We start from the raw sequence: 492,632 nt of genomic DNA, 5'->3' as shown, positions 1-492,632 counted from the left end.
AGCTAGACCCGGATCCTTTTTGTCACTTTTTTCCGTATATTTAGAATTTTTAATTGATTTTTACGGCGGTTTTTAAGCGAATATAGGAATATTTTAGATTTTAAAAAATTTTCATAATTTTATCCTAGACGAATTGAATGCGCTTGCTTACACGCCGTGCTGTATTCGACCGTAGGAACACAAATAGACAGGTAGAACTTTAGATACTACAGGTAAAACATTTGTATATACAGGGTGTCCCAATGTGACGGAAAAGGTTCATAACAGGCTATTTGAGATTTTTATTCCTGTCCTTTTTGTAAAATATACTGGCAATAGTTGCAAACAATTTTAAAATATTTTAAGAGATGTACAGGGTGTCCCATTTTCTTGTGTTTATAGTGTTTCTCGTTATAAGTGCAAGTATTTTAACTGGCAGTATATTTCAGCCTCAGAAACACCCGTATGAGGTTTTTTTGCGAAAATTTTTTTTGGAAAATTTGGAATTTTTTGAAAACACTTTTGGAAATTTTCTTAGTTTTAAGTTAAAAAACATAATTTCTTGATAATGTGGCAACATAGGTAGTAGATTAAATTTACATGAAAGAAAATCCAGAAAAGATTCAATGGTTCTCAAAATTTAAGCAAAAAAGCATTTTTTGTTTAAACTTTCAAAGTAAAATAACTCAGTTATTTTGGACTTACTTAAAATGGTAAAGAGAAAAAATGTTTCTTTTGACCTCTACAACCCCTGCTTAAAATACTTGCACTTATTTCTGGGACACCCTGTATATTGCACTCTTTTCCAGCGATAAAAATAGTTCTATTAGTGAGAGATGTTGTGCAGTTAAGAAAAAAAAAAATAGTCTGGCTAATCTGTGAGAACGGGTAATATGTCTTGCCAGGGCCGTTCCTGGCGAGCGTGCAGTGCGTGCACGCACGTAGGCGCAACATTTTGGGGGCGCAAAATCGAAGTGTCAATCAGTACTTTGTAACAAAAAAACCGATACGCTTTCTTGTTAATAAACAAATACTTAAACATACATCATAGGATAAAGTTTGCTTAGCGTCTTTTTTGCGTTGGCCGCACCGAATAAACAAGTCTAGGGCAATCTGTCGGCAACACATTGATCTCATCTATTTATTTTTCATTTTATGGAAAGCACTGTTCATTAAAATGTTGTATCCTATGTTATAGGGCTTGTTTTACTCTACAATTTCCTGTCTCACAATATACCGTTTGTGTCGGGGAAGGGATCATAGTTTCATAGTTTTTCTCAACGTTTTGACCGCAAGAATCCAAAAAACAATGTTTTAGTCCGCCCGTCATCAAAAAACTTCATTTGCCAATAACTTTGTAATTATCAGAGATATAAGAAAGTTGTATTAATAAATGTCAAATATTTGTGGTAGAAAATTTAATTCTCTACAAAACCGTTCTCTTGACTTTATTTTGTATCTCCCGTAGTTTTTGAGTTACAGCAATAAAAATATCTGGTCAAGGTGACACCACCATTGACGTTGTAAAATCTGTAAAATTCTTAGGGCTTGTAGACAATTCTCTGAAATGGGACGCCTGTTTTGCATTAAGATCTGTTTCTAAGGAGCTTAACTTGTCAGTGGCTATAGAACTGTTTATTATGCACTTTTTGAGTCGCACCTCGGATATGCCCTTCCATTCTGGGGTACGTGTTGTGCGACTCAATTTGACCGCATTTTTAAGCTTCAGAAGAGAGCTAATCGATATTAAATATTCACTCGACAGCAGAACTCATTGCCAGGACTTTTTTAAAAAATTAAAAATATTTACTCTTCCTTCCTTATTTATATTTGAATCCGTTTGCCTAATACGTAAGCATGTATCAGCTTTTCAAGAAAGGCCATCTCACGCTTATCCACTCAGCAACGCGGAGCAAGATCTTTATCTACCTACCCCACGCTCAGAGTTAGTTAAAAGTTCAATATTATACAGCTCGAAAAAATGCATCACCTGCCATTTGAAATCAAATCCATAACATCATTTTCTTCATTTCGCATAGCATTGAAATCTTATTTGCTAGGCAAGGCTTTCTACGCCGTAAATGACTTATATTTTGATAATCGAATTTGATCTCGTAAACACTGGTCTAATATTTTCTATTACTATATTTACTATGAACTTACTAAATATTTTTGAATCTTATTTATATTTTTTTTGTTCCTTGACATTGTAAACATTTATAAATGTTTATTTTAAACATTAAATTTTGTGTTGTGTTGTTTTGTTTTGTATTCTCTTTTGTTTGCTTACTTTACCTTTATCTAGAAACTGTAAAATTGTTTTGACAATAAAGGCATTTATTTATTTATTTAATTTATTTTATTAAAATTTGATTTTGTACAGCATTTTAACATATTTAGATATTTCTTTCTCGGTGGGTAATTACCCCCATTATTTCTCCCTTATATACAGGGTGAGTTTCCTACGATGTTCTCTATGGGTATCTCGGAAACTACTGGAGATACAGAGTCGGTTAAATGGGGAAAGAATTGCAGTTTTGTGGGGTCATAAATATGCGCCTTTCAGATTTTTGAAAAAGTTCATGGCTTACTAGATATTTCGAAAAATACAAATTTCGGCTATTTTAAAAATACGAATTTTTCAAATGAAGAAAAGCGTGTAGATACGTGCATCAATAGAGTGTTTCCAACATGACTTTCATTATGACCCCCCCCCCTCATAATGAAAGAAATGTTAAAAATTATTTATATCATAATTATGCAAATTCAGGGATAGGAAGAGGTAGACTCGATCACCTCACCTATCCATTTTAGATTTTTTTATGCGGTATGGTTAACAATAAGGTTTACAAAAGAACTTATGTATTAAGAGAGGCACTCGAAGTGGCGGTACGAGAGAAGTTTAATTTAGTCGACCGGTCCTTCCGTGAGAATAAGTAGTAATTCAGTTTTATAAAGATGCAACTCAAAACAATGGCGGATTTTTTGAACATTTCATAAAATAACTTAAAGTGTATGAAGTGATATTATTTTTTTAAGTTTTAGTTAGCGTAATGTAAATTCTAAAGAACCGTTTAGTAATATATTCCGATTTTTTATAAGTTATAAATCATAACAGAATAAGAATACTATGCAATCTAAGTGAAATTAGTCAAAAAAGGTAAGAACTGGCTATAACTAAATTTAACTTTTCTAACAAGTCTTGAAAACTGTTCTCTAAAAAACGTAACATTCACCGGTCAACGTATCCTCGAAAATGTATGGTCAAGAAAAGTTGAATCCTACACGCTTTTCTTCATTTGAAAAAATCATATTTTTAATTTACAAAGTTTGGATGTGACAGCTTCACATTTATGAGAGCAAAGACGATTAACTTGTTTCCATGGCTAACTAAGTGAAATTATTTAAAAATGATAAGAATTGGCTATAGCTCGATAATTTTTCGAAGAAAACATATTATAGCTTATATCGCCGAAAAGCTTAAAAAATGGCACTTTTTATGAAGTCATAGCCAACTATGGTTTCCATTTAAAAAAACATATATATGTGTCATATGTCAAAAATGACAGGCTTTAGAAAAAAACGGAGAACACAATCTCATTAAGGATGTGATTATCTACAACTTTTATCTGAAAACTTTTTGTCTAAAATAGCTTATAATGGAATTAGGGACAATTTTTAAAATAGCCGCAATTTGTTTTTTTCGAAATATCTAGTAAGCCATGAACTTTTTGAAAACTCTGAAAAGTGCATATTTATGACCCCACAAAACTGTAATTCTTTCCCCATTTAACCGACTCTCTATCTCCAGTAGTTTCCGAGATACCCATAGAGAACGTCGTAGGAAACTCACCCTGTATATAGACTATTATACTGAATTAATACAAATATTACAGTCATTGCAGGGGTAAATACCATTATCCGAGCCATTATCCTTCAAGTGGTAAACTTTAAGAGGGTACAAGTACCTACAATTAAAAGGCAAAAAGTTTTATGATATTTAATATTTATATTTTCCATGAATGTCTCTTAAGTATCAATATATATTTGCTATCTATGCTAATGCTAATAGCGAATTTTATCGGAATACAGCCAGGTTCTCGTCAGTGTTCTGAGACGTCAAGTTAGTGAATGTTCTTTTACTAATTCTAAAAGAGTGAAATATAATAAAACAATACAAACTTTGTTGTTAGGGAATTAGTTTGAAGTTAAAAATCGATATTTTCTAGGTAAGTAAGATTTATGATTATTAGATATTATATTATTTATTGATCGAAAAAAACGGCGTAACAGAGGCCTTTGAAAAGACAATTAAATATACTCTTATATATGTCATTTATTAAAAACTGATATAAAATTTTCCTGTCACTGTTTCATGAGAAACAGAACATAGAGTAGATTTTAACAATGCAACAATTATAACGAAAGAACCGCTAACAATATTGCCTTTAAACAAAAAAATATACAGGGTGAGTTTCCTACGATGTTCTCTATGGGTATCTCGGAAACTACTGGAGATAGAGAATCGGTTAAATGAGGAAAGAATTGCAGTTTTGTGGGGTCATAAATATGCGCCTTTCAGATTTTTAAAAAAGTTCATGGCTTACTTAGATATTTCGAAAAAAACAAATTTCGGCTATTTTAAAAATTGTCCCTAATTCCATTATAATCTATTTTAGACAAAAAGTTTTCAGATAAAAGTTGTAGATAATCACATCCTTAATGAGATTGTGTTCTCCGTTTTTTTCTAAAGCCTGTCATTGTTGACATATGACACAAACATGTGTTTTTTTTAAATGGAAACCGTAGTTGGCCATGACTTCATAAAAAGCGCTATTTTTTAAGCTTTAAAAAAACACATGTTTGTGTCATATGTCAAAAATGGCAGGCTCTAGAAAAAAACAGAGAACACAGTTTCATTAAGGATGTAATTATCTACAACTTTCAACAATCTGAAACTATTTTTGTCTAAAATAGCTTATAATGGAATTAGGGACAATTTTTAAAATAGCCGAAATTTGTTTTTTTTCGAAATATCTAGTAAGCCATGGACTTTTTTAAAAATCTGAAAGGCACATATTTATGACTCCACAAAACTGCAGTTTTTTCCCATTTAACCGACTCTCTATCTCCAGTAGTTTCCGAGATACCCATAGAGAACATCGTAGGAAACTCACCCTGTATAAGGCTTTTTTAATCCAATCAAATTAAAAGGCTGGTATTAAAGTAAGCTTGGTAAAAAATACGTCATGGTAGTTTGAAAGTTATACAGGGTGTCCTAGGCTGAGGGCGCATTAGAAGTTTCTAGAGAACTACAATATCTAGATCGGAGATTTTTTTCACATCATTGTTTCACAACGATATCTATCTATTAAAAATATTTTCAATATGGCGGCACTTCCGAAAATATCGGAAGTTTTCTTATTTTAAATGGGTACCCCCATTTTTTATTGCATACTTGAATTATCTGTAAAATTTTATGAATTTTGTTATCAAATACTCTATACCTAACATTAACCGTTGATGAGAAAAACTATTTAAATTTGATGATTACCACAGCGACCAGCGACTGTGGCATAAAGAAAAGATACATGAGAAGACATGCGGCTAATTATTTCAATGATTAAAATTGTTGGAATGAAATATAATATCAACCCTAGCTGGAAATACCGGTTGACAGTAATTTTGTTATTTTAAATGGCTGTCCCCATTTTTTATTACATACTACCGTATGATCGAATAAAAACGGCGTCAACGATGGCTATGAAATGAAGATCGCTGTCATTTTATATGTAAAATGATATGGGAAATGTCATCGATCGTCATTTCCAAGCCAACTGGACGCCGTTTTTTTTTTCGATCATACGGTATTAAATTCTCTATAATTTTTTTATGGATTTTGAATAAATATTCTAAACATTATCCGTTCTTGAGAAAACATATTTAAACGATTTTGGACGAAAAAAACTGCCTGTCAAAAAATTTTGTATATCCTAAACGTCAAATTTAGTGATTACCACACTGATTGTGACACAAAGAAAAGACATGTGGCTATCTATTTCAAAAATTAAATTGTTCGAATGTTATACAGGGTTGTTCACCACATACGACACGGAGTATTGTAGCTAAACGATGAGATTTTTACAAATTGTAAGTTTTGGGTTCGATGAAGGACTATTAGAGGTACAATTTAAAAATAATTTTACAAGATACAGAGTGTCCCAAATAAGTAAAAAATATCAAAGTTGTATTTTTTTAAATAAAAACGGAGGACACAATCTCATTAAGGATGTGATTATCTACAACTTTATCTGAAAACTTTTGTCTAAAATAGCTTATAATGGAATTAGGGACAATTTTAAAATAGCCGAAATTTGTTTTCAGAAATATCTAGTAAGCCATGAACTTTTTAGAAAACTCTGAAAAGTGCATATTTATGACCCCACAAAACTGCAATTCTTTCCCCATTTAACCGACTCTCTATCTCCAAGAAGTTTCCGAGATACCCATAGAGAAAGTCGTAGGAAACTCACCCTGTATATAGACTATTATACTGAATTAATACAAATATTACAGTCATTGCAGGGGTAAATACCATTATCCTTCAAGTGGTAAACTTTAAGAGGGTACAAGTACCTACAATTAAAAGGCAAAAAGTTTTATGATATTTAATATTTATATTTTCCATGAATGTCTCTTAAGTATCAATATATATTTACTATCTATGCTTTAGAATGCTAATAGCGAATTTTATCGGAATACAGCCAGGTTCTCGTCAGTGTTCTGAGACGTCAAGCTAGTGAATGTTCTTTCACCAATTCTAAAAGAGTGAAATATAATAAAACAATACAAACTTTGTTGTTAGGGAATTAGTTTGAAGTTAAAAATCGATATTTTCTAGGTAAGTAAGATTTATGATTATTAGATATTATATTATTTATTGATCAAGAAAAAAACAGCGTAACAAAGGCCTTTGAAAAAGACAATTAAATATACTCCTATATATGTCATTTATTAAAACTGATATAAAATTTTCCTGTCATTGTTTCATGAGAAACAGAACACAGAGTAGATTTTAACAATGCAACAATTATAACGAACGAACCGCTAACAATATTGCCTTTAAACAAAAAATATACAGGCTGAGTTTCCTACGATGTTCTCTATAGGTATCTCGGAATCTACTGGAGATAGAGAATCGGTTAAATGAGAAAAGAATTGCAGTTTTGTGGGGTTATAAATATGCGCCTTTCAGATTTTTTTTAAAAAGTTCATGGCTTACTTAGATATTTCGAAAAAATAAATTTCGGCTATTTTAAAAATTGTCCCTAATTCCATTATAATCTATTTTAGACAAAAAGTTTTCAGATAAAAGTTGTAGATAATCACATCCTTAATGAGATTGTGTTCTCCGTTTTTTTCTAAAGCCCGTCATTTTTGACATATGACACAAACATGTGTTTTTTTAAATGGAAACCGTAGTTGGCCATGACTTCATAAAAAGCGCTTCATTTTTCAGTTCAAAATTTTCAGTTCAAATATTTTTGAACAATACGGGCATTGTAGGCAGAGCAACCACATCAGCAATTTGATTACTTGAAAACGTGGGATTTTGATCCGCGGTAGCACAAACGAACACTTGCTTTAACTCCTGTTTTTCATTAATCAACACATCAGGCTTTTTGTGTTTTTGTGGGGCACGCACCCATGTGTTTCAAAATTATTAATAACTCTTGATATAGTAGATAAAGATGGATTGGCCTGTTTACAAAAGTTTGTGGAAAAATTGTTTGTATATCCCGATAAGACCTATTTTGGAAATACCATTTTACAATTTGAATTTTCTCACGAACTTCGTAAACATCCATTATTTTACTTAAAAAATAAATTTTACACGAGAACTGTCGCGAGAATCTACGTATTCGTTTTGGCTATTAAAACACGAATAAATACAAATTCTGAAACATTCTTATCACATATCGACCTATTTCTATTTTATCGCATTTTTTCGCCAGCTTTTTATCCGGCGGACGGGTATACGCTAATTCGTCCGGTTCTGCCTATGTTACTACTACGGTGGTCCGGTCTGTATATGCCATTCGAACAATTTAATTTTTGAAATAGATAGTTACATGTCTTCTCTTTATGTCACAGACGCTGTGGTAATCACTAAATTTGACGTTTAAGTTATATATGTTCTTGTCAGGCAGGTTATAAAAAAGTTTTTATAAAAATTTTAAATATGTAAAACTTGGAAAATAAGTTGGTTATAATAATGGTTTTATAATTCAGAAACTCTCTATTTATTTATCTAGTAATGCTAAAACACTCTATTTTTAAAGTCGATTAGAGAAAATAGTAAAATGATTCATTGGCAAGTAATGTAAACATTTACGATCCGGTAAAATTGTGATGTAAGAGGAGACTTAGCTTGCCTACGGCGGTTCAGTAGTAGACTGGCCAGCCGGCTGTTGTGTTGTGTTTTGTCATAGAGCTGCTATTTGGGGGTTGAGAGTCTTTTGACTATAAACGTTGCAAGTACTGTAAGGCAACGGGTCGTTTGACCGGAAAAAAACCTCTGGTGACGTCTTTCCTTCGAGGTTGGTCTTGAGAGTTTGAGGTCTCCCTTGTCTTCTCGATTGACACGATGCGGCGTTGGGGTAGAGAGACTAGTGAGGTACCCCAATTAGCTTATTCGATTGGGATGCGAATCTGTTTAGCGGCAGAGTTGCGTCCGGGGAAGCCTATACTATTTCAGGCGACACTAGCTAGTTGTTGAAGATTATTAACCAATATATAACCGAATGATATTTGAATTAGATGGAAAATATGGAATGGGATATATTGAATAGAATATATCAGTGGCTAGGGGGCGGAGTACCCCCGGGTGAGTCTTACTATTTAACTATTAATTTTATCCAGATCAGTAAATGTTTGTTTTGTTATTTTCATGTACAATGAGAGAGTGCTTGCCAATGACCAACTAAATGGATATTTGAGGTGAATTTGCATTGTGAGACCCGGTTGAGTAAGCCCCAGAAATAAGCGATTTTACAAATATTTTTTTTCCTCAAAAATGGTTAATGTTTGATATCAAAATTCATAAAATTTTACAGATAATTCAAGTATGTAATAAAAAATGGGGGTACCCATTTAAAATAAGAAAGTTATTGTCAATTTCTGGTATTTTTGGAACTGCCAACATATTGAAAATATTTTTAATCGATAGATCTCGTTGTGAAACAACGATGTATAAAAAAAACTCCGATCTAAATGTTGTAGTTCTCTAGAAACACCCTCTAGACACCCTGTATACGAGTGGCAACGAAAAAATCTCATAGTCGTGTTTCCAGAGTCAAAATATAGTCAGTTGTAATATTTGTACTTATTTATTAAATAACCTTATAATTTGAACTTGCAATGAATAGAATTGCTATCTAGATTCCAAATCCTCACTTTTATAGTTAGTCAGTTTCCGTGTTTCAGTTGCTGTTATCAGAGAAAACTATCCGGACATGTTCTATGACCAGCACTTCAGAGAACCAGTATGCCCTCTGCCGTCATCTATGTCGTACAACGGGAGTGGTGAGATAGCCTTGCCGCCTCAACCACAACATCTACCCAATACCGGAGCCCGAAGAAGGCAACAGCCTTACGTTAGGGTAAGGTTTACAATATTTTAATTTAAAGTAGATAAATCATTACATACACTATTTAGTCCAACCAGTGGGGGGCCATTATAGGCCTCTGCCATACAAAAGGTGGTGTAGTAGTAATTTTTTAATATGTTGTTAAGGTTTAGGTCTTGATGAAAAATCCTTGGGGTGCGACCGCTCGAGTCGCCATCTTGAATTAAAGATACAAAAAACTGTATTTTTCAAAATATATCCGCAGCGATTAATCTTACGATCAAAATGTTGGAATAAAAGTTAGATATCGATATTTTTTCGATGTATCAAGTATAACGGGACATCGTAAAAAGGGCGGAACAATTTGGGTGGAGTAATAATTTGGTCGGAGGCAAAAAGGGCGAAGAATATTTTGCAGATAACGAAATCTCCGGCCAAATTTTTCCTACAATCTTTTTGTTGACGCCCAAGTGACGTACACTCAAGAATACGAGCCCAGTCGCATATGAATTGGACCAAGGAAATATATTAACACAATATCGCATTTCTGAACTATAATTTTATTAAATAACTTTAACAAAAACAACTAAGATAATTTGCTGCTATATGGTATTAACAACTAATCAACAATATTTGTTGCTTATTTCAATTACAACAAGTTTCCCAGGAATTATTTTTAGCCAACGAAAACAATAAAGGCCGTTTAATTTCGATGCTCATCAAAAAAATGGAGCAGGCTGCTACATATTACTGTCAACCAGGCGGAAGAAGATACGATTTCCTTGTGCCCAAAATTTGATGCTGTTTTCGTAGTTGGCACCATCTCAAGGAAACATCTACCTCCACAAAACCAGGAAAAGGCAAAATTGCTGAAAGAATATATTCAGCTAATAGTTTAAAACATGAAAAAGTAGCTGAGAATATTCTGTTTCTCCATGCTTTTACTGGCTGTGACACGACATCGTCAATCTTCAACCAAGGAAAAATGAAGTTTTGTTTGCTCCAGAAAACAGCAGGACTCTGCTTTGTATGGTGGCAACTTGGAAGAAGACACCTTAGAAGAAATCCGCTACAAACGTTTTACTAGATCAACCACAAAAAGTAAATTCAATCTTGCTTGATTGCCACCAACGAAGGATGCTGCGCGGTATCATTCTTTCAGGACATATCATTAAGTCCAGAAATGGAATGGAATCGAGAAAAAACCTGAAGACTGGGGCTGGAAACTGGGCAGCAATGGGCTTGTTCCTCTCACCATGACAAAACAAGCAGCAGCACTCAACAACTTATTGAAATTCATCTCATGCACTTGTAGAAGAGGATGCGGCGCAGCATGTGGTTGCAGGAAAGCTGGGTTGAAGTGTTCCGTTGTATGTCGTTTCTGCAGTGGTTAGTCATGCGAAAATGTTCCAGAGGTTCACATCGACATTGAGGACGAAGATGACCAAGACTTAACAATGGAAGAGCAATATATTTCCATAAACACCTATTACGATGACACCGAAGACAATACTCAAAACGTTATTAATAACCGACTCGGACCATCAAAGAAAAGAAAACGCTAATAAATCGCCATGGCACTACCTTATTTTTCAGTTTTTTTATGTTGTGCGTTATATTTCAATGAGACATATGAAGGTTATAACATATTTTTTTGCTAATAAATCGCCATGGCACTACCTTATTTTTCAGTTTTTTTATGTTGTGCGTTATATTTCAATGAGACATATGAAGGTTATAACATATTTTTTTGCTAATAAATCGCCATGGTACTACCTTATTTTTCAGTTTTTTTTTATGTTGTACGTAAATGAGACATATGAAAGTTATAACATATCTTTTTCGCTCCGTGGCACCATGACACTACCTCACCATCCGCTGCTGTTTATACCTAAGTAAAAAATAGCGAAAATTTCGGAAAAAATATAAAATTGGGGAGTTTTTCTATTTTTTTGGAAAATATATTCAACTTTTCGGCACTGTACCCTCTATCCAAGATGGCGGCTCGAGCGGTCCCACCCCAAGGTCGAAAACTTGGATTTTTTGTCAAGACCCAAACCTTAACAGCATATAAAAAATTACTACTACACCACCTTTTGGATGGCAAAACACCCCACTGACTGGACTAATTGCTTAATGTTTGTTTTTTCAGATAATAGAACAACCAGCATCGAAAGCCTTAAGGTTTCGATATGAGTGCGAGAGTCGCTTTGCTGGCTCTATTCCAGGAGCGAGTAGTACTCCGGAATACAAGACGTATCCAGAGATCGAAGTGGTAGGGTACAAAGGCAAAGCAGTAGTTGTAGTTTTCTGTGTAATGAAAGACCCGCCTTATACGTAAGTATCTAGTTTTTTTGGGACATTGTGTACCAAAGAGTGCGCAATAATTAGAAAAAAATGTGGAATCAGCGTGTTCAAATTTCATGGTGCCAACATCCAAAAATTACAATTCATATGTAAAATGTACCAAAAGCTGTAAAAATTAAAAAAAAAGTTATAAGTATTATTAAAAGTAACACTCCGATTTTACAACACTTGGCAATTTTTGTGATCATACGTGTTATTAATAATTAACTCTAAAGACATATCTAGGGTTGCCAACGCTCGAAGTTGCTTATCCGCTAGTTTCGTATTTAAAAACCGCTGCTAGGGCCGATATTGAAACTGAAATTTTTCCGTGTCGCCTATTTTTGAACCTTTTAATAAGGCTCTCATTACGTGATGCCAGATTGTTATAGCTAAATTCCGGGAGGGGAAAAAGCCCGAGTAAAAATGAAAAACACACATCACCTCCCTTTTCCTATTCCACATTTGCGAGGATATTGTGTGGAAACTAACTTTAATACGAATCATAGTCAAAACTTGATTTATTGACACAAACACAAATAACATAAACAAAGGTATATTATAATTATAATTACCAAAAAATAGCATTAAGTGAAGCTAAATAACTAGATTTAAACGAAGGAATATATAGGCATAAGTATGTATGTTTTAAGTATGTATGTTAGTGGGACATAATTGGAGCTATTTCGGCTATAACGAGATTTTTTAAAGGTACATAATTATAATTTTAGAAGATGTTCATAAAACATTTAAACACTAGTTGATTAAAAAAGTATACCATTAATATTGCAAATTATATTTCATCCTCTCATAGTATTTAAGTCTATACAGACCGGACCACCGTAGTAGTAACATAGGCAAAACCGGACGAATTAGCCTATACCCGTCCGCCGGGTAAAAAGCAGGCGAAAAAATGCGATAAAATAAAAATAGGTACAACTTGGTACAACTTAACAAGTATAGCTAGAGACGTAAGAAATATAAAATAAGAGACGCCCCTCGATGCGCTGTGAACAGCCCGCAAATTTGCTTTAACCAGATTTGTCGTAGCGTAATTGCATCTCTCTTTCGCCGAATGCGTTCTCTCTCTATCGTGTGCGCGACCGGTGCTATCGGCTTTGTTCGCGGTAGCGATCCCTGACTAACCCCTGACAAATCCGCGACAAATAACTGATTTATCAACTACGCATGCGCGGTTCAAAATAGGTTTGGGATTGACATTTCTCCGCGAACGCGTTTTGTACATTTGTTTTGAACTTTTAAATTAACGATACGGATAAAATTACGACAGTTAATTAAAACCGCTGTAAAATCCACAAAACTTCTTGGTAATAATTAATCATATAGACAAAATACATTGATTAATAATGAACAGTGATATAGAACGTGATAAACCTTTATATTTTTTAAAATATTGAATTATTTGTTTATATTCCTAACCGATGTTTTTTTTTTGCTACAGAGGTAAGCGAATTTTTGGAATTTAATTCCAGTACTGTCGAAGAAAAATTTTATAGATGGACTCATGGTGATACGTTACTTTTTTTGGATCTCTATAAACACACAGAACTAAAAAAATGCCCCTTACAGAGAAGTGCTTTTGTCAACAAACGCAATAGTCCGCAATACGCATGCACCTGACAAGAAGTACAGGCATCTATCCGCTGACTATTCTGATCGATCCCGTACCAGTTCTCGATTCGATTAAGCGCTTCCGCGAACGACTGATTGTTTGTCAGAATCCGGAACTTATTGTACCGCGAACGCTCATATTCAAAGCGCGCCGGCGCGCCAGTCAGGGGTTAGTCAGGAATCGCTACCGCGAACAAAGCTATCCTCAAGTCTCTTCCTATATTTGTCAAACTGTAGATATGTGATAAGAATGTTTCAGAATTCGTATTTATTCGTGTTTTAATAGCCAAGACAAATACATAGATTCTCGCGACAGTTCTCGTGTAAATTTTATTTTTTTAGTAAAATAATGGATGTTTACGAAGTTCGTGAGAAAATTCAAATTGTAAAATGGTATTTCCAAAATAGGTCTTATCGGGATATACAAACAATTTTTCCACAAGCTTTTGTAGATAGGCCAATTCCATCTTTACCTACTGTATCAAGAGTTATTAATAATTTTGAAACACATGGGTGCGTTCCCACAAAAACAAAAAAAGCCTGATGTGTTGATTAATGAAGAACAGGAGTTAAAGCAAGTGTTCTTTGTGCTACCGCGGATCAAAATCCCACGTTTTCAAGTAATCAAATTGCTGAGGTGGTTGTCCTGCCCACAATGCCCGTATTGATCACGAATATTTGAACAATACTTTTCCCAACCGTTTAATTAGTGGACATGGAACTATTTTGTGGCCCGCTAGATCACCAAATCTTTCTCTCAATGACTTATTTTTGTGGGGTTATGTAAAATCCAAAGTGTATGGTCATATTAGGGCTAATAATCTGGATGAGCTTCAAGTAAAAATACGAGAAGCTTTCCAAACTATTAGCCCTAATATGTTAGCCAATGTCAGACGGGGATTTTACGACCGCCTAGGCTTCTGTCTAGCCCAAGAAGATGGTCTTTTTGAACACTTGTTATAACTTTTTTTATTTAGAGTTGGGTTTAGAGAATTTATTTAGTAGCTTGGTCTTCTCTATATATATATATATATATATATATATATATATATATATATATATATATATATATATATATATATATATATATATATATATATATATATATATATGTGGTATAATATCGGGAAGCGGTCTGTTTCAATTAAACTCACTTTAATCTAAATAGCTCTATATTTCGACATCATTTATGTCTTCATCAGGAGCGTCAGCTAAAAACAATAGTCATTACAATTGTAACTTAGGAATAAAAGTTTTTTCATTAAAATACGTTACAACAAATTAATAAAACAAAACAAAAATACTACTTACAATTAGAGTCAAATTTTACAAAAAAAAACATACAATAATGTAAAATAAACTACTTTGATCTACAAACCACCATTGACAACGTACGTATATAAAATAAACATGAAGTGTATTAATATCAAATTCTTTCGCTTTAGTGAAGAGCGAACGCTCCAAGAAACAAACAACTAAGAAAAAAATTTATAAAAAGATTGTAAACTGCATATTTGCAGGCATCGCATCCCATCTTATTTTTGCTGCTATATTTAAATGTATGTGTGTTATTTTATTTAATTGATTTATAATTCCCTTAATAAATTACAATATATGGAACTAAGGCTGTCAATATCCGATCTTGAATTTATAGAGTTTTTGTTGTTATTAATGTGAACCATTTCCAAAAAAATTCTTTTTCGGAAATTGCCTTCCTGTTCCAGTATAGATGCACTGTCGTAATCAAATTGATGATCTTGGTTCTGAAAATGAATAGCTAGTGCACAAGACTTTTTTCCGAGACGGCAGTCACTCTTGTGTTGCGTAATCCTCTGTTTAAGATTTTGTGATGTCTGGCCTATATAACATTTATCGCATTGCAAACACGGAATATTATAAACAATATTACTCCTTTGCAATATTGGTACCCTATCCTTAGTCCTAGAGAAGCAATTTTTAGATGTTAACGAATTATATTTAGCAATTCTAATATCATATTCTTTTAAATATGAAATAATGTTATCTGTTAAGTTCTGTATGTAAGGTAATTTTTTATAAACAATATTCAAACCCTCCGTGGTCTTTGTTGGTGTATACGGTTTACTTGTATTATAAATTAGTTTTCGTAATATATTTTTTGGATAACCATTATTAACGAATATATTAAATAACTTATTTAAATTTTCTTTATGAAAACATGCATCTGATATATACAATATCCTGTTCTTTAAGGCGATAATTGTATTATATTTCTGACTAGTAGGATGGTTTGAATAATAATTGATATATCTTTCTGCATCTGTGGATTTTTGATACCAGTCTGTTATAATGGAATTAGAATTTGTTCTTATTATTCTTGTGTCCAAAAAAGGCACACCGCCATTGTTTTCAGTTTCTACTGTAAATTGTATGTTGTTATTAATCGAATTAAAAATTTCTAACGTGTTATCAATTTGATCTCGTGGAACAGAAGTAACTAAGTCATCAACAAACTTGCAGATAAATGGAAGTTCAAAAGGTAACCGTGACTTTATTTTGTCCAATAAATAATCCATCACAATCAAAGCTAATATAGGACTAATTGGAGAGCCCATAGGTGTCCCAAAAATCTGTTGGTAAAACTTACCCTCAAAAGAAAAATGACAGTTATTAAAAACAAATGATAATAGTTTCAAGAAGCTGCTTTTTGTTAACGTGGTGTTAATTTCAATTTCTTGCCAGTATATTTCTATTATTTCTAAAACTAAATTGTATGGTATATTAGTAAACAGAGAAACAACGTCAAGTGAAACCAACACATAATTCTCTGGTAGTTGTTTATTTTTTACTCGATTTACAAACGAGAATGTATCTCGTACGTTATAGTCTGTTCTAGTTGACATAGATAGTGTTAAAATATCAGAGAGAAACTTAGCTAAGTTGTAGGTAGCTGATCCTATAGACTTACAATTGGTCTTAAAGGTACATTCTGCTTATGTATTTTTGGTAAACAGTACAATTTGGAACAGATGGATTTGTAAATTGTCAAATTTTTTGCTGTTGTTTCACTCATTTCGTTTTCCGATTTAAGCTTTTTTATGATATCATTGAGATGTCTCTGTGTCTTGGTTGTTGGATCACTATTTACAGATCTATAGGTGTTTTTTTGATTATGTAACGAGCACTTTGTTTACTCACTTGTTTCGTCGAACTGCTTGAATTCATTTTTGCTATTGATCAAATCGGTGTAAGAAAGTATGAAGCTATAAATTTTTTTTCGGGAGAGTTGGATTATCCGGGAAAGTCGAGTTATTGAATGTTATTGCACCCAAAAACGCCTTAATCTCTCTTTTATGCGTTAACATTTTGTTGTTCAATTCTATTAACATTTGAAATTGTCACAACACAACAAGACGCCTAGTTCGAATTCTTTTTCACTTATTTTTTACTACCCGAAACAGCGTTACATCACACAAACCTCGTACCTGAGTAAAAGTGAGAGTGTTTTATAGTCTCAATAACTGCATTAGCAAAAAACTAAAATACTTAAATATTACGACAAAACCCCGATTTCAATATTATTATAATGCGATTGCCATGATGGCGGCGTGAACTATGCGCCGGCGTGAACTATTTATTGATAGTTTCTGATTTCTGCCGTAGAGTCGCTGCGGTCGGAATTTGTTGAAATCAACTGAAATGCACCAAGCCTATACATTCTACATGTTTACCTAATTATTTATTATTTTTTTGGGTGTAATAAATTTCTATTTATTTTAGGGTTCATCCTCACAATTTAGTGGGTAAGGAAGGATGCAAAAATGGTTTTTGTACCTTACCCATACCTGCGGACACAATGAGGGTTCGGTTCTCGAAATTGGCCATACAGTGCGTCAAGAAGAAGGACATTAAGAGTTCTTTGAAATTAAAGGAAAAATATAACGTGGATTATTTTCGGCGTAAGTAAAAACTAGAGTTGCATGCCCACAGAAAGTTCACATAAAGATTTACGCCTTTATAGAAAAAACTTAAGTTATTAAAAATATTTAAGTAATTTTATAAGAAGTCAGATTTTTATATATTTTTATGATAAAATTTTAACAGCAGCATTTTTAAACTGTTAGGCGGTAGCCAGGCATTAGATTTTAAAAGATTTAAATCATTTTAACTTTAGAAATGACTTGGTAATAAAGCTTAATAAGCTGTTATTTTATTTCAGAACATTTTGCCCCACAAAATGAACTGTCTTCAATAGACCTCAACGCGGTAAGATTGTGCTTCCAGGTGTTAATTGAGGGCGACACTCCTGGGAAGTACAGGTATCCCCTGACACCTGTAGTCAGTAACATCATATATGATAAGAAGGCGGTGTCTGATCTGACAATAGTCAAGTTGTCAAGTAGAGTCGGTTATGTCGATATACCAAAGAATATAATATTGGTATGCGATAAGGTAATAAAAGAATATTTATTCTGTAGAACTATATAACTCGTTTATTGAAGGAATAAGAAAACGCGCAACCTTATCGGCGATTTCGTGGTACAAAAGGTGTCCGAGATGTAGCTGGCGTTACCGTTAGTGTCCGAGATTTAGTTTAGCTCTACGCCGCTGCGCGCTGATAGTCGTGTACAGCGCAGCAGATAAAGAATACTGTACCGTAGTTCTGCTTTCAGTCGACAGAGTGGGTGGTTGCCAGAGACAGTGTTGTCAGAACTACGAATTAATCCGTAGATTTACCGATTTTGGGTACGGTACGTTAATAATACGGATTTTCTATCATTAAAATGTAAGAGTTTCCATCGTATGATGGGCCCATAGTCCATAGCGGGCGACATAATTATAATATTAAAGAAAAAATATGATGAAACCTAATTTTTAATTTTAATCAAGATATTACATTGCTGTTTGTTTCATCTATTCTTTTACATGAAATAAAAAATACGGTGTTTATTCTATGTTTAAAACGTAATAAATTTTCAATACATAAATGCGGATGTTTCATGCAAAGATATTTTAGTCAGTCTTACAAATATTACACATTTTAATCAGACAACGCTGTCGCTTTCAGTTCCACGCCCTCTTCGATATGCCTTCGCTGGCCGAAATAGAGAAAGTGAGTGTTTTATGCGTTGGCCGTAGAACGAGTAGTGGCTCCACCGTATAGCACTTGAGACGTAAGGGGAAATCAAATCAGCCTTTTCACGAATTTGCCCATTAGGTTGCGTATTTTCCCAATTTTTTCAGTCAACGCTATTATGTTTTTTATGTGTAGTAATTAGCGGCGAACAAGACTTCTGTATTATAAGAGGTTGAATACCGTACGATAGAAAAAAAAACGGCATCAAAAAATAAAAAAATTGGTCAAGTGCGAGTCGGACTCGCGAACGAAGTGTTCTGTACCATTCATTATCTATACAACATTAGACACTATATTATTATAAACCTGTTTTCCTATTTAGCTGAAATTTTGAATGCGGATATAAGTAATTTAAAAAAAATTAAGAAACACATTACTAAAAATTGTATTAATCAATAATAAATATGTAAAAATATGCAAAAATTAAAAAAAAACGATTAAAAAAAAGTCGCCATGACTAGGATTCGAACCGGCCGGCCTTACTACGGCTCCAACGTCATAGCAGCGTCCTAACGCTTTAACAACGCGGCCACCGAGGACTTGAAAGATTCAAGTGTATGAAGGATTGTATGACGAATTCAAGGACTTGAAAGATTCAAAGAATGTAAAATTCTTACTTAAAAGATAATGTTTATTGAAAGTACTTTTTTATTTATAAACATTTATTTAATTCTGTTTTTAGTATTTGTTCTTATAGCGGCAACATAGATACATTATCTGTGAAAATTTCAGCTGTCTAGCTATAACGGTTCATAAGATAGACTTTTGTGACAGACGGACGGACAGCGAAGACTTAGTAATAGGGTTCCCGTTTTTACCCTTTGGGTACGGAACGAACCCTAAAAAGGGTCGCAAAAACTAAAATAAGATAAAAAGATATATCTCAAAAACTAAAAATGTACAACAAAAATAAAGTTTCTGTATAAGTATTATAAAGAGAAATTGAAAGTGATACAACCAACATTGATAACAGTCATTTTTAAAACATCATACGCTCGAAAAAAAGACGTCAAAGACGGGCTGGGGAACAACAATCGATTATTATTTTGGCGAGGTCAATTTCTAGACGTCATTTACTAAAAGTTGATATAAAACTTAAATATTAGCACTAATTATAGAAAGATTAAAAAAGAATAGAACGTATACACCGTTTAAGAATTATTTTTACCCAATATAAAAATAAATTACAACCTTCCTAAGGTTAACTGGCAGAGTAAGTAGCATTAAAAAATAAATAAGAGTACGGACCAAGCAAATGACGTCTAGAGCTTGATCTCGCCAAAATTATTATCGATTGTCATTTCTTAGCCGTGTTTGACTTTTTTTTTATCGTATGGTATTTGTAGTAGATTCTACCACTGATAATTGCAAACAAAAATCAGTATTACGTCACAACACTGCAATAATTATTCTATTTGAAGGTAGCAAAGGATGACATCGAAATTCATTTTTTCGAAATGAAGAACGATGAGATAGTTTGGAGTGCCAAGGCCGATTTCCTGCAGCACCAAGTCCACAAGCATCACGCCATCTGGTTCAAGACGCCGCGTTACAAAACGCTGGACGTGACAGAATCTGTCAAAGTCTTCATCCAACTCTACAGGCCTTCAGACCAAGCCACCAGCGAGCCCTTACCCTTCGAACTGCTCCCTGCCAACTCAGGTAGGACGCCGTATTAGTCCCTTTAGCATGGTTTAGCTCAAAAGATCGTTAACTACCATTGTTTCAATAGCATATTGATCAATAACATCAAATTGGTAGCGAAAAGAGAGTTAAATAGTTCGGTTCTTGATGAAATCGTTAAAAGTTAATATTTCGAAGTATGCAATGACGCTAAAAAGAGACTGGACATTGACGTTATTTCATTATTTTATAATTCTTAGAGTTAGAATTCGTGTCGCTTTTTGATTAGATTTTAATTTATATTTTGTTTAGCTGATTTTTGTTTGTTGTTTTGTTTATTTTATGCTTTTTTATTTTATAGTTGATGATCATTTTAAGAGAAAGAGGGCCAGGTTGGACCACACCGATGTTATGAATCAATTAACTGATCAAGATAGTAAGTTTTATTTTTTTTTAATTTTGTTTATTGTTGGTGGTGGGAGTCAGTTGCGCGATAACGATTAAATATTTTAATAATTAATTTTATTTAAATGACACTCAAAAACTCTTTAAAGATGTAAAAACAATTTCATAATTTTGATAATAATTACAATTGCACATATCATCGTAAGATTTAATTGGTTCATTTTATAATTTCTCTATAGATATAGTTCCAAAAGATAATAACAAATAATTAACAAAATTATGCTTGTTTTTTTACTATTTTTATTATTTTTTTATTCGCAACAAAGAATAATTGAACTCAGTATATTTTAATTCTTACAGACTGTAATATACGTAACTCCATAAAGAAAGGTGTCTCGTACTGTTTCAAATTATGTCGAGTTAAGAATTTAAATTCTAATTATTTTATTTAAGCAAACTATTTATTATTGTCTAGAAATAGGAAGACCCGGTATTACAAAAAACTTTATATCGGGGTTTTCTAATTGAAATTTTTAAACACAATATTTTTGTAAATTATTAAACATTTCGAAAATATTTTTATAGATATATTCGTAGTGACTTTTTAAAATCTAATGTTTGTTAAAAAGACAGAATTTATAATATTATCGAAATTTATTTGATTTTTAGGAATGGCAATGGAACAAACTCTGCAAACTCCCTTAATAGAACCAATTAACATAGAACCACTTGGTAAGTAAACTATATAAACATAGGAAATCCCATAGAAATTTTAAACTGTTCAAATATTGGCTTCCCTATTGATTTTATAGCAAAGTCGTAAATAGATTTTTTAAAAGTCTACGTTTGGTAAACACACATGCGAAATTTGAACCATTTTGGACAAGCCGATTTTGAGTAATTTGAGAAAAACTGCATCTCTTTTTAAATTAAAACTGAACAGGTAATAATCAAACACCAGTCAAAAACCGACATACTTTTGTACACAGTTACATAGTTGTCAACGTCATTTTCAAACAACTTAATTTTTATAAAATTTTAGTAATCAGACTAGTAATAATTTATTGTTATACACCTAAAGAAAAAGTAAGCATGATAAAATGGTAGTACACGGGAAATAGCTTAGACAGTGTATCTGACATATTTCAGTTAATTTTCTCTGAATATTAACACGTTAACTTATGACAATGACAAAATTATAGTTTGTAAACCTAAGGTATGTCAGTTTTTGACTGGTGTTTGAATGTTACCTGTTCGGTTTTAATATAAAAATGGATGCAATCTTTTTTAAATTGCTCAAAATCGGCTGGTCTAAAATTGTTCAAATTTAGCATGTGTATTTACCATACGTAAACCTTATAAACTATATTTACGACTTTGGTGTACAATCAACAAGGGAGTCAATATTTGAACAGTTCAAAATTTGCTTGGGATTTCCTTTGTTTCCAACGACGATGCACCACCCGGTATAACAAAATATACTAAACAAAAATGGCTGAAAAAAGTATCAAATTAAAACTTCAAAATGAATTTAAATCCAACAATTTACCTTTATATCTTATGTGATTTAAAATACCTTAATTTTTTTTTATGTGACACTTGTCTCTGTTGTGGTTAAGGCGTTTTTCTAGCCGAATATACATGACCCACAAGGACCGGTGAATCATACCATTTAAAATTATATTTTGTCAAGAATTTAAATTGAAATTCCGTTATTTAAGCAAACTGTTTAATGGCATCTATAACATCATACTTAAAATTTGATTAGAAATTTGTAGAATCCAAAAAATATAAAAAACATATTTTTTAATTTGGGTTGATTGACCTTTGTAGCGACTATATTTCTTGTACAAAAGTTTATTTTGTCACAGATTTAAAATTCCAAATAATAAAAAAAATGTTTTGTAAAATATCACTGCCTGGAATGTGTCTGAATCTAGATAATGATTATTAAATACAACAGAAACATTTCAAATGTCAAGATTAATTTAAATCCAACAATTTATTTTCTATTCCAGCCTTTATGAATGACCGGCCGTCATGTTCCACCTGGCATATTCCAGAGAACTCTTCGACAAACATGTTTAGGCAACACGCAACCTCATCAGATGGTAACTGTATCGGGAATTTCGACAGCCACCATATCAGTTCGGCACAAGCTGGCAACACGATAAATGACATGACTATACTACCCGGATTCTTTGAATAAAAAAGATTAAGAAAGAAGCATTCCGTTTACGTAAAATATTATATTGTCAAGGTGTATGTGGCGCCATCTGTCGGAGAAGCGAACAACTAAAACCGCAACGTGTCAAGAAATCTGAAGACATTTTCTTGTTGCAGCGCCATCTCTTAATCAAGTCGACAAGTAAGGGAAGGAGACAATAGAATGTACTAGTAGATGGCGGAACCTTCCCGATAATTTTCGAACATTCCAGAAACACTCGCCAGGGGGTATATAAAGGCCCAGCGCTTGGGAGTTGGACCAGTTTTGAAGTTTGAATATACCGCGCTTTAAATTATTACGAATCGGACAATTTGGTGAAGGAATTTTATAAATAGTTAGTTATTGTGTGTATAAAGTGAGAAAAAAACAAATTCGTTAAGTATTTTATCATGAGTTTAAATTAGTGGACCCACGGAATCCGCAACAATTGGTGTCGGAAGTGCGATTCGAGAGAATTTTAAGAAGAAATTAAGTGGATTGGAAGATTTTTAGACCGAATTAGAGTATCTTTATGGTTGGTACAAGGGAGCAAGCGAAGAAAATGGAGGAAGTAAGCAAATTATTGGGCAATTTTATGGAGAATATGAGAAGAGAGAAGGCAGAAGAACAAGAAAGACTCCGTAAAGAACGAGAAGAAGAGCGAGCCCATTAGAAAGAGAAAAGGAAGAGGAAAAACTACGACGTCAATAAGAACAGGACCGGCTTGAGAACATTTTCGAAGATTTGAAAGTTCAACGACAACAAGACAAAGAAGAAGAACAAGACCGGCTTGAGAAAATTTTAGGTAATTTAGAAATCCGTCAAAACAATGAATGGAGAGACATTTTAGAAGATATAGAGATGCACCGGCCAGAAAGAAGGACAAGAAGATCAAAACCGTCTTAAGAAGGACTTTGAAGAACTGGAAAAAAGGCAAGAAATCCACCTTTAAGAAGCCGTAGAAGATCTGGAGGAGCGCCTTCAGCAGAAAATAGAAAGGTTGGAGATGGACCTACAGAAGACCAAGGTACAAGTAAGGACACCTGGCGTTCCGGGAACTGCGAACCTTAAGGCACCGACCTACGATGGACAAACGATATGGACAATGTACCACCGTCAGTTTGAAGCAGCCGCCGCTGCCAACGGATGGACCGACCATCGGACCGACCGATCGCCACGCAGCGCTTGTCATCGCGCAGCGTGGCCCTGCTCTGGAACTGCTGCAAACTATTCCTGCAGCCCAACAGCAGGAAAACCAAACTTTGGTCGCTGCACTGGACAGAAGATATGGCGACCAACATCGACGCCAACTTTACCAGGCCCAGATAAAGATACGCCTGCAGAGGTCCGGAGGGAGTCTGCAGGAATTTGAAGCAGACTTACGTCGGCTGGTACACCTGACATATCCAGAAGCACCGGAAGAGTTTAGGGAGGAACTTGCTGCCCAGTGCTTTATCAGTGGATTGAACGACAACGAGTTACAAAGGGCGCTGCAAATATCCCAATTTTCTACCATCAGCGAAGCACTGGTCAGGGCGCTGGAAATTGAAGCTGCTTTTAGCGCCATCTCTAGACCGAAGATAAGATCGGTAAAGGTCGAGGAACAGCCCGGAAGTTCTCACATACGTTTGGAGGAGATGTTTAGTAAACTATGTGAGTTACTAGTGAACAAAAGTAGCAACAACACTCAGACAGAGAACCAGAGAAGATTCTAAAACATAAGGTGCTATAGTTGTGGCAGGAATGGCCACATCAAACGGGATTGCCGCGTCCAAATGCGATCCCGTCCACCATCCAGAGAACGTAGGCACCAGGGAAACTAAAATCAGTCAATACTAAGGGGCGAGTATTGACTGGGGAGAACAGAGCCCCCAGGATTTTTTCCATTAGGAGTTTAGGAAGGAATTTTATAAATAGTTATTGTGTGTATAAGGTGAGAAAGAAATAAATTCGTTAAGTATTTTATCGTGAGTTTAAATTAGTGGACCCACGGAATCCGTAAAAATATTATGTCAATGAATAGGACAATGCAAACTATCCGTTCCGTTTCCTTTCCGTTCCATATACTTTTTTTCCATACATATTTTTTGAGATCTGAAGCGTATCGGAAACAGCGTTGTCAAGTTCTTACATTTGTACCAGCTCTGTGAACATTTTGATGATATTTATTTAATCTTTCACCTCTTAATTAAATATATTACCCTTTTCAAAAGATACAAATTTTTAAAATAAAACTTTCGTAATGATATAAATTGTACAATAAAAAGTATGGAACTGAAACAGGTTACGTCAATACAATAAAAAATACGGAACGGATATGGAATGGAAACGGAAGGTATAGTGAGAATCAACCCTTATCAGTGCCGTTTTAATTTTATTCAAAACGTGTAAAAGTATACCGGGTTTTGCATCGTCGGACGGGACATAGGAAATCCCATGTGAATTTTAATGGGCTCAATTATTGGCTTCCCTAATTATTTTAGATAATTCTATTTAGGTTTATTGAAGAGCACTAAAATCCACATTCAAAAGAATAACTTTAGATATTTTTGATTAGCTGGTTTACGAGTTATCGCCGATTTCTTTTTAAATATTTCTCCTTTCTTATAGCCCTGTATTTACTTATGAGCACCAGTCAAGGTAAAAGATAACTGTCAAATGAAGTTGTCATTTCAGAAATTTATCTATTTAGTGCTTTATTATTATTGAAAACTTATTCCTACATCGGAAATCTTAAAGATGTATTTATAAATACAAATTAATATGAATTAAAGTAAAATAAAGTAGTCAATTACAAGGTTAATTATATTATTATTATTACAATATTCAATAACTTATTAATTTAGGTACTGTTAAATTGTTAGAACTTTAGGATTTAAGATGTTCAAATATTCCTCCATCGACTGCTAGACAATAATCCAGGCGATCATAAAATTCTCTTCTTTCGCTAGTTGGTAAACTGAAATTCTATTGCATTCGACAGAAATAGCATTTTTTAACTCGTCTAGATTTGGGTATTTTTTATCCTTGTATATCCTGTTTTTTAAATGGCCCCAGAGAAAGAAATCATTCGGCGAAATATCAGGAGACCTTGCTGGCCAATTTACTGTATGATTTAGGCCAATAACGTTTCCGTTGAAACTATTGTCTAAATATTCCCAAACAGCCAGGGTACTATGTGCCGGGCAGCCATCCATTTGGTATCAAACTTCCTGATTTTCCCTAGCGGCATCATGTACAGCAGGTAAAATATGATTTTCGAGTAGTTCCAAATAATATTCTGCATTTAAATTTCGCGTAAGAAATAATGGCTCGATAATATTGTGTCCGAATATCCCTGCCCAAACATTTACTTTCTGTGGATATTACGTCCTTGTTTCGACAAACCTGTGTTGGTTTTCTTTGTTCCAATATCGATAATTTTGAATATTGGGTTCATTATTTAAGGTAAACGTGCATTCGTCAGTGAAACATATGTTTTTTAATAATTCCCTATCCGTGTTTGCTCTTTCCATCATATCAAAACAAAACGCCTGCCGCCGTATTTCGTCCCCATCTCGTAGCTCTTGGTGCTTTTCATATTTGAAGGAATAGTATTTATGTCGTTTCAAAATTCGAAACGCTATAGTGCGATCTATTCCTATTTCATCCTCAAGTTTCCTTGGGCTGATATTTCCATCGTTCTCTTCCACGCACTTCCAAGTCGGTATCATCTCTTGCATCTTCTCTTTGTTCCTACCTTCCTTCACATCTGCAGTTATTTATTAGGATACCTTTGGTCTCAAATCTCTGGATATTCCTTCCGATTGTATATTTTCCAGTTATCGGTCTATTCGGATACAGAGCAGCAAACATGTCCGACACCATTTGAAAACTATTTCCTTGATAATACCATTTAATCATCAATATTTTTTCTTCGGTAGTGTAATTCATGGCTAATATTTTCGATGTAGGTATGAGTTTTTAATAATAATAATAAAGCACTAAATAGATAAATTTCTGAAATGACAACTTCATTTGACAGTTATCTTTTAACTTGACTGGTGCTCATAAGTAAATACAGGGCCATAAGAAAGGAGAAATATTTAAAAAGAAATCGGCGATAACTCGTAAACGGGCTAATCAAAAATATCTAAAGTTATTCTTTTGAATGTGGGTTTTAGTGCTCTTCAATAAACCTAAATAGAATTATTCTCTAAAATAATTAGGGAAGCCATTAATTGACCCCATTAAAATTTACATGGGATTTCCTATGTCCTGCCCGACGATGCAACACCCAGTATGATGTAGGGTAGACATGAGACTCAATAATTATTTGTTGTTTTATTTAACGTTGTCAATAAATGTTGGTAGTTATTAAAATTGTTATAAAAATATACAATTCTAATAAAAATAGATAAGTTATATTAATTATTTATTAATACAAACATCCGATACCCTACTAAATTAGGTAAGCCAAATTGACGTATCTAAATTCTTTAAGATCTGATCTTTGACAAGTAGTAAATAAAAGCAAAAATGCAAAAAAAATATATAAGTAATTAGTTAATTATAAGTGAATTTCTCATAAATGATCGGTTTACTACACGTATTTATATTATATAGTTACTTAATAGCGAAAAGTTATTCCATTATTTCCCTCGATTTTTGACCTAGGTCTACCGCACGCTAGACAACCAACTATTTTACAGTCTTTTTCGATAAATCGCAATAATGTCACTGTTAAAGTTCTGCCACAAAAAAAATCCTTCTAGATTTACTACCTCTAAACAACTACTAGTTGTAGAATAAATAATAAATAACATAAAATAAGCTCAGTAAAGACAGACAAATCCATAAAATTTGAAATCAAATTCAAATGTGTCAAACGAATCGTCAAAATGTCGTCAAACATAACTGTCAAGGATTCCCACCCTAAGTCTCCACCTCCGTTCACCAACTATCAATATATGGATAGCATTATACTCCTTTCTTAATATTTTTATTCAAAGGTTGTAGGTACCGGGTGGCCAGTTAAGAATGGACGCCGGCCGGCTGTATATCAGAAACTACTTATCGTATAACTTTGGGAAAAAAATTCAAATAAGTAAATCGACCAAGAGAAATAGCTGGAAATTATTTTCAAGTTCGAAAAATGCCCGCTATGGGGCGTTTCTCTAATAGCCAATCAGAAAACAGGGTTTTTCTCAAAAATATGCAGGTGAATAGGTATTGTAAATATTACTATTGTAATCATCAATAAATTTGTAAATTTTTTGATATATAGTATTTTGCTCTATCTCATAAAATATAGTGGTGGGGGAAGGTTAAATTTGCTTTTATTAAAATGAGGATAACTCTGGTTTAGGTTACGCGATTTAAACAAACTAGGGCTCGTTTAAAAGAGCTTTTCTTCCTTAATGATTTCCAGTATAAATTTTGTTTCCACATTTTTTTTCGTGGTAGTTAGAGGGCGCTGTTTGACATAATAACAGATATTGCGCTTTTGCGTAAAAAAATAAATAGGAGGCTATATTTCTCTTTGCACAGATAAATAGAGCACAAAATTTCCAAAATATCGGCGCAAACCGCAACTTTCTATCTGCTCTCTAACCGGAGATTTTAAGGGAACAACTCATATTAGGCTGTCGCTTAGGATTATATGGTCTAAAAATTATAATAGTAGGCTAGGAAACAAAAAAGAGGTAAATTGTTTACGTCAAAATATCAAAACGTTTAAGTTCAGTTTTCATGCATCTGAATTTCGGGCGTTTTCTTAAAAAAATGACATCATAATTATTTAAACGTGTTTATGTAACATTCATCCATCCATGTAATTTTTACGAATTTCTTGGTTAATTAATACGTAATTAGTTCTCAGATTAAAATGTCCGAAAGTCGGAGAATCAATAATTTTATTAAAATTTCTAGGAATTTTCTGCCGCCATATTGTTTTTAACAGAGAAAACCGCCGAATTTCGTATGGTCGAAAACTAGGGGTTTATTCATATAACGTCATATAGTTAATCCAAGTTCGTCCTTGATTTCACTTGTTTTCGTGTTTTACCTGTTATTTATTATTATATTATAAAGTTAATACGTTTGGGTCACTTTTCATATATACTCTGTTTTTTTTCTCAGGTAAGATTTCGACAGACGATGACAGAAGAAAAGCAGATGACGTCCCATACCAATCTATTTATTTTACTAAAAAAAGTTTCTAATAATTTTTAAGTTATCTATGGATGGGTTTAAATATAAATCCGTCATACGTCGTGACTTGTTGTTTTTAACCAGTTTTATTGGTTTATTTAAAAATGACAGATCGTATTTCAATTTTATTGGTTTGACGGAACGATGAACGACAAACGGACGCCGATGCGTATGAACTCGCCTTTAGATTTTTGTCATTTTTGACGCTTGTCAAAGTCTTGCCAAATTCTAGGTTATAATTTTGTGTCAACTTTTGTTAAATACCCTGCGTTTTGGAATATGATGCATTTTGATTCGTATTATTACGTGTGTTTTGTGTCTTTTTGAAGTCAAGTGGAGGAAAAATCGAGTGAAAATTAACTGTAGACCCAGAGCACAGTTTATGGTTAATACTGCTGCCAGGGCAGAAAGTCTTATACACCAATGAAGTTGCTATCGATAAAGTTTGTATACCATTTCGTCGTAGATAAGTGCATCTTGTATATGGTAGAAGGATCAAACTAAACACATACTAAAAACTGGAGTAGCTGTAAAATATCGATATCACACGATAGGTAAATAATGGATTTTAGTACTGCAGAAAAATAATGTCAAAAGGTACTGGTTTAAAAAATTAAGATTAAAGTTAATTAATCAACCTTAAGGTATAAAATTTGGTAGGTGTTATTATTAATAAAATAGTTTGTTTTATTTACCTATGTTGTTTTATTTATTCCTGTGGATTATTACAAATTTGTATTTGTACATAAGTTATATTGATAAATATAATCATAAATGCGGGTAGTTTCATAAAGCTTGAAAGTAAATAATAGTTCTTTTTATATTTTTTGGTATGTAGTGTCTTGTTTCTTGTTTGTTTTGTATTAACACATACCGTTTTTATTAAATAAAATAACTCGATTACATTTTTTCAGTTTTATACAGTTTTTTTCACAATATTTTGAAGTAATCACTTGTCATCTTGTCAATCAAATTTTAAATATATCGCTATGCGTTCCAGTTGTACCAACTTATTTCTTTGTAAAATAAAATAAACTACTTTGAAATTAAAATGACAGACACATCTATCACTGTCAAGGATCTTCTCGTTGGACAGACTATAGCATCGAACGAAGGTGCAAATCTTAACAATATGCACTACTGCTCCAAATCTGCCCCTGATGCAAGTAGTTTAGCACCAAGACCGTTGGTCGGTAAATGTTTACCCAGGAATTCTAGGATAGCGAATGATTGGACTTTTTTAATTATCTGAATAAAATGAACTATCCATAATTTCTAAGAAATGATTTGCCAATTTTGTTAGGAGATCCATCATGATGAAATTGCATTTGTTGCAATTTCATCAGCATGAATGCCGTTGGTGTAGATGAGGCAGTGGTGCCGCCATAGATTTAGTAAGAACAGATATCACATTAGATATTTTAACCCGATCAAACAATCGGAGGTTGACTACGTACTGTAAAAATCAACTGAGATAGAGAAGGCGACATTGCCACACCTCAAATTTGCGCCTATCTACTCAGTTTGATTTGCAGAAAAGATGAATTTAAAACCTTTACCGGATATCAATAAATCTCAATTTCTTAATTAAATTAATAGTTTATTTTTAAAGAAGCATGCGTAATAATATGTTATTAACCAGAGGATATATGCGTTACTATTAAAGGACATGTTTACTGTTTAATGTGCTGAGACGTCTAGAACTATTGGCAACGTCGCGGCTAGTCTTCCAGAATGAAATGAGCCGTCCGTCCCACCACCCCTCGCGACGGCCCTTGGTCCGTTATAGCGTACTACGTTTAGCTTGCAGTGTGTTTGAAGTCGGAATCAAGACGAAAGTGAACTTTCAGTGTTTTTCGGTGGTTTTTGTTTTTGTTTAACGTACTTTTGAATCTGCGAATTCAGTATGGTACGACAGTGTCAAGTGTGTGGAAAAATAAGCTCAAATTACCAGAATTTGTCTTTTCACAGGTGGGTATTGTTTTCGTCATTGTACATAGGCGTCCCACAAGGGAGCCTCTCATAATCAAAATTATTTCTAATTATATTTGTAATTAATCTTTTAAAACAAGAACGTAGTAGCACCGTAGTAGCCAGTAATTGAATTATAATTCGTCTCAATGACTACCTAACTGTTGTAGATCATAATAAATTTGAATATAAACGTTACATTTGAAATTTTATTATAAGGCAGAAAGTGCCATTTTTTTCTTAAAATTGCGTCATTTCTGGTCATTATATACGATATTCTAAAGGAATTTTGCTCGACAAATAAACAAAGGTGTTACCCGACCTTTTTTACATTTTATTGCTTTATTATATCTGCCCCTTCGGCCTTGTTTAGACAATTTTTTACAACTGTACAAATAGCTCTTCCTAGAGTTATTTGTACGGTGTATTTACCTTTTTTTAGAATGGGACGAACTGTAAATAATTCTTAGGCTACTAGTTTTATACATACCTATATACAGAGTGACCGAGGCCTCCAAAAAGCTTTTTACCTATTACTACTAGCTGCTCTCGCCATCTAGCACTCGCCATAGTAGTACTTTTTGTACTCAAATGCTATTTTCTGCTTTTCGTTTGTCGGATTGAGGGTCGCCAAAGCAAAGTCGACCTGACGATGGAGATAAATCTCCGAAAACGGTCGTCGAATGGCTGTTCCCTTCAGTCTGATGAACTTAATGCAGAGAATATATGTAGGGGTTAGGCCTTAATAATTTTTTGCTTCTTGTATTTTGTTTATTTATACAAACCCTACCAAGCCTTGAGCTCCATCTACGGTAACGTAGATGAAGCAAACGTAATTCATTATTATGCGACAGAAATCCCATACTGTAGCACACAGGTTTGATACTTTTAATGAATCAATTTTCAATTTTCTCATTAAATATTGATTTTAGGTATAGGAAGTTATTAATAATACAAGATTAAACAACTATTACACAGTACTTCACAGGAAGCTATCGATTGCGAACTAACTAAATCGTCACTAATTACTAATTTTGAAGTTCTTTTTAAGATCAAAAATGGTAAAACTAAAACCTAAACTATCATTTCAGATTGAACGGGAAGTTCTAAATAATGTTGCCTATTCTAAACAAGAAAAATTTATTTATAAGTTTTATAATATCTCTAATTAAATTTGGACGAAAAGAATATTTCTGTTTGCTGTAGGTAATTTTCTCAGGGAAAATACGAAAATAAAAATGACTTTTTAAGTAAAAAAAGTCAAAAGGACAAGTTATTCCAAAAAAGGACAGGTGGCAACCCTAGGTATTTCTGGAATGGAAATTTAATTGCAAATCTACAACTTTAGTTTGATAATATGTTCCGGCCACCTATGTTTACAAAAATGTCTAAAATGTGCTTTGCCATTGCCTCCATATTCTGAAAAAAAATTGAAAGAAAAGTCACCAACCACAAACCTAATGTAGAACTGTTTCGGAAGCCTGAGTCACCCTGTGAATATTCAAAAGTAACTGAAAGTTTAAATTGAAAATCGACGTTGGAGCGATTTTCGAAAACCACCTACTAACGTTTCAACATAGGTATATGTGGGATATTAATTATATTATTATATTAGACCTTATAACAAAACTCATCTGACGAAAAAGCGTTAATGTAGTATATTAGTATGGAGTATAAATTTTACTAATTAATTTACTTTTACTTTATACGAATTAAATGCTTTCCAAAAAACGATACGCCACTGGCCATTAGAACAATCGAAATGCGCCTAGTTGCCAGGTCGGAAATTTTAGACTTCTCTGTCTCTTCTGTCCTTGTTTGACACATTGGAATGTTTGATACACTACCAACGAGTGTTTATGAATGAGATGTTCGGTCTATCTTTATAATGTCTTTGGGTGCCGCTTATTTTGCTGTGAATGTGTGGGGCTTCTTGGATACCACTTACTTTAGTAGATAGAGACGCTGGAGAGGTATATTTCCATGGTCAGCTCGGTCATCAATATCGGATACAATATGCCTGGGTTTTAATTTATCGGGTCGAATCAAAAACGAAACATGGATAAATAATAATTAAACGGTATTAAAATGAAATTAAAATATATGTTTTGATATTTTGACGTAACCAATTTACCTCTTTTTGTTTCCTAGCCTACTATTATAATTTTTAGACTATATAATCCTAAGCGGCAGCCTAACATGATTTGTTCTCTTAATATCTCCGGTTAGAGAGAAGATAGAAAGTTGCGGTTTGCGCTGATATTTTGGAAATTGTGTGCTCTATTTAACTGTGTAAAGAGAAATATAGCCTCCTATTTAATTTTTTTACGCAAAAGCGCAATGTCTGTTATGATGTAAAACAGCGCCCTCTAGCTACCACGAAAAAAAATGCGAAAACAAAATTTATACTGGAGGTCAATTAATGAAGAAAAGCTCTTTTAAACGAGCTTTTCTTCCTTTAAACGAGAGAAAGAATAAGGAATTATTGCTTAGAACTGATAAGAAAAATAATTTGGTTTTGGTCAGTACATTAAGATTTGGGAGTACAGCAGATTAACTTTATTTTTTCTGCATTTATTAAATATTTAGAGTGCCTAACTATGGATTGTAGTTATACAGGTATGTATTTTATTCCGCCGGTTTTACGGTTAATTTTTTACTTGCATATTTTTATTTTTTGTTTTTTATTTAATGTCCTCGTATGTCCTCCACGAATTTTCGTAATATATTACCTCCACCAGTGTTCTTTGTTATGCAACTTTTTGGTTTTGCCTTAATCTGTACCCTTGTTAGTTATTAATTTTTTTAGATGTCTTCTATGAGATACCCAAAAATATATCATTTGAAGAGTGGCTATTAAGTAGTTCAAAGAACAAAGAACACATGATTGTTTTGAAAATAAAAACATTTTTAAATGTAGAGCAAGATATTAAAGACTTAAAACCATTCCGGGTCTTACGGTATAACAACTATAAATTATTGTTACTCAACTTTTCCAGATTTTTTAAAAATGTCATAGATGAAATAAACTTTTACATCCAAGTAAAGAATACACTCAAGAAAAATTTTAATTGGATTTTAAAAGTACCCTTTTTAATTTCTGGAAAACTAAAAGTATCCAGAAGTTTATTGAAGGGGTAAAATCGATCCCTATCAAATTATATCTTGGCAAAAAACAAATTCCGCCTGCTTTATTTCAATATTTTTCCAAAATATCTGGAAAATCCTCTATCCAGAAATTTAAGAACTTTTGACCTCAAATTCGTGATCCCCTACCTCGAAAACCCCCAGATACTAAATTTCAGTAGAATTTCGAGAACGTAATGCTTTTTGTCCCATTATCCCATATGATGGAAACACTGTGCGCCGGCGCCGCGGAGGCTCCAAGGAGAACGACAGTTTGTATTAAAATGAATTTTTTTGGGTATATGTAGGTTAATTCAGAGCACTTTTTAAAAATATAGAGAGTTCTACAGGGTTTCCCCCAAAAAAGTTACATATCAAAGTTTTGTTTTTTGTAATGGAACACCCTATATATTAATTTATTTTAGGATTCTTGAAGAAAAATAAAGGTCAGTTTTATAAGAGAAGTATATGACTAAAATGTACAGTACGTCTGTTGGTTCTGTAGTTACGGGGTATCCGTGAGAGGGGCAACGATATTCTCTCGATGTTTTTCGTAAAAAATTAGACTAAGCGTCCCATCAATAAAAATTCGACAAATTTGCAAGTAGCCAATAAAATGAGTGGGAGGAGCGATTTCCGGTGACGTACTCGTCAAGTCGACGTATAAAATATATTGTTGTTTATTTAAATGTTTTTTGTCCGCATTCCTTTCATAGACACAGAGCCAGCAGATGTACTGTAAGGTTTATGACATATTTAACATTTTCTAGAAATAAAGAACAATTTTTATATTACAATAAAAGTTACCTAATTTAGAATTTACCCGGTTTAACCTAATATGTAGTTAAATTAACTATTGTACTTTAAATCAAATTAAAACTTGATCCAAAAAGTTATACAGGGTGAGACAAAATTAATATTGAACATTTGTCATTTTTAAAAGCACGTTACTCTTTTATTTTAAATGGAATATCCAGTACATTATTCCAATATTCAATGAAGAATTCATGTCTCTTCAAAATACTATTAAGGTTGCCTACCGCTCAAACAAAGATTTTCACAGATATTTTAATTTACATGTTTTCACTCTTAATAGATCTTTATTATTTGATAAAATCTAGGTGGCTGTGATATGCCTGACGTTACTTTAACATAGCTGTCTAATTAATCCAACTTTAACAACTAGTTATCATTTTGTATCAGTTAAAACAAAAAAAAAATCTCAGAAATTTGCCGAAAATGCAAACTTATCCTACATCACAAAGAATTGATTTGATTCTATTAGTTGGTGAATGCACACTCCATTCACCATTAATAGAATACTTAAATGCTCCTGATTTTACCTAGTCTGGTTTTTTTTATGGGGATATGTTAAAGACAGTGCTTACAAAACTCGACCAACTATTGTCGACAACATGAGGGAAATCATTGAAGCAGCTTTTCGAGGTAGAACTCCACATATGCTTTTTAAAATGAAAAGATCCCTTTGAAAAGACAATAATTTTATGCAGTTAACAGGAAAGGAAGCATTTTGAGCATTTGATTTCATCTAGCTAATTTTTGTCACATAATTATACGTTTATATCTAGTTTTAATTCTGTAATAATTAAAATATGCTTTAAACGTGTATCTTTTTTTATTACCGTTGAAAATTTGACTCTACAATCTTTAATTTTTGTTAAAGAAACCAAAGGTATATCACAGCCACTCCTAGATTTCTTCAAATAATAAAGATCTACTGACGCAAAATCATAAAAATTAAAATATCTAGGAAAATCTTTGTCTGAGGGGTAGACAACCTTAATAATATTTTGAAGATATATAAATTCCCCATTGAACACTGGAATAATATACTGGGTGTTCCATTTAAAATAAAGGAGTAACTTGCTTTTAAAAGTGACTAATGTTCCATATTAAATTTGTTTTTGGGTCAAATTTTAATTTGGCTTAACATACAATGGTTACTGTAATTAAATATGAGGCTAAACAAGGTCAACTAAAATTTAGTTAGCTGTTATCGAAATTTAAAATTTACCCTTCATTTTCACAAAATCCTTAGATTTTAGGTATATGCTTCTTTAATAAAACTCACCTTTGTTTTTTTCCTAGAATCTGAAAATCAATTAATATATAGAGTGTTCCATTAGAAAAAACACAACTTTGTATAATTCTATATATTTTTATAAAATTTCTAGTATACACTTAGATCGAGACTACTTAGATGATATTCACTCTTTTTTGTTGTATGCCCGCCGGAGTCTTTATTAGTTATTAATAAAAGAATAGTGGAAAAACTATACAGGATGAGTCTTAAATAAGTGCAAATATTTTCAGGGGTGGTATATTTCGATCCCAGGAACACGTCTATGAAGTTTTTTTTTGCAAAAAGATGTTGAAAATCGTGCTTTTTCTTTTATTAAATTTTCCTCTATATTTTAGAAAATTTTTTAGAACTTCCGGTTCACCGCAAATTTTCCCACCGTATAGTTTCTTAATCTTTGATATTACGGCACAAAAAGAGATGTAAATACAGAAAAATTTCGGTGGCAAATTTTTTAAAAAAATTTCAAACTTTAATAACTTGGTTATCTTGGACTTACTTGAAACACGGTAAAAAAAATATATTATGTTTCTTTTATTCATATCTACCAAACCTGAAAATATTTGCACAAAGCAGCACAAATAAGGTGCACTTATAGACTCACCCTGTATAATAAAACATTTCAAATGGAACAACAAACAACAGATTTTTATTAAAATGATAAATGCCTCAGAGAAAGACATCTAACAATAGTTATTTTACAAATTGGTGTTTATGTTTAAAAGCAACTTACTATTATATTGATGCAAATTGATTAGTTAGGCAGTCACTAAAAATCTTACGTAACTTTAGTTAGAAGATTAACCATTTAATTTTTGCTAAATCAATCTTTTTTTGAGCTCTAATCGGGACCGGCCCACCGGCCCACCGGGAATTTTCCCGTTTTCCCATATGACCCATCCCCTGGTTTTATCAGTTCAGCATTTTTTGTAACTGCTGTAACGTTTTTGCAACTAAATCGCAATCATCATCTAGAATTTAATATCTTTAAAAATGGTAGAATTAATTAAATTTGAAAACAGATATCTGCACGATAAATGTCATTCGAAAATGTTGACGAAAATCGACTCGCAGTGCCGGAGAATCATACTCGGTGCGCAAAATCGATAAGCTCCGAAATCAAACCTTTAGGCGATCCGCCATTTCTCAAGTTGGTTTGACGAAAATCGCAAAAATCGACAATAAAAACCATGAATTTTATTTACCCAACAATTGCCATAAATGTATAACAGTGCGTTTAAACTAAAACAAACTTTTGACAAGGTTTTTTCAAGATTTCCATCATAGAAAAGTGCCAATGTGAATTTGCTATGAGGCTAAAACAGTAAGTACAATAATAATTATTCTTATTTTAGTGTTATATTATATTAAATATATGTATATAAAAATGTTATTTAGTAAAATTGTAATAAAATATTTGGTAGTATAAAAATATAGTAACTCGAACTTAAAATAAGAAAAAAAAGATCCAAGGAACAAGAAAAGAAAACTAAAGTATACCGTGAATCAAATTTACATATATTATGTCGAGATCTGTATTTATCTACAAAGAAAATCTCTTTTAAACAATAATAAAGTATCTAGTTTTTTTGTAAATTTGGATTATTTAAAATCTCTATTAAAAATGAAACTAACCAATTCTATAATAATTTTTAAATATAAATAGTTCATAATTAAGTAAAACAAAATGCAAAAAAATGCGATGAATATACTCGTAATAATATCCTGCCTGTCATCGTCAGCGGTGGCTATGAAAAATCAATAAAGACCGACGCCTGGCATCGATAAGGACGTCGGAAGTGTGGCAACGTCGCACTAGCGCCGCTACGCTCGTTTTTCTATTTTTCATTATGAAAAGGTCCGTAGGGATTCGTTGTTCTAGCTGATGTTATATGTTATGACGTAAAGTATTAGAAGGATGTTGCCTTTTTTTGGATGATATAATCAATTAGTGTTTTTGGTTGTAATGGAAATTGATTTAATGGAAGAATAGTTAAAAAGGTGCGCGTAGTGTGATATTGAAATGTATTGTGATGTGATGCGATTGTGAGGTGATTGTTAAGCAGGTCAGGTCGGTAAGGGATGTTTTATTTTATATAAATTTCGTTTATTAGTAAAGCGTAATATTTTGAAATAAAAATCTTTTTGTATGATATTTTGTGAAGTAAGAATAAATATACATAATATGACGATATACTTTTCGTTTAAATTTATATCTGTCTGTACAGGGTGTCCCATTTTCGTATGTTTTATGGAGTTTTTTCTTTTATGAGTAGTACAGATACAAAGATGCGATGTTAACATCACAGTACTATTTTTTTATGAAACCAAAGATACTACCCACAGATTTGTCCTAGACTTTTTAGTTTGTGAAATATAGAGCGATTTTGAGACTATTGCAGTTTTCAACTCTCTTTATATCTCGGTTATATTATAACTCGAAAAAGTAAAAACTGTGTCCTGTGAGTTTTTCGCGTAGAATGCTGTGGCGTTTCGTCGGGAGCCTCCATTCTTGAAATATTATCATATAAAATATTATAACTGTTATTTGCAAAATATCCAGACAAATATCATTAATGATGTCTGCGAACTCTAATCTCCTTGTTATCGATTTTTCAAAAGCAAACGAGGCTTAATAATAGAAGTTTTCTTATTAAAAGTTTAAACAGTACTGTAGAATCTGTTCCTGTTTGCATCCTGGAATATTAGTTTAGTTTTTTCTGTATTACAACATGGCCTAATCAATAATTATTAAATTTTGATCTGACCACAAATTTAGAGATCTATAATCACAATATAAAATAGAAGGAAAAATATAAAAAATAAAAATACTATAATACGTGTTTAAAAAAAAAATATAAAGGAGATGTTTCTTGAGCGTTAGCATGGGTCTCTTTGGGGCAATTAGTTGATATGATGTTTAACGTATATCAGTTCAAAAAACGGTGCAGTAAAATTTAAAACTTTGTAAAAATAAGAAAATCTAATTAATAATATATGTATAGTGTTATTATATCTATCCTAAACTTCGTAATAAAAATCAATAATGTGCACTTTAAGTTGTGCTGCTTGAATGACACAAATAAGCTGCAGTTACACGTATCAAGTAGCTAAAGCAAGCTATTAAATCAAGTAGCTAAAATTTAACTGGCTTAATTTTTGTTTCTTAGTGGAGTGCCCAGAGACTTTTACCTCGGAATTCAATTACTTTGAATGTATTAATGTGAATCCTTCCGTATTGTGTTTTATAGATAAAGTATTAAATTGTTTACCCATTTTTTTTGTTGCTTTTAATTTTTTATTTTAGTAAATTCTTAATTAATTATTTCCTTCTTAATTTTTTCATTTTTTTCATTCTTTTTCTAAGTAAATTTATTGAAATAAATAAATCTAACGCATAAGCTATACCTATTCTGCTTATATTCTAATCATTGAAATTTTGATTGAAATCGAATTATACAGGGTGGCCCCTCATATACGACGCGGTTTTTGCAAGGAGAACAAAAGTTTGTATTGAAGTGAAATTTTGTGAGCTAATGTAAGTCAGTTTAAATCATTTTCTAAAATTATGCAGAGTTCTACAGGGTGTCCCCCAAAAAAGTTACACATCAAAGTTATGTTTTTTGTAACGGAATACCTTATACAGGGTGGTCCGAACTGTATTCCGGAAACTTCGGCAGCATATTCTGCAGATAAAAATAAGTAAAAAAGTTTGTATAAATGTATGTCCTAAAATGCTTAGTTTCGGATACACAGGATGTAGAAGTTTTATTTTTATTTCGATTTTTTCCAAATATGAATGAAAATTGGTGTCTGGAACTTTTTTGACATGAGCAATTTGATTTCGATGTCAATATGACTCCTACTAGTAGAGGGCGCCACCTACATATTTTTTACCTGGTTTGAAGAGTAATAACTTTTTGTCCGTACCTGTATAAAACTACTGAGTAAAAAAATATATATTTACGATGTTTTTTACGTAAAAATGTTAGGTTAGGTAAACCAATTGCTACGAGTATTGGTTTTCGAGATATTTGGAATCGAAATTATCAATACCTGTCATCATTGACATAAATTAAACATGTTGACTAGATAGTTATTAGACTGAGATCATAAATTTGAAAGTTTTTCTACCAAAAGTTCAACAGAAACTGTTTTATCATCATTTTTTTGCCATAAAATTATGATTAACTTAAATAAATAAAAATTTCCCAAATTTATTATTTTCGGTGAGTAAACTATCTACTCAACGTGTTTATTTTTCGTCAATAATGACATGTATTGACTATTTCCATTCTAAATATCTTGAGAACGGTTGCTCGTAGCGATTTTTACAAAGAGATATTTTTTACGTAAAAAGTCACAGAGATGTAGGTATATTTTTTCTCTCGGAAGTTTTATACAGGTACACACAAAAAGCTATTATGGTTCAAAACAGTTAAAACACATGTAGGTGGCGCCCTCTACAAGTAGGAGTCATATTGACATCAAAATCAAATTGCTCATAACAAAAAAGTTCCAGACACCAATTTTCATTCGAATATTGACGTTACTTCATAAATTATTTGGAAAAAATTGAAATAAAAATTAAACTTCTACACCCTGTATCTCTGAAACTAACCATTTTAGGACATATTTTTATACGAACTTTTTTAATTATTTTTATCTGCAAAATATGTTGCCGAAGTTTCCAGAATACAGTTTGGACCACACTGTATATTAATTGATTTTTGGATACTAGTAAAAGTTCTGGCCTCAATAATTCCAGATAATTTTGTTAATTAGTAACCCGTACCACAAGGTTGACAAAAAAACTCTCACTTCACGTAACTTCACTGTAAGGTGGTACAAAGTTAGCCGGATCAGCTAGTATTTAGTAAAATATTTGTTACAAATTAATTAATTGATAGAAAACTATATTTTAGAAGCCTCAATGCCCCCAGTAGAATAGATAATGCACAAAATCGCAAAGGGCTTGAAAAAGAAGAAAAAAGGGAAAAAGTCCAAACACAAGGAGGAGGAGCTCTTCAAACCGGAAGAGCTTGAAGCTTACAGAAGGTATGAAGTCAAGTGCCATATGTTGTAAAATACGATTTCAACAAAGGAAACACGTTTTTTCTTTATAGAGAACACGCCGCTACAGGAGAAGAAGGATCGGCTAAAAACGAAGAGTGGAAAAATTTCCTATCGCTAACTTCGGGAGTCGATGACATTTTAAAGAAAACCCAAGACGATCTAGATCGAATAAAGGTATTTATTATTTTACAATTTTGTGTCCCAAACAAAAAAAACGAATATTATCAATTTTATTTTTATTTTTTATGACTGCATTTGAACATACACGCACCGGAAAAATCTAGGGATATCATTTTATTAAAGTTAAAAATAAATGTTTTGAATAAACAACCACATATATTTGTAGGCCGATTCTTTCTACTTCGATTGAAACGAAGTAGTCATACTAGTTATTTCTAAATTTGGGATATTTGCAGAAGTGTTTGTGCATTTTTTTTCAAATGTATAAAAAGCACCTAGCATCAATTGTTCGAATTTAACCTGTACTGGCTATGTTTTTATGATAACTGGCCAGAATTCATTCAAATAACTCTGTTTAGTATTAAACGACATTATGGAGCGTAGACATCTTAACAGAGACGAAATGCTAAGGGCCATGGGTATGCTCGAAGCTGGAATGCGCCAAATCGACGTAGCTAGAGCATTAAATACAACGCAAAGTGTAATATCGCGATTAAGTGCACGCTACCGTGAAAGTGGTGATGTTGCTGAAAGGCACACAGGGCGACATCGCATTACTACCCCTCAGCAAGATCATTTTTTACAATTTAATGCTCGACGCCGACCGACTCTTACAGCACCAGAGCTTAGTTTAATTCTCCAGGAAACACATAATGTAACTGTTAGTCCTGACACTGTTCGCAATAGATTAAGAGAGGTCAACTTAAGAAGCAGACGCCCCTGGAGAGCTCAACCCTTAACGAGAGGAAATCGAGAGGTACGATATTTGTGGACTCAAGATCATGTTCAGTGGTCGAATGAACAATGGGTCAACGGGCTTTTTACGGATGAGTCACGCTTTGGAATTCATCCCGATTCGAGAAGGCTTAAGGTATGGAGAGAACCGGGAAATCTTGTTCGGTTAGATCATGTTCAGGAAGTGCACCCTTATCAAGGTGGAACAGTTATGGTCTGGGGAGGAGTCCAGTTAGGCCGAAAAACCGATCTCGTTTTTCTTGAAAGGTTTCTAACAGGAATCACATATCGTGATTTAATTCTTGAGCCTGTCGTGTTACCATATGCCAATGATTTTGGGAGAAACTTCATTCTCATGCATGACAATGCACGGCCTCATACAGCCAGAGTGGTAAGTGAGTTTATCAATGCTCATCAATTAAACATCTTACCCTGGCCGGCATAATTTCCTGACCTCAACCCCATCGAGCACGTATGGGACGCGGTCCAAAGAAGAATTTTGAGAATGGGTATGCTTCGTGAAACTCGTAGGGATCTGGTTCGGGCCGTGAATGCAGTGTGGCAGGCTGTACCTCAAGAAGAGATCGACAACCTGATCATGAAGAGACGGGCTGTAATGAACAGTAGAGGAGGCCATACCCTTTATTAAGTAAAAATGGTTTTATCTTTTTTTTAATTCACAGTTTAGAATTAAAAAAAAATGTGTGTATTTTTTTGAGTTCAATAAAAATCAAGGTAAATTTTTAAAAATTCGGTAAATTTCGTATTTTTATTTCCAAATAACTCTGTTTAGTAAACTATTATAATGTTTATTTTAATGTTATTATATCAGAAATGCAAATAATAAAATTACTGACGATGGCTGGATAAAATTGTAATATCCCTAGACTTTTCCGGTGTGTGTATATAAAAATAGTATATTGTTTTATTAGAAATAAAAATGATTCTTTTTGTGACGAGGCTGTACGCGTTAGTGAGTCCGACATTAAAGCGAGGCACAAAATAGTATATTGTTTTTATGAGTAAAAATGACACTTTTCGGGACGAGAATGTACGTTTGACATACATCCCAGGCACAAAAAGTCATTTTTACTCCGAATAGAACATGCCATTTTTTTAAACGCCACAAATAAGTTTTTAAACAATTTCAAACGTTCCAAATATTAGCTTAATTCGAGTTCCAAAAAAGTACGGTTCTAGAACGGTTTAAAACAATCGCACAGTCTAATTACGACCATAGATAAAAGAAAATAATCTACTATTAAATTACGACAATCATTCATGTCAAAAGTTGCAAAAAATCATATTGTGCCAGTGTTTTGAACCGTTCTAGAACCGTGCTTTTTGGGAACTCGAATAAAGCTAATATAAAAAGATTGGCTGTATTCCGTTGCAAAACCAGGCAAACCAGACCGGTAAACTACGGTAAAGAGCGGTTCCTGAAAAACATCGGTTTGATACGGAACGGTTTGTTAAAATACTGGAAACGTCAAATGTTGACGTTTTCTAAATTTCAATAGCTCTGTCATATACGCTCTGTTATAAAATTTATCTTTAAAGCTGTACGCACACTGGCGCAATCACGGCCGCGATCACGATCACGATCAGGGCAGCGATAACATTAGCGATCATTCCTACAGGATAGCTCACTACATATAGGTGCGGCGGTGAACGTGAACGCGTTGGTGTGTGCTAGAATGATCGCTCATATTATTGCTGCCCTGATCGTGATCGTGATCGCGACCGTGATCGCACCAGTGTGCATGTAGCTTTATGCATTTTTAATGTACCTATTCTCTGCTTTTACGTTTGCTTCTTCATTTCAATGGAGTTTAATATTGAAAAGTACTTTTTTAATAAACTGTTAAACTCGTTAGACAGCTCAAGTGAAGATTTGTTGGTCCAATATTAAAACACATCAATAATAAATAAACAAATCTAATCAATATTTATATTTTTACAGCTTACAAAACATTCACGATTACTTGTTGTCTTGTTTTTCGTGTTTTCTTTAAAAGTTCCTGACTTTAAGAAATAATGGCTGCATGATAAGTTTAAATGGTCCTAAAAAGTAGTTTTATTTAGTTAATGAAATTTATTTACCTTTACTACCTACCTACCACCATTGCTTTTGGATGCAAAATACAAAATATTATTACGAATTTTAGAAATTAAATGAGAATTTTACTCGAACTTCCAATATTCGCTTGATTTCTGTCACATAAATGACATTGATTGACAAACAAAACCAGAAAAACCAGCTTTCTCGCGCTGGTTAGTTTGGTGACAGTTAGAACCGAATTTTTCAGGAACCGTGTTCCGTAATAAGAAAACTTTCAGTAAACCGATAGAAACGGAACATAAAACCATAACCAAGGTAAGCAACGGAATACACCCTGCATCGTCGAGCGGGACATAGGAAATCCCATGTAAATTTTAATGGGGTCAATTATTGACTTCCCTAATTATTTTAGAGAATAATTCTATTTAGGTTTATTGAAGGGCACTAAAACCCACATTCAAAAGAATAACTTTAGATATTTTTGATTAGCCCGTCTACGAGTTATTGCCGATTTCTTTTTAAATATTTCTCCTTTCTTATGGCCCTGTATTTACTTATGAGCACCAGTATGGCACCAGTCAAGGTAAAAGATAACTGTCAAATGTAGTTGTCATTTCAGAAATTTATCTATTTAGTGCTTTTTTATTATTATTAAAAACTCATACCTACATTGAAAATATTAGCCATGAATTACACTACCGAAGAAAAAGTATTGATGAATAAATGGTATTATCAAGGAAATAGTTATCAAAAGGTGTCGGACATGTTTGCTGCTCTTTATCCGAATAAACCGATAGCTGGAAAATCTACAATCGCAAGGAATATCCAGAGATTTGAGACCAAAGGTACCCTAATAAATAACTGCAGATGTGAAGCAAGGCAGGAACAAAGAGAAGATGCAAGAAATGATAACGACTTGGAAGTTTTATTGTGCGTGGAAGAGAACCATGGAAAGATCAGCACAAGGAAACTTGAGGATGAACTAAGAATAGATCACACTACAGCGTTTCGAATTTTGAAAAGACATAAATACTCGACTCGCGACAAATAGTCGCCATGAATGTTTGTAGGCATAATGTGGATTAATATATGTTTTGGGTAAGTGGTCAGTTAATCTTATTTTGATATTTTTTAAAAAACTGCTTCTCCTATAGTGCCTGAAGAAGCGACAATAAAGTCGCGAAACGTCGCAAAAACATTGTTTCCTTTCAAGCCTTCCCAAACACCCACGATTTTTTTTATCTGCATATTAACTACTGGGAACTAACAATAATCATAATGACATAAATACCCCTGCAGTACACGCGAGCTAAAAAGTGTCGAAGGTAAACGCGGTTATCTGAGAGATACTTATTGTTTGTAAATTAAAAATTGAGTGACTGTAAAATGAAACATCATTTGATATTGTAAATTTTATTGAGTAAGTGAAAAAAAGTAAAGAATATTCTAACGAAACATCACTATTCTTAAGTTCAGATGTAAGTATATAATGTTTATAAAATTTTTCAAATCGTTTATATGTTCACATAATTAACTATCACAATCACTTTCAAAATTATGTTTATACCAATCAGTTTGACAAATAGTATTAGAATGTTCTAAACATAATCTTTAATTACAGAAATGACAGGAACATTTTATGAGTCTTTTCTTTTTGATTGTTTTGCAATGATCACATAATTTTCATCAGTGTTTGTCCCGGCATTAGAGCATTCTTGAAGTGGAAATATTCTGCTTATTCCATCTGTAATAGGACCTAGTAGTCCTGTTCTATTTGCCTGTCTGCGTTAAAGGTGTTCAGATAATAACTCATTGGAGAGTGTACGCAAAAAAGCTCGACGGCTTTCAACTTTATTTTTATTTCCAGTATTAATAATTTGACTATTTATACCGGCAATATTCAAAATACTGAAGACCATTGGCCATCTTTTAGTAATCCTAGCCACATTATAGAGAGAACACATTTGATCAACTGCATTATAGAACGTAACGATTGATTTTATGAAAAATTACCTGGCAACACGCGGGTATCCCTTAGATAATTTGTATTAATATTTGCAAACATGTATACACCACAACGGTCAATACTATACTGATAGCTGTAGCCACTTCTTCTGGGAAGATAGCTCAGGGGACTTGGCTCTGCTTTTGTTCGTTCCAGATAAAATAAACAAACATTGAGGGTGGTATCTAATAGAACCGCCGCGTGTACTGCAGGGATACTATTCCTTCAAATATGAAAAGCACCAAGAGCTACGAGATGGGGACGAAATACGGCGGCAGGCGTTTTGTTTTGATATGATGGAAAGAGCAAACACGGATAGGGAATTTTTAAAAAACATATGTTTCACTGACGAATGCACGTTTACCTTAAATAATGAACCCAATGTTCAAAATTATCGATATTGGACCAAAGAAAACCAACATAGGTTTGTCAAAACAAGGACGCAATATCCACAGAAAGTAAATGTTTGGGCAGGGATATTCGGACACAATATTATCGGGCCATTATTTCTTACGCGAAATTTAAATGCAGAATATTATTTGGAACTACTCGAAAATCATATTTTACCAGCTTTACATGATACCGCTGGGGAAAATCTGTAGGTACCAACTGGATGGATAGTACCCTGGCTGTGTTCGGGAATATTTAGACAATAGTTTTAACGGAAACGTTATTGGCCTAAATCATACAGTAAATTGGCCAGCAAGGTCTCCTGATATTTCGCCAAATGATTTCTTTCTCTGGGGCCATTTAAAAAACAGGATATACAAGGATAAAAAATATCCAAATCTAGACGAATTAAAAAATGCTATTTCTGCCGAATGCAATAGAATTTCAACTAACGAATTTAAGAAGAGAATTTTATGATCGCCGGGGTTATTGTCTAGCAGTCGATGGAGGAATATTTGAACATCTTCTTAAATCCTAAAGTTCTAATAATTTAACAGTACCTAAATTAATAAGTTATTGAATATTGTAATAATACTATAATTAACCTTGTAATTGATTACTTTATTTTACTTTAATTCATATTAATTTGTATTTATAAATACATCTTTAAGATTTCCGATGTAGGAATGAGTTTAACTTACTTCATTTAACTTCATTTGACAGTTATCTTTTACCTTGACTGGTGCTCATAAGTAAATATATATATATATATATATATATATATATATATATATATATATATATATATATATATATATAGAACGTTCTACGACGTTTTCCGACACCTAACCTCCACTCTTGTCTATTTAGCCAGAGATCATCAGGTATTTCTCTATTTTCTAGTTCTTTATCCACACCCTCCCTCCTCTTTGTTACTGATGTTTCAGCTCTGGTTTCCGCACCATATGTCATCACTGGTCGTATGCAGGTTTTGTATATTCTTGACTTACATTCTGTACTCAAATGTTTGTTTTTCCATATGGGATATTTAAGATGTCCTGATATTGCGGCAGCTTTATTGGTTTGTTTCCTTACTTCTTCTTCCTGGAATCCTGAGCTTTTAATTTTGCATCCGAGGTACTCGAATGACATTATCTGATCAACAGTTTTGTTTTTTATTACCAATTTGCACCGTAGAGGCTCCTTTGTAATGGTCATGCATTTGGTCTTATTTGTGGAAATTTGCATGTTAAGTTGTTCTGCCTGTCTGTTAAAAGCTTGTAGCATTCTTTGGAGGTCGTCCTCTGACTCTGCAATAAGTACTGCGTCATCGGCATAGCATAATATGTTTACTTTATGCATTCCCATTCGATATCCTAATCCAGTATTCTTGACGGTTTTTATTACTTTTTTTTTAATCCATGATTGTGCTGAATAACAGAGGGCTGAGGCTGTCGCCTTGGCGAATATCAGTTGTAGTTCGAAGATGCTGCGTTAAGGTAAAATTTGTTCTTATTTGGGTTGTTGTGTTTGTGTTTAAGTCCTTGATAAGTTCTGTGAGTTCTTTCGAGACATTACTGCTTTCCAAGATGGTGATGATGTCTTTTAGTTGGACTCTATCAAAGGCCTTTGTTAGATCTATAAAACATAGATAGGCTGGGGAATTATATTCTAAGGATATTTCAACTAGTTGCCTGAGTGTTACTTACTCTGTTGTTGGTTATTTGTTCTCTTTTCGATTTTCCAGCAGATCTCCTCCAGTAATCCATTTCGGTCGCTAATAGCATGTTCTCTGTTCTGCTTTTCAATTGCCATACTTCGCTTCCGTAAGTTATTATGCTTTTCACTACCGTATTATATATGTTCTTCTTATTAGCTTTAGAGATTCCTTGATCCCACAGTACACCATTCAACATAGATACTGCCCTTCTGCCTTGCATTATTCGATCTTTTATACCCTCGTCGAGTTTTCCAACGTTAGTTATTTTTAATCATAATCATAAGTAAATACAGGGCCATAAGAAAGGAGAAATATTTAAAAAGATATCGGCGATAACTCGTAAACGAGCTAATCAAAAATATCTAAAGTTATTCTTTTGAATGTGGGTTTTAGCGCTCTTCAATAAACCTAAATAGAATTATTCTCTAAAATAATTACGGAAGCTAACAATTGACCCCATTAAAATTTACATGGGATTTCCTATGTCCCGTCCGACGATGCAACACCCGGTATACCGAGAAACTATGGTTACGGCTCGTTGAATTTGACACTTTATAACAGTTTAATAATATATTTTCGTACTTTTGTGCTTAGGCGCATCTTAGGCGTAAGTGCTTTACTTTTATGCCTAGGCGTTAAAATTTGGTTAAAATGCCTTTTTTATATTGACAATCACGTCGCAAAAATTAATACTTTTGTGACGACAAAATAAATTGCACAATCTCACTGTTTACTTATTTTGTTCTACAATTACATTTTTAAACCAATTCTTCTTTGATCTGTCATCAATTTTTTTTCAAATACAGTCCTGGATTTTTTATTACGTAATGACCTCCGACGATTCTTAAACCAATTGTGTATTGCAAAATATATTAATAATTTTTTGGTAAGATCTTACCAAAATTCTATTCTCTGTGTCCAGTCTAATAGATAGTGATGAGCAAAAGCAAAAGCAATGCCAAGACTAAGACTCCCTTGGTCTTGGTCTCTTAGTTAAAAAGTAGTATTGGTCTTGGATAGTTCAGTCTTAGTTTTGGTCTTGCTGCAAGACTCTTGCAAGTTTTTAAACAGAATTTTACTAGAGGCACTTTCTACATAGAAGTCTTTATAGTATTTTTAGTAATTTGATGCAAATAAAACGGTAAAAAAGAAGTTATTAGAATATTTGTGTGACAATAATTTTTATTTTTTAATATATTATATTGAATCAGCATTTGGTTTTCTAACATTTTATGCAGTATTCAGGAAAAAACTACTGGTAAAATATTAAAACAATAATTTTGAGCAACTAAGTAATTTGTTATATCATATACACGTGAAAAAAAATGCAAGATCGAAAGATCGCAAAAGCCTTGCATGTTTGGTCTTGGCCTTTTTTTTTTAATAAGGGGCCATCCTCTGCCGGAAACACTGCAACCTGAGGTTTTGGCCTTGGTCTTGCGGATATCTTGAACTGGTCAGTCTTGGTCATTTTCTTGCTTCTTGTGCAAGACCAAGACTATTTTCGCTCATCACTAGTAAGACATAAGTTTTAGACATGAAATTATGGAAAATTCCATTAATATGAAATCGAATAAGAGCAATACGACATTGATTTTGGAACGTTAGCATCGGTATATAATTATTACATTATACAATTAATATCGGGATACTTCTAGAGTACGTCCTTCTTTCAACGTATTCCACCATCAAGCAAAACAGAGAAAGAGAAGAAACCAGAACCTTCCCAAACAATAGTTGAGAATAAAAAAGAAGATCCGGTACTCAAACAAGAAGACCCTTCTCAATTGGGTATCGTCCCTGTATCTGAATCAGAATCTGAAGAAGGTAAACAGTTAGAAAATTGCAATAAATCAAATTTAACAAATACTTATTCTTATAAAATGTATGTATTTATTAGATATTATCAGGGATGGACGGGGATGTGGAAACCGGCCCATATCCACAAAAACAAAATGACCATAACGAAGAAACATATTTTATTTATTAATATATAAGTAAGGGTGTTTTTCGCTCGTGCGAATAAGATCTTTTGCCTCCGTTTTTTTTAAATTAAATTGTCTTTTTCATCAAAATTTTCATAAAGACCAATATTGGGTCGGACATCTGAATTTTTACTACAAAATGGCTCAGTTTTACAGGGTTCTACTGCTTTATTTGCATTATCGATAACGGTAATTTGATCTTGAATCGGCTACGATTTTGAGTCACGATTTTGAGAAACTTTAAGACTCCCTGATTTATTCAGTTCAGCTGACCCAATCCTCTGTGAAATACATTACTTTTAGCTTTTCGGGTATATACTTTCTTACACATTGTAGAAAGAAATTCTCTCTTTTTAGCTACAGCAGCAGCCTCCTCGTGTACACGTGTTTTTAACTGAATGAACCGCGGTCGCCATTAAAACTGCAGCATTTTTTAGGTTATTATATAGTTCTTATCACGAAACTTTTCCTCTATTCTACATTTGGCATCTTATATGATAATGCCATGACCCAAACGAAAAAAACCTAGGCAATGCCTAGGGAGTGGATATAAATCTGTTCTGATGTAATGCTATGTTACAGTCCATAATAAGAATATTTGGATTTTCGATACATATTAATATTTTATTATCTAATCTAGTTTAAACCTTATTTAACTCTTCTCTGCTGTCTCAGTAATTTTTAGCAAATTCATTTTAGCAACATTTTAAACAACAATAATTTAGACTTGGCTTTAAGTTCTCAGACTTGGCTTTTAGTCTGTCCCCAATTCAAGCCAAGCATAGATATGTTTTCTCCGTCAACCGCAGAGTTCGCGTCAAATTCGTCTACCTTCAAGGGGGGCTCGAAAAATATTGCACCGAGGCCCCCAGTTGTCAATCTACGCTACCGTATTCTTAGTATACATTTAGATCGAGACTATTTAAATTTACCTAATGCTATTCATTCTTTTTTTTGCTGCAAGTCTCTGATATTACGGGACTAAAAAAGATACAAATACCGAAAAATTAAGGTGGTTCAATTTTTTTAAAAAATAAATATATATTTTTTTTAAATTTTTAAACTTCAATAACTCGATTGGACTTATTTGAAACTCGATAAAGAGAATATATTATGTTTATTTTATTGAGATCGACCAGCCTTGAAAATATTTGCCCTTTTAGACTCACCTTGTATAACAAAAATTTTCAAACCGAACAACCAACAGATTATTATTAAAATTATAAGTGTCCCAGAGAAAGACATTTTACAATAGTTATTTTACAAATTGGTGTTTATATTTAAAAGCAACTGACGATTATACTGATGGAAATTGATTAGTTAGTTATGGAGTCACTAAGCATCTTACGTCACTTTAGTTAGAAGATTAACCATTTAATTTTTGTTAATCCAATCTTTTTTGAGCTCTGATCGGGACCGGCCCACCGGCCCATTTTTCCACCGTGCGGCCCACCGGGAATTTTCCCGTTTTCCCATATGGCCCATCCACCCCTGGATATTATATACCACTGATGTAAAGAATAGTAGCATTAGCATTCACATTCGAGAATGTTCAAAGATTGATATTCGTTACATCGCTATTATAACCGTTGGTGTTTACTAACGTATGACCTTTCTTGCAGAAGAAGATGATGATATTTTTGACACGACCTACATTGACGCTATTGCAGCTGGAGAAGTAAAGCTAGCATACATTCCAGAGTCGCCAACAGAAAAACAAGAAGGAGACGATCCTTTCGACACATCTATAGCCGAGAGAGCTATCTTAGGTAAAACAATACTTGGATGTTTTAGCTAGAGATTAGATTAGATTCTTCGAGGTGGCTATCGGTCTGATCCACTGCGATCTTTTGTGGTCTAATGTGGCCATATTCATTTTCTTCGAAAAATGTGTTCTATCGCCATTATTTTACGGTAAAATGTTGCAATTTAGTTTTCGAAAAATAAAAAATCACGTTTACAGAATGATAACTCGGCTATTATTACACCTACGATAATCAACAAAAAACAAAAATGGATCGTTTAGTTATTCCAAAAGCTTCATTTTTCCTTTATATGAGTTTTGCGACAAAACGCAAGGTTTTCGAGTTATTTATAAAAATTGGCAAAAAATATGCAGTTTTGCAATGAAAAATCAACATTTTCAATCCTAAATAACTAGGAAAATATTAATTTTCTGAAAAAATGTTATAGAACATTTTTTGCTTAGAATTCATCGCTTTATTGATTTTTGTAATTAAAATGGGTGATTTATTACTTTATTTAATAAAGTAAAAATCCATTTTAATTTTTTTAAGGACCGGCTGTAGAGCGAAAAGGCAAGAAATTAGTACCTTTGGGTGCTGCTGTAGAAGTACTTACTGGACGAGTACAACTACCCACTTGTGCTACTAAACCCGTATCGTCTAGAAGACAGATATTGAAGCAAAGAGACTTGCTATTAGGCAGTTTTGACAACAGCGAAAACGTACCTCCTACAAATAGTACCGCAGGTAATCTACATGGTGTTCTATTTTCGAGTGTTTTATGGGTATCTTGTTTTTGAGTATAAAAATATAGTGATTAAAAGATGCGGTTTTTATATGACTTCATGCTACATTTTTATGAAATTAAAGATGCTACAAACAAGGAAGGAGCATATCAAAAATCTTATGTCCACCGCGATGAGCCTCAAATATGGCCGACTTAAATTCCGGTTTATCAGTGCCGTTCTAATTTTATTTAAAAAATGTAAAACTATGATGTAGGGTAGACGTGGGGTAGACTCAATAATTTGTTGTTTTATTTTACGGTGTGAATAAATGTTGTTAGTTATTAAAATTGTTATAAAAATATATAATTCTAATAAAAATAGATAAGTTATAATAAGTATTTATTAACACAGTTATTAACACAAACATCCGATACGCTACTGAAGCAGGTAAGTTAAATTAAGGTATCTAAATTCTTTGACATCTAATCTTAACGAGTAATAAATAAAAGCTAAAATGCAAGAAAAATATATAATTTAGTTAATTTAAGTGAATTTCATAAATGATCGGTTTACTACACGTATGTATATTATATAGTCACTTACTAGCGAAAAATTGTTCCATTATTTCACTCGATTTTTGCCGAGATCTACCACACGCTACACAACCAACTATTTTAGAGTCTTTTTCGATAAATCGCGATAGTGTCACTGTTAATTTAAGTTCTGCCACAATTTCCATCTAGATTTACTACCTTTATACAACTATCAGTAGTAGAATAAATAATAAATAACATAAAATAAGCTCCGTAAAGACTGACAAATCCATAAAATTTCAAATCAAATTCAAATGTGTCAAATAAATCGTCAAACAGAACTGTCAAGGATCCCCAGCCTAGAGTGCTTTTTCGGCCCACCATGCATGAATACATGGATAGCATTATGCTCCTTCCTTAGTCTTCTTATTCAAAGCAGAGTTCAAAGCTACAAACAGATTTATCCTAACCTCCCTTAGTTCCTGAAATAAAGGATGAATTCGAAATTGTTGCATTTTTTGATCTCCTTCGTATCTTGGTTATATTATCATTTGTTGAAAAGGTGAGTGTCGTAGAGTTTTTCACTCATAAACGGAGAAACCGGAAAGTACACGGAAATAGAAACCGATATTTTTTCATCAACTTTTTCAATGTTTCTAATGTACCAATTAATACATAACAAAAGATATACTTGGTGATCCGAATTGTATTCCGGAAACTTCGGCAGCATATTCTGCAGACTAAAACAAGTAAAAAAGTTTGTATAAATGTTTGTCCTAAAATGCTTAGTTTTGGAGATACAGGGTGTAGAAGTTTCATTTTTATTTCGAGATTTTTTCCAAATAATTTCTGAAGTAACGTCAATATTTGGATGAAAATTGGTGTCTGGGAGTTTTTTGACATGAGAAATTTGATTTTCATGTCAATATGACTTTCTACTACCCTCTACTTGTAGAGGGCGCCACCTACATATGCTTTAACTGGTTTGAAGAGTAATAACTTTTCGTCCGTACCTGTATAAAACTACTAAGTAAAAAAATATACATTTACGACTTTTTCTACGTAAAAAAGGTCTCTTAGTAAAAATCTCTACGAGTAATGGTTCTCGAAATATTTGAAATTGAAATTATCAATACCTGTCATCATTGACAAATTAAACATGTTGACTAAATAGTTATTGGACTAAAATCTTAAATTTGAAGTCTTTTTGTGCCAAAAGTTCAACAGAAACTGTTTAATCGTTGTTGTTGCTGTTTAATTTAATAAATTAATTTTTTACGCAGAAAAATTTATGATTAATTTAAAAAAATAAAAATTTATTATTTCAGTCAAATAACTCTATTCAAAATGTGCTTATTTTTTGTCAATAATGACATGTATTAACTATTTCCATTTTAAATATCTTGAGAACGGTTGCTCATGGCGATTTTTACTAAGAGACATTTTTTACGTAGAAAGTCATGGAAATGTATATTTTATTAGTCAATAGTTTTATACAGGTACGGACGAAAAGTTATAACTCTTCAAAACAGTTACAACACATGTAGGTGGCGCCCTCTACAAATAGGAGTCATTTTGACATCAAAATCAAATTTATCGTGTCACCAAACCCCCAGACACTAATTTTCATCCAAATATTGACATTACTTCATAAATAATTTGGAAAAAATCGGAATAAAATGGAAACTTCTACACCCTGTATCTCCGAAACTAAGCATTTTAGGACATACATTTATACGAACTTTTTTACTTATTTTTATCTGCAGAATATGTTGCCGAAGTTTCCGGAATACAGTTCGGAGCACCCTGTATTTAAAAAAATCACATTATTTTCTCTTTAAAAAGCTGTCTTTTCACAAAAAAATTTGCACTTGGCAAGTCTAAAACTAGTGATATAGTTACAGAATCGCCAGAGCAAATCAAAACTCTTCTTGATGATGATGAAATTCCATTGCCCGACGAACCAATCGACTTAAGTAAAACACTTTATATTCCTCCACCTCAACCACTCGACACAGCAGAAGGTACGAATAAAAAGTTAAGCTAATATAATTGAAATGTTAAACTGAATTGTTATACTTCAGATAAATCAAAAAATATCGTCAAAGAATTTGAAGACGACGAGGACAAAGAGTTTGAAGCTCTAGCTGCCGAGAGTTTATCAAAAACTCCCCTTAGTGTTGTCACTAGTGAAGTACTACAACAAACAGTAGTACCAGTGGGCGTTGTAGAAGACGCGAGTAATTGGAAACCATTTGGATCAGAGTACGTATAGAAAAATCAATAAAAGTTGGCGGGCACGTCATCAAGATATATTTGAAAAATGCACGTCGCAATGTTGCCACTGCTACTTTTTTACTTTAACTTTTAACACATGTCAAATAATTAATTCGTAATTTTGTCACCGATTTTTCACTTCAATTTTAGAGGCAATACATACGAGCCCTAACAACTATATGTTGGGACAAGGTCTTTTTTGCAATAAAAATAGTAATTTATTAAAACGACTCAATTTATTTTGTTTATTATTCTAAATTCAAACATTACAATATGATCTAGACAATTTTACTATATTTCTATAACTTTGCAAACAAATCACTTTTGATAATAGCTTATTTTGCCAAAATCAAGCCAAATTTGCTGACAACTATATATTGGGACAGCACAACAAGAAATTTGTTTAATACGGAGTTAAATCACCTTTTGCCTTAACAACTGCCTGAACTCTTAATGGCATTGTATTTACCAAAGATTGGCACATTTGAGGAGAAAAATTATCCCAAATTTCCTGCAGTTTTGTCCGCAAATCAAAAATTGTTCGTTAAGGGTGGTTTCTTAAATATTGCTTCATTTTATGCCACACAGTTTCTATAACATTGAGGTCCGGACTACTTGCAGGATTGGATAGGGGGGGGGGACTTTTATATTATTATTACCTAACCAATATTTAGTTGATTTTGCTGAATGGCACGATGCTCCATCTTGTTGGAAAATATAGTATTCGTTTGGAAACAATTCTTGAGCACTAGGCAAAAGTGAGGTCTCAAGTATATGTTGATATTTTTGGGCGTTAACAGTGCCATCTATAAAATTTAATTTGTCCAAACCTCTTGCTGACATGCAACCCCGAACCATAATCCCCTTAGGAAATTTAACAACCCTCTTTAAGCAATCTTTATGAAAGGCTTCTGCTTTATTTCGTATTTTTCGTTTTGGATAATCTCCAACGCAAACATCAAATTTAGACTCATCGCTAAATATGACCTTACTCCAATCATTTTGTGTCCACGATAATTTAGATTTTGCCCAATTGTAGCGATTTTTCTTTTGAATTTCTGTCAGTAGCGGTTTTTCTTTGGCCTAAATAAGAATTTGTATCAATAATCTTCAGGTAATTGATTATCTACACAACCCCAGACCGCATTTATGGATATATTTTCGGCAACATTTTCTTGATATATTTAAACAGTTACAGTATTCCATTTAACTGTTACTTCGCGAAGAGTGCTTCTTCTCGCAGACTTGCAATATTTTACTAAATTTTGTAAATCTCTCTGAGATACAACTTTTGGCTTTCCCGAACTTTTACCTCTAACGTCTACATTGACAGATATCGCAGTATTTTTTTAATATATTAAAGACCGTGGTTTTTGGAATACTTAAATCATCAGAAATATTTCGAATTGTTTTTCCCGTACTGTATTGAAGAATTAAAATGTCGCGTAGTTTTTGATTTGTGGTTTTTCCACGGACCATTATTTTAAATTAAATTAACAAAATTGAAAATTAAAAAAATTAAAATTACTTACAGTAAACCTCACTACTCAAAGTATAGAGTCACTTACAAGCTGTCAATGCTGAAGTAAACTGTTTGCGACATTTGTGACGTTTATAGCAAAGCCGCCTATGATGATATTAATTATTTAAAAATACTTGTCCCAACATTTAGTTGTCAGCAAATTTGTCCTTTTATTAATAAAATCCGCTACTGTAAATATGGATTGATTTACAAATTCATAAAAATATTGTCAAGTTGTTTAGGATATATGGCTATGTTTATATTTAAAAAATTAAACATATATTTTTTAGTTATTTTGAAAAATCAGGGCAATAATTCCAAAATATGACCTTGTCCCAACATATAGTTGTTAGGGCTCGTATATGTTATTATATTAACATATTTTTTTTAATCTACATTATTATAGGCCGTTTAGACCAGATAAGACAATTTGCGCAAACTTTTTTTTATAGATGGGAAATGCCTTTAGGGCCGGAGTGTGGGGATTTCCCTCATGCGAGAAGGTCTACCCACTAAAAACCCATCTGTGCTCTAAGGTCGCCAATCTCGGTACCGCCGAAGGCATTTCATCAAGATTAGAGACTTATCATTCTTCTATGTTGGTCTTGTCTGTACCCAGATCTTGTCTTTTTCGTCCTTCGCCTTTTTCTTCATAATGTTCCTTAACATGCCGCAAATTGCTTTTTTTTCGGTTTCTGACGTTTACTCTAGTAATCTTCGTACCACATACTGTTTCTGCGTTTTCCTGTAAATCTTCGTGCGCGTGACACTCAAATAGTGTTAGCCGTGTCTGACACCTCGCAATACCAGCATTCAGGAGAGTCAGCCTTGCGGATCCTGTGCAGATACTCGCTAAATAATCCATGGCCAGTCATGGCTTGCATGATGTAGTAGTCCGTGTTTGCTTGGTCACATTTTATCCAAATCTTTAATATTGGGTATGAAAGTCTTTGTCCATCCGCTATATGCTTCCCATCATGTCTGCCATTGCTCTAGTACCATGTTTCTGGCCTCTTTCCGGAAGGAAGTTCCATTTTTATATATTTGATTTCTTTCCTGGATCAGTAGACTGGCTGGAGGTATCTTAGCAAGACACAGTACCGCTACTGTTGGACATGTGCAGTATGCTGATGCAACCCTGAGTGCTAACTTCTTATTTATCCTTTCTAGCATGTTTTCGTAATGCTTGAAGCGCATGGATCTGTCCTAGATCGGCGATGCGTAGAGTATGGCCGAATAAACTACCGAAGCGAGAAGTCTTCTTTTTTCCGCGCGAGGTCATCCGATATTGGGAGTTATTCTCGTCAGATGCTGGATGATGCCAGTCGTTTTATCCCTGATTTCTGTGACGTGTGACGTCATTCGCATGCCCGAGTCGAACCAAACCCCCATGTATTTAACCTTCTTTTGAGGTTTTATAACCAAATTATCCAGCTTTATGCTTAGATCCTTTGCCTTGCGTTGTCCAACGAGAATGACCAGCTCAGTTTTTTTCTGAGGCTAGTTTGACGTCCATGCTTTCGAACTAATTTTTAATCGCTAGCGCAGCCGTCTGAATCTTTTCTTCGAGGATCGTGTAGGTCGATGCAGTTATTAAGAGGGCTAGATCATCCGCGTAAGCTAAGATCGTGTTCCCCAGGCCTGTATCGGTTCTAAATATCTGATCGCAAAATATATAGTTTGACCAACGGATCTGTAGCTACGGGGTATCGGCAGGGGAACGCAGTTGTAAACAAAACACTTCCAATTTAATTCATAAAATAGGCATGGGCGTACGGTGTTATATGAAAATAATGTGTATCATAAATATAATACTCACATTAATATTTTTTTTCAAAAAACTTTATGCTGTTTGGATCGTTACTGTTGAGTTAGCAGATAAACACTAAAAGCTTTTATTAAAGCTCCCTTAAATATTTTGAATTATCTTATTATTGTGTTGTTAATATAATAGAAGAAATAATTACAGCTGGGGGTTGGAACCGTTGGTGTTACACAGCAAAATAAAACACTAAATCAGTACAATACACCAAAACACTTTTAATTTTACACTGGACGCACGTTTCGCTAACCTTGTCTGCCATCAGCAGATGATCAAGACTGAGTCTTGAGGTATATTTATTTATATATCTGTACTAACTATATTTTTTTCTATAATACATAATTTTGGATATAACTATTTCCAGCAAAAAAAAATCTTGAAAATAGTTAACTTTGGAAGCGCAAACAAAACATAATTTTACTCACCAGTAGATCCAATATTGCCTATTACACCAGATATGGTATCGCTCCGCCAGCAGTTTTTAAAGGTTAGGTCATTGTCTACCCATATGTTTCATCCAAATAGATAATACTTGGCTATATTTTCGAATTTCGCGTATATATTTATATCTCTCTCTGCAATATAATGGGCCGCTCCATTAATATTTATCTGTTATCATTTACGCCAAAAAAATTAATTTGATTTTAATAACCCCCTTTGATAACCCCCTAAGCGTTTCCCTGCAAAAGGAAAATTCGATTCTTCCTGCAATTTTTGCAAAAGCTTTCTAATTGCGGAGACGAGTTTGAATTCGAGATAAAATCTATTTATCAAATTCCTGACCACTCCGAAAAAGTCGTCGAGCTTTTCGACAGCAGTCTCACGTGGTCGTTTCTTTCCAGAGCTGGATATCATTTTATCGGGGTTAGTTTTCAGCCTTTTTATCTTCTGTGTGATTTTTTATAGCCGATACGCCAGCTCCTGTATAAAAAAATATCCGCTCAAGTTTACGTTTAAGCGCCAACTTAAGCGAACTCTCTGTAGCTTCTTCATCGCAAACCTTATTATGAACACAAGGAAATAAACCAAATGAGATTTCATCCACGTTATTATTAACTTACCTATATAAATTAGCTAATATTTCTCTTGTCTGACTATGTAGCGTCTTACCCTTAACAAATTTATTCATTTTAAAATACAAATATACGATCAAGCTTGATATTAATAATTAAATACTACGAACGAAAAACATTATAACAAGATAACAAAACAATAAAACACAACTTAACTATCAAATATACGAAAAATATAGGAATAAAGTTTAGGATAACCGGTATAAAATAATGAAATAAAGTAATAATGATCAAAAAAATGACACCGCCACTGGATATTTCAATAGTATTCAATATTCCTACTCTTTTCAGAAGAGACCCTGAAGTTGGGGATAAAGCAAGCAAATAGGAAAGGCGTAAAAGCCATGGCAACTGCGTGGTAACAAATCCTGTGACGTACTCTCGCCAATCATGTTCGATGAATAGGCGGCCATGCGCGGCGATGCCGGTTTGCCAATGATATCGTTGAAAAATCTTCAACTTTCATAATAAGCAGATTATACAGAATGAAAGAAATACGTTATTAAATAAAACATATCGAACAATATGAACTACGTTAAAATTTCTTAGTAATATACGTCAGAATATATGCTAAACACATTATATATAATAAAAATATATTAAATTTATAGTTCATGTCTGGCAATTTTGCAATTTTATAGATAAACGTGGCAATGTCGATTTTTTTTTTCTCGCATTCCTTCCGTAGCTTCAGATCCGCTGGTCAAACAGTATTCCAGAGGGTGGGTCTGAGGATCGAACCTTGAGGGACTCCGCACGTCATTCTGTGTTTCCCGCCGTACTCTGTGATGATATATCTATGTGACAGGAACGACTGTACCATGCGTACAAGGTATGGGCTAATTCCCTTATGCTCTGGTTGAGTTGCAATGCCCAGCCATGGAGCCGAATTGAATGCGTTCCTTATGTCAAGGGTCAATGCCAAAAATCCTCTATGTCGGTAACTCTTGGTTTTAATTCGATCTACTTCGTTGACCACCATGTTTAATGTGTCAATGGTGGACTTCCCTTTCCTAAAACCGAATTGATTGGGGTGAAGTTTGTTGCCTTCTTCTAGTTCTGATTCCAGTCTATCTCTTAATAGGCATTCTAGTAACTGTCCGCTGGAGTTGAGTAAACAGATTGGTCTATATTTTTTGGTATGGTCGTTCTCCCTCTTCGGTTTTTCGATAAGGACCAGCTTTGCAACTTTCCAAGGTTTTGGGAATTGGCCAAGCATAAGGCATTTATTCATGACTATAGCTACGGCGGGCGTATTGTGCATGGTAGCGATTTTAATAATTTCTATCGGGATGGTGTCCGGACCAGGTGCTTTCCGATTTTTAAGCTTGCAGGCGGCTGTAAGTACTTCTTCCTGGGAGAACAAAGGAAGCACGTCTGTTGGTGGATTAACTGGCCATTTAATATTCGACATACTCGGGAACAGCGTCGTAATCTGTTCTTCTATGATCCTAATAGCAAGAGGTGCTTGATAGTCTTTGCAGAACCTTTTCATCGTTCGTTGGTATGCTTTGCCCCACACGTCGCGTCGGTGTCTAGCTTATCGCATAGCTCTCGCCATTTTTGCTTTTTGCTTCTAAAAATTTCTAATTTTAGAGCTTTCTTAGCTAGCCTTTACTCTTCTCTGGCACTTTCCACCTTAGCTTAGGGTCGTGTGCTTTAAGTCTTGTCATAGTACGTGTACGTCTAATACAGTCGTTCCTTTTGGTGATAATATCGTGGTTCCACCAGTATACCTGTTTTTTGCCTGGTTGCCTTTTATTTAGCAGAAATGTGCAAAGTTTGGAACGCTTGCAATTGTTTAAAAATATTTGTGGCGTTTGAAAAAAATAGCATGTTCTATTCGGAGTAAAAATAACTTTTCGTGGCTCGCCTGTACGTTACGTACAGCCTCGTCAAACGTACAGGGTGGGTCAAATTCGACGCTTTTAAATGGAATCACCCTTTTCTATAGGAGATAGACGAAAACTAATATCGGTGTCTGGAGCTCAATTTTCATCAAAAACATGATGGTGAAAACCGCACATCAATATCTGTTACCGTTTCGGAGTTACGGGGTGTTTTTAAAAAATGTGCATTTTTAACAAATCGCTGTAACTTTTTTGCTATGGAAAATTTTGTATTTCTATGAAAACATTTCCAAAGCACCTTTTTACGTAGAATTTAATTGTTTTAGTATAATTTTTTTAAAATTAATAATTTAAGAGTTATCAACAGAAAAATTGATTTTTATATGGGACACCCTGTATATTTTAATTTATTAAAAGAATTTAAAATTACCTTTCCAAAAATATAACACACTTGATATTTTGCTCGATTCCTCTTCGAGATATAGAGTATATAAAAATTCGCCCGCTTTAAATAAGTAGGCTTTGAACGGCACCGGCTGTAATGCAAAAAAATTCTAGCTGTGAGCATCAATTAAAACGAAAATAATATTTGCTATGAGAGATGCAGAAATTTATAACAATTTAAAATATATTTAACCAACATCAACACATTTAAACTATATCTAATAACAGTAAAAATAACCAGCAATAGCAAACCAGGACATGAGATTTTGCTACAGGTGTTCGACATATCGACCGTCTTCTGTTATGGACAGACGGGCAATTTTTGAACATTTCTCGCAGAATTCATTAACTCAGTGGGGGCGAAAGATACCCTCTCCTAACTGCTAAGTATTTCTAATTCTTGTCTAGATTATACAGAAGAATAAGGAACCTTTATTCTTCCGCAAATATATCCATAGGGTTAGATCCATGGGCACTAAGTCAGGCGGCCTCGACGGCCAACGGCTGGGTTCTTGGTCAGCTATTCAATTATTCTTGAAATTGGCTGCAGAAATTTGCTGATAACTTCAGCGTTCAGAGGCGGTGCGTCGTCTTGCTGGAAAAATATGTTTTCGAGTTCCATTAAGGGCATATTATCAATGAGGGGTCCAAAGCCTACTAGTTAAAAGTGGCGAACTATTAAAAATTCTGTATTTCGAAGGGGATTATAACAAAATATCAAGTGTGCTATATTTTTGGAAAGGTCATTTTAAATTCTTTTCAGTAAATTAAAAATATACAGGGTGTCCCATATAAAAAATAAAATTTTCTGTTGATAATTCTTAAATTATTAATTTTAAAAAAAATTATACTTAAACCATTAAATTCTACGTAAAAAGGTGCTTTGGAAATGTTTTCATAAAATTACAAAATTTTCCATAGCAAAAAAGTTACAGCGATTTGTTAAAAATGCATATTTTTGAAAAACACCCCGTAACTCCGAAACGGTAACAGATATCGATGTGCGATTTTCACAATAATTTTTTTGGCAAAAATTGAGCTCCAGACACCGATATTAGTTTTTGTCTATCTCCTATAGAAAAGGGTGTTTCCATTTAAAAGCGTCGAATTTGACCCACCCTGTACAGTCTCGCCACAAAAAGTGTTATTTTTACTTGTAATAAAACGATATACTATTTTATTTACTAAAAGTTTAATTTGGTAATAGTTTCACCGTTTTTGATGACGCGTAGGCCAACTTTTATTAATTTCTCTATTAATTCAATTAATTTATAATCTTATTTTGATAGCGAACCAAAAACAGATGACTTAGATACAGAAGTTTTTGAAGACGATCCGTTCGACACTACATTTGCTGAAAGAATTCTTCCAGGCAAGGCCGAACTCAAATTAATTGAAAAAGAAATTCTAGAAAACGATGTCGATTTTGATCCAAGAGCTGAACAAGCGAACAGTCAATCTGTATTACTAAAAGACCGTATACCAGGTAAAGAATTATTCTCCTGATAATTTAAGTAAGATTGACTCAATTCCTAAATTTTCAGAATCTCAACTCAACCTTATAACCCCCGTACAACGCGATCTTCTTGGTGGAAGCACCAGTGATCTCTCTAAACTAGGAGACGCTCCCATTCAACCTACAGGAGATCAGAATTCTGAAGACATCAAATATTGCGATCCATTTGACACATCATTGATTGACTCTATTAAAGCTCCGGGCCAGGCAGAACTAAAATTCTTAGAAAAAGAACTACTAGGTGACATTAAATCCACTACGTCAGTTTTAAACAAAACCGAGTCAGTGGAAGACGACGATTTTGATCCTAGAGCTACAGAATCCAGGCCAAAAGAGCGTACCCTTTCCAGACCGGACGTACTAAACGTTGGTCAGTCAAAATCTGTTTCTTTTTCGGTACCGGGCTCAGAAAAAGGTTTATTGGGTTTGGACGAGGGATCAAAGGTACCGAAACCTTTAACGCCGTTTTACGTGCGTAAAAACTCGGTTCCTGGAACTCAAAGTTCCGAGGAAGACGACCAGGATCCTTTTGATACATCGTTTGTATCGAGTTTGGCCCCGGGTAAGGCAGAACTGAAAGTGATTGAAAGTGAATTGTTCGATTCCAGCACTGCGAGTGTTTTGGACGATCAAGACTTCGATCCTAGAGACGAAGCTAAAGTTGCCAAAGTAACGGTCGTAGAGGCGATCAAAGAAATAGCCAATCCCAAGCCTAAACCGGATGTTTTGCCTTTAGCAACTCAATCGCTGGATTTGTTATCAGCTTCTAACGACACTTCAGCCAAAGTTCTTACTCCAGTCACCACAGTTGCCGAAACTACAAAATTATCTTACGCCGATCCGTTCGACACTTCTATAGCCAAGAATATTTTACCTGGCAAAGCCGAATTGAAGCTTCTGGAAAATGAGTTAATTAAAAAGAAAGAAGAACTTACGGAACCAAATAGAGATCTCCTCGTGCACAGTGGGGATACTATAATCGAAAAACCTCTTTCTCCGGAACTGGATATTGAAATCGAGGAAGATAATTTCGATCCCTTCGATACAAGTTTTGCCAGTAATATTCAGCCGGGTAAAGCCGAATTGAAAGTTTTAGAATCTGAGTTAATATAATCGGTTAAAAATGGCTGTAAATCCGTTTCTGTTTCAAGATGAGGGCTTCGGATCCCCGGAGAATCAGTTTCAAAATAATTCTAATCCGTTTCTTATGGAGGAAGAACCGGCACACAATGATCAGATTTTGGATGATAACCCGTTTCTGTCACAGTCTGCTGTGGCGGTTACAAATCCTTTCGCATTCGATCCCATGGACTTGGAACCGGCTGAAGCGCAAGTACCAAATAACGTGCCTACTTCAAATGCTTTCGGTGATATGTCTAGTACTTCTCAAGATTTCTTTTCAACCGGTAGTAATACTACTGCAACAACCAACGCAGATTTATTATCGGGGTTTTCGACAAATACCAGCATAAACAATTTTGTAAGTCAGCCAGAACAGATTACTACCACTGCACAAAAACCTTCTGACTTAGATTTAAAATACTCACATCAATCGTTCAATGGACCTGCTAGGCCTCCACCACCTCGTCCGACTCAGAGTAAAGAGACTCAAGACCTTCTCATGTCGGTTATGGGTGCAATGGATGCCACCAGCTCACATTTACTAGACAAAATTCCTCCAACACGAACTCCAAGTCCAGTTTCTATGAGAGACTTACAATCACCAAGTCCCACTCCTGAGCCCACGTTTGGTGATCTTCTAGACGTCGGAGAATCAACTCATAAAGCTCCAGAACCAGCTCAAGAAGATTTACTGTCTTTAAATAGTTCTACTCAAGCTGTGCATGATATTAATCAAAATCCTTCGGTTACACAGGTTCCTCAGAGGCCTGTCATGCCTCCTTCGAGACCTGCTCCTCCAGTCAGACCCCCGCGGCCGGCGCCTCCTCAAAAACCACCTCCTCCTCCTATTACCGCGCGTTCTCCAAACTTTCCGCCAAATCCAGTACCTTCCAGTCAAGCTTCCAATGCTTTCGGGCTAAGCCAAAATGTTAACAAACCTACGGAACCCACTCAAAAAGCTCCAGAAGCACAACAGAACCAAGCACAAAACGACATCATGGATATGTTCGACGTATCTGTGAGTCAGCAGCCTAAAGTTGCCTCTAAGGCGGATATTTTGAATTTGTATAACGTTCCAAAGCAAGAAAAAGTTCAGCCGGATCTTCTCTGTGACGTAGGCTTTGAGGCAGAAAGTAAAACTCCTACTATAACGGAGAACTTAGTTAGTGAGGATTTACAAATAAAAGAGGAAGATTCTGGTTTTGTAGGTGAAGCAAATGATGACTTGACCCCTACAAACCAACCGGAAGTAGCAAAAGATAACGTTCTGAGTCCCGAACCTTCAGCTGAATTGCAAATGGACACTAGCGATAGTCAGAGTAAAGGATCGGTGTCTAGTGTAACTTTTAATCCTTTCTCTGTCTCTGACGACTTCGGGACTCAGAGCAAGGAACCCGACTTGCAGCAGGACAATTTGGATAGCGTGTTCAAAAAGGAAACGGACAAGATGGACATTTTTAGTACCCCTGCCCCCGCACCGACGCCTATACCTGGAGCTAACTCGGAAGGTTTTGATTTTGACAGCGCTGTGACCAATACTACCACGAATGTAGCTCATTTTCAACCAGTTCATGATGAATTTGATGCATTCGCTGAGAAATTCGAGTCAGTTAAGTCGGATGAAAACAAAAACGGAGGTTTTGATGCTTTTGGTGGTGGTGTTGTGCAAGGTGACGATGTTTGGGGTAATGATTTCGGTAGTTCTAACCAGACGGAGAGTGGTTTTGGTAATGATGGTGGATTCGATGAGTTTCTTGCGATGAGAGCTCCTCCTGGAGGTAAGCGGCGTGATAGTCAGGATTCAGATGAAGAAAAGGATTTTTCTGTCGTTATCAGGTAATACACCTTCCTTAAATAAACTTAATTTATACTTATAAATATTTATATTTGTGTAGACCGAAAACAGAGGATGCATTCTCTGGAATAACGCCAATTCTGGCTCCTCCACCTGCTCAAACTCAAGTTGCCTTCTCCGATACTTCTCCAAGATTTAATCCGTTTGATCAGCAAACTGATGTTACCGCAGCTGTACCTCAAGATCAGGCAGTACCATTCAGTAAGGTTTATTACGGATCCTAAACATAGAAACAACATTACAAAACTTACAATATTTCTATCTAAAGTTTATGAAATAGAGTTATATGTTTTGACATTGAGTTATATGAATAGTTTCCACGCAAAAAATAAGTGTATTTTAAGTATTTTATCAATTTTTACTATTTTTCGCTTCATTCAAAATTTCGAAATTAGTGGAATACATTAGTATTTTCAATTAGCGTAGAAGTTTGTGCCTCTATTTTTTTTTGACGTATGCATTTAGAACGTCAAAATTAGTGGTAGTCATTTTCAATCAGCAGAAAAAATTAACAAACCTTTTCTGATAATTTTACTTTTTTTTGCATTCTCAAGTTTATTCACTATCTATATTTCAAAATTTTCGAGTAATGTCATCTTGCCCTCTGTAAAAAAAGTAGCTCGCAAACCTTATCTACTCTTGGTTAAGTTTAGTTAAACTATCTACTATTGAATTTAAATATCTGAAATTTAGAATATTCCTTTTATTAAATTTATGTTTTGATTACTTTGCAATCAATGTATTCAATATCGTCTCTATCTTGCGATGTCAGTATCGTCTTTATCGAAGTCTTTTTCTATTTCAGAATAATAATTTGAATCACAAATCAATTACTTATATGTATATTAAGTTTTCTTCTAAGTTAGCTTTCGAAAAATGACTTAAAATCAAATGACTTGAGAAAAAAAAATTATCATCATTAGATGATTTTTAATAATTTTTCCCTGTAGGTACTGAACTTAAACGCTCAGATTCTCAAGAATCGCCTTCCACACCTCTCTTCGACGACGACACATCTCAGCCTTTAGAAGACTTCCCAAGGTTAGTAAATATTGTTCAAAACCTAATAAAGGTGTAAAATCTTTTATTATGTATTATTATTTTAATAAAACACGCTTTTAGATGTTTCAAATTTAATGAGAGTAATTTATCTCTACATATGTTTCGGCTTCTTAGGCCTTGTGCAAGGGCTTCTTAAAACTAACCGTCTAACTACAGTGTAACAAAATACAGGGTGGTCCGAACTGTATTCTGGAAACTTGGCAGCGTTTAAAACAGTGTTTTATTAAAATGATAATATTACAACGATGTTTCACAAAGAACTACGATTTTGTACTATTTATTGTTAATTATTCTTCTTCTTTTGATTAGAATAAAATATAACGGAGAAGGATGGGAGATGCATCTTAGACAACCAAACAAGAAAAAAATTACCGGACAAAGATTCTGGAAGAAAGTCCTGTTGAAGTTGCAGTATCAGCAGGATTGCGTGCTGTTGCAATTGTATAATCAACAGTCAGATAAAGATCCTTTCCAAGTAAGTGAACATACATACATACATACATACCGCCATTACTCGCTGACGAGTATTTGACACGCATCAGAAGATGGTCACGCAAGGCGTTTTCTTTCATGAGCTTTTCTGTGACTGAAAAGCCCAATACGTGATGTTATCTGTCTACCGCACTCCAGACATTCAAAAATCTCATTGCCTTGTTGCCTATTTACTTTTTGGTTGTCGCTCTTAACTGACTTTACAATTCTTCTCCATTCCGTTCTATTGTGAGCTGCCTCTTCACACTCATTCTGCTTGTTAATTCCCTTTAAGTTTTTGTGGAAAATATCCTTGAACCTTTTGAGTTGTCCACCCGGCCTCCTCTTACCGTCTACAAGCTCACCGTAAAGCAGAGATTTTGGTATGCGGTTTTCTTGCATTCTGCATACGTGACCAGCCCATCTTAAGCGGGACTTTGTAATCATGGCTTCAATACTCTCGCAGTTAGCCCTTTCAAGGACCGATACGTTTGAGACGTGATGGAACCATTTTATTCTTAAGAGTTGTCTAAGATGTCTCTGTTGCAGCTTGTTTAATGCGTTCATGTGTCGGCGGTACGGCACCCAGGTTTCGCTTCCATATAACATGGTGGGAACTATTATCGCTCGGTACACCGCAAGTTTCGTTTTTGTGCTCAAGTCATGATTGTAGAAAACTCTGTCTTTTAATTTCCACAATGCTCTTGAGGCGCTGCTAATCCTGTGCTGAATTTCAGAGTCGATATTGGTCTTTTCCGAAATCAAACTGCCGAGGTAATTGAATTCCGCTACATATTCCAACAGTTCATCTCCGATTTTTATAAGTAAGTGAACAGAAAAAAAATAAAAGCCAGAAAAGAAGGCGCCTTAATGACTTTGTCATTGGGGGTCAGCAACACACTTTTGACCTAGATTTTCCATTAAGTTGTTTGATTAGAGCTGAAAACCTAAACGATTCCTGCATTTCTAATGTTTATATTCTGAAACATCTTTTAGGAATTGCCACTGCAACCTTGCTACTCAGTGTCCGAAATAGGTGCTCAGCAATACGACCAATTCGGAAAGATATTCACCATCAAGCTCCAGTACATATTTTACAAGGAGCGGCCTGGTGTCCGGCCTGGTCAAGTGAAAAAAGCCGAAAGAATCACAAATAAACTGAGTCAGTTTGCTGCTTATGCCATTCAAGGAGATTACCAAGGTATGGTTTATAACATGGTATTACTTAATCGCATATTTAAGAGGGTATAAAGTTTGATTTTCATGTGTCCGTTATCCGTTGATACGGTGCGATGGTCCGACGGCGCTCTGATTGGTCATAGCGGTTTCGCTCCACTTTTTATCCGTAAATTTTTACTCCACCCGTCAACGGAGAAAGATCGTACGATAGTGGACGTTTTGACCTTAGGTTTTGACACTTTTTTGACAAATTTAATCTAACCTTAATAAACATATAATAGTACAAGAACTAGCACCGTCAGGAAAACAGGAATTTTAAGAAAGCTGGTTCTTTAATATATCGTTTGTTATGCTCTCCTGTGCTCTCCTGAGTAAAGTGCGGGCCGTCAGGCTGCCGGTAGATTACTATGGTTCACTACTGCGCGTGCATCACATCTGTACAGGATATCCCATTTTAGAGTGTTTTATGGAATTTCTCGTTCATGAGAAGAAATACAAGGATGCGATTTGCACCTTATTTTGCTACTTTTTTATGAAACTAAATATATGCTACGCATAGGTTGGTCCTAGAGTCCTTCATTAGTTCCTGAAATTCAGAGCAAATTTGTGATGCGCAGTAGTGAACAGATGTTGAATACAGATATAATGCGCAGGAGTGAACGCAACGTCTACCGGCAGCCAGACGGTCCGTACTCTGTTCAGGAGAGCATAGCAAAAGACATATTAAAGAACAAGCTTTCTCGAATTTTTTTTTCTCAAGAGTTTTGTCAAAAAAAATGAACTGTTATTTTAGGTGTAAAAGAATTTGGAAGCGACTTAAAAAAGCTAGGATTGCCCGTCGAACACGCACCTCAGGTCTCCCAAGTGATGAAATTAGGCTCGTTGAGCTACGAGGACTTAAAACAATTTTCTTTTTGTATTGAAGAAGCCTTGTTTAGGCTGCAAGCGCACAGAGACAGAGCCTTACATTACAAAATGGAGGAAGTTCAGGTTACTGTCGTTGACGAATTGTATGTGGAACAAAGCTCGGAAGGTAAAATAATAAGAAAATTAGTAAAAGTTGGCGTGTATATCATGAAAATACTTGACAAAGGCACATTGCAATGTTGCTACAGCTACTACTTTTTTACTTTGACTTGTAACATATTGTCAAATAAAATTCATAATTTTGTCACCGATTTTTTACATCAATTTTAAACACAATACATATACAAATATTTTTTTATCGACATTATTACTTTGTCTCTGATTATTATGTGGTTAGGTTGTGATTAGGCATTTTATTGTAATGAAAATTGCAGTTTTAGCTAAACAAAACGGAGATTTAATATCAAAGTTTCTTAAAGAACATTGAAAATGACAAAAGTTAAATTAGAAAAAAATTAAAAAATCGAAAATGACAAATATCAGATTTACAAAGAATATTCTTATGCATTGGTCATGACTACTAACTTAAAGTTTTTTTATCGACAAATTGGTTTACTTGGTGCTTAAGCGTGCTGTCTTTTTTTTAACAAGATATACAATTGCCCGGTGGCGTAGAGGTACAGCTCTTGTCTACCAATCTCAAGGTTGTGGGTTCGAATCCTACACCCGGCATTTCATCAGCCGACTATTTTTAATAAAATAAAAATAGTTTGGGTACCTAGGTTGACTCAGCATTAAATGAGTACTTGGGATCCACAGTCCTGAGGTAATAATAGGAATCGTAGTGCTAGCCACATTACCTTCTGAGCTAGCCACATTAGATACCGAACGGTTCTAGCACGGCAAGCTGTACCTTCTACTCCCAAGGCGTTAAACGCTATATACGGGAGCTATTATTATTATTAGAACTTAACTTTGATAATAGTTTTGACGTCTTTGAGATAACGTACAGGGTGTCCCACTAAGAATAGCTCTCGGCTGTATTATATATTAGCCTTATTATATATTATATTATTTATTAGCCCTATTATATATTATATTCTTCGTGGGACACCCGGTACACGCCAACTTTTATTGATTTTTGAATTAGTCATAATTTGCAAAGTTATGAGAGTCACTTTATATTTTTTTTGTTTAGGATACGTTGAAAAACAAATTGCTCGAGTTAGGTTATTCTTCTTGGGCTTTTTGACAGGAATGCCGGATATTGAATTAGGTAAGTTAAAAAAGAACAATAAACCTTGAAATAAATAATATCTAAATTAATTTAAAAGAAAAATGTGTCATATGATGCGGACTTTATCTGTGACAATGCATATTATTCTGATTTGTGTTAATAATTGTAATTTGTATTAGATGGATGTTTTTTCATGTTTTTTAATTACTTCTTATTAAATGGACACGTTCTTTTAGGTATAAACGATATGAGGAGACAAGGAAGAGAAGTTGTAGGTCGCCACGATATTATACCAGTGGTAACCGAAGAATGGATTAGGTTAGAAAATGTAGAATTCCATTCGTGTGTTCAACAGGACGAATATGAAAATACTCATATAATAAAGTACGTAATATAGTATCAATATTATCACGAAATATTGTTTTCGAATACTAATATAAATAGCTATAGTCTGTAAAACGAATAACTTTGAATTTGACAGTTCCCGCGGGCTTTTCTAGTGTTAATTTTATTAGGTTAGCAACTTGCGGCCATGCTGACGCAATGCCGTCTCTAATAGAACAGCCTCGGAGCGAGATTTATGACGTCACGCTAGTTAGATACTACGGATTAATAAATATGTTGTAGAATACATGGAAAACATAATTATTCCTCGTATTTGTGGTTTGTATTTTAAAAATGATATAGTTTACATGAAATATACATAATATACAGTTAATAAATACAATATATATATACATATCTATTTATAGTAATAAATACTTTGGCAGATAAACTATGAACCATACAAATGCAGCAAATGTTTTACAATATGGCTGAAATCGTACTCCATAGTCAATGTAGATAGTTTTGTGTTAAGAATAATAATTTAAAAAAATATATGGTCTTCTTTTGACAAGTTTATATTAGTTTATTAATTGCAGTAAACATTAGAATATATAAATAAATTTTGTGAATGCCAATAATAATACATCACTATTAGTAGATATTGAATGTTTTTTGTTAAATTAGATCGATTTTCAAACCCCAAAATTTAAAATATATATATTTTACATTTTACCCATTATCTTATGTACCACCTATTCATTATTTGTATATTGTAAAACATTTGCTGCATTTGTATGGTTCATAGTTTTATTTGCCAAAGTATTTATTACTATAAATAGGTATATATTATATTTTATTTATTAACTGTATATTATGTATATTTCATGTAAACTATATCATTTTTAAAATACAAACCAAAAATACGAGGAATAATTATGTTTTCCATGTATTCTACAACATATATATTAATCCGTAGTATCTAACTAGCGTGACGTCATAAATCTCGCTCTGTGGCTGTTCTATTAGAGACGGCATTGGTCTAATATTTAGAAATGTCAAAAGCTGATGACATTTTACTTTTGTCAATTACATTTCGTGTTGATTTTTGCAAGAAGAGGAAGAACTGTCACTTGTTTTATTATTTTCCTTTTCTATTTCACGAAAGTAAAAAGAGTTACCTATCTGATTCGTTCAGGCACTCATTTTAAAGAATATCAGTAACTTTTTGGATAGAGGGATTTTATATTTGCCATGTTGGTAAAAAATAACGGTCAAAATTCAAAGTTATTCATTTTATAGACTATATTATCGAAGTATAATAGCTATTTACATACCAAGGGAGAAAAAGAATTACCTCTTGTGACAAGTTTAGTCTGGTTTATCTTATATACATATTCCAAATAATTTTATAATTTTTCACCTGACGTCATTAGTGATGGGAATACCGGTTCCACATGAGTCGCGTTACAGTGGCGACCGTTCCAGAAAAATACCGCGACAAAATAACGCTATTTTGTAATTGAGGTTCCGATTTCCACAGTCCTCGCTTATGCAGTATTTCTGGCATTAGTTACCTACTCCCAAATTCCTACTTTTTACAATTGTACCAGCTGTTACAACCATTCGTGCCATGAACTTAGGCACAACTGATATTGGAGATACTGGCTTTTGTCAAAGCCCTGGGACTGTATGATGAGTTATAACTCAAGGAAGGGGGAGACGATAGATCTGTAAAGTCGCAGTGATTAACTCCTCTCCCACTCATTTCTACATTCTACCACCTCAAAATACATTTTGCTAAGATTTATTGACTTTTCCACCAACTTTTTTCACAAACTGCAACTACTCCCAACCTTGCCGTTATCTCGGTACCCGTGTAAATTCATAAACAATTTCATAGATAAATTTGTAAACAATACAGGATGACTAGAAGAATTTATGACAGTGGCAAAATGATAGGTTTCAATTTTAGAAATTAAACTATTAAATAAAATTAAAAAAATATGCCCTATTCCCTAAACTGACGTTGTTTTTATTATTTAAGCACGAATAGAATTGACTTAAAATTTGTACATGCATTTATTGGTATTCAATACTTTCTATTCGCCATCTATTCAGAATGAAAAATTTTTATTTTTTCCAATAATAATTTAGATATATATTCTTCTGATCCACGTTATCACCGCTGTAATTTAAAGAAAAAAAAAACATTTGTAAGATAATTACATTTCTCTATCTTTTGTTCTTAAAATATGTTTGCTTTAAAAACCTAAACAATAAAAAAATGACATAATTAGAATCATTATTCCATCATATATAAATACATATGCTAAAATTTTTATCTAGATGTAAGTTTTTATCTAAATATATGCATATATTTCTTACTCGTGGGAAAATTTAGAAGTAAAATGTTAATGTTCATGTCAGGTAATCATAAAATCATTCTTACGTTATTCCCGAATATGTTAGTAAAATGTAATTCTCTTTCTTGTTAGATTATAAGACTCTAATTATGATTTTATTTTTAATCAATTATTGAGAGTGGCTGTACAAGTTTCCGTTTTTTTCAATCATATTTTCTTCTTTATTTGTTCATATTTTTGTAAAAAGGTTTATTTACCTAACATGTATTTATTATCAATCATATACTAAAATACACTACTTAATTTATTTGAATTTAACAGAACGTCTATGGAGAGCGGTGTTTACTTTATAGAAAATGGCCCTATATTTTTTAAAATTATCGTTGCTGAGAAATACAAAAATATATTATATTGCAACATAATATATTTAATGTTAAAATTAAGAACAAAGTTTAAACCACTGTCAAAAAATTCTTTATTGGTGACCGGTTTCGGCAATTCCAGCCATCATTAGACCTTAAAAATAGATATAAACAATAAAACTTATATAAATGTATAAAAGCAAATAACATTTTTATTTTACTTGCTTTTACGTTTCATCTTTCTAACAACGCTATTTTATACCATGCCTAATACATACCAAAAATCGCTATTTCGAAAGTAACGTAGCGACGGGAGCACCAACGCCAATAGTAACCGACCAAATCGCGACAGGCAAAAACGGAACCCTAGAAGTGCTCCAGCGACTGCTGGAACGAAGTAAGCCGCCGCCGCGCCGCCGAGGTCGAGCGTCGATAGCCAGTTACAGCAGGGACCAGTTACCTCTGTTCGTAACAGGGAACTAAAACCCTAGGAGCGCGACGGCTGGAGCGAAGTAGGTCGCCGCCGAGGTCCAGCGTCGATGCCCAGTTACAGCAGTTACTTCTGTTCGCGTCAGGGAACTACAACTCTAGGAGCGCGACGGCCAGAGCGAACACGGAGCTGATACTACTACTGTTGGCGACCGACGAAATCGCGACGGCTGGAGCTAAACACGTCGCTATGCGGTTACTACGGTTCGAGCTAACTTCAAGAGCGATTATAAATAATTTATTTGCAAATTATAAATAATTTATAATTAAATTAAAATAATTTATAATTTTGTCGTCATTATGATCGTCGTTCTTCAGTAACAGGTTTATGATTCGTTGTGGAGCGCGACACGACGTTAAAAAAAATACCGCTCCAAAATCACGTTACTCAAATACCGACACATCACTAGACGTCATATTTTATCCATTTATCCCTTTGAATAAGAAGACTAAGGAAGGATCATAATGCTATCCATGTATTCATGCATGGTGGGCAGAAAAAGCTCTCTAGGGTGGGGATCCTTGACAGTTCTGTTTGACGATTCATTTGACACATTTGAATTTGATTTGAAATTTTGTGGATTTGTCAGTCTTTATGGAGCTTATTTTATGTTATTTATTATTTATTCTACTACTGATAGTTGTATAAAGGTAGTAAATCTAGATGGAAATTGTGGCAGAACGTAAATTAGCAGTGACATTATCGCGATTTATCGAAAAAGACTCTAAAATAGTTGGTTGTGTAGCGTGCGGTAGATCTCGGCAAAAATTGAGTGAAATAATGGAACAACTTTTCGCTAGTAAGTGACTATATAATATACATACGTGTAGTAAACCGATCATTTATGAAATTCACTTAAATTAACTAAATTATATATTTTCTTGCATTTTAGCTTTTATTTACTACTTGTCAAAGATCAGATGTCAAAGAATTTTGATACGTTAATTTGACTTACCTGCTTCAGTAGCGTATCGGATGTTTGTGTTAATAAATACTTATTATAACTTATCTATTTTTATTAGAATTATATATTTTTATAACAATTTTAATAACTACCAACATTTATTCACAACGTAAAATAAAATAACAAATTATTGAGTCTATCCCACGTCCACCCTACATCATAGGTTTACATTTTTTAAATAAAATTAGAACGGCACTGATAAACCGGAATTTAAGTCGGCCATATTTGAGGCCCATCGCGGTGTACCTAAGATTTTTGATATGCTCTTTCCTTAGTCTTCTTATTCAAAGATTTATCCTATTATAAATAGATTTTAGTTCGAATTCATAAAAAGGGATTTCCTAAGATAATCAAATTATATCTTTGATGAGATTAACTATATTTTCATGTTTCTTTTTATTTTTTCTTAAAACGTTATGGAAATTTGGAAAAGTATAAATGGAATTAACTATTTTGGAACAACATTATTTTTATGAAAAATGCATTTTTTTCAAAAAGTTTTTCCTCTTGTAAAGACGACCTGGTACATACTGTATAATAAATAAAATACAAAAATGAAATAATTTCAGGTTTAAACCACCAGATGCTTGTTACATAGAGTTGATGCGCTTCAGAGTTAGGCCGCCCAAAAATAGAGAACTTCCTTTACAACTGAAAGCTCAAATTTGTGTTACTGGAATGAGGGTAAATTAGTTTGAATACAAATAAAGTAGCTATTATTCTGTAATGTAAGTACTGTTAGGTTGAACTGAGAGCTGATGTACTAGTACCGGGATTCGCATCAAGAAAGCTGGGCCAAATTCCATGCGAAGACGTCATGATCAGATTCCCCATTCCGGAATGTTGGATCTACATGTTCAGAGTGGAAAAACATTTTAGATATGGTTCGGTCAAATCAGCACATAGAAGGTAGATAACCGTTTTTTTAGAATACTTCTTTAGATAACTCTTTTCAAAAGTATTTTTTTTAAACGTCACAAAATATTAATTTTTGCGACGTGATTGACAATATAAAAAAATCATTTTAACGCTTAGGCATAAAAACAAAGCAGTTTTACGCCTAATCCATAGATAAACAAATAAAAAGAGACTGACAAATCCCATGGTAAAGAGTGGGACCGCGTTCCAGTAGCGCAACTCAGAATAACAATTTTGAAACCAATTAGCAGGACCATGGCAGGACGTACGTCTTTATTTCTATCTTTCTTTATTATGTGTGCTTTATATGAAAAAGAAAGAGATAGGTATAAAACGTCTCGTAAGACATTATCGCACATTCTGGCTGGCGGAAAATTTAAATTAGTCTTTATTAGTAGTATTCTTTCATTCTGAAACTGAAAATTTTCACTTAAACTGATTTATTCCCTATACCACGTAAAGGGAACGTGGTGTAGGGAATAAATCAGTTTAAGTGAAAATTTCAGTTTCTTTCAGAACGAAAGAGTACTACATACTATTATAAGGGAAATTATAAAAAAAAAGCAAAAATTGTACTGTTTTATAAACATATTTATTTATACATAAAAATAATAGCTATTTATGTAACTAGTACCTAAAATGATGTTTTTTAGGACGAATCATTACTGTTTGCGGACGAGGCGTTAGCCGAGTCCGAAATAGTAGATGAGTCCTAAAAAACATAATTTAGGTACGTGTTACATACACTATTTTTTGTCATACGCTTTTTACAGTTTTTTAGAACGCATATTTGCAAATTTTCCATATTTGAAATTATAATGTTTGAAAAAGTTGGCTTATAAATTCATATCTTAGTAACGAGTTTGTTTATTTCATCGCATTTTGACATGTCATTCGAAATTTGTCACAAAATCACACAAATTCATCAACAATTTTAAAATGTTCCAAAATCCCGAACATATTGCTAATAAGGCCAAAGAAATCGTGTTGGATTTACTTCCTGTGAAGTCTCGTGCCATTTACCAGAAAGAATATGATGTTTTTAATGAATGGAAAGACAAAAATGGCGTATTCGTTGTAAATGAAGATGTATTGCTAAATTATTTCCACGAAAAAGTAAGTACCTAGGTACCTATTTAAAAGAGGCTTTTAAATTATTCTTAAATTACAGTCACAAACATTCAAACCATCGTCAATTTGGTCGAAATATTCCATGCTGAGAGCAGTGTTAAGTGTTAAAGAAGATATTTATATTGACAAATTTCCAAAACTTATTGCTTTTTTGAAGAATTTCGGTTGGTTACGAGCCTAAAAAGTCTAAGGTTTTGTCCATAAAAGAGATCGGTGATTTTTGGCCACGGCTAGTGATGAAACTTATTTACTTACTAAGGTAAGTTTGCGATAATGATTTTTTAAAATATATAGATGGTTTCTTATTCCATTGTATTTGATTTTTAGGTAGCTCTTGTCATTGGCCTTTGTGGAGCATGTAGAAGAGAAGAATTGTACTCTCACGAGTGCAAGACATCATAGAAAAAGACAACAGCTGCCTTTTAGTTACCCTTGCGGATACAAAAACTAATATCAAAAGAGTGTTTCCGGTGGTGAACGAAGGGAACGTTGTCAATCCAGTTGAGTTGTATAGAAAATATGCTTGTCTTAGGCCAAAAAATGTACCACATGATTATGTCTTCATCTCTTATCGTAAAGGAAAATGCACCGTGCAACGAGTCGGCATTCATTCATTTGGGAAGATGCCATCGATTGTAGCAGCATTTTTAAAGTTGTCGAACCCAAACGAATATACAGGTCATTGTTTCCGACGTAGTTCTGCTACTCTTGCTGCAGATGCAGATGTGGATTTTACATCGCTGAAACGCCTAGGAGGTTGGAGGTAAAAATTTTAATATTTTCCGATCTTGTTCTAAACAACAATAATTATTTAGGTCGTCCACAGTGGCCGAAGGTTACATAGAAGAATCTATTGAGAAAAAGAAGAAAGTTTGCAAACTGCTAATGGGGGAAAAGAAAATCGCGACCACTTCCACGGATGTATTACCAAGTACATCATCGTTCGCATTTACTCCACCTCATCAGAAAGTAAATTTACCTGCCAATGGAGGAGTCGTTTCGATTGCAGATGCAAGTTTTCAAAATGCACAAAATTGTTCATTTCATTTTTATTTTTCCAAATAACTTAGCTTTTGATATTGTTAGTATTTAATAATTTAAAATCAAATACAATGGAATAAGAAACCATCTATATATTTTAAAATCATTATCGCAAACTTACCTTAGTAAGTAAATAAGTTTCATCACTAGCCGTGGCCAAAAAATCACCGATCTCTTTTATGGACAAAACCTTAGACTTTTAGGCTCGTAACCAACCGAATTCCTCTTCAAAAAAGCAATAAGTTTTGGAAATTTGTCAATATAAATATCTTCTTTAACACTAACACTGCTCTCAGCATGGAATATTTCGACCAAATTGACGATGGTTTGAATGTTTGTGACTGTAATTTAAGAATATTTTAATTTAAAAGCTCTTTTAAATAGGTACCTAGGTACTTACTTTAAACAAATAACTTAGCTTTTGATATTGTTAGTATTTAATAATTTAATTATAAATATATGTATAATTTTATGTGATTTTGTGACAAATTTCGAATGACAAAATAAAACAACCAAATAACGAATTTAGACATTTTAGTCCATAAAGGTTGCCATGACGACCTTTACGGCCTAGGCCGAAAAAGAAACATTTTACGGACTGAAATGAGTCCGTAAAATAGCTGTTTTTGGGAGCGTATGACAAAAATAAACTTTTTATAATATAATAACAAAAAATAACAGTGTTTATTCCACCCACCTACCAATTTTAAATGCAGAAGAACTGACTGTTGCAGGAAACGATCGGCGAATTTTTTTAAAGGGCATTAAAAATCTAATTTTCGAAAAAACTGCCTAATTGCAATAACAAAGTGAATATCCAAGCAAAGAAGACTTTACAAGAAGTTTCAAGTCCAGTTTTAATCCTAAAACAAAAGTAAAATAGGTATATTAATAAAGTTTCTGGTTACTATAAACCAGCTATAAAACTACACAAAAAATGAAAAAAATTGTATTAATTTGTTATGTTAAGAGAGGTTCAAAATACTTTTGACACTACTACTTCTACTTTTTCCTTAATAAGATGATAAATATAACTACTTACTTTTATTTTACCGGGTGTCTTTAAGATATCTATCAGAGGAAGGGAGCACCGATACATATAAAAAATAGATGATACTGGCTCCTGCAGCAAATAAAATAACAAATAGTATAACCGAAAATTATAAGTAACAAAATATAAATACCTATATGGAACAAAGAAATTTGTTCCCTATCCATATTCATAAGTCAATAAAATGGAGAGTTTAGAAAAAAAGGTAAATCACCAAAAGAAAAATTAACAAACATGACGAATTTTCATGATGTTGTCATCTTGGTTGTCATGATGACGAAAACGAAAGGCGATTGTTCTAATTTTTATTTAGAAATTACGTTTTATATGGTTGCTTCTTTCTCTCTTGTTATATTAGAATGAGATAGTGGGCCCAATAGACGCAATGCGCAGATCAACATAAATAGAACGAAATTTTGCGTTCTGAGTTGCGCTACGGGAACATTGTCCCTCTCTTTGACATTTAATTTGCCAGTCTCTTTTTATTTGTTTGTATATGGCCTAATCATAAAAATACGAAAATATATTATTAAACAGACATAAAGTATCAAATTCAACTAGCGTAACCATAGTTTCTCAATGTACAGGGTGGTCCGAACTGTATTCCGGAAACTGCGGCAGTATATTTTGCAGATAAAAATAAGTGAAATAGTCTGTATAAATGTCCTAAAATGCTTAGTTTTGGAGAGTTTATGTAGAAGTTTTATTTTTATTTCGATTTTTTCCAAATAATTTCTGAAGTAACGTCAATATTTTGATAAAAATTGGTGTTTGGGAGTTTTTTGATATGAGAAATTTGATTTTGATGTCAATATGACTCCTATTCGTAAGGGCCGCCACCTACATGTTTTTTAACTGTTTTGAAGAATTGAGTGAACTACTGAGTGAAAAAAATATATATTTTCGTGATTTTTTACGTAAAAAATGTCTCTTGGTAAAAATCGCTACGAGCAACCGTTCTGAAGATATTTAGAATGGAATTAGTCAATACATGTCATTATTGACAAAAAATAAATTTGGAAACTTTTTATTTTTTTAAATTAATAATAAATTTTTCTTCGAAAAAATGACGATAAACAGTTATCATTGAACTTTTGGAACAAAAACGTTTTAAATTTTTTATTTTAGTCTAATAACTATTTAGTCAACATGTTTAATTTATAGGTCTGTTCGTTTTCCTGTTATTATCGATTCTGAATCGTCCTAGAACTCTCCAGCGCATGCACAAATGAAATAATGTCTTCATATTTCCTTCTGCGCATACGTATCACAATTCTAGGACGGTTCAGAATCGGTAATAATAGGAAAACGAAAAAAGCTATTGTCAATGATGACAGGTATTGATTTCAAATATCTTGAGAACTGTTACACGTAGCGATTTTTACCAAGATACCTTTCTTCTTCTTTCACTGCCTATCCTCTATGGATGTTGGCAATCATGTTGGTCCACATAATCCTATTGACAGCCGCCCTGAATAGATGTACAGCTGGTTCCAAAAAAAAATGAATACGACTCTTTACACATTTTTTTCGAATATTTGAGCAGTGTATATTTATGTGTCAAGTATTTTGGCATGTTAAGGTTATTGAGACATTGAATAAAACAAATTTGCTTTTGACAAAGTGGCAAATAAACTTTTCAGAATGTCAGCATGACATGAGTAGATAAATGGAGGACTGGTATCGAAGAATATACTGCCCGAAATAATAAAAATATGTTTTAAATCGTATTCAATTTTATTGGAACCAGCTGTACGGTCGTCATTCCCGTCCACTGTCTAGATACCTTTGTTACGTAAAAAACGTCGTACATGTATATTTTTTACTCAGTAGTTTTATACAGGTACGGACGAAAAGTTATTACTCTTAAAACCAGATAAATAAATAAATAAATAAATCATGCCAAAAAACTCCCACACACCAATTTTCATCAAAATATTGACGCTACTTCAGAAATTATTTAGAAAAAATCGAAATAGAAAAACTTCTACACCCTGTATCTCCGAAACTAAGCGTTTTAGGACATACATTGATACGAACTTTTTTACTTATTTTTATCTGCAGAATATGCTGCTTTCCGAAATACAGTTCGGACCACCCTGTATAATAATTACTTACAAGGTATTACTTTTTAATCTTTTTATATTATTTGGAAAGTTTAAAATTGTTTAAAAAATTATTTGTGACATTATAGTGACTCTGTAGGTACTACTTATATTTTACTTATTTTAGGACAGGAAAAATTAAAGGAATTGAACGTATCTTAGGCACCATGGATGCTCTACAAGAAAGCTTAATAGAAGTGACGTCAGGACAGGCTAAATACGAGCATCAACACAGAGCAATCGTGTGGAGGTGTCCGCGCTTACCAAAAGAAGGCCAAGGTGAACAAAATAACTCGATAGCTATTAAAATAATAAGTAAAGAGAAATCAGTAAAAGTTGGCTTACGAATTTTATTTGACACTTCTTGTCAAAAGCCAAAGTAAAAAAAATAGATAGAGGAAATAAATTTAGATTGGAATGCCTGCCAAAATTTTGGGTCGCGACCGTTGTACGCGATCTGGCGCTGCTATAGCGGTTGCTAAGAACAACCGCAAACAAAAACAGAAATAATTTTCTCTTATCAAAGAATCTTCAAAAATTATAAAATCTTTCAAAATCTAAACCGCTCTCATTGAAAAAACTCCGAAAAGTGTTTAGAGCGTCCGTTTTCAAAGTAATTATGCTATCTTGTGAGTTTAATTTAAGTTTTATTTACTCAAACCCGTGATAATTGTGAAAAAGTGGCATTAAAAACTTAAAAAGCTGTGCTGTGAATTGTGAACTGCAAAAACCATCGTGGATCGTGGCATAACGTCGCTTTCCAATGTTTCATAGGTATTTTATGCATGTCCTTATATAAAATAAAGTTTCTTGTATGCAACACGCTGTCTTTTATTTATAAAATTAAAAGAAAGTAATAATAAATTTGAATAAATAATATTTGGCGATATAATTCCGGAAAAGGCCGAACCGCTCCGAAATTATCAAAAGCTTTGGGTCGCGACCGTTGTAAGAACAGCGTCAAATAGTATTTACATTGGCGTTATGGGCACTTTCCAATCTAAACTTGTATCTTTTATCTATGCAACGCAGACGGTTTGATGGTGCCAAATTTATATTATAATAATCGTTTTTTATATCTATAGGCGCTTACACCACACACAACATGGTGTGCAGGATAGCTTTGACAAGCTTCGATCAGATGCCAGAGAAATTGGCAGAATATTGCTACGTGGAATTTACTATGCCTGCGACTCAAGTGAGTCATACGACGTGCAGAAGCGTGAGTCTGCAGAATTCCGATTCGGATGAGCCGCCTGAAAAATATGTCAGATACCTTGCTAGGCACGAGTACAGGTAAGAGCGCTTTTACACAAAGCCACTTGTGTCCGACACGCGAAGACACTGTGTTCGCTATAGTTGTTTAATTTTAGCAAACCGTTGTTTAAAATTTACCTACTAAAGAAGAACCACTTTGCGAACTATGCTGCTTTTTTTGTCATGTAGCAGCACATTTATAATATACAGAGTGGTCCGAACTGTATTCCGGAAACTTCGGCAGCATATTCTGAAGATAAAAATAAGTATAAGTTTGCATAAATGTATGTCCTAAAATGCTTAGTTTCGGAGATACTGGTTGTAGAAGTTTCATTTTTATTTCGATTTTTTCTAAATAATTTCTGAAGTCACGTTAATATTTGGATGAAAATTGGTGTCTGGCAGTTTTTGACACGAGAAATTTGATTTTGATGTCAATATGACTCCTACTTGTAGAGGGCGCCACCTACATATTTTTTAACTGGTTTGAAAACTAATAACTTTTTGTCCGTACCTGTATAAAACTAATGAGCAAAAAATACATTTACGATATAATAATATACGATAAACTACGATTAATATTATGCATATTATTAGATCGCACACTGAGATTTCAAATTCACAATAAAAAAAGTTAAAAATAATATTTTTAAATTTCTGAGCTCGATATTATTATTTATTTCAATCTTCCAATAGGCTCGCGATTTTCCTTATTCAATGTTAATTAGCGCTGATCAATATTGTTGCGATGAATATAATCAGATTAAATACAGTAGAACCCCAATTATCCGAGTCGCAATTATCCGAGCTCCGGATTAACCGATCCAATCTAAAGACCCTGATTATCCGAGGTCGCCCGTCTATGCTCCGTATTAACCGAGCTTCTAAAATATACTATATGTATATTTACATATTTCCGTTTAAAATCGTTGGGACCGACGGGGAATCCCCTTAGCCCGTGTGAGTGGTTCTCCTTATTTATATTTTTGGACTCTTTTAGCATGTAAATTTGAGTGAATGGTAGGTGAGGTAACAGTTGGAGATTGGAACAAAAACGGCACTAAAATAGAAGAATGGGTTTGGAGTTTGGATCGAGATATCCGTGGAAACGATGAATAATGAAACCATTATTCACTAGTGAATAATGAATATTATTATTATTTCATAAACTCATGTATAATAATCAAATTATAGACGAGTCGTGGATAAATAGTTATTAGACTGAAATCATAAATTTGAAATGTTTTTGAACCGAAAGTTCAACAATTTTATCATCATTTTTTCAAAGAAAAATTTTTGATTAATTTAAAAAAATAAAAAGCTCCGAAATTTATCATTTCAGTCAAATAACTATTATATCTACTGAACATTTTTATTTTTTGTCAATAATGACACGCATTGACTATTTTTATTCTAAATATCTTGAGAACGGTTGCTCGTAGGGATTTTGTCGATGAATACCCAAGTCAAAATAGACATTTCAATTAACAATAATTCGCATAGATCTGAAAATTGGTACAGGTCTTAATTACAGTATTATAAATGATATCTGAAAAATCTCCACCCCTCCCACGTCTGCTAAAAAAAATATCCAAGGTCAAAAGTCAAAAATATGTTTTTTTGATTTTTTCTCCTAAACGGTGAGCGCCATCGCAAAAGTACCTTAAACAAATGTTGTAGACCATTAAATTTTCTACAATAATGGTTCTTATACTTTTTTCTTACGAACCACCATTCCTGAGATATGGCGATTTTAAAAATTGAAAAACTTGTTTTTTTATAATATGCACACATTTCCGCACCACCTGTGAGGTAGTGTACTTGGTGCCTTTTTTACGTAGTTTCCCCTGTAGACCTAGCCCACGATCTATTGTGGTTAAGTTTTATTACACATAATACTATTAATTTAAAAAAAAATCGGTGCTCTTGGTAATGATTATAGTCGAACGGATTATTGTTGATTTGGGGAGAATTTTAATCTGAGTTTATTTATTTATTTTAAATTCTACAGGGTCGGAATAGAGCATACAGAGGGCGAGGCACCAAACGCCTATTCTTCGGCGACCTACGTCAAAACTACTGCCCCAGCAGCTGCGGCACCAGCCCCAGAAAAACCGGCCCCAGTGGCAGAAGAGTCTAGTTCTGATAGCGATTAGACTGACAGGAAGTTTGACCAAAACGATAACCATTGATATAAAGGTTGTATACGCCTATTTTATTTAAATTTCTATACCTACATCAATGTAAGATTAAAGACTTTAAAGGTATTATAAAGAAACTAGGTACTAGATACTGTAATGTTGTCATGTGTACTTAAAAATGTAAGACTTCATAGTATTTTTATGTCTGCTTCACAGAACTAAACGGAGGTGCAAATAAAATAATTAATTATTAAAAAGAAATCAAATAACAAGTGAAACTCCATGGATGTCTAATACAGTTAATTTTTAAATACCTACAGGAGAATTATTGGGTTTCTTAGTTATATCACAGATTAGGTATACTATATGTATACAGATAAAAATCTTATCCCTAATTCGTGGTACGAAAATTGTTTTTTATGACGATGTGCAAACGACTAAAATTTTCTGTGCGCAAAAATAAACTCGCGTAAAATAACACTAAACAGCGTAATAGAGAGATATCGCTAAACCGAATAGCATGCATGGACGTTAATAAGGCCAGGTGTTATTTTCTTTACGTGAGGTGGTATTAACTCTCTTCATTTATAGTTATCGGATCGGAAAGAATTCTGTTCGCGTCGCGTCCGCTATTTAAACTTAACCTAACTTTGAATTTAAAACTTTGAAATTGTTTTGTTTACTAGGTATTTTAAAACTAAAGGGCTAAAGTGCTTATTTCCAGTGCTTCATTGTTCAACGTCTGCCAGTGGGTTTAGGCCAACAAGCAACAAATTCTCTTAGAAGGGCTTAGAAGGGCATATTTTGGGCCATATTTATTTAATTAAAACTAATCCCAGCTACTTAAATATCAAATTACCTAATAAAACTAAAGTAATAATTCAAAATAATTCAAACATAACCTAAAATAAAAGATCTCGCCGTTCGCCGGCCGGCCCCGGTTGTCAAATGTACCCGCACATGCCCATTTAAGCAATTTTTAAACGTTATTTAGAAATAGCTCTTGGTGTAATTGATCAGCAAATTACGTCAGGCGCTAACGTTATTAGCGGGTGTTGCGTTAAAAATTGACTTGCGCATATCGTAACCATGATAAGGTACGCGTAAATACTGCATGACGCTATTCGGTTTTCCGATATGTCTCTAATAACTGTGCCGGTCAGGCGCTGTGCAGCTGTGCACAATTTTAGAGGCTCTGTGCGCAAACTAGTAACCTACCTAGTGCCCGATTCCGAAAATTGGAACCACGAAAAACTATAAAGAAAAAACACAACAACAACTTTATAATCTGTATAATCTGTGGTTATATCTCAGTGCTAAAAAGAATTAAAACACTTTTAAGCCTAAAAAAAACGCAACGGAAGAATTTTTGGTCAAGTTTAAAATGTTATTTTTTATTTTTAGCCTTATTTCCTTGATTTTTTAAAGGTTAATCAAGGAGTTGTTTTTTACCCTATCTTTAAAACACCCTGTGCAATAACTTAGATAGGTATATATTTTCGTAAAGTAAATATATATTTTCTAATAAGTTAGGTAGCAAATTTTCTAATCAGTGTCGATATGACATTACGACAATAGGCACCAAAGCCACCTCGTGATATTAACATAACATCTTTGAATAAGAAGACTAAGGAAGGAGCATATAAAAAATCTTAGGTCTACCGCGATGGGACTCACATATGGCCGACTTAAATTCCGGTTTATCAGTGCCGTTCTAATTTTATTTAAAAAATGTAAAACTATGATGTAGGGTAGACGTGGGATAGACTCAATATTTTTTTTTATTTTACGTTGTGAATAAATGTTGGTAGTTATTAAAATTGTTATAAAAACATATTATTATAATAAAAATAGATAAGTTTTAATAATTATTTATTAACACAAACATCCGATACGCTACTGAAGCCTGATTGACGTATCTAAATTCTTTGACATATAATATTTGACAAGTAGTAAATAAAAGCAAAAATGCAAGAAAAAATATATAATTAGTTAATTTAAGTGAATTTCATAAATGATCGGTTTACTACACGTATGTATGTTATATAGTCACTTACTAGCGAAAAGTTGTTCCAATATTTCACTCGATTTTTGCCGAGATCTACCGTACGCTACACAATCAACTATTTTAGAGTCTTTAATCGCGATAGTTTCACTGTTAATTTAAGTTCTGCCACAATTTCCATCTAGATTTACTACCTTTATGCAACTATCAGTAGTAGAATAAATAATAAATAACATAAAATAAGCTCCGTAAAGACTGACAAATCCACAAAATTTCAAATCAAATTCAAATGTGTCAAATGAATCGTCAAACAGAACTGTCACGGATCCCCACCCTAGCGTCCCTTTTCCGCCCACCATACATGAATACATGGATAGCATTATGCTCCTTCCTTAGTCTTCTTATTCAATGCATAACATCATAAACTAGTGACAATTGAAAAAATTGCAAATTGTTGGTGGAAAGTTCATTTCACTCCTAAAAAATTGACCAAGGCATGTGTTGATATGGAGTCAAAAAAGAAAATGCTCTTGAGACATATATAGTTCTGATGCAGGGTGTTTTAAAGTTAATATAAGCCAAATACTGAAGTTTATAAATTAAAGTTGATAGATTTATAATATACAGTATGTTAAAAAAACATAGACTAAAAAGTAAAAAAAATATAGCACTTTAAACTCCACGAAAAAAATATCCGTTGCGTTTCTTTGCATCTGAGTGTATTTTCTTCACAATACTTAAACACACTGTATATACGTCGTTTCCCTCAGTTTGTTTTTTTCTTCTAATATGTTATTATTAATATACTGACACTTATGAGGCTTTAAAAGTCTCATAAATTGAACTACATTATTGGACGGAAATTGAAGTAACCGTGCATCATATTATAATAAATTATGTAAAATTTTCAAAAAAATATCAAAATTAATAATTAATAAGAAAATACACTAATTAAAAAATTGGTTATTCGAATATAAAAATATAATGGATGTATTGATGTAATATTATTTTGTTGTAATGTAAAGAAATACTTTTAGAAATTGTATCAATGTCTTAGATATATGGAAATTCGTCTTTGGGTGTCTCCTTTTATATCTGTGATGTTATTGTACTATTTATTATTATAAATTAGAATATATAGTCGTTTATATAATTGTGCATGTACTGTTAACTGTGCTTCGCTGTGACTTCTTAATTAGACGTTAATGTATAGCGAATAATTAGTAACAAATCAGAGAAATTTAAAGCTTAGAATGCCAGTACCTAATACTAGAAAAACATTAACAAATTAATAATATACAGGGCGGTTCAATGATCGATTGTAGGTTTTTCGATAAGTTAAAAACATGATTTTACCAATGCTTAGTTAAGATAAAAGTTTTTGCAATTATTACACATATTTTATTTTTATCTCAAAAACTATTAGACATAGTTATAAGAAAGTAATACAGTAAAATTAAGAGAAACAAAAGTAGTTTAAAAAAAAGTCCAAAAATACCGGGTGTTTTATTTAAAATAGAAAAGATGCTACAGCTTTTCAAAGGGAGCAGTTCTCCACAGATACATAAAAATCTGCCATCGAGGTTGAATTGTCCAGTATATTCTCAGTACTATGGTAGACAAATATATTTTTAAATCAACTTTTCGAAGAAATAAGAAGAAATAATAATTTCGAATATAAAATATAACTATTGGAATAGTGTATAATAAAAGATATAAAACTATTTTAGTTAACCTGATGAGCGGACAATACGGCTAAGTCAGTAGAAATATAAAAACTGACAGAGTATCAATGATTAAAAACATGTAGATAACTTTAAGTGAATTTAAACTAACATTATTATATTTATCTAAATTTTATTATTTTATTGTATTTTTATACTGTTTTCATGTATTTTAAAGTTCGATATATTTTGTTCTAGTGGGTTGATTTTGCTTAAAAAATTACAAATTGTTTAAAAAATCATCAAAAAACCTTAAAAACCATTAAATTTTAAAATGACATCAAGAATTCAAAAATGTATTATTGGAACTGTATCTATCTAAATGTGGCTTGCGTTTGAATTTTCTTTAACTTTAATGAGTATACAAATTATAAAGACTGCAAAAAGCATTAAAAAAGAATTTGAAGTAGATTTTCGGATATGAATATTAAATTATTCAATTCAAAGTAATAACTGAATTAATTAGTGCTTTTCGAAATTATAAAATATCTTAAAAACTGGAAAATATTAAGAATATATGAATTAAAGAAATACCAAAGATAATATACTCCTGTTAAGAGGTATAGTATAAAGTACTTAATATAAAAAAAATCGTAGATATAACCTATACCGAGTGATTCTTCAATATTGCGAAAAAAATAGCAAAAGGGTACTTCACACGTGTGTTATTTTTATTATAGTGTTTATTTTTTTATTCAAAGAATCTGTAATAAATTTTTTATAATTTTTGCAATACTAAAGAATCACCGTAATTATTATTATTATGTTGCTTTATTTTTTTTCTTATTAGAACAGTGATTTGTTAGAACATATCACATTGATGTTAAATCTGAGGTTGAATATTAAAATGTATCCAAATTTTTTGCTTAAAATTTTTAAATGTTTCATATACAGGATGGAACGAAATTGCAATGTTTCGTTATCTTTGAGAAACTAAAATTGTAATCGTATATTCTTTGTTATTATACGGGGTGCGTCTCAAAAGCGGCTCACCCCTAAAACTTTTTTATTTTTTTAGATAAAAAACGAGATTTGGTATGTTAGTATATGATATAAATTAGGATTGATTGACGTATTAAATTGTTTTTAGTCACTTCCTGTTTCACCGGAAATGACAACAACTATTGATTTTTAAATGGCACCATCGGTATTTTTTTACTTAATTCGATAGAAAATGACACCGAGTAGAATGACATATCATATGTCAACTTTTGACATTTTCTCATATGGTTTATTTGAAATTGTAACATGCGGATCATAACGAAAATTTGACTTACCAAGTGTGTGGTACCAAATTATTCGTAAAAAATGGTTTTTCCAAATATGCTAATGAGCCAGCTTCTTAAAATTGAGATATTATTAAAAATACGATTTGGGCATCTTTTAACCGGCCAGCACAAGACACTAAAACATTAGAAGATCGAATCTATTTTTCCAAGGCTCCATGGTTAAAAATTAGTGTTTTTAACACAGCCTTTTACAGAATTTTTTTAAAGCGAAAAATGCGAAAATGTCAAAAGCTGACATTTTCTACATTATATACAGTTGTGATATGTCATTCTATTCAGAGTGACACTTTCTATCGAATAAAGTAAAAAAATAGCGAGGGTGCTATTTAAAAATCATAAGTTGTAGTAATTTCGTGTGAAACAGAAAATGACAGAAAACAATTGAATACGTTAATCAATTCTAATTTATGTCATATACTAACATACCCAATCTCGTTTTTTGTATCTGTAAAAATAAAAAAGGTATAAGGGTGACCCACTTTTGAAACGCACCCGGTAGAGCAGTGATGGCGAATCTATGACACGCGTCCTCCAGAATTGGTTATTAATAATGATATTATTAGTTACACTAATAATACTACAAATTTTTACCAATTAACTTACAGAAATGATAAATATTTAAATTTTTTTTAGTCTTCACTTTTGCGATATGTGACACGCCATTTTTCAAAATGTTAACACGCCGATCTCAAAAGGTTTACCATCACTGTTATAGACCATTGAATAAAAAGACTAAAGCAGATTGAAATATTTTTTTTATGTTAATACAATAGAGACATAATATGAGACGTCATGTAATTACTTATACATTTAAGTTTTTTAGTAGAGACACAGTTTTTATTTCGACACGAAATTTCTACAGGGTTGTTCACCACATACGACACGGAATATTGTAGCTAAACGATTAGATTTTTGCAAATTGTAAGTTTTGAGTTCGTTGAAGGACTATTAGAGCTACAATTTAAAAATATTTTTACAAGATACAGAGTGTCCCAAATAATTAAAAAATATCAAAGTTGTATTTTTTTAAATGGAACACCCTGTATATTATTGCATTTTTAGTTTCTACGATTAAAATAAAGGTAAATTTAATTAAGGTTTATTGCACTTAAACCTTACCGTTTTTGAAATATTTTCAATTTTGTGAACTTGCAGTATAAATTTTAAGGCTTCATTTCTCCGAGGGTATCAAAGTTTTTAATACTAAATATTTACTGAAGTTTATTTATTGATCAGTTATTGTGTTGCAATAATAAAAATTTAATACCTTATACAGAGTGTCTAAATATTTATTTTAAATAATTATTAGCTTTAAACGGCAATAACTTGTTTAATTTAAATGGAACACCCTGTATATTTTATAAGAATTAGATGCACAATTTAATTGACAAATCAAATTGTATTATACCATTTTTTACCTATCTCTTCAAGTTTCCGCAGAAAATGCATTTCCTTGTAATTTAGAACTCATTTATCAATATACCCATGGAATATTGACATTTTAAATTATTTTTGAAGATGTACCAAATTTTTAAAGAGTGCAGATACTAATATTGTCGATATAGTTCGTTTATTTCATTAAAAAATTAAAAAAAACTGTTTAAATATTTGTTAAAGAGGACCAATTAATATGATTCCAGTATTCAAACTACATTAATTGACTGTTTGCGTTGATTAATAATAATTGCTTCAAATACTAAAAAACTGAATTATGTATGTGTATTAGACGGTGTGGTAAAAAAACTAACACCTTAAAAATGTTACTTCATTATTTGACAAATGCTTATTAATAACAACAGAGACGTTTATTTTCATAACTTATTATTATATTGATTTCTGATTCAAATCCACATTTATTTAGAATAATTTATTAACGAACACAATTAAGTATGTAATTAATTAGTATTTGGGCGGAAATACTGGTGGTATATTTAATTAAAGGTATACTCTTTTATAAATATTTAAATAGTTTTGTTTTTGCATACAAATGGGCTCGTAATATTATCGTTTTACTAAAAACGATAATATTACTAGCCTGTACATTTTGTACATTTGTTGTTTTAAAAACAATCTAAAATGTCAATATTCCATAGGTATATTGATAAATGAGGTCTAAATTATAAGAAAATGCATTTTCTATGAAAACTTGAAGGAATAGGTAAAAAGTGGTATAATACAATTTGATAGACAATTAAATTGGGCATCTGATTTTCATAAAATATACAGGGTGTTCCATTTAGATTAAACAAGTTAGTGCCGTTTAAAGCTAGTAATTATTTAAAATAAATTTTTACACTCTGTATAAGGTAGTATAATTTTTATTAATGCAACACAATAACTGATCAATAAATAAACTTCAGTAAATATTTAATATTAAAAACTTCGATACCCTCGGGGAAATGAAGCCTTAAAATTTATACTGCAATTTCACAAAATTGAAAATATTTCAAAAACGGTAAGGTTTAAGTGTAATAAACCTTAATCAAATTTACCTTTATTTTAATCGTAGAAACTAAAAATGCAATAATATACAGGGTGTTCCACTTAAAAAAATAAAACTTTGATATTTTTTATTTATTTGGGACACTCTGTATCTTGTAAAAATATTTTTAAATTGTAGCTCTAATAGTCCTTCAACGAATTCAAAACTTACAATATGTAAAAATCTAATAGTTTAGCTACAATACTCCGTGTCGTATGTGGTGAACAACCCTGTATATGAAAAAGACTATTTAGCCATCGTTCACCGTTACATCATCATTGTTTGTCAAATATGAGTTTCAGGGTGTGTCTGAGATCATTTCATTTTGTTTAGAAAATTTTAAGTACGTTCCTATATTATTGATTGAGCGAGTTCAGTTTTTTTCGGCATTTATTCATTTTTTCTTGAACTCTTCATCAGCTACGATTCCTTTAATTCCAATTCTTTGGACTGTTGAAATACCTATTTCTAAAATATCAGCAACTCCCTATATTACTTAAAAACGCTATCAATTTATATTTTACATAGGATTATTACACCTTTGCATTGTCTTTACTTCATATACGGTGTCCACGGGCAAGAGTGTTCTACCAGCGTCTCTTTCTCGAGAAAAAATATTTACAAGCTTAGGAATAAGCTCTTGTTCATTTTGGTTAAATCTTTGAGGCATTTTTGCAATTAAAAAATTAGGGTTTTGTTTTACAGCATCAATCAAATTTTAATTTTGACATTGATCGACGTCTGTCGATAAAATTATAACCTCAAATCAAATGATAATGAGTCATGGTACAAAGAATACAAGGTATGATATTGCGCAGGTTGGTCGCTACGTCACAGGTGATAACAGGCGCTATTGGTCAGCACGCTCCGCGCGGCAGTTCAAATCGTCAAGATATTGTAATAAACCTGTTTTTTTGTTTATATACCGTCATTGAATTATCGCTAAGCAAGTTAGTTGTGGAGCAGTGCGTAGAGTCAGGCTAGGAAGCCAGAGACCAGAGTTCGAATCTCGACCGGGATATAACTTTTTTATTTAATTTTTTAAATACTGTTGTATTCTATAGTTTATTTTTGTAGTATAAAAAAAAGAACTATTTATTCTTTTATTTTTTAATCTCCGGTATTAATATAAAGTGATTGTTGGTACAATACCTCATTTACTATAAAATAATATTCTACTTTTTGAAATGTATCGGGCCCTAATTGTACCTAAAAGTAATATATTTTTACAGTGATATACCATATTGTAAACTATTTAATATTTCAGTCACTTAAAAAGTTAATTTGCATTGAATAATTGCCTACCATTAAAGGAAATTTGAGCTATAATCCTTGATGGGCATATTCTGGGTATGCAAATACTTCCTCTAAATTTTGGGTTGTTTCATTCAACCGATTTATTCTCAAAACCTTAAAACATCTACATATAAAAAGAAGCACAGGTCACTAATTATAGTAAACTTTACCCTTGGAATTACTTCCACTAATTATAATAAACTTCACTCTTGGAATTACTTCTATCACAATTACAATACATTCATCTGCATTGGCATTTTCTACTTTTCGATGGGAAACAATCAACTTCCCAACATTTTTTAAATGATGTAACAATTCCTCTTGTGGTTACTTTTCCATAGATATCCTCATCTCTGTTCTCAGAATCAGACCTCTGTCCCTGTGAATTCAGAGACAATGAACATGAAAATTATTTACCTTAAACATCGCAAACTAAAAACCTAATAAACAATTTTATACCGAATATAGAAATAAATTTAGTATTCTTACCTATTATCGTCCAAATCCATGTTAATCGATAATTAATATTTTGGATTTGTGTCTTTTATTTTTAAATATATTTTTGGAACTGCTGGTTTTAGTAATTATTAAATTAAATGAACTAAATAGTTTTAAAATAAACAATTCTTAACCATTACCCCAAAAATACAAAAAAAAAGCAGATCTCCTGTCAACTTTCTTTATTTTTTATTTATTCCTTATTTTCCTAGTGACGTCACAGGTGGTATGCGCGAACTGAACGAAATTGGAGCTGCTATCGATCATACCTTGTTTTCTTTGTACCATGATAATGAGTATTACTAAAAAGAATATTATGCAGTAGTTTACGAAATGTCGTAATGACGTCACCAATCTCTTTCATCTGGTTGGCAAGTGATTGAGAGAGTCGGACAAAAAAAATATATGACGTGACGTTGAACGATTGCTGAATATTCTGTACATCTTCTTTAGTTTTTTTATTATTCAATGCTATAAACCTTGTATATGTGTAGAGACCCTAGGTCCCGTTTAGAGTAAAGATATAACTTTTTTTGTTATACTGATTACGTTTGATGTAATTACATAGGAATATATGTAAAAAATAACAACTGTTAGATATTCATTCCGTTAAAACTTATTATGTGTGTTAACTAGTTATAGATAAAGAATTTTATTTAAATTATTGTATTTATTTTCGCCATTTTATAAGAAAACTTTCAACGGTTTTCTTGCGGAGTCAAGTCTAGTCAGTAGCACGTAAGGTTGAATAAGTATATAATAATAATATTGAATAAATTAGTAATAAAATAGTAATAATATTTAGCTTAAAGAGTCCCTCGATTTAAATAGTTCATATATAATATTAATGTAATACACTCAAATAATTTTTAAGAAAAATATAGTTTAAAAATTGCTAGAGTACCAAAAAAAATGTAATTATATAAAATGTATCTACATGTAAAGTAATAAATAAAAATCATATCGCTTATATGAGAAATATTTTATTTTTTCGAGGAGCGTTTTCGCTTTTGCTTCCTCTGGAGCAAATTCTTCGTGGAGTAGTCGGAGGTATCTCGGCACTCCTGCTCCGCTGAGACCTATTCGAAGCGGGGCGTCTAGTCTGCCTAGTTGAGCTGTAAGAGTTTTTTTGTACTTGCGAGAAAGTAAATAATAAAGCGCCTCTCGTGTTTGTTCGCACTCAAAAAATTTCAATTAATGCTTGTTTATATTTTTAATATATTTTTTAAATTTACATTTTTTTAATTGTAAAGTAATATATTACATTTAAATGGAATATATTACATAACAATTATGTCGATTACAGGATTATAAGCTTGTTTTCTAACATTTAGGTAGGTATGAAAAAAGTAAAATATAAAATGGACAAACGCTTTATTTTTTCTAATTTCGAAAAATCGAAAGTAGAGAAGAAAAAAATAAAAAGTAAAAAGAAAACAACGTAAAAGTAAAATTAAATCATAAAAATATTGTAATTATATTCCTGCAGTTTAAGTGAAAAGTTTTGTTCCTAAATATCTACTATACATACGAGGGTGGTCAGAAAAGTTTCCGACCTAACAAAGATACAAGACATTTTTCCTGAATATTTTATTTTATTTTTCAACATAGTCCCCTTGTAACTCTACACACTTTTCCCAGCGATGCTCCCATCTCTGTAACCCGTCCAAATAGTACTCGGCGTTTTTCTCTGCAAAATAGTGGTTCACGAAGGTGATTGCCTCTTAATTAGACGAAAATCTCTGTCCTCCAAGCGCAATTTTTAAATAAGGGAACAAAAAGAAGTCGCTAGGGGCTAGATCTGGTGAGTAAGGTGGATGGTCAAGCAGTTCAAACCGTAATTCGTGGATTTTCGCCATGGCAACCGCTGAGGTGTGAGACGGTGCGTTATCTTGGCGAAACAGGATTTTCTTTTTCTGTAAATGAGGCCGTTTTTCCGTAAGTTCTGCTTTTAGCTTGTCAAGTAATGATGCGTAGTATGCTCCTGTGATGGTTTTTCCTTTTTGAAGATAATCAATTAAAATAACTCCATGACTATCCCAAAAAACAGTCGCCATCACTTTCCCAGCCGAAATAACAGTTTTTGCTTTTTTTGGAGCCGGTTCTCCCTTTGCCGTCCACTGTTTGGACTGTATTTTTGTTTCTGGTATATAGTGGTGTATCCAAGTTTCATCTAGAGTAATTAATCGACGCCAAAACTCGGATTCATTGCGCCTAAACTGCGCTAACATAGCGGTAAAAATGTTCATACGAACACTCTTTTGGTCTAACGTAAGCAAACGCGGCACCCAACGCGCGGACAGCTTTCTCATGCCTAATTCTTGATTTAATATGTGACAAAACGTTCTTTTGATATGTTCACCAACACTCATTAGTTGCAGTTTTTGGACGTCCCGAACGTTCATCGTCTCCCAAGCTCTTACGGCCACGTTTAAATTCAGCTGCCCAAAATTTCACTGTGGTAAATTTTGGTGCAGAGTCCCCATACACAGAATCCAACTCATGTTTAATTTGTGTAGGCGTATTGCCTTTCAAAACCAGATATTTAATGACAGCTCTATACTCGATTTTGTCCATTTTCACAAAAACACTGACATCAACTCACTCAAACGACTGTTACATAACAACTGCGCATCCAAAATGGCTGAAACTTTGGTGAATAACTGTCAACAGATGAACAATAAAAATTCACTAGCTCTTATCTACGAGTGCTGCCATCTTCACGTTGAGGTCGGAAACTTTTCAGACCATCCTCGTATAATAAACGCGTGTTCATATATTAATTATGTAGGATATACATATAACATAAAACGAGATGTACTTTTTAGAAATTTCTAGGTTTATTTATTTCACTGGGATTTATGAAAAAAATCCTTTTCCTCGGATACAGATACCGCCACGTTTTGGAAATAGCTCAAAACAAAACAAAATTGAACGAGGCAACAAAAAACGCCAAAAAAACCCACACCCTCCTCACCACTAGTTTTCAGGCGCTTTTAAGAATCGAAAGTAGGTCGAGGCAAACTGAAGTGGGCCAAGACAACTGGAAATAAATTGAAATGCAACAAAGTTGGACGACGAAATGCGACCTTGACATGTTTCGAAGAGTTTTTCGTATAGTGTATACGCTGTTTATGAGTAAGCTGTGGTATAATTTCCAGGATAATATCAGAAAAGCAACTATTAGATTCGATAAAAAAACGCTAAGAAGCTGGTGCACAAAATTATTGTTTGTTTATTTATCTAAAAAATGTAATTCGTGGTTCTTTCTCTTCGCTGCGGGTTTTACATTTAAAAACTAAACAAATCACCATTGTATAAAGTCAAAATAGAATTCACTAAACAAAATTATTAAAAAAAAAATTAAATCACAAAAATCGTCGCTTTGTTTGGCACCAAACACATGGCGTCCTATAATTCATTATCACAGATATCGCTAATATCCGCGTGTTTCGCGCGTTTTGTCGCATCCTTGTATTTTTTATAGTCATTGCTCCCTTGGTTCCGTAGTTAAAACAGGTTTTCCAGTACTGGCAAGTGTCCACCTTGAATGGGCATACTCCTCAGCGTGTTGGCCAAATCGTCTGAATTGATCTGGAAGTTGTCTAGTTCCATGCGATCACCAATTTGCTGTGGATTTTGCTGAATGGTAGTATTTGAAGCGGAGTTGAGTGGAATATTCCAGAGGGAGCAGGACGCTTGTGCCTGGTCATTGTTGATATCTGGAATAAAAAATCAGTTAAGCTTCATTCAGAACCCTTAATGGAATAAACTAGTGGTTGCAATTAGCGTAGGAGTTTGTTCCTCTAATTTCAATGTAAGCATTCAAAACATCAAAATTAGTGGTAGTAATTCTCAATTGGTGGAAAAAGTGATCAAACTTTTAACTTTTCCGATAATTATACTTCAAAATTTGCGAATTCGGCGTCATTTTGGTCTTTGATTATCATCTGTCAAGAGAAATTATTATGGTTAGAAGTGAAAAGTTAATTGTTTTATAAGTTAGTAATTAGGTTTTCTTTTTGGTATATTCTTTGGTTTTCTCTATGGATACAGCTGATGTCTACCGCAAGCTGTTGCTAGGATATTCTATTAATTTTAAATGTATTTTTTAGGCTTCATTCAGAACCTCGCAATTAGTGGAATAAGTTAGTGGTTTCAATTACACTTTATACTTTTTAGTTTACGATCATTCACAATGTACCACAATTAAAGTTGACAGAATATCATTAAAGTTAACAGATTATCCTTAACAATTAACATTAACAAAAGATCCTAGCAACAGCTTGCGTTACTCAGATGTATCCATAGAGAACGCTTAATATTTGCCACAGCAGCGGCATCCAAAGCAACGAAAAAGCCGATGAGCTAGCTATTTTTTTATAGGACAACTTAACTAGCTAGGCAAGGACCATCGGCATTCTATATTGGTCCACAGCCAGTACTGGGAATATCCAAATGTATGGCCCGTAATACACTAAAACTCTGGATGAGGGAAAAACATAATGTCCACTGGAGAAACAGACAGGGGCACAGGCACAGCAAGGCCTTTAACCAAGGACCTAGTTCTAAAACCACAAAAGAACTACTAATGCCTAGCATGAATAAAGCGCGACACTTTTTATTTGGGAAAGTTAGGCTAGAACCGGAGGAACTATGCTCCTATCCTATCAAGAACCTGCATAAGTTAGTGCAGGGTACAAGGATAGGAGAATGGGTGCAGATATAGAAAGGGGACAAACACAATAATAGGCCTCACAGGTCGCAGTGTTTGCGGCAGAGTTATTGGAAGATTCCGGCTCCTTGTTATTGGAAAAAAATAATTGCAACCACTAGTTTATTCCAATGATTTCGAGGTTCTGAATGAAGCTTATGAGTTTCAAAACATTTTTGGATGTTGTTACGTTATAATTTCTGCATTAATAAAGTCTAGTTTATTGTCTGTGTTCCATAAATGTCGAAACATTTTAGAAAATATATTTTCCAAAACGAGATATTATTTTTTTGGCATTTACTTAAATCATGCTGAAATCAATTGCGATATACTAGAGCGTGGCTAACGTCATATTCAAGGCCTGACTGTTTTGACAGTTCTACCGAAGTGGTCCAGAATTAGTCGTAAACAAACCAATTGTTTTCATTAGTTTCGCAACAAATCTGTGTTTTTTACGCGTTTCTAGGCTAATAAAATTATACTAAATAATTTTGAGTGAATAGTGAACTATCTAGATCCGATTCATAACATCGTACCCGCGAAAAAAACCATACTTTCGGTAAAAATTATAGTAACGCCGGCTGTGTGTCCGGACTAGGAAAAAGTTGGAGAATTTATATAAAAACATAATTAATAGCGGTAGTGTTAGTGTATAGTGTTAAACCAACGTAAGTGACGTGTATTTTTATGTAAAACAGTTCTTTATTTTTAATTTGTGAAATAAAAAATTCCGCGACATTGTTCTGTGCCTTGTAGCAGCAATTATAATAAGTCCTCAGGATCTGTCTACATTTTCTTTCCCAACAATATTAACTGTAACTAGGTCACGTCCAAAACCTACAGAACATGCGGTGCCTACAATTTTTCCAAATCAACCCTCTTATGGACCCTCTGTGCATGTTCCCATAAAGAGAAAACGTCCCGATGAAAGAAAACAAGATTTGGAAATTCAGGATGAAATAAATATTGAAAAGTATTATTATTATTATGAAATGGCAATATATTTTAAAGAAATTAAATGAATTTGTACTTTATTTCAGTATTTTATATAAAAAAAAATGATATCTTTATCTTTTTATTTACGATTTATGGAGATGGTTACTTGATGAACATCGAACTACAAATTACTTAATGTTAATAGGTAATTCTATCTGATATCCACATTTTTTAAATATGTTAGGCAAATTTTTACAATTATTTTTAATTAAACTTTAAAATGTATTCTGCCGTTATCATATACAATACATTTTCTTAACTTGTCGATAAACGTACAGTTTTCAAATTTTTTAATATTTGGAAACTTTTTATCACAGGTATATTATTACTAGTTGCTAAATACTCGTTAACGCAATTTTAGGACACGCTTTTTATTATCCTGATTTTATTTTGTTCATCTTATGCTGTAGTTTATTTCATATTAATATTCGTGCTTTAGATCTTAATTTTAATGCTATTCAATTACTTTAACGCGATAAAAAGTTAATGTTATTTTTTAATACCTTTCTGTATAATATTTTTCATATTTATATCTGGCAAAACTATCAATAAATACTATTATTTATGCAAAACCTATATGCAGTACCATATGGCACAATACAAAAGCCGGACTAGTGCGGTGACGTCACAAATCGATGTCTCTGGCCTGTCTGTCATGTTGGTCATGACTAGAGCTCTTTAAAAAAACTTACTATAATGTTCAGGTAATCCGTTGAAACTGTCAGTTTGGTCAAACCTGGATCTCTTCCGCTTCAAACCACTAACTATAAAATAAAAAAAATACATAAAGTAAATAAAATACACACAGGTTCTGCCTTAAAAGATAGAAGATGTGTTAGTTTGAAACATGTTTGTTAATTGTTGGCTAGTAGCCGTCTTGTTAGCTATACCGCGCTTAAGAAACGAACTATCATACCTGAGTTGTGAGGGTGTAATTCGAAAGGTACGGGCTCGCTGGTGGCCCGGTCCGATGGCCTGTAAAGTTGGAGAAAAACTCTTACAGGTTCCTCGACGTCCGTGGTTTTGTAAGGTGGCGACTTGAACCAAATAACGACCTGTTTGTAGACCTGGGTGGGACGGATGTCGGGCTTGGCACTCCATACAACCCTATCGTTTTCCAGCTCGAAAAAATGGACTTCTATATCATCTTTTGACGCCTTTAAATGAAATAAGTATTATACAGTGATGACATGACTGTTACTATATCTGCTATATCTCCTTGTTTGCAATTAGCTCTGAAAAAAAGCTTAAAAAATCAGAGGCATGAAACTTAAGGTTGAGTTCATCTCGATCATCGCCAAGCTAGTGGAAGAATATTAGGTTTATTCCAACGTAGCAGGGGGAGAACCGTACTTATTACAGTTACGCTTATGCGCAGTAGAGAAAATGGGTTCCATTAACGAGAGAATCGTTTAGCGAATGATAACTGTGCAATAATTTTGTGAATTTTCTTAAAAGATTATTTTGTGAAAAACGAATTTTTTGGAAAATCAATTTTATTTTTTCCTGCCGGTAGTTTTTAGAAAATCAAAAAACTAATTACACATTCTCATAGCCACTTTATTAGGGCTATCTGATAGTACTTTTAGATTTCCAAATTAGCTGATAATTTGTGAGATACAGAGGCCAACTTAATTTTTCTAAATACGAACCTGCATTTTTTATTTCAGGTTTTGAAAGAATAAAAGCCTATATATCTAGAGTATAATGATATGCCACACTTGATACTTTTCTTTGTTTTGGGTACCTTAAAACGATAAAACTATTTAATTATTATTTAAAGTAATTTCAAATACGCCTCTGTTTTTTAAATTATTTAATCTGATTATATTCATCGCAACAATATTGATCAGCGCTAATTAACATTGAATATGGAAAATCGAGCCCATTCAAAGATTCAAATAAATAATATCCAGGTCAGCAATTTAAATATATTATTTTTAACTTTTTTTATTGTGCATTTGGAATCTAAGTGTAAGATTTAATAATATTCATAATATTAATCGTTGTTATTATAAATAAATCAACTTCTATAAACTAGTTTCGAATACATGTTCGAAAGGGTTACCACCCTCCCTAATGCACAAATTTATTTTTTGTTCAATCTTATTTAAAGCTCTTTGAACATAACTTGTTGTTATAGTTCTGAATGCATTTTGTACTCTTTATTGTAAATGTTGAAATGTATTGATTTCACTTTTACAAATGACGCCTAGTAATGCCCCTTTAGTTATTGCATTTGATTTTCCGTATTCAATATTTCACCCCACGTCATTGTTAAGTTTGAAAGCTTATCAATATTGTAACGATGAATAGACTAAATCTTAAAAAAAACAGAGCCGGACTTAATATTAGTTTAAATAAATTATGTTCAAATGTCCGAAACAAAAGAAATATTAAGTGTGAAAAAAATAAAAATTATTTTCAAAAAAATCAGTTTTTTTTTCAAAAAACTCAGCATTCCTTAAAATTAAAAAAAAAAAATAATGGCATCTTGGTGAACATCCTAAAGCGCAACTTTGCCCCAATTTAACCATGTTCGTATCTATTACGGTTACCGAGATACGCTATGCTCGTACCTCAAATTTGTAGCACCCTGTATATTCATATTAAATAGTTAAAATTATATTAAAACTATTTATTTTCATAAAAATTTTCAATGTGCCGCTGCTAATTACTACATTCAGGAGATATAACAAATTTTCAAAAAAAATGCCTTTTGTTACTTTTTCACATAGTAATATACAATCCTCTTCCCCACCACTGACAGAGCCGACACAATCTGACAGACTGACTATCGTAAGGCTAGACACAATCCTCTTATCGTTAATTACGTCACTGACTACAGGTTCAAGGGGTTCAGTGTATTTTCCAGTTTCGCCCTCTAAGATCACTTGAAAACATAACCTTACTGCGCTAAGGTTTATTAAGTTTGGATTATACTTATGGTGAAAATGTTCTGAAACAAAATAGAAGTTTGGTTATATGGTGTATCTAGGATTTCTGAACAGAAATCCCAAAGTTTTCATATTAAAATATTCATGGCTTTCCAGAAACATATGACCTGCCAAGACGAACACAGCCGTACTATTCTTTTCTCGAAGCCATTAGTGGTACTTTAGACCCCCCTGTAACATCGTTGTGGATAAAGCAAGATTTAATTTTTAGTAACCTAAGGCTAGATTGCCAACGATTACGATTTAACCAACGCTTATATCATGTTTTTATTAATTTTACACGTTTTATTTTTTATCCCAAAAACTATTGTGCCTCAAAAATTCAACCACTTATGTAAAACAACCAACTGGGATACTCGCTCTTATAATGTCGACACCGAATTTTCTATTTTCGTAAAAACATTAACCAGTCTAGCGTTCAAATCCTTTCCTCTTAGGCCTATCAAATATAAGCATAATAAACCTTGGACCTCTAAAGGTCTGCGCATATCTTCTAAAAAACATGCGTTCATTATCTCACTTAAAAAAATTCTCAGACAGTGTCTTCTTCCACAATTACGTAAAACTATACAGAAAAATTTATCATATGACTATAAGAGCCGCTAAGGACTTTTATTATAATAGGAGAATCGCCAATTCTGGTAATGTTGCTAAAGAAACATTGTCTATTGTGAATGATTTGAAAAACAAAGCTTCTTCGTCTAGCAATATCTCTACCTCACCTGAGAACCTTAACGATTACTTTGTAAATGTAGCCAAAAATTTAACTAATACCATATGTCCTTTTCATGATCCACTTTTATATCTCTCTAATGATAATGTAAACTTACACAGTTTCTTTTTTTCGCCCGAAGTTTTTGACGAGCTTCGCAGTACAATTAATACCATCAAAAATAAATCCTCATCTGGGACCGACGGGCTAACTTTAAAAATGTTTTCGAATCTGCCAGAAATCACTCTACACCTAACTTCTTTAATAAACATAACATTCCAAAATGGTATTTTTCCAAAATGTCTTAAGACGGCAATAATCATTCCTCTGCATAAAGGAGGAGACAAAGATCAAGCTTCTAACTATCGCCCAATTGCACTCCTTCCAACGCTATCTAAGATCATAGAAAGGTTGGTTAAAAGAAAGCTGGTATCTTTTCTGTCTAAGTACAAAATACTTACTGAACATCAATTTGGATTTCTAAGCAACAAGTCCACAAATGACGCTATGCTTTCCCTTCTTAATAAAGTTTAATAATCTAAATAACCATCATTCTACAGCAACAATTTTCTGTGATTTTTCTAAGGTGCTCGACTGTGTGAATCATAAGGTCCTAATTAATAAACTGCAGCACTATGGGTTCAGGGGAACATCTCTCGAATGGTTTAAGTAGTATCTGAGCAACAGAAGTCAACTTGTGAGGGTGGATACCACGTTGTCTTCTAGCAAGCCAATAGAATGTGGAGTACCACAAGGCTCAGTACTAGGCCCTATTTTGTTTCTTCTTTTTATTAACGACATTGCTAACATAAACATCAGTGGTAAAATATGTCTTTTTGCGGATGACACTAGCTTCACTTGGAGCAACAAGGACGTCACGGCACTTCATAAGATTATATCAAATGACTTAATCACCATTTAACTTTGGTGCGATTCGAACCTCCTGAGTCTCAACATTTCTAAAACTAAAGTTTTGTCGTATAAAAACTCGCTGCAACCTTTTGTACTTAACAACACTACCACTGACGTCGTAAAATCTGTAAAATTCTTAAGGCTTGTAATTCTCTGAAATGGGACATGCATATCGACGCTTTGTCGAAAAAAATTAAGCTCTGCCTGTTTTGCATTAAGATCTGTTTCTAAGGAGCTTAACTTGTCAGTGGCTAGAACTGTTTATTATGCACTTTTTGAGTCGCACCTCAGATATGCCCTTCCATTCTGGGGTACGTGTTGTGCGACTCAATTTGACCGTATTTTCAAGCTCCAGAAGAAAGCTGTCCGATATTCACTGGACAGCAGAACTCATTGTCAGGACTTTTTAAAAAAATTAAAAATATTAACTCTTCCTTCCTTATTTATATTTGAATCCGTTTGCCTAATACGTAAGAATGTATCAGCTTCTCAAGAAAGGCCATCTCACACTTATCCACTCAGGAACGCGGAGCAAGATCTTTATCTACTTGTCCCACGCTCAGATTTAGTTTAAAGTTCAATATTATACAACTCGAAAAAAATGTACAATCACCTGCCATTTGAAATCAAATCCTTAACATCATTTTCTTCATTTCGCAAGGCATTGATATCTTATTCACTAGACAAGGCTTTTCTACTAGTTCAGTCATTGGGGATTTTTGTTTGTAAAAAAGTGCGGAAGTTTTGCAACTTTGCAGGTTTATAGGTTTGGGGGTCCCTAACTAAAATCCATAAAATGCACATTTCCAGACTTGCCGCCGGCGCCGCCATCTTGCCAAGATGGCACCCAAAATCGGTATTTTGTGAATATCTCCAAAACTATGGGTTTTTCGCGAAAATTTGAGGGAAGCAAAATTAAAGAGAATACAATTTCCTATAAAAAAGGTTTTATGAACATTTTCGCTAAATAAACGCGCCATATACTTTACCTCTTGAGTGGTGTAGAAACAAAAACACAAAACAAACAGGTACACATTTTCAATAATTAAAATTAATTATTCATAAATTACTGAGCGAATTAATGATACGCCACTGTTTTATGACAAAATTGAAAAAACTAAACTAAAACTAGTTTTAGTGAACCCTCATCGACATTTGATTTCGGAAAATCGATTATACGTAATATATCATATTTTACCCAAAATTGTAAAATTTCCAGGGATTTTGTGCCTAAACGGTTGACTTTCGCGAAAATTTTCATAAATCCTTTTTTGTAGGAAATTTTATTCTCTTTAATTTTGCTCTCCTCAAATTTTCGCGAAAAACGCATAGTTTTCGAGATATCCACAAAATACCGATTTTGGGCGCCATCTTGGCAAGATGGCGGCGCCGGCGGCAAGTCTGGAAATGTACATTTTATGGATTTTAGTTAGGGACCCCAAAACCTATAAACCTGCAAAGTTTCTGAACTTCCGGACTTTTTCCAAGCGAGCCCCTTTTTTGATCCCCAATGACTGAACTATAATGACTTATATTTTGATGATCGAATTTGATCTTGTAAACACTGGTCTAATATTTGCTATTACTATATTTATTATTATTTTTATTTTTTGACATTGTAAACATTTATTAATGCTTATTTTAAACAATAAGACTGACAATGTAATTTGTATACTTGTTTTGTATTCTTTTTTGTTTGTTTACTTTACAAATGTCTCCAATGTCTACAAATTTTTTTTTTTTTGACAATAAAGGCATTTATTAGAGATAGATGTAGATGTAGATGATATTTAGTATAATAGAAAAATTATGGGGATATTGGAAGCAGTTTCGAAAAAATGTAGTAATATATCAGGTATTCCATTTAAAATAACAAATATGCTACCACTTTTATTATAAAGCGGCAACACTGTAACTCTGAAAATGATTATTTAGACAGATGGAGCAGGTGCCTTTATGCAAAAATCCAAATTTAAGAAAAAAAATATAAAAAGTTCTATTTGTTACTTACGCCTAAAAGGGTCCACTCTAATTGATTCCCTTTGCGTCAAGGAACTCTCAACTTCCTTTTTCTTGACGCACTGTATACCTAAATGCGGGAACTCCACCCTCATAGTGTCGACTGGTATAGTCAACGTACATACTCCATGTCTGCATCCCTTGCCTACTATCTTGTGAGGATGAGCACTGAAATAAAAAGAAATTTGCTATGAGCGATTCCAGCGATTAGCAGCTCTAGGTACAACTGGAGCAAGGAACAACACAGCGCAAGCTGCGCTAGAAGCAATTCTGGACTTGCAATCAATCGACTGGCTCGTGAAGGATCTGGCCGCTAAGGGTGCCCTAAGATTAAGATAATTCAATCTGTGGAACCATACCAACTACGCCCATACAGCACACTTCGTCCCAGGGATGTACATTTTATGTCCATTTTACGTCGGTACGTTCCGGGATCAATTAGGGACGTACTATGTACGTACATAGACGTGCTCCATGTACGTACTATTTACGTACATTGTAGGACTTCACTACGGACGTACATGCGGCGAGTACGTAATATGTACGTATCTTGAAAATTTTTGAAAACGCATTACAAAATGTTATTTAATTTTAATATCATGACTGGATTATTTTGGTCAGATATACCCAATAATAATGAATGGACTGGATCAGTGGATCTTTTCTAGGCTAACGTTAATTCTCTAACCTACCTCTACTTCTTTTATTAATAAATCTAACCAGACCGCTATAAAAAATGATTTTCTAAATTATCCAATGACCATAATGCATGATAGTCTTTGAAGAAATCTGATGGGTTAAAAATGTAATATATTATGCAATCAAGCCTAACAGGAAAATTATGCAGTCCTATGTTTAAATTTCCCGCTAAGTTATTCGTTTACATTGGAATCGGAAATCGGGCGGTTTCTAATGGCGTTTTCGATTGGCAGAGCTAGAGCGCACGTGTGCACTCAGTGTAGTTCCACCTTTTATTAATCAACGTAAAAATTAAAAACAACAATATACTGAGTGCGCACCTACTCCGATCCAGTTTTCGGTTGTGTTGTGAGAGTGGGTGTCATGTGTCATGGTGGCCGTAGGTTGTTTGGCTTCCGCCTTGTTTTCTTTTATCGTTGCCTTCGTTGCTCGTTGTTTCAAGGTAAGTTAAAGTGTAATAATATAATGTGACTATTTCACCTAGCACAGTCACAGCCTCGAATGATTGAGAGTCGGCTCATTCAATTTTTTCAAAACAGAGGCAAGAATTAGATATTTGAATACTTAGTTTTCTTTTTGTATTTTTTAGTTAGAAGCAGTTCGAGAATAAAAAAATAAAATATCTATCAACATCCAATAAAAGACAGAGTGCGCTAAGGGTTTAGTTGCCGGACCGAAGCCAGACTCACGGGTGTATCAAGACATAAGGGATGACCCTGTACCTGAGTTTTTATATTAATAAATATTTTAAGCTGACTTCCATTGAATTATTTCTAATTAAATTCCTAGGTCGTATACGTCGTTGAAAAATGTACGTCCATAGTACGTACATTGTATGTCCATAGTACGTACATTGTACGTACTTTCGATCATTTTCCATCCAGTTTTGGTCCGGAACAAAACATAAAATGTACGTACCTGGAATGTACGTACATGCGACGTACATAGTACGTACTTTACTACATCCCAGAGACGTACCGGGGACGTACATAGCATTGGAAAATGTACGTCCCTAGTACGTACATAGTACGTACCTGTACGTACTTGTACGTACCAGGGACCTGACGTTCGTCCCAACATTACGTACCAGGTACGTACATAGTACGTACCGTGGCTGTATGGGCGGTCACTCGAGGATATTGCCAGTGACAGGGAAAATCATGGTGAACACATGATTCACCAAACATGATTTTGGAGAAAAGATAAGCGTTTGCATCCCGATAAGGGAAGATTGGGAAAGCAACCGAGTAATGAACATTCAAGAGATAGCAGTCTCACAGATGCTTCCGCAACTTCAGGGGGCACAGGTATAGATATCTTCTCAGAGAAACTAGACGATATCCGACGATATTTAAGGCTATCGGATGGCTGTAATGTTCTACAAGCAAAGGTTTATGCCATAAAGGAAGCAGCTAGTTGTATACGAGAGAAAATTGCTGATAGACCAATAAGGGATATAGTGATATACTCTGACAGCTTGGCCGCTTTAAGAAGCATCACCATGCAATCAGTGAGATCGAAAACTGTGATGAAATGCCGAGAAACACTGTCCTGGCTGCGTCAGGGCGGGGCTACTCTGTGCTGGGTGCCAGGCCACAGCAATGTGGTGGGCAATCAGGAAGCAGACAGACTCGCCAAAGACGGGGCCAGGGGAGAGGCCGTGGCAGATGACCCACCACTTGTGACGATCAACACACTGAAGGAAGCTATAGGAACTGCCATGAAAGCCAAGCAGCGGGCGACGTGGCAATACCGTGAGGACTGTGCTACAGCTCGAAGACTATGGCCAGTGGTAGATAGCAAAAATACTACTAGAGCACAAAAAGGACCTAGTACGCATAATTGTAGGTGTCGTCACTGGAAACTGTCCCAAGGGGGTAAACCTCGTGAGATGGAAAGTTTCCGACGACGACTGCAGAGAATGCGGAGAGGGAGAAGAAACCATAGAGCACCTGCTGTGCCATTGTCCGGCACTGAAATACCGACGCTTTAAAACTTTAGGGCAAGGTTTTTTGGAGGGACTAGAGGAAGCAGCAGAGGCCAACATCAGCGATATCGAGAACTTTGCAAAGAGCTGGAAGTGCTTTAATGCAAAGAAAGAATGAGAGGAAGGTTTGGTACAACAATACAGGGGTATCGCAATGGGCCCTCCGAGTGAGGGATTAAACATGATCCCAAACCCCAGCAACCTAACCTAACATAACCAAGAGTGATTCCGTATGAACAATATACCGTATGATCGAAAAAAAAAAACGACGTGAGCGATGTTTATGAAATGAAGATCTCTGTCATTTTATATGTAAAATTATATGGGAAATGTTAATTTCCAAACCAACTGGTAATAATGGATATTTTATCTGCATATCAGGCTCTACAGGGTCCGGCAATAGTGCGTCGGGCATCTGTAGATCCTAGAATAAAAAACTTGAGAATTTTGTTTAAATGCAAACCTAAAGTATGTTCAAAAATTTATTTCAGGAAAATATTTTAACTTCCATAGGATGGCTCAAAAAAGTGTGAGTGGATCGGAATGATTTTTTTAAATGGAACAATCTGTATATTATTGCATTTTTGGCTTCCTTTCAGATCCCTTTACATAATCCTAAGATATGAGTAAATATATTTCGATAATTTCAGAGACATTAATAAATAAATAAAAAATATATACTTTCCATCCTTCCTTAAAAAAATTATTACAAATACAAAAATCTGCCCTGAAATCAAAACTATATTAGGTACTTACTTTAGATGGTCTATACATACTTTGTTATAAATATCGTAATCGTAAATCATAAAGGGTGCTCAAAATTCTACGCCAAACTTTCTAAAATATAAGATAAATTTGTATATTATGTATATTATTGTATATTATTATTTTATTATTTATTAAAAATGTATATTATTTTTTTATGAGATGGAGAGTTAAAATATGAACATTTTTTGTATTTAAAGTATTTCAAAATTTTTAATGGTTTCGCAGATACACGCAGTATTATTTCATATGGCTCTCTCAACGGTAAAATACGACAGAAAAATCATTGGGTGGCTTTGATATAAAATTACTCTTGAAAATGCTATATCAAATATAAAACCGCAAATCTCTCCAAAACCGTTAACATTTTTGAAATACTCTAAATGCAGAAAATGTTTATTTTATAATTCTCCATCTACTGAAAAAATGATATACAGCGTGTTCTATTTAAAAAAAAACCAAAGAAAAATTATTTTATATTTTAGAAAGTGTGGTGTAGGATTTTGAACATCCTGTATGAATTACGATGACCATATTTATAGCAAAGGAAGTACAGATGATTTAAAGTAAATACCTAATATAGTTTCGATTTCAGGTTAGTTCTTGTATTTTAAATAATTTTTTTTTAAAGAAAGGCTGAAAAATATATATTTTTTATTTATTTATTAATATCTTTGAAACTATCAAAATATATTTACTCATATCTTAGGATTATGTAAAGTGATATGAAAGGAAACCAAAAATGCAATAATAAACAGGGTGTTCCATTTTAAAAAAAATCATGCCGATCCCCTCACACTTTTTTGAGCCACCCTATAGAAGTTATGTCGTAAAATATTTTTTTTTATTCTAGGAGCTACAGATGCCCGATGCACTATTGCCGAACCCTGTATACGGTGTTCCATTACAATAGATAAAGGAAATACATTTAGATTGGAAAGCTCGTCAAAATATATAATTGTTTTTGGGTAGCGACCGTTGTACGCGATCTGGCGCTGCTATAGCGGTTGCTAAGAGCAACCGCCAAACAATATCAGAAATAATTTCCTCCTGTCAAAGTTATAAAATCTTTGAAAATTTAATCCGCCCTTATTGAAAAAATACCGAAAAGTGTTTAAAGCGTCCATTCTCAAAGTAACTACTGCTATCTGGTGAGTTTAATTTAAATTTTACTTACTGAAACTCGTGATAATTGTGAAAAAGTTGAATTAAAAACTGAAAACTGTGTTGTGTATTAAAAAACTGCAAAAACCATCGTGCATCGTGGCATAACGTCACACAGTAGTTTCGGCAATGGAAAAAAAACCAAAAAAGAGGGTGTTAAATCGGATTTAAATTATCCTATCTTACATCGAGCTAGTTCAAAGACAATATAATAATATTACTTTTTTAATTTAATTACTAACGCGCAAAAATAAAGCAAAAACAAATAATATTTTACAGCCCTTCTTTTAATTCTAAAAATCGGTATTACCCAGGAACTGTTTCGTTTATCCATGGGCATTAAGAGTAAAAACCATTTTGCCAAAATATACCGTGCCTTTGATGCAGTTTAGTTTGAATCTATTTCTAATAACATTACTTTACTTTTTACTTTAATCAGACTAGAATAAAAAAGCTTTACCGAGTTTTGGTCTCAGATTAATTTGACTAAAAAAAGCAACTGTTAAAGTAGTGATTCTATAAGTTTTATCGCCACATTCGGCCACGTTTTTTAAAAATTTAAAATAAAAGATAAACAGTGTGGAAAAAAATAAAAACTACATTCTTCATTTTTGCGGATGCCGATGAATTCATTTAATATAATTTACTCTTTTTGCCACTTAAAATTATATAAATATCATTATATTGTATAAGATTTAAATGTTATAAATTATAATAATTTGAACCACAGTAACTAAACTGAGCATCAATTGAAGCGTAAAGTGCAAATTTTTGCATTAAGTTTAACTTCTTGTATTTTTTAAAATTTTGAATTTGCCAGCCAGATTCTAAAACATTGTTTTATCGACTATCGAACCGTTCTTTGCAGTTTTTTTCAATTATTGGTCAGGACCCATAATACAGAGTAAAACAAAAATGCGCGCATTTTTAACAAAATTTTAAGTGAGCCGCATTTTGTGGCGGGATGGAGGAGATCCATTTTTTGTGGATAGTTTGAAGGAGGTGTTTTATACCTCGGGACGTTTATGAGTTTTTTTGGCTATCGCTCTCCATTGCGACGTTTTCGATATTCTTATGATTGTCGGTAGAGTTTTAATACTCTAATAATTTTATCTCATTGTGAAATGAATATATCGTATTTTTAAGCATTATGCATTTTAATGTATAATTAAATAAAGCAAACAAATAATTTTATAAAACTAAAAAGTGTTACAGTTATACAGGGCGTTAAAAATTTATCTAGCTGGTATATTTAAATTATATGAACAGGTTTTATTATGTATCTTGGCATAACAAAAGAAGCATTTAACACTTTCTCATTAACGATACAGTATAATCACTTAGTATAATCATTAGTTAATACGCATAATACTCAAAAATACAATATATTAATTTCATAATGTACGGTTTTAATTCTAATAAATTTAGAATTAAAACCTTACCGAAAATCATAAAAAAAGCAAAACATTGCAATAGAGAGCGATACCTCAAAAACGTCCCGAGGTATAAAACAGCTCTTTTAAAATACCCACAAATAATGGAAATCCTCCATCCCCCACAAAGTGGAGGTCACTTAAAATGTTGTAAAAAATGCACGCATTTTTGTTATACCCTGTATTATGGGTATTGGCCAATAATTCGATAAAAAAGCGTTTCAGAATCTGGCTAGCAATTCAAAACACCTTCAATAGTTCAGAAAATACAAGATGTTCAACTTGATGCAAAAATTTTCACGTTACGTTTCAATTGGTGCTCAGTTTACTTTTAAATAAATTTATTAAACCATGTTATTTGACGTATTTTATTAAGCTGAATCGAATAAAATCCGCCCCAATGCGATTGGATTAACGGTTTAGGAAATATAGGGTTTTTTCGTTATATTATCAGTTTCACACCACTGTGCGTCGGTTTCTAATGTTTCATAGGTATTTCACATACATGTCCTTATATAAAATAAAGTTTCTTGAATGCAACACACTGTATTTCATAAAATTAAAAGAAAATAATAATAAATTTGAATAAATAATATTTGGCGACATAATTCCGGAAAAGGCCGAACCGATCCGAAATTATGAAAAGCTTCGGGTCGCGACCGTTGCAAGAATAGCGCCAAATAGTGTTTACATTGTCCTTATGAGCACTTTCCAATCTAAACTTGTTTCATTTATCTATGTCCATTACAAAAAAACACAACTTTGAGACATGTTACTTTTTTGTGAACACCGTGTATAACTCTATATATTTTTAAAAATGTTTTAAATTAACCTACATATGCTCCCAAAAATTCTATTTAAATACATACAGTATAGTCTTCTTTGGTACCTTCGGATCGCATCAGAGGCTTCACCGTAAAAAATGTTTACTTACGCATAAGGAGGATCCTTCATAACTAAAGACACTACGACTAATGCATTGCCTCTGTAACCTTCCACCTGGATTTCCGGGTACGTTTTGATTTGTGGCGTACTGCTGACTCCTTGGATAGATCCATGGATAGATCCAACCGGGGAACGTTCGCACTGGTATCGAAACCTATAAGCTCTCGATGCAGGTTGTTCCAATATCTGAAATAAAAAAAAAGGTCAAGTGCGAGTCGGACTCGCGCACGAAGGGTTCGGTACCATTCATTATCTGTACAACATTAGACACTATATTATTATAAACTTTTTTTCCGATTTAGCTGAAATTTTGAATGCGCGTATAAGTAATTTAAAAAAATGAAGAAACAAATTAAGTACTAAAAATTGTATTAATCAAAAATAATTATGTAAAAAGTAAAAATAAATACTATGTAAAAATATGTAAAAATTTAAAAAAAAACGATTAAAAAAAGTCGCCTTGACTAGGATTCGAACCTGCCTTACTACGGCTCCAACGTCATAGCAGCGTAAAGTCCTAACGCTTTAACTTAGGACTTAGAGGACTTACAAGATTATATGTACAATTCTTACTTAAAAGATACCATACCATACCATACAGCCATTACTCGCTGACGAGTATTTGACACGCATCAGAAGATGGTAACGTAAGGCGTTTTCTTTCATGAGCTTTTCTGTGACTGAAAAGCCCGATACGTGATGTTATCTGTCTACCGCACTCCAGACATTCAAAAATCTCATTGCTTTGTTGCCTCTTTACTTTTTGGTTATTGCTCTTAACTGACTTTACAATTCTTCTCCATTCCGTTCTATTGTGAGCTGCCTCTTCCCACTCATTCTGCTTGTTAATTCCCTTTAAGTTTTCGAGAAAAATATCCTTGAACCTTTTGAGTTGTCCACCCGGTCTCCTCTTACCGTCTACAAGCTCACCGTAAAGCAGAGATTTTGGTATGCGGTTTTCCTGCATTCTGCATACGTGACCAGCCCATCTTAAGCGGGACTTTGTAATCATGACTTCAATACTCTCGCAGTTAGCTTTTTCAAGGACCGAAACTGCCGAGGTAATTAAATTCCGCTACATATTCCAACTGTTCATCTCCGATTTTTATAGCATTGTTATGATCTTCCGGAGGAGTGCACATGATTTTAGTTCTATCGATGTTCAGCTTAAGTCCCAAGGCCTCGTATGCCCATGCATATGTGTTCAACATTTCTTGCAATTGCTGTAACGTATTTGCAACTAGAGCACAGTCATCAGCGTATTGAAGTTCTGTGATGAATTTTGTACGTGTTTTTGCCCTGGGTCTTTTTATGTTGAACAGACCGCCGTCGTATCTGTATCTAATGCCCAAACCTCTCTCCTGCAGATTGCTGTCCACTATAATGGAGAGCGCTTCATGAATATATTGAATAGGAGAGGCGCTAAGACATATCCCTGCCTAACGCCTGTGTTTGTTAGGAAGAGATCGCTCAGGTGATCCATGATATGACACTCTTGATTTGTTGTTGTTATGGAGGCTTTTACACATTGTAAGAAATTTGATGGGTACTCCGAACTTTTTCATAATTGCCCAAAGTGCATCTCTGTTCATAGAGTCGAAGGCTTTTTTTAGATCGATGAATGCAACGTAAAGTTTAGACTGCTGTTCTTTTACTTTTTTCTGTAGTTGCCGGATGGAGAATATGGAATTGACGGTACCGCGGTTGGTGCGAAAACTCGTTTGCGATTCTGGGAGGATTTTTTCTATATGTGGGTGCAGGCGGTTTGACATAATTTTTGCAAGAATTTTTCCTCCGATAGCCAGTAGTGAAATTTCTCGGTAGTTTCCGCAGTCTGATGCACTTCCTTTGTTCTTAAATATATTCACTATATTCGCGTTGCAAAAGTCCTGAGGTACCTCTCCGCTTTCCCATATGATCTCAAAGATGACCATTAAGTTCTTTACTTGCACACTTATAAATTTCCGCCGGAATCGCGTCACAGCCAGCTGATTTGTTGTCTTTAAGCTGTTTTATGGAGTCCTTTATTTCCTGTTCTGTTACTGGAATGTCTAATACATCGAGGCTGTTATACTGAGGTATTATGTTGAGTGCTTTCATGTTGGGGTTGTTTTCTTAGTTAAGGATATGGCTGTAATGCTCTTTCCAGCGGCTTCTGATTTGCTCTTCCTCTTTTAGAAGTTCGCCATTTTGTGCCATGATTGGGCATCTTGCCTTCTTAGTTGGACCGTATACTTCTTTTACAGCCTCGAAGAATTTACGATAGTCGTGATGCGTGGCATACTCCTGAATCTGACTAGCTTTTTGCGACCACCAGTTATCCTTTAGTTGGCGCAGGTTTCTTCGGAACGTGTTGTTGGCTGCCTTAAAGTTGTCAGCTAGTCTTGGATTGCGTGGATTTGCAGTGACGGTTTGATGTGCTCTATGCTTTTGTTATATGCGGTTGATTTTCGTTAAACCAGTCTTGTTGTAAAAGTCGGTGTTCAGTGCCGCATTCGGCATCTACTCTGGCTTTTGTGAGACTGACATTTTAGGTACGTCCTTCGAACGATTACGTGGTCCAATTGGTGCCAATGGCCTGATCTCGGATGTTTCCATGTACCTTTAAATTTGTCCTTCAGCATGAACCACGCATTGGTGGTGCAAAGATTATACTCTGTGCATGTTGTTAATAAGCGTTCACTATTGCTATTTACATTTCCTATTCCATGTTTTCCCAATACGTCAGGCCATATTTCCTGTTGCTTGCCGACACGGGCATTAAAGTCACCTAGCAAAATGATTCGTTCATGCTTTGGAATTTGTTGGAGTATATTTTGCAGAGCTTGGTAAAATTTATCCTTATCCTCAATTTTAGCGTCTAGGGTAGGAGCGTAGGCACTTATGATGTTGACGTAAGTTTTGTCTGATATGGGGTACCTTAGAGTCAGAAGACGTTCGGAGACACCAATAGGTATCTCTGTTAATTTGGTGGCGATTTCGTTTTTGATTGCAATGCCTACGCCATGAATTCTCCTGTGTGTTGCCGGGTGACCCTTCCAAAAGAAGGTGTAATGCTCCTCAGTGAGACTACCTTCATCCGCAAAGCGGGTTTCGCTAAGAGCGGCAACATCGATATTTAGTCGGTGGAGTTCCTGTGAGACCAGTGCTGTTCTTCTCTCTGGTCGATTGGAGTTTGTACTGTCCAGTAGAGTGCGGACGTTCCACGCCGCAAACGTAAAACATTGACGATGTTTAGTTCTCCGATGATACGCTCGAGTAGGCATCCCCTCCCGGAGATCCGATCGAGGGGGCATTTTACCTCCGGACGATGATTTTGTCCTACTCGAATGTTCCATCTTTGATGAGTGTAAGCTGCGTAAAAAGGTTAAACTGTGATGGTTACGCTGCCGCACAGTTTGGCTGCAACTGTAGCACGGGATGGCTATGGCACAGTGAGGATTGCGACGATAGTTCCCTTGTGCTACGCTCTCGGCCGGCTGGGAGTAGTTTACTACTCCTCTTCCCCAGAAAGGTGGTAGGTCTGAGGGTTGTATAATGATATACCGCCTATATTCGGTCGTCAGAGCCTCGTTAGGGTGCACCACGTAAAGGAGAGGTTGACTTTTGGGTAAGCTAGGCTATATGTATCGCTTCAATACCCCTTGCACCCCTTACTTAAAAGATAATGTTTAGTGAAAGTACTTTTTTATTTATAAACATTTTTTATTTAATTCTGTTTTTAGTACTTGTTCTTATAGCGGCAACATGGATACATTATCTGTAAAAATTTCAACTGTCTAGCTATAACGGTTCATAAGATAGACCTTTGTGACAGACGGATAAACGGACAGTGAAGTCTTAGTAATAAGGTTCCCGTTTTTACCCTTTGGGTACGGAATCCTAAAAAAATATACTAGCTTACCCGGTTAACTTAGAGATTTTTATTTTATCGGTCTTGTGTATGGATGAACAAGTTAAGCGTGAAATTAAACTGTTAGGCAGTTACTCTAGCAGATATGGATTTAAGTCTAAAAGTTGATCTCTGCCATGATCAATTAAAACAGCAATAGCCGATACTTCAAAACTTAAAACCATCTCTATTTAGTTCAGTAATATTATGGCTCAAATTGCGATATATCCGACAAAAAAAAAATTAATTCATAAAGTTTTCCAAATTGGTGGAAATAATCAGGACATCATATGTATTAATAAACTGAAAAGTTCCCACCCCTAAATAGTGTGCGTCATCAACCAGAACATCGTTTCTACCCCCATTTTAAGTTTTTTTAGATAATCTCGGCAACGGTGCAATTCTCGACAAAAATACCTATATAGAAAATTGTTCTTCATAAAATTCTCTATCAAAGATAATTAGATAATTACACTTTTTTTCTAAAGTTAATAATAAAGTGGCAAATAGGGCGCAAATATAAGGGTTGGTTATGACTAGCACTATCTGCAGTTCAATCTAATTTAAAGTTTAATGTTTAACGCTAACAAAAAGCAGTAACCACTAAATTATACTTAGAATTTTAATATACGTTCTTCTCTCACACTCCTCTACCCCTATAAAATGGGTGATTTGTACTTATTTCCACATCACCCTAGAGGTAAAGTATTTGATGCGTTTTTTTTTAAAGTTGTATCCCCTGTAGGCCTAATCCACTAATTATCAAATGCTAAAGATGGGATTTTATTTAAAAGTTTAAAAGTGCGTTGTGCAAATCGTGTAAAGCCGATATCTAGTTTGAGCAATACAATGAAAATTAATGGCAATGATGTTCAAGTTGACTCAACATTACTATATCAAAGAATTATTTGTACCGTTCATTCTAGCCTGGAGTTAAAAAAGTGCTTTAGTTTCGAATTAGCTTCAGTATATCTTTCCCTTTTCGATTTGAAAGGAAAACTAATAAAGCAGCTTTATACCAGATTGTCAATAAAGTTCCAAAACGAGACCATATTTTTGAAAACAGCGAGTATGTCATTGATGGAGGATATTTCTTCGCCGCGTAATATGGGCAAAAAAGGGACATTTAATATATTTATTATTAACTATTAGAAAAAAAGTGTAATTATCTTTTTGATAGAGAATTTTATGAAGAACAATTTTCTATACAGGGTGTTTCAAAACAAATGCAAAAAACTTTAGGGGGCGATTCTTTGTTCAAAATAAAGGGTAGTTTGCTTTATAAACGTTGGGTCAAAAGTCAACCATTAGGGAGATGCGGTACCAAAGATGGCGGAAAAATAATGTTTTTATTTTTTATCTTGAAAACGAAAAGAGATAGACTAATGAAATTTTATGGAAGCATTACTGTTATGAAAACACACTTTCTGGTAATTTTTTCACTTTTTTAAAATGAGTGGAATGGGTTGAAATAAACTACCCTTATCATTCTTGTTAATGAAATTTAAAGAAGAAAAATCTTATCAAACACATGCAAATGCTTTAATTTTTGATAGTTCAGTTTGTTTAGAAACTTTTTACCTCTTGTGTTTTTTGATACTCTCACCGATTCGAAATTAAAAATAAAATGTAAAGCATTACATGTCAGGACAAAAAACATTTTTATATTAAGAATCTAGTGATAATAACGATAATAATAATCATCTAGATAATAACGTATTGCAGTAGAGTAATGTCAAATAAAATAATGTTGGGAATATCCTAAAAAGTAACAGCGGCCGACTAGATTTTTTCCTAAAAAAATTACAGCAGCCCACTAGATTCTTTATCAGAAAATGTTTTTTGTCCTGACATGTAATGCTTTACATTTTATTTTTTAATTTCAAATCGGTGAGTTTTATCAAAAAAATACAAGAGATAAAAAAGTTTCTAAACAAACTAAACTATCCAAATTAATTTTTTTGCATGTGTTTGATAAGATTTTTCTTTAAATTTCGTTAACAAGATTGATAGGGGTAGTTTATTTCAACCCCTTCCACTCATTAATAAAAAAGTGAAAAAATTACCAGAAAGTGTGTTTTTTTTTTTTTCGTAAAATAAACAATAATAATATGACTTTTCAATGACAGTGACATTACAAAAACAATAAGCAGTATTTTATAAGTGTGGTGATGAGGATCCAAAATTCTTGCTAAAATTGCTGTAAATCACGGTTACTGGCTTATTCAAAAGCGAATATCTCCAATAAAAGTAAAGCTATTGGGATGAATCAAAAAACAAACTCTCGAGGAAAGACATATCTAGATGATAAAATGATTTTTAAAATATTTGCTTTGTTAACATATTCCACAAAGTGTTTTGGTTTCACCAAAATATCAACATTTTGTTTTCCCTCGTATAATTGACAGATGGAAACTTTCATTTTTAATTTGGACAAATATACTAAAAAGTCAAATAATTCAGCTACAAATTGCTTAAAAGATCATCAAAATCGGCTCACTAGAACAAAATATATTAAACTTTAAAGTATTAACTAATAAAGTACTTATAGCAAACTTTTGTAATCATTCGATTCGATGTAATCATTCTCTCGATATAATTATCATGCCAAAAGTTCCATATGCTAGACATACCCTAACATAAGCCTGCCTTCTGTGAGCTCCGGTATTGGGTGGTCCTTGAGAGTAGTTGGTAAATGAAGGAATCTCACCTTGGTGCATTGGATCTTTGTTCATTTGTACTCCGAAATCCATGTCCGATAACGTTACCTGAAATACGTTAACTAGGTCAATTTAATATTTTTTTAAAATATTTTACAATAAATAAAACAATGTCGGGTTTGCTGTACCATTTATATTTCAAAAACGACTTGGCCGACTTTAATGTTTCGACGTTTTCACGATCTCTGGTTTGTTGGATTCGTATCCGGCCCGAATAGTAGAAAAATTCAGAAATAGTAAATTTTCAATTAGTAGAGAAAATTAACCAACTTTTGCCACTAATTATAATTCAAAATTTGCGAGTAATGTCATTTTGACCTTTAATTATTTTCCGTTAGAAGAAATTGTGATTGGATGAAAACTTTATTTCTTTATAATCTAACTAGCGTGTACCAGCGACTTCGTTCGCGTCGAACTAATCATTTGTAATGGTGACGATAAAGCAAATCAAGAATTTCCAGTAACATACAAACTGGATAAAATTTTCTCTCATTTATGTCAGCATGAGAAAAAACAATATGGCGATATTATTATATAACTTGGTAATATTTGAGGGGTAATTTCATCTCGTTGGAATTTGACTTTCGAAAAATCCATTTGCCAAAAATAAGCTTTTTACGCCAAGCAGTTTAAGCAGAATCGTGGTTAAGAAATTACCCAACTTTTTGGAACACCCTGTATGATTTTTTAAAAATTTTCAAAATATGTAAAAAAACCAAATAAATTATGGTTGTCCAAGCGTTTTCCCGAAAGACTAACCGTTTTTTAAATAACAAATATTGTATTATTTGAGGGACGTTTTCACCCTCTTATAATTTGAGATTCGAGAAACCCCTCCTTATCGAACCTCTACACCCCACAGTCAATCCGTTTGCCAAAAATCAGCTTTAAACGTCAAGCAGTTTAAGCAGAATCGTGATTACTCAATGGTCATATTTTATGAAACACCTTGTGTAAATTTATAAAAAATCTTAAAATATGTAAAATAACAAAATAAAATATACGTGTTTAAGAGTTTTCCGAAAAACTCACCGGTTTTTAAATAAAAAATATTTAATATTTGAGGGATAGTTTCACCCCCTTAGAATTCGAGTTTCGAAAAATCCCTTCTTATCGAACCTCTACACCCTAAAGTCAATCTGTTTTCCAAAAATCAGCTTTTTACGTCAAGCGCTTTAAGCAGGATCGTGATTAATCTATGACCAGATTTTTCGAAACACCCTGTATACATTTTTAAAAAATCTTAAAATATATAAAAAAAAAACAAAATAAAATATACGTGTTTAAGCGTTTTTTCGGAAACTTGGCCGTTTTTTAAATAAAAAATATTGTAATATTTGGGGGGTGGTTTCACCCTCTTGGAACTGGAATTTCGAAAAATCCTTTCTTATCGAACCTCTACACCCTAGAATCAACCTGTATGCCAAAATTGAGCTTCTTACGTTGAGTGGTTTGAGCAGGATCGTGATTAATCAGTATGTCAGTCACTTAAGGATTTTATATATTAGTATAGATGTTAAGATTCTGAATGAGGCTTAATAATAATTAAATTTTAACAAGAAAAAGAAGATATTTTACTTACCCAGAAAATAATGATTTTTAACTGCAAACTAAATCCCAAACAACAAAGTTTGTGTTATTTTATAAATACATTTCACACTTTTAGAATTTAGAGTTTTTAGAGAAAGAACATTCACTAACTAACGTCTCAGAACACTGAAGAAAACCTGACTGTTATTCCGATGGAATTCTCTAGCATACTAAAGACAGCTAAAGAGATACTTTTCGACAAATATAAATACATATAATAAAACTTTTTCCCTTTTAATTGCATGCACAGTGGCGGCGTGTGGTTCTATACTTTGAGGTGAACAATCTTAGAAAAAAATAATCGTTACAACACCACATCAAATAGCCAATCTAAGGGTTGAAATTAAAAAATGATCTTATTTTATTAAAAAACTGTAACACTGTCTACAAAAATGTGTATTGTCTAGATAATACAGGGTGGCCCATCGAAAACGTTCCGCAAGGCATCACGGCAAGGGTATTTTTTTTTCAAAAAATCCAAAAACACGTCAATTTTGTTTGTGAGAGGGACAACTTTTGCCCCAAAAATAATTGCAAAATCTTCATCCCCAAATGGGAAGGGGGGTCAAGTGGCGCCGCAATAAAAAGAGCTTTATATTCTCTATATTTCCCCGCTTCGTTTTTGAAAATTGGTCGAGTCATTGAGAAAATATGAAGGATTGAAATTTGAAAAGTTTATTTAAACATTTATCAGAGTAAATGATAAGAATAAATTCCTTCGACCAATTCGCTGTTTTTTCTTATTATTTCTAGATGTTTACGCATTTTTTCACTTGCCACAAGGTTGAACGATCAGGTGCGGTAGTTGCTAGATAGCTGTTCTGTGACTTGTGCGTTGAAGTTCTTCTCAATATCGTTAAACTGACCCAAAATAGAATTTCTAAAAATACCAGCCCACATGTTCAATTTCTGAGAGTTTTGTGTGTGCACCTCGTGAAAAACCCTGGGGTTGTCTTCAGCCCACTACCAAGAGTTGTGCCGATTAACTATATACACCGTTCAAAAAGAAAGTACGAGTACACTCATCCGAAAAACACACATTAAATAGGAACTTATTATCATTCGCCACTCGTTCATTCATAGTTTCACAAAATTGCAAGCGACGATCAAAATCATTCACTTCGTTCACTTCTAGTACCTACTGAATTTTGTACGGGTGGAACTTGTGTTTTTTAATATCCTTTGGACACTTGTACGATTCACGCCGGTCTCATTGGCTAATTTTCTTGTACTCAGCGTACTATCCATGACAACTTGGCTAAATACGAATACCTCCATAGCTTCATTTACTACAGGATTTTCCCTCTGCCTCTTTTTATTTATAACGGAACCAGTTTCGCGAAATTTTGCTACTAACTCGCGAACAATTTTTCCATAAAGGTGTTTGTCAGGATGGCGTTCATTGAATCTCTGCGCAGCCTGATTGCCACATTCATTATTTTTAAAATAAAGTTCGATTATTTCCAATTTTTCTGCAAGTGAGTACACCATAATTGTTAAAAAGTTTAACGATATCGAGAAGAACTTCAACGCACAAGTCACAGAACAGCTATCTAGCAACTACCGCACCTGATCGTTCAACCTTGTGGCAAGTGAAAAAATGCGTAAACATCTAGAAATAATAGGAAAAAACGGCAAATTGGTCCAAGGAATTTATCCTTATCATTTATTCTGATAAATGTTTAAATAAACTTTTCAAATTTCAATCCTTCATATTTTCTCAATGGCTCGACCGAATTTCAAAAACGAAGCGGGAAAATATAGAGGATAGAAAGCCCTTTTCGTTGCAGTACCACTTGAGCCCCTTCCTATTTGAAAAAAAATTGGAGGATAACATCCCCGCCTAGAGGGTTGAAAATTTTGCAATCATTTTTGGGGAAAAAGTTGTCCCCTTCACAAACAAAATTGACGTGATTTTGAATTTTCTGAAAAAAAAAATTACCCTGGCCTAGTGATGGGTTGTTATTTAACTATCTGTTATTTTATAACAATTATTTAGAAATAACATAACGCAACCGTTACTGCTTTTAAAAAATAACAGATATAAAATAACGACACGCAGAGATCGAGTGTTCGTGAAACGAAGTCGGCGCTCTGCACCGCCACAAAATTCGATGCTACTCGAAGCAATTCCAAAAAACAACTAGTATGTAGTATGGATGGAAAACCTATTATTTCGACAACCATCGATACAGGCGGCGAGATACAACGGACAACGGAGTGGGGTATGCGCTACGGCGCGGCGCGTCGTGTTGGGCTGACAACAGCTTAAAAATAATAGGATATAAAAGAAGCAGCTTTTTTGAAACAGTTGCGGGCATAACGCCTGGCTGTCGAGATAACAGGAGCGCTGCTGCATCGGTCGATTGTCGATGGAGGCTCGCAACGGGTTGGAGAATAACGCATCAGTTGTTTTAGCTATGTTGTTTTTTTACCTGTTACGAGCATAACAGAACGGCGTTCGAGATAATCGGAGGTTTGAAACAGGTTGGAGAATAACGCATCAGTTGTTTTAGATACATATTGTTTTTCAACCTGTTACGAGCATAACGGGCGGAGGTCGAGATATTATGGCGCTGTATGTTTCAATACTTTGTTATTAAGTTTCAATATTTAAGTATTTATTTATTCTGAAAAATTTTCAGAATAATATTTTAAGATTTTTTAAAAATGTATACAGGGTGTTTTGAAAAATCTGGTCATTGATTAATCACGATCCTGCTTAAAGCCCTTGACGTAAAAAGCTGATTTTTGGAAAACGGATTGACTTTAGGGTGTAGAGGTGCGATAAGAAGGGATTTTTCGAAACTCAAATTCTAAGGGGGTGAAACCACCCTCAAATATTAGAATATTTTTTATTTAAAAACTGGTGAGTTTTTCGAAAAAACTCTTAAACACGTATATTTTATTTTGTTGTTTTACATATTTTGAGATTTTTACAAAATATATACAGGGTGTTTCATAAAATATGACCACTGAGTAATCACTATTCTGCTTAAACTGCTTGACGTTTAAAGCTGATTTTTGGTAAACGGATTGACTGTGGGGTGTAGAGGTGCGATAAGGAGGGGTTTCTCGAATCTCAAATTCCAAGAGGGTGAAAACGCCCCTCAAATATTACAATATTTATTATTTAAAAAACGGTTAGTCTTTCGGGAAAACGATTGGACACGCATAATTTATTTTGTTTTTTTACATATTTTGAAATTTTTTAAAAAATAATACAGGGTGTTCCAAAAAGTTGAGTAATTGATTAACCACGATTCTGCTTAAACTGCTCGACGTTTAAAGCATATTTTTGGCAAATGTGAGAAAATTTTATCCAGTTTGTATGTTAATGGAAATTCTTGCTTTGCTTTATCATCACCATTACAAATTAATAATTCGATGCGAACGAAGTCGCGGGTACAACTTAACAAGTATAGCTAGAGACGTGAGAAATATAAAATAAGAGACGCCCCCCGATGCGCAGTGGACATCCCACAAATTTGCTTCAATCAGATTTTTCGTAGCGTAACTGCATCTCTCTTCCGCCGAATGCGTTCTCTCTCTATCGTGTGCGCGACCGGTGCTATCCCCAAGTCTCTTCCTATATTTGTCAAACTGTACATGCTAGTTTAAGTGTAAAATTAATTCGAACTCTAGTGTGTAGTTGGTTTACTTATGAAGAATATACTACACATTTTCTTATATTGCTATTTTTTGACTGCAAATGGTAAAATCATAACGAAGAGCTTATCGCCCGTCGAGTGAGATGCACCCTGTACACTGCTACGCAATTCAGAATCTACGCGGATCGAGGGATAGGGCGTAGGTAGATCGGAATTTATAGATATAGACGAGTGACAATTTCTAAACAGCGCTTATTTGCAAACAACCCCCGTTTTTAGAGAGGTATTTTAGATAACAATCGATATTTAGAAATGTTATGACACCCTGGAAATACTACCACCGAGCACGTCATTGTTGCAACTGCGTTAATACGCCTGGCGGTGACCGCCTCATATTTTTTCAAATATTTAGCAATAAAATAAAGAAACCTGTTATTTTTAAGCTGTTATTTTAAGCTGTTTTTTATAAATAACTATAACAGTTTCAACTGTTATCTAAAAATAACAGTTTTGCCCATCACTACCCTGGCCGTTATGCCTAGCGGAACGTTTTCGATGGGCCATCCTGTATGTTACACGCTAACGTAATTTTTTGTAGTTCGTACCTCCAAATAATTCCATTCACGAGCTAGTGCATAGTTTTCAATTATTGTGGAATCCGCACATAAATTTCATTTTCCAAAAAAACAAAAATAAAGATGCTTGTGAACAAACACGGCCGCTTTATCCATTAGGCAAGATAGGCAGCTTCCTAGGGCGGCTGATGGGGGGCGGCAATTTATTGTTAATGAAAACAATTCGGAAAACAATATGTTCGAAAGTAAAACATACTGCCACAATATTATATTAGTTTTGAATTATTAAAATCAAATATTAAAAACTGTTTAACATCAGTAGTGTACAGGGTGGGTCTAATTCGACGCTTTTAAATGGAAACACCCTATTCTATAGGAGATAGACGAAAACTAATATCGGTGTCTGGAGCTCAATTATCATCAAAAACATGATGGTGAAAACCGCACATCAATATCTGTTACCGTTTCGGAGATACGGGGTGTTTTTCAAAAATGTACATTTTTAACAAATCGCTGTAACTTTTTTGCTATAGAAAATTTTGTATTTCTATGAAAACATTTCCAAAGCACCTTTTTACGTAGAATTTAATGGTTTAAGTATAATTTTTTTAAAATTAATAATTTAAGAGTTATCAACAGAAAAATTGATTTTTTATTTAGGACACCCTCTATATTTTTGATTAACTGAAAAGAATAAAAAATTACCTTTCCATAAATATAGCACACTTGATATTTTGTTATAATCCCCTTCAAAATACAGAATTTTTAAAAGTTTGCTACTTCTAACTAGTAGGCTTTGGACCCCTTATTGATGGTATGTCCTTAATGGAACTCGAAAACATATTTTTCCAGCAAGTCGACGCACCGGCTCTGAACGCTGAAGTTATTAGCAAATTTTTGCAGCCAATTTCAAGAATATTTGAATAGGTAACCAAGATCCCAGCCGTTGGCCGTCGAGGCCGCCTGATTTAGTGCCCATGGATCTAATCCTATTGATATATTTGCGAAAGAATAAAGGTTCCTTATTCTTCCGTATAATCTCGACAAGAATTAGAAATACTCAGTTTATGAGAGGGTATATACTTACTTTATGAGAGGGTATCTTTCACCCCCACTGAGTTAATGAATTCCGCGAGAAATGTTCAAAAACTGCCCCGTCGGTCTATAACAGAAGACGGTCGATATGTCGAACACCTGTAGCAAAATCTCATGTCTTAGTTTTCTATTTATTTTTATTGCTATTAGATATAGTTTAAATGTGTTGATGTTGGTTAAATATATTTTAAATTGTTATAAAATTCTGCATCTCTCATAGCAAATATTATTTTCGTTGTAATTGATGCTCACAGCTAGAATTTTTTTGCATTACAGCCGATGCCGTTCAAAGCCTACTTATTTAAAGCGGGCGCATTTTTTTATACTCTATATCTCGAATAGGAATCGAGCAAAATATAAAGTGTGTTATATTTTTGGAAAGGTAATTTTAAATTCTTTTCAATAAATTAAAAATATACAGGGTGTCCCATATAAAAATCAAATTTTCTGTTGATAATTCTTAAATTATTAATTTAAAAAAAATTTATACTAAAACCATTAAATTCTACGTAAAAAGGTGCTTTGGAAATGTTTTCATAAAAATACAAAATTTTTCATAGCAAAAAAGTTACAGCGATTTGTTAAAAATGCATATTTTTGAAAAACCCCGTAACTCCGAAACGGTAACAGATGTTTTTGATGAAAATTGAGCTCCAGACACCGATATTAGTTTTTGTCTATCTCTTATAGAAAAGGGTGTTTCCATTTAAAAGCGTCGAATTTGACCCACCCTGTACATTTAGACGATTCGAACAATAGTGACAAAAAAATTTCAAGTAAAAACCCTTCTAAAGACTATATTTTGTAATATTTAGTTAAAATTACTATTATTATTTTTTTTGTATTTTTTGTGTGTTTTTATTGTGACTAATTAATGTTAAAAAGTTGTTTTTATGGAGTTTAGGTTAATCCCATATTTAAAATAAAAATGTACAGGTTGTGCCAAAAAATTCGCAACAAATGGGAAATATTTTATAATTTAGTTAGACTTTTAGAATGACATACCATATGTCAACTTTTGACTTTTTCGCTTTAAACAAAATCGTATTTTAAATTTCAATCCGAGTGCCATGCCTGCAAAACACCAATTTTTAATCAAGGAGTCTTGGAAAAATAGATTTGATCGTCTAATGTTTTCCGTGCCTTATCTTGGTCGGTTAAATATTGCCCAAATCGTATTTTTAATCATATCTCAATTTTTTCAAATAGAACAAGGGTGGCTCGGTAGCATATTTGAAAAAATATTTTTTTTACGAATAATTTGGTACCACAGACTTGGTATTTCGAGTCAAATTATCGTTATGAACCGCATGTTACAATTTCAAATAAATCATAGGCGAAAATGTCAAATGTTGACATATGATATGTCATTCTATTCGGAGTGTAATTTTCTACCGAATAAAGTAAAAAAACACCAATGATGTCATTTAAAAATCAAAAGTCGTAGTCAGTTCCAGTGAAACAGGAAGCGACCAAAAAGAATTGAATACGCCAATCAATCCTAATTTATGTCATATACTAACATACCAAATCTCGTTTTTTTATCTTAAAAAATAAAAAAGTTATAGGGGTGAGCCACTTTTGAGACGCACCCGGTATATCGAACTGTTTATCGAATAAATAGAAATAATAATAGAATGAATAAATGTAGTTTTATGATCGTTTTTTCTCAAGAAGAGGCATTAAATTTGGGGATTTATGTGCACGTGTGCGCTTTTTAAAGTACCGCCACTGTGTAGGTACCTGCTATTCAAGAATCACCCTCGTAAAGTAAACCATTTGAAGAAGGTATTGATATAGCTCTGTAGTGCTTGTAATATATTTAAATGAATCCAGTAATAGTCTGTTGTAAATGGGGTAATAATAAAACAAATTCCTTTTGAATACGATGGCATAAAAACGCGATAGAATTTTGAACTTGCTACTAGAGATGGGCAAAAGTAACCGGTTTTTTGAATAACCGGTATTTTCATCTAAAATAACCGGTTATTTAAAGGTAGTTTTTTTTTCACCAGTTAACCTAATAATCTTGCATTACGTTCAATAACCTAAAGCCGGTTATTTTTTAAAAAATCGTACTTGTTTAAAACAAGTAACAATTAAATATTAGCTGTTTGAATCGTAAATTTCGAAGAAGCGAACGGCACGGATCTTTCAGATATTACGACGATAACGGGAGATCCCGCTCCCGCTCCCAAAACGAAAATATATGACATCAAACATCAAATGTCAAAATTAAATTAGGCATCAGGCGAACCCTGATGATAGTAATCAAAACAACGGCCGAATGGCCCTGACAGGTCAGGCCGTAAAACAAAGTACTAATGGCATAACTAGCCACCAGCTAGCCAAGTGATACGAACCTAACTTCAAATAGATTCTCTAAATTCTATATTTAAATTTTAACCGACTTTAACGGAGTTTCAACGGTTCTTCAAAAGTTTTCCATGGTTTCGCCCAGTTTCACCCACGTTTCACCGTAAATATATTTTATTTGTAGTTTGAAGTCTCTCTTGAAGCTTAGACTAAAGAATACAAAATTGAAGTTCAAGTAATGAATGAAGATAATCTTTCATTATCTATTCATTCAGTCTCCTTATTGATTTTATGGAAAGCACTGTTCATTAAAATGTTGTATCCTATATTATAGGGCTTGTTTCTCTCTACAATTTCCTGTTTCACAATGTACCGTTTGTGCCCGGGAAGGGTTCATAGTTTCATGGTTGTCGATTTTCGAAAGAAATCAGTACATATATATTATTTAGTATATTTTTCATTTTATTGATTTTATGGAAAGCACTGTTCATTAAAACGTTGTATCCTATATTATTGGGCTTGTTTCTCTCTACAATTTCCTGTCTCACAATGTACCGTTTGTATCCAGGAAGGGATCATAGTTTCATAGTTGTCGATTTTCGAAAGAAATCAGTACATGTAAATCATTTCGTATATTTTTCATTTTATTGATTTTATGGAAAGCACTGTTCATTAAAATATTGTCTCCTATGTTATAGGGCTTGTTTCTCTCTACTATTTTCTGTCTCCCAATGTACCGTTTGTGTCCAGGAAGGGATCATAGTGTCATAGTTGTCGATTTTCGAAAGAAATCAGTACATGTATATTAATTCGTATATTTTTCATTTTATTGATTTTATGGAAAGCACTGTTCATTAAAATGTTGTATCCTATGTTATAGGGCTTGTTTCTCTCTACAATTTCCTGTCTCACAACGTACCGTTTGTGTCCAGGAAGGAATCATAGTTTCATAGTTGTCGATTTTCGAAAGAAATCAGTACATGTATATCATTTCGTATATTTTTCATTTTATTGATTTTATGGAAAGCACTGTTCATTAAAATGTTGTATCCTATGTTATAGGGCTTGTTTCTCTCTACAATTTCCTGTCTCACAATGTGCCGTTTGTGTCCAAGAAGTGATCATAGTTTCATAGTTGTCGATTTTCGAAAGAAATCAGTACATGTATATCATTTCGTATATTTTTAATTTTATTGATTTTATGGAAAGCACTGTTCATTAAAAAGTTGTATCCTATGTTATAGGGCTTGTTTCTCTCTACTATTTTCTGTCTCACAATGTACAGTTTATGTCCAGGAAGGGATCATAGTTTCATAGTTGTCGATTTTCGAAAGAAATCAGTACATGTATATAATTTTGTATATTTTTCATTTTATTGATTTTATGGAAAGCACTGTTCATTAAAATGTTGTATCCTATGTTATAGGGCTTGTTTCTCTCTACAATTTCCTGTCTCACAATATACCGTTTGTGTCCGGAAAGGGATCATAGTTTCATAGTTGTCGATTTTCGAAAGAAATCAGTCCATGTATATTATTTCGTATATTTTTCATTTTATTGATTTTATGGAAAGCACTGTTCATTAAAAAGTTGTATCCTATGTTATAGGGCTTGTTTCTCTCTACTATTTTCTGTCTCACAATGTACCGTTTATGTCCAGGAAGGGATCATAGTTTCATAGTTGTCGATTTTCGAAAGAAATCAGTACATGTATATCATTTCGTATATTTTTCATTTTATTGATTTTATGGAAAGCACTGTTCATTAAAATGTTGTTTCCTATGTTATAGGGCTTGATTCTCTCTACAATTTCCTGTCTCACAATGTACCGTTTGTGTCCAGGAAGGGAAGGATCATAGTTTCATAGTTGTCGATTTTCGAAAGAAATCAGTACATGTATAACATTTTGTATATTTTTCATTTTATTGATATTATGGAAAGCACTGTTCATTAAAATGTTGTATCCTATGTTATAGGGCTTGTTTCTCTCTACAATTTCGTGTCTTACAATGTACCGTTTGTGTCCAGGAAGGGACCATAGTTTCATAATTGTCGAATTTCGAAAGAAATCAATACATGTATATCATTTGGTATATTTTTCATTTTATTGATTTTATGGAAAACACTGTTCATTAAAATGTTGTATCCTATGTTATAGGTTTGTTTCTCTCTATTATTTCCTGTCTCACAATGTACCGTTTGTGTCCAGGAAGGGATCATAGTTTCATAGTTGTCGATTTTCGAAAGAAATCAGTACATGTATATTATTTCGTATATTTTTCATTTTGTTGATTTTATGGAAAGCACTGTTCATTAAAATGTTGTATCCTATGTTATAGGGCTTGTTTCTCTCTACAATTTCCTGTCTCACAATATACCGTTTGTGTCCGGAAAGGGATCATAGTTTCATAGTTGTCGATTTTCGAAAGAAATCAGTACATGTACATGTACATTTCGTATATTTTTCATTTTATTGATTTTATGGAAAGCACTGTTCATTAAAATATTGTATCCTATGTTATAGGGCTTGTTTCTCTCTACTATTTTCTGTCTCACAATGTACCGTTTATGTCCAGGAAGGGATCATAGTTTCATAGTTGTCGATTTTCGAAAGAAATCAGTACATGTATATCATTTCGTATATTTTTCATTTTATTGATTTTATGGAAAGCACTGTTCATTAAAATGTTGTTTCCTATGTTATAGGGCTTGATTCTCTCTACAATTTCCTGTCTCACAATGTACCGTTTGTGTTCAGGAAGGGAAGGATCATAGTTTCATAGTTGTCGATTTTCGAAAGAAATCAGTACATGTATAACATTTTGTATATTTTTCATTTTATTGATATTATGGAAAGCACTGTTCATTAAAATGTTGTATCCTATGTTATAGGGCTTGTTTCTCTCTACAATTTCGTGTCTTACAATGTACCGTTTGTGTCCAGGAAGGGATCATAGTTTCATAGTTGTCGAATTTCGAAAGAAATCAGTACATGTATATCATTTGGTATATTTTTCATTTTATTGATTTTATGGAAAACACTGTTCATTAAAATGTTGTATCCTATGTTATAGGTTTGTTTCTCTCTATTATTTCCTGTCTCACAATGTACCGTTTGTGTCCAGGAAGGGATCATAGTTTCATAGTTGTCGATTTTCGAGAGAAATCAGTACATGTATATTATTTCGTATATTTTTCATTTTGTTGATTTTATGGAAAGCACTGTTCATTAAAATGTTGTATCCTATGTTATAGGGCTTGTTTCTCTCTACAATTTCCTGTCTCACAATGTACCGTTTGTGTCGGGGAAGGGATTATAGTTTCATAGTTGTCGGTTTTCGAAAGAAATCAGTACATGTATATTATTTCGTATATTTTTCATTATATTTTCTACAACATATAAAATAAGCACCTTGATAACTTCAAAATTACGTTACATTCATAACGTTTGATTTCAATTAATTGTGAATCACAGTTGTATAAAAAAAGAATAATAAAACTATTTATCTCTATATACAAAACATTTAAAACTATAATTAAACAACTTAGTACATAATATGGATTCCTGAAGAAAGTACTAAAAAGAAATATATATATTTAAATATTAAAAAATATGATATATTTAAGAACTATAGAATCGGATGTAGATAAAAAATGTGTCTGTCCAACGAATAAGGAAATATTTCGACAGATGACATCTAAAAAATGACAGAAAATACATTATTTCTGGGAATTAATAAATGACGCCACTGTTACTATAAGAAGTCCTCTTTTTGGACAGACTTGTACCAGTAAACCGTATTTCTACTGTATACACAATTTAAATAAAAGAATATAACAAATTCTTTTTGTTTATAATTATTGGTAGGTTCAAACAGCCAAATAAAAAATGATGGTTATTTGGAACTCATTAGTTTAATTCATACAGATAAATAAAATTAGGTGTATGTTATAAATTCCTTTTTAATTTTATACAAAACAGCTTTGTGTCTGCCTCAGTGCAAATTAAGATAACAAAAATGAGTGCTGAATAAGTGCATTTTTTTCTCAAACATCACAATAGTTATTTACAGTACAAGTGTGTTTATGAACATGATTACAACAACGAGTGTGAACGAATAGGGTGTCTACGACCTCGTCGTTCTAATCACAAGAGTGTTGTTGTAATCATGTTTAAACGCACGTGTCATGTACACAGGGCCGGCGGAAGGAAAATACTGAGACCGGGCGAGTACCCTATCTGGCGCCCCCTCCTTAACAGTTATAATTCTGTTTTTTCTTCAGTCCTATACTTTAACTACAAACTAAGCATATTTATGCTACTTTAACAATAAATTTTCACTTAAGATACTTCAAAATTCTTCTCTTCGTTCAATCTTAGTCTGCTATTGTTGTTTTTTCTACACCGGTCATGAATATGACTCACTCCTATAAATTTTTAATTTTTTTAGATAAAAAAACGAGTTTTGGTATGTTAGTATATGACATATATTAGGTTTGATTGACGTATTCAGTGGGTTTTAGTCACTTCCTGTTTGACCGGAAATGACTAAAACTTTTGATTTTTAAATGCACCCTCGGTATATTTCTACTTTATTTCAAAAGAAAATGACATTCTGAGTAGAATGGCATATCATATGTCAACTTTTGACATTTTCGTTTAAAAAATCGTATTTTAAATTTTAATCTATAGTGCCAGGGCTGTGTTAAAAATAAACAAATTATAGGGGGAGAAACTTCTGAGACGCACTCGGTATATAGAGCATAAGAAATAGAATTCCAACTTCGGCAGTCTCGTTCTGGTATAAGACAGACGTACTGTATAATTTAAATTTAGTTTTATATGTGCCTTCCTTTTTATATGTGCCTCCCATTTTAATTAATTTTTTTTATAAAAACAAAAATAGCACTGAAAATTTTATATACAGAACAATGAAATGAAAATTTAAGATTTAAGGTTATGGTTCAATACAGTTGCAAAAAGGTAGTGGCTCGACGTCCTACCAACGTAAGAATAAGGAAATCTAAACAACGTTGGAATTAGTAAAACAGACGACGTTTGCATAACGTTGGAATAGGTCCTGGAAGTGACGTCGGAAAACTCTTTATTGCTCAACATTGTAACTACGTTGTCCCAATCACCTAAAGATCACTTAAGCAAAAAAGGTTACAAGACAACGTTTATTCGACGTCGCAGAAGCTTTTACTTTGTTGTAGTACTAGTGCAACGTCGGCACAACGTGACAACAACGTTTACATTTATTTTAATGCCCAAGGTATGGAGCTAATTATTTTTTGTAACTAATCCAACGTTGTATTTAGTAAACATGTGGTCGCAAGTCGTGAAAATGCTACTTGGGTAGATGTATAAAATGAGATTATATCAAGTCTGAAAATTACAAAATTTTCGTTTAACATTTCAATTCTTCAATTTATGTACATTGTGTATTACGATTATTGCTTAAAATTGAAGGAAGAATTGAAATATGCATTATATACAGGGGGTTCCAACCCCCAACTGAAAACTATGAACAATCATCAAACTTTTTTTTTTATTAAAACCAAATACGCATGTGATAACTGTCGTCTTTAAATAGCTGGTCTAATTTTTATTTTATATATACAGCTGTTTGAATATTTAGAAATAAGAATTCCTTACTTGGTATTTACATATATTTTATTCATAATTTTTTTTTTCGCGGTTTGAACCCACTTTAACAACCTTTAGTTTTGAGTATCATCATATTTTCTAAAAAACTATGTGCACCTAATTAACATTTGTAAAAATTGTGATAGGTCTTATCAAACATTATGTGATGTTATCATTATTCTCTTAACAAATATCACGTTTGTTAATTATGTAAATAAAAAAAACATATTGGGCTTTTACCATATTTAGAAACATTATAAAAGTTTCTTTTATTCTTGCTTTTTTTTAAGTTTTTTTTATTCATCAAAGTGTACTTCGTACAATGACAATGATAAACAGTTCTTGAAACTTATCTTGATTATAAAACTCATATATCACACAGTACGTTTACATAACACTGTTGAATTTCAGTGTTTGTTTTTTAAAATACATATACTTAAGAAACTCATTTATATACATTTGTCAATAAAAATTAATACATATACAGATATACTTCATAGCTTTGCTAAAGAAATTTTCATAAATTATACATATTAACAATCATTATATGTATACAATATAAATACTAAGGGCTGGCAAAGGTTAGTCTTGGGTCAAGATTTCTGTATATAAGAAGAGTACAATGCGTTTATAATGTACTGAACAAAGAGAGGACAGTAAACACGTTGCCAAACGTATGAAATAAACCGAGAGACTGTGCACAGCGCTAAGAGACGTGGAAGGGAATATAGCAGATTCGTCGCAGTTGACCGGTCGACCCAATCAATACCTATGTCAGTACTTAAAGTTCTAGGGAAAGGTGTACGTCATGCGTTCAGCTTCACGATTTAATTACGTCTCGTGATACTTGAATTGTTTATTTATTAACGAGTCGTTGTAATTTTCCCTATAGCTTGAATTTTTTTAAGTGCAAGCTAGAAACACTTGCATTTTTGGTAAAAATAAGTGGAATTGAGTGGGTGTTCGATAGTGGTCGCGCTATTAGAACTCTGAATTCAAAAATCGATATCTCGAAATCTATTAGAAATAATAGATTGCAGTTTTTTCAAGAACTTTGTTAATATTTCTGCTGTATTTTCTTTGTAGACAGTATGTGAAAATCTTTATCAATAAAAAAATTACACGATTGCTGAAAATTGCTATGCTCTAAAAGCAAATGGATGGATTGTTTACAATTTTTGAATGGAAAAAACAACCTTATCGAATTTTTCTTATGTAAACATATTTGTAAAATATCCGATCTTGAAAATAAAAAAAAGTTTCAATATCTAAAGTGGTTCTTGAGTTATGGCCTGTTATGTGTTAAAAAGTTGAGTTTTTAAATTATCGCGATTACTGACGTTTTCTCGTTATAAAAAAAATGACACCCTAACGATATCCTTTTACATTTCAGATGCTCAGAAACATGTCTAATGATTTTATCTAGTTATCTCTCGAAAAAAAAAGTCTTTTAAAAATAAGCGGTTTGCGATCGTGATTTTACTTTACTTGATAGGGAAAGGCGTATCGGCAACGCTGCAACTGCACACCGTCGCGCGTCGCGTCGGTCGGTCGCATTTCTCTCACTCCGACTTAATAAGATCCCTATGCGCTTTATTTCCACACATGTAAATACCGACCCAAAAGTAACAGTTGCCAGCACGGTATAAACAATATTAATATATGAGATTTAACAAATATACATGGTCCGGGCAAAAATGCGTCGAGCATCTGTAGCTCCTAGAATAAAAAACTTGGAAATTTTGTTTAAACGATAATCTGAAATATGTACCGGGTGGCCAACTAAGAATGGACGCCGGCTGTATCTCAGAAACTACTTATCGTATAACTATGCATTAAAAATTTTGAAATACACTAAATACAAACAATGTTCATTTTTTAATTCTCCATCTAATAAAAAAAATAACAAACGGGGTGTTCCATTTAAAAATACGAAAAAAAATCATTTTATATTTTAGAAAGTTTGGTTTGGTGTAGAATTTTGAACACCCTGTGTGATTTAAGACTACGATATTTATAGCAACGTTAAGTATAGACCATCTAAAGTAAATACCTAATATAGTTTTAATTTCAAGACAGTTCTTGTATTTGTAATAATTTTTTTAAGAAAGGCTAAAAAATATATATTTTTTATTTATTTATTAGTATCTCTGCAACTATAGAAATATATTTACTCATATCTTAGGATTAAGTGGATTGAACTGAAAGGAAGCCAAAAATGCAATAATATACAGGGGGTTTCATTTAAAAAAATCATCCCGATCCCCTCAAATTTTTTGAGCCACCCTGTAGAAGTTAAAATATTTTCCTGAAACACAGTTCCAGTACATCCTTTAGATCTCCACTTAAACAAAATTCCCAAGATTTTTATTGTAAGAGCTACAGATGCCCGACGCACTATTTCCAGACCCTGTATGTGCGCATGCGTCGATCGTTGTAAACAATTCAATTATTCAATTGAATTGTTTACAACGATCAAAAAGTATTTCAATTGGATTGAAACTAGCCCATATAAACGTAGTCACTGTATTCTAAGATATGGGAGTATATCTGTACACCATATAACTTTAAGTTTTCAATTAAAATAAGGTTATAAACCCTAAAAGGCTACGACAGCTCTTTCGTCGCGACATCATTGACGTAGCTCGTCAAACTCTCCGAACTGTCAATCGGTATGATATCTGTCAAAGACAGCATCTGGATTTCCGGAAGTTGCCCGGGTGGTATCGTCATGTCGTTGAGCGTGTTGGCCAAATCGCCCGAACTGATTTGGTGGTTGTCCAGGTCCATGATGCAGTTGCCCACGATCTGCTGCTGTTGCATGTTGCAAGCTTGCATGTGGACCGTCTGCATATTTGCCACGCCCTGTATATTGGGCATGTTTGACGGGGAGTTGATGGGAATGTTCCAGGTGGAACAGGAGGGTTGGTCGTTCTTGAAGGCTGCAATAGAAAATAAATTGTTGTGTTTACATTGATTTTGACATTGAAAATGTTTCTGTTGTTCCATGTTTCTTTCCAAATTATTTTTGTTGTGACTAGGAATGTTATCCAAACATACAACAATTATATATCCAAATTACAACTACTCGGTAATCCTAAAGATAAAACACCTCCACTTGAAAGGTCGGGTTTTTAAAATTTTATAAAATTTCATGTAAGGATTGTAATCAAAAATATGTTGGGCAAACTTGAAGAAAATCGTCATGGCCGGAACAGCGATTTTTTAATAACAGGTACAAGGCTCAAACTGTTCCAAGTCCCGCTGTTCAGGTTGGGACTTGAAACAGTTTACGGCTTGGAACAGTTTAGCGCTTGGAACAGTTAGGGGCTTGGAACTGTTTGAGACTTGGAACAGTTTGGGACTTGGAACAGTTAAGTAAAAAGAACTAGTTTCAGTTGAGAAACGAGGTAGTATATCGCTTTAGCGACGCGGTCGTTTGGCGTTATATTATCGAGATTGAGTGCGAGTGTACTAATATCATAGACGTAAAAAAACAAGGGTGACGGTTTTCGCAGCGTTGCCGATATTTGATATATTTAATTAAAATTCAACTAAATTTTATTATAAATTTTAAATAGGAAATCAATATTTAAAAATACAGAAAGAAAAGAATATCTAATATTCACTATTTTATATATGTAAAATAGTAAAATACATATATAAAATAAAAACAATTTACATTCCCAGATAATAAAAACAAGCCGTTCCTTTGTCGGTATGTATACATTTTTTGCGCAGTTCTTTTTAATGTAAATAGAATAAGCGAAGAGAATTTCTTACCATCAAAAAAACGTACTGGCGATGTTGCCAAATGCAATATAATACATAATTATCTGATTTTATACTAAAATACACTTAAGAATCTAGTATCACAAATATAATAGATAACATAATTTAAACAATTCCAAGAATTTATTTTTTTAAGTATTTAATTTAAGTTGCAGTGTTTTGAAACAGCTGGAACAGTTGGAACTGGAACTGGTATAGGATAGCACATAAACCTGTTCCAAGCCAGTTCCAAAACAAACCTGTTTCGAAAATAACAGATCCTGTTCCAAAGCGTCATCACTAGAAGAAAAGATATGGATAAGATATGATAGTAGCCCGGATAAATCTTGTGTTGCTCAAGATATTGTTATTAAAGATCACTGTATAGATATCAACTTTGATTAGTAAACTCATTTTTTTTATAAACGTTAGTATTTGGCATATTATACAGGTCTAATCGAGGGGTTGTTTTTTTACTCTAACTTTAAAACACCCTGAGCAATAATTTTGTGTGTAAATTTTCCTAAAATATAATTTTACGGTGAGAACCACATCTCCTGAGTATTTCGTTTTTTCGGTCATGTCAATACTTGGTTAATTTTTAAGAACGAATTGAACTTGCCACTTGCCATCCACAATTTGCAATTTTTTCATTTATCATTTCTTTTTGAAATTATTTTCCAATGTGACAAGGCGGCTTTGGTGGCTACAGTGAATTATATACTACTACGAACTGCCCATCATGTTCAATGTTTGGCAAATGCTTGGCAGGAGGCTTAGAGGTCGCGAAGCAGTACCAGCTTCATTAAATGAATTTCGCTTGGTCCTTAAAGAAGAATGGAAAAACATAACGCAATATGATATATGCACACTTAATGACATTATGAACGGACAGAGTATTAGGGTATTTCTTATTTTTAATTTTATTGTGATTAATATTTTGAGTTTATTACTAGTTTAAAAACAAAGCTACTTAGTGAGATGGAAGACGGGTTTACTTGAAAGCGATAACAAACAACACTTGGTTTTTGACAATACAAAATTATTGAGTTTTTGAGCTGTCAGAGGCCCATATTTAGGAGGAGGGGGTCAAATCTAAAAAAAGGGGGTCTAATTTAAAATGAGGGGCACCTACATGGGGAATAATGGGGATTTTGAAGACCGTTAAAGTTACAAGATCGGTTAAATAGAAGAAAAGTTGCGTTTTTGTGTATCCAAAAATAATCTAGGTCTATTTTATTTAATATTCATATACCGTTACATAAATACAGGGAGAAAAAGAAAAATGTGCATTTTCTAAACACCACTATATTTTTTTATTATTGGAGCTAAGGTCATCAAAATTTTTACATAGGGGTAAGGTAATATAAAAATTTTAAAAATCATGTTCAAAAAAGTCTAGGCTTACTAAGTTGCGCATGGCCGAAGTGCACTTTTGTTTTTCCTATGGGCGCCATATTGAAATACATGGTTGAAAACATTTTTTGATTAACAATTACTTATTGACAAAACATTTTTTATTAAGGATTTTTAAAATGCCAAATTATAATATTTAATTTTGATTACCTTAGCTCCAGTAATACAGAAAATATGGTGGTTTTTCGAAAATTTTCATTTTTTCTTTTTCACCTTGTATCTACGTAAGGGTATGGATTTAAAATAAAATAGACATAGATTATTTTTGGGCACACAAATACGCAACTTTGCTTCCATTTAACCGACTTTGTATCTTCAACGGGGTTTCCAAGAGAGATCCCCATGTACCTCATTTTAAATTGGACACCCTATAGGACCCATATTAAGCGAAAAATTTACAAGTGAAAAAATTGATAAAAAAACCTTTTTAAAAACAAGCTTAAAATTAAATGCACTTAAAAGTAGAAAATAAGAATTAAAATCAAGGGGCGCAAAATAACGATTTAAGCTTCTGTGAATTATTTTTTGAAGTATTAATACACCCAGGAACAAAACACCACTTATTTGAACTCATTTTACTTCTTCAAAACACCAAAACAATGAAAATAAACAATACACCTTCGCGAACGTCTGTAAAAACAATGCGGCAAGTGAACGATCGTACGGACGCCATCGATCGATCAAAGCAGTGACGTCAAAAACAGGTAGTCTCGAGCCGGGTACGTTTTCTAGCCTTGCTGCATTTCTCAATTTTGTTTTGCGTTTATGTGAGAAAATTATAGTTTTTAAGAAAAATTTTGAGTGCCATGTTTTTTACTCATATGTAGCTATCGAAATTCATTGAAATTAGAAATTAATAAACATGTCTATTATATACAGCTGGCTAAAAAATTCATGAAAATAGGGCTAAAAATAGCCAAAATTGTAATTCTTTCCCCATTTGAACGACTCCCTAGCTCCAGTAGTTTCCGAGATACCCATAGAGAACATCGTACAAAAAGTCACACTGTATATGATAGCGCATAAAAGTAATAATTATAACATTTCTAGATTTTGAGCACGCGTGTATTTTCTGATGATTTAATTCATTATTTAGATTTGACTTACGCGGCATCATGTTGTAATTTTGATTCTGATGATTGATAACTTGTTGCCTGTACTGTATGTTGATATTCTCTGGAGAGGGTGCCTCCATATAGGCCGGGGATAAAGCTGGACTGATGGAGTAGTTGGGACTGGCTCCTGGATACATGTATCCATGTATATGCACTCCATGTGTACCATCGTAGGGCGATGTCGAGTCTGAAAGAAACAATATGTGATTATCATTTGACCCTATCTTTATACAGTTATTATTAAGTGTTGAACTTCAAAAACTGTTGAATTTTTAGCGTAGTTTACACGGGCACACAGCAAGTCACAAAACTGGCGGGGAAGTGGTTGCGGCGAAAGAAGCTTGCAAGTGTAAACAGGTTGGGAGAGTGCTTTGGCAAGTTAAATTTTATTTCCGTCTTGTTGAAAGTTTTTGGTGCAAGTGATTTTCGAAGGCGTGTTAAAAAGGATATTAAAATGGAGAAACGTATGTTGTCTAACCATCACTTTGATTAATATACTTATTTGAAAGATTTCCGGAATTGTGGCAAATAAAATCGAAAATTTACAGAGATAGAGCTAAAAAGCAAAAAGCAATCAAATTTATAGCTGACAAATTCAACACAACTGAGGCTGAGATTCAGCGGAAGCTACATATTCTTCGTCCCAAGCAAACTAGGAGTGGAACAAACTTATAAAAAGATTTGCGCATATTTGTATCCAATTTTGATAATTTATTCGAAATTAGTTTTAGCAAAAAGTTAAAATCGACTTCTGACATTTGCCGAAAATTGTTTAAATGCTTTGGGTCTTCATTTCTTAATTTATTTTAATAACATCGCGTAAGCTCCAAGACTAGGCCTTCTGGCAATCCATTCTTTAACCCATATTCTTTTTCTAGATTTTCTTGACTGTTTGCGTAAAATTGCAACAAGAAGAGCAGTGGCTGCAGCTCTCTTTTTACGGCGCGACATTTTTCTACTAAACAATATACTTGTGCAATATACACCATACCATGTATACGTGCATGCAATTTCTTGCTCAAAGCATATGCCTAGAAAGTTCTTGTTCCAAAAAATTGCTTTAAAATTTGCTTAAATGTAAACACTATCGCAAGTTACTCTAGCAAGTTCTATCTCAATTTTCTATCCCGTGTAAAGTACGATTTAGGTATGGACAACTTTATAAAGTTCAACAGTTTTTGAAATATTTGAGTGTTACTTTGTTTCATTGCTACAATGTTCTGTTCCTATAGGCTTGATGCATCTCCGCCGGTGCGCGGTGGTGCCACGATCCGAGAGTATCGCAAATAACTCGTACTTACAAATGCATGGGTTTAAATATCGAGAATACGAAAAATTTATTATTTAATTATTCTAAAAGTGTTAGTAAGTATAATTTCTGAAAATTCTAAAAATAAAAATAAAAAAGTAAATATTTTAAAATCTTTAGAAGGTCTAACTTGTATTATAATTTATTATTCTAGCTAAAAAAAACTTTTTAGTTGGGTTCAACTACGGTAGAGTTTTAATCACCGGTTTTGCTAGTGGGATCATAAATTGGGGCTATTTCGGCTATAACGAAATTTTTTAAAGGTACATAATTATAATTTTTGAAGATGTTCATAAAACATTTAATCACTAGTTGATTAAAAAAAGTGTACCATTAATATTGCAAATTATATTTTATCCTCTCTTAGTATGTCTATTTATTTATTTATTTTTTTTTGATTATGTAACGAGCACTTTGTTTAATCACTTGTTTCGTCGAACTGCTTGAATCCATTTTTGCTTTTGATCAAATCGGTATGAGAAACTATGAAGCTATAAAATGTTATTCCGGGGGAGTTGAATGTCCAGGAAGGTTGAGTTACTGAATGTTATTACACCTAACAACGCCCTAATTACGCTCTCCTTTACGCGTTAACATTTTTTTTTGCAATTTTATTAACATTTCAAATTGTCACAACACAACACGACGCTTAGTTCGAATTCTTTTTCACTAAATTTTTACTACCCGAAACAGCGTTACATCGTACAAACCACGTACCTGAGTGCTTTATAGTCTCAATAACTGCACTAGTAATAAACTAAAATACTTAAACATTATGACAAAGCAACGATTTCAATATTATTTTAATGCGATCAACAAGAACTATAACCGGGACAGCGGGCGGCGTGAAATACATACTGATAGTTTCTGATTTCTGCCGTTGAAGCGCTGCGGTCGGAATTTGTTGAAATCAACTGAAATGCCTATAGGCATATGACCGAAGTCTTCTCAACGAGAGGATACCTGATAGGAACAGTTGGCGTATGTCATTTTAATTCAGAAGTAAATTGTATTTTCTGACATTTTTTGGACGACACGTAGATATGTCAAAATCATGGCTGGGAAACTTAAATGGAAATGACAGTTCATTAAAAATAGTTTTTCCTCCAAGATGCAGTGGCGCAAAATATTAAAACTGTCAATATTAACAATGCAAATGTCAATATCTGACAATAATAAAATTTGATTTTTAACTGTCACTCAGAGACGCTTTTGTTGTGATTTTACGGTTTGCTTTTGTTTTGATTGTCGAATTATTGTAAAATTAAATTCCTTCAGATTTTTTGCTAGTATTCTGTTTTTTAAAAATGGTGGGACAATTTGTGTTTTGTAATAATTCTTAATTATTTTTTATCATGGAGTTTAATTGTTGTACGCCTGGTTTCCGAAGGATACAATGGTAAGTAAATTAAACATATCTACTTGATATCTACTTACAGTTATAGATTTTTTAAATTAGTACTGCTAATAAATGCTACTTGCAGAGCAGTTATTTAATTTTTTTACGGTGCATGTAAGGAATTAAGGACGCGCGTTTTATATTAGCATGATCAGCAGATGATTATATCTAATTTAATTTGTTTTTATTATTTCAGGTCCCAAACGGAAACAAACTGGGAATCTTGCCTACACCAAAATTATATAGCCGTTTCCAATTCACTTCAAAGGGAGGAAAATTATGTAAAACTGCCTGCTATTTGCTGAAAACCGCCAAAGATTAAATTATAACTGTAGCAACTTAATATATACTATTTCTAGTTTTTAATATATTTTTTAATTAATATCTGACATATAAGAACACTTTGTATGCTTTTAATTCAGTTGATTTATCGTTTATAATATGTTCGACCTAATTAAAAGCACACAAAGTGTTCTTACATGTATGTCTAAATTTATTTTAAATTAACTAAAACAACCCCCCTTCCCCGCACCCCTCTCTTCCATTAGTATTTCTTCCTCCGTCTACCAGAGGCGCCCTTGTATAATAAAATTGAAATGTATTATAAGTTGCCTATCTATTTAATAGTATAAGCCTTTTATCTATGGTCAAAATCTTCCCTGACTTCTCGGTTCAGATTTTAATTAACAGATTATGACTAAAGTATCAAAAAATCAACAGTAAATAAAATAAGCACTTATCATAAATAATTTTATACTCAATCGTGATAATTCGATTAATTCATTAAAGAGATTATTTTTTTACCCTCTGTATGAAATATTGGCTTTACGCTTTGTATATTTTATTTACCTCGTGGCTCTATTTTGATTGGTTCCATCAATGGAGTCTGTAGAGTGTGCTGCATTGCCATTCCTAAAAATCAAGTAAATTTTATTAATATTTTGAATTCTATTCTTTTAAAACATTTTTTGTACACTGTAAAAACACGCATGCATGCAGACTTTAGAAAATCAATAAAAAATAAATAAGTTTAACACCATAAACAACAATGCCACACGAAACAAAGAGTATAAACGCATAATATTGCTATAACAAAAAATGGGAAACGTGCATTGTATATATTGAATAAACTTATGATATTTCTTAGCTTTTATTTAAATAAGGAAAAATATTCAAAAATACAATTTGCTTGACGGGGATGCAACTTAAGTTCTTCCATGGGAATAAAATAGTTATTTATTTGTTTTGAGTAAATATTAGAGACAATTTACTAAAGAATAGAATTAAAATTATATTATATAGAACGTTAATAATGTTTTTCAAATAAATAATTTAAGTTTACTAAGCTGAAAAGAGATATCTTGTTGATTAAGATTCAGCATCCATATTTTATGAAAGCTCTATGCCTACATTTTAATTTTTTTACTAAAATGTTTCTATATTTTTAAATTTTCAGATATTTGATTTTTTCTTAATATTTATATTATTTTTCTACTGTTTTTAAAGAAATTAAATAAAAAAGAAACAATATACAATGACAATAGACAAATATGACAATATACAAAATATAGAATAAAACTAAAATATATTATTAATTTTTCGGAAAATAAAATATTTTATAAATATGATTTAATAAAAAAGTTATTGATAAATGTTCAAAATTAGGATGCCAATGGCATTTCAAAAACAAACAAAATTACAAAAAAAAAACATTTCTAAGCTTAAAAGCAAAAGAAAAACCAAACTCAATCAGGAAAAGTACTAAAATCTAAAAAAAATCTAAGTAGACTAAGAAAAGAAAACTCAAAACACACAAAAAAAAAAGAAAAAACATGCAAAAACTTAAGTTTCATACCTTTGTAGCCACCAACATCTCCTAAAATCGTTTTAAAAAAGTTGTGGGTTTATAAACAAAATACTAACAAATTTTTATAACTCTTTGTATTTTAGGACAATATAAAAGCGGAGTATTACAAAAAGTAAAAAGTACTGTCTATATATGAGCTACATGACTGATAAAACTTCAAAAATTCAACTATATAATCCACTTATTTAAAGCAACTTTCCCATTTTTCTATTTAACAACACACAGTAAATTCTTTCCTATGATTCGTTATAATATATTCTATATTCTTAAACGGTTTAACTGTATAAAGGAAAAATAACTACAATACTAACTTTACTTAGATACAACATAAAAATAGAAACATAACTACATATTTAAGTGACAAACTTAATATCAATATATTTTCCCAAAATCTGTTTAATGTTTATTAAATAACATTTTGAGATTCAGTAACAAAATGTTAACGAGATGTTAAAAGAATGAAACAGATAACGGGTTTAATAAAAAACAATTAATTCTATACTAATATTATTTGAACTTGTATAAAACTGTTTATAAATTGAGACGACATCATTATAGTTCATGCTTTTAACAAAAATGTTGCTTTCATATTAAAGTATATAACCAAAAACTAATGGTGTGTAGATTCATAAGCTAAAGATACCATTCTGATTCTTAAATTTTCGAACTTAGTTTTTAGATCTAATATAGAGTGGGCATAGGAAATCCCATGTAAATTTTGAAAAGGTTATCTCCCCAGATGATTTTCTGCTAAAAATAGTTAGACTCTTTTGAAAAGGCGTCAAAGTTGTACCACAGATTATACAGATTATAAACTTTGTTTTTTCCTTATGTTTTCTCGTGGTTCCAATTTTCGGAATCGGGCACTAGTTAGGTTACTAGTTTGCGCACATAGCACGCCCACTTATGGCCTCTAAAATTGTGCACAGCGCCTGACCGGCACAGTTATTAGAGAAATATCGGAAAACCGAATAGCGTCATGCAGTATTTACGCGTACCTTATCACGGTTAGGATATGCGCGAGTCAATTTTTAACGCAACGCCCGCTAATAACGTTACCGTCTGACGTAATTTGCGAATCAATTACACCCAAGAACGGTAAGGTTAACTGTTCTTGAATTACACCAAGCGCTATTGCTAAATAACGTGTAAAAATTGCTTAAATGGGCATGTGCGGGTATTTGACAACCGGGGCCGGTCGGCGAGATATTTTATTTTAGGTTATGTTTGAATTGTTTTGAATTATTACTTTAGTTTTACTAATTTGATATTTAAGTAGCTGGGATTAGTTTTAATCAAATAAATACGGCTAAAAATATGGATTCCACCTCTTCCAATATTAAAGAACCTATAAAGAGGCTTAGGTTTACAGCAAATGACGACTTAGCCCTTCTAAGAGAATTTGTTGCTTGTTGCCCTAAACCCACTGGCAGACGTTGAACAATAAAGCACTGGAAATAAGCATTTTAGCCCTTTAGTTTTAAAATACCTAGTAAACAAAACAATTTCAAAGTTTTAAATTCAAAGTTAGGTTAAGTTTAAATAGCGGACGCGACGCGAACAGAATTCTTTCCGGTCCGATAACTATAAATGAAGAGAGTTAATACCACCTCACGTAAAGGAAATAACACCTGGCCTATATAATATTAACGTCCATGTCCGCTATTCGGTTTAACGATATCTCTCTATTACGCTGTTTATTGTTATTTTACTCGTTTGCACATCGTCATAAAAAACAATTTTCGTACCACGAATTAGGGATAAGATTTTTATCTGCATACATATAGTATACCTAATCTGTGGTTGTACGTTGACATAATTTAGAAATGAATGATTCACTTTTCTTTGTTGAGGCACGTAAGATTTGAATATGATGAGTTTAATTATTTGCTGTTGCGGATTTAGCAAAATAGAAATAACAGGAACACAGACAAGAATAATTTTAATATTGTTATGTTATTTTTTAGAATTATAGATATATAAAAGGTATAAAATGAACTCACTGAATCTTTTGATGATATGTGCAATTAAAATGGTTATTAAATTATGATATACTTTTTACATCTGCAAAGATTGTTTGAGTGTCATTTTACATCATGAAAATAATAATGAAAATAATTTTTCATTTTTATGCGTCCGATGCCCACCACCAAAAATGTACAGAATTAAATAAAATAAAACTTACGATCCTGATCAGACAATCGATTAATAACATCGCTATGGTCGAATTTGGGCCTCTTTCTCTTAAAATCTTTATCACTAACTACAAAACAAACAAAAAAATGCATAAAATATATAAAACAACAAAACAAAAAAGAGTTAAATAAAATAAGAATTAAAAAATAATTAAAAAGTGACATCGATTCTAATTCTAAGAGTTATATCATAATATTTGGGTCCTACTTTACAGATATATGTAAAGTGGTATATTATTTAAGTAATGGTAATTATTTGGTTGAAAATACGTATTTTATGGTTACTTTAATTTGACCTTAATGTCATTAGTAAATAAAGAGAATTCTTGAATTTATATATTTACATAGTCATAGTCATAGTAAATACATTTTATCATACAAATGTAATTTAAAAAATAATCATGACAAATTCAATTAAACAATAATTAGACATAAAAGAGAAGAAACAAGAGTTCTTAAGATTAAAATTCTATACCTATTTTACTGCAACTAATTGTATATTTCTAATACAATTTAATAATTGCATTAATTTTTTTTGAAGTTATTTCTTAATTACTCGTGTATTTTTAAACCTATGATTGTAATATTTGGTATATGAACAACTTATTTTGAACTTAAATGAATTGTAAAACTATTTTTTAAATAAATTATACCAATATTTTTTGGAGTGACTCAAATATGCCAATTTTGGACTTAATGTAGGTAGTTTGCTTCTAGGGTACAGATATTAAAAATTTAGGAAATACCCTAAGTATACGCTTAAAAAATAGTAATTTCCTATTATATGAGTGAATATCTCCTAATTATATTCAAATCAATAGTTTTTAGATAGGAAAGCTAATAAGCTAAAATTATTATTAGAAAACTGTATAATAAATGAGCTTTTATTTAAATGACATCTAATACGATCAATTTTGTTTCTTACACCAAACTCACCTACTTAAATTAAAATAACTAAGTGCAAAAGACTTTTAAATAAAATAAATAATATACTTGAAACTATATCTTTGTTTTTTCAAAAAATTATCTTTTTTTATTCCAAAGTTAAACATGTCTGAAATTAGTTGCTAAGACCTTATAAAACTGTAATCTTAAAAACTCGTATTTCTTTCTCGTTTGTTAATAAATATATTCAAGCTGATTATCCTCTTCACCCAATAACAAATAATTGTTAACTAAATTAAATGCCATGATATTTTGAATAGAGATATCTTGGTAATACGGATCCGTTTAAGAGTAAACTGGATATTACGTTTTCCCTGTCAACCTCTCGGTGCTGGTAAGAATTTTACTAAAAAACAACTAAACTCGTCAAACTCGCTCTGAGTCGCTTGTGGCGCCATCGCGTTGTACAGCGCGTAGTTCTCAGCTTCCGTCAAATCCATCTGCAAGTCTACGTAGATCCTCGTCGTACATTGGTGCAGTGGGAAACAACTGATTCGACGTAGGTATGGGCGTAACGTGATATAGATGTAGCAGTACTGGTGTTTGGAGGAGGACTATCGTCTTTTAATCTAATCCGTATACTATTAGAGGAGTGAGTGGAGATATGTCTTGAGCTTTTCGAAAGGTTTTGTCGACCTGGAGGGATTTAGAACTGTAACACGATCGAGTCACGCTGGTTTCACGCGAGGGTGCGGGTGTGTTTACCTTTGAAGACTTCCGGCCGAAAAGTTTTGAAAAGAAGCCACGTTTCTACGGATTCGGCAGTGTGGCAGATGCGTTTGGTACAGGCGGAAGGCTTTTGCCTGGCGGGGAAAGCTCACCCTGTGATTTAGGACGTTGCAAGTTAAACGATTGCGTACGACTAACTGACGTAGACCTCATGCTCCCTGAACGAGTCAAGAGAGCATCGGCTTGCTTTCCAGTCAGCTGAATGCTCGTCATAGACCCTCCGATGTAAGTTTCCAGTTTCTTAGTACGCTTAGGAGGTAGAGGGGGTAAAGTAGAGTCGTTATCGCGTTTAGGAGGTGGTGTAACTTTAGGAGCAGGTTTAGGAGGTAGTACTGTAGGAGCTACACTAATTCTCGGACTAGGAGAGTTGATAATTATGTCCTCGTATCTTTGATGAACTTCTAAAGAAGGGGGGTTTTTGAAAGCGAGCTGTAAACTGGAATAAGTGCGCGCGTCATCGAAAGACTCATCCTGTGGAGACCAGAACGGAGGTTTCGGTATATTAACCGGAACGTTTTCGTTTAGAAGCTTATGGGTGTCTGAATAAATCGCGTCAGCTTGGTTGATAAGATCGTCACCGAAACACTTTTCTTCTATCGGTTCCGAGATGGTTTCCGGGCTATAGACTAAAATAACGTCATCGTCCAGTTTACTCTTTTTAACGTCCGCGTAATTTGGATTGTTTCGTTGTTGTTCGTTTTGAATTGCCAATTGAATGCCAATTTTTGTTTCTTACAGCAAACTCTCTTATTTAACTTAAAATAACTGAGCGCAGAATTTTTTTTTTAAATAAAATAAATAATTTCCTTTAAACTGTCTTAAAAAACGATAATCTTTTTTTCAAAAGATTATCTTTTTTTAACTCCAAAGTTAAACATGTCTGAAATTAGTTGCTAAGACCTTATATAACTGTGATGAACTGTGATGTTCTTAAAGACCTTTCTCGTTTGAATATATTCATGTTGATTATTCTCTTTATCGAATAACAAATAATTGTTAATAAATTAAATGCCATGATATTTTGAATAGATATCTTGGTAAGATATCTATTCAATGATAATTCGATGATAAGAGTATACTGGATATTACGTTTTTCCCGTTAACCTCTCGGCGCTGGTAAGAATTTTACCGCCCTCTACCGGGGCATAGTAACAACTAAACTCGTCGAACTCGCTCTGAGTCGCTTGTGGCGCCATCGCGGTGTACAGCGCGTAGTTCTCAGCCTCCGTCAAATCCATCTGCAAGTCTAGATCTTCGTCGTACATTGGTGCAGTGGGAAACAGCTGATTCGATGTAGGTATAGGCGTAACTGATAGGGATGTAGCAGTACTAGTGTTCGGTGGAGGACTATCGTCTTTTAATCTAATCCGTATACTATTAGAAGAGTGAGTGGAGATATTCCCTGAGCTTTTCGAAAGGGTTTGGTCGACCTGGAGGGATTTAGAACTGTGACACGATCGGGTCACGCTGGTTTCACGCGACGGTGCGGGTGTGTTTACCTTTGAAGACTTCCGGCCGAAAAGTTTTGAAAAGAAGCCACGTTTCTTCGGGTTCGGTAGTGTGGCAGAAGCGTTTGGTACCGGCGGAAGGCTTTTGCCTGGCGGGGAAAGCTCACCCTGTGATTTAGGACGTTGCAAGTTAAATGACTGCGTACGACTAACTGAAGTAGACCTCATGCTCCCTGAACGAGTTAAGAGAACATCTGCTTGCTTTCCAGTCAGCTGAATGCTCGTCATAGACCCTCCGATGTAAGTTTCAAGTTTCTTAGTACGCTTAGGAGGTAGAGGAGGTAAAGTAGAGTCGTTATCGCGTTTCGGAGGTGGTGTAACTTTAGGAGCAGGTTTCGGAGGTAGTACTGTAGGAGCTACGCTAATTCTTGGACTAGGAGGGTTGATAATTATGTCCTCGTATCTTTGATGGACTTCTAAAGAAAGAGGGTTTTTGAAAGCGAGCTGTAAACTGGAATAAGTGCGCGCGTCATCGAAAGACTCATCCTGGGGAGGTCCGAAGGGAGGTTTTGGTATATTAACCGGAACATTTTCGTTTAGAAGCTTGTGGGTGTCTGAATATATCGCGTCAGCTTGGTTGATAAGATCGTCACCGAAAGACTTTTCTTCTGCCGGTTCCGAGACGGTTTCCGGGCTAGAGACTAAAATAACGTCATCGTCCAGTTTACTCTTTTTAACGTCCGCGTAATTCGGAATATTAGTTTCGTTGTTGTTCGTTTCCTCGATTTTATCAAGTCCTGAACTATTCAACTGTCTTTTAGCGACCAACTTGATGTCGTTGGTCAGTATGCTATTGAACAAATCGTAGTTGGCCTTCTTGTGGGCGAGGCCGTGCTTAAGGGACCAATACGGCGTCCTACCTGAGTTGACAGGGAGCAGTTCGAAGGGTAAGGGCTCGCTGGTGACCTGGTCCGATGGCCTGTAGAGTTGGATGAAGACTTTGACAGGTTCGGTGACGTCCAGCGTTTTGTAGCGCGGCGTTTTGAACCAGATGGCGTGTTGCTTGTGGACTTGTGACGGCTGGAAATCGGCCTTGGCACTCCACACCCGCTTGTCGTTTTCCATTTCGAAGAAATGGATTTCGATATCTTCTTTTGCGACCTTTAAATAAAATAATTATTGGAGAGGTGTGACATAAAATTGATTATTTGCGTGTCTTTACGAGTAACAGGGTTCTAGATCATATCATACTTTACGTGGATAAGTAAAAAAACTATCGCAAACATATCAACGACGTACTATTATCTTATTTCTGTGTTGTACTCGCGATTGTGCTACTCTATCTATCCTTGGTCAGAACTATCGTCCAGGTGCCAAATTTAAATATGAATTTTAAAAATTGCGATATACTGCTATAAATAAAGAAACATAAATTTACCTTCTAACTGAATACATTTGCACCCTTTGCAATATAAAAGCTTGAAAAAAGCGTTTTTTTACTTTTATAACAGTTCCCAGGGTTATTCTTATCGATATGTAATTTGGACTTTCTAAACCATATAAAATAATTGTACTTCTTGGGTAAAATATTAAAAACGATGATACTTATTTTTCAATTACTGACTAAGACTAATAGTTCATTAATATATTTTGCTAACCAATGATTAAACATTCCAATTCAACCAAAAAAAAAATAAAATTGATGAAATGTTTCCAAGTGAACAAGTTCAATAAAGTTGAACGAAAGGAAGTCTAATGTTTTGAACAAAATTAATACAATATTGTGCACCCCACAATACTTGTGATTACATTGGAAATACGTTCAATTTTTCATGCGCTTGCGCAAAGTAAGGTCCCCGGGAAGGAAACATTTATTGAACGCTTCATCAAGTGCGATAGAGAAGGTATGATAATGGCATGTCGTGATGATGGAGACATCTTTTCTAATGCTAATCCTATGACGTATTATTATCCACGTAAGTATACAGGGTGGTCCGAATTGTATTCCGGAAACTTCGGCAGTATATTCTGCAGATAAAAAATTTTTTAAAAAATAATTTCTGAAGTACCGTCAATATTTAGGTGAAAATTGGTGTCTGGGAGTTTTTTGACATGCGAAATTTGATTTTGATGTCAATATGACTCCTACTGGTAGAGGGCGCCACCTACATGTGTTTTAACTGTTTTGAAGCGTAATAACGTTTTGTCCGTACCTGTATAAAACTACCGAGGGAAAAAATATTCATCTCTGTGATTTTTTACGTAAAAAATATCTCTTTGTAAAAATCGCTACGAGCAACCGTTCTCAAAATATTTAGAATGGAAATAGTCATCACATGCCATTATTGACGAAAAATAAACACGTTGAGTAGATAGTTAATTTCAATGAAATAATAAATTTGGGAAATTTATATTTTTTTAAATTAATCATATTTTTTCTGCAAAAAATGATGATAAAACAGTTTTTGTTGAACTTTTGGTACAAAAACATTTCAAATTTATGATCTCAGTCTAATAACTATTTAGTCAACATGTTTAATTTATGTCAGTGATGACAGGTATTAATAATTTGGATTCCAAATATCTCGAAAACCATTAGTCGTAGCGATTTTTACCAGGAGACCTTTTTTACGTAAAAAGCGTCGTAAATGTATATTTTTTTTGGCGCCATCTACTAGTAGGAGTCATGATACAAAGGTATGATATTGCGCAGGTTGGTCACTACGTTACAGGTGATAACAGGCACCATTGGTCGGCAAGCTCCGCGCGCCAATTTTAAATTGCCGAACAGATGACACAATAAATGTGAAAATAATTTTTCAAATGTCAAGCTCGATGATTTGCCGTGATGATTTGACATAACTTTTGGGGTTATGTCCTAATTCTTCCCTAATTTAGGTCTTTTTTTATTAATGGCAATTGAACAATATGGATATTTTTTTGTATGGCATATGACGTCACAGGTGGTATGCGCAAACTTAACGAAATTGGAGCCGCTATCGATCATACCTTGTTTTCTTTGTACCATGAGTAGGAGTCATGTTGACATCAAAATCAAATTTCTCATGTCAAAAAACTCCAAGACACCAATTTTAATCCAAATATTGACGTTACAGCAGAAATTATTTGGAAAAAATCGAAATAAAAATGAAACTTCTACACCCTGTATCTCCGAAACTAAGCATTTTTGGACATACATCTATACGAACATTTTTACTTATTTTTATCTGCGGAATATGCCGCCGAAGTTTCCGGAATACAGTTCGGACCACCCTGTATATATGATCTAGGGATAGAACTTACTACAAGTACTTATTACTTACTTATTACTTATTATTAGTAGTAATTATTAGTAATTACTATGATTAATTATTTGATTAATTCGCTCTTATACAGGATTGCACAACAAAAATAATGTTTTTTTTAATACATATATAATCAGCACTGATAAAACTTATTTTTAAAATATGTCAAAAAATATTCAATTATTTATAATACAGAATGTTCACCGCTAATTACTACATACAATAAAAATAATAAATCTTCATAATAAATGTTCGTTTATTACCTTTTCACACAACAATATTATATCCTTTCCACCACCATTGACATAACTGACACAATGTGACAGCTTGATTATTGTCAAGTCGGACATTGCCTTTTTGTCATAAATTATGTCGCTGACTACGGGTTTCAGCGGTTCGCTGTACTTCCCAGGCGTGTCGCCCTCTATGAACACCTGAAAGCACAATCGGACTGCGTTGAGGTCTATTGAGGTAGGTTGATTTTTGTGGTGATAATGTTCTGAAAAAAAAATTCAAATCTTCAAAAAAACATTTTCGTCACTCATATTGTGTTTCTGGGGTCGAAATATACTACCCTTAAAAATATTTGTGCTTATTTAAGACTCACACTTTATAACAACTTATTATTTACTGTAACGAAGTTACTATTTTTTTTAATATATATTTAACTTTCTTTTTCTATTTTTCCGCCGATTGCGAATTTTCTCTATTTAATTGATCTTTCTACTCTTTCGTACATCAGAAAAATTTGATTCTTTTTCGGGAAAATAGTAATTTTTAAATAAAATTTTATTTGTGGGATTAACGTACGGACCGAACCCATTAATTAGCCTAAAAAGCGCTAATTAATAATTGAACGCATTCCACGCGCTTGATGCAGCCCGCTTGGTATCGCTAGTACTAGATCGGCGTATCGAGACGCGCACACGGCTCGGCGCACGCCACCACCACGACGGTTTTCAACTGGAGTACTGGAGGGAAAGACTGGGGGAAAATAAGAAGCGACGGGCAAGCTGAAAGAGCACAGTTCCTACACCACCACCACCGACAGCACCAGCAGCAACAGTCACCGCAGTCCGCCAAGCAGAAGCCAGCCCCGAGACGCAGCCGCCTAGCCGTTGAAAAGCCTGCCGTCTTCCGTCGTTTCTAATCCGCCGTCGCTCCGAAACCGCCCGCAAGGTAACCTTCAGGATTAGTATGGTATAGTATTGAGTATCGAGAATTCGTTGTTTATTTGGTTTTTAATTTTTTTTTTCAGAAAGGAATCCTGTACCGTGGCAAGATCTAAATAGTTTAGAATAAATTCCAAAAGTAAAAAAAAATATTTTAAATATCAATAGCAAATCTGTAAAATCAAATACGCTTGAGTTATCAATAGGGACTTGGAAAAGCAAGTAAACTGTGAGTGTGATAAATCCCGGCAGTTTGCTTCAAACTCTAAATTCCTTATTGGTAATTTAATTAAAAAAAAATCATTAGGTCAGGGATTAGATTTTGTTTTAATCACTTGAAACATATCTGGGTCGTTAATGAGGACTTGGTAAAATAAGTAAGTTGTGAGTGTGATAAATCCTGGCAGGTTGCTTCGAATTCCAGGTTCTTCATTGACTGCTTAGATAAACTATCTTTAGTTTAATTCTTTTTTCGAAAACAATCCGCAGTAAATCGTTCTGTCAGTTCTCTTAATAATTAAGCGGTATATCTCTAGTGAAGATTAGGAACGTGGGAAAGTTGTGAGTGTGATACATCCCGGCAGGTTTCTTACACACTGATCCTTTCAGTCTTAATTTATTTTTTATTTTATTTTTTTTCGTGTCATATTTAGACCTTAGCCCCGCCGTACTTTTTAATTTTAAATAAATAATTTTTGGAGTATTTTCTTATTTTCCCCGACATACCTTCAATTTAAATAAATAATTATTAGAATAATTTCTTGTTAACTCCGAAACACTTTTAATTTAATTAAATAATTATTACAACATTTTCTTATTGGCACACCCGTATTTATTTTAATATTTTGATTAAAACCTTTAATAGAATATTTTAAATTCTTTTCACTAACACTCTCAAGTAAATTTTGTTTTCTTTTCTCTTTTTGAATTTATTGACAAGTTCTAACATTAATTATTTTTTTTTTATTTAAGAATAAATTATTTTTTTTTATTAACTTGGGAGTGCCGTCCTTCCCCTAACAGTCTGTAGTTTTTATTAATATTCTTTTCTATGTAGATTTGTTCCAACCCGGTGACGAGATTCTACGTATTGGAGTCAATTTAGGCGCTGGGTGTCGCAACCAGCCACCTACACATCGCCGTGCTATCTGACTTTCCGAAGAAGACAGACATTTTTTTTTGCATTTAAAATGAAGCTTTGACTTGTAAATAGTTTTGGAAAACACGACCTGCCCTTTATTTTACAACTGTTGATTAGAGTTTAATTTGAGCCACCTCTGAGCTAAAAGAATTGTAACACTGCCATACTTCTCCACTGTTTAAAAGCTACCCGAACCGGCACTAGTGGGCCTCTAACCACTTATTAACTAGAGGTGGCGCCCGAGATCTTCTAAGCAACAATACAAGAAACTTAAGCGTCAGTAACACAGCTCAAGAAGAAGCAAACGTTACAAATTTGGGTGTCCGAGAACAGGGACGTTGCAAATTTGGCATTCAAGAGTTACGTTACATTACCAAATATAAATATTATTTAAACAAAATTCATAGATTTGAGTAAAAAGTATAAATTAAAAAAAAGGTTTAAACTTAAACTTGGGTTTGATTTATACTTACGCCTAAAAGGATCGACTTTAATCTCTTCCCTAGTCCTCAACGAACTCTCGATGTCCCTTTTCTTAACGCACTGAATGCCCAAATTCGAGAACTGGACTCTCATCGTGTCTTGAGGTATATGTAAGGTACAAACTCCTTTTCTACATCCTTCCCTACCTACTAATTTGTGGGGATGAACCCTGAAATAAGAAATGAAATTTATTACAGCAATAAGAATAAGGAATTTAGTTCACATCATATAATGTAACTTTTGCCAAATATTACAGAAACTTATTCTGGAAACTTCATCTTACATAATAATATCATACACATTTTACCTTACAGATTTTTATTTTGTAAACGTTTCCGAAACGTACGGAGCGATGAGCAATAATTGAAATAGCTAGTTATTGTAATTTTGCTCTTTGGCTGGCAATAAATTTAAGACATTCGAATATTTATCATATATTTTAGCAACAGACGACTGAGAATATCGGTAATCGTGAGTACTATGACGGAATAAACGAGTTATGAAGGAGATCCAGTGATTTATTTAGAAAATAAGTGGAATTGAGTTCTTTATTCTGACATCAGAAGTGGGATCGACCTAATAAAAGTACCACACATAACATGTTGTGTGTGAATCCATAAGTGCTGGAGAATGAGATAAAATCATAAAGCAACAAGTCCAGCATTGTTAGTCAACGCAAAAATGATAATACCTATAGGAAAATTTGGAAATTTTCTATTACGTATAAATCGTTTGAAAAAATAGCACACCCCCTACTTCAAAAACGGAAAAAGCTAAAGCTATTACGATGAAGATAAAAAACCTACTAATCACTACTCCTAAAATCCTACACACACACACAGAATTGCCAACTGAAAGGTCTAGGGGAAAAATATGATAAGCGTCACATTTTACTAATCCTACAGGAGAGCACTGAAAGGATCAGTTTCTCATATATATTATATTTTTAGCCGACCATACGAATAGGTATGGTAAGGGTAGCCGACCATACCAATAGGTATGGTAAATTAAAAAAAGTTTTTTTTAATTTCACTCAAAATGAGTTATTTGGGTCATAAATGACCTAAATACAAAATATTTTCATGGTGTCTGTCTGTCTGTCCGTCTGTACACGATAATTCAAAAACCGCTGAACCGATTTTAACCAAATTTGGCACAAAAATACTGTGGCACCCGAGAATCTGGCCATTAGTTTTTGGTGGGGGTGGGGGGTTGGTAAGCGGGTACGGGAGGGGGTTAAAAATTTGAAAAAATCGTAACTCCAAAATTACTGTAGCTAGCGAAACGCGGTTTTCAAATTAAGATTAGGAATAATATTTGCAACAAAATTTGTAATAACATCAAAATCAGTCAAAGTCGCAGTTTTCGAGATATTAACATATTTTAGTATGGGCGGCTATACGTGCCTCCCGGGGCCAATTTTTACTTATCATATATCACAGGATTTAACAAGTTATTGCCCTGCAGGGTTTATACATTTTGTAGGGACAAGTTAGACCTACTATAATATTGTAAAATCCGAAAATTAAGAAATTGGCGCTTATCAAGTTTTTCCTCTGGACTCTTCAACTATTTCAATCATTGTTGATCTGTCAGTAATATTAGTAAAGTTGGTGTTGTAAAGTAAAGTTGTGGTACTGACCATTGTTACATGACACACTCTGTATATAAACTTTCTATTGATAAAAAATCGATATACACTGTATTTATCTGATGGGTTAGGTGCAAGAACAGTTAACCCAATAGGACTGCTCATTCAGCCAAAAGTATCCGCCAGGTGCATGCGAAAACTACTCGCTTTGTGACGTCATTGTAGTCCTTGTCATGGTTATTAGTCCTTATCCGGCAACCAATAATACACGCACGTGCATTATTGATTGCCGAATGCAAAACGTTCATTACATGTTCATTATTTAGTTTATTTATTTAAACACCTTATATGTATGCAGTATAGAAAATTAACTGTATAAATCGTATTAAATACTCGGATAATGCATTTTTAAGAACAGCATTTCCCAGCATCACCTTTTACAAGCATTCTTTTTAAAGTACTTCCATATTTTGCTTTAAAATAATTAATAAACAATATCGTAGGCACTTAGTAAGCACTTTGTCACAATCCACAACACAAAATGAACGTATTTATAAACTCCATAGCTCTAAAAACTTTAAAGACACCTTTTTCACATTTAAAATTGACAAAATAATTTACTCAAAATTTCTCAGCTGTTATTTGTATAAGTTTACCATAGGCAACTCATAATACACACTATCATGACAAGGCTTTGACAAGGGCTACAATGACGTCACAACTGTCAGCTGAAGCGCGGGAAGAGGCGAACGTACGTTAGGGATGTCGCAAAAATAAAATAAATCGATATTTTGAATCGATTCAAGATCGGACATAACAAGATCGATCCAGAAAAAAATCGGTAACAAAAGATCGATCTTATTAAATATCGATATTCGATTCTGAATGTATTGGTGTACTGGTATAATAAAAATACGATATAATTATAAAAAAATTCGATACATAAAAATCGTAAAACCGTTTATTAACACATTTAAAATTGAAATTGAATAACAGTCATCCCAAACTGAATCAGAAACACCCACAAACCGAGACATACTTGTAAAAATTAAAAATACTATGACAATGTTAAAATATAATTATTCGGCTTTTTGCATGCTTATGATGATTTTGACACAGAATATGTACCGGTAAATTCTGTAATATTGATATATCAGTCGGTTGGAAAGAAGCTAAAATCAAAAAATATTCTGTTATCTAAAATATAAAAATATGGGAATCACCGACAAAAATCTGACACCTAATATCAAAGTGGTAAACAGACATTGGCGCATGCGGTAGCGAGCACTTCACTTAATTTTTCATTGCTAGATGGCGGAATTTTGGAGTTGTTATTAGAGATGCACCGGAATCAAATATTCAAGCAAAACTAAAGTGTTTTTTTATTCTAACAAATAAATAAACCTGTAAAAATGTATAAATAAAATCGATCTTCGATTTTGAAAAAAAATCGATTCTACCAAAAGATCGTTTGATAAAAATCGATCGATTTTAATCGATATTTTCGGCAAAAAGATCGATCTTCGATTACAATCGATTCGAATCGTGCATCCCTAACGTACGTCTTATGAGGATGAGCAATCCTATTAGTTTACCGTTCTTGGGTTAGGTTTAGTATTTTTGAGTTTACCCGTCATTTCAAAGTAAAAAAATATGAATAGATAAAATAGCTGTTATTGAGTAAATAATGTTATGCTATAAAAATAATTAATAAAAATATCAATTCGTTTGTTTTACGTTTAGCTGCAAGTTTCTAATTAGCTTAGAATAATCTCACATCGAGCTAAGTTCAAAGAATAATCATTATTATGCACCAAACAACTTTTTTTAAAATAGATAGTTTCCCAGAAGTTTTATATAAGAAATTTATGGTTTTCTTAGAAGATGCAATTTGAATATTATATTACAATCTGAAATCTCAAAGATTTAGTAACAAAACTCTCTTTTGATTTTACAATTATAATTAAACATCACTTAGAGTCTGTGTCTGATATAAAGCGATCCAAAATTACTGTTATTTTTCACTATTCTGATCACAGATCACATTACAGTTGAGGGTTGGAACCTTTGGTGTTACACAGTTACACTAATTGTAGCTTTATTAGTCCTTCAATGAACCCAAAACTTACAATTCGTAAAAATCTAATCAGCAAAATAAAAACACTAAATCACCACAATACACCAAAACACTTTTACTTTTACACTGGACGCGCGTTTCGCTAACCATGTTAGCATCATCAGCAGATGATTATAAGCTAAAGTACAATCTACAAGTTGAGCGTTTATATACTCGCCCAGTGGGTACCGAGTGGGCGTGGCAAAATCTAACCAACCGAGTCAGAGCCCACTAAGCGTAATAGTTAGATTTCCGGCACTAGAGTAGTAGGAACAAAGAACTTGAAGGAATTGGACCGTTGTCTCTGTTCATACTATCTTTACATTTATTAATTCTGATGCTTTCATATGTATCTAATTGCCTGTAATTTGAGACTTGTTTAATTAATTTTAAATTATTAAGATCTATACAATGGTCTTTATCAACAACATGTTCGGCAACGCAAAATTTATCCGGTCTACAATATCTTATCTGAGCTAAATGTTCTTTAAATCTAGTTAATATTGATCTTCTAGTTTGCCCAACATATTTCTGATTACAATCTTTACAAGAAATTTCATAAATACCCGACCTTTCCAGTGGAGGTATTTTATCCTTTGGATTACCTAATAATTATTGTAATTTATTATTAGCACTATACACAAGTTTATAATTGACATTCTTAAAAATTCCTTTTAGACCACGGGATAATTCTCTATCAAACGGCATCGAAAAATATTTAGACGTATCTTTCTCCACTTGAAAAGTCGAATTTTCAGAAATTATTAACCTATACCTACGTTTTCTAATTAATTTATCAACTAGTGAAGGAGAATATCCATTACACTCAGCTACATTCCTAATATAATCTCTTTCTATTTCATATCTTTCGTTGGAAAGTGGGAAACTAAGTAATCTATGAACTAAGAAATTTAAACTAGCCATTTTATGTTCAACACTATGATGTGATTCATTAGGAATATATCTGCGCGTGGTCGTATTTTTCCTATAGATATCAAATTCCAGGCAATTATTAGTATTTCTAATAACTAATACATCTAGAAATGGTAATCTGTCGTTGTTCTCAATTTCATGCGTAAATTTAATGGAAAGAAAACGATTATTTAACTTAGAAATAAAATTATCTATGGTGTCTGAATGTGTGTCAAAAACAGCAAAAATATCATCCACATACCTAAACCATACTCTTGGAAAATACTCAAACTGATTCTTAGCCTCCACTTCAAACCTACTCATGAATAAATTAGCTAAAAATGGAGACAATGGATTACCCATTGCTGTACCTTCCCGCTGTTCAAAAAAGTTGTTATTAAATTGAAAACAATTTTGTTTCATACATAACGATGTAAGCTCAATATATTCACTGACAGTTTTGTTGTCGAGACCATTTGCGTTCAGTAATTCCTTCAAGTAGCCTAAAGTATGTGGAATTGGAACACTTGGGAACAACGAAGATACATCAAAGGAGACCAAAATTTCACCTTCATGCAATGTTATATCTTTAATTTTGTTAATGAATTCAATATTATTTTTAACTGAGAAAGAAGGTTCATGATCAGGTAAATTTTCGAACTCCCTTGATAATCATTTTGCCAAATTATAAGTCGGAGAACCTACAGCCGAAACAATTGGGCGCATATACTTGTCCGGTCTATGAATTTTTGGCAAAGCATACAATTTTGGTAATGAGGGATTGGATACTTGCAATTTCCTCTTTAAAGAAAAATCAATAAGGGTGTTACATTCTTTTAGAGTTTTTTTAACGTCAGCTACCATCTTAGACAAAGGATTCTTTTTCAAATTTATGTAGGGGCCATTATCGATTAAGTTGTTAACCTTATCGTAATAGTCTTTTTTATCTAATATAACAACCTTATTTCCCTTATCAGCTTTTAGGTAGAAACAATCCTTGTTACGCAAACTCTTGACAATATTGTGCTCCTTTTTTTTAGATTTTAATGATTTACTTGAAACGATATTTTTTGATAACTGATTTCTACAAGCCTCTCTTATAAATACTTTAGAAGCCTCGGGCAAGTGCTGAATAGCAGTTTCAACACCAACGACGATTTCCTCCAAAGCGCTACCAGAGTTGGGCAATGCAAACTTTAAACCTTTGTTTAATTAATTGAGCTCTTGTTTATCAAAAGTCTGCGAAGAAAGATTCTCTACTATGTTTATGTCTCTTTGGAAAACATGTTTGTTTTTAGAGCTTTTTAATTTTTTATACTTATTATTCAAAATGGACATTTTCTTAACAAATTTTGAATTGATAACCACAAACATATTTCTCTGAAAGAGACACCAACATTCATACTCTACATTAGTTAGCTTATAAGTAAGTTTTTTGTAAAGTCCATAGGCTTCCAGTTTATAATCATCTGCTGATGATGCTAACATGGTTAGCGAAACGCGCGTCCAGTTAAAAGTAAAAGTGTTTTTGTGTATTGTGGTGATTTAGTGTTTTATTTTGCTGTGTAACACCAAAGGTTCCAACCCCCAACTGTAATGTACTAAAAATACTTACGCATAAGGCGGATCTTTCATAACACAAGAAACTACGACTACCGCTTTCCCCCGGTATCCTTCCACCTGGATCTCTGGATATGTCTTGTTTTCCGGCGTACTGCTCGCTCCTGGAATGGAGCCAGCCGACCGACCTTCGCACTCATACCGAAACCTTAAGGCTTTCGATGCAGGTTGCTCTATAATCTGAAAGAATAAAAATATTGCAATATAAATCTATACGTCGTACAAAATAAAAACCGTTGCGAGCTATCCAATAGGCTAATAAATGTTTGCAGTGCTACCACTACACAAATATGGCCCTTATGAGACGTTTTCAATGAGTTTTAAATCTCCCACTCGATATTGTGTTGGCAACGCCGAGGAAGCGGTTGCAGCGGTGCCACGTTTATTTGACCAGAATTTTCTGAACGTTAGTTGAGAGTTGTCTCGCGTGTATTGTATCTTTTAAAACCTTTATCTATCGATCGAAAACTGTTGTTTTCAGATTATTTTGTGTAGTAGTTGTTAGTTTTTTCTTTGAAAAATGCCTAAGCAGTTAAATAGTCGGTGCCAAGAATTAGTGTCATCTCTGATACAATATTTTGAGAAAGAAAGTGACAATAACGGCTCGTTATATTATAATAAAGTATTTTAAAGTAGACCAGTGGAGTTTTTTTTTTATTTTGAGAAACAAAACCTACTAATCTTCTATGGAAAATACTTATTAATTCTTGAAATATTTCAAAAAGTTGCCTATATTTTATAATCATTTACCACTCTATATAATAGATAACATTTTGAATTGCCCGAAACCTAGACTGTTATTAATTAAACAAAATGTTTAAAACAATGTTTTTAAGACACTATTACTTGTTTTAAATATTTGTTTAAAACAGAGTATTAAATAGATTTGGTGTGTAGGTGAATCAGCTCAACTTAATATTGTCTAAATAAACTATTAATTCTGTACTACTACTTGGAGGAGCACCATTAAGGTTTCTAAAATCGAATTAAGTTTTGTCCTTTGGCTTTATCATTACTCAACACGATATGGTTTAAAACAGAGTATAAAAGTGTTTTAAACATATTTTCGACTTTGTATTTACAATGTTCTTTAAAACCATAAAAATTTGTTTTAAACAATAAAAAAACATGTTTTGTTTAAAAATATTTTTTTTCAGCGCTGCTTGAAACTATTTAAAATTGTTAACAATTTAAAGTATATTTTAGAATTTTTAATAGATCTTAGATATTAGTAAATTTTTCAAAAATATTTCTCCGATTACAATCTGGCAACAATGCTGTCTACAATCAACGCACGTGCTCGATGACATGCAACGGTTTTTATTTTGTACGACGTTTTACCTATACTCTATACTAATATACTAAGGGTCGACATTTCTTTTCTTGGGTGCCGGTTTTTATGTGTACGAAGAGTACGGACAACACGCTTAGTAAAATAAGATGTACTGAATAAAGACGGAAGGCGAGTATTTTCCCAGGCGCATGGAATCTAGCGTCAGATTAAGTAGTTATGTAATAAATACTTGGTATTTTTGCTCACTCCGACTTCCTAGATTACCATAACGACTCACTCCTATACATTTAAACGCCGACTTAAAGGTTCGCTTGTCAGCGGGGTATAAAATCTTTAAGTGACTCACTGATTAATCACGATCCTGCTCAAACCACTCAACGTAAGAAGCTCAATTTTGGCATACAGGTTGATTCTAGGGTGTAGAGGTTCGATAAGAAGGGATTTTTCGAAATTCCAGTTCCAAGGGGGTGAAACCACCCCTCAAATATTACAATATTTTTTATTTAAAAAACGGTCAAGTTTCCGAAAAAACGCTTAAACACGTATATTTTATTTTGTTTGTTTACATATTTTAAGATTTCTTAAAAATGTATACAGGGTGTTTCGAAAAATCTGGTCATTGATTAATCACGATCCTGCTTAAAGCGCTTGACGTAAAAAGCTGATTTTTGGAAAACGGATTGACTTTAGGGTGTAGAGGTTCCACAAGAAGGGATTTTTCGAAACTCGAATTCTAAAAACCGGTGAATTTTTCGGAAAAACTCTTAAACACGTATATTTTATTTTCTTGTTTCATAGGGTGTTTCATAAAATATGACCATTGAGTAATCACGATTCTGCTTAAACTGCTTGACGTTTAAAGCTTATTTTTGGCAAACGGATTGACTATGGAGTGTAGTGGTTCGATAATGAGGGATTTCTCGAATCTCAAATTCCAAGAGGGTGAAATTGCCCCTCAAATATTACAATATTTGTTATTTAAAAAACGGTTAGTCTTTCGGGAAAACGCTTGGATACGCATAATTTATTTTTTACATATTTTGAAATTTTTTTAAAAAATCATACAGGTTGTTCCAAAAATTTGGGTAATTGATTAACCACGATTCTGCTTAAACTGCTTGACATAAAAAGTTTATTTTTGGCAAACTCCAAGTCAAATTCCAACGAAATGAAACTACCCCTCAAATATTACCAAGTTATATAATAATATCGCCATATTGTTTTTTTCTCATGCTGACATAAATGTGAGAAAATGTTATCTAGTTTGTATGTTAATCGAAATTCTTGCTTTGCTTTAGCATCACCATTACAAATCACATATACACACACTTTATTAGATATACACATTCATGTGGAATCTCTAAAAGTGTGTATCTATCTATCTGTAAATAAATAAATTGTTCTAACTATAATGATAAATAAATAAATTGTTCTAACTATAATGATAGGAGATAAGACCGCTGTGTAATAACTTGTTTTTTAGCGTGCTTAAGTGTTGGACAATGAAATATATTAATTTGATACATTTAGATATAGTTAAGAATTTAGAATAAAATATTGTAGTTATTGTTGTAGAAATAAAACTCCTCAGACAAGGTTCTACCTTAAGAGGATATTATGTTTATTCACTATTTTGTATTCGTAAGTTATGTATAAGTCTTGTATATACTTTGTAATTGGATCAGTTTGAATAAACATTATTTATTATTATTATTATATATTATTATTATATAAATTATAGTTGGGCTAAAACGTGAATTGATATTCACAGGTATACCTGTATATTGTATTATTAAAATATTTGAATGAATAATGTTATATTGTAATAATACCTATATTTCGAAAGAGTTTATCAGTTGCTTCATACAATAGCATTTATGATTTCGTTGAAACATTATATGATTCACTATTATTTATTTAATAAAACCATAACCTTATTCAAGCTTGTAAAAGACAATATTAAACAAAAGATATAATTTTCAAAGTAGTATGTTAAAAAATATAATATGTTAATATAAACGGTAAAGCGGGTGTGTGGTCGAAGGAAATATATATTATACCGGGTGCGTCTCAAAAGTGGCTCACCCCCTATAACTTTTTTATTTTTTCAGATAAGAAAACGAGATTTGGTATTTTAGTATATGACATAAATTAGAATTGATTGACGTATTCAATTGTTTTCCATCACTTCCTGTTTCACCGAAAATGACTACAACTTTTGATTTTTAAATGGCACCCTCGGTATTTTTTTACTTTATTCGATAGAAAATGACACTCTCAATAGAATGACATATCATATGTCAATTTTTGACATTCTCGCTTAATAAAAAATCGTATTTTAAAATTCAATCCAGAGTGCCATGGATATGTTAAAAACACTAATTCTTAATCTAGGAGCCTTGGAAAAATACATTTGGTCGTCTAATGTTTTTAGTGTCTTGTCCTGGTCAGTTAGAAAAATGCCGAAATCGTATTTTTTATCATATCTCAATTTTTGAACGAGGGTGGCTCATTAGCATATTTTGAAAAAGCATTTTTTTACGAATAATTTGATACCACACACTTGGTATTTCGAGTCAAATTTTCATTACGAAAAGCAAGTTATAATTTCAAATAAACCATATGCGAAAATGTCAAAAGTTGACGTATTAGGTATATGTCATTCTATTCAGAATGTCATTTTCTATCGAATAAAGTAAAAAAATACCGAGGGTGCCATTTAAAAATCAGAAGTTTTAGTCATTTCCGGTGAAACAATTGAATACGTCAATCAATCCTAATTTATGGCATATACTAACATACCAAATCTCGTTTTTTTAAGTGAAAAACTAAAAAAAGTTATAGGGGTGAGCCATTTTTGAGACGAACCCGGTGTATCAGAAATCTGCCTAGGCTAGCCTGATCCTGTCGTAGTAAGCCACATCCAAAACTCCAAACACACGTGCTTTGATTAAGGCTTGATTAAGGTTTGCAGAGCTTCAGCATTTGCTATAAAATAGCGCGCAATTTGTCACAAAATCATATAAATTATGTATCACTGTAATTACAAAACTTCAATCTGTTTCCGTATTGTAACAGAATTTTAAATTATATCTGTATTTTTGAGAACATTTAGCCAAAACATAAGGAATATTTTGTTGACGTTTGACCATCAAAATCTTAAAGATAAAGAAGTTGACTAAAAATGTGCTACATTACGGATATAGTATAATCCTTTATCTTTAATTTCCTTCTTCATTTGTGTAAAAATACCTAGTCAGTTTTACATAAAACGTTAAATGCCGAACGCTAATTTTGCTACTTTTCCGGCTAGTGAAATTGATTCTTAAGCCTACAAATTTACGGATAAATTTATAGTCGAAAATGAATATGCGTTTTAATGTACTTTCATAAATATTACACGATGTTTGATATAATTATCAAAAATTACCTTCATTATTCTTGATGATTTCGAATAACAATATAGTTTACCTTGAAAAAATATTATTTTTTATGTTGTGACTCGAATGGGATAAAAATAAACTTATTTTAAATTGTACCGGGTATGATTCACAAATTATACTGCCTACTGGAAGTCTTTTTAATGTTATATTTTTAATATTCAAGATTTAAAGTAATCTACCATTTTTCTTCTTTATTTTTTAAGAATTAAACAATTCTCTATTATTATAGCTGAATTTCAGGAATTTCATGACAATTTCAAAAATTTTGTAAGTAAAATCTGATACTTATAAAGTTTAAGTTTTTGTCATATAATAGAATTATTATCTCCTAAATGACTCTACTGAAGAAACCGGTAGGTTTAGGTATATGAACATGATATTATCGTTAAAAAGCAATTTTATATGGTGTTTTGATTTTTTAATTAATATAATTATTAATTTTTGTTTGGTTGAATTTAAAATAACAAAGATTTAAGCAATTTCATAACAAACGAAAATAAATATATTTTTTTCTATCCCTGTGTGATATCCAATCGGTTGATTCAAGATAGATCGAATATCGGGTTTCCTTTATCTATAACGCAAATTTCAACTTTCAATATGCTCAATTTATGATTTTAGCAATGCTTAACTTAAGAACATGTTTTTGCATTTTATCTCAAAAACTATTAGACAAAATTATGAGATATGAAAGTAGTTTTCAAACATGTAATAATGGGTGTTCCATTTAAAATAAAAAAGATACTACTACTTTTCAAATGAAGAGGCAAGACTGCAACATTGAGGCTAATTTTAGATAGATTCAGATGCAGCCTTTATGTAAAAATCCAAATTTTCTAAAAAAAATCGTATCACTGGGTTCTCTATAAACGTGTAAACTACCCTATATAGTTCAGTCATTGGGAATCAGGAGCCTGCTTGGAAAAAAGTCCGGATGTTTTGAAAATTTGCAGGTTTATAGGTTTTGGGGTCCCTAACTAAAATCCATAAAATGCACATTTACAGACTTGCCGCCGGCGCGGCCATCTTGCCAAGATGGCGCCCACAATCGGTATTTTGTAAATACCTCGAAAACTATGCGTTTTTCGCAAAAATTTGAAGAGAGTAATATTAAAGAGAATAAAATTTCCTATAAAAAAGGTTTTATGAAAATTTTCGCTAAAGTCAACCGTTTTGGCACAAAATCCCTGGAAATTTTAGAATTTTGCGTAAAGTATGATATACATATATATATAGTCGATTTTCCGAAATCAAATGTCGATTAGTGTTCACTAAAACTATTTCTATCTATCGCCCATTAAACTATCGCTCATTAATTTATGAATAATTAATTGTCGTGCTGGACAGCATTCATTGCGAACTTACCACCAGGTTCAGCATTGGTCTGGTTGTACCAAAGATGCCGAAGAATGGGATTGGAAGAAAACAAAAACAGGCATTACTCCAGTCACAACGTTGAAAGATCCAGCTTTAAAATCCCTATTGGTATTTTTATCCTGTAAATACAAAACCAACAACTATGGTAAAGCCTGCGGATGCAGAAAAGCAGGATTACAATGTTCAATGATTTGTGCATACTGCAATCGGAAATTCTGTGACAACGTCACTGAAGTGTCACTCGAGGAATCCGATGAAGAGGAGTTGGACTTGCCTGTAGATATCCCTCTGGCGGCTGAAGATGAAGAGTTGGACGTATTGAGAGACCACCCTGATGAGCCCAGCACAGCAGACAAGATCGACTTTGACATCAATGAGCCAGATCCGTCGGGCTTGTGCAGATAAGTTAAAGTTTTTAATTTATCTAGTGGAGTAGGCCTCCGTTAAATGAAAGAATTAACGTATAAAAACGTTAAAATAAACGCGCCATATATTTTACCACTTGGGTGGTGTGGAAACAAGTACACATTTTCAATAATTAAAATTAATTATTCATAAATTAATGAGCGAATTAATGATACGCCACTGTTTTATGACAAAATTGAAGAATCTAAACTAAAACTAGTTTTAGTGAACCCTAATCGACATTTGATTTCGGAAAATCGACTATACATAATATATCATATTTTAAAAAAAGGGATTTTGTGCCTAAACGGTTAGCGAAAATTTTCATAAAACCTTTTTTATAGGAAATTTTATTTTCTTTAATTTTACTCTCTTCGAATTTTCGCGAAAAACGCATAGTTTTCGAGATATTCACAAAATACCGATTTGGCGCCGGCGGCAAGTCTGGAAATGTGCATTTTATGGATTTTAGTTAGGGACCCCAAAACCTATAAACCTCCAAAGTTGCAAATCTTCCGGATTTTTTTCCAAGCAAAAATCCCCAATGACTGAACTAATATCTGTAAAGATGATCGAAATACTATTAAGTCAATGGTAAAGACCTATATGTATTAAAACAGCGAATATCTACGAAACCGTTGAAAAATTTAAAATACTTTAAATATCTATAAAAATGTTCATTTTTTAATTCTCTACCTAACGAAGAAATAATATACAAAGTGTTAAATTAAAAAAAAATAAGAAAAAATATTTTATGATTTGGAAAGTTTGGCATTTAAGATTCCGATATTTATAATATAGTAAGTACATACCGTCTATAGTAAGTATTTAGCATAAGTTTTCTTATACTACATAGTTATTAGACTGAAACAACAAAAAACTTTGGAATTTTTTCCAGAAAAATTTATGATTAAAAAAATGTTTTCTAATTTATCATTTAGGTCAAATAACTATCGAGTCAAAATGTTTATTTTTTATCAATGATGATATGACATGTACTGATTACTTCGGTTCGAAATATCTTGGGAACGGTTGCTTGTAGTGAATTTAGTAGTGTAATACATGTACAGACAAAACGTTATTACTCTTCAAAACAATTAAAACCATATAGGTGTCGCCACTTACAAGTAGGAGTAATAAAATAGTAATAGAGTAACAATAAATAGAATAAGTAATTTTCATCCAAATATCGACGTTAGTTCAGGAATTTTTTGAAAAAACAAACGAAATAAAAATGAAACTTTTACACCCTGTATCTGCGAAACAAAACATTTAGGACATTAATATACAGGTTGTTAATTTGTTTATTACTCGCGGCAAGAGCTTTATGGTTGAAATATGACAACCTCGGCCAGCTCGTCGAGAGACGACGCGACGGGACGAGTCGGTAGCTTAGCTTAGTACATTTGGAATGTAAGGAGTGTTGCCATTCTGTTCCCCAATAAGTCACCGTCCAGTTAACAACCTGTATACAAACTTATTTGCTTATTTTTATCTGCAGAATAATGTTGCTGAAGTTTTCTCATTGCAATTCAAGCTACCCTGTAGCTACAATATGTATGGTGATCTATACAGGGTGCCAGAAATTCGAGGTGCGAGCATTGGTATCTCGGAAACCGTAATAGATATTAAAATGGTTAAATTGGAGCAAAGTTGCGTCTTAGGATGTCCACCAAGATGCCATCAAAAAAGTTATAAAAATTTCAAGGATTACTGAGTTTTTTGGAAAAAGCGGATTTTTTTGAAAAACAATTTTATTTTTTTCTGTCGTTACTTTTTAGAAAATCAAAAAAACAATTGCTCATTCTCATAGCCACTTTATTAGGGCTATCTGATAGCATTTTTAGATATTGAAATTAGCTGGTAACTTGTGAGATACCAACTTAATTTTTTTAAATACGGACCTGCATTTTTTATTTCAGGATTTGATAGAACTCTGTCTCCTGAGTACAATGATATGCCACACTTTATACTTTTTTTTGATTCGGGTACCTTAACAACAACAAAACTATTTTAAAATAATTTCAAGTCCGCCACGGTTTTTTTTAAATTATTTAATCTGATTATATTCGCAACAATATTGATCAGCGCTAATTAACATTGAATTAGGAAAAACAAGCCATTTGAAAGATTCAAATAAATAATATCCAGGTCAGCAATTTAAAGATATTATCTTTAACTTTTTTTTTATTGTGAATTTCAAATCTCAGTGCACGATCTTATAATATGCATAATATTAATCGTAGTTATTATAAATAAATCAACTTCTATAAACTACTTTCTAATGCTCTACATGTTTGAAAGGGTTACCACCCTTCCTATTGCACAAATTTATTATTCGTTCAATTTAATTTATACCTCTTTGAAGATATCTTCTTCTTATATTTTCGAATTCATTTTGTACTCTTTATTGTAAATGCAGAAAAATATTGATTTGGTTTGGCTTGAATTTTTTATTTTTTATTGCATTTGATTTTCCGTATCCAATATGTTACCCCATGTCATTGTTAAGTTTGAAGGCTTATCAATATTGTAACGATGAATAGATTAAATATTAAAAAAAAAGAGCCGGACTTGAAATTAGTTTAAATAAATTGGTGTTCAAATGTCCGAAACAAAAAAAAGCCTAAGCGTGGCATATCATTGTACTCAACAGACCGACTTCTTTCAAAACCTGAAATAAAAAATGCAGGTCCGTATTTAAAAAAATTAAGTTGGCCTCTGTATCCCGCAAATTCGCTAATTTGCTTTTAAATCAGCTAATTTGAAAATCTAAAAATACCGTCAGATTTTAGTTTTTTGATTTTCTAAAAAGTAACAACAGGAAAAAATAAAATTGATTTTTAATTAAATTCGTTTTTCCAAAAGAACTCAGCAATTCTTAAAATTTTTAAAACTTTTTCGATGGCGTCTTGGTGAACATCCTAAAGTGCAACTTTGCCGCAATTTAACCATATTCGTATCTATTACGGTTACCGAGATACCAATGCTCGTATCCCGAATTTGTTGCACCCTGTATAGCGACTTATCTAAGTTAATTTTAGTGCAAACTTACTCTAACATAGGCCTGCTGCCTTCGGCGGGCTCCGGTATTGGGGGGATGTTGTGGCTGGGGTGGCAAGGGTATCTCACCGCCTCCGTTGTACGACATGGACGACGGTAGAGGGCGCGCTGGGTCACTGGAGGACTCTCTGAAGTCCGGGTCGTTTTCTCTGATAACGTCAACTGAAACAGGTAGACTGAATTACTATAAAGGTGAAGCTTTTGAATTTAGATAATAATTTCGTTCAATGTAAGTTCGAGTTACAAGATTATTTTTTAAATAAGGTCAAGTGGTGTAAAAATTATGAGACATTTTTCAAAACTTTTAGTATTTTTGAAATGAGCCTTCTTTACGCGCGTTGGGTGTAAAAATTCAAGGCCGTGATACCCGGTGGCGAGACGTATGCGAGACTGCCGTGTCGCGCGAGCTAGCGAAAGGAAAAGTGATAGCGGTAGTGTTGCCACAGCTACCTCATTAGGGGTAGTTCTACCCACGGGGGTGTCACTTGTATGGGAAAACAGGCAACAGTCAAATTTAAACGTGCCAGGACCAACGACAAAGAAAGCAACATCTGCCAGGCATTGGCTTTCTTTGTCACTCACATTGCTTAAATCATGATACCGTGGCCATTTTGCCAACAAAGAAGCTGGCCGGGCTGTTCTGGCAAGTGATTTAAAACAATTTTTCTTTTTTACAATATTAAATTACCATTTAGATGTATTTAATGTGATTATTGGTAAGTCAGAAATTACACACAAATACTTTATTCGTAAATACAACTAAGATGTAAACGTATTTTTGTATTTTTAGATTTCAACTTTTGCAAAGACCCGCCGATAGAACTTGCCTGGCAGCGTACCTGTTTAACTAAACGTATTATTTCCTGCTAATAATATCAAAACACGTAAGTACCTCTATAATTTATGATGAAAAATGATTTTGATTTTGTTTTATATTATTTAAATACTTTCTAACCTCAAATAATAGTAAGATCCTTGTTTATATCGCACAGCCCGTTCAAAACTGTATTGTCTTCAAAAAATGTTTACAAAACAAACAATTATTACAAAAACAATGTCCTTTTAATCTGATTTATACCTCAGAAGGATGCCAGTAAAATTTTATTAAATCAACATTATATTATTTAAGCCATTAATATGCAATTACCTTAGCATATTACCTTAACTTAAATTTTCTTTTACTTCTCCTGACAATGTTCTCTATATTCTCTATTTTGAGTTAGTAAACTTTTGAACGGGATGTGCGATATATAAAATGCATAATATATCCAAGGGTATGATCTGATAAAAGTATTTTTTGATGCATTTTTTGGTTGTTTATGCACGTTGGCTTGGTTTATGTTTTATTCAGCTTATATTTATTTGATATAACAGTTTTTTTTGCCTTTGGAATGGCATGCATTGAGGCTAGATAGTGTTTCATTAGATCATTAAAGGAATTTAAATTAGCATATATTTTTGTGATATTAGTGTGTTATCATGATACAGGTAGTTGTATCATAGTGCCTTATGCATGTTATTTACCTATTATATACTTATGTATTATCAGTAAATAGATGATAACATACTACTAAAATGTCTTTTTAATAGTATGTTTATCTTTTTTCAATTCACTAGTTATTTGCAAAATGTATTTTGAACTAATTTAAGTCATTAATTGATCATCTTTTCTTTTCAGGTTCCGGATATTCTTTTTCATCGTTAAAAAAATATATATATTTCAATATTATTGTAATATAAATCGCAGCTCTAAAAAATAAATGATATTGTTTACTAATGGGTAATTTATTTACTATGAATTTTCTCTGAAAATAATAAGTCTTTAATAATATCATTGATTTTCTGTGTAAAGTTAATAGACACATTTTTTAATACATTAAATTATATTAAAGTAATAAAAAATATGTTTATTAACTTTAAACAGTAAGTCAGTGATACTTATAAAAATATATTTTTTTAAAATTTCCCCTCTTTTAAGCCCCGCCCCTCCAATTCCCCTCAATTTAGCTAGAACTGCCAAGCGACACCAGGTGGCGTCTGTTTCCATTTTTTAACATGAAGTTAGCATTTCTTTAATGTACCTATTCTCTGGTTCTACCAATTTAAAAAAAAATTGGTAAAAAAAAAAATTGGTAAAACAATTTAAACCCGTTATCATGGGATAATTTACCCCGATGAAAAATAAGCTTGTGGCAACACGATGGGTAACGATCTGTGCCATACGCGGCTAAGAAAATCACTATAACAAACTTGAAACTGTACCAACCTTGATTTCATGCATATTTTCATCGATAGGTTTGTAGCTTCTGAATAACGGTCTAGGTAAAGCATCTAGCTCATTTGTCAGCTCAGAATTAGAATTTAGAGCCTTAGAGGTAGTAACTCGCATTTTCATTGGAGGACACTGCCGGCCCTCAATAGTTACTTAATAATAATTTTATGGGACTACAAATTTAGTTTCTTCCGCATCGCCAGACGGCGCAAAAGACATTAAAATACAGGTTTCTAATTTATATGTGACATGGCAGCCTCTATATTTACTACCATTTATTGGTAAAATTTTGGTGATCCGTCAAGTTATTTTTAAATCATTTTTAAATAATTATTAATTCAGATATTCCTGATTTGCCGGAAAGTTCGGTGATTTGTGTTTATAGTTTGTGTTTTTACTAGTTTGTGCATTTTGATATTTACGGTCGATCATCCTTTTTGTGTTAGATACTAAACTTTTTTATTAAAGAGATTCTAAATATCTTAGAAATAATACATTTATGAACGAAATAAAAAAATGTTTAATCACAAGTAAGTAAGTTCATAGTTGATAAAATAGTATTTTTAGTAGGTAACAGTTAATTAGTAGTTTGTTAAATCAAAATAATAGGCGCTATGTGCTCTATTGTTGGTTTTTAAAATGTATGTATTGATAATTTTATTTTTAGTTTTGAATATGTTACACTTCTAATAATCTAATAAAACATAAAATATAGGGTCTTGTGCAGAACAGGTCCCTACGAATTCGAGGTTTTTTTAATTTTTAATGTGGATCCCATAGTTAATGGAATAGTTTACAAGAAAAAAATTGTTGGATGAACCACTTTTCCTACGAAAAAAAAATTGAAAATTCGAAATTTTCACTACATTTCAATGCGAAAACTCCCTATTCTAACCTTCATACAGCCAGTAAAATACAAGGTTATGCACAGTGTTGCCATACTCACCCTGTGTAAAATCGACGAAAACGTTCTACTTTATATTCGTTTTTTTACATTTAGTACGTACTTTAAGAACACGAAAAATTAAAAATATAATAACCGAGGCAAAACAAAAAAATAAATTGACACTATAAAAATAAATAATACACTATAAAAATAAATTGACAAAATAATAATCAGTATAAAAATAAATTGACAATAAAATCATTACACAGTATTTAGCACAATTGTTTAAAAATGTATTTTTCCCGGATTTGTTCAGTAAGATTCCGAAAGAAAAGCTTTGGCTGCATATATTAAGGTTAAATACATGCTAACGACTAAATTTTTAGCATTTTTAGGATCTTTTTCAGTATACATACTTGTTTAAATTTCTTAGTTGTGATTAAAATTTAAAAATATAGATGCTAGTAAGAGTCCATTTCACTAGTCCGAAAAAGTAGGTTAGTCTTGGGTCGAGATTTCCGTATGTAAGAAGAGTACAATGCGTTTATAATGTACTGAACAAAGAGAGGACAGTAAACACGTTAGAATAAGTGGGAGGGGGGTTAATCTCTGTGACCTTAGAGATCTATTGTGTCCCCCTTTCTTGAGTTATAACTCATCATACAGTCCCAGGACTTCCTACGGAGACCCGTGTCCTTCACAGTCGAGGAGCTACGACCCAGGCCGGGTAGACGAAACGGTAGCTTGTGTCGCCTGTTGGGTTTAGAGGTAGGAGGTAGGCTCCCGACCCTTGGAGGAGGTGGTAACTTGTATGCCACTTGCGGAGGATGGTCTCACGCAAGTGTCAGCCACCTCTCCTGTAGTTCTCTTTGGGTTTGGCCCCTTGGAACTTTCATTGTTACTGTTCCCAGTGTTGCTAGGGGGTTTCCCCACAGCTTCACCGGTGATGTTTTTATTACTAGTAACTGTTGTATTACTAGTAACAGTAAACACGTTGCCAAACATGTGAAATAAACCGAGAAACTGTGCACATCGCTAAGAGACGTGGAAGGGGATATAGCAGATTTGTCGCAGTTGACCGGTCGACCCAATCAATACCTCTGTACTTAAAGTTCTAGGAAGAGGTGTACGTCATGCGTTCAACTTCACGATTTAATTACGTCTCGCGTGATACTTAATTTGTTCATTTATTAACGAATCGTTGTAATTTTCCCTATAGCTTGAATTTTTTTAAGTGCAAGCTAGAAAGACTTACATTTGTGGTAAAAATAAGTGGAATTGAATGGGTGTTCGATAGTGGTCGCGCTATTAGAACTCTGAATTCAAAAATCGATATCTCGAAATTTATTAGAAATAACAGATTGTAGTTTTTTCGAGAACTTTGTTAATATTTCTGCTGTATTTTCTTTGTAGACAGTATGTGAAAATCTTTATCAATAAAAAAATTACACGATTGCTGAAAATTGCTATGCTCTAAAAGTAAATGGATGGATTGTTTACAATTTTTGAATAGAAAAAACAACCTTATCGAATTGTTCTTACGTAAACATATTGTAAAATATCCGATCTTGAAAATAAAAAAAGTTTCAATACCTAAAGTGGTTCTTGAGTTATGGCCTGTTATGTGTTAAAAAGTTCAGTTTTTAAATTATCGCGATTACTGACGTTTTCTCGTTATAAAAAATGACACCCTAACGATATCCTTATAATTCCATTTCAGATGCTCAGAAACATGTCTAATGATTTTATCTAGTTATCTCTTGAAAAAAAGTCTTTTAAAAATAAGCGGTTTGCGATCGTGATTTTATTTTACTTGATAGGGAAAGGCGTATCGGCAACGCCGCAACAGCACACCGTCGCGCGTCGCGTCTGTCGGTCGCATTTCTCTCACTCCGACTTAATAAGATCCCTATGCGATTTACTTCCACACATGTAAATGCCGACCCAAAAGTAACAGTTGCCAGCACGGTATATAATTTATATGGTTTTGTAACAAATTGCTCGCTATTTTATGGCAAATGCTAAAGTTCTGCAAACTTTAATCAAAGCACGTGTGTTTGGAATTTTGGGTGTGGCTTAATACGACAGGATCAGGCTAAGCCTTAGGCAGATTTCTGAGATATAATATATATTTCCTTCGGCCACACACCCGCCTTACCCGACCCCGGAGAGCGACCCGAACAATACAGTGTAGTAGACTCTTAAGTTATCTCAAATTTACCCCTCCAAAAATCTAGCTTCTCATACCAACAGGACTTATTTAAACGAACATACCTTTCTAGGCCATGTACATTGTTTTCTAGACCATGTACGTTTGAGTTGCACGATTCATCACACAAATATTAAACAAACTATGGAAATGATCTCTCAACAGTTATTCTTAAAGGTTTTTAATATGAAAACTGACTGAATGTAAGTTTTGGGTAGTTTTATTTGAATGAGTCTTTTTTACCTAAATAAGGCGAGTCTCATTTTTATACCACATGATCCTAATTGTAAATATTACAATTGATGGTATTTCAAGTGGTATAATAAATGTAATGTGGTGTAATAAAACCTCGTTATACAGGCAAATGGCCAACAGGGTGTCCTATCAATAATTTATGCAAATTCAGTAGTTTTTATTTGGGTCAATTTAAATAGTTAACCGTATCGTTAACCGTTCAATGATAAGGGTTGGTTTGGGTATTAAATATAACATAGGCGTGTGTATGGGATGTAAAAAGAAATTAAAGGAAATTTTGTTTTAACAATGTGAGTCTTTTAACAAGGTAGATCTCGATAAAAAAAAATATATTTTATTTTTACCGTTTTTCAAATAAGTCCAAAATAACCCAGATATTTTACTTTGAAAATTTCAAATAAAATCGCTTTAATTTTCAGAACCACCGGATGTTTTTAAAGTTTGAAGCCCTCTAACGGACAAACGAAGTACTTTTGTATAGAGCTAAATTGTATCCAATGAACTTATTTTGATTCCAAACATATGTAGTAGTTCTACGCCCACGGAATATTGGGACACCCTGTATACAGGGTGTCCTAGAAATAAGTGCAAGTATTTAACTGGTAGTATAGTTCAACCCCAGAAACGCGCCTATAAGGTTTTTTTCGAGAAAAAAAATATTTGAAAATTCGGAATTTTTTGAAAAAAATTTTGGAATTTTTTTTAGTTTTTAGTTAAAAACATAATTTCTTGATAATATGGCAACATAGGTAGTAGATTAAATTTACAAGAAAGAAAATTCAGAAAAGTTCAATCCAGTGGTTCTCAAATTTTTAGCAAAAAATCATTTTTTTAAACGGTTTTATTTAGCTCGACCCGTACGGCATTTCTTTATTTGTTTGTTTATTTGGGTCAAAATTCGAAATTGAAATTTAAGTACCTTCCTGTTGTCAGATTGATCTGAAATTTGGTACACACCTTTAGTTCCGATGACAAAATACAATATAGTAATATCAATAACATGGTAAATCTAAGATGGCCGCCGGTACAAAATGGCGGATTTCATATTTTTCCACAACCCCCTCAATATGGGTATCAAATGAAAGGGCTACACTAGTAGAATACTGTGATTATGACAAAATTTAAAATCCAAGATGGACGTCGTTACAAAATGGCGTATTAGGTAAGGGCATGAGTAGTCGTGTCTAGAACAGTTGTGTCCAAGATTGTGTGACGTTAGAAGGACAGATAAAAAAAATAGGTGATTAGATGTACCTACGTAGATAGCGGTAGCTTTACCACCCAAGTTAAGGTAATAGGTTAAAACGTGCTGAGGACTGTATGGCATTAGGGTGGCTAAAAATGTAATGTCGCAAGCGTTTTCCCCTCAAGATTGGGCGCCTCTTGTTGTATATTATAGCCTTGCCCCTCTACTGGACCTCTGGGGGGGTCGACCGTTAAAATGTCCATTACTCGTGGGAACAACATGGAAACAATAAATAAAAAACCAAACAAAAATAAAAACGAAACTGCTACACAACGAAAAAGAAGGCTCGAAAAGGCGAAAGAAAAGTATAGAACGAAACGTGCAAATGAAATCTATAGTCGACTACAGAAACGAAGAGAACGGTTAGCAACAGAAACACCTGAGCAACATGATGCCAGGTTAATAGCACAACGTGAGAGACAAAGGCAGCTGGTAGAGTCAGAAACACCTGAGCGTCATGAGTCCAGGCTAGCATTACAACGTGACAGACAAAGAGAGTTGTTAGCGTCAGAAACACCTGAGCGTCATGAGTCTAGGCTGGCATCACAACGAGAGAGACAAAGAGAGCTAATAACATCAGAAACACCTTGTATAATAAAATAACATTAATTATTATTATATTATATAATATATAATAATATCAATGTTAAAATAAATATAAATAATAAAATATTAACAAATAGGTATTTTAAATATAATTAATTATTATAATTTATATCTTATTGTTATAATTAATTGTTATATATATTAATTTATATAATAATGAATTAAATAGAATGAGAAATATTCGGTAGGCATTTCCGTTAAATACTAAAAACTAGAAAATAAAAAATCGGTAAAAAAACTTTTAAGTTAAACGGTTTTATCTTATGTGCACTATTTCTAGTTTTGCGTATCGGTGCTTATTTTTATAGTTTATTAAAGCGCACCGACTTTAACTTAAAGCTTTCAAATTTAAATATATTTTTTTGCTAGACTAATCACCAAAATAAAGTAGAAGCGTCAGATAAACAACTATAAAAATTGTTAATCAACTATAAAATTGTTTAATCAAAAACAAACAGAAAACAAAACAAAACATAATGAAACAGAAATTCGTAACTGTAAAATAAACTAAAAAATATTACATTAAAAAAACAAAAAAAAAACAAACAAACGGCACCATCGATATCGACACCGGTGTTCATCGCGATACCGGTGTTGAGATAAACACCGGTGTCGAGATAAACATCGGTGTTGAGATAAACACCGGTGTCAAGATAAACACCGGTGTTGTAGATGAACACCGGTGATGAAATGAACACCGGTGTTGAGATAAACACAGGTGTCGGTGTTGACACCGGTACATCGACGGAAACACCGGTGGTCATCAACACCTAACACTGGTGTTCAAATCTCAACACCGAACAGGTCTACGTTAAAATAATTGCTTTAACTCTCGTTTGTGCGTTACATATCGAGAGTATTAATCGAGATACGTATAAATTTTATGCCGTGTTTTAACTGTCTATTGTTCTGTCTATGTATTTGCTTTAGTTTATTTTGCAATGTTTTATTTAACATTCTATTACCAAATCACGCACTAATATAAATACCTACATCGTAGTAAAAATAGAGAAAAAAGTCAATTTCCTGTTTAACAACAGCTTAACGAATGTCCTTATATAAAGTTTATCTGTCTGATTCAAGTATCCGGTATTTTTGGGGAATCTTATATGTATATTATGCACTTTTGTTGCCGCACCTAATTCAAATGTCGTTTCTTGCGGTTTATCGTCGATATATTTATTATAAATCGTTTTATTATTAAGTTAAATTGGCTTTTGATGTTAATTTCGAAAATTATAAAACAAAAACGCCAGTCATGCGAGTAAAATGTTACCAGAGTTAAATTAAAATCGTGATTTTAATTTAAAAAATTATGAAAAAACGTTTTAAACTTTAAAAAGACATTTATAAATTTGCTTTTCGATTTTTTAGAAAATATTTTTTGGTTTGTTCATTTTTAAAAATATAGCTTCTGAAATAAAGACTTGGCTGAAACAGTAATCTACAATACAGGGTGTCCCAGAAATAAATGCAAGTATTTTAAGGGGTGGTAGATTTCGATAAAATAAACATATTTTCTCTTTATCGTTTTTCAAATTAGTAAGTCCAAAATAACGGAGTTATTTTACCTTGAAAATTAAATAAAAAATCGGTAAAAAAAATGTTAAGTAAGTAAAAACGGTTTTAGCTTATGTGCACTGAAAACTAGAAAATAATAATAACAATTAGGTATTTTGAACTTCTAGTTCAGAAATATTTTAGTACTAGGCAGAATAGCTTTTAGGCATATTAGACTAAAATAAGAACGTGGGGCCCCTCTGAAATTCCTACCTATGGCCTATGGCATATCTTTATACTTTGGTAGATCATGAGCTCGGCGTTCGCTGGTGAAGCCGCCACGGCTGGTTGTTGATTGTCAAAATCTCCAGTTACGATTATAGTAAGTCGATGCAATCCACACTTACATTATTTTCATCAAGGAATATATACTTAATTTATACGTGGAATAATACAACTGAAAAAAAATTAAACATGCTGAAAAGACAATAAAATAAAATACTAAAAATATAATATTTAACCTAGATAAACTAACAGCAACAGAAGAAGTATACCAAAAAAACAAAAGAACTAAACATAAGAAAATTAATAAAATATCATAATATATTACTTCTACACAAAATCAAAAATAAATTAATAAAAACAAATATTTCTTTAAAAACTAACAAACAAATACACACTTACGAGGACAACTAACTTACGAGGACGACTAACAAACTAGAAGAAAATCAGACATCAGAACAGCCAAGGGAACTCAAAAAAAACTTTCACAAAAACTAACAACAGAAACTACCACAATATATAATATGTTACAAAAAGAATTAACAAAATTAAATTATAAAAATTTTAAGAAAAAAATTAAAAACATGATATTTGAGAAGAGCAAATCGGCCCATTGCTGCTAAAAGTCACTAACTTACTTTTTATTACTTCCGAGAAAAACGCGTCTAAAGATGAATTGCATTGCATAAAGATGTTATAGTTAGTAACTATTCGGTATTCAGTATAGAAGAAAGTATTACAGCAATAGTTAATGGGCCCCACGTTTTTATTTTAGTCTAATATGCCTAAAAGCTATTCTGCCTAGTACTAAAATATTTCTGAACTAGAAGTTCAAAATACCTAATTGTTATTATTATTTTCTAGTTTTCAGTGCACATAAGATAAAACCGTTTAACTTAAAAGTTTTTTACCGATTTTTTATTTTCTAGTTTTTAGTATTTAACGGAAATGCCTACCGAATATTCCTCATTCTATTTAATTCATTTAGTGCATCATTATTACATGGTTTTTTACCTGATAATTTATTACAATCTGACGCTCAGGTGTTTCTGACGCTAACAACTCTCTCTGTCTATCGCGTTCTGATGCCAGCCTAGACTCATGACGCTCAGGTGTTTCTGACGCTAACAACTCTCTTTGTCTCTCTCGTTGTGATACCAGCCTAGACTCCTGACGCTCAGGTGTTTCTGCCGCTAACAACACTCTCTGTCTGTCACGTTGTGATGCTAGCCTGGACTAATGACGCTCAGGTGTTTCTGACTCTACCAGCTGCCTTTGTCTCTCACGTTGTGCTATTAACCTGGCATCATATTGCTCAGGTGTTTCTGTTGCTAACCGTTCTCTTCGTTTCTATAGTCGACTATAAGTTTCATTTTCACTTTCTTTTGCACGTTTCGTTCTATACTTTTCTTTCGCCTTTTCGAGCCTTCTTTTTCGTTGTGTAGCAGTTTCGTTTTTATTTTTGTTTGTTTTTTTTATTTATTGTTTCCATGTTGTTCCCACGAGTAATGGATATTTTAACGGTCGACTCCCCCAGAGGTTCAGTAGAGGGGCAAGGCTATAATATACAACAAGAGGCGCCCAATCTTGAGGGGAAAACGCTTGCGACATTACATTTTTAGCCACTCTAATGCCATACAGTCCTCAGCACGTTTTAACCTATTACCTTAACTTGGGTGGTAAAGCTACCGCTAACTACGTAGGTACATCTAATCACCTATTTTTTTTATCTGTCCTTCTAACGTCACACAATCTTGGACACAACTGTTCTGGACACGACTACTCATGCCCTCACCTAATACCCCATTTTGTAACGACGTCCATCTTGGATTTTAAATTTTGTCATAATCACAGTTTTCTACTAGTGTAGCCCTTTCATTTGATACCCATATTGAGGGGGTTGTGGAAAAATATGAAATCCGCCATTTTGTACCGGCGGCCATCTTAGATTTACAATGTTATTGATATTACTATATTGTATTGTCATCGGAACTAAAGGTGTGTACCAAATTTCAGATCAATCTGACAACAGGAAGGTACTTAAATTTCAATTTCTAATTTTGACCCAAATAAACAAACAAATAAATAAATACCGTACGAGTCGAGCTAAATAAAATCGTTTAATAAGAAACTCTTTTTTAATACTACGTGTGTCTTGTTGTACGTAACGGACAAATACCAAGAGTTGGCTAGATTGTGATACTTCGGTGCTGTCATCCAATTGAATACTGAATGGAAACGGTGAAGCAATTAATTCTTCAACAACTTGTAAAACATTTGACGACATTTCAACAATTCTAGAATGAATAACATGGTTTAATAAGGGAACAGCTTCAACTCTGAGTTTTTGATCCTTATGCGCATCGAGTAGTGCTAAGTGATTAAATACCTACTGAATTCGCCGCCCTACACTATTTCTTTTCTTAATAAATATGTTTACAGTTAACTGACGTAATGCGGACCGCGGACCCCTGATACACATGCTATGGACCCCACTTTAAGAAACCCTGCTCTACACCATGAATAAGAAGAAGAAGAAGGATTTTATATAAGCCGCATCAGCTGCTGGGCCATTTAGCGGCATTTCCTCTACACTATGCCCCGAAATGTTTCACGAAATATTTCGAAATGCTATAATGAGAATAATGACATATGCATAGAAAAATAGGTTGACATAAAGGTACATTCAGTCTGAGAGCGTCAAGCGTCCGCGTCGCGTCCGGTCGTTCAGGCGCAGCGTCATATGAGCTTGTTTTTTAGGGTTTCAGTTTGTAAAATGGCTTCAAGGAGAGCAGTTTGTCTAATGTTACTATTGGAAACACCATATTTTACATTCAAATTATTTCCATTAAAAAAACAATTTAGATTGAACTCGACGCTCGACGCTCAGCGGACGCTTGCGCAACGCTGAAGGCGACGCTTTCTGCTTGAACGGTCTAATTTAAGTTAAAGGAATTGATTCCATTTCGTTCGACGCGACGCTCGACGCTCTCAGCCTGAATGTACCTTAACTCATAACCTCATAATAACAATAGGTTATGAAATTCACGTAACATTGTTTTATCCACATTTGAATATTAGATACCTGATAAATTGCGATGCTGGAAATATGTGCTCAACGCGTATCCAGAAAACGATTCGCACGGCAACGGAAATACCAAAATCAACTGCTTAGCGTTCCGCTCATCTTTCGCTTACCGCTTTGAAAACGTAACGTTTTTATATCGATGTTACAGAACTCGGGCCCTGCTTTGAATAGAGGGTGTATTAAACTCTCAGGAACTTCAGTTAAAAATCCTGTATATACTATTATGATAAAATATCTCACACACACACATAAATCGTATCGTTTAGTTAATATTTAATTTTACTCGAACGTTATTACCTTACCATCGACTGCTGGCGAGAGTTATTTTTGTAGTGACGTCAGGCTAGTTGTATTTTTAACCATAATTTAGGCGAGAATTTTAGGATTAACGATTACTACTTGATCAAGGTTTAGTGCTTCTTTATGTTTCGTTAACGCCTAGAAATAAGTAATAATAGTGTAAACTGCCGAGCTTTAACACATTTTGTTTGGATATACCCATAGCTATATATTTTTTATATGTTTATATAAACATTGCCAACACAATTTTGTATTGAAAATTTAATGATTCCAGATATTATTTTACATAATAAAATTCAATTCATGTATAAACAAATCTCAATAAATATGTAAGAATTAAAAAAATGTCACGGGGTGTTTTTCAAATATATGCATTTTTAACAAATCGCTGTAACTTTTTTGCTATGGAAAATTTTGTATTTTTATGAAAACATTTCCAACGTACCTTTTTACGTAGAATTTGATGGTTTAAGTATAATTTTTTTAAAATTAATAATTTAAGAATTATCAAGAGAAAATTTGATTTTTTATATAGGACACCCTGTATATTTTTAATTTATTAAAAAGAATTTAAAATTACCTTTCCAAAAATATAACACACTTGATATTTTGGTCGATTCCTCTTAGCGATATAGAGTATAAAAAAATTCGTCCGCTTTAAATAAGTAGCCTTTGAATGGCACTGGCTGTAATGCAAAAAATTTTTAGCTGTGAGCATCAATTAAAACGAAAATAATATTTGCTATGAGAGATGCAGAATTTTATAACAATATAAAATATATTTAACCAACATCAACACATTTAAACTATATCTAATAACAAAAAAAAATAAATAGCAAACCAAGACATGAGATTTTTCTACAGGTGTTCAAAAACGTTGTTTAATTTGTGGGAACGACGAAGATGAAGTGGCTAAAATGCATAGTTTTCCCAAAAATGCTGAAAGGTAAGCTAATAATACCGTATGATCGAAAAAAACGGCGTCCAGTTGGCTGGGAAATGAACATCAATGACATTTCCCATATAAATTTACATATAAAATGACAGCGATCTTCATTCCATAGCCATCGCTGACGCCGTTTTTTCTCGATCATACGGTATTATCTTATGCCGGGTTTATACAACATAGGCGTCAATTTTTATCATATCAATTAACATCTTCATTTCTATGTTTAAGATAAACAAGGATTTAAGTTTAATAATTATAATTTTCGTGTTTGAAAAACCTGAGTATAAAATTTAAACAAAAATACACCTCAATGATTATGAAATAAAATAAATAAGAAAATTAGGTTATTGTTCAACTGAATTTACTAATTTTTTTTTATTACGACTATGCTGTATAAACGCATATTAAAATAATTGTGATTGTGTCTATTATGACTATGACTAAAATTGCGATTATGATTACGACTATGTTGTATAAACTCGGCATTAAAGAGCCTATTTTTTAGTGATGGAAATACTGTCGATTCTTTGCCGACAAATTAAAAATATAAGTTTTCTGTATTTCTTAAAAAAATCAAATTATAACACTTTATTGCATTTTATTCGTTGTACAATATTAGCTTTTTATTTGTAAATTTTATTGCTATTGACAATAATTCATTAATTTTTGTGTATTGACACTGCTAAGAATAAACTATAATTCATTTAAGTAAAATATTTGTAATTTATGTATTTAATAGATTGAAGAAATGGCCAAAATCGTTGGGAATGAAGTACATGCCATGAATTTGTCTTCAGTATTATGTCTGTAGGATCATATCACAGATGATTGTTATTATAATTTGGTTCAGAGAAAACTAGTCCTAAGTCTATTATAAAAACTGTGATACTAGTACCTAGGATTGAAATAAAACAGGTATTGTTAAAATTTAGCTAGATTATTAAGTATTTAGTATTAATATATATTTCTATCATTTAAGTTGTTTACAGGGTGGACCTAGTGTTAAAAAAAAATATATCAGGTTGAGATTTTTCAAGGCACTACTGGAGACATGCATGTGTAATCATAGAAGTTCCCATTCTATATCCCTCATAAATGTGGGAAATATAGATCACAAAGTCTAAATAATACAGAACAAAGGAGTCGGATGATGATGAAATTTCTGGCAAAACTATGAGAAGAACAACGAAAGACTGAAAACTTTGGAAACTGAAGATCAGGTAAAATAAAAGTTCCTTTTTTTCTAAGGAACTGATAATGTTGTATAAGAAAATAAAAATAAGATCTAACAACAGTACTTTGTTAATAGAGAAACAAATGTCCCAGCAGCAATTATTTTAGTAGTCAGAATTAAAAGGGAGCGTAGCCTAAGAAAAAATCCCAGGATATCAAGTTATCAAAGAACTAATGGTTTTCCTAAAAAAAGAACGATGGCTGTAAGTAAGGAAGTTTATATTCTTATTTCTTTAAACAAATTATTATGTTTTGTTCTTAAAAGTCAAGACTATATATATAAATATATATATATATATATATATATATATATATATATATATATATATATATATATATATATATATATATATATATATATATATATATATATATATATATATATATATATATATATATATATATATATATATATATATATATATATATATATATATATATATATATATATATATATATATATATATATATATATATATATATATATATATATATATATATATATATATATATATATATATATATATATATATATATATATATATATATATATATATAGAGAAAAAGAAAAGTTCTTAAATCACAAGACTATATAGAAAAAATAAAAAAAATAAAAAACTTTTTATAAATTCTGTTTTTACTTGTATACTAGTTTCGTATATAACTTTATAATCTAACGTTACCAATTTTAGAATAAATAGAAACCAAAATAAATGAAACTGACAGTGCTGATGAAAACAGTAGGTACAAAGAGGCTAGAGGAAAAGCAGATGCAAGTGATCTATTTTTATTTGAATCGAGATGGGTTTATATATTCAGTTATAAAATACATATCAAAATTATATACCAGGTGTTTCTCAAAAGTGGTTCACTCCTATAACTTTTTTATTTTATCAGATAAACAAACGAGATTTGGTATGTTAGTATGTAACATAAATTGAGATTGATTGACATATTCAATTGTTTCCGTCACTTCCTGTTTCATTGGAAATGACTACAACGATTTGATTTTAAATGACAGCCTAGGTATTTTTTTAGTTCATTTGATAGAAAATAACAATTTGAATAGAATGACATATATATATATGAACTCGTAAAAAATGGTTTTTCCAAATATGCCAATGAGCCACCCTCGTTCCGTTTGAAAAAATTGAGATATGATTAAAAATACGATTTGGGCATCTTTTAACTGGCTTGGACAAGACACGAAAAACAGACGATCAAACCTATTTTTCCAAGGTTCCTTGATTAAAAATTAGTGTTTTTAACACAGCCATGGCACTTTAGAATGAGATTTTAAATACGATTTTTTTAAAGCGGGAATGTCGAAAGTTGACATATGTCATTATATTCAGAGTGTCATTTTCTATCAAATAAGGCAAAAAATACAGAAGGTGCCATTTAAAAATGAAAAGTTGTGGTCATTTCCCGTGAAACAGGAACTGACTGAAAACAATTGAATATGTCAATCAATCCTGATTTACATCATATACTAACTTACCAAATCTCGTTTTTATCTAAAAAAATAAAAAAGTTAGAGGGGTGAGCCACTTTGCAAAACACCCTGTATATCTCATTGTCATATTATATTGTAATATAGTCTAAAATTGAATGGGACACAGACAGTACTGTAGTAATTATGAGACATTTATTGGCTAAGTTTTACATTCCTACCGACAAACCTGAAATAGGCAACTTTAAAAATGTTTTTTGTCTTCTAAATGAAGAGAAAAAAATATTTAGTAGAACTTTCAGTTTTTTAGTCTCATGGAGGTGTAATAATTTTACATTAAGTGCTTTCTTTCATATCTAATATATCCTTCTTTTTTCTTCAGCAGGAAATTCTAAGATATTCACTCTATGCAAAGACTTTTCCTTTCTCGGTACAGTCGACCAGTGCAGTTTAGGCGATACTTTTTGACTCATTGGCTTGGGCATCTCCTGACCATATACGTATTATTTACAAATATACTCAGCCTAATCTCCAAAAAGTGAAGCCCAAACAGTGAAAGAGAAATATGGAATTCTGCATAAGTCTATTTCACCCGGATATTCATTTAACTGCGCATGCCTTACCTGAAGAAGTTTTTATTGGTCGGTGTTTTTAAAGGGAAGTGATTGACTGACATTTCACCTAACCTTCAATTTTATTTATATTTTTATTATTTATAACACATTATCACGGAGTTGCAAAAATATCAAAAAATAGTTGGAAACAATAAACTAAACCCTTTAAACAAAATCACTCTTTTACGCGCACAAATAAAAAGTAATCCAAACAGAACTAAAACAACAATCAATCGGAGTTTGGCGCAAGCGCATTTCAATCCATATCCGGGTGAAATAGACTTATGCAGTTTTAATATGGAGCTGGGTTATGTTGTCTTTCTCTTACGGCACAGAAACTGCACACGGGGTTAAATAGGGAACCCTGAGTATATTTTTAAATAATACGTATATGTCTCTGGCCGTGGATTATAACAGAAGTGTCTAGTCCTAGCAGTCAATTATTAAGCTTGACCAATCAGGTTGGTTAGCGTGGTTATTTGGAGTGTGTTAATTCATTTGTGTTTGTCAAAAACTCTAACGTGATTGGTCGGGCTTAACAGTTGCGTGCTAGGGCTAGACACAAGTGATTATAACCTATAAAAGGCGGACCGCCAGAAAAGTGTTAGCCATTGTTGCCCTGCAGTTTTACGATTTTAAGTTTCGGAAATATATTTTTTACTATATTGTAATTAATAATATTAGACAATGATTATTCTTGTGTAGCCTGATAGCACAGAATATCTAGCTACGTAGTACTAGATATTCTCTTGACTATTGAACCGCACTGAAAATAAAAAATTACATGACTTTTGAATTTAGATTATTTCAGAATGAACCTAAGGAATATCATTATTTAATCTTAGCTTACTAGGGCAATCAACTATTAATTTGAAAGTAATTGTATGTATTTCTATTTATTTTCTTTTTATTAGTAAAAATGTCGTGAAAATTTCAAGATTAATGATTATGCCAGTCAAAAAGAAGATATTTTATTTCATTAGATTAAATCGATTATATTAAAATAATAATAATGTATCAATGGAACTATGACTTTGTCAATTGACTTGTTTAAGTGTTATATAATATACTTACATCAACATATTACTTAATGAATGAATACATAATTTATTATAATACTGACAGCAGTAATGAAATATTCTCGGAAATAATACTCGAAAGTCGAAAGGCTATTATTTTTAAGAAGTGTCCAATAAACCAAAAATATGCAAAAATCTTAGAATTACATTTTTATTATTGAAATTGTCAAAGTACTAGTGAACTAATAAAGTGCAAGTGTACTACAAAAAGTGTACTAAAATACAAATAATGTACGAGTGTAAGAATACAAGGCTCTAAAATCCCGAAGTCACAGAGGTGGGGTTGTCGTATAAACCATTGGAAATTTTAGCGCTGTGTGTGTGTGTTGTCTTGGTACTTATTATTACGTTATGAACGGCGTAACTAAGTAATGCCTTTGTGGTTCCATTGGTAAGGCAGTCGCTTCAGGATCGAGAGGTCCCAGGTTCGTGTCCCACCAATATACAGGGTTGTTCACCACATACGACGCGGAGTATTATAGCTAAACTCTAAGATTTTTGCAAGTTGTTTGCTACAATTTAAAAATATTTTTACAAGATACAGAGTGGCCCAAATAAATAAAAAATATCAAAGTTGTATTTTTTAAAATGGAACACCCTGTATATTATTACATTTTTAGTTTCTACGATTAAAATAAAGGTAAATTTGATTAAGGTTTACCGCATTTTAATCTTACCATTTTTGAAATATTAGGTTTTTGTCAAAATACAGTAATAATTTTAATGCTTTAATTCTCCAGACGTATTTAAGTTTTTAAAACCAAATATTGTACTGAAATATTTCTATACTAAAATTTTGTGTTGCAATAATAAAAATTATACTACCTTATACATAGTATCTAAAAATTTATTTTAAATAATAACTAGCTATAAACGGCAATAACTTCTTTAATTTAAATGGAACACCCTGTATATTTTATGAAAATCAGATGCACAATTTAATTGTCTATCACATTGTATTATATCATTTTTTACCTATGTCTTTAGGTTTTCGTAGAAATTCATGTTCTTATAATTTAAACCTCAATTATAAATATACCCATGGAATATTGACATTTTTGATTATTTTTAAAGATGTAACAAATTTTTAAAGGGTACAGATACTAATATTGTCGATATAGTTCGTTTATGTCATTCAAAAATAAAAAAGTTGTTTAAATATTTGTAACCAATTAATATGATTCCAATTAGTAGTATTCAAACTATATTACTTGACTGTTTGCGTTGATTGATAATAATTGCTCCAAATACTAAAAAACTTAATTTTGTATGTGTATTAGACAGTGTGGTAACACCTTAACGTAAAATAACACCTTAAACATTTTATTTCATTTTTTGACGGAAGCTTATTTATAACAGAGACGTTCATTTTCATAACTTATTATTATATTGATTTCTGATTCCAAATCCACATTTATTTGGAATAATTTTTTAACTAACACAATTAAATATGTAATTAATTATTATTTTGGCGAAAATAATGGTGGTATATTTAATTAATGGTATACTCTTTTATAAAGATTTAAATAGTTTTATTTTTGTATACCAATAGGCTGGTAATATTATCGTTTTTAGCACCTATACATTTGTTGCTTTAAAAACGATCTAAAATGTCAATATTCCATGGGTATATTGATAAATGAGGTCTAAATTATAAGAAAATGCATTTTCTACGAAAATTTGAAGGGATAGGTAAAAATGGTATAATACAATTTGATGGACAATTAAATTGTGCATCTGATTCTCCTAAAATATACAGGGTGTTCTATTTAAATTAAACAAGCTATTGCCGTTTAAAGCTAGAAATTATTTAAAATAAATTTTTAGACACTCTGTATGAGGAAGTATTATTTTTATTATTGCAACACAATAACTGATCAATAATTAAACTTCAGTAAATATTTAGTATTTAAAACTTTGATATCCTTAGAGAAATGAAGCCTTAAAATTTTTACTGCAATTTCACAAAATTGAAAATATTTCAAAAACGGTAAGGTTTAAGGGTGACAAACCTTAATCAAATTTACCTTTATTTTAATCATAGAAACTAAAAATGTAATAATATACAGGGTGTTCCATTTAAAAAAATACAACTTTGATATTTTTTATTTATTTGGGACACTCTGTATCTTGTAAAAATATTTTTAAATTGTAGCTCTAATAGTCCTTCAACGAACCCAAAACTTACAATTTGTAAAAATCTGATCGTTTAGCTACAATATTCCGTGTCGTATGTGGTGAACAACCCTGTATAATATATATTTCCTTCCGCCACACACTCGCTTTACCCGACCCCTAAGAGCGACCCTATAAGTACAGCATAATAGTTAATATTTTTTCAAATATTTATAAAAATATAAATATATATAAATATTTTTAAATTGTAACTCCTTCAACGAACCCAAAATTTACAATTTGTAAAAATCTAATCGTTTAGCTACAATACTCCGGGTCGTATGTGGTGAACAACCCTGTATATATTTTTATTTTTTTACAGCTGCTGGCAATTGCAATAAAAATTCGCCGTAGGCGTGTTTTGTTTGCGCTGGTTAGTCTCTGGAGGTATTTTTTGTAGATTGCACGCGAAATACCCGATCGATTATCGTTTATACTTTTTTCTAGCCTTATTGGCGAGATGATCTAAAATCGTTTTTTTGCAAATATCGTAATTTCTTCATGTCTTTTGTGTTTTCTTCTTTTTTCTTAAAGTAATGGTCAAAAAGGTGAAAACTAGCAACGCGGCAAGCTATGACTTCGTGATTTTAAGGCCTTGTTGTTAAGAATAGGTAAAATAAATTTATACTTACTGACATCACTCAGGTGAGTAGCATCATATGAATTCCTCAATGGACTACTGGCATCTAAATAAAATAAATATAAAATTAATTAAATTTGCTCTAGCCATATAGAAGTAATCAATAATAATTATTAGATATTAGAGTGAGAAGTCAGAGAAGTGTATATAGAGGGTAACAATACCTATATTTAAAAATATCTAGCAATAAAAATGTAAATATAAAATATATTTAAATAACTATAAATATTTTTTTAAGCATATAATTTAAATGAAATACCGTTTAAATATAATGCCTTAAATTATTATTTTTTATGTTTTTTTTATTATCTGCAATTATTATTATGACATTAACTAAAAAATAAGAATTATTTTTGTAACTAATTGTTAAACTTAAGTTAAAATTATCAAATTAATTCTTCGTTATTTAATTTGTTTGTTGAGTGTTTATATTTTTTTATTTTATAATTAATTCTTTTTTTATTAATTGTAAAGCATCTTGTTACATATAATATAAACTTTTTTTTCACTACAAGCTTTTAAAATAAATGTAGTCTCATGCAGTGTAAAAGTAATTTGGTGAATAACTAAACAATAAAACTACTTAAAATTGCACTCTAACTAAAATTAAATCTGTAAAAACCTTTGTTTATAATAAACAAGACAAATGAAAAAAAAAGATGCTACTACTTTTCGAATTTGCGGCAACACTGTAACGCTGAAAATAAATTAGCCTTTATGTGCAATTCTAAATTTTCCAAAAAATTCAAGAACCCTTTCTAAAAAACGTCTAACCTACATCGCTGTGAATCACCCTATATCATGGGGGCAAGGCAAACGAGTATTTTCAGAAAGGGGATTCCCTCAAGCTTTTACCAGATTGTGTAAACACCGGAAACATTATTCATCCTATCTAATCTAGTAACATTAATTTTATTAGTTATAGTACTAATATACTTATAGTATTTATAGAATGTATAATATATATTTTCTGAATTATATAAAGTATTTTTTTATATCTTCCTAATGGGTCAGTGGCGCATCTAGAGATTGATTCTGCGAGGGGTATGGCAACATTTGAGTAAACTACTATAGGTTTAAATTAAATCTGCGTTGAAATGTTTTGTGACTGTGGAAAAAATATACTGGGGTTGGTCTGGAATTTTTTATTTTGATTGGGTAATTATTGGGAAAACTGGAAGTCGTCCGATTTTTACTAAAATTGGTATACACCCTATTTTGAGGTCGTAGATTACGAATCTGAACTTTTTTCTTGGCGGTCTCTTACCGTTTTTCAGAAAAACGGAAAATTATTTCAACATTGAATTTTTCTTTATTTCGGCTCTATAAAGTAATAATTTCATTATATTTTCATTATATTAAAGTTTATCTAAAAGCTACACTTGACTGGGTATAGAAAAATGTCCAAAATTTTACTGAAAAACACTTTTCTTAACAAAATCACAAAGAAAATTAAGATCAGATGGAAGTTTGACATTTGATATATCCTTCTTTCTCTCTCCTATGTAAGGAGAGAGACAAATATATTCTAGACCTAATTTAGAAATTTGAAAATATACAACGTTGCCATATCTTCTATTTTTTCGGATGATTAGGGATTTTAAATAAATTACCTATTATGAGATCGACAATAATTAAATATACCAACCTATATCCACAAAGTTACGCGGAAGAGTTTTGTTCAACTTCTATGCGGAGGGGTTAATCTTTTTTTTTGTTATATTATATTTATAACCACGAAGTTGCACAAAAGAGTTTTAATTGCATTGGTTACAACTTCCATGCGGAGGGTGTTAATCTATGGTTGTTATATTAATTAGATTATTAGTATTAGACAATAATCTTTGATTGTTATTAATAATTTATTTTGATATAATTTTATTTTATACCACATTTTATCTTATTTATAAATTTCTTTCTGGGGGTGGGGTAATTACCTCTATTAACTCTCCCGTATATACACCCCTGTAAAGGGTGGCCAATTATAGAGAGACGACGCGTGGGCTAAAACTCGGGACGTTAGGTTCGAAAGTTGACCGCTAGAGAACATAACATAACATCGAAAATACCAATTTGGTCTTAACTTTGCCTAATTGAAATATGATGAAAAAAAAACTGTATTCTTCAACCTATTACGCAATTTTTGCTCTAAACCATTTTTGTCTATTGTGAGAAATAAAGTGGTGGGGGAAGACTAAATATGTTTACGTTTAAATATTGATACCTCTACTTGGATGAACTGATTTTAATCAACTTGGTGTGGGATTTAATTACTGTACCCTAACGCAAACTGCGATTCAACCGCAACGATTTTACCGCAACCTGCGATTAGCTCTCATAGGAATGCGATTGTGATTTCTTCTATCTGCGAGTTTCAATTTAGGCAACCAGTATTACTATAGCTGCGATTTGGGATTTTGTTGCGATTTGCGATTTTGTTACAATTTACGATTTTGCTGCGATTGTGACTGTGTAAAATGGGACCGTGATTTCTATCAGCGAGTTTGAATTTTTACGAGTTGCGATTTGCGATATTGTTGCGAATGTAATTTTGTGGTCTATTGATAAAAAATTATTTTTATTGATAAAACTGCGATTGAATTTTCTCCCTCATATTTATTTATAGAAAAAGTATTATTTTTCTGGGGCCACGATCATAATATACCGAGTGTTTCTCAAGAGTGGCTCACCCCTATAACTTTTTTATTTTTTCTGATAAAAAAAACGAGATTTGGTATGTTAGTATATGACATGAATTAGGATTGATTGACGTATTCAATTGTTTTTAGGCACTTCCTGTTTCATCGGAACTGACTACAACTTTTGATTTTTAAATGACACACTCGGTATTTTTTTACTTTATTCGATAGAAAATGACACTCTGAATAGAATGGCATATAATATGGCCACTCTTGACGTTTTCGCTTAAAAAATCGTATTTTAAATTTCAATCTGGAATGTCATGGCTGTGTTAAAAACACGAATTTTTATCAAGAAACCTTGAAGAAAAAAGATTTGATCGTCTATAGTTTTTCGCGTCTTGTCTTGGCTAGTTAAAAGCATATTTTTAATCATATCTCAATTTTTTAAAATGGGTGACTTATTGGTATACTCTGTGTTTTTTTTCTCAGGTAAGATTTCGACAGAGGATGACAGAAGAAAAGCAGATGACGTCCCATACCAATCTATTTATTTTACTAAAAAAAGTTTCTAATAATTTTTAAGTTAACTACGGATGGGTTTAAATATAAATTCGTCATGCGTCGTCACTTGTTGTTTTTAACCAGTTTTATTGGTTTATTTCAAAAATGACAGATCGTATTTCAATTTTATTGGTTTGACGGAACGATGAACGACAAACGGACGCCGATGCGTATGAACTCGCCTTTAGATTTTTGACGTTTGTCAAAGTCTTGCCAAATTATAGGTTATAATTTTGTGACAACTTTTGTCAAATACCCTGCGTTTTGGAAGATGATGCATTTTGATTCGTGTTATTACGTGTGTTTTGTGTCTTTTGAAGTCAAGTGGAGGAAAAATCGAGTGAAAATTAACTGTAGAACCCAGAGCACAGTTTATGGTTAATACTCGCTGCCCAGGCAGAAAGTCTTATACAGATACACCAATAAAGTTACTATCAATAAAGTTCGTATACCATCTCGTCGTAGATAAGTGCATCTCGAATATGGTAGAAGGACCATACTAAACACATACTAAAAACTGGAGTAGCTGTAAAATATCGACATCACACGATAGGTAAATAATGGATTTTAGTACTGCAGAAAAATAATGTCAAAGGTACTGGTTTAAAAAATTAAGATTAAAGTTAATTAATAACTTGTGAGGTATAAAATTTGGTAAGTGTTATTATTAATAAAATAGTTTGTTTTATTTATGTTGTTTTATTTATTCCTGCGGAATATTACAAATTTGTATTTGTATATAAGTTATATTGATAAATATAATCATAAATGCGGGAAGTTTCATAAAGCTTGAAAGTAAGAAATAGTTCTTTTTTATATCTTTTAGTATGTGGTGTCTTGTTTTTGTTTGTTTTGTATTAACACATACCGTTTTTTATTAAATAAAATAACTCGATTACATTTTTCAGTTTTATACAGTTTTTTTCACAATATTTTGAAGTTACTTGTCAGTCAAATTTTAAATACATGTATTAATTTCCTGCTATGCGTTCCAATTGTACCAATTTATTTCTTTGTAAAATAAAATAAACTGCTTTGAAATTCAAATGACAGACACATCTATCACTGTCAAGGATCTTCTCGTTGGACAGACTATATATTCAGAAAAAGCACTTTTTACTAATAATTTGGTTTGGTAAATATTAAAATCGCAATCGCAGTTTCATTTTCGATTGGAGAATCGCAGTTTTGCTCATCTCTATTTATTAGTGTCGTCTACACACAAGCTTTTACTTGATACGTTTTTACTGAAACACTGATATATTTATTAATATGCATAATAATATTAAATACCGTGGTAATTGATCTAATTACATTATTATTTATTTATATACTGACGTTGAGTAGCCAAGGCCGATGATAACGGCTAATCTTTGGCGTTGTACATTTGTCTGATGATTCTATTTTTGGCGGTGAATGAACTAAAACTATTTTGGCACAAATCCGTTCAAATTCTATTTTATCTGGGACGATGTGGGAGACAAACAGTTTAAATTCCAACCAAAAGGATTAATAATATACAAAATATTTATATTTTCTTCAAACATTATATGTACTTCATGAGAGCAGCAATAAAAACAATGCATTATGCATTATCAAACTAAATTAATGTTTTAATTTTATCTATTTGAAAAACAATCACAAAATACAGCAATCAATCTTGTAATTATCAATTAAAGTTAGTTTATAATATACTACATAATATGTATAATGAAAAACATTTCACATGTCTATGTAGATAATTATGTATGTGAACATTATACAGGGTATATATATTATGAGTCTTAAATAAGTGCAAATATTTTTAGGGTTAGTATATTTCGACCCCAGAGACACGTTTATGAGGGTTTTTTTCGCAGAATTTCAAATTTTTTGAAAAAGTTTTTGGAAATTTTTTTAGTTTTTAGTTAAAAACCATATAATTTCTTGATAATATAGCAACATAGGTAGTATTACAAGAAAGAAAACCCAGAAAAGATGGTCAGTGGTTCTCAAAATTTAAGCAAAAGAAGTAAAACAACTCGATTATTTTGGCCTTATTTGAAAAACGGTAAAGAGAAAATATCTTTTTTTACCGAGATCTACCAGCCCTGAAATAACTTGTACAGGGTGGGTCAAATTCGACGCTTTTAAATGGAAACACCCTTTTCTATAGGAGATAGACGAAAACTAATATCGGTGTCTGGAGCTCAATTGTCATCAAAAACATGATGGTGAAAACCGCACATCAATATCTGTTACCGTTTCGGAGTTACGGGGTGTTTTTCAAAAATGTGCATTTTTAACAAATCGCTGTAACTTTTTTGCTATGGAAAATTTTGTATTTCAATGAAAACATTTCCAAAGCACCTTTTTACGTAAACTTTAATGGTTTAAGTATATTTTTTTTAAATTAATAATTTAAGAGTTATCAACAAAAAAATATATTTTTTATTTGGGACACCCTCTATATTTTTAATTAACTGAAAAGAATTTAAAATTACCTTTCCAAAAATATAGCACACTTGATATTTTGTTATAATACCCTTCGAAATACAGAATTTTTAAAAGATCGCCACTTTTAACTAGTTGGCTTTGGACCCCATATTGATGATATGCCCTTAATGGAACTCGAAAACATATTTTTCCAGCAAAACGACGCACCGCCTCTGAACGCTGAAGTTATCAGCAAATTTTTGCAGCCAATTTCAAGAATAATTGGATAGTTAACCGAGATCCCAGCCGTTGGCCGTCGAGGCCGCCTGACTTAGTGACCATGGATCTAATCCTATGGATATATTTGCGGAAGAATAAAGGTTCCTTATTCTTCCGTATAATCTAGACAAGAATTAAAAATACTTAGCAGTTATAAGAGGGTATCTTTCACCCCTACTGAGTTAATGAATTCCGCGCGAAATTTTTAAAAATTGCCCCGTCTGTCCATAACAGTAGACGGTCGATATGTCGAACACCTGTAGCAAAATCTCATGTCTTGGTATTTATTTTTATTGTTATTAGATATAGTTTAAATGTGTTGATGATGGTTAAATATATTTTAAATTGTTATAAAATTCTGCATCTCTCATAGCAAATATTATTTTCATTTTAATTGATGCTCACAGCTAGAATTTTTTTGCATTACAGCCGGTGCCGTTCAAAGCCTACTTATTTAAAGCGGGCGAATTTTTATATACTCTATATCTCGAAGAGGAATCGAGCAAAATATCAAGTGTGTTATATTTTTGGAAAGGTAATTTTAAATTCTTTTTAATAAATTAAAAATATACAGGGTGTCCCATATAAAAAATCAAATTTTCTGTTGATAATTCTTAAATTATTAATTTTAAAAAAATTATACTTAAACCATTAAATTCTACGTAAAAAGGTGCTTTGGAAATGTTTTCATAGAAATACAAAATTTTCCATAGCAAAAAAGTTACAGCGATTTGTTAAAAATGCATATTTTTGAAAAACACCCCGTAACTCCGAAACGGTAACAGATATTGATGTGCGGTTTTCACCATCATGTTTTTGACAAAAATTGAGCTCCAGACGCCGATATTAGTTTTTGTCTATCTCCTACAGAAAAGGGTGTTTCCATTTAAAAGCATCGAATTTGACCCACCCTGTACATGTAATATTCACCCTGTATATATAAGAACATGTAACATTTATAAAAATATGTATGTGTGAACATAAAAATGGTGCCAATACTGCAAAGATCTTTTGTTTAATTTTTAAACTTCTTCCTTGTCTTATAAATAACTTGAACTTCTGATAATAAAACACAAATACCATTTGATCATTTAATATTTTGTATTAGTCAAATACAAAAACATCGGATCTTCTCTTTGTTGAGATAATTATTATACCGGATGACCATGAATTGGTTACTATGGTAACGATTCATTTTACTTCACGGTATTTGTTGATATTTTAAATATGTACTGCCATTCCAGGAAAAAACAATTGAAACAAATTGCTCCCGTTGTAAGTAACTACACAAAACAACTTCAAACATCTTTATAATATTATATGTATAATCCCTATACAATTAACAGGTTCTTTTATACAGGGTTCGTTAAAAGTTTTTAGTCTTTTTAGTTATATAATATCCTTGATTGAAAGAATTGAGAAGATATACGCAACCTATTGGGCAAATTCGTGACAAGGCTCATTTGATTTTCCCTTACGTCTCAATTGCTGTACGGTGGAGACACCAATCGTTCTACGTTCCAAATTTTCTCTAATTCGGCCAGCGAAGGCATATCGAAGACGTTGTGGAACTGAAAGCGACAGTGTTGCCATATTAAGTAATATCTGTAATACGTTTAACGAAAATATTTTTGGATAAAAAATCCGCCTTTATGTATTGAAAATCGATTCGTGTCAAACATAGAATAAACAACAAAAATAAAAATTCTTTTACAGGTACTGAATATAGGTATGTCATGTGATCGAAAAAAGTCGTATAGTTGGCTTAGAAATGACGATTATTGACATTAACTATAATATTTTACATTTGAAATAACAGCGGTCTTCATTTCCAAGCTAACTCTGACGCCATTCTTTTTTTAAGTGTATAATACTTAGACAAGGAAAGAAAGGAGACAGCTAACACGCATATTCTCCAGTGAAAAATTTTTGAGGCCAAAATTTGATCGGCGGCCATACTTTGGAGACAAGATTTAGAGGTGACACCAAGCGAATTTTTATGTTTTTTGTGAATGCTGTTTTGTTTTTAATTTATAAACTGTGTTGTTTAGTATAGTGAAATGTTCAGGGTATGGCTGCAAAGGCCGAAGCGAGAAAAAAGTGGCTGGAATTACATTTCGCAGGTAAAAATCGACACACAAGTTTTGTTATGTGGTCATAAAATGTACATTTTTTTCATTATAGCAGTAAAAATATGTAAAATGCTTTTAATATGTCTTGTACCACATCCTAACCAAACTATTTTTAACAATATCCAAGTAGTATTATAATTAATGTTTGAAACTATAAATAATGCTACTCAGCCTGGATTTCTCCAGTGGCGTAGGGAATTATAATTAGAGAAATACAATTTCTGCAGTAAACATTTTTTTATATATTTTACATGTAAAAAAATGTATAAAGTATTGTTATCAAATAGTAAAATAATTGTAAACTATAAAAAAAATAAAAAATTCTAGTGATAAAAAATCTACATGTATAGTTGTAATATAAAACTTAAATTTACCTGCCACGATTTGCTGGGGGTGGACAAACTTGTGGTGGGCTACTTGTTACTATATTTTTTTAAATACCTATTCTTTCAAAAAATTTGCTAATTTAGGTGTATAATAATCGTTTCAGTGAGTAATTAATAAAAATTTAAAAATAAATAAAACAACACAAAGCTTCTAGAATTGTTTATTTTTTTTGTGGAAAATCAGGATATCCTTATGATTGAAGGTAACAAATATTAAAAATTACATTATTCATTGAATCCGTACGCAAGTGTGAAGTGCTAGATTCATTATTATACCGTATGATCGAAAAAAAAACGACGTCCAGTTGGCTTGTAAATTACGATCGATGACATTCCCCATATAACATATAAAATGACATAAAAACTATACAAAACGACATCGAAAAAAGACGGCATCAGCGATGGCTATGAAATGAAGATCGCTGTCATTTTATATGTAAAATTATATGGGGAATGTCGTCGATCGTCATTTACAAGCCAACTGGACGTCGTTTTTTTTTCGATCATACGGTATAATAATGAATCTAGCCAATCCCCTTCACACTTGCTTACGGATTCAATGAATAATGTAATTTTTAATATTAATTTGTGAAATTGTCATTTTCAAACAAACAAGACGCTCGCCGTTTTTATCGATCATAAGATAATATGTATATACATGTTTAAAACATATATATTTACATTATTTCTTATTTAATTATACATTATACACACGTTAATAAATAAATAATGGTCTTGATAATCAGTTCACTGTGACTGTTAAATAAATTGTGCATTATCAACTTAGATATTTTAATATTATAAAGGTGAGACTATAAAATACAAAATTGTATATGCATTACTCAAAAATGAACGATATATTAGTTTACGATTTAATAAATATTTTTTATCGTCTAGGTACAAGTTAATTTCTGATGCTACGCCCTTGGAGAATTTCGCGTGGTGACAAGTGGCCTCACTTTCAGCTGCAGTGTTACCTGTCCCCTCTCTTTCCTTGTCTAAGGTATAATATCGTATTAAATTGTTTAATGATCCGTAAATCTTATTAATTATTATTCAGTTATTAAATTAATCAGTAGTTCTGGCAACACTGTCTCCGCCAACCACTCACTCTGTTGACTGAAATCTGAACGGTACAAGCTTTGTTCGGGTTCTTGTCATTACCGATCCTGAACCGTCCTAGAACTCTGCAGCGCATGCGCAAATGAAATAATTTATCCATATTTCCTTCTGCGCATGCGTATTACAGTTCTAGAACGGTTCAGAATCGGTAATAAGAAAAACCCGAACAAAGCTACAGTGTACAGTGTACAGGGTGGGTCAAATTCGACGCTTTTAAATGGAAACACCCTTTTCTATAGGAGATAGACAAAAACTAATATCGGTGTCTGGAGCTCAATTTTTGTCAAAAACATGATGGTGAAAACCGCATATTTATATCTGTTACCGTTTCGGAGTTACGGGATGTTTTTCAAAAATATGCATTTTTAACAAATCGCTGTAACTTTTTTGCTATGGAAAATTTTGTATTTTTATGAAAACATTTCCAAAGCACCTTTTTACGTAGAATTTAGTGGTTTAAGTATATTTTTTTTTAAATTAATAATAATAAGAATTATCAACAGAAAATTTTTATTTTTTATATGGGACACCCTGTATATTTTTAATTTATTGAAAATAATTTAAAATTACCTTTCCAAAAATATAACACACTTGATATTTTGCTCGATTCCTCGTCGAGATATAGAGTATATAAAAATTCGCCCACTTTAAACAAGTAGGCTTTGAACGGCACCGGCTGTAATGCAAAAAAATCTAGCTGTGAGCATCAATTAAAACGAAAATAATATTTGCTATGAGAGGTGCAGAATTTTATAACAATTTAAAATATATTTAACCAACATCAGCACAGTTAAACTATATCTAATAACAATAAAAATAAATAGCAAACCAAGACATGAGATTTTGCTACAGGTGTTCGACATATCGACCGTGTTCTGTTATGGACAGACGGGGTAGTTTTTGAACGTTTCTCGCGGAATTCATTAACTCAGTGGAGGTGAAAGATACCCTCTCTTAACTGCTAAGTATTTTTAATTATTGTCTAGATTATACGGAAGAATAAGGAACCTTTATTCTTCCGCAAATATATCCATAGGATTAGATCCATGGGCACTAACTCAGGCGGCCCCAACGGCTGGGATCTTGGTTAGCTATTCAATTATTCTTGAAATTGGCTGCAAAAATTTGCAGATAACTTCAGCGTTCAGAGGCGGTGTGTCGTCTTGCTGGAAAAATATGTTTTCGAGTTCCATTAAGGGCAAATCATCAATAAGGGGTCCAAAGCCTACTAGTTAAAAGTGGCGAACTTTTAAAAATTCTGTATTTCGAAGGGGATTATAACAAAATATCAAGTGTGCTATATTTTTGGAAAGGTAATTTTAAATTCTTCTCAGTTAATTAAAAATACAGATGGTGTCCCAAATAAAAAATCAATTTTTCTGTTGATAACTCTTAAATTATTAATTTTAAAAAAATATACTTAAACCATTAAATTCTACGTAAAAAGGTGCTTTGGAAATGTTTTCATAGAAATACAAAATTTTTCATAGCAAAAAAGTTACAGCGATTTGTTAAAAATGCACATTTTTGAAAAACACCCCGCAACTCCGGAACGGTAACAGATATTGATGTGCGGTTTTCACCATTATGTTTTTGATGAAAATTGAGCTCCAGACACCGATATTAGTTTTCGTCTATCTCCTATAGAAAAGGGTGTTTCCATTTAAAAGCTTCGAATTTGACCCACCCTGTACAGTATTCTTTATCCCCTGCGCTGTAAACGACTATCAAAGGCGGCAGCGGCGCAGAGCTAAACTAAATCTCGGACAAGCTGATGGCGACACCAGCTACATCTGGGACAGGTTTTGTGCCACGAAATTGCCCATAAGGTTGTATCTTCTTATTTCTTCAATCAACGATAATATCAACTTTTATACAATATGGTTTAGTTCATTTTAAATCAACACTTTAACAGGAATATAGACCTGTTATTCAATGTCTAGTGCCAACAAATTCCTAGAAGATATTTCATTTCGGAATAATCTTTTTATCACTTCTAATGGCGACGCTAATGTTTTTCAAGGAATACTTGGCAATACTTTATTGAAAACAGAAAATACTAGGTGTCGAAATAAAGCACGTGGAACGATTACATTTACATAATTCATTATTTACTATAATTATTATTTGCATATTAGACTGATCCATAAACTAATGTAGATATTTATAGATTTTTTTATTTAAATAAACTAATAAGATTATAACGTTTAGTATACAGAGTGGAGCACTTCATTCGCTTCGGTTGATTATACGAAAACGGAAAGATGTAGAAACAAAATATTTTATGAGTATATGTGGGAAGGCAATGTGCATATTTTAAAATTATTTTTAAATGTACAGGGTGTGTCAGAACTAAGATCCATACCAAAGTTATATTTTTTCTTATGGAACACCCGGTATTTTATTTAGTTTTTGGATTCTTGGACATAAAATAAGGCATTTATTATAAGGGTTTAATATGTTTAAATGCTTTGGTTTTTGTGATATTTATATATATTAATAAGATATTTAAATATGCGCGCTATAATAAAAAAAGTTTTTCAACACCCTGTACATTACTTCTCAGACTTAATTTTTGTGCTTACTTTTAAGCCAGAAAAATAAAATTTAATAAAAAAATTGATTGCTTCCTTAAATGTATACAGGGATATCAAAAATTGCTGGTCTATTTTAAATATTTATTTTTCATAAAAACTTCGTTATTTCAAGTACAACACTCTGTATTTTATTAAAATAAGTCGAAGCAGATTTATATGCTCTTTCAAACTATATTAGGGTTTCCTATATCTATCTGGTCAGATTTTGAATAAAAAGCGATTTTTCAATAAACTGGCAATCAAAATTGCTGGTGTCGCCATGGCAATTCGCTAGTGACCGTTTGTAGCTGTTTTCAAAATCGACATTAGTTTATAGACTTTATTTAAAATTATTTTTATTTAATTTATTATTATTAATTTTTTGGTTATTTTTATTTAATTTATCTACAATAAGTAAGTAGATATTTATTATATTACTAGCGTGTACCAGCGACTTCGTTCGCGTCGAATTAATCATTTGTAATGGTGACGATAAAGCAAACCAAGAATTTCCAGTAACATACAAACTGTATAAAATTTTCTCACATTTATGTCAACATGAGAAAAAACAATATGGCGATATTATTATATAACTTGGTAATATTTGAGGGGTAATTTCATCTCGTTGGAATTCGACTTTCGAAAAATCCGTTTGCCAAAAGTAAGCTTTTTACGCCAAGCAGTTTAAGCAGAATCGTGGTTAAGAAATTACCCAACTTTTTGGAACACCCTGTATGATTTTTTAAAAATTTTCAAAATATGTAAAAAAAACTAAATAAATTATGCTTGTCCAAGCGTTTTCCCGAAAGACTAACCGTTTTTTAAATAATAAATATTGTATTATTTAAGGGCCTTTTTAACCCTCTTGGAATTTGAGATTCGAGAAACCCCTCCTTATCGAACCTCTACACCCCACAGTCAATCCGTTTGCCAAAAATCAGGTTTAAACGTCAAGCAGTTTAAGCAGAATCGTGATCACTCAATGGTCATATTTTATGAAACACCATGTGTAAATTTTATGTGTGATTTTTTATAAATCTTAAAATATGTAAAACAACAAAATAAAATATACATGTTTAAGAGTTTTTCCGAAAAACTCACCGGTTTTTAAATAAAAAATATTTTAATATTTCAGGGATAGTTTCACCCCCTTAGAATTCGAGTTTCGAAAAATCCCTTCTTATCGAACCTCTACACCCTAAAGTCAATCTATTTTCCAAAAACCAGCTTTTTACGTCACGCGCTTTAAGCAGAATCGTGATTAATCAATGACCAGATTTTTCGAAACACCCTGTATACGTTTTTAAAAAATCTTAAAATATGTAAAAAAAACACGTGTTTAAGCGTTTTTTCGGAAACTTGACCGTTTTCTAAATAAATATTGTAATATTTGAGGGGTGGTTTCACCCCCTTGGAACTGGAATTTCGAAAAATCCCTTCTTATCGAACCTCTACACCCTAGAATCAACCTGTATGCCAAAATTGAGCTTCTTACGTTGAGTGGTTTGAGCAGGATCGTGATTAATCAGTGAGTCAGTCACTTAAGGATTTTATATACAGGGTGGCCCATCGAAAACGTTCCGCAAGGCATAACGGCCAGGGTATTTCTTTTCTCAAAAAATCCAAAAACACGTCGAACAAAAAAAAGTACACAATTTAAAAATCATTTTTACTCAATAAAAAAAATTACATCCTTCTGAAAGCCAACTGACAGTAAGCGCTATTAAAAAATAAAGAATAGTACGGGCAAAGAAATCCAGTGCTTGACCTCACCAAAATTATCATCGATTGTCAATCCCCAGCAGTCTTTGATGCCGTTTTTTTTTCGATTGTATGGTATTATAAGCATTAAAATATCCCGCAAATGTTATTTTTATTAAATAAGACAAATAATGTGTCTTAATTATATTAGCATTTCTTATCCAAACCACGTAGCTTTTTTTTTAATATTAACCGTTATGTCTTCCAAGAACATTATTATTTATTATATTTTTTAACCAATTAATTCGGCAGGAACCGATTTGATGGCCAGACAAGCCATATCATTTTCTATTAAAAGAACGGTTTTGTTTCGTAGCCAAGGTCTGGCAGCTAGACAAATCACAGAGAAAATGTTCCATAGATTTATATGTTTCAGCAGCACAAAAATTGTATGTTTTCAGTGGAAATCGACTGACTATATCGGACATTATACCTAACCTGTAACTAAATTAAATTTTTGAAATTGACGAGTCTGCTCATTGGTACATATCTATTAGGGTGTCCGTTACAAAGTTGATCATTTCTCTCACGACGCCTCACAGTGGGGTATTTGACACCGATAGTTGATCGAAATTTTTTTATGTAGACCTTATATAAACTATTGCTATTTTCAATTAAAGAGGAAATAATATGAACAAAATAAAGGATAATTCGTCGATTCTAAAAAAAACATAGAAAAATCACTGTTCCAGTGTTTCCACGGTCAATACCACTAATGCAAGTAGTAATATAGCAACTAATACTACTAATGCCACGACTGATCCGCGAGCAATGCCCATACCACTAAAGTCGCTACTAATGCCAAATTGTGCTATACTGCTAATGGCACTAATGCGATCGCTTTGTACACAACAATGCCATCGCGGTTTACACCTCACATTAGTATATCACTGATTTGCAAATTAGAGGAAACCAGGAATGTTTTTTTCATTTTATCAGCAAAGTCGCAAAAAGTCGCAGTATTTTATTTTACTGTATGAAAGCCCAATGTTTACTAAGTAAAACCCTTGATTATGTATAAATAGATGTACAATGAGGGCTTAGTACAAGCCCGTCTTCTAGGTGGCGCCTTGCCCGTTCTGAATTTTTGTATTCCCCTACGATTTTCTTTGAGGGGAATCCGTTAAACCCGCCCATCGTTCAAAAATGGAAGGGCGCGAGGTCACATCTATTGGGCCACTTATTAGCACGTTTCACCCATGTTTTACGAAAATAGCTTTATCCTTGTTTGTTTCAACTGTGACAAGAAAAAAGGAAAAAAAGTTATATTCGCTTCTAAATTCGGCAGTTTTGTTGATCTTTCTCGACTTGTAATTTCGTTTCGTTTAGGTTATGTCTTATAAAAATAAATATTTATAAGCTTTTGAATTGAAATATACCTTAATGCATATCTGAGTAATTAAAAAATTCAGTTTTTTCGTCCCTCGCGAAGAAACATAAACAGTATTTGTGAAATTTGGATTAGAAACTATTATTTTATTAGTTTATTTTGTTGTGTTTAAGTGTTGTGTATTTGTACCTACTGGATAATATTTTCCAACATATTTAATTAAGCAAAAAGCATCTGTTTTACAGGTAAGTAAATACTGTTCATATTTATTTCTAAATTCATATAAATTTGTTTTAAATCACTCTTGGGAAAAATGTTATAGAGTCTGAGATAAGTTTAATAATAAACATTTGATAGATTGATAGATAGATTAAACGATAATGCCCAGTTTGCTTAAAAGTTTAAAAAAATACTGATTTTATGCTATAAATTGTTTCATTTCTCACTTTGCTTTTTTGGAATTGTCAGATATATTGTGTATTTTATAATTTTTCCGAGAATTTTTCTTAATAACTTGATAACGTAAAATATTTTTTATCTACAGTCAACCCTGTGTTTAGATAAAGCTTCATATCAGATTTCCTATTTTATATTTTCACTCAAATCATATTTTTTGTAAAATATGCTTGCAAAAGTAGCGTAAATTTGACAGGGAGGTATTTTTATAGATATACAGGATGATTCAAATATATATTTACTTTTAAAGTTATTAGTTATGAGCAAAGGTTATGAGTTTGTGAAAAGAAAGGCTATATTTTGTATTTTTGCTTGGTGGATTTGTTATTAAATTGTCATTCCAAAAAATACCATAATGTCGTAGTCGTAAGAGTTCATTTTGACCAAAGAATATATTTTGACCCTTTTTGGATTGAATTTTATTGTTTATATAATAAAATATATATTTAAAGCCCTCTCTTTCTAAGTTAAGTTAAAAATAGGTAATATCGACGTTTTTTACTGGAACTAATTTAAGTTAATAATTAATAATTATATAATTCATATAATTATATTAAAATAGACTAAATTGTTTATTATATACAGGATGAGTCAAAACTAGATATTATATTTTTCTTTGCTATTTCAAATGAAACACTGTATTTTATATCATAAATCAACAAAGCTTTTATGCAACTTTTGTTTTATTAAGATCTATATCCCAAATTAATAGTTATTAAATTGTTTTCAATTGTCTCTTTGCGAATAAACATGATTTTTTACGCAATTTTTATTAGTAGGTTTGTCGACAAAAGTGATGTATCTATTTATCAGCGACAAAAATTAAGAATTAGATGTTTAAAATAATTTTCTAATTATTTTTTTACTTGGCATCAGTAAATATGATTTATTTTATCGATGCAGCTGAAAATAATTATGTATTCTAAAAGAGGACATTACTGTATATACATCGATTATGGATTTAAAAATTATTTTTCAAAACAAAGTTGGAAAAAATTTTTGAGAAAAAATTGGAGTTCTGTTCGAAATAATCGAGAAAAACCCAACATCTAGTTTTGACGCCCCTAGTATATATCATGCATTATAGTTGATTATACTGCAATTTATTATACATACGTAGTTTTGTTTGGTGAAAATGAAACTTTCTAAAAGTATTCCCAATTAAAACATATTAAGAATTTCCTACATTATAATTTTGAAGACGTTTGAGTGGGCAGACAATTTGGTCTAAAATAATATGTCTAAAAAATTTAGCCTAAAATAATCAAAAACCACTTAACACATATAACTCGCTTTTAAAAAATCTAAAAGAAATAAGTTTGTTTATTATATTCATATTTTATTAAATTATTATAGGTGTGACTGCTAAGTGGTCGTACTCGCCACTTTAACCAAGCATTGGTGGGACCTTCAGAGATCATAATGCGAATTTCTTCATACCATGTAAATCTATATACATGTATTAATAAATGCGTTTGCTTTATTAAATTTTTTTTCTTATACGGTATGAGCGAAAAAAAACGGCGTCTATTTGTTTACGTACAAATGACATCGATATTCATTTCCAAACCACCTCTGAGGCCGTTTTTTTTTATCGTATGGTATATATTTACATATCCCTTATCCTTTAATTCCGATTTATTTCTAATAATTATAAAAATAAGATACCTGATTAATTCTTCCGAAATATTATAAAATGAGATATCACGAAAGAAATAAAGTTAATTATCTCGTTTGTTTTGGGAATTCCAAAAAAATAAAAAAAAGGGTATAGAGAATCTTTAGAGACACAGTTCAAATGTTATTTTTGAGTATACTGGTTGCTTCAAAAAATGTGGCGGATACATGTTTTTTAATGCAAAACTCCATTTTTATTTTATTTTCGATTCTGCCTAAAATTCTATAACTTTTTTTTATAAATAACGTTAGTAAGTATTTACAATTTAAAAAAAAAGTAAAATTTTATTCCTATGTTACTTAACTGTCAGTTGTTTCCGAAGTTGGACTACACAAATTTGGTAGGAGTGTTTTACAGAGATGAAAAAAAAATATATTTATATGTAAAAATACTTGCAGTTAGATGCTACACTGTGTTCAAACATTTTTTTTGGCTGATCCGATATATATATTATTATTTTTTCTAGTGATTTTACAAAACCTTTCAACATTTGTTAAGAAAGTATATTAAGTACACCTATACTCAACAGCTTGCAATCTGTTCTGAATTTTATCCTTCTTTTAATTCATTTACATTATAACAAGTTGCCATATGACAAAACAAAAATTATTTATTATTAAACATTAAGTAAAGTGATTTATTTAGTTATATGACATTCTTAATAGAAGTTGAAGGATTTTGTAAAATCTATCAGAAAGAATTATAATATATCGGGTGTTTTTCAAAAGTAGCTTGATTGATGTATTCAATTAGTTTCGGTCATTTCTTGTTTCACCGGAAATGACTACAACTTTTGGTTTTTAAATGGTACCGTCGGTATTTTTTTACTTTATTTTGCAGAATATGGCATTCTCAATAGAATAATTCAATGTCAACTTTTGACTCTTTTACTTAAAAAATAGTATTTTAAAGTTCAATCTAGTAGAGTGCCATGATAATAAACAACATGTAACCGGTCGTAAAGATAACGACAGTTTGACTCGACATACGGAGTGTGTGGTACCAAATTATTTACCAAAATTAGGTACCAAAATTTATTAGGTATCAAAAAATGCTTTTCCAAATATGCTAATGAGCCACTCTCGTTTCATTAAAAAAAATTGAGTTATGATTAAAATACGAAATGGGCATATTTCAACTGACCAGGAAAAGACACAAAAAATATTAGACGACCAAATCAATTTTTCCAAAGCTCCTTGATTAATCCTTGATTAAAAAATAATGGTTTTAACACAGCCATGACACTAGATTGAATTTTAAAATGCTATTTTTGATTTAATTGAAAATGTCAAAAGTTGACATATGATTGTTGATGTCAAAAGTTGTCATTCTATTCAGAATGTCATTTTCTATCAAATAAAGTACCGTATGATCGAATAAAAACGGCGTCAGCAATGGCTATGAAATGAAAAGCGCTGTCATTTTATATGTAAATTTATATGAGAAATGTCATCGATGTTCATTTCATAGCCATCGCTGACGCCGTTTTTATTCGATCTTACGGTATAAAAAATACCGAGGGTACCATTTAAAAATCAAATGTATACATTTCCGGTGAAACAGAAAGTGACCGAAACTAACTGAATACGAATCAATCTCGATTTATGTCATATACCTACTAACATTCCCAATTTAGTTTTTTTCTCGGAATCTGAAAAAATAAAAAAGTTATAGAGGTGAACCACTTTTAAAAAAAAACACTCAGTATAGGCTGTGTCATTGAAAGAGTCTGCAGATATTTTTTTAATTTTAAATACGTAGAATTAACCATTAATATATGTTGAACACCCTGTAGCATCTGCCTTAAATATCTACATAGTATCTAATATTTTTTTCATCATCAACAAATTGAAATATTAGAAAACTAGTTTTAGGTTACACCATTATACAAGGATTATACATAAAAAAGTAATAATTTTACGCATGATCTAAAATAAAATAGGATGTTACATTTAACAAAAAACATTATGTTAAATCCGTCATACTTTTTACAAAGTTACAGAGGTAGGTAGGTATAGTTTCATATATTTTTTTAATTATCCATCTAGAAATAAAATATATATATACCTAATATAATAATTTAGTATTTAACAAGGGGCCATGAAAATCAAAATAAATATAAATCCATATCCAAAAATAAAAAATGTAAATAACGCTTTGAGGTAAAAAATTCGGTTCAAAGCAGATAAGATATTTTATTCTTTACCGAGAATTAAATTCGAAGAATTCCTAGTCCCTACTTCTTTGCCAAATTCAATAGTCTCCGCCCCTTTTTACGTTTTAATTTCTGCCACCAGTTGGCAGCATCGACTTATACAGGCACATTGACTAACTATTAATATATAAACAAGGGTAAAACGTTATAGACAATATGCTGAATTCTTCGAAATGCGCAACTAAATCTCTAAGTACCTATACCTAATAAAAATATCACAAATTTAATCAAATTTTCTGAACGCCTAACTTTTAGTTGCAAAAAAAAGACTAGTTCACGGGAATCTATTCAGTCAGAAGATCCGAGATATCATACAAGGCGACGACGACGGCTTCGGCCTTGTCTATTGCCACAACCGGCGTGGGCAGGGATAGGGATGTCAATGTTAGTCAGGAACTATTGTGAATTAAACACCGAGTTCAAGGAACTATTTCTCTAGAGGAACTAGAACTAAGGAACTAGAATTCCCACCTCTATTTCAGAATTGGTTCCAAGGCATGCAAAAATGCACGAAGAATACTTCGAAAAACAAGAGTGTTTAAAAGTTTCATTTAATACGATTCGCTGATAACACGATGCGTTTAATAAAAAACCAAACCAAATCAAGAACGATAAGATCTGGTAAGTGTTGTTCAAAATATCTCTATTTTTTTTAAATTCTTCGTGAGAAACGTGATAAAATATATTAATATAAATTTACGGTAAAAAAGCGATTTAAATTACGTAAATTATGCAATATAATTTGAATTCTGTTAGCTCAGGTCAGGTCTGGAAATTCCAACGCGTAAAAATATTAGAACATCTGTTAATTTTTACAAGAAATTATCATAGTTGTTAATTCGCAAACTTAAATAACCTTTCCGGCATTTTTCCTTGGGTTTTGTTTTAATTATAGTGAAGTTAAAAAATCATTGAATATTTTGATTTCTTTTTACATAAAAATATATACCGTGTGTGTAAATAAAAACGATGTCGTAGTAAGTATAGTTTACTTCAACTGTTCGGTTTAATATGTCTAATGTAGGGATGTCAATCCCGAAAGGTTTTCAAAATCCCGGGATTTTCGAGATTCGAACGACAACTCCCAGGATCCCGAGATTTAATTCCGGTTTTAAAATTAGCAATGAAATATCTAATATCATAACAAAATTTAATATAAATATAACAAAAGATGAAAATTAACAAAAAACTCTTTAAAAAAATCATATGAACACCAAACAAATTTTAGCAAACAAATTATAGCTACAAATTTAAAAAAAATAGCGCAAAAATATTAATGCGTCCAAAGTTTCATCCCCCAATCTTGAACGTATCTTATTACATAAGATCCCTCAATTCAAAAGCTTTTTGGAGATTACGTGTCCGACTACCACCATTTGAAAATAATTCAATTTCTTGGGTGATAATATCGGACAATCGCGTCTTATTACTTCTTTTGGTTTTTATCGGCTTTGAAGATTATTGTAATGCTTTCTGCAGTTTAACCTTTAAAGGTTCAATATCTTCTCTTCTCAGAAATTCGGCAATGGGAAGTTCATCCTCTTCGCTGTCGTTGCTGGTTTCTCTTCTAGAAGTATTTGATTAATTATCGAGCTCTAGTCTGATTAAAAGCTTTTCTATCTCTGATTTAATTAGGGAAATATTAAGTTATTTAGTTCCGAAATTAAGCAATTTACTCTATGACATGAAAAATCGGTATTTATATAATCCAATCCCGGGATTTTTCGAGGCAAATTTTCTTCTCCGCGATTCCGCGATTCCGAGATCCTAGGATTGACATCCCTAGTCTAATGGTAATCACTTCTTGAGTTCTTGACAGATCTTGATAAGCAAGATCTTGACAGTATTTTCCATAGAGTAGTTAACAATAAGATGGGATCTAAAAAAGTTATTAAGATTGCCAGTTTTAACATTGTGCTCAACTAGCCAGAAATTACAATAAAGCTACTTGAAAATCCTAATGAAAACCATCCCATTTTTGAACAGTTTTGTTTGACGCTTTGTATTTGCAATTGGCACATTTGTATTTGATTTGAATTGTTGTGGATTTGTTGGGCTTCTCTGAGTTTATTTTATGATATTTACTATTTATTCCACAATGGGTTTTGTTCCGAGGTAGTAAATCTAGAAGGGTATTTTTTGTGTTAGAATGTGTTGTGTTAGTCATGTTCGTTATTCCCAGCTGTTTTCTAGTACTTGAACTTTCCACAAAGGTTATACGATCGAAAAGAAAACGGCGTCAAAGACCGCTGGGAAATAAAAATCGATGAACATTTTGGCGAGATCAATCTCTAGACGTTTACTCAAAACTAATATGAACCTTGTCAAAAATTAACACTAATTATAGAGAGATTAAAAAAGGTTATAGACACACAGATCTATTCCTAAAAATTCTACTACTACACCATTCTTCACCATTCAAAAATCATTTTTAGACAATATAAAAATAAATTACAACCTTCTTCAGGTCAAATGGCAGTAAGCGCCGTTAAAAAAAAGAAGAGTACAGGCCAAGTAATGACACCTAGGGAAATTATTATCGACTGTCTCCCCAGCCATCTTTGACGCCATTTTTTTATTGCTAATCATAAATATTATCTTACTGCACATTATACTATCTCGTAAATATGTTTGTAACGTGCTAATGTATATAAATAAAAATTAGTGGCATGTGCACGATTAAAACTACGCAAATTGTACAATATAACTCGATTGCTGTTAGCTCAGGTCAGTAATGGAATTTCCGACGCGTAAAAATGTTTTGAACATGTGTTGAATTTTTGCAGGAAATCATCGGCAGTTATAGGTTTACAAGTAAATAGAAAATATCATTTCGTGCACTTTCCAGGTTATTTTAATTTTTTGAACTTTACTGTTAAAAAATAGGTAAGTATTTATACAGTGTCACATACATATAAAGTTAGCATCATAATAGAATTTTTATTTATTTACATTTGTAGCTCCTAAAATAAAAAAACTTAGGAATTTTGTATAAGTGCAAACCTAAAGTATGTATTAGGATGTATTTCAAGAAAATAATTGAACCTCTGAGGGGGGCTCAAAATAGTGTGAGTGGATCGGGATAATTTTTTATATGGAACACTCTGTATATTATTGCATTTTTGGCTTCCTTTCTGATCAAATACACTCCTAAGATATTTTTAAATATGTTTTCAGAGATATCAATAAATAAACAAAAAAAATATTTTTTTCAGCCTTTTTTTTAAAAAACTAAAAATACAAAAAATGTCCTGAACTCAAAACTATATCAGGCATTTACTTTGGATGGTCCGCACTTACTTTGCTATAAATATCGTAATCTTAAATCATACAGGGTGTTCAAAATTTTATGCCTTCTAAAATAAAAAATATTTTTCTTCGTTTTTTTTTAAATGGAACACCCTGTATATTATTTTTTAATAGATGGAGAATTAAAAAATAAACATTTTTTGTTTTCAGAGTATTTCAAAATTTTTAGGGGCTTTGCAGATACTCGCGGTATTATTTCATATGGCTCTTTCACCGGTAAAATAGGAGAGAAAAATCATTGGGTGGCTTTGATAAAAAGTTACTCTCGAAAATGCCATATGAAATATAAAACCGCGAATATCTGCGAAACCGTTAAAAATTTTGAGATACTTTAAATACAAAAAATGTTCATTTTTTAATTCTCCATCTAGTGTAAAAGTAATATACAGGGTGCTTGTTCTGTTAAAAAAAAAACAAAGAAAATTTATTAGAAAGTTAGGCGTAGAATTTTGAACACCCTCTACGATTTAAGATTACAATATTTATAGCAAAGTAAATACAGGCAATCCAAAGTAAATACCTAATATAGTTGTGATTTCAGGACAGTTCTTGTATTTTTAATAATTTATTTAAGAAAGGCTGTAAAATATATATTTTTTATTTATTCATTAATATTTCTGAAACTATCGAAATATATTTACTCCTATCTTAAGATTATGTAAAGCAATCTGAAAGAAAGCCAAAAATGCCAATAATATACAAGGTGTTGCATTTAAAAAAATCATTCCGATCCACTCACATTTTTTTGACCGACACTGTAGAAGTTAAAATATTTTCCTGAAATACATCGTAGTACATACATACTTACCTTTGCACTTATTCGAAATTCACAAGTTTTTTATTCTAGGAGCTCTACAGATGCCCGACGCTCTATTGCCGGACCCTGTATAACCGTTACGAAAAATACACATACAAATCATACGAACCAAAAAAAAAATGAAGTAACGCTTAAACATAATACCACGATTTAAGGCGTTATTGTTTAAAAAAATAACACGTTATTGTTTTTTGAACAATATACATAACTGTCGGCAGTGTTACAAAACCAAACAACTTTATTTCAAGAAACCTGTCGCGTCGATGTGCAAATACATTAATACAGCATTTGCCTAATTGAAATTCGCAAGTAATCCTGGCTTACTCATCGCGGCCTATCTACCATTCACCGGTCGATTAACAGCGTTTTATTATTAATCATTCTGTACTATACCCCTCAACTTATAGGTAATTTGTGCCTCAACCATGGGCGTAAGAAATGTTAGCCCGAGAGCTGGCTACATATTTAGAGAACATATTTTAGGTAAGTTAGAATAACAAAAAAAAATAAAGTTTAATAACTTGTGAACCCAGAATCCTAAGTCTGGCTGGGGGGTTGGGGGTATTTCGCTACTGCGCAACCCATAACATTTGCAAAAAAATAAATCCAAAAAACATTCTTTAGGCAACTTGAAATTTGTTTATTCTTAAATTTTAGCATCTATTTAACCTAGAAATAAGTGTGCCAGACTTTTTTTTCGGGTTTAAAGTGTAACCAGACAATTCCAAATATGTTTAAATATTATACCTGGAAAACATACTTTAGGCATTCTAAAATTTTTACAGCGTGTTTATTAGATGATATTAAAAAATATGTGTTAATTGTCAGACGAATTCAATGGGATTTAATACTTGCCAGACGCGAATAAAGATTTTAAATGAGCGCGACAAAAAAGTCTTATGAGTATCTATAAGCGCGAGAAAGATAGTTTATTGAGACCCGTCGACAGCCGATGCGGCTGACATAACAGTATTTTGGAGTACCGTAGTTTGGGGCGAAATTGATAACCGGGGGCGAAATTGATAATTACATGGTTTAGTCACATTTTTAAATTTAGCGCCAAATTTATGCAACTAGAAGCAGTGGTGTGCATCCATCTTGTTTAGTAAAGCTTTGATGACAAGACATATGCAGTCGGGTGTGCCATTTTTTATCTTTTTTTGCAAAAAACGCGGTTAAAATTTCAATTTTAGTTAGTTAATTTTAGATAGTGAACAAGAAACGATGATTCAGTGAAGTCATGGTAGGCTTTGGAAAAAAGTTGCTTTTCGCGTAATAGTATAAACTTCAAATTGTTATTAGATCAACATTTTGATAGTCTTAGCAGCGTTTTATATCTTTTGGTTGCTTTTTCAAAATGCCTTTATTATTTGAAGTAGTTGAAGTTGTTGGGGCATTTTTGAAAAAGCAAACAAAAGATAAAAAAACGCTGCTAAGACTATCAAAATGTTGATCTAATAACAATTTGACGTTTATACTATTACGTCAAAAGCAGCTTTTTTCCAAAGCCTACCATGACTTCACTGAGGTTCTCGCGGCAGCAGTGGAGGGTCCCACCTGGGACCCACTCTTAGTCAAATACAATACAATACAATGACTTCACTGGATCATCGTTTCTTGTTCACAATTATTAATTATATCGTCGATTTTAAAATAAACTAACAATTTCTATCTTATTTTTAGGTTAGAATGGGCATAATCAAGAGGGCTTTTCTGATACCGTGTTGTAAAAATAAGATAATTAAGCAATTATTTTTTGGTATTTATTATAATTTTGCTAATATCTTCGGTTTGAAAGAAGATATCAAGATGCGGTTTTCGCTGACTTTTTAAGCTTTTACTACTCTTTACTATCACCTAAAATTACATATTATACTATTGCATTTAATTTTTTTTTTAAAAAAACGCGCGTTTGTTCAATTGTAAAACAATGCCCCCTAACGTCTACGTTCAAAAGCTTATTATTATTGTTTATATGGTACAATATAGAGTAAGAAACGCTCTTTTAAATGAGCCCTCGCCTGTTGGATTCCGTTCATCCAGTCCAGAGTTATTAATATTCAAATAAAAGCATATCTAACGTTCCCCTACAACTTTATTTTGGTAGATAGGGGAAAATGGCTCTAACAAAAAATATTCAAAATTTACTGAAGAATATGATGCTGCTACTTATAGTACACCTTATCCAGGCAAAATTGTGTAAAAACTCCATTTTCTTATTTTTTGTTGCAGTTGCGCCCCCTAGCGGTCCAGATTCTACAAACTTGAAAATAACTTCCAGCAATTTCCCATAGCCTCTTTAGTTATAAATATTTTTTTCCGCAGCCGCTACGGCTAATACTTTCCGAGATACAGCCGAGAGTTATTCTTAGTGGGACACCCTGTACATAATATATCCTTCTTATCTTAAACATTTTGCCGTTTTGTAATAAGAATTGACGGGATATTGTATGGAACTGACAGAAATGACTTCTGAATTAATATTTCAAAAAATGACAATTACAATATGGCCACCAAGCGATAATCACTTAAATTATTATAACTTATTAATCACATCCTTCTATATAGGAAAAATCTACATAGAGTTGTATAATCACGGTAATTATACATATGTATGCGTACTAAATTGATTTCTTCTAATATTTATTTTATGTTCGTTTCGAAATCACATTAACTAAAATAATAATATACCATAATAGATACTTATAATATATTTTAACATTTTAGGTATTATTACAAAAACTACAAATAATAATGGAGAGGAAGTAGAGTTAACTAACTGTACTTTTCATTATATAGCGACCTTGCCTTCAACGTTTTTCAATGACACTAAAAATCACATTTTGCGGTACAAATGATTAATAAATGATTTAGTAGGTACGTTAGATGTCACGTAGCATATTAAGACGTCAATATGATTAGAATCACATTCAAATTTATTGAATGTGTGATAGTTTGCACATACACATACTTTCTAAATTAAAATTACTTCCCCCAAATTTTCAGTTTCTTGAAATAGAGGGTGTCATCAATTGATAAGGCTCCAATCATTATGGGGACCTCGGAAACTAGATACAAAAATACAAAATAGGTTAAAAATTGCGCAATTGGTAAAAATGCCACCTTAAAAGTTTATGTATTCTTCTTCTTCTTTCTTCTTGTTTCTCAACTTGGTTCCATCCAGTGTTGGATATAGGCCTCTTCTAGATTTTTCCATGCTTCGCGATCTCTAGCCAATCTTATCCATTGTCTTCCTGCCACTGTTCTGTTTGGTTTGGTCAGTCAACCCACTTCTTTTTTGGTCGGCCCACACTTCTTGGTGTTCCCCTAGATCTCCATAGAATGACATTTTGAGGCCATCGGTCTGGATACTGTCTTGCCACATGTCCGATCCATGGCCACTTCAGACTGGCCACTCTTTTAACAACATCCATTAGTTTTGTTTTTGACGTATGTGGGTATTCCGTATTTTTCCCTCATGGTGACTCCTAACATGATTCTTTCCATAGCTCTTTGTGCAACTCGCAGTTGTTCTGATTAATACTCTTAATACTTAAAATGTTTGGAAAAAATGGGATATTCGCGATTTCATATTTACTGAATTGAAACTTCTTTACGCGCGTTGAGAGTAAAAATTTGAACGGGAATCAATGAGTACTTATTTGACATTTTGGCAAGTTAATGACATTTTTTTAAAGGTTACTATTAGAATGGGCTCTTTCACAAAAAATAAAATACCCAATTCAAGGACAAAATCTGAAATAGAAGACTATTTTCAGTATATTTATCCAAAAAAAATAATTCCATGACATTGAATAATTTTTTATAGGCCCCCAAAATTGCTTTAATTTGAAATAATTTTAAAGCGCCAATTGATGACGTATGAAAAATACGCCCAATCACATTGCAGAACCGTGCTCGTGCGCCAGCCAACAACTGGCAACATTGCGATTTGATTTGACCAGCACCACCTCAATTCAAGGCCAAACAACATGATATGGGCAAGGCAAATATGGCGGCAAAGGCAGCGCATTATTAAATTTTTACCTTTAACCTGAAAAGCCGGTAGTGGTTTCTCGTTCCGATTGCATAACAGAAATAATTAATTATCTCTAGTTTGTTGTGCTTCTGCAACACGTTTGTTTAGTTCTTAGTGTTCAGTGCATGGTCAAAGCATGGTGTGATCAGAAAATTGTGATAAAATAACAGTGTAATAAAAATCCAAACCAGTCATTCCACATAGGGAACTTCAAACTTTTGTGGTCGTACTCCTCTATTATTAATTATTTTAAGGTAAGAACTAGAAGTGTTTATCAAGATATTACACCTAAATGAGTAAAAAGCCTTCGCCGCCAGTCTGCATAGTACTTTATAATGGTTACTTACAATAATCAAAAGATAGGTATTAACATTTTATTGTAGCATGCCTTTTACATGCCAAAAATGACGAGCTTCGTAAAAAATGGTTGACAGCTATTAAAAGAGATAATTTCACTCCTACTAGTAGTTCTTGGGTAAGAAGTGCATTAAATATGCCTCAAAAAGGCCAAAAGCCAAAGTCTCTGTTACCCTAGTGAGGATGTAGTTATGGCTACTGCTTACACTTACCTCACTATAAGTAAAATATTGGAAAAAGAATCAATCTTTTTACATCAAAAAGATTACAGAAAGATATTGACAACATGGACATTTGAAAATGTCAATGTATATATGGCCTGGATGTAAGTCTTTTTTAGGTCACAATTGCCCCTCACATACGTCAGAATTTATTAATAAATCCATCTTGTACAGAATATCCAATATTTTATTGAAGAACTATACAAAAAAAGGAATGACGTCTTTACCACAAAGACAATGCCCTATGTAAAGAGAAAGAGTAAAGAAAACTAAGCTAAGCGTAAGTTTTACTTACGAAGCCCGAAAAAGGTATTTAGTTTTTTTTCTATATAAAATCTTGAAACGCATATTATATTTTTTTATTTATCCTCACCTATTATAGTTTAAATTTATTCCCATTTGTGTAATGCTGCAAAACATAGAAAAATATTCCATATTTTTTGTTCCAAGCCAGTGTAGTTTATAATACCAAGAGCATTTACCAAGGCTTTTACTAAGACAAGTAACTTCCTATACTGTCCATAATAGTATATATTTATCAAACGTTCAGTAAATTCTAAACTATGGTAGGTAAGTGTTTGCAATTGAATATTTAGTTTATATTGCTATTTTCTGTCATATATTTCTGGTTATTTCTTTTTCCGATGATTCTGAACACCCTATATATGCTACCTCAAGTTTGATATTTTAACACTACCTATTTTCTGAGAAAGCAGACCTTTTTATAAAAAGTAACTAACTGATGTTTTCATAAAAGTAATAATACATAAAATTCAATACTTATGTGGAGAACTTTAGACTCCCTGTATATTAAAAAATTAGTGAAATATTACGTAATCTAACCCGACATTTGTGTGAAAAATGTCTATTTGGAAATAAAACACGTTTTAAAATACGCGCCAAATAAAGCACTTCTATCTCCGCCATATTGGAAAAGGTTGCATGGCTTTGTGTGGAGGTGGTGGTGGGTCAGCATGGTGGCCCGGCCGCAGCCGTGTTGCCGCTTTTCAACATGCCAGGTGTGACGTATTAAAAATAAAGTGCGGATTTTTATTCTGGGCATTTTTGCTTTTATTTATTTTCTTAAGAACGACTTCACATTTTTAGAAAGTGAGATAGCAGAAAATTCTAGAATTAATTGCTTTATTCAATTATGCTAATTCCAAAATATAGTGAAAAAGCCCATTATTGGATTAAGGCAAATTAATTAAATTGTGTTTATCTCATTGAGGAGATCGAAATAGACAAAATATAAAGATACAACTTTTAATCGGCATTAAAGGGCCTACACACTTTTGCTAATAAGAGGAAAAAAGTCAGTGGCGCACATATTCTTTCAAGAAAAATATTGCACTGACAACCCAAATGCTCGTCCCTGGAGAATATGTCGACACTTTTTTAGCATTAAAATATGTCGCACTTAGTACTTTTACTGTCAAAATTTCATTCGAATGGTTAAAAGCTCTTGGAAGAAAATTATAATAAATCGAAAGAAGATGAAAATTTTAACCCCCTGTATAGTGTTGTAAATGGAAATATTGGAAATTTCCAAACATGTCTCGGAAATATTGGAAATATTTTTAAAAATACTTAAATCTTGTCATTAACGATTCAAACCAGATGTTTATTAATATATCTTTCAGATTTTGTAATCCTATAAACAAAAAAAAATACTACTCGGCAAGGGCGTGAGACAAGGAGATACCATCTCTCCCAAGTTATTTACACTGGCACTGGAAAATGTCTTCAAGAAATTAGAATGGGAAAATAGAGGTCTAAACATCGATGGGGTACACCTTAGCCATCTGAGGTTCGCAGACGATATTGTCTTGCTGAGAACCGACATTCAAGAACTAAACACCATGCTAAATGAACTAAATGACCAATCCCAGAAAATTGGCTTTAAAATGAACTTGAAGAAGACCAAGATAATGAGCAACAATATCCATAACATTACCGTGGACAACGTTATTATTGAAAACGTAGACCATTATATATATTTAGATCATAAAATCAAGCTGGGCAAGGAAAACCAAAATACGGAGATCAAACGCAGGATCCATTTGGCATGGGTAGCATTTGGAAATATGAGCGATATTTTCAAGGATAAAAAGGTGCCCATGAACCTAAAGAAAAAGGCTTACGATAGCTGCATTCTACCTGTGCTTACGTATGGCTTAGAGACTATGGCAATTACTCGAAAAACAGCAGAACAACTACGAGTAGCACAAAGAGCCATGGAAAGAATCATGTTGGGAGTCACCATTAGGGAAAAAATACGGAATACCCACATACGTCAAAAAACAAAATTAATAGATGTCGTTAAAAGAGTGGCAAGTCTGAAGTGGCAATGGATAGGCAATGGATAGGACAGGATCCAGACCGATGGTCCCAAAAAGTAATCCTATGGAGACCTAGGGGAACAACAAGAAGTGTGGGCCGACCAAAAAAGAGATGGGTCGATGACGTCAGGGCAGCGGCGGGAAGACAATGGATAAGATTGGCTAGATATCGCGAAGCATGGAAAAACCTAGAAGAGGCCTATATCCAACACTGGATGGATCCAGGCTGAGAAAGAAGAAGAAGAAGAAGAAGAACCCTATAAACATTAAACTTACTATAGAACAGTTTTACAAACATATAATATGGTGAATATATCGAGTTTGAGGATTCACCAACTTATTTGCAACCTCGCATTTCTACGGGAAAGTCCCGAACTCGTAAGTCGTAGCGTAGTAAAAACTCGCTGATCTTTAATTTTGACCAATTTAAAAAGTGTATACAATACTAGGCTCAGTTTACAAGGAGTTGCAGTTAGTCAAGAAGCAACACAAATGATTGATAAAAATGTTAAGCAGTGGATATTAGACGACGAAGTATTTTGGGCCCAAATTTCCAAGGTAATTAACATTTTTGAACCTATTGGCAAATGGTTAAAAATTGTAGAAGGAGATTATAGCACTATTCATTTTGCTGTAAAAGCGTTTTGTGATATTAGCAGACAAAGAAGACCTCACTTGACGACAAAGAAAAATCCGAATTAGTGGAGTTTATTGACAAAAGAGAAAAATTTGCTATTAAACCCATTCATTATGCTGCAGAATTACTAAATCCAAAATCACAAGATTCTGAACTTGATGAAACCCAAATTCTTTCTACCATAGAATGCATAGTTAATATATCAAAAAATAAACTCAATCTAAAGGAGCAAGAGTAGATGAAATAGCAGATTACCGTTGTAGAAGTGGCAAGTTATTTGGAAATAACTTCATATGGAAAAGTAGTTTTGATAACCCAGTCTCCTGGTGGAAAGGATTGTGTTCTTCATCTTCAGTATCACAAGTAGCTTCACGAATGTTGATGATGCCAGCATCTTCGGCTGCCACGGAACGCAGTTTTAGCGTTTATAGTCATATTCATTCAAAAGGAGAAAAAGGATTACGAATGATAGAGCTGCTAAGCTACTCGATGTATGCCACAATAAAAACTTCCTGAAGAAAATAGGAAACGGCAATAGATCAATTTTTATTTCCGATACTATTGAAGATTTTGAGGAAGTAGACTGGCAAGAAGGTTATTGGTAATATTGTAAAATTATATGGGAAATGTCATCGATCGTCATTTCCAAGCCAACTGGACGCCATTTTTTTTTCGATCATACGGTATATCACTCATCATGAGTTTACAAATCTCAGTGTTAATATATTTTTATTGATATTAATGTAAACAGTACTTAGATAATTTTTAAAAATAATTATAAATATTTAAACATTACATTTCAAAGATTATGCTAATTTTTAAATATAGCATGAGAGTGTAGCGTCTTTGGATTATTGAAAAAATATCTAAAACATCTGGTCAAAGTCTAATTTCCTGATGAGTGATCAAATAAAAGATTACATAATTGGGAAAAATACATGGTATTAATGGATCTCTCCGTTTAACAAGCCACTTTATTTTATACAGTGACTACTGCGATGTGTAATTTTATATTTTATAATGATTTTTAAACAATAAAAGCCAGTACAGACATAAGTTTACTAATAGAAAATTTTATAGGGCAGTGCTAATTATTTTCTAGTTAGATAAAACTGACTTCAAAAATATATAAACAAGCACAAAGGGAGCATATCTTCTTGCAGAAGAATGCCTAGGGAACCTTTTTCATCAAATATCTTTTATAAAAGATTTTTTTGACAAACAAATTTGACAATGTAATACTGGCCTAACTTAAATACGTAAAGATACTAAATCTACTTCTCATTTTAGGATACGTTTTGCATTCTACGCTCAGGGTGACATAGATTGCAGTAAAAAAAAACAGCACAAACTAATTCAACAAATCAGTCAAGACAAACTTTCTTTTTTAGTTTGTTTGCCTGTCATCGTAAGGCTAAACAAAGAACGCACTATCTACTGCAAGTAGAAAATGTTGGCAAGAGTCTCAAAACGAAAACGGGTAAAAATAAGCTCGAACTAAAGGAGGTCCTAGACGAGAAAAGTTTACGGATAAAATGTAGGTCATATTTTTAACTTTGTGAAAATATAGGTTATAGTTTTTAAGATCTAATTTAGGGTAATTATGCAGTATAGGTGTTTTTCGTATTTTTTAGTGATTTCTCAAAAATTCTTTTTTTATACGTGATTCTAGAGACCAAATACAACACAAATCCGTGTGCGCACGTTGAATTTTGATGATAAGACAAGTTGAGCCAAACACCTCTTCATATCGAGCGTTGGGCGGGTTGGTTAGCGTGGTTATTTGGAGGGTGTTAATTCATTGGTTAGTCATAGGTAAATTAATCATATTGTTACCTTTTTCGTCGGTTCCGTGTGGATAGAAAGTCACAATTTATTTAAACACTATTTATTTAACACTAATTAACAAAAACAATAACGATAAAAGACTTATAGAACTATTTACAAACGATTTATAACTAAGCATTTATTTTGAACTTTAGCGCGTCAACTGTACTGTTTATTTATAACTGCCCCCTGTAGGCCACAGCCGCCGGCTTTTATACCGACAGGTAAAGAACTCTAGAATAGTCCATAGATCGTTAGGTGCGTAGGGAAGGTTTTGGAATGTTCTCGTATGTACTAGTCCATTCCAGTGGGACTCGATTCTTCTCGAACGAATGAATCATTACGGTGTCTATTCTTTAATGCGATGTTAAGGTCATCTGAGGGCGGGACATATAGTTAGGTTAGGTCGAGTCCACACGGGTCCGCAACAATATAATTACCAATATGCCAGAGAAAGGAGAAAGAGAGGAGAAAAAAAATTCTCCAAGAGGAGAAAAACAAATGTCAACGTGCGCCCACGGATTTGTATTGTATTTGGTCTCTAGAATCACGTAAAAAAAGAATTTTTGAGAAATCTCTAAAAATATCCAAAATATGTATGAAGCCTCCCCAGACACAAAATCAGAAAAATGTATCTGCGGAAATGCATAATTCTCTTTTTTCCGACTTTAGAATAACTGATCAGTTACATAAAAACGTGTTCCTGCTTTACATTCTAAACACTTTTATTGTGTAGGTATGAACTTAACCTAGTAGATACTGTATTTTAGACATCAATACCTTACCGAGAAAAATACGAAAATAAACATAAATGAACCAACAAACCGAACCAAAGCAATCAAAATACGCTGTAAGCTGTAAGCTAAAATGCGTCTTTTTACGAATTCCAATTGGCGAGTACTTTTCAAATCTTGCTATATTTTACAATTTTTTATCACTAAAGGCTTCCAAATACTAAATAAACAAATAATTCTTACATAACTGATTTCAAGTAAACGAAACTTGAGCCAAATAAGCAAATTGACAGTGACTTCCGGTTGAACCAGAATATTTTAAATACAGTATTGAGGTGAATCGCCTATTTAAAAATAGACATATTTCTTTAAATTCAAAACATTTAGTTTAAGACACTCTGTATACATAAATAAAATTATTGATTTTGAAAAGATATTATTCACAAACTAGGGAGAGGGAAATCAGGCGACGACCAGAGATAATAGTTGTTAAATAATAGCTTTTAGACTAGCATTCGAGACGCATTGATGTTATTTTGGTTCGTTTTTGTGACAAAGAATGTTATTAAAGGTAAAGTAAATCTTTTCTCATTATTTAACTACTGTTAACTAGAGCATATATGTATTTCATTTTCCTGTTGTAATATTCTGTATTAAAGTTTTTCCTTATTTATTTCATCTGAGAATATATAAATATATCTAACATGTGTATGCATTTAATGGAATCTATTTAAGCTGTAAATAATTTCAATTTAAAAGTAATCTAAATAAATCGTTTACTGTTCCTTCGTGCCCATATTTGTGATTTAGTGTGAGAATAAGGCCCTCGTTGAATGTACTAACAATTTTCGACCGTGCATGGTAGAATATCTTAGCTCGGAAAAGGGGAAACAAAAACAATAATAGGATAATTTATAGAACAATTTATAAAGATTCTAATATACAGGGTGGCGCACCCCATTTACCTCGGTTGATTATACGAAAACGGAAAGATGTAGAAACAAAATTTTTTGTGGGTGTATGTAGAGAGGCAATGTGCATAATTTAAAATTATTTCCAAATGTACAGGGTGGGTCAAATTCGACGCTTTTAAATGGAAACACCCTTTTCTATAGGAGATAGACGAAAACTAATATCGATGTCTGGAGCTCAATTTTCATCAAAAACATGATGGTGAAAACCGCACATTATATATCTGTTACCGTTTCGGAGTTACGGGGTGATTTTCAAAAATGTGCATTTTTAACAAATCGCTGTTAACTTTTTTGCTATGGAAAATTTTGTATTTCTATGAAAACATTTTCAAAGCACCTTTTTACGTAGAATTTAATGGTTTAAGTATAATTTTTTTAAAATTAATAATTTAAGAGTTATAACAGAAAAATTGATTTTTTATTTGGGGCACTCTCTATATTTTTAATTGACTGAAAAGAATTTAAAATTACCTTTCCAAAAATATAGCACACTTGATATTTTGTTATAATCCCCTTCGAAATACAGAATTTTTAAAAGTTCGCCACTTTTAACTAGTAGGCTTAGATAGACCCCTTATTGATGATATGCCCTTAATGGAACTCGAAAACATACTTTTCCAGCAAGACGACGCACCGCCTCAGAACGCTGAAGTTATCAGCAAATTTTTGCAGCCAATTTCAAGAATAATTGAATAGCTAACCAAGATCCCAGCCGTTGGCCGTCGAGGCCGCCTGACTTAGTGCCCATGCATCTAATCCTATGGATATATTTGCGGAAGAATAAAGGTTCTTTATTCTTCCGTATAATCTAGACAAGAATTAGAAATACTTAGCAGTTATGAGAGGTATCTTTCATCCCCACTGAGTTAATGAATTCCGCGAGAAATGTTCAAAAACGGCCCCGTCTGTCAATAACAGAAGACGGTCGATATTATGTCGAACACCTGTAGCAAAATGTCATGTCTGTTTGCTATTTATTTTTATTGTTATTAGATATAGTTTAAATGTATTGATGTTGGTTAAATATATTTTAAATAGTTATAAAATTCTGCATCTCTCATAGCAAATATTATTTTTGTTTTAATTGATACTCACAGCTAGATTTTTTTGCATTACAGCCGGTGCCGTTCAAAGCCTACTCATTTAAAGCGGGCGAATTTTTATATACCTTATATCTCGAAGAGGAATCGAGTAAAATATCAAGTGTGTTATATTTTTGGAAAGGTAATTTTAAATTCTTTGCAATAAATTAAAAATATACAGGGTGTCCCATATAAAAAATCAAATTTTCTGTTGATAATTCTTAAATTATTAATTTTAAAAAAATTATACTTAAACCAACCATTAAATTCTACGTAAAAAGGTGTTTTGGAAATGTTTTCATAAAAATACAAAATTTTCCATAGCAAAAAGTTACAGCGATTTGTTAAAAGTGCATATGAAAAAAACACCCCGTAACTAACACACAGTAACAGATATCGATATGCGGTTTTCACCATCATGTTTTTGACAAAAATTGAGCTCCAGACACCGATATTAGTTCGTTAGTCGTCTCACTATAGAAAAGGGTGCATCTCCTATAGAAAAGGGTGTTTCCATTTAAAAGCGTCGAATTTAACCCACCCTGTACAGGGTGTGTCAGAACTAAGATCCATACCAAAGTTATATTTTTTCTTATGGGACACACGGAATTTTATTTCACTTTTGATTTCTTAGTCCCAAAAAATATTACTTATTATTAGGGTTAAATATTATGTTTAAAATCTTTGGTTTTTGAGATATTTAAAGATATTTAAATTTGCATGCTACATTAGAATAGATTATTAACACCCTGTACATTACTTTTCAGAATTAATTCTTGTGCTGAGTTTAAAGATAAAGAAATAAACTTTACTGAAAAATGGTATTGCTTCCTTAAATTTATACAGGGGTATCAAAAATTGCTGATCTATTTTAAGGATATATTTTACATAAAAACTTCGTTATTTCAAATGCAACACCCTGTATTTTTTTAAATAAACCAAATCAGATTCAAATGCTCTTTTAAACTATATTAGGGTTTCCTATACCTATCTAGCTCAGATTTTGAATAAAAAGCGATTTTTAAATAAAATTGCAATCAAGATGGCTGGTGTCGCCATGGCAATTTTCTAGTGACAGTTAGTAACTATTTTCAAAGTCGACATTAGTTTATGGACATTATTATTTATAATTTATAACAGTTTGGTTGAACTTGCCGTTATTATCTCTTTTATAGAAAATCCATATATCGACAAGTCATCAAAAATATTTAACACAACGTAGGTTCCTTTACTTCATTTAAATTGTTTGTTATACAGTTGGCCAAAATATTACCTCGTACCTAGTTGTTACACTACAGTACCTACTATATTTTTTGATTTTTGAATTCTACAGTATGTCCCCGGATATTGTCTTTAGAAGAGGAAAAACTTTTCAAAAATGACTTAAAAAATTAATTTCATTTTTTAAGTCATTTTTAAAAAAGTTTAAAAAAATACTAAAAATTATCAACATTTCTAAAACTCATGCATAAAAAAAATACCAAAAACACATGCAATGTCGTAAATAAATACCAGCAATATTCTATCTATGCTACTTCTTTCGACATGGTTCATAATAATTCTTACTACTAAATACCGCTAATATAAGTTTTGTTTTTTTAAGAAAAAGCACGAAAAAAATTAAATCACTCTATCTCTGTTGGACTAAAAAGGCATGCTAGGAAACCTCAAAAACCAAGCAAAATGATTTATTTACACACCTATATCGTTTTCGTCCATGTTTATAGAAAATGTGTCGCAAGTCTAGCGGAATGATGGTGATTGATGATGATGCTCTTTCTTTCGCATTTACCACACCGGGTCCTTGTGACAGAGAATATAATAAATAAGGTGAAAAATAACTAGGAGGTAAAAATATAGAGATGCTCTCATATTATATACCAATTTGTATAATAGTGTAATGGCTGAGATCATGCTACGATCTTGAGCCTAAAACAGCGTACACACTATGCGAGAAACAATTCGAAACATGTCAAGGTCGCATTTCGTCGCCCAACTTTGGACGCATTTCGATTTATTTCCAGTTGTCTTAACCCACTTCGGCTTGCCTCGACCTACTTTCGATTCTTAAAAGCGCCTGAAAACTACCCGTGAGGAGGGCGAGGGGGGATTTTTTTTGGCGTTTTTTGTTGCCTCGTTCAATTTTGTTTTGTTTTGAGCTATTTCCAAAACGTGGCGGTATCTGTACCGGAGGCAAAGGATTTTTTTTTCATAAATCTCAGTGAAATAAGTAAACCTAGACGTTTCTAAAATAGCTGTTACGATGATATTTCGTTAATTAAATTTCGTTTTATGTTATATTGATATATATTAAAATGGTCCACGATGAAATCTGTAAACGATACTATAAATCCATTCTACTAGTATTTATTATGCAGGGATTTAGACAATTAAAAGTAAAAAAAATAAAACCAAATTAGTAACCTAAACTTTGCTACAGACTCCAGTATAAATGTTACTTCACTATAACCAGAAATAATAAATAATTAGACGATTTTTTAAATAATTTTGTGTATATTTTGTTCATGAGGTGTAATACCGTGGATTATAAGCCGATAAATGGTAGACTGTTAGTTAGTCACTGTTTTATATTTTTTTTTACTATATTGTAATATACGTTTCTAAAATAGCTGTTATATTAGACAATGATTAAAACTAAATATTCTTGTGTAACCTTCGAGGAATAGCCAATTTAATTAACCATCGGTAACTGTTTTTATATCAGTTTTCCCATGTTCCCACGTTTCCTGAAATTGATCGAGACGCGCCGTGATTGGTTACTAAACTGAGTCTTTCAAACTCACTGCTATTGTCCATTGTCCAAGGAATGCTAGCATTCACTAGTAAAAAAATAGATGTTGAACTTTTACTGGCGTAGTCTTAGCAAATAATGAATGTGAGCTTTTACTAGTAATTGTTAAAAATCACTGATTTCCAACTTTTACTGTAACATATATGTAATTGGTAAATAATCTTGACGTCTAGTGATTGACCATGCCAAAATTATAGTACTTAACGAAAAAAAAACTGAAATTATGAAATATTATATCGTTCTGGGTGGCAGAAAAAAAACAACTCATCATTACCGATCGTTTTAAAGTAGTACTACTTCACTCAGTTTCGAGAGATCGATTAAAAAGATAAAGACAACTTAAACATGCGTATCAAAATACATTTCATTTGGTAATGACTACAAAGTTGACTTTAAAATAATCGTATTGTATTGATTTTAAAACAAGCTAATATAAATATAGAAAAGTAAATAATAAAAAATAAAATAATATTCTTCATATTTTAGTGGTAAAGTTCTGTATGATGATGATCAAAACTTATTATATTATAATATTGTAAGAAATGGAATATTATAATTTTGTCGTTGCATCTCTATATATTTACTTCCGAGGATATTGGGAATAAATGGTCACAAATTTATAGAAATGATACTTTCTATTTTTGGAGCTGGGCCTTATTTTCATATTTTCGTAACTCTGAAATATTTTGTTGATCTACTGCTTTTAAAATATTCCACAAGATCTGGATTTCTTTGGAGAGATTTTGAAATGTACAGGGTGTTTCAGAACTAAGATCCATACCAAAGTTATATTTTTTCTTATGGAACACCCGGTATTTTATTTCATTTTTGGATTCTTGAGACAAAAAAAGGTATTTATAATAAGGGTTAAATATGTTTAAAATCTTTGGTTTTTGAGATATTTAAAGATATTTCAAAATACATGCTACAATAGAACATTAACACCCTGTACATTGCTTTTCAGAATTAATTCTTGTGCCTGACACTTAAGCCAGAGAAATAAACTTTACTGAAAAATTTGATTACTTTGTTTAATGTATACAGGGGTATCAAAAATTGCTGGTCTATTTTAAATATTTATTTTACATAAAAACTTCGTTATTTCAAATACAACACCCTGTATTTTTTTAAACAAATCGAAGCAGATTCAAATGCTCTTTCAAACTATATTAGGGTTTCCTATACCTATCTAGCTCAGATTTTGAATAAAGAGCCATTTTTCAATAAAATGGCAACCAAGATCTGTACATCTTTCCGTTTTCGTGTAATGAACCGAGGCGAATGAGGTGCGCCACCCTGTATAAGAAATCCGGCCATAACAAAAACAAGTTGAAAAAAAGTAAAACAATTATAAAATTGCCCATTATCAGCGCAAACAAGGTCAAATTGCGACAAGCAATTTCAAATATTACCCGTAAAATTAAACGATGTTAACAATGGCATTTTAATTCATTTTTCAGTTTGAACTTTGGCTGAGTTAATAGAAAGTTACTTCCTTCTCAAGCATTAACTTCTTTAATGGATTCCGCCGTTTAATTATTAATTAAATATCTGAAACGGATAGCTAGACGATTTTAAGATACTGTTAACCAGAAAGTGCCAAACGAAGATGGAACAGTATGATAAAACCATATAAAGGTAAATTCTTCTTTTTAAATTTATAAAAATATGTGGAATCTGTTACTACTAGTTCCAAATGTATTTTATTGTATATCCGATAATAATAAAACTTTTTTTATGATAACGTAGGCTAAGCCTGCGCGCTGACATGCATTTTTTAGTCCGCCGACTGTGTAGTTGCAAAAGTGAAAACAATACATTCATGGAGCCGATCGGACGACATTTTGATTGCATTTGAGCGCGGCTCCATAAAAACACATTGGTGACAAATCTGCAAGTAAATAATCGGCCGACTAAAAATTGTCTGTCAGCGCATAGTTGTGATTATGATGCTGTTTTCTATCTTATTTTCAAAAATTTTAACGTTTGTGTTTTTGTTAGGCCTAAAGTACGATTTAAAAAAGAAAAATATTTACTTATTGTCTTATATTTTTGCTGTTCTAGACGCAAGTAGATACATTTTATTGTACAAAACATAAATATTACTGAAGCCCAGCTCCACACAGAGCGCTTATCAACTTATCACTCAATAATTATCGATACGTTTCGTTATCTCGCACTACGTAGTATGTACCTACATCACCACTAGACCCGTTTATGTTGTTAAAGGCGAATTTCCACCAAACGGACAAAACCGCAACAAAACAGAGAATCTGTCAGGAGCGACTGGAGTTACCAACGTGAGGAACATTGGGTAACTATCAACTTAACTTTCTTCTTCTTTTTGTTTCTTTCTTTAAAGTTTTATTTCCATTAAATTACTAAAAATACTATTTATTAATTTATTTAAAGATTTTCTATGTATCTCTGGTAAAGATCAATTGAAAAAGAGTAGCAAGAACAGCGAGGGTATCGCTAGATTTACAAAAGAGTATTGCAACAAGACCATGACAGACTCGATCTTGCAAGACCAAATCTACTTATTAACCATAACTAACACAGGCCATGACAAAGGGAGTTTTGGTCGAAGTCTTGGTCTTGCATTATTTGCTCATCACTAATTTTAAGTTTTGAAGTATATTAATGACTCGATATGTCTTAATAAAATTAGTATCTACGTTTTTCAGTCCATTTTACACATTCCGACCGCAGCACTCGATACGGCAGAAAATAGAAATTATCAGTATGTACTTCACTCAATCCCGTTACTGTTTATGTCGATGGTATTGAAATAATATTAAAATCGACTTTGTCGTAATATTTACGTATTTGATTTTTTACTAGTGCAGTTATTGAAACTATAAAACACTCAGTACAAAGTTTGTGTGATGTAACGCTTTTTTTTCGGGTACTAAAAATTAAGTGAAAAAGAACCCGAACTAAGCGTCGTGTTGTGTTTGTAACAATTTCAAATGTTAATAAAATGGCCGAAAAAATGTTAAGGCGTAATTAGGGCGTTGTTGGGTGCAATAACATTCAATAACTCAACTTTAGTCAACTTCCCCGGATCTTCAACTCTCCCGAAGCAACATTTTATAGCTTCATAGTTTCGCACACCGATTTGATCAAAAGCAAAAATGGATTCAAGCATTTCGACGAAATAAGTGAGTAAACAAAGTGCTCATTACATACTGAAAAAATTAAATAAGCATATAGGTACTATGAGAGGATAAAATATAATTTGCAATATTAATGGTATATATTTTTTAATCAACTAGTGATTAAATGTTGTATGAACATCTTCTTAAATTAAAGCAAAACCGTTGCGCAAAACTTTACTATGCTCGCTATCGTAATAATTAAGCTCATCCAAAGAGTTTTTTTAGCTGCAATAATAAATTATAATAATTATTAAGTAAAAATATTTACTTTTTTATTTTATGACACGTTGGTGGCATCTCTACTATCTCTAGTAGCAAATACAGGAAATATTTTCGAAACAAAAGACGCGGTTTCGGTACGTTTGGTGGAATTCGAGTTTATTTTCAAAACTTCAAACACGTTTTTGTTTTTGTCAAAAATACTAGAGTTTTATTTGAGTCCGTTCGGTGGAAATCCGCCTTAACGTAACGCGAATCATCCTCTCCAGCTCACCTTACTTAGCGGCATGCTAAAATCCAATCAAGGCGCGCGCTAAAAACTTTTCAAGGTCGTACAAATACACTTCCAGCACCGACTTTCCTCGTTAACGGTCACTTAACAACAACAAAACAACAAACAACACAATAAATGTACGCTAATCAAAACAACAACGCGCGAATTTTTATTCTTCGGACACTTTTCCGTGCTTTACTTACTTACGCGTGCTAAACAGTATGCAGGAACGTTTAAATTTAGTCCCGTTGGCGCGCACACTTGATCCGTGTTCTCGGCGAAATAAAAGAAAAACGAACGGCAGCAGGAACGGAGAACGACGTTGTTATTTTTAGGACGCTGCTGGTCCGATTCCTAGAAGCGACTCGGGCTTAGGTTATTTCGAGGTTGCGAACGAGATGTGACAACGTTGCGTGTGGCGCGGGTTGCCGTTGCGGGCGTGATAGGCGCTCCTGCGAGTGGTTTGCGACTGCTGTTATTCGGTTTTCGGTTCCTGCTAGCCGGCGGGAAATGTGTAATGACGGATTTGGTGGGGACTGGACTAACGTTGATGACGCTCTTATCTAGATGGCGCACGTGCAGAGCGGTTGGTCAGGTGGAGATTTATTTTTCGTGCTGAGATGTTGTGTGTCCGTTTTTTCCGGTTGGAAAAAAATCCCATGAATTTTGCATATTGAACTAAAAGATTTAGCTCGGGGATTTGGTCTACGGATAAAAACTTTGTGTTTGTCTGGCGAAGCAACCCTGTCACAGATCAAATCCGTGGACTTAATCTGTCAGATTAGATTGGTCTGTCTGATTTGAATACATAGACTGGCATACATCTGCATCAAAGAAGCAATGAGAACATGACTAACAGAAGCAGTGGAGGTCATTCTAGACTTAACACCACTGCACATTTCGTCGGTAGATATGCCATTGCGACAAGGATTAAAATGATAATTGACGTAAACAGTACTGTGAGAATTGTCAGCTCAGGAGCTTGGAACACCTTTAAAAGAAAAATACCACTTCTCCAACTCACAGTAGATAACATACCAAGAATGTATAATTTTGAGAAACACTTCACTCTAGTATTGAGCAATAAAAATGATTGGAAGAGAGAAATGTTTGCTCTGCAGGTAAAAGATCATACCATAACGTGGTATACTGTTGCTTCCAAAACCAAAGCTGGGACAGAGATCTAACTAAGGGGTATTTGGGCCGAATACTAAATACTTCGAGTTAATGGTCACCTACCCCAGCATCCTTCAGGCATAAATCGAAAGATGCATTCAACTTATCTTAGGAAATATCGGAAACAAGAAATAACCATCTTATCCAATATTCAAGCAACATTAACAGCCATCAACTCAGTTACCATCAATTCGAAATTGGCCAAAGAATGTCTAGAAAAGCTGAACAAATTAGGCCAAGAAAATAAAGACCTGCTACTCTCGGTGCCAGCCCATGAAGGGATAGAAGGTAATAAAATAGCAAACGATATAGTTAGAAAAGGAGCGAACACTCCACTAACTGAACCAGAACTGTTCTGCTTCCCAAGTGGAAACTAACTTAAAACAGAACTCAAGAACCTGGATCCGTAACCTGGAATGGGAATCATTCAATGGTCCAAGACACTCAAAGAAATTTCTCAGGACTTCTCACGACCGAGAAAACCCAAAGATTTTCTTTGATTTAAGTAAAAACAGTCTTCGGATTGTCACAGGACACCGGAGTTTTTAACAGGACACTGACTCCTAATAAACACCTCAGTAGAATGAAGCTAAGAAACAAGGGCGAATGCAGATTCTGTAGAGAAAATGGGAAAACACCAGAACGCCTCATTACTGAGTGCGCTGAGACGACTATTTCGTGCTATAAACTTTGGTACGACTGATATCGGAGATGGAGATAATATACAAAAATAGATAAATATACAAAAATAGATAAAAATATATTCAAAATATACAGATAGCAACTAAAACTGTAATTGTAAAAGGAACAACAGATAAGACACAAGAAACTAAGACAAAGTCGACATACTGTGTTCGAACGCATTGAAATGATAATTAAAAATCGATGACACTTCCCAAATAATCTTACATATAAAATGAAAGCGATCTACATTTCCAAGCCATCTTTGGCGCAGTTTTTTTTTTCTATCGGTATCTGGTATTTACAAGTGAAGACAGCTGGACAGGTTGTACGCTCGCGGAAGGTTCTTCTCGCAACGCCTATCAAACTGGGAATCCACTCGGAATTTCTGTCGCCCCTGCCTCCACTATCGCTCATTTCATCGATCGAAATCTAACAGTCATGGCATACGAGGTACCATCAACAAATGTCAGATCGTAGATATTATGACTACAACACTTTTTAAGAGCCAGTTTTATAGGTTTGGATTAATCTTCAAGTATAGTGTATAATTAATCTTTCCTACGAAAGTCGATTTTATGAAATATATAAAAAAATTATAAAAGTAGTGTAATGTTATTTTTATATTCATGCATTTTATATACAGTATGTCCCCGGAGTGTCTGTGTGTGTGTTACAAGAGGATTTTCTTTATTATTGACATTTTGAGAAAAATGCATTCTTCATAAAAACTTTGGCTTGTTCTAGAATGGTTAATCCCTTTTATACTTTTCCAAATTTCCACCGTTTTAGAGAAAATTAAAAAGAAAACGTGAAAATATGGTAAAACGTTTTTTTTTTCCAAGTCCTAAAAATCAAAACGCGTTTCTATGGTAAAATAATTTTGTTTTCATTCTTTGATAGATTGTTATTGATAGAATTTTAATTAATGTCATATTTTTGCTGTTTTAAAATGTTAAAGAGGCACAAAAGTATTTAGTTCAATGCTACGGAAAGGATGATAATAGTGGAAAATGTGATACTCTAACAACGCCAAAAGATATGACGTTAATCAAAATTAACAATAATCATCTATCAAAGAATGAAAACGAAATTATATTACTATAGAAACGCGTTTGGATTTTTAGAACTTCAAAATCAACCTTATTTTCACGTTTTTTTTCAATTTTCTCTAAAACGGTATGGAAATTTCGAAAAGTATCCACGCGATTAACCATTTTAGAATAAGCAAAAATTTTTATGGAGAATGCATTTTTCTCAAAATATCAATAATAAAGTTTTTCCACTTATAAAGACAATCCGGGGACATACTCTACGTTGTTGCTTTGGTTTGATTTTTATTAAATTGATCGTGTTTAAACGCCATCTATTAGAGCAATCGTTTACCAAAAATCCACATTTAGGAAAATTATTTATTTCTATCAGTTTTTATCTTCTCGATACCATTCGCAATAACAGAGATACGGGGGGTGTCCCAAACTACAAAATTTTAAAAAATACCCTGTACCTTAGAAACGAAGAGGTCCACGAAAATTTTGTTTACAGCATCTTTCGTGTGACAAAAAAAGTGGGAAAAGTTTGTGCAAATCAGAGCTTCTAGCTTCACTAATACTAATAATAACGGAGATACCGTATGATTTCAATCAAAATGGCAACCAAACCATCCTGTACCTTACATAAGCTGTATATGGTGTCCGGTAGCGTAGAGGAACACTGAAAAAAAGGATCTTTCAGTCGAAATGAATATGACTTTGACCCAAAAGATTGGCGCTTTTCAATAGGGCTAAGAACGACGTTTCTTTGTCCAAAGCATTAACTATCTTTTCATAAGCTTTAAAAAATTACTTTAGAGAATAGAAGAATCTATCTGTCCAAAGTATTTCACTCTTGATCCAAATGAATATGCAAAGAAGTTCTTGCTACAAGAACAATAGTCTCTTTGATTCATGCAAAAATTCTTGATTAAAAAGGGACATTTCTTGATTAAAGAGACACTTTTCTTAAACCAATAGCGAATACTATTGACTCAACTAAAATTTATTTTGATCTAAGAGAAGTCTATTCATATACAGGCATATTACGAGGTATATTATTTTCTGATAAATTTAAGTTTTCCTGGTCTGTAGTAAGTAAAGTGATGTTATTTTCCTCGATAGTAGTTATTTCTGCTTCTTCACTCCTTGGTATTTTTTGGGGTGGTTCATCACTCTATAAATTACAAAAAAATGTTACATCACAATTAATCAAAGTAAAGCAAATAAATTATATTAAAATTATAAGCTTTGGTCACATTTTGAATTTTTTAATACGACGACTTGAAATTCTAAAATTTTTGTAATTATTTACTTATTTATTATTCTTATTCTATCTTTAGTCACGCATGCATTATCTAAACAGGTGCATTAGGTAAATGTGTCTTACCTTCAAATATAGCAAATAAATGCTCTAATTTCCATTTTTTTTCAGAAACTCTTTTAAAGAATCCATATATCCTAAAATTTGTCCATAAAAAATGACAAATGCATGTTAATAACGATCACTAATTTGTTATACGATATGCATTTAAAAAGCAAATTATGCAAAATTCCAAGTGGAAGATTCCAAGTAACAAAACCCGTGCGTACTATGATGTGCGACCTATCAAATGCAACATACGACTGATCGGACTGCCGACTGATTGTATATACCGTCCTTCGTCATCGTCTTTGCGTGTCGTTATTATTTTTCATCAAAAGAGTATTTAGCTATTGGAAAAATGGCCATGTTTCTTGAATGAAGTACTTCCTAGCGTATTTTTCTTATTATCTTAAAACAAAGTAACTTGCCCTTGGTTGAATAAAAATAGATTCAAGAGAAATTTTCGAATTTTTCAAGAGAACCAGTTTTCTTGAGTTAAGAGAGTTTTTCTTCAGACAAAATATTTTCTTTTACACTAAAATAAATTATCTAGCCACTAATTTTTTTTTCAAGAACGATGACGACTTTAGTTCAAGTCTATCTTTTTTATCAGTGTACAGGCTCTCGTCCACAGATCACGTGCTCTCGTCTACCAATCTCAAGGTTGTGGGTTCGAATCCTACACCCGGCATTTCATCAGCCGACTATTTTTATTAAAATAAAAATAGTTTGGGTACCTAGGTCGACTCAGCCTTAAATGAGTACTTTGGATTCACAATCCTGAGGTAATAATAGGCGGTTGAAGCGTAGTATTAGCCACATTACCTTCCTTGTATACCGAACGTCTCTAGCATGGCAAGCTGTATGTACTTTGCTACTCCCAAGGCGTTAAACGCTATATACGGGAGCTATTATTATTACTTGTTTATAAGATTATTATTATATTCCTCATAAGGCTATTTCTTATAATCTTATTAAAAAGTAATAATTGGTTTTCTATTAAATGATTTGTTTAGAAAATGAACGTCTTTTTTTTTAAATATTTAAATCTAGAAGTACATTAGTTAAACTAAAATAGGTTTAAAGGGAGTAAAAAGCAAACACGTTTAATTTAAAATGCAATTTATTATGCTGTTTCACTACTGCGTTATGGTATCTACAGTTAGTGTCTCCAAAATCCATTTTTGTAATTGAAAATTTGCTCAAATTAAGCAAAACCGTTTGGCAAATACCATTTGACATTGACTAAATCATAGGTTGAAAACTTAAGATATGTTGGCAAACTTTTAAGTTTAAATATAAATAGAGGCAATTTTTCTTAAATTAGTTAAAATCGTCTTTTTTAAAACTGTTCAAATTTGGCATGTGTATTTAGCCATACGCAGATCTTTTAAAAACCTATTTACGACTTCGCCGTAAAATCAACAGGGAAGCCAATAATTGGGCAGTTCAAAATTTGCGTAGGATTTCCTATGTTTATAACGCCGATGTACCACCTGGTACCATATAACCGTCATCATCGTATTCTTTTTCGGTTTAGGTTTAAAAACCTGTTCCGCTTCACCATTTCTGAAGTGGTCGTCCAATACTTCTCCCTCCTGGAGGTTGATTTCGTAGCATTTTTGGTGGACTTCTATCATCTTTCATTATTTCTTTATGTTCCTTCCATTTGTTATTATATCGTCGGCTTTATGACGAAAAGGCGTATCTCGATTTTTGCTACTTTTCAGGAGAGCAATTTAAAGAAAATCACTTACTTTATTTGGCCAATAAATGTAAAGTCTTTAATTTTTTAATAGTGTTTTTGTATTAACACTTAAACGGAGACATTGAGGAAACGTTCTGAAGATAAATTGAGTGTAAATTCTAATAAATAATTTATTTTTAGTTGCTTAATAAAGATAGGCCTTTTTGTTATAATAATAATAAATTTATTTCCCCGAACGAATAGTATACATACGCCCATGTAAAATAAATTTAAAAATGACGGTAAAGTGTTCTTAATAAGAAAAAAAATGATACAATATTCACATTATGGAATACTTACAAGAAAATACAATACATACATACAAGAAAAAATCTGAAAATCGCCAAAAAGTCAGAAACAAATATTTTTAAATACTTTTATTCGCGTTGGATTAGATCAACTGAAAACAACGACAATTTTCATGCCCGAAGCAAAGACAATAATCAATTAAATTCTCTTATCTAGCTTATTTTAATAATATTGTTTTTTATACAAAAATGCATTTTTTAACTAATATATTTTTAGTAATTTTTTAGTTAATTGAGGACATTAATACAGGGCATTTAAACTCACGGTCCATATAATAAAAACCAAACTAACCTAAAACAAAACATGTTTCTTCGTTCGTTTTTTTATACAAATAACTGTGGAGTAACAGTTTCGGTTTTCCCTGTTCAATGATAACAAATTCGACTTCCATTCTACGTGTTTATGCTGGATGATGATAGGCAAAATAAATAAAATTTTCCAAAAATTGTTAGGGATGACAATGCCAATGGCCTGACAATGATAATGAGATGAAAATTATTGTATTTTTCGGGCAAGTTTTTGGTTCGCTAAAATGTTCTTAGAGAAATTATGATTTCGGGAAATTTTCCATTAGGGCAATTTTCGTTTCGATCAAAATTTTCCTTTTATTCGGCCATTTATTTTCGGACAATCTTTTGCATACCCGATACAGCTATGTGCAGAGTCTAGCTCATTTTAACAATGGTTGTTGGCAAAAAAATAGACTATAAAATCACACTGTAAAAGAGAGCTGCTGCCATGATAGAAGTTTTATTTAGTCCCAAGCAACCGTCAGAAAATAATTAGGTAGAATGGTGTAATTTTCTCTCGCATGCATTTTCATAACTTAAAACAAAAGGACCTATCTCAAATTTCATCTTTCTTGTAGTATAACAATTGGTATAACAATAATTGATATAACAAAGAGCCCTATCTCAACATACGTCTCTTCGTCATAACGAAGAATTGTAGTATTTGAGATGGGGCAAATTTTTAGACTAATATAAAATGAAAATGGTACAATATTGAGATGCGCAAATTCGCTATGTTAAAATATGACCCATTGGGCATGTCATGACGTTGATATCTCACAATCGCCAAAAATCGAGATACGCCTTTTCTTCATAAAGCCGACGATATACTTTTACTTTTTCTTCTAACGGTTGTATTTTTAGTTCATTTCTTATTGTGTCATTTCTTATTCTATCTTCTCTACCTATTTCTTTTATTTTTCCTAAGAATGGCATCTCCGTTGTCCATATAATGCTATCGGTATCGCTAATGTATTATATAGTCTTACTTACAAAAGGCCAATTCGACCCTGGAATTCAGCACATGATTAGCAGCGTCTCAAGAGCATTCTGAAAATTAAAAGACAGGGTTTTCTACAATCATGACTTGAGCACAAAAACGATACTTGTAGTGGAACGAGCAATAATAATCCCCACCATGTTATATGGAAGCGAAACCTGGGTGCCGTACCACAGTGCTTCGAACATATGGCTCTAGAGGACAAAAATGCAAAACTTCTCTTTTATAGTAGGCAATTTATTCAAACTAGGTTTATTTTACACAAATGATGAGTACTCTCATTGTACTAAATGATGATGTTCTTAGTCCCACGTTTATGAAAAAAATCTTATAAATAATAAAAATGTTGGAGCTGTTTTCCATCTAAGGAAATAATAATTTATAGTATGAAAACGGTGTAAGTATTAAATAAATCTCTGTGATAAAAAAGAATCGAAATAACATTAGAGCATGATTCCTACAATATAAGCCTAATATAAGATAAAAATGTTTTTCATTAATGAAAAAGAAACATTAATGTTATATTTAATTAAAGAAAAACTTAAGATACTATAAATTTACTTTAGGACAACAAAATGCATAGATCGTAACTACTCTGATTCAGAAGAATCACTGCTGACAGAATCTTTCAAATTTATAGTATCCAAATCACAGGTAGATGAAGTATCCTCACATATAAGATATTTCTGTACATCATTTTCTAATAAGTTAATTTTTCGCGTTGTTACTGTTCTTCTTGCTGGTATGAGGGGTTCGGAAATTAATAGTTACCTCTTTAATAGACCATATCCATATATTATTTTTTCATTTTCTTGGGTATGAGGTTTTATAATAAATTGAAAGTTGGAAAATTTTTATGCGACATTTCGCTCCAACATAGTGGGCCTTTTCAGGCACAAGTGGTGTCTCATTTGACTGGAAGGTTCATCAATATCTAATAAAGAACACATTTTTTGAAATACAAATAATTTTGAGTTCTTGTCCTTATGATCAAGCTAAATATTAACCAGATCGGCATTGCTTATTATTGCAATTTTACTCCATCTGAAAAGTATTATAAAATAAAGTTAATCGCAAGCAGACGCAGGTGAACTATACAAAAATTAAAAGTGTATGAATATGACAACACAAATATTCAATAAATACGATATGTTTTGATATGTTTTTTTCAAAATGCCTTTTTGAAGTTTGAAAACGTAAAATTTTTATACCCATTTAAGAATCATCTTAAAAAATAAATAAAAACTAAACAATCACGAACTTGTTTAGAAATAAATTTAAAGTACATTCCTTGTTTAACAATATCCATAGTGGCTTTCAATTAAGTACGTACCGTTTAACTCCATAATATACAGAACTACTATGAATGTTATTCTTTTCACTGATAAGATAATGATCGCAAAATTTATTTTTAGTGAAAATATTTGCTAACAAAAAACGCTGTTTATGAAAAATAATATACAGGATGGTTGAACATTGCTATAAGTATATAATTACATATTCAGATATTAGTAATGTGGGACGAAGCACTGTGCGTACTGCCGACACATGAATGCAGTAAACAAGTTGCAACAGAGACATCTTAGACAATTCTTAAGAATCAATTGGTCCCATCATGTCTCAAACGTATCGGTCCTTGAAAAATCTAACTGCGAGAGTATTGAAGTCATGATTACAAAGTCCCGCTTAAGATGGACTGGTCATGTATGCAGGATGCAAGAAAACCGCCTACCGAAATCTCTCCTTTACGGTGAGAGGAAACAGGGTGGATAACTCAAAAGGTACGAGCCGGGTGGACAATTCAAAAGATACAAGGATATTTACCATGAAAATTTAAAGGGGATAAGCATACAGAATCAGCGGGAAGAAGCAGCAAACAATAGAACGCAATGAAGAATTGTAAACTCAGTTGACAACGAAAACCAAAGTGTAAAGAGGCAACAATGTAATGAGATTTTTGAATGTCCGGAGTGTGGAAGAGAGATAACATCACCTATCGAGCTTTTCAGTCACAGAAAAGCTCATGAAAGAAAACGCCTTGGCGTAACCATCGTCTAATGCGTGTCAAATACTCGTCAGCAAGTAATGTCAGTAAGTTAGTAAGTAAAAGCTAAGTGGATTTGTTGGTTAAATTTTCGTCCTTTTTCTATTAACTGCTGTAATGAAAAAACGTTATCAATTGTAGAGCGACCTTTTTGAAATCCATTTTGTTCTTCGAGTAATGTATTTGTACGTTTTCAGATCAACTTTGCGTAGATTTTATATTCCTTTTTATTTTTACCTATTCACCATTACCCATTACAATAAAATACCTTTGACAATAATAAAAACGAACGTCAAATTATATTTCAGTTGTCACAAAAACAGTAGTAATCTTTCAAAAAGATCCACGAAAATCGAAAAATGTCTTCTTCAATCCCCGAATCCTCGGGCAAAGAGTGTTCCACACCGAGAGGCTACGGAGAAGGTGATGGATTCCGCCAGAACATCTCATCCAGGAAACGAGTTCCAGTATCATCAGCACGAAAGTTCAACGCCAGATCGCCCAAAGATCCCACCATGAGGCTGAAGCTGGAGACGGCCTTGAAGGAAATGACTGGGAAGAGAGCCGAGTCCACGCCGAAACGCGGCCAGCAGTGTTTGCTGAAGTCAGCATCGGTGGCGGAGATAACGCCCACGTCGAGCAAGTCCAAAAAAAGGTACATTACGTGCGATGTCAGGTGGTTTAACGTGTAAAATGTTGGAAAATATACGAGGATGTGCTCGATAAGCGTCATGGTATTTTTGTTTGAATGAGAGAGAATCTAGTAAATTAATAAGTAATGAAACCAAATCATGGTTTACAAGCAAAACATGTTATTAAGTCCAATTAGTTAATGCCTGAAAAGTTCGTATAAATGGATATCCTAAAATGTTTTGTTTTTATTTCGATTTTTTCGAAATAATTTTTAAACTACCTATAACGTCGATATTTGGATGAAAATTGGTGTGTGGGAGTTTTTGGACATGAGAAATTTGATTTTAATATCAATATGACTCATGCATGTAGAGGACGCCACCTACATATGTTTTAAATGGTTTGAAGTGTAATTCGTCCGTACCTGTATAAAACTACTGAGTAAAAAAGTATTCATTTCCGTCGTTTTTACGCAAAAATTTGTAAAAATTGCTGCGAGCCACAGTTCTCAAGATATTTGAAATTGAAACATCAATACATGTCATCTTCTTCTTCTTATCACGCCCTCTCCTGCCGAAGGTTGGCGATCCAAATGGAAATTGTGGCTCTGGAAACAGCCCGGAAGATTTCCGCAGACGAGCATTCAAACCATCTCCTTAAATCTTTTAGCCATGAGTTCTGGCGTCTTCCTACTGATCTTTTCCCTTGCACTTTGTACTCTATTATGAGGCGCAGTATTTCGTATCTATCACCTCTCATCACATGAACCAGGTATTGCAATTTTCTTTCCTTGATGGTGTTCAGTATCTCTTTTTGTTTCTGCATGCGCTGGAGTACTTCATCGTTGGTGATCCTTTGTACCCATGAGATTCGCAGCATCCGTCTGTACACATACATTTCGAAGGCTTATTCTCTTTTCGGTCTGTGAATTTAGTGTCCAGTTCTCACTCCATAGAGTAACACAGAGAAGATGTAGCATCTGGCCATTCGAGTTCTGAGTTCCGCACTGAGATCTCGTCTTGTAAAAATGATTTCATACTCACGAAGATTTTTCTCGCTCGCTCAATTCTTGAAAATATTTCTCTTTTCGGGTCGCACTGGCTATTGATGTTAGCTCCTAAATACTTTGAGGTCACTTGTTCGATTGTTTGTCCCTTGACACGCAGGTGTGCATTTATTGGAGCCTTAGAAAAAACCAATAGTTTGGTCTTGGAGACATTGAGATGCAGTCGAAACATCTCACTATAGTGGACTACGGAATCTATGATGCTTTGCAGTTCTTGTATATTGTTGGCTATTATAACCGTACATGTCATCATTGACATAAATTAAACATGTTGATTTGACAGTTATTAGACTGAAATAATAAATTTGAATTTGATTTTTGCGCCAAAGATTCAACAGAAACTGTTTTATCAAAAATTGTTCGAAGAAAAATTTATGATTGATTTAAAAAATAAAATTTATCATTTCGATCATATAACTATCTACACAGCATGTTTATTTTTTGTCAATAATGACAAGTACTGACTATATTTCCATTCTAAATATCTTGAGAACGGTTGCTCGTAAAGATTTTTACTAAGAGACCTTTTGTAAGTAAAAAATTACGGAAATCTACATTTTTCATAGCAGTTCTATACAGATACGGACGAAAAGTTATTACTCCTTAAAAGATTTAAAAAATATGTAGCATTTATACCGTATGATCGAAAAAAAAACGGAGTCCAGTTGGCTGGGAAATGAACATCGATGACATTTCCCATATAAATTTACATATAAAATGACAGCGATCTTCATTCCATAGCCATCACTGACGCCGTTTTTTCTCGATCATACGCTACCAGTATTTGATTTACCTGCAATAGTTTAATAAGTAATATTTATTAAATATGTATTTATTATTCTATCAAGAAAAACGAAGAAGTAGTTCTTAGATTTATTTTACGATGGCGTGTAAGTTTTTTATAAACCACCCTACCAGCTGTGCAAAATAGGATATCTAAGTAGTTTTTCAAAGCAACGCTTATCAGAAAGATTCCTATTTGGATATTTTTGAGCCTAAGCCCTTGAGGCCAAGAAGCAATTTTCCTCACAAAATAAAATTTCTAGTAACATATCGATTCGTTCCGCCAGTAGATACTGCTTAATTTTTCTTGATAAAATAATGAATACTTACTCATTAAACTATTGTATGTAAATTTAAGCAAACTGTTATAAATAATTGGAAATAATAATGTCCATAAACTAATGTCGATTTTAAAAATTTTGTTAACTTGTTACTAGAAAATTGCTATGGCGACACCATCCATCTTGATTGCCAGGTTTTATTTAAAAATCGCTTTTTATTCAAAATCTGAGCTAGATAGTTATAGGAAACCCTAATATAGTTTGAAAGAGCATTTGAATCTGTTTCGATTTATTTAAAAAAATACAGGGTGTTGCATTTGAAATAACGAAGTTTTATCTAAAATAAATCCTTAAAATAGATCAACAATTTTTGGTACCCTTGTATAAATTTAAGGAGATAATAACATTTTTTCAGTAAAGTTTATTTCTCTACCTTTAAACTCAACACAAGAATTAATTCAGAAAAGTAATGTACAGGGTGTTAATAGTCTATTCTATTGTAGCATGCATATTTAAATATCTCAAAAACCAAACATTTTAAACATTTTTAACCTTCATAATAAATCCCTTTTTATAGGCCCAAGAATCCAAAAATGAAATAATATACCAGGTGTTCCATAAGAAATAATATAACTTTGGTATGGATCTTAGTTCTGAAACACTCTGTTTATTTCAAAATATTTTTAAATTGTGCACATTGCCTCCCCACATATATACCCATAAAATATTTTGTTTCTACATCAAAGACATTATAAAGATAGACCGAACATCTCATTCATAAATACTCGTTGGTAGTGTATCAAACATTCCAATGTGTCAAACAAGGACAGAAGAGACAGAGAAGTCTAAAATTTCCGACCCCAGCAACTAGGCGCATTTGGATTGTTCTACTGGCCAGTGGCGTATCGTTTTTTGGAACGAATTTAATTAGTAAAGTAAAAGTAAAGTAATTAGTAAAATTTTTACTCCATATTAATATACTACATTAACACTTTTTCGTCAGATGAGTTTTGTTATAAGGTCTAATTTAATAATACAATTAATATCCCACATATACTTATGTTGAAACGTTAGTAGTTTTCGAAAATCGCTCCAACGTCGATTTTCAATTTAAACTTTCAGTTACTTCTATATAAACTTTCAGTTACTTTTGAATATTTACAGGGTGACTCAGGCTTCCGAAACAGTTCTATATTAGGTTTGTGGTTGGTGACTTTTCTTTCAATTTTTTTTTCAGAATATGGAGGCATTTAGGCACACTTTAGATATTTTTGTAAACATAGGTGGCCGGAACATATTTTCAAACCAAAGTTGTAGATTTGCCATTAAATTTCCAGTCCAGAAATACCTATGGTTGCCACTTGTCCTTTTTTGAAAAGGACAGTCCTTTTTTAGAATAACTTGTCCTTTTGACTTTTTTTTGACTTAAAAAGTCATTTTTATTTACGTATTTTCCCTGAGAAAATTACCTACAGCAAACAGAAATATTCTTTTTGCCCAAATTTTATTAGGAATGTAATAAAACTTAACTTATAAATACATTTTTCTTGTTTAGAATATGCAACATTATTTAGAACTTCCCGTTTAATCTCAAATGATAGTTTAGGTTTTAGTTTTACCTTCTTTTATCTTAAAAAGAACCTTTCAAAATTAGTACCTAATTAGTAACGATTTAGTTAGTTCGCAATCGATAGCTTCCTGTGAAGTACTGTGTAATAGTTGTTTAATCTTGTATTATTAATAACTTCGTATACCTAAAATCAATATTTAATGAGAAAATTGTGTTTGTTTTTGAAAATATAAGACAAGATTTGACTTTCGGTCTTCTTTTTGTATTATGATGGCTCTGATACGAGGCCTTTTAGTCTCGCAATAGAAGGCATTGAAGGCACAAAATCTGTGTGCTACAGTATGGGATTTCTGTCGCATAATAATGAATACATATTACGTTTATTTACAAATCCATTACTTTTAAAGGTAGCTTCATCAGATAATCAAATTTTAGTTAAATGTCCTAATCTTCATGAACTGTATTAAGCATATGTATTGCGGTTTGAATCACCCTGTATGTTGACAAAAATATTTTGAAAATGTGCGTTACAATGGCCCCCATCTTATGTAAAAAATTGAAATAAAAATCACAAACCAAAAACGTAATAGGTAAAAAGCTTTTTTGGAGGCCTGGGTCACTCTCTATATAGGAATGCATAAAACTAGTAGCCTAAGAATTATTTACAGTTCGTCCCATTCTAAAAAAAGTTAAACACACCGTACAAATAACTCTAGGAAGATGTATTTGTCCGGTGGTAAAAAATTGTCTAAACAAGGCCGAAGGGGCAGATATAATAAAGCAATAAAATGTAAAAAAAGGTCGGGTAAACACCTTTGTTTATTTGTTGAGCAAAATTCCTTTAGAATATCGTATATAATGACCAAAATAGGACGCAATTTTTAAAAAAAATGTCACTTTCTGGCTTATAATGAAGTTTCAAATGTAACGTTTATATTCAAATTTGTTATGATCTACAACAGTTAGGTAGTAATTGAGACGAATTATAATTTAATTACCGGCTACTACGTTCTTGTTTTAATAGATCAAAATTCAACAAATATAATTGGAAATTATTTTAATTGTGAGAGGCTCCCTTGTGGGACGCCTATGTACGATTACGGCGCGGCGGGAAGTTAAATGTCCTAATCTTCATGAACAATACCTACCTGTGAAAAGACAAATTCGGGTAATTTGAGCTTATTTGTCCACACATTTGACACTGTCGTACCATATTGAAAATTCGCAGCTTCAAAAGTATATTAAACAAAAACAAAAACTACTGAAAAACACTGAAAAGTTAACTTCGGTCTTGATTCCGACTTCAAACACACCGTAAGCTAAACGTAGTACGCTATAACGGACCAAGGGCCGTCGCGAGGGGTGGTGGGACGGACGGCTCATTTCATTCTGGAAGACTAGCAGCGACGTTGCCAATAGTTCTAGACGTTTCAGCACATTAAACAGTAAACATGTCCTTTAATAGTAACGTATATATCCTCTGGTTAATAACATATTATTACGCATGCTTCTTTAAAAATAAACTATTAATTTAATTAGGAAATTGAGATTTATTGATATCCGGTGAAGGTTTTAAATTCACCTTTTCTGCAAATCAAACCAAGTAGATAGGCGCAAATTTGATATGTGGCAATGTCGCCTTCTCTATCTCAGTTGGTTTTTACAGTACGTAGTCAACCTCCGAATGTTTGATCGGGTTAAAATGCATAATGTGATATCTGTTCTTCCTAAATCTATGTTCTACATCTTTCCGTTTTCGTATAATCAATCGACGCGAAAGAGGTGCGGCACCCTGTATATTAGAACATTAGAACAAAGTCAGAACACCAAAATGACTTAGATGTTGCTTCTATATTAGTAGGATTATTTCCAAAAACTTAACATTTCTAATTTATTGATGACACTTCCTTCAGTTGTAATGATATGCAACGATTAGTAGAATTATATTTAACCTGTTGAATTTATTAACATCCTAAATTGTTACTGGGAAATTAAAAACTGGCTATTAGGCAAATAGATCGATATATTAGTAATAATTATTAGCCCGTATTGTTTCGCAAATTACTTATTATTATGTTGGTATGGGAGACAACTTTTCCGAGTATTAATTTTTTTATTTCGCTCTTTCGGAATTCGCAGTTCCTAAAAGTGTCTTGTGTCTCATAAATTATTTATAATTTTTTATTACGTATTTGTTAAATAAACGTCGAAAGAGTAATAATGTTACGGTAGCGCAAAGTTATTATTTTTAATTATTTATTTAATTCAAGGTTTTACATAAAACTTGACGAGATGTTATGTTTATTGTATGCAGGGGCATAATTATAAAGTCAAATTTTATATGGCACCAAGTGTGTTGATTTGGGATGCAGATGAATGAATGGGTTTAAGATAAATTCAACAGATGCCGAACTAGAATTCCGATAAAGTATCGTTTTTATCTATCGTTTATATTTTATTAATTTTTAATATTATATTATATTTATATTAGGTATTATTATTGTTGTTTTTATGTTTTTGGAGCCTTTGTCTGTCGAATGCAGATGTCAGATGCACAATGCATTTCTTTACCGTATTTATGAAAATAAGTATAGAGTATATTAAAATTTTAGAAGATTCATATTAAAGCAAATAACATTTAAAATAATAATATCTAAGGTGTTCCATTTAAAAAAACATAAGTTTGTGTCGATTTTAAAAAAACATAAGTTTGTGTCATATTTCGAAAACGATAGCTCCCATCGAAAAACTAGTTACGCTACTGAATACGATGTGAAAAACTCTACTGCACACAGTTCACCTTTTCGATAAATTGCAAGATAGCCAAGAAAAGCAGGGGATCGAAAAACAACATTTTAAAATTCGCCCTGTTTTTCAGGAACTAAGAAGGCTAGGATAAATCTGTATGTAGCAATTTTAGTTTCACAAAAAAGTATACAGCATGAAGCGATGTGAAAACCGCATCTTTGTATCTCTATTTATAAACGATACAACTCATAAGAGACGCGAAAATGGGACACCCTGTACACTATACAGTACCTGCTACCATATGATCGAAAAAAGCGGCGTCCAGTTGGCTGGAAAATGAACATCAATGACATTTCCCATATAAATTTACATATAAAATGACAGCGATCTTCATTCCATAGCCATCGCTGACGCCGTTTTTTCTCGAGCATACGGGATAAATACAATATTGCATTTATAATTTTATAATGTTTTTTAATTTTTATTAAAAAACGATAATTCTGTCACCCGGCCGGATAGCCAAGGCAGCTGTGACCATTAAACCAAAATATTACTACATCTATATCTCTGACTACTACTAACCAACAATTTGTTTTGTGTGGCCTGTGGTCTGTTTCTGTTTAAATATTTTGTTTATTATTCACTATTTATAGTGATTTACAGTAATATTATTAAATTATACGAATATTCTCGTTAGTTATTGGTTTGAAATAAATATATGACAGTGTCTTCCAATAAAAATGCGAGTTACTAACTCTAAATTCTAATTCTGAGTTGGCAAATGAGCTAGACGCTTTAACTAGTAGTGTGTTACGGCCTTGAAATCACATTATTTTCGACTTGTTTCAAAAACACTTGGAGGTTACAGTGCAGGAGTTACCCAGTTCTTACTGTAGATCAAAAGCAAGACAGCTCCAAATGCGTAGAATGTAGAATGTTTAGGAGGGGAGTTAATCACCGCGACCTTACAGATCTATTGTGTGTTCCCCATCTTGAGTTATAACGAGTTATAACTCATCATACAGTCTCAGAACTTTAACAAAAGCCAGTATCTGAGACGGCTCTATAGAGGCCAGCTCTCCATCCTCGACAGCAGCCGTACCAAAGTTCATGGCACGAACGGTCGTCGTCTCGGCGCACTCAGTGATAAAAAGTTCTGGTGTTTCCCCATTTTCCCCACAGAATCTGCATTCGCCGTTGTTTCTCAGCTTCAGCCTACTGAGGTGTTCGTTGAGCAGACAGTGTCTTGTTAGAAACCCCGTGACAATCCGAAGATTGTTTTTACTTAAATCAAGGAAAATCTTTGATTTTTCTCGGTCGTAAGTTCCGAGGAACTTTTTCAAGTGTCTTAGACCGTTGGAGGACACCTATTCCAGGTTACGGATGGAGTCTTCCAGATTCTTTAGTTGGTTACCGCTTGAAACACGTTGCAATATAATATCTACTGCTATATGAATATGCAACTCATAATCAGAATATGCAACTCATAATCCAGGGAAAAATTGTAGAAAAAAGATCTGTTGGAAGGAGAAGAATATCCTAGCTCAGAAACCTGCGAAAATGGTTTAATGTCACCTCATCTGACCTATTTAGGGCCGCAGCTTCCAAGGTCAAAATAGCAATGATGATAGCCAACCTCCGATATGGAGACGGTACATAAAGAAAAAGATATGAATATGAACATACCTGATTTTAACAGTAAAAATCTCATTTTCGAAAAAAGCGGAGCTGATTGGTTATTGCATTGCCCCTCCAATTGTCTTCGTAGATTGTTAACCTCATGATTTTTTACATTAAATACGTTTTTATTTTTATTTGGCGATATTCTCAAAATTCTGAATACACACCGCATATGTTTTTAACAATATTTTACCAATTACCTCGCACAAATCAATCTGAAATTGGCGATAAATCGGACACCCTTGCGCATTAAAAGTGCGCCGTTATTTGCATTGACGTCAGTGTTGTACTAAATAAGCCCGACCGGTTACCGGTCTCTGTAAATGAAATTCGCTTTTTCCTTCGACTTTTTCGTTAATGTTGTAATATATTGACACATTGTGAATGTTAAAATAGTTGTGTAAAATTGTTAGAAGATGAGAACGATGCGTTTATTAAAATATACAGGGCTACTTTTTAATAAAAGTGTAATTTCTTGTAATTAGAAATAAATGTAAATGTCCAGATGGGTAATCTAGGCGCAAGAGTACTATTGTATAGTAATTTTCACAACACGCTTTAGATATCTTGCAATCAAACTACTAAAGGACGACATAAAATAAATATAGTGGGAAATAACAGATTGTTTCAGTAAAAACATGTTTAAATAGTTTTTAACAAAAATGTCTAATAGTTAATATACAACTAGCAAATCCGATTATCTTAATCTTATAAAAATGCATACACTTTTCATATTATGCGTAAACAAAAATAAATAAAGCGGTACTATATTATTTTAATTTAAAATACATAAACTAAGCTACCTAGGTATGTACTTAAATCTTTATGCGACGTTAATATATGAGTTTTACAACCCCGAATAAAGAAATCATTTAGGGATACCCTTTTACCTAAAAAAAACGAATACTTTCAATATAAACTAGCCATATCTCACTACCTGAATACTGTTGGACATCCACGTGGAATGGGACAAGTAGAGAGGCATAATCTCTAGTATGCGTAACAAGTTGCATTACGATATCTAGGTTGAAAATGTTTCAAACATGCAGTTTGGATTGTGTGGAATCTAAGCACTAGGAGCAAAATGAGCGTATCTGGATAAGTTGCGTTTATCCCTCCGGGCGTAAATGATAAAGTCGGCGTTAAATTAGTAGCGAATTATGCGAAATATCAAGCGGATTAAAAGAAAAATTGGATGCGTAGCGAACTATATTCAGCGTCAGATCTACTAAGGATCTGCTAAGGATCACTTCGACACAGCTAATAGGATCCAGTCAATCTCCATGGTAGACAGGTTCATTTAAATTTCTAAGCAGCTGAGGATTGGTTGATATGAAGTTAGAAACATCCAAGAATGGTATGCACGGTCAAAGAACAAGTATTGTGGAATAGCTAGGTTTGGCAAGCTATGGACTTGGTTATGGTAGATTCAGACGTGTATTAGGATAGGAAAAAGAAGGAGTAGGGTTAGTTCTACCCGGTACTCTCTTTTTCAAGGTATACGTTAGTATGATAGCTGGAAAAGGCGTGTGGTGGTTGCTAAGGTATGAGTTTACCACCTAGATGCTTTGTGAGTAGGGCGGACAAGACTTGCGAATAGGGATGAGTCCCGGTATTCGGTCTGGTTAGTTCGACCCGGATTGCTCTCTTTTCCAGTGGCTGGAATAGGCGTGGGCCCATAGTTAGATTTTAGGTTTTAGATTTAGAATTTACAATTTAGATTTAAGATTTTAGAGTTGAGATTTAACTTTATTTTGTTGCACGCAAGCTGCAGATTGCGTGTAACACCAATATATAATAAGTAATTCGTTTATTTTACCTTTTAAAATTGTCTTTTGTCCCTGAATAATTTATTTGTCCATCATGAGTTTTTGAGTATTGTTTCTGAGTGAGTTACGATATTCTATTTTTATTTATTTAAGTAGCAAATAAGACGTAGCTCCAGTATGAGCAGTAAACAATCTAACATATATTTTTTATTTCAGCATTTAAAAATGTCCTTTAAACGATTCTGATAATGTTTCTCCTTTTAGTGTGTTGAAATAATGGTAACAATTAGCTGATAAGGTTTAGTCAATTGGTTTTGTATCAATTGTCTAGTATCAGCAGCAAACAATCTAACATATATTTTTATTTCAGCTTTTAAAAATGTCCTTTAAACGATTCTGATAATGTTTCTCCTTTTAGTGTGTTGAAATAATGGTAACAATTAGCTGATAAGGTTTAGTCAATTAGTTTTGTATCAATTGTCTTGTATCAGCAGCAAACAATCTAACATATATTTTTATTTCAGCTTTTAAAAATGTCCTTTAAACGATTCTGATTATGTTTCTCCTTTTAGTGTGTTGTAATAATGGTAACAATTAGCTGATAAGGTTTTGTCAATTGGTTTTGTATCAATTGTCTAGTATCAGCAGCAAACAATCTAACATAATATATTTTTATTTCAGCATTTAAAAATGCAATTTAAAAGGTTCTAATTATTTATGTCCTTTTAGTGTGATTGAGAGGAGTGAGGACACTCATAAGTCAGGAATGGCCGAATGTTATCGACGCCTATGATCCTTATGATAGGCAGTCATTTTCACGCCGTGCCTGCACTCCGTGTCCGCTGATGTTTGCGAGTAGCGGAGTAGTAGGCTTTGGGAAACAGTTGAATGTCGGAGATTGTTGCTTTCGGCATGATTTCGGGCGAGAGAAGACATTGTTGGTCAAGCTAGTTAGAATTACATTTTAAATATCAATTTCTGTTAAATATATTAATCTTTCGATTACATATAGTTTTAACACTGAAGAGTGCATAAAATTAAAATAACTTTTTTTTATAAAGACTCGTATGTACATGTATTATTTCTATAGCCTTCAAATTAAAGAAAACAATGAATTTCATATTAATATCATTATACAAAAAAGTTTTAATCATAAAAAATATCAATACTGCATCAAAGCTTTTAACACGAACAAAAAAAGCTAAACTGAATTTTAATGGCAGGTATAACAATTAATAGATTTTCAATCAAATAGGTAAATTGACTAATTTAGACTTTAATTTTATTGGGTGAAGGTTTATTGACGACTGCCTCAAATGAATGTAGCAGGTGTGCGTTCCAACTGGACTTATATTAAAAATTTAATATAACTTACGTCATAAAATTTTTATCGAATATGAAACAGTTTATTAGAAATATAATGTCAAATAGAAAATTTCTTGCATTGATTCCGTTTGCTTTGTTTGTGCCTTGAAATCTAGAAGCTCTTTTATGAATATTTTGAATGTTTTAGGGAATGTTACTCTTAATTTTGTTGATATATCGTGTGCCCGATAAAAATTCTAGGTCTTTCAGAAATGTTTAATCTTGATAAAATTCTCTGCACCCTCTGCAGTATGTCTAACGATTTTTTTTAATTTATATTTTTTACAGTCCTGTATTTTAATTAATGTCGACATACTTGAATGTAAACACAACACCATATTTATCAATAGCATGCCACACAAAATTAATTAAAACTAGTCAAAATTAAAGCTCCTTTCTGTTGCAAAAAAAGTCTATTACGCTGTACTGTTCGGGTCGCTCTCAGGGGTCGGGTAAAACGGGTGTGTGGTGTTAGCCCCCCCAGATGACCCGGGTTTCTCGTATAAAATTGGTTTTAACCTCACATCAATATTATCTTATAGGGACCTAAGCCCCCCCAAAAGACTTGAGCCCCCCTAAAAGTATATGTCTAGTTGCGCCCCTGATAACAGTACAACATTTTATAAGTAAAAATAAATAAAGACAATGAAAATACGAAATTATTTTATTTTCAACATGGATGTTTATAACATCCAACAATCTGGCAACCATTGATAAAGAATACCAGCAATAATATATCTTAATATCTGGTCAGGATTGCTGATATAATCGCATTCTATGACTACTAGTTGTCGTAATATCGTAATAATCAAAATAGTTTTTGTTTCAGACTATTTGAAGCTACTCCAGATAATTCCTTCGAAGTGTACGCCACGCCTCGTTTTCTGGATAAATCTTCTGTCAGACGTCGATGTCAAAATGAACGCTTCACTTGCGCCATCTACAGACACTTAATTTTACTAGCATGGCGTCGTTGTCGAAAATCCCTGAGTAATGCCAAAGACTCAATTCAAAGAGGAGAACACCAAGTAAGTGAATATTTTTGATTTATATAAGGGAGAGTGGCAATGTCTTCCTACATCGTACCTACCATCTGAAATTAGAGTGGTTTAGAAAAGTCACATCAGGCTTAAATAGTTAATAAGCATCATAAATACATCTTTCTTTTTTATCTGCTTTTACTGTCAGGTCATATTGTACATCAAATCAGCAACTAAGTAAACATTTTCATCTACAGACCAAATGATACACCTCCTAAATCCATTTGTAGTAATCCATTGATATGAACATTGTATACATATTATTATATACTTATAAACATTATTGTATTATTTGATATACGCGTATAGCATTGTGTTTCCTAGAAATTTTATAACCCAATTTAAGAGAAGCGCATAGTTAAATTATTTATGATCGATTCGGTAAAGCCACTTTACGATAATGTATTTTTGGAAGCTCGGGTTTTGAAGAACTTCCATTAGATATAATTAAATTAGCTGGCACTCGGAAGTTGATGCTGCTGTTCGTCTGGGATATCAATCTGGTTGACGTATATACATCAGGGACATAGAACTTGTATAAATAAAATATGGATTATTCCAGGATTTGATTTACTTCTGAGCTTTCGATGATATAACTCAACTTTATTATTAAAGGTCATGTATTTTTATTATAGTAACGTATTTGAAGTATTCATTATTTTAGTAGTCTATATACCTACCTAATGGCAAAGATGTGGATTATAAAAAATACAGGTGAATGTAAAAATATTGGAATAAAAGTCTTAAATAGGTTGGAAAGCCTTTCTAACATTAGGATATACCGGGTGCGTCTCAAAAGCGGCTCACCCCCTATAACTTTTTTATTTTTTCAGGTAAAAAAACGAGATTTGGTATGTTAGTAAGTATATGATATAAAATAGGATTGATTGGACATATTCAATTGTTTTTAGTCACTTCCTGTTTCACCGGAAATGACTCCAACTTTTTTATTTTCAAATGGCATCCTCGATATATTTCTACTTTATTCTGTAGAAAGTGACACTCTGAACACAATAACATTTCATATGTCAACTTTTGACATTTTCGCATATTGTTTATTTGAAATTGTAACATGCGGTTCATAATGACAACTTACTCAAAATACCAAGTATGTGGTATCAAATTATTTGTAAAAAATTGGTTTTTCGTTTGCACCCTCGTTCCATTTGAAAAAACTGAGATATCAGTAAAAATATTATTTCGGCATTTTTTAATCGTCCAGGGCAAGACACAAAAAACATTAGACGATCAAAACTATTTTTTCAAGGATTCTTGATTGAAAATTAGTGTTTTTAGTACAGCCATGTCTAGAATGCCATTGAAATTTATAATACGTTTTTTTTCAAGCGAATGTGATATGTCATTCTATTCAGAGTGTAATTTTCTATCGAGTAAAGTAAAAAAAAAATACGGAGGGTGTCATTTAAAAATCGAAAGTTGTAATAATTTCCGGTAAAACAAGAAGTGACCAAAAACAATTACTGAATTCGTCAATCAGTCCTAATTTTTATCATACACTAACATACTGTTACGTTTTTTTCGTCGGTTCCGTGTGGATAGAAAGTCACAACTTATTTAAACACTATTTATTTAACACTAATTAACAAAAACAATAACGATAAAAGACTTATAGAACTATTTACAAACGATTTATAACTAAGAATTTATTTTGAATTTTAGCGCGTCAACTGCACTGGTATATTTATAACTGCCCCCTGTAGGCCACAGCCGCCGGCTTTTTATACCGACAGGTAAAGAACTCTAGAATAGTCCATAGATCGTTAGATGCGTAGAAGGTTTTCGAATGTTCTCGTATGTACTAGTCCATTCCAGTGGGACTCGATTCTTCTCGAACGAATGAATCATTACGGTGTCTATTCTTTAATGCGATGTTAAGGTCATCTGAGGGCGGGACATATAGTTAGGTTAGGTCGAGTCCACACGGGTCCGCAACACTGCCCCCTTCTTAGGTACATGCTCGTCCCGAGATGTACACGGTGAATGAAGGTATTTGCAAAGCTGGCCCCTGGTACATTGCGAAGTTTGGTAGAAATAGCAGTCTACAGTTTTCTCTCCCGATGTCAGCTTTGGGTTGTAGCAGCAAACGAGGATCTCGATTCCCGTAAATCTGAACAAGACTTCAATCATGTTCCGGATTGTACACCGACTCAAACCATCGAGTCCACACGCCAGCTTCGGAATGGCTAATCGTGCAATGTTGTTGTTTAGCAGGGCTTCTCTCAGTTCAATCAGGGTCTTCCATAGATTGAGATAAGTCGGCTTACTCGGGAACCATTCCTTGGTGACCAGGTAGAAGATGTGTCTTGCTTGACCATGTGCATTGTCGGTTAGCCTCAAGACGCTTCCAACCTCTGGATCCTGTCGGCGTAGTTCTCCGACACGCCCAAACTTCTCATTGAACGTTGCAGCGATTCCTCTGGACATCCGCAAATCTCGAGCCACACAATGAGCGAGCGAATAATCAGGAGGCACGGAAAAGAGGTCTCGTTGATCTTCTTTGGTTACACCATAGCGAGTCTTCTCACTGCTGTTGTATCGGGCCATGAAATCGTCAAAGGACATCTCCGAATCAGGGGGATCAAAGCTGCAGATTCTCACGGTCCCAGCACGATCTTCTATTTCGCCTTGGTAGGGGCTCAAACGGTTGAAATGGACTACCCTCGGTTTTACCCACGACGTCTCTGCGGGTTATATAGCCACACCAACTTCCCTGGTTGGTATCCTCCATGCTCAGCTTGAATGTCGTAGTGTTCCTTCATTCGGTCACTAGCACTTTGAATATTTAGGCGGACTCTCTGATGAATGTCGTCGATCCTTTGACGTAGTGTGTGGACATAATCTTCTCCGGCGACTTAGCATGGGATTTACGAGGGAAAATAATATATGGCAGAGAAAACCTAATTTTGCTGTTCTGAACTTTGATAAAAGAGTAATAATAACAATTTTGAAAATGTTTAATGTTTAATAATGTGTACACTAAGTAAAATTTTACATTTAACCCTTCATCTGTAGTTTTTTTTTGTTAATTTACAAATAAGTCAATAATTATTTATTTAAATATGTATTAGGGTCCATCTATGTATCTTTGCTTATTTTCTGAGAACAGAATCCAAAATACTAGACAGAAACATAACTAAAAAAAAAACTATTTACGACTTTTGGGCGTCGAAAATTAAATTTTAGGCGTTTATTACTAAAGCGACACATGAGACGCGACATGAAGGAAGTTCGCTGGAAAATAAAATTGGCGGGTGATGGCATAATACAGTCATCGGCGTCGCGACGCTATGAAAAAAAAACGACGGCCTAGGCGTCGTGGCCGTCGGTATATATCTATGTTTAAACGCATCGTAATACTATCGCCAGGATCGAACGGCAATATAAATATACAAACAATGGAGGTTAATCTTGAAATAAATACTCCAGCAGCTTTGATTTTAGTAAACTGAACAGAAAAATGTTTGGGGAAGAGTTAAGCCTGATTTTCATGCGACCGTAAAGGTTGATTCTCACTATACCTTCCATATCAGTTCCCTTCCGTTTCCTTTTCCTTTACGTTTACATAAAATATTATATCATGTAAATGAATAAGACAATGCAAACTATCCGTTCCGTTTCCCTTCCGTTTCCCTTCCGTTTCCCTTCCGTTCCATATCCTTTCCTTCCATACATTTTTTTGGCGGATGGACTGAAGCATATCTGAAACAGCGTTTCGTATCAAGAAACCACCCCTCAAATATCAGAATATTTTTAAATTTAAAAACCGGTGAGTTTTTCGGAAAAACTCTTAAACACGTATATTTTATTTTGTTGTTTTACATATTTTAAAATTTTCAAAAAAATTATACAGGGTGTTTCATAAAATATGACCATTGAGTAATCACGAGTCTGCTTAAACTGCTTGACGTTTAAAGCTGATTTTTGGCAAACGGATTGACTGTGGGGTGTAGAGGTTCGATAAGGAGGGGTTTCTCGATCGAATCTCAAATTCCAAGAGGGTGAAAACGCCCCTCAAATATTACAATATTTGTTATTTAAAAAACGGTTAGTCTTTCGGTAAAACGCTTGGACAAGCATAATTTATTTTTTTACATATTTTGAAAAAAAAATCATACAGGGTGTTCCAAAAAGTTGGGTAATTGATTAGCCACGATTCTGCTTAAACTGCTTGACGTAAAAAGTTTATTTTTGGCAAACGGATTTTTCGAAAGTCAAATTTCAACGAGATGAAACTACCCCTCAAATATTACCCAGTTTTCTATATAATTTTTTACACATTTCAAAATATTTCGCAAATTTAGAGAGAGCGTTTAAACAAAAATATGTCTATTAGACGAACGCTGCAAAAACTCTAAACATTTTATCCAGTTTGTATGTTAATGGAAATTCTTGCTTTGCTTTATCACCACCATTACAAATGATTAATTCGACGCGAAAGAAATCGCGGGTACACGCTAGTACAAGTCTGACAAACGGATCTGAAACAACGGGGCAACGGCAAGGGGATTGCAATTTTCTAAAATCATGACCGATTTCATTCATAAAATATCCACGAGCGTGCGGTGTTTCATAAAAATATATCAGGAATTTTTATAATATTTTTCAGTAAAGTTTATAATATTATTTTACTTTAAATGTACCTACATTTTGTTTAGTCATTTGCTAATATAGTAATATTTGTTAAAATGCGTGTACTAATTACAATAAACACAAATCAAGTTAAAGATATAAAACACAATACAATAACACCGCCTCTGGATTTTTCAATAGTAGTGACTGTTTCTATTATTCCTAGAGAGGGGCATAAAGTTAGGGGTAATGGTAACAAGACGTGCGAGAATCTCTACCAATCAGACTGGTTGAATCCGGGATGTCATGATGAATTTTGTCAGCGTTGCCAGCTTACCTTAAGCGGACGTTATCTTAAGGAAATACTTTACCTTTTATAATAGGCAGAATGAACGAAATCAGTTAATTAACAAAATATACATTATTACAATAAGAACTACGTCAACATATTTGCATATATATAATTATGTATGCTGAAATGAACTAAAATATATTCAATTTATAGGTAATATCGAGCAACTTTGCTTTTCTATAATTAAACGTGACAACATCGACTTTTTTTGCCCGAATTCCTTCCGCTCTTTTAGATTCGTTTGTCAGATAATAGATTTATAAACGCCGCGGTGATTCCTTCCTCCCTTCTATATAATCTACAAGCTGGTAGGTAATAAATAAATCAATAAAACTTCTATTTATCCTACTAGCATGACTAGGACTGGACTAATTTTTTATCCATCGATCAAAGTATGTATGCCTCACGAACTAAACATACTTCTCTACCTACCTACCATTCGGATATCTGGCGCCTCCACATTGAGTCATTGGGGCCAGCCTGTCGGTCGCCCGGCCGGCTCTAGGTTACGAAGCAAACCGCTCTAAGTCAACTAAATGCACATTGTGCTAGCCATCAGGGGAAGGAGATTGCGTGGCCGAAGGTACACCGAAGCCTATGGAGGCGCCGCGACGTATCGCCGTCACGACGCCAAGGTGAAAAATTAATGAGTGCTGGCCGGTCGACAGGCTTGGCTTCCTTCGGGAAATCGGCGCCACAGGAAAAAAACCGTGTCTGGATGGGTTTGTGGAAAGGATAAAGAAAACTTATAGGATTAATAATAAAATTGCATTTTCCAGCGGTGCTGCTACCATCGGAGAATATCGTAAACAACCGGCAACGGGTTCAAAAAATTCACAATGATTAAAAAACATAATTAAAATTAATAGAATATCCTAGCATCAGCTTGCGTTAGTCAACTGTTTAATTTATTAGAATAAATATGTGTAAATACAAAAAAAAACTTTTTTCTTGAAAACAGCAGTACCACAATTTTATAAAACGGGCCATTAAAATACTATGGACAACGCAAACGACGCCTCGCGAATTGAAACGATATTCTATTGGTCTGACGTCACCCGCCGTTCTCGTCGACGCGCGATGGCCAGCAGCAGCCAGACGTGCTCCGTTTATGTACGTATTTAGGTGGCGTACTAAGACATTTTTGTTGCTTTTAGCGTTGATTGAAGGAGCTTTTTATGCTTTTTTGTGCAGTTATTATTTGTATGTGTTGTGTGTTCTGAGAATTTTTTAAGTAATGGCAGATTCCGGGTTTGTAAAAGCACAATCAGATAACTTGCCAAAAGTCGATGCTTTTATGTTGACTGCTTTTATAAATACAAATTCCCAATTTATTGGTGCTGAATTACGAGGAAAAAACAGAGAGGTATGTAACATTTATTCTTTGTAGTACTGAGGCATATTTAAGTATAAGTAGGTACCTACTGTTACGAACTTTTTATATAGTTATAAATATTAATGTTATAAACTTAATTTTCAGATCAGGTAGGGAGACGTATGGAGATAATGCTGTAGGTTATGTAGAAGTGAAAAGAGACAAAAATATTTGTTTAGTACGTGGAAAAATAACTCCAGAGCATAGCGTGAAAAAGAAAGTTTTTTTTTATATATTGACACCCCCTTACCCTTGTTATTTTTAAAGATTGTTTATCAGTAATGAAAATATTTTACAAGGTGTCCCATAAGCAAACGTCAAAATTAAGTTACTTTGTTAAGTGAAACACCCTATATATTTTTGGATTCTTCGGAAATTTCTATATATTCTAGATAATATATTTCATGTATAATATCCTATACCTATCTTCAAATGTTTACGAAATATTGACAGTTGCAAAGCGAAAAATACCTACAATTTTCTGGACCACCTTTTTTGAGACACCCTGTGTAACTAAAATTAATTTTAAAACAGAGTATATGAAAAACCATGCAACTTTTTTATTTAATGTTTTCTTCTAAAACTTGCAGTTAAGGCTGTATGTGGGTGTCAAAATATAATGAATAACCCTGTACATTCAAATTTCATATACCTATGTAAGACAATATACATAAATATATGAACTTACATCAAAATGATCTTCACAACAATAAATCGTAAAAATAGAGGATAATTTAACGTTTTTCTTTTCATCTCTTCTCATGGCCTTGGACCATTTTTTTCTGTTTTCGCTCATCCATTACTATTTATAAATATCACTAATTACTAATTGTGTATTAATTAACATAAATAATTAAAATTTTGACTCGGATTCAACAACGTTTAAAAGCAAACTGTGTAAAATAAACACGCGTCTGGTTCCACTCGACCAGAAGAACGGCAGGTGACGTCACAGCGGCAAGGGCGGTAGAGAGCGTTTGCCCGGCCATTTAAATTAACAATATTTAATTATTTTATATTAGAGGCATTTCTTAACCGATATCAACGATTTTTTTTTGTTCAATTTGTAATTATATGAACTATTTTTTAAAACCATTATTTAAAAACATGCATTTTCCTCGTTGAATCCATAGAGAAAGCCTAATATTTAGCTTATACAACAATCATTTTGCAACAAGACTATACATGTTATAATAAACCGGTATTTTAAACAAAAGAAGGAACTTTTAAGACGAACCTGTCTGTTTTCAGCCATTTATTACGAAAATCTTTCAGGAAATGAGCCTTACCAACCTGGTTTTACTAGGGAACACAGCATGATCCTTATAAAAGTACTTTTAAAATTAGGCTGTACTTAAACTGCCGTTAAACGGTAGCTTACTAAAATGCCGTTAATAGGTATGACGTCGTTGATGTGACGCACTTGACGGCTTTATGAAACATAGAAATTTTATAAGGACTAACCAACGCTATCCACCCCACCAAATACCAACTTAACCAACGCAACTAACCTCGACACTGATAAAAAATATAAAAAACAAATATAAATTAGTAAAAATCAACCAACCCCACCAAATAACCAACTAACCAATGAATTAACACCCTCTAAATAACCACGTTAACCAACCCGCCAAATAACTAAACCAATCCAACTAAAAAGAGTGAAACCAATGCAATAAGATCACGCTATAAGCAAAAAAATATAAAAAAGTTTTGGTCGGCGTGAGATTTGAATCACGGACCATTCGCTTACGAAGCGATAGCCTCAGCCACTGACCCACAGGTGCTCTTGCAGAATGCTTAAGGCTAGGCATTACTTTCCCCCGACATGAACGACGTCACAATATCTATTAACCCATTTTATCCCATTGGTGCATGAATGCACCAGCAACTTATGAAAATCAAATTTCGATTAAAATATTGTTTTGGAGCCTAGATTTTTCTACCCATTCGTTGATAATAGATTTTTGTTAATAAAAATACTTATTGAGGCTTTTCTTCTCCTCGGGTAATAAAAAATACAAACGTATAAAATGTGACAAAATAAATCTGCAAAAACTATATAATGGAATTTTGAAAAATTTCCACATTTTAATAATTATTTCCATTTTTTTATTACTACTACTAATCTGTCATGATCTTCCGTTTTTATGATAAAAAGGATGATTTACCACAGTCTCTATAAAAACCTTAATTTTTCTCCAAAATATTAGTGGTGCATTCGCGCACCGCTGGTAATAAAAATAAACTAGAAGCCGAATTTTGCCGGTCTTGACAAGTTTTGACGAACGTGTGCACAGTCATAATAATCGAATAAATGCGTTATTATTAGTTTGTGTTTCGTGTTATATGCATGTAAGTTAGCTAAGATGCCTTATAAACGATTTTTGACGCAAAGACAATTAGAAGAGGAATTGGAAAGTGTTGTTTTTGAGCTGGAAAATGATAATAATGGTAAGAAATCACTTACTTACATCTATAGTTTATAATTCAATAAAAATTTTGTTTTTTATTATTAGTTGTACTGGATGCAGTTTATATACCTCCAGACACCGATGCTTTGACAGATGAAGAAGATATAGATGATGAGAATATATTGGCGGAAACGGCAAAGCCAAACGATATTGTCGGTACTTTCGAACTTCACATCCCTAGCTCTTCCAATTCTGTAGATGTCGATCAAAATGTACGAAAACAATACGATTGGGACTCTTCTGATGAAGAAACTTTAGAAACCAAAAAACGAAAAATTACTGCTTCAGTTTCCCGTAATACTGTTCTTGCACCGCAGTGGCTCAAAGGAGAAATAGAATATACACACTCTCCAATATCAACTGAACATCAAGACAAAGAAAACGTAGCTGTAGCTGTAGGTGGTAAGACACCTTTAGAAGTGTTCTTTTTATTTTTTGACGAAGAAGTGACAGACTTAGTTTTGAGATATTCACATAAATATGCTGCAGATAATAATAGACATGACTTCATAGTCTCTAAGGAAGAATTGTTAAATTTTATAGGAATAATGTATCTTTCCGGATATCACACTTTACCACAAACTTCAATGTACTGGTCCACTGAGGAAGACAAAGGTGTGGGCATAGTGAAAAATTGCATGAGTAGAAACAGGTTTTATAGTATAAAACGAAATTTGCATCTGTCTGACAATGAACAATTAGACAAAAATGATAAGTTCTCCAAAATAAGGCCTTTTGTGGACATAATCAATAGAAAAAACTTGCAATGGGGAATTTTCAATTTTCATTTATCAATTGATGAACAAATGGTGCCATATTTTGGAAGGCATTCTTGTAAAATGTTCATCAAAGGCAAGCCGGTACGTTTTGGCTTCAAGCTTTGGTGCCTATGTTCTTCTGACGGGTATTTATTTTATACAATGCCATATGCTGGGAATCAAAAAAAAATATATTCTGAGCTTGGACTAAGCGGTGACGTTGTAATGAGTTTGTTGTCTGTTATCCAAAAGCCCAGCAACCATGAAATTTTTTTCGACAATTTTTTCTCATCTTTTCGATTATTTTCTCACCTGAAAAACACTGGTTACTTTGCTACTGGAACTATCAGAGAAAATAGGACGAATAATTGCCCTCTAGAAAATAGTAAAAGTTTTTCGAAAAAAGAACGCGGCGCTTTTGATATGGCATATGATAAAGATTCGAAAGTTTCAGTTGTACGTTGGAATGATAACTCTTGCGTAACGCTTTGTAGTAACGTACATAATGTGCAACCTATAAATAAAGTCAAACGTTATAATAGAAAAGAAAAAAAAGATGTTTTTGTTCCACAGCCTAATGTAATCACACAATATAATAAATATATGGGAGGTGTGGATTTGCACGATAACGGAATAGCCAATTACAGAACCAGAATTTTGGGGAAAAAATGGTGGTGGCCTTTATTCTGTAATACTTTGGACAGTATTATGGTGAATGCTTGGAAGCTTTATAATGTTGCTAACAATAGTAAAATATCTCAAATCGATTTCAAATCATATGTTGCACTACGTCTAATGAAATCTACAAGAGTTGCTGCAGTTATTAGAAACATTCCACAATCTATTGACGAAATTCGCTTTGATAATCAAGGCCACACCATTGTTTTCCACGAAACTAAGGCTCGAAGGAGATGTAGAGTTTGCCATAATCATAGTATGTATATATGTCAAAAATGTAAGGTACATTTGCATGTTCCGTGCTTTGCTACGTATCACCAAAAGTAATAATCTTTGTTACCAGTGGTTCATACATGCACCAAATAAAAGTTGATAAATTAGTTGTTTTTGAGCGTTTTAGTGTTTTATTTTATACTTCTAAGTAGAATGTAAGATAATTCCGATGTGTTAAGTGTACTTTAGTAGGGTTTTTATCAGTTAGGAATATTTTTAGAAAAGTTTTATTTAGTTTTTTATACCAGTGGTTCGCCAACGCACCACTATTATTTTTTTTAAAAAATGAATTGGGAATTTTCCAAAACATGAAATTTGTCTTTTTATATGTATAATAATAAAAGTATTTAAAAAAAAATGTTTTTTTTTTATATATTTCTATCCCCGGGAATAAATGGGTTAACGGCATTTTAGTAGGCTACCGTTTAACGGCTGTTTAAGTACCTATATCGTTAAAATTATTTTTTTCTCTTTGCAGCAATGTTTAAAAATTCATAGATCTTACCAACTAATATTATTTTTAGGTTAGTCAGCTTAATATGCAAATAAATGTCCTGAACGAATTGAGGGACTCCGAAGGTCAAAAAAGGGACGAGACATTTGCCGAATGTAAAAAACTGAAGAAGTCAATCGAAATTTTGGAGTTAGAAAACACTCAGCTGATTGAAGTAAGAAGAAATACACGTCTTAAATAATTATTAATGTTATAGACAAGGATAGTTTGTTAACAACACTTTTTAATACTTTTTAGGAAATTCAAAGTCATCAAATGACCATGGAAATATTACAAAACGAATTGAAAGTGTCAAAATCAGAAAATAACTTTTTAAGTGACCAAACTATCAAACTGCAGGATGTTGTGGATAAAATGAGAAGCGAAAGAAAATCTCTGGAAGAACAGGTAGGTGGTAATAATTTTTGTTTCCAATGAATGAGTAAAGAAAAAAAGATAAAATATATTAAAACGGTACTGCTTGTCAAATTTCATAGTACTAGGTCAACGGAAAATACCCTATAAATTTTGATTCTCTTGAGAGTGTCGAAACATTTTTTGTGGCTTTTTTGTGTAAGCCACATTTTTTGTGGCTTAAACGACCGTATCTTTTTTACGCTAACTAAAGCTTGATTTTCATGCGCCCGTTATCCGACGATAGGATGATACGATATTAATTTTATTGGTTGAATTTAAAGACTAAAGATTGGTTAGAAAATTACACAGTTTTTAAATTTATTACATTTTTATGCCCCCGTTCATCGGATGTACGATTTGCTTGTGATTGGAGTCATTTTATATTTTCATTTCCATGACGATTTCTCTGTTTTACTTATAGTCTAATAGCTAGCTTTAATATATCTTTTGTTATGTTCTCCTGAACAGAGTGCGGAACATCTGGCTGCCGGTAGATGTTGCGTTCACTACTGTGCATCCCCCATATCTGTAAACAACATCTCTTCACCACTGCACATCGCAAATTCGTACTATATTTCAGGAACTTAGGAGGCTAGGACAAACATATGTGTAGCATATTTAGTTTCATAAAAAAGTAACAAAGAAATGTGAAAATCGCATCATTGTATCTCTACTCATAAACGAGAAATCCCATAAAACACACGAAAATGGGATACCCTGTACAAATGTGATGTCTCGTTTTCCGACGTTGATAGGAAAAATGGCATACCCTGTACAGTAGGATGAATCGAAAAATCGAAGTTTTGAAAATCGGTTTGGAATACTGCGCAAAAGTTGCCAATTGGTATTAGAAAACTGATATCTATTTAAAGTTTCTCGCGAAGTTTTTTAAAGAGATATCGCTAAACCGAATAGCGTGCATGGACGTTAATAAGGCCAGGTGTTATTTCATTTACGTGAGGTGGTATTAACTCTCATTCATTTATAGTTATCGGATCGGAAAGAATTCTGATCGCGTCGCGTCCGCTATTTAAACTCAGCCTAACTTTGAATTTAAAACTTTGAAATTGTTTTGTTTACTAGGTATTTTAAAACTAAAGGGCTAAAGTGCTTATTTACAGTGCTTTATTGTTCAACGTCTGTCAGTGGGTTTAGGGCAACAAGCAACAAATTCTCTTAGAAGGGCTAAGTCGTCATCTGCTGTAAACCTAAGACTCTTTATAGGTTCTTTAGTATTGGAAGAGGTGGAATCCATATTTTGGGCCATATTTATTTAATTAAAACTAATCCTCCAGCTACTTAAATATCAAATTACCTAATAAAACTAAAGCAATAATTCAAAACAATTCAAACATAACCTAAAATAAAAGATCTCGCCGGCCGGCTCCGGTTGTCAAATACCCGCACATGCCCATTTAAGCAATTTTTAAACGTTATCAGAGGTTATTTAGAAAGAGCGCTTGGTGTAATTGATCCGCAAATTACGTCAGGCGGTAACGTTATTAGCGGGTGTTGCGTTAAAAATTGACTCGCGCATATCGTAACCATGATAAGGTACGCGTAAATACTGGATGACGCTATTCGGTTTTCCGATATCTCTCTAATAACAGTACCGGTCAGGCGCTGTACACAATTTTAGAGGCCAGAAGTGGGCGTGCTATGTGCGCAAACTAGTCACCTAACTAGTGCCCGATTCCGAAAATTGGAACCACGAAAAACAATAAAGAAAAAACAAAGATTATAATCTGTATAATCTGTGGTAATAATAAATAGAGTTAATCCACACACACACACAAAAAGAAGGTTTTGGAAATAACCTCAGAATATTACCGTTACTTTTTTCTGCTTCATTTCTACACGGAAAATAACATTTAGAAAGAAAAAACTAGAACATTGCACCACAGATTGTACTTAGATTTTTGTAAACAAATGACACACAATTAATATGAGCTTGTTATTAGCTAAGTTATTATTCTTCCCCACCTCAGTTTACAATAGTGCATAGTAACTGCAAATTGTGCCAAAAAAATAAATAGTTAGTACTAAAATAAGAAAAATATAGTTAGTAGTGTTACAATTTGAAATAATGATTTTCATTTAGATTTCAACGAGTACACTCTGAATATTCTCTGATACAAATTGTGAGAATTACCACCACACTTGTTCTCTATTTTCGTATACAATCAAGCATATTTAACTATTTTGAAGGTTTTGTAATAGAAATAAAAGCTACAACGTAATGCTAGTACCATTTTAGACGCAAAATGCAGCAAAGTTTTTACAACTGTGGGGTTATTTACTAGTTACCAATAGGTATGGTAGGCTATTAAGATCGGCAAAAAAAAAGTTTTTTTAATTTCACTCAAAATTAGTTATTTGGGTCATAAATGACCTAAATACAAAATATTTTCATGGTGTCTGTCTGTCTGTCCGTCGCGTCGGTCCGTCTGTAACACGATAACTCAAAAACCGCTGAACCGATTTTAACCAAATTTGGCACAAAAATACTGTGGCACCCGAGAATCTGGCCAATAGTTTTTGGTGGGGGTGGGGGGTTGGTAAGGGGGTATGGGAGGGGGTTAAAAATTTTAAAAAATCGTAACTCCAAAATTACAGTAGCTATCGAAACGCGGTTTTCAAATTAAGATTAGGAATAAAATTTTCACTTATAATATCACAAGAGCTTAAATTATTTTCGGAAATTTTTTTGAGGGCACGATAATTTTCCTAAAATATTCGTGCCCGAAAGAAAATTTCCAGGAATAATTTAAGCTTGCGTGGTATTCGGTAAGAAAATTTCACACCTAAATTTGAAAAAAAATATTAATCAACATGACATTTTAAAATAATTTCAATTTGTTAAGTTGGCCAAGGTATTGATGTTTTTGACATATATGTGTTTTGTCATTTTTGTTTGCGATTCTGTCATTAAGCTATTACTAGTTTTAAAACGTCTGTACGTAGAGTAAGAAGTGTATAGCGAAATGTCGCGATTTGGAAAAGTAAACCAACAAGTCATTAAAGAAGAAATTGAAAATATAAAACCAGATAACACCCGAAAATCAAAATCAAGTGTATGGAAACAGTTTGTTGAATTTTGTGATGAAAAGTCGTATAATATTCATGAGTGTATGAGTGTAGTACAGCTGGCTACTATACTGGAGGACTACGCATTTAATATGAAAAAGAAAAATTTTGAAGATTATAAGGAAAGTGTGGTCAAAGTGATGTGGAACTCTACTGCTAAGCAGTTGCAAGAAATTTATTACGAAAAATATAAAATAAAATTTAATCCGTTTTCTGATGTGGAATTTGTGACCGCCAGAGCTGCACGCGATGCTAAGCGCAAAATACTACAGAGAGATTCAGCAAAAAGAAAAGTGAGTGCTTCAGCCTTAACCAGTGACGAATACAAAAAAATTATTGAAATGTGGGATGAAAATACTCCAGATGGGTTGCAGCGTAAATTTTTTCACATAGTTTCACATGAGCTGGCATGGAGAGGAGGGGAAGGACATTCTGCTTGTATCCAATACTTCAAAGAAGAAACTGATAATTTCGGAAACCCAAAAGGTCGGATAGAATATAATCCAATTTTCTCTAAAACCACACAAGGTGGTTCTAAAAAACTGTCGGATAGTAAATGGTTGATTAGAAATTTCGAAAATCCACAAATGTGTCCGGTTCGCTTGTTTAGAAAGTTGATGGAAAAAAGGGGAAATCTTATTCAAACCGACAGACTATTCTTAACACCAAACCCATACTGGAATCAACCCAATTCGAAAGGATGGTACAAGAATAGCCCAGTTGGTAAGAACATTGTATCTTCATGGTTTAAATCAGCAGCTTCAGATATAGGAATTGACACTAAAAAAGTTAAAATAACCAATCATTCTGCAAGAGCAACAGCTGTTTCGAATTTGGCCAAGAAAGGAGTTGGTGAACAACAGCTCATTAAAATTACTGGACATAGTAATAGTCAGTCGATCAAACCTTACTTACAGTTGGACGCTGAACATCATCAACAGATGATTGAATCCATGAGGAGCATTTCATCAAGTACTAGCCAGTTCAATCATGATCAGAGCACAATGCAAAATAAAACAGAAAATACCCAGATTCAAACCACCAATTCAAGCCAGCCTACAAACATTTACAATAATTGTGTTTTTAATATTAATAAAACCTATAATTACTAAATGTGTTTCGTTATTATTTTGCTATATTAGTCGATATCATTAAAGATTTGGCATTGAAGATAATTCAACATGAAATAAATTCTAAAAAAATCATATAGATATATCCATCATATTTCGTTAAATAGAAAAATACCAGCTTTAGTTAAATAAAGGCGGCAGAACTATATTTTTTAGAACATGGCAATTTCGAAGAAATTCATATGTAGGTATATCTAACATATTTCCTTAAATAAAAAATATTACCAACCTTAGTTACATCAAATGCTAAAACTCAAATGGGTAATATTTCAATATATAGACATTGTAGTTCATTCACATTATGATTGTAGATCTTATGTTTACCTTTTCAACTGTCAAAAATTTCCACTAAAGTTTCGTGGCGCCTCGAAAAAATTTCCGGAAATTTTTTCAGTTGCCATGGTAACTAGTCAACATTAAAGCATGTTATTGGTTGAAAAGTAGAGGTGTGAAACAACACAAATCGTGTTTCAACAAAATTTGTAATAACATCAAAATCAGTCACAGTCGCAGTTTTCGAGATATTAACATATTTTAGTATGGGCGGCTATACGTGCCTCCCGGCGCCAATTTTTTTTTCGTGTATTTAAGAATAAATAATGAACTATTTTACATGTAGGTCCTAAGAGAGAGAGGGGGGGGCAAGGCTGGGGCCCGGGTGGCAATCACCACTCTGACTATACGGCCAGTCCGACCCTGAGTGTGCGTCCTCCTTAAGAGTTCCAATTTTTTTGAGGTACGGAACCCAAAAAAAAATTAAAATTAACTATTATATTCTTTTTAGCAAAGAAACGTGTAAAAAGCATAAAGGTTGATTCTCACTATACCTTCCATATCAGCTCCCTTCCGTTTACATAAAATATTATATCATGTAAATGAATAGGACAATGCACACTATCCGTTCCCTTTCCCTTCCGTTCCATATCCTTTCCTTACATATTTTTGGCGGACGGACTGAAGCGTATCGGAACAACCTTTGTCACGTTCTTACATTTGTACCGGTTAGAATTTTGCTGATATTTATTTATTCTTTCACCTCTTGATTAAATCTATTACCTTTTTCAAAGGATACAAATTTTTAAAATAAAACTTTCGTAATCATATAAATTATACAATAATAAGTATGGAACTGATACGGAATGGAAGCTTACGTATATACAGGGTCCGGCAATAGTGCGTCGGGCATCTGTAGCTCCTAGAATAAAAAACTTGAGAATTTTGTATAAGTGCAAACCTAAAGTATGTACCAGGACGTATTTCCGGAAAATATTTAAACTTCTATAGAGTGGCTCAAAAAAGTCTGAGTGGATCTGGATGATTTTTTTTAAATGGAACACCCTGTATATTATTGCATTTTTGGCTTCCTTTCAGATCACTTTACATAACCCTAAGATATGAATAAACATATTTCGATAGTTTCAGAGATATTAAAAAATAAATCAAAAATATATATTTTGCAGCCCTTCTTAAAAAAACTATTAAAAACACAGGAACTGTTCTGAAATCAAAACTATATTAGGTATTTACTTTAAATGGTCTGTTCTTACTTCGCTATAAATATGGTAATCGTAAATCATACAGGATGTTCAATATTCTACGCCAAACTTTCTCAAATATAAAATATTTTTTCTTTGTTTTTTTGAATGGAACACCCTGTATATTATTTTTTTATTAGATGGAGAGTTACAAAATGAACATTTTTTGTATTTAGAGTATTTCAAAATTTTTAACGGTTTCGCAGATACACGCAGTATTATTTCATATGGCGCCTTCAATGGTAAAATACGAGAGAAAAATCATTGGGTGGCTTTGATAAAAATTTACTGTGGAAAATGCCATATGAAATATAAAACCGCAAATATCTGCGAAACCGTTAAAAATTTTGAAATACTTTAAATACAAAAAATGTTCATTTTTTAATTCTTCGTCTATTGAAAAAATAATATACAGGGTGTTCCATTTAAAAAAAAACGAAGAAAAATTATTTAATATTTTAGAAAGTTTGGAGTAGAATTTTGAACCTCCTGTATGATTTACGATTTTCATATTCATAACAAAGTAAGTACAGACCATCTAAAAAGTAAATACCTAAAATAGTTTTGATTTCAAACAGTTCTTGTATTTTTAATCAATTTTTTAAGAAGGGGAGAAATATATATTTTTGATTTATTTTAATATCTCTGAAACTATAGAAATATATTTATTCATATCTTAGGGTTATGTAAAAATATGATCTGAAAGGAAGCCAAAATCAATAATATACAGGTTAAAATATTTTCCTGATATACATCCTGGTACATACTTTAGGTTTGCACTTAAACAAAATTCTCAAGTTTTTTATTCTAGGAGCTACAGATGCCCGACGCACTACTGCCGGACCCTGTATAGCGTCAATACATATATAAAAAATACGGAACGGATATGGAATGGAAACGGAACGTATAGTGATAATCAACTTTTAAACATCCCATTTAACTTCATGCAAAATTAATAAATCGGAGACTACTAGAGTGACGTCATTTCGAGCTACTTGTCAAAACTATCGGGCCATAAAGAAATATCATGTTGGTTGCGGGTAGTTAATAATTATCGTACAGAATACATGGAATAGAGGAAGCTGCGTTTTATTCGATATAAACCGCAAAATGTACCTAACAGAAACAATATAAAACTTTTCTAATCACTATTATTTGCAAACTTATTAAGAGCATGATTTTGAAGGGCGGGATTTCTAAATAATTTTAATTTTTTTTTAATATGATACAAATACTGATGATTTATTTAGCGTTGCAATGAAGTTACCTGATAATTAGTTAAATTACGGTGATTATTTTTGGCGATTAATTTAGTTTTTTTTTTCTAGAAAAAGGGCATCCCCCGATTAAGGAAAATCTAGTTTTAATGTTTGTCATTGCAACCGCTTAATTGTGGACCTCGTTTGTTTACAATTATTGTTCTGTTATGATGTTTTAGTTATTATACAGCCTGTTAGATTAATTGGTGATTAGTTTTCAAGGTAAAAAAGTATAAAATGCATACTGCGTATTAGTAATGTCGAATATTTAACTTATATTTTTTAAAAATAAACATGTATCTAACAGCAATTTCACGAAAGCAAAATGCTGCTTTTATAACACTTAAAACAAGAAATGTCTTCAAAAGGTGACAAATGATTTGTTTGTAAAATTCCTGTTGTTCTTGACGTTTTAGATTATCGTTTTTTATGGGAGGAGGATCTTAATCACCGCGACCTTATAGATCTATGGTGTTCCCCTTTCTTGAGTTATAACTCATCATACAGTCTCACGGCATTGACAAAAGCCAGTATCTGAGACGGTTTACAGAGGATAGTTCTCCATCTCCGATATCAGTCGTGTCGAAGTTTATGACACGAATGGTTGTCTCTGCGTACTCAGTGTTGAGGTGTTTTGGTGTTTCCCTATTTTCCCCACAGACATTGGCGTAACTACAGGGGTGCCCGGGGGTGCTGCCACCCCCCAGGTACTGCTGGACACCCCCAGAGAAATCCTGAATTATGACCCTTGGCTACGTATCAATTTTTATTTGCTTGTGATGTAATAAAAATGACGTTTTCTAGTTTTGTTTAGTTAATATTATTTTGTTATGTTCAAAAAATGTGTTAATTTTTATCTTTTTAGAAAATTTATAGGTATTTATGTAATCTACGGGAACACGGTTTGATAACCAAGTCTATGAAATTTATTGATTCATGTAAACGTTTTATTCAAAAAATATGTTTTTTAAAATTATTTATCATTTTTAAAAAAATAAAAGCCCTAGGTCCCTCCTGGGCTCAACCCCAACTATTTATTTCACCTCTTCTCGGGGTTTCAATTTAAAAAGCTTTTCACAATTCGTTTTTAGATCCTTCAAATTAACTTATATCAAAAACTCAAGTTTTTATCGAAACTTCGTATTTGAAAAAAGGCCTATTTTCTTGGACTATTAAGGACGTAGAAGCCGTGAACTTAAATGTATGTTAATCGGTTTAAAAGGTTCTACGTCTTCCGATGCCACCTCTCCATGCCCGTCTGTCTCTCCATACAGAACCCCATCTATCTCTCCACCGTTCTCCATAAAGGTGTCAATCCCCTCCTACCAACTTTTTCTCGGTCTGCACAGTTTTTTTCTTCCTGCAGTTTTCCAGTTTATGATTTGCTTTAGGATTCTTATTTCTGCCATTCTTTGGACATGCCTGTACTTTGTACCATATGAGTTGTCTGTTCTTTTCTCGCATTCTTGTATGTTTAACTTCCATAATCTCTCTTTAGTGAGAGTTTTAACTAAGTGCAAATATCTTCAGGGCTGGTAAAAGAAACGTATTTTCTCTTTACCATTTTTCAAATAAACCTAAATAAACCGAGTTACATTACTTTAAAATTTAAAAAAGAATGATTTTTTTGCTTAAATTTTCAGAACCACTGAAACTTTTTTTTCTAGGTTTTCTTTCTTGTAAATTCAGTCTATCATCTATGTTGCCATATTATCAAGAATGTAGTTTTTTTTAGCCGACCATACCAACAGGTCCAGTCTGACAAACAGATCTGAAACAACGGGGCAACGGCAAGGGGATCGCAATTTTCTAAAATCATGACCGATTTCATTCATAAAATATCCACGAGCGTGCGGGGTTTCATAAAAATATATCAGGAATTTTTATAATATTTTCCAGTAAAGTTTATAATATTATTTTACTTTAAATGTACCTACATTTTGTTTAGTTATTTGCCAAATATAGTAATATTTGTTAAAACGCGTGTACTATAGTGTGACCAACGGATCTGTAGCTACGGGGTATCTGCAGGGGAACGCAGTTGTAAACAAAACACGCCCAATTTCATTCATAAAATAGGCATGGGCGTACGGTGTTTTATGAAAATAATGTGTCTCATAAATATAATATTAAGATTAATAATTTTTTCAAAAAACTTAATGCTGTTTGAATCGTTACTGTTGAGTTAGCCGATAAACACTAAAAGCTTTTATTAAAGCTCCCTTAAATATTTTGAATCATCTTATTATTATGTGTTGTTAATATAATAGAAGAAATAATTACAGCTGGGAGTTGGAACCTTTGGTCTTACACGGCAAAATAAAACACTAAATCTGTACAATACACCAAAACACTTTTAATTTTACACTGGACGCACGTTTCGCTAACCATGTCTGCCATCAGCAGATGATCAAGACTGAGTCTTGAGGTATATTTATTTATATATCTGTACTAACTATATTTTTTTCTATAATACATAATTTTAGATATAACTATTTCCAGCAAAAAAAATCTTGAAAATAGTTAACTTTGGAAGCGCAAACAAAACATAATTTTACTCACCAGTAGATCCAATATTGCCTATTACACCAGATATGGTATCGCTCCGCCAGCACTTTTTAAAGGTTAGGTCATTGTCTACCCATATGTTTTATCTAAATTGATAATACTTGGCTATATTTTCGAATTTCGCGTATATATTTATATCTCTCTCTGCAATTTAATGGGCCGCTCCATTAATATTTATCTGTTATTTTGACATTTACGCCAAAAAAATTCATTTGATTTTAATAACCCCCTTAGTGTTTCCCTGCCAAAGGAAAATTCGATTCTTCCTGCAATTTTTGCAAAAGCTTTCTAATTGTGGGGACGAGTTTGAATTCGAGATAAAATCTATTTATCAAATTCCTGACCACTTGGAAAAAGTCGTCGAACGTTTCAACAGCAGTCTCACGTGGTCGTTTCTTTCCAGGGCTGGATATCATTTTATCGGGGTTAGTTTCCAGCCTTTTTTTATCTTCTGTGTGAATTTTTTATAGCCGATACGCTAACTCCGGTATAAAGAAATATCCGCTCAAGTTTACGTTTAAGCGGCAACTTAAGCGAACTCTCTGTAGCTTCTTCGTCGCAAACCCTATTATGAACACAAGGAAATAAACCAAATGAGATTTCATCCACGTTTATTTATATTTATTTTAGTTTAGCTAAAATATTTAGGTAAAATGTGAGCTTTTCATTTTAGCCAATATTTAATTTTAATATTCTAATTATATTATTATTATTCTACTTACCTATATAAATTAGCTATTATTTCTCTTGTCTGGCTATGTAGCGTCTTACCCTTAACAAACTTATTCATTTTAAAACACAAATATACGATCAAACTTGATATTAATAATTAAAAACTACGAACGAAAAACATTATAACAAGATAACAAAACAATAAAACACAACTATCAAATATACGAAAAATATAAGAATAAAGTTTAGGATAACCGGTATAAAATAATGAAATAAAGTAATAATGATCAAAAGAATGACACCGCCACTGGATATTTCAATAGTATTCAATATTCCTACTCTTTTCAGAAGAGACCGTGAAGTTGGGGATAAAGCAAGCGAATAGGAAAGGCGTAAAAGCCATGGCAACCGCGTGGTAACAAATCCTGTGACGTACTCTCGCCAATCATGTTCGATGAAAAGGCGGCCATGTGCGGCGATGCCGGTTTGCCAATGATATCGTTGAAAAATCTTCAACTTTCATAATAAGCAGATTATACAGAATGAAAGATAAGTTATTAAATAAAACATATCGAACAATATGAACTACGTTAAAATTCCTTAGTAATATACCTCAGAATATATGCTAAACACATTATATATAATAAAAATATATTAAATTTATAGTTCATGTCTGGCAATTTTGCAATTTTATACATAAACGTGGCAATGTCGATTTTTTTTTCTCGCATTCCTTCCGTAGCTTCAGATCCGCTGGTCAAACAGTAATTACAATAAACACAAATCAAGTTAAAGATATAAAACACAATACAATAACACCGCCACTGGATTTTTCAATAGTAGTGACTGTTTCTACTGTTCCTAGAGAGGGACATAAAGTTGGGGGTAATGGTGAGAAGACGTGCGAGAATCTCGACCAATCAGACTGGTTGAATACGGGATGCCATGATGAATTTTGTCAGCGTTGCCAGCTTACCCTAAGCGGACCTTATCTTAAGGAAATACTTTACCTTTTATAATAGGCAGAATGAACGAAATCAGTTAATTAGATAAATATACATTATTACAATAAGAACTACGTCAACATATTAGCATATATGTAATTATGTATGCTGAAATGAACTAAAATATATTCAATTTATAGGTAATATCGAGCAACTTTGCTTTTCTATAATTAAACGTGACAACATCGACTTTTTTTGCCCGCATTCCTTCCGCTGTTTTCGCCGTTTGTCAGATATTATGGTAGGCTATTAAGATCGACAAAAAAATAATTTTTTTAATTTTGCCCAAAATGAGTTATTTAAAAAATCGCGAAACGCGGTTTTCAATTTAAGATTGGGAATAATATTTGCAACAAAATTTGTAATAACATCAAAATCAGTCAAAGTCGCAGTTTTTGAGATAATTGAAACGAAAAGAACTGCCTATCAACTTTCTATTTTTATATCACATACATATTTTAGTATGGGCGGCTATACGTGCCTCCCGCGCCAATTTTTTTTAACTAAAAAAACATCATAGACGTTTCTGGGATCGAAATATACTACCCCTAAAAATATTTGCACTTATTTAAGGCTCACCCAGTATAGTTCAATCATACATCATTTGTTTGAAAAATTCAAAATATGCAAAAAAACACACATCTTTTTCAATATTAATTATAAACTTCTATTTGCGCAATATTTAATTGCTATAAATTTTATCATAAATGATAATAATATTATTTTTTTGTTTAGTACTGAACTAAAAATTAGCCAATTCGGTAGATATCTCATCTATACTGAACATAAATATTAAGTGAGAATGAGGCTTAGCAGTAAACCAACGAAAAGATCTATTTATAAAAATACATTTCAAGGTTACAATCATTATGCAAAAAAATAGAAGATTTTATTTGTTATGTCTAGATAAATTTCAGCTGATATGTGAATTGAATTAAACATAACATGTTATGGTAATAAATTATTTTAATTTAATCAAATTTTGCTGCAAGAACATTTTTGCAGGGTAGGTACACTATTTTGGTTAAATAATATTGTCAAGTTCATCTACTAGGTAGATAACATACTTTCTGGGAATTTGAATTTATTAAATTATAATACTCTTTCCTGAGATTTGGAATTTCCTCATATGTGAGAATTTGTTGATATGAATCATCTAAACTAGATTTGTAGATAGACCTTATTTTGGGTAAAACCAGAATAGAAATTATATCAGGAAATGTATGTCATTATATTTTTTGCACTGTAATACGCAAATATTATGTTTGGTGAAAAGTAACCGTTTGGTTGTACCGTTCTATAACATCTTCTTCTTAAAGTGCCGTGCAGATTCCTGCGTAGGCGTTCATCTTTTTCTTCCTCATCAGATGGTTCTGTTAACTGCCGCGACTTGGAGTGCTTGGAAGTCCTGTATGCCTGTCCAATGACGAATATTTCTCAGCCAGGATAGCTTCCTTCGATCTATTCCCCTTTTACCCCCCTCTATTTTACCCTGGAGGCTTAGATGCCGAAATTGATAGCGTTCTCCACGTAGTATGTGTCCCAAATAGACTATTTTCCTCTTCTTGATGATTTCGAAGAGTTCACGCTCTCCTAGACCAAGCTCTTCTGATAATGTCTTCATTCCTCACATGGTCGACCCAGATCACTCTTAGGGTCCACATTTCTAAGGCTTCAATTCGGTTTATTGTTGCTACCTTCAGTATCCATGCTTCCACACCATATAACAAAACGGACCAGACATAGCACTTCACCATTCTGTATCTAAGGCCGAAGTTCAAGTTCCTATCTGTGAGAAATCTTCGAAATTTCAGAAAAAAGTAGATCTTGCTTGTTCGATGCTGCATTTGATCTCTTGATCTGGATCCCACGTTTCGTTTACCATGCATCCCAAATATTTAAATTGTGTGACCTGCTTGATGACCTCTCCATTTAAGTAAATTCTAGCGTTTGGAATGTTGTTTCTGGAACAGCCATAAATTTAGTTTTGGTAGTATTTATGTTTAAACCCAATCTTTGGCTTTCATTGTTAACCTTATTTAGAAGAATTTGGAGATCATTTGCATTGTCTGCCAATATCACCGTGTCATCCGCATATCGGATATTATTCATTGGAATGCCATTTATTTTCAAACCAATGGGACTCTCGGAGATTGACTCAGTGAATGCTCTTTCCACATATAAATTGAACAACACTGGAGACAGAATACACCCTTGCCTTACCCCCTTTTATTTCAAAATCTTCACATTTTGTCCAATCTTCCCAACCTAACCTAACCAAACCAAACCTATAACTTTTTTATTTTTTCAGATAAAAAAAACGAGATTTGGTATGTTCGTATATGACATAAATTAGGATTGATTGACGTATTCAATTGTTTTCGGTCACTTCCTGTTTCACCGGAAATGAGTACAACTTTTGATTTTTAAATGGCACCCTCGGTATTTTTTTACTTTATTCGATAGAAAATAACACTCTAAATAGAATATCATATGTCAACTTTTGACATTTTCGCATATGGTTTATTTGAAATTATAACTTGCTGTTCGTAACCAAAATTTGACTCGAAATACCAAGCGTGTGGTACCAAATTATTCTTAAAAAAAAGCTTTTTCCAAATATGTTAATGAGCTACCATCGTTCCATTTGAAAAAATTGAGATATGATTAAAAATACGATTTGAGCATTTTCTAACTGGCCAGGACGAGACACTAAAATCATTAGAAGATCAAATCTATTTTTCCAAGGCTCCTTGATTAAGAATTAGTGTTTTTAACATAACCATGGCACTCTAGATTGAATTTTAAAATTCAATTTTGTTTTAAGCGAGAATGTCAAAAGTTGACATATGACATGTAATTCTATTCAGAATGTCATTTTCTATCGTATAAAGTAAAAAACTACCGAGGTTGCCATTTAAAAATCAACAGTTGTAGTCATTTCCGATGAAACAGGAAGCGACCGAAAACAATTGAATATGTCAATAAATCCTAATTTATGTCATATACTAACATACCAAATCTCGTTTATTTATCTGAAAAAATAAAAAAGTTATAGGGGTGAGTCACTTTTCAGACGCACCCGGTATACAGGGTGTCCCAGAAATAAGTTCAAGTATTTTAAGGGGTGGTAGATCTCGATAAAAGAAACATATTTTCTCTTTATCGTTTTTCCTATATAATATTAAATTCAAAATATAAGTCCAAAGTAACGGAGTTATTTTACTTTGAAAATTTCCAAAAAAAATGATTTGTTGCTAAAATTTTGAGAACCACTGGATCTTTTCTTGATTTTCTTTCTTGTAAATTTAATCTAATACCTATGTTTGCCATATTATCAAGAAATTATGTTTTTTTAACTAAAGACTAAAAAAAATTCCAAAAAATTTTTGAAACAATTTCGAATTATTATTTTTTTTCCGCAATTTTTTTTAAGGCGTGTTTCTGGGGTTGAACTATACTACCAGTTAAAATACTTGCACTTATTTCTGGGACACCGTGTATAAGAAAATCATACATCAGACCATCAAAGAGAAGCTTCACACAAAATCTAACTTTTGCAAACGATGAAGGGTGCAACCGAAAACTTCGATGAAAAAATCTAATAAATAAAATTATTATTATTAGTAAAATAAATTATTATTAACTGATATTTATAATATAAAAAATAGTAAATAAGTTAAGTAATAATTGTAATTCTCGGAACGATAAAATTTCCACAACAGTGCTATTATTCTAACAAACGAGTATGTTTTATTTAAAAACCAGTATTATCAATAGTTCGCGAGTAATTGTGATAAAATGTAAATATCTCTGGAAGCGGTAGAATCACAGTTTTTAGAGGAAGCGATTAACCGCCATAAAATAAAAATAATGTATATAGGTAGTTTATTTGATAATAATTGTTGTTGGTCAGTGTCAGGTTGCTTAATGACGTCAGTGAATAGATTGACTTGTTTATTGTGGCTTTTCAGTGTTTTATCTCCTTATGATGACGTAGGGATATAGGTAGATAGAGCTATATATAGATACATCTTAGCGGTTGTGTAAAATTTTAACATAAAATGTAATTGCTATCCTGATTGTTATTTGGACTTTTGTTATTGGACTTTGGACTAGGGTTAGTGTTTTGTTGATTGGTTAGCTTCTTATAATTCAAGAAATTGGAACCATATTATTTGTCTATTAATACAAAAATTTTTTATATATTATTATCGAACCATAATTTCCCATCTACCACTACCTAGCCACCTGAGCCTCTCTGACCCAGTCCGATCCTGGTCTGACTCACCATTGAGTCTTACAATTGGAGATTGGAACATTTTGGTGTTACTTTTGGCGTTTCGCTAACAAAAGCTCATCAAAAGAGGATTAAAACAAACTAGGAGTTTTAATCATCTGGTGATGATTAAAACTAATCAATCCATCTTTTCTACTTTCAAAAACATTATTATTAGTTCAGTCATTGGGGATCAAAAAAAGGGCCTGCTTGGAAAAAAGTCCGGAAGTTTTGAAACTTTTCAGGTTTATAGGTTTTGGGGTCCCTAACTAAAATCCATAAAATGCACACTTCCAGACTTGCCGCCACACACTGATCAAAAATCGCAAATTCGTGATCGAAATTAAGATATTCTTAACGCAGCAATATAGGTAGGTCAAATGTACGAATACATTATGTTTAGAAATATATAATATAATGCAGATATCTGTAATGCAGTTTTTTGCAAAAAACCAACTAAGGGAGCGTTATTGTAAATTCATGGCCGAATACCATACCATTAATACCATCCATATTAAGACAGACTTATAAAAAGGAGATTTTCATTAGCGTAGAATTTACTAATTTTACGAAAAAAAATTGTTCATAGCTAGTAGAAAGGTGTGATATAATGAACACAAAAATGTAAAGTTAATGGACTTTCCAAATTGGAAGAAAAAGAAATATATCAATAGAATACATTTATGTATTTAGTAAAAGTAATCCCCAAACAGATTTAAATTAGTAAAACGACACGCAACGATTATGATGAAAAAAAATGTTATATTATAAATGAAAACATGGTATATTATAAATCATTTTATGGCATTTGTAATTAGTTAGTCACTCTCGCTGTCTGAAAATTCCTCGTTGACGAGCTGTTCCTTTTCCTCGTTATCTTGTTCTTCAATTCAATAACCAATAAATCTCTAAGTTCATTTTGTACTTTGGTTTTCTTGTAGTTCTTGGTAGAATATGAAATTGTGTATGGATCAGAACTTAGCAGTAAACGGTGAAAAAGATCCACGTTTATTTTAAGCGCATTAAACTTCCTTGTGAAACTTTCTCTGTACCTTCTTATATCCTTGTTTTTTGATTCTTGGGCCTCTTCGGACAATTCTCCGATAGGAACCATTGCATTCTTCACAAAGATTGACCCATGAATGAGAATTTTGTGGGCTGTTGGGGGCAAGTATAGTTATTGATGCCTATCAACGCGATTGCGTTAACGCGCAGGAACAAATGAATCACGACTGTCTTACGCAAGGGGCAGACAGTGGCAGCTGCACTAACAATTATGATGTTCATAACATTCCAAATAATATTGTAATGTAAATTTTAGCATGTCATCTCGTGTCTCACTAAAGATATTCTACAATTTACTCATACATTTTACGTAGATGGCCATGTTATTAATTAATTAATAAATTACACAATTACTAAGCAGTATTTTGATAATTATAAGTATTCAAAATAAAGAAGAAAGACAACTCTTTCATATCATATATATTAGGATGTAATTACTTTCGCTACTTAAGTATGGAAATTCAAAGAAAATGACATTGTTTTATTTATAATGTGCAATTCAAAGAAAATTATTGATTTTTGTCAACTTCGGATATGCAGAAATATTTTTTAGGAATAAATGTCAAATGGGTAACTTGTTCAGAACTTGAGTAACACATATGAAATTACAATACTTTAATTTGAAGTTCGTATGAAGAAATTGAATTCTTGAATTTCGATCACGAATTTGCGATTTTTGATCAGTGTGCGCCGGCGCCGCCATCTTGCTAAGATGGCGCCCAAAATCGGTATTTTGTAAATATCTCAAAAACAATGCGTTTTTTACAAAAATTTGAGGAGAGCAATTAAAGAGAATAAAATTTCCTATAAAAAAGGTTCTATGAAAATTTTCGCTAAAGTCAACCGTTTAGGCACAAAATCCATGGAAATTTTACAATTTTGCGTAAAGTATGATATATGTATAGTCGATTTTCCGAAATCAAAAATGTCGATTAGGGTTCACTAAAACTAGTTTTAGTTTAGTTTCTTCAATTTTGTCATGAAACAGTGGCGTATCATTAATTTGCTCATTAATCTATGAATAATTAATTGTCGTGCTGGACAGCATTCATTGCGAACTTACCACCAGGTTCAGCATTGGTTTGGTTGTACCAAAGATACCGAAGAATGGAGTTGGAAGAAAACAAAAACAGGCATTACTCCAGTCACAATGTTGACAGATCCAGCTCCAAAATCCCTATTGGCATTTTTATCCTGTAAATGCAAAACCAACAACTGTGGTAAAGCCTGCGGATGCAGAAAAGCAGGATTAAAATGTTCAATAATTTGTGCATACTGCAATGGGAAATCCTGTGACAATGTCACTGAAGTGTCACTCGACGAATCCGATGAAGAGGAGTTGGACTTGCCTGTAGATATCCCTCTGGCGGCTGAAGATGAAGAGTTGGACCAATTGAGAGACCACCCTGATGAGTCCACCACAGCAGACACGATCGACTTTGACATCAATGAGCCAGGTCCGTCGGGCTTCTGCAGATAAGTTAAAGTTTTTAATTTACCTAGTGGAGTAGGCCTCCGGGGAGACCACGTTAAAATAAACGCGCCATGTAGTTTACCTCTTGGGTGGTTTGGAAACAAGTAAGTACACATTTTCAATAATTAAAATTAATTATTCATAAATTAATGAGCGAATTAATGACACACCACTGTTTCATGACAAAATTGAAGAAACTAAACTAAAACTAGTTTTAATGAACCCTAATCGACATTTGATTTCGGAAAATCGACTGTAAATATTACCATATTTTACTCAAAATTGTAAAATTTCAACGGATTTTGTGCCTAAACGGTTGACTTTAGCGAAAATTTTCATAGAACCTTTTTCATAGGAAATTTTATTCTCTTTAATTTTGCTCACGTCAAATTTTTGCGAAAAACGCATAGTTTTTGAGATGTTTACAACATACTGATTTTGGCCCCATCTTGGCAAAATGGCGGCGCCGGCGGCAAGTCTGGAAATGTGCATTTTATGGATTTTAGTTAGGGACCTCAAAACCTATAAACCTGCAAACTTTCAAAACTTCCGGACTTTTTTCCAAGCAAAAATCCCCAATGACTGAACTATATTGTAAATTTGTCATTTTAGTTGGTACAATTAAGGAATGAATCCTAATGAATAAGAAGAATCCAACAGCCTATGCGGTACTAATGGTATGGGTCTCAAACCATTCCATGTATGTTCTGAAAGCAAATATCATAATATCAAGATTGATTGCATTATTATAAGATATAAAAATATAGAGCGTGAATAATATAAATATACAGTTCATACCAAATTAACTTTTAGTCGCGTGATTAAGCTTGACCGGCATAGCGTTACCCACTTTTATATAATATTTTCTTTTAATGAAAATATTTAGGAAAAAAATATATAAATATATAAACAGTTATTATTTACATCAACAAAACTCACCATCTTAACAGCACTTCTTAAAAGACATAAAGGGTCATATCTACCGCTTTCCCGTTTAAAGTATTCTAATAGAGTTGCGATGATTTTTTTACGGCTATTAAGCTTTATCTTGTACACTTTGCACTAAAAGAGGTTCTAAAAAGAACAATGTTCGACTGCAAGGTCTGCCAGTAATAATTTTCAAGCTTAAATTATGACAACACTATTTATTTAAACCAAAAACTCGTAATATACAAAACTAAAGTGTCAAAAGGAATGACAATGTCAGGAAATAAATAAATAAATGCGGCATTACAGCCGAGCATTTTTCTACAGCAGTGCTATCACCTGAATCTCCAGCGCGAAATTTAAATTCTAGTTAGTTAGCACCAGTTAGCACGGTTAGCACGACGCGGCGCCCAGTATGTCCATAGTTGGCAACAACGAATTTAAAAATCGCGCCCTCGATTACGTAACTAAAAGTTTAATTGATATGAAATATAGTTTTCTATTAATTTACTTCAAATCTGCATACACTTAAAAAATATCCAAAGTCATTCTGCTTGAATATATTATCGAAATATCCGAATAATAACTAAATGATTTTTGAGTCACCCGATAATCAAGTCGGAAAGATTATACACTTGTCGTTTTCTTGTAATTACACCTATACCCACGCGACTTCCGACTAACCATATCCTACTATTTTTAGCTTTATCTTCGCAGTAGTAAGGAAAAACCCACTATTAATTAGACCGACAATCAACAATGAATCGAAATGACAGTGCAGGCGCGATGACAAGACCGTACGGGTTTATTATGTACCCTGTTGCCAAATTTTTACGCACATCAGTCTTTAATATTTATTTAGAAGCCAGACTTCCTGACTGTAAATCACGCAATAAGGAGATAGATATATTCGAATTCTTAGAACCCCTTAATGCGTTACGAATTTTATGTGGTTATTAAATTTCACGAAAAGTTTTCTATAATTATTATGGATGTTCTATTATTTGATTAGTCTCAGATTTTTATAATCTGAGACTAATCAAAACGAGATGAGAAATACATGGATTTAATATGAAGGTTCCCTAATTTTATTATTGAATAAACGTATTAAAATATACAAGATTCGGCACTAGTGCGTCAGGCATCTGTAGCTCCTAAAATAAAAAAGAAATTTTTAAGTGCAAATCTAAAGTACGTACTGGGATGTATTTCAGAAAAATATTTTAATTTCTTCGGGCCCAAAAAAGTGTGAGTGGATCGGTTAGGTTAGGTTAGGTCAACGATAGAGGAAAGTCCATTATCTCATTTGTTTCGAGGTTTAGAAAAAAAATATAAATATAAAAGTTATAGGGAAGGTTAAGATACACATTTTAAAATTATTATAGAGTATATACGGTGCTTCCAAAAAGTGTGGCAAATATAACATATATTTTTTAAAGGCAACGCTCTATTTTTTATCTTATTTTTAGATTCTGCGTAAAATTCTATAACTAACTTTTTTGTGTATATATACCTAAAATTAATAGTTTTTGTTATTATGTATTTCAATTTGTTGCAACAAATGTTAGATTCCAGTGTGGTAAAAAATTGTCAGTGACTCCATTGTTTCTGACAACTAAAATTTGGTAAGAGAAATTTATAAAGATGAAGAAAAAGATATATGTAAAGATATTTCAGTTAAGTGTGTTCAAAATATATTTATGAATTTCAACTACTTAAAATTAAAAAATTTCAAATTCTTTAAATGGCACTATATTATCATTTTTTCTGAGAGATTTTACAAAATTCTACAACTTTTATAAGGTATATCATATATCCATTTTTAATAGTTTACGAGTTATTCTGAATTATGAAATTTTTACTCTGTTTTTTTAATTCATTAATTGCATGAAAAAACAAAAATATGTATTATTAATCATTAACAAGTAGTTTAGTAACTAGTTACCACACAATTGTCATTATTAGTTTATGTTAATTAACTTTACTCAAATAATCTTAAGCCACTGAATTTATTGGTGTATTTCTATATTATGAAAGATGACACTTGGATTTTCCCTTAGGGCGAAAAGCTATAGATTCGGGTAATACTAAATTACCTAGTTAGAGACTACTGATATAGCAGTTCTCTTCGACATAATTTTTTTTTCTCGTAGCAATTCTGGTTATAATTCCTTTCGTAAAGCCAATACTCCTACTGCAACGAAACCGTCCCATTACACACTAAAAATGTTTTCTATATACTCTACATCTATTCTTATAGTACTTAGCAAAGTACTATATAACATATAGTTCTGAAACAAAAATATTTTTTTCTTGGCTGGTTGGTGTATATCAGTCACATTGACTAATTCATTTTCAGCAAAATATGTTACTATTATTTCTACCATCTAGACTTATTATAACAAATTAAACTAAAATTCTTGCTCATAACTTTAAAAATAGGTATATGACATACTTAATAAAAGTTGAAGAGTTTTGTAAAGTCTATCAGAAAAAGTGATAAGATATAGGGTGTGCCATTTAAAAAAAATTGAGATTTTTTAATTTTAAATAGTTGAAATTCATAAATATATTTTGAACACCCTGTATCATCTAACTAAAATATCTTTAGATATATCTTTTTCTTCATCTTTATAAATTTCACCTACCAAATTTTAGTTGTCCAACTTCAGAAACAATGGCACGACTGACAATTTTTTAGCACACTGAAACTTACTTTACAAACATTTGTTGCAACAAATTGAAATATTACAAAACTATTAATTTTAGGTATATATAATATTATACACAAAAAAGTTATAGAATTTTATGCAGAATCTAAAAATAAGATAAAAATGATTTAAAAAACATATGTTATATTCGCCACACTTTTTTGAAGCTGCCTCTATACTCTAGAATAATTTTAAAATGTGTATCTTAACCTTCCCTATAACTTTTATATTTTTACATTTTTTTTGTAAACCTCGAAACAAATGAGATAATGGACTTTACTATATCGTTGACTCACTCTGTATAGCTTAGATTACTTGAGGCATTTTTGTGTTTTTTTTTACTTAATAAGTAAATTGTTTATTGTACTTTATAACATTCTTTCAAGGAAATATTCTTCGATGCGGCAACAAGGTCAAGAATATCTAACGTATTGGAAAGTCGACATGATGGTCTACGTCATGGGTTTGACGGTGACGCCGGTTGCCGCTGCGTTACCTAACATACGTAACAGCTTAAAAATCGTGATACTTCTGTTCAGATTTAATTATATGGGTATTTCCGAACGGAGACCTAGACACAAACAGGAAAAAACGAATGTTTATTTTAATAATATCCAATTGGGGGCACGCGAATTGCTCAGCATCTTTTATCGACACCTGTTGGATGTGCGTCAATAGAGTCAAGATGTTTCAAATATTGCAAATGTGGGGAGAATAACTTAATAAATGCACATAAAAAACAAAAACAGTTTGGATATCGAGTTAAAAAATGATAAAAATGTAACAGAAAATAATCACCAGTATACAGGGTGTCACAGGCTGAGCGTGCATTAGAAGTTTCTAGAGAACAGCAATATCTAGATCGGAGATTTTTTGCACATCACTGTTTCACAACGAGATCTATCGATTAAAATTATTTTCAATATGGCGGCACTTCCGGAAACACCGAAAGTTGACAGCAACTTTCTTATTTTAAATGGGAGCCCCCGTTTTTTTTAATACATACTTAAATTCTCTGTAAAATTCTGTGAATATTGATATTAAACACTCTATACCTAACATTAATAGTTTTTGAGTAAAATAATATTTAAAATTTTTGGACAAAAAAAAACTACCTGTCAAAAAAAATTGGATAGCCTAAAAGTTAAATTTAGTGATTACCACAGCTACTGTGACATAAAGAGAAGACATGTGGCTATCTATTCCAAAAATTAAATTGTTCAAATGCCATATAATAATGGCGGTAGCTGTCATGGAAATGAGCGATTAAAAAACTATCGTACATCATTTTTTTCAATTGGAAACCCACTTTTTTTTGTTTCACTAGTGAAAAGGTTTTCCAATTCACTACTTTTTGAGTATACACATGTTCCTATTTCCTATACCTAAAATAAATCGTTTTTAAGTTATTTAACCTTTAGTTTGAAAACGTATATTTTTCTTGATTTTATCTAGCTTCCTTTGACACTAAGTGTCAAACAGTCAGACAATTTATGTCCATCTGTCAGAAAACGAGTTATTTCAATTTGTTATATTATAAATACTGCCTGCTTAAAAGTTTAAAAACTGTATTTATAAAAATACATCTCGTATTTTCGCTCTTTAGTGATGTCTAATAGTTGATATTATTCATAATATACCGTATAATCGAAACAAAAAACAGCGCAGAGTTGGCTTAGAAATAATGATCGATAACATACTGCTTTTCGAACAACGTGTCACAATATGACATGGCCGGAATTTATTGTTTTACATCACTTAAACGTTTAAAGTCATAGGCTACTGGTTAAAATCAAGAGAAATATACGTTTTAAACTTTGAATAAGAATATTAAGGAAGGAGCATATCAAAAATCTTAGGTACACCGCGATAGGCCTCAAATATGGCCGACTTAAATTCCGGTTTATCAGTGTCGTTCTAATTTTATTTAAAAAATGTAAAACTATGATGTAGGGTAGACGTGGGGTAGACTCAATAATTTGTTGTTTTGTTTTACGTTGTGAATAAATGTTGGTAGTTATTAAAATTGTTATAAAAATATATAATTCTAATAAAAATAGATAAGTTATAATAAGTATTTATTAACACAAACATCCGATTCAAATTAATGTATCTAAATTCTTTGACATCTAATCTTTGACAAGTAATAAATAAAAGCTAAAATGCAAGAAAAATATATAATTTAGTTAATTTAAGTGAATTTCATAAATGATCGGTTTACTACACGTATGTATATTATATAGTCACCTACTAGCGAAAAGTTGTTCCAATATTTCACTCAATTTTTGCCGAGATTTACCGCACGCTACACAACCAACTATTTTAGAGTCTTTTTCGATAAATCGCGACAGTGTCACTGTTAATTTAAGTTCTGCCATAATTTCCATCTAGATTTACTATCTTTATACAACTATCAGTAGTAGAATAAATAATAAATAACATAAAATAAGCTCCGTAAAGACTGACAAATCCACAAAATTTCAAATCAAATTCAAATGTGTCAAATGAATCGTCAAACAGAACTGTCAAGGATCCCCACCCTAGAGTGCTTTTTCCGCCCACCATGCATGAATACATGGATAGCATTATGCTCCTTCCTTAGTCTTCTTATTCAAAGGTTTTAAAACTAAATCTTAAATAACTTAAAAACAATTTATTTTAGGTACCTATAGGAACACGTATAGTCAAAAAGTAACGAATTGAAAATCCTTTTGACTAGTGAAATAAAAAAGTGGGTTTCCATTTGAAAAAAATGATTTATGACAATTTTTTAATGACTTAATTCCATGACAGCTGCGGTCATTATTTTTTGACATTCGAACATTTTAATTTTTGAAATAGATAGCCACTTGTCATGTCTTTATGGCACAGTGGCTGTGGTAATCACTAAATTTGACGTTTAGGCTACACACATATTTTGGACAGGCAGTTTTTTTCGTCCAAATTTTTTTTTTTTTCTCAAAAACGGTTAATGTTAGATATACCGGGTGCGTCTCAAAAGTGGCTCACCCCTATAACTTTTTATTTTTTCAGATAAAAAAACGAGATTTGGTATGTTGGTATATGACATAAATCAGGATTGATTGACGTATTCAATTGTTTTTGGCCACTTCCTGTTTCACCGGAAATGACTACAACTTTTGATTTTTAAATGGCACCCTCGGTATTTTTTTACTTTATTCGATAGAAAATTAAATTCTGAATAGAATGACATATCATATGTCAACTTTTGAAATTTTCCCGTATTTTAAATTACAATCTAGAGTGCCATGGCTATGTTAAAAACACTAATTCTTAATCAAGGAGCCTTGGAAAAATAAATTTGATCCTCTAATATTTTTATTGTCTTCTACTGGCCAGTTAAAACATACCTAAATCGTATTTTTAATCATATCTCAATTTTTTCAAATGGAACGAGGGTGGCTCATTAGCATATTTGGAAAAAGCATTTTTTTCCGAATACTTTGATACCACAGACTTGGTATTTCGAGTCAAATTGTCGTTATGCACCACATGTTAAAATTGTAAATAAACCATATGCGAGAATGTCAAAAGTTGAAATATGATATGTCATTCTATCGAATAGAGTAAAAAAATACCAAGGGTGCCATTTAAAAATCAAAAGTTGTAGTCATTTCCGGTGGAACAGGAAGTGACCAAAAACAATTGAATACGTCAATCAATCCTAATTTATGTCATATACTAACATACCAAATCTCGATTTTTTATCTGAAAAAATAAAAAAGTTATAGGGGGTGAGCCACTTTTGAGACGCACCCGGTAGACTGTTTATTACCAAAATTTGTAAAATTTTACAGAGAATTTAAGCACAGTTTAAAGAATATAAATATATCAGTTGACCCACTCTTCGCCCGTATCAAAATTCCTCTCGCCGCTCCCAGCTTGTCTTGTAGACTTGGGTCGGTCTACATCCGTTGCTCGACGTGTACACAGCGTTCCAAGTTTATTTTAGTTTTGTTTTCGGTCCGACGCATAGGGTGAACCAAAAATAGTGTTTTAGTTGTTTTGTTCGAATTGTGAATAAAATGTCTACTAGAAATATTTGTGCAGTGACTGGTTGTGAAAGTAGAATGACAGATAATATATCGTTTTTTAGATGCCCAAAAGATGAAGGAAGGTATGGGTTTATATAGTATAGGATATTAAGTAAATAATAATTAAAGTATTAGACATATTAAGTATATTATAATTATGGAAACCTAACTATGAATAAATTGTTTTAAAAATATACATATAAATTAAGAAAAGATTTTACTCGAAATATGCAGAAAATATTTATTTTTAACAATTAGTTTATTATTTTAGTAGATATTTTAGAGTAGTAGTAGATACTTTACTATTATGTTTTGGATTTTACTAAATTTTATCGAACAGTAAAATTTATTACACAATGAACTACTAACAGTCATAATTACTGTTCATGATAATCATAAAATTTAGAAAAAAATCCAAAAAAATTGACAATGGCAACACAAGTTGTATGCAAAGGTACGTTTATTACCTTGCGATAAAATTTGGGCTTTCCGGGTAGGTAATTAAAGTAAAATGCAAACATCTATAAAGCAAAACATGCTATAATTTAAGAAATATGCAAATTATTATTATATTTATTGAGTATACATTTTTCATAATAAATTAGTATTTATTATATATATTATAAGATAATGTACTTAACTAAAATCCGTCTTTTATTTCACATACGATATGAATTGAAATATCGTATTTATATTTGTAAACAATGAGATATGTTATTAAATAATAATAAGAAGAAAGTAAAAAATATTGATCAATTATTAAAGACGCCTAAAACTGTTAATCAATAAAACTAGTACTGTATTTTTATTTTTCTACTTGCTATGTTAAAATTCCTTAGTATTTTTAGTTGATCCCTCGTATACGGCCAGCGTTCTGACTGATAAAATAGCAGTTCCGCTGCACCCGGTAAGCGTACAAATTTTTTGTCACCTCGAAGGGTCACGGGCCGCCTTTGAAGTCAAAATAACAATAGAATTCCTTAGAGTGGGCCAACTGGTATGTATTCTTTAAACTGTGATTTAAGTATGTAATGGGGGCAACTATTTAAAATAAAAAAGTTGCTGTCAACTTCCGGTATTTCCGGAAGTGCCGCCATTTTGAAAATATTTTTAATCGGTAGATCTCGTTGTGTAACAATGATGTGCAAAAAATCTTCGATCTAGATATTGTAGTTCTCTAGAAACTTCTAATGCACGCTCAGCCTGAGACACCCTGTATACGGAGAGATCAACAATTATTCAATAATTAGTTGGCAATACTGTGTTAATTGTGCAGTTTTACGATAAATTATTGCTTTTTACAATGACTAAAGAATCCAAGGACAAATAACACCCGACAGCAAATTGTGACGCTGGCATCAAACAGTGCCGTGGCACATATTTTTCTTAACCTAGCTGTTTGAAGCAATATTTATATTTTTTGATAATTGTTTTGACTACGCCTATGGTGTATCATCCTAACTAATTACGAAAAAAACGTACTAAAAAGTTAACAAAAGATACAAAACTAGTATCGACGTATAGCACATATCAAGTACATATAGATGTTAATTGAAATTGAAGAATAATTATCGAATTCAATAAGAAAACGCTAAAAAGTTGGAGTGGACTGTTTATTTACCTATGAAACGTAACTCCTGGCTCTTTCTTCTCGCTGTGGCTTTTACACTTGAAAGCTAGACAATTCACCATTGTAACAAAGTTTATACAAAGTTCACTACACACAACAAACTATTAAAAATCGCTAAAATTGTCGCTGGTGACTGGATGATGACTCACTGTTTGGCATCAAACGAATGGCGTCTAACGTCACAAATTCTACTACAGCCCGTACAGGGGCGTTACATGTCCTTATATTCTTTAGTCATTGGCTTTTTAAGACCTTCTCTATTTGCTTCAGAATCAATCTCCTTTAGCTTTTCTACTGTATGAAGTGGTCATAAGCTGCGGATTTTTTATTCTTGTCACTAATAATCCTTAATTTTTTCCGTAAACATAGCATGATTTTATACAGGGTGAGTTTTTAATAAGGGTAAAAACATTTTTGGAATTTTTAACGATCTGTGCCCTACGCGGCTGAGAAAATCACTAATCACTATAATAAAACTGTACCAACCTTGATTTGATGCATGTTTTCATCGATAGGTTTGTAGCTTCTGAATAACGGTTTAGGTAAAGAATTTAGCTTATTTGCCAGCTCAGAATCACAATTTAGAGTTAGTAACTCGTTTTTCATTGGAGGATTCTGTTATATTTATTTCAAACCAAGACCGGCAAAAAAAAGTTTTTTTTTAATTTCATTCAAAATGAGTTATTTGGGTCTTTCAATTTAAGATTAGGAATAATATTTGCAACAAAATTTGTAATAACATCAAAATCAGTCAAAGTCGCAGTTTTTGAGATATTCCGTGTTTCCGTAGTCCGTTTTTGAGAAAATCCGTGTGGAGAACTCCAAACTCCCATCGGACGCGACCCCAGGTGACGGATAGGGGAAATAACCGCGGACCTAAATTGGAAAAATTTCTTAACTTTGAAACTAAAAGAACTGCCTATCAACTTTTTATTAACATATTTTAGTATGGGCGGCTATACGTGCCTCCAATTTTTTTATATATCTTAACAATCACTGTGTATAATATTGAATTATATTTTAATTAAAAATCATATTATTTTACCATTTTGTTTATGTTACCATTTTGTAAAAAAATGTTATTGATTCAGTATTTTATTAATTCTATAAATAGTAAAATATTCAATAGATAATTTAAATATAAAGTGAAAGTAATGATTTCACGTCATAGGTCTGATTGTGACGTATACGTTAGAGAAAATCCGAGCTATAACGTATGAATTATAATTTCTGAAATTTACAATCTGCGTTTGGGATTTCCAACAATGCTAAATGAATGGACATACCTGTATAATTATATTCATTGATATTTCCTTTGGAAAAGTTAACCAAAAATGCATAATTTCCTCTATGTATTCTATTTTTAACTTTATTAGGAAGTAAACGGAAAGAAAACAACGTCAATAGAAATAAAAAATATACATTAAAAATAATTTATTTTATATTAATCGGTTACACTATTTTGCTGAAAACACATTTTCTAAAAAAAATATTTTTGTTTGTTTGGTTTATTTTAATTATCAAGTAAGTTATTAATTCAATACAGGAAAAACAATATTATTAAACATACATATTATTGTCGTTTCTTGTTTTTTTTTCAAAAAATTTTAAATTAGAAAGAGAATTATAAAGAAATTTATTACAGCATAAAATCGATTCAATAATTCAATAGAGGCACGTGTTATACGGAGCGACAACAATGATTGAAAGAGTTGGCAATACTTGTGTTACTGTATTTTAAGATTGCGGACTGGTACTGATAACGAAACAAATTACACAGCCACACAAAAAAAGTGGTCTATGCTTTTTACCAGACCGTCATATCCTATAGTATTTTTCGACGCTGAGCACAGTCATTTTTCTTTCACCTAATTTGGTGCAAATCCGTAAAAATGCAGGAAAATGTAGTAGAAAAAAATTCTCATTTATAACCTAATGTAAATGGACCTGATAAACTCAAAACACCCATCAGAATTGTGCTAGCATGTCTCATATTTTTTCTAACTTCAAAAGACCCAGAAGTCATGATTTTCGAGCTTTTTAGCTCAATTCTGATGGGTGTTTTGAGTTTACCAGACCCATTTGCATTAGATTATAGAGTTATACATATGAAAAAAAAAATATTTTTTCCTACTACATTTTCCTGAATTTTTACGGATTTTTACTAGGGTTCCCAACCGTCCCGGTTTGACCGGGATTAACCAGGAATCAGAAAGTTTGTCCCGGCGAAAATTTTGCCTTGGCCGGGACCTGGCCGGGACCTAAAAAATCACATTACATATAATATATTCTAATTTCTAATATTTAATGTTTTGTTTCAATTATTTAAAAGCTTAAAAATAATTGTCCCGGAATCGCCGATGCTCAAGTTGGGAACCCTAATTTTTACCAAGTTTTTGAGGTTAGAAAAAAAAGATGGGATAGATATGATCTCTATGATATGATGGTCTGGTAAAAACATATAGACCAGTTTTTTAAATTTACGTACAGGGTGTCCCATTTTTTAGTTGAAATCATACGGTATCTCCGTTATTAGTGAAGATAGAAGGATGCGGTTTGCACAAACCTGTGCCACTTTTTTGTCAAACGAAAGATGCTGTAAACAAAATTTTTATAGCCCACTTTGTTTCTGAGCTACAGGGTCTTTTTGAAAATTTTGCAATTTGGGAAACCCCCCGTATCTCTGTTATGGCGAAAGGTATCGAGAAGGTGAAAACTGTTTATTGTAGAACTTTTTACGTAGAATACAGTGGCGTAGTCTGTTTTCCAACTAAAAGAATATTTTTAAAGATATGAACTAAAGTTAGGTTTTCTTAAATGGAACACCCTGTATATTTATAAATTATATGATTTGGTTTGTCATAAGCTTCTCAAAAGTATATATCACTCGATATTTATTTTCACTATTTACTGCAATATTTTTAGAAAAATATTAAAATATTATATTTATTAGTAGACCATGATTAATAATAAAAGAAACTAAAGAATTATTAATAGTATACTGGCTATCTGTCTCTTGTTTTATTTTGAGAGCCACTAATAAATTCTTTATATATTAGGGAAACTTAACTCTCTACCGCTATTTGTAAATCTTGGAAGCTATCGTATCGGAACTTTTAAATATTCCTTTAACTAATTTACGTGAAATATACTTTCAGCAAGATGGGGCCCCTCGCAACTTATCTTGCAACGAAAATATTAGAATTTTGTTAAATGACTATTTTTCAGATCAATGAATTGGGACCAATGGATCCATATGATATGCTCCTTGATTCCCGGATTTGTCCTTTCTCAATTTCTGCATGATTTTGGGGATTTTTGAAATATGAAATATATCGTGGCAACTAATGCAATGTCGAACACCTGGAAAATGCTTTAATTATGCAAGCTTTTAGATATTTGCAAACCCATCCCGTTATAACAAATTCCGTTATAAAGAAAGGAAAATATATTCATATATTTATTAGAGATTCAGTGGTAACAATTCAAAAGTAAAATATATCAGTCCCAAATAAAATTTTAATGTGTATGACTATTTTAGTATACCATTTTGATTTTTATGTTATTTATCACGGCATACTAATAAAAAAAAATATATTTTAAATATTGAAGTAAAGAGTGAAAATAAATATAGAGTAATATATATTTTTCAGAAGCTCATGGCAAGACGGATCATATGATTTATAAATATACAACCAACCATTTTTAAAAAACACAAACTTTTACATATTTTATTTCTTTTGGACACGCATAATTTATTTTGTTTTTTTATTTTTTACATATTTTGAAATTTATAAAAAAATTATACAGGTTGTTCCAAAAAGTTGGGTAATTGATGATTATTTTTGGCAAACGGATTTTTCGAAAGTCGAATTCCAACGAGATGAAACTGCCCCTCAAATATTACCAAGTTATATAATAATATCGCCATATTGTTTTTTCTCATGCTGACCTTTATCCAGTTTGTATATTAATGGGAATTCTTGCTTTGCTTTATCATGACCATTACAAATGATTAATTCGACGCGAACAAAGGGTTCACGCTAGTATAAATACATATATATATATATATATATATATATATATATATATATATATATATATATATATATATATATATATATATATATATATATATATATATATATATATATATATATATATATATATATATATAATTAGCATGGGTGAAGAAATGCTACAAATTGAAACATTCCAACAACTATACGGAGAAGATGTTGCCCAGAATATCAGGGAATACAAAAAAACATCGACAAAAATAATTAATCAAAAAAATAGAAGAATATTTCTGTTGAGATGTAAACACGAAAATTTAAAACCCACCTTTTTAAATATTAAAACTTCACACATTCTTTTTCAGGATGTAAACCTTGAACGTAAATTTAATTGTTATCTACTAAGTAACTTCATATTTGCAGTTTTAAACTTGTTAATTTCAGACACTTCAATGTATCTTAAAAAGCTAGAAAATAAATTAAGTAATTTAGAGGAGAATCTCAGGAAGAAGATACCACTTTGTACTTTCGAAAAATTTAAAACTGTGTCTATTGCCAATAACGAAAAACTGTTTCAAAACATAAAATTAAAAAACCAGAAAAAAATTCAAAACCTCTTGGAAAAAAACAAAAAAACCAGTAAAGCAAATAGTGTTAAAAATTCTGGAACTGTATGTGGCTGGATTGAAAATTTAACAAATACTGCCATTCCTGATTATGCTAATAATGTTTTGAGTTATGGACCGAACTTTGCCATGGAAATTGTGAATAAAAAACAACTACCTACAAAAGATATCATAAGTAATATAGAAACGGGCTTTCAACACCTTACAAATAATCAAAAAGATGAAATAAGAAGTAAAACTAGTAACATTATTTCAAATTTTAAAAACAAAATAGAAAACCGAAAGAAAAATACGGAAATTCACAAAAATCTATATAAAACAAAAAAATTTCTTAACCAAAATTCTCATTTAAAAATTCTAAAAGCTGACAAAAGTAACAAAACGGTAATAATGACGTCACTTGACTATAATAAAAAAATGAAACAACTATTAAATGATAAAAAAACATATAAACAAATCAAGCGTGACCTAACAAACACACAGCAAATTAAAAATAACGAATTAATCGATAAATGGGAGAATAACCAATATATTTCACCCAATGTTGCAAAAGGGCTAAAAATTCGCAATGCTATCCCACCAAAAATATACGGACTCCCTAAATTACATAAAGATGGCATCCCATTGCGCCCCATTGTTTCATGTACCCAGTCACCATTTTACTCACTTTCAAAATATCTCAAAAATATACTTAACAATATAATATACAAAAACGATTATTATCTAAAAGATTCTTTTCAATTTAAAGAAAAACTAAAAATATTAAAATTCCAAAAGATTATGTACTTGTCTCCCTAGACGTTGTATCTTTATACACTAATGTTCCAATAGCTCTAGCACTAAAAATCATTAAAAATAAGTGGAATAACATCAAAAAATATACTGACATCCCCTTTGACGAGTTTATAAGCGCAACTGAACTCACATTAAATTCAACTTTTTTTCAATACGAAAATGAACTGTATAAACAAATAAAGGGTTGCGCAATGGGTGCTTCGATTTCAAGTGCAGTAGCACAAATAGTAATGGAGGACTTAGAGGAAACAGTACTCTCAAAAATCACCTATTCGATACCGTTTTTCTTTAGATTTGTTGACGATTGTATAATGGCTGTCCCAAAAAATCAAGTTGAAAACATCTTAACAATATTTAATTCTTATAATAAAAATTTACAATTTACCATCGAAATTGAACAAGAAAATAAAATAAACTTCCTTGATTTAACATTACATAACATAAATGGAAACATCAGAACCGAATGGTATACCAAAAAATCATGGTCTTCTCGTTATTTAAATTATAATTCTCATCATCACATAAACCAAAAAAAATCTGTAATTATAGGGCTAGCAGATCGTGCAATACAACTATCAGACCCAGAATATCGACAAAACGCGATAATTAAAGCTAAGGATGCTCTTAAATTAAATAGCTACCCACATGACATAATTAATAACATTTTTAAAAAACGAATTCACAAATTTTACAACTCACACCAACATAGTAAACCTATAAATAAGGACAATAAAAAATACATTTCTATCCCTTTTGTGAACGGACTGTCACAACAAATAAAACATTTACTTGGTAGTTATAATCTCAATGTATGTCACAAATCACACAATTTATTGGCGAGTAACTTTTCAAGGCTCAAGACAAAAACACCGAAAAACAAAAAAAGCAATCTAATTTACGAAATACCCTGCAAAAATTGCAGTGGAGTTTATATAGGACAAACCAGTCAGTATCTTGAAAACCGTTTAAAAGGTCATAAATACGACAAGAAAAATAAAACAGCCCTAACTTTGCATGAAATCCAAAAAAATCACAGTTTTGACTTTGAAAGTACAAAAATAATTGGCACCGAATATAATACCAAAAAAAGAGAAATTCTTGAATCTATTGCTATCCAAAAAAACCAACACTCTGTTAATGATAGGATAGATATAAACAACCTGAGTAAGATATATTATTCAGTGTTGTAAAATCCATTAAATGTGTATGTCTCTGTGCAAAAATTGTGACGACTTTATTGATATGTTTGTGTTATGTGTGTGGAAACCAATTTGGATATATTTTCTTCGCTAAGGTAGGCTTTTTATATATTTTTTTTCTCTCATGCCACCTTATAAAAATAGATTTCAGAAAGAAAATGATAAGTTGTAATAAGTAAACAATCTACGTTCAAGGTAACAAAATAGAATTTTTATATATATATATTACTATTATTTTTAATTAGTACGTTCATAATGTGACTATAAAATTTTTTTTTTTAGTAATAAATTTTGATAAAGACCCTACCAGGTCGAAACGTCATGAAATATTTAATATAAAAAAAAACGTTTTTCTCATTTTTACTGACCTAAAGCCAAGAAAAAAAAATTAAATATATATATATATATATATATATATATATATATATATATATATATATATATATATATATATATATATATATATATATATATATATATATATATAAGTATAATATATATATATATATTATATATATATATATATATATTATATATAAGTATAATTTTAAATAGGCGATTCTCCTCAAACTTGTTTATATTATAAGCTCTGAGTTTTAAGAAATGATTCATCCGACAGCACCCTATAACGATCCGTCACGTACAATTTATCGCAAATATCCATAGACACAGTAACTAATTTGAAAGTCGATTACGTGACGCGATTGAAGCAATTTTCTCCAACCCACCCCTCAGCTCCGGATTATGAGTCACGCGCCCGGAGCCGTCTGTCTGACGTCTCCTCTGGAAAATCGTTGTTTTCCGTGTTTTCCCGGAAAATGTCGACGAGATGCCTGATGGGCTGTTAATTGGGTGGGGGTGGACGGTGACTCACGTTTGAGGTGGGGATGGGGGGGGGTGTTGTTCGGGCTTATAGGCTTGTGACTGTACTTGGTGACACTTGTTGGACCGGGAAAAGAAGTTATATTTAGATAGAAGGTGGCAACACTGCACCGGACGAAGTAACCCAAAAATATGTAGGGTAGAGGTAAGGGGAATTATTATCTTGGCGTATACAGGGTGTCTCAGATTTTAATCCGGAAAATTTAATAGACGATAGAACTTGCAAAAATAAAACAAAAAGTTCATATCAACTTGTAAGATTTAAAGCTTCCTTTTCCAGTACAGGGTGTTAAAGTTACTTAAAAGAGAATTTTTTTTTAAGATATTTGAAAAACTATTTAATCGATTTTGATATAACTTGACCAGTTTATAGTACTTACTATGGGACTTAATTTGATGCAATTAGATTTAAGTTTAAGGGCCAGGGGCGGCGGTGGGGCATCACTGTTAAATTATTTTTAAGGAAAAAATAAGCACGCCACTGTTTTTTTAGAAGTTTAATATTATTTTTGGATCTAGTAATTAAAAATATAATTTTTTTGCCTCCTGACTTTTTTGTATATCTTGCTTACTTCTTGCGAAAAAAAAAATTCTAATTGGTAATTAATATTATAATTGGTATTCTAATGGTACCCTGTATCTCGAAAAGAAAATCTTACAAGTTGATATGAACTTTTTGTTTTCTTTTTGCAAGTTCTATCGTCTATTAAATTTTCCCGATTAAAATCTGAGACACCCTCTACAACTGTTTATACAGGGTTGTTCACCACATACGACACGGAGTATTGTAGCTAAACGATTAGGTTTTTACAAATTGTAAGTTTTGGGTTCGTTGAAGGACTATTAGAGGTACAATTTAAAACTATTTTTGCAAGATACGGAGTGTCCCAAATAAGTAAAAAATATCAAAGTTATATTTTTTTACATGAAACACCCAGTATATTATTACAATTTTAGTTACTACGATTAAAATAAAGGTAAATTTGATTAGGTTTATCACACTTAAACCTTTCCGTTTTTGAAATATTTCCTATTTTGTGAAATTGCAGTAAAAATTTTAAGGCTTTCTTTCTTCAAGGGTATCAAAGTTTTTAATACCAAATATTTACTGAAGTTTATTTATTGATCAGTTATTGTGTGGCAATAGTAAAAATAATACTACCTCATACAGAGTGTCTAAAAATTTATTTTAAATAATTTCTAGCTTTAAACGGCAATAACTGTTTATGGAACACCATTTAGTATACCATTAATTAAATATACCACCACTATTTCCGCACAAATATTAATTAATTACTTACCTTATTGTGTTAGTTAATAATTACTCTGAATAAGTGTGGATTTGAATCAGAAATCAATATAATAATAAGTTATGAAAATAAACGTCTCTGTTGTTATAAATAAGCATTCGTTAAAAAACGAAATAAAATTTTTAAGGTGTCACTTTTTACCACACTGTTTAATACACATACAAAATTCAGTTTTTTAGTAGTATTTGGAGCAATTATTATTAATCAACGCAAACAGTCAATTAATGTACTTGAGTACTAAAATCATATTAATTGGTCCTCTCTAACAAATATTGAAACAGTTTTTATTTTATTTTTTAATGAAATAAACGAACTATATCGACAATATTAGTATCTGCACTCTTTAAAAATTTGTTACATCTTTAAAAATAATCTAAAATGTCAATATTCCATGGGTATATTGATAAATGAAGTCTAAATTATAAGAAAATGCATTTTTTACGAAAAGTTGAAGAGATGGGTAAAAAATGGTATAATACAATTTAATAGACAACTAAATTGTGCATCTAATTCTCCTAAAATATACAGGGTGTTCCATAAACAAGTTATTGCCGTTTAAAGCTAGAAATTATTTAAATAAATTTTTAGAAACTCTTTACGAGGTAGTATTATTTTTATTATTGCAGCACAATAACTGATCAATAAATAAACTTCAGTAAATATTTAGTATTAAAAACTTTGATACCCTCGGAGAAATGAAGCCTTAAAATTTTTACTGCAATTTCACAAAATTGAAAATATTTCAAAAAACGGTAAGGTTTAAGTGTGATAAACCCTAATGAAATTTTTTTTACATTTATTTTAATCGTAGAAAGTAAAAATGTAATAATATACAGGGTGTTCCATTTAAAAACATACAATTTTGATATTTTTTACTTATATGGGAGACTCTGTATTAATAGTCTCTGTATTAATAGTCCTCCAACGAACCCAAAACTTAAAATTTGGAAAAATCTAATACTCCGTGTCGTATGTGGTGAACAACCCTGTATATTTATAATTAATTTATTTTTGTTTTCTAAAATATTTTGATTAAAAGAAAATATATAAAAGTGGGCAAACGCTGTGCCGGTCAAGCTTAATCACATGACTAAATGTTTATTTGGTATGAACTGTAGATTAGGGTGGAACGAAAAAAAAAAATGTTTCCAAAATATTTTCACACAAGCCTCAAAATGTGCCTTTAGATAAGTAATTTTTTTTCTCGAAAGCTGAGCACCCTGCCTTTGTATTTTCAGGTTCCTCACGGGCCTTAAAAGCTGAGATATTTTGAAAAATATTTGTTTTTTAGCCCGTCAACATATTTGATAATTATTTATATATTATTAATATCTTTTACCTTTAACACACTGCTTAACATGACTACCCAAGCAATAATTTTTGGGTCGAAACGACGTTGGATACCGACGTTGGCTAGAAGCCTAATTTACTACAATCTGCAACGTTGTTTAAAATCCTAATTCACAGAAATACAAAACTAATATGGCGTCTAAGTCGCGTTTTATCCTAAATTGGGATAATTATAGTAAAAATATTATTTTTATGGTTTAGTTAGAGACATATGTCAGATGGCAGTGAACGAAAACAAAACAAAAGTATTTAAGTGTGGAGGATGTTTGAAGATCATAATTATTGGAACACTTTAACCGACTCTGTAACTCGTTACCCAAGGCAAAAAAGTTAAACGCAAACAACTTTATTCATAAATGTATTGTTTTTACTTTGAAAAACACTAATGGGCCTTAAAATTAAAGAAGTTTTAAAAATTTTCTTGAATTTATTTTTAGTAAAATGAGAATAATTTATTCGCAGTCGAAAAAAATTGTTTCCGCGTGTTGTTTAGGGTCAAATATTTCAAGTTAATGTATTCAAAAAGCAGGAATTATTAGTTATTTTAGGAACGAAACATTTTCTTATTTAACAACATGGAGGCTTGCACTTTGTTGTTTTGGAGATTAAGATGGAGTAGTTCGAGTAGTCGCATACTGGACTAATAAAGTCGCAGTTCGGCCTTAACAGGTAGTATACTAGTCGCAAGATTGCCTAATTTAGTCATCCTAGAGTCTAGCTTGTGCCGCCCTCTATAATCTAAATAAACGAGGGAGTGGATAAACTATCGGTAATATATGTCGATGTATATTTAAATTTAGTTTTATATGTACCTTTCTTATGTCCCATTTTAATTAAGTTTTTTTTTACAAAAACAAAAACAGCACTGAACTGTCTGACTGGACAGAACAATGAAGTGAAAATTTAAGATTTAAGGTTATGGTTCAATACAGTTGCAAAAAGGTAGTGACCCGACGTCCTACCAACCTAAGAATAAGGAAATCTAAACAACGTTGGAATTAGTAAAACAGACGACGTTTGCATAACGTTGGAATAGGTCCTGAAACTGACGTCGGAAAACTCTATTTTGTCCAACGTTGTAGCTACGTTGCCCGAATCACCTAAAGATCACTTAAGCAAAAAAGGTTAGAAGACAACGTTTATTCGACGTCGCAGAAGCTTCTACTTTGCTGTAGTACAAGTCCAACGTCGGCACAACGTTATAAAAACGTTTAAATTTATTTTAATACCTAAGGTAGGGAGCTAACTATTTTTTGTAACTAATCCAACGTTGTGTTTAGTAAACATGTGGTCGCAAGTCGTGAAAATGCTACTTGGGTATAAAATATAACCCAATAATGTTATCCAAACTAAATCACTTAAATTATTGTTTTCCGGTTCCTCAATATATTTGAAACTTGTCCACCTGCATGATAAACTACCATCCGTGGCACTTGCCTGTAACAAAACTGGAGTTTCAGATCACGCTGCCGCTATAATCGCAAATGCTGTTTTAGAGGATATTGGAGTATTGTCTAAAAGCATTTCTACACAGATAGTAGATAGAAAGAAGATCAGGAGGACCAGAATGTCTCAACGTAACGTTTGTACTAGTGTGTTAGGTGAAATGTCGTTATATCAGACAGTTTCACTTCTGTGTTATTAGACAGTTTCAATTCTTCTGATTTTTACAACAGCTAGGGTTTCACAGTTATCTAGTTTCTGTCCAATAACACCTTTGAGTCCACCGGGACCCGAAGTTTCACCATCTAGTTCTTTTACTAAAATTTAGTTGCGACCTTTAATGTCGCAAAGGAAGTTCATTTAAATGGAATAAACAAATTAACCATTGTAAGGGACGTTTTAATTCCTTTTCCAACAAACGAATAACGCCATTTTTCACTCCCGTATTCACAACAGTTCCATCTGTCCCAACTGCTACTAAATCGGAAAGTTCGGTCAAGTTAAACTTTTCTTTCAAGAAATTAACCAAAGACCGTTTTATATGACATACAGATCCGCTTTCCGGTGTGACATGGCCCAAATACTTAGAACCGGGTTTACTTAGAATAGAAATATGTTCTTACACAACGCGTTTTGTCTTCCTTTTATTCTTATCGTAAATAATAGTAGAGTCCTTTCGACCATCAAAAAACACGCCTAATAATGACATTTCACCTAATACATTAGTACAAACGTTACGTTGAGACATTCTGGCCCTCCTGATCTTCTTTCTATCTACTATCTGTTTAGAAATGCTTTTACACACTACTCCAATATCCTCTAAAACAGCATTTGCGATTATAGCGGCAGCGTGATCTGAAACTCCAGTTTTGTCAAATATATTGAGGAACCGGAAAACAATAATTTAATCACTTAAATTAATTAGTTTGGATAACATTATTGGGTTACATTTTATAGTCATATTAAGCAGTGTGTTAAAGGTAAAAGATAAATAATTATCAAATATGTTGACGGGCAAAAAACAAATATTTTTCAAAATATCTCAGCTTTTAAGGCCCGTGAGGAACCTGAAGATACAAAGGCAGGGGGCTCAGTTTTTGAGAAAAAAATACTTATCTAAAGGCACATTTTGAGGCTTGTGTGAAAATAAATTGGAAAAAAAAAATTTTTTTTTTCCACCCTACTGTAGATATAATCATCCAGTATGTACAGAATACAGGGTGTTCCATTTTCATGTGTCTTGCGGGGTTTCTCGTTTATGAGTAGAGATACAAAGATGCGAATTTGAAAATAGTAGTATTTTTCGGACACCTTCGTATCTTGATTGTTGATATTGTTTTTGTTTTCTACAAAACGCTGAATATTTCATGTCTGTTATAATTTGTAAGGCAGATACTTGTAATTAGAAAATAATGTAATGCAAATCACAGTGTTGTCTATTTAACAAACAGATAAAATATTATTACTGTTAATAATTATTAACGATAGTAGTAAATCATTAGGGTAATTACAAAAAATAGGAACAATATACGAGTAGTATATTATACATACATGCAAACATAATACATAATAGATATCTCATGCCATGCTGTTGTTTTTTTATTTTTTTAAGCATGTACAGGGTGGGTCAAATTCGACGCTTTTAAATGAAAACGCCATTTTCTATAGGAGATAGACGAAAACAAATATCGGTGTCTGGAGCTCAATTTTCATCAAAAATATGATGGTGAAGACCGCACATTAATATCTGTTGCCGTTTCGAAGTTACGGGGTGTTTTTCAAAAATGTGCATTTTTAACAAATCGCTGCAACTTTTTTACTATGGCAAATTTTGTATTTCTATGAAAACATTTCCAAAGCACCTTTTTACGTAGAATTTAATGGTTTAAGTATAATTTTTTTAAAATTATTAATTTAAGAGTTATCAACAGAAAAATTGATTTTATTTGGGACACACTCTAAATTTTTAATTAACTGAAAAGAATTTAAAATTACCTTTCCAAAAATCTAGCACACTTAATATTTTGTTATAATCCCCTTCGAAATACAGAATTTTGGAAAGTTCGCCACTTTTAACTAGTAGGCTTTGGACCCCTTATTGATGATATGCCCTTAATGGAACTCGAAAACATATTTTTCCAGCAAGACGACGCACCGCCTCTGAACGCTGAAGTTATCAGCAAATTTTTGCAGCCAATTTCAAGAATAATTGAATAGCTAACCAAGATTCCAGCCGTTGGCCGTCGAGGCCGCCTGACTTAGTGCCCATGGATCTAATCCTATGGATATATTTGCGGAAGAATAAAGGTTCCTTATTCTTCCGTATAATCTAGAAAAAAAAAATGAAATACTTAGCAGTTATGAGAGGGTATTTTTCACCCCCATTGAGCTAATGAATTCCGCTAGAAATGTTCAAAAACTGCCCCGTCTGTCCATAACATAAGACGGTCGATATGTCGAACACCTGTAGCAAAATCTCATGTCTTGGTTTGCTATTTATTTTTATTGTTATTAGATATAGTTTAAATGTGTTCATGTTGGTTAAATATATTTTAAATTGTTATAAAATTCTGCATCTCTCATAGCAAATATTATTTTCGTTTTAATTGATGCTCACAACTATCATTTTTTTTGAATTATAGCCGATGCCGTTCAAAGCCTACTTATTTAAAGCGGGCGAATTTTTATATACTCTATATCTCGAAGAGGAATTGAGCAAAATATCAATTGTGTTATATTTTTGGAAAGCTAATTTTAAATTCCTTTCAATAAATTAAAAATATACAGGGTGTCCCATATAAAAAATCAAATTTTCTGTTGATAATTCTTAAATTATTAATTTAAAAAAAAATATTCTTAAACCATTAAATTCTACGTAAAAAGGTGCTTTGGAAATGTTTTTATAAAAATATAAAATTTTCCATAGCAAAAAAGTTACAGCGATTTGTTAAAAATGCATATTTTTGAGTAACTCCGCAACGGTAACAGATATCGATATGCGGTTTTCACCATCATGTTTTTGACAAAAATTGAGCTCCAGACACCGATATTAGTTTTTGTCTATCTCCTATAGAAAAGGGTGTTTCCATTTAAAAGCGTCGAATTTGACCCACCCTGTACTTAATGTACGTCACAAGTGTGGAAATAAAAATTATATTTTTGATTAATCCACTTTTGCAGACTAAACAGTACAAACTGATAAAAACATTAGTTGTGTTTTTATTCAAGTATCTTATTTACTTATCCATTAGTACTTATCCATACAATCATTGTACACTAAAAAAAATAAACATACACTGGCCGGTATGAAAAATATACACCCTAAAATGTTCCTGTATAAAATTCAATATACAGGGTGGTCCGAACTGTATTCCGGAAACTTCGGCAGCATATTCTGCAGATAAAAATAAGTAGAAAAGTTCGTATAAATATTTGTTCCAAAATGCTTAGTTTGGGAGATACAGGGTGTAGTTAGGATAGTACAGGGTTTGGGAGATACAGGGTGTAGATACAGGGTGTAGTACAAGTTCCATTTTTATTTCGATTTCTTCCAAATAATTTCTGAACTGATATTTGTATGAAAATATTGATGTTTGGTAGTTTTTTGACATTTGAAATTTGATTTTGAAGTCAATATGACTCCTACTTATAGAGGGCGCCACCTACATAATTTTTAAGTGGTTTGAAGAGTAATAACTTTTTGTTCGAACTGTATAACTACTGAGTAAAAAATGTACATTAACGAGACGTTTTTTATGTAAAAAGGTCTCTTGGTAAAAATCGCTCCGAGTAATGTTTCTCGAGATATTTGGAATCGAAATTATCAATACCTGTCATAAATGGGACAAATTAAACGGTCCAGCATCAGGGCCTGAAGGCATCGCTTGAACATTTTTCGTCCGATATACCCCGGGTCTGACGGCCTATCTTAAACGTACCGGGTCTGACTCCGTCGATTTAATAAATATATATATATATATATATATTTTTTTTGTCAATAATGACATGTATTGACTATTTCCATTCTAAATATCTTGAGAACGGTTGCTCGTAGCGATTGTTACCAAGAGACATTTTTTACGTAAAGAATCACGGAAATGTATATTCATTTCATTAAATTTCCCATATCAAAAAACTCCTAGACGCCAATTTTCATTCAAATATTGACGTTACTTAAGATTATTTAGAAAAAAAACGAAATAAAAATGAAACTTCTACATCCTGTATCTCCGAAACTAAGTATTTTAGGACATGTAGAATGTATACGAACATTTTTTACTTATTTTTATCTGCAGAATATGCTGCCGAAGTTTCCGGAATACAGTTCGGACCACCCTGTATTTTGTTCTAGCTGGCCGATTTTGAAAATTTTTTAAGCACTTTTTTTAATCTTGTCTGATATTACTTAACATTATTTCTATTTGAAGATAAGTACATAGTAATAACTTCAATATTTTATCTTAGGCAAGCTGTCAACGAGAAGCATTTTACTAGACTACAATACAATCTCTAAATAAAAAAATTCTTAAAATAGATATTAAAAAAAGAAACGCTGAATCAATTTTGAATAATAAATGATAATTGCAGGTAACGATTGGAATAGAAAAAAAAATATTATTTTGAAACGAATCGATAATTATGGAATAATAAATGCGCGTAATAAATAATAATGTCAGCAAAGTAGGCGCCGCACGTTATGGACGCCTGGACGCCAATGTAAACGTCAAGATGTCGCCAAAATAAACACAGCTAACGTAGAACAAGAATATCAGAAATTTGTCAATATAATTGACAAATTTTTCATTTATTTAAACTACAAAAAGGCGGATTTTCATGCATCAGTCTTCTGTTGATACGATCATCCGACATCTGATTCATCATCCGAAAATTTCTAACCCCTCTCTGTTAACGAAGAAAAGTAACCCTTTATAGGGCAGTACTAATTATTTTCTAGTTTGATCAAATTGACTTCTAAAATATATAAACTAGCCGAAAGGGAACATATATAAAAATTTTTAAAAAGTTAACAAATAAGGAGGTGGGGAGGGGGTGGCGATCGATTTTTCAACCAGAGACTGCAAATAGATAATGTATATATGAAACAAAATGATCTAATGTATATAATGTATAAACTGTACGTATCATCCAGTAACGTATCATCCAATGCAAGAAAAAACAGTAAGTTCATTTTGATTATCTCTGTTAGCTCTCTACTCAAAAAAATGATGTGCCGGAATCATGATACTTTTCCCATTTAAATAACATAGGATTTTCTGACCTTTTGCATTTAATTTTTTATCTCTAAAGCAAATGAACCTACAGCTTCAGCAAACACATTGTAACGTTTTTAGTTCGTTACATGTCTTTGATTATGATAAATGATGTCTGGCGTATCATCACCGGATTCCCTATCGTTCAGGCCGGATAATTTATTCGACGCGCTTGGCGTAATTTTTACGTTCTCTAGTCCACAACCCTGTTATCGTTTCACACAACCCTGTTATCGCTCTGTGGAGGCGCTGTCAACATCGCTTCTGTCAACTCTCTCCGTGCTTAACTTCACTTGGCTTTGACCGTCCTACTGTCACCGTCAAAAAATCCTTGCTTCGAGAAACTGCAATTATAAAAATCTTGCTGTATAATTTGAATCAGCTGCTGTTTCGAGGCACAGGTAAAGATGAGATATTATCTTTATTAGATTCGTTATTATTATTGAATATTTTTAGGGTAGAGTTTTGGATGTCCCAACTTAACCTGTATTTGTGTTTTGCTGGCACGTTGACGTCCATTTTATTTTGTCCTCCAGAATGTTACATGGAAGAAAGGACAGTTCTTTTGCTTATTATTGAGCCCTCGGAAATGTTTCGAGGTAGGTTTATTTTGTTTATTAGACCTTGTTTGGTTTTAAACAAGAGTTTCGATTTTTAGGGTCTTATGGACGGACTGTGTCCAAGGTGCGGGTAGTGTTCCCCTGTACCGTTATCTTATGGACGGACTGTGTCCAAGGTTATAGTCCTAGGTTATAGTCCAAGGTACGGGTAGTGTCCCCATATTGCCACAGTATGGATACAGCGTAGGCCCCATGCTGCTTCGCTCCCATTTCTAAGCCTAGTCAGTAGCTACGGCTGTATTGATTCATGGTGTCCTCATTCTGGCCTCTTTTGTTGTTTTGGCCAACAGGATCGCCGACAGACAGTACAGAGATATGAGCCTACCTCACGCTGCTACTCTTCGAAACAGGATTGCCTCAAGAACAACTAAGTGTAGATTTAGGTTTTGGTTTTCAGTCGATTTTCAGTCTTAACTAAATAACGTACATTTTAAAATAATATCGTAGAGACTATATTTAGTGGTTAGATTATTAAGAACATTTATGTCGATTTAGTAGATACAATATGATTTAGATTTTAGGTTTCATTACATTACGCCTTGTAATAGTATTACTTTTTTATAGATATTATTATTGCACTAACATCATATAAAATATATCAAATTAATTAAAGTAATGCTACATTTCATATATTCTCTTAAAAATTCTCTCATGTTAAAAAACATGTCTTGTATTTTATCCTAGTTGTTTTCATAGATATTTAGTACAGTTCTTAACACCACTTTCGTTGAAATATAACCACTATAATAATTATTAAAATTGTACAATGCTATTTACCATCACAGTCCATCTTGAATAAATATAGTCATTAGTTTTAAGTAATATACAACTGTGTTTTCTTTCTCTGTACATGCCTGGCGCCCAATATCTATATTTTTTTTATTGTTATTGATTAGTTTTCTCTCTAGTGAAATACCTTACCCACGACTGCTCTCCGATGAAAAGCTGCCGTTCGCAGTGGTATTGTTTATAAAAAACGCTACAACATATTCTAATACAAAATTTTAAGCTCTACAAAAAAGGTCTCTTGGGTTTTTTTTATAAAAACATTCTTTTAAAAGTTATTCGCGGTCAAATTATGCACATAGTTTATAATCAAATTTTTCACTGCAAATTTTAATTGCGCCTTTTGATTTTGACTAAAAAAGGATCTAGAGCCATACTTTTTTCAATAAAACAATATTTCTTTACCAACTTTAATATTGAAAACTAATATTGTGCCATCTATGATCAATTGATCAAAACTATAATTTAAGGTTATTGTTTCATTGCCTTTCAGCACAGAATATAGTATTCGTAAATATATGTGGGTCAATTGAAAAGAATGAACAAATTTCGAGTGGTTTTTATCCTAAATATAACTTGTATAGAATTAATTAAGTAATAATTTAATTTAATTTAATTAATTTTATTTTAATTTAATTAATTCGATACAAGTAATATTTAAGATAAAAACCACTCGAAATTTGTTCATACTTTTTAATTGACACATATTTATTACAGTTGAGGGTTGGAACCTTTGGTGTTACACAGCAAAATAAAAGCACTAAATCACCACAATACACCAAAACACTTTTACTTTTACACTGGACGCGTGTTCCGCTAACCATGTTAGCATCATCAGCGGATGATTATAAACTAATGTACAATCTACAAGTTGAGCGTTTATATACTCGCTCAGTGGGCGTGGCAAAATCTAGCCAACCAAGTCAGAGCCCACTGAGCGTAACAGTTAGATTTCCGCCACTAGAGTAGTAGGAACAAAGAACTTGAAAGAATTGGACCGTTGTCTCTGTTCATACTATCTTTACATTTATTAATTCTGATGTTTTCATATGCATCTAATTGCCTGTAATTTGAGACTTGTTTAATTAATTTTAAATTATTAAGATTTATACAATGTTCTTTATCAAGAATATGTTCGGCAACGCAAGATTTATCCGGTCTACTATATCTTATCTGAGCTAAATGTTCTTTAAATCTAGTTAATATTGATCTTCTGGTTTGCCCAACATATTTCTGATTAATAAAATGTGTCTGATTCTTGTAAAGATTGCAATCAGAAATATGTTGGGCAAACCAGAAGATCAATATTAACTAGATTTAAAGAACATTTAGCTCAGAAAAGATATGGTAGACCGGATAAAGCTGATTTCAGCACGGTTTAAATTCAAAATTTAGAGCTTTTTTACGTTGGATAATTTTTTTTAGACCAAAAACTAAAACTTCAGAGGGCGGCACCAAAAAAAATATCAACTTGGGAAATAACGGACACCCTAATGTATATTCGATGTGCCTGGGAGTGAACAATATCGTAGTCTATAAATACGGGAAGCTTAAAAATAGATTAAAGCCTAATAATGATGCAGCTGCTTTTGCTTTATAAAATCTATAACGCGATATAAAAATATAAAATATAATTACTCTCTTTGTCGTTGTTTGCATTAACGGATCAAAGTATGAATTTATGTAAGTGAACGTAACAAAATTAAAAAAAAAACAGTAACAAAATTATATTATATGCCTTAAGTATATTTAAAATTATCTATGAATATTTTTTTTTAGTTTATGAATAGTTTGATAGACAAAAAGGGGGTTTAAAAGTTGTTTTATTTAGTAGGGTGGCTGCAACGACGCGATGTCCCGTAATCCTGTTGTTAAAACATAACAATTGGTTTTTATATATATAAAAACGAGCTGTCATGTTTTAACAGCAGGATTACGGCACGTCGTTGCAACCACCCTTATTGGTGTAAGTCTTGTCAGTAATTTGTGTTTTTTTACATATATCTCTTTAAAGGTTATTGATTTAGCTATAACATTTGAATAAGAAGACTAAGGAAGGAGCATATCAAAAATCTTAGGTACACCGCGATAGGCCTCAAATATGGCCGACTTAAATTCCGGTTTATCAGTGTCGTTCTAATTTTATTTAAAAAATGTAAAACTATGATGTAGGGTAGACGTGGGGTAGACTCAATAATTTGTTGTTTTATTTTACGTTGTGAATAAATGTTGGTAGTTATTAAAATTGTTATAAAAATATACAATTCTAATAAAAATAGATAAGTTATAATAAGTATTTATTAACACAAACATCCGATACGCTACTGAAGCAGGTAAGTCAAATTAACGTATCTAAATTCTTTGACATCTAATCTTTGACAAGTAATAAATAAAAGCTAAAATGCAAGAAAAATATATAATTTAGTTAATTTAAGTGAATTTCATAAATGATCGGTTTACTACACGTATGTATATTATATAGTCACCTACTAGCGAAAAGTTGTTCCATTATTTCACTCAATTTTGGCCGAGATTTACCGCACGCTACACAACCAACTATTTTAGAGTCTTTTTCGATAAATCGCGACAGTGTCACTGTTAATTTAAGTTCTGCCATAATTTCCATCTAGATTTACTACCTTTATACAACTATCAGTAGTAGAATAAATGAAGGGTCGGCCGTAACAACGTTGTAAGTATGTAACATTTTGCTGAAATGTGATGTTTCCCTAAAACAACGTTTTATAAGCATATTTGAATGTATTGGCGCAACTGGAACCGAAAAATTTTGCCCGATGTCTGGCAATAGGGCGACCTTCAGTCAGTGCCAGCCTTGCATTCCCGATAATAACGTTGTACGTGCGTTTAAGCGCTTAGTAAGAGAGCGGTGCAACTTTCACCCGCGGATATTTCCCACTTAAATAGGGGAAAAAAAGGAAACTAAATATAGAGAACTGGAAACAAAACGCGAGAAAACGTTCAAGAGATGCTGGAGAGCAATATTCTAATTTATCTAGTACTAAGATTTTATTTTGTAAAACCAGTTTTTTGAAAATAATGTTTGCGTTATGTAAGTTCTTTCTTGAAAACCTTTATTAATAAAGTAAATTTATTAAAAAATCATTTGCTTTAATTTAATATACATTGTTTACGTGTAACATCGTTGTAAGTTACATGAACATACAACGTTGTTACATGCATTTTCCACAATAATGACCTCTATAGTTGGATATTTCGTAATAAGCATTTTTAAAAATTACAAATCAGTATAGTTATAGCAACTTTAGTAAACTATACTAAATACGAAGTTTTATCATCACCTAAATGACCTCTTATCGTTTTTCGTGATTTATTCCATTCACTCCTTTTGTTATATACAACGTTGTTACGGCCGACCCTTCAAATAATAAATAACATAAAATAAGCTCCGTAAAGACTGACAAATCCACAAAATTTCAAATCAAATTCAAATGTGTCAAATGAATCGTCAAACAGAACTGTCAAGGATCCCCACCCTAGATTGCTTTTTCCGCCCACCATGCATGAATACATGGATAGCATTATGCTCCTTCCTTAGTCTTCTTATTCAAAGGCTATAACAATTATTTTACAGACGTATGACATTTAGTTGGCACTAACATGTAAATTTTTGTTTCAATTTCTTTATTATCTACTTTCCGTTATAGCTAACAGATGTTCTAAGTTTGCACTCTCTGGTTTGCACTCTGTAATAACTTTTCCTATTTTAGAATCACTTAAGCCATTAAGATGAGATCGTTATGAACTCTTCACTTAACAGCGAGGCTCTAATCACGTGCTCAAGACGCTAATGAATTATTTGGTTTTTTCTTCATTATATCTATAAAAATAATGATTATAATTTGGTAAAAATAATAATATATAAAAGATAAAAACGTTCCTAAAATGCTTAGTTTCCTAAAATTGGTGTCTGGGAGTTTTTAGACATGAGAAACTTGATTTTGACGTCAATATGACTCCTACTTGTAGGGGCGCCACTATGTTTTAACTGATTTGAGTTATAACTTTTCGTCCGTACTTGTATATAAGTAAAAATTTATCAGTAAAATTCATTCATCAGTAAAAATATGTGCATTTACGACGTTTTTAACGTAAAAAAGTCACTTAAAAATCGCTACGAGTAATGGTTCTCGAGATATTTGGAATCAAAATTATCAATACCTGTCATCATAGCAATAATAACAGCATAATAGGCAATACATTTCATTATTGACAAAAAATAAACATGATAGTTATGAAATCATAAATTTGAAATGTTTTTGTGCAAAAAGTTCAACAGAAACTGTTTTATCATTTTTTTGAAGGAAAATTTATGATTAATTTAAAAAAATAAAAAGTTGCCAAATTTATCATTTCAGTAGAATAACTAGCATGTTTATTTTGTGTCAATAATGACATGTATTGCCTATTTCCATTCTAAATATCTTGAGAACGGTTGCTCGTAACCAAGAGACATTTTTTACGTAAAATATCATGGAAATGTATATTTTTTCACTCAGTAGTTTTATACAGGTACGGACAAAAAGTTATTACTCTTCAAAACAGTTAAAACACATGTAGGTAGCGCCCCCTACAAATAGGAGTCGTATTGACATCAAAATCAAATTTCTCATGTCAAAAAACTTCCAGACACCAATTTTCATCCAAATATTGACGTTACTTCAGAAATTATTTGGAAAAATCGAAATAAAAATGAAAATTCTACACCCTGTATCTCGAAAACTAAGCATTTGAGAACTTACATTTATACGAACTTTTTTAGTTATTTTTATCTGCATAATATGCTGCCGAAGTTTCCGGAATACAGATTTTCTGATTTCAAGAATATATCCCTATATTTTTTTAGTTTTATTAAAATTTGATAAACATACCAGGTTGTTTTTTTTAAAAGAGATACATTAGTACTTATATCATATGAATGGGGATTAATTATTGACGTATTCAATTAGTTTGGTTCACTTCCCAAGTAGCATTTTCACGACTTGCGACCACATGTTTACTAAACATAACGTTGGATTAGTTACAAAAAATAGTTAGCTCCCTACCTTGGGTATTAAAATAAATTTAAACGTTTTTATGACGTTGTGCCGACGTTGGACTAGTACTATAGCAAAGTAGAAGCTTCTGCGACGTCGAATAAACGTTGTCTTGTAACCTTTTTTGCTTAAGTGATCTTTAGGTGATTCGGACAACGTAGTTACAACGTTGGACAATATAGAGTTTTCCGACGTCAGTTTCAGGACCTATTCCAACGTTATGCAAACGTCGTCTGTTTTACTAATTCTAACGTTGTTTAGATTTCCTTATTCTTACGTTGGTAGGACGTCGAGTCACTACCTTTTTGCAACTGTGTTGAACCATAACCTTAAATCTTAAATTTTCACTTCATTGTTCTGTTCAGTGAGACAGTTCAGTGCTGTTTTTGTTTTTATAAAAAAAACTTAATTAAAATGGGACATAAGAAAGGTACATATAAAACTAAATTTAAATATACATCGACATATATTACCGATAGTTTATCCACTTCCTCGTTTATTTAGATTATACAAGGCGGCACAAGCTAGACTCTAGGATGACTAAATTAGGCAATCTTGCGACTAGTATACTACCTGTTAAGGCCGAACTGCGACTTTATTAGTCCAGTATGCGACTACTCGAACTACTCCATCTTAATCTCCAAAACAACAAAGTGAAAGCCGCCATGTTGTTAAATAAGAAAATGTTTCGTTCCTAAAATAGCAATTCCTGCTTTTTGAATACATTAACTTGAAATATTTGACCCTAAAAAACACGCGGAAACAATTTTTTCGATTGCGAATAAATTATTCTCATTTTACTAAAAAAAAATTCAAGGAAATTTTTAAAACTTCTTTAATTTTAAGGCCCATTAGTATTTTTCAAAGTAGAAACAATACATTTATCAATAAATTTGTTTGCGTTTAACTTTTTTGCCTTGGGTAACGAGTTACAGAGTCGGTTAAAGTGTTTTAATAATAATTATGATCTTCAAAAATCCTCCACACTTAAATACTTTTGTTTTGTTTTCCTTCACTGCCATCTGACATGTCTCTAACTAAATCATAAAAATAATATTTTTACTATAATTATCCCAATTTAGGATAAAACGCGACTTAGACGCCATATTAGTTTTGTATTTCTGTGAATTAGGCTTTTAAACAACGTTGCAGTTTGTACTAAATTAGGCTTCTAGCCAACGTCGGTATCCAACGTCGACCCAAAATTTATTCTCCAAACTAGTGCAGACTAGGGTTGGCACGAGGTTGTGCCGACGTTGCGCCCCGACGTTTGGTCGCGTGACACAACGTTGTCCCGACGTACAAATGCTGCTTGGGTTCCTGTTTCACTGTAAGAATAGAATTTGGGCATCTTTTAGTCGACACGAAAAGATACGAAAAAAAAATACCTTCATAATCTTCTTTATAGAAGATTATGAGGTAAAATTGTTCTTTTCAGTAATTTCTTTTTTATTAAATAACTATTTTATTTATTTCCAGTTAAACCTTCAAAAGCACGACCTCTCCTCTCAAAAGAAGATAAGCGCCAAATTGGAAGCGGCTCTGCAAAAATTCGAAAAAAACTTTCAAACGGCCGAGCTGAAACAGAAAACGGCAGAGGCGAAATATGCGCAGTTGAAATGGTGATCTTCATTGTTTGTTTTTTTCTATCTCTTTGTAATGTCGATGTAAGAAAACGACAAATACACATAACAGTTATAGCGTTTGGCCGGATGCCAAAATTATAATTGGTTGGATTTAGAATACGCCTAATAGCAGTGGCGGTACCTCAATAGGTACATATTAGCTCTAAATGTAATGCTTCTTGAGAAAAAAAACTAATTTAAATGTTATTATTTATATTCTCCATACAGGGTCAGGCAATAGTGCGTCGGGCATCTGTAGCTCCTAGAATAAAAAAACTTTTTTATTTAATTTTGTTAGATTGTAAACCTAAAGTATGTACTAGGATGTATTTCAGAAAAATGTTTTAACTTCTACAGGGTGGCCTCAAAAAAGTGTGATTGAATCAGGATTATTTTTTTTAAATGGAACACCCTGTATATTATTCCGTTTTTTATTTATTTTCAAATCACTTTACATAATCCTAAAATATGAGTAAATATATTTCAGTAGTTTCAGAGATATTAATAAATAAAAAAAATAATATATATTTTCAGACTTTTTAAAAAAAATATTAAAAATACAAGAATTGTTCTAAAATCAAAACTATATTAGGTGTTTACTTTAGATGGTCTATACTTACTTTGCTATAAATATCGTAATCCTAAATCATACAGGGTGTTCAAAATTCTACGCCCAACTTTCTAAAATATAAAATAATTTTTCTTTGTTTTTTTTAACTGAAACACCTTGTAGATTATTTTTTTTATTAGATGGAGAATTAAAAAATGGACATTTTTTGTATTTAGAGTGTTTTACTTGCGGTATTATTTCGTATGGCTCTTTCAACGGTAAAATACGAGAGAAAAATCATTGGGTGGCTTTGATAAAAATTTACTATGGAAAATACCATATAAAATATAAAACCGCGAATATCTGCGAAGCCGTTAAAAATTTTAAAATACTCTAAATACAAATCATGTTCATTTTTTAATTCTCCATCTATTACAAGAATAATATACAGGGTGTTCTATTTAAAATAACGAAGAAAAATTATTTTATATTTCAGAAAGTTTGGCGTAGAATTTTGAACACCCTGTATGATTTAAGATTACTATATTTATAGCAAAGTAAGTACAGACCATCTAAAGTAAAACACCTAATATAGTTTTGATGTTGAGTTTCCACCAACAATGGCAGTCACCCAGGAAAACGTCGAAATAGAAAGACCAACAAATAATCACATAACAATTTGCATTTCTAAGGTTGTGCCCCCCAAAGTATTAAACCAGTCGCCGCCACTGCCTGGTAGTGTTTGTAGTAGATATCTGAAAAGTTGTACCTTTTATTTTGTGATGAAAGGAAAGTCGATATGCTTGAAAAATAAAAATAAACCCAATAAAATTATCGCATTCCTACGTAACAGGAATATTTCGAATAGTTTTCTGTTTTGTATTTGCCTACTACTTATTGTAGGCTAACTATTCGAAATAAAAAACTATAGGTACTTATAATGCCATACGATCGAAAAAAAACGGCGTCAAAGACGGCTGGAGAATGACAATCGATGATAATTTTGGCGAGGTCAATCTCTAGATGGCATTTACTAAAAATTGACATAAAAATGGCCCAAATTAACATTAACCATAGAAAGAATAAAAATGATAGAACCGTTTCCAGACTCACAAATCTATTTCTAATTTTAAACCCTAGATATCCTAGATCATAATATATACTTACATGGATGCATAAATGTTATACGATTAGAATTAAAAACGATGTCTCTAACATTACGACATGCCATTTTTAAACCTTCTTTATTGCACTTATGAAACGTTCAATAGTTTTGTCTTACGTCTATGTATATTACGTTCAATAGCTTTATCTTTTCCGATGACCTCACTTTGCACATGCTCATTAATTTTAATTTTATACGGTTTAGAAAGTACAAATTATACATTGTTATGGAAACCAACTTTACAAAAAAGGTCTATACCTATGTGGCCAATGACTAAAGAATATAAGGACATGTAACACCCCTATACGGGCTGCAGCAGAATTTGTGACCTTTTTTTTGTTTTGGTGGCAAACAATGAGTCATCATTTGGTCACCAGCGACAATTTTAGCGATTTTTAATAGTTTGTGTGTAGTAAACTTTGTATAAACTTTATTATAATGGTGATTAGTTGTTCAGCTTCCAAGTGTAAAAGCAGCAGCGATAAGAAAGAGCCAGGAGTTACGTTTCATAGGTAAATAAACAGTCCACTCCAACCTTTTAACGTTTTCTTATTGAATTCGATAATTATTCTTCAATTTCAATTAATACTCGTATCTATATGTACTTGATATGTGCTATACGTCGATACTAATTTTGTACCTATTGTTAACATTTTAATGCGTTTTTTTCGTAATTAATTAGGATGATACACCATAGGCGTAGTCAAAACAATTATCAAAAAATATAAATATTGCTTCAAACAGCTAGGTTAAGAAAAATATGTGCCACGGCACTGTTTGATGGCATCGTCACAATTTGCTCTCGGGTGTTATTTGTCCTTGGATTCTTTAGTCATTGTATGTGGCAGATTTATATCGCTCCAAAAAAATATGAAAACACGACAATAATGTTTTGTCATAATCTTGTCAAAATCGTATGTCATAATCTTATTTCCATTGTGTAACGACGCTTGTTTTTTGCGTTGTTTATTTAAAAAATTGTATTAATTACTCGTTTATATCGATAGTTTTTATACCGTGCTGGCAACTGTGACTTTTGGGTCGGTACTTACATGTGTGGAAGTAAATCGCATAGGGATCTTATTACGTCGGAGTGAGAGAAATGCGACGGTGTGCTGTTCGGCGTTGCCGGTATTCCTTTCCCTATCATGTAAAAATCGATCACAAACCGCGTATTTTTAAAATACTTTTTTTTCGAAAAGATAACTAGATAAAATCATTAGATATGTTTCTGAGCATCTGAAATGGAAATATAAGGATATCGTTATGGTATCGTAGTTGTATTTTTTTATAACGAAAAAACGTCAGTAATCGCGATAATTTAAAAACTCAACTTTTTAACACGCCATAACTTAAGAACCACTTTAGAAACTTTTTTTATTTTGAAGATCGGATCTTTTACAATATGTTTAAATTAGAAAAAATTGACAAGGTTGCTCTCTTCCATTAAAAATTTTTAAATAACCCATCCATTTACTTTTAGTGCATAGCAATTTTCAGCAATCGTGTAAGTTTTTTTATTTATAAAGATTTTCACATACTGTCTGCGAAGAAAATATAGCAGAAATATTAAGAAAGTTTTTGAAAAAAACTGCAATCAATTATTTCTAATAGATTTCGAGATATTGATTTTTGAATTCAGAGTTCTAATAGCGCAATCACTGTCGAACACTAACTCAATTCCACTTATTTTTACCAAAACTGCAAGTGTTTCTAACTTACACTTAAAAAATTTTAATTTATAGGGAAAATTACGACTCGTTAATAAATATATCGTGAAGCTGAACGCATGATGTACACCATTCCCTAGAACTTTAAGTACTAACAGAGGTACTGATTGGGTCGACCGGTCAACTGCAACAAATCTGCTATATCCCCTTCCACGTCTCTTAGCAATGTGTACAGGTGTACAGTTTCTCGGTTTATTTCATGCGTTTGGCAACGTGTTTACTCTTCTCTCTTTGTTCAGTACGTTATAAACGCATTGTACTCTTCCTACATACGGAAATCTCGACCCAAGACTAACCTTTGCCAGCTCTTAGTATAGCCAATGATGCAAGTGTGTTCAGTGAGAAGTTAATTTTAAGCTTATGCAATTATATTTCTATTTTTTTTAATTGAATTTTCTAAATACTCGTAAAAATCACTAGAAAGTGTTTGGTGTGTGGAAGTTCTAATATAAAGGTCCCCGAATTATCTTTTCATAGACAAGTAAGGTATTCAGTTGTTCTTTTATTTATATTAAACCACTTTTATATATTTTGCATACTTTTTGGTTATTTTCTAAGAATATTGATATTCGTTCGGAGTGACTAAATGCATTTTTTATATAATTTGTTTTTTTGTGACTGTAAACATTCAATTTATTGTTCAAATATATGCATTTTACAAATTAAATTTTTAAAATAAATATTCAAATTTGCCGCGTGGACGATAGGTCCTTGACAAGGATAGACAGAGTAGAAGCACCGCTTGTGCAACAAAGAAAGAAGATAAATGTAAGTCGTTGATATGTTTGCGACAGTTTCTATAGTGGTTTACGCATCCACGTAAGTATATATGATCTAGGTTTTAAACTACACTTTAAAAATTATTGATCTCGCCAAAATTATCACCGATTATCATTCCTCAGTCTTTGACGCCGTTTTTTTTTCGATCGTATGGTTTATTAAATCTAAATCATAAATCGCCTCTCTTTTAGTGAGTTACAGAAACAAGCTGACACCAACAGTTCCCTTTGCGAAGAACTCCAGTCCGTCAAGGAAGAAAAACTGGACATCTCCCTAAAAGTCGAAGAACTGGAAAGCAAACTGGACGAGTACATAGAATCCGTGGAAAATCTAAAGGAAATCAACGAGGAACTGGCCGTGGAAATGAAGGAAATGACTATGGAACTGGAGGAGGAAAAGAAACACGCCTGGCTTAGAAATACTAAAGAAATCGCTTTATTGTCATTATCCGCGTTACAAAAAATCGCTAAAATAATTCTACCAGCTTACTTGGAAATCAATCAATCGCTCTAACAGTTCTTTAATGACAAACTTATTTTAATTAGGTGATCGATAACCATACCAGATGAGTTATTAATTCGTTTTACAGGGTGGTCCGAGTCGTATTCGGGAAACTTAAAAAATAAGCACAAAGTTCGTATGAAGGGTACAGCCGGATTAATATGGGAAATCTGCCCCGCGGCTTTTTTGACTCGCACTCAAGGTATCGATTTGGTGTCGAATCAAAATAATTCAACTAAATTTTTAGCTCTTTAACTCAAACGGTTTTCGAGATTTTCAAAAAAAACCGTTTTTTCAATTTTATTTTTATTTTTATAGTAAAATTCAAAACTAATTAATGATGATTTTTTTTCTAATTCTTAGAAGTCTAAGACATGAAAAATAATATATATCATGATTAGGGAATGCAATCCCGCACCGAAATCTCAATCCCGCAAAGCCGCGGGATTAAAGCAATCAATCCCGCGAATCCGCAAAATTGCGGGACTGTAAACAATAAATGCTCCTCTTTGTACTCAACCTATTAAACTTGATAATAAAAAGGTTTTATGCAATTAAAAACAGGCTATAGTAGCAGAAAAGTATTTATTTCATATTGGTACAATACAAATTAGAAAAAACAATTTGGTGGTTTTTTTTAATTTTTTGTTTTAAGGAAAATACGAGGTTTTTTGGAAAAATATGCATTTATAGTCATACATTTGGTCCTAAATGGTACAAAAGGTATTGTACATTATGCATAGGCCCACAATATATTAATATAGCATGTATCTTAAACTAGCTGTACAGAAATTTGGACCGATGTATACAGGGTGTGCAAAAAATATATTTAATATTAAATAAACTTAAATTTTATTATAATTTATCTACTTATTTTATAAATAGAAATATTATTCTGATGTTGAAGTTTTTTTTTAACTTGTGTTAGTTATCTGCTTTTAGATACACTCTATATCAATAATTTTTTGGCATATGCAGAATGTACAAAGCTTTTTGTACCATTTAGAACCATACGCATGACTAAAAATGGATATTTTTCGAAAAAAACGTCGTATTTTCCTTAAAACAAAAAAAAAATTAAAAGACCGGTCAAATTTTTTTTGTCTAATTTCAATACAGATTAGTCGTACTTGGTAAAATTTTTGATTTTTTAAAAATTGTAAATTTGCGGTAAAAAAGATTCTTGACCAAATTTTCACACTCTTATAAAACACCCTGTATACGAGAATTTGCTAATATATTTTCGAAAATCACATAGCATCTTAATCACAATAGATGCATCTAGAACCTGGTCCAAACCGCATCCCAAAATCTTTTTTGGTTCAAGAGATATTCAACTTTAAATTTACCCTAAAATTTTGCTTGTCCCGATAATTATGTCCGGCAGTTTATTTGACGAAACTGTCTAGTTAAACGCTTTTCTTCACTTACGCACATACGCCAGAAAGAAATCTAACAACTAACAACTGACCTTTTTGTTTCACTTATTTTTAATGGCCAAGCCGTAAGGGGAATCACCCGGGTTCCGAGCATCGACGCTTCGGAACCGGAACGAAGCGGTTTGACCTTGATCGAGATCGGTTCGGTTAGCCAGTAGTAATGTGTCGATCCCGCAAATCCCGCATGGTAAATCCCGCAACTTTGATCCCGCGGAATTTCAGAGGGTTCCCGCATTTGCGGGATTGCATTCCCTAATCATGATTCTTAAACGAAAAGCCGATTTTTGGCAGAGGAAAGAAAATTAAAATCTTTATTTTTTTAATCTTTGTGAAATATGTATGTCACTCACTAAACATCGTCAGAAAATGTATTTTATACTTCTTTACACTCAGGAATTTTTTAGAATTTTTTGAAGTGGTGGAACAATATAAAATAAATTAAAAACTATTTTTTTTGCTAAAATCTTCTGTTTTAACTAACTTATATTTTTGTTTAGTTTAAAAAAGTGAGTAGAAAATATTTTTTCATTAAAAATACATTCTTGTTAAAAATAAACATAAAGATTATTATAAAAAAAATCAGTTCGAGAAGATTTAAGAAAAAAAATTGAGTTTTTAATTCTTTTCATATGTTTCACCACTTCAAAAAATTCTAAAAAATTCCTGAGTGTAAAGCGGGGTTTCCACATGCAAGGATTACTGGCGCCAGTTTTATTGTATGTGGAAACCTGTAAAATCGACTGGCGCAAGTTTAGTGGCGCCACTAATTCATGTGCCAGTAAAGCTCAACGCTCCTGTACTTTTTGGCGCCAGTTTTGTGTGTAAACAATACAGCAAGCATCTCCAGTCGTAAAAATGTCGTTTGTTTCAAAAAAGTGGCCTACTGAATTAATAATAAAGTTTTTGGAAGCCTAAGAACAACATCCTTGCTTATGGAACAATAAAATAAGTGATTATAAGGACCGAAATAAAAGGGATGAAGCCTTAAGAAGAATTGTTGGAGTCATGTCTGATTCTCTCAGCAACTTTGATGTAAATTCCGGAAAGGCCAAAATTGGAAGTATTATGAATGCTTACACCCTAAAGCGTAACAAGGTGTTAAAATCTCATAAAACTGACCGTAATTACATGCCAGTTTTAAATTTACTATAGACCTGTGGAAACGGAGGTAATGGCGCCATTTAATTGTGGCGCCAGTAAGCGAACACTGGCGCCAGTAATCCTTGCATGTGGAAACCCCGCTTAAAGTTCAACGCTCCTGTACTTTTTGGCGCCAGTTTTGTATGTAAACAATACAGCGAGCATCTCCAGTCGTAAAAATATCGCTTGTTTCAAAAAAGTGGTCTACTGAATTAATAATAAAGTTCCTGCAAGCCTACGAACAACATCCTTGCTTATGGAACAATAAAATAAGTGATTATAAGAACCGAAATAAAAGGGATGAAGCCTTAATAAGAACTGTTGGTGTCATGTCTGATTCTCTCAGCAACTTTGATGTAAATTCCGCAAAAGCCAAAATTCGAACTATTAGGAATGCTTACACCCTAGAGCATAACAAGGTGTTAAAATCTCATAAAACTGAACGTAATGACATTCCAGTTTTAAATTTACTATAGACCTGTGGAAACGGGTAATGGCGCCATTTAATTATGGCGCCAATAAACTGGCGAACACTGGCGCCAGTAACTCTTGCATGTGGAAACCCCGCTTAAGTTCAACGGTCCTGTACTTTTGGCGCCAGTTTTATTGTAAACAATACAGCAACATACCAGTCATAAAAATGTCGTTTGTTTCAAAAAAGTGGTCTACTGAATTAATAATAAAGTTTTTGGAAGCCTAAGAACAACATCCTTGCTTGTGGAACAATAAAATAAGTGATTATAAGGATCGAAATAAAAGGGATGAAGCCTTAAGAAGAATTGTTGGAGTCATGTCTGATTCTCTCAGCAACTTTGATGTAAATTCCGCAAAGGCCAAAATTCGAAGTATTATGAATGCTTACATCCTCGAGCATAACAAGGTCTTAAAATCTCATAAAACTGACCGTAATGACATGCCAGTTTAAAATTTATTATAGACATGTGGAAACGGGTATTGGCGCCATTTAATTGTGGCGCCAATAAACTGGCGAACACTGGCGCCAGTAATCCTTGCATGTGGAAACCCCGCTTAAAGTTCAACGGTCCTGTACTTTTTGGCGCCAGTTTTGTGTGCAAACAATACAGCAAGCATCTCCAGTCGTAAAAATGTCGTTTGTTTCAAAAAAGTGGTCTACTGAATTAATAATAAAGTTTTTGGAAGCCTAAGAACAACATCCTTGCTTATGGAACAATAAAATAAGTGATTATAAGGATCGAAATAAAAGGGATGAAGCCTAAGAAGAATTGTTGGAGTCATGTCTGATTCTCTCAGCAACTTTGATGTAAATTCCGCAAAGGCCAAAATTGGAAGTATTATGAATGCTTACACCCTAGAGCGTAACAAGGTGTTAAAATCTCAAAACTGACTGTAATTACATGCCAGTTTTAAATTTACTATAGACCTGTGGAAACGGGTAATGGCGCCATTTAATTGTGGCGCCAAAAACTGGCGAATACTGGCGCCAGTAATCCTTGCATGTGGAAACCCCGCTTAAAGGAGTATAAAAGACATTTTCTGACGATTTTTAGTGACTGAAATATTTCACGAAGGTTATAAATGAAGATTTTAATTATTCTTTCATGTCTTAGACTTCTAAGAATTAGAAAAAAAATCATCATTAATTAATTTTGAATTTTACTATAAAAATAAAATTGAAAAAACATTTTTTTTTGAAAATCTCGAAAACCGTTTGAGTTAAAGAGTTAAAAATTTAGGTGAATTATTTTGATTCGACACTGCGCGGGGCAGATATCCCATATTAATCCGGCTATACCCTTTATGTCCTAAAATGGCTTCGTTTCGGAGATACAGGGTGTAGAAGTTTCATTTTATTTCGATTTTTTCCAAATAATTTCTGAAATAGTGTAAATATTTGAATTTAAATTGGTGTCTGGGTATTTTTTGACATGAGAAATTTGATTTCGATGTCAATATGACTCTTACTTGTAGGTGGCGCCACGTACACACTTTTTAACTGGTTTGAAGAGTAATAACTTTTCGTCTGTACCTGTTTAAAACTGTATAAGACGTTAGTTCAGAAATTATTTGGAAAAAATCGAAATAAAAATTAAATTTCTACACCCTGTATCTCCGAAACGAAGCATTTTAGGACATACATTTATACGGTCTTTTTTACTTATTTTTATCTGTAAAATATCTTGGCGAAATTTCCCGAATACAATTCGGACCGCCCGGTATATTAAATAATAAAAACTCATCTGGATATGGTTGATAAAAGCTAATGACTAGTATTTTTTACAAATCTATATCCTTATTTAAGCTGGGTGCTGTTTACGTTTTTAGCATGTAAATTATTGATATTTATACCAGTTTTGTCAGAATTTTCAATGGGTTTAAGACTATTATACCAATATCATTAACACCCATTTGAAAAACCTGAATGATACATATACTAGTTTCTTTTATGTTCTATGTTAATTTTTAAACTTCATTTGTTGTTTTAATAAAAAAAATGTCAAACAGCAAAGAGTTTCTATAAAAAGTGCAAAATAGTTATTTTTAGAAAAGGATAATTATGTTACAAAATCACAGGTATGAAAATGTTACTACAGTTTTCTATTTAATGGCCACGGTTTGTTTAGAAATAAATCAGTACAAATTAACATGAAAGAAAACATTCTAAATACATAAAATTAAAGATAAAAACATAGGAAAAATGAAATCTTAGAAAGTTATAGGAACAAAAAACGAAACAAACATTCTTAAACGCTTTTGTAGAGCTAATCAAAAATGATTTTCATGTCTGATATGCTTTTTTTTTAAATCATGTAGACAGCCTATAAGACAAATAATTACTAATGTCAAAATTTAAATATAAACGAACAATAAATTTCGGTTTATTTGTTTAAAAAACTAAGATTTAGAAGACAAACAATACAGGGTGGCGTCTCTCATACGAGGCGGAGGCTCCAATGACAACGACAGTTTGTATTAAAATGAAATTTTGTGAGCATATGTAGGTTAATTAAGAGCATTTTTTTATAATTATAAAGTTCTATAGGCTGCTCCCAAAAAAGTTACACATCAGAATTGGGTTTATTATAATGGAACACCCATATATTAAAGGATTTTCGGATTCTAAGAAAAAAATAAAGGTCAGTTTCACTAGAAAAGCATATGAGTAAAATGTCAGGTTTCTGAAATGTTAAAATTTTCTAAAAATGAAGAAAACATTTAAATAAGATTTTGCTATGTATAGCCTAATATGTAAATTAACCATTGTACCGTATGATCGAGAAAAAACGGCGTTAGCGATGGCTATGAAATAAAGATCGCTGTCAATTTATATGGCATATGTCATCGATCGCCATTTCCCAGCGAACTGGACGCCGTTTTTTTTTGATCATACGGAATTTTAAGCCATATTAAAACTTGATCTGAAAAGTTATACAGGGTGACACAAAATTAACGTTTAACATTTGATTAAAGGCAAAGTAGTCTGATTTCGAATAGAACACCCAGTATATTTCAATTAACCTACATTTTTTCGAAAATTTAATTTCAATACACATTGTAGTTCTCCTTGTAGCGCCCACGTCTTATGAGAGACCCACCCTATATATCTGCATAAACGGCTTATAAAGATAAAATTTGGGCCTCTTCTCATTTTTATGAAAAAAAGAGTAATTCAAAAATACCACAGTAAAATGCATAAGACTCCTATAATATAACGAGATCATAATTAGTACAAACATCAAAGTGAATGAGTCATATGCAAAATTAATAATATATTACTTGATTTATGTATAATTAAAAAAAGGAAATATGTACCTTAATGAGTATAAATAATAAAAAAAATGAGATGCTGAAACGTTAAGTACAAAAGTTGTGAATATCACATTTACAATACAGAATACATGAAACTAATACAAATACTAATAAAATAATCAAGTTAATAGGAAGCAAATAAAATGGTGTTTTTATAATTTCTCAGGTGTAATACATATTTAAAAGTAGCAACATCCGGTATATATTCTTGATACCCATTAAACTTTTAGTTAGGTAATCGAGGGTGCGATTTTTAAATTCATTGTTGCCAACCATGGACATATTCGGCGCCGGGCTGACTAATTGGAATTTAAATATCCCGCTGGAGATTCAGGTGGTAGCTTTGCTCTAAAAAATGTCAAGTTGCCATATTTATTTATTTATTTATTGACACTGTCATTCGTTTTGACACTTTAGTTTTGTATTGAGAGTTTTTGGTTTAAATGAGCTGTGTTGTGATATTTTAATCTTAAAAATTTACTAGCAGACCTTGCAGTCGAACATTGTTCTTTTTTGAACCTCTTTTACGTGTACAAGATAGGTTAATAGCCGTAAAAAACTCACCGCAACTTTATTAGAATATTTTGAACGGGAAAGCGATTTATTTATAATTGATTTATTTTTGTTTAATAAAATATTTTGATTAAAAGAAAGTATGCAAAAGTGGGAAACACCGTGCCGGTCAAGCTTAATCACGTGACTAAAAGTTTATTTGATATGAACTGTATACTAATTATTCATTAAATTTATTTGTGGACAAGGTGTCCCAAATTCGAGAGCGACATATATTTCTTTTTTTTTAATGTTAAAGGACCACACAACTTATCGCACTAAATAAATTTTGTGCTTATTTAATGTATTAAAACAAGAAAAATATGGCCGTAATTAAAATTACCATTTAATCAAAGAATAAAAACCTAAAAATAATATTACCATAGGAAGGCGTTTTGAGTTTCGGGAAAAAATTCACCTATATCTTCATATTTTTTTTCTAAAACGGTTGAAAATTTGGAAAAGTATAAACAGGATTAACCTTTCATTTTAGAACAAACATTTTTTTATAAAGAATGCTTTTTTTAAAAATAAGTTATTCTTCGGACATACTGTACAGGGTGTACCACTAAGAATAGCTCTCGGCTGTATCTCGGAAATTATTAGCTTAGCTGTAGGGCCTACGGAAAAAAAAATATTTATAACTAAAGAGGCTATGAGAAATTGCTGGAAATTATTATCAAGTTTGTAAAACGGCCGCTAGAGGGCTGTTGATAGTCTTTTATCTTTTTATTGCTTTTTCTAAATGTCAACAACTTCAACTACTTCAAATAATAAAGCCATTTTGTAAAAGCAATTAAAAGATAAAAAACGCTGCTAAGACTATCAAAATGTTGATTTAATAACAATTTGACATTTATACTATAACGTCAAAAGCAACTTTTTTCCAAAGCCTACCATGACTTCACTGAATCATCGTTTCTTGGTCACTGTTATTAATATCTTAATTATTAGATATTAACACATCTGGTATTATGGTATTTCGTCGTTTTTAAAATAAACTAATTGTTTCTATCTTATTTTTTTATTAGAATGGGCATAATCAAGAGGGCTACTGATACCGTGTTGTAAAAATTAGGTAGGTAATTAAGGGCTTATTTTTTGGTATTTATTATAATTTTGCTAATATCTTCGGTTTGAAAGAAGATATCAAGATGCGGTACTTTTTAAGCTTTTACTACTCTTTACTATCAGATAAAATTACATATACTATTGCATTTAATTTTTTGGAAAAAACGCGCAATGTTTGTTAAATTGTAAGACAACGCCCCCTAGCGTCTACGTTCCAAAGCTTATTATCATTGTTTATATGGTACAATATAGAGTAAGAAACGCTCTTTTAAACGAGCCTTCGCTTGTTGGATTCCGACCATCCAGTCCAGAGTTATTAATATTCAAATAAAAACAGATCTAACCTTCCCCCACCACTTTATTTTGGTAGATAGGGGAAAATGGCTCTCACAAAAAAAATCCAAAATTTACTGAAGATTATGAGGCTATTATTTATAGTACCCAGTATCTAGGCAAAATTCTGTAAATATGCTATTTTCTTATTTTCCATAGCAGTTGCGCCCCCTAGCGGCCATTTTACAAACTTGAAAATAATTTCCAGTCATTTCTCATAGCCCCTTTAGTTATAAATATTTTTTTCCGTAAGCCCTACGGCTAATACTTTCCGAGATACAGCCGAGAGCTATTCTTAGTGGGACATCCTGTATATGTAATTACAGGAAAGATTGCAAAATAGCACACCAACAAAAAATAAAAAACACTTATGAAACAATAATAAATTTAACTGGTATTTAATAAAATATTCGCCTAACAATATACTGAAAAACAAGATTCCTCAAACGGAATAACACGAGTTTTAATGGGGTATAATTAACAAAACTAATTAAATGTTTATCATCTTAATTGCCACTAACGCATAAGTAATCTATAGTATAATATAGTTGCAGGAAAAACGAACAGATACTGAAATAGGCTATAAGAATAGTTTAATATAATTTAAAATTGACGCAAATAACAATGCATTATTTATGTTGGTACGTAATAACGCAATACTTTGAATAGTGAATACAAATAAAAATATTTCATGTTCATGATAAAAATGAGAAATATTCAATATTTATCAAGGTAGCAACGTAATAATCGAATTTAAAGTACTCTCTGACTAAGTTCTTTAAAACAATGGCATTAACCAGATAATTTGGGGATATAAAATAACAGCGATCAACATTTTCAAGGCAACTCTGACGCCGTTTTTTTTTCGATCGTATAATACATATCGGCAAATTAAATGGCAAAGAGAGGGACAACGTTCCCGTAGCGCAACTCAGAACGCAAAATTTCGTTCTATTTATGTTGATCTGCGCATTGCGTCTATTGGGCCCACTATCTCATTCTAATATAACAAGAGAGAAAGAAGCAGTCATATAAAACGTAATTTCTAAATAGAAATTAGAACAATCGCTTTTCGTTTTCGTTATCATGACAACCAAGATGACAGCATCATGACAATTCGTCATGTTTGTTAATTTTTCTTTTGGTGATTTACCTTTTTTTCTAAATTCTCCATTTTATTGACTTATGAATATGGATAGGGAACAAAGTCCTTTGTTCCATATAGGTATTTATATTTTGTTACTTATAATTTTAGGTTATACTATTTATTTTATTTGCTGCAGGAGCCAGTATCATCTATTTTTTATATGTATTGGTGCCCCCTTTCTCTGATAGATATGTTAAAGACACCCGGTAAAAGTAAGTAGTTATATTTATCATCTTATAAGGAAAAAAGTAGAAGTAGTAGGTAGTGTCAAAAATATTTCGAACCTCTCTTAACATAACAAATTAATACAATTAATTTTTTTCATTTTATGGGTAGGTAGTTTATAGCTGGTTTATAGTAACCAGAAACTTTATTAATATACCTATTTTACTTTTGTTTTAGGATTAAAACTGGTCTTGAAAATGGTTCAGGATCATGATTCTCGTAAAGTCTTCTTTGCTTGAATATTCACTTTTTTATTGCAATTAGGCAGTTTTTTCGAAAATGAGATTTTTAATGCCCTTAAAAAAATTGGCCGATCGTTTCCTGCAACAGTCAGTTCTTCTGCATGTAAAAATTGGTGGAATAAACACTGTTATTTTTTGATATTATATTATAAAAAGTTTATTTATTTTTATGTATAAATAAATATGTTTATAAAACAGTACAATTTTTGCTTTTTTTATAATTTCCCTTATACTAGTAGTATTCTTTCGTTCTGAAAGAAACTGCAAATTTTCACTTAAACTGATTTCCCTACACCACGTTCCCTTTACGTGGTATAGGGAATAAATCAGTTTAAGTGAAAATTTTCAGTTTCAGAATGAAAGAATACAACTAATCATATCTGCTACTAATAATGGCTAATTTAAAATTTCCGCCAGCCAGAATGTGCGATAATGTCTTGCGATACGTTTTATACCTATCTCTTTCTATTTCATATAAAGCACACATAATAAAGAAAGATAGCAATAAAGACGTACGTCCTGCCATGGTCCTGCTAATTGGTTTCAAAATTGTTATTCTGAGTTGCGCTACGGGAACGCGGTCCCATTCTTTACCATGAGATTTGTCAGTCTCTTTTTATTTGTTTGTCTATGGTTTCTATGTAATTTGACAAATAAATAAAGCTGTCTCTTTAGTTGTCAGATTTGAGTCAATATTTTTTAATTCTCTTTCGTGTCGATTGCTGATTGAATTGGAGCCAGAAATGGCTCAAAACGAAATAAGTAAATTAGCAACAGATATTCAGGCTGAGGAGACAAACGCCATATCCAAACAACTTCTATTTAAATGCCGAATAACTTATGAAAAGGAATACAAAAATTTTAAAAAATGGAAACAATTAAAAAACGTGCGAGAAGAAAGATCAAGTGAAAACATACTTTTAGCATATTTTTCTGAAAAATCAAAGAAAATGCAACCGTCCAGTTTATGGTCGTACTATTGCGATATGCAATGCTAAAAAGTACAATACTGGTCAATGAAAACATTGATATTTCAAGGTTAAGGATAAGCTATACCGTTTAAATTTCCGTAGTAGTATAGTAACATCTAAACTTTGTAGATATAGCAAACTCATAACTTTCTTGAAGCAGTCATGTAGCGGTTACAAATCGAAAAAGTCACAAATTTTAAACCCAGAAGATGTCGTTAAATTTCTTTGCACTGCTTTTTTTGCATTTAATCTACCCTGGCGGTTAAAGTACTATTTTATCTACTATTTTTGATACATATAAGGCAATTTTAACAGTTGCTGTGGAAAAAAATCATTTTATTTGCTTCCTATTAACCATTTTCGTTTGCTGCTTGTGCAAAACCAAACGTTCTGTGATTCTTACGCTAAATTACTCTAAATATACTTAAATGTTTTTAAAGCTTCGGATTTACTTATCAAGATTGCTATAAAACTAAATGTCTTTAAAAAGTTTAAGATTAATATATGCTTGTTTTGATTATAACAGTTTGAAAAATCGTAGGGCTAAATTGGTTGCGTCTAGTTTAAAATGTTTAATTAAAATATACGGAACCAAAACTAGAGGCTATACCATTCCAAACCCTTCGGTTCCTTCGCTGATCGCTAGAAGCAGCGCTTTCTCGAATTGCTCGTATGAATCGTAGTCTGGGAGGCAAAGCTGATTGAAACTAAAAATAAAATTATATATTATAAAAGTAAGTATATAAACTCATCGACAAAAGTCTTGCACCCCCGTACTATTTTATTAAAAAAATTACATTTCAAACTAATTTTTCGTGGAAATCAATAGATGCTAAAGTTATGTTAAAAAATAACACAAAAAAGGAAAAACTTTCACCAAGTTTAATAATATATTTTGCCAAAATACAAAAAAATGTAAATTCCATACAGAAAAATGTTTGATAAAAAAGAGAAAATAAATAAATAAATAATAAATTCTGACAAAATTAAGGTTACTAATATAAAGTATTGCCTCCTCGATTTGTTATGAGTGCATCAAGCCGTCGGGGCATCCCAACTAGAGATGAGCAAAACTGCGATTTTCCAATCGCAGTTGAAACTGCGATTGTGATTTATAAATCGCTGCGACTGTAACCTGCGATTGCGATTTTGATATTTTTAAATTGGTACGCTGTAATCTGGGAAGCTCAATCCCAACATTTCTAATAAAAAACAGAATAAATAGCGGAATATTTTTTTTTAATAAAAACTTACAAAGAAACTGTTGGGTGTTTCGATACCATGTGCCTTTTAAAATTTGTAGTGCGTGTTTTTTATGATATTTTTGCTGCACACATATTGCACTTAAAATTTTCATCAATTACCTACCAAAAAAAAAATCCACTAATAACTTAGTTTCCTTTTTTTAAACATTTTTGATTAGAACAGACCGAATAAATTTAAAAGGGAAATTAAAAATACATAAAATGTTCAAAATATTCGAATGTGCTTTTAGACAGTAGGTATACTAACGAAAAATTTATTATAAAAAAGGTTGCCGCCAACCTTAATTCAGATAACTAGAAAAAAAGCTGTTTATTTTATCTTGTTTTCTTTTAAAAACATTTTCTTTATATGTAACTCAAAAGAAGCCGACGCCGACGGCTTTGATACCAGTCAAAGTCCAGTTCAAGTGCAAACTTTCGAACTTTTAGATAAATAAAAGGACAATATCACATTTTATTATATTTAAAATTTCTCTAAAATGAAAAAACTGATTGTAAAGAATGTATTTAAACTAACATAGCAGCCGATCCACAACTGTTAGTATAGGTATTCAGAAAATTATATTATATTATGGATTGTTATAAAAATGTTTATAATAATATAATATATAACAAAATATAATAAATAAAAAGGGCTGTTTCTTTTCCGTGCTCTATATCTTCTAGTAAATAAAGGATAAAAATAGATAATTTTTTATAATTTGAATCCAAAACTGTCCTTATATATATTTTACCTGAATCATTACCTGGGAGCAACTGTAACTATAATTAGTCATAACTGAAAACAAAAATTTTTTAACCTTCTCAATCCATAATTATATTATAAATCTAAAACTATTATCAAAATTTAAAACTAATAAATTATATATATTATGCGGTAAATAAACATATATAAGCCTATTTTCCAACGCTTCATAAAAATTACGGGGCCCTGATTGCGAATGTGATTTTGAGATCTAGTCTAGGCCGATGTGTTGAGAGCTGCGAACGAAAATCGCAATGCCGCTCTTCGTTGGTGTGCCCAATCCCGATGCCGCGCCGGTGCCAACGAAAATCGCAATCGCAATGCTGGGATGAGCTGCGATTTTCGTTCAGGCTCCTCGTTCGCCTGTCCACTGCCATGTTGAAGACGCGCCGCCGCCGGCCGGGGCGTACGAGAATCGCAATATTGCGATTTTCGTTCGCAGCTCATCGTTCGGCTTCTCAGTGCCGTGTCGATGCAACGCCGGTGCGAACGAAAATCGCAATGCTGTGATTTTCGTTCGCAGCTCTTCGTTCGCGTGCCCACTGCGATTGCAAATCGCAACTGTTGTAATATTGGTTGCCTAAAAATCCAAAATCGGCAGATATATGTTTCAATCGCAAGTCGCAGTTTGCTATGGAAAGGAATCACAGGTTGCGATTGCGAATTTACAATCGCTGCGATTAAATCGCAGTTTGCGATTTTCTGCTCATCTCTAATCCCAACTATAAGGTTGTTTATGGTTTCTTGAGGTAAGTTCTGCCATTCCTCTTGAGCGGCAATGATCAACTCCTGGCGATTTCTTAATGGGTTATTTCTGCGAAATACAGCTCTGGTGATGTAGTCCCAGACATGTTCAATAGAATTCATGTCGGGGGAGAATGGAGGCCAGTCCAGACGAGTTATTTCCCCTTCATGTAATGCTTCCTGGACCATCCTAGCTCTGTGAGGACAAGCGTTATCATCCATGAGAATAAAATTATTGCCGATTTCTTCACCGCAGTGGATAAATTATTGGTCTGATTACAGTTTCCATATACAAATGGGCGTTCATCACCTCAGGAATATGAATGTGCTCTGTTCGCCTATTGTACATGATGCCACCCCAGAACATCTCAGTTCCTCCTTGATAAGGAGCAAGCGATGCTGCTTCCCTCTACACTCGCTGACGATAGTCATCACTGATCAAACCTATCCTGGTTTCGTCAGTGAAAATTACGTTTCACCACTGAGGTAATAACCAGTTCTGGTATTCCCTAGCCTACTGTATCCTCATTTGCCTATGCTATAAAGTAAATAGAGGGACTCGCAGTGGACGTCTACGTCGCAATCCAGCGTTAGAAAGTCGCCTGGAAATGGTTCGGCTTGATATCACTCGGTGGTAAGTTCGTTGAAACTGAGATCGTAGCTCTCGAATTGGAACTGACCGATTTCTTCTGGCAAATTGAGCCAAGTAGCGATCCTGTCAGTCATTATTCTTGTACGGCCCAATCTAGGACGAGATCTTACATTTCCGGTGTCTATATACTGTTGTATAATTCGGCTTACAGTACTTCGTACTAAATATAAACGATCAGCAATTTGATGCCTGCTGAGACCTTCGTCATACAAAGCGATAATTCGGGCCCTATCGAAGACAGAATTTCGTGCCCTGGCATTTTTGTCGCCTTTCACAACACTACTACAAGATTGAACTCGAACTGAGAAACAAAATTTGACCGCAAATAGCAAAACCATACACATTCCATCGATAAGGTTTTCTTTCATTGCTTTTATAACCTATTTTTTGTAGACACATATTAAGGTATTTGTACACATAGCCACAACAATATGCTATGCAAAGAAATAAATTTATCTGGGGGGTGCAAGACTTTTGCCGATGAGTATTCTTACGAGGGTATTTTGAAAAAAATTAAGAAATAATTCATGCAACAAAATCTGCACCATTGGTTTGTGACTAACGACCGAGAAAAATGAAAAATATTCCTTGATTTAGTAAGAACAATCTTCAGATCGTCATTGAGTTTTTAACAGAATACTGTCTCCTCCATGAACACCTCAGCAGATTGAAGCTCAAAAACAACAACGAATGCAGATTCTGTGGGGAAAATAGGGAAACACCAGAACGCCTCATCACTGAATGTGCTGAGACGACAACCATTCGTGCCATAAACTTTGGTATGACTAGTGATGTAAAATTACCGGTAATTTACAAATCGGTAATATTACCGCCAATATTACGGTAACATTGGTAATTTATAAAAAAAAACATCTTTTTAAATTATATATATTTTTTTTAATTTAAATAATAAACTATTATTTAGAACTTACCACGTATGCGCAGTCGGTAAATTGCCGAACGTAGGCGCAGCCGTAATCTGGAACCTCGGCGTCAGCTCCGCGAAACCGCCCGCGGGCAGCTGCGAACACCCCGTGACAAACTGCAGCAGCCTGGCCAGCTCCTCCTGCGTGAAGTTGCCCACGGCGGCCCAGAACCAGCCCACCACCCTGCGGAACTCCACGGAGTCGCCGTTGAGTACGTGGTGCGCGCGCAGGTCGGCGGCGCTGTACTGGCCCGTGCCGCACAGCAGCAGCTGAAAGGCCCATAGGGACGTTAGATAGGTTATGCACGGCTAAATATTACTAATTTTTATTATTGCTGAAAAAAACATGTTATAATTTTTGATCGAAGACTTGCAACCAATAAAAGTTGCTGTGGAGCAGTTAGTTGCGAAAATTCAAACCAGTTTATAACAGATTTTGCTTTAAAATGTAGGGATGCTAAGGTAACAAATCAGAGCACAACTTTAAGTATCGAGTGTCGATGTCTATGGTTATTGCCCAATTACTGAAAACAAAAATGCAATATTTGATAGAGAAAAAACGGTAAATACCGGTAAACTGCTAATTCAAGGTTTTGAGTTATCGTTTACTGATAAATTGAAGTCGGTAAATTTGCAATCCCTAGTTATGCATGGTCATTATGCCAGAAGAAACTTATAGAAATTCGTGTTTAATTATATACCTTCATGATGATCATTTAAAAAGAAGCAATAGGGAATTTTAGGAAGCACTTTCTACAGAGCGTCCCAATATTTCGTGGACATAGAGCTACTAAATATTTTTGGAATCAAAATAAGTTCAGTTTCTTAGACACAATTTACCTCTACCGTGCTGGCAACTGTTACTTTTGGGTCGGTATTTATATGTGTGGAAGTAAATCGCATAGGGATTTTATTAAGTCGGAGTGAGAGAAATGCGACGGTGTCCTGTTGCGGCGTTGCCGGTACGCCTTTCTCTATCAAGTAAAGTAAAATCACGATCACAAACCGCTTATTTTTACAAAAACTTTTATTTTCGAAAAGATACCTAGATATAATCATTAGACATGTTTCTAAGCATCTGAAATGGAGTTATAAGGATATCGTTAGGGTGTCATTTTTTAGAAAGTACAAGAAACGCCAGGAATGGCGATAATTTAAAAACTTAATTCTTTAACACATAACACGCCATAACTCAAGAACCACTTTAGATATTAAAACTTTTTTATTTTGAAGATCGCATCTTTTACAATATGTTTACGTAAGAAAAATTCCATAATTAAGTTGTTAAATTGTTTTTTTCATTAAAAAATTGTAAAAAACCCATCCATTTTCTTTTAGAGCATGGTAATTTTCAGCAATCGTGTAATTTTTTTATTGATAAAGATTTTCACATACTATCTACGAAGAAAATACAGCAGAACTATTAAGCAAATTTTTGAAAAAAACTACAATCAATTATTTCTAATAGATTTCGAGATATCGATTTTTGAATTCACAGTTCTAATAGCGCGACCACTGTTGAACACCAACTCAATTCCACTTATTTTTACCAAAAATGCAAGTGTTCCTAACTTGCACTTAAAATTTTTCAAGTTATAGGGAAAATTACAACGACTCGTTGATAAATAAACAAATAAAGTATCACGAGACGTAATTATATCGTGAAGCTGGACACATGATGTACACCTTTCCCTGAACTTCCTAAGATACTGACAGACACAAAACACATACACAAGGAGAAGTGCGAGCGCCTTGCTAAATATTGGAAAGTGAAATTGACGTTTAAATTTGACACTGTTGACAAGTCTACTGCTACTAGCGCCCCCAATATCGCTTGTAGGAACTACGGACTAGATTGTCACGCATGGCGGGAAGTTTAAAAAAAATAAAAAATTTTAATTCTTTATTTATTTTTAATTATGACATAGATAAAAACACAAAAAATACACCATTTTTTAAAAATATGTTTAATATCAATATCAAATATACAACAGAAATTAATTTCACCACAATAAATTAATAAAATTAAAAAATAATGTTACAAGTAGATCAAGAGACAAAATTAATTATAACAAAACTGAAAAAAATGGCGTCATAGATGGCTTAGAAATGACGATATATATCATAATTTTGAAAGTAAAATTATATAGGAAATGTCATCGATCATCATTTTGAAGCCAACTGGACGATTATTTCAAACATACAAGCTGAGTTCGTTCATAGTGCTCTGAGAAATCTAGATAAACAAAGAATAATAAATTAAAAGTATTCCAGGGAAAAAGAGAGGAAAAACCTGTATCGTCTCTGATATCTGTCAGGGTTTTGTTGAAAGTGTCATCTTTTTGCTCGAAGTTTTCAGGTCGATTAAAAAGATGACATTTACAACAATACTTTGCCGTAACTTTCACAAATATCAGAGAGAGAGTACAGGTATTGCCTCTCTTTTCCTCTGGGATGCTTTATATCTGTTCTTCTTTGTTTACCTATATTTCTAAGAGCATAATGCCAAACACGACTACAGTATATAATAATTTCAATATCCTAAGTGGAAAGAAAAAAGATCACCTTTCTGTTTTGTACTATGGTCCCTTTCTTCCGATGGCTCATCTCGTTGATATTTAGGAAGGTATCCATAAAATATATATTTTATTATCGGTCCTGGGATGAAAAAATATAAAATTCAATTTCATTTGATGATCCTTTTCTGTCACCTAAATCAGGAGAATGACAATGAGCATGTTAAGATGAAAAAAAACTTATTTATCAACACTTACCTACACGTTAGTCCAAGGAGTTTTATCAAAAACCTATATTTGCCTAAATAATTTATGTATTCAATTTACAAAGCAAACTGCAGCGTATAAACAAAAGAAATAAAATGGCGACAAGTCAACGTCAACGACACGACAAGGAGAAAAGTGGTGTTCGAATAACAATTTATGGGTTGCAAAAAATTGTTTTTGTCTCCTTTCAACGCACACTTTAGAAAGAAAAAGAGATGAACAGTTATACTGAAAGAATGTCAAGGTTTTATCTGTCACTCTTGTCAATAATTTATCGGTAAGGAAGATTCCTAGAAAATCGCTTGTAGTCAAGTTTTCAACCATTTCCAGTTCTCCCATAAGAAGTGTCATCCACCTGCTGACAGAGGTACTGATTGGGTCGACCGGTCAACTGCGAGAAACCTGCTATATCCCCTTCCACGTCTCTTAGCAATGTGCACAGTTTCTCGGTTTATTTCATGTTTGGCAACGTGTTTACTGTCCTCTCTTTGTTCAGTACATTATAAACGCATTGTACGCTTCTTACATACGGAAATCTCGACCCAAGACTAACCTTTGCCAGCCCTTAGTATACAAGTATGCTTCGTTTGTCCGCTAGAAGGCATCTAACTTTAGAAAATTAGGCACATATTTTCAGATATTTTAAGAACCGGCTATTACGATTCGAATAAGTTTTTGGGTATCTATGTTTTGTTAAGTGCTCTAACATTTAACTTTCACAAAAATCAAGAAAAAGTACGGGAAGGGTGAAAATTACCCCCAACACTAAATAATTTTTAGTATAAATATTTTCCACCTCCATTGAAGGCCGATTTTCTTTTCGTAAAATGGCCCCTCTAGTATTTACTACATTTTATGTCTCTTATAAAAAAACGCCACCGTGCATACTTTTTGGGGAAAAACTATTTTTCCAAACCTGACTTCTAAAAAATGTTTTTTGTCACATTAAGTTATGGAGGCGCATAAAATCTATATTGCTCTAATAATCTAGTTGGCGAAAATATGAAATTTTATGTTAGTATCGCAAATTTTATTTGACAATAAGCTTCATAAAAAGCTTAAAAAAAATATAATTTTTAAATTAATTAACGTTCGTGATTATTTTTGATTGATGCCCTCTAACGGACAAACGAAACACTTTTGTATAAAGGTAAATTATGCACAATTAACTTATTTTAATCCAAAAAATTCGTAGTTGATCTATATCTACGGAATATTGGAAATCCTTGTATATTTTGTAGGTTTGCTTTGGAAAAATAAATTCTCCAAAAACTATGCGATGTAGAGTTTTTTACAAGAGACAAAATATGTAGTAAATAATAGAGGGACCATTTTACGAAAAGAAAATGTGTCGTCGGTAGAGTTGGAAAAAATGTATACTAAAATTTCTGAAGGGGTTGGTGTAGGTTTTACCCTTGCAGTACTTTTTCTTGATTTTTGTGAAAGCCAAATGTCAGCACTTGCCAAAACATAGACACCCAAAATCTCATTCAAATTGGAATAACGGTTTTTAATATAATAACGGAAGGTTGATATCCTCTAGCGGACAAACGAAGCACTTATTGTGACCAATGAACTTATTTTGATTCCAAAAATATTCTAAAAAAATATTAGTTCTATGTCCACGGAATATTGGGACACCTTGTATACATAGTAAAATGTGTTAAGATTGATCCAATTAAATCTAAGTTAAATAAAATGTTTTTATACATTTTTTATTTACAATGCTTGGCCAGATGGGATAAAATAAATATTTTCTTATTTGGGGAATAAATGTACGCTTTTATGAAATATGTAAAGGTGCGTCCACATGGCTCGCGAGCAGGTCGAACGAACACATGAAACACGAGAAACGTGGCAAACAGTCGAAGCGAGATGTTCACGACGCTCGTGGTGCTCCACGGGCTTGCGATCACATAAAATGCCTGTTTCGACTGTTCGGCTCTGTCGCGGTACATCAAAGAGAAGCTTCGGAGCCATGCGAGTACACTTTACGGCGCGGCGGCGGCGGTTCGAAGCGCTCGAGCTGTTTGCGTTGTTTGTTTAGTTTTTAGTTTGGTGTCACTCATAGGACTTGGTATTTGCTGCAGTATGATGATACTACCATGATTTTTCTCATTTTTTTTTGTTCAGATTTACAAATATTTGTGTGTTGTTATTGAATTAATAATATAAAATATACCTTTAATAAAATATAACTCTATATTTATATTGCCTATTTATCGTAATCTGATCTTTGAGAACTTTATTTATATTTTGCCATATGCATTTATATTTCGGTACTATTTTTGAAATTTTTTGCTTGGAAACTTTGAATAAATAACCCAAACTGGTATGTGAGTCTCCGGTTGCAAGCAATCTTAATGTTATGGCTAATCTCTTTCTTTAACCGGAATACACTTCCTAAAAGTTGTAATTTTTCTTTCTACACGGGGACCAACTAAGTTAATAAGTCTTTCACAATCAGTAGCGGACATGCGATAAAATTTATTAAAAAACATTCTGTCTGTTAATCGCGTAGAAGTTAATTTCACTGTGCTGGGGTCTACTTTTCAAGTTATTAGACATCCAACACCGCTTTTTTTCCTTTGTGTTCTTCGTTTTGCAATAATGACCGCAATAGCAGCCGCTATTAAAAAGCGCAAGCAACGCGAGCACAATCAGAAGCAAGAGCGCGAGCAGGATCACGAGCAATGTCGGGACGCACCTTAAGAAATCTCTAAGGAAAGTTGCGTTTATTTAGTTTCTATGATTAACACGCCACTGCTTTGCAAGAAATACTTACTTCCAACTCATTCTCGTCAAATATGCTCAAAAGATTGTCGGGAATCAACTCGTTCAATCCTTTAAGAAAAGCCTCAAGTTCGTCCTTAACTTTTGTAGCTAATTTGTACTGAGCTAAAGCGTCCAAATACTGCAACTTGCTGGTATCAGTCACTCTAATTTGACAACCATTTGGTATCAACTCGACCTAAAAGTTTTAAAGTTATGCAACAAAATATTAAGGAAATATTTAAAAAACTTACTGTTTTTATTAACTGTCCCGTATCGTCATATTCCTCTTCAATGAAATAAAGCTCTGTTTCAATATCGTCGATATTATTATCCAGCAAATATTTTATTTTTGACAGGTAGAGGTCAGGATCGTCTTGCTCAAAATACTGAAATAAAAGAATGAAAATAGAGATTCACATAATTTTTTTTTTAAATAACTTTGAACATACTAGTTTAACTTTTGTTCCGGAAACTTCGGCAGCATATTCCGCAGATCAAAATAAGTAAAAAAGTTCGTATAAATGTATGTCCTAAAATGCGTAGTTTCGGAGATACAGGGTGTAGAAGTTTCATTTTTATTTCAATTTTTTCCAAATAATTTCTGAAGTAACGTCAATATTTAGATGAAAATTGGTATCTGGGAGTTTTTTGACTGATATTTTGATGTCAATATGACTCCTACTTGTAAAGGGCGCCACTTACATATTTTTAACTGGTTTGAAAAGTAATAACTTTTTGTCCGTACCTGTATAAAACTACTGAGTAAAACAAATATACATTTACGACGTTTTTTACCGAAAAAATCTCTTGGTAAAAATCGCTACGAGTATGGTTCTCGAGATATTTGGAATCGAAATTATTGTCATTATTGACATAAATTAAACAAGTCGACTAATAATCATTTTTTCGAAGAAAAATTTATGATTAATTAAAAAAAAATAAAAAACTAACAAATTTATCATAAATAACTATCTACTCAACATGTTTATTTTTTGTCAATAATTACATGTATTGACTATTTCCATTCTAAAAATCTAGAGAATGGTTGCTCATAGAGCTTTTTACCAAGAGACATTTTTGAGGTAAAAAATCACGGAAATGTATTTTTTCACTCAGTAGTTTTATACAGGTACGGACGAAAAGTTATTACTCTTCAAAACAATTAAAACACATGTAGATGGCGTCCCCTACAAATAGGAATCATATTGGTATCAAAATCAAATTTCTTATGTCAAAACAACTCCCTGATACCAATTTTTATCCAAATATTGACGTTACTTCAAATAATAGAGAATAACAACGGCAGAGCCTACAAACACCTAAACGTTTACGTACGCATGCGCATTTGTTATATTTTTACACGTAAAAGATTCTTTACGTCTACATATACGTGCCAGAAGCGGCCGATTCGACCGTAGGTCGTTGTTCTCTATTATTTGAAAAAAATCGAAATAAAAATGAAATTTATACACCCTGTATCTCCGAAACTAAGCATTTTTAGACATACATTTCTACGAACTTGTTACTTATTTTTATCTGCAGAATAGTATTCTACCAAAGTTTCCGTAATACAGTTCGGACCACCCTGTAAGTTGTTGTCACTGGTTAAAACGTCTGGATTTTAACATCTTTTGACATTTTTTTAGTATTTTGATATTTAACCCCACTTTTTACACATTCAAAAGTAATCAAAGGGTCTTTTTGTACATTGCTACGATAACAGATGAACATATAACATATTAGTCTAAGAGCTAGCAACGTTTTCGAGAAAGTATTTTAAGACGTCTGGCTCTTTGATATATCTTTTACTATGCTCTCTGGAACAGCATGCGGCCCGTCTGGCTGCCGATACCCGTTGCGTTCACTACTGCGCATAGGAAGAAGATCCTATATTTTTTATTAATTTAGTCCTATAAATTCTAGTATTGAATATTAATCGAACATATCTCCATAGTGCAGTGCGTAGAGTTTCTGACCACGAACCGATGATTCAGAGTTCAAATCCGGGTCAGGTCAAAGACTTTTTTATTTTATTTTCGTTTATATTCTGATAGTAAAGTATTAAATAATTCTGGTGATTCAAAAAAAAAAACAAATAATTTAATACTTTACAATCAAAATATAAACGAAAATATAATAAAAAAGTATTTGTCCTGACCCGGATTCGAACTCTGAATCATCGGTTCGTGGTCGGAAACTCTACGCAATGCGCTATGGAAACATGTTCGATTTATATTCAATACTAGAATTTAAAGGACTAATAAAAATATAGGATCTTCTTTCAATGCGCAGTAGGGAACGCAACGTTTACCGGAAGCCAGACGGGCCGCATGCTGTTCTAGAGAGCATATTTAAAGATATATCAAAGAGCCAAACGTCTTATAATACTTGTTTTTCCGACGTTCCTAGCTTCTCGTACTATATTGCCATTAATCAATATAGATTTATTTCGCAAAAACTTTTTAATAAAAGAATCCCATTTGTTAGGTTGCAGGGGTTTCATCTGAACTTTTTGTCCAATACTATAAATAATAAATTCTAAAATATCTATTTGAACTATATGCAAAATTGAGTAAACCCTGTTACCTAAACAATAATATGAATTTGTACCTTATAATGGACCCTCAGACCAATCACTTGGGCTAAAAATGACCTTGTAAATCGTGCTCTAACCAACTGTCTGTAAGAACCCCCTAAAGCGCTTTCATATAAACACTTGCCAACAACTAAAATAGGAATAATTAATATAAAACAGATTTTTGCCTTAAATATCGCACAATTCTACCTTTTCCGGCAAATTCGAAATGTCGTAATTTCAAATGAAGAGGCCTGCTAGGGTTCGGATGGACTAAGGATTGTTGGCCTTCGTGAAAACTGTCAAAGAGGCCGTTCCTAGCGTCGAAGAGCTGTGCGCAGATTAATTCAAACCATTCTCGGCGAAGTCCTCCCCAGTCGATGCCTGTAATAGTAGAAAATACTTGAATATAATCAAACGGGACACAATCTTTTTTCTCAAACAATCAACAATAACAAACACCATTTTTTGCTGCAAAAAAAGACATCTTAAGATAAGGATGCTTTAACCGGAACAATAATTTTAATTATTATTTTTGTAATTATTTATAAACATCAAAAAAAAATCAATATAATAATAAAATAAATCAGTATATTCTGTTTTTTTTCTCAGGTAAGATTTCGACAGACGATGACAGAAGAAAAGCAGATGACGTCCATACCAATCTATTTATTTTACTAAAAAGTTTTTCTAATATTTTTAAGTTAACTATGGATGGGTCTAAATATAAATCCGTCACGCGTCGTTTCATGTTGTGTTTAACCAGTTTTATTGGTTTATTTCAAAAATGACAAATCAAATTTGAATTTTATTAGTTTGACGGAACGATGAACGACAAATGGATGCCGATGCGTATGCACTCGCCTTTAGATTTCTGAGGCTTGTCAAAGTGTTGCTTAATTATAGGTTATAATTTTGTGTCAACTTATGTCAAATACCCTGAGTTTTGGGAGATGATGCATTTTGATTCTTGTTATTACGTATGTTTTGTGTCTTTTGAAGTCAAGCCACAGCTTAAGTAAAAAAACAGCTCGGACAGTGTAGCGTGCCGCTTTGATCTTTTTAGTCCCAGAGTCAGCCCAGAGATGTATTAAAAAAATTTTTACACGTGACGTAAAAAATTATTCGACTGGTACTAGAACATAATTTAGATACACGTTTTTTAAATTGTTGACTTTAAATAAATATGCATTCTCAAAGAAAAACATTTAAAAAACAAATTAATTAATTTATTTCTAGAAATAACAGCAAAATGAAATAGGTACATTGATTACTTATAGTTATTTACGAATGTTTCCAAATTAGGAGCTTTCGGTTTTTGTTTGCTACATTTAAGTTCTTATTAATATTCTTTAAGGTATTAATAAATTAACTTTTGCGTATAATTTTAACAAAAAATACATTATAGGAAAATTTTGACAAGGATGGTTGAATTTAATTGTCTGAAATAATTTAACGAATTTACATAATATATTTTCATTTAAGGCAAGTCCTTCAAAATTGTTCTGATAAATTTTTAAAAAAAAACTTTTTTAAAGACAAGTTCTTATTTAAATACACTAAAAAGAATAAAATAAACTTTTTCTTTAAAACTTTTATTATGAACTTATAACGTCGTTACACAATTTTAATATTAATATATAAAAGCTTGCCGCGAGATTTGAGTGTACAGTTGCACTCATAAAAATCTGGTACGACAACTTTATCTTGTAATTCCTGGTCTAGTGGTCTATCATAACACAAACTTTGAAAATGAGACAGGGTAGACACAGGTTTTAGTTAATTTACTTGTTTATCGATGTAGAGAAATCTCGCGACAAGCTTTTATATAATATTAAAATTGTGTAATGGCGTTGTTCATAATAAAAGTTTTAAAGAAAAAGTTTATTTTATTCTTTTTAGTGTATTTAAATTTAAATAAAAGCTTGTTTTATTTTTTTTTTGTAAAATTTATTTTCTACTTTTTAGTTATGTTGGTTTCTCAGTGCCACACATTTAAACTAAATTTTTTTCTTAAATAACTTTCTATGGGCATCCTAATAATATGTATATCGATTTTCATTAAAAAAGGAGAACTTAAAAAAACGACAGCTGTCAAATTTGACAGTTCAAATGTGAGACAAATAAAATGAAAATCGACTATGGGGTTGGGGCATCCAATTTTTATCAAAATCGGACAAATTTGAAATTTTTTTGACAGTTGTCAAGTTTGACAGCTCAAAATTTTTTTCTTTCATTTTAACCCATGGCCATCATCGATTTTTATCTAAATCGGACAACTTTGACATTTTTTTGACAGCTCAAAATTTTTTTCTTTCATTTTAGCCCATGGCCATCCTATATATCAATTTTTATGAAAATCGGTTGACTTTGAAATTTTGACATGTCATTAAACTGTCATTTTTTCAAGATGGCCGCCCATATATTTTTTTCATATGCATATACCCACAATATACCTATATATATAATTTTAGCCCGATCCATTCATAAATAGAATTTTAAAAAATCAAAAACCTCAAAAATGCCGCCATTTCGACAGCTGTCAAAAATTCGGGTCATGCCGTGCAAAAAATGTATTGTCATCGGGTCTGAACCTACATGTCAAATTTCAATCTCCTACAATAAAAGGAAGTGGTTCTAATTTAGCTTACAAGATTTGCCCCGCAAAAACATACATACATACATAGATAGTTACATACAAAGCATATAAAAATAGCCTTCAATGAGGACACTAAATAAAAAAATGGTCACTTGGCATTAGCAAGCCTCCAAATAAGTTGTCTTTATCGTTTTGAAAAGCTCTAAAGTGTGAATACTTTTGAATTGAACATTAATTTTGAATTGAATTGAAAATTAAACAGACTATATTTTGAATTATTTCCATAATTATTTGTGTAACCAGCAGCCGCACATCCCGGAAAACCTTTTCCCATTCCAACAATAAAAATAAAATTGAAATAAAAGCACAAATACCTATGGTTAAATATAAGAAAAAATCGAATTAAAATCTTCCGTAATACGGCCCTACTCGTCACCGGTGGAGGTTATGCATCGACCGAATGAGGCTGACTGTCGCTCGCTTAATTCAGTTAAGCATCGTCGGAGTGGGGCGTTTTAAATTGGAGCGTGGGAAAAATTGGCGAGTGTCCAAGCTATATTATTCTGTAAGCTGTGGTCAAGTGGAAGAAAAATCGAGGGAAAATTAACTGTAGACCCAGAGCACAGTTTATAGTAAACTCGGTGCCCAGGCAGAAAGTCCTATACATCTCAATAAAATTACCATCAATAAAGTTTGTATACCATATCGTCATAAGTGCATCTCGTATATGGTACAAGAATTGTACTTACTAAAAATTGAAGTAGCTGTAAAATAACGTCATCACACGATAGGTAAATAATGGATTTTAGTACTGAGGAAAAATGTCAAAAGGTACTGGTTTAAAAAAATTTAAGATTAAAGTTAATTAACCCACCTTTAAGGTATGACATTCGGTAAGTGCTATTATTAATAAAATAGTTTGATTTATTTATGTTGTTTTATTTATCCCTGTGGAATATTACAAATTTGTATTTGTACATATTGATAAATATAATATAAGGAAAGTTTCTTGAAGCTTAAAAGTAAGAAATAGTTTTTTTTAATTTTTTTTTAGTATGTGGTGTTTTGTTCTTGTTTGTTTTGTATTAACACCATACCGTTTTTTTAATAAAATAACTCGATTACATTTTTTCAGTTTTATACAGTTTTTTTCACAATATTTTGAAGTAATCACTTGTCTCTCAAATTTTAAATATATTAATTTCCTGCTATGCGTTCCAATTGTACCAACTTATTTCTTTGTACAATAAAATAAACTACTTTGAAATTTAAATGACAGACACATCTATCACTGTCAGGGAACTTGTCGTTGGACAGACTATAGCAGACCTTGCAGTCGAACATTGTGTTTTTTAGAACCTCTTTTAGTTTGAAATGTACAAGATAGCTTAATAGCCGTAAAAAAACTCATCGCAACTTTATTAGAATATTTTGAAAGGGAAAGCGGTAGTAATGGCCCTATATGTCCCTTAAGTGCGTGAGTTTAAGAAGGTGAGCTTTGTTGATGCAAATAATAACTGTTGCATATATTTATAATTAATTTATTTTTGTTTCCTAAAATGTTTTGAATAAAAGAAAATATATAAAAGTGGGCAACGCTGTGCCAGTCAAACTTAATCACGTGACTAAAAGTTTATTTGGTATGAACTGTAGTAAATTAATCCCTCACAAAAATACCTATTGTTGCGGACCCGTGTAAACTCAGCCTAACTTGACTAATATGCCCCGCCCCCATTCGAGAACGATTAGAATAATATGGACAGACAGAGAACGGCGGCTAGACGCAAATAGGAAATACTGGTAAAATTTAGACTGTCTGTTTCTCTCATACATAAACCGACGCCTGGGGCCTGAGGAGGACAAAAACAAACAGATCGGTCGACCCGTACAATTGCCGCGCTAAACTCAAAATAAATTCCTTTTAGGTAAATAGTTAGATAAATAGTAAATAAGTTGTAAATAGTTATTACAGTTGAGGGTTGGAACCTTTGGTGTTACACAGCAAAATAAAAACACTAAATCACCACAATACACCAAAACACTTTTACTTTTACACTGGACGCGCGTTTCGCTAACCATGTTAGCATCATCAGCAGATGATTATAAACAGTTTATAATCATCTGCTGATGATGCTAACATGGTTAGCGAAACGCGCGTCCAGTGTAAAAGTAAAAGTGTTTTGGTGTATTGTGGTGATTTAGTGTTTTTATTTTGCTGTAAATAGTTCTTTAAGTAGTTTTATCGTTATTGTTTAACGTCAACGGTTTCTTGTAGACGTATCTGTTTTAAAAAAGTAAAGTGTCTTTGAATAGTTGAATTTAAATATTTTAAATAGTTTTTTTCTTTATTCTTTGTATTTTTTTTTGCTTCCGACGCCGACGACGGAAAGAGATAAACTTTCCGAAACGTTAAGCATTTCTTCTTTGTTAGGCAAATTTGCATAACTGTAAACATAACTTCTGACAAGCAGTGTCCTTTGAGGTTTAACGCAGAAGTGTTTACAAAAAATAACTATTTTATTTTGTAGATTTTCTTGCATTGCAGTGGCGAAATACCCATAAAGGATTTTTTTGGAGAGATGAATCCGCCACATAGGTATAGACATTTTTTACTATAGACATAATATATTCTAGATTATCTTACCTTGTTCTCCCTGAAATGTAATTTCAAAATTTTTACACCAATCCGACACAGAAAAATTCTTTGTAGCTTTTATACTACTGTCCAGTAATTTTTCTCTCGTTACTTTCATGGCCAACTTTTCGTGATAATGTTTCTGATGGTATTTTCTCACTTCATGATAGAAGAAATCTTGCTTATCCTGAAGAAACAAGCCCATAAAATAAAACTCAAAATTGCTTCGTTATAAAACGTACCTTAAATGTTTCCGATCCTCCCATATTTTTAAGTAAAAATTGTGCGAATGTTGCGGCTATGACGTTTTTTTCTTTGGATATTAGCTCGACTTTAGGCTGACAACCGTCGTCGATAATGAAGGAGTCTCCACTGTCGTTTAGTTTCAGTGTTTCCGACTGAAATATAAACTGAAACACGCAAAACAAGATCGTATTTAGCAAGTTCTGTTTTCCTAGTAAAACGCTGGTAATACGTTTTCAGCCAAACCATTCTGAAGCAACTAAGGAAGGAATAGTTAAATCATTATGTTACTGAGCAAACAGCATATGTAGTGACCAAGCATCACTTAATGTTGAATTAAATAATATTAAGACGGATTTGCTTCAGAATGATTACTCTGAAAAATCCCTGGACAAAATTATATCGAACTGAAAAACTGGCTCATTGGTGCACCAAGTGGTGAAACTAGGCCATTCAATCCGAGAAAATGGACAAAAACAATATACTCTGAAAGAGTTGTAATATATTTGTTGTATATCTCGTTGTATATTGTTACTTATAAAGTTATTCTGCATTTTTTTGTTTACGATACTTTCCGGAAATCCCAAAAAAGCGGAAAAGCCAGTCACAAATAGTTCAAACTTTCTGAGTTATTAAAGAGACCCTAAGAACAACTGTTAAAAAAATTGACAACTAAGCGATTATTAGTGAAACTATGAATAAGTTTGTAAAAATCTGAAAATGTTTGGGTTAAGGAATCTTTGCCCGGTTTTTTTATTATCATAAAATATGACAAAATTCAAACAAGTTCCAAAATGTGATAGCTGTTGATTCTACCTTTTAAATGAACTTTGAATCATAAAAAAAAATTCCGGTGTATCAGTGCGTTCTAATTTTATTTAAAAAGTGTAAAACTATGATGTAGGGTAGACGTGGCGTAGACTCAATAATTTGTTGTTTTATTTTACGTTGTGAATAAATGTTGGTAGTTATTAAAATTGTTATAAAAATATAAAATTCTAATAAAAATAGATAAGTCATAATAATTATTTATTAACACAAACATCCGATAGGTACGCTAATGAAGCAGGTAAGTCAAATTGACGTATCTGTTTAGATACGTCAATTTGACTTACCTGCTTCAGTAGTATTTGACATCTAATCTTTGACAAGTAGTAAATAAAAGCAAAAATGCAAGAAAAATATATAATTAGTTATTTTAAGGGAATTTCATAAATTATCGGTTTACTACACGTATGTGTATATTATATAGTCACTTACTAGCGAAAAGTTGTTCCATTATTTCACTCGATTTTTCACCGAGATCTACCGCTCGCTACACAACCAACTATTTTACAGTCTTTTTCGATAAATCGCAATAATGTCACCGTTAATTTAAGTTCTGCCACAATTTTCATCTAGATTTACTACTTTTATACAACTATCAGTAGCAGAATAAATAATAAATAACATAAAATAAGCTCAGTAAAGACTGACAAGTCCACAAAATTTCAAATCAAATTCAAATGTGTCAAATTAATTGTCAAACAGAACTGTCAAAGATCCCCACCCTAGAGTCCTTTTTTCGCCCACCATGCTCGAATACATGGATAACATTATACTCCTTCCTAAAGAGTGACCAATATGGTATTAAGCTCAGTAGTTTTAATAGTTAGATTAGTTCACACTTGACAACGGCCAGTGATAAGAAACATCGTATAAGTTAAATTAAATAAAGGCAACGAGAATGCTGAATGATTTTTTACCATCCAAAGATACAATACAATCAAATTATTTAAAGTCTATATAAAGCCATAAAAATAGTTTTCAACAATCATAAATATGTTGGCTACAGAAACGTAACCAAACAGGAAAAATAGACCATAATGAACGACAGGCTTACTTACAGATGACGGGATAATTATTCAAATCAAAGATACTTGTATAATGCTAAATTTTTGAATTCTAAACATGCTTACCTTTGTAGAAGGACATAATCTAAACGTGAATAACCGCTTAGGTATAAATTTTAATATCAATTCCTTAACGATGAGCTGTTTGGGGGAGACATAACACATAACCTTCTTTGGTTTCGTCACTCTTTCGCCTTTGATGCCGATCAGCTTGGCGTCGTAACAGATGTTATGGTTCTTGGTCGCTACATTCTTTTGTACTAAAGTTGAATCAATACCTGGAAAAAAAATGAGATCTCTATGGGGATTGTTGTTAACGCCTTGTTTCAGTAAAAGGAACTTTTTGGACTTGATTTGTATATAGAGTGTTTCAAAAAACATATGTGCTATCTTTATATAGATCCGATTCTGCTTTGTTTTGTATCTACTGGAGGTTAAATTCTTATTTTTTTTTCAATTTTTTTTTGTTGTACTGCAGACAATTACTAGTAAGTGCGATATTTTTTAATGCTAAAAAAGTGTAGACATATTCACCAGGGACGTACATATTGGTTAACACAGAAATATTTATTCTAAAACTACCTTTTTCTCTTGTGAGCAAAATCGTGTAGATCTGATAATTTTTTATTTTGTTGTATTATTTGTACCATAATATTTTGTCCATTTCGATCTCCTTGGTGAGATAAACGCTTAAATAATTTTGTTAATTACAATTAACAAAATTAAAATAAAATTAATAAATTATTTATTTAATAAAATTTTATTAATATACAGGGTGCTACAAATTCGAGGTACGAGCATTGGTATCTCGGTAACCGTAACAGATACGAACATGGTTAAATTGGGGCAAAGTTGCGCTTTGTGATGTTCACCAAGATGCCATCAAAAAGTTTTAAAAATTTTAAGAATTGTTGAGTTTTTTGGAAAAAACTGATTTTTTTGAAAATTAATTTTATTTTTTCCTGTCCTTACTTTTAAGAAAAGCAAAAAACTAATTGCACATTCTCATAGCCACTTTATAAGGGCTATCTGATAGTATTTTTAGATTTTCAAATTAGCTGATAATTTGTGAGATACAGAGGCCAACTTATTTTTTTTAAATACGGACCTGCATCTTTTATTTCCAGTTTTGAAAGAACTCGGTCTCCTGAGTACAATGATATGCCACACTTTATACTTTTTTATGTTTTGGGTACCTTAACAACAAAAAACTATTTAATTATTATTTAAAATAATTATTTCAAGTCCGACTCTGATTTTTTTAATTATTTAATCTGATTATAATCATCGCAACAATATTGATCAGCGCTAATTAACATTGAATAAGGAAAATCCAGCCAATTGGAAGATTCAAATAAATTATATCCAGGTCAGCAATTTAAAGATATTATTTTTAACTTTTTTTATTGTGAATTTGAAATATCAGTGTGCGATCTAATAATATGCGTAATATTCATCGTAGTTATTATAAATAAATCAACTTCTACAAACTAGCTTCTAACGCTCTAAATGTTCGAAACGGTTACCAGTTACCACCCTCCCTATATTGCACAAATTAATTTTTCGTTCAATTTTATTTATAGCTGTCTGAACTTTCTTCTTATACTTCCGAAAGCATTTTGTACTCTTTATTGTAAATGTTGAGATGTATTGATTTCACTTTTACAAATGATGCGAAGTAATGTATTCATTTGTAGGTATATTATTTTTTAGTATTTCATTGCATTTGATTTTCCATATTCAATGTTTTACCCCACGTCATATCAATATTGTAACGATGAATAGATTAAATATTAATAAAAAAACAGAGCCGGACTTGAAATTAGTATAATAAATTGTGTTCAAATGTCCGAAGCAAAAAAAATATTAAGTGTGGCATATCATTGTACTCATGAGACCGAGTTCTTTCAAAATCTGAAATAAAAAATGCAGGTCCGTATTTAAAAAAATTAAGTTGGCCTCTGTATCTAACAAGTTATCAGCTAATTTGAAAATCTAAAAATACTATCACATAGCCCTTATAAAGTGGCTATGAGAATGTGCAATTAGTTTTTTGATTTTCTTATAAGTAACGACAGGAAAAAATAAAATTCATTTTCAAAAAAATCCGTTTTTCCAAAAAACTCAGCAATCCTTGAAATTTTTAAAACTTTTTTAATGGCATCTTGGTGAACATCCCAAGGCGCAACTTTGCCCCAATTTAACCATGTTCGTATCTATTACGGTTACCGAGATACCAATGCTCGTACCTCGAATTTGTAGCACCCTGTATATGACACTGATGTTCAGTGCTACTTACAGAAAATTCATAAAAAAATAATGATATTTAAGGTAATTACAAAAGACCAATTTTTAATGTTTTAACGTCCTGTAACACTATGCATTTTCCGCACCTATGTTATAAAAACTTTTTTTCATATTTTTTTATAAGGAATCAAGGTACTTATTTTATATAACACTTTGGCCAGTTCATGATATTAAAAAAATAAAGGTTGCTATTAGACTTGGATTAAGACAAATTAATAAAATTGCGTTTGTCGCATCAAGAAGACCGAAATCGACAAAATATCGAGACAACTTTTAATTGCCATTAAATGGTCTATAGAATTTTGCTAATAAGAAAAAAAAAATTCAGTGGTGTGCATGTTTTTTTAGAAAAATATTCGAGCTACTATAGTAGGTTTTAACCTTAAAATTTCACTCCAATCGCTAAAAGCACTTGGAACAAAATTATAATAAATCGAAAAAATGAAGACTGAAAAATAACTCAGTAATTTTTCGAAGAAAACATATTATAGCTTATATCGCTGAAACGTTTAAAAAATGGCGCTTTTTATGAAGTCATGGCCAACTATGGCATCCATTTAAAAAAAAACATGTTTGTGTCATATGTCAAAAATGGCAGGCTTTAGAAAAAAAAACGGAGGACATAATCTCGTTAAGGATGTGATTATCTACGACTTTTATCTGAAAACTTTTTCGTCTAAAATAGAATATAATGGAACTAGGGACAATTTTTAAAATAACCGAAATTTGTTTTTTACGAAATAACTAAGTAAGCCATGGACTTTTTCAAAAATCCGAAAGGCGCATATTTATGACCCCACAAAACTGCAATTCTTTCCCCACTTAACCCTCTTTTGACTCTCTATCTCCAGTAGTTTCTGAGATACCCATAGAGAACATCGTGGAAAACTCACCCTGTATAAATAACATTAGTCAAACGAACAGCGTTTATTGATAATAATAATAATAATAATAATATGTCTTTATTTTAATAATCCTCGGCGAATTTCAGTAAATAACTGCTTAGTTAACCGAGTACCATTACAGTATAACCTAACAAATAATATCAATATCCACTACCTTATCTTAAATTAATATATCAAATGTATAAATATAATAACAAAAAAAAATAATGAAAAATACAAAAAATAAAAAAAATATAAAGCATTAACAAAACTTTTTAGTGTAACACATAGAGCACACATAGAGAACAATTAATACCTATAAGTACATTATGCAATAACATAAGGCAACAGGCATGTATTGGTGTTGATGAAGAGAGAGCCAAGGAGAGGCATAGTTGGCTGGCTTCAAGAAGTATACTCAACTCACATTATGGAATAATAAATCTCTGAACCCCGATCTAAATGAACCGAGGGACTTAGCTATTAAAGCACTTGGCAGGGAATTATATAACGAGACCGCAGAATACGTAAATGATCGTCGATATAAAGAGGTCTTATATTGAGGTAGATATAACTGGTTAATATTTCGAGTGTCTCTGCTATGAACAGTGGTCTGATAATGGTCTGATGATGGCTGAATAACCGCCACCGGTCACAAATAAAGCATTTTTATAGTAGTTTGACATTGGTTTTTGTCAATTACATTTAAGTTTGATCATGAGACACCACTCTGAGAAACTGAACAGATTCTATAACTTATTGAATACTTACTATTTAAAACAATAATATCAAAATCTCCATTGTGCAATTCTGTACCCTTGTATTTTATCGTAGCGTGGTAACATCCTTCTTTTATAAATTTTAACTGCACACTGACTCTGTGGCTAGCCCAATCGTAGTCCATAGTCGTCGTATGCCTTTCTTCATCTATTTCTAGTATATTTTCACGCGAACTTAAACCCAACGGTATTATATGAACACTATAACCCTGTAAAAAAGTAAATATAAAAACTATATTTTTTAAGTGTTAATAGTTACACATACCTCAGTAGGTTTGCTGTCGAGATCGTATTTACAAATATTGCCATACTCGTCCCTGGGTTCGATATAGAGCAAATGTGCGACACTGGCTGTACAAACTACAGTGCTGCAGTGGCGTATCACCACTGTCCTTTGTGCGAATGCGGGTCCCGCTACAAAAATGGTAGAAAAAGGACTACCAGCTACGTGTTGACTGCTAACCATAACGGATATTCTAGAAAAGTAAAAGTCAACATACAGTGTCCACGGATTGTTTTTACAAGAGGAAAAACTTGTTTAGTATTAACATTTTGAGAAAAATAGATTCTTTATAAAAAAATTTGCTTGTTCGAAAATGCTTAATCCCGTTTATACTTTTCCAAATTTCCATACCGTTTTAGAGAAAATTAAGAAAAACACGAAAATATTGTTGAATAAAAAAAATCAATAAAAATATTGTCCTAAAAATCAAAAGGCGTTTCTTGGTTAGAGATGGTTATTATTAACGTTGATTAACATCATATTGTTTGTTTAGTTTCCGATAACTGTCATCATCCACTCGGTAGCATTAACTAAATAAATTGACTGGTTGTGACTGGTTGCGTCTCAAAAATGGCTCACCCCTATAACTTCTTTATTTTTTCAGATAAAAAAAACGATATTTGGTATGTTAGTATATGACATAAATTTGGATTGATTGACGTATTCAATTGTTTTCGGTCACTTCCGGTTTCACCGGAAATGACTACAACTTTTGATTTTTAAATGGCACCCTCGGTATTTTTTTACTTTATTCGATAGAAAATGACACTCTGAAGCGAATGACATATCATATGTTAACTTTTGACATTTTGGCATATGGTTTATTTAAAATTGTAACAAGCGTGTGGTACCAAATTATTCGTAAAAAAATGCTTTTTCCAAATATGCGCCATCCTCGTTCCATTTGAAAAAATTGAGGTATGAATAAAAATACGATTTGGGCATTTTTAACCGGCCAGGACAAGACACTAAAAACATTAGACGATCAAATCTATTTTTCCAAGGCTCCTTGATTAAAAATTAGAATTTTTAATAGAGCCACGGCACCCTAGATTGAAATTTAAAATAGGATTTATTTTTGAGTGACTATGTCAAAAGGTGGCATATGATATGTCATTCGATTCAGAGTGTCATTTTCTATCGAATAAAGTAAAAAAATACCGAGGGTGCCATTTAAAAATTAAAAGTTATAGTCATTTCCGGTGAAACCGGAAGTGACCGATAACAATTGAATACGTCAATCAATCCCAATTTATGTCATATACAAACATACCAAATCGAGTTGTTGTGTCTAAAAAAATAAAAAAGTTATAGGGGTGAGCCACTTTTGAGACGCACCCGGCATTACTATATTGTTATTTTACAAAAAAAACATTGGAGCGAAAATCTCAAACGAAAAACATGATATTACAGTTTTTTCAAAACGCTAGGTCACCCTGTAATTAAATTATTTATTTTAAATAAATAAATATACTGTAATTCCTAAATAGAGTGCTTATTTACGTTACTTATTAAATCTAGTGGTTTTCTATGCAAATATCTTTACTAGAAGTTGACCAAACCGTTTCGTTGGCAAAGCTCACACATATTTCAGTTGAAATATCTAAAGTTCGTTGGAAATGATAACTGAAACGTATTGGTTTTGGCGTCAATCCAAACACAGTTTATACTGTTAATGAAATCTCTATAAAATATCGCATACGGATTTCATTTACATTTAATAACCACTATAGATTTATTCTTCCGCAAGAAAGATAGTATTAAATTTATGTGAATTGATGTATAAATGCTATTAAATATTGTTTTTTTCAAACGTTACAAAAGTATTAATTTTTGCGACGTGATTGACCATATAAAAAGGTAATTTTAATGCATAGCAAAGAATATATCAAGAATGCCTAGGTATAGAAGTCACTTGTACGTCTAAGCACAAAAGTACAAAAAAATATATTATTAAACTAACATTAAATGTCAAATTCAACTAGTGTACCCATTGTTGCTAGATACTAAGGGCTGGCAAAGGTTAGTCTTGGGTCGAGATTTCCGTATGTAAGAAGAGTACAATGCGATTATTATGTACTGAACAAAGAGAGAACAGTAAACACGTTGCCAAACGTATGAAATAAACCGAGAAACTAAGCACATTGCTAAGAGACGTGGAAAGGGATATAGAAGATTTGTCGCAGTCGACCGGTTGACCTAATCAGTACCTCTGTCAGTACTTAAAGTTCTAGGAAAAGGTGAACATCATGCGTTCAGCTTCACGATTTAATTACGTCTAGTGATAATTATATGTTTATTTTTTAAAGAGTCGTTGTAATTTTCCCTATAGCTTGAAAATTTTTAAGGGCAAGTTAGAAACACTTGCATTTTTTGTAAAAATAAGTGGAATTGAGTTAGTGTTCGACAGTGGTCGCGGTATTAGAACTCTGAATTCAAAAATCGATATCTCGAAATCTATTAGAAAAAATTGATTGTAGTTTTTCAAAAAATTTCTTCGCGAATTTACACATTTTTTTTCGAAGTTACACGATTGCTGAAAACTGCTACGCACTAAAAGGAAATGGCTGTTTAAAATTTTGGAATGAAAAAAACAACCTTGTCGAATTTTTCTTATGTAAACATATTGTAAATGATCCAATCTTCAAAATAAAAAAAGCTTCAATTTCTAAATTGGTTCTTAAGTTATGGCGTGTTATGTGTTAAAAAGTTCAGTTTTTAAATTATCGCGATTACTGACGTTTTCTCGTTATAAAAAAATGGACACCCTAACAATATCCTTATAATTCCATTTCAGATACTCAGATATCTAATGATTTTATCTAGTTACCTTTTTGAAAAAAATCTTAAAAATAAGCGCTTTTGTTACTTGATAGGGAAAAGCGTACCGGCAACAACGCAACAGCACACCGTCGCATTTCTCTCACTCCGACTTAATAATATCCCTATGCGATTTGCTTTCACACACGTAAATACCGACCCAATAGTATCAGTTGCCAGCACGGTATATAATTATAAGGTATTACTTTTTATATTATTTGCGACGTTTGAAATTGTTTAAAAAATTATTTGTGAACGTTTGAAAAAAAAACGTTCTATTTGGAGTAAAAGTAACGTAGGCTCCAAACGTACATCTTCGCCACAAAAAGTATAATTTTTTACTCCTAATAAAAGAATATACTATTTTTAAAAAGCATTTTTATTACTAAGTAAGTCTTTAGATAGTATTAAATTGGAAGTTTTAAATTAACTTTTAATTAAATATTTATAGTTTACATAGTTCTTACTTGTATTGGCCGGCATGACGGACGGTAAACTTGACTTTAGCTACATTAGCACTATTTGGGTCAGTTGGAGATCCTAATTCGGTAATAACATTCAACTAGAAACAAGTCAAATAGTTATTAAACAAGTATAAATAGTTTTCTACTTTCTAATCACCCTATCTTATATTATGTAATATAAATGAGCTTGTTGCGATAACTATAATTATTTTATAGGTATTGGACACCAGGATAGTTTTAGTTTTAGTTTCAGCCACAGCCTATACATAATCACTCTGCCGACTTCCAATAACTATCACGGAAATCTGCGTACCTACATATACAGGGTGGCCCATCGAAAACGTTCCGCAAGGCATAACGGCTAGGGTATTCTATTTTTCAAAAAATTCAAAAACACGTCAATTTTGTTTGCGAGGGGGACAACTTTTGCCCCAAAAATGATTGCAAAATCTTCAACCCTCTGAGCGGGGTTGTCATCCCCCAATTTTTTTCAAATGGGAAGGGGGGTCAAGTGGCGCCGCAATGAAAACAGCTTTCTATTCTCTATATTTCCCCGCCTCGTTTTTGAAAATCGGTCGAAAGGATTGAAATTTGAAAAGTTTATTTAAACATTTATCAGAGTAAATAATAAGGATAAATTCCTTCGACCAATTTGAGTTTTTTTCTTATTATTTCTATATCTTTATGCATTTTTTCACTTGCCACAAGGTTGAATGATCAGGTGCCGTAGTTGCTAGATAGCTGTGACTTGTGCGTTGAAGTTCTTCTCAATATCGTTAAACTGACCCACAATAGAATTTACAAAAATACCAGCCTACACGTTCAATTTCTGAGGGTTTTGTGTGTGCACCTCGTGAAAAACCCTGGGGTTGTCCTCAGCCCAGTACCGACAGTTGTGTCGATTAACTACATCGTTCAAAAAGAAAGTACACTCATCCGAAAAACACACATTAAATAGGAAATTATTATCGTTCGCCACTCGTTCACTCATAGTTTCACAAAATTGCAAGCGACGATCAAAATTGTTTTCGTTGAGCTCTTGTACCAACTGAATTTTATACGGGTGGAACTTGTGTTTTTTAATATCCTTTGGACATTTGTACGATTCACGCCGGTCTCATTGGCTAATTTTCTTGTACTCAGCGTACTATCTATGGCAATTTGGCCCAATACGAATATCTCCATAGGTTCATTTACTACATGATTTTCCCTCTGCCTCTTTTTATTCATAAGGGAACCAGTTTGGCGAAATTTTGCTACTAACACGCGAACAATTTTGCCATAAAGGTGTTTGTCAGGATGGCGTTCATTGAATATCTGCGCAACCCGATTGCCACATTCATTATTTTTAAAATAAAGTTTGATTATTTCCACTTTTTCTGCAAGTGAGTACACCATAATAATTGTTAAAAAGTTTAACGATATTGAAAAGAACTTCAACGCATAAGTCACAGAACAGCTATCTAGCAACTACCGCACCGGATCGTTCAACCTTGTGGCAAGTGAAAAAATGCGTAAACATCTAGAAATAATAAGAAAAAACAGCAAATTGGTCGAAGGAATTTACCCTTATCATTTACTCTGCTAAATGTTTAAATAAACTTTTCAAATTTCAATCCTTCATATTTTCACAATGACTCGACCGATTTTCAAAAACGAGGCGGGGAAATATAGAGAATAGAAAGCCCTTTCTATTGCGGTACCACATGACCCCCCTTTTCATTTGAAAAAAATTTGGGGATGACACCCCGTTTAGAGGGTAGAAAATTTTGCAATCATTTTTGGGGCAAAAGTTGTCCCCCTCACAAACAAACGTGCTTTTAAATTTTCTGAAAAAAAAATACCCTGGCCGTTATGCCTTGCGGAACGTTTTCGATGGGCCACCCTGTATATAGTAGGATTCTGAACTGCATTGGTTTTTGTTTAAAAAAAAACATCAAAATTGGTGCTCTGGTTGCTGGCATGTGTATGAGAATAGACGCAGCAGTTGAAACGCGGATGCTCAAACATTAAGAAAAATGGTACCAGCTGGTGCTTAATAGGCTGTGGTTTCAACATTATATTATAAATTTAAGAGAATACAATAATCATATTATAACGTAGTGCCATACTCTTCTTACAAAAAATAATTTATGGTAGTTTTTTTAGGATTGCCTTGTTATAGTTTATATTCTTGAATACAACATATATTGTTAACGATCAGATATTTAAATAAAAAAAATGGCAATTTTAAAAGCTGTGTTATTCATAAAACATAATGACGAATTCTTAAAGTCAAAATAGCAAAAATAGTTTTTTTCACATTTACCTTTCTTGTGCCCCCCGAAATATCTACAACAAAATTGTCAGTATCACAGATTGGATAAGGCTGTCCATTGCGTTGATAAAAATTTACAGAAAAACAGACTGTCTGGCCAACGGGATGAGGCATGTTCCATTGAAAATTTATCTGCAATAGAACAAAATTCAATATTTATAATAATAATAATAATATCCGTATAAAGCGTTTAACGCCTTGGGAGTAGCTGGGTACAGCTGGTCATACTAGAGCCGTTCGGTATACAAGAAAGGTAATGTGGCTAGCACTACGCTTCAACCGCCTATTATTACCTCAGGATTGTGAATTCCAAGTACTCATTTAAAGCTGAGTCGACCTAGGTACCCAAACTATTTTTATTTTAATAAAAATAGTCTGCTGATGAAGTGCCGGCTGTGGGAATCGAACCCACTACCTTGAGATTGGTAGACGAGAGCCTGTACCTCTACGCCACCGGGCACCACCGACCACAATGTTAAATATATCATTTCCCAAAGTATCTTTTTTAATTATTTTTATAACAAATTAATTGTTTTTTAGCCGACCATACCAATAGGTATGGTAGGCTATTAGAATCGGCAAAAAAAAAGTTTTTTTAATTTCACTCAAAATGAGTTACTTGGGTCATAAATGACCTAAATACAAAATATTTTCATGGTGTCTGTCTGTCTGTCTGTCTGTCTGTCTGTCCGTCTGTAACACGATAACTCAAAAACCGCTGAACCGATTTTAACCAAATTTGGCACAAAAATACTGTGGCACCCGAGAATCTGGCCATTAGTTTTTGGTGAGGGTGGGGGGTTGGTAAGGGGGTATGGGAAGGGTTTAAAAATCGTAACTCCAAAATTACAGTAGCTAGCGAAACGCGGTTTGAAATTAAGATTAGGAATAATATTTGCAACAAAATTTGTAATAACATCAAAATCAGTCAAAGTCGCAGTTTTCGAGATATTAACAGATTTTAGTATGGCGGCTATACGTGCCTCCCGGCGCCAATTTTTTGTTACTTTTTCCAAATTGTTCAGTATTCTAATTACATTTAATGAAAAATATAACTGTGTAAGTTTATATTTTATTAATAAAGAATATTATAAATTCAACACTAACGCTAACCAGTAACTATAATCTATTATAACCCAGTACAGATACAAATAGTTTTAGTTAGTTCACGTGTGCGTGTATAGTCTATCATGTGTACAGTCTAGAATCCTTTCAACATACATCAAAAAATGATTCCACTTTTCAAAATGACAAACATAACTGTTCAGCTGAACATTTAGATGTGAGAATAGCACATCGATAGGTAAACTTTAACTTTCATCTGATAAAAAAGTAACTATAAAATTATAAATAAAAAAATATTGTATAAAAAAATAGTGTAACAATATGTACTCACTTTACAATTTGATGGATGAAGATATTTGCCAGTGACGTATTGCAGCAACGTATGTTTGGCCTCTGGCGCTAAAGATGGCTGTGTCATGGCTGCTAAGGTTACTAGTCCGGCGACAGAAAATGAAACCACGAGCATTCCACCTGAAAAAGAAAAACATAAAAGATAACATTATATTGATGTATTGAAGAATGTAGAACGAGTAAAGGGGGGGGGGTGAATCACCGTAAATCACCAATTTATACTTCCTAACACTTTTACAACATTTTTTTTGATATTTATTTGAGATTCGAAATGACATTCTTTTAGGCACTAGTATCTAAAAGTGACACTTGTTTAGGCACTAGTGCCTAAAAGTAAAAAATAAAACGTTAGAAACAATGAAAATATGTATTTATTATAAATATTAAAGGTACAATTATTTAAATTATTAAAGTGAATACAAGAGGCATCCAACTTTTTGTGTCTAAGAGAAATGCAAGTTGTAGGAGTCGGAATCAGTAATTTTTTTGTAGTGGCATTGCTGGTAGCTCCTGCTTCTACGTGAACTGCTTTTAATTTATTATTTGGCGTATCTTTTTGTCCCATGATTCTTTTTGCTATTTAGGTTTTCTGTTCAGTTGAATTTTCAATGTAACCTTCAGCAATCGAGCTTGATCGCCAACCTCCATGTCGCTTTAAAACTGTTATGTCCGCTCCTGAATCTGTCAGCATTGTTGCAGAGCTGCAATAAAAATGGCCAGTGTATTCAGTGGCGTTGGAGAGTCCAAAAAATTCCGATATCTTTTTTGGCATACCTAATTGTATTGATTTCAACTGGCAGCGTACACCATTGATTTTTTCGATACGCCAAGAAAAATCGCTGATGTGTCACATTGAGTGGTCGAAGTTTTGCGTACTTATGAAATACATGTAAGTACCCTCAGTAATCGTAAATACTCTTGGAAAATGAGTTTTTATATTCGGAATCTTCACACTAATAAATGACTGACAATCTTTAATGGCATCTACGGCCAAAAACGTGATTTCTTCCCTCCTACATGCTCCAAATACTCCAATGCAAGGGGTGTCCTCTTGACACAGGTTTCAAAGTTGTTGCAGGTTGTGTCGATAAGTTTTTCGACTTCTCGGGCACGTGGATAGCGCAGTTTCAGCAGCTTGTTGAATATCCAAAGACTCGTCATTATCACTCATTTTTTCACAAAACTTTGTAGGAAATACGGCGACGTCTGAACCTGACAGAACTTTGTCATTAAACAATGCATAAACAAACTTGTGTCTAGCCCTAGCAGGCAACTATTAAGCCCGACCAATCACGTTAGAGTTTTTGACAAACACAAATGAATTGACACCCTCCAAATAACCACGCTAACCAACCTGATTGGTCAAGCTTAATAGTTGGCTGCTAGGGCTAGACACTTCTCATAAACAATGTCTTAGAAACCGATTACCAGAACATTTTAAAAAATGTTTAAAAATAAATAATAATAATAGCATGAAAATCTCAAATTATCTGCTTTCACAAAAAATCTTGTATGAAATTCGTTGCGAAGAGTGTTTTAAGCATTTGACGCATTGTAGCACTTGACGCACTTGACAATTTTGCGTCCCGTGCTTAAAACACATTCATTTCGCAACTTGTTACATAAATAGTTATTTCGTATATTCGCTATTTAAACCCGTGTATTTGTATATGCTAGTTTTTTACGATATTCTCCGATGGTGGCAGCAACGGCGGAGAATACACCAAGCCTGTATGAACTTATTTACTTATTTTTATCTGTAGAATATGCTGTCAAAGTTTCCTGAATACGATTCGAACTACCCTGTATATTGAATCCTAGAAACTTGGAGATTGGTTTGGTTGATATAACAAAAAACATTTATTACAAATGACGTATTCTGCTGCATATTTCGTTGTCATCCAGTATACTATACAAATAATATATTACTTGTATGTAAACAATATTAAACGTAGTATTACATACACCATACCACGACCTAATAAATAAACCAAAAGAAATATTGATATATCGCGTGCGGCTTTACCAAACAACATTTAAGCCCTTACATAATTAATAATTTAATATATCGCACCGGGGCACAAAATATAGTTTTTACATGCAAATCTGCACGATATACGCGAGCTTTCCCTACTAAAAGTAAATTTATAATTACTGCAGTCGCAGAGCGGTTTTGGCTAAAGCGGCTAACGAACGGCTCGGCTCGGCGACCTGGCAAAGAAATTTAAATAAAATTAACAAAGTGTACGATGTCGAAAGGGATTTAATATTTACACGATTTAAAGGTTGACAGTAATGAAGTAAATGTTGATATACCGGGTGTTTTTCAAAAGTGGCTCACTGGAATGTTAGTATATGACAAAACTAGCGTGTACCCGCGACTTCGTTCGCGTCCAATTAATCATCTGTAATAGTGATGATAAAGCAAAGCAAGAATTTCCATTAACATACAAACTGGATAAAATTTTCTCACATTTATGTCAGCATGAGAAAAAACAATATGGCGATATTATTATATAACTAGTTAGAAACACTTGCACTTTTGGTAAAAATAAGTGGAATTGAGTTGGTGTTCGACAGTGGTCGCGCTATTAGAAATCTGAACTCAAAAATCAATATCTCGAAATCCATTGGAAACAATTGATTGTAGTTTTTTTTCAAAAACTTCCTTAATATTTCTACTATATTTTCTTCGTAAACAGTATGTGAAAATCTTTATAAATAAAAAAGTTACACGATTGCTCAAAACTGCTATGCACTAAAAGTAATTAGATGGGTTTTTTAATTATTGAATGAAACAAAAACAAGCCTATCGAATTTTTCTTATTTAAACATCTTGTAAAAGATCCGAAATTCAAAATAAAAAATAAAAAAATCACTATCTAAAGTGGTTCTTCAGTTACCGAGTGTTGTGTTAAAAAGCCGAGTATTTAAATTCTCGCGATTACTGATGTTTTCTCGTTATAAAAAAATGGACACCCTAACGATATCCTTGTAATTATATTTCAGATGCTCAGAAACATATCTAATGATTTTATCTAGTTATCTTTTAGAAAAAGAGTCTTATAAAAATAAGCGGTGTGGAATCGTGATTTTACTTTACTTGATAGGGAAAGGCGTATCGGAGAAATGTGGCAACGCCGCAACAGCATACATTTCTCTCACTCCGACTTAATAAGATCCCTGTGCGATTTACTTCCACACATGTAAATAACGACCCAAAAGTAAAAACCAGTAAGTTGCCAGCACGGTATACTAAAATTTTGGTTAAAAATAATACAGGGTGGCCCATCGAAAACGTTCCGCAAGGCATAACGGCCAATTACGGGTAATTTTTTTTTCAGAAAATTCAAAAACACGTCAATTTTGTTTGTGAGGGGGACAACTTTTGCCCCAAAAATGACTGCAAAATATTCAACCCTCTGAGCGGGGGTGTCATCCCCCATTTTTTTTTCAAATGGGAAGGAAGGGTCAAGTGGTACCGCAATGACTTTCCCGGTCGGTGGATAGGACGAAGGGGTGCAATTGAGTGGTCTCTCCGGTCATCCGACTTGACTCCTTTAGACTTTTTTCTATGGGGACACATAAAAAGTAAATTGTATAGCACTTCACCCGCTTTATTAGAGGACCTGCGAAGACGAATTATTGATGTTTGTCGCGAAGTGACCCCGCAAGTTCTTCAGAATATTCGAGAACGGTTTGAAAATAATTCGTATTACTGTATGGAGGTTGACGGGTAACACTTTCAGCATTCTCTTCATTAATAAGGTAAGTTTTTTTATAATTAATTCAATTTATGCGTTTTTTTGAAAAAAGTACTGTTCAAATTTCATATTTTCAAAATGACTCGACCGATTTTTAAAAACGAAGGGGGGAATATAGACAATAGAAAGCCCATTTCATTGCGGCGCCACTTGACCCCCCTTCCCATTTGAAAAAAGTTAGGGGATGACACCCCCGCTTAGAGGGTTGAAGATTTTGCAATCATTTGTGGGGCAAAAGTTGTCCCCCTCACAAACAAAATTGACGTGCTTTTGGATTTTTTGAAAAAAAAAAATACCCTGGCCGTTATGCCTTGCGGAACGTTTTCGATGGGCCACCCTGTATATACTAAAAGCGGTCAGCACCTGGAATGAAGTTAACTTTATTAATACTTATAGTTACATTTTCCTAAGCAACAAGGATAACAAAATAAATCCGTAAAGGTAAATTTACATCATCTTATACAGAGTATACTTTATGGCGTGGCTTACATTGCAATATTTAAAATGTGCTGTCTCAATTTTTTTAACCCAATCCATTGTATATTATTTTTCTTTTAAATTCAGAATTAGAAATAGAAAATATTTTGTATTTAATATGTTCCTAAATTTTTAATGGTTCGCAAATATTCCTGGTGTATATTCACGAGGTAAATTCTCATTTCAGTTCAGCTTAACAACCGAAAGGTTTGAGACCTAAATAACTTTAACAGAAAAAAATATTGTCTATATTATATATGTCGTATCCTTTTCTTAAAATATAAGACGTACAAAAACAGTAAAGTTTTGTTAAATCACAAACTGTATTTTTCATCAACAACAAAATAATCATTTAAATGTAAAACACTATTCGTAAAAATCCAAAAAGTTTTATTTAAGAAAACTTTTCTCATTATACGAAGAAAACAGATTTCCACATGTCGTACTTTAACTTTCAAAACCACATTAAATAGTTTTATTAGTCTTAAACTTATACAACTTTTACCAGGCACAGATTTCCTCCAACACATTTCCCGTTTTCTCGAAACTCCGTATTATTGCGAGTGATATATTAACGCGTTGAATGTGCTGAAATAAACCGCGGGCAATATTCGGCCTGGAAAGAGCAGCTAGGCAACAGTAGGATATTCTTTCGGCTCTTTTGTTCGGGTTTACAAAAGCTTTGATTAACCATTGTAATCTTAAAAAGCTCCTATCTAAAATATCTGGGAGAATTCCTACCCAGTTTTATTTTTATTGTAAGGGGTTGATATTAAAATTGTTCATAATCTATATGGGTATGAGACACATATATTTTTTTCCTTTAAATTTGTTCGTCATAAACACTTGACTTTAAGTAAATAATTTTCCACGTGCCAGTATTTTTTGGTATCAATAGGGTGAATCTTAAATAAGTGCGTATATTTTTAGGTGTAGTATATTTCGACTTCAGAAATACGATTGAGATTTTTTCCGCGAAAAAAAAATTGAATATTTGGAATTTTTTGAAAAAAAATTTGGAAATGTTTTTAGTTCTTAGTTAAAAAAACATAATTTGTTGATAATATGGCAACACAGGTAGTAGATTAAATTTACAGAAAAGATGCAGTGGTTCTCAAAATTCAAAGAAAAATAACTCGGCTATTTTAGATTTATTTGAAACAAGGTAAAAAGAAAATGTTTCTTTTATCGAGATCTACCAGCCCTGAAAATATTGGCACTTATTTAAGACTCACCCTGTATAACCAATGTATATGTGTAGAACGGGCGGTGTCTTTGTTAAGAATTTTATTCAGTACAATTTAATACCCATGGACATTTTACAAATATAACATGACAAACCGATATTTTGGCACTTATAACATTATTTACTTCAAATCTTAAAGTATAATTTTTATTATACTCCATATATTTTAATAGACACGACAGATTTTTTAATCCAGTTTAAAATGTATTGTTCGAGAAACTCTAGAGGTTTAATTTAAATATATTCACATTTCCTATTTTTTTATTTATGATTTTCTTATATTTTATCTATAATTGTTTAAAACTGAACTTTTTTAAAACCCAAAGTATTATCACAGATTATACAGATTATAAACTTTGTTTTTTCTTTATTGTTTTTCGTGGTTTCATTTTCGGCATCGGGCACTAGTTAGGTTACTAGTTTGCGCACATAGCACGCCCACTTATGGCCTCTAAAATTGTGCACAGCGTCTGACCGGCACAGTTATTAGAGAGATATCGGAAAACCGAATAGCGTCATGCAGTATTTACGCGTACATTATCATGTTTACGATATGCGCGAGTCAATTTTTTACGCAACACCCGCTATAAACGTTACCGGCTGACGTAATTTGCGGATCAATTACACCAAGCGCTATTTCTAAATAACGTTTAAAAATTGCTTAAATGGACATGTGCGGGTATTTGACAACCGGGGCCGGCCGGCGAGATCTTTTATTTTAGGTTATATTTGAATTGTTTTGAATTATTACTTTAGTTTTATTACATAATTTGATATTTAAATAGCTGGGTTTAGTTTTAATTAAATAAATATGGCCCAAAATATGGATTCCACCTCTTCCAATATTAAAGAACCTATAAAGAGGCTTAGGTTTACAGCAGATGACTTAGCCCTTCTAAGAGAATTTGTTGCCCTAAACCCACTGGCAGACGTTGAATAATAAAGCACTGGAAATAAGCACTTTAGCCCTTTAGTTTTAAAATACCTAGTAAACAAAACAATTTCAAAGTTTTAAATTCAAAGTTAGGTTAAGTTTAAATAGAGGACGCGACGCGAGCAGAATTCTTTCCGATCCGATAACTATAAATGAAGAGAGTTAATACCACCTCACGTAAAGGAAATAACACCTGGCCTTATTAACGTCCATGCACGCTATTCGGTTTGGCGCTATTTCTCTATTACGCTGTTTATTGTTATTTTAAGCGAGTTTATTTTTTTGCACAGAAAGTTTTACTAGTTTGCACATTGTCATAAAAAACAATTTTCGTACCACGAATTAGTGATAAGATTTTTCTCTGTATACATATAGTATACCTAATCTGTGGTATTATGAGCCAAACTAATATCTAAAAAATACATCAACTTAATTTTGAGGTAAAAAACGAAAAATATCTCAAAATATAATAGTCTTACCCCATGTCCATGCGTCTTGATGGTTGCTACTTTTCACTACTTCTGACCATAGATCTGCTATAAGGCTATCTAGTTGAGGCTTGGAAGTAGGCAAAGAATGTCGGGCCGCTGACCATTCTGTTATATCTTTGTTGAAAACCTTAAAGAAATATAGTTGATATTAAGTTCTTATTTATAGAGAAACAAAAAATACATAAATTGAAGTACCGGGTGTCCCACTAAGAATAGCTCTCGACTGTATCTCGGAAAGTATTAGCCGTAGGGTTTACGGAAAAAAATATTTATAACTAAAGGGGCTTTGAGAAATTGCTGGAAATTATTTTCAAGTTTGTAGAACGACCGCTAGGGGGCGCAACTGCAATAAAATTTATGAAAATGGAGTTTTTACATAATTTTGCCTAGATAAGGTGTACTATAAGTAATAGCTTCATAATCTTCGGTAAATTTTGAATATTTTTTGTTAAAGCCATTTTCCCCTATTTACCAAAATAAGGTGGTGGGGGAAGGTTAGATCTGTTTTTATTTAAATATTAATAACTGATAGTCCTTTATTATTTGAAATAGTTGAAGTTGTTGGCATTTTGAAAAAGCAAATCAAAGATAAAAAACGCTGATAAGACTATCAAAATGTTGATCTAATAACAATTTGACGTTTATACTATTACGTCAAAAGCAACTTTTTTCCAAAGCCTACCATGACTTCACTGAATCATCGTTTCTGGTTCACTGTTATTAATATCTTAATTATTAGACATTAATACATCTGGTATTATGGTATTCTGGTATTTCGTCGATTTTAAAATAAGCTAACTGTTTCTATCTTATTTTTTGTTAGAATGGGCATAATTAAGAGAGCTACTGATACCGTGTTGTAAAAATAAGGTAATTAAGGGCTTATTTTTTGGTATTTATTATAATTTTGCTAATATCTTCGGTTTGAAAGAAGATATCAAAATGCGGTTTTCGCTGACTTTTTAAGCTTTTAAAAAAACGCGCAATGTTTGTTAAATTGTAAGACAACGCCCCCTAGCGTCTACGTTCAAAAGCTTATTATTATTGTTTATATGGTACAATATAGAGTAAGAAACGCTCTTTTAAACGAGCCCTCGCTTGTTGTGTTCCGATCATTCAGTCCAGAGTTATTAATATTTAAATAAAAATAGATCTAACCTTCCCCCACCACTTTATTTTGGTAGATAGGGGAAAATGGCTTTAACAAAAAATATTCAAAATTTACTGGAGATTATCAAGCTATTACTTATAGCACACCGTATCTAGGCAAAATTGTGTAAAAACTCAATTTTCTTATTTTTTGTTGCAGTTGCGCCCCCTAGCGGTCTTTCTATAATTTTCAGCAATTTCCCATAGCTAGCTCCCTAGCTATGTTATTCATTTCATATGCAATCTGATTTGGAAGACGGGAATTTGGCCAGACGACTGGTGCAGCTCGCTATATATACCACTATATAAAAAGGGTAATCCGGCAGACTGCAATAACTATCGAATGATTGCTTTAATTCCTCATGCATGCAAAATTCTCCTGCAGATTATTAACAACAGACTCAGGCCATATCTACTACCACAGATTGCAGAAGAACAAACTGGCTTTATGCCTGGTAAGGGTACCAGAGAACAGATAGGGAACGTACGACAGTTAATAGAAAAAGCGCGAGAATTCAACATAGAAATGTATCTCTGTTTTATCGACTATTCTAAGGCCTTCGATCTAGTCAAGTGGCAAAAACTTTGGCAAATACTCAAGGAAATGGGGGTTCCTGATCACCTTATTCTACTTATCCGACAACTATACCAACATAATTACGGACTTATAAGAATTAATGATGTCACATCAAATAGATTTCAAGCAATGAAGGGTGTCAGGCAGGGGTGTGTTCTCTCACCCCTATTGTTCAATATTTATACCGAGTACATAATGCGTGATATTCTCGATAACTGGCAAGGTGGAGTATCTGTGGGGGGAAGGAAAATCAATAATCTAAGATATGCCGACGATACACTAATCATAACATCAAGTGTGGAAGAAATGGAATTTATTATGCAACGTCTCCAAGAAACTAGTACAGAATTTGGGCTAAAACTTAATCCTAACAAAACTACTGTCATGATTGTGGACCGACAAAACAACAACCAACCTCACGTGGGAAACATAGCTGGATTTAAGGTGGTTAATAAATACTTATATCTGGGATCGCTAATCGACAACAGCGGCTCATGCGAAGGCGAAATAAGACGTAGAATTGCGCTGGCTAGAACAGCCGTAACTAAATTAACAAAGATATGGAAAGATACAGCCATCACTAAGAACACCAAACTAAGACTGCTGAACTCGCTTGTTTTCCCGATTGCTACGTATGAGGCGGAAACATGGACGCTGAAGAAAAGCGATACCAGGCGAATAGATGCTTTTGAAATGTGGGCATATAGACGTCTGCTACGTATACCTTGGACAGCCCATCGTACGAATGAGTGAGTTCTCCAAGAACTAAACTCACAACTCAGCCTCTCAAAAAAATAAACCGATGTTTTCTGACATATATTGGTCACATTGCTAGAAGAACGGACTCACTGCAGCTGCTAATAGTCGAGGGAAAGGTAGAGGGAAAGCGACCACGAGGAAGATCACCCAAGAGATGGGTTGATCAAACTAAAGACCTAATCGGCCAAGGCCTTCATGAAACCGTCAGCATGGCTCAAAACAGAGCGGACTGGCACAATACGATAAAAACCGCTACAGGAACATCATAGTCACTAATCCCTCTTCAGAGAAACGGACCAAAGAGAGAGAGAGCTCCCTAGCTCTTTAGTTATAAATATTTTTTCCGCAGCCCCTACGGCTAATACTTTCCGAGATACAGCCGAGAGCTATTCTTAGTGGGACACCCTGTACAAAGTAAAAAATAATGATAGGAAAATGATATTAACATACGAACATACTTTAAAACACAAAATACACATTATTTTGATCTGTACTAATCCAATGAACACCGAATAACAAACGAAAAATGTGATATACAAAATACCACTGAGTGTGAGTTTTATGTTGATGAAACATCTAGTCAGTTAAATGTTCGAATTAAAGAACATAAAGATTATTTGTAATTTTGCGCGATTTTTCAAGATTTGTCACCATTTATGGGACACACGGTATAGAATAGATTTTTATATTAGAATAGAATGCAAAAATTATAAATAAGATAAATTTTTATTAGTTATTATTATTTTAGTCATTATTAGCAAAATGTCTTACAGTAATCTTTTGCAAATAAATTAATTAAATAAATAATATTTTTGTATCTGAAAGATTTATGTGGACTGAAGAATTTTTGTTATTTACGTAAACATAAATACAATTTGAAATATGGATCTGTCCTTCCGGGACATTTAGGTACGTTGCCAAAAACATGGGACATGTTTGTAGCAATGCGACAATATTTCGTCAAGTTTGTATATGGAATTAGTTCAGGCTCAAACAGTACTCCGATTAAAACGAATATGTTATGTAAATGTTTTACAGAATGTCACATTTATTTTTTAACCTAACTTAGCTATTAAGCTAACTTTTTAAGCTAACTAAAAATCCGCATAGTCATTAGGTATAGCGTTGCTTTGAATTAATATACCGTATAATCGAAAAAAAAAACAGCTGGGAATGACAACCGATAATAATTTTGGCGAGTTCCAATTTTCAATCGAAAAATAACTATTTTATATTGTAAAATTTCTAACAGTGCAAGTGGCGAAATACCCAGAGAATTTTTTTGAAGGGATGAATCCGCCACAGAGGCATAAACATTTTTTACAGATCTATACTAATATATAAAATCCTTAAGTGACTGACATACTGATTAATCACAATCCTGCTCAAACCACTCAACGTAAGAAGCTCAATTTTGGCATAGGGGTTGATTCTAGGGTGTAGAGGTTCGATAAGAAGGGCTTTTTCGAAATTCCAGTTCCAAGAGGGTGAAACCACCCCTCAAATATTACAATATTTTTTATTTAAAAAACGGTCAAGTTTCCGAAAAAACGCTTAAACACGTATATTTTATTTTCTTTTTTTACATATTTTAAAATTTTTTAAAAATGTATACAGGGTGTTTCGAAAAATCTGATCATTGATTAATCACAATCCTGCTTAAAGCGCTTGACGTAAAAAGCTGATTTTCGAAAAACAGATTGACTTTAGGGTGTAGAGGTTCGATAAGAAGGGATTTTTCGAAACTCGAATTCTAAGGGGGTGAACCTATCCCTCAAATATTAAAATATTATTTATAAATTTATACAGGGTGTTTCATAAAATATGACCATTGAGTAATCACGATTCTGCTTAAACTGCTTGACGTTTAAAGCTGATTTTTGGCAAACGGATTGACTGTGGGGTGTAGAGGTTCGATAAGGAGGGGTTTCTCGAATCTCAAATTCCAAGAGGGTAAAAACGCCCCTCAAATATTACAATATTTGTTATTTAAAAAACGGTTAGTCTTTCGGGAAAACGCTTGGACACGCGAAATTTATTTGTTTTTTTTTACATATTTTGAAATTATTTAAAAAATCATACAGGGTGTTCCAAAAAGTTGGGTAATTTCTTAACCACGATTCTGCTTAAACTGCTTGACGTAAAAATATATATATATAGCTTATTTTTGGCAAACGGATTTTTCGAAAGTCAAATTCCAACAAGATGGAACTACCCCTCAAATATTACCAAGTTATATAATAATATCGCCATATTGTTAAATTTTATCCAGTTTGTATGTTAAAGGAAATTCTTGCTTTGCTTTATCATCACCATTACAAATGATTAATTCGACGCGAACGAAGTCGCTGGTACACGCTAGTTTGTTTATAATACTTTAATAGGTAGTCTCTCAACCAAACCAAACCAAACCAAACCTACTTGTTTAGCTTTACTGTCCTCCAGCCAATAGGCATCCTCCAACCTGGCCACGCCCACCGACAGCAACCTCTGCAAATAGGATTGCAGCCCGTGCCTGGTCAACCAGTGACGTAGAACCAGGCGCTGTTGCAACGCTGCCGCAGCTTCCCGTAACCGCTGCTCGTCGAGAGCCGGCAACTCTGGAAGTTCCTCGGGTTGAGTAAACAGGGAAATGCCTAGAAAAGAATAGAATAATTTAAATATTATATAATATTCCTAAAAGTGATAATAAGGCGTCAAATTGCAAAATTCGCCTTATCCCAAAAACGTTGTTTCGAGATAATAAGCAAAAACTGTTTTAGCAAATGTTTGAAGCGTTATTTTACAAAAAGCCTGTCCATTAAGTGGAATAATTTTTTTGTATCTGGTTTTTGTAGAAATAAAAATTAATATTTAATTTTTAATGAGAAAAAAACGCAAAAATAATTTGGATAAGGCTGGTTTTGTTGCAGTATGATGCATATTGCGAGTTTTGATACAATATGATGAAGAAAAAACGGCGTCAACGATTGCTATGAAATGAAGAACGCTGTCATTTTATATGTAAATTTATATAGGAAATGTCATCGATCGTCATTTCCTAGCTAACTGGGTATACTAAATATACTATTTTATTAAAATTAAGTAAGGATTTGAAAAGACAGTAGTAATGTTATACTTGTGTAAAAAAGCTTATGAAAAAATGCAGGATTTGTAACAATAATACAAATACTTACACAAGATTCAATGACAATAAAAAGCCAATATAAGTGTAACGTAATTTGTAGTGATTTCTATTTAGAAATAGGGGACTTTTTCTGCAGTTTGGGACTATGTTTATGTAGATTTTAGGGTCCACTATTAATGTATCATTAGGCCATTTTTTTTAAATGGATAAGGCGGGTTTTGCAACTTGACGCCTCAATTGTAAAGTAAAATTAAAAAAGATTGAAGTTTTTAAATTGAAATTTTATTTGAAGTATAATGGGAAAAATTAAATATCCTTTAATACTCTGTAATTTGGAAACATTACGTCTTCGCAAGGCTAAATTACTTCATCAATCAAATTTAATTAAAATAGATAAATCTGCAATACAATTTTCTATCGCAGTGTAAATAAAATCAACGCAAATTAAATCGCCATTTTGAAAACGATATTCGGTCTGACAGTCTAACAGAACGCTTTCGACCCTGGAAAAACATTTTTTATAGAAAATGCCGTCATTCGTTTGACGTCAACAAAAGCAGAAGCTTGGAATAATTTCCCTCTCAGTTTAAACGTAAAGTGCCACTCGTCATTTCGCCATAAAGACCTTACTAAACCGTTTGGGTACAAACTTGTCAAAAACATTTTAAAGCAATCCAAGAAGATTTATTTCAGTGACAGTGTTATTATTTTGGCTATAAAAATATATAATATACAGGGTGTTTCAAAACAAATGCGAAAAACTTTAGGGGGTGATTCCTTGTTCAAAATAAAGGGTAGTTTGCTTTATAAACGTTGGATCAAAAGTCAACCATTAGGGAGATATCGCGGTACAAAGATGGTGGAAAAATATTGTTTTTATTTTTTATCTTGAAAACGAAAAGAGATAGACTAATGAAATTTTATGGAAGCATTACTGTTATGAAAACACACTTTCAGGTAATTTTCTTACTTTTTTAAAATGAGTGGAAGGGGTTGAAATAAACTACCCCTATCATTCTTGTTAACGAAATTTAAAGAAAAATCTTATCAAACACATGCAAATGCTTTAATTTGGATAGTTTAGTTTGTTTAGAAACTTTTTTACCTCTTGTGTTTTTTTGATAAAACTCACCGATTGGAAATTAAAAAATAAAATTTAAAACATTACATGTCAGGACAAAAAACATTTTTAGATTAAGAATCTAGTGATAATAACGATAATAATAATCATCTAGATAATAACGTATTGCAGTAGAGTAATGTCAAATAAAATAATATTAGGAACATCCTAAAAGTAACAGCGGCCGACTAGATTTTTTCCTAAAAAAATTACAGCAGCCCACTAGATTCTTTATCAGAAAATGTTTTTTGTCCTGACATGTAATGCTTTACATTTTATTTTTTAATTTCAAATCGGTGAGTTTTATCAAAAAAATACAAGAGATAAAAAAGTTTCTAAATAAACTAAACTATCCAAATTAATGTTTTTGCATGTATTTGATAAGATTTTTCTTTAAATTTCGTTAACAAGAATGATAGGGGTAGTTTATTTCAACCCCTTCCACTCATTTTAAAAAAGCGAAAAAATTACCAGAAAGTGTGTTTTCATAACAGTAATGCTTCCATAAAATTTTATTAGTCTATCTCTTTTCGTTTTCAAGTTAAAAAATAAAAACATTATTTTTCCGCCATCTTTGTACCGCAATATCTTCCTAATGGTTGACTTTTGACCCAACATTTATGAAGCAAACTACCCTTTATTTTGAACAAGGAATCACCCCCTGATTTTTTTCGCATTTGTTTTGAAACACCCTGTATAACAAACCTTTAATTAAAAACATTTAAGACTTTTTTTTCATTAAAAACAGTTTGGAATTGATGAGATCAGTTAATGTTTGAGCAGAAACAATTGTGACACATTTACGGGCCATACTTATTTCTCTTTAACAAACAAATATTTAGTTAATTACAAATATTACTTTTTTTAGTGCCCGACGCACACACGGCAAAATGCTATGTTTAGCTCGACAAAAATCGAAATTACAAATATTTTTTTCGCATGTTCATCCACTCACTGCCGTTCTTATAAAATTTGTGGACCTATTTTAAATCTCTCCAAAAAAATCCTTTATTGGTATTTCGCCACTGCACTGCAAGAAAAATCTACAAAATAAAATAATTACTTTTTGTAAACACTTCTGCGTTAAACCTAAATGGACACTGCTTGTCAGAAGTTATGTTTACAGTAATAAAAAATTGCCTAACAAAGAAAAAAATGCTTAACGTTTCTGAAAGTCTATCTCTTTCCGTCGTCGGAAGCAAAAAAAAACAAAGAATAATGAAAAAAACTATTTAAAATATCTAAATTCAAACTATTATGAGAACACTTTAGTTGTTGAAAGCAGATACATAGTGTTCTCATAATAGTTTGAATTTAAATATTTTAAATAATTTTTTTCTTTATTCTTTGTATTTTTTTTGCTTCCGACGACGGAAAGAGATAGACTTTCCGAAACGTTAAGCATTTTTTTCTTTGTTAGGCAAATTTTTATTACTGTAAACATAACTTCTGACAAGCATAGGTTTAACGCAGAAGTGTCTACAAAAAATAATCATTTTATTTTGTAGATTTTTCTTGCAGTGCAGAGGCGAAATACCCATAAAGGATTTTTGTTGTAGATAAAATAGTATTGAATGTAGATAAAATATATTTTAAACGCACTATTTTGGGTTTATTTTTTTACAATTTTGTTTTCATAATGGGTAATAGTTATAAGTTCCACGGAGTTCAGCTTTTAATTAAATAAAATTAAAATCACTAATGTATGTTGATACAGGTATAAAAAAATCAGCTTTTCCAAATTTGCCCTTTTTTTGAAATAGCCCCTTTATTTGCAGGGTGTCGCACTGATTTCTATACATAATATATTTTTTAGTTTTATATTTATTATTAATTTATAATATATTTTTTAGTTTTAAGAAGAGATATATTCTAAATTATGAATTTCTAAGTTTATTACGAGTTTTTTTCATATATTATTGACAGTAGAAAAAAATTCAAATTGCTGTGCTGGGTGTAAATGACAATCGTTTTCACTTCACAAAAAATTCGAACTTCATTAATACTCGGTAACGCTTGCACTACTCTAGTTGAATGGAAAAATTTATAATATTTAAAATAAGCCCTACAAATGTAATAAAAAAGACACTGTTTGGATAAACAAACGAAAAATAAATTAAACTGAATTTTTGTCAAGCTAAATATAGCATTTTGCCGTGTGTGCGACGTGGGGCGTTAAGGGTTGTTTATATTTTGGCGCCCGACGTGGGGCGTTTCGGGTTGTTTATATTTTGGCGCCCAACGTGGGGCGGTAAATTCAAAAATATGTACAATAAAAAATTAAATATTAAAAACAATCATCACTGTTTTCGAGATTTAATTTATTATTGTATTTTTATTTATTATAAAGCAATGGTCATTTAACTAATGGCTAACAAAACAATTGTCATTGCTTTTTTATTTATCTGTGGTGTCATCTGACTAGTTAGATTTATTGGTAGACCTATTATACCTCTATGATATATTGTCTTCCTTGAGGTGGCGTCTTGCCTCTCTATTTTTATAAATAACTATTTATGTTTAAATAAATAATGCGACCCTACCAGCTGGAAACCGAAGCAAGTATTCTCGTGCAGCAAGCAGATACACATGTCCCTAAGCAATGGCCACAAGCTTAAAAAGACATCATAAAAATAATTCTTTAATAACGCAGTATCATTATCAATTGGTAATTAATTAGAGCTAAACACACCTAATTATATCACACTTCGTAATGGATTAAAAACAAACAATTTAATTAGGATTGGAAACCCGATATGTGGGTATTTTATTACCTCGATACATTGTAATACATTTTCCGCGTGGTGTACATCACACTATTGACTCTATCGATTTGCTATTAATATGAATAATTAATACAAACATAGGTGTGCAGCTTGCGTAATGATGAGGAAACGTGATATATGAAAACCCACACAGTTTTTTATTCATTAGTACAGATAATATGTGTGCATACAGTTTGCACTGTTAATCTGATATCTACATCATTAATTCGGATTCTTATATAGATAGAAATCCGCATCATATGGGACATTTTTTAAAATTCGGAGATAGTTGTTTTGAATTAGATTAAAAATGACAATTAAGAGTCCCAATCCCTATTCCAACTTGGAAAAACTATTCCTTCATTTTATACAGCAAATTTCTGTATTAATATTATTTCTCTGAGATTCTATACAATAAGACAGTACTTACCTGACGATACACTATCGGAGGGTTGCATACTCATTCCAATGGAACATATTTCATTCTCTTCCGAATATAAATTGGACATTTTAAGCGCGATAACTTATAAAACATCAAATATACAGTTTAAAATTACATGCTGTCATTACATGAATTTAATTTGTTTTACCGCATTCGTAAAAAAATAATTTGATAGAAATAAATATAAGATTTTATGTATTACATAGGGTTTTTCTAAGCTGAAAAAATAAAAAAAACTGGACAAGGGCGGGTCGGACTCTCCACCGAGGGTTCCGTATAAAGACTACATTTTTTATGACTCAATTACAAATGTATAATTTTCAGATTTTTTCCTAAACTTGTAGTATAAGACGGTATTACTTTCCAAATTTCATAATTCTAGATCAACGGAAAATACCCTTTAAATTTTGATTCCTTGAGAGTGTCAAAATATCCATTTTTTGCGGCATAAACGGCCTTCTCTTTTTTTACGTTAGAATGTAGAATGTTTAGGAGGGGGGTTAATCACCGCGACCTTACAGATCTATTGTGTGTTCCCCTTTCTTGAGTTATAACGAGTTATAACTCATCATACAGTCTTGGGGCTTTGACACAAGCCAGTATCTGAGACGACTCCAGAGAGGGCAGCTCTCCATGTTCGACATCAGTCGTCTCGGCGCACTCAGTGATAAGGTGTTCTGGTGTTTCCTCATTTTCCCCACATAATCTGCATTCACCGTTTGTTGTATCCCTGCTTAAAGTTAATAGATTATAATATTAGTTTTAGGAAAGATTTTATCTGCTTTAAGTTACGCCACTGTTAAAATTTGTTTGTGCATCTAAAAGACGATCCGTATCAAGTTTTTCCCACTATCTTTCTTCTAAAAACATTCATTACCCTTAAAAGCAATTAACCCCCGGACCAGACTCTTAATCATAAACGACTTTTTAATTATTATTAGTCGAAAGTCCCTATTGTAGAATAATATATCTTTGTTAGTCATGTCCGTTTCTATATACAAACATCGTAACGTCTAGACTTTAGTTATTCGACACCTTAATGAAATTTACCCTAAGAATATTAAAAAGTATATTGTACGCCTCTGGATATTAGGAAATCGGAGACCGTATTTAAGGAACTGAAGGAGAACACTCCATGCACTCATTCATTAGGCACACAAGCTCATTCACTCATTCATTCAGAGGTACACTTACTCACAAGTTCACTCTCAAACACTCTTCCAAGATGTAGCCTTAACAAACATACTCTCTTTACTTTCGACAGTCTCTTTTATTTTCAACTAGAATCTATAAAAACAATAAAAAAAGCGATTTCTAACGCCTGTAACTCTTTTATTTTTTTCAGATGAAAAAACGATTTGGTATGTTAGTATATGACATAAATTAGGATTGATTGACGTATTCAATTGTTTTTGGTCACTTCCTGTTTCACCGGAAATGAATACAACTTTTAATTTTTAAATGGCACCCTCGGTAATTTTTTACTTTATTCGATAGACAATGACATTCTGGATAGAATGACATATCATATGGCAACTTTTGTCGTATTTTAAAATTCAATCTAGAGTGCTGTGGCTATGTTCAAAACACTAATTCTTAATCTAATGATTTTAGTGTCTCGTCCTGACCAGTTAGAAAATGCTCAAATCGTATTTTTAATCATATCTCAATTTTTTCAAATGGAACGAGGGTGGCTCATTAGCATATTAGGAAAAAGCATTTTTTTACGAATAATTTGATACCACACACTGGTATTTCGAGTCAAATTTTCGGTATCATATAAATCATATGCGAAAATGTCAAAAGTTGACATATGATACGTCATTCTATTCAGATTGTTAGTTTCTATCGAATAAAGTAAAAAAATACCGAGGGTGCGATTTAAAAATCACAAGTTGTAGTCATTTTCGGTGAAACAGGAAGTGACCAAAAACAATTGAATACGTCAGTTAATCCTAATTTATGTCATATAGGTACTAACATACCAAATCTCGTTTTTTAACTGAAAAAATAAATAAGTTATAGGGGTGAGCCACTTTTAAGACGCACCCGGTATATATCGTCCCATTGCTGCCAAAAGTCACTAACTTACTTTTTATTACTTCCGAGAAAAATGCGTCTAAAGATGAATTGCATTGCATAAAGATGTTATAGTTAGTACTTCGGTATTAAAATAAAACATAAATAGCCAGAAATCGTAGTTAATGACTTTTTTGCAATCGATTCTCCGCTTCAAAACATAGTTAGTGATTGAATTTGGTTGTTCGGAAAAATGTTAGTTAGTGACTTTTGGCAGCAATGGGACGATATGTAGTTTTTACGTGTAACAGATATATTTTTACGTGTAACAAATAGTTTTTTTACATGTAATTTTTTTTCCGTGTAACAAAGAGTTTTTATGTGTAACAAATAGTTTTTTACACGTAATAATTTGATTCACTTTCACAAAATTTGTATTAAAATATCAATATTTTTGATAAACACGTGGACTGCTCACAAATACACGCTAGCTTGTGTGTCACGGCCTTGAATTTTTACTCCCAGCGCGCGCCAAGAAGTTTCACACAAAAATGTTAAAGCTTGTTAAATATGGGACAAAATAAATTTACCAAAAACCTTTCGGTTAAATAGTAATATTGTCAGACCATATTTTATACAATGCTATATATCACTAAGCAATATGCGACACCGTTACCAGCAAACTGAAGACCAGTCGTAAAAGAGTTCGCCCGGCAACGAAACAATGTGCAACTTACACTTTAACAGACTTTCAACGTGAACTGAACTATAATATAAATGGATAAATGCAGCTGGCACGCTTGAAAGCTAAAGAGACGCAGTTTATAATTTATTACAATTAAGCTAACTGACTTAAAAGGCGTTGTGACATAAAATATTAACTGTATATTTATCTATTTTAAAATAAGTTAATTTCATTTTTATGAAATTCTTAGTTTCTAAAATGTTTTGGATGTCGTCTGTCAAACCTTCCCTGACTTTATAGATACACTCAAAGCCATCTATATTGTCTAACGACAAGTCGTGAAGTTAAAAAGGCAACGTCGCATATTTCAATTTAAGTGGTCCGGCATAACTTAACCTAACATGACCTAACTTATGTTTTAACCAAATTTTAAATCAAAAATATAATCAAAACAATAATCTATTATGGGTATTACAAATTAATTTTTTGTATATCCCCTGAGCTGTATCCAAATTTTAAATAAAAAATATAATCAAAACAATAATCTGGGTACTACAAATTAATTATTTGTGTATCCCCTGAGCTGCCACCAAATTTTTATGTGACAAATCTTTTCGGATTATTCACTTGTCTATGGGTAGCGTGACTATTTTATAATTATAAAAAAAATAATTAAGTTGAGCGGTAATGTTCTGATTTCTTTCGAAAATCGACATCTATGAAACTATGTATAACATAGGATACAACATTTTAATGAACAGTGCTTTCCATAAAATCAATAAAATGAAGAATATACGAAATAATGTACATGGTCTGATTTCTTTCGAAAATCGACATCTATGAAACTATGAACCCTTCCTGGTCACAAACGGTACATTGTGAGACAGGAAATTGTAGAGAGAAACAAGCCCTATAACATAGGATACAACATTTTAATGAACAGTGCTTTCCATAAAATCAATAAAATGAAGAATATACGAAATAATATACATGTTCTGATTTCTTTCGAAAATCGACATCTATGAAACTATGAACCCTTCCTGGTCACAAACGGTACATTGTGAGACAGGAAATTGTAGAGAGAAACAAGCCCTATAACATAGGATACAACATTTTAATGAACAGTGCTTTCCATAAAATCAATAAAATGAAGAATATACGAAATAATATACATGTTCTGATTTCTTTCGAAAATCGACATCTATGAAACTATGAACCCTTGAAACAAAGCGGAAAGCGGTTTGGCTTTCAGATGAAGAAAAAAAATTACACAAAACAGGACCAAGTCCTTACTATTCTAGGTTTCGAAAGCTTTGTTCACAGCTTTGATAAAAATAGTTTTTAAATAGATTGTTATAGGAGAAATGAGTAAAAAAGAGACCACACAAGAATTGCAAAAAAAACATCTTTTATTTTTATTAAATACCTATTCCAATAATAAATTATTATTACTGGATACAAAAGAATCCTGATACAAACAATTTATAGCGTTTTGAACATTTGCGTATGCTTTGTCTACATTGTATTCACATTCTTTCGGTACCTGCCTTGAAAACCTGTATCTAGCAAGTAGATTGTCCAATTGTGACTATCGGCTCAGTTTCTTGTCCTTAGGTAGAATCCGTCTCAGCTCACATACTGTTAGTTCACAGTTTCCGATAAACACTTGTACAGTAAATGTACTGTCAATAATTGATACTGGGCACAACATTAACACTATCTTCACTGTCTAAGTCATCAATACACACATTCAACAGAAAAAAAAACTTTCCCATCCTTAACTAATTCCACAGTTCCAAACACACTTTTGACTCAAAAGTTTCAAGAAATTCAGCAAAACTATTTATTTTGGCACTTTTCAAGAAATTTTCTGTTTCCTGTTGATATTTTCCTAAATTTATCTTCCTTCTGAGCTGACCCTAAGCTGACCCTGAAACAGGTCAGCTCGAGAAGTGGTTTTGACAAGTATTTGGGTTGATTAGGAAAAATGTGCGTCACTGCATCTTCACATAATCTTGTCCTTTTGAGTGGGAATTCGCCCAAAACCCCTTCTTTATTTTTATAGGTTTCAACTCTTATTATCTCGTATTTTTCGAAATGTTTCTCGCAAACTACAGAACTATTGGAGAATTCAAAATTGTCCCTATGGCTTGACCGGATCCATTCCTGTCAAATAAGTTGCTCTTTTGGAAAAGAAACTGTGGTTTTCTTTCCTTCACGTTTCAAAGCACTGGCATAATTTGAGGTACAGCCAAGAACACAGCAATGTCTAGGCATCTAAAATTAATCATATTTTTATCAAATATGAATAACGAACGCGTTTTATGAAGCAAGATTTCAGAATATAAACTGTTTAAATTATTAAACCAACTCACCTCGAGTTTTTACTTGTCTACACCTCCTAATTTGGGAAAAATCGATAAGAATCTAACCACAGAATTCGTAACCAGCGGACTAAACAACATGTTGCCAGATTGCGTACTTCACGGCTTGTCGTTAGACAATATAGATGGCTATGATACACTACATATCTTTATATGGCATTTATCAAGTTATTTTTTTTTTTGTTCAAAATATCCGGTAAATTTGATATTAATAATTATTATGAAAAAACTTAGCCTTTGCAAATGATTTAGTTATCTTAGCAGATGATTTAGTTATCTTAACGAGAAGATCAAGTGCAAAAAGTAGGCTTAGTGTTTAATGAGAAGAAAACTAAGTTTATGGAGTGGTTAGGATTTTGAGAAGGGAAGATGTCTACAAATAGATTCTGAGAGAGGAAAACGATACAAGTGTAAGGAAGTAGATACATTCATATATCTAGGAACCGTATCTCTAAGGAAACCAAATGTAACTCTGTTAATTATGGCAACAATAATGGCAGAAAATATATGTATTAGCGCACTTCAGAAAATTATTTAGAGTAAGAACATCCCTAGACGTTTAAAAATCAGAATGTACCAAACAATGATACGACCAATATGCATGTGAAATGTGGGCGTTCAGTGCAATGGAAAGTTCGAGGCTAGAGATCTGGGAAAGAAAAATACTAAGAAAGATTTTTGGAGGAAAGAAGATGACAACATATGGACCAGAAGAACAAATGGAGAATTAAAACAACTATATCGGGCACCGAGTATAACGGGAGTAGCAAGAGATCAAAGACTGAGATGGCTGGGACACATTGAAAAAATGTCCGAAGCAAAAGTTCCTAGTATGATAATGAAACGTGAAATAGGTGGAAAGAGAAGGAAGGGTAGACCGAGAACCAGATGGAAAAAGGATGTTAAAGAGGACTTGAGAAGGATAAGAGTGGATGGGTGTAGAATCTGGATGGAGAAAGATAACCAATCAAGCCATGAGCATTTTAGTCCGGTCGAGATATTAAATTCCGTGAGTTTTTTTGTGGGTCTTTTTTATGATTCTAAATAATTTTTAAGGTGTTAACGTTGAAATTAAGGGTGGAAATCACTTCGAAAATTTTGGCGTTTGGTGGCTACATTAAATTATACCAGTAGAAAAAAAAATAAAGGTTTGGTTTGGTAAATAAAAATAAGATGTTTCCTCTGGGAAACGGTAAGTCTCTACGGATAAAGCTAGTGGAGCTTTATAAAGCCTCGTTTAAACTGCGTTTGGAAAACGCATAGTTTCCGAGATATTTAATTTCAAAGATATCCGATTGTCGATTTTCTGGATATTCTCCTTTAAAAAATCATTTTTTTATTAGCTAACTTTAATTAATAATAATTAATTATACAATTATACAAATCAAAATTTCCCACACTGAGTTAATATTTTTATTTGGCTATTTCTTTGAATATACAGGGTGGTCCGAACTGTATTCCGGAAACTTCGGCAGCATATTCTGCAGATAAAAATAAGTAAAAAAGTTCATATAAATGTATGTCCTAAAATGCTTAGTTTCCGAGATACAGGGTGTAGAAGTTTCATTTTTATTTCGATTTTTTCCATATAATTTCTGAAGTAACGTCAATATTGAGTAAAAAAGATAGATTTATGACGTTTTTTACGTAAAAAAGGTCCCTTGGTAAAAATCACTACGGATAAGGGTTCTCGAGATATTTGGAATCGAAATTATCAATACCTGTCATCATTGACATAAATTAAACACGTTGACTAAATAGTTATTAGACTGAAATCATAAATTTGAAATGTTTTTGTGCCCAAAGTTCAACAGAAACTGTTTTATCATCATTTTTTTTTTCGAAGAACAAATAAAAAGTTCCCAAATTTATTATTTCACTCAAATAACTATCTACTCAACATGTTTATTTTTTGTCAATAATGACATGTATTGACTATTTCCATTCTAAATATCTTGAGAACGCTTGGTCGTAGCAATTTTTACCAAGAGAAATTTTTACGTAAAAAATCACGGAAATGTATATTTTTTTCACTCAGTAGTTTTTTACAGGTACGGACGAAAAGTTATTAATCTGCAAAACAGTTAAAACACATGTAGGTGCCGCCCCCTACAAATAGGAGTCATATTGACATCAAAATCAAATTTTTCAACCCTGTATCTCCGAAACTAAGCATTTTAGGACCATACATTTATACGAACTTTTTTACTCGCTTTTATCAGCAGAATATGCTGCCGAAGTTTCCGGAATACAGTTCGGACCACCCTGTATATTTTTTAATCTATTACATTATCTGCATCATTATTATTTAATATACCGTGCTTTTATTTTAACCGTGAACAAAGGACTTATAGCGGAATGTTATTCTACTATGTTCATTTTTAAAGTGGAATGAGTCAATGCTTTGGATTTGATTGATTCAACTAGACAACCTACAATACTCTGTTACAAAAAAAAATAAGATTTTTTTTTAATAATTATTAATTAATTTTATTTTTATTTATTAATTTACAATAAAATATTGAAAGTTAATTGTAAGAACTGACTTATTTTAGAACAAAATAATAGCGCTTTTTTAAATGGACGTTGGAAATTAATAAATTGTTGGTTTAAACCAACCATAAAAAATGCAATGAATTGACTGTTTTATTTTAAAAATGAACATAGCGTAATTATATTACTAAAAGAGTTAACATATTATAAGTCCTAAGTTCACAGTTAAAATAAAAACATTGTATATATTTTTTAATGATTTTAGATAGATTTTACATATTTTTAATACTAAAATAGCCTTTGTTTTTTAAAACTTTCCTTTGTGTTAACTTCACTCATAACTCGATTTTATAATTTGAAATTATGCCCGAGTTTCCTTTGCCGATTCGTTTGAGTATTAATCAAGAAAATGCAACTCGTGCTGAATTTATAGTTATGGCTTTAGCCATTAGCAGAACTACCTAAATCTATCAATTAATCCTTGGTTCATTTAACGAATCTACTCAAGACCGTAGATAATAATTTCTGTCTCAAATTAAAAGGGTCGCAGTATGATCACAAAGTGTACTGTTGAAGATTTATATCGTTCAATTTGAAAACTGAATTATCAATGTAATTGTAGAATTATCAATGTAATAATTCATAAACGGTTATCGAGCTGCTAACAAAATATTTGGTTACAATATACAGGGTGTTCCTTAACGACATGCTAATATTTAGGAGGCGATTCTTGGACCTCTTGTTTTTCTCATAACTTGTTGAACTATGATACTTATTTTATTATATTAGTTATAATGACTTGGCAATATTATTATATTATTTATTGGCCGGATTAATGGAGCATTCTTAAGTAAAAAAAAAGTTTAATATAAATAAATTTCATCAAATATAAGTAAACATAATAGTCTCTTGAAATAGTCACTTTATAAACCTGTAAATCCATAATAAAATATTGTTTTATCGCATTCAATTAATCTTAACAATGAATAATACCTCTATACATTTCGTAGCGTATACTCGTACAGTTTGCTAATTAATTAGAGTAACTGCACAAATGGCTAAAATCCACAACAATAAATAAAAGCCGGCTTTAGACCTCTGATAAATTACTGATAAATAATGCAACAGGTCGTAAACTGGAAAGCATTTGGGACAAATTTCGATACTGCTCGACAATATATTACAAAAAATTAATGACTTTATTAAAATAACAATACCTTTCTAGTAGCTACGTTTTATATTTAAAATTAGAGTTAAAAACACTGAAAGATACATTATATTAGGACTATATCATTGGAAATTTTGTTTGTGTAATTGAAAACGACTTTTAAATACGTATTCTTAAATGGAGGATAAAGATTTTGGTTCTAAGTTCATAGTTATACGACGAATATATACCCTGTTCTTTTTTCTCAGGTAAGATTTCGACAGACGATGACAGAAGAAAAGCAGATGATGTCCCATACCAATCTATTTATTTTACTAAAAAAAGTTTCTAATATTTTTTGAGTTAACTATGGATGGGTTTAAATACAAATCCGTCATGCGTCGTCTCTTGTTGTTTTTAACCAGTTTTATTGGTTTATTTCAAAAATGACAGATCATATTTCAATTTTATTGATTTGACAAAACGATGAACGAAAAACGGACGCCGATGCGTATAAACTCGCCTTTAGATTTTTGAGGCTCGTCAAAGTCTTGCCAAATTATAGGTTATAATTTTGTGTCAACTTATGTCAAATACCCTGCGTTTTGGAAGATGAAGCATTTTGATTCGTTCTATTACGTGTGTTTTGTGTCTTTTGAAGTCAAGTGGAGGAAAAATCGAAGGAAAATTAACCGTAGACCCAGAGCATAGTTTATAGTTAATACTCGCTGCCTAGGCAGAAAGTCCTATACACCAATAAAGTTACCATCAATAAAGTTTGTATACTATATCGTCGTAGACAAGTGCATCTCGTATATGGTACAAGGATCGTACTAAACATATACTAAAAACTGGAGTAGCTGTAAAATATCGACATCACACGATAGGTAAATAATGGATTTTAGTACTGCAGAAAAATAATGTCAAAAGGTACTGGTTTAAAAAAATTAAGATTAAAGTTAATTAATCAACCTTTAAGGTATAAAATTTGGTAAGTGTTATTATTAATAAAATAGTTTGTTTTATTTATTCCCGTGGAATATTACAAATTTGTATTTGTACGTAAGTTGTATTGATAAGTATAATAATAAATGCGGTTAAGTTAAAAGTTTCTTGAAGCTTGAAAGTAAGAAATAATTCTTTTTTATATTTTTTTGGTATGTAGTTCTTCTTTGTTTTGTATTAACACATACCATTTTTGAAATAAAATAACTCGATTACATTTTTTCAGTTTTATACAGTTTTATTCAGAATATTTTGAAGTAATCACTTGTCAGTCAAATTTTAAATATATTAATTTCCTGCTATGCGTTCCAGTTGTACCAACTTATTTCTTTGTAAAATAAAATAAACTACTTTGAAATTAAAATGACAGACATGTCTATCACAGTCAAGGATCTTGTCGTTGGACAGACTATACATATATTTTTCCTATTTCCTTCTTCTTCCTATTTTAGGACAAATTCAACTATATTTTCAGTTTGTTTATAATTTTCCTTAAAACGGTATAAAAATTTGGAAAAGTGTACACGGGATTAGCCATTTTAGAATAAACAAAAATTTTTATGAAGAGTGAATTTTTCTGTATATGTCAATAATAAAAAAGTTTTTGCTCTTGTAAAGACAATCCGGGGACATACTGTATATTCGATAAGTTCCCGTACGGTAACAAGCGAATTAAGAAAAAGGAAAATTGCCATAGTAAAGTAGATTTCAGCCAAAGTCCATTTTAAATCCTACCTATCCCTCTTCCTCTTCGTTCCCTCACTGCCGACACGTAAGCCTTTTTTGCTTAGCCCTGGAGATTACGGTATCATTCCAGAGAATCCGACTGAAAATATGCCATTTTTTATCACCCCACCGGCACATATACTGGAAGCGCTCGTCGCTTAAATATATAACGTTCATAAGAAAGACGTCACTTGTAAAAACTGACAAGCACAGCTGTTGGACTGAAGCTATTTTTTCTATTTGTACCCATATTGTCAAGACTTAAATAAATGTAAACTTGGGTTTATATCAAATTGGGAAAAATCCTGAAAAATATAATTCTAGCAAACCAATTTGATGTACAGGGTGGGTCAAATTCCACGCTTTTAAATGGAAACACCCTTTTCTATATGAGGTAGACGAAAACTAATATCGGTGTCTGGAGCTCAATTTTTATTAAAAACATGATGGTGAAAACCGCACATCAATATCTGTTACCGTTTCGGAGTTACGGGGTGTTTTTCAAAAATGAGCATTTTTAACAAATCGCTGTAACTTTTTTGCTATGGAAAATTTTGTAATTCTATGAAAACATTTCCATAGCACCTTTTTACGTAGAATTTAATGATTTAAGTAAAAAAAAATTTAAATTAATAATTTAAGAGTTATCACCAGAAAAATTGATTTTTTATTTGGGACACACTCTATATTTTTAATTAACTGAAAAGAATTTAAAATTACCTTTCCAACAATATAGCACACTTGATATTTTCTTATAATCCCCTTCGAAATACAGAATTTTTAAAAGTTCGCCTCTTTTAACTAGTAGGCTTTGGACCCCTTATTGATGATATGCTCTTAATGGAACTCGAAAACATATTTTTCCAGCAAGACGACGCACCGCCTCTGAAGGCTGAAGTTATCAGCCAATTTTTGCAGCCAATTTCAAGAATAATTGAATAGCTAACCAATTTCCAAGCCGTTGGCCGTCGAGGCCGCCAGACATAGTGCCTATGGATTTAATTCTATGGATATCTTTGCGGAAGAATAAAGGTTCCTTATTCCGCTAGAAATGTTCAAAAACTGCCCCGTCTGTCCATAACAGAAGACGGTCGATGTGTCGAACACCTGTAGCAAAATCTCATGTCTTGGTTTGCTATTTATTTTTATTGTTATTAGATATAGTTTAAATATGTTGATGTTGGTTAAATATATTATAAATTGTTATAAAATCCTGCATCTCTCATAGCAAATATTATTTTCGTTTTAATTGATGCTCACAGCTAGATTTTTTTGCATTACAGCCGGTGCCGTTCAAAGCCTACTTATTTAAAGCGGGCGAATTTTTATATACTCTATATCTTGGAGAGGAATCGAGCAAAATATCAAGTGTGTTATATTTTTGGAAAGGTAATTTTAAATTCTTTTCAATAAATTAAAAATATACAGGGTGTCCCATATAAAAAATCAAATTTTCTGTTGATAATTCTTAATTATTAATTTAAAAAAATTATACTTAAACCATTAAATTCTACGTAAAAAGGTATTTTGGAAATGTTTTCATAAAAATACAAAATTTTCCATAGCAAAAAAGTTACAACGATTTGTTAAAAATGCATATTTTTGAAAAACACCCCGTAACTCCGAAACGGTAACAGATATTGATATGCGGTTTTCACCATCATGTTTTTGACATAAATTGAGCTCCAGACATCGATATTAGTTTTTGTCTATCTCCTATAGAAAAGGGTGTTTCCATTTAAAAGCGTCGAATTTGACCCACCCTGTACCTGCATGACATCGACCCAGATATATGTTTTTAAATAACATTAAACAACTAAAATACAACAATCTCGGGTCGATAATCAAACGCAGGTTACCGAAATTCGATTTGCTCTTGGTTATAGCCGAGCGAATGTAATTAGATGGAATAATATTAAACGACGTAACCAGGCAATGACCACGAGGGATAAGAAATATAAAAATTGGTCAAGTGCGAGTCGGACTCGCGCACGAAGGGTTACACTTTTTTTTCCGATTTAGCTGAAATTTTGAATGCGCGTATAAGTAATTTAAAAAAAGATGAAGAAACACATTACTAAAAATTGTATTAATCAATAATAAATATGTAAAAATAAAAAAAACGATTAAAAAAAGTCGCCTTGATTAGGATTCGAACCGGCCTTACTACGGCTCCAACGTCATAGCAGCGTAAAGTCCTAACGTTTTAACCACGCGGCCACCGAGGACTTGAAAGATTCTATGTAAAATTCTTACTTAAAAGATAATGTTTAGTGAAAGTACTTTTTTATTTATAAACATTTATTTAATTCTGTTTTTAGTATTTGTTCTTATAGCGCCAACATAGATACATTATCTGTGCAAATTTCAACTGTCTAGCTATAACGGTTCATAAGATAGCCCTTTGTGACAGACGGACGGACGGACAGCGAAGTCTTAGTAATAGGGTTCCCATTTTTACCCTTTGGGTACGGAACCCTAAAAAGAGTATGCTGAAGAGAGCGGGAGTTAGTCAGTTAGTGGCAGTTAGTCAGTCCAATGATCAGTCAGGTAATCAGTTAGTTAGTAGCAGAGTTAACAGAAGTTAGTCGGTAGTTTACAAGGCAGAGGCCAGCCCGCCAGATAAGAAGATGCTGTTGTAAGTACTCCTTTGAGCATATCCTTAAGTCTTGTCATTTCCTGAAATTGTTCTCATATTTTGATCCATTGTATATTCTATGCTAAATAAATGTATTCTTTCTTAATAGTTGTTTTGATTAAAAGAGAGAACCTTGTATAGCGGTCCTAGCAAACAACCCCCAGCTAGGGCGCGATAATATTTTTAATACAATTTCGGTATGACAAAGAGTAATAACTATCATAATTTGATATGTCTGTTAAGCAAGTTAAGAACAAAACTCTTTTAGTTTAGTTTTTTGTATAGATGGTAGAGATAATAGTTACAGATTTTTTCCTGAACATGAATTAGTCAATGTGACTATATACTACTGTATACTAAATTAAAAATAAACGTTAAATACTCAAGATACAGTCCTGGTTTTAATAAACATTAATAACGAAAACAGAAATAACGATATTAAAGAAATCATCTGTAATAATCAAATATATAAACAGAAAAAAAAATTGTCAAAAATAACCTAATACATTGTATTGCCTCCCTATCCCATCGCAAGAAGCAGTCTAGCGATAGGATATATACCAACCACATGGAGAAGAGCAAAAGTAATCTTCATACCCAAAATAGGCAAAACTGACTGGACAAATCCCAAGTCATTTAGGCCTATTAGTCTCACATCGTTCATACTAAAAACGCTGGAGAAAGTAGTTGACAACCATATTGGAGAAAATCATCTAAAGGTTAAACCACTGCATGATAGCCAGCATGCATATAGAACGGGCAGATCCACAGAAACTGCTCTGTACCAATTAACGGAGCTAATACAGACAAGTCTGGGTAGCAAAGAAACAGCAATTTGTGCCTTCTTGGATATTGCGGGGGCGTTTGACAATATACCACATAAGGTGGTCAGGCGATCTCTAGAAACAAGAGGGGTGAACAGAACTATTATTCGCTGGTTTTGGGAAATGCTGTCAACACGAACAGCAGAGGCTCAGATGGGCACCAAAACTGTAGCTGTTAAAACAACGCAAGGAACTCCACAAGGTGGAGTAACCTCCCCTTTGCTGTGGAGCTTGGTGGTGGATGAACTACTAGATGAATTAACGGGATACACTACTAGATGAATTAACGGATGATAGCGGGAATACACTGCATTGGGTATGCAGATGACATAGTCATGATCGCTCGGGGGAAACATGAAGGCACCTTGTGTGATATTATCCAAAGAGGACTCCGTATCACTAAGAGATGGTGTAGGACTGTCGGGCTGAGTATCAACTCAGACAAAACCGCGATAGTGCCATTCACCAGAAGGCGAAGTCTGAAAAACTTGAAAAGGATCCAACTAGATGGAAAGGAAATACTGCCAACACAGGAAGTTAAATACCTGGGAATAACCCTGGACAGTAAACTCCTGTGGAACAGGCATATTAAGAACACTACCAGCAAAGCCATAAAGGCTCTCATGATATGCAGAAGACTGGCCGGAAATAGATGGGGCTGCTCCCCTAACATTTTGAGCTGGATGTATACCATGATAGTAAGACCCATGATTACTTATGGTGCAGTTGCCTGGTACACAAAACTAGAGCAACGGACGGCAAGGCTAAACCTATGCAAAGTCCAGAGACTAGCATGTGTTTGCATCACAGGAGCCATGAGAACCTGTCCAACAGCAGCAATGGAGGTCATTCTAGATCTAACACCACTGCACATTGTCATTGGTAGATATGCCAATGCGACAATGATTAGAATGGTCACTAACGGAATTAGTACTGGGAGAATTGTCAGATCAGGGCTTGGAACACCCTCAAAAGGAAATACCACTCCTGCAACTCCCAGTGGACGATATGCCAAGAACGTACAACTTTGACAAACATGTCAATGTAGTATTGAGCAATAAGAAGGATTGGAAGAGCGAAACGCTTGCCCAGCAGTTAAAAGACCATACCATAACTTGGTATACTGATGCTTCCAAAACCATACGGGAACAGGGATCGGAGTGTTTGGGCCGAGAGCTAAATACTCCGAACCAATGGGCACTTACCCTAGTATCCTACAGGCAGAAATCTACTCTATCGAAAGATGCGTACAACTTATCTTAGATAGGAACTATCGGAAACAAGAAATAGCCATCTTGTCGATAGTCAAGCAGCGTTAAAGGCGATCAACTCAGTATCAATCAATTCGAAATTGGTCAAAGAATGCATAGAGAAGCTGAATAAATTAGGCAAAGAAAACAAAGTCCTCCTACACTGGGTGCCTGCTCACCAAGGGATAGAAGGCAATGAAAAAGCAAATAATCTAGCTAGGAAAGCAGCGAACACTCCACTAACTGAACCAGAACCGTTCTGCTTTCCAAGTGGTAACCAACTCAAGGCGGAACTCAAGAACTTGGAAGATTCCATCCGCAACCTGGAATGGAAATTTTCCAATGGTCTAAGACACTCGAAGAAGTTTCTGAGGGCTTATGATGAAGAAAAATCACAGATCTTCCTGGGTCTGAGTAAGAACAATCTTCGGATTGTCACGGGGTTTTTAACAGGACACTGTCTCCTCAACGAACACCTCAGTAGATTGAAACTAAGAAGAAACGGCGAATGCAGATTCTGTGGGGAAGATGGGGAAACACCAGTACACCTCATCACTGAGTGCGCCGAGACGACAACCTTTCGTGCCATGAATTTTGGTACGACTGATATTGGAGATGGAGAACTACCCTCTATAAAACCGTCCCAGATACTGGCTTTTGTCAAAGCCCTGGGACTGTATGATGAGTTATGATTCAAGAAAGGGGGACACAATGGATCTGTAAGGTCGAAGTGATTAACCCCCCTCCCACTCATTCTAAATTCTAAAATTCTAAATTCTAATTGCCTCCCTAGGATGTTATAACTGCCTGTATACGTCCGTTAATACTGTCATGGAGGCTGCATATATCGTATTGCGATATGTTTTCTCATTCTTCTTTAAGGGCCAAGCAAAGTTCATTTAATGAAACTGGTAGCCGCTTCGCGACCTCTAACCCTCCTGCCAAGCATTTCCCAAACGTCGAACACGATGAACAGTGCATAGTAGTTTATAGTATACAATAATCTCAAAAGCCGCCTTGTCATATTGAAAAACAACTTCAAAAAGAAATGATAGTTGAAAACATTGCAAATTGCTGATGGCGAATTCACTTCGCTCTTAAAAATTAACGGAAGCATGTATTGACATGATCCAAAAAACAAAATGCTCAGGAGCCATGGTTCTGGCCGTAAAATTATATTTTAGGAAAATTTACACAAGAAATTATTGCACAGGGTGTTTTAAAGTTAGGGTAACAAAACAACCCCTCGATTAACTCTGTATAATATGCCAAATACTAAAGTTTAAAAAAAACTGAGTTTACGAATTAAAGTTGATGTAATTATATACAGCGTATTAAAAAATTCATGAAAATAGAGCTAAAAATAACAAAAATATAACACTTTCAATTTGACTAAAAATTTCTCCGTTGCGTTTTTTTTTGCATCTGAGTGTAATTAGTTAATTATTCTTTCAAAAATAAAAGTAAATCACCTGGGAGATACTTATTATCTAATACAATTTAAGACCTAATTTCCCTTTTATATATTCAAACTCGTAAGCATACTCCTTTTAGCTAATAATCACTTTAATGTTAGTAGATCCCCTGTAATTCCCTGCCTATCTAATTTCACCCATAACCTTTAATTCTAATAAACCCAGCCTTAATTTGATAGAAAAATGAAACGTGCCTCATAGACCTATAAATTATGCATAATGAAATTAAATTTTCTTGTTTTAATTATATATTAAGGTAATACATTATCGTCTAATTGTTTTAATCGACTAATACGTTACAGGGTGAGTCTTAAATATGTGCAAATATTTTCAGGGCTGGTAGATCTCGATAAAAGAAACATATTTTCTCTTTACCGTCCAAAATAACCGAGTTATTTTACTTTGAAAATTTCCAAAGAAAACATATATTTTCTGCTTAAATTTTATGAACCACTGGATCGATTGTAAGTTTAATCTACGACCTATATTGCCATATTATCAAGAAATTATGTTTTTTAACAAAAAATAAAAAAATCAAAAATTTTTTCGCGAAAAAACCTCTAATCGTGTTTCTTGGGTCAAAATATACTACCCCTGAAAATATTTGCACTTATTTAAGATTCACCCTGTATATTCTATTCCCGATGTCCCAAGAAAACGAATATTTTATAAAGGGCTAACGGAGAGAATTTGTCGCGTGCAAGGTAATAAAAACGTGTCAAAGTCGGAAAAAAGCACTCCAATTTCCACAGACTCAAATATTTATAATCGCTCGATAGCGCGACCTCGAGAAAATAATATAACACGCTACATTACAACAAAACAGAAATCAATAATACGTCATTTGATATAAAAACCCGCACTTTTAATAACCGAAAGTCATTCAATTTAGATTAAATGAATATGTGTTATATTTCAAAAATTATTCAAATACCGGGTGTTTTTCCATAACCCCTATAACTTTTTTATTTTTTCATACATAAATCGGGATTAACAACTGACGTATTCAATTATTTTAGGTCACTTCCTGTTTCAGACAAAATAACTATAACTTTTGATTTTTAAATGGTACTTTCGGTATTTTTTTACTTTATTTCATAGAAAATAACATGCTGAATAGAATGACATATATTATATGTCAACATCTGATATTTTCAATTAAAAAAATTGTACTTTAATTTCCAATCTAGAGGGTCATGGCTGTGTTAAAACTCCTAATTTTTAATCAAGGAGCCTTGGAAAAATAGATTTGATCAACTAATGTATTTCGTCTCTTCGCATTTCGAGTCAAATTGTCGTTATGTTATTGTCGTAACAGTCAAATAACCGAGGGTACCATTGAAAAATCAAAACTTGTAGTCATTTCCCGTGAAACAGGCAACAGAAAGTAACTGAAAACATCAATCAATCCTGATTTATGTCCTATTACTAACATGCACAATCTCGTTTTTTATCTGAAAAAAAAAATAAAAAAGTTGTGGGGGTGAGACACTTTCAAAAACCACCCGGTATAGCTTCGGTTTATGTAAGTCTTGACTGAAGAAAAGCTTGTCACCTACATATATTATGCAGTCTGTTTTTCTCTTTTATTACTGCAATACGGTATAATTAGCAAATACTAGGAAAGAAAAGTTTGCTCGGATACCTCCGGCTAAACCATTGATGAATTTATGAAAAATTATGTCATATTTCAAAATTAAAAACATACTCGGTCTAAAAGAGTATTTTATAGTAAAAAGACAAATATCTAAAACACCCTTTACACTACGCGCTCAATGTTTCGAGGAGCATTTCTCTTAAAAAATCGTCTAATTATGTCTTATTTTTGAATGTATTTATATCAAACCATGCTGGGTGCTAACAAAAGTATCGTTTACAGTTTTCTCTTTTCTAAAAACAATAAGAGAACATTGCTTTTAAAAAATCCGTGGATCATACTTTTGTTGACATCGGGTCAATCAATGATTTTCCCAATCAACTAGATATACTAATTATACCAATATTGCTCATCAAGCAATACCACTGTTATATTAATCAATTAAGGCCGTAAACAATCATATATTCATTCGTTAAAAATTAAATAAAAAAATATTGTAATTATATTTCTGCAGATTAAGGGAAAATTTTTGTTCTTAAATATCTACTATACATACGTCTCAAACGTATCAGTCCTTGAAAAAGCTAGCTGCGAGAGCGCTGAAGTCATGATTACTAAATCCCGCTTAGGATGGCCTGGCTACGTATGTAGGATGCAAGAAAGCCGCCTACCAAAATTTCTTCTTTACGGTGAGCTTGTAGACGGCAAGAGGAAATCGGGTGGACAACTCAACAGATACAAGGATATTTTCCATGAGAACTTAAAGGGGATAAGCAGGAAGAAGCAGCGCACAATAGAACGCAATGTAAACTTAATTAACAACGACAACCAAAAAATAAAGAAGCAACAAAGCAATGAGATTTTTGAATGTCCGGAGTGCGGAAGAGAGATAACATCACGTATCGGGCTTTTCAGTAACATATGGAAAGTATTAGAGCTAGCAACATCGGAAAAACAAGTATTTTAAGACGTCTGGCTCTTTGATATATCTTTTACTATGCTTTCTAGAATAGCATGCGGCCCGTCTGGCTGCCGGTAAACGTTGCGTTCCCTACTGCGCATTGAAAGAAGATCCTATATTTTTATTAGTCCTTTAAATTCTAGTATTGAATATAAATCGAACATGTCTCCATAGCGCAGTGCGTAGAGTTTCCGACCACGAACCGAGAATTCAGAGTTCGAATCCGGGTCAGGGCAAAGACTTTTTTATTTTATTTTCGTTTATATTCTGATAGTAAAGTATTAAATATTTGTTTTTTTATCCCCAGAACGGACGGCGTTTACCAGAATTTACCAGAATTATTTAATACTTTACTATCAGAATATAAACGAAAATAAAATAAATAAGTCTTTGCCCTGACCCGAATTCGAACTCTGAATCGTCGGTTCGTAGTCGGAAACTCTACGCACGGCGCTATGGAGACATGTTCGATTTATATTCAATACTATAATTTATAGGACTAAATTAAAAAAAAATAGGATCTTCTTCCGATGCGCAATAGTGAACGCAACGGGTATCGGCAGCCAGACGGGCCGCATGCTGTTCCAGAGATATCAAAGAGCCAGGCGTCTTAAAATACTTTCTCGGAAACGTTGCTAGCTCTTAGACTATATCCGACATCTTGGATATTTTAAGTTTTTGGAATTTACGCGCCTCTGTATTTTTCAACAAAAAATTTTCCATATCAAATTCATGAAGAGGACTGTAATTTTGTCATCTTTTTGCCACTTGTCAAATACAAACTTACTGGGTCAAATTTTCGACTTCAATGAAGGACCCTGTATAGTTTATGAACTACATATACATACAACCTCGAACATTTATGCAAAACAATTTTAAATTTATAGGACCCTAGATAATTAAAAAAAAACTTGTCTGCGACCTACAGAGGCGTGATAAATTCGAGTAACAATAAGAAAAATTATTTGCACCGTTCAATTCAGCGTTTTCCTCCCTGAATTCTGGCTCTAATGGTGCACTTAACATCCCACTTGATATGTATGGGATATTAATACTGCGGCTCCACTTCATCAATCACCCAGGAAGCAAAAAATCCGCCGATATATGGGAACCATTAATAATCTGAACTTGCGAGAATACTTTGTTCTGGTCTCACCCCTTCTAGCCAAGACTAGAATTTCTCTTAGTTAAGTTAGAGTTTTTTTTTCAAATAAATCTTAGAGAAAAAAAATTATTAAAAAATCCTTCCTCCTAAATTTTTAGTTTAAAAGAAACTTAAATATGAATAGTCCATAATTTAGTAACACCTGATCCATCTAGACATAGGAATTGAATATTAATCTGCAAGTTAGCTGCAAGTCTTTTTTTATCTCGACATTAATGTTCTACTACATATATTACATTATATGCGAAGGTAGTAACTTATTTAGCTAACTTAATAAAAAAAGTTATTCATAATTGTATTGCTCATGATACGCCTTTTGTATATTCAAATGTATGCTAGTAGTATACTATTTCTAATTAGCAAGTTAATAAAGTTTAATACAAATATAATCCGCTTCTCCAGTCGTCAGAAGCGATAAAGAAGAAGAATCATAAAAATTATAAAAAAATAAAACAGAATTTTGTGGACAAAAATCGTAAAAACAAAGAGTTTAAAAATTATAGATTTTGAGAACAGCTTTCTTGGCGATTCTTTTCCAGTTCAATAAGAACTATGTAGAATCGATTCAGAGCTTTAAGATCTCACAGATGGCGAGAATGAGATTTGTATAAGAAACGCATGCCACAAATCAACTTTTTTTTGGAATCATCTGGAATCAATTTCTTGGAATCATCTGTCTGCTAGAATTGTCTAGAATTTTTTAATATTCTTAACGAATAAGAGTTCTCAAAGAAACAATTTTTTAATCACCAATTTTTTTATCTTTAGCTCAATAGTCTGTAACGTGCCAAAATTTCACTAAACTATTTTATTTCTTTTCTTTAATAATTTAACGCTAATTGATATTATTATTAGTCTGAAATATCGATCAGTTCAATTCAGTAAACCAAGAATAAATAAATCGTACTTACATGTTAACAAAAGTAATTATTCCATCCTTATTTTTAACTAAACCTATTTCACACTTAATAACATTTTTTTTGCAGCACAAAACTAGTTTGATTTAATACAATTTAATATTTATTTTAGCCGAAATAGATAAAATAATTCTTTCCGCCGTTAATTCTGTTTATATACTAAATACGTAGGTTAGAAATTTTTGAATTGAACTGTCAAATATTTATTTATATTTTTATTAACATTAACTATTAGGCAACCCAAAATATACTTTAATAAATTGATTATATATTTTTGTATTTTATTTAATCAACAGTAATTATTGAGCCTATTGTCACTTAGTTAAACTCATTAAATTTATGTTGCTCTATTTTAATTTTTAGGTAGAATTTTCTAAGCATAATTGTCTTAAAAATATCGTATCGATCCGGCAAGTGAGTCATGCGCAATATCTCTAGATTGTTGTTATTTATTAATTTTTGAATGTTTTGATAAGCAAATTTCTATATAACTTTCATTAATCTCGTTAACTTTATTTATTCTATTAATTATATAAATTATTGATATTAACTTTATTTTCCTTTAATATATAACTTTTTCTTCATGTCTTTATTCAGCTCATGGTTGGCAATCCATATTTTATCAAGGGCTCGTGTTTTTATCTGGCTATTTCTTTGTTGCAAAAAAGGTTTTCGTTTTTCTTGGAACTACCTTGGTTTGGTCACTTTATGTTCAGCTAGTGTGAGGTACAGAGGCCTCTCGGTCATTTTTGTCAAGTTTTTGATTTTTACCCTTGTGGGGATTTTCGAGTGTGCCTCAAAAATTACTGCAGCATCCTATCTTACCTTTTGTTTTTTTTGGACGGTGCTACGGTTTACCGGTGACGGGATTTTCACCTCAAAAAGCTGACGTGGGTCAACCAAGCAGCCCGCCTTTTTTTTTATTGAGCACCCCATTGCATCCAGGGGAAGAAATAATATTAATCGCCTGAGGATTCGTAGAAAACCCTGAGTTAGCAGGGTTTTTTTTTCGTCGGAGCCGAAGAGTTTTTTGTCTGGACCGAAGAAGTTTTTCTTCTGTGTTGAAGACTTCTCTCTGAGCCAGTTTTTTTTTGTTGGAGCAGTTTTTTTTGCTGTATCCATTTTACTTTTCTGGAGGAGTTGACAGTCGACGGTTGACAGTTGACAGCCGACGGTGTCTGCCCAAGATTGATTTGATTTAGAAGATTTTCAACTATTTGGTATCGTACAATTCAATTTTTATTTTTTTTCCTCTATCTTACGATTTGAATTTCATTGGTGCGTACGAATACTGAACGTAGATAATTTTTTTTTTAACATTATAATTTAATTAGAATAAATTTTCACATACTTAATTCTGTTGATAAAATAATATTTCATTTTTTTTTCCTTTAATTTTTTTTTGTAAATTTAATACAGCTGACACAGTTTCTTTTTGTCTCTATTTAAAATTTAAATCTATTCATTTTTTTTATCGATATCTAAATTTCTTGAACTGATGAATTCATAATTATTAGTTGATTATTTTGATTTATTTATTTAATAATTATATTATTAATTATTATTATTAGTGAATTGGTTTAGTATTATTTATTTGATTTATTAATTTGTTGATTAATTTGATATCTTAGCTGAATTTAGTTGCGCTGATATATACATATATATTTTATTTTGTAAATCTTACGTGATCACGAAAGGTACCTAGGTATTTACGTAATTTTGTTACTTGCGTATTGTGAGATATATTTTTCTTGGTGCACAATTTTTTTTATTGATTTATTTAATTTACTATTTGCTATTTGGTATTTTCTATTTACTGTTTCCTATATTTTCCTTTTATATTTCAATAGAGGGTACTGAAACTAATCAGTTTGCATATTTTTTTATATTTCCTTTGGCCCTATGTCTACATAATTCTCTAAAATCTTGACTTTTTTTGTTTATTTATTTACTTTTTTTATTTATGTATTTGTGGAACTTGTAAGGCCCTAAATACACCTTGGGGATTTTGACTTTTTTTTTCCGTCTAAAGTCAGTGGCGCTCTTAACCCGCCCCTACTCTCCGAATTTTCTGAGCTAGGGCATAAATTTGTTCGCGACTAGACCCCTGCAAATTCCATAAATATTTATTTTTCTTAATCGCTAACTTAATAATATTTTTTCTTCTTCGTATTTTTTTTTCTTTTCTAATTTTTTTTTTTTAATTTAAAAGAGCCGAGCTAAGGCCAAAACGCGTGACAAGTCGACTAGTAGATATTAATTTTTTGATTTTATTTTTATATACAGGGTGGTCCGAGTTGTATTCTGGAAACTTCGGCAGCATATTCTGCAGATAAAAATAAGTAAAAAAGTTGGTATAAATGTATGTCCTTAAATACTTAGTTTCGGAGATACAGGTTGTAGAAGTTTCATTTTTACTTCAATTTTTTCCAAATAATTTCTGAAGTAACGTCAATATTTGGATGAAAATTGGCGTCTGAGAGTTTTTTGACATGAGAAATTTGATTTTGATGTCAATATGACTCCTACTTGTAGAGGCGAAAAAATGGAAAAAATCGAAATAAAAATGAAACTTCTTTCTTGTCCGAAATTAAGCATTTTAGGACATACATTTATACGAACTTTTTTACTTATTTTTATGTGCAGAATATGCTGCTGAAGTTTCCGGAATACAGTTCGGACCACCCTGTATAGACCTATATTCCTTTATTATATATCCGTATTAATACAGTGTAGTTTAAAAGTAAAAAAGCTGCTTCTAATTACATTTAATGTTGGTTAATTATTAAATCATCAATTACTGATGATTTAATAATAAAGCTTTTGCATTTTTTTGCAGAAAATTTGAATTAAAAGAAACAAAAAAATGCCAAAAAACTGTTATGAGTTTTACAAACCAACATGTTTTACATGGAACAACTTTTGTATGCAAAATCAGCCCTACGAGTTAGTGAAGGTTCCTTCAGAAAATGACGGAAAATGCAATTTGCTTGTGAATTAAAATGACAGGCACCACTGTCACTGTTAGGAACCCCCCCCCCCATTAGACAGACCCTATTGCCATATTGTAAACGTTATTAAAATGTTAGTTTAATAACACCAAAACAAAAAACTATTAGTAATTAAACTTTAACTTGCTTTTGTAATTGATTATACTGTATCATCAAAAAAATGGCGTCAAAGACAGCTGAGGTATGACAATCGATGATAATTTTGGCGAGGACAAACTCTAAACGTCGTTTACTAAAAATTGACATAAAGCTTGTCAAAAATTAACACTAATTATAAAAAAAATAAAAAAGAATAACACGTTTCCAGACACACAACAAAATAAAAACACTAAATCACCACAATACACCAAAACACTTTTACTTTTACACTGATACAGTGTATTGTGGTGATTTAGTGTTTTTATTTTGCTGTGTAACACCAAAGGTTCCAACCCTCAACTGTAATCAGACACACAAACCAAAAAAATATTTTTTTTTTCTAGAATTTTAAATTACACCTTGTAAAAATAATTTTTGCTCAAATAAAAATAAATTACAACCCCCTTAAGGCCAACTGGCCGTAAACGCCATTAAAATATAAACAATAGTACTGGCCAGCAAATGACGTCTAGGCCCGTCGTCGCCAAAATTATCAACGATTGTCATTTCCCAGCCGTCTTTGACGCCGTTTTTTTTATTGTATGGGTAATTACCTATTAGGTATATAACAGTATTCTCTGAATATAAATGGGATCAAACGTTTCTCGATTCAGTTATAGAAAATGGCAGTTCGGTGAGTTTGACTGTTCTCTAAGTTTAATCGAATGTCGAACGAGATAAGTTATAAAGCTACAAGTTTGATTTCCTCTAACTAGTTTAGTTAGGTACAGAATTATGTACTGTGTTTAAATTCGGCCCGAAACAGTGTTATCAAATAATTTCCCCCAGCATTGTAACAAAATTATGATTTAATATTCGTTATATTTAGAAATTTTGAATACTTTTGTAGCAAAATCAAGCACTAATTAGATAATACTTTTTGTAAAAAAGTTCGTACGAATTTATGTCCAAAAATATTTCGTTTCGGAAATATAGGATGTAGAAGTTTTTCATTTATTTTTATCTGTAGAATATGCTGACCGAAGTTTCCCGAATACAATTCGGACCACCCTGTACGAGTTTTCATACAATCGTTTCTTGAAATGGTGCGATTAACATATACAGGATGTTTCAAAAAACATGTGCAATCTCTCGTGGAGAGATTTCTCACGTAAAAATATGATTTATTTTTCATATTATCAACAATAGGTCCGATTCTGCTTTTGTTTCCCAGCCACAGGGTGTTAAAGTTTAAATATTTTTTCATATTATAAAAGATTATTAAGACTTTAACACCCTGTAGCTACGTAACAAAGCAGAATCGGACCTATGCTAATAGGAAAAATAAATCATATTTTTACGTCACGAGAGATGGCACATGTTTTTTTAAATACTCTGTATGTTGTGTTTTAATATTTTCTTATAAGTGTGAAAATTACTTTTGTAAAAAAACTTGGAATTTACTGATTTACACTTATATGCTCGAACAGTCGAAAATAGAATATCATCAGAAAAAAAATGGCGTCAGCGATGGTTATGAAATGAAGATCGCTGTTATTTTAGATGTAAAATTGCCAACTAAGCCAACTAATTATTACACTTTTTTTCTATCATACGGTATAGACTAAAAAAACATATACATATATACCGGGTGCGTCTCAAAAGTGGAACCCCTATAACTTTTTTATTTTTTCAGTTAAACTAATGAGATTTGGTATATTAGTATATGACGTAAATTAGAATTGATTGACGTATTCAATTGTTTTCGGTCACTTCTTGTTTCTCCGGAAATTAATACAACTTTTGATTTTTAAATGGCATCCTCGGTATTTTTTTACTTTATTCGATAGAAAATAACACTCTGAATAGAATGACATATGATATGTCGACTTTTGACATTTTCGCATATGGTTTATTTGAAATTATAACTTACGGTTCGTAACGAAAATTTGACTCGAAATACCAAGTGTGTGGTATCAAATTAATTGCAAAAAAATGCTTTTCCCAAATATGCTAATGACCCACCCTCGTGTCATTTGAAAAAGTTGAGATATGATTAAAAATACGATTTGAGCATTTTCTAACTGGCCAGGATAAGATACTAAAATCATTAGACGATCAAATCTATTTTCCAAGGCTCCTTGATTAAGAATTAGAGTTTTTAATATAGCCATGGCACTCCAGATTGAATTTTAAAATACGATTTTTTATTAAGGGAGAATGTCAAAAGTTGACATTTGATATGTCATTCTATTCAGAATGTCATTTTCTATCGAATACAGTAAAAAAATACCGAGGGTGCCATTTAAAAATCAAAAGTTGTAGTCATTTCCGGTGAAACAGGAAGTAACCAAAAACAATTGAATACGTCAATCAATCCTAATTTATGTCATATACTAACATACCAAATCTCGTTTTTTTATCTGAAAAAATAAAAGAGTTATAGGGGTGAGAAATCACTTTTGAGACGCCACCCGGTATATCTAAGTTATACAGTATGTCCACGGATTGACTCCTAAAGAGGGAAAACTTTTTTATTCGTGGGTTTATGAAAAAAAGTTATTCTTCATAAAAACTCCTGCTTGAGCTTGACCTGACTCCTGCTTGAGCTTGACCAACAAGCATTTTATTTTTACAAATGGACATATCGAGTGTTAAAAACTTTAAGAAATATGGAAAACGCCAAGAACAAAGTACTTGTATATGTAAAAATGCGATGAAAAGTTATTAATAAAAGTTCTAGGGATTGAAAAACTACACCACGTTACCAAATTTTATCTCACTACCAAAATGTAGAGGGATTGGTAAAAGATTCCTCTCCATATAAAATACCGCATTTACTCTAAATTAACTTATTTTTTTCTGAATCATTTTTAAATCCTTGTTTACCTTTACGCAATTTCATTACTTCCCTTTTTAAATTAACCAATGGAGGCTATAAAATAAAACTCGTACACGATTAATTATTAAACTTTTTTTTAGAAAACGAATGGAAAATAAAAAAGTATTGTTGCAAACAAATAATAGATAATAAAGGCAGGTTGTAATATGTGTTATTCAAAAAAATTAAGTTAATTTAGAGTAAATGGTATTTTATATGGAGAGGAATCTTTTACCAATCCCTGTACATTTAGGTAGTGAGATAAAATTTGGTAACGTGGTGTAGTTTTTCAATCCCTAGAACTTTTATTAATAACTTTTCATCGTATTATTACATATACAAGTTCTTTGTTCTTAGCGTTTTCCATATTTTTTAAACTTTTTAACACTCGGTATATACATGTGTAAAAATAATATGCCTGTTGGTCGTTTAAGCTCAAGCAGGAGTTTTTTTTCATAAACCCAACTTTTTTTCATAAACCCACGAATAAAAAAGTTTTCCCTCTTTGGGAGTCAATCCGTGGACACACTGTATATAAGTAATATAATATCAAGAAAGGAATGTGTCATTTATCGGACTTATTATTATATGACGCAAATGTTACAGGGTCCAATTTTTCGAGACACAAAACCCAACAATGTCTGTTTAACGAGAACAAGACGTAAGTGCGAAGGCCCTAGAATTCTCTGGGATTGTGTGCAGATGAAAGTCGAGAAAAAAGTGTCATTTCCACCCTTTTGTGTAGCATTTGACCTCGTCCTTTTTAGAACTTGCATGCAAGATGGATCTTTTCAGGATATTTTTTACTTACTTCGATATTGGCGCCATACTATGTTTTGTAACTAAAAAATTTCTATTATTCAGGATGCTAAATATTTTTTAAAATTGGTAAATTTTACTAACTACAACTTTTAGTTTACAGTTTTTTCATTTTGAAGTAACTTTTTGTAAATAAGATTACGGTCAACAGTAATATACAGGGTGGTCCGAACTGTATTCCGGAAACTTCGGCAGCTTATTCTGCAGATAAAAGTAAGTAAAAAACTTCGTATAAATGTAGGTCCTAAAATGCTTAGTTTCGGAGATACAGGGTGTAGAAGTTTCATTTTTATTTCGATTTTTTCCAAATAATTTCTGAAGTAACGTTAATATTTGGATGAAAATTGGTGTCTGGGAATTTTTTGACATGATAAATCATGTAAAAAATGTCTCTTAGTAGAAATCGCTACGAGCAACCGTTCTCAAGATATTTAGAATAGAAACAGTCAATACATGTCATTATTGACAAAAAATAAATTATGTTGAGTGGATAGTTATTTGACTAAAATAATACATTTGGGAACTTTTTATTTTTTTAAATTATTCATAAATTTTTCCTCGAAAAAATTATGATAAAACAGTTTCTGTCGAACTTTTCGCACAAAAACATTTCAAATTTATGATTCCAGTCTAATAACTATTTAGTCAACATGTTTAATTTATGTCAATGATGACAGGTAATGATAATTTAGATTCCAAATATCTCGAGAACCATTACTCGTAGCGATTTTTACCAAGAGCTTTTTTTTACGTAAAAAACGTCGTAAATGTATATTTTTTTACTCAGTAGTTTTATACAGGTACGGACGAAAAGTTATTACTCTTCAAACCAGTTAAAAAATATGTATAATATTTTTAATACCCATTTAGAATAACACCATCCTTATTTATTATTAATAAATCAATTGAAACAAAAAATTACCAACAAAAATGAATGTCGATAACAAATTTGTTAGATGTCACGTTTTTGAAGTTACGTCAAATTTTGATTTCATGTTAATGTCATAACGCAAAATAAGATATAAAAATGCGATATTCTGATGAATCTAAAAACCTTATGCTTAATGTAGTAAACTATTTTCAAAACGATTTAGGATCTTGATTTAAGGCAATTCAAAAAGCGTCTGAAGCACTAAAAGTTCCAGTTTTTCATGCGGGTTCAGATGGTTCAAGAAGCCGCATACGTTAAGTTATTAGGTACCTCCACGGGGGTGTCACTTGTATGGGAAAACAGGCAACAGTCAAATTTAAACGTGCCAGGACCAACGACAAAGAAAGCAACATCTGCCAGGCATTGGCTTTCTTTGTCACTCACACTGCTTAAATCATGATACCGCGGCCATTTTGTCAACAAAGAAGCTGGCCGGGCTGCCCTGGCAAGTAATTTAAAACAATTTTGCTTTTTTACAATATTAAATTACCATTTGGATGTATTTAATGCGATTATTCAGTTAACTGGTAAGTCAGAAATTACACACAAATACTTTATTCGTAAATACAACTAAGATGTAAACGTATTTTTGTATTTTTAGATTTCAACTCTTGCAAAGACCCGCCGATAGAACTTGCCTGGCAGCGTACCTGTTTAACTAAACGTATTATTTCCTGATAATAATATCAAAACACGTAAGTACCTCTATAATTTATGATGAAAAATGATTTTGATTATGTTTTATATTATTTAAATACTTTCTAACCTCAAATAATAGTAAGGTCCTTGTTTATATCGTACAGCCCGTTCAAAACTGTATTGTCTTCAAAAAATGTTTACAAAACAAACAATTATTAAAAAAACAATGTCCTTTTAATCTGATTTATACCTCAGAAGGATGCCAGTAAAATTTTATTAAATCAACATTATATTATTTGGCCGTTAATATGCAAAAAGGATATTGCCATATATATTGCCTTAACTTAAATTTTCTTTTACTTCTCCTGACAATGTTCTCTATATTCTCTATTTTGAGTTAGTAAACTTTTGAACGGGATGTGCGATATATAAAATACATAATATATCCAAGGGTATGATCTGATAAAAGTATTTTTTGATGCATTTTTTGGTTGTTTATGCACGTTGGCTTGGTTTATGTTTTATTCAGTTTATATTTATTTGGTATAACAGTTTTTTTGCCTTTGGAATGGCATGCATTGAGGCTAGATAGTGTTTCATTAGAGCATTAAAGGAATTTAAATTAGCATATATTTTTGTCATATTAGTGTGTTATCATGATACAGGTAGTTGTATCATAGTGCCTTATGCATGTTATTTACCTATTATATACTTATGTAATGTATTATCAGTAAATAGATGATAACATACTACTAAAATGTCTTTTTAATAGTAAGTTTATCTTTCCAATTCACTAGTTATTTGCAAAATGTATTTTGAACTAATTTAAGTCATTAATTGATCATCTTTCTTTTTCACGTTCCGGGATATTCTTTTTCATTGTTAAAAAAATATATATATATTTCAATATTATTGTAATATAAATCGCAGCTCTAAAAAATAAATGATATTGTTTACTAATGTGTAATTTATTTACTATGAATTTTCTCTGAAAATAATAGGTCTTTAATAATATCATTGATTTGCTGTGTAAAGTTAATACACATATTTTTTAATACATTAAATTATATTAAAGTAATAAAAAATCAGTGATACTTATAAAAATATTTTTTTAAAAATTTCCCCTCTTTTAAGCCCCGCCCCACTATTTTCAAAACGATTTAGGATCTTGATTTAAGGCAATTCAAAAAGCGTCCGAAGCACTAAAAGTTCCAGTTTTTCATGCGGGTTCAGATGGTTCAAGAAGCCGCATACGTTAAGTTATTAGGTACCTCTAAATAGGTATTAAAAATACTATAGGTGGCGCCTTCTACAAGTGGGAGTCATATTGACATCAAAATCAAATTTCTCATGTCAAAAAACTCCCAAACACCAATTTTCATCCAAATATTGACGTTACTTCAGAAACTATTTGGAAAAAATCGAAATAAAAATGAAACTTCAAGACCCTGTATCTCCGAAATTTTATTCCGCATTTTAGGCATTTTATACCGCATTTTAGGATATACATTTATATAAACTTTTTTACTTATTTTTATCTGCTGAATAAGCTGCCGAAGTTTCCGGAATACATTCTGAATTATTTTCGGATGAATTTAATTCGGACCACCCTGTATAAATAAAGTTTTTTTTTATAAAATCTGTTATTGTAAAAGCACTTTTGTAATCTTGTTATAAATAAGTAATCAAAACAATAAAAATAAACGTAATAATTGCTTATAGGCTTTTATACTTTCAATCCCCTCTCGATAAAGCTCATACAGTGAAATAAAGCTCTCTGCTTTTACAAAGGAAATACCAGATTTCAAATTTAAAAACAAACGTTTAGATTTCCTCTTATACAGTTTAGTATATCCGATTCCAATTGAAAATTTTATTGTCTAACAGACCAAAAAGAAATTTACAAATACGTGCACATCCTACACTAATAAATTATGACCAATTTAAAAAATTGAACAACAGTTTTAGATTTATTAATAGTTTTTAAATAAAATAAAATAAAAAAGTTTTATGATCAATCGGTTTTTGCAAGAGAAATAATTATTGGAAATGACATCAGAAGTTTTTAGCTGTCAAAGATAACTTTTTATTTTTTCAGATAAAAAACGATATTCGGTATGTTAGTATATGATATAAATTAGGATTGATTGACGTATTCAATTGTTTTCGGTCATTTCCTGTTTCACCGGAAATGACTACAACTTTTGATTTTTGCATGGCACCCTCGGTATTTTTTTACTTTATTCGATAGAAAATGACATTCTGAATAGAATGACATATCGTATGTCAACTTTTGACATTCTCGCTTAATAAAAAAATCGTATTTTAAAATTTAATCTAGAGTGCCACGGCTGTGTTAAAAACATTAATTCTTAATTAAGGAGTCTTGGAAAAATAGGTTTGATCGTCTAATGTTTTTAGTGTCTTGTTCTGGCCAGTTAGAAAATGCTCAAATCGTATTTTTAATCATATCTCAATTTTTTCAAATGGAACGAGGGTGGCTCATTAGCTTATTTAGAAAAAGCATTTTTTACGAGTAATTTGATACCACACACTTGGTATATTTCGAGTCAAATTTTTGTTACGAACAGCAAGTTATAATGTCAAATAAACCATATGCAAAAATGTCAAAAGTTGACATATTTTATGTCATTCTATTCAGAATGTTATTTTCTATCGAGTAAAATAAAAAAATACCGAGGGGCTATTTAAAAATCAAAAGTTGTAGTCATTTCCGGTGAAATAGGAAGTGACCAAAAACAATTGAATACGTCAAATTAATCCTAGTTTATGTCATATACTAAAAGATACCAAATCTCGTTTTTTTATCTGAAAAAATAAAAAAGTTATAGGGGTGAGAGATAGAAAAGTTATAGGGGTGAGAGACACTTTTGAGACGCACCCGGTATTTACAAATTTATTAGAAATTGCATTAGAATTACTTTAACTGCCTACGTAAAAATCCACTTGTACTGATACCGTATAATCGAAAAAAAAAATTTATATTTTTTTTTTCGATTATACGGTATCATTTCGGCTAATTTGGAAATAACTATAGGTAAGATTCCCATATAATTTTATACTGAGTAATCCGAACTGTATTCCCGAAACTTCGGCAGCATATTCTGCAGATAAAAATAAGTAAAAAAGTTCGTATAAATGTACGTCCTAAAATGTTTAGTTTCGGAGATACAGGGAGTAAGTTTCATTTTTATTTCGATTTTTTTCGAATAATTTCTGAAGTAACGTCAATATTTGGATGAAAATTGGTGTCTGGAAGTTTTTTGATATCAGAAATTTAATTTTGATGTCAATATGACTCTTATTTGTGGGGGGCGCTACCTACACCTTCTGTTTTAACTGTTTTGAAAAGCTTGCTAAATATTGCTACGAGCAACCGTTCTGGTAGAAAACTTCGTAAATATTTATTTCTTTTACTCGGTAATTTTATACAGGTTCGGACGAAAAGTTATTACTCTTCAAACCAGTTAAAAATATGTACGTGGCGTCCTCTACACGTAAGAGTCATATTGACATCAAAATCAAATTTCCCATCTCAAAAAAGTCCCAGACACCAATTTTTATTCGAATATTGACGTTACTTCGGAAATTATTTGGAAAAAATCGAAATAAAAATGAATCTTCTACGCCCTGTATCTCCGAAACGAAGCATTTTAGGACATACATTTATAAGAACTTTTTTACTTACTTTTATGTGCAGAATATGCAGCAGAAGTTTCCGGAATACAATTCGGACCATCCTGTATATAAAATAACAGCGACCTTCATTTCCAGGCCATCTCTAACGCCGTTTTTTTTTCAATTGTAAGGTATTATATATAATATATATATATATATATATATATATATATATATATATATATATATATATATATATATATATATATATATATAAAATATATAATATATAAATACTCAAAGTATTTTGTTTCTACCTTTTGAAATCTCTTTTATAAAAAAATACAATAACACTTTTACGGTAAATAAAATAAATAAGAGTTATAAAAAAGTTATAATAAAATTTCCATAAAGCCCTTTTCACTTTGAAAAGCGCTTTAAACTTTTCCAAACTACTATGTACGTAAGCGAGCGTGAAAAAATCCGTCTAACGAGCGAATTTGAAAACTTTTCGGCTGCGAAGCTGAATAATTTCAACTTTTTTGTTATACTTAACAAGCTCCGGTAGATTTGTTTAATAAAGATTCAATCAAATAAACCATAGACTGCTTCAACTTAAAAGTTTCTCTAAAAGATCTTTAAAAAAATAAATTAATATGTACATTATTCTTATACATGTAAATTTAATTTATTGACGTTGAGGAAATATTTGAAGCGTTTGATGAATGATTTTAACATTTCACACCTTTTACATGAAAGGCCTACACTTGTAATCATATTAAACCTTTGTTAATTCATTTCACAGAACTATTAGCTATTTTAATTAGGCACATCTACTGTGTCATTTTGATCCATTTAACAGATAAATGTCTACATTACATCAAAGGTCTGTACGAAATAAAACAGTAAATGGATATATTTAAAACAGAACATCGAAAAAAGACCATTAAACTGGGAAAAAACTCGTGAAATTTTAAATTTCTGCAATTTTTGAACATGGTAGTTTTTACTTGTCAATCGTTGATTAAAACTTGTCGATTTATGGTCAGATAAAAATTAATTGGCTTATGTTTGAACCCTATACAAGGTGTTTCAAAAAATATGGGGCATCATAGATTCCTCACATAAAAATAAGATTTATTTTTCATATTTACATGGGTCCAATTCTGCTTTGTTTCCTAGAGGAGATTACGGTTGTTCTACAGGAGGTTAAAATCTTAATTTTTCTTTCGACTTATTATAATTTTCCACCAAGTGTTTTTAGCGATTCGAATGGAGGGGAGTTGCTATGAGTGCTACATATTTTAATGCTAAAAAAAGTTTCGACAGATTTATCATACATTTTTTTATTTACATTTACCAGCGATAGCCTCTAAAAAAAATAAAAGAGGCTTATATCAATATATATACAATCTAATAAAAATAAATGTATTGCTGATGCATCTGTAGTAGCATCTTAGTAATGCATGACAATGGCTTCTTTGATTTTAAAGAACATAACATAAATAAACATAACATACGTAAAAATTAAAAACAAATTAAAAATAATCACACGGAAGGTTTGAGACTTTTTGGTTTTACCTTATTAAGTAATTGTTATCAGGTAGTAATTGTTAATTTTGAAGAACTTAATATAATGTTATTTTAACAGAACGTCAACGGTTTTTGTAGACGTATCTGTTTAAAGAAAAACTAAAGTGTTCTCGAATAGTTGCATTTAAATATTTTAAATAGTTTTTTCTTTATTCTTTGTATTTTTTTGCTTCCGACGACGGAAAGACATAAACTTTCCGAAACGTTAAGCATTTTTTTGTTCGTTAGACAAATTTGTTTATCAGTAAACTTAACTGCTGACAAGTAGTTTCCGTTGGATTAACGCAGCAGTGTTTACAAAAAATAACTATTTTATTTTGTAGATTTTCTAGCAGAGGCGAAATACCCATATATGATTTTTTGGAGAGATTTACCAGGGACGTGAAATCAAAATGTTTTTCAAGAGAACGAAGAAGTTGTTCATAATTGTATGGTCTATGATTTACACGTTTTTAAATTATTAGTATAGTTATAAAATTATGTTTTCGTTTTCAGTCAACAGTTTTAATGTATACTAAATAACTAAAATATTCTGGAAATAGTCAGATTTGTCCATTTTAAACGGCTTTTCTTAATTCTTTTTGTTATATTTTGCTCCTGAGGACTGGTGGTTATATACCCCCTGCAACGTTAAGGGTGTTTTGTTAGTTAGACAAATCTGTATACAAGTAAAATGCCATTCACAAGATGGTTTCCGTTTGGATTCTAACGTAGTAGAAATTTACCAGAAAATAACTTTTTAATTTTTTAGAATCTGTTCTATTGATAAAATATAAAGTACTAGCGTGTACCCGCGACTTCGTTCGCGTCAAATTAAATTTACTCACATTTATGTCAACATGAGAAAAAAAAAACAATATGGCGATATTATTATACAGGGTGTCCCAGAAATAAGTGCAAATATTTTAACTGGTAGTATAGTTCAACCCCATAAACACGCCTATGAGTTTTTTTTCGCGAAAAAAAAATTTTGAAAATTCGAAATTTTTAGAAAAAAATTTTGGAATTTTTTTTAGTTTTTAGTTAAAAAAACATAATTTCTTGATAATATGGCAACATAGGTATTAGATTAAATTTACAAGAAAGAAAATCCAGAAAAGATCCAGTGGTTCTCAAAATTTTAGCAAAAAATAAGTTTCTTTGGAAATTTTCAAAGTAAAATAACTCCGTTATTTTAGACTTATTTGAAAAACGATAAAGAGAAAATATGTTTCTTTTATCGAGATCTACCACCCCTTAAAATATTTGCACTTATTTCTGGGACATCCTGTATAACTTGGTAATATTTGAAGGGTAGTTTAATCTCGTTGGAATTTGACTTTCAAAAAATCCGTTTGCCAAAAATAAGCTTTTTACGTTAAGCAGTATAGGCAGAATTGTGGTTAATCAATTACCCAACTTTTTGGAACACCCTGTAAGATTTCAAAATATGTAAAAAAACAAAATAAATTATGCGTGTCCAAGCGTTTTCCCGAAAGACTAACCGTTTTTTAAATAACAAATATTGTAATATTTGAGGGGCGTTTTCGCCCTCTTGGAATTTGAGATTCGAGAAACCCCTCCTTATCGAATATCTACACCTCACAGTCAATCCGTTTGCCAAAAATCAGCTTTAAACGTCAAGCAGTTTAAGCAGAATCGTGATTATTCAATGATGATATTTTATGAAACACCCTGTATAAATTTTTAAAAAATCTTAAGATATGTAAAACAACAAAATAAAATATACGCGTTTAAGAGTTTTTCCGAAAAACTCATCGGCTTTTAAATAAAAAATATTCTAATATTTGAGGGGTGGTTTCACTCCCTTAGAATTCGAGTTTCTTATCGAACCTCTATACCCTAAAGTCAATCCGTTTTCCAAAAATCAGCTTTTTACGTCAAGCGCTTTAAGCAGGATCGTGATTAATCAATGACCAGCTTTTTCGAAACACCCTGTATACATTTTTAAAAAATCTTGAAATATGTAAAAAAAAACAAAATAAAATATGCGTGTTTAAGCGTTTTTTCGGAAACTTGACCGTTCTTTAAATAAAAAATATTGTAATATTTGAGGGGCGGTTTTACCCCTTTGGAACTGGAATTTCGAAAAATCTCTTCTTATCGAACCTCTACACCCTAGAATCAACCTGTATGCCAAAATTGAGCTTCTTACATTGAGTGGTTTGAGCAAGATCGTTATTAATCAGTGAGTCAGTCACTTAAGGATTTTATACAGGGTGAGTTTCCTACGATGTCCTCTATGGGTATCTCGGAAACTACTGGAGATAGAGAGTCGATTAAATGGGGAAAGAATTGCAGTTTTGTGGGGTTATAAATATGCGCCTTTCAGATTCTTGAAAAAGTGCATGGCTTACTAGATATTTCGAAAAAAACAAATTTCGGCTATTTTGAAAGTTGTCCCTAATTCCATTATAATCTATTTTAGACAAAAGTTGTAGATAATCACATCCTTAATGGGATTGTGTCCTTCGTTTTTTTCGTCATTTTTTAAGCTTTTTAGCGATATAAGTTATAATATGTTTTATTCGAAAAATTACTGAGTTATAGCCAATTCTTATAATTTTTAAACAATTTCACTTAGTTAGCCATGGAAACAAGTTCAATCGCCGTTGCTCTCCGAAATGTGAAACTGTCACATCCAAACTTTATAAATTAAAATAAATAAATATTGTAAATATGAATTTTTCAAATGAAGAAAAGCGTGTAGATACTCGCGCATCAATAGAGTGGTTCAAACATGACTTTCATTATGACGTCCCCCCTAAAATGAAAGAAATGTTAAACATTATTTATATCATAATTATTTAGACTCAGGGATAGACAGAAGTGGACCAATTGCATGGGCCTCGATCACCTGACCTATCCATTTTAGATTATTTTATGCGGCATGGTTAACGAGAAGGTTTACAAAAAACCTTATGGATTAAGAGAGGCACTCGAAGTGGCAGTACGAGAGAAGATACGAGAAGTACGAGAGAGACCGGATTAAGTCGACCGGTCCTTCTGTGAGAATAGGTAATAATTCAGTTTTAAAAAGATGCATCTATATAAAAACAATGGCGGATTTTTTGAACATTTTCTAAAATAACTTGAAGTGTATGTAGTGATATTATTTTTTTAAGTTTTAGTTCGTGTAATGTAAATTGTAAAGAACCGTTTAATAAGATATTCTGACATTTATAAGTTATAAATCATAACAGAATAAGAATACCATGCAATCTAAGTGAAATTAGTCAAGAAAGATAAGAATTGGCTATAACTAATTTAACTTTTCTAATGTCTTGAAAACCTTTCTCTAAAAAACGCAACATTCACCGGTCAACGTATCCTCGAAAATGTATGGTCAAGAAAAGTTAAACCAATAATAATTCTACACACTTTTCTTCAGTTGATCAAAATATTTACAATTTTTGTTTATTTTAAGGTAGAAAGTTTGGATGTGACAGTTTGATATTTCTTAGAGCAACGACGATTGAACTTGTTTCCATGGCTAACTAAGTGAAATTGTTTAAAAATTATAAGAATTAGCTATAACTCAGTAATTTTTCGAAGAAAACATATTATAGCTTATATCGCCGAAAAGCTTAAAAAATGGCGCTTTTTATGAAGTCATGGCCAACTATGCTTTCCATTTAAAAAAACATATGTTTGTGTCATATGTCAAAAATGACAGGCTTTAGAAAAAAACGAAGGACACAATCTCATTAAGGATGTGATTATCTACAACTTTTATCTGAAAACTTTTTGTCTAAAATAGCTTATAATGGAATTAGGGACAACTTTCAAAATAGCCGAAATTTGTTTTTTTCGAAATATCTAGTAAGACAAGAACTTTTTCAAAAATCTAAAAGGCGCATATTTATGACCCCACAAAACTGCAATTCTTTCCCCATTTAACTGACTCTCTATCTCCAGTAGTTTCCGAGATACCCATAGAGAACATCGTAGGAAACTCACCCTGTATATTAGTATAGATTTTTCACAGAAATAACTACATACTGATCTTAGTTTTCACGCTGCATTTAATACAAAATTCAGTATCGCCTTGTTGCTCCACAGGAATAAATAAAAATTTAAAGGCAACATCTTTTCCGCAGCTATGAATTTTAGATACTTCGATGCGATTTGCATAATCGCGATCGAGTTTTCGCCGCAGAGAATTGTAAAACAACTTTAATAGAAGCTAGAAAAATGCATCGAAGAAAATATCGAGAATGAAATAATATTTGTTTTAGTAAGAGAAAAACATTTTTCTATATCTCATAAGTATTCTTTTATTGCGAACTAGCTTACCCGGTTAACTTAACTATAGTCTGTCCAACGAGAAGATCCTTGACAGTGATAGATGTGTCTGTCATTTTAATTTCAAAGTAGTTTATTTTATTTTACAAAGAAATAAGTTGGTACAACTGGAACGCATAGCAAGAAATTAATATATGTATTTAAAATTTGACTGACAAGTAACTTCAAAATATTGTGAAAAAAACTGTATAAAACTGAAAAAATGTAATCGAGTTATTTTATTTAATAAAAAACGGTATGTGTTAATACAAAACAAACAAAAACAAGACACCACATACCAAAAAATATAAAAAAGAACTATTTCTTACTGTCAAGCTTTATGAAACTTCCCGCATTTATGATTATATTTATCAATATAACTTATGTACAAATACAAATTTGTAATATTCCGCAGGAATAAAGAAAACAACATAAATAAAACAAACTACTTTATTAAGAATAACACTTACCAAATTTTATACCTCACAGGTTGATTAATTAACTTTAATCTTAATTTTTTTTAAACCAGTACCTTTTGACATTATTTTTCTGCAGTACTAAAATCCATTATTTACCTATCGTGTGATGTCGATATTTTACAGCTACTCCAGTTTTTAGTATGTGTTTAGAGTATGGTCCTTCTACCATATTCGAGATGCACTTATCTACGACGAGATGGTATACGAACTTTATTGATAGTAACTTTATTGGTGTATCTGTATAAGACTTTCTGCCTGGGCAGCGAGTATTAACCATAAACTGTGCTCTGAGTTTTATAGTTAATTTTTACTCGATTTTTCCTCCACTTGACTTCAAAAGACACAAAAGACACGTAATAACACGAATCAAAATGCATCAGCTTCCAAAACGCAGGGTATTTGACAAAAGTTGTCACAAAATTATAACCTATAATTTGGCAAGACTTTGACAAACGTCAAAAATCTAAAGGCGAGTTCATACGCATCGGCGTCCGTTTGTCGTTCATCGTTCCGTCAAATCAATAAAATTGAAATACGATCTGTCATTTTTGAAATAAACCAATAAAACTGGTTAAAAACAACAAGTGACGACGCATAACGAATTTATATTTAAACCTATCCATCGTTAACTTAAAAATTATTAGAAACTTTTTTTAGTAAAATAAATAGATTGGTATGGGACGTCATCTGCTTTTCTTCTGTCATCGTCTGTCGAAATCTTACCTGAGAAAAAAAAACAGAGTATACAACCGCCTAATGTTGAAAATAAAGGTACCCGAATGGAGTCCTCAAATTATTTGTTAATTTTTAATTTATTACTTTTCCAACATTTCAAACTACACTTTTTCAAATATGTCCTTGGAATCCTTCAATTTAATAGCTGTTAGTAAGTTCCATTTCAAATATGCGCACATAGGGCACACACAATTTTTTATAAAAGTTTTTTTAGAAAACTGTACCACCCTATATCTCAAAAGTTAAGATGTTTAAGACATACATTCATATGAAGATTTTTTCTTAGACTATTTAGCATGTCTTTAAGAAACACCCTGTATAATTGGAATTATTTCATAAACGACTACGGTCTATATTATATACAGGGTCCTGCAATAGTGCGTCGGGCATCTGTAGCTCCTAGAATAAAAAACTTGAGTATTTTGTTTAAGTGCAAACCTGAAGTATGTACTAGGATGTATTTCAGGAAAATATTTTAACTTCTATACGTGGTGGCTCAAAGAAGTGTGAGTGGATCAGGATGTTTTTTTTAAATGGAACGCCCTGTATATTATTGCATTTTTAGCTTCCTTTCAGATCACTTTACATAATCCTAAGACATAAGTAAATATATTTCGATAATTTCAGAGATATTAATAAATAAATAAAAATATTATATATTTTTTAGCCTTTCTTTAAAAAAATATTAATAATACAAGAACTGTCCTGAAATCAAAACTATATTAGGTATTTACTTTAGATGGTCTGTATTTACTTTGCTATAAATATGGAAATCGTAAGTCATACAGGATGTTCAAAATTCTACGCCAAACTTTCTAAAATATAAAATAATTTTACATCGTTTTTTTTTATATAGAACACCGTGTATATTTTTTTTTCAGTAGATGGAGAATAATTAAAAAATAAATATTTTTTGTATTTAGAGTAATTCAAAATTTTTAACGGTTTCGCAAATATTCCCGGTTTTATGTTTCATATGGCATTTTCCACAGTAAATTTTTATCAAAGCCACTCAATGATTTTTTTCTTGTATTTTACCATGAAAGCGCCATAATATGAAATAATACTGCCTGTATCTGCAAAACTATTAAAAATTTTGAAATACTTTAAATACAAAAAATGTTCATTTTTTAACTCTCCATCTAATAAAAAAAATATACAGGGTGTTCCATTTAAAAACAAAGAAAAAATATTTGATATTTTAGAAAGTTTGGCGTAGAATATTGAACATACTGTGTGATTTACGATTACCATATTTATAGCAAAGCGCTGACCATCTAAAAGTAAATACCTAATATAGTTTTGATTTCAGAACAGCTGCTTTTTTTTATTATTTTTTTAAGAAGGGCTGAAAAATATATATTTTTGATTTATTTTTTAATATCTCTGAAACTATATAGAAATATATTTACATATATCTTAGAATTATATAAAGTGATCTGAAAGGAAGCCAAAAATGCAGTAATATACAGGGTGTTCAATTTAAAATAAAATCATCTAGATCCACTCACACTTTTTTGAGCCACCCTATAGAAGTTAAAATATTTTCCTAAAATACACCCTGGTACATACTTTAGGTCTGCGCACTTACACAAAATTCTCAAGTTTTTTATTCCAGGAGCTACAGATGTTAACGCACTATTACCGGACCCTGTATACCTACTACACAACGATTAGTTCGGAAGTGCCAGAAGTGGAAAAAAAAATAAATTTAGAAATAACCTTAACTTGAAACAATCAGGTTTGTATCTAAATTAGACCTTGAAAAACTTTTAATAAACTAGTTGCATTAAAAAATCTGCATAACTTTTTGGGATAACCTGTAAAGTGCTAAATAATTAAAATTCATTTCTTTCATTCAAAAAACTACAAGTATACAATTAAGTATAAAAATATAGTGACAGCATGCAATTTTCTTAAACATAAACAATACTATTCGCCGGTCCCTCCATCCAAACCAAGGTCGGGAAAAGTTTATCGGAGTGCGAGCAAATCGCGCGCGCTTCTGCTTTCCTGGTGCGGTTTCGGCACTCCGGGGGCTGCGGCTGGTTGGCGGCGCGCCGCGACACGGACTGCCGCCGCTGCAGGTCGGCCGCCCGGGGGTGGCGAAAGCACTGGCCACCACCCGGCGTACGCGGCGCAATGACGTCACGCGAGGCTACGGCACGAACCGCGGACCTGCTGGAAGAACAGGGTGTCCTATGTGGATGAATCTCGGGAAGAATGTTACCATCCCCGAGTGGTAACATCCAACTATAGTGCAACCTCTGTAATCTATACTAACTGATTAATCACGATCCTGCTCAAACCACTCAACGTAAGAAGCTCAATTTTGGCATACAGGTTGATTTTAGAGTATAGAGGTTCGATAAGAAGGGATTTTTCGAAATTCCAGTTCCAAGGGGGTGAAGGTGAAACCACCCCTCAAATATTACAATATTTTTTTATTTAAAAAAAGTCAAGTTTCCGAAAAAACGCTAAACACGTATATTTTATTTTGTTTTTTTACATACTTTAAGATTTTTTAAAAATGTATACAGGGTGTTTCGAAAAATCTGGTCATTGATTAATCACGATCCTGCTTAAAGCGTTTGACGTAAAAAGCTGATTTTTGGAAAACAGATTGACTTTAGGGTGTAGAGGTTCGATAAGAAGGGATTTTTCGAAACTCGAATTCTAAGGGGGTGAAACTATCCCTCAAAATATGGTTTTTTTTAAAAACCGGTGAGTTTTTCGGAAAAACGGATTTTGGCAACGGATTGACTGTGGGGTGTAGAGGTTCGATAAAGAGGGGTTTCTCAAATCTCAAATTCCAAGAGGATGAAAACGCCCCTCAAATATTACAATATTTGTTATTTAAAAAACGGTTAGTCTTTCGGGAAAACTTTTGGACACGCATATTTTATTTTGTTGTTTTACATATTTTAAGATTTTTTTATAAATTTATACAGGGTATTTCATAAAATATGACCATTGAGTGATCACGATTCTGCTTAAACTGCTTGACGTTTAAAGCTGATTTTTGGCAAACGGATTGACTGTGGGGTGTAGAGGTTCGATAAGGAGGGGTTTCTCGAATCTCAAATTCCAAGAGGGTGAAAACACCCCTCAAATATTACAATATTTGTTATTTAAAAAACGGTTAGTCTTCCGGGAAAACGCTTGCACAAGCATAATTTATTTGGTTTTTTTACATATTTTGAAAATTTTTAAAAAATCATACAGGGTGTTCCAAAAAGTTGGGTAATTGAATAACCATGATTCTGCTTAAACTGCTTGACGTAAAAAGCTTATTTTTGGCAAACGGATTTTTCGAAAGTCAAATTCCAACGAGATGAAACTACCCCTCAAATATTACTAAGTTATATAATAATATCACCATATTGTTTTTTCTCATGCTGACATAAATTTGAGAAAATTTTATCCAGTTTGTATGTTAATGGAAATTCTTGCTTTGCTTTATCATCACCATTACAAAAAATGATTAATTCGACGCGAGCAAAGTTGCGTGTACACGCTAGTTCATTAATAAAATTGAAACGGCCTCTTCCGATTAACAAATATTGTACAGAGTGGGTCAAATTGGACGCTTTTAAATGGAAACACCCTTTTCTATAGGAGATAGACGAAAACTAATATCGGTGTCTGGAGCTCAATTTTTATTAAAAACATGATGATGAAAACCGCGCATCGATATCTGTTACCGTTTCGGAGTTACGGGGTGTTTTTCAAAAATGTGCATTTTAATAAATCGCTGTAACTTTTTTGCTGTGGAAAATTTTGTATTTCTGTGAAAACATTTCCAAAGCACCTTTTTACGTAGAATTTAATGGTTTAAAAATAATGTTTTCAAAATTAATAATTTAAGAGTTATCAACAGAAAATTTGATTTTTTATATGGGACACCCTGTATATTTTTAATTCATCGAAAAGAATTTAAAATTACCTTTCCAAAAATATAGCATATTTGATATTATGCTCGATTCCTCACTCGAGATATAGAGTGTTTAAAAATTCACCCACTTTGAATAAGTAGGCTTTGAACGGCGCTGGCTGTAATGCAAATAAATTCTAGCTGTGAGCAGCAATTAAACCGAAAATAACATTTGCAATGAGAGATGCAGAATTTTATAACAATTTAAACTATATTTAACTACATCAGAGATTTAAACAATATCTAATAACAATAAAAATTAATAGCAAACCATGACATGAGATTTTGCTACAGTCAACATGTCAACCGTCTTCTGTTATGGAGAGACGGGACCGTTTTTGAACATTGCTTGCGGAATTTATTAACTTAGTGGGGATGAAAGATACCCTCGCATAATCACTAAGTACTTCTAATTCTTGTTTAGATTATACGGGGAATTTAAAAATAAGAACCTTTATTCTTCCGCAAAGATAAAAATCAACTAAGGATAACAGGCACTAAATCCGGCGGTCTCGACGGCTAACGGCTGGGATCTTGTTAGCTATTCAATTATTCTCGAAATTGGCTGCAAACATTTGCTGATAACTTCAGCGTTCTGATGCGGTGCCTCGACTTGCTGGAAAATATGTTTTCGAGTTGCAGATCATCAATAAGGAGTCCAAAGCCTACTTGTTAAAAGTGGCGAACTTCCTGTATTTCAAAGAGGACTATAACAAAATATCAAATGTGCTATATTTTTGGAAAGATAATTTTAAGTTCTTTTTACTTAATTAAAAATATACAGGGTGTCCCAAATAAAAAATCAATTTTTCTAATTTGTTCTGTTTTAGCAACTAGTTACCATTTTGTGTCAGTTAAAATAAAAAAAATCTCAGAAATTTTCCGAAAATGGAAACTTATTCTACATCAGACAGAATTGATATGATTCTATTAGTTGGTGAATACAGTGCGCATTCACCAATTAATAGAATAATGCTCCTGATTTTATCTAGTCTGGGCTTTTTTATGGGGATATGTTAAAGACAGTGTTTACAAAACTCGATCAACTATGAGTGTATTGTCGACAACATGAGAGAAACGAGTATGGCTGTTTTTCGAAGTAGAACTCATTTGCCTTTTAATATGAAAAGATCTTTTGAGAAGAAAATCATTTTATGCAGTAAAACAGGATAGGAAGTATTTTGAGCATTTGATTTCATCTAGCTAATTTTTGTTACATAATTATAGATTTATATCTAGTTTTAATTCTGTGATAATTAAAATATGTTTTAAATGTGTATCTTTTTATTACAGTATTTTACCGTACATCCTTTAATATTTGTTAAATTAACACAGCCACCCCCCTAGATTTTTTCAAACAATAAAGTGTCAAAACGAATGACAATGTCAGGAAATAAATGCGGCAACTTGACATTTTTTACAACAGAGCTACCACCTGAATCATAAATCTGAATCGCCAGCTTGAAATTTAAATTCCAGTTAATCAGCACGGCGCCGCACAGTGCTTCGTCTCATGGACAGAAATCGAAAAAAAAGTTAAAATTTACTAATATCTGAATATGTAATTTTATACTTATAGCAATGTTCAATCATCCTGTATATTATTTTTCATAAACAGCGTTTTTTGTTAGTAAATATTTTCACTAAAAATAAATTTTGCGATCATTATCTTATCAGTAAAAAGAATAACGTTCATAGTAGTTCTGTATATTATGGAGTTAAGCGGTACGTACTTAATTGAAAGCCATTATGGATATTGTTAAACAAGGTATATACTTTAAATTTATTTCTAAACAAGTTCGTGATTGTTTAGTTTTTATTTATTTTTTAAGATGATTCTTAAATGGGTATAAAAATTTTACGTCTTCAAACTTCAAAAAGGCATTTAAAAAAACATATCAAAACATATCGTATTTATTAAATATTTTTGTTGTCATATTCATATACTTTTAATTGCTTGCGACGAAGTTTATTTTATAATACTTTTCAGATGGAGTAAAATTGATAAGCAATGCCGATCTGGTTAATACTTGGCTTGATCATAGGGACAAGAACTCAAAATTATTTGTATTTCAAAAAATGTGTTCTTTATTAGATATTGATGAACCTTCCAGTCAAATGAGACACCACTTGTGCCTGAAAAAGCCCACTATGTTGGAGCGAAACGTCGCATAAAAAAAGTTTCCATCTTTCAATTTATTATAAAACCTCATACCCAAAAGAAAAGGAAAAAAATACTATATGAATATGGTTTATTAAAGAGGTAACTATTACCATCCGAACCCCTCATACCAACAAAAAGAACAGTAACAACGCGAAAAAGTAACATATTAGAAAATGATGTACAGAAATATCTTACATGTGAGGATACTTCATCTACCTGTGATTTGGATAGTATAAATTTGGAAGAGTCTGTCAACAGTGATTCTTCTGAATCAGAGTAGTTACGATCTATGCATTTTTTTGTCCTAAAGTAAATTTATATTATCTATAAGTTTTCTTTTTAATTAAATATAACATTAATGTTTCTTTTTCATTAAAGAAAAACATTTTTATCTTATATTAGGCTTATATTGTAGGAATCATGTTCTAATGTTATTTCAATTCTTTTTTATCACAGAGATTTATTTAATACTTACACCGTTTTCATACTATAAATTATTTCCTTAGATGGAACACAGCTCCAACATTTTCATTATTTATAAGATTTTTTTTCATAAACGTGGGACTAAGAACATCATCATTTAGTACAATGAGAGTACTCATCATTTATGTCAAATAAACCTAGTTTGAATAAATTGCTTACAATAAAAGAGAAGCTTTGCATTTTTGTTCTCTAGAGCCATATGTTCGAAGCACTGTGCGCCGGCGTCGAATATGTCCATGGTTGGCAACAATGAATTTAAAAATCGCACCTTCGATTGTGTAACTAAAAGTTTAATTGATATGAAATATAGTTAATTAGTTATTGTGTAAAACCTGTAAAATAAAAAACTACTTTACACTAATTACACTGATTAGATCAAATCAAAAGTTTGCATTAAAAAAATTGTAAAAAAGCTGAACTCCTTATAACCTAAAACATTAATTTAAAAGAAAATAGATTTTCATCTAAAAGGCATTGATTAGACATTGGCATAAAAGACATTGAATAGAAATCCTTAAAAGCGCACAAACGCGATGAAAAGAATCAAAATGGCCCTATTGAGAGCTGGAAACGCTCAACCGGCACGAAAGCAAACTTGTATTAAAAGAAACCAATTGGTAAGGCAAGCGTCCGGATCGACAAATACATTAGATATGTAGATTGATATCGAAAGAATGTATTTCTCTCTTGCTGGGAAAGGCGGATTTCCAATACTGATAAAAAAAGAGTATCCGAGACTGATAAAAAAAGTATTGGATATTGGATTGGTAAAAAGTATTCATTATTATTCAATGTCCTTTAAGATACAATTTAACAAAAACCTGGCTTAGTATATAGCTGCAATAGTAAAGATACCGAATAAGAGTTTCTATTCCTTATTTGCAAGGATAATATCTACAAACATCCATTTTTAGCCAAATAATTTATGTGTAAAAAAAGTCTTATACAGGGTGTTTCAAAACAAATGCGAAAAACTTTAGGGGGTGATTCCTTGTTCAAAATAAAGGGTAGTTTGCTTTATAAACGTTGGGTCAAAAGTCAACCATTAGGGAGATATCGCGGTACAAAGATGGCGGAAAAATAATGTTTTTATTTTTTATCTTGAAAACGAAAAGAGATATTGTATGCAAAAAGAAACTATTTAAATCTTTATAAAAATTATACCATTAATTAAATATACCATCATTATTTCCGCCCATATCCTAATTAATTACATACTTAATTATGTTCGTTAATAAATTATTCTAAATAAATGTGGATTTGAATCAAAATACAATATAATAATAAAGTTATGAAAATGAATGTCTCTGTTGTTATAAATAAGCATTGTAAAAATGAAATATCATTTTTAAGGTGTTACTTTTACCACACTGTTTAATACACACATACAAAATTCAGTTTTTAGTATTTGGAGTAAATTATTACATTAATCAACGCAAACAGTCAATTAATGTAGTTTGAATACTGGAATCATATTAGTTGGTCCTCTTTAACAAATATTTAAACAGTTTCTTCAATTTTAATAAACAAACAAACTATATCGACAATAGTAGTATCTGTACTCTTTAAAAATTTGGTACATCTTTAAAAATAATCTAAAATGTCAGTATTCCATGGGTATATTGATAAATGAGTTTTAAATTAAAGGAAATGCATTTTCACGGAAACTTGAAGAGATAATGGTAAGAGTAAAAAATGGTATAATACAATTTGATAGACAATTAAATTGTGCATCACAGAGTTCTCATAAAATATACAGGGTGTTCAATTTAAATTAAACAAGTTATTGCCGTTTAAAGATATTAATTATTTAAAATAAAATTTTTGGACGCTCTGTATAAGGTATAAAAATTTTGTGTACAGCACAATAACTGATCGATAAATAAACTTCAGTAAATATTTAGTATTAAAAACTTTGATACCCCAGGAGAAATGAAGCCTTAAAATTTGATTGCAATTTTACAAAATTGAAAATATTTCAAAAACGGTAAGGTTTAAGTGTAATAAACCTTTATCAAACTTACTTTATTTTAATCGTAGAAACTAAAAATGTAATAATATACAGGGTGTTCCATTTAACAAAACACAACTTTGATATTTTTTATTTATTTGGGACACTCTGTATCTTGTAAAAACATTTTTAAATTGTAGCCCTAATAGTCCTTCAACGAACCCAAAACTTACAATTTGTAAAAATCTAATCGTTTAGCTACAAAACTCCGTGTCGTATGTGGTGAACAACCCTGTAGATTACCACTGGAATCGCGTCACAGCCAGCTGATTTGTTGTTTTTAAGCTGTTTTATGGAGGCCATTATTTCCTGTCCTTTTATTGGGATATCTAATACATCGAGGCTGTTATACTGAGGTATTGTGTTTAGTGCTTCTATATTGGGGTTGTTTTCTTGGTTAAGGATATGACTGTAATGCTCTTTCCAGCGGTTTCTAATTTGCTCTTCCTCTTTTAGAAGTTCGCCATTTTGTGCCATGATTGGGCAGCTTAGCTTCTTGGTTAAGCCGTATACTTCTTTTACAGCCTCGAAGAATCTGATTAGCCTTTTCTGATCACCAGTTATCCTTTAATTGGCGCAGATTTCTTCGAAGCGTGTTGTTGGCTGCTTTTAAGTTGTCTACCAGCCTTGGATTGTGTGAATTTGCAGTGACTGCTTGATGTGCTCTATGCTTTTGTTCCAACAAGGTCTGTATATGAGGCATTTTCGTCAAACCGTGGTTGTTTCTTTTTGTTGAACTTTCCCAGTACTGCGGAAAGCCAACTGGTGGCTCTTATATATTACAAATCAAGCTGGAAATGATGTTGATGATATTTAAAGATTTAATGAACAGGAACAGGTAAACAAATTGTTATATAAAGAATACACGTCAGCATTGTCTAATTTATACATCCTTCCATAAAAAAATTGTGTTTAAAATATACAAGAAACTTCATGATTAATGTATATATTTCAGCGAACAAGTTTCAGCGTACTTTCTAATATTTACGGTTAGAGCTAGCCTAGGCTTAGCCGACTGGCTTTAAAGAAAAAGTATTAATCTCTAGCGCTACATTTTAAAAGATTTAAGTCCTACATTTATATTCCCCATTTTATCTTTTTTTTGTAGTGAAGAGAGAGAGAGAGAGAGAGAGTACCTATTTATCTACCTTTTTTAATGACACAGTATGTTACAAGCTTGATGGCCAGTAAAGCGACGTTAGATGAGCATACAGATTAGACGGGTGACCAATTGAATATTCCGATGGCAAACGTATGAAATATATCGAAACGCACTGCTCGCACCAAGGGAATCTAACAAAAAATTATATTACTACTGTTGACTGAAGAAATAAGAAGATGCGCAACCTTATGGACGATTTCGTGGCACAAAACCTGTCCGAGATGTAGCTGGCGATACCGTTGCCGCTAGTCAACATGTCCAAGATTTAGTTTAGCTCTGCGTCGCTGCTCGCTGATAGTCGTTTACAGCGCAGCGGGTAAAGAATACTGTACCATAGTTCTGCTTTCAGTTGACAGAGTGGGTGGTTGCCGGAGACAGGTTGCCAGAACTACAGATTAATCCGTAGATATACGGATTTTCGGTACATTACGTTAATAATACGGATTTTCTATCATTAAATAATTAAATAATTTAATATAATATTATATTATGATTAAACGAAGAACGGCGTCAGAGTTGGCTTGAAAATGAAGATCGCTGTTATTTCGTATGTAAAATATTATGATAAATGTCAATAGTCGTCTTTCCAAGCCAACTAAACGACTTTTTTCGATCATACGAAATATTCAGTACCTATAAAAAAGCCAAATCAGTCTTGTCACGAATTTACCTATTAGGTTGCGTATCTTACCAATTCTTTCAATCAACGTTACTACATTGATTTTTTCCTTGTAGTCTCGCATTAATTATCAGATTGCAAAATAAAAACACACAGACTAAAAGTTAGTCTGTGATAAAACTTAATATACAACAATATTAATTTTTCAAGTCAATGTCAGATTAATATGCTTTTAATAACAAAGACCTATTTTTAATTGTTTTTTCAAATCTTATCTTAATATTAATTCTAAACACACAAATATATAGTCCTGCTGTCAAGAAAATCCCCTGATAATATTTATTCTTCTATCTTGAATATCAAAGTGCTTGCAAAACAATACACTACAACATTTGCTGTTGAAACAAAAAAAATATAACGTACGATCGAAAAAATACGGCGTCAAATTTTTGTTGTTCATATTTTAAATTGTCATATTCAAGGGATTGTTCTTAAAATCAATGTCAAATTCATAGTATATAAAAAAACTAAAAGTAAAAAAATAAATAAGTATATAAAAGCAATATACAGAATAAGTCTTAAATAAGAGCAAATATTCTCTAATCTTGATAAAAGAAAAACATTTTCTCTTTATCATTTTTCAAATAAGTTCACAATAACCCAGTTATTTTACTTTGATTTGAAAATTAAAAAAAATAATGATTTTTTGCTTAATGTTTTGGATCTTTTCTGGGTTATCTCTCTTGTAAATTTAATCTACTACTATGTTGCTATAGTATCAAGATATTATGTTTTTTAACTTAAAATTAAAAAAATACAAAAAACTTTTTCAAAAAATTCCAAAATTTCAAATTTTTTTCGCGGAAAAAACTCGTAGACGTGTTTCTGGGGTCGAAATATACCAGCCCTAAAATATGTTCATTGATTTAAGACTTACTGTGTATAATTATTATTAGTCTTTATTAATAATCAATCATAATTTAATACTCTTTTTAATTTAATTTATAATTCACCTTGCAACTACGTACACTTCTTCCTGTACCTTGTTTGCTAAATATAGAATGACAAGGTAAGACTAAATTAAAACCAATAAAATTAAATATAACACCAGGAAGATTTAATAATTAAGCTATATAAATAAAAATAAAATGATGTTTCCTAAAGGCACTAGGTTTTCTCGTTTTACATCAAACAAATACCTGTACCTAGGTACTTATCTGGAAACAGGATAATTTAATAATAAATATTAAAGTGGCAATCATTTCATGCAGATATCCCGTATAATCTAAAAAACAGCGTCCAGTTGACTGGGAAATGACACTTGACTCTATATAGTTTATTTAAAATTGTACCTATATTTTAAACAATAATACTAACTTAATCAAAAAAAATGTGCCTACATTAATAAATATCATATCAACAATTATTTACATTTATTGTGTGTTCTTTGTCAACAAAAACATGTATTGTTATTTAGATGTCATTTTGTTCATTGGTACTTTCTAAGTTTGTCTATCTCTATGAGACTTTTAATCAAAAAGAGGATGTATATAAATCAACTTCTATACAATATAATAAGTTAGAATGTGGCTTATTAGTCATACTTATAAACTAAAATTCAAAATAACAACATAAGTATCAAAACTGTACAAAACATTCCTGTCTTTTAAGATTAGCAAGTGAATAAAATTTAGTGATTTTCCATGTAACAAAAGATTTATTGTGTAAATGAAAATGTATTTATAGATACATTTAATGGGAAGTTTACTTATTGAGAAACAACCAATGCAATAACTATGTACATTTCAGAACTTACCTCTTTCTTTAATTAAAGGAACGAGATGATCGAGTTGATATTCTTTTAACCAATTCTCCAAATCGCTCTCGAATGTCGACTGAAAGTCTTCCAACAAAGAAATCCGATAACTTAAATATAACGTACAACTAAAAATTAGAAATAAAACGGCTACTAAGATCGGTTTGGCACTATTCTTCATAATACAGTTATCGCTTATTGTTTACATTTTTTAATTTATAATTACTTAATAAACAATTCTATCCTTGAATCGAGACAAGGAACTCGGAAAATAAACGTCAAAAACAGCTGTCTTTAGTAGTGATGTGCCGGATATGACCGAAACAGTGCCCTCTATTAAAAGATCAGCCTACGGGCGGACTTTTGTTTACTTCATCAGCTGTACATACTTAGATATTGGGTTAGATTCCGTTTCATATTTTGTCGGTTGATTTTTGGTTTTAACTCTTTGATTTTTGGTATTATTTATTATTGTAGTGCAAAAAACTAATTATTTTGGTGTTGAAGTGACATAAACTACTACCAGATATATGGTCACTCTCGGTTTCGCATAAAAAATAGAAATTTTAAAAATTACACGTTGTGTAAGTGATTTAACCTAAAAGTGCCCATACATTTTTTACTTATCGTGATTTTGTGTGTGTGTCTTTTAAGACTCTAACAATTCATCAATAAAGCTTAAGTGGAGTGTGTTTTTGGTGCTATGCCTCATCTTTGTTGTGTTCCTGGTGGAAAGGATAGTTACTAAGGATAGTTATTATACTAGGCAGCCTAAAGTGTCCGGAAGAGCAAGAAAAGTGGGTTGAGTTATAAATCAAGAGAATTTTATTGAAAATATCTTTAATAAATTTAAAAATAATATTCTCCCATGATGGTATTAATGAAAACTGGACAATTATGTTTATTTTATTCATATTGTGGAATCTCCACTCCAAGTGTTGCTGGTTCAGCTTCGATAGATTCAAACACGTAAGTAGGTATTATGATCTAGGGAAAAATAAAGAATATGTGTATTAGAGATCATGAAAAAGATTATTATTTTGAGTTCAAATTTTAAAAAGATTTTTGTAAAGACAAGACTGATACAGTTTAAAAGAAGAATGTGTTTTGTTTGATAATATATAATGTATGTTAAGCATAACATATATTTGTTCAGTAATTTTTAATGAATAGTATTGATTATTTATAATACCAAATTAATATCAAATATTTAAGTGATGGCTGAATACAATATGAATAAAATAACAATAAAATTGGTATATTTGCATAATACAAAATTAAGTTTTAAGAATAAAGGTGTTACTAAAAATACTAAGAAATTCATATTTCTTTGTTTTAATTGGTCTAATGTTATTTACATTTTACGAGAATTATACCGTATCATCGAAAAAAATCGGCGTCTAGTTGACTTGGAAATGAACATCAATGACATTCCCTAAATAACTGTACACATAAAATAATTAACTAGAATTTTACAATCTTGGAAAATTTGATATTCTTGAACCTTGATTCTAAATATTCAAAATTTTTTGATTTTTTTGGAATTTAGGTTCGGGAAAAACGCTGATTGATTTTTCATTTGGTTTTTCATTATTTTTATTTGGTTTAAAAAAAACGGTTCGGCTAACATTATAGCCTCCATCAGTGTTGTGTCATATGAAAAAAATAGTGTCGAATATAATCCAAAAAATTGCATATAAAATATTCACACCACGCACATAATGTTTACTGCGTACTCCATAGTCAATGTAGATAATTTTAGTGTTAAGAATAATAATTTTTAAAAAATATGTGGTCATCTTTTTCATAAGTTTATATTAGTTTATTAATTGCAGTAAACATTATGAGGTGTGAATTATATTGTATATGTAATTTTGGATTATATTCGACACGATTTTTTCTCATATGACACAACACTGTGAAGGCTATAGTTAGCCGAAACGTTTTTTTTAAACCAAATAAAAATAATGAAAACCCAAATGAAAACTTAATCAGCGTTTTTCCCGAACCTAAAAATCCCAAGAAAATCAAAAATTTTAGAATAATTTAACATATAAAATGCCAGCGATCTTCATTTCATAGCCATCGCTGACGCCTTTTTTAGATAATATTGTATTATTTGTAAATATAATTTTTCCAACATTGATACTTGCAAAATATACATATAAATTTTGTGAATGCAAATAATAATACATCACTATTAGTAGATATTAAATGTTTTTTGTTAAATTAGATCGATTTTCAAACCCCAAAATTTAAAAATATATTTACATTTTACCCATTATCTTATGTACCTATACATTATTTGTACATTGTAAAACATTTGCTGCATTTGTATGGTTCATAGTTTATTTGCCAAAGTATTTATTACTATAAATAGGTATATATGTTGTAGTTATTAACTGTATATTATGTATATTTCATTTAAACTATATCATTTTTAAACGGCTACTAAGATCGGTTTGGCACTATTCTTCATAATACAGTTATCGCTTATTGTTTACATTTTTTAATTTATAATTACTTAATAAACAATTCTATCCTTGAATCGAGACAAGGAACTCGGAAAATAAACGTCAAAAACAGCTGTCTTTAGTAGTGATGTGCCGGATATGACCGAAAGTTCAAAAGAACTATTATAAAAGTAGGCATGCTCATTTTGGATATGATAAAAATATATAGGCAACTTAAATTACACATACTACACAAAAATAAATAAATCAGTATTTATATATGATTTTCCAAATCCATTTCGTTATCAGTGCCATCTAGCGTGGAAAATAAAAACTACAAATTTAAAAATTGATTGGAATGGTCAAATTTTGAATCACAACAAATAAGATTTTCGTTTAATACTATTATTGCGATTTATTTTATTTAAAATTTAGATAATTCATAATGATCTCAAACGATCCAAAAATAATATACGAAAACGATCAAGACAATCCCTTCACAGCCTTTGTAACGATGGAATATCTGCTGGACAAATTGAAACTTTTAAATTACGAAACTGAATTTCTAAAAGATATCAAGTTAAAACCAATACATAAGTATATTTATTATTAAATTACGTGTAATAATACACTATATCCTTATTTATTTCATAGATATTATTTTGTTATAACGAAAAACAGTGGAGAACAATTTTATTTATTTGCATTATTGGCGGCATGGTTAATTCGAAAGTGCGGTAAGAATTTTGATCCTCCTCAGGAAGATGACGATCCTAACAACACTATTGAGAGAATAATAAACGAAGTTACAGAAGCAGTGAGTTTTAATAAACTTTTTTTGATGTTTCGACTGATATAATTGTTTTTAAGGGCATGAAAGTGGAATTTTCTACAAGTAAAATTAAACAAGGTGTTGGAGAACATGTAGTTAACATATTGGATTTTCTGGCTAATATTGCAATTAAAAAACAGAACTTAATACTGCAAATGTAAGTAAATAGCAATTAATTATGTATTTTTATTGGTTACAACGTACTGAGTTAAAGCTAAAAGATATTTAATATTTTTACAGTCTAAACTTTCTATATTAGAGGGACAGGATTTAACAAACTGTTCTATAGATTTGTCGTTCTTAAAATCTATACATTTTAATGTCCTATTTACGTTCTTTAAAATATCAGAAAAGAATATATGATACTGGTATCCTAGTTGCAAAATTATTGTTAATGCTGGTTGTGTTGGACTACCTCTTATCGTAAAGGATTCTGAATCCCAGTTTATATCTATTGTCGATCTTTCTAATTGTGACAATTTGTTCTTCAGATCTTGATTAATTTTTGATAATTTATCTAGATTATTTTTAATAGATTCCAATTCTTGTTCAATATCAACTGAAAAAGTAGAGTTTTATTAATATTTTTGCATTATAATAATTAAACATATTCTTACTTAAGATTTTAGTTTTTAGCTGATTCTGTACTTGTTCAAAATCATTTATGTAACTAATCTTTGCTCTATCTACATAGCGTAACTGTTCCGCAAAGTTAGAAACAGCTTTTATGGGATTTTGAAGTTCTTTTAAAGTGGTTTTCCAACATTCTATGTGACTGGGCAATATGGAACAAAAAGCCACAATATGCTTTTGAACAACTCTTTCTTTGTCCTCCATATTTAACGAGATAGGAACTAAAATATTTGGATATATTAAGAAAAATAAATATTTATACAGGGTGTTCCTTCATGACATGCTAATATTTAAGGGGGTGATTCTTGGACCTATGTTAAGAAAAAAAACTTCATATGAATGTATGTCCTAAACATCTTAACTTTTAAGATACAGGGTGGTAAAAGTTTCTAAAAAATAACTTTTTCTCATACCTAATAACTCTGAGATTATTATCGTTATCGTTATCTTGATGAAACTTGATATACGTTTTCTATGCATCAAGGCATCAAGTGGTCTTTTTTGATGTACAAAAATATTTATTTATTTCAACCAGATGTAAAGGCGCATTCTCACGACTCGTGTACTTGACAAACATTTGTAATTGGTATACAGGGTATACACGGTGCGTCGGGCATCTATACAGAAGTTATTTGTTATAGGAGCTATTCCGCACTCCCGCTAGACCCTGTAGGCTAATAAAAAATATTTGCCAAATACACGGGTCGTCAGAATGCGCCTTCAATTTGCTTCCAGCCGATGCAGAAACGATCTCCAACAACAGTCACTGCATCAGATTTTAAGCGATTTGACCCTGGAGTAAAATAACTTTTTTTTTTTAAGCAAAAACCATGAGTCGGTCGAAAAAAAAGACAAGAGATAAAAATTGTTTAGAAATGAATGAAGATTTTGAAAATAGTTTATTTTAAGAGAAGTCAGTGGCGTACCATCCTTTTCTTCAAAAAAATTTAAAGTATTCAATACATACAGGGTGTCCCACTTAAGCTGGATACAATTCAATATCTTGGTTGTTTGTTGAACGATCTTTTTCATTATTGGCAGGAGGCTGTATGGCTATAAGACGTACATTTTGCCCAGGGTAAGAAATGCGATACCTCATAGACGTACGTTTTAATGGGGTTTCATATTTTTCGAGCCAAGAGTAAACTACCCTTAGGACAGTATTTATTTCAAATCTCATAAATTATATTGAATCCTCCTTACCAAAGATACTTGAGTTCTAATTTTTATAAATATTGATACAGGGTGTGTCATTAAAATAAGACATTTTTATTTTTATTATTATATTTTTTAAGTACTTACGACGCCACTGGATAAACAACTGGTTTATTATCAATAACCAATTATATCCAATTATCAATTAATAATCGATTTAAGTTTTCAGATAGCTTCCATAATAATTATGATACGATACAAAAAAACTAAATATTTTCAATTTATTTTGTTTACTTTAAAAAATTGTTTTATAAGTTTGCTATTTGGATTTTTTAAAATATTCCTCAATAAAACGAATAAAAATCATATTCAGATTCCATTGAAAACTGAGGTTTTAAATTATTTTGTAACTCATTTTATTCATTATTTGTATTAGTGAACTTAAAAAACAATTTTTTAAAGTAAACAAAATAAATTGAAAATATTTAGTTTTTTTATATCGTATTTTAATTATTATATGGAAGCTATCTGAAAACTTAAATCGATTATTAATTCATAATTGGTTATTGATAATAAACCAGTTGTTTATCCAGTGGCGTCGTAAGTACTTAAAAAATAATAAAAATAAAAATGTCTTATTTTAATAACACACCCTGTATCAATATTTATCAAAATTAGAACTTAAGTATCTTGGGTAAGGAGGATTCAATACAATTTATCAGATTTGAAATAAATACTGTCCTGCTAAGGGTAGTTTACTCTTGACTCGAAAAATATCAAACCCCATTAAAACGTACGTCTATGAGGTATCGCATTTCTTACCCTGGGCAAAATGTACGTCTTATAGCCATATAGCCTCCTGCCAAAAATGAAAAAGATCGCTCAACAAACAACCAAGATATATTGGCTTGTATCCATCTTAAGTGGGACACCCTGTATAAAACTTACTATGATAAAATCCCTAGGTGGTACATAAAAAAAAGACAATTATGATCCATAGAAGACGTATGTCAATAAGATTCATTAAATATATTGCTATAATAATATGAGAGTTACTATGAAACAGTTATTTTTAGAGAAAAATCGTGTATTTCAAAAGTTAAGATCATTACAACATACATTACTCATAAGAAGTTTTTTTTGAATAGATCTAAGATTCATCCTATTAAATATTAGCATGTCATTAATGAACATCCTGTATATTTTACAGGCCTAAGCCTCCAGAAGAAAAAGAACAAGAAACTGAAATGATTGATGATGAGTCTGAATTGAATTTGGATCGTGTTGAAGAGGAAATGATTGCGGCATATTCAGATGATTCCGATGAAGAAAATCTCTTCAGGCTGGATAATATCAAACCAGTAAGTGTTTTTATCTTCTTAACACTTTTAACTGTGCTTTACCAAATTTTCTAGGCAAAATCTGAACTGCAACAAATTGATTTAAAAGGCAACGTTGACGAGGAAAGCTGGAAATTGGAAGTGGAAAGGGTACTTCCCATGTTAAAAGTAACAATTAAAAATGAAAACAGGGATTGGAGGTATAGTGAAATCAATAAAAGTTGCATGCACTTTATCAAAGAGTCAAAGTTCATCAAAAATTATTAGAATTTGTTTTTGTAGTATGTAGTATCATAAACAAAGTAATAATGTAAAATAAAAAAAATATTGTATATTTATTGTGTCTAAAACTGAGTGAAAACTGGTGGCAAAATTACGAATTATGAAAAAAAGTACCCTTGGCACAATAATTCGTCAGATTCGCGTGTTAATGATTTTTTTTCCTAAATAGGTAATTATGTAAACTTTTCTTTTCAGGTCACATTTAGAGCAGATGAAAAACTATGAAAATCAAATCAACGAATCATTACCACCGACCAAAAATCACTTAGAAAAGTTATATAAAGAAGTGACATCGACTTTAGAAAAAATTGGAAACCGTGAAAAATACCTGAACAGAGAACTAGATAATGTTCTCGACACTTACAGGTATTTATTTATTAAATAGAGGAATAATATTCTAATAACTTTAACCTCTCTAGAACCTTACAAGATCAACTATCGAAAATCAAAGACAAATATAAAAATATTAGCACTGGGGTGGCAGAAAGAAATCGTGAACTTAATAAATTAAACGACAGAGTTGAATCAATTAAACAACAAATGGAAACACGTGGAAATTCTATGACAGATGGAAGTAAGAATAAATAAAGTGGAATTTATAATATAATGAACAAATAAGACTAGAAATAGTAGCACTTCAAACATTAAGTATGTTAATATAAAAAAATTACTTTTCTAGCTCCTTTGGTCAACATTAAGAAATCTGTTTCGAAAATAAAGCAAGAGATTGTTGATATGGATGTACGAATTGGAGTTCTCGAGTGCCTTCTATTACAAACTAAAATAAGGGAAGAAAAGCAAATTGAAACTGACTTTGGACAATCAATTTCAGTTTTTTAAATGAAATATTGTATAATATAGTTTAATTGGTCACTATGTATACTTTGAGGTTTTAATACATGCTTGTAAACTAAAATAAATAATAAATACCTATTCCTATTCTTAAAACAGCCAAAAATTATAAAAAAAATTACCAAAAATACAATCAAAAACATTGAAAACTAACCTAACTTTTTTTAACGACATCAGACGACATGAAGTTAGTACGAGTTAAGTCGTAGGCATTTTCAATTAAAATATATATGATGCCAATGTGTCTAATTTGTAATAAATGTAATATAAGTTTGTTTAATAATGTTATTATAGGTATATGTTACATCTTTTAATCTGTATATTTGAATTTATTTCTAAAAATGTTCTAACATAAATTATTTATAAACATTTATTAATTTTAATTTGAACTACTACCAAGGTCGCTATCGACCGACGTCAGCGAATTTCTGGGAAATGTTTGGAAGACACGTCAAATGTCAACGTCATTTGTTTATACGATTTGTCATCTTGCTGCTGTTTGAGATTATAATTTAACATTTTCTTTGCAAAAACAACTTCTCTACTTTAAGAAAAATGTCGGGTTTTGGCGACAATTTCGATCAAGGAGACGTAGACCCCGCGGCGGAATTTTTAGCCAGGGAACAAGACGAATTGGCCGGTTTGGAAGATGAAGTTAAACCTGCAGCAGTTGTTTCGTCCACCCTTGCGAACGGAGGTAAATTTCAGGGGGCGTAGGCTGCCTCTGTTGCACGATATTATATTTCTTATGATTATGTGTCACATAGATTACGTCCTGCATTTTGGAACTATTTGTTACTCCTTGTTTTTTGTGTTTATTTTAATATGCCCAGTTCGTGAGACTTATAGGCTTATTTTAATCCCATCCCATTTTATTTTTTTGCTTATTGTTTTTTCTTTGCTTTACATGTGAAGACGACCCAAGCAACTCAGCTGGAAGTTTCGAAATGGTTGAGAATTTCGATCAGGAAATAAAGAAGGAACAGGATATCGACTTTGATAAGAAAGAGACATATAATGGTAAGTAACACAGAACACACATTATAGTTTTTGCTCTGCTCTGTTAGATATATTCTTGTCTTATAGATATTATTTTATATTTATTTTTTGTACATTATATTATATTCAACTGCACATTAATACATTTTTTCTTAAACTATAGTCTCTCTGTCTAGTGAAAGAATATATGGTTTCAACAGATGAAAAAAATTACAGATAAATTAATGATTGTACTTTTAAATTAAAATGACGGACAGCTATCCCTACCATCCATATATTTTTTTATTTGACAGGCAGTACCTAGGAATTTTTATTGTAAATAAATACTGCAGTGAATATTTTAATAATTAGTCTGTTTAGCTGCTTTTCTTGAAGGTCTAGGTGGTTTACGTCTACTTCAAACTCAATTATTTAAAGATTTATAGAACTTTTTAAGAACTTTAAAATTACGTAGAGTACTTGAAGGAAAGCAGTTTTAAAGAAATAGTAGATACTGTTGTATTTAATAAATGTGGTAGTTTGATGCATTATTAGCATGATATAGTGTATTGCATTTTTACTGGTGTACTTATCTGTTTCTATTTTATTAGATGTATTTGGTGTAGACAGTGTACAAGAGTACCAAGATTTTGGTAAGCTTTGTGTTTTGTGCTGTTTTTTTTAGATACTTATGAATAATTTTAACAATTTTTTACTTCCGAAGACTTTTTTATTTAATATTTTACTTGCAGTGAATTTATTTGAAAGTAATGTGAAACTTTGTGAAAGGTTTATGATTGTATATATTTTTTTCGGAATATTACCACTATATTAAACAAAATCTAATAAAAAGTTGCTCAAGTGCTCTTTGCTTAAATACAAAATTTTTAAATCTACAAGAGAACACCTAAACTTAACATTCTGTGTGATAATATCTCCCCTAAAATATACCCTATAATCGAAAAAAAAAGTTGGCTTGAAAATGTACTATCTAATTTTAATATAAAATAACAGCGATCTTCATTTCCAAGCCCACTGTAACGTTTTTTTTTTATTATACCAATGAGTAACACTATACCACAAAGTTGATAAGCATTTAAAGAATTCATATTAATATACGATATTTTATAATATTGTCATTTTTGTTGGTTTTGTTGTCCATGGATTTCAAATTCAATAGTTTTTTTATCTTCAACAGATATTTTCATTTATAAGTAAGCTAGTAATAGCAAATTTATTTAGTTTCCAATATTAAGCATCAGTTAAATTACAATTTGTACTAATAACACTATTTAAAATAATAAACTGTAGTGTGTAAATAAATATTTTTAGTAATGATTAATGGGTAAATACTTATAATAGTGATTTATGTCTATTAATGGTTTTGTATGTATCTTAGTTTGTTGAAATTATTACTAACTTTAGGTAATAATTTTAGGTAGTGGAATATCACCACCAGTGTCACTTCACCAGCCTAGAGAGGAACCTGAAACTATCAAAAAATGGCGTGAAGAACAGGTTAAAAGATTAGAAGAAAAAGGTAATTTATTGACCATTTTTTTGTTTGTTTTGTATATGACTTTGGTATCTAGTGTAACAAAGTGTTTAAAATTTAATAATTGTTTTTTGAAATTGTAATGCTTACTATTTGCTTTTACTTACTCAACTTGAAACGCTTGAAACCTTTCACAGCTTTTTAATATTGTCAAAGAATATAGGATTATATTGTTATGATATACCCGATACCGGGTGCGTCTCATAAGCGGTTCACCCCTATAACTTTTTTATTTTTTAGATAAAAAAACGAGATTTGGTATATTAGTATATGACATAAATTTGGATTGATTGACGTATTCAATTGTTTTCGGTCACTTCCTGTTTCACCGGAAATGAGTACAACTTTTGATTTTTAAATGGCACCATCGGTATTTTTTTACTTTAATAGAAAATAAAACTCTGAATTTATTCAATAGAAAATAAAACTCCCATAAGGTTTATTTAAGATTATAACTTGCGGTTTGTAACGAAAATTTGACTCAAAATACGAAATGTGTGGTATCAAATTATTCGTAAAAGAATGCCTTTTCCAAATAATATACTAATGAGCCACCCTCATTCCATTTGAAAAAATTGAGATATGATTAAAAATACGATTTGAGCATTTTTTAACTGGGCAGGACAAGACACTAAAAACATTATACGATAAATCTATTTTTCCAAGGGGTCTTGATTAAGAATTAGTGTTTTTAACATAGCCTTGGCACTCTAAATTCAATTTTAAAATACAAATTTTTAATAAGCGAGAATGTCAAAAATTGACATATGATATGTCATTCTATTCAGAATGTCATTTTCTATCGAATAAAGTATTGTTACGGATTCCGTGGGTCCACTAATTTAAACTCACGATAAAATACTTAACGAATTTATTTTCTCACTTTATACACAATTACTAACTTATAACACACAACAAACTAACTATTTATAAGATTCCTTCACCAAATTGTCCGATTTTCAATTTCCACGCGGTATATTCAAATTTCAAAAAACTGTCTCAGTTGTCGATGGCTCCGGCTTATATACTCTATTGACTGCTTCTCGAAATTTCCCCAATTCTCGGAAAGCGTACTTCTTCATACCAGACAATTCTATTGTCTGATTCCCTTACTTCTCGACTTGACTAAAAGATGGCGCCTGAAAAAGTCTTTTAATTTCTGGCGGATGCGCCATTTTTCTTGACATTGCCCCCTTCTCAAATTTGATCGTCCCGATCAAGGTTTCCTGTCTGGTATCTCTTCAATCGATCCAGATGAACTACTTTCATCTTACTTCTAGGGCTGCGTTGAATCCGGTACACAACATCATTTATCCTCTTGATGACTGTATAAGGACCTTCCCATGCTGGAGTTAACTTTGGGGACCTTCCTTTCTTGCGCTGTGGGTTATACAACCATACCCTATCGTCCTGTTGAAATCCCGTAGAATTAGCTCTGAGGTCGTAATGAGCTTTCATCCGGTCACTGGCTAGCGCAATCTTACTTCTAACGGCCTTATGAATGTCCAATAATCTTTCCTTCCTAGCGATTCTTTCGAACGACAGTCCAACGCTATCCTGTTCCATTTCTTCCCCAGATCGAGTACTTGGTCTTTGTCTAGCTGCGCAAATCTTACAACGTTGACACCATTTCTTAACATCTTCGCAATAATCCACCCAGTAAAAACGGTCTCTCAGCTTACTCAAGGTCTTGTTTACTCCAAGATGGGCTCCAGTTTTACCACCGTGAATTTCTTCCAATACCTGGGTGACTTTCTTCCTTGGTACCAGTAACTGAGTTGTTACTGTCCTGCCATCCGCACTTTCCCACGTGCGCTTTATCAATCCATTCTCAATCACCAGTGAATTCCACTGAGCCCAGAGAGCTTTGAAAACGAGCCCTCTGTCCGCAATATCCTGCCACGGTGGTCTCTCGCCGTTACCTTCCTTGAGCCGTAGTATTGCTCCGATGTCTGGATCTTCCATTTGATCTTTCCTCAACTGTATCGTCGTCCATTGTTCGTCAGTTCTCAGTTTAAAATTCCTTACTCTGATAGTGCTTTCGCGATGTTTCATTTTCTTGCCCAAAGTAGCTCGTCGTCGATCTGGCTCGTTGTCGATAATTTGTACCCGTCCTACACGGCACCAGCGGTTTTCTCTAGTTTCCCGAACACAGTCTTCTTGGTATCACCAGGTATCATCACAATTTTCGATGATCTTTCTTCCATATTTCCTGGTCTCTTCTCTTTAGATACAGAAAATTCCTCATTTCCGATTTTCAGGATGTTTCTATGGCGATCAAACGAAAAACCATGTTGACTGATCACATCCATACCCATGATAAAATCATCTTCAATGTCAGCCACCAAAACGCTATGCCAAAACTTCAAATTCCCTAACTCCAATTCCATGAAAGCCTCTCCCCGTACAACGGCCATTTCCCCCGTAACTGTACGTAAAATACACTCTTCTTCTAAGAGGCATCATCTTCAATCCTTGTACCGAGTTAGTCCGCACCAACGATACCATAGCGCCTGTGTCCACAGTCATTCGAATTCTTCTACCATTGACCTTCCCGTTGATCACCAAACTGTCAGCGGTTTTTCCTAGACTCCTAACGGAAAACATCCTAAGGGCTCTGTTTTCTTCAGCCAATACTCGCTCATTAGTGTTGATTTCCTGGTGCCTATGTTCTCTCGATGGTAAACGGAATCGCATTTGGACGCGGCAATCCCGTTTGATGTGGCCATTCCTGCCACATCTATAGCAACTTATGTCCTGGGATCTTCCGATGTGCCGATGTTCTCTGGATGGTGAATGGAATCGCATTTGGATGCGACAATCCCGTTTTATGTGGCCATTCCTGCCACATCTATAGCAACTTACGTCCTGGGATCTTCCAATGTGCCGATGTTCTCTGGATGGTGAATGGAATCGCATTTGGATGCGACAATCTCGTTTGATGTGGCCATTCCTGCCGCATCCATAGCACCTCATATCCTGGAATCTTCTTTGATTCTCTGTCTGGGTGTTGTTGACTCCCTTGTTTATTAGTAGCTCACATAGTTTGTCGACTTTCTTACACATCTCCTCCAAACGTATGTGAGAACTTATTGGCTGTTCCTCAACCGTTACCGAGCCTATCTTCTGTTTAGGAATGGCGCTAAATGCAGCTTCTATTTCCAGCGCCCTGACGAGTACTTCGCTGCTGGTAGAAAATCGCGATATTTGCAGCGCCCTCTGTAATTCATTGTCCCTCAGTCCGCTGATAAAGCACTGAGCAGCCAGTTCTTCCCTAAATCCTTCCGGTGCTTCTGGATACGCTAGGTGTACCAGGCGACGTAAGTCTGCTTCGAATTCCTGCAGACTCTCTCCGGACCTCTGCAGGCGTGTCTTGATCTGTGCCTGGTAAAGTTGACGTCGATGTTGATCGCCATATCTTCTGTCCAATGCAGCAACCAAGGTTTCGTATTCCTGCTGTTGGGCTGCAGGAATAGTTTGCAGCAGTTCCAGGGCAGGGCCGCGCAGCGCGATGACAAGTGCCGCTGCTTTCTCCTGGTCAGTCCATCCGTTGGCAGCGGCGGCTGCCTCAAACTGACGGTGGTACATTGTCCATGTCGTTTGTCCATCGTAGGTCGGGGCCTTAAGGTTCGCTGTTCCAAAGACGCCAGGTGTCCTTGCATGTGCCTTGGTCTTCTGTATGTCCATCTCTAATTTTTCCATTTTCTGTTGAAGGCGCTCCTCCAGATCTTCTACGACTTCTTGGAAGTGGGCCTCTTGTCTTCGTTCCGAATTTTCGAGACTTTTCTGCATGCGGTCTTGATCTTCAATTTTTGTCCTTCTGGCGACGTACTTCTAAATCTTCAACAATTTTCTCCAACCGTTCTTGTCTAATTTCTTGATTTTCTAGAATTTTCTGAACACGGTCCTGTTCTTCTTGTCTTTCTCTATGACGTCGCTCCTCCAAACGAATTTCCAAATTTCCTATTATTTTCTCAAGCCGGTCCTGTTCTTCTTGTTTTTCTTTCTTTTGACGCGCTTCTAAACCTTCTAACATTTTTTCTTGATTTTCCCTAAGTATTTTCTGTAGGCGGTCTTGTTCCTCTTCTTTCTCTTTTTCTAGTCGGGCTCGCTCTTCTTCTCGTTCTTTACGTAGTCTTTCTTGTTCTTCTGCCTTCTCTCTTCTCATATTCTCCATAAAATCGCCCAATAATTTGCTTACTTCCTCCATTTTCTTCGCTTGCTCCCTTGTACCAACCATAAAAATACTCCAATTCGGTCTAAAAATCTTCCAATCCACTTAATTTCTTCTTAAAATCCTCTTGAATCGCACTTCCGACACCAATTGTTACGGATTCCGTGGGTCCACTAATTTAAACTCACGATAAAATACTTAACGAATTTATTTTCTCACTTTATACACAATTACTAACTTATAACACACAACAAACTAACTATTTATAAGATTCCTTCACCAAATTGTCCGATTTTCAATTTCCACGCGGTATATTCAAATTTCAAAACTGTCTCAGTTGTCGATGGCTCCGGCTTATATACTCTATTGACTGCTTCTCGAAATTTCCCCAATTCTCGGAAAGCGTACTTCTTCATACCAGACAATTCTATTGTCTGATTCCCTTACTTCTCGACTTGACTAAAAGATGGCGCCTGAAAAAGTCTTTTAATTTCTGGCGGATACGTTGCGGTTGTGCAGGCAACCAGTAATACATTTTTAATTTCTGGCGGATGCGCCATTTTTCTTGACAGTATAAAAATACCGAGGGTGCCGTTTAAAAATGGGCAAAAAACAGTTGTAATCATTTCCGGGAAAACAGAAAGTGACCAAAAACAATTGAATACGTCAACCAATCCTAATTTATGTCATATACTAACATACCAAATCGGGTTTTTTTTTATCTGAAAAAATAAAAAAGTTATAGGGGTGAGCCACTTTTGAGACGCACCCGGTCTAACAGTTTTAAATGGTCAAATTATTTGTTCTATTTGATTTATTGTACGTATGTATTCATATTATTTTTAGATAGAGAAGAAGAGAAGAAAAAAGAAGAACTGAGAGAGATAGCTAAGAAAGAACTGGAGGATTGGTACAAGAATCACGAGGAAATAATTGCAAAAACTAAAGCAGCCAATAGGTAAGTGTGTATTTATGAACATAACACTTTTTATATGCCTTTTTTAAAAAATATCTTTGAAGGGTTAATATTATCATCTTAACCATTTATGTATTATTTTGTGTAGTAGTGATTTAATAACTCTTAATTTAATTAGTTTATTTTAATTACTTTTTTATATGAACTAACTAATTATTCTGTAAATCATCAACGTATTTAATATACTAACAACTATATTTTTGTTTTTCTAACCAACTTAACAGGGACGCAGCAAAGTAAGTGGATTTTGAATATTTATTGGGTTGATGTATTGTTAATGTTTCTATAAAGTTATGGTACCATCAAAATTAAAATAATGAAAATATCATTTTTATTGTGAGTGTTGTTTTACCATGATAGTCGGAACACAGCCGCTGACATTCAGCGTAGAATTTCGCTGACCAGCAGCTTACGATATTCCCTAAACGGCACAAAGCAGCAGAAAGAACAAGAAACAGTAGCTGTCTCATGCGCTCTCTGTCTACTATAAAAATTTGAGAGAAATATAAATAAATCGTCTTCGTCAAATCGGCCTATAATCGATCTTTAGTCTTTAGAATAAAAATTATTTTGAAAAAAGAATTATTATTACTGGCTGATCATTTAATAATTGAAAATATATTATTTGACAATGCAGTATTAAGCATTAAATTTCTAAGAAATAACTGTTTATAAAAATAATTTTACCTATACACCTAAACAAAACAACTTAAAATAACAGGAACTGGCAGTTCGACCAAGTCACCTTTTACGCATTTTTTTTTTCGATGGCCTGGTAGAAATAAAATTACTGAAGGTGTAAATATCCTACAATAAAAAAACGACGTCAGGGTTGATGTGGAGGTGAAGAGAGCTGTTACTTTATATGTAAACTTATATAGGGAATATTATCGATCGTTATTTATAAGCCAACTAGGCGCATTTTTTTCGATCAGATGGTATTATGATTACAATCAAAAGTTATTTATGCTGATTTAGATTTTTTCAGAAAGGAGTATTTTTTCTTAATTTCATTGTATTTAGAAAATTCGACATGAGATGGAAATCAAGTTGAATTTTCTTTATTTCTTTAACTTTTTCGATCTTTATTTACAAGTCTTTTTCGAACGTTTTAGATTAACCTACCGCTTTGTAACTTTTTTTGGCAACAAAAATCTCCTATTTTTTAAAGATTCGATTAACTACGATTGACTACAAACCTCAACAAACCATAAAAAGTAAACAATAAACTGAGAAAATTAAAGTTATTTTACATTAGTTGACCACAGATAAGGAAATAGATTAAGGCTGACTTGTCTCAGCCTAAATATTTACCGCTGAGAATTTTGCACAGCGGCTGACTGTTGCTGTTCGTGAGAATAGACCGTTTAGGGAAATTGCTTACTCAGCCACTCAGCCGCTGACCGTCCCTGAACGCGCCCATTATATTTATGTTCCTTGAAACTACTGAAATAGATTTTTCTAGAAAGTAGTGATTGTATAGATCTGTCCAGCCAGAGAGTGAAGGATTTGATAGAAATGAGAAAATTTGGCAGGAAAATAAATAATTTTGGATTAACGTGGCAGTCAACAACTGTCACTTTCATATATATTCTTTTGTTTGACAGATTATACCAACTTATAAAGAACTTAGATGTATACCGTGTACGTCGCAAAAGTTGCTCACCCCTATAACTTTTTTTTCAGATAAAAAAAACGAAATTTGGTATGTTAGTATATGACATAAATTAGGATTGATTGACGTATTCAGTTGTTTTTAGTCACTTCCTGTTTCACCGGAAATTACTGCAACTTTTCATTTTTAAATGGCACTTTCAGTATATTTCTACTTTATTCGATAGAAAATTACACTCTGAATAGAGTGACATATTATCATATGTCAACTTTTGACATATTCGCATCTGGTCTATTTGAAATTGTGGTACCAAATTATTCGTAAAAAAATGATTTTTCCAAATTTGCTAATGAGCCACTCTTGTTTCGTTTGAAAAAATTGAGATTGATTAAAAATACGATTTGCGCGTTTCTAAACTGGCCAGGACAAAACACGAAACACATTATAGACGATCAAAATTATTTTTCCACGGCTCCTTGATTAAAAATTAGTGTTTGTAACATAGCCATGGCACTCTAGATTGAAATTTAAAATACGATTTGTTTTTAAGCGAAAAAGTCGTTTTTATTGTCGTTATTACTTCATTTCCAAGCCAACTCTGACGGCGTTCTTTGTTTAATCATTTAACATTATATTAAACTGTTTAATGATAGAAAATCCGTATTATTAACGTACTGTACCCAAAATCCGTAAATCTACCAAGCTATTTAAATTGTAGGCAAAATGTATTTTCTGTCAGTTTTTTACACGTCCTAAAACGAATAATTTATATCAAACAAAAATTTACAAAAAACAATAATTTATATCAACAAATATTTCACCTCTTTTTTTCACATATGAGCCATTGAAAACCAGAGTGGTCTAAGTAAAAAATGTAGTTTTGAGATATATGGCTTCAAAGTTAACGACTTACTGTAAAATACATAAGATATTAACATTGTAACTTTGGTATTGTAACAAAATGGGACCAAACCAAAAAAAATGTTTGCATAAAAGTACACACACCGGAAAAGTCTAGGGATATTACAATTTTATCCAGCCATCATCAGTAATTTTATTATTTGCATTTCTGATATAATAAAATTAAAATAAACAAATAGTTTACAGGACGTATTGGAAATAAAAATGCGAAATTTACTGAATTTTTCAAATTTACCTTGATTTTTATTGAACTCAAAAAAAAATACACATTTTTTTTTATTCTAAACTGTGAATTAAAAAAAAGAAGATAAAACCATTTTTACTTAATAAAGGCCTCCTCTACTGTTCATTACAGTCCTACATCGTCTCTCCATGCTTCTGATCAGGTTGTCGATCTCTTCTTGAGGTACAGCGTGCCACGCTGGATTCACGGCCCGAACCAGATCCCTACGAGTTTCACGAGGCATACCCATTCTCAAAATTCCTCTTTGGACCGCGTCCCATACGTGCTCGATGGGGTTGAGGTCAGGAGATTGTGCCGGCCAGGATAAGATGCTTAATTGATGAGCATTGATAAACTCACTTACCACTCTGGCTGTATGAGGCTGTGCATTGTCATGCATGAGAATGAAGTTTCTCCCAAAATCATTGGCATATGGTAACACGACAGGCTCAAAAATTAAATCACGATATGTGATTCCTGTTAGAAACCTTTCAAGAAAAACGAGATCGGTTTTTCGGCCTAACTGGACTCCTCCCCAGACCATAACTGTTCCACCTTGATAAGGGTGCACTTCCTGAACATGATCCAACCGAATAAAATTTCCCGTTTCTCTTCATACCCTAAGCCTTCTCGAATCCGGATGAATTCCAAAGCGTGACTCATCTGTGAAGAGAACATTGGCCCATTGTTCATTCGACCTGAACAAATCTCGTACTTCTCGATTTCCTCTCGTTAAGGGTTGAGCTCTCCAGGGGCGTCTGCTTCTTAAGTTGACCTCTCTTAATCTATTGCGAACAGTGTCAGGACTAACGGTTACATTATCTGTTTCCTGGAGAACTAAACTAAGCTCTGGTGTTGTAAAAGTCGGTCGGCGTCGAGCATTTAATTGTAAAAAATGATCTTGCTGAGGGGTAGTAATGCAATGTCGCCCTGTGTGCGTTTCAGCAACATCACCACTTTCACGGTAGCGTGCACTTAATCGCGATATTACACTTTGCGTTGTATTTAATGCTCTAGCTACGTCGATTTGGCGCATTCCAGCTTCAAGCATACCCATGGCTCTTAGCATTTCGTCTCTGTTAAGATGTCTACGCTCCATAATGTCGTTTAATACTAAACGTTATTTGAATGAATTTTGGCCAGTTATCATAAAAACATAGCCAGTACAGGTTAAATTCAAACAATTGATGCTAGGTGCTTTTTATACATTTGACAAAAAATGCACAAACACTTCTGCAAATATTCCAAATTTAGAAATAACTAGTGTCTACTAGTCTTTCTACTTCGTTTCAATCGAAGTAGAAAGAATCGGCCGACAAATATATGTGGTTGTTTATTCAAAACATTTATTTTTAACTTTAATAAAATGATATCCCTAGATTTTTCCGGTGTGTGTAGATGGTATTTTTTGTCTGTTTATTTTGTATTTTTGAATTTTTTGACTTGGACCATTCTGGCTTTCAATTGATTGAGACTATTAGTGCATAATCTAAAATAAGTCTTCATCTAAATAAAAAAATATATTTAAAAAAACTGTATCTATGTCTTACAAATGTTAATAAGATAATATAATGGTTTAACATGTTAAGAAATATATCTGATAGTATCAGAATTTTCAAAAACACTCTAGTTAAGCTCTTCATAGGACAGATTAGTTTCTAAACGTACTGTGTCATATTTGTCCTGGTTTAGAAAGAGAAAAGGTATATTTATTGCTTCTACAGCTTTAGGTGCTAAAAAATTCTAATGTACTGGCAGTATAAACTGAGATAGTTCTTAGATATTTTACTTTTTTTGCATTACAGGCAACCAAAATTCATGAACGATAGGTACGATTGAATCTTGACTCTGTTTTTCAACTGCTCATATCATCTTGTAGTGTTTGCCTGGCTTTTTTTGGACACACTGTATATGATAACTCTTGGATTATTCTAGAAATGCGGAGAAACAGTTTGTAGCCGAAGACGACGAGATCCAACCTGGAACGGAGTGGGAAAGAATCGCCAAACTTTGCGATTTCAACCCGAAAGCTAAACCTGGCAGCAAAGACGTTTCGCGCATGCGTTCTCTCATTCTTCAGATGAAGCAGAATCCTGTCCAAATCAAAAACAAGGCTTAGAACAAGAATCGTACTAACATTAATAGATAAATTGGATTAAAGTAATTATTTATACAAATGGAAGATGTTATGAAAAAGGTTCAGAAGATAAGCCTATATCCATTTCTTTTTTAAAGTTTTTTTCTTATATTAACTAACCTGGATTTTATATTATATAGCTTAAGTTTATCACCTTTCTGTGTTATTTGGTTCTTTATATTACAGATGTACATTTTTTATTGGTTTATAAAGGACAAGAAGATTGTAACGTTTAAGATCCTTTTTTTATTGTTGTAGGAAACTAAAGAAAAATAAATTTAGGAATAATGTATTTAAAAATAGAAGTTATATTGATGAATAAAACTGAGAAAAAAATATTTTGTTGCATTATTTTACATTATTTTTCACTCATTTATTTTTATTGCAGATAGGTTATGATACTTTTAATGACGCCTCTAATTAAATGTGCAAAAAACAAGTGTTGTGTTATTTTCAAAAATAAAAACAAGATTTTATCAGAAAGTATAGATATGTGTTGGTATAAGGAGGTGCTTAATAAAACAACAAAGATTAAACTAAACTCTGTTTGCTTACAGTACAAAATATAGTTTGTTCTATTTTAAAAATAAAGTTTTTATAAAATACCAATAAACATCGATTTTTTTACATTTATCGTTGCCTTTGACAAAATGGCGAAGGAATTAACTTATTTCTGATCCTGAATTACAATGGGTTGCAAAGTCATGTGTGGTGCAAACACTGCGGCGACTTTTTAAAAGGTTAAAAAAATTATGTAAAAAGGATGTTAAAAACTAAAAAGAAAACCGCAGCGTACGTCTGCTCTTCGTCTGGTGAACAATAGGTGTAGGTTCATGTAATTGTTTTTGCATGGACACCACTTAATTTAAGCAAAGATATGATATTTAAAAAATTAAGCAAATTACCACAGGCTAAAGATGTTCTGTAACGATATATCTGAAATTAAAACACCAAAATTTAATCAAAAACATGTACATTTATTAGTAATTAAATAGAGTGAAATTCCAGTTTGAAAATGAATAGGAAAAAGTAATTTAAAAAAATATACAATAAATTTATGTTATTTAACCGTAAAATAAATATCAGCAATTATAAATTACTAAACGTAATCGTTGTGTAAGTTTTATTAAAAAAGTTTCACTATAAAAGGTCGTAGAAAGTTAAGAAAAAAAAGGGCAAAAAGATTTCCAGAAAAGGGGAAACTCGCCAGTTCACACCAGCCTCCAACAGAGAATCTTCATGGAACCATTCAAAAAACCAAAAACTGCTCAAAAACTTCTGCTTAAAAAAATCGCGGCACCGTCGATTCCATATTCTCCATCCGCCAACTACAAGAAAAAGTAAAAGAGCAGCAGTCTAAACTTTATGTTGCATTCATCGACCTAAGAAAAGCCTCTACTCTGTGAACAGAGGTGCATTTTGGTCAATTATGAAAAAGTTTTGAGTACCCAACAACAAGTCAAGAGTGTCAATTAGTGAGCGATCCCTTCCTAACAAATACAGGAGTTAGGCAGGGATGTGTCTTAGCGCCTCTCCTATTCAACATATTCATGGCAGCGCTCTCCATTATAGTGGACAGCAAACTGCAGGAGAGAGGATTGGGCATCAGATACAGATACGACGGCGCTGAGCGGCGGTCTGTTCAACATGAAAAGAGCCAGGACAAAAACACGTACAGGGTGTCCCACTAAGAATAGCTCTCGGCTGTATCTCGGAAAGTATTAGCCGTAGGGCCTGCGGAAAAAAATATTTATAACTAACTAAAGAGGCTATGAGGAATTGCTGGAAATTATTTTTAAGTTTGTAGAACGGCCGCTAGGGGGCGCAACTGCAACAAAAAATAAGAAAATGGAGTTTTTACACAATTTTGTCTAGATAAGGTATACTATAAGTAATAGATTCATAATCTTCAGTGAATTTTCAATATTTTTTGTTAGAGCCATTTTCCCCTATCTACCAAAATAAAGTGGTGGGGGAAGGTTAGATCTGTTTTTATTTAAATATTAATAACTCCGGGCTGGATTATTGGAATCCAACAAGTGGGGGCTCGTTTAAAAGAACGTTTCTTACTCTATATATAAACAATAATAATAAGCGTTTGAACGTAGACGCTAGGGGGCGTTGTCTTACAATTTAACAAAAATAGCGTGTTTTTTCAAAAAAAAAAATAAATGCGATAGTATACGTAATTTTAGCTAATGGCAAAGAGTAATAAAAGCTTAACAAGTCAGCGAAAACCGCATCTTGATATCTTTTTTAAAATTATAATGAATACGAATATAAGCCCTTAATTACCTTATTTTGCTAACACGGTATTACTAGCCTTCTTGATTATGAACATTCTGACAAAAAATAAGATAGAAATTATTAGATTATTCTAAAATCGACAATATACCAGAATACCATAACACCAGATCTATTAATATCTTATAATTAAGATATCAATGACAGTTAATAAGAAACGACGCCTCAGTGAAGTCATGATAGGCTTTCGAAAAAAATTGCTTTTGACGTAATAGTATACAGGGGGGTGACAGTGAAATGGGAAAATTGGAAACAGTCATTAGTGTCATTCCTGTCATTCTCCTCACGACAGTATGGCCGCCTAGACAAGGACAGCATTGTTTTTGTCTAACTATTGTCTAACTTCACAGTTTAGAATTGACAGATTTCAGTTTCAGAGACAACTTCTGATTTGTTCTAGAACAAATTAGAAAATATTCGACGCCATTTTAATTCATTCCGTTTAGTTTCGTTTTGGAAGTTCAATTTAATATTTCAGCTGAAATTTATAAATATAAAGGTAATAAAGTATATAAAATATATATTACAGGAAGAATGCTGGAGAAAATGACGTTTCTGCAGTAGTAGGTATGTCCCATGTATATGAAAAATAGATAGTAAGTAAACACTGTTTTTACATTTTTTAGATGCAAGAAAATGGTGTTATAATCTCTTTGATCGGCGATTTTTTTGAAAATGGGAACAATTTACAGCAAGGTAAGATCATTTTTAACTATAGCCAACATTAGTTATCTCCAGTATGTGCGATTTGTTGTCAATAATGCAATAAATCGGACTGATAATCTGATTATGTTATCCGACTAAAAGTCTCTTTTTGCTTCTTTTTGATTTATAAGCCAGGTCTCTTTGGGAATAATGGATGCTTTTTTTAAACAGTATATTTATATATTTATACCTATTGATATTTTTACATTGTTAATTTTAGTATAAAAAAATTTGGTTTTCTGTTTTCAGGTTTTTGTTTAAGGCTCCCGTTTTCATGTTCCTGTGTCCGTTTTCTGTCCTTGAAGTCAGCGAATACGTGTGTTTATTTACAAATTACTGTAAGTCATGCTTATACCTTAACTAATTTACGTTAAAAGTGCATATAATTAACTAATTGGTATTGAAACAATACAATCCTCTATATTTTTATATTTATTTAGTCACGTTAATTGTTCCATATTTCAAATAAATATATTTGAATAAATTATTTTTTGGTTTTATTTATGAAAAGAAAAAATACAAAATACATTTGAACTGAAAGAGGGCCCGCTATTGAATAACCGGAAACGGAAATGAAAATTAAGCCATCATGTCCTTATCATGTCAACCTGTCAATTGGAAAATTAGTTCTCCAGACGACAACGAAGGCTTTCGGTGGCGTATCGTGTTTCCACGATTTAACACAGAGTTGACACTTCTTTCTAGTTAATTATTTTATGATAGTATAAACGTCAAAGTGTTATTAGATCAACATTTTGATAGTCTTAGCAGCGTTTTTTCTCTGTTGAAGAAAGGCATTTTTAGAGAAAAGCAATCAAAAGATAAAAAAAGGCTGCTGAGACTATCAAAATGTTGATATAATAATATTTTGATGTTTAAACTATCCGTTTAAAAGCAACTTTTTTCCAAAGCCTACCATGAATTCACTGAGGTGTCGTTTCTTGTCCACCGTCATTGGTATCTTAATTATTAGATATTAATACACCTAGTATTATGGTTTTCTGGTTCATTGTCGATATTTTGAATAAAATAATATTTTTTATATTATTTTTTGATATCGTGTTGAAAAATACGGTAATTAAGGGCTTATATTTTCGTATTTATTATAATTTTGCTAATAACTTTGGTTTGAAAAAAGATATCAAGATGCGGTTTTCGCTGACTTGTTAAACTTTTATTGCTCTTTACCATCAGCGAATATTACATATACTATCGTATTTAATTTTTTTGAAAAAACGCGCAATGTTTGTTAAATTGTAAGACAACGCCCCCTAACGTCTACGTTCAAACGTTTATTATTATTGTTTATATGGTACAATATAGAGTAAGAAACGCTCTTTTAAACGAGCCCTCGCTTGTTGAATTCCGATAATCCAGTCCGGAGTTATTAATATTTAAATAAAAACAGATCTAACCTCCCCCCCACCACTTTATTTTAGCAGATAAGGGAAAATGGTTCTAACAAAAAAGATGCAAAATTTACTGAAGATTATGAAGCTATTATTTATAGTACATCGTATCTAGGCAAAATTTCTTAATAATTCCATTTTGTTATTTTCCATAGCAGTTAGGCCCTCTAGCGGCCGTCCTACAAACTTGAAAATAATTTCCAGCAATTTCTCATGGTCTCATTAGTTATAAATATTTTTTCCCCAAGCTCTACGACTAATACTTTCCGAGATACAGCCGAGAGCTTAGTGGGACACCCGGTACAAAATTCATCACAGAACATCACTACGCTAATGACTGCGCTCTAGTTGCAAAAACGTTACAGCAATTACAAGAAATGTTAAACACATATACCTGGGCATACGAGGTTTTGGGCCTTAAGTTGAACATCGACAAAACTAAAATCATATGCACTCCCCCGGAAGGTCACAACAATGCTATAAAAATCGGAGAAAACTATTGGAATATGTAGCGGAATTCAATTACCTTCGCAAAGGCCAATATCGACTCTGAAATTCAGCACAGGATTAGCAGCGCCTCAAGAGCATTCTGGAAATTAAAAGACAGGGTTTTCTACGATCATGACATGCAGTGTACCGAGCAATTATAATCTCCACCATGTTATATGGAAGCGAAACCTGGGTGCCGTACCGTTCACACATGAATGCATTAAACAAGTTGCAACAGAGACATCTTAGACAACTCTTAAGAATCAAATGGTTTCATCATGTCTCAAACGTATCGGTCCTTGAAAAAGCTAACTGATGCGAGAGTATAGAAGTCATGATTACAAAATCCCGCTTAAGATGGACTGGTCACGTATGCAGAATGCAAGAAAACCGCATACCAAAATATCTGCTTTACGGTGAGCTTGTAGTCTTGTAGACGGTAAGAGGAGGTCGGGTGGACAACTCAAAAGGTACAAGGATATTTTCCACGAAAACTTAAAGGGGATTAACATACAGAATGAGTGGGAAGAAACAGCTAACAATAGAACGGAATGGAGAAGAATTGTAAACTCAGTTAACAGCGATAACCAAAAAGTAAAGAGGCAACAAAGTATTGAGATTTTTGAATGTCTGGAGTGCGGTATAGAGATAATATCACGTATCGGGTTTTTAAGTCACAGAAAAAGCTCATGAAAGAAAACTCCTTGTGTGACCATCTTCTGATGCGTGCCCAATACTCGTCAGCGAGTAATGGCAGTATGTATGTATGAAATTTTATTGATTATACTATTTGAAAAAAATATTTTGCTTTATACTCAAAAATTGAAGGAATTATATACCTTACATTTTTTTTGTATTATTGTAACGCTGTTAGCAATTAAAAACAATAAAGATGTATAGTCTGTAAAACGAATAACTTTGAATTTGACAGTTCCCGCGGGCTTTTCTAGTGTTAATTTTATTAGGTTAGCACAGTGCCCTCTATTAAAAGATCAGCCTACGGGCGGACTTTTGTTTACTTCATCAGCTGTACATACTTAGATATTGGGTTAGATTCCGTTTCATATTTTGTCGGTTGATTTTTGGTTTTAACTCTTTGATTTTTGGTATTATTTATTATTGTAGTGCAAAAAACTAATTATTTTGGTGTTACATGAAGTATACATAATATACAGTTAATAAATACAATATATATACCTATTTATAGTAATAAATACTTTGGCAGATAAACTATGAACCATACAAATGCAGCAAATGTTTTACAATATGGCTGAAATCGTACTCCATAGTCAATGTAGATAGTTTTTGTGTTAAGAATAATAATTTAAAAAAATATGTGGTCATATTTTGACAAGTTTATATTAGTTTATTTATTGCAGTAAACATTATAATATATAAATAAATTTTGTGAATGCAAATAATAATACATCACTATTAGTAGATATTGAATGTTTTTTGTTAATTAGATCGATTTTCAAACCCCAAAATTTAAAATATATTTTACATTTTACCCATTATCTTATGTACCACCTATTCATTATTTGTATATTGTAAAACATTTGCTGCATTTGTATGGTTCATAGTTTATTTGCCAAAGTATTTATTTCTATAAATAGGTATATATTATATTGTATTTATTAACTGTATATTATGTATATTTCATGTAAACTATATCATTTTTAAAATACAAACCAAAAATACGAGGAATAATTATGTTTTCCATGTATTCTACAACATATTTATTAATCCGTAGTATCTAACTAGCGTGACGTCATAAATCTCGCTCCGTGGCTGTTCTATTAGAGCGGCATTGGTCTAATATTTAGAAATGTCAAAAGCTGATGACATTTTACTTTCGTCAATTATGACATTCCGTGTTGATTTTTGCAAGAAGAGGAAGAACTGTCACTTGTTTTATTATTTTCCTTTTCTATTTCACGAAAGTAAAAAGAGATACCTATCTGATTCGTTCAGGCACTCAATTTAAAGAATATCAGTAACTTTATTGACAGAGTGATTTTATATTTGCCATGGTAGTAAAAAATAACGGTCAAAATTCAAAGTTATTCATTTTATAGACTATATTATATAATCAAAGTTGATCGAAAATAAATGTAGATATAGTTTTTCATATTAGTTCGTGATTAGAAATTGCACCGTACCGTGTTTAATAATATTAGAATAATAAAATGCGTGTTCTTTTCATTGCATTGGGGGCATAACTTCTCATAATGCAAAGAAGGCGAAACTTAAATTGCTGCGTTGTAGTAAAATGCAGAAACAATTCGAACAATAATTGTACTTTTAGCTGTGGTTTTAGTTCTTCAGATTTCCAACGGAGGTGCCCATGTATGTTGCTAGGATTAAAATAAAATTGTTGTTTGGTGTTATTTATAGACTCATTAGCAAAATATATACCGGTAGTAGGGGTTACGTTATACAGGGTGTTTCAAAAAACACGTGCCATCTCTCGTGGGAAGATTCCTCACGTAAAAATAAGATTTATTTTTCATATCAACGTATGTCCGATTCTGCTTTGTTTCGTAGCTACAGGGTGTTCAAATCTTAATATTTTTTCGATTTATTATAATTTTCTTCCAAGTACTTTTAGCGTTTCGAATGAAATTTTGAGGATAAAAGTTAATATAAATGCGACACCAGGGACGTGCATATGGGTTATCACTAGAATATTTTTCTGAAAAAAGCATGTACGCCACTTACTTTTTTTTCTCTTCTTAGCGAAATAGTGTAAGCAATTTAATGCCGATTAAAAGTTGTCTCTTGATATCTTGTCGATTTTGGCCTCCTTGATGAGATAAACGGAATTTTATTAATTTGCCTTGACCCAAGTCTAATAGCAACCTTTAAAAAAATATTGTCATTATTTTGCGAAAATTTTAAATAAGTACTCATCGATTCCTCATCAAAAAATATGAAAAAAGTTCCTATAAATATGGTTATGGAAACAGGATGTTAACATTTTTCAAAATTAGGTTTTTTGTAATTATCTTAAATACCATTATTTTTTTATTTGAAATTGCTGTAGGTTGGACTAATAGTAATAATATTTAATAATAAATTAGGTAAAATATACAATCTATTAATTTTATTTTTATTTTAATTTTATTAATTTTGATTAATAAAATTGCGTTTATCTCGTCAAGGAGGCCGAATTTGACAAAATATCAAGAGATAGCTTTTAATTGGCATTAAACAATCTACACAATTTCGATATCAAAAGAAAAAAGTCAGTATGAAAAATAAATCTTATTTTTATATGAGGAATCTCTCCACGAGAGATGGCACATATTTTTTGAAACGCCCTTTATAAGTTTAGCGATAATACGCAAGGTTTTTGAGTTATTTATAAAAATGGCAGAAAAATATACAGTTTTTAGATGAAAAATCAATATTTTTAATCCTAAACGACTATGAAAATATTAATTTTGTGAAAAAATGTTATTCATCCCTTTTTTGCTATTAAAATGAGTGATTTATTTTTCACTCCCGAGAAGGGGTGGCACTCAACCCCAGTGTGAAAGCACACATCGCTACTATGTAACTTTTTTGTTTCTTACATATATCTCTATTCGCTGTTAAAATTTCACGTCAATCGATGCAAGTGTTGAAAATGCAGAATTCGGACCCTAAAACCCTCGCTTACTGGCCTATAGGTAACTCAAAAAAATGAAACACACAATAGATCTGTGGTCGCGGTGATTAACCCCCCTCCTAAAATAAAGGTTTGATTAAAACACCGCTCGTCTCAACAATGTAACTCATTTTTTCGATTTTAAAACGCAAGGAAACGTTTCGACGGTTACACGTACGCTCGAGTGACGCTGCATTTTATTGCCTTTTACTCGACGTCTAGCAGCTTCGGCAACGTCTTAATAATGCTGATCTTTTAAAGATGGGAGAGCGTGTTAGTTACAGCTTCGAATATAAAGAGATCGAACCGGAGCAAATGTTAATCTCGAGCAGCGATCAAAAAGATTAATTCAGCAGAAGGAGAATTAAGTGTTTGTTTTCGGGAGTTTCGGAAACTTATTATTGCTTTGAGGAGCGAGTCTCTGTGGGGCGCTTTCAGAATGGTAATTGATTCCTGTTGTTTTCTTTGAGTTGTATACAGGGTGATTGAGGGAAATAAAATAAAATGCCTGTAATTATACAGGGTCTGTTATACAGGATATACTGGTGATATGTATGGGAACGGTCGATTATAAAGTAAAATATAAGAGGTACCGCAAAAAGTTAAATATAAAAGTTATAGGGTTTTTAAATATCTATTAGCGGGTAGTAAATTTAAATATACAGGGTCGGTCATAAAATCGTGGCACATCAAAGTTTGATTTTTTTAAATGGAACCCCCTGTATATTATTGCATATTTCGATTCTTTCTTCAATTCTAAGCAAAAATCGAGATATACACAATGTACCTCAAACCAACCGTTTCCGAGTTATTGACTTTTCAAAATATCACTTAAACAATTCGATTTAATTACCCATACAGCGCGTCCAAATGAAATTACGTTTCTACAAGGGAGACACATGAGAAACCAAATATGTTGAAGCGAACCTAAGTGTTCATCTAGTTCTAACATATACATATAAGACACGCAGGTTTATATTGATAGAATTGTGTGATACAGTGTTTACTAGTTGTATACCGTATGCACTCAAGATTCTAAAGAGTTTTTTGTAACGTAACAAATAATTATTAAAATGATGAAATCTGACGTCGGTATATGAGATATACAATGTATATGTCATATGTATGTGTGATACTTCGTATCATAGTTGTGCCTACAGTACACACCTTGTAAAAATGTGACGTATACACATAATATAAATTTCTATATAGACACTTTGTAATAGTGTACTGTTGTGTCTACATTCTAGCATGAAATGAAGGTGGGCGCACGCGCGGATAGCCTCAGCGTAGACACATCGACCAAGTGTATCTTAGGTGTTCTCTCTCCTTTCTCCTTTCTAGGAGTGGTATGTGTTAGCAGCCATTATTGTTTTATCATTCGGAAGCTCTATATAAATGTTCTGTTTGTGTGTAGTTTAAAGGAGATTTTAAGGTAAGCACAGCACTTCAAAGAACTTCTTACACTGATATTCGGTAAATTATTGATGGATCAATATACAGGTATGTTTAATATTCAATAATCAGTTTCATATAAAATTTAAGGGCGAGATTGTCAATCTGAGATTGTTAATCTCGATGAATGAGTATGCTAACAAACCAACTGCTTGGAGGGAAAAGAAGAGAAAAAAAATGACTAAACGAGGTCCACCAAATCGTGGCGATATACCAGTGTTTACCATTTTAGTATGTTGTTATACTAGGTACTTATATTTTTAATACATTTTGATACAAATTTTGTTCTTTTACAGTGTTTTCTTACTTCTGGTTTCTGCAGTGTAAATAATTATTATTATTGTGGTATTTGCGCTATTGCGTTCCATGATATAAAGAAATATAAGAATTTTATTTTTAACGGTAAACCATTTTATGGAAAAAAAAATGGTACATTTAATACAAAACAAAAATGGAACAATTTTAAGGCTACTTCTCTTGAACTTACGATCGAGGTACTTTTAGAAAATACAAAGTTTTGCCTTCCTAATTTTTGTTCTAAAAAGATATAATTGGTATTATTGAATAAATATTTCTTAAAAAGAACGAAAAGTTAGGCATCAAAACTTGTATTATTTCCTAAATTCGTTCATAAGAAGTAGTTTTATCTAGCACAAGATGTATATACGAAGCAAAATATATACGTATACACGCGGTAGTCACAACTGCAATGTGTAAACATAGTTTAAACGTAATACACAAGAACTGTGTATCCTACGGCACACTGTGTATCCCTTACTTTGTGTATACGTAAATGCTATACTGTGGCTACATTGTGAGGCGGACGTTTAACCTTTGTGCATACGTGTTGAACTACAATGTGTAAACGTATCATATTTACATCGGGGGAATTGTGTCACCCTGTGTCTACATCTAATAATGTAAACACATCGTAAATGTGATTTGATGTGCTGTATGGGTAATTTCGATGTGTTCGGTTTCATTTAACGATGCCATTCTGCGGAATTTATAATACTTAATATTTGACATTAGTTTTTAAGTTAGCATTTATAGATGTATAAAATGAGATTATATCAAGTCTGGAAATTACAAAACTTTCGTTTAACATTTCAAAATCCAAACTTCATAATTCGGAAATTGTTTAGTTTGCGTACATAATCATAATACACATACTTAATGTATTTAGAAGTTTTATTTTATTTATTTATTTATTTTTTTAGTTAGAAGTTTAATTTTTATTTCGATTCTTTTCAAATAATTTCCGAAGTAACGTCAATATTTGGATGAAAATTGGTGTCTGGGAGTTTTTTCACATGAGAAATTTGATTTTGATGTCAATATGACTCCTACTTGTAGAGGGTGCCACCTACATATTTTTAACTGCATGGTTTGAAGTGTAATAACTTTTTGTTCGTATCTGTAACTATTGAGTAAAAAAATATACATTCACGACGCGTTTTTTACGTAAAAAAGATTTCTTGGTAAAAATCGCTACGAGTAATGGTTCTCGAGATATTTGGAATCGAAATTATCAATATCTGTTATCATTGACATCAACTAGACATGTTAACTAAATAGTTATTAGACTGAAATCATAAATTTGAAATTTGTTTTTGTGCCAAATGTTCAACAGAAAAAGTTTTATCAACATTTTTACGAAGAAAAATTTATGATTAATTTAAAAAAAATACCTAAACATTCCCAAGTTTATCATTTCAATCAAATAATAACTATCTACTCAACATGTTTATTTTTTGTCAATAATACATGCATTGACTAATTCCATTCTAAATATCTTGAAAACGGTTGCTCGTAGCGATTTTTACCAAGACATTTTTTACATAAAAAATCACGGAAATGTATATTTTTTCAGTCATTAGTTTTATACAGGTCCAGACGAAAAGTTGTTACTCTTCAAAACAGTTAAAACACATGGTAGGTGGCGCCCCCCTATAAAATAAGAGTCATGTTGACATAAAATCAAATTTCTCATGTCAAAGAACTCCCAGACACCCATAGACTAATGTCACGTACTAGAGATAGATTGGACACTGATATAAAACAAATAAGTCCATCATTTAGAACCACCTGGTGATCCGGAAGAAACTAATGGAGAGTTTTGGCATAACATAATTTTAGCGTTCCGTTATTTATTAACGCTAACTAAAACGGTAACGTTATTCAAGCGCAAAATTATTCCTTGTAAAATATAAAATAATAAATATAGACTTGTTTACTATATTTTATGTTTTATTAGATCATTAGAAGTGTAACATATTCAAAACTAAAAATAAAATTATGAATACATACGTTTTAAACACCAACAATAGACTACATAACGCCTATGTTTTTGATTTAACAAATAAATTATATAATATTATAATAAAAATATTATAGACTACTAATTGTTAAAGTACTATATTACCAACTATGTACTTACTTATTTATGATTAAACATGTTTTTTTATTTCTTTCATAAATGTATTATTCATCTAAGATGTCTAAAAGGTCTTTAGGTACTAAAAAAAGTTTAGTATCTCACACGATGTAAATATCAAAATGCACAAACTAATAAGAACACAAACTATAAACACAAATCACCGAACTTTCCGGCAAATCAGGAATATCTGAGTTAATAATTATTTAAAAATGATTTAAAAATAACTTGACGGATCACCAACATATTGACAACTAGATCAAAACTAGACCATAGATGGTAGTAAATATAGAGGCTGTCATGTCATCTTCATATATAAATTAGAAACCTGTACTTTAATGTCTTTTGCGCCGTCTGGTGATGCGAAAGAAACTAAATTTAAAGTTCCATAAAATTACCATTGAGTGTCTAGGGCATGCAGACACCTATTTTCATCCAAATATAGACATTACTTCAGAAATTATTTGGAAAAAATCGAAATAAAATTGAAACTCTACACCCTGTATCTCGGAAATTAAGCATTTTAGGTCATACATTTATGCCAAGTTTTTTACTTATTTTTATCTACAGAATATGCTGCCGAAGTTTCCGGAATACAGTTCGGACCACCTTGTAAAGTACGCTTGGTTATTTTATTCGTTTTAGAAAAGTTTTTGTCAATAAATTAACCAAAAAAAGTAGTGATCGGAAAAACCGATTAATTTCAATAATCAAAAATAAAGAGGGAAAAATAAAGAATATGTGTATTAAAGATCATGAAAAAGATTATTATTTTGAGTTCAAAATTAAAAAAGATTTTTGTAAAGACAAGAATGATAAAGTTTAAAAGAAGAATGTGTTTTTGTTTGATAATATAATGTAAAGCATAACATATATTTGTTCAGTAATTTTTACTGAATAGTGTGGATTATTTATAATACCAAATTAATATCAAATATTTAAGTGATGGCTGAATACAATATGAATAAAATAACAATAAAATTGGTATATTTACAATACAAAATTAAGTTTTAAGAATAAAGGTATTACTAAAAATACTAAGAAATTCATATTTCTTTGTTTTAAATGGTCGAATGTTATTTACATTTTATGTAAGAATTATACCGTATCATGGAAAAAAATCGGCGTCTAGTTGGCTTGGAAATGAACATCGATAACATTCCTTAAGTAATTGTACACATAAAACATTAACTAGAATTTTACAATCTTGGAAAATTTGATATTCTTGAACCTTGTTTCTAAATATTCTAAATTTTTTGATTTTCTTGGGGTTTAGGTTCGGGAAAAACGCTGATTAAGTTTTCATTTGGTTTTTCATTATTTTTATTTGGTTTAAAAAAAACGTTCTTCATCAGAGTTGTGTCATATGAAAAAAATAGTGTCGAATATAATCCAAAAAATTACATATAAAATATTCACACCACGCACCACATAATGTTTACTGCGTACTCCATAGTCTCCATAGTCAATGTAGATAGTTTTACTGTTAAGAATAATAATTCTAAAAAATATGTGGTCATCTTTTGATAAGTTTATATTAGTTTATTAATTGCAGTAAACATTATGTGGTGTGAATATTTCATATGTAATTTTTTGGATTATATATAATATCCCAAGAAAATCAAAAATTTTAGAATAATTTTACATATAAAATGCCAGCGATCTTCATTTCATAGCCATCGCTGACGCCTTTTTTTAGATGATATTGTATTATTTGTAAATATAATTTTTCGAACATTGATACTTGCAAAATATACATATAAATTTTGTGAATGCAAATAATAATACATCACTATTAGTAGATATTGAATGTTTTTTGTTAAATTAGATCGATTTTCAAACCCCAAACTTTAAAATATATTTACATTTTACCCAATATCTTATGTATATATACATTATTTGTATATTGTAAAACATTTGCTGCATTTGTATGGTTCATAGTTTATTTGCCAAAGTATTTATTACTATAAATAGGTATATATGTTGTAGTTATTAACTGTATATTATGTATATTTCATGTGAACTATATAATTTTTAAAATACAAACCAAAAATCTGAGGAATAATTATGTTTTCCATGTATTCTACAACATATTTATTAATCCGTAGTATCTAACTAGCGTGACGTCATAAATCTCGCCCCAAGGCTGTTCTATTAGAGACGGCATTGGTCGGTTTATTTCAAATGGTGTAGGTCGTAAAATTTTGTCCCTCAGATACGCAACGGATAAATATATATATGGCGTCGTATAAATATGCTACCTGCAATGTATGTAGAAAATTCGCTCGGCTTTTTATCGAGTATGTCAAATTAAAATCGAATTTCAATTTATTTCATTCGCTTGCGTTCGTCGCTTGTAACTCGTCTCTTGCATCGTTCATAATCGAGCGATGTCGGTTATTTCCATAGACTTAAAATAAAATATAGACTGAGCATCTCATTCATAAATAGCTGGAACATGCGGTCAGACACTGTCTTGTTATTGTTGTGTTATTGTTTTAGGTTATAACGAGTGCGACACGAGCGATAGATAGGTTGTCTCTGTCGTAACGGTCGTTCCCTGACGACTCTGCCGAGAAACACAACACTGTCTTTCGTTTCTCAAGTACACCTGAACTCTCCGTATCATAGCCGGGTAATTTTTTTATTTTAATGAAGCTATAATTAAATTAAAAATATATCGTATTTAAACTTTTATATTTTATTAAGATTTAGGACAGGTTTTTTAAATAAAAGTTTAGAAAAACAATTTAGAGTCCAAAAAAAGGATAAAAAATAATAAAATACACGTTATAGAAGAAATTTTATAATCGAAATTAGGTAATTTTTGAAATTAATAATAAATTATTAATTTTAGTCAAACATTTACAACCCCTAATATTAATCAAAACAGGATCTATTCCACAGATATAATAGAATCGGAGTGATTAGGAGAGAAAAAAAAAATATGATTGTTGTATTTTTTTTCTGGTTAAATGATGTCTTATTATGTAAATTAGAGAAAACATAAATCTGTTCCATTAAAGCAAGGAAGGTGATAGGAAGTGGATAAAATAAAAACTACATTTATTTAACTCGGTACTGTCTCTTTATTATACCGGGTGCTCAAAAAGTGGCTCATCCCCCATAATTTTTTATATTTTCAAATAAAAAACAAGATTTAGTATGTTAGTATATGAAATAAATTAGGATTGATTGACGCATTCAATTGTTTTTGGTCACTTCCTGTTTCACCGGAAATGACTATAACTTTTAATTTTTTAAACGGCACCCTCGGTATATTTCTACTTTATTCGATAGAAAATGACACTCTGAATAGAATGACATATCATATGTCAACTTTGACATTTTCGCATATGGTTTAATTGTAATTGTAACACGCGGTTCATAACGACAATTTGACTCGAAATACCAAGTGTGTGGTATCAATATATTCATAAAAAATGCTTTCTCCAAATATGCTAATGAGTCACCCTTGTTCCATTTGAAAAAATTGATTATATGTATGATTAAAAATACGATTTGTACATCTTTTAACCGGCCTAGACAAGACACAGAAACCTATTAGACGATCAAAACTATTTTTCCAAGGCTCCTTGATTAAAACTTAGTGGATTGAAAAAAACTGGATTGAAATTTAAAATAGGATATGTTTTTAAGCGACAATGTCAAAAGTTGACATATGATATGTCATTCTATTCAGAGTGTCATTTTTTATCGAATAAAGTAGCAATATACCGAGGGTGCCTTTTAAAATCAAAAGATGTAATCATTTCGGTGAAACAGGAAGAGACCAAAACAATTAAATACGTCAATAACCTAATTTATGTCATATACCTACTAACATACAAATCTGTTTCTTTATCTGAAAAAAATAAAAAGTTATAGGGTTGAGCCACTTTGAGACGACCCGGTATATTAAAAATATTGTTTCATAATGTAATATCATTTTAAAATTTTGTACGTTATTTTAAATTCTGAAGATAATTTTAGAATAAACCGGAATATATTTTTAATAAAAACATTAATAATTATTAACAGGGTTATAATTATGATTTTGTTACAATGTAAGTAAGTAAATAATGTAATGTAAAAGAGAAAAAATTCGATTTTACATTTTACTAAAATATTATCTAAATAAGTGCCTTTCTACAACAACGCCACTGACTGCCAATGGGTAAATTTAGAGTTGCCTACCGGTCAAAGTCGTTTCAAGACTTAAATGGATTATTTAAGTCAAATTTTCTACGCAAATTTGGCACTGGCGAACCATATTTTATAGTTTTTGAACAGAAAAAAGTCAATAAAATAAACACTTAAGGACTACAAGCTAAGAAAAATGCGTTAATACAGCCGGGGAGATAGCGGCAACAAAGCTTTTTACCGCACACGTGCGACACGTACTACAAGGTAATAAATGAATGAATAGGCTCCCTCGCCTCTAATCGGTGTTGTCATATTGTAAAGAACTTATCCTTATTAAATAGTATCCGACTTATAATTTAGTAGTATAAGGACTATTTAATACATCTATGGAATATTAAAACCTACTTTATTAAACTGTAGTATTAATATCTCAATATATGTGTATAACAAGAAAAAAAATATTGATAATATTAAAGACGTGACAACATAGGCTGGATGAGGAAGGCTCGGTCGACTGTACCCAGAAGTAAACATGTGTACAAAAAAGGTTGTTTGTCCGCGTTGAGATGTAAATAGTGTAGTCTATATTTTATTTTAAGTCTATGGTTATTTCAATACTCGGATCAAATTAATTTAATGCGATCTTCTATTAATGGATAAGAACTAAACAAAACAAACTCTCCATTATTATTTTCTTTGAAGAACTTCCTTAAAGAACCGTCTTGGCACTAGTTTGAATAATGACTAGGGCTTCTTTAATTAAATTTCCTTCCTATAAATAATTTATGAAATCAAAAACGGAAACGAGCTCTTAAATAAATAGAGAGCCCGGTCGGACGCCCGAATAAAGAGAATTACTTTTAATTTTCCGAGGAAATTCTTCGCGAATTATCTGCGAGTTTTCCCAGTTTGTCGCGGTTCGGCGCCGAAAAGCCGAAAGATTTTCCTTTAATTAACTCGGGAGGGCGACTGTGACATTACATTCATAGCGCGCGCGGTTACTGTCGGATAAAGTTTTAAAAAACTAACTCATTAGTTTATTACTGTTTCGATTTATTTTCTGATTACACGTTTTCTGATGGATTACTAACAACTTGACAGATATTGTTGTCTATTGTAGATTGCATGGAAGGGGGGGACTTCCAGTGTCGGCTAGTGGTAATTTTTGTAGGGAGGTCAATATCTAAAAATATTGCGTCGTTTTTTTTAAGATGCGCCCAAAGTTAATTGATTTCTTACAAGGTACTTGTACGTTTAGTTAACGGATAATAAATCTAAAAATAAATACAAATTATGTTAAAATGAAACCTACCCTTATTTTTTAAACAGGTAGTCTAGTGCCATTTCACTAAAAATCCAGTCAATGTTCTTTGCACAAATTTTCCACGGTAGGATTTAAAAGACACTTAAATAATAACGTCACGAAAATATAAATACATATACAGGGTGTTTCAAAACAAATGCGAAAAACTTTAGGGGGTGATTCCTTGTTCAAAATAAAGGGTAGTTTGCTTTATAAACGTTGGGTCAAAAGTCAACCATTATGGAGATATCGCGGTACAGAGATGGCGGAAAAATAATGTTTTTATTTTTTATCTTGAAAACGAAAAGAGATAGACTAATGAAATTTTATGGAAGCATTACTGTTATGAAAAACACACTTTCTGGTAATTTTTTTCACTTTTAAAATGAGTGGAAGGGGTTGAAATAAACTACTCCCTATCATTCTTGTTAACGAAATTTAAAGAAAAATCTTATGAAACACATGCAAATGCTTTAATTTGGATAGTTTAGTTTGTTTAGAAACTTTTTTACCTCTTATATTTTTTTGATAAAACTCACCGATTGGAAATTAAAAAATAAAATGTAAAGCATTACATGTCAGGACAAAAAACATTTTTAGATTAAGAATCTAGTGATAATAACGATAATAATAATTATCTAGATAATAACGTATTGCAGTAGAGTAATGTCAAATAAAATAATATTAGGAACAACCTAAAAAGTAACAGCGGCCGACTAGATTTTTTCCTAAAAAAATTACAGCAGCCCACTAGATTCTTTATCAGAAAATGTTTTTTGGTCCTGACATGTAATGCTTTACATTTTATTTTTTAATTTCAAATCGGTGAGTTTTATCAAAAAAATACGAGAGATAAAAAAGTTTCTAAACAAACTAAACTATCCAAATTAATTTTTTTGCATGTGTTTGATAAGATTTTTCTTTTTTAAATTTCGTTAACAAGAATGATGAAATTTATTTCAACCCCTTCCACTCATTTTAAAAAGTGGAAAAATTACCAGAAAGTGTGTTTTCATAACAGTAATGCTTCCATAAAATTTTATTCGTCTATCTCTTTTCGTTTTCAAGATAAAAAATAAAAACATTATTTTCCGCCATCTTGTACCGCAATATCTCCCTAATGGTTGACTTTTGACCCAACATTTATGAAGCAAACTACCCTTTATTTTGAACAAGGAATCACCCCCTGAAGGTTTTCGCATTTGTTTTGAAACACCCTGTATACACATACACATTTCTAAAAGTTTTATTTCACTTTTTTTTATATTTTAAGCCAATGCGGCGTTCTTTCTCTAAACGTTTATTAAAATTTAAGCAATTGTTTTCTTTTAACCGCACGATTTTACAAGCAAAACGCCATGTTGTCTATTTTAAAATATCTATTCCAGAATCAGTCAACAATAGTTCATGATTTATCCATAATCCGAAAATTATGAATTATTACCTACACAAATTTCGCGCCACACCTCAAACTCTCGGCTACGACAAAGCTACAACAACTAAAACTAGATCGGATTTCTTTCGATATCAAAAATTTAAATATTGCTTTATATTGACTAAATACGATAAACGATACAAAAACATAGGTGGTTTAATAATTTGAATCTTTATAAACTCCCAAACTGTCCATACGGCGAAATTTTTCCAGCCATATGACTGAAATCCTTATATGAATGACGCGGTCAATGGCCAATATAAACTATATACAGGGTGGTCCGAACTGTATTCCGGAAACTTCAGCAGCATATTCTGCAGATAAAAATAAGTAAAAAAGTTCTTATAAATGTCCTAAAATGCTTAGTTTCGGCGATACAGGGTGTGGAAGTTTCATTTTTATTTCGATTTTTTCCAAATAATTTCTGAAGTAACATAAATATTTGGATGAAATTTGGTGTCTAGGAGTTTTTTGATATGAGAAATTCGATTTTGATGTCAATATGGCTCCTACTTGTAGAGGGCTCCACCTACATATTTTTGACTGATTTCAAGAGTAATAACTTTTCGTCTGTACCTGTATAAACCTACTAAATCAAAAAATATACTTTTACCACGTTTTTAACGTAAAAAAGATCTCTTAATAAAAATCGCTACGAGTAATAGTTCTCGAGATATTTGAAATCATCAACATGTGGACTAAATAGTTAATAGACGGAAATCATAAATTTGAAATGTTTTTGTGCCAAATCATCACTAATCATCATTTTTTCGAAGAAAATTTTATGATTAATTTAAAAAAATAAAATTTTTCCAAATTTATCTTTTTAGTCCAATAACTATCTACTACTCAACATGTTTATTTTTTGTCAATAATGACATGTATTGACTACCCATACAGCACGTCCAAATGAAGTTACGTTTCTACAAGGGAGACACATGAGAAACAAAATATGTTAAAGTGAACCTAAGTGTTCATCTAGTTCTAACATATACATATGAGATACACGCAGGTTTATATTGATAGAATTGTGTGATACAGTGTTAACTAGTTGTATACCGTATGCACTCAAGATTCTAAAGAGTTTTTTGTAACGTAACAAATAATTATTAAACTGATGAAATCTGACGTAGATATATGAGACACAATGTATAAGTCATATGTATGTGTGATACTGTAATCATAGTTGTGCCTATAGTACACAAACTTGTAAAAAATGTGACATATACACATAATATAAATATTCTATAATATACACTTGTAATAGTGTATTGTTGTGTCTACATTCCTAGCACGAAAGAAGGTGTGCGCACGCGCGGATAGCTACCCAGCGTAGATACACTGACCAAGTGTATCTTATTTGTCCCTCATGGATACCTCATCTTGTTGGCGTCGCGAGTCGCGGCATTGGAAATTTAATACGTATAAAACATTTAAAAACATAAAACATTTTCGGGAACGAAGGACAAAATGAAATTTTGACCGGCACACAAAGTGCTTAAATCCTGTGGGGTAAAATCAAAAAAATAAGTTAAAATTTACACCTTCCTAAGTGTATTATTAATATTATAGCAATGTTCAACCTTCCTTACTCGATACCCAATTTTACTAAATTTTGACTCCAATGAATGAAAACTCCAAATATTCTCGTATAATGATAAAGATGTTAGCTCCGCAATATAATTTTTTTTGTATAATTTGGAAATAATAAAATCTAAATGGACCAGAGATAGAAAGATTTAAACACTTCACGGAACTTACACTGATATTCTGGTAAGTTATTGATGGATCAATATATAGATATAAGTTAATATTCAATAATCAGTTTCATATAAAAAATTTAAGGGTGAGATTGTTAATCTGGAAATAAAAATACAACAAAGTCCAACAGAGTGCCTCGGATGAATGTTATTTATTTTAAGATGATTCTTAAATGGGTATAAAAAATTTTATTGCTTTCAAACTTCAAAAGGCATTTAAAAAACATATCAAAATATACCAGTATTTACCATTTTAGTATGTTGTTATACTAGGTACTTATATTTTTAATACATTTTGATACAAATTCTGCTTTTTACAGTGTTTTCTTACTTCTGGTTTCTGCAGTGTAATAATTATTATTGCGTTATTTGCGCTATTGGTTTCCATGATATAAAGAAATATAATATTTTTTATTTTTAATCCACTTAATCCATTTTATGGAAGAAAATGGTACATTTAATACCAAACCAAAAATGGAACAATTTTAAGGCTACTTCTCTTGAACTTACGATCGAGACACTTTTGGAAAAATACAAAGTTTTGCCTCTCCTAATTTTCGTTCTAAAAAGATATAATTGGTATCATTGAATAAATATTTCTTAAAAGAACGAAAAAGTTAGGCATCAAAAACTTGTATTATTTCCTAAATTCGTTCATAAAATCTCATACCCAAAGAAAAGGAAAATAATAAGAAGTAGAAGTTTTATCTAGCACAAGATGTATATACTAAGCAAAATACATACTTATTATACGTATAAACGCGATAGTCACAACTGCAATATGTAACAGAGTTTAGACTTAATTCACAAGCACTGTGTATCCTACTGCACACTGTGTATCCCTTACTTTGTGTATATGTAAATGCTATACTGTGGCTACATTGTGAGGCGGACGTTTAACCTTTGTGCATACGTGTTCAACTACAATGTGTAAACATAGCATATTTACATCGGGGGAATTGTGTCACCCTGTGTATACATCTAATAATGTAAACAGATCGTAAATGTGATTTGATGTGCTGTATGGGTATTCTCATTCTAAGTATCTCGAGAAGGGTTGCTCGTAACGATTTTTACCAAGAGACATTTTTTAAAAATAACGTAAAAAAATAAGTAAAAGTAACGTAAAAAAAACACGAAAATGTATATTTTTTCACTCAGCATTTCTATACAGGTACGGACAAAAAGCTATTACTCTTCAAAACACTTAAAACACATGTAGGTGGCGCCCTCTACAAATGGGAGTCATAATTACATCAAAATCAAATTTATCATGTCAAAAAACTATCAGACATCAATTTTCATCCAAATATTGACGTTACTTCAGAAATTATTTGGAAAAAATCGAAATAAAAATGAAATTTCTACACCCTGTATCTCCGAAACTAAGCATTTTAGGACATACATTTATAAGAAGTTTTTTACTTCTTTTTATCTGCTGAATATGCTGCCGAAGTTTCCGGAATACAGTTCGGACCACCCTGTATATCGCACCTTAACCTCCATTATTTTCTCATAAACGTGGGACTAAGAACATCATCATTTAGTACAATGAGAGTACTCATCATTTGTGTCAAATAAACCTAGTTTGAATAAATTGCTTTGAATAAAAGAGAAGTTTTGGATTTTTGTCCTCTAGAGCCATATGTTCGAAGCACTGTGCGGCAGGAGAGCAAATGGGTAAAATAAAACGTTTTCAAAGTTCGAAAATTGGACAAATTGAAGATATTTGGGAATAGTTTCGTATATTTTGGGATGAAAAAAAGTGATTTATATAGGGTTTTCTAATTTTCTCCTGATTTTTTTTGGGGGGGCATTGACCATTTGACCTCATGGTTAAGCCGCCACTGGGAACGTCCATACTTTTTGCGGATAGCTTTTTGATTGCTTTGGTTAGATTTGTTTTGTTTAGTTGTTGGTTCATTTTTGTTTTTTCTCAGTACGGTATTGAGGTCTAAATTTCAGTATCTACTAGGTTAAGTTCATACCTACACAAGAAAAGTGTTTAGATTGTAAAGCAGGAACACGTTTTCGTGTAACTGATTTCAGTTATTTCTGAAGTCGGAAAAAAGAGAATGATGCATTTCCGCAGAGAAATTTTTATGATTTTGTGTTTGGGGAGGCTTCTATATACTGGATGTTTTGTTGTTTTTTTTATAAGCGATTTCAAGTGAAAAAAACTTCACCCCTTACTTTCTATAATTTACAGTAATTTTTTCCATTCTTTTTTAATTAATAGTTCTCAGGATATCAGGAGAGAATTCCTGTTTTAAAACTCCCCTTCGAATACGTAATAAGTTTCCGAAACTGTAGAAAACAAAGGCTTAATGCCCTTTCTGCTGAATTAATCCTTTTGATGGCAACTAGAGATTAACATTCGCTTCGGTTCGATCTCTTTATATTCGCCGCTGTAACTAACACGCGCTCGATCTTTAAAAGATCAGCGTTATTAAGAAGTTCTCGACTTCTCCGGCTGCGGAGCGAAAAAAGTTCAATAAAGTACAGCGTTATTGAAGCGCGAAACTTGCGAGACGTGCTCTTGTTTCTTTGAGTGCGAGAAAAGAACCTAAATTGTCGATAAAGTGGAAGAGAATACTGTCTTGATTTAACTCCCTGTTTTTACTATCTTCGTTGATTTTTTTGGAAATATGGCTTAACATTCGCCAAAATTCACGGTTTGTAGTAGGTCTACTAACAGGGCATTGTAAGCTAAATAGGCATCTAGCTGATGGGATTGACAGACGAAGCTATGTGTAGGTTCTGCCAATCTGAAGAAGAAACGTCAGAACACATTTTATGTCGGTGTGACAGCCTGGCAAATGTGCGGTTCCCGGTAATAGGCAATGACAGGCCATTGCCAAGGAGCTACATGGAGGGTTCAGTCTCCAAGTTGCTAAACTTTGGGAAGGCAATGTGCATAATTTAAAATTATTTTCCAATGTACAGAACTAAGATCCATACCATTGTGTCAGAACTAAGATCCATACCAAAGTTATATTTTTTCCTACGGAACACCCGCTATTTTATTTAATTTTTGGATTTTTGGATATAAAATAAGGCATTTATTATAAGGGTTTAATATGTCTAAAAGCTTTGGTTTTTGAGATATTTAAAGATATTTTAATAAAAGTAATAGTAGCTAATTTAATAAAAGTAAACTGTTATAAATTTAAATGAGTCCATAAACTAATGTCGATTTTGAAAATAGCTACTAATAGTCACTAGCAAATTGCCATGGCGACACACCAGCCATCTTGATTACCATTTTATTGAAAAATTACTTTTTATTCAAAATCTGAGCCATATAGGTAGAGGAAACCCTAATATAGTTTGAAAGAGCGTTTGAATCTGCTTCGACTTATTTTAAAAAATACATAGTGTAGTATTTGAAATAACGAAGTTTTTATATAAAATAAATATTTAAAATAGACCAGCAATTTTTGATACCCCTGTATACATTTAAGGAAGCAATAAAATTTTTTAGAAAAGTTTATTTCACTGGCTTTAAAGTCAGCGCAAGAATTAAGTCTGAAAAATAATGTACATGGTGCTGACAAACTTTTTTATTATAGCATGCATATTTAAATATCTCAAAAACCAAAGCACTTAAACATATTAAACCCTTATAATAAATGCCTTATTTTATACCCAAGAATCCAAAAATGAAATAAAATACCGGGCGTTCCATAAGAAAAAAATATTCTTTGATATGGATCTTAGTTCTGACACACCCTGTACATATGAAAATAATTTTAAATAATGAACATTGCCTCTCTACCTATACCCATAAAATATTTTGTTTCTACATCTTTCCGTTTTCGTATAATCAACCGAGGCGAATGAGGTGCGCCACCCTGTATATGTTGAGTCAGCCTGTGGGTATTACCGTAGATTGAAAGAATTGGGAAGATAAGCAACCTAATGAGCGAATTCGTGACAAGGCTGATTCGATTTCCCCTTAAGTCTCAAGGGCTGTACAGTGGGGCCACTAATTGTTCTGCGGTCAACGCATAAAACACTTATTTTCTCTAATTCGGTCAGCGAAGGCACATTGAAGACGGTGTGGAACTGACAGCGACAGTGTTGCCATATTAAAAATGTTTGACGAAAATATCTTTGTATGAAAAATCAGCGTTTATGTATTGAACATTTATTCGTCTTAAACGTGGAATAAATAACAAAAATAAACATGCTTTTATAGGTACTGAATATTTCGTATGATCGAAAAAAGTCGTTTAGTTCGTTTGGAAATGACGATTATTGACATTTACCATAATATTTTACATATGAAATAACAACGATCTTTATTTCCAAGCCAACTCTGACGCCGTTCTTTGTTTAATCATATAATATTATACTTATTAAATTGTTTAATGATAGGAAATCCGTATTATTAACGTACTGTACCAAAAATCCGTAAATCTACGGATTAATCTGTAGTTCTAGCAACACTGTCTCCGGCAAACTAAGGATTTTTGTTTTTTCTATTATTATAATTTTTGCATAATCCAACCGGTCCAATTTATGTCCAATAATTTTTATTTTTACAATAAGCTTATTTTTTATCAAATCAAGGGATAAGGAAATAAAAGATAAGTCAGTTAAATTTGTAGTAACTTTATTTTTGTATATAATTATATATTACATTTTTTGGCAATTTACATTAAAACTTTCCTACTTATAAAGCATACAATTGACGGCTAAAGTTATTATTTGTTCCCTACAATATAACCTTACACTCATATATTATTTAGTTCATTATTTCAACTTAAATTATTTTTAGTATTTTTTAAAAGGTTTTATTGTAGAAAACTAACATAATTTCGTCTATTTAATTATTTTTCAAGCACAGTCATCAGTTAAATTAACAAATCAAGTTTGTTTGAACAAAAATGTCTTACATATAGTTATTAAATTTATTTACGTTTCTCTGTTTAGTACATTTTTGGACATTTCTGTTATTGTTTAGTTGTCACATTCAAAAGGGACAGTTTCTATTAAATATAAAAAAATTCTTGTCTTGTCGTTAAAAACAAAATATTTAAAATTCTTCAAAAAAATTCTTCTGTGAAAATTACAATCTTTTAAATAATGACTCTGTCTTTGTAGTGGATTCTTTTCTTAAAAAAGCCTTGGGATTTTCACCATTGAAACAGTAATCGAAAAAGTAAAAAAGTTTTTTTCTGTAAAATGCCACTGCGTAGAATTCAAACAAGAATATTTTTATATTTGTTTCAAATATAAAAAATGTAGCCAAATACCCGCGTTTTTTTCTAGATACAATTTTCTAGTAATTTACTTAAATTTCTATATACAGGGTAGTGCATCGTCTTTGGAAACAGGGGAAATCCCATGTGCAAATTTTGAACTGGTCAAATATTGGCTCCTCTATTAATTTTGCAGCTAAAGCTTGATTTTCATGGCTCTGTTATCCGTTAATACGATGGTCCGACAATTTTATTAAGCATTCTTTTTATATTTAACAGTAAAAGTCCCCATTGATGAACCTACTTTAATATTTACAGTTCAAACTAAAATTCTCTATAAATTTAGTAGCTGCTTCTAATCTTTATAAAATAGATGCAAACGTTTCCTTTTCATGTTAGTTATTGCTAATCATTTTTTTTATACATATTGTTTTCAGCTTAGTTTAGAGTAGTTATATATTTACAATTTTTTAAACTCTGTGACGATATAGTTTCTGTAAACATTCCGGTAATGCAGAATTACACCAAAATGCTCAAGTTCATACATTTTTATTGCCTTTGGATCAGTTTTTGATTTGCTTTAATATCGAAATCGTATTTAATTTAAATATATAAAATAAAAATAACAGGATTTTTTTATAAATTCTTTTATGAAACATAGAATAATATATATTTCTTAATTCGAATTGACATTTGTTATGAAAACCGTATCCAATAAAAATTGGACAAATTTTAGGGAAGAAAAAAGTTTTTTTTATGAAATGTATGTTTATTTTGTTTAGTTTAATTAAATTATACATCTAAAATTAAATTATAAGTAATAAACTTATTTAAAATTATATTATAAGCCTAAAAACAAAACCTTTTATGTGTACAAATACATTCAATTAATATGACTAACAAATAAATGTAAATCATATTTTTAGGAATTATGCATCAAAAGCCACTTTTGTATTACAGATGGCGAGTAAAATGGAACAGAAATATTTTTTCCAACTAGTTTACAAGATGATATATATCAGAGGGGACAGTATATATCTACTATACCGAGTGTTTCTGAAAAGTGACACACATCGATAACTTTTTTATTTTTTTAGATAAAAAAAACGAGATTTGGTATGTTAGTATACGACATAAATTAGGATTGATTGACGTATTCAATTGTTTTCGGTCATTTTCTGTTTCCCCAGAAATGACTACAACTTTTGATTTTTAAATGGCACTCTCGGTATTTTTTGATTTTACTCGATAGAAAATGACACTCTGAGTAGAATGGACATATCATATGTCAACTTTTGACATTTTCGCTTGAAAAAAATATTTTTTTAAATTTCAGAGTGCCATGGCTGTGTTAAAAACACTATCTTTTTATCTAAGGGCCTTGGAAAAATAGATTTAATCTTTTAAAGTTCTTCTAAAAATAGAAGGAGGGTGGCTCATGAGCATGTTTGGAAAAAGTTTTTTTTACGAATAATTTAGTGCCACACACTTGGTATTTCGAGTCAAATTGTCGTCAAGAACCGCATGTTACAATTTCAAATAAACCATATGCGAAAATGCCAAGAGCTGATATATGATATGTCATTTTACTCAGAGTGTCGGTTTAGTTTCATAACTGTTCTTGTACCTAAATTCTAATATATGTTGCTCTACGTGGCAACCGCGCTTAGCTTATTTCAAAGCTTCGAGAATCGAAGACATCGATAGAGAGGGAGGCACGCGTAAAAAAATGGTGGCTAAAACGTCAGTGAGTTGTAAAATGATGGTAAAATTGTAAAAATTTATAATAAATGTTGGAAAACCTATAAGTATTTTAACGTATGTAGTGTTCTGCCCAGTATTATTGTTAAATGTAACAGAATGTTCAAGAAATATAGCATTAACGTTCAACGAAGTGTTTTGTTACTTACCCTTGTCCTTCCCTTAAAAAAAGTAAGGAAAGGTGGTCCTTAGAAAATAGAAAAAGCACGATTCTGCAGTTAAAAAAACAGTGTCATTTTCTATCGAATAAAGTAAAAAAACACCTAGGGTGTCATTTAAAAATCAAAAGATTTATTTCCGGTGAAACAGGAAGTGGCCAAAAACAATTGAATACGTCAATCACGTCTACCCAAGCAGCATTTGGACGTTGGGACAACGTTGTGTCACGCGACCAAACGTCGGGGCGCAACGTCGGCACAACCTCGTGCCAACCCTAGTCTGCACTAGTTTGGAGAATAATTTTTGGGTCGAAACGACGTTGGATACCGACGTTGGCTAGAAGCCTAATTTAGTGCAAACTGCAACGTTGTTTAAAATCCTAATTCACAGAAATACAAAACTAATATGGCGTCTAAGTCGTGTTTTATCCTAAATTGGGATAATTATAGTAAAAATATTATTCTTATGATTTAGTTAGAGACATATGTCAGATGGCGGTGAAGGAAAACAAAACAAAAGTATTTAAGTGTGGGGGATGTTTGAAGATCATAATTATTGAAACACTTTAACCGACTCTGTAACTCGTTACCCAAGGCAAAAAAGTTAAACGCAAACAACTTTATTGATAAATGTATTGTTTCTACTTTGAAAAATACTAATGGGCCTTAAAATTAAAGAAGTTTTAAAAATTTTCTTGAATTTTTTTTTTACTAAAATGAGAATAATTTATTCGCAGTCGAAAAAATTGTTTCCGCCTGTTTTTTAGGGTCAAATATTTCAAGTTAATGTATTCAAAAAGCAGGAATTGCTATTTTAGGAACGAAACATTTTCTTATTTAACAACATGGCGGCTTTCACTTTGTTGTTTTGGGGATTAAGATGGAGTAGTTCGAGTAGTCGCATACTGGATTAATAAAGTCGCAGTTCGGCCTTAACAGGTAGTATACTAGTAGCAAGATTGCCTAATTTAGTCATCCTAGAGTTTAGCTGGTGCCGCCCTCTATAATCTAAATAAACGAGGGAGTGGATAAACTATCGGTAATATATGTCGATGTATATTTAAATTTAGTTTTATATGTACCTTTCTTATCTCCCATTTTAATTAAGTTTTTTTTTATAAAAACAAAAACAGCACTGAACTGTCTGACTGAACAGAACAATGAAGTGAAAATTTAAGATTTAAGGTTATGGTTCAATACAGTTGCAAGAAGGTAGTGACTCGACGTCCTACCAACGTAAGAATAAGGAAATCTAAACAACGTTGGAATTAGTAAAACAGACGACGTTTGCATAACGTTGGAATAGGTCCTGAAACTGACGTCGGAAAACTCTATATTGTCCAACGTTGTAACTACGTTGTCCGAATCACCTAAAGATCACTTAAGTAAAAAGGTTACAAGACAACGTTTATTCGACGTCGCAGAAGCTTCTACTTTGCTGTAGTACTAGTCCAACGTCGGCACAACGTTATAAAAACGTTTAAATTTATTTTAATACCCAAGGTAGGGAGCTAACTATTTTTTGTAACTAATCCAACGTTGTGTTTAGTAAACATGTGGTTGCAAGTCGTGAAAATGCTACTTGGGTAATTTATGCCATATTCTAACATACCAAATCTGGTATTTTTATCTAAAAAATAAAAAGTTATAGGGGTGATCCACTTTTGAGACGCACCCCGTATAAGTATCTCTTTTTAATCATAATAAATAAATAGGATTTTATTTTGTCAGCCATAGGGCAATAATAAATCTCTCGATATTTAAGAAATATATATTACCTCAAAAGATAAAGATAGATAAAAGACACTAAAATAAAAGCAAGAAAATAACAGGCAGCGAATATTAAAACATTATATCCGGAAAAAAGTACGGAAGAATGAAAATTCAGCTTTTCCTGCCAGCACAGAAGTCGCTCTTCTTTTAATATGAAACACAAATTTTCCGTGCTACTTCGTCCCCATTTTCACACTCCGTTCGTTCCATCTTAAAATTCATCTTTCCATTATATTAGAAAAGATTTAGATTTTTTGCGACACTTTTGAATTTCGAGATCGGCGTAACGGATGTTATGAATAGAGTTGCTTCCAGTTTTTTATGTTTTGTTTTATTTGATTTATTGAGTAATAATAAATAATGTTACCACTAAATTCAGCATCAAAGGATTTTGTTTTTACTATCATATTTTATTTATTTTCAATAATAACGTCTTTTGTTCTTCTACAGTTCTTCTACTACAAACAGTTGTGAGATCTCATGTAAAATCATGTCACATATTTTAGTTTGAATGAAAATAGGGATCTGGCAACATCACTTTCAGCAACAAGCTAGAATATTGATGAAACAAGATGTATTATTAAAAATTATTCGTTGTCACATCTAATAGGCCATCTAAGTAGAATGAATTCAGATGAAATTCAAGTTTAAATGAAAGTAATTGAATAAATTCGTTTTTTTTTCGTTATTTCAATATTTATACAGGGCGCACCTCATTCACCTCGGTTAATTATACAAAAACGAAAATATGCAGAAACAAAATATTTTATGGGTATATGTGGGAAAACAATGTACATAATTTAAAATCATTTTGAAATGTACAGAGTGCGTCAGAACTAAGATCTATGCGGACGAGGCGTTAGCCGAGTCCGAAATAGTAGATGAGTCCTAAAAACATAATTTAGGTACGTGTTACATACACTATTTTTGTCATACGCTTTTACAGTTTTTTAGAACGCATATTTGCAAATTTTCCATATTTGAAATTATAATGTTTGAAAAGTTGGCTTATAAATTCATATCTTAGTAACGAGTTTGTTTATTTCATCGCATTTTGACATGTCATTCGAAATTTGTCACAAAATCACACAAATTCATCAACAATTTTAAAATGTTCCAAAATCCCGAACATATATTGCTAATAAGGCCAAAGAAATCGTGTTGGATTTACTTCCTGTGAAGTCTCGTGCCATTTACCAGAAAGAATATATGATGTTTTTAATGAATGGAAAGACAAAAATGGCGTATTCGTTGTAAATGAAGATGTATTGCTAAATTATTTCCACGAAAAGTAAGTACCTAGGTACCTATTTAAAAGAGGCTTTTAAATTAAAATATTCTTAAATTACAGTCACAAACATTCAAACCATCGTCAATTTGGTCGAAATATTCCATGCTGAGAGCAGTGTTAAGTGTTAAAGAAGATATTTATATTGACAAATTTCCAAAACTTATTGCTTTTTGAAGAGGAATTCGGTTGGTTACGAGCCTAAAAAGTCTAAGGTTTGTCCATAAAAGAGATCGGTGATTTTTTGGCCACGGCTAGTGATGAAACTTATTTACTTACTAAGGTAAGTTTGCGATAATGATTTTTAAAATATATAGATGGTTTCTTATTCCATTGTATTTGATTTTTAGGTAGCTCTTGTCATTGGCCTTTGTGAGCATGTAGAAGAGAAGAATTGTACTCTCTACGAGTGCAAGACATCATAGAAAAAGACAACAGCTGCCTTTTAGTTACCCTTGCGGATACAAAAACTAATATCAAAAGAGTGTTTCCGGTGGTGAACGAAGGGAACGTTGTCAATCCAGTTGAGTTGTATAGAAAATATGCTTGTCTTAGGCCAAAAAATGTACCACATGATTATGTCTTCATCTCTTATCGTAAAGGAAAATGCACCGTGCAACGAGTCGGCATTCATTCATTTGGGAAGATGCCATCGATTGTAGCAGCATTTTTAAAGTTGTCGAACCCAAACGAATATACAGGTCATTGTTTCCGACGTAGTTCTGCTACTCTTGCTGCAGATGCAGATGTGGATTTTACATCGCTGAAACGCCTAGGAGGTTGGAGGTAAAAATTTTAATATTTTCCGATCTTGTTCTAAACAACAATAATTATTTAGGTCGTCCACAGTGGCCGAAGGTTACATAGAAGAATCTATTGAGAAAAAGAAGAAAGTTTGCAAACTGCTAATGGGGGAAAAGAAAATCGCGACCACTTCCACGGATGTATTACCAAGTACATCATCGTTCGCATTTACTCCACCTCATCAGAAAGTAAATTTACCTGCCAATGGAGGAGTCGTTTCGATTGCAGATGCAAGTTTTCAAAATGCACAAAATTGTTCATTTCATTTTTATTTTTCCAAATAACTTAGCTTTTGATATTGTTAGTATTTAATAATTTAAAAATCAAATACAATGGAATAAGAAACCATCTATATATTTTAAAAATCATTATCGCAAACTTACCTTAGTAAGTAAATAAGTTTCATCACTAGCCGTGGCCAAAAAATCACCGATCTCTTTTATGGACAAAACCTTAGACTTTTTAGGCTCGTAACCAACCGAATTCCTCTTCAAAAAAGCAATAAGTTTTGGAAATTTGTCAATATAAATATCTTCTTTAACACTTTAACACTGCTCTCAGCATGGAATATTTCGACCAAATTGACGATGGTTTGAATGTTTGTGACTGTAATTTAAGAATATTTTAATTTAAAAAGCCTCTTTTA

At 32.3% G+C, this 492,632-nt stretch overlaps 9 protein-coding genes and 1 long non-coding RNA gene across 19 annotated transcripts; 6 read left to right on the top strand and 4 right to left on the bottom strand.

Annotated features, from left to right (window-relative positions):
* The first annotated feature begins 6,782 nt into the window (after nt 1–6,782).
* On the top strand, nt 6,783–23,278 carry LOC115888159 (embryonic polarity protein dorsal-like). 2 transcript variants are annotated; one of them, XM_030907757.1, is made up of 9 exons: nt 6,783–6,880; nt 9,466–9,641; nt 11,761–11,945; nt 17,346–17,524; nt 17,785–18,017; nt 20,124–20,364; nt 20,687–20,761; nt 21,400–21,462; nt 22,749–23,278. In XM_030907757.1, the coding sequence occupies exons 2-9, from the start codon at nt 9,495–9,497 to the stop codon at nt 22,937–22,939; spliced, it is 1,314 nt and encodes a 437-aa protein (XP_030763617.1). In that variant the 5' UTR covers nt 6,783–6,880; nt 9,466–9,494; the 3' UTR covers nt 22,940–23,278. The 2 variants fall into 2 exon arrangements, with proteins under 2 accessions (XP_030763617.1, XP_030763618.1); XM_030907758.1 differs by lacking the exon at nt 6,783–6,880 and adding an exon at nt 8,937–8,979.
* A 14,167-nt stretch (nt 23,279–37,445) lies between these two features.
* Nucleotides 37,446–86,368, top strand: LOC115888147 (protein stoned-B-like). Its single transcript, XM_030907742.1, is given in 23 exon segments — nt 37,446–37,650; nt 41,252–41,384; nt 41,453–41,576; nt 50,153–50,321; nt 52,102–52,248; nt 52,777–52,971; nt 55,384–55,509; nt 55,570–55,750; nt 63,763–63,959; nt 64,018–65,096; nt 65,098–66,947; nt 67,007–67,167; nt 67,917–68,007; nt 68,338–68,503; nt 69,496–69,700; nt 70,472–70,711; nt 71,744–71,821; nt 72,019–72,166; nt 76,858–76,972; nt 77,031–77,197; nt 82,662–82,813; nt 83,620–83,830; nt 85,803–86,368. Coding segments are annotated over 22 exon segments (6,051 nt in total). The 5' UTR covers nt 37,446–37,650; nt 41,252–41,280; the 3' UTR covers nt 85,948–86,368.
* Nucleotides 86,369–98,436: 12,068 nt separating this feature from the next.
* On the bottom strand, nt 98,437–122,902 carry LOC115888160 (embryonic polarity protein dorsal-like). Its single transcript, XM_030907759.1, has 8 exons — nt 122,724–122,902; nt 121,055–121,189; nt 114,519–114,715; nt 107,529–107,704; nt 103,663–103,895; nt 101,853–102,093; nt 101,629–101,700; nt 98,437–98,948 (listed from the first exon to the last, which is right to left on the bottom strand). Exons 2-8 carry the CDS (start codon nt 121,172–121,174, stop codon nt 98,737–98,739), a joined length of 1,251 nt encoding a protein of 416 aa, XP_030763619.1. The 5' UTR covers nt 121,175–121,189; nt 122,724–122,902; the 3' UTR covers nt 98,437–98,736.
* A 15,355-nt stretch (nt 122,903–138,257) lies between these two features.
* LOC115888177 (embryonic polarity protein dorsal-like) lies at nt 138,258–237,731 on the bottom strand. Of its 3 annotated transcripts, XM_030907796.1 has the most exons (12): nt 237,240–237,731; nt 232,474–232,576; nt 194,874–194,927; nt 174,087–174,256; nt 164,508–164,692; nt 158,264–158,442; nt 155,741–155,976; nt 153,093–153,333; nt 149,041–149,118; nt 145,838–145,900; nt 142,273–142,467; nt 138,258–138,920 (listed from the first exon to the last, which is right to left on the bottom strand). In XM_030907796.1, the coding sequence occupies exons 2-12, from the start codon at nt 232,490–232,492 to the stop codon at nt 138,586–138,588; spliced, it is 1,755 nt and encodes a 584-aa protein (XP_030763656.1). In that variant the 5' UTR covers nt 232,493–232,576; nt 237,240–237,731; the 3' UTR covers nt 138,258–138,585. The 3 variants fall into 3 exon arrangements, with proteins under 3 accessions (XP_030763656.1, XP_030763653.1, XP_030763654.1); XM_030907793.1 differs by lacking the exons at nt 138,258–138,920; nt 142,273–142,467; nt 145,838–145,900 and having other exon boundaries at nt 148,374–153,333; XM_030907794.1 differs by lacking the exons at nt 138,258–138,920; nt 142,273–142,467; nt 145,838–145,900; nt 232,474–232,576 and having other exon boundaries at nt 148,374–153,333.
* LOC115888178 lies at nt 209,765–212,024 on the top strand. The gene is made up of 2 exons (XR_004051220.1): nt 209,765–210,330; nt 211,898–212,024. It is a non-coding gene; the product is annotated as an uncharacterized LOC115888178 (long non-coding RNA).
* A 9,454-nt stretch (nt 237,732–247,185) lies between the features above and the next one.
* Nucleotides 247,186–328,637, top strand: LOC115888113 (protein MLP1-like). The gene is made up of 6 exons (XM_030907698.1): nt 247,186–247,538; nt 259,608–259,806; nt 270,843–270,986; nt 271,070–271,219; nt 323,476–323,618; nt 328,038–328,637. The coding sequence occupies exons 1-6, from the start codon at nt 247,243–247,245 to the stop codon at nt 328,357–328,359; spliced, it is 1,254 nt and encodes a 417-aa protein (XP_030763558.1). The 5' UTR covers nt 247,186–247,242; the 3' UTR covers nt 328,360–328,637.
* A 10,522-nt stretch (nt 328,638–339,159) lies between these two features.
* On the bottom strand, nt 339,160–440,028 carry LOC115888135 (apoptosis-resistant E3 ubiquitin protein ligase 1). Of its 2 annotated transcripts, none has more exons than XM_030907722.1 (17): nt 439,775–440,028; nt 382,178–382,392; nt 377,260–377,398; nt 370,340–370,479; nt 368,935–369,075; nt 366,630–366,724; nt 363,325–363,535; nt 363,052–363,268; nt 359,156–359,367; nt 357,197–357,364; nt 356,964–357,141; nt 351,931–352,104; nt 351,756–351,871; nt 349,397–349,531; nt 349,156–349,341; nt 343,595–343,866; nt 339,160–339,963 (listed from the first exon to the last, which is right to left on the bottom strand). In XM_030907722.1, exons 1-17 carry the CDS (start codon nt 439,953–439,955, stop codon nt 339,861–339,863), a joined length of 2,883 nt encoding a protein of 960 aa, XP_030763582.1. In that variant the 5' UTR covers nt 439,956–440,028; the 3' UTR covers nt 339,160–339,860. The 2 variants fall into 2 exon arrangements, with proteins under 2 accessions (XP_030763582.1, XP_030763584.1); XM_030907724.1 differs by having other exon boundaries at nt 343,595–343,857.
* A 2,526-nt stretch (nt 440,029–442,554) lies between these two features.
* On the top strand, nt 442,555–447,402 carry LOC115888155 (intraflagellar transport protein 57 homolog). Its single transcript, XM_030907751.1, has 8 exons — nt 442,555–442,824; nt 442,882–443,044; nt 443,098–443,216; nt 446,058–446,208; nt 446,263–446,387; nt 446,665–446,835; nt 446,889–447,043; nt 447,149–447,402. Exons 1-8 carry the CDS (start codon nt 442,673–442,675, stop codon nt 447,307–447,309), a joined length of 1,197 nt encoding a protein of 398 aa, XP_030763611.1. The 5' UTR covers nt 442,555–442,672; the 3' UTR covers nt 447,310–447,402.
* Nucleotides 443,203–447,459, bottom strand: LOC115888157. 3 transcript variants are annotated; one of them, XM_030907754.1, is made up of 4 exons: nt 447,400–447,449; nt 446,207–446,274; nt 443,677–443,913; nt 443,203–443,618 (listed from the first exon to the last, which is right to left on the bottom strand). In XM_030907754.1, the coding sequence occupies exons 3-4, from the start codon at nt 443,894–443,896 to the stop codon at nt 443,236–443,238; spliced, it is 603 nt and encodes a 200-aa protein (XP_030763614.1). In that variant the 5' UTR covers nt 443,897–443,913; nt 446,207–446,274; nt 447,400–447,449; the 3' UTR covers nt 443,203–443,235. The 3 variants fall into 3 exon arrangements, with proteins under 3 accessions (XP_030763614.1, XP_030763613.1, XP_030763612.1); XM_030907753.1 differs by lacking the exon at nt 446,207–446,274 and having other exon boundaries at nt 447,400–447,459; XM_030907752.1 differs by lacking the exons at nt 446,207–446,274; nt 447,400–447,449 and adding an exon at nt 447,141–447,246.
* Nucleotides 447,460–447,562: 103 nt separating this feature from the next.
* On the top strand, nt 447,563–459,975 carry LOC115888142 (clathrin light chain). Of its 4 annotated transcripts, XM_030907734.1 has the most exons (7): nt 447,563–448,018; nt 448,237–448,341; nt 448,911–448,952; nt 449,738–449,839; nt 454,875–454,986; nt 455,229–455,240; nt 459,699–459,975. In XM_030907734.1, exons 1-7 carry the CDS (start codon nt 447,877–447,879, stop codon nt 459,880–459,882), a joined length of 699 nt encoding a protein of 232 aa, XP_030763594.1. In that variant the 5' UTR covers nt 447,563–447,876; the 3' UTR covers nt 459,883–459,975. The 4 variants fall into 4 exon arrangements, with proteins under 4 accessions (XP_030763594.1, XP_030763595.1, XP_030763596.1 ...); XM_030907735.1 differs by lacking the exon at nt 455,229–455,240 and having other exon boundaries at nt 447,570–448,018; XM_030907736.1 differs by lacking the exon at nt 448,911–448,952 and having other exon boundaries at nt 447,777–448,018.
* Nucleotides 459,976–492,632: the final 32,657 nt, after the last annotated feature.

This window comes from Sitophilus oryzae, unplaced genomic scaffold (genome assembly GCF_002938485.1).
Source record: "Sitophilus oryzae breed Bouriz unplaced genomic scaffold, Soryzae_2.0 scaffold_684_pilon_pilon, whole genome shotgun sequence".
NCBI lineage: Eukaryota > Metazoa > Arthropoda > Insecta > Coleoptera > Curculionidae > Sitophilus > Sitophilus oryzae.
This window is presented reverse-complemented; position numbering and strand designations above follow the sequence as displayed.

Excerpts from the sequence above, each read along its gene's own strand:
- LOC115888159 (XM_030907757.1), top strand. The coding sequence starts at position 9,495 with ATGTTCTATGACCAGCACTTCAGAGAACCAGTATGCCCTCTGCCGTCA. Across the intron at positions 9,642-11,760 it reads GGCAACAGCCTTACGTTAGG|ATAATAGAACAACCAGCATC; the intron begins GTAAGGTTTACA and ends TTGTTTTTTCAG. Across the intron at positions 21,463-22,748 it reads AATTAACATAGAACCACTTG|CCTTTATGAATGACCGGCCG; the intron begins GTAAGTAAACTA and ends TTTCTATTCCAG.
- LOC115888160 (XM_030907759.1), bottom strand. The coding sequence starts at position 121,174 with ATGGATTTCGGAGTACAAATGAACAAAGATCCAATGCACCAAGGTGAG. Across the intron at positions 103,896-107,528 it reads TAGAGTGGACCCTTTTAGGC|AACATTTTCACCATAAGTAT; the intron begins GTAAGTAACAAA and ends ATTTTGTTTCAG. Across the intron at positions 98,949-101,628 it reads CGGATTACCTGAACATTATA|ATATCAACAATGACCAGGCA; the intron begins GTAAGTTTTTTT and ends TTTTTATTCCAG.
- LOC115888177 (XM_030907793.1), bottom strand. Across the intron at positions 174,257-194,873 it reads TACTCACCTGAGTGATGTCA|TTGACGTTATCAGAGAAAAC; the intron begins GTAAGTATAAAT and ends TACCTGTTTCAG. Across the intron at positions 164,693-174,086 it reads GGCAGCAGGCCTATGTTAGA|ATTATAGAGCAACCTGCATC; the intron begins GTAAGTTTGCAC and ends TTATTCTTTCAG.
- LOC115888113 (XM_030907698.1), top strand. The coding sequence starts at position 247,243 with ATGTCTTCTTCAATCCCCGAATCCTCGGGCAAAGAGTGTTCCACACCG. Across the intron at positions 247,539-259,607 it reads TCGAGCAAGTCCAAAAAAAG|ACTATTTGAAGCTACTCCAG; the intron begins GTACATTACGTG and ends TTTTTGTTTCAG. Across the intron at positions 259,807-270,842 it reads TTCAAAGAGGAGAACACCAA|GTTAGTCAGCTTAATATGCA; the intron begins GTAAGTGAATAT and ends TATTATTTTTAG.
- LOC115888135 (XM_030907722.1), bottom strand. The coding sequence starts at position 439,955 with ATGAAGAATAGTGCCAAACCGATCTTAGTAGCCGTTTTATTTCTAATT. Across the intron at positions 377,399-382,177 it reads AGGACAGTAAAGCTAAACAA|GTTTTCAACAAAGATATAAC; the intron begins GTAGGTTTGGTT and ends TATTTCTTTAAG. Across the intron at positions 369,076-370,339 it reads TTCATCCATCAAATTGTAAA|ATAAATTTTCAATGGAACAT; the intron begins GTGAGTACATAT and ends GTTCTATTGCAG.
- LOC115888155 (XM_030907751.1), top strand. The coding sequence starts at position 442,673 with ATGATCTCAAACGATCCAAAAATAATATACGAAAACGATCAAGACAAT. Across the intron at positions 442,825-442,881 it reads AAGTTAAAACCAATACATAA|ATATTATTTTGTTATAACGA; the intron begins GTATATTTATTA and ends TTTATTTCATAG. Across the intron at positions 446,388-446,664 it reads AATGAAAACAGGGATTGGAG|GTCACATTTAGAGCAGATGA; the intron begins GTATAGTGAAAT and ends TTTTCTTTTCAG.
- LOC115888157 (XM_030907753.1), bottom strand. The coding sequence starts at position 443,896 with ATGGAGGACAAAGAAAGAGTTGTTCAAAAGCATATTGTGGCTTTTTGT. Across the intron at positions 443,619-443,676 it reads GCTAAAAACTAAAATCTTAA|TTGATATTGAACAAGAATTG; the intron begins GTAAGAATATGT and ends CTACTTTTTCAG.
- LOC115888142 (XM_030907734.1), top strand. The coding sequence starts at position 447,877 with ATGTCGGGTTTTGGCGACAATTTCGATCAAGGAGACGTAGACCCCGCG. Across the intron at positions 448,019-448,236 it reads GTCCACCCTTGCGAACGGAG|ACGACCCAAGCAACTCAGCT; the intron begins GTAAATTTCAGG and ends TTACATGTGAAG. Across the intron at positions 448,342-448,910 it reads TAAGAAAGAGACATATAATG|ATGTATTTGGTGTAGACAGT; the intron begins GTAAGTAACACA and ends CTATTTTATTAG.